General features: G+C 35.8%; 1 protein-coding gene across 7 annotated transcripts; it reads right to left on the reverse strand.

Moving 5' to 3' along the window:
- Positions 1-7,500: 7,500 nt before the first annotated feature.
- Positions 7,501-464,827, reverse strand: LOC138700219 (protein split ends-like). Of its 7 annotated transcripts, none has more exons than XM_069826678.1 (20): positions 464,572-464,827; positions 211,444-211,671; positions 117,000-117,170; positions 92,884-93,039; positions 78,626-78,784; positions 76,080-76,240; positions 75,549-75,771; positions 72,495-72,621; positions 66,656-66,836; positions 61,631-61,737; positions 53,572-53,741; positions 50,743-50,991; positions 35,601-47,337; positions 31,452-31,625; positions 18,907-19,005; positions 14,992-15,148; positions 13,179-13,609; positions 12,088-12,288; positions 9,604-9,762; positions 7,501-9,328 (listed from the first exon to the last, which is right to left on the reverse strand). In XM_069826678.1, exons 1-20 carry the CDS (start codon positions 464,652-464,654, stop codon positions 9,200-9,202), a joined length of 15,102 nt encoding a protein of 5,033 aa, XP_069682779.1. In that variant the 5' UTR covers positions 464,655-464,827; the 3' UTR covers positions 7,501-9,199. The 7 variants fall into 7 exon arrangements, with proteins under 7 accessions (XP_069682779.1, XP_069682778.1, XP_069682777.1 ...); XM_069826677.1 differs by having other exon boundaries at positions 78,626-78,787; XM_069826676.1 differs by having other exon boundaries at positions 76,080-76,237; positions 78,626-78,829.
- Between the last annotated feature and the right edge of the window lie 28,129 nt (positions 464,828-492,956).

Below are 492,956 nucleotides of genomic sequence, written 5' to 3' on the forward strand. Positions count from 1 at the left end.
AGCTGATGAGCTGGCTGCATGCAAATAATCCATTAGTTAACTTCACAATCTCTTCTCATTTCTCATTCTTCACAGACGGCAGGTTCAGAATCTTGGCCACAGGCATCTTCAAGACACAGAGCGATCCAAATGGTGAAAGTGCATACTTTTCGTGCATTTTCCAAAGCATTATGCTTTGTGTATTTGAAATTATGTGTTGCTCTAGTTGGTAAAATAAATAAATACAGAAACATACTTTCTTTGATCATACACATATGTACGTAAATTTGTACCTGAACTTAGGCCCTGCATACATACATTTCAGTGAGAGAGAGAGAGAGAGAGAGAGAGAGAGAGTGTGTGTGTGTTGGAAACTATTGCAAGTGTTGCTCTAGGTAATGTAATATTATCTACGAACATTGCTTGCACGACATTAAAAGTGCCCCATCCATCGGAGAACGACAGGATTCAGATTGGTGGATTACTGCCAAGATATTCCCTTTTGTCACCCACACCATTATGTTTGAGAAATAACTTTATCAGTGAGTCTCAGGTAAATGATTAAGGATGTTCGGTGTTTGGAAAGGGACCCTTGTTATAAAAGGAAGTACAGATTTAGAAGATTGCATTAAGTCTTGATGTAGCGCAGAATAACACTAAAGAGCATAGCAATATCAATAAAAAATTCACAGTGGTAAAATCTTTAGTTACATTTGGTTCAGTGGAAGAATATAAAGTTTATGTGTGAAGAATGAACATGGGTACTTGGTGTTTCATGTTTATGCTCTTGAAAATGAGCAAGAAAGAGAGAATTTATAAATTATGAGTATATTAATTGTCTGAGTAAGATAAACAAAGTTGATCATGTTATTCTTGCAAGCAACTTCAATGCTAAAGTGGCAAGAGGAAGTGAAACAATGATAGACTATGTAGTGATCATCAAGAATCTACTCATACCATCAATGATCAGCAATATCAAAATATACTGAGACTGTGTCACATCACTACGTAGTTATTTCAATAATAAGAATTCCAACGAAACAGATAAATCAAAACCAAAACAGAATAAGTATTGGAAACCACACTTGCTTAAAGAGGAAAATATTAGGATTCTCTATCAAAATAGAGTAACTGAATATTTAAAAATTAGACAAGTAGTTAATAAAATTGAGAATGATTGGAATTAATTGAACGTTTTTTTAAGAAACAACCATTTAAGTGTAGGAACCAGGAGGAAATATCAACACAATATTGTCAGAATAATCTAGAATGTAAAGAAACACTATTTAAAATATCTAAAAACTAACTCTGTTGACCATAAGGAATACAAGAGGTAATGTACAATTACTAAGAGGGAAGTCTAGAAGCTAAACCATGAGCATCTCTAATATAGACTACGACTTGTACAGAAGACAGGAAAAAGTTTATAAAGTCATTAAAGATTTTAATAACAATTTCAGCAATATTAGAATGGGAATTTTTTTCAAGAATATTTGCAGAGTTATTTTGTTGGCTCCAAATGATGAAAATTTAGATTTGATGTCTTAATGAATGCTGGCAATTTATAGTTTTCAAAACAGAAAAATACCTGGATTTGATAACTTGTGCAGAGTTAATGAAATGTATACCAACTACGAGTAATATTATGTTTTACAATTTTTAGATCTATTGTAATTACTTTTGAATTCAGGTTCAGCTCGAGAGGAATGACAAGGGTACCAAAGGGAAATGTAACAATTGCTGTGGAATTAACCTTCCCAGTGCCTGCTACAAAACTATTCCAAGATATTGACAGTCCAAGTTAAAATAATAGCAGGACCATTATTACTCAAATAGAATGGCTTCCGAAGGGGACATGCTTTCATTTACATAATTGAAAAACGGAGAACAGTTTAATATTCCAACACTTATTGCCTTCATAGACACTATTAAAGCATTTGATAAAGTGAAAAAGGAATCAGGTATGGGATTTTCTGTAAGAGAAAGGATTTCCTCTACATCTAATACAAGCAATACAGAGTTTAAATAGAAACACTTCAATTGTAATAAGAGTGGGTGATAACAGAAGTGTAGATAAGATGTAATAATTCATCAGGCAGTATGACAAGGCTGTCCCATTTCGCCAATACTGTTTAGCTTGTAAACTGACAAAGCCATTCGAGAGTGGTTGAGTAGTTTACTAAATGATGAAGATACAACAATTACCAAGCAATCTTATGCTCAGATTAACTAAAATATTCGAAAAATAAAAGACCCCATCAATATAGAAATTGTTACTGAAAATAGCTCGTAGAATAAGTACTATATTTTCAATACTTTGGTTATTAGACAGGCCTGAGCATAGAATTAAAAAATTTCAGGGAATTCGTGGATCCATAAAATTAATACTGGTAAATACACTCACACAAAAACTATGATGAAGTCTATATAGTGATAGTGATTCTAACTTTGCAATATGGCTCGGAGTGATGGCCTCTTAGCAAAACAATTATCTCGAAGTATTGAAGTAGAAGAGATGAGATTCTTGCAAGCTGTAGCAGAAAAGCACCTACAAGATAGAATCCCCAATACTGAGGTAAGAGCCTAACTAAAAATATTTAATCTTGCCGAGAGGACACAAACTATCACTGTCAATAACATGAACATGGGTACTTAGGATGGTAGAGGATAAAGTACTATGAATTACATTGGATTATGCCCCACACTGTTGCCATAGTTGTGGACGTCCAGAAATGTGATAGAGGGATCAAATTAGATGTTGTTATTATGGTTTAGTTAACGACGCTTGTAATTGCCAAGGTTATATCAGCATCGCCGATGTGGTGGACTTTTGTCCCACAGTTCTTTTACATGACAGTACATCTACTGACATGAGCCTGTCGCATTTAAGCACACTTAAATGCCATAGACTTGGGCCGGGATCGAACCCGCAACCTCAAGCACAGAAGGCCAGTGCTATACCGACTGTGATACCCAGGCCGACTCAAATTAGATATAAATTAAGTTGAAGCTGGGATGGATCATGAGGTCCAATCCTTACTGATGATGATGGTTGGCTTCGTAGTAACATATCTATTGTTATTTGAAATTCAAACAAATCGTTTAAGCTTCTATATGTTTGTAAAGAAGAATTGCTTCCTGCTGCGAAAAACATACTTATGTTTACTTCCTAAAACTAACACTGATCAAATAGTTTTTTAATAATTAACGACTGTTGTTCAAAACAAAAACTAATAACCTTCGTAGTTTGCGAAATCTGTGATACTTTACAACCATAGCATTCCTCCTCCACCACATAAATAATGATTTCTGACTAGGAGAACAAGGAAGGGTTCATTTCATCTGCATTTTATTTCACTACACTGCTACTGTAGTAACTGTCGGACTTTCTGACACACATATCCCTTTAGAAGTATTAAAACATGAAAACTATACCTACATAACAAAGAAATCCACCTATAAAAGTGTACTTCTTCAACGACTCCAAAAGCAGTTAACGTCTTGATCCATGGATTATTTAGAGACTAAAACCTATGTCAAGAATAAAATATTAGTATCATACAAAACAAGTGAATTTTACTGGAAAATCCTGTCTTAGCAAGATCAGCTGACAGATTCTCACAAATGGACAAATGTTTATCTCTGGTTGGTTTTATCGGATTGTGATGAACAGAGGCAGCTGTAGAATATGTTTTTTTCCAGATACTTTGCTTCTGCCGTCATTCTTACATTCCTTATTTCATTACGTCATCTGGAAGTACACTAATTCTTCAATTTCTGTAGACCGAAAAGGACATCAGATAAAGATACGACAGTCATTTCATAAATAATGCACACAATTTTTTATTTTATTTTTTTTTTACTTACACGTTTATTTATTTTTTCTTTTACAGTATTTCTTTATAATCCTTCAATATAGTCTCCCTGCTTCTCAAAGGCAGAATCCCAACGTCTGAGGATTTATATTCCATCCAAGGCATCACTTCTGTTCATCTGTCGAATGGTTCGGTTAACAGTGGCAGTAAGCTCTTCCATAGAAGAAAAACGCATAGGTTGTTACAACTCTGGGAACAAGTTGAAGTCTGGTGGACTCATGTCCGGACTGTAGGGAGCATGAGGTAACACTTTCCATCCGTATTTGGGCAGCTTTTGGGTTACAACATTCCCAATGTGCGGGCAAGAATTATCATGGAGAATCAATGGCCCAGCCTCGAGCAACTGAGGTCGGTTTTTGTGCATTTTTCTGCACAGATCTTGCATGAAGTTAAGATAATACACTGCTGTGACACTTGTTCCACATGGGACTCTATCTGTCATGATGATTCCTTGGTGATCATGAGCAAAGATCATCTTTGATTGAGGTCGTCAAAATTTTTTTGGCCATGGAGAAGCCGAACCTCTCCTCATTGGACTGTGATTTCAACTACAGCATGAAGTCTCTAACCTAAGTTTCATCAACGGCGACAATTCGACACAAAAATGCTCGACATTCAACGTCGAATCTTTGTTTCAGCAAGGTTGCAATGTCCAGGTGTTTCTGCTTTTGTTCAGCAGTCAAGCAGTGAGGACCCATCGTGCAGAAATTTTTCTCTTCTTTAAATTGTTTGTCAGAATACGGAATACTGATGTTGGTGGAATTCCCATAGTTTTAGAAAGTTCCCACATGTCACACAACGATCTTCTTCAGGAGCATGTGCCACAAGTTTGACGCTTCGTTCATCTGTTGATGTTTTCGGCCTTCCTAATCTTGGATCATCTCTCTCTTATTGGTTATTTCACGACACTTTTTCAATTGCTGTGGTTATACAGAGTGATTCATTATTACGTGTAAATACTTTATGTGTGTAATGTAGAGGTGAAACTAAGACTAAAACGTTCTATACAACTTTTTCTCAAAACCTTTAATACCAGAGTTAACGCCATTTTGCGTGGAACTTGCACTCCCAAACAAAGACAGGATAACACACCAAATGCAAACTAATTATCACTTTCGTACAGTGCACTTCGACTTCAGTACAAAAACAACCAAAGTAACTAAACCCATAACCTCGGCAGTCCACTTATGCATGTTCTGTGAACTAAAACCAAACACAGTAAAGAATGTAAAGCAATTTCTTCTAGAAGTCCATGTCTGGTGATCTGGCTGGCCAAGGAGTTGGCCCTGCACGGCCTATCCATTGATCTGGATACGCAGCATTGAGATACACCCTTACATTGCGGCAGTAATGTGCAGGATCACCATCGTGCATAAACCATAAGTTCACTCTCGTTGCAAGAGGGATATCATGTAGCAGACCATGCAATTCGCGTTCCAAGAATGCGTGGTAATTTCCCCATTCAACCGCAGAGGTAGAACCCGAGGTCCGAGTAACTGATTCCCCACAATACCACATGAAATGTGTGGGAGAACAGTAATGCCTATGCAGTTACTACGACATAGGTGCCGCCTACTGGAACTCTGGAATTAAAGGTTTTGAGAAAAAGTTGTATAGAACGTTTTAGTCTTAGTTTCACCTCTACAATACACACACAAAGTATTTACACGTAATAATGAATCATCCTGTATAGTGTCTGAATGAGATGAAGGTGATAGTGCCAGTGAAAGAGTCCAGGGTCCAATGCCAAAAGTTACCCAACATTTGCTCTTATTGGGTTGAGAAAAAACCCTGGAAAAAATCTCAACTAGGTAACTTGCTCCCAAATAGGATTTGAACCCATTTACATTCGTTTCACGGTCAGGCATGCTAACCATTACTCCACAGTCGTGGAGCTTGAATCATCGTCTATGCTCATATGACCACCATGAAAATGATGAGTCCAACAAGAAACTGTGCTATGGTCCACTGTGAACTCACCACAAACTTCACTAAAGCACTGTGAATTTCTGTGGGGTTTTGTCACATAAAGTTTCGACCTTAATGTATGACATTTTATCTTCAACAATAACAGTACATAAGACACATGTGCAGGCTCCATTTCTAGCTCTCGTTATTTAAACACAGAGTATGCTATGGATGAAACAAAACACGTGCTACTTGATCAAGCTTTCAACTGCAACTGATGTAATTTTAACTGTTGTTGCGTCACTCAATCTGCAGTACTGACAACCTGTGCATTATTTATGAAATGACCCTAGTAATACCATCAACAATGAAGACAGCTCACTTCAGTCAGATGGCGGGACTGACTAATGATAAAATGTACTTTGAAGCATTGGTAAAATAACTGAGTTATACAGAGGAATTAAAACACATTTGTCTGAATCACCCTACAAAAGTTCTTATAGTAATATATGAAGAAATGTAGTGTGACTCTTTCATACCTCGTCGAGTTTTATCACTCATTCATTTTTTTAACCTCACATGAGAAGGATATTGTGCAAGACTACTGTAACATGGAAGCAGCACGACACCAGGATGTTTGAATAAATCTATGGTAAGAAGTATAAAATCATTATAACTGCAGAGGCTTTCTGTTGAAAAATATATAGTACCTACTGGATACAGGCAGTACATTAATCCATGTAATTCAAGAGCATAAAGTACACGATTAACAATTGTATAAAAAGAGTAAGCCCAAATAAGGCAAAAACCCACTGATTAAGACTTCGAGTTGACATGAAAGATAATTTTGTGTGTTTAGTTTAAAACTATTGAAGCTCTATGCACGCTAACTACCATTTACCTAAATCACAACTGATAATGGCACTGCAAAAAAAATCAATACATTCAGAAAAAATTACTTGCATTTTTTTTTTTTTTTTAGAAATCTTCACGTATTTCTTTTATATTACTTGACAAATTAACAATATCTGTAACACTAGTGTGCTATTAAGACTTTCAGTGAAAATATATTCTTTTAACACCAAGAAAAGGTAGTTTTTTTTTTTTTTCATATTCGGTAGTTTTTGTATTCCACTCTTCAAAATATATACACTTTATTCAAAATAAGGCACTGCAAAACTTGTTATTAGCATTATTTTAGTGTAACACTATTAGCAGAAACCAGTTTTTTCACGTTTAAGATGAACATTTTGAAAGATTGATATACTTATGAAAAATGGATAGAACAGGATATATGAAAGAAAGGTAGAAAAGGAGAGAATAGTAAATTCTTTATAATATATAATGTAGTGGAGAAGGCTTATCCATTAATGAAATATGTTCCTGTTCCAAGTGCAGTCAGCACTTGCAACAAAATTTTGTGCAGCACGGTTATTCATTATTTATTTAGATGCAATGGAAATGACCAGACTTTGTCTTTTGTTGACAGAAGTCAGTTCCACTGACCACATTATTTCGAAGACTTTTATACAAATAAAATAAGCAAATAAAACATAAAACTTTCTTGTTTTGAAATGTAACATTGGTAGTGTCAGTTTAAATGTACATCTTATAAGCAATCTTTTTTTTTTCTTTCCCACAGAATTACACTTTAAATCAAATTTACTACCCAAACCTGTTGAACCCAGATTGGATGATAGCAGTAGGTGATAACACTAAAGGGAAAAACTAAGGGGAGGAATTTCCATTTATTTTTATTAACACTTTATATTTTCATTCATTAAATAACTTAAATCACTGGACGATCTTTTTATCAAATTAAATTCAGTAACTTAATGCAGAGAGATCACAGCCTAAGATAGTCTCTGAAATATTTACAAGTTTTGTTTCCTGTCTCGGTCGGTTGGGGGAACTCAGTTGGCTGCAAATCCAAACATGCGAGCGAGCATTGTGTCCAGTTCTCCTTTTCTTTTTGTACACATCAAAAAATATATAATAATTTACTCACTTTTACACAATAAAAAGTGAAAATAGAATCTGGGATGACGTTTTGAGCAAACTGACATTGAAAAACACTTGTTCACCATTACTGACAATTCTAAATTTAAAAAGAAAAAAGTAAAAACTACTATTTTCTAGAATGCGAGATGTTCGACGACACATCATCTTCATATTATCCAAGCCAAGTGAATAGTAGACAACTATTTGCACGCACTCTGACTGCAAAAGGGGAGAGAACAGCTAAGTACCGAGAAATGCGATGACAATTTTGTAGGAATGACAGTGCACACTTCCTCTATTATCTACAACATCTGGATACTATTTAAACTACAATCATCTATTAATATTACGACGAGCCTTAATCTTTATATATATTATATACATATATTTATACTGCATCGTATGTATTTATAATAGGTACCTGGACTAAAATTCAAACAACAATACACAATTATTATTACGTTTATGTACAAAATATACATTGGTGAGGTGATTTTAAAATTAATGATGATGAATGCAATGAGTAGATCAGTCCAGAGTTATGAAGATGCAACAAGAATTTTACAATTGTTATAATTACAGAACTGTACATCAAGTAAACAAAACATTCGCTTAGAATCGCTCGTATAGCTACAGGAGGGGTGGGAGGATTAAAAATTCACATCCAATTTACATATTATCGACATGTTGCATAGAACTCCACTAATGGAACCGGTCACTTTCCGCGCCATTTTGAACGTAATACAGGTGTGTACAAGATCCATCATATTAGTAGTTGTAGTATGCTGTTAAAATGAATGTCACATTTAATAATGCATATTTGTCCTCAAGTCAGGTCGGTTTCTCACTCGAGAGAGTGTGTCATATTAAGTAGATAATTCTTTCCATGTCATACTTAACTTGATATTTGAATGCTTGGCAGCTTTAATGCTGCTAGTCACTATCATGTAGTTAATTAACGACGTACGTAAATGTTGTGAATGTTACGCTCAGTATATGTTGTCACTTTCATTGTAATTCAAATTTGTTTCCTCATATCCGTTGTTTCTGGTTTCAGCACATTTACTTAATAACGGTCCAGACATGTTTGAAAGTGCGTATTTTTTTTTATAAATATTTTCGTATTTTTAATTTTAGAAAATGGTTTTCTCATACGATGCTATGTATGTTTTCTCCCTATCAGATACGGATGAAGACAATATTTTCAATTATACTTTGCGTGATTACAAAGAAAGAGATATGACAAGATGTCATGCTAAAATTAATATTGTAGGAAAGCTTATAGAATAATAATGAAAACGTCATCTATGTACGTAACTGTCGATGCTCCCTAGTGCACTATAGATGATAAAAAAAAACCATCAAACAGTCTTGGATCCGTTATAATGTATAACTAATGTGCTAGATTAGACATTCAGAACTTCTTAGGAGAAACTTCAAACTGTAGCAATGATAATCAGCAGGTGTGCAATGTCTGCTACTCTATGCAGCAGATCTGGTGCTATACGTGCCAAGTTCTCATTAGCAAACTCGCAGGATGGAAAGATGTGTACCACGTACGCAGCCTGCAATAAAGTAAACAAATCATTACTAAAGCAATAATGGAAATCACGTTAATTTTACATTTTCTAAAGGTCATAAATTGATATGGAAACATATTTTTGATAATAAATAAAATAGACGTAATTTACTTTTTGCATACTTCCCCTCCTTCATTAAATCTCACTTCTGCTACAGCAAACATCTATGCTATCTATCCATAAACAGTGAACCTCTCCTCTTCTCATGGCCTCAGCTAACTTTGAATTATTCTCAATTTATCTGATTATGATCCACTCACCTGCTGTGAACCTGGTGCTGCGATGTTCACTATCCCTGCTGCTTGTTTTTGCTGGAGGTAAGTTATAAATCCTGTCTGCAGATTGTTCGACTGCTGCAGGACATCCATGTGGTCACGACCACAAGGCAAGGCAAGTAACATGCAGTGCTCGTTGTCCATCTGTTGAAAAATGTTTATTTTTAATTACAATAACTGTATCATTCAACACAATACAAAATCATACAATTTTCTGTTTAATGTTACATTTGAAAATACAGTAAAAGCCCGATATGGCGCAGTCTGGTTTACCGCATATTGGTATTGAACGCAGAAAAGTAAGTTCCCCCAGTAAAAAACATAAAATATACAATACATTTAGTGGAAATCAATCTCAAAAAATTCAGTGTAAAAGATAATACTGCATAGAGTGTTTCTGCAGTATAACATACCTGCGGTGCCGACCACACCACCTCATTCTAGTGCCGAGGTCATGGAAAGCATGGGGCTCTACCTCCATGCCCCCCAAGTGCCTTCATGGCATGTTACGGGGATACCTTTACCTTTTTATCAGCAGGTATATACACAGCCCATAGTGGACAATGACATTTTCTTCGGGGTTGTGAAACTGCATTCCAATGGATTTCGCAGGTATAACGGGAAAAAATTTGTGCCTTAACAAGTCATGAATGCATTTTGAAATTCAGAGGAGTGAGTCGGTTTCAGAGTGTGTAACCGATGAAGATATTATAAATATTAAATGGAATGAAAAAAAAAAAAAAAAAAACAACAACAACGATGAAGATGGGGATGAAAATGTTGTAGAAGAGAATGACAATATTCCAAGTGTTACTGAAGTGATATCTCATATAAATACCACAGTCTAGTATATACAGTCGCGAAGCTCAATACGTAGTAAATATGCAAATATTAGATAGTTGCTCACCACTAGGATCGCTAATATCACCTCATTACAGGCAATGCAAAATAGTACCGTCACAGTCTATTGTTTCTAGCACCCTCAAAACTCAAGCTTCGTGACTGTATATAGTAGACTGTGTAAATACTGTAATGTAATGTCTTAGTTGGAAAGGCAAAGTGAACCAAACAGTGTTCGTCTCCTCCATCTTGCTAATATAAAAAAATACAACGATAAAACATGCAAATATGCTCAAATCCGCCCCCTATATCAGACACACAACACAATACCAACCATGTGTCAACTTCAACTCCTAAGTTACTCCTGTTTAGCCAATACTTTTGTCCAAATTTCTCTAAGTCAAACAGTTTCGTATACAATGTGGACCCAGGCAAGAGCAACAGTTCTTGCCATGAAAATAAGCTACAGTAACTTTAAAATTGACTGTCATTGTCACTCTGAACTTCGCAATGACGAATAACTTCAACTAATCATTAGGGAAAGGAAGTTCATGCATTTGCATATTTGTTCTCTATCGATGTGTGAATATGCTGAAAGATTATCTACATGAATCACAAATTTCTGAATACAATGATATTACTTTTATTGTGCATAAAAGTGCATATTTTGCCTTATTTATAAAAGCATCATATTTTAACATTTACGAAGGGGAAACTGCATGTTATGTATGTTTATTTGTCTTTTCCTCATTTTTAAAAGTGTGTAACCTCGTAAACACGACTAATTTATGTTTATGAATTTTGAACATAATGATGACACCCTCACAGGAAGCCTCTCAAGTTAGCAATTGGTGTTCCTTTACTGCAGTCTTTAGCAGATTTTGATAGAACAATATCCAGTTTAACATCAGTTCCAGGAAATGCAGGAGATAAAGTGAACGAGAAAACAGCAAATATTCTTTCCAAAAACCCTGGCTATTATCAACTTAAAGAAATTCAAGATATTCTCGAAGGAAAAACAACCCAAAAACCAACAAAATTTTCTACAGAACAGCTCATAGCTTTTGTGCAAGCCCCTCTTACTTCTTGTGACGTAGAACGAAGTTTTTCACGCTACAAAGCTATGCTGAGAGACAACAGGCGAAGAATGACAACAGATAACATTCGTCACTGCTTAGTTGTGAACTGTAACAGCATAAATGCAGCATTCAGCAATGAGGCAAGCACTTCAAAATCCATAGACTAAACGTAAGTTACCTATACCTTATTATTCTGTTAAAATAATCTCAGACTGATAATGTATATTTTGTAGCATATCTATCTATTTTCACGGCATAAGTGCATACATATTCTTCACATTTTTAGGACATGAACTTCCTTTCCCTGCTAATCATAAATATAATGGATCACTATATTTCATTTTCTATGCTTAATCGAGAATAGTAGAGAACATCATCAAGAATTTTAACTCTCATCCTCTTCTCAATACAAAACAAAAAGAGAGGAAAGAAGAGAGCTGAGTGTAGGAGAGCTCTTTGTACATTACCTCTTTCCTTTTTCAGTACTTCTCACGACAATGACTAGTTAAGAATAATTTAATAAAAGTCATAGAAAAACTAAACAAATTACCTGCATCTTCCTTGCCACACCCTCCACTTGAGTCTGCTCAAGCCTCATTCGCTGTGCTATTCTTAGAGGTGGTGTGCTGCCGTCTGAGTTACAGGGCAAAGACTCCCGTGCAACATGTGGGTTTCCAAACACGAAATGCATCTGGACAGCAGCTTGGTCATTTTTAAGAGCTAATAGGCCTTGCCACATCACAGGATACCGCTACAAAATAAGAGTCAGTCAGTATTCATTAGCTTACAAATGGCAAGGGCAAGACAACTTTTATACTTAATACTATACATTAGAATGAGAAGAGAAAAGTAAGGAAGTTCTTTAGAAATACTGTTATTGATTTTACGAAAACTTCATTACTATGCAACATTTCACAATTAAAATTAAAGCTTAATACATAAAAGACAGTCTTGAGTGTAATCTTATATCGTCGCTGTGCCTCCAAAATCCGTTATGTGCATTTAAACAGATTTTTCAGAAGAAAGAAAAAACATCACTTTTAATTTTCTTGACTTTCAAAGCTAGGTACTTTTGGTATAATTTCATCATTTTTCATGTAATGATTGAAATTATAACAGAAATCGCTTTGAAAATCAAAGTAATTTGGGCTAAGTATAGGACATCATATGTCGATTATTTGAACTTAAATAGCTTATATTATTAGAGCATAATGTTGAAGATGTTAATGAGATTTATGTAATGTTTAAGTATTATTTATAAAAGTTTTCTTCATTTCTATTATGAAAATGAGTGTTTTAATTATATTAAACTATATAAATTAGAAATGTAAATGGAGTTTAACCGCTAAAGTAATAAGTTAGCAGCTTTTACTTATTCTACATATTTCCTTAACTTGAATTTTGGTTTCAGTTAAAAATAAGGATAATACTTTATCTAAATATCAGGTCGAAACTGATTGAAATTATTTGCTTCTTATTTAAGATAGATTGAATAACCAATACTTTTTGAATGCAACCCAAACGTTATATTTAACTACTACCTTACTGATAATGCTCTTTTCTTTCCCCTGAATGCACATAGCGGACTTTGGAAATGCAGTGACAATAAGCAAAAAATGAAGCACCAGATATGAAACACACCTGAAGAAGCATAAGTAAGGAGTCTGCCTGTGGTGGCACTTGACTGGCAAGGGGTGGAGTAGCAACTTGCAGGCGAGGCTGTGTGGCTGGAGCTTCTGTACCAGGCAAGGGATGATGGTGGCGTGGCGTTCGCAGATGTGCCGGTGGAGGCTCCGCTCCAGGCTCATAGTAACGCGGTGGAGGCTGCTGTGGAGGGTTGTAATGGGGCAGTCGTGATGCAGCATGAACATACACTGTAGCCACTTGTGGTGAGTCAGTGGTGCGGTCATGAGGAGACTGCAAACTGTGGGCCACAGTGCTTCCTCCACGAGCAACAGCACCGTTGCTAGATGGCCGGCGAAGTTCCAAAGGCGGACTACTTCCACGTGCTTCTTCTGATTCAGGTTCAGATTTCACCTCCAAGCCTGGCACCATTGGTGATCGAACAGCCCCTGTTGCCATAGATGTCATACTTCTTTAAAATGTTTTGTTCTATCATATCTTGGAATTATTATTATAATATATTACAGCTCTGAATAGTATATGAATGAACTGTCAGTTCTATAATCTCTATATCAGTGCTTTCCTGCCATGCCTATTCCTCCAGAGAGAGCAGGTAGAGAGGTTAAAGATATATGTGAAAAGAAAGAAAAAAAAGAGAGAGAATTATTTTATATATATATATATATATATATATATATATATATATATATATATATATATCAAACGTCTATTGGATCCTGTATAGCTGGAACCGAAAAAGGCCAACAATGGCCTAATTTCGTGCCTGGAAAATGAGGATGATAATATATATATATATATATATATATATATATATAGACACAAACAACTTAATGAAATCGGCATTTTTAAGTGACATTTCTTTCGAGCTTAATCAAACCATTCAATCTAAATTAATACTGGTATTTAGAGCTGGATTTATTTAAGTAAATTATGTAGGAATTACATGACTAACGCATTGCAAACAATATATTATATAATATTTCTTCTCTGGGCTAAATTTGAAAAGATGCAAGAACGAATACCTCATGAACGTGTTTTAGCTAATGATACTGAGAATGACCTGTATTCATATATGTATTGCTTGAACCTGCTAATATGAAGAAAGCTCGGTTTGCAGCGAAAGACTTGCCCTTGGACAGAACACTAAATGAATTAATGAACTATATACTTACTTACTGGCTTTTAAGGAACCCGGAGGTTCATTGCCGCCCTCACATAAGCCCGCCATTGGTCCCTATCCTGAGCAAGATTAATCCAGTCTCTATCATCATATCTCACCTCCCTCAAATCCATTTTAATATTATCTTCCCATCTACGTCTCGGCCTCCCCAAAGGTCTTTTTCCCTCCAGCCTTCCAACTAACACTTTATGCATTTCTGGATTCGCCCATACGTGCTACATGCCCTGCCCATCTCAAACATCTGGATTTAATGTTCCTAATTATGTCAGGTGAAGGAAACAATGTGTGCAGTTCTGTGTTGTGTAACTTTCTCCATTCTCCTGTAACTTCATCCCTCTTAGCCCCAAATATTTTCCTAAGCACCTTATTCTCAAACACTCTATGTTCCTCTCTCAAAGTGAGAGTCCAAGTTTCACAACCATACAGAACAAACAGTAATATAACTGTTTTATAAATTCTAACTTTCAGATTTTTCGACAGCAGACTGGATGATAAAAGCTTCTCAACCGAATAATAACATAACTAAATACATGATGTAACGACAAAAAAAGTGTAAATGGTGCCATACAAAAGCAATAAAAATAAATTTTGGCAATGAATAAATGTTAGTCACTAGAATGGTAAGCTGACCTTGAGGTAAATAATGAGGTATATGTGCAGTAAGAGCTTCTTGATGTGCACGCAGGTACTGATGGTACATGAGCTGAGGATGGAAGTAATGCTGTGCTGAGTCATGTGTTGGATTGCGCATGTGATGTGGGAAACTCACATGTTGTACCACTTCTCCCTGTAAATAAATGTAATTTCTTACAGTTCTGACCACAGACAGAAAATAAATTCAATTATTAAACTTACTGAACAAGAAAGCCTAGCAAGACAATACTAAAGTAATGACAGTCAGGACCACGTAAGAATACGAAATATCTTAGGATTTAGGCCTACATATAAAGGAGAAAGAACTATTCTTCAAGCAATAGCTAACGTAAATATTTACTATATACTGCATTCTATAAATAATCCTTATTTAAGATGCAAGTCTTAGAGAGGTAAGAATAGTGATATGAAATTAACTTCCACGAATTTTTATACAATAATGGAATACTTCAGTATAATAAAAGCCTGATAGAGCGCAAATCGACATACCATGGATGCAGATATAATGCAGTTGAAAAATTCATTGTTATTTATGAGTGAATATAAATTTTGTGAAGATTTTTTGCTTCCATGCTGAGAATTTATTCCCGTAGCATACTCAAGGACCTATCTGAAATTCTCACTTACAGACTTGAAATAAATTAATCCTATGTCTACAGTAGGTTGAGCTATTAAAGACAATGTAAAAATAATGCATATACCGGGTGTAGACCACAAATATATTTTACAGTTGTGCTACCCAAGTGTCACATAAATAGTTGCATAACTGTAAAATATATTTGGAGTCTACCAAAATCCAGTTACACCTGGTATATACTATTATTATAGGAGCAAAGGTATATAACTGATAAGGTTTTTTAATTGTGTTTGACATAAAATTTCATATAGTAGTGCATTATGTTATGGTCCTTTCCCCCATCCACCTTTCGCGTTGTTGGAATCATTGTAAAGTTCTCAAAAGAAAAAGTGGACGCCCTCTAGAGGCAAAGTTCCCTTCGTGTATCCTCACTACAATTCAGAGACACACGATGTTACATGTTGGACCATGATGCCTTATATCTACAGTTATAATTAAAGTATTCTGTGTGTTACTTTATAGTGTAATGGTGGCATTCCGGCCTGGTATTCATGAGGTTCTGCATTCAAACACAACCTAGTGCTTTTTATTTTCTCTTTTGTTTTGTCTTTAAGAGCGGGAAAGAAAATATAGATAATTGCTCCCGTCTATTTTATGATTACTTTAGTAATTAATTCAGGTTCATGAATGTATTATGTCATGACTTTATCATTATTTACTATGACATTATCGCTGCAAATGGAAAGAAAAAAAAAAAGAATTTATTCTCAACAAAATTCTTTTGTGGCATGAACAAAACAAACTTACTGGAGTCTACTTAAAAAAAAAAAACACAATTCAATAGGTATTCCCCCTTCACTTACTTCAGATACGATAGCATAAAATTGCGAATCCCGAACACAAGCTGATTTTCGAGGAAAAAATACCAAGGCTTTAAACCTCTATCCCACCAACATTGTCGCCGCCGTAACTCCGCAGTAAGTGTAGTGAGAACAAAGCTGAAAAGTGGGGCAAATAGAGCTCCTCGAACTCTATCTGTAGTGCAAAGGACAACCTTCTGCCCACAGGCATATGGGCGGTAGAGGCCGGCAAATTAAAAAAAAAAAAGATCATTTTGACTTTCCAAAACAGACTTTTCTCTACACAAGGAGAAAGAAGGGGCTCAGAGACCTGCCCTTTTCACTGAGACATCCCCACATGTTTACTAGCAATCACCAATAAAATCGAGAAATCCATTGCCCTTTCTTTCCAGACTTTTTTCTGAATACGTAAAATGTTTCGGTCTCTAAACTCTGGAAATAATAGAGATATTGAGGAACGAGATGTGGTGTTGTATTGCCCCTTGCCTTACTTCGGACACGATAGCATCAAATTGAGAATCCCGAACACAAGCTGATTTTCGAGAAATAAAATACCAAGGCTTTAAGCCTCTATTTCGACAACATTCTCGCCGCCATAACTCCGCCGTATTTGTAGTGAGAACAAAGCTGACAAGTGGGGCGAAGAGAGCTCCCCGAACTCTATTTGTAGTGCAAAGGACAACCATCTGCCCCCAGGCATATGGATGGTAGAGGCCAGCAAATACCAGCCCTTTTCACAGTAGCATTACCGTAGGATTACTAGTAATCACCAAAAAATCGAGCAAATCCGTTGTAATTTTTTCTAGACGTTTTTCTGACTACCTAAAATGTTTCAGTCTCTAATCTCTGGAAATAATGGCGATATTGAGGAACGGGATGCGGTGTTGTATTCCCCCCTGACTTACTTCAGACAGGATAGCATCAAATTGGGAACCCAGAATACAAGCTGATTTTCGAGAAAAAAAAATACCAAAATACCTCTATTCCAACAAAATTCTCGCCGCCATAACTCCGCCGTATGTGTAGTGGGAACAATGATGATAAGTGGAGCAAATAGGGTTCCTCGAACTCTATCTGCAGCATAAAGGGCAACTCTCTGTCCCCAGGCATATGGATGGTAGAGGCCAGCAAAGTTTCAAAAAATGGTCATTTTGGCCTTCCAAAACAGAATTTTCTCTACACAAGGAGAATGAAGCGGCTCAGAGACCCGCCCTGTTAAGTGTAGCATCCCCGCATGTTCACTAATAATCACCACTAAAATCCAGCAAATCTGTCGCACTTTTTTCTAGACTTATTTTTTTGGTACCTAAAATATTTCAGTCTCGAATCCCGGAAATAATGGCCATACCGAGCAACGGGATGCGGTCCTGTATTCCCCCCTAGACTTACTTCTTACACAATAGCGTCAAAAATGGGAATCCCGACACAAGCTCATTTTCCAGAAAAAAGTGGAAAGGGTTTAAACCACTATTCTGGCAACATTCTAGCCGCCACAACTCCGAAGTATGTGTAGCCAGAACAAAGCTGATAAGTGGAGCGAATAGAGCTCCTCGAACTCTATCTGCAACATAAAGGGCAACTCTCTGTCCCCAGGCATATGGACAGTAAAGGCCGGCAAATTTTGGTATATGTATGTGAAGCTCTACCTACATTTTATTTGATGTTCAGTTCTGGACAATAGCTCTAGGCAGTGGATTAAAATTTCCTTGCCTATCCTGTTGATGAACCTGTTAAGCTGAGGGATGGTGAGGGAAAGAGCACCATAACGAACACTGTGAAAGTCTGAAATTAATCTTGAACACTGTCTGTAACAACAGTATATTTTTAATTATCCAGCAACAACAAAAACAAAAATAACAATGCCCGAATAGAATAAAACTTTTAGACACTAAAATACTGTTCCATTAAAAAAATAAAAGATGAATAAGAAATCTTATGTGAGATATCATATTTTTGTAATTATTTATGAGATTTTTCGTTTCAATAAATTCCATCAATTCATTTTTGCAAGATCTACGCTAGAAACTTCGTCTCACGTAATCTTACTGCATTAAATTCAAACAATGTATTGCAAATACAGATAATACAACATCTGCAAAATAAATTACATGACTCAATCTTGATATCACATGCATTCGCTTCAACCAACAAAACTGTGCTTCCTAAAGTAGATACTTGTAAACAAGCCAACTCCACATTTTAAAGTGCTAATGAAGTTCCCCGTATATCGAACAATTACCACCAAATGGTATGAGAACACAATTACAAAATATCCATGCTTTGTAGACAGTTTAGGCTAAATGCAAAAATAAAAATAAAAATAAAAACACATAATACAAAACCGGTATAATATAATCAATTAGCTGAATGTTAGTGTAAGACACTGTTACGAAGCATAACAGAAAAAAAGAAAGTTAGTAAGCAAATCTAGAGCGAGCAAGGGGAAGAAGTTACCTGTTGGTGCGCGGGCGGGGGGGACTGCTGCCTCTGTGCCAGTACAAACTGAGGATTCGGGAGTAATTCCGCCACCACCCCACCAGAGCCTGCATGCTGCTGCCACACACAACCCAGAGTTAGCACGCGCACACACACACACATGATGCACCCAGTGAAACCTCTCTCAGGGGCCCAACTTTCCTGCTTACCTACTTCTATTAAGGGATGTACTTGACCTCGAACACTCAGAACTGCACAAAAACATGCTTATAATATAATATAATATAAATCACACATGACAAAAACAGTGATATGAGTCATTTCCATGCAAAACTGCGTGTCTTACCACAAGAGACATTTGAATGATCACCTATTCAAGATCTAAGAGAAGAACTTTTAAGTATATATATATATATATATATATATATATATATATATATATATATATATATATATATATACACACCCAAAAACACATATTTCAATGTCGTGACTATATTGCTACATTTTCTATCAACAGTGACACGAAACTTCTGCTTAAAATGATTACAATACCTGAACTTTTTTCTACTGACCTGATAGTGTTGCACAGCTATTCAGTCTTCAAAGTGCAGGTGTGGGATTTCAATGAAGTGATCAAAGCGACGTGGAACTGAACAATATGCACATCTGACTAAAGCCACTTTTTTACATTCAACATCGCTTCCACATTCAAGCAGTCCAATACCAAAAGCCACACTAATTACATTTTCAGACAATGATATTAGAATGTCAATGTCATAACCTGCATTTTGCAACAGAGGCTTGTATTTTGTGCAGAAAGTTAAGTGTTTATCACAGAATATATGTGGTGAATTGATGAAATGGTGATCGTGTAACTTTACTTCTTGTGTTTCTTTCAAATTATAGTCTTACAAAATCAGTGCTCCTTCTCATATAGAGCTTATATTTCCTAAAGAAGTGTATATAAAAAGGTTGGCAATATCTTTTTGTCTTCGGAAGCAATATTTTGAGTGTAACACTTTGTTCTGAAAACTTTCGTCTAAAAGAGTACGATCTTTATGGCCTGACCAGGGATCACACAGCAACAGGTTCTTCTTATTTACATGTTCACCAAGGACTGAAGTTAGAAAACGTTTCATATGCTATTTAGTCATTTTTCCAATTTTACTCGTATTCATATGAATGTTTCGTGGACATGTTGCTTCAAGTTTCTTTGAAATATTTGGGCCATTTCATCAGTCATCACCAGATTTCACTCACTCTGTGATATACACTTAAGTTTCTGCACCAAAATACAAGCCCATGTTGCAAAATGTTTGGCAAAAGGGAGGTTATGACATTGACATTTTAATACCAACTTTTTGAAAATGTAATCAGTGTAACTTTTGATATTGGACTGCTTGAATGCAGAAGTGATATTGACTATGAAAAAGTGGTTTCAGCCAGATCTGCATATTATGCAAATCTGGCTTTCAGGTAGTAGCTCCCTGTAAAGCAGGTTTGAATAATTTCAAGGAAAAATTGTTCCGGGGCTGGGTATATTCAAACGTGCTTTACAGGGAGCTACTACCTAAAAGCCAGATTTGCATAATATATTTCTACGATGAAAGAGTAATGGAACGGAGAAAAATTCTCTCCGGCGCCGGGATTTGAACCCGGGTTTTCAGCTCTACGTGCTGATGCTTTATCCACTAAGCCACACCGGATACCCACCCCTGCATCAGACAGAATCGTATCAGATTAAGTTCCAACTCTTGGGTTCCCTCTAGTGGCCGCCCTCTGCACTACGTCATAGATGTCTATGAACGTAGGACTGAAGTCCACACATGTGCTGAGGTGCACTCGTTATGAGTGACTAGTTGGCCGGGATCTGACGGAATAAGTGATTTACGCATATCATATATATTATTTTAATTTAATATCTGCATGGAAATATCATATGTACTTCGGTACATTAAAATAATATATATAATATATTTCGTTATTGGAGGTACGTTAACAGGAAGCCACAATTTAAGTCACACAGAATTTGTGTGCTCTCAAAGTTGGGTTCTGGCATCTTGTCAGCCCATTTGAGTTGTTTAGTTCCTGGGGTAGCTCAGTCGGGAGAGCGTTCGTGTGCTAAGTGAAGGGTCCCGGAATTGAACAATTTTCCTTGAAATTATTCAGATCTGCATATTGTTCAGTTCCACGTCACTTTGACAACTTCATTGAAATCCCATACCTGTACTTTGAAGACTGAATAGCTGTGCAGCACTATATCAGGTCAGTAGAAAAAAGTTTACTGTTCAGGTATCATAATTATTTTAAACAGAGATTCTGTGACTGTTGAAGAGAAATGTAGCAATAAAGTCACAACATTGAAATATGTGTGTTTTTGGTCCTATTATATATATATATATATATATATATATATATATATATATATATATATATATAAAATCAAATTTCTACTCTTAGACCTTGGACAGGTGATCATTCAAATGTCTCTCGTGGGAAGACGAGCAGTTTTACATGGAAATGACTCATACCACTGTTTTTATGATGAGTGATTTATATTAATAGGCATGTTTTTGTGTGGTTCTGAGCATTTGAGGTCAAGTACATCCCTTGTAAGTTTGGCATTATACAGAAGAAAAGTTCATTTTTAAGAATGCAGTACACACCACAAAGAGTTATTAATAGATGCAGCAGTCTACAAGTTAACATTCTATTAGAGGCTTTACAACCCATGTTCTTTACCACATGTAAATATGCATAAAAGATTATAGTAATAATTCAATAATGAATGTACCCCTGTGTGCAGTTCTCACCCATTCCTTTAAATAATATATGCATGAAAGAGCAGTTTTTTCCATCATTATTTCAATTTACAATAACTGATAATGAACAAAGTCTTAAATTAAGTCTCACTAAAATCAATTTTCCTTAAGGACTAGTTAGAGAAGTTTCACTGTTCTTTATATATATGGATTATTAACACGTGAGATCAATATACCACTACTTGAAGTGCTAAAGGATGGAAGACTATACTACACAGCAAACACTAGAGCAGAATACTGAGAAGACATTACTGTCATTTCATTGAGAAAATTCAAATATCCCCCTCAATCACATTATAGGTTTTTAGCTATGTTGCAATAATGAGTATTTTACGAATAACCTCAGATACCCCATAAAACTCAAGTCAAATGAAACTAATGACATATCATGCCATCATTTGTCAACAATTAGTGTAAGGTAGGCCAGAAGATGCTGACTCACGAAAACTATTTACACTCTCAAGACAGGAACTTTTGTGAAAGTGGTAGTTTTAATGGGTTGAGCAGTTACCATGCTCATCTTTAGACAAAAAGTTAGTGGATTTACATTCGGTAACGAGCAATAAATATTGGGTTGATGTTAAAGTTCTTAGCGTGACAAAAGTTTTTATATGAGATGAATAGAAAACAAAAATTAATCAGTAATATATTCTCCTACATTATCTATGACGGCTGCAAAACGGTATTTGTCGAATACAGGGGGGAGAGCCATTAATCCTTCCCACTGAAGGTTTTAAGGAACCAACCTGGACAAATACCCAATGTCCCATCCCTACCTTCCCGTGGTGCAGCTGTTAGTAAGCATAATTTTACAAGCTAAACTAAAGGGAGGGGCTACTCATCAATTAGCTTGATGAGTTAATGACCTCTATTCAATACTTAATTCCCTCTTAACCCTTTCCTATCCAGTCCTCTGACTGAACTCTTATTTTCTTCGACCCCGATGGTATTAGAGCATTCCAGGCCTTTCCACTTTCCTTCCTACCCTTTCTACTTTTCTGTTCCTAGTGCTGACCTGCTATGGCACTAAAATCGTCCTCCAGTGTCTTAAAGAGGGAAAGCTGGTGATCAACAAGATCTCCCAACTAGGTCCAGTGGAGCAGGTATGGTCCTCCAGACATTCTGGGGTTGTGTCTGGATAAAGTAGCCACCAAAACCTTAAAATATGGTGTTCACTTAAATCGCCTACAACTTGCCATTTAATGCCCATTGTGCAACTCAAACCAAGAAATGGTTTCGGAACGCCTCAAAATCTGTGCTTCAGTGGCTGACCATGAAAAAATCTTTGAAAAATATTGAAGTGCAAGAGGTCAAATGACTTTATTGTCAAACACCTGGCATTAGAAAACAACAACATTATCCATGACTCTCTACCAACACTTAGGCAGTTTTTCGATTCTGCATCTGAAGAAATCTACTGGCCTGGAGTTAAAGGAGTTGTCAAGTCAAGTTTTTAAAGCATCTTCCTTATCAAAGGAGTTCCCTTGAAGATGGTTGGATAGAGAACAGAAAAATGGAATTCTAAGGGTGCAAGATCAGGAGAATATGGGGAATGTGGAATCACCTCCCAATCAAGCTCCTGTATAGCAGATTTTATCAAGTTAGGGGAGTGTGGGCATGCATTATCGTGTTGCAGCTGCTTTTCCCGTAGTTTTTCTTCAATTGCGGCCACAAGGCGTCGAGTTGTTGTCAATAAATGTCAGCAGTTATGCTTACGTTCCTGGGAAGTAATTCGTAGTAAATTACACTTTCTTTATTCCAAAATTCGCATAACATCACGTGCATTCCTAGTTCCTGAATGATATTTGTATACTTACATGTGCAATTATGTGCCATCTGTTAAATTCTTTTGATATTTTTTCGACCTGTTAAAAGGTTTGCATACATTGTGTCTGAATCTCTGTTGTCTTCTGGTAGCACTTAGAGTAGTCATAAAATGTGCTGAATTGTTGCACTTTAAATTGGATTTTAAAAGACATTTCTGCATTAATTTTTAAAATCCAAACTTTCTCTTAAGAATTATTAAGTTTCACTTCAGAAAATGAACAACCAATCAAATCACAGATTTAATAAACATAATAACTTTAAAAGTAACAACTAATCACAACTGTAGAATTTTGTAGTTTATATAATAGGATACCTCTACTTGGCATGGTTGGCAAATGCAACTGCATATCGGGTGTCAGAATCATTTCAGTTCACATCTAAAATGGATAAGGTGGTTGGTCATTGAAATTTGAAAAGGGAACAGAAATCGGAAGTGAGTGCTGAGCCAAGCTCATCAGATGTTTCAGCTTCTAGTGGTGTGTGAATCCAACAAAGATCAACCATGTGTAAAAAGAAGAAAGTATGATGATAAATATATTATATTTGGATTTTCCTTTACAGGTGATGAGGATTGTCCAAGACCACAGTGTGTTGTTTGTGGTGACATTCCTGCTAACAGTAGTCTGAAATCTTCTCTACTTAAACGCCATTTTCACTGATTTTCAATTACAGAAAAGTTATAAATCTTTGCCATTAATTAGTTTTAGGGAGTTCCCAGTGTTAGTGAATAAATCTATTACAGCCCTATTAACTTTTTCATTCACATTTTGTGCAAGAGGTCTTTTTTTTTTCCATATGCCTTTGAAAAATAAATCCAGAAATAAAGTTTGTGCTGAAAGTGATCTAAGGTTTCCTTTAACTTCTTTGATTCCTGGCTTCAAAGCTCTGTGCCATTGAAAGTAAGCGTGTCCTTACTCAATAATGAAAACGTTTAGATTAAGAGAGGCCTTTAAAATATTGAAACTACCCTGATATTTAAGCCCACATGAAATTCTGATACTACATAAAACATTTCAATAATATCTATGTTTAAATTGAATATGTGAACTCTAATACAGTGACTTTAAAGACAGGAAAATGCACTACTGTATTATTAACTTACCTATTTAATTTTGATTTTGATGCTAGAAATGTAAAATACATGTATAATTATTTGAATTTATGTAGTCTAGATATTTTAAGCATTGTTGCGTCATTTTTGGAAGGGAATCCTAAGGTAGGCCTATTTATCGTAACTACAACAACTTTAAATTAATTTAAAGTTGTTAAATATTATTTATATTAATAAGGGGTTAGTCAAATTCAGATCTTTGTGAAAGGGGTTTGCGAGTCGAAAAAGTTTGGAACCACTGCTTTGAGAGATGTGTGTAGTGTGGTTTCAGTTCTCGTTTGTGTTTGCGAACATGTTCTAAGTTTCATTATCAAACAAAGAATTTTCATTTTTCTTGTAACTTTAAAAAACTGAATCACGTGCCAAGTGTTGTGGAGAATTTCAGAAACAATTTCCTGGGGTTGATACACCTAAAAGGAGAATAGTTCATAAAAGTGAACAATTCAAAACTACGGGATCAGTATTGGACAAGAAACCAAATCGAAGACGTCACAAAACATACAAAAAGAAGTAGCCAACATTTTGGAAGCAGAGCTGCAAGGTTTGAATCAAAATATATTTACCCAGGTAGATGCTAGATGCGTCAAGCCATGATGTATTTAGATGCTACACTTTCAACTTCATCTTTGAAAAAAGATAAGCTTTTTTTATAATTTTTCTAAGTGGAATTCATATGATCAATCATGCTGTTTAATGATGGTTCCGTGAACGGGCAATAGCAAAATTGTAAATAATTTCTGACTGCAAGCAAATTGTATTTCAGTAAAAATTGTGCAATGGTGTCTTGAAATAAAATCACTAAATTAAATATAACAATTTTTACAGACAACCAGTACAGTTTAGGCAGTATACTATAAAATTCGAAGTCACGCAAGTTCAGTGGCTAGAGCATTGGCTCCATAATCCTGTGGACCTGGTTTGTGTTGGGCGAAGACTGTCAAATGGACAACAAAAAATTCTGAATTTCTTGTTGTCCATTTGACATTTTTTTATTATTATTCTAAGTTCGTATTCTGTAATGCCTTGAAAGAGAATAGCAGTGTGAATGAGCAGTGAATAACTGGTGAGATTTTTTATAAATCAATTATTTAACTATGCTATATTAACTGAGCAATTAAGATGAAATTGATTATAGTGAAATGAGACTAGCAATATGCAATAGGATATTGCTTCACAGTTGGAAAAAGCCTTATGAGAAACCTAATCAGATAGTCTAAACTAAGCAGAACTTAAATCAACCCTCAGACATGAGTTACGCTTGTTACCATCAGAACCCATCACCGATTCTTAATTGCTGAAACACAGCTGAGTAAGAAATATTGCTACCATCCATCATCACGTGGAGAACTTTTTTACACAATTAGATGCATTAATTATTATTGATCATTTGATGCAAAGGACAGATTAAGGTGATGGTAATGAAGGAGAAACTGCAGCTAATTAATCTGTAGCACATTAAGAATATGAATTTGAAGTTCAAATTCTATTCATGAAATGCAAGAAAAAACGGTAAGGCAAATAAAATGGTTGTAGAATATTTTTCTTGATTACGTCAGCTGTCTTTTTTTCAATTGCTTTGTATTTTTACTCCATGATCATGATGCCACCAACTAAAGTGCTGAGAACATTTTATAACTTTATCTAACTGCTTAATTGTCACAGAATCGCTATTTGTTAAAAGGGCAGAAGGCCAAAAATACCAATTTTACAGGAGAGACAAAAAACTGTACAGGATATCTGCCTTTTTAACATAGATTATAAAATATTATGTTACATTTTAACCATTTGTACTAGTTTTTTTAAGTCCTTTAACAAAAATTGTTGCGTCTATGGTAAGAGAACACATTTCAATAAAAAAAAAAAATGAATTGTGAAAAAAAAAAGTGACTTCCATCCTTTTAACTAATAGCAATTCTTATTATAAAATAAAAATTCTCTGGGCTGAGAGACCATGGTTTATTGGAGATGGTGGATCCAGAAGTTTTGTCTACGGTAGACATCTTCAGTGGCGAGGCAAGTGTGGGCAAAGTGATCTTTTTGATGTGCCAATAGCGAATGGTGCGACAACTGGTTGTGTGTTGATATTTATAGGAGTAAAGAATGGCGTGCCGTTTCCTGTTCAGTCTGCACGAGGGGCTCTGATGTTCACACTCCAGTCACCAGTAGTAAAATATTGGGGGTGAATGGGTTTCGTGTATGTGTGTGTCAAAAAGCTGGATACCAACCGAAAAGAAGATGGCCTAACTTAACAAACCACGCACACACACACAAAACCTATTCACTTCAACATTCCACTAACAGTGGTAGAAGAGTGAACATCAAAGTCCGCAGTGTGAACCAAACAGGAAACAGCGCGCCAATCCTCAGCCCTATAAATATCTACACACGACAAGTTGCTACTGACATGCCGAGCTCATTTTGCACAAGCTTGTCTCATCAATGAAGATGTCTACCATACTTGTAGACGAAATGTCTGGATCCACCATCTCCAGTAGACCATGGCCTCTCAGTCTGGAGAATTCTTATTTTATTGACACCAATCATGAAGGTCGACCTGGTTGGTGAGTTGGTATAGCGCTGGCCTTCTATGCCCAAGGTTGCGGGTTCGATCCCGGACCAGGTCGATGGCATTTAAGTGTGCTTAAATGCGACAGGCTCATGTCAGTAGATTTACTGGCATGTAAAAGAACTCCTGCGGGACAAAATTCCGGCACATCCGGCGACGCTGATATAACCTCTGCAGTTGCGAGCGTCGTTAAATAAAACATAACATTTTTAACCAATCATGAAAGCCTACATTCTAAGATAATGTCTACAGATGTAAGTTATTGCCTCTTATAATGCAGGCTTAAAAAAATAATAAGAATATATTGAACAATGATTTCTGCTATAAGTGAGTGCTTGTGTTTGTTACGCCGTAACTGCTTCTTAGAGAAGAGATATGAAACCATTGTTTACTATTGGTGTTTCGAATTAATTCTAATACATCAAACCGTATGTTTACTAATATACTATTTCTTTCTTGTGTGCTTACTTAAGTGTTAGCACAAGAAGTAATGCTTCTCAGCACATTTTGTTATTGGGAAGTTCACATATAAATCATTACTGTTTACTGCACTAAGTTCTAGTATAAACTTTCTGAACCTTAGATACAAATTACTGTTATCACATGACATACTGTATTTCATTGCTTAATCGTTTCCATCACATAATGGTCGCACCCTTATCTATACACTAACTGATCGGATTTTAAAATTTCACTGCATAATCATCGCATGGATGTTTCTGTTTATGACGGTCAAGAATTATTTAACTCTTTTCCGCATACTGGGACAAATATGGCACATACCGGTTTTATATTCATATAACTTATAGTATAAGCACAGTCTAGTATATATAGTCGCGAAGCTCAATACGCAGTAAATATGCATCCATAGATAGTTGCTAACCACTAGGATAGCTGCTATTGCCTCATTACAGGCAATGTGAAATAGTACCGGCACAGTCTATTGTTCCTAGTACCCTCAGAACTGTATATACTAGACTGTGATATAAGCATATAATATTTCAAACTGCATACTGGGACAGATATGGCACTGTCAAGAATAACTGGATATGACCATATGTGACATCAGTTGAGAAAGAGAGTACTACTTAAGTTATTTGAATATAAAACTGGTGTGTGCAAGACTGTCCCATGCGGTAAGAGGTTAAAAATAACGTGCCACAACTGCAACACAAAGTTTCTTTATGTTCAAGGTCGAATGTGGAGGAACAGCAGTGGTAGCTGACGAAAGTGAATGAAGTGGAGGTGTAAGATGTTAGCACCAAGCCAATAGCCATAAATCCCTTCAGTTCAGTATAATTGTTGGTTGTGAGTGGTGGTTGTTTACAAGTGTTCAAATACTTTTTTTTTAGACCTAGACCAATCATCTTTCTGCAGACTGGTCCAGTAGTTAGATGATATCGACTTCAGTGTATCAGACGTACCTATACATGTGATTGAAATACTGTGAATGTTTTTAGCCAATAAAAAAAAAGTGTTTTTTTAATTCAATAACACCACAGTACTTTTTATTTTTTTGGTGTTATTCACGTTACAGTTCCTGTGTCACACACTAATACTGGTTTCCATCCTTCCCCTCTCTTTCTTTTTCTGCTACAAATCACACAACTTGACCCTGTTTGCTCGCACATGACCCTATTATGTGGACGTTAATCACTGAAAGTTGACATTACGAGTCGTTGCCATTTTAATTTATTCTTCACATAATGGTTACACCATATAATTTCTTCACAGAAAAAAAAAATTGCGACAATTATGTGATGAAATATGGTACACGATTTTTAGTCAAATTTCGTTATGATAATTTCTGAATCAATTTTTCATTTAATATGAGACATTTAATCCTTCAGTGAAACATTGATCATGAAAATAATAACAAGAAAGGATGGTAAGGGACAGTATTTATACATCTTGATTACACAACTTTTAACACTATATTACTTCGGAATATGTATTATGTCTTTCTCGTGTTAAATTCTATCATACCTGGTTAACATGTTTCGGTCTGTTATTGATTTTCTTCAGAATTGGCTGTTGCTGGTCTTGGCGCCTATTGTTTTGTTTCCTGTAAGGGTTTGTGTATTGTAATGTGGAGTCAAAGAGTGTGTGTGTTCTGAAATTGAGTTGTGTGTTGAGAATTTCATTTGGATGTGTTTTTGTGTGTCTGAATATTTCGTATTGTTCTAGTGTGTTCAGTTTCTGGATTTTTGGTTGGATGTGTAGAATTTCCATGTCTGTGTTGATGTCTCTGTAGGTGTGGTTAACATTTGTGATGTGTTCTTTGTAACGAGTTTGAAATGATCTGCCTGTCTGTCCTATGTAGAAGTTGTTGTAGGTGTAACATTTTAGTTTGTATACGCCTGTGTGGTTGTATTTGTTTGTTTGTGTTATATGTGTGTTGAGATGTTTTTGTAGAGTATTATTTGTTCTGTATGTGATGTTATAATTTAATTTCTTGAATGAGGTTGCAATCTTGTGTGTGTTTTTGTTTTCGTATGTTAATGTGATGTATTTTTTGTGTTCTTGTGTTTGTGTTGTATTTTTATGTTTTTTGTGATTAGACAACATAATACGAAAGACAATCTTCTTCAGAACTGGCTGTTGCTGGTCTTTGCGCCTTTTGTTTTGTTTCCTGTGAGGGTTTGTTTGTGTATTGTAATGTGGAGTCAAAGAGTGTGTGTATTCTGAAATTGAGTTGTGTGTTGAGAATTTCATTTGGATGTGTTTTTGTGTGTCTGTATATTTCATATTGTCCTAGTGTGTTTAGTTTCTGCATTTTTGGTTGGATGTGTAGAATTTCCATGTCTGTGTTGATGTCTCTGTAGGTGTGGTTAGCATTTGTAATTTTGTTATGGCTGTGATGTGTTCTTTGTAACGTGTTTGAAATGATCTGCCTACAGTTGTTGTAGATGTTACATTTGAGTTTTTATACGCTTGTGTGGTTGTATTTGTTTATGTTATATATGTGTTGAGATGTTTTTGTAGAGTATTTGTTCTGCATGTGATGTTGTAATTTAATTTCTTGAATGAGCTTGTAATCTTGCATGTGTTTTTGTTTTCCTATGTTAGTGTGATGTATTTTTTGTGTTCGTGTTGTATTCTTATGTTTTTTGTGATTATGTTTCGTCTTTCGTATTATGTTGTCTAATCACAAAAAACATAAGAATACAACACAAACACAAGAACACAAAAATACATCACACTAACATACGAAAACAAAAACACACACAAGATTACAACCTCATTCAAGAAATTAAATTACAACATTACATACAGAACAAATAATACTCTACAAAAACATCTCAACACACATATAACACAAACAAACAAATACAACCACACAGGCGTATACAAACTAAAATGTTACACCTACAACAACTTCTACATAGGACAGACAGGCAGATCATTTCAAACACGTTACAAAGAACATCACAGCCATAATAAAATTACAAAACACTTCCACACATACAGAACACATCACAAATGCTAACCACACCTACAGAGACATCAACACAGACATGGAAATTCTACACATCCAACCAAAAATTCAGAAACTAAACACACTAGAATACGAAACATACAGACACACAAAAACACATCCAAATGAAATTCTCAACACACAACTCAATTTCAGAACACACACACTCTTTGACTCCACATTACAATACACAAACACACTCCCATAGGAAACAAAACAAAAGGTGCCAAGACCAGAAACAGCCAGTTCAGAAGATCAATAACAGATCGAAACATGTTAACCGGGTACGATAGAATTTAACACAAGAAAGACATATAATACATATTCCGACAGTATTTAATTAGTATCCAACTTGTTTCTACTAAAAATATGAACATTTTCAAAACTCGACTACTTGGGACTACTCAGATCTTTATTATCAGAAGAAAGTGAAGTTATAAAATCACTATTTTTCTAAAATTATACATAGAAGAGAGGATGATGCATTACTATTGCCCATAGCTACACTTACAAGTACCACCACCAACCTCTCCACCACTACCATCACCCACTATTTCTACTACTACCACCATCACTACTGAGAATGAGCTGTTATTGCTGCTACTACTTAAGTATGAAATATAATACCTTATAAATAAGAACTGTTAGTGTGTTAGTTCAAGAAATGAACACCTATTAAGTATGCATTCATGTTTCTTTGCACTGGAAATAAAATAAAGTGAAAGAATAATTTAATAGTACAACACTGATACTTACTATTGAAGCTTCATAAGCAGGAACAGGCATCCCGGCCTGAAGAACTGCAGGATTGCGAGGTTGCGGGCTGGCAGTAGGCACCACTATACAGCCTCCCAATGACACATCCACCTTTGGAGGATCCATCAGCCCTTTACCATGTTGGGCGAGGTGGGGACTTGCCATACTTGGTATCTGTAGTAGTTACGTCATATTAATTAAGGTAAATAAGCGCTTTATAGCAATTATTATTTCACACATATGCAGTTTTATAACAATTATTCCACACATAGCCATTTTAAAATAAAGATTAAATTAAACTATAATTGAGGAACAAACTTTCAAAACCTGACATATCACTTTTCAGAAAATGCTACATATATATATATATATATATATATATATATATATATATATATATATATATATCTTAAATTATGGTTTATTTAATGATGCTCACAACTGCAGAAGTTACATCAGTGTCACCGGTGTGCCAAAATTTCGTCCCACAGGACTTCTTTTACATGCCAGTAAATCTACTGACGTGAGCCTGTCGCATTTAAACACACTTAAATGCCATCGACCTCAGCCGGGATCGAACCCGCAACCTCGAGCATAGAAGGCCAGCGCTATATCAAGTACGCTACCGAGCTACAAATATTGTGTCTCTGTAATAAACGAATTTTTTTTCTATGGTGAAATTTGATAAGAATATACATGGTGAGCTGTAAGTAATGTCATTAATTTTAAGGCATTATTTTTTTTAGATTTTTCAAACAAAATAGTTTAATCCAATTTTGCTTGTTTTTGCTTCTTTTTCGAGATAAAAACAGTTTTATGTGAAACATTTCATTACATGTTTTGCGAAAGCCATTAATTTAATTCCCAATATGCTCAGTCAATTTATGAGAGCAGTGTATTATGATGATCCAGTGGTTACATATGCTAGCGAAGCTTGGGTTTTAACAATAAATAATGAAAATATGCTAGCAGTTTGGGAAAGAAAAGTCCTGAGAAAGATATATGGTCCCCATTTTGAAAATGGTCAGTTTAGAAGTAGAACAAATAAAGAATTAATGGAACTGTATGGAGAACCGAGTATAGTTTCCTTCATTAAGAAAGGCAGACTTAGATGGTTGGGACATCTTGAACGTATGCCAGAAGGCCGACTACCTAAACGGGCATTATATGGACACCCAGGAGGATTAAGGAAGAGAGGAAGACCAAGGTTGAGGTGGCTTCAGGATGTGGAGGATGATCTGCGGAGAGTTGGATGCAAGAGATGGAGACAACGGGCTCAAGATAGAGATGAATGGTTTCTACTGATTAAGGAAGCCCAGGCCCTTCATGGGCTGTAGTGTTAATAATGAATGAATGAATGAATGAATGAATGAATGAATGAATGAATGAATGAATGAATGAATGAATGTATTATGATGATAAATGATTGAAAGAATTTTAGTTTTGTCTTTAAGATGTGCAGAAATTTGATCCGAACAAATGAAACATTTTAAATTCCTTTGCAGAACGAAAAGTTCCATTTGTTTGGATCAAATTTCTGCACATTTAAAGGACAAAACTAAAATTCTTTCAATCATTTATTACCATAATACACTGCTCTCTTAAATTGACTGAGCATATTAATTCAATGGTTTTCCAAAAATACACTATGAAATGTTTCATATATTAACAATTTTTTCTAGAAAAGGAAACAGAAACGAGCAAAATTGTATTCGATTTTTTTTTTGTTTGAAATATCTCACAGATTAACTTCCTGAAATGAATTACATTATTTATGGATCACTCTGTATAGCAAAAAAAATAATCTTTAATATTTCAACACAGAAAATATATTGTTCATTGTACAGATGTAAGTTTTTGGCATCTGAAGTGCATTTTCTGAAAATGGACATATGTCAGGTTTTGAAAGTTTGCTCCTCAAATTACACATCACAGAACATTCACATGTTACCATGTGATAAGTAAATCACATCATCACATTTTATACACAATTCATATTCAACTACAAATTGAAGTGCATCACACTGACATTTTTTCAGTAAACAGTTCATGCTCATTTTGAAAATAACAAATGTTATATTCTACATTTATAATAACATTAAGTAGAAAGTTTAGAATATCAAGAATGTCATATCATGAAAATATTCATATATTTATAACCAGAAACAAATTAACAATCAATTCACACATACCACATTAATTTCACCTGTAATTTAAAAAATAATTTTTAAATGTATAAACATAAAATGATGACATTATGTACCTTTGAAATATTAAGATTCCATATTTTGCATTCCATAAATAAGTGTAAATTCTTTGCAAGTTGTGATATACTAAATTACTTAACAGTAGTGTGCACTGTACATGCACAGACCTTGCAATGCAAGGTACATAAAAGTACAAAATATTTGTTTATATGCAAGGCAAAAGTATATTTTACAAACAGTGTCTACTGTAAAGGCATTTCCCATACTTACACAGTGTCTACTGTAAAGAACGATTATTTTCATAATAACTCTTGAGAACAGTTTGTGAACAGGTTCGGATGCAAATCTCCATGTTTTCTGGCAATGATAATGTAGCAAAGACAATAAGGACTGACTACTGAAAATGAAATACTTCATATTGCTTTTTTCTTCAGGTAGTGTAATAAAACCCACAGTTATTATGCACATAATATACCTTTACAATGTTTAAAATTCCGTCAGAGGGATGAAAGGCATGCTCAGAGAAAGGCATTAGTTTGTAAATTAACATATTGACAAAAATTAATGAATAAATTAAATATGTTATTTAATGTGCACAAACAAAGTTCACCAGAAAAGTGGAATATGGACTAGATATGTGTCTCTTATTTTAAGTTTCGTATTATCTTAAGTTGTGGCCTTGTGTCATGCTGACCACATAACCAAGACTTCTGCTACTAGCGAATGTCTTAGTACTTAAAAATGGCTTTTAGAGAACCCGGAGGTTCATTGCCGCCCTCATATAAGCCTGCCATCGTTCACTATCCTGAGCAAGATTAATTCAGTCCCTACCATCATATCCCACCTCCTTCAAATCCATTTTAATATTATCCTCCCATCTACGTTTCGGACTCCCCAAAGGTTCTTTTCCCTCTGTCCTCCCAACTAATACTGTATATGCATTTCTGGATTCATCCATACGTGCTACATGCCCTGTCCATCTCAAATGTATGAATTAATGTTCCTAATTACGTCAGGTAAAGAATACAATGCATATAGTTCTGCACTGTGTAACTTTCACCATTCTCCTGTAACTTCATCCTTCTTAGCCCCAAATATTTTCCTAAGCATCTTATTCTCAAACACCCTTAGCCTCTGTTCCTCTCTTAAAGTGAGAGTCTAATTTTCACAATAATACAGAACAACTGGTAATGTAACTGCTTTATAAATTCTAACATTCAGCTGTTTTCACAAAAGCTTCTCAACTGCATAATAACAAGTAGTTCCCATATTTATTTTGTGTTTAATTTCCTCCCGAATGTAATTTATATTTGTTACTGCTGCTCCAAGGTATTTTTATTTTTTCGCCACTTCAAATGATATATTCCCACTTTTTATATTTCCATTTCGTACTATGTTCTGGTCACGAGACATAATCATATACTTCGTCTTTTCGGGATTTATTTTCAAACATATCTTTACTTGCTTCAAGTATAATGTCTTAATAAGAAACATTAAAGATTATATATTACAGTTATATGAACACTAATAAATATAATATAATTATTAAAGAAATTATTAAGTCAGACATGTTTCGGAGATGCTTCTCCATCTTCAGTGACTATTTACTACGACGGATGGTTCAGGTGATGAAACAGCATTGTAGCTTGGCTTAAAGGAGACTATTAATAATTTCTTTAATAATTATATTATATTTATTAGTGTTCATATAACTGTAATATAATATAATCTTTAATGTTTCTTATCAAATCTATGAACACTGTATAACTGACCCAACATGTGTGTTTTATCTTTAAATATAATGTCTTAATGTTGATTCAAAATTCTATTGAGATGGAAAATGAAACTTACAAATACTGTCAACTATTCCAATAAAAAATTACATGCAATGTGTAAAAATGGTGAATGACATCGTGAAGCTACAATCCCAAAGGAAACTGACCTGAGACTTGGGCACAGCAGCACGGGAACTGCTGGCTCCTGTCACAACAGGCTGCTGACTGGACAGATGCGGTGCTTTCAATGGCGGACTGGCAACTGCCCCAGTCAAGATGGGCTGCTGTTGTGCTGGTCCATGATGTGCCTTTGGAGGTTGCGGTGGACTAGATGTGGGCACTTTACTTGCTCCTACATTCATCAGAGTCGAATGAGATGCCTTCTGTTGTGGTACAAAGTTGGGTCCAGTCTTAGGTGCACCACCTGCAGCAGCTTGTAGTAAGTGAGCTTTAGGTGTCATAGCTGCTGTGGATGTAGCCTTCATATTAACTGCTATCTGCTGGGGCTGTGGAGGTGGAGGGCCACTAATATGGTGTATCTTACTAACAACCGGTATCTGAGCCTGTCCAGGAGCTCCTGGAGCCACCACAACTGTCTGTCCTCCAGAAGATTTAGCTCCTGTCACTGCTTGTAATAAATGTGCTTTAGGATTGATGGGAACTGTTGACTGAATACTTTTACTCACAGACAAAGGAGACGAATGTGACTGTGACTGATGGAGAATACCTTCTCGTGTTTTAGGGTGTGCTACTGTTGCTGTAGTTGGTATACCTTGGTTCTTGATAACCGGCTGAGCAATTGTATGCACCTTCATTGCTGAAGATTGAGGTAGAACAGAAGATGGCACTATAGAAGTACCAGAAGGTGGCGGAGGTTGCAAGACTGGCTGTACGACTTTACTTCCTGTACTTACTGTCTGTGGTGGAACAATTTTAGTTGTCTGCTGAAGAACATGAGCTTTCAAAGTAGTTGGCACAGTTTTAGTGCTGGACGTCTGAACAACAGGCTTGCATAAAGCTAATGATCTTACTAGGCCCACTACAGGAGTAGGTTGGGTAGTGATTGCTGTCGTTATCACTGGTTTTGGCACAGTATTTAATATGACTGGCACATGAGTTTGCTGTGCTGCACTTACAGGTGGTGTTTCCGTAGAAGGCTGCTGGAAACTTGCCGATGTGACAGGTACAGTGGGTAGGTTGTGAGGTTGTGCCCTTGCTTTATCTGGCTCTGCTATACTAATAGGTAATTCCTGAGATTCTGACAATGACCCAGTGGAAATTTGGGGTGTTGTAGTGGGGATGATGATAGACGCTGTTGTAACTGGTATATATTGGCCCTCTTCTGATTCCCGCATTGGTATTAGAAGTCCAGTCACAGGGTCTATCAGTGTCGTGGGTTCATCATCATCTCCACCAGGATGAGAATTAGCAGATTTAGTTACTACTGAAGAATCTAAATCATCTTTTTCAGACTGATTCGTCTTCTTAGCAGCTCCAGGAGAATCTGGTGATTTGTTGCAGCCTTCTGCTTCCTTATCAGTTTCAGAAGATTCATGAAGCTTGCTTACCGTTGTCTCATCATCCATTTTCTTCTTCTCTTCACTTGATTCATCATGATTTTCTGACAACCTTCTTTGCTGAGTTTGTTGCTTTTTGCTGCCTCGTGGTGATTTTCTTGGTTGTTCAGGTACCACGAGTGCAGTTCTTTGAGTGCTCATGTTCTGCCTTGTTGAACGTCTTGGTCTTAATCCTAGGCCAGTTCCAGTTACAGTTACAGCCGCTGCTGCAGCTGCAGCAGCTGTTGCAGATCGAGTAACTTTTCCAGCACTGCGTACAACATCTTCTATTACATCATCTACAGTACTTCGAGATCCATCTCGTTCTTGCAGACGTCTTGATTTTCGAGTAGCTGGAGATGGGAATTCCTCTCTTGTTTCAACAACTGGTACTGCTGCCGGTGCTGTTTTAGTAGCAACCTGAACATCTTTCCCACCACTACTAGCTTGAGGGCTCTTTATGGTAAGTATCAGACGTGGTCTGCCCTTCTCTCCATTACTGCTGCTTTCATCCTCAGAATCATCACGGAATTCATACACATCAGTTGTAAGTTTCTTGTTGGCTGGAGAAGTTGAATGATCATGTAGTGATGCTTTATTACCAGTACCTCTGCTTCTTCTTCCACCTCTCCTGGGAGAAACTGGGGCAGTGGTAATATTTTCAGTCACCTGTTTCTGTCCAGCAAGCCTCGATCTTCGAGTAGTAACACCAGATATTCGAGTCTGTGTCTTGCCACGCATTCCACCTCTTCCACCTCGACCAGAAGATCGTGGTGTAGTCTGTCCACTCACTGGGCTTTGTACTTCAGTGCCTCTATCTTGTGTTTCTTCTTCTGGAGATGATGTCATTGGTTCCCTCTCTGGTGATGATGCAGACATGACTGGTTCTTCCTTACTTTCAAGTGATATTGAGAGTGTTACGCTGCTATCCAATTCTTTCGGAGGTGACTTGAATGAATCTTCTTTCTCCTGTTCTTCACATGTTATGAGAGGATCCTTTTCCTTCATTTCGTTTTCATCTTTCTCACTGGATTTTTCTTCCTCTTTAACTTCTACTTCGACCGATTGTATTTTTGCAGGCGTTTGCTCTACGATCTCAGATTCCTTTTTGACCTCTTCTGGAACTGTAAGTTCTATAGATTTCTCCTTGAATTGATCAAACCAAAGTTTATTATCATTTTCATTAACGTTTTCTGATATATCTCTCTGGGGACTCATTTCATCACCTGAACACAATGCGTCTACTTTTCTAATAACTGAATCAATGTTAACATCCTTTGCAGACCAGAAATCTGAGTCGGCTTTAATTTCATCACTGAGATCATTTTTGCTATCCAGTATATTATCCTTATTAGAAGGTAAAGCTTCATAGTTCTCCTTTGACGGGGATTCTGGTCTTGGAGAAGCAAATGGATCCTGTTCTTCCTCTTTCTTAAAACCATGTTCAGGTTCTTTGATTACAGATACAACTTCTATCTCTCTCTCCTTGAATGGACTATAACTGCGATCTGCATCAGTCTCCAGAGCAGGTCTGCTGTTGTCATCCTGAGTCATTGAATCTGAAGCAAGCAGGTTAGCCACAAAGTCATTGTCAGCTTTCATGTCTGTTTCTGGTTCAGAGAAGTCAGATTCTCTAGCAATATCACTGGCGTGTTCTTCCTTGATCACAGAAACAAAACCACTGTCTTCCTTTGCTGAAGAAATGTAATTCCTATCCAGATTAGTTCCACTTTCAGTGCCTTTGAATGTGGTGATGTCAGAATCCTTGGACTTGTAGACAGCATCTCCTACTTGCACACTGTGCTGCATCTCCTTGCTAGTGACTTCGTTTTCAAATTGATAAGGTCTGAAATCTCTGCTAGCATCCTCAGTTTTATCTTCCTCCTTTACAGGAACATTCACATCTTTCATTGCAGTGTTTGGTGGCTCTGTTTCGATTTCGTTGGATGTTGAATGATCAGGGCTTGTTTTCGACAGAGTGGGACTTTGACAAGGAGTTAGTGGTGGGTTCATGCCTGGAGCAGAAGTTTCTACATGTGTTGCCTGCTGTTCTTCCTCAATTTTAGGATTGCTATGGCTTTCTTCTGTAATTTCTTCCTCTTTCACTTCAGAATCTGTGTGAGTGTCATCCAAATGGGTATTATTCTCATCTTCGACATCCTCGTCTCTTAATTTAGAAGTAGGAGAAGTTACCTGCGTTTCTTCTTTAATTTCATCACTGTCTTTACATTCGTAAGCCACACAAGGTGACACTGCAATGGCTTCCTGCTTCTCAGCTTCATCATTCTCTGCTGTGACATGAATTTTTGGAATCAAACTTTTCTCTTCTTGCTGTTCATCATTATTTTCAGCAGTTTCACTGGAAAGAGGAATATTTTCTGTTTCAGCTTCAGGCTTAGTCTGATCGTCAGACTCTGGTTTTTCAGGCAGTGTTGCTGAATCTGAACTTGACGGAACTTCAACAGATTGGTTCTCTTCACATTCATGAGACTCCACTGGTTTTATGATCTCAGGAGCATCCACAGATTCACTTGGAGGTGATAACTGTTTGGTAATGGACGGTGATGATTGTGATACTTGATCTGACTGCAAGGTTTGTTTAGCTAACGAAGAATCCTGTTCATAATGTTTTGTACTCTGTTGTTGTCTATAGTACGAAGATGGAAGATCAGGAGTTTTTGGAGGTCTTGAGAAATCGATTCCATCAGGTGTTCTCGGAGACTGATCATCTCCACTGAATCGTAAACCAGAATAAGTTGGTTCCGGATCACCATCTGTGTCTGTATCAATCTGCAGATCAGACTCAGACTGAGGTGTGTCAGGCTTCATATCAATAGCCTCTATAGCCTTGCGTGTCTCTTCTTCTTCATCTGTAGGCAGAGCAGGTTCGTTGCCTGCATGTGTAGTTGTGTGTGGGCTCCCGTTACCTTCACCCACGTAACAATCTGAAGGAGTAAAATCTGCCCCAAATGATTCACCTAGTAATGCTGCCACTGCATCTTCTGTTTCTTCCTGAGATATAACAGCTCGTGGCTTCTCTTCTTCATTACCTAACACATCATCATCACTTTTGGGCAAACCTTGCTCTGTTTTGTTACTGGTTTCTTCCTTAACAAGAAGCTCTACTTTTGGCTTAGGTTCTTCAAATTCTGAAATACTTTTCACTGCTGTTTCATGAATAATGTCGTCTATTTCCGTTCCAAAGCCTGGTATGAATTTATCTGGTTTCTTCTTTTCAATGACTTTTGTAGTTGTTGACGCAATTGTTGTCACTGGAGCAATAACAGAATCGTGATGTGGAGGTGACAATGAAAGCGCATCGCCTGTATTAAGATTTGGACCAGATTTATTTATAGTAGGGCTCAATGGCATCTCCAAGCTAGGCAATGAAGGTGACAGTAACGGTGATGGTTTACTGTCCTCCAGAGAACTTGTTATACTCAACTTTCTTTCAGGTGACGACTTTGACTTGTCATGATGATGATGGTGATGATGTTCTCTTCTACTTTGTTTTTCTTCTTTTGACTTCTTACGTTTCTTCTTCTTTTCTTTTGCCTTCTCAAGTAATAATGCTGTAGCAGCTTCCAAACTTTCATCTCCATCTGTGAATCTAAATACATCAGCATCATTATTTCCCGTTTCTTCTTTGGGAGTACTATCTTCATGCTTTTCTATTTTATTTGATGGCAAAATGGTTTTGGGTAGGGCTTGATCCGAGAATTCATCAGAACCTAGGAGTTTGGCCTCTAGTGCCCTTCCTGCTTCTGCCAAGTCCACACTGCTAGCCTTCTTGTCTCGTTTCTTCTTATCACGTCTTTTGCGCTCCTTTTCAATAGGACGTGACATAATTGCAGCTGATGGCGGGTAACATTCAATGCGAGGACCAAGAAGTGATGCATTTGAATCTGAATCAGAGCCATATACCACAGAAACTTGCCATTTAGCAGAAAGTTTGTCAAACATGCGATTACTATTTCCATTATTGGGAGTCATGGAGGTCTTCACATGGCCATTCTCAGAGTCATCTGACAATGGACCAAAAATATCCTCCATCTTTTCATCACGCTTTAAACTACTCTCTGGTTTCAGTACTCCAAGTTCTGGTTTTGGAACTTTTTTCTTACGAACCTTGGTTGGCTTCCCATCCTCACTATCTACACTCTTACTATGGGTTGATTTTCGTCTTTCACGTTTATGCTTCTTTCTTTCTCCATCTGCTTTCGGCTTGCCATCCTCAGCTTCTGGTTTATCCATTGCCAAGTCAGAATCTGTAGATACCATTTTAACAAGACCATCTTCACTGGATTGTGAGTTCTTCTGGCGTTTTTGTTTTTTCTTGTGTGACTTCTTTCGAGTAATTTCAGTTCCCTTATCAATAGAATTTCCATGAAAAGATGGTTTCTTGTCAAGTTGAGGTGGAGGTGTTGATGCATTTGCCTCACAGTCCGAAGAATTGCTCAAGGCTATGGTTGTTTTCAACTGTGTACTAGTGCACTTCTCCACTTGTACACTATCTCCAAAAATATCTGTCTTTTCAGTATCGGAAAGGAATTTCTTAGTAGTCTCTTCCACAGAAATATCTGAAAAACTTTTGGCTGTTTTGTTCTTTAAGACAGATTTCCTGAATAATGCCTGTTTTTCCTCACCAAATATATCACTTTTTGGAACAGTTGACAACTTTTTCACATTTTCATCATCTGACGAATCCACAGGAATTTTGGACTTATTTTTAACATTAGTCTTTTTTATACTCGATTGTTTATCATTTCCATATAGATCTCCCTTCAAGACATCAGACAACTTCCTTGAACTCTCATCATCTGATGAATCCAATGAGTCTTTGGCCACTCTGTTCTTAACAAATGATTTCTTTAAGCTAGCCAGTTTTTCATCAGAATAATCATCATTTTTTTCCATTTCACATATGAATTTCCTGTTATATTCCTCGTCAGAAGAATCAGGCATATTTTTATTGAATTTGTTTTTGTTTCCAGCCTTTTTCAAGCTTATTTGTTTGTCAGTACTAGTTTTAGTTAAATCTGAGATCAGTTTCTTACTACTTTCATCATTTGAGGAATCCAATACATTTTTACCCATTCTATTATTCTTCATAGAAGACTTTTTCGAGGTAGGAAGTTTTTCATCTGAGTCTGCAAAGCCTTGATCAGCATCACTATCAGCTGAATATGTATCAGACATTTTATGTGCATTTGATTTAAACCTGGCCATTGTATTATCATCCTCTGATGTATCTGAAACTAGTTTGGAACGGTTTCCTTTCTTTCCAACTGCTGTGAGATGTTTGGTTCGAATAGAGTTATCATCATCTTCGCTTCCATCCTGTTTCCCAGCTGTTCTACGCACATCTCTACCAGATCTACCTAGAATGTCTGAATCAGAATCAGATTTTCCTGTACAAATATCTTCTTTCTTAATTCTTACAACAGGTCTACTTTTGTTTAACTTTGGCTCATCGCCTTCATATCGTGAACGACCATCATCATCATCAGAACTGCTGATCAACTGCTTCACATGCCTTTTGCACTTGCTACCATGCTCATTGTCTGAATCTGAGTCTTCGTCCCAAGATGTAGATCTCTTCTTCTCTTCCCGTTTTGCTCGTTTTTTCTTGAGCAAGTCAAATTTCTCTCTCATCATTTCTTGACGTCGTTCCTCTTCTTGTTTTTGCATATTTTTAGTAGAACGAGCTTTCACTTTGTCATACATGGAGATGTATGCTGGACCATCATCAACGATATCAAATATGGAATGTTTTTTGGGACCATCACCACTACCATCTTCACTATCTGAATCTGAATTACTGAATTCCTTTTTTTGAGGCTTACCTTCCTTCTTCTGTGCCATAAATTTCTGATCTTCTTTGTTGGCATTCTCCTCCTTCCTTCGCTCACTGCTATTTCTTTTATCTCTGTCCTTCTTTGCTGCCCGACCTTTGTCATCAAGAAATTCACTACTTCCAAATTCATCTTTCATTTGTTTCTTCTTTTCCTTCAACTCTCTTTTAGCATGTTTATGTTTGCTTTCATCTTTGTCTTCAGCATCACTGTCATCCTTCTTTTTATTAGATTTAGGAGACAACTCTTTGTCGAGTGTTGGATCTTTGGTAGATTTGATACTGAATTCTCTAACTTCTTTTGGACTGTCCCGGTCTGATTTGCTCTTTTTCTTTTGCTTATCTTTAGGTTTATGTTTGTCACAACTTTCCTGAAGTTTAACATCCTTCTTACGATCAGGATCATCCTTGCTTTGCTGACGTTTGTTGTCTTCTCGAATTTTATCTTCCAGGAGTTTTGCAAAGCTCTTAGTATCAGTGTTGGCGCTAGCACTACCATGGCTTCGTGGACGTTCACTGCTGCTGCGTTTACTGCTACTGCTGCTCCGCCCACTATCCTTGGAATCACGCCGCTCTGCTATTTTGCGATGCTCCAACTTGAGACGCTTGGCATCATCAGGTACACTATCCACACTATCTTGGGAACTCACACGTCGCTTACAGCCTATGCTTGCTGGTGAGCCACTACTGCTTCCACGTTCTTTTTTACGTTCTTTGCTGCGTTTCTCTGAATTTTCCATTCTTTTCTCAATGTCGACCACTGACTCAAATTCCTTTTCAGCCATATGGTTCTCCTTCCGTCTATCTTTATCCAGATTTTCGTCTCTGTCTTTCCATTTATTCTTGTCAACATTCTCTATATGACCATCTTTCCATCTATCTTTATCAGAGCTTTCTACGAATTCCTTTCTCCTATCCAAACTGTCTGTGCATTCTTCTTTTCTTCTCTCCTTTTCTAAACTATCTACACTGTCCTTCCTCCTTTCCTTTTCCGTATCCGTTGAATGGCTGTCTTTCCTTCTGTCTCTCTCTATACATTCCACAGAGTCCCTATCTTTCCTTTTATCTTTCTCTGTGCTTTCTGATCTTTCCCGTTGTCTGTCTCCAGGTTCCCCATCCTTCTCACTGTCCCTTCTGATGCAAATTGAAGCAGCATTTTCTTTCCTATCTCTCTTCTCTTCCATATGTCCTGCTGTTTTGGACTTATGGGCGCTACTTGTACTGTTCTTCACATCCTGATCCCTAGTAGTCCCATCTTTATCTTTTTTGGTGGAATTCACTGAACTTCCTGCTAATGATAAAAGAGACTCTTTTTTTACATTACTTGATTGCTTGCTAGTATCACATTGCTTATCTTTAGGTGGAGGTTGGGACTGTGAAGGTTGTTCCTTCTTTGTTGTTGTACACTGTTTCGACTTCAGGTTAGATTTTGTGGTTTCTGAGGAGGAATTCGTTGTAGGAGTTGACATTGACGTTGTGAATGTCGTAGAAGTGGCAACTGTAGATGCCATGGTCATGGTTAATACTGTGGTTGTTGCAGTGCTAGAAGCAACCACTGTTGTCACAGTAGGTGCACATCCGTTAGTGACAGAAACTGGGACGATGACGACTCTCGGACTACATGATGATGCAATAGCCATTTCATTTGGTGATTTAACTGAAGGAATGTTGCTAGACTGAGGAGTATCTGTTCTTACTAGAACAGGACTATGCTCCTTAATTATCTTTGGTGACTGTTCCACTAGTTTTGAAGATTTTGAAGGTGATGTCTGCAGTGATGAACTGGTAGACATTACAACAGTAGTTGTGGGTAATGGAACATTTGATCCTGTTTTAGTTGTAGTAGTGGAAACTCTCAACGCAGCAGGAGCAGATGATGCCATTGTAGATGAAACCTTTGGTGTTGGTTGTGAAGGTATTACTGTTGATGAGACCCGTGTTGATGTGTATGTCACAGATGGCTGGAACCTTGTAACTTCAGGTGATGACATCACAGTACCACTGGAACTTTTCACACTGATAGTAGATGTCCTCATTGTTTCTGGAGCAACTACCATGCTCACTGTTGTAGATGTAACCGTTGACGTGGAGGGCTTAACACATGTTGGTAATCGCAACACACCAGGTGATGGAACTCTTCCACTTACAGTCGAAGAAGGGGTGGGTGCAGAAGAAATAAGTTTCAAGGGAACCCTACTCATAACTTCTGGTGTGGGTTTAGTACCGGTAGCTGTGGTGAGAACCGTCACCGATGGTCTCAGCACAGAGGATCGCGACACTTCTGTTGAGTACGGGGTGGTATTAGTCAACTGCCCAACTGGTTTAGCTACACAAGTTCTTGTTACCTCGGGCGAAAGAACAGGACCTGTGGCCGAAGTTGGCACAGTTACCGACAAACTAGGTTTCACTCCTACACTTGATACAGACACCAATGCTGCAATAGTAGTGGCTGTTGTAGTGGCTACTGTAGTTGTTGGTAAAACTGGTGGATGGCTAGGGAAGGGATACTGAAGTCCCTTAGCAGCAGCTGGTAGTCCAGTGCTTGGAGTCTTTGGTACAGATTGCTGCTGCTGCAGTTTAGGGCCACACTGTGGATGTAATGGAGTGATTCCTACTGGAGACAGAGAAATGTGTGACTTCAGTGGTGTAGGAGTGGTAGGAGTGCCTGCTGAATATGGTGACTTTGGGAGAGGATGAGAGGGGGAGTGCAATGGGGAAGGAGTCCCCATTAATCTGCTGGGCAGCTGAGGTGTGGAAGGATTGGGAAACGATCCCACTTTCCCTGTTATTCCAGAAGCACCTGGAGTACCAGCAACAGGAGTAGCTGGAGCCACAGGTTTAGTTGGTGTAGAACAAGGGAATTCCCTCATACACTCGGTCTTAATACGCAAACCTTGAAAACAACCTGGTGTGCGCGTGTAGGGTATAAACTCTCGAGGCTCATATTTGTCACTGAAGTTTTCAAGTCTTTTTGAGTCCTCGTCAAACACACTTCTCTTTGCAAGTACCGATTTCACAATGTCTGATGGCTGTAATTCATTTAAATCTAAATCAAGTAACTTATGGCGGAATCTGAAACGTTCACTGGCTGATGCATCTAACTTAGCAAGTGCGTCACCTCCTGCTGCACTCAATGCTCGTGAACCCGACCACTTCTCATATTTCTCGTCCAAGGAGCGAATGCGTTCCTCGATTTCCTCGAGCGTGGGTGAGGGTGGCGAAAGTTCAGAATCGGATGATGATGACGAGGGGAGCGATGCTGGTCGTGGTGGAGGTGATGCAGGAGGTGGTGCGGGTATAGGACTGGGAGGGGGTTGATGTATTATAGGCTGCGAATGCGAAGGTGCGGGTCGTGGAGAAGTAATAGCAGCAGGAGGTGACGACACAGGCGGAGCTTTACTGGTGGATGGAGTCATTCCAGATACAGACACAGACAAACGAGGAGTAGAAGAGAGAACCTGCGCTGCAAACCTGGGTAAGGGTAGTGACAGAGGTCCTTCCGTAGCAAGTCTATCACGGGGAAAACGACGGGGCTCAGTGGGTGGTAGCAGGTTTTCAGGCCTCTCATCACACAGAGGCGTACCTGGTCGACTTCCATCCACACTCTCCCCTCCACTGACGGTTAAGGTGCTGCTAGCAGGTTCTCCATGCTGATGATGGTGATGGTGATGAGAGTGCTTACCACTGCGACAACTAACACGGTCCTCACTTTCACTAGTACTACTACCTGTTTTACGACGTTTGCACACAGGATGAGGAGAATATGACTGCACTGACACAAGACGGTCTGCAGAAGTTTCACGTACGTCCCTCCCACCCCCACCATGTTTTGATGTACTATCTGTACTCAGTCTTCGACTACAATGTTTTCCACTAACATCCGACAATCTCCGCACTTCCGACACACTCTTCCTGTGATTATGAGTTGTCACTACTAATGATGGTGCACCTACATCACCGTGATTTTCATAGCACATGTCTATTCCACCTGGTCCAACCGCACACATTGGTAAAGAAGGAGGGGGTTCACCACAATCGTCACTTGCAAGCTTTAACCGTTTCTTCGGTGCCGAACTTGACATGCCACCATCGTCATCACCTGAGCTTTCCAACTGCTCTAACAAATTCTGAATATGAACTCGTTCCTTTTGCAGATGGCGGATGTCAAGTGGGTGCTGCACAGAACTAGGTGGAGGGGGCAACTGAGATGGAGCACCCACGTCACTGCTCACAACAACACTCTGCAAGGAATGACGCTTGTAAGCTGGATCATCTTCACTGCAAGGAGCCTTGTCCCCTGGACTGCAGCTCTTAGCAGGCCGTGCTGTCACCACAGCAACACTCCGGCGAACAGATGAGGTCTCACTTTCACATGCTCCAGGGGATGGACTGCTGTCACCACGTTCACGCTGACAATATCCATAGTCACGAAGCTCTTGTTCGTAAGAGTCATCATGGCTTGCTGCGCTGCCCTGGCTGAATTCATCGTAGTTCCTACCAACATATTAAGTTTCAGTTTCAAAACTACAATGTAAGTTTAACAATAACAATATTTATTAATATATATTTCCTTGTAATATGGGTAATTCCATTCTTTGCCACTGAAACTCCATGAAATCATTCACTTTTAAACATAACTTTACTGACATATCTGCAAGCAATTCAATGAATTGCACAAATAACAAGACATTTTCAGTAATAATAATTATCTTACATGAAAAAGAGAGTTTGCAAAAACGGTGTATTAGACACTGTTAGTACTCATATTTCCAGAACAACTTTCTACTATTTCTATCTAATGAACTGAGCTGAGTTCATTAGGTACATAGTACGGGTTAAGCATGCTTTATTATCATCTAAACTGAGCATAAATTAGTTTACTAGTTCACAGTTTAGGACCGACTACATTAAATTTAAAGGTCTGCTTAATAATATAATTATTACTGATTGTAGTCATTAATACATAACTACACGAGAACAATGCTGCTCACCTATGAATCTGTATACGACCAGATCCAACTCGTGCATTTTATATAATCACAATTGCCAGTGAAAAAACTGATAAGTCAGTTATATATGTATTACCTACATGAAGAGTGTCTTAGAAAACTATCAGAATAACTCTTAAGGTAGTCTACAACTATTCCACGTATAAAATCAGTTACTAGAAACAATATCAAGTCAATTGCACATAATTAATTTAGTCAGAGATGATCATTAATCAAATTAAAAAAAAGCCTGGTGGTGGCTGAAGCAATATTGCACACTTCATTCAAGCATAACCTACAGCACTCATAAATTTTAAGTAAAGACTTAGCACAATTTTAATGGGAAAAGGAGAGGAGAACATAAAATCACCCAACAAGTAACACTAAAATTAAACAAGTACATAAATCAAGACATCTCTGAACAGACGAAATGAAACTGAAACAGATATTGGTGCCTTATCTTGTTTTTCGAAGAAAACTGAGAACAATGACAAAAGGAGGAGGAGGAGGAGGAGGAGGAGGAGGAGGAGGAGGAGGAGGAAGAGTGTAAGAAGAAGAGAATTTTATTGTGGAAACAAGATATGAGCTAATCAAACCAATAAATAAAATAATGTCACAGAATAAAACAAAATTGAACTGGGTCTTGCTGATATATATATATATATATATATATATATATAAACAAGAGACAACTATAAGTTAGGCCAGTGGTTCCCACCTTTTTTGATTGACGTCACACTTAACTGGAAGTCCACAATATCGCAACACACTTACTTGTTTTCATTAAAAATAATAATATAACAATAACAAGCAGTGCTTTTCTTCTGGAAAAAAAGGTGGTTGAACTCTGTGTAGAATATTTTATAGCTGACAGGGAGATGATTACTGTTCACTGCACGGAAATTTTGTCACTTTAACCTCCTTTTCGTCCAACTAAGGCTTTTGAGGTCTAAGCAGAATTAAAAGAAAAATTATATTAAAACATAGTTATTCACACAATATTTCGGTTCCATGATGAAAAGTGCAATAAAAAGGTGTCAGAATGCCGTTCCAATACATTCCGCCAGAAAAAAAAAATTGATAATTTCTATGTGGTGTCCAACATCTAGTGTTGTAAATAGGTAGATGTTAACACGCAATCTAAAAAAAAGACATATAAGACACTCGGGATTTTGTTCATATTCATCTCCACGCCACGTTAAACCATATTACAAATATTCATTACTATATTTACGAAACATAGTACGTTTTTGTGAACCATGGAGGGAATTTTCGCTCACATTATTTCAATTAGCACTGCTGTCATCTAACCCAGAAGTTGATTCAGATTGTCTTTTTCGAATTAAATATTTGTCCACGGTAAAACCTAAATAAAGTACTTTTGATAAAATAGTCGCACTATCAGCCGCTTTATATTTCAGGATTGCGAAGGGTTAATTTACATTTTCAAATGTTACTATTCCAACTAGAGAATGTAAGTTTATAAAAGAAGTAGCTAATATATAAATGAAATATAACTTTAATTCATAAGTATTGATAAAATTGCGCAGAAGTCATTATGAGCATAACACATGATGAATTAAATTAATCTTCTACTGGTTGAATTAATTAATTCTTGAATTTTGTTTCTTGCAAACTTATCTTACAAGGGAAGAATTTCGGTTCGAACAGGAATTTCGTATCCAAAATTTGTATACAGGCCCATCTTTACATTTCTGTAAAGCTCCCAAAAGCATTCGTTTGTGTAATGTGTGGTTTGTCTGTTAGAGCACTGTACAAGTTGAGGGGTGGGGAGAGCACTGCACAAGTTAAGGGGATGGGACACCTTACCTACCTTAGTCTAGAAACTAGTGAGAGTGGTAAAATGTCTGAAGCCCATTTAAGAACATTTTCTCCAATGTTCTGTCTGAAAATATTGCAGCTAATCAAAAATATAGACTGTTGTGGGAGTCATTGAATATGCACAAGGACACAACCTTAGTAAATTAATCATTCAAAGCCTAGGACATGGAATGTATGATCATTCCACCTAAAAAAACTAAATATATCCAGCCTCTGGATATCTATTTCCTTAGACAATACAAAATATATGCTCGGAGGATAACAGATTGCATAAGGACTCTTGCTGAGAATCCAGAACTTAACTTGGGAAATCGAGTGTTTATAATGAAAATGCACTCTGTTATTCATAACCAGTTGTCTGCTCCAGTATACCGCCCTATGCTTCAGTATTCCTGGCAGTCAACTGGTTACGTGAATCCTGAACAAGTCTCGGATTTCAAAAATGTAATTCAGGTAGCATTTGATTTTTGAGCACTGGAGTGTGGTTCAGAAGATTGTTCTGGTGTTGCTTCTGCGTGTTGTGCTTACTGCTCTGCTCCATGCTGTTTCAGGCATTTCATAGAGAATCCTCACGTACATTTTTAAAGAAATGTATTGACCAATACCAACCAAACGGAGAGTTACACAAATGAATGCTTTTAGGGTCTTCATCACCATTGTGAGGTAAGTCTCTGTACACATTTTTAACCAAAAATTCCTGTTCGAGCCGAAACCCTTCCCTTGTTAGTACACATCATGTACAGCATGGCCCGCCAAAGTGGTGTGCAACTAGAAAAGGGGTCACAGTCCTGCCATCTATACGCAATATACAGAACCCCAATCACGTAAAGTTAAATGGGTAGGTATTAGATACATACATCTTTCTTGCAAATGACTACTACTAAGTATTAAAAAAAGGGATATGACTGTTAATACTAGCACAATAATTTGCAAAACCAAGGATTTTATGCTAAAAGATTGTGTTTAATGTTCAGTGCAGAAGCTGGATGGTAGTATCTGAGAGTTCAATCATCTCTTTCAAACTGTTTGCTAAATGCCAAAATAGATTAAGGATCTATTAATGACCAACCTGTATCTTCTATCAGGATACTCGGTGTCATAGTACTCATACCGCTGTCCAGTCCGCTGTGTGCGGGCTCCTGCCCGTCCCTGCCCCACGGTGGTTCCAACAGCAGCTGGCACTGGTGTGCTTGTGCTGCAGTTTGCTGTGCGATTGTATGATGCAGCACGTGGACGCGGCTGTGCTTCATACCTTGTGAACCGAGCTCCTGGAACTACTACTGTTGTTTCGAACCTCCCAGCCTGAACCTCGCGACTGCTGCAATTAATAATGTAATAAACAGATTAATACATAGCAACTATATATCTGTTACAGCACACAGATACATAAATATGGAGATATAATAATTCACTCATTACTAAATCAGAAGAATTCCGAGTGTTTATGAAGTAGAGAAAAAATATTACATACTTTAATAAAAATAAATCGAACAATACATTTTTCTCTCAAAGATATCTCTATTTTGATGTAATGTTGCAGGTGCGAGCTGCACTAGTAAGATCTCCCATATATATTATTTTAATGTACCGAAGTACATATGATATTTCCATGCAGATATTCTGCGTCATCATACAATGAAAGAGTAATAGAACGGAGAAAAATTCTCTCCGGCACCGGGATTTGAACCCGGGTTTTCAGCTCTAAGTGCTGATGCTTTATCCACTAAGCCACGTAGAGCTGAAAACCCGGGTTCAAATCCCGGTGCCGGAGAGAATTTTTCTCCGTTCCATTACTCTTTCATCGTATGATGACGCAGAATATCTGCATGGAAATATCATATGTACTTCAGTACATTAAAATAATATACATGATATGCGTATATCACTTCGTGATTTAAGATGGCGCTTATTCCGTCGGATCCCGGGCAACTAATCACTCATAACGAGTGCACCTCAGCACATGTGTGGACTTCAGTCCTACGTTCATAGACATCTATGATGTAGTGCAGAGGGCGGCCACTAGAGGGAACCCAAGAGTTGGAACTTAAACTGAGACGATCTTGTCCGACACTGGGATGGGTATCCGGTGTGGCTTAGTGGATAAAGCATCAGCACGAAGAGCTGAAAACCCGGGTTCAAATCCCAGTGCTGGAGAGAATTATTCTCCGTTCCATTACTCTTTCATCGTAAGACCTCCCATGCCGAAATATGATACTGTTATGCCCCAGGGCTTAAGCAAGCCCTGTAGCATGATTTCCATTTGGGAATTAATTTGGAGACAATCCAGGAAAAGTTTCACGAAAGATGAATCCATCGTATTTATATTAAGCAAGAAATGCAAGCAGTCCCAGCTTGCGAAGTATGTGCTTAACCAGTGTTTCTCTCCTGAGCACCAAGAGAGCAGCAAACTGATGACTCAATAAAAGCTATGTCGCGCATGCTTTCGATCACCAACTGCGATGAAAGTATTCTTGCACCATGAGTCACAGCTGGACTAATCACAATGGTCCAGTGAAATTAATCATGCATTTTAATTGGTTAAATTAAAACACACATTGTTCAAACTCTTTTCTTACGCGTAGTCCCTACAAAGCGACTTATTACCATATTGCACAGAATTGATTTAATTCTAACAGATGATTAAGATGGCATCCTAAAGTATGTGTAACAGAAAAAGGCCCTAAAGCCCATCTCACCTGCTGGGTACCATGGATGATGCCACGCCCAGGAAGCCGGTAAGAGAACATAAAAAGCGTTTTGTTGGAGAACGAGGGGATAGTCAGTGGAGAAAGATGCCGAAGCAAGGAAATAGATTGTGATGGCATCAGTTCCGTCTAGGGATATATCATGTAACTAATCCATCATGTTAGTTTGTAAATTTAATAAATCAAATATAGTTTTGTTCATAATTAATTCAATCTTAAACATGAGTTGAGAAACCAAGTAGTTTTCCTATAATATCCTGAGAGAACTAGCTCATTCAGTATAATTGTTTCTTTTTTTCCCCCCATTATACAAAATGGTGGTGTCAGAAATCCTGATAAGTTTGAGTATGGTACCTAATGGGAGTCGAACATAGTAGTCCTCCGTTCAGCAAGTCATCCGATCTAAGTTGTAGCACACAACAATACAAAAATATATTTCGGTTTACTAGATCAGAGATGGAATGTAGGGTCGACAACATCAGTCTGGGGAGAGGTAGGAAAGAGTAGGGTTGAGACGATCTCAAGGTCATGAGTAAGATGGAAGAAAATTATCCAAAAAGATGTATTACAGATTTTACGAATACAAAGTTGGAAAAGATGAATATCATGAGGAAAGAATATGTTTAAGGAGGTAAGTGAAGGTTCAGAAGGAGCTGCAACACAACGAAAGATTAAATTATAAGTACTGTATTTGCAATATCTTTAAAAGATATTGATTTATAAGCCTATGCCCCTACTCTTCTGCTCCTCTTCCTTATTTGCCGATCAAGATGTAAACTGCTGTTTCATTAAACAGCAGCACATTATTGTTGTAGCGTTTAGATCATACCCCACGTGTTGCTACAGAATATGCGAACCATGCTGCCGTATCCCCTTGTATTAGAACAGAGTGCACCCCACCTTCCCACCTGAGCTTCTTGTCAGAGGATAACTACTGGCACTTGGTTAACAATATGCTGCCTACCAATGCCAGATGACAAACTCAACTCAGCTATGTTACTACTGTCTAGAAAACAAAACTAAATAACAGTATAATGACGATTCTGATAATTATAACAATAATAAATTGTTACCTGTAAATTTACTGACAAAAACTCTAATACAAACACTTCAAGTGTTGTAACAAAATACATTAGCAAATGCGTCAAAATGCAATAAAAATGGAGGATTGTAGTACAACATAATCTACCCACTTGCTGTCATAGCGTTCCCATGGCCGCTCTGCACCAACAGCATGACCCTGTTTCTCTAAGTGCTCATAAAATGCTTCTTGGCACTCCCGCGATGCAAAGTCAACCTGCAACTTGCGATTGCGAAGCAACACACCCCTCATTTCACGCACTGCATCTTGAGCGCAAGGGATCTGCAAACATCACAAGATTTTAAGCAACTAGAATACAGAAAACTAGAATTTTCACTCATACTGATTGGTGACTGATGTGTATCTGTCTTGAGTTCTGATAGATTGACAGTGTGAAGAATTTCATGACTGAAGGAAGGACAATGAAAAGAGGAATTTTGAAATGACCAGTAAATTTTTCCTAGAATGTTGTCATTTAGGCACAGGGTTGTCATAAATCTACTTTCCTTCTGAAAGAAGCCATACAAGGACCTTCTTGCTCTCTTAAAAAATAATTGTCCTCATATGGGTTTGAACCCAAATACCTAGCTCTTCTGGCAAACACAGAGAAAGAAAGAGACAGACTCATTCACACTACAGATAATATCAAACCACTGGCTTCATATAGCCTTAAATCATATTAAAAAATAAACAATGCTAATTAAAGTTGTTTTATCCACAGTATTTATAACAGGCATGTTGTAGAATACTACTGAGTTGTAGATTATGTTACTTAGTAACTAAGGAAATTATGTTTGTTATGGCACATATTCTATTATCTATACTAATAATAAATCTGTAGCCGAAATTTTTCTGGTAATTTTCGATTTTCCAAAAATAATTGGTCCAAACATATATAATTAACCACCCTGAAACCGAAAATCGCTTTTTTGAAATTTTTTTTGTATGTCTGTCTGTCTGTATGTTTGTTACCTTTTCACACGATAATGACTGAACGGATTTCGATGAAAATTGGAATATAAATTAAGTTCGTTGCAACTTAGATTTTAGGCTATATGGCATTCAAAATACATTATTTAAAAGGGGGGTTATATGGGGACCTGAATTAAATAAATCGAAATATCTCGCTTATTATTGATTTTTGTGAAAAATGTTACATAACAAAAGTGTCTTTAAAAATAATTTGCGATAAGTTTTATTCCTTGAAAAAGTTTGCTAGGACTGATATTTAATGAGATAAATGAGTTTTAAAATTAAAATAACTGCCATCTAAGGCCGTGTAATGAATTAAAAAACAAATGACTTCGTTTATAAGGGGCCTTGGACAGCAACAACCGAAAGCTATGAAAGATAGCCTACAGAGAATGTTTCTGTGTTTGTATGAAGTAATATCGGAAGCTAAATTAACCAATTTGTATAATTAATTGGAAAGTGTAGTTTCTCTAGATGGACATAATGCTATAATGTTATTACAGTAACTTCTGATATAATATAATATAATATAATAGAGACTGGATTAATCTTGCACAGGATAGGGACCGATGGCGGGCTTATGTGAGGGCAGTAATGAACCTTCGGGTTCCTTAAAAGCCATTTGTAAGTAAGTAAGTAATATAATATAATATAATATAATATAATATTATATAATATAATATGTAATATTATATAATATAATTTAAGTTATTTGAAGGGTTCAGAACCATAGTGGGCCAAGCCCCATTTACTGAATACGTAGAAAACAAGGGTTAAAATTAAGTTACCATAATTCAATGGAAACCTATAACAAAATAAAGTATACACATTAAATCTAAATGATGTCAATCTTCATTAAACTATGGTTGCATGTAATAAAAATTAAGAAACATGTTAAAGGAATTGTCATTGCACCAAATGAGTGTCTCTGGACCAAAATGATCGCATTTTAATTATTTGGATGCAATTTAAATTAAGTAACATATTAAACGATTTATCCTTCTATCAAACACGAATGTTCCCTGGATCAAATGTCCTATTTTAATTATGTAATTACTTTATATTTATTTCTAACGGGTGCAGCGGAGCGCACAGGTACGGCTAGTTATGTTATAAAGTTTTAATAAGTGATACATTAGATTAATATTGTACACAACTTTAACACGCAAAATTTGTGCTAGCTTAATTAAAATATCTAAAATATGTTTAACATAATATTTAATAGAGCATTATCATGACTTCAAGAGAAATTAGAGGTTGCTCTATTTCTAGCTTAACAGAATAACAAGGAAAATGGTAGTGCATCTACTGTGCTTCAAACTACTAACTTCAGTTAAGCACAAGAAGTGAAAAAATGTTTCCAGGAAGAATTGAGGGCTTTGCTGGAAGAAAGGCGGATAGACCTATACGCCCTTCTTCTGGAAAACGGTTTAAAATGTAGTGAATAATTATAGTAGCGAAATTTTGTTTTGATTGTACTGTACATACCTGCAGGACAGGGCTGCATGCGTGTATAACATTTTATTCAGGTGCGTTTTAAAATCTTAGATTGCATGTATCTCAATTCACCATATTGACGTATACACACTTTTTCTGGCAAACCCCTCAATTAATCAATGTTTCCGGGAAGAATGAAGCAATTTCATCTCTTATTGTAAGAAAACTAATTAAATTATGAATGGATAATTAAAAAAATTTAAACTGAAATCATTGTATTTCATCAAAATAAAAAGGAAAGACTTCAGTAATATTTGAAAAAAATGACGTTGTTGAATATAAATTTGAGAATTTACATATCTAACCATCTTAACTATGTAAATGAACAGAACACTCGATTTATATACATAACATGCAGTAGAAAATAATTTATTAATCTGCAGGACAAAATACAATCCGAAAGAACAAACAGAAGACTCAAAGATTCTAGTTGTGTTGGTTAAACATGCTGCCTTGTTTTCGGTATCGTCTGTATCATACATCCAAAATATACAGAGTGTATATAAATTGGTGTCAAATATTTTGAGGACATACTCCTAACAATGAAACATTGAAAAAAAAAAAAAAAATTGGAGTGTAGCCATGTCAAGGACATGACCGTGGGTTTTTATGTGTGTATGTTTGGCTTAAATCCACAGGGAAGAATGGACTTACATCTTCTACAAGAACAAAATTCTTTTGGTTGAAACCTTACAGAACACACAAGTTTTAAAAATTGGAACATCACAAGCAGAGTGAGATTCTGTAACAGGATGTTTCAGTGTATGCATGATGGAGACACTGATCCATATCACAGTTTTTTCTCTGATGAGACATGTATCCACTTATGGGTATTCACCTTCTCAGAACAGGTATTGGACAAACAAAAACCCACAACTTTTGCACGAAACCGCACTGTACAATGTAACAGTAACCATGTTATCTGCTGTGGGAATCAGTAATTTTTTACAATAACACAATAAATTCGGGTAGGTACAGTATATCTGGGGACATATGAACTACTCTTCGGAGAGGTGAGAGAAAAAGAGTGAATATGTATTTCTTTGAGTAAGACAGCTGCAGGACACATACTGCAAATGATTATCTCAGAATAAATGGTGGGACTTTGTATCATTATCGTGCATGTATGTACCTGAGCTCGAGCATATGCTCATTTCGGGTATATATTCATATGTATCATTTCAAATGTAAATTGTGAATAAATTTGAATTTGAAATTTGAATGTCACAATGGTGGTAATATCATGTGAAAGTTATTGGTCAAATTAATGACTCAATACTTGTTTATGCATGTATGTTAATCATAAGTGGTATGATGTCAGAGCACCTTCGTGAATGGCAAAATTCTCATGCAGCTTGTAGGAAGGGTTATGTATTGGAGAAATTAATTGTAATATGCTCAGATCTCCCAACTTCGCATCACATACAAGGTGACCTCAAAAAACGAATAATTGTATTAAATAATAATAATAATAATAATCCGTGGCGCTACAGCCCGTGAAGGGCCTAGACCGACCAGCCGGCTGTTGGCCTCACGCCTACATGCCAAAGCAGAGGTGGACGATCATCCAACCAGAATGGAGGTATCATGTAGTTAGCACGATGATCCCCCCCAGCTGTTATAGCTGGTATTCGCAACCGGATTTCACTACCTATCGTAGCTCTCCAAGTGCATCACGATGCTGGGTGGGTACCAGTCCCATACACTGCACAGTGTTTCCTAGAGGCATAAAAGCTGGCCATAAATACTAAAAGCCACTTTAACACATTTTTTAACCAATTTTTGGTACCAACTGAAAGATAATATCATATTAACAATATATCAGGTCTACTTGTTTATCTTAGGACAGTGTTTCTCAACTGGTGGCTCGCGTTCCGCTGGGTATACTTGAACAGTAAAGTGGTAGAACCAGTTTTTTCGTCCATAATAACTTAAAGGCGCTTAATTTAACACTTTATATATATATATATATATATATATATATATATATTATTAGTATTCATTGAATTAATCTGTGCATTAAGTATTACAAACATTTTACGATTATGTTCATGATTGTTTAATAGTAACTTTTTAATGGTTGTTACACGTTAAAGTAACTACACTGTTTATTATATTTATTACGGAGGCACTTAATAAATAATAAATTCTAAGTGAGCACATACACAATACAGAATCAGAAACACTTTAGCACTTTAGTAGGGTAAAGAATGTTCATTCATCACTGTTACTAGTATTGGTACTGTCCTCCCCTCCGAAAGTTGGGACTGCGCTTGCAGTAGGCCTGAGCCGTCCCTTGTTTGTTTCAGAACTCAATAGGTTTATGACTTCCACATGTAGTATCCTTTTCTTTTATTTTGTTCGGTTCTCTTGGCGGAAGGATGTTATAAAAGGATCAGAGGTGGCAAGGAGTCGATTGAATGCATCCCGATTAGTGGCCTCTCTTGAAATCTTTCTGGCATCCTACTGTTCACGAAATTGCTTAAGGTGTTTATCCCTTGCTTCTTGTGCTTCTTCCGACATTTGTCCAATTGAATGGTAAATTTGCAAAACGACTTTAGTCCACATTTTGGGGGTTTTGAGTTGAGAGCATGATTATGTTACTATGTGCAAGGGTCATCATTTAGTAACAGAATGACTTTAATCCACGACTTTTGTATAGTTTTCCTTAGCAGCAAAATGTTTGGTTAAGGGGTAAAACAAATTTAGTCCTGGTATTAAGATGTTTTGCCTATCAAGTACTGAAGAAACTTACATAATATGTAATTTTAATTATACAATCAGCTGATCAAATGTTTTTTGTCTGTCATTGGTAATTCTTCAATTGAGAAAATTTATTACGTTTGAAAAACAGAACATAAAAATGAAAAGCAATAATCGTAATCGTACTAAACTTGTAGCTGAAGTAAAAAGTATTGCAAAATGGAGCCAAGTTAAGTATCTAGAGAGAGAGGATTTTCTTGCTGTCACATTTGACTACATGAAAAATGTATGCTTGCCTAACACCAATTCAGGATACGTACTACTACTGCCAGCTCACCGTCTCAGTTTTCTCTGTGCACAGCATGAAAACTAGTGAAATGCCCTTTTGTGTCTACCATGAGGGACAGGCCAAGAAACGTCTTAATGAGGTATGTAATTTTCTCCTGCACATTACTTCGATAACTATGTCACATCCAGTATATTAAAGAACTGTCCGGGACAAAATAAGAACAGCCCATTAATCAAATTCATAATGGCAATAAGCGCTCGGAATCATTTCTTCAACATCATACTTTTCTCCATCAGAGGTCTGTGCTCTTGTGATTAACAAATTGTTCAAAATAATATTGTTCAACAATTTGCAATAAGGTTATTTTATGATTTTGGTGTAGGCTAAATACATTGAGTTAAATATGTTTATGTGTCAATAACCTAATAATTATGATGCAGAATTGAAGTTAATCTGCAGAACAACTTAAGTCCTGAAGATAATTAAATTTTTTACAACCTGAAGAAGAGTACAAAGGTATGAATTTTTATACTAAAAATTTGTCTCTTACATATCTCTTACATATAAAAAATTATATTGTAACAATATATGGTTCAGCGAAGTCAAAAACAGTTTTCTTTAATTTTCTCAAAACTACTTCTAGGGACATAAGTCGTTTTGTAAATTCACCACTCAATTGGAAGTAATGCCTCGGAAATAATAGTCGAACCATGAATGTGTATTTTATGAACAGTGACAGGCATGGGATACCAAGAGTACAGCGAGACAAATAATCTGGCATTCTCAGTTGCATATTTTTCAAATTCATTTGTGTTTATTTCAGATCCACAGGATATGGTTTTAAGTATAATTCCACATCTGTGGATGAGATTCCTGCCAATGCCGGTTATTTCTGCACTTACTTTATTTTTGCAGCGAATGTTAAATTTTTCGCAATCTCTGCAGATTTTCTCACATTTTGAGTTTTTCTACGCTTAGACCTACTACTGCTCTCCCCAAACTTTGCCTGTGGTTCTCCTCTTTTCTGTAGAGTAGGTTTTATAGCATTTAAATCACATACAAACTCTTTATCTAACCAATGCTCGTTTTTTTTTTTAATCTATCACTCATCCTGTTAGATTTATCGATTCTGCAAAACAAATTAATGAAAAAACGAGAAACATGTCTTTCTAACAATTTAATTTGATCATGGGAGACTTCTAGACCGATTTTTTTAATAAGAAACTGCAATACTACGTCTTTCTGTTTCTTACGACCACTTTTTTCCTTCTGTAAAGTATCAAACAATTCTTTCCTTTTGCAACGGTACTCCATTCTGAAACCAAAATAAATGACTAAAAAATTGTCATTTTTTACTTTTATAACTATTTGATAGCCAAATTGAACATAGTTTTGCTGTAGAGAAGAAATTAACTGATACTGAGAATATTCGTATTTTAGACGAATAATTTGAAATAAGCCAATACATATATTTATCTAAATTTTATCAAAAGGGGCAAATATGGGCAATTTTACCTTTCAAGATCATCAAGTAAACATGCCAGGCTACACGTTGGTCAAGGAAATAACGCGGGGCAATGTGAGGCAATTTTTGCTGGTCTGCATAAAGACCGAACATAAGGAATCACAAAATAAAATTTTACATAATACGATTATGATTTCTCAGCGAAGCATAATATACTTAATCATTATAATAATAACGTATTCTTAATTCAGAAACATAACTCTAACAATCCATAATAACATTTACCTGAAAATCAACCACAGAAGTACGAAAAATAATAATTGAAATTCTAATTGAAAAACACACAATCACTACACAGCAAAAACGACACTTCATGCACTACTTTCAAAGGTTCGAATACAACTGCGTAGAATTAGACCTGCTACGAGAGTAGCTATTTTATGACCGCCAGACCTTGGAGATAGTTGGGGTATATTGCAAACACCATAAAATTAAAAGTGAAAAAATCATTTTTGGCCAGCTTTTGAGCCTCTTGGAAACACTGTGCACTGGCCGAAATTTCATGAGAAAATTTCTTCCCCCATGAGGACTCGAACCAGCGCGCATTCCGTAACGCAAGTCCTAGGCAGGATGCCTTAGACCGCGACGCCACGGCGCAGGACGAATAATTGTATTATCAACATTAAAAATTAAGCAAGATACTATCATAATGGATCTGGTCCACTTTACAATAGTTTGTAATAATGTGTAAAGTAAGAAAAGTGCAGTGACAAAACAATACTGTAGTTCCACTGTGGTCAGAATTATGTTTTAAATCAGTGGTCACCAGCACTCGCTAAAATGGGTAAAGGGTAAGAAGGGAGTCAAAAATATGCACCACCATGCAAGAGAAAGCATAACCGCCAGCAGCTACAGATGCACACTGGTGCTGTAAGAGACCTGCGGTTAAGAGATGCTAGCCCGAGAGTGCAGTGTGCTGATGACCACTGTTTTAAATGATCTGCCAATGAAGATGACATCCATAACGAATTTTGAACTTTCAAAATAAACTATTCCAGAATTTAAGAAGTGTTACAATGGTTCGTCCCTTCTGTACTACTCTGATAAGATACATCGGCTCTGGGCATATTACTCATTTTCCTTAGGTATAATACAAACTCCATAACTAACATTTACATAATTTTAAGGCTCTTATTGGGTCCAACGTTTAATTTCTATATAACATAATGAGAGAAAAAGGCTCACCTGCTCAAAATAGATGAGAGCATGTCCTCGTTCTCGGTCAACAGTAACATGAGTGACATTGCCGAACTGGCTGAACTGAAGATTCAGGTACTTATCAGAAACTGTGTCTATAAAACAAAACGGGAACACACAATAAATGAATACACTAAATGAGTTAAGAAAATGCAACTAAAATAGCAGTCATAATATCACACACATTCAATCCATAAGAAAAGGTTCTAATAAGAAAACAATTTTTTTTTTTAATTACATTAGTTTTAATTGCATTAGAAAATATACTACATAGAGAGAAGAAATATTGGCAGTAAGACTATGGTCCTCCACACTATTTTCACCCATAATCTACTCCACGTTTTGCTTTTAGGTTTCTTCATAGGATTGTTTCGAAAACAACTTTCACCTATCCACGAATACGTAGAGTAACAGACAGTATGCACTGTATAGATTAAAATATTAGTCTTTATATGTCTGCATTATTCTTAAATTTAGTTTTTGTATGTATTGACAGCATTATAATATTATTATACAGTGATACAAGTGAATGTTTTATTTGTAATACACAGAATAAAACACTGAGAAGAGCAACTTTAATGCAAAAGAATGGTTTTTCAAACATATCAGGCGAGGTAAGACCCGTCCTGTGACTCTTATCATGCACCATGTCTATATCACCAGTGCCTATGGAGGGGGAAGATAAGTTTTTAGTATGAGCTGAACTTCAGTGTTTGTAGATTGGTATAATATTAACGAACGTCACTCCTCTCATGACAAACTCTTTTTTGGATTGCCTAACCCTACCCTCCTCGCGCAACTCACATGCCAGGTCTCACTTCCTGACTATACATTAATGCTAAAATGATTTCGTAACTGCTGGCCCTAGGAATTTTGCCACTCTGTACAGCTATTGCCATATTAAATGAAAATTCAAATCACTTCAATCATTATGAAAACTGGTGTATAATTAATCATTTTACATTTGTTATAAATTACCATGGTAGCTCAGTACTAGTGCGCTAGACTTATAAGCCAGGGAGCTTCGGTTTAAATCCTGGTTGATCCATCCTGGATTGAGGGGTTGAGTGCAAGAAAGGCACTTCTCTCAAATGCAAGTTTTGAGAAAATTGATGCTGAAAATTCAAACCGTAATAATGTGATCTATGCACGCCTTTACATTTTGGGTACTCCTGACATCTATGATCACAGTATTGAACTACAACTTGGTGATCATATGCATAACAGATCACAGAACACAATAAAGTGTTTTACTTAAAAAGGGCACATCATCTAAAATGCCCTTCTTGCAACCAGCCCCTCAATTATAACTTGTGTTGGACAAGCCTGTGATCCAGACAAGGCAGGTATTGTTTTGTCCAGGTAACTCCAGTTCACTTTTGACATTTCAACAATTCTCCGTCATCATCATACTTTTAGAGTGTAATGTGGTGCACTCTGGATAGTCTCTAAGACATTTATGAGCTATGCTTGCAGAGTCAGGGTGAATAATGGCAATTGGAAAAAAATATAGTTAAAAATATGTTACTTTCATTCAGCAATTTTGGTAAATGCATGTTTTTAATTCTGAGTCAATGAACAGTCTCGGACAAAAATGAAATCAAAGAATGAAGGGAACTTAGGAATTGCTGTCACATTTAATACGAGCAATTTAGATGTGATGTCGAACACAATATACTGCTACATTATTTTAAATGATTAATTATGTTTTTCATATACAATGAAGTGCTTGTGTGAAAATACAACGAAAGACAAATCAAAGTCTGGTTCTGACAAAGAAGAACTAAAAGAAAATTTGTTGTTCTTTCTTCTATTTGCTGCCATATCATTTCCAATTTCTAATACTTTTACTCTGTTTTTTTCAACTTCTGCTGTTCCATGCAAATGCATGTGCTGTACCATCATCAGAACAGGCTCTGTCCACAGATCAATGTCTAACTTTGCCAGATGTACTTCCTTTAATGGCTCTGATTAATCAAAGACTCATCTAAACAGATACCTTCTGTCTAATTAAGTGCATTACAAATGATATCCTACACACAGCTATGTTGTTTATTTCCATTAAAAAGAGTATTACCTTCATTACATTTCCCGTAACAGAAACCAAGGGTTTTCATAATTGTATCCAATGGCCATTTTGTATCAGTATTGTAAATTTTCTCTTTTATAATTTCCTTTATCTTATCATTAGTGCGATATAATCCTCTACTGTAGAAATCAGCCTTTTATGGGGGTATCTATTTCTTGAAGAAAGAGAAAGAGGGCCCTAGAATTTCAATATTCGCGGTTTATTCTGCTGATTAGCTTCTGCACATATTCTTTTAACGTTCAGACATTCCACAAATATCTGTTGTTCCTTTCTGTGCTGCAGATATTGGGTCATTCAATTATCTTCTGACCAGAACTGTGGTGGGAACTGCCTCAACCAATAAGGCAATGCCTACAGCTGCATGGGGAAGTGGATGGGCAGAGTTAACTAGTTTTGACCTGAATCTCACACAACACTATTAGTGTTGTTAGAACAGTGCAAGCAAGTACAGAAGTACAGTGTGCTAAGAATAAATGGCAAATAAGGCCTAATTATTCTATTCCACATTGGATGTTTATTTACAATTCATATGTCCATACAGAATCTGCTCATGCTGTCTGGAGATTATTTCAAGAGAAATTCCCAGATGCATGAGCTTCAAGTCATGATACGAATCATAAATTAGTTAATAAATTTCGGGAAACGGGAAGTGTTCAAGATAAGAAGTGAAGAAGGCAACAAGATAAGAAGTGAAGAAGGCAATGTATAGTGCTCACAGAAGGAACTCTTGATGATTTTGGACGTCTGGAAAATTCCCTAAGCTGATGCCAGAAATGTGTGGAAAATGGAGGCAGGTAGTTCCAGTATCTCCTTGCATGACACGAGTGAATACATAACTTTTAAAGTGCATTAGAATGTATTAGGCAGTCACTCTAGCGCAGCGATGTCAGACAGGGACTAAACGGAGCGGAGCGCTCCACTAGACTGGTTGCGTGCTCCGGTGTTTCCACAGACATAAGCAAGTTCACGCTTCGATCTAGCTCCACAACCGGTATTGGAGCTTTCAACTCTGACACTACTGCTCTAGCGTAACAAGTAATTGCTAAACCAAGCCGGGCCAGAGGGAAGTAATAGCTTATCAGCCAGCACAATCCCTGCTACAGCTCTGGTCAGATGATAATTGGATGACCCAATGTAACACTCTTAAAACACCCAAAGTTTGAGGTCTTTGAGACGGTTATAAATGTTAGCCTATAAATAATTTCTTTCGATCTATTCTTTGTAGCCTTTCAGAACATGTAGTATAATTGGACAAAGAAATAATTCTAACCGAAATTGTTTTGAAAAATACTCCTTACATAAATACAGTGTACCAACTTAAAATGAACGTCAATTTCGTATTTTAAAATACTATTTCAATGCATATAGCGCATTAACAATAATCATAAAGATTACCACAGAATGTCTGTAAGTAATTCATTTTCTGATGCAGTAAGAACCCAGCTTGTCATTTATGGCTATGATCACCAGTGGCGTAGCATGAAATTTTGAGCAGAGGAAGCTAATTCAAGTTGTCTTTCATGCAATATGAGAAAACGTATTACAAAAATATAGTCTTAAAATAAATAGTAGTCAATGTCAAGTCAGCAGTCGAAGATTGGTTGGAACCTCGTAAGTAACACCAATAAGGCATGACCTCAAATGGTACGTAGTAAAATAAGATTTCACGGTTTACACATATCTCTAACAAATAGACACTATACGTATAACATTAGCTCACTCCCTGTCATAGAGAGATCACAATATTAACGGTCAATAGATACAGTATTAGTATCATTACGTAAGTATGTATCTGTCTTTTGGTTGTGTCCTTCATTGACAGCAAGGGAGTCGGTCATTTGTTTTTTAGATCACACTTTTGTTCGTAAGTCAGTCTTGATAATAGAATTGTCCTAAAAAATTCAAGTAAATTGGTGTCAGGAACTGTTATTTCACTCATTATTTATTATATCAGCCACAATGCATACTAACACTTCAACTGAACACAACTGACGAAAAGGGATAATTCGGAAACTACTTATTTTCAATGTCAAAGCTAGCTTCTTGCGAGCCTTGCGACCAGGATAGTTAAGTTAGAAAGGGATGGAAAATCTGCGGGGTGGGTTACACAGAAGAATGGAAGCTGGTGTGTACAGGCTTCTTGTTTACTGCTGCATCACAAATCATCCTGAGCTGCCGCATCACAATATTTAACACGTAAATATAAATTCTATTAGAATTAATAAATAATGTTGTACGTAGGCTGCAGGTTTATTATGAAATTATTATTAACTGGGGAAGCTGAGCTTTTTAGCTTACATTGACGCTATGCCACTGATGATCACCATAATTACTCGTGTATTGGTGAGTTTACAATGCAAGATCTGCCAATACTCCTTCTCTAGATTATAAATATTAAAATTGCCATATATAGGATATAAACGATATAAGCTGCCCCAAAAAAAAAAAAAAAAAATTGGTGATAGACATAAATTACTGAACAAAAAAAAAAAAGTATTTTTTTCTGTGACTTTTGGGGTTTCCCTAGAAAAAAATATTATCTGTGAATCTAATATTTTCGGAAATGACAGTAGACCATCATTATTTACTTTGGTCCACCACATACACTGCAACTGTTGTGAAATTCTTGTTTACAGATCAGGGTACTCTGTTGTCCCTCTATTGTGTTGGGTGTTAGCGAGTGTTGGACGAAGGTTATTGGAATGATGTTCACATTTACTTACACAGTAAATATTAGACTATTATCAATCCTAAAAACATGTTATTTAGGAATTAAAAACAAAAACAGAAGAAAAAAAAACAAAAAACAGAAACAAAATTTCACTACACTTCACGTTTAGTGGACTGAGATGTACAGAGTCTATAGTTTTTGCAGTTTATATTGTTTATACTTTGTATACAACATAGATCAACAAAATACATACCTGCAATGCCATCAACCCAAACACAATTTGTAGCCATGGACTTTCCAAAACCAAGTTTGATACGATTATTGCCTAGGTGTTCTCCATCCATTGTCCTCATGGCTTTCACCACACTCGCAATATCTGCATACTGGCAAAATGCATATGATGACACAACACCCTGTTTCTTGATGTCGATCTCCTGTAAGTATGACAATAATAAGTCATAAATAAGTCTTGTATCTTTTAATATTTGAAGATTTGTATGATGTAACTTCTCTACATGGAAAGACATATGTGTGGGTTACCAATAACAATCAATGAAACAATTAACATGGCTGGCTGGTTTTTCAAGAGCAAGATTCTGGATGGATCCATACACAAAGGGCCGAATCCATAGTGAGGGCTACTTATATCAGTACTCAAGACTCATTTCCAATTCATTAAAAAATGAATGATCAAATAAGTGAGCACTCATTCCAATAAGTGAGTAAGGATGATCATGTAAGTCTTACTTATCCACGCTGATTTCTGGCCAAACTACGTAGTTCTTCAGATGATGATGATGATGATGATGATGATGATGATGATGATGATGATGATGATGATGATAATAACAATAATAACAACAATAATACTTACAAATGACTTTTAAGGAACCCGGAGGTTCAGTGCCCCCTCACATAAGCCCTACACCAGTCCCTATCCTGAGCAAGATTAATCCATTCCCTACCATCATATCCCACCTCTCTCAAATCTATTTTTATATTATTCTCCCACCTACGTCTCGGCCTTCCCAATTTACACTATACACATTTCTGAATTTTGCCCATACGTGCTACATACCCTGCCCATCTCAAACGTCTGGATTTAATATTCGTAATTATGTCAGGTGAAGAATACAATGAGTGCAGTTCTGCATTGTGTAACTGTCTCCATTCTCCTGTAACTTCATCCCTCTTAGCCCCAAATATTTTCCTAAACACCTTATTCTCGAACACCCTTAGCCTCTGTTTTTCTCTCAAAATGAGAGTCAAAGTTTCACAACAATACAGAACAACTGATAATATAACTGTTTTATAAATTCTAACTTTCAGGTTTTTTTGAGACTAGACTGGATGACAAAAGCTTCTCAACCAAATAATAATAGGCATTTCCCATATTTATTCTGCGTTTAATTTCCTCCCGAGTATCATTTATATTTGTTACTGTTGCTCCAAGATATTTGAACTTTTCCACTTTTTCAAAGGATAAATTTCCAGTTTTTATATTTCCATTTGGTACTATGTTTTGGTCACGAGAAATAATCATATACTTTGTCTTTTCGGGATTTACTTCCAAACCTACCACTTTACTTGCTTGAGGAGACAGCTTCCAGATATGGAGGGTAGCTGCGAATATATTGAATAAACAGTCACAGACAGTCGATAAGGGGTGGTCTCCTCCAGCTTGGGGGTTGGGCAAAGGACTAACAACCCATCACCATAAAAAAACAACTTGTTACGAAACCACAACATAAGCCTCGGAATTGGACTGATTCTCTAGCATGACAACAGCAAAATAATAATAATAATAATAATAATAATAATAATAATAATAATAATAATAATAATAATAATAATAATAACAACAACAACCATAAATAACTTCGCAGAATACGTTAAATTTTATGCCTGACTTGCTGCACAAAGAAAAATGATATATATTGGAATATGGAGAATCCCTTAGACATACAGAATGAACAGCAAATTCAAGAAGCATTTTCGTTACAACAAATGGACTGTTGCGAACATATTGGTGCCATTAATAAACAATGTGACCAACAAAAATTTATCAATCTTTCCTCTTATGAAAATGATTATTGCTCTGAGGTTCTATGCAATTTCCTTCTTTCAGATTTACAATTATACAGTAAGGTATTAACTTTCAAATGTTTATAATGTGAATTTTTTACTATTTACTTTAATTATTTATTTATTTTAGAAACAATAGCTTTGCATTCTACTTATATCAAAACCTGCAGATTAAGTCTTTCAGCCTGTGAAATGCTTCATCTTAGGCATAATTTTAGGAAGCAGTGGACTGTAATAATTATTTATTCACAAAGTTGAACTCAACACTGCACTAATAATAACTTATTCATAACCTGCTTGTTCAATAACATATAAAAAAACTGATTCAAAAGTGCGGCTAACGAGAAAGACAGACTACAGCATGAACTGGAGTCACGTGGTTATCATGGTCTAGTCATGGCCATCTTGACAATCACCTAATATAAATACAGTAGAACCTCTATCATCCATGATAATGAAGGGAGTGGACTGAACAGTTAATCGAAAAAATCGGATAATCCGTGCCATAAAAGATTTTATAAAGTAAATATATAATACTTATGTACAGTTACGTAATTTCTTCAGTTGTCTTGTGTTTAACATGCTAGGTGTGGATCACAAGTTCATTAATTTAAGTCTGGTTGTCAACGACGGGTTTTTAAGGACCACGGAACTCCTTGTGATGGGAATAGCTCAATAGTGAAGGTTTCGTGTTGTAGATTTACATACTTTATACACTTTGTCTTTGTTATTTCATTAAATCGCACACAGCAGTAACAATAATATCGTACTATGAAGTGAGATAAGCCACAGTTTCTTCTTTCCCAAACTGCTCAATTATTTATTTGCACTTTTTTCTTTCGATACTTAGAATGTTTTCTTTTCACACCCACGGGAGACATTATGCATAAAAGTTATACATGGCTGCTCGAATAATGACAATGACTGAATGGTGCACGGGTTAGCAGTAATTGTGTGGAAGTTCTTGGGGTCATTTCTAAAGCAGGTAGTAACTATTTTACGAATTGGCAGAAACTCTGTCCTAAAGTGACTGTTTCTCTTGCCAATAGTGGCAGCATTTTCACTACCTACTTTGTAACATAAAGGACAGTAATAATAACCCTTTCTAAAAAAATTCATAGCCTATTAACATAATGTACAGTACTTCATATTATTTTCTGCACACACACAAAAAAAAAAAAGCAAATGAAAGATAGTCAGATAATCTGCCAAGTGATTAATAAGGTGACGGATAATCGGGTTCTACTGTTCATGTTCAAAGTTATAAAAAAACGAAGGAATTACTATATTAAACTCATATTAAACGTGCACTTATATATAAACTTGTTCAATGTTGGCCATGTTATGACTAAGAATGTGACATCGCACCATAGCCTGTCTTTCTCATTAGCCACATTCAAAAGGACTTGACATCATAAGATGCAATGCTGCCATATAATATACTGCTATAAAAGTCACTCAATGTATGAGTGTACATCTTCTATAAACGTTGTTTTTGAAATAGTAACAGATATGAGTGATTTACTTACCACATATAACACACTGAGTAGAATGATAATTAATTAATTAAAATTAATTAATAAGTGATAAGTAAATCACTCATATTTGCTTCTACTTCATAAAGAAAAATTTAAATTATGGTTTATTTAACGACTTTCGCAACTGCAGAGGTTATATCAGTGTCGCCAGTGTGCTGGAATTTTTTCTCAAATGTCATCAACTTCAGCTGGGACCAAACCCGCAACCTCGAGCACAGAAGGCCAGCACTATACCGACTACGCTACCTAGGCCGACTTTCATAAAGAACATTTATAGAAGATGTACACTCATACAATGAGTGACAGCAGTATGATACATGGCAGCATTGCATCCTGTGATGTCACAGCCTTCCACATCATTCTTTTTTTATGTTACTAGACAAGCAGAGCATGAATCAATTATTATTAGCACACTGTTGAATTCATCTACAGTACCGGTACTGTATTACAACCTGTTGCTGTAACCAAAAATTATGCCTAAAGGGAAGCATTTACAGAGCAAGAAAGGTTTCATCTGAAGGATTTGGTATTCAAAAACAGAGCTATAATAGACATTAAACAAACTGATAATCTGATAATGTGTCTACCCCTCCCCCCAAAAAAGAAAGATATTTGGGAGATTTGTTTATAAATAAATAGCCAAACTTTCACATTATAAAACTTTGAGGCTTTAATACACAAATCACTGTAAATACTCACCTGAAAAGAGGAATTTGCACAGAACTTCATAACAATAACAATGTTCATAAGAGAAGAGATTGGTAAATCTTTGTTGATCACATTCTCTGTTATTAATGGCCTCAAAATGTTCACAACAGTCCATTCGTTGAAACGAAAATGCTTCTTCAATTACTGTTCATCACATACGTGTAAAGGAATTCTTCATACCCCTAATATATTTTTTCCTTTATGCAGTACATGTCCAGCATAAAATTCAACATATTCTACTTAATCATCATCATCATTATTTTCCGAAAAACAACTGGTCTGGTCAAAAATGAATATGAATTATTAACATTTAAGTGGGCATCTTAGCTCACTTTCTGGAATGAGTTCTCACTTATTTGATCACTCACTTATGAATGAGGGACAACTATGAGTATCAAATGATTTGAGTTTATAAGTGTTCACTATGAATTCGACCCTCATATTGGCCCAATGTGAACCCTACATACAATGACTGTTTCAATCTGCACACAGCCCAGGTGACATTTGTGAATCCAATGGTGACAGCCCACCCTGACAGATTCAGGTCCCATCCCTACTAAGTATCTGATAAACCCCAGGGTCCAGAGCTGGAACCTCAAGCCCTTAAATTATATATCAGCATCGGAGACCCGCACTAACACAAAGGCAACACTCCAATCTATTTTTAACTATTGTAGTAGATAATCACATGAAATGAGAGAGAGCTGGAGGTGTTGGCAGAATGAAAGTGGAAAATAGAGGTGACATTCTTTAAACAGTGTGGCATTCATTCAGATGTACTATCACTGGAATTCTTTCCCTGGATTACCAGCTTGTCCCTTCAACAAATCCATGCTTTGGCCAGGGATTCGAACCCAGGGCGTGTGGATAGAAGACAATAATGATAGTCTTGTGCCACAGATGCGGCATTATGATATACATATTGATTCCATAGTAAATAAGATTATTTTAAAGTATCTTTCATAACCTTATTTTATCACTATGAATCTGGTAAAGTTAATAATAAAGTCATAAGTGCCATTTCATGGCACACACAGCATTAGAAATAAAAAAAGACTGTAAAAAAACAATGCGAAAGTAATAATAATCTGAAGTAATGATTTTAAGATTACTCACAAAAAAATGTTTTCAATTTTATCTCAATTATGGCTATAACCTCGAATTTTCTTATGTACCACAGATTTTCCCTCAAAATAGAAAGGAGGTAAAAATTTTCATTCTATGCCAAAAATAATAGCAGTACCAGCAACAGCAGTAGTAGCAATACTGTTTTTTATTTAATAAGACTTTTAACTGCAGACTTTATTAAGTGTTGAAATTCAAGATGGATGAGAAACAGCTGACAAATTTCACCTGGTGCCCTCTCATCAGAGACATGTTTCTTTTACATGATGTAAATCAACGACATTAACCCATAACTTCACTTCCCTCCTGGATGAATTGATACTGTAGATTTTATGGCCCATTAAAATTCATAACGTTGGACAGGTTTGAGTCACAAACCTCAAATCAAATGACTAAGATAGTAATCATTAGACAAAGCTCAGTAAGCACTGGGCATATGCAGTATGTTATAACTGGAATTTGGAAAATTCATATGGCCCAAATTTTGTTTCTGGGTCTATACACAGTTATTACAGAACATACCTTGGATACTCACAACATTAAAGAAAATAAAAAATATTAGGTTAGTTAGTACTTCCCAAAAGATAATTCACATCTATCTATAAAACAATATTATTTAAAATATTTTCCACTTACGATGATCTCCCCAAACTGGTCGAAATGCTTCCGGAGTTCTGTAGCAGTGACCTCCTTCTCCAAGTTGCCAATGAACAGAGTCCGTGTTGCCTTCGGATGAAATTCGTCCAACTCCGCTTCATAAGGCCTGATAAATTTAACGATACATTAAAATATTGTAAATCCAAGAAAAATTTCGTTTAAGTATAAAATAAAATTTTGAGTTATGTCATGTAAAAAAAAAAAAAAACATTTGGTGTATTCAAAACTATGCATCATAACAAGATAACAAGATGGTACTTTGTGAGATGATGCAAATTCTACATGTAGTTGCCTGACACTCACCTTACTGTTGGGAAGCAAAAAAAACAATTAAGTAATCACCCAAGTGGCTATTGATGCTAGTACTGTAACTCTCATGTAAAATAAAAGTTCACTGACAAAATAGATTTGTTTTACTGTAAACAGACTCAGACTGGACTAAGAGGTATCTGTAGTGAAAGAGACTTAAAGCGAATAGCAATAACTTTGTTTGAAGAGTCGAGGACATTTTTCAATGTTTCAAATAAATTTCTTTAGCTGGCCCCAAAAAAAATATTTGCATCACACAACGAGTATCTGAAATGGCCTATCTATTTTCTAAAATTTGATTATATGAACTATTTTTGATGTAACAATCATCCTATCACATCAACAGGGTAATGTAACTCTGCCTTCCAGGCACCCCAACCTCAGAAGTGGGTTACAACTAAGCCATGGCCAGGAGAGAAGACCAGAAATGTCGAAAAGACAACCTGGTGGCATTGGATAAAAAAAAAAAATAATAATTTTTTTTTTATGTAACAATATTTATTCTCTCTTAACCCTGCAATGCTCCCTGGGGTGACTCGTCATTCCAAATTACCCCATTTTCTTCTGTAGTTTAGTCTAATAATCTAATAACAGCTTGGGCTATTCAATGACAACAAAAGTTTCAATTATCTGTAGTGGAGGAAGAAGAGAAAAGTAGTGTGGTGACAACATACACCAGGTGAGCAGTCCAGGGTTAAAGTAAGAATAAAAATTGTCTTCTTTCTTGTAAGACATTCTAACAATTTATGTGATGTATATATAACTTAAACTATTAACATATGTTATTTATTTTCTTCTCAATGTTTTTTTTTATTAATAATAATTTTAATATATGCATATACAGGGTAATTCAGACCACCCGTAACAGTAATTTATTTCGGAAATTAGTGCATTAAAATTTTCGAGAAAAAATATTTATTACTAAACCACATGTGAACTTCCGCTTGAGCTTAATTTTATCAATCAGCTCTAACTGGAAGTAGGGTCAGTGGAGTATCACTTTAAAATTTCAAATGGGAATCTAGGTCAAATAGGGTACCATTTGATAGAGCTCTTCAAAACAAACAACTTTCATAGGAAACGTTTTTATTAATTCCTGTTCTTTCAATGAGAAAACGTACAAAAAGGCAATTGGTGATTCGGACCACACGTGTCATTTATTTCGGAAACTAGTGCATTAAAATTTTCAAGAAAAAAATATTTATAACCAAACCACATGTGAACTTTCACTTGAGCTTGATTTCATTAATCAGCTCTAACAGGAAGTAGGGTCAGTGGTGTATCATTTGAAAATTTCAAATGGGAGTCTGGGTCAAGTAGGGTACCCTTTGATAGAGCTCTTCAAAACAAACAACTTTCATAGGAAACGTTTTTACCAATTCCTACTCTTTCAATGAGAAAACGTACAAAAAGACAATGTCATCAATATTAAGAAATGTTAAAAGACGAAAATGTAAACAAGACAATTAATGTTGACATTTTACTGAAAGACGGTTAAAAACATCGTCTATCAAGATTGTTCCACAATAAGAGATGACATAAAACAGTGAATCCGGGAGACCTGCCCATCATTTGACCACGCCGCAGTGTTACGAGTCACTGACAGTGTTAGAAGAAGAGTTACGGGTGTGTGCTGCTCAGAACGACAGACAGTTTGAACATTTATAAAAATTAATGGAATTGTCCAGTCTTTCAGTGAAATGTCAACATTAATTGTCTTGTTTACATTTTCGTCTTGTAACATTTCTCAGTCCACACCTGTGGAGTAACGGTCAGCACGTCTGGCTGCGAAACCAGGTGGTCCGGGTTCGAATCCCGGTTGGGGCAAGTTACCTGGTTGAGGTTTTTTCCGGGGTTTTCCCTCAACCCAATACGAGCAAATGCTGGGTAACTTTCGGTGCTGGACCCCGGACTCATTTCACTGGCATTATCACCTTCATCTCATTCAGACGCTAAATAACCTAGATGTTGATACAGCGTCGTAAAATAACCCAATAAAATAAAAATAAAAAAAACATTTCTCAATATTGATGCCATTGTCTTTTTGTACATTTTCTCATTGAAAGAGTAGGAATTGGTAAAAACGTTTCCTATGAAAGTTGTTTTGAAGAGCTCTATCAAATGGTATCCTATTTGACCTGGACTCACATTTGAAATTTTAAAGTGATACGCCACTGACCCTACTTCCTGTTAGAACTGATTAATGAAATCAAGCTCAAGTGAAAGTTCACATGTGGTTTAGTAATAAATATTTTTCTCAAAAATTTTAATGCACTAGATTCCGAAATAAATGACTGTTACGGGTGGTATCAATCACTCTGTATATTTCGCATGTTAACATAACACAAGGGATCATTAAGAGAGAGAGAGAGAGCATCCTCACAAAATTTGAAAAACTTAGGTTATGCAATTTTAATTCTAACATATCTTGTGGATCCTGTGAATTACAAAACTGCAGCTCAGTTTGTACTGCTACTAGATCGCTTTTCCGATTTCATAGATATACAGACACACCTAGTTGAACAAATGCATGCCATTAATTAGTCTAGGATCATGCATGCTAACATAAGAACCAATTCATTGTGGTTTATAAGCTTCAAACAAAATAAATAGTTCAATGGTCTGCAATGATGATTGTGATGCAAATTATCCATAAAAGTGGAAGTTTTAAAATCATAAACCCATTGTAACGTGAATATATACTAACAATCAGTTGATTACTACCTGAATTCATTGTCATCCACATCATAACCTTGGTATGGTGCCACTTCGATCTTGCAACCAAAGAAGAGCTTATTGTGAGACTCTTCAAGGGCTTTTTCCACATCATCTGGCTTCTTGAAGCACACTAAAGCATAACGGTCACCTGCCTGTCCTACCACTTTCACACACGTTACTTTTCCATGTTTTTTATATTCATGGAACAAACCGTCCTTCAGGCTGGTATCTGAAATATAACAAACATTAAATTATCAAATACTGTAGTTTGAAGCAATGTTTCCTTATAGTATAAAGTATTTGTAGAAGAAAAATAAGCGAAATCTTTAATAACTAATGTCTCATAAAAAAAACCTCAACCAGATAACTTGTTCCAATCAGGATTTGAACCTGAGCCCGCACATTTCACGGTCACACATGCTAATCAGTGGAGGGCTTGCGTCTAGTTTCCTCTCATATCTTTGCCTATTTGTCAAATAGGTATAAATGTATTCCAATCTGAATTACATTGAGAACAAAATGAATGAATAAGCTTACCACTAGAACGAACTGGCAAGTTGCGCACACAAATGGCCAAAGATCTTCGATCCTCACTCTGAACAGCTGGACTCACGTTGTTGGCATGCGGGGCACTCACCGCAGACTGCAGAGCCACCCCACCCACACGTCCACTCCTTGCCGTCCCATGGTGGCTACTGCTGTGAAAAGTCATGTTTAACTGTCCACTTACTTAAGCTTTAAAACAGCAAACAAAGATGAAGAATGAATAGCTACATAACTACATAGGCAACTAGCCAATGCTATCAGTATTTTAGTGACAGTATTCTTGACAACTCGATTATTCTTCCTACTATTAAAAATGCATTTAACCACAATGTGATGTAATGTTTATCATTTACAAGCTAGAATGGCTGGCGAAGGTTTCAATCTTCTTACATTTTCATAATATGCATTTTGTGAGCTATTCCAACATATGAAAACGTATTAATATTTGTAGTTTTTTTTAATGTCTCTCCAAAGTTCGATTTCAACATCCACATCGTTGGAAGTAGGGAGTAGCATATTAGGATGAAGTATAGAGCAGGCCTGACTTTCTAGCACAGCTATGGTAACTGTGAAGGCTCACGAAAAATCTAGAAAATGATTGTGACTAGCTGAAGTAAAACGAAGCTAGGTTAGATCAAGAACGAGACTGTGGATACTGATGTTGGTTTAAAAAACAACCGACCCTAAAATTCATGATGATGATGATGATGATGATGATGATGATGATGATGATGATGATGATGATGATGTTGTAACATTTTTTATCACTTCGCCAGCCTTCACATAGCTGGCCCATACTTTTCACATTAAATGTCTTAACTTCTTTTCACTGTGCCAGCTGAATACTGGTACTGCTCTATTTTAAAGAAAGGGTAACACATAATTGTCTCATTCTCTTCGTCACAATCTTAAAATCAATATATATTTTTATGCTCGACCATGCCGAAATGTACTAATTATACACCTGGTAGCAGTCCTTTAATGCATGTCATTAAAGTACACCTACTCATTAAAGTACAGGTCTTCAGCCAATGATAACTCAGCTTACATGTGTTCAGCCAATGACAAGTCAGCTTTGTACCGTTATAAAACCGCAAGTATCGATTATTCTCGGATATGCAATCGAAAGAGAATTAGCGAAAAGTCACAGAGGCTGGAAATCCAATACTGTCGCAGAAGGTTATGTTCTGTTACTATAATAATTAGCGTTAATTGTAAATAATATTCAAATAAATTCAATGTCATCTCGTTTTTCAATGTCGAATTCAATAATCAAGGTTATAATATTATAATATTATCAAGTTTAACGGGACTACGTCAAGGTCAATGACATTATTGTTCCTCGGAAAAAATCAATACTTTCGCGTCTGCGCACATCTTACAATTCACGACCTAGAACAAGGTCACTTCCGATCTTGTCAGATACAAATAAAATGTATACATCTGAATACCGGTAATTTCAAGTTAGAAATATGGTCGAGCATAAAAAGTCGTATGAAACTCGCCTATAATGGTAATTAAGAAGCTTGTATGAAAATTATGAAACTCGCTTGCGCTCGTTTCATAAATATTCATACTCGATTCTTAATTACTATCATTATAGGCTCGTTGCATAATGTACTATTATATTTCTGTACTTGTTGAATGAGAAAATAGTACGTACTGAGTATCGAGTACTCAATTTTGATAGTAGACACTACTTTCAAGAAATTATAATATTTTCCAATTATTCTCATATAATTTCTATTTCAAATGAAGTGTTTTTCTTTTAAGAAAAAAAAAACCATAGCCCAAAAACATAAACTTTTAGGAGAAACAAAAAACTATCTGACATGGGTGTTGTTGACACTTAAGTATGAAATTCATCATGCCATTTCTTAAGGTGTTATAGGAACCTGGGAAAACTGAAGTATATTTATAACTTAAAATTACCTCACAGAAATACATGTGTATATGCAGGTAACTGTGGAAAATGGTTGTTTTAAGAAAAATTACTCAGTTGTAACTGAAATGTACCTCTCCTTTATTTTCTTTTTCTGTATTATATCCTAAATCTTCTCTTTTCGTTGCTTATGTTTCTTCCATGGGGTTACTCCTGCACCTAAAGATGACTCGATAACTAATACAACAATTCACGTGCCAAAGTATTTTTCTCTGAGGTGATTTTTGCCACGTACGTAAGAAACAGTACTGCCAGTCTATTACAGTTTAAAATTGTATGGATAAATGTTTCAAGATGATATGACTGGAACATTTGTAAATGCTACCATCATCTTAGCTGGACAATGACTGTTTTCACAAAAAACTCTTTGGACTATGGCTGTTTCATGAAAATAACTAAAAATTTCCACTCCTATAACATAGGACTATGGTGTTTTTCCCTAACAACTAATTCAGCAGATGGCAGCTACAATACACTCACCATATGCTTAATATCTCAAATTTGCAATTCTTGGACTATGGTTCTTTTTTCAATAAACCCTTCAATTTGTTACAGTTTAGTAATGTAAACAGTGATCATTCATGTTGTTCATTACCTGTGAGGAGAGCAGGACTTGTCAGTTCCCGGTGATGATGTACCCGAACTACAACTGCTTGAACCTGATTGGCTAGAACTGGAGCTGGAATGCGATCGGCTACGAGATCTGGACCGAGAGCGACTTGACCCTGAGTTGGACCCTGACTCGCTCCCCGACCTGCTAAATATGACATCACATGGCAAGTCAGACACTGCCATGTATCTATAAACAACAAACAATTTCACTTTCCCATTGTTTACCCAACAACAGGTGACTTACTGCTATACACATACATGTATATTTCTTCTGACAAATATGAAAACAAAACAATCGCGTCATCTGTACTATAGCACATATTTTAGCGAAACCTCAGCAGGGCATTACTGACATCTTGTATAAGGCAATAAAAAACACATTAGTATCCAATTAAAACTTTTAAATTACTTTCTCGATTATAAGAAAATATAATGAAAAAGTTTATTGTTAAGACCAACAGACCAGTTCAAAAGGGAAACAACTCAAAATTTAAAGCCCCATGTTGCTGTGAAAAATCCGACTAAAACACACTAATTTGAAACTTATAGTATATATTGTATATAAAACATCAGTAACAGAATTTGAAATAATTTAATTGATTCTTGGATTGTTTTTCACAGCAACATGAAGCTTTAAACTACAGATTTATCAAAACTTAAAATTTTGAGTTGTTTCCCTTTTGAATTGGCCCGCCAATATGTTCAAACTACCATAACAAAATATGATTTGCATCACTTTATGCGAAGTATATAAATTATAAATAATTTCTGTAGGCTATTTTTGAAGCTAGCAAGCAAATGCCCATACAAAAGGAGGAAGGAGAAGTACAAGGAGAAAATGTGAGAAAGATTGGGAGAAAAAAAAATCAGGACTACATATGCCATAAACTCCTTATTCAAGTCTTAGGAACTCTAATGCATATCTCGAAATATGAGCAATTAAAATACCAAAAAGTATACTGAATTCTTAATACTTTTACTTATAAAATTCAGTTAATCTATAGAAGTGGTACCATACTCACTACACGACCCGTGGCTCACGGGCCACATGCAGCTCTCAAAAACATTTATTGCAGCTCTTGAATTAATATTACTATTAATATTCTTTTTCTGAGAATTATTATTATTTCTGGAGATAACTTTGATTACCCTACATCATTACTGTCAGTGAAGATTTTTAACAATGATACATATTTGTTTTCTTTAAAAAGGTAGTGGCATATCTCACGTCGTTATTTTATCTTGATATAATAATGAGTCATAAATGTTTTCGTCTTAATACAATAGCGAAGATTCAAATTCTGATAACAAGTATTTAAAAGATCCTCAATCAAGAATAGAAAAACTGAAAATCTTAAAAAGTCCGTAATATCTGAACAGAAAGTAATGTACTCCACTGTACATAAAAACGAATTGATCACAAAAGCACCGTATCACATAGTAGAAATTAATAGATGCAAAGAGTTAAAGGAATGCCTTCTAGCAGTATGTGACACTTTATTTTCTAAATTTCGGAATGAAAAACAGATTACAAGTGAATTAAAATAACAAATGAACCTGCTCATATTGACATGATTTTGAAGAACAGTAGCAAAGTCCTCTCTTAAACTTCTGAAACACCAATCATATGTTGTCGTTGTTGTTATTATTATTATTATTATTATTATTATTATTATTACTGATTATTTAAATAATAATAATAATAAAACAACAACAATAATAATAATAATAATAATAATAATAATAATAGTCGTTATAAATACAATAATTAAAAATCCGCATATTTTGTTAAGCTTCAATGCTGTTGAAATACATTGTGGCTCTCGGAAAGAATAACATTTTTCATTTTTGGCTCTCTTCTAATTTCTAATGAGTATCACTGATCTATAGGGTTCCCGTAATTCTGCACACAAAAAAAAATTGGGGGTATTATTTGTATTAAAGAAGACTGCCTATTACATTGTACCTATGCATAAAAAAAATTCACAGCAAAACTGAATATATTGTAATTCATTGTAATTTCAGTCAGTGTTCTGTCCAAGGGTAGGTCTTTCACTGCAAACCCAGCTTTCTCCACTCTTTCCTATTTTCTGCCTTCCTCTTTGTTTCCTCATATGATCCATATATCTTAATATCGTCTATCATCTGATATCTTCTTCTATCCCAAACTCTTCTCCCGTTCACCATTCCTTCCAGTACATCCTTCAGTAGGCAGTTTCTTCTCAGCCAGTGACCCAACCAATTCCTTTTCCGCTTCCTGATCAGTTTCAACATCATTCTTTCTTCACCCACTCTTTCCAACACAGATATCGTATTCTAGTTACATAATATTAATATTCTGTTAGGTATATAGATACATCTTGATTACACAACTTTTAACGCTATATCACTTCGGAATATATACATTTCTTTCACTATTAAAATTAGGTTACCTTGTTGACTAGTTTCAACCTGTTTTAGGCTATCCTCAGAACTGGGTTGTTTTCCACAGGAAACACAATCAAAAGGCGCGAAAACCAGGACCACCCAATTCTGAGGATAGCCTACAACAGGCTGAAACCAGTCAACAAGGTAACCTAATTTTAACACGTGAAAGAAATATAGTATATATTCCGAAGATATATAGAGATAGGCTTGTCTGATTAAGTGATTTAAACATACATAGTATCAATTATGTCATTTATCAATGTCATACTCCTGGTAAGAATGTACTTGCTTTAGGAAATTAGTGTTTTCTGTGATGAGGTAATAGCATTACAAGTATGAAAACTCATGTAAGCAATATTGCACCCCAGCCTATGCCTAGCACTTTCCTTCCTAGTTCATTCTGCAATTTAGTGAGCACATTTGTTTTACCTTGTCTTTTCACGCCTCCAAAATTTGTGTTGGTAGTCTACACAGTTTGAAATAATTTTATATATCCATATTATTATATATTATCAAAAACTATATACCGGTACTAATTCTTTTCATTATGCCATGAAAACATAAATTTCAAATTAAAGGTCGAAAATACCACACTTCAGAAGAGTACCAGTACTAAATATCTAGGTGGAACTTTAGACAACAAGTTAAACTTTGCTTGCAAATGAAATCAAAGAAAATGCAGCAAGAAGGATACCAATAATGAAAAGACTACCAGGAGTTAAATGGGGATGTACTCAAAACACACTAAACAGAATATATGTATAACATATATGTGAAAATATGGCAGCGAAATTCTGATCTCTGCTAAACAAGAAAAGCTGGACATTTTAGAATAAACTCAGAATAAAGCACTTCGTCTGATAACTGGAGCAGACAAAACTACAATCAATATGCAATTGTACACAAAGAATCCCTCTGTAACGACAGAGGTAAAAAACCAAACAGCAAGTACATTCATAAAAATGAAGTCATCGCAGAAAGCAACCTGGATCAGAAACTATCCACCAAGTAACGTGAAAACGCAAATACCACCCATAGAGGCATGTCAAAAGATGATGAATGACCTAGATGCCAATATACCTATGTCTAGTATTTAAAAAACTAGTCAATCCTCTGGACATGTGGATATAACACATCAGTTGACAATTTATCAAAAAGAAAGATACGTCAGACACGGCTCAAAAAACTACTATACTACTTATAAATGAAAAATACCCAGAACCAGAGTGGATTAAAATTTACACTGATGGAACGCAAATCAATGACACTGCTGAGCCAGGGTTATTGCAAACTATTCTCCCACTATTCCTCTGTCGCGTCGACCTGGTTGGCGAGTTGGTATAGTGCTGGCTTTCTATGCCCAAGGTTGCGGGTTCGATCCCGGGCCAAGACGATGGCATTTAAGTATGCTTAAATGCGACAGGCTCATGTCAGTAGATTTACTGGCATGTAAAAGTACTCCTGCGGGACAAAATTCCGGCACATCCGGCGGCGCTGATATAACCTCTGCAGTTGCGAGCGTCATTAAATAAAACATAACAACATTTCCTCTGTCGGGATGTACATGACCAACTTTGATAGAGAAATACATGCAGTACAGCTAACCGTTAACAACCTCAAGTACAGGATCAATACTTTTACAAAAGTTGTAATATTGAGTGACTCCAGAGCAGCCATTCAGACTTTATCATCAAACCACAATACAGAAACATCAGTCACAACTAAAATAAAACAAAACATCAAATACCTCATGAGTAAAAATAAATACACAGTGCTCCAGTGGATGGATGCCTTCACATGTAAGAATCTACGGTAATGAGATGGCTGACATACAGACCAAAAAAGGAACACAAATCCAATGTAATCAAATACCTGTTTCACCAGAGACCCTTAAGAGGTTCACTCATAGAAATATTATAGACACCTATCAAACAGAGTCAGTAAATAAATCAAAAGGGAAAAGATGGGAAAACATACAAGATAGATGGAAATCACCAAGTAACAAACCAAGAAAAGAAGCAGTGGCTCATTTCAGACTAACTACAGGTCGTGGCTGCAAACTTGAATAGAATAAGCATACTTCATCAGATGGCTGCCCTATTTGCAATACCAGTACTACAATGAATTCAAACCACCTTCTAATGTGCCCTGGTTTAGACGTATGCTCCCAAAGTCAAGGTAACATTTGTAAATTATATTGGGATGCTAGAAATTGTATGTAGTATTAACAAATTGTAACACAGACTATGTAAAATAATGCAACATTACGAAAATTTATTCCATTTGTATCAATTTGCACTTGATTTCTTGTCTTTATCGAGTTCTGTTGTATGTAATTAAAATAATTTTATAAGTTGTTAACTTAGAATAGGTAATATGTAATACTACAAAAGTGTATCTTATTTGTTTTAATTTCTACTTTACTTGTGTTCTAACGTGCCAGATATGTCAAGGATTAAATTCAAATAAAGTCATTTGTAACAACAACAACATATATTATTTTGCAAAATTCAGGTAACATGTGTTGACAAGATTTCTGCAGTTTCTTCACTAACATCCATCAAATTCTAAAACCTAATATTGATTCCAATTGATGGCATTAAAAAATCTTGACCACCTCTGTGGTGTAGGGGTCAGCATGCTGGTCTCTTATGCAGAGGGGCCGGGTTCGATTCCCGGTTGGGTTGAATTTCCTGGTTGAGGTTTTTCAGGGTTGTTCCTCAACCGTAAGGCAAATGCCAGGAAATTCGGGCCACAACATCCCTGAAAATCACTGGCCTCATTCATCACCGAAATCGTATTCATAACTAATCACTAATATATATATATATATATATATATATATATATATATATATATATATACAGTCGCCATCTAGTTCACAACAACAGAACCAGTCTCAACAATAGTATACAGACCTTCGGATTTCAACCAAAGATTAACTCGCAATATGACCAAGGATGTTAAAGCGAGCATAAAAATAACAGTGAAAGGGGGGGGGGGGGGATCTTGCAAGTGTAGGGACTAACTTTATATCTAACCTACTGAACGCATCGATAGCTACTGTAACAACCTTAACATTCTGAAGGCTATAACATTGGCAGGTACTGCCTCATTTTTTTTTTTTTTTGCACAACTAAATTTTCGACTGTAGAATCTATTTATTAATTTTTACTAACAATCAGTACATTTTAAGCTAAACCCATATTGCACAGAATGGTAAACCAAAGTTACTTCGTTAGTATCACATTGTAAATCATCAGATTTTTGAGACTTTTTTTCTGAATTCCCACATGCTTCTTTTTAACTATACGACCACCAAATACAATTGAAAACTCTGAATTACAAACAGTTCACATAATTTCATCTCCATTAGCACTCTGTAACCTGCATTTCAGAAATGGATACGTTTGTACTTCACTTGAGAAGTTACACTTCCTCTTCGACATTTTACAAGTACTAGCTTAGAATAAAACTTTCTACTGATAAAACCATGCTACCCAGCAACACAAAGAAAATGAGCCTACAACGGTACAAATCCTAAGACTACATATGCATTGAAGAAGCCAAGAAATAAAAAATATTCAAGTAGCAGAGATATTAAACAAAGAATATTAAATGTAGTCATTATATATAACCTTTGATATAACTTTAAAACCAAAATTTACAAAACAGTGGCTACTGCATTCATGACTATGTAATAGGTACCACCTCTTGAAGGATGTAGGCCTAGCAACTGTAATTAATACCCTTTCCGAGTCCGAATCAGAAAATACGGACATTTCACAATTTTTTGCATGATACAGACATGGACATAGGTCTTAATATGCAAACTGTCCGTAAAAAATACGGACGTACAGTAACCCTATACGTGCTAAAAAGGGTGGGTGAAGAAAGAATAAAGCTGAACCTGATCAGGAAGAGAAATAAAAAAGTGGCTGGGTCATTGGCTAAGAAGCAACTGGCTACTCAAGGATGCAAAAGAAGAAATGGTAAACAGAAAAAGGAAAAGAAGAAAGATGGAAGAATGCTAATGCAATGAAGTATCTGCCATTGGGCAGAAAACAATGAATGAATGAATGAATGTGTGTGTGTGTGTGTGTGTGTGTGTGTGTGCGTGTGTACATTCATACAAACTCTAAACTGTATAACATATAAACTCTAGCCAGTCTGGGTATTGTAGTCGGTATAGTGCTGGTCTTTTGTGCTCGAGGTTGCAGGTCAATAGATTTACTGGCATGTAAAAGAACTCCTGCGAGATTGACACTGTACCAGTGTGCTTCTGAGTTACTGGTTTTGTTTTATGGTGTATTTGTTGTTTTTAGCAAGTAGCTGTTTGACTCGTTATAGGCAAAAAACTAATTTACATCGCGATATATTACATAGTCATCTTCACCATGGGCAGTCTGTTCGTGAACAGATGACTGACTTGGTCAAGAATAGGAATATTTTCAGTTCAGCTGCATCTCCTTGCTATGGAATTCCAGCTTGCACTGATCAACGTTGGGTAGTGTAGAATAGGTCCTCCAGGATTTCTATTCGTCAACCAGGGTGGAAATTGTGGTATGCTTCACCCCAAGCTCAAGACAACGTGCAGATGGATCTGGCTTGGAGAAATCCATTCCCCAATTCCAGGCAATTGAAAATCATCAATAATTTTCTCTTGGCTATTCGAGAACTGCGAGAAATCTTCTGAAGGATGCTGCTTCAGATACAAAAGCTCGGCTGTGAAAGAGCAGTTCTCTAAGGACCACAGACTCTACCAGCTTGTACCAGCTTTTCGGCCCACAGGGACCTTACATAGGCTAATACAAAATATGTTAAACTGCGTATACGCTCTGGTTGCATTTCTGTGACTGTGTGAAGGTGCATGTCCTTGTGTGGAATTGGATATCTTCACAGGATAGATGGTCAGCTGAACTGTACCCAGTATCTACATATTCTGAGAGATATCATGGTCCTTCAGTGCGACAAATGTATCCTGATGGGGTTATTCTTTCTCAGCAAAATCAGTCGCAAATCCACAAGATGGAGATAGTCCAATGTTGGCTGGCCGACGAGGTGAAGGTGCTGAATTGATCTCTCTTGTAGGGTCAATCTCAGCTCCATCGAAAACGTGAAAGAATAGATGAAATGTCTAATGGCCGAAAACTGACATGATTCACCCCCGGCATCTAAAGACGTCCTATGGGTTGCCATACTAGATGCCTGATAAAGAGGTAGCCCATGGCAAACGCTACACAGCTGATCTTATCAGATCCTTGTCTGAGAGAATGAGGATGGTTGCAGAGAATGAGGGGTACTGCACACAATATTGAATGGTAGTAAAATTTGGTGCTCAGTCAAATAGTCCTTTTCAGAACTACCTAAATATTCAGATTGAATCAACAAAAAATAAATACTGTATTTAACTGAGTTAAAAAATATATCAATAGACAGTAAACGAACTGCAAAATACTAAATATATTGGTTTCTCCATGGACTCGAATCCCTTCATGACAGAGATCATCTTCCCCGCCCACTGTTCAGTCAATTGAGCTATTTCAGCACGCACGAAAGTAGTGTGATGATACCTTGATGTGAACTTCGAAAGTAATGGCATATTACTTGCCTGAAGTATTATTTGGAAGTGACAGTTTTCTTATCACACGTTACGAAATATTTTGCTCTATTGCTTGCTTCACACCATATATATGTCACAATATAGAAACGAAAGTTGTAAGAGTACCAGTACACAAAAATATGTAAAATTTACTTCACAACTATACCATCTGACAGGCAATTTGAATATCAATGTCGGTCATTTTTCTTTCCACTTATGTATAATTTTTCAGAAATCTGGGTAAAATAAATTATAATCATTAAGTGAAATATGTTGAAAGTATACTAAGACTTTGAACCAAGTTCCTTTCTCTTCATATTAAACTTTAAAGATCTCCTTTTTAAAGTTCATCCACGTGTAACACAATAATGTGCTCTTACAATAGAGCAGTAATTCCAACAGTAAGGGACTCTCCTGCTGTTCTCCTCAGGTCATCGTCCAGAAGCATACAAATAATTCTTTACATAATATTTAATTTATCCCAAACGTTTTTCCACCCATACTAAGTCTGTCTTCTCATTTGTCAACCTATTCTAGAAAACACAAAAAATCACGAAGAAAATTGTATAACGATTCTTACAGTCAAGTGCCACTGTATTTTTAATTTCAAATGAAGACCCGTTGATTTTATGCCATTTTTTAAATATGTTTCATTGAAGATAAACTGACTGCATATGAACAAAATCGGACCAATAATTTTGGCGAAATTGCTGTACACAGATAAGAGACAGAAAGTGCGGTCTAAACTACTTTTTCGGGATTAGGAATGTTTAAAACGTATATTTTCGTAAAAGTCTCGGAATCCATTTTTTTTGCATATAACAATACTTCTCGTTATACTTCGTATAATAGAAAGAAGGCCTTTGAAAAGACTGCTGGATAAGGCTTAATCCAGCTCAATTTGTGATTTATTATAGAAAAGAAAACAATGTTATTTGTCAGATTAAGGGAGAAAAAACTGCCAACTTTTATAATGTTTGTGACAGTAAACACATTATTAATATTTCATATGAGTAGGCTATTGGCAAAAGCAGCTACAGTATATTAAAAAAATTGGTACCCCTGGATTCCTTTCCTTCTTGGTTACGAATTGAACATTTTAAACATATGAAACAACTGTTATAAACCACATAAAATCGAGGAAGAAAAGTGGGTCAAGTTGCAAGAGAAGTTAAATCCTACTGTGGTCAATTGCAATTGAAGTTATATCTATCAGTCAGATTTACAACTGCAAAAACAGATAAATCATTATGAAAAAATGGCAACCTCAAACTTCAACAGTAGCTACATCCTTTTTGCATAACCATCACAGAAATTTATTTTCACTTATAATAAAATTATGTGACATTTATAAATATGTGAGTAAGAGAAAATAATATGTTAACACTGAAAACCAGCTGTATATTATTAATACTGTAGTTTTGTACCAACAGGTTCGAGTTTATTAATTTATTGTATCTGCCTTTTCAAAGATTAGCTGTTATTTATTTCCATTTCATTAAGCTAGAAACACCTGACTAAATAGAGATAAGAAAATTATATTTTTTCCGTAAATATCTGAAAGTGTTTTGTAATATACAGTAGTATGCAATTTTGTGTATAGGCCCTATTAATAGGATAATAAAACCCTTTAAACTATAACTTTATCTATAATAATTCATTAGCCTAATCTAAGATTTAAATGCAATTTCAACTGCACAGAAAATAAAAACTGCAAACACTTCAGTTCCAAAATCAGTTAAATCCTTTGTTCAGTTGCAAAACTAGTCAAGTGCGTTTTATTTTATTTTAATAAATATAAATTGTATTTTTCATTCCACATTGTACAGGTTTTGTTAACTAACTAAAAACAAAATATATTTTTTTTATCTTAAAAAAAAAAAGATTGTTCTGACAGATTTAATTACAGAAGTGATACAAGTTTTTTCACTTTAGTAAAAAGAGATTTCAAGTGGACTTTTGCCAATAGGTTACTCATATATTTTAGTAATGGAAACCCCCCCTCCCCCCCGCAGCTTTCTCCATACTGACGTGGTTCACAATCATGCTCACAGAGACTATGCCACGTTTTGCAAGGTGTGATACTTCCACAAATAAGTGACAGCCATATTGTGATACATAATAGGAAAGGAAATTAAGTCACTGGAATTTCTTTTGATACTCATGGAACAATTTCCAGCTTTGCTGTCTCACTGTTCAGAAGATTCGGACTTAGAATCAATTGTTTACCGGAGTTAGCCTTACAAGTTATTAAAAACTCCTTAGGCAATTTACACAATCGTTTGTACAATGCTAATTAATGCATACCCCTAATTTTGTTCCTTTAATATAAAACATTGTTGATATAAATATCTCGATGATCAAACCAGGTTAAGCCCTGCCGAATTGATCTTGAACTTGTTCAAACTTCCTGCACTATTTCCGGATTGAAAATTTTCGGAGAGGGAAGAAAGAATGCAACAAAATAAAATAAAATAAAAGAGGAAGAAAGGCGATATAAACATCAAACATTAGCACAAAAATCATATGCTTCTTGTGTTTTTCCATTTTCTGAAGAATTCAGTGCGGCATTTTCCAGTTCACAAGAAACAAGTAATAGTGACACTATTTTCAAACCCTCAAAAAAAGACACATCAGAACAAAATGTTCCAACACACGCTACTAAAAAATTCGTTACATCAAAGTTGTCGATTGCATTACATGTCAATTAAGTGTAAGGGACACGGTGTATGTTCTTCAGGTGACAGGTGAAGTTCTTGGCCATAATGTTGATGAATTCTCTTTTAAATCAGCCTACCATTCAACGATCCTCGCGAATAATAAGAATAGAACGTGCAGAAGTCAGTAAACAAGTATTTAACGAAGATATCCCTGACTTTGTGATAGTTCATTGAGACCGTAAACTACTTTTACCCCCATTAAATGTTAAAGATTCAAAAGAGGAAAGACTGCCTATAGCTATTACATATGGAGACAGAGAACAGTTAACTGCCATTTCAAAATCATTAAGGTCTTCTGGCAAGGAACAGGCAAATGCATTACATACATTAAAAGAGTGGAAATTAGAAGATAAAGTCTAAATCCTTTGTTGTAACACAATGCTTCAAATATTGGCCGCATTAATGGTCCCTGCATATTACAAATGAGCAAAAGTTTGACAGAGAATTGCTGTTATTTCCTTGCCGCCGCCATCATCATATTTACGAACTACTTTTACATAGTGCATTTGTAAGTAAAATACCTCAGATTGCAAACAGTCCTGATAGTCAGGCCCCCCCATCCCCACCCCAAAAACCTCAGAGAACGCTGGATAAATATAAATGCTAAGAATATTTTACAGTGACCAAAGATTCATACAAATCAACTTCAGTGGAAGTGAAACTAAGCCTGGTGGATGGCAAGAGCAATCTATTCATTAAATATGTTTTTGCTGAGATATGAACTTCGACTGCCCGACAAATATCATCAAGCATTAAGAGATGTTTCCCCTAATGCCACGATAGAGGTACAATAGGGAAGTTTATCTTAAACCTTGGTTTACATGTGTTAGTTAGCTGTAAAAGCCATAAATCAAAATTTGTTGTTTTTAAAGTAAGTAAAAAAACGCGCAATGGTAAACCCAACTATTTATGGTATCACTATTTCAATGGCCCAGAACCAGACTGTTCCAAGTCCATTTTACTTTTTTTTTTTTTTTTTCAGAAGAGCTAGTTTAAGCTCCTGACATTCAAAGCTTCATGAAACAATTTGGAATAGCTTCATAGCAACCTTATGGAGAGGAACATTTATAATTTTGTTCGATTCAAGACAAGAACTGGAACACAATGAAACACAGATTTCTTTCTTATAAAAAGTTGGACTTAGAACAGTATGGTTCTCAGCCATCAATTTGATGATGATGTAGACGTGCCAACAAAAATGAGATTGGTAGGAAATTTGAATAATGTGAGGTACGATGAAATGGATGCCACATTGTTCGAAGGGTGAAATTTATTTTTGTAAGGTTGTTGTTTAGTTAACTGTCCGAAGATGGTCTGATGCCCAGTTTCTGAAAAGACAGTTACCTATACATACAGAGTTACCTACGATTTAACGCGCTGATATGTTTGAAACGAGTTTCTGAAACAACATTTATAGTAATCTTTACAGTTACCTGTGCTTCAACTGGTAACTGTGCCTCGGCCTGTAGTTACGTGGCTGTTAATACTGATTCAAACAAATACCGACATGCGGCACTACTGTATTACTGTTTTGTAAGCTATAATAACTGATATTAAGTAATAATATAAACCGGAATTAATTAATTTACTATCTTATCGGTATAGTTTAAAAATTTGGTGTTTTATTTACGTAACTTACGATAAATGTTCTACTTTCTATGACATATTAAGATAATGTGTGTTTGTAAAGACAATTTCGAATATCTTAAGCTTAATTTTCGTCATAAACTTCAGATTCTATGTCATCAGTCAAGGAATATTTTAAAGTCAGGATAAGAGAAGAAATGTCAGAAGGAAGCGAAATAGGGAGAGGAGTATGCCAAGGATGCCCTTTATCCCCTTCCCTGTTCAACATCTACTTGATGGATTTAATGAGAACTGTTTTCAGAACATGAGAGTAGTGTTATCAGGAGGAAGAACAATAAAGTGCAAGATGTGCTGATGATATGGTGTTGTTAGAAGAGGAGATATGCTACTGAAGCTAAATGACAACTGTTAGCAGTATGTGATGAAGATAAATGCAAACAAAACGAAGCTCATGGTCATAGGAAGAAAAGTAAAGAAGGTAAACTTGAAAATTCTAAATGAGGCAGTAGAGCAAGTGGACAGTTTCAAATACTTGGGGAGTACTATAAGCAGTAACATGAGCTGCTGCCAGGAAGTCAAAAGGAGGATAGCAATGACAAAGGAAGCTTTCAACAGAAAAAGCAGCATCTTCTGCGGACCTCTGGAGAAAGAACTAAGGAAGAGACTAGTGAAATGCGTTGTGTGGAGTGTAGCATTATATGGGCAGAAACATAGACATTACGACAAAGTAAAGAGAAGCGACTAGAAGCACTTGAAATGTGGATATGGAAAATAATGGAGCCTGTGAAATGGACAGACAGAATAAGAAACGAAGCTGTGTTGGAAAGAGTGGGTGAAGAACGAATAATGCTGAAACTGATCAGGAAGCGAAAAAAAATTGGCTGGGTCACTGGCTGAGAAGAAACTGCCTACTGAAGGATGCACTGGAAGGAATGGTGAACGGGAGATAGCATAAGATATAAAATAATAGACGATATTAAGATATATGAATCATATGCGGAGACTAAGAGGAAAGACTGGAGAATGCTGGGTTGCAGTGAAAGACCTACTCTTGTGCAGAATGCTATGAATGAATGATCCTTAAATAAAATTGTTCTTTGTCGATTGAAATGGAAATGCGACATGCAAAGAATAAAAAAAAAAAACGCACGCACGCACGCACGCACACACACACACACACACACACTTATACTGCTAACAATAGATGTGCTCCTACAGCTAAGTGCTAGGACGCGGGTGTATCAATTCGGGTTCCAACCTTGACGTCTACTGAATAAAGGCTGGTTCACAATAAACCGGGAACGGAAACGATAACGATAACGAGAATGGAAATATTGTTAAAATAAATGTATTTAAATGTGAGCATTCACAATAGTTAATTGTGAATAGTCACATTTAAATACATTTATTTTAACAATATTTCCGTTCTCGTTCTCGTTTCCGTTCCCGGCTTATTGTGAACCAGCCTTAAGACTCACGACCAGAGACCGGTGACGGCATCAGAGACGCCTACGGAAAAAGTCCCCCTTTTCAACCGGAGATATCTTCAACCTGATGAGTTTTAGAGAATTGCCTGGTTTATCTATGTGGTATCTCCGAGGCAATCCACCTACAAAAGTTTACTCAACCCTTCCCTCCCTTTCAAAGAATCAGCAAGTACAATATATGTTAAGGTTCCAGTGCAAAAGGAAATGCATGGGCTGTAGTTAATTTCAATGGGTTCAAAAAAGGCTCCTGCTAGAAAATCTGAGGGGTAATAGTATATCAAAGAGACTAAGTAAAAATAAATGTAAATTAAGTACAGAAATTTTGTATCCTTACGGCACCTGGTATCACATTCTGTGAACAGAACATTTTCGAATTGATGTAAGCGATCTGATACAAATTACATGCCATCATCCTCACCTGGATTTGGGCCGCTTCTTGTGCACCACGGGTTGCGTTTCACGTCGCTCCTCCGGGTAGGGGTCAGGGGTGGGAGTGGTGGTGGGGTAACGTCCGCTCGTCGTGCCGTCGTAGCTCCACGCGTTCCCCAGGGGTCGGTGATGTGTCGGCTGAGTCCTGCAGCATCCACACACACATATACACAAATTATTGCAGCGCTAGCATGGGACTTCTTAAACTATTCTTCCTGCATTACACTAATAGGTCTTTTAAACTTCTTACATTATCTCACATAATTATAATATTCATAAGATGACATTATTATTATTATTATTATTATTATTATTATTATTATCACCACCACCACCACCACCACCACCACCTTAATCATCACATAAAAGCACTAGCACTACTGAACACATCCAAGAAGAATAAAGCGAGTAATGCTTGGACAATTTCTATACTAATATATTCGTTTGGAATCATGAAATGGGACGCCACATTCATGGAAAAAGTAATATACCAGGCAAATACGAATATTATGACAAAAAATTCATGCATTATCCCAAAGCTTCATTAGAACGTATAACGAAGTGTCAGAAAGAAAGTGAATTGAGACGATCGTAACCACTATATATACTATGAACTTCATGGTGACCATTCCAAATACATTACAGACAAAAATCCTTCAAATTTGACTAAAATAGGAATCCCTCTCCGCTCAGAAACTCTCATTTACATAAAGGCAATACAATATAGAGAATCGTAATACCAACAAAAAATTAAATGAAAATATACTCAGTTCTAGAAAGCATATGACAAATGTAAAAGCTGCCAAGCCCCTAAGAAAACAGATGGAAGCAAGTGTTTTGCAACGATTGAGTAGGTTAGGCATTCAGAAATGGTTTCACTGGAAAAATCCTACTTCAGAAATTGCACAGAAACCATAATTTAAATATAGGAAGCTATTACATTACAAGCACATCTCCACCAATGTTACAGAAAATCATCAATATCAAATATACTCGTCAATATTGACATGAAACAATACAGTCCTAACAAGATTGAAATTTTTTATCTGTATTTATTTATGTATAGTTGCTTTAACCTCTAGGGCATTTTGCGACTGTCTGTAGTTTACTGTTGGAATGCTTGTTGCTGTTGTACTGTTTATTATTCCGTGGTAATTGGATCCAATCTGGCATTAGCTTTCATTTAACTGAAAATTAGTTATGTTCATTCGAGAAAACCCAATGAAAATCCTCGTCCAGACTGGTCGACACCCGGATTCGAATCAGGGATCTTTCGAATGTGAGTCCAGTGCGTTACCACTGTGGTACCTCGCTCGATAACATCAGATGTTGTTGAACACAGACGAAATTTGACACAGCAGTTCTGCTTAACCAGAACACTATAATATCTATGCTGGGAAAGAAATGAAGAGATTTAGCGGAAGAAATGAGATAGATGTGGAAAACTGAGCAAAACTTCGTCCAATTACAACATCCACAACAAATACTGTGAAACACTTGAAAGAGCAAATGATGGCGAACTTACTAGCATTACAACTATACGCGCATCTGCCAGATTACAAGGAAAACTACAGTGCAATAAACACGGCCTACTTGATTGTACACTGCTCATCAAGTATGCCGTGGCAATAAATTGAAGCGCTTAGAATGTATTATACAATACTATGATAAGAACGAAAAATCATAATTTTCTGTTGACTACATTTCGTGTAGTTTAATTTTGAATTGGTGCGCCGAACAAATTGGCAAAAATGGAAACTTCGTGCTGTCATGAAATATTTCATAGGAAAGGGAATGAGTCCAACAGGGGATTCCGCTCCAGCGTTTTCGACTGTGAAAAAATGGGTGGAACTATTTAAACATGGTCGAGAGAGTGCGAAAGACGACCCCCGCAGTGGACAAATCCAGTAACAGCAACAAGTGAAGAAATCGTAGAAAAAATCCACAATATGATGTTGAATGATCGTCGACTGAAAGTGCGGGAAATTAGTGAGGTTATTCGTATCTTAACTGAACGAGTGAGCCATATTTTTCAATGTCTTGTTCATGTCTAAGATCTCCGCAAAGTGGGTTCCGCGTTTGTTAACACCAGAACAAAAGCACACCCGATGTCAAATTTCGAGGAATGTCTAACTCGATTCGGAAAAAATACGCCCGATTTTTTTAGACGATTTGTGACCACTGATGAAACCTGAATCCACTACTACATACTAGAGACAAAACAGCAGTCGAAACAATGGAAGCACCGTGATTCTCCGCATCCAAAGAAAGCAAAAGCTGTTCAATCGGCTGGCGCCCGTGTTCTGGGAATCTAAAGGGATAATTATGATTAACTATCTAGCAAAGGGGAGAACAATAACCCTGAGAATATTATTAAAATTCCTGCAGCAACTGAAAGGGAAAATTCGCGAGAAGAGACCGAGTATAGCCAAGAAGCGTTGTTTCATCACGACAATGCACCTGCTCACACATCTGCATTCGTGGTTGCTAAATTACACGAACTACGATTCGAGTTGTTGCTGCATCCCTCCTTCCTGCTCACCTGATCTGGCATCCTCAGACTTCTTTCTTTTATCGAAGCTCAAAACTTACTTGTATGGGAAGAAATTTTCGTCAAACGAAGAGGTTATCCCAGCAGCAGAAGGCTGCTTGTAGACCTCGAGGAATCTGTGTACAAGGAACTTCTCAAACAACCCTCATGTGGTATAAAATATAAATTTTGCAGCAGAGTAAAACCAGGATTTGAAAATCCCTATAAATCAAGTAATACCTTGAATAATAATAATAATAATAATAATAATAATAATAATAATAATAATAATAATAATAATAATAATAACAAAATCCTCCTGTCATAACAGGTGATCATATAGGTCCGAAAAACAATTTTAAAAAACCATATACGGAATAGAGAGAAAAAATCAATACAGTAAGAAGCAAACACAGTACAATATACAATTTAGAAAGTTTAAAAGATTAAACATTATATAAATGATTATGTAAAATGCCTATGGATTTAAGATATTTAAGCACATATTTTTAATGTCTTGGGATGACATATCATATTGTTTTAAAATGTCAGTAGTATATTTATACGCCGATCCGCTGGCACCAAAAAGCAAACCCCTCACCTCCCATGTGTAATTAATTGCATTATATCTCTCACTCAACTGAGGAACACATGGGCGGTAAATGACGTTTTTCTTGATCAACCGCTAATGCTTGAGATACATCCTTTACTAGAATTGCAGAAATTGTCAAATAGCTTGTTCTAATATTAAATTCAATTAGTCAAACTAATAACAGAACTGAACTAATTAGTTACTTGAATTACAGAAATTCGTAAATATTTTTTTATTCTTTGCAAAATTTATATTAATGGCTTAGGTTTATATAATTCTTGCTGTTTCAATTATTGTGTCTTACAGCGTTTTAAATATTTACGCATGTAGTCAATTTTAAGTACAGAAGTAAACCGTGTGTAGACTATTTACTTTTATTTCGGTAATGTTGTGTCAACTGTGGGGTTAGCTAACGTTGATAAATTGGTGGTAGTGAGATGGTGCTTAGCGAATTGGGTCTGAGGATACGCAGAGAATTATTTGGCATTCACCTCACAGCCACAGTGGTCCAAATCAGGAATCTGGGCGGCAAAAAATCGATTTTCCGACCTAATAAAAAATCGAATAACTAAGGCGATTACTTACACTCTCCGTTTATCAGACGTCATGAAAACAAGCATGAAAAGATCTTGTGTAGCTTAGGGAAGATGTAATGAAAACGCAAACTTAAGGAAACTAGTAATCCCGCTTCAGCCAAGAGCTCACATTCAGTAATAGTAGTCGTATATTAGTGTTGTATGCTTCTGTTGTGACTTTAATCGAAGTGAAACAAAATGGATGCTCATGTTCATTGTACGTTCTATCAAGTAAAGTGATTCATATTTTATTCATATTTGAAGTATTCATATGGCTTATAAAATCGGACTTATTATTATTATTATTATTATTATTATTATTATTATATATTTTTTAATTTCTAACTTTGTCTTGACATACAAAAAATTACTCAATTTTACCCCTGCTTCACAATACCGTAACTTTCTATACTAACACATTTTCAATTCAAATTAGAAACTTGATTCTGACAATGATGAAAATTGATAAGCAACATGTTATTCCTATAACACACAAGCTTTCTATGATGGAAAAATGTGTAACTGACTTACAACTACCTACGTCATTTCTATTTTGCTATATATTCACGTGTGTGTATGAACTATAACTGAAATAACATTAGTTCATTTCGAAATAAATTCTTTAATTATAATGTAATGTACATGAGGTGTTAATCGGATATGCACGACTATTCTTAATGTAATTTTAAGACTTTATTACATAAAATGTTTACTTATTAGAGTGAAGGATCGTTAAATAAACCTATTCTTCTCTTCCATTCACAATAACATTAATAACTACAATATAAGACACAAATCAGATCACCAAGTACCCTCTTGTTAATCTCAGCTGTATGAACTCACTATTCATGTATTACGGTTTTCAATGTACTGCCTAATTTTCTTAAAGTTTTGAAAAGCCAAAATAAAACAACACAATTTCTGCACACTCAGGTCTTTTACTCAACCGAAGAATGATTTATGCTTGTAAACTCAATCTGTTTATTAATCTCAATTTGTATTGTGTAACCCTTGACTTGTTCGCACCTCAAAGTTAGGCTACAATGCTGATGTAAGATCTAAGGAATACAATAACTTAAATAAAAATGAAATGAAACAATATTTTGGAAAATTATTACATAATTTCCAATGTCCTCAATCCACAACTAGAGCAACCCCTCTTCTCCTCTAGTGCAATTTTTCGACCAGAAATATTACTGGTATAGTACGCTACACTTAACCTGCGACGCTATTGTGTATCCTATAATAATTTTAGTGGCATGCTTTGTAATGTAATTTTAATTCACTGTAATATCATCAAGAAAAGACACTATACAATTTTCATTTGATAATGGACCGTTTACAAAAAAAAAAGTATGCATTCCGTCGTACATATGTTCCACGGTAAAAAAAAAGTTTTGAAAACGCTGACTTTGGGTAATTGTTGTTCTCATATGCATTCGTTGGAAACATTCCTCAAAACTGCTAGTCAGGCAATGTGAAGAATTCCACTTGAGTTGGAGGAACCTATAAGACGAAGTTAATTATCCTCGATGACAAAATGATGGTGTAAAATAATTACTAACAATTTTAATGTGGATCAGAAAGATTTACCTGAACGTTGCCTATAAATCTTACGTCACGGGCATTCCAGTTGAAGGATACAGAGAAAGAACTAGCTTTGTCAGCGCAGCTCAGAACAAAATTCGTGCCATTGTGCAATTTCACACTAATACAAAATGGCAAATTTGAAAAAATTGATTAGAGACTGATCATTTCCATTAGTGTTGTAAGACTAAGTTAACCTCTTCCCTTACTATATATTTTACCAGTTTTGTGAAAAAAAAGTGTCATTTTTTTATTTTCGTAAAGAGGTCATTTAATATTGCAGAATCACTGTACATCACTAATTTTCTTACATACTTAAAAAATCACTATGAAATAGACAATGGGACTCAAACGAGTTAACTCGGGTTAATAAATTTTGACACATGTTAGCAACCCGAGTTAACTCGGGTTAATCAGGGAAGTGGTTAAAACAACAGGAATGAGAAATTTTGCAGTTCCCACGTATCACTTGTTTCAATACAGTATGAAACATAAGGCGGTGTTTCCTTGCAATATATCTTTACATTGAACTGTTTCATATGATTTCCCTGTCAACCATAATAGTGTTTCACCTTCACTTACAAACCAAAAGTTATATCCAGAGCCTCTCAAAATCAAATCAGCCAACCATAAGGATGTTACGAAGTTGACATTTCAGTATGTGCCACCATCTGGGATGCCATTTTACAACACACTAGTGTGTGAAAATATGAATCCAGTAGCAGATGTAACTTCTGAATTAGAAGGGTAGCGAAATATGTTAGTAAATCTTCAGAACTGTCAACGAAACAGAATATGGACCAAAATTGCTTAGCCAAAGTAAGTGAAAAGCAATGTATAGTAATGAAAAGTGAATTCCCGTACCAATTTACATAATAAAAAAGATATAAATTAAACAAATGTCATGCTTCACTGGTTTGGTGGAATAATCAGATAGCTCCATGTGATTAAAATATCATTATTTGACGCAGAAATTATAACATTTTTATTTTTTAAATGAAGTACTTCTAAATGTCTTACTACACGCCATATGAAAGTTATGAATTGAAAGAAAGGACATGAATTTTTAAAACAGTTTTTCTTAATTATCTCGGAATGTTCTAAAATGGAGGTACCTGGATCTTTCACCAAACCCCTCAATTCGTAATAGACAAAATATCCGTTACTGTCTACACAAACACCGGACATTGCGAATGAAAACCGCGTGTCCGAGCAGGAGGAAACCGATCGACAATAATTGCCAAGTTTTCATTTATGGAATGACATATGCATTAGCTTTCTACTTAATTGGTAAATTGTACTCTGACGCAATGAAAGAAAACACTTTCGCTGTGCTGTACCAGGGAAACAAGGCCGCACTTGGGGTTGTGAAGCTAGCGTGGGAGGGGGCGTTGGCAAGGGGTTCCCCACGACCAAACTTCCACCCTCAGAAATCAATAGCAGTGACACAACGTTGCCGGGTCTACCGCCAGCGAACCATGCTCTAGATATGGAATTCCACGCTTCCAATATTAATAAACTACGCAGTTACAAAATTCTACCCAATATACGGTTTGAAGTGTTCTTTTTAAAGAAGCTAAAATAAGACTGATCTATGATATAATATTAATTCATATACAACGCTTTTCCACTAATCAGAGCTTGGATTAGAAAGAATTACTGTTATCAGAATAGTAAAAAGGTTGTAATTGCTCATGTAACTCCGTGCAGATAGGATGCAGGACGCAGGACGCACATTTTCCAGCATCCTTATACCAGATATCAGATGAAAGAGTGATTTGTATAACTTGACTACACGAAAATAACACAAGTGACCCATAACAAAAGAGGCTGAATAAACATGTATCTTACATTACATACATACATACATACATACATACATACATACATACATACATACATACATACATACATACATACATACATACATACATACATACATACATACATACATTGGCGGAAATAATACTTCATGATTTTGTCCTAAATAGTGAAATCGGTGTCTTGGACAACGCGACGAACACAAGTAACGTTAATGCTGCCAAACAAAGAACACAAACACAAACTTTAAACAGATAATGTACTGAAAATTATTTACACTTCTTTCCCTTCCACCACTTGTCCGAGTTCTTAAGTATGATTTTAGTCATCTTGATAATAAAACTTTGCACTATAGACATGCTTTACTTGATGTTGGGTCAATTATCAAACGTAACACATAATACGGTATACTATACTGTACATCAAACTAAGTTAGTTAAGTAGCACCGAAACAGCTGTAAGCCACACATGCTTACATAATTAACACGAATAAGATCGTCATTTAATCAATTATTTATAATCAGCCACGTTTTAGGGCGGGATTCTAATCCACGACAATAGTCTCTACACAGCGTAAGCTGCACTATTGTACTATGTAGCGACAAAACATTCAAAACAAAGCTGCCCTATTTCAATCACATTATTCAATTCACACTAATATGAAATAGTAAATACTACATACGAAATTCAAAACGCAAAATAAGCCACATTATCATGACTTAAAGATCAAATAAATGGACATTAAAATCAATAGAAAACCATCTTGTTATAGACCGAAAAAAAAATTGTGGACTCATTCTAGATCCCACAGTCCGTTTTGAGAACAGCGAGGAACAACCTCGAGAAGTCTGCAAAGAAAAAGTGCAATTTAGCTGCCATGCTGCAGTGATTTGGGGACCAAATATAACATCAAGACATGGGACGTTATAGGAATTATGATTGGGGCTAGAGGCACAATCCCATGGGAGTCCTTAGACATCTTCCAAAAATTAAAAGTTTCTCACAGCACTCTGGAGATGATATCCTCCACTGCACTGAAGTCATCGATTTGCATAATTAATCATCATTTATATTCTTTATAAAATGTAATTTGTGTTATAGCCTAAATTGTTTGTTGCATTTCCAATAAATTTTTCAATGAGCCTACTTAACTATGGTTTCTATTAAAAGAAAAAATTGAATTAAATATAAATATTCTTTTAGAATTGATTAGGAGGTCGATTATTAAACCCTGGTTGGGATGGCTCTCAAATATTTTACATTTCAGACATGCTTTACACGGAGCAACAAAACTATAATAATTATTAATAAATATTTAAGTTTAATTAATATACGGCGCAAATAATATTCATAAGAATTAAGGATAGCTTACAATTCGTTAATCTTCGATGCTACTTACCTATTAGAGTTCTACGAAATGTTTATTTGGCCATTATTCAGTCTATCATTCAATATGGTATAATTGTTTGGGGTGGAAGTACAAAAATTAATCTTAGTCCGTTAAATTTACTACAAAAACGAATAATTAAAATTTGTTTGAAGAAACGTTTCGATTATCCAACTAAATTAATTTATTCTGAATTTAATGTATTTAATATTGAACAAATTTATAAGTATACGCTGTTAAAATTTTATCATACAAATCGTAATAAGTTTGTATTACAGACACACAATTATGACACAAGACGAAATATTAATTCAACATTAGTAGAACCTAAATGTCTCACATCTGCTGGTCTAAAGCATAGCATAAATTTTGGCCCTCGGTTGTACAATGCTTTAACTAAATTACACCCAGAACTTCTAACATGTAACCCACTAACATATAACAAGAAAATTAGAAACGTGTTAATATCTTCAATTTGATTAAATAAATTTATAGCCTATGTGTATGAATTAATCAACCTATATTATATTTGTATTCTATAATTTTGAAATATATATTAGTCCTACTTTTCACGTGCGATATTGTTCTTCTCTAGTGTTAATATTATATTATATACTTAATTCCATTGCCGCTGTAATTATATTTTAGTTCCTATTTTATTTTACTTATTTATTTATATTATTATTATTATTATTATTATTATTATTATTATTATTACTATTATTATTTTATTTTTTTATTTTAATATTATATCTGAACTGCGACCGAGCACGAGCGCTGCTCATTCGGTCTCAAATTTTGTTAATACTACTGTATCTTCTTTTTATATTGCTTGTATTATTTTATTTGTATTTCTCTTTGCTTGTTTTTGTAATTATATTTCTTTATTCTGTATATTTGAATTTAAATAAATAAATAAATAAATAAATAAAAAATAAATATGTAAATATGTAATTTAAAAAACCCGTAATGAAAATGACATATTACACATTTCATTAATGTCCCAATAGTTGAGTTTTTTAATCAACTTACAATAATAATATTTGTTCTCTTATTGTTTTCGTCGATCATTTATAAGACATACAGTATATAAATCAAATAATTTAACAAGCAATCAAATAAGATGACACTTTCAATTTTTATGAATTGCACACAAAAAAAAAAGATTCCTTGCAATTCCGAAGCATATTATTATTATTATTATTATTATTATTATTATTATTATTATTATTATTATCATCATTATTATTATTATTATTACTTACAAATGGCTTTTAAGGAACCTGAAGGTTCATTGCCGCCCTCACATAAGCCCGCCATCGGTTCCTATCCTGTGCAAGATTAATCCAGTCTCTATCATCATATCCCACCTCCCTCAAATCCATTTTAATATTATCCTCCCATCTACGTCTCGGTCTCCCCAAAGGTCTTTTTCCCTCCAGTCTCCCAACTAACACTCTATATGCATTTCTGGATTCACCCATACGTGCTAAATGCCCTGCCCATCTCAAACGTCTGGATTTAATGTTCCTAATTATGTCAGGTGAAGAATACAATGCGTGCAGTTCTGCGTTGTGTAACTTTCTCCATTCTCATTATTATTATTATTATTATTATTATTATTATTATTATTATTATTATTATTATTATTATATAAACCGCATGGATTAAGTAGTAATTAATTTTGCACAAACAAACAATTCGTGGCGCGACAGCCCACACAGGGCTAAAGCAGTCGAGCCGACTGTTGCAGACTCACTGCACCTTCCAAAATTAATCAGGATGCTGGGTGGGCACCGGTCCCATACAATGGCCGAAATTTCGTGAAAAAAATTTCTTCCCTCATGAAAACTCGAAGGAACGTTTATTTCGTATCATAGGATAAGGCATAATGCTTCGAATCACGCAGCTGATTATTGATAAATTTAAACTGTTTCTAATGTTACTTTACTGTTAACGAAAATCGATATTCAAAGCTGACAGATATATGAAAAGGTAACAGGTGTTGTAATAAGATTACAATAAAGCATAAGTATAGGCTACTTATTACTTGTCAAGAAATCAATAATACTTAATGGATAATTTCCAACAAATGCAAAAATGGTCTTTACAAGTAACTATGGAAACTGTGTTACAAAATGCAAACCAAGTCAATCTTGCGTAGCTTTCTAATTTTGTGGCGAGAAAGAAATTCTGACTGTCCAATCTGTGATTTGTGCAGAACAGCGAAATATTTGTGAAAATATGGTACTTATATTCGTAATGGCTAGGAATGTGTTCGTATAGCAAAATAATCGTGAATGGAATGGCGGTTGGAGATGGAAACGGTCCCTCTTCGGGCTCATGATTTGTACACTACATGCTGAAAGCACAGGACTGTCAACTCAGGGATTTTTCATCTTTACACAGTGGTAGCATCACAGGTGAGTGAAATGTTTTACTACTAGTAGTGTAGTAATAGTTTCCTTTTCACTACAATAATGAAATGGTTGCGTACACAGAGCCACCACCCGACATTAGTTTCGAGTTTGCACGTCTCAACTAAAGGCAAGAAGTACTAAGAATCTGAAAAAAAAATCAACTGACGGTATAATAATTATGAAGATATTAATTATTTTACAAAAAATATGAATTTTTTCCTTTTTGTGTCACTTCTGTGATAGCTAATAGCAAACTTGAAGTTTTCCACTGGGAGCATACTTATTAAATAACTTCTGACGCTTATTTTTAAATATATTGCTTTCACGAGAATAATTTCATTCATCACTGTATCCTAATATTTGCAGACCGTGTGTTATTGTATTGTATTTATTAACTTTCCATGGTTTTCATACATTGCTTCACAGCTAGAATATAGAACAAGTCAAAAAACTTAATACTACTACAAAGTCTTAATTTATAGTCACAGTCTAGTTGAAATATATACAGAAGAGGTTTACAATATAGTCTACAAGTACTACACAAAATTTTAGTATCAATTTCATGAAGCGTTGTTGAATGTCATGAATTCATCTACAGAATAGAAAGCGTGAGAAATTACTAGTAGGCAGGTACGTCTTTAATTTGGCCCTAAATAATCTTATGTTTTGAGTTTCATTTTTTATATCAATAGGGAGGCTATTAAAAATTTTTACTGCCATATAACGCATTCTTTTTGATAGCACGATAGACTTGCCGATGGAGTATGAAAGTCATTTCTTGACGCGTATTTATGCTATGAACTGTTGAATTAGTTACAAAGTATCCACGATTACATACGAGGAAGATTATTAATGAAAAAATATACCGACAAGCTATGGACATTATTTATAGTTTTTTTAAAATAGTCCTACACGATTCCTTAGATTTGGTACCTACAATTATTCTAATTACTCTTTTTTGTAATAGGAATATACTGTTACTATCTGTGAAATTTCCCCAGAATATTATTCCAAAACTCATTATCGAGTGGAAGTATGCAAAGTATATTGTTTTTAAGGTACTGATATTTACTATCTTTTGCATAGATCTAATAGCAAAACATGCTGAATTTCGTTTGGGGGTAATTTCTTTAATATGATTTTTCCAATTTAACACATTATCGATTTTTAAACCAAGAAATTAGGTTTTGTTGTTTCTAATAGGGAGCTATTTTTAATTATTGCGCTTGAAATTTGCGAGGTTGAATTTGGACAGGATTTAAAGTGAATTACGTTAGTTTTGTTACAATTTAATACTAATTTAATGACTGAGAACCAGTCACATACTTTGAAGACAATATCCTCTGTTGAAGATCGGAATGTGTTGGAGTTATTGGCTGTAATTACTATACTTGTGTCATCTGAAAATATTAGGGAGGCAAAATCATTTATGAACACTAGAAAAAGTAGGGGACCTAATATTAATCCTTGAGGAATTCTATTTATAAATAAAGTAGCGCTTTATGGCAGGTTTCCTCAGAGTACTTCGTTTTCTTTTGTAATTTTTCATTTCAACATTGTTCCATCATCGTCATGTTATCATGTCACTGTCTTTAGTCTCTGCAGAAGGGACTTTAAACCAGGGCCGGACAACTGCAGCAAATAAGAGCAGAGAGCACTACAGGCTCTTGTGAGCGGCAGTTAAGAGTGCGGTGTTTGTTATATTACGTGGTCAGAGGTGGATTCATACATTTACCTGCAATACGACAGCACTTTGAGACTGAACATGACGAGATCCATTGTTCGAAATATTGGGGGAGGGGGGGGTAAAGAGAAAAATAACTTTCTGCAATGAGAAAGTTAAAAAATCTCGGATATCAACCAAATAAATGTTAATAGATTTTCTTGATTATTTAAAAAAAATAGTGATTTAAAATAGTTGATGAGAGAATAAATAATTTTTTCACTAGAAATTGAGAATTCCTTTAGAGTTTTATTATAAATATTTAGATATGAACAAGTATATCTACAATAGACTTTTGTAAATATTTAGGATACTTAGGTGTTTATCTGTCTCATATTTTTAGCATAGGTCAGACTTGTTCAAGTCGTGGCTAACGTGTAAAAAAATCTAAGTTTCGTGCACACTCAGTTGTTTCATGAATTCACGTATATCAGCATTAGTTACGAATATGAGAATCATTACTTTAAAATTGATGTGATAATAATGATTAATATCCTACCCAACTGAAAAATGAGATATTTTTACAAATACTTTTAGTTCATTATTGTAAATATTTAGGTTATGCCTACATTTGTTACATATTCTTAGGAGAAACAAAACAGATGGATGAAGGATTTTTTCCCAGAAAGAGGAACGAAAATAAATGGAATTAATTTTAGCGTTGTCACCTTAACTTGAAAAAGAAGGAGAAAACAAAAATGAAACAACATTGAACAACCTCTGTTGGAACTATGTAATAAATAAATAAATGAATAAATAAATAAATAAATAAATAAATATATATATATATATATATACATTACAATGGTTCTGGTATCCATAAAATCGCATTGTGAGGCCCAATACATCTAGAGGAACATTTTTCTCAGAGATTTTCATGGGAGTGAAAAGTTAAGAAACATAATATTTATAGACACAACCAACAATTTCAAAAATGCTGTTTTCGGTCTCAGGATAGTTCAATATACATGTTATCAATTATTTTTCCAAAAGCGAAAACTACCAGAAAATTTAGATTAGTTTTATTATTAGTACAGATAATAGATATGAACAGAGTATACATAAACGTGCAATAATGCTCCACCTTTTAATATTCTTTTGTGTCTTTCAGACCCGTTAAAAAGTTTGCAGACATTATGTCTGAGCCTTTGTTCCCTTAGTTTGCTATAGTACATATCGGGATCATAAAACGAGTGAATTGCATTCTGAGTCGGACTTGACAGGAAATGTTTTTGCATCAATTTCTAAACTTCAAACTTCCACATGGAAATAATTACGCTCCGTCTAAGAAAATGAAAACGACTCACTCACAAATTTATCAAAGGAAATAACTTTACCGCCCCCCCAAAATCACAAATATATAACAATATTTATGTTTGTTTCTGGTTAACAATTCAGCTGTCCAGAATCGTTCTTTAACAAAGCCATATTTGTCCGCATCTGAAATGTGAGTGATTTAAAGTGGTAGTTTGAACACAAAATAGCAAATTTGGTGAGAGCGTTCGTAGTTCAGAAAATATCATTGGGTATGTAGGCATCTTCTAGCAGCTTTGTAATACAACTAAAATAAGTTATTTACGTATTTTCTAGCCTAAATAAAATAACAGAAATAAATATATTCCATTTATTCGGTTATATGAAATACAAATAAACTAACATGTTATTTATAAGCAGTAAAAAGCGTTTATATTTGAAGCAATGCTTAGTTACAGTACAGTACAGAGAAGAAAGATTGATAGGACCGATGGCGGGCTTATATGAGGGCGGGAATGAACCTCCGGATTCTCTAAAAGCCGTAAGTAAGTACAGTACTTAAGATTTTTTTCTCCTGTACGGAGGAGGGATCCGAAGGTTTGCACTGCAGCCTGAGGCTTATTGTGCTTACACCCCTATTCTGTGAATGACTGGATAGCTGAATGGCCGCGCTCTCGTACAAGTACAGCACGCCGCACCGTTAAAACCCGGGCTATATAGGGATGATGATCATGATATGTGAATTAATGATGGCGAAATGAGTCCGGGGTCCAATGTCGAAAGTTATACAAAATTCTGATTTAATAGGTTGAGGGAAAACCCTGGAAAAAATCCCAACTAGGTAAGTTGTCCCAATCAGGATTTGAACCCGGGCCTATTCTTTACGGTCAGTCGTGCTAACCGTTACTCCACTGCGATGGACGTACTTATATTTACTTATGTTATTTAATATAGGCTAATACATTAGAATTAATACGTAAATAACTTATTTTAATTATATTGCAATGAGGGGAAGATGTCCGCTAAGACACCTATATAGGCATTTTCTAAACTTCGAACGCTCCATAGTGCTACGTCAAGCTCATCGACTAAAACTGATATGTGCGTCAATGCAACAAAGGTAGCCAGCCATGTATAAAGAGAATTAAGATCATAATTGGTGGGTGGGTGGGGGGGGGAAGTACGTTTACTCCATAAAAGTTGTTTTCGAGAAAAATGATTTTTTAAACGTAAATAGTCCCCCAAAATTCTCATTTGTGAATTTTCCTTCGTAATGCTGTTATACATAGTGCTTGCTAGAGTATTGTTGACCTTTCTTAAAAATACCTGAAAGTCAATTTTATTTTAAGAATCTAAATGAATTTAAATGTAAGAGGATGATGTGAGAAATTGGAGTTAATGCATTTTTCCCACCCACCCGTCAATTATTGTATTACGTTTGGATTTACTAATATAGGTAATGAGGACTATCCATGACCACATGCGTTTGTGGTGACATTCTTACTGACAGTAGTACCACAGTCTAGTATATACAGTCACGAAACTGAATATGTAGGGAATATGCATCCATAGATAGTTGCTAACCACTAGGATCGCTACTATCGCCTCATCACAGACAATGAGAAATAGTACCGGCACAGTCTATTGTTCCTAGTACCCCAAAAACTCAAGCTTCGTGACTGTATATATTAGACTGTGTTAGTACTTCTCTATGTAGGGCTGTTGGCGTCATTTAGAAACTAGACACCCCACTCATTTAAACAAATCTGTTGAATTCTTTACACGAAAATCAAACGAGCGGAAAAATTATTGTATCTGTCATAAACGGTAACATTGAGAATTCTCTCGAAGCGTCTTATAGTGTTAGCTATAGAATTGATAAACCTTCAGAACCTCATTCGATCAACAGATCTAGAACGACCGTGCATAAATAATTTCGAACAGTGTACTCGTATGTTTGAAGAATATTTCACAAAAAGGTAAAAATAAACAATATAGTACTATTGTACGACAATACTTAACAGTTGGGCAACACGATTCTTTCTCAGGAATCGATTTCAACGATTCAATCATACATTACGAAACGAATCGTTCACAACCCGTCTCAATCTAGGATTCAAAGTATTCTTCTGAATCGTGAACGAACGACTCACACGACTCGTCCCTTTGCAAACCAAGAGTATAATCAAAATATTATACATCGATCGCATAGTTGGTAAGCCCGGGCAGGATAGAGTCCCTTTGTAATAAAGTTGAGACATAGGATGGCCTCTTTTTAATTGGCTGGAAACAATTATCATGACCCCCATTGACCTACAAAAATTATCCAAGATAGTGTTCCATAATTGAAGCGTTGGGCCGAATAACGGTCTATGTTACAATCTGCTAACTGTGCAGGAGGACCAAAAATGTTACATCGTAATTCCGCTCAAAAATTTACTATCGGACGGGCAGCATAAACCGTTATTCCATCAATATACAGTATTTTGTACCGTACACAAAGCGAAGTATACGATTGTATGTTATTGAAAGTCATATTACACATCATAGAAGTTTGCAACATTTTGAACTCCACAGAAATGCTACCTGGGAATACAGACAATAAAGTTTTATACAATCAGAATATTATGAAATATATAAAATCAATTAAAAGATTAAATAATGAACAAGTGATTAATGTCATTTATTTTCAAATGCTATATATTAATATGAATTAACACCATGTAATTTATTAAAGTTACACTCAATGCCATATTATGAATAAACATACAATATTGATCAAAAATAACAACACAATTATTAGAAAATAACTGCAGTATTGAGATGTATACTGTTTTCGCTGTAAGAAAAATCCTATTGAAAACACAAGCACGTTGCTGTCATATCCGTGATTGGCTCACAGTCGAAACATTCACACGACGCAGGAAAATATAGTTCGTATTTGGAAACTATCATCTTGTATTATTTGAAAATAAAAAATTGAATTCTAGTTGTTAAATACAATGAAACATATAACTTCACTCATATGTAAAACGATATGTAAAAGAAAAGCTACTTTTATATTTTGTTATGTAGGCTACTATGAACGCGGATGAATACCAACAGTAATACCGAGGTAGTCTGTTTTTGTAACAAGCTGGCATCACTTGAGTTCGTAGTTGTTCACGTAAGCACGTGGTACTGTAGTATGGCTTCTGCATCATCGGTGTGTGTGTGGTTATTAATCATAAGAATGGAAACCCTCTCAAAAGCGGAGAAAAACAAATAGTCTTAAATGTATATAATAACTTATGTGAGTTTTAATTACAGTAATTATAAAGTAAAAGTTCCCTAAGCAAACGAATGCATAGTAGTGAGGTTAGGCCTACTTGACGAGTAACGGGAAATGTTTAACATGAAACAGAATGTACAACAGTAGGCGGGAACGTGTACTGAGAATCTATGGCGCCAAACAGCGGCCAATGAAGCCTCACTTCAGTCACGTGCTATTGTTTATATTAGGATTTTTCTTACAGCGAAAAGATTATAGGGATATCATTAAATTAATGAAAGTTGTAACAATAACAAATGAATAAAGAAAATTAAATACTATATTTTAGAAATTGTTGGGGGATGGAATTTGAATCCCTGTCCCGAATATTCAGTATCCATCCCAACAGATGGCTTATCTGTTAAGTATAAATTTTATTAATGATGAAGACAATAACAATCACAGTTTTTACATGCTGACTGTGAGAGAATAATACATTCTAAACAGCTCCTTTCTGACAACAAGAACAAGCTGTGAGCACATCTCCTTATAAGAATTTCCACAAATCTGTTGCTGAAACGAAATACCTTGATAAAATTCTATGATAAACTATCGTGACAAAACACAACATAGACCGACTAACACCAGGTAAAGTGTAAATTAAAATACTGCAAAAATAAGACAGGAACTTTCATTACTTGGGGGATCTTCCGCACTAACTTGCAACTTCGTCTTCGTTGTTGTATTCTCAAGACCACTATCCCTCTGCGACTTTCGTGACACATCTTTCCACTTATTTATACTAATTTATCGGATCATTTTTTAAGCCGGCCAATATCTACCGTAGAAATTGTCAGTCGTCCATTTTACGTAAATAGATCAACTGAAACCTGATATACAGAGTTCAAGTGCCCAGTATTCGTAAAGAGAACAAACTTCCGTGCAATAACTCCCGATGGGATGCAAACAACTGGTTACGCTAGAAGTGACTAGTGACATAGACCGTTGTTCCAACCAAGAAATTCATGGTTGCAACTCGTGTAGGAGGGCCTCTGATACAGATATTGAAAAACAATTTTTGTGACAGCTGTGTAAGACTATACAGAGCATTATTTCATTAAAAACTCGATTTTGAAGAATTGTAACATAGACCGTTATTCGGCCCAACGCTTCAATTAAAGAGTGTGATCCCAAAACGCGTAGTTTTTGTATCCACCATTCTACGCATTGAGCGAGTTTTCAAGTGGCATGCACAATAACATAATCTTTTAGACAAGGTTTTCCCTTGTTTTGAAAGAAAACATGCTTAAAATATGACAGAGACCTCAAACCTAATACTGTAGGTATATGTATAAATCATAAAAATGTCCAAATGGACTGAGTGAGTTTTGGTACCACACTCTTCAATAATTACAATTTATAAACTCAATCTTACTATCAAGTGCATTTTTTTTTTGCATTACACCTCACAAATTTCGGTACTTCTGACGTAGCAATCGTTTCACTGACACGCAGTCATTAATGCAATATATATTATAACTAGAGACGAGAATTCCATGCAAATGCATGTTTTTATAAGAACATGGGACATAGCTCAAACTTAGTAGGCCTATTATCTATTTTATTACTTTCCGGTTCCAAATATGTGTACTTTTTCCGTGCATATTTGCATGTTTTGGCCTTTTTGGGGATAAAACATGCATAATGCATATTTGAGCAATTTTTGGCTTAATCATGCATATAATATACATTATATTCAGTTTAAATGCATGTTTTAATGGTTTTGAGTGGAGACCTCAGTTTCTTGATTTTTACATCCCTTATTTTAGCTTCGGGAATCAGGATTGACGAAGGAAAAGAAAAAAAAACTAAATAACAGAAAAATGAAATAAAATGTTAAGATTTGCACAGTAAGGTGTTATGCACAGTAAGGTGTTAGAGGACCTTACTCTGGATGAAAGTTCAACACTTTACCAACGACAGTAGTTCACTTCTACAACACTTTACCGACGACCCTCTACAGACTGCGTGTCATAAATGGATTTATTACGTTGGATATTTTGAGAATAGTAGAAAGGAAAAATAGAGGGTTCAAGGAAACTGCCAACAAATAATTTATGTCAAAAAGCACCCTTTTTCAGAAAGGTTGTAAATACTCTCTTTCCCAGTACAGTAGCAATTTAGATTCTTCTAAAATTGGAATCATTCGCTAAACTCTCTTTGCAGTGTATGAACCTCGTAACTGGGTTAATGTGTTTGTTTCTTCTGTTTGCGTTTGTTAATGTGGTTCTAATATGCCTCCAATTAAAGGTTCCAAAAGTGCACTCTTTGCACAGTGGATTAAAGGAAAGGATTTTATTAGATCATTGAGGGATGTCGTATTCTTCAATTGTTGCAGTAAAAAGGTAAACACTGCTCTTCTGTTTCCGAATATTTTCTATGACAGTTATTCTTTGGAAAACATTACAAAACTTCTTTAAAATAAACTGGACAGGGTCATAAACGCGAACCCGGACTACGGATTCTTTTGTTCAGTGAATTAGGTTATTTTTGTGGCGAAAACTTGAATGAAGAATCTGAATATGTTCATTTAAGTTTGCACCCATAACTTCTTGCGATATAGAGAGGTCATTCTCTGCTTACAAAAACATATTGACTGACAAGCACAGGAACCTCACAGAAACCAATTTAGAAATGTTAATTTTGGAGAAAAAAAAAGGAACAAAAATGAAAGTGCATATTTTAATGTATTTTCCACTTGATCGTGCATGTTTCATAGTTTGATAGTGCATGAATGCATGCATATTTTGGGATTTTATAGTGCATGAAATTCTCGTCTCTAATTATAACATAAATACAAGTCAAACTTACATATGTTTCAGGCTGACGCATGTTTTCTGTATAGTTGTTATACAGTACTTACTATCTTTACATTATTGTCACAGATAAACTCCTCAGTGTACGACGAGACCACCTCCGTTCATGCCACGAATCTATTCTTATGATTCTTTATTGTTAGTCGTTCGAATTAACGATTCGTTCACGAATCGACCCAATTCTAGACACACGGTCTACCATCGAATTAACGACATGGCAAACTATGCCGAAAATGTAATTTCAAAAATACTTCGTAACAGTCCCCCCCCTTCTGCGATTCTATTTGACGAATCGACTCATGTTACCAATTTAGTCAAATTATAACTTCTGTATACTCTTAAAGAGAAAACTATTGCAGAAGATATTTTCGCGGAAATGCAATAAACTGGACTCTGCGTAGGTATTTGTTCAGATGGTGCGAAATTTATGACAGGGTTTATCCTGAGTTTGTTGCCATAGTGAAATCTATAGCAACAAACCTTCCTTAAACACACTGCTGTAATCACAGACAAGCTCTTGTTAACAAACACATGCCCGAAGAAATTGTACTGACTATGAAGTTGAAATAATCTATTTCATTAAGGCCCATCTTACATATGCTAGCATTTTTTGCAGCTGTTTACTGTCTCACACTTAAGTTTAGTGGTTATCTCGAAGCAGAACTTTCACAAAATTGTATTAACTTAAAACACGAAGTTTCTGTTTTCCTATCAACTATTTCTTTCACAAAGCAAGTACATCCAAGATCAAATGTAACTCCGGGCTTTGGCTTATATGGCTGATATTTTATCACGAGTTAACAGTTTAAACTTATTTCTTCTGGGATTAAATATTAAAGTTTTATATTGTGCAAGAACGTATTGAATCGTTCATCAAAAAAGTCAACTTTTAGGAAATGTGTTTAATTAGCGGTTTGATACCCTTCACAACTTCCTTGTACAAAACCAACTTTTTTGGACGAAAATATGAAAAACATAATTAACAACCTTTTGAAGAGACTCGGAGAATTACAAAAATTAGATTCACAATACCTTGGAAGAGACAAGTTTTGGAATTCTCAATATTAATGGTGAATGAAAAAGAGCAGCTATTTGAAATTTCACTAATTTTGAACTACGAAAAGCTAATATATCTTTGGAATGAATTCGCTTATAGTAAGTTTAAAGGAGTGCCCAATGTTAGCACTGTTAGCGAATAAAAACATTATAGTTTTCTTACCATTTTCCTCCACGTATTTGTGCGAGAAAAATTTTTCTTCGCACGCCTATTTAAAAATATATTCTGTGACATCTAAAGCAAATGCATCCTTCTAACTCAAATCACGTGAAGAGGTGATAAATTGTTCAAACTTGTAGGTTAAGAAAGAGATCTAAAATTCGAAAATAAACATATTAATATAAACTCGCATGGAGTTTTGTGCTTACAGAAAGTATTTTACTAATATCAAAGCAGTAATTTTTAGTCCCACTTTAAATTTAAAACAATGAATGAAGTGTGATTATTTTGTGGCAATAAAGATAAGAATATGTTACTCATGTACTTTTCTGTTATTTAATTACACTTTTTATTTTTTTAAATAAATGTATAATCTCCTGAAATTGTATTTGTGTAGTTCCAATATTTTAAAAACTTACTTCAGGGTTTTGTTGTAAAATTAATCAGCAGCAAATTACTAGATTTTTTATTGCAAAAAGAATAGAAAATAATAATATTAATAATCATAAAAAAATTTCTAGTAATTTACCGATTCACTGTACAGAAAAACCCAATAGTAATGTTTGTTCCAGATGTATATAAAATCATATAAGTGAATATCAGTTAAAATAATGTAAATTATGGCACAAGAGACTTTTTATATAAAGCGATACAATAAAATGCAAAACCACTGATCATAGAGGAATGCAATTTTGTACATGTGTTATTAACCAGACACACTGGTGATAAAAGAATTGTGAATTTAGCTTTAAAAACATGGAAGTTAGTAATTTCAGTATAGTGTCCCCTTAAATTTCCAAAATAATATATCGGATATTTATAAGGAGTTCGACCAGTTCAGGTCGCTGTGAAAGGAGTTTATGAGTCCAGTGTTTAGGAACCAATAAAGACTGATCTAAGTCAAGAAAAGAAGGTCCAGAAATGATATGTACTGTGTTATGAAAAAACTATAAAATACGACAGAAAGGGACACTGAAAATATAAGATGTTTTAATGCTTGTTTAATTCTGGTGTAGTCCTATGAATTTACCTAAGCAGGCCTGTTGTTGGAAAGATCAATGTGTCTAACGTTTCAGTTAACCTACATATTCCTGTAGTCAGCTGTAAAGGGCATCGATCGGCTCTTGCACCGAAGAAATGTGATCTACAAGTACTGAAACGAGTAGTTACAAAACGTTGGATGTATTTTCCTCCACAGCATGGTTCAAATAACCAACAAAATATTTTTAAAATAATGGATACTGCCCAAAAGTAACAATGAAAATCAAATCCTGCCATTGCCTTGTGTAAAGAACAGACATAATAGTTTAATAATTATACACATTTTAATAATTTGGAATGTCATTGCATCCATTTGCTTTCGATGCAGTTTACATTACATTTCATGCAATGCTTTTTTTTTTACTTTATTTATGCTGCTAATTATAGTCGCGACGCTGTTATTCCCGGCGTGACTCCTCCTCTTTGCTTACGTCTTAGGAAGTGAAGGCTCTATAAAGTCTAGGTAGGTAGTATCGTTCGATATTTTTGTTCTTTCGTTGCCGAGCTACCATACGAGGAATCTATTTGTCGCACCGTTAAACATTATAATGTCGTAGCTCCTATGGTAATAAATCAAACGCACTGTAATTCAGCAAATAATTGAACGGCAAATAACGTCTTCGTGTGCTTTCTGCGAACACCAACGAAAGAGCCAAAATGGCGGGCGATTGTATTAAGTATTTATCGAGCCTTAAGAAATGAATCAGCGAATCACAAGACGCACACGTTTAAATGTAGCCGACCTGCAACGCGATTGGCTGCCGGAAATTAGAACGACGGGACTATAATTCAGCATTTTAAATAATCACTGAAGGAATTCGTAGTATAGTGTGAAGATGTCTTGGAGAATAGAGGAACTAATAAAAAAAATGGAATACCATATTATTAAATCATTAAAGGACACTTAACGTAAACTCTGTCAAACACTGATCAGTGAACACGCATCGTTTACTAAGATAACTCCATATACCATGAAATCTCAAAAGATGTATCGGTACGATAAACAAACTGATGACATCGAAGCAGTGATAGACTGACCGTAACAGTCGGAATATAAATCCGACAGTTGCGCGACACCCCATGGAGGGCCAGGCGATTGCTGACCTCACGTTCGCATGCCTCAACAGAGGTGAACTATCATCCAAACAGTACGGAGATAACGTGTAGTAACATGACCATCTCAGCTAGCCGTTACAGCTGGCTTTCAAAACTGCATTTCGCTACTCACTTCAGCTCTCCAAACTCATCACGATGCTGGCTGGGCACCGGTTCCATACACTGGCAGAAAATTTCTTCTCTCATGAAGACTCGAATCAACGCTCATCCTGTATAGCTAGCCTAAGATATGACGCCACACGGCTATGGCCCAGGAAGAGAATACAAATATTTGGGTAAAAACCTTCCTAAAACTCTTCCCTTCATTACGAAGATCATATGACGAAATTTAACACTACAAGCTGCTTGGCGAGACTTCGTCCTTCAGAACTAAACCACAGTAGAGTCGAGATGGGCGTTTCCATTATGTTTAAATTGTAACGGATAAGAGACGCACAAACGTATAATTAAAGAAGTTAAAGTATGTATACTGTGAGAGAAAAGCTATTACCTTCCAATTAGCTATACGTAAAAACAGCTGTGGCACCACTGTACTTGAAGAAATTCAACACAGTGCAATGATTCTGCAATTTCTCACACTATAACATAATTTATTGTTTTAAATCTATTTTCCAGTCGAGTTCGAAACATCTTGGACCAAAGGGACAAATGCAGAAAATATTTTAATAATTCGTGTTATGACAATGAATTAGAATTACTTAAACCATGAATACTTACCTATCGATGAGCGGGGTGTAAGGTCCGTTCCTATAGAGACGGTCTCGGGTGCGACCCCTGAGAGGATCTGTTACGTGGTAAGCCGACGCCTGACGCCGAAGGTAGGCGTCTCCCTCGCGACGCTCGTAGAAGTGACTAGACCGCTCGAAAGTGGCATGATCTTCAGGAGGCCTTAAAATAATAGAAACAGTATTAAATACTAATCAGGAACATTAAAATATTATTGACTATCCAAGATAAGATTAATCACTTTGATCACGTCTAGGTTTTGTTAAGAACCACATTCCACAATAAGCTACCAGCCCTTCAATTGTAATATGTTACACTAATGGCTTAATGAGACAGAACTATGCATTACATCTGTGAAACAAAAAACTCTTGCATACCCAACTATTCAAAAACGACAGTGCAACTGACTCATCTATACACAATAATACGGCAAGTAAAAGAATGTGGAGAGACAAACTAGAGCTAAATGTTCACACACCACAGGCAGGAAGGAAAACGTTACTAGCGAGGGGTACCGCTCTTCCGGAACTAACCATACTGAACGTCCGGTGGAACGGTAAATGGAACATTCAGCTCAGAAAGGCACACAACTAGATAAAAACACTTGGAATTACTACCAGTAAAATTCATCCATACATACTTATCTACCTACCCTGTCTATTTTTCTTTCTTTTACCTAACTACCTACTTACCTGTCTGTCTATCTACTACCTACCCACCCACCCATCCAACAATGGACTTTTCCATTTCGCTACCGCATATTTTGCACATCTTTCGAATGGTGGAACTCTCTTCACTTGGGATAAGCACTCCCAACGACAAATGAGAACACCACACTAGAGATGGGAAAAGTTGTTATTTTCTCGTAATGGTTCCAACTGTTCCAGTTTCTTGAAAATACTAGGTTTCAAATAACAGTTCCGAAATAACAGTACCATATGTAACTTGTGTGTAACTGCAAGGTGCACAGTGGTATCTTGGAACCACACGGTTGACTAGTTTCTAATGTAACAGTAGTATTTTGGAACAGGTACGTACTACTAGTATGTAATATAACAGTGGTATTTAGGACGCTAAATGATCACATACTTCCCTGTATGCCATGTGATGCAGTATGATGTCATAATGAGCCGAGATGTGAACTTGTGGAAAAGAAATGTTTTCTAATGCCAAATTGAATTCGTAGATCAGGTTTGTTCGAAGCAGCAAACGTAATGCAATTTTAAATTATTTGTAAATTTTATTGGTCACGAAATCGAAGTAGATCCCAAATTATAAATAAAACCTAACCTAGTCTTTCTCTTCTGCTCAGCTCAAGTTTACAATAGTGTTCAATTTCTCCAAAAATTAATAAATAAAAGCTATAATCATTCCGGCCGTGCTAAAATTCATATTAATACCGTCATGAAGAGTAATAATCTCATTGTAATGAAATATGAAAATTTACAGTTGTATTTTAGTAAATAAAAAACTTCGACAATAGTCATGTTTCAACAGAATTTAGTTTAATTTCAAGAATTGGTAATGAAACCAAAATTGTAAAATATTTGTAAATAAAACATAACCTACATATTTTCATCTCACTTGATAAAATTCACAATGTAGCTACTATACTCTAATACAGGCATTATGCTAATAATTGTTTGATAGAATCCTATACTCAGTAACATTAGTTTCAAGATAATGTGTACCTTTTTTTAAAGAGACTCTTCATATCTTTACTATTTGTCTTTCACTTTAGATTCCAACATTTCTTTCAGTGTGACAAAAGGATTCCCAATAATTCTGCTTTCAAACAGTGGCGCCAACTTATGTGGGCTCGTAGGATCCGAGCCCACCCAATAATTTATCGTGTTACCATTATACTTATGATGTTTATTTAACTATCCCTCAAATGTTTGAACCCACTCATTGTTTTCTAAAAGTTGGCGCCACTGCTTTCAACAGTGCCAACCATGTTCCGTTCTGTGGAACAGGCGTTGTCATAATCACAGATATAGAGAACTCTATATCTGTGGTCATAATGTAGTTCCAAAGCGAAACGAGATTTTGTAACAGCAACCTACTTCGTACTAGCGTTATTTTGAAACGTAGTATTTCAAGGTGCTGTTACGTTTTGCAACAATTCCAAGCAAGGAACTGTTCCAAAATAACCGTTACGTTATTTTTTCCCCACCTCTACACCACACAGATCAACGAGCAAATATCAATGTCCTATGTCAGATTCGACCCATAAGTCACTTCCACGCAATATTCCAACTTCATGGCTTAGTCACTTGGTATTTTTAAATTAAAATACGAGATTACCATATCGCGACTTCCATTTATCATGGCTTTTATGGAACTGCCACCTTGAGAGAACGGGGTATGTGAGATACTGTAAGTCTCGACGCTGTTATTTCCGGCGTGACTCCGCCTCTTTGCTTACGTCTTAGGAAGTGAAGGCTCTATAAAGTCTAGGTAGGTAGTATCGTTCGCCATTTTTGTTCTTACGTTGCCGAGCTACCATACGAGGAATCTATTTGCCACACCGTTAAACATTATCATGTCGTAGCTCCTATGATAATAAATCAAACGCAATGTAATTCAGCAAATAATTGAGCGGCAAATAACGTCTTCGTGTGCTTTCTGCGAACACCAACGAAAGAGCTAAAATGGCGGGCGATTATATTAAGTATTTATCGAGCCTTAAGAAATGAATCAGCGAATCACAAGACGCACACGTTTAAATGTAGCCGACCTGCAACGCGATTGACTGCCGGAAATTAGAGCGACGGGACTATACGTATATATGTTACCGTTAAAACCCGAAATTCGTCAAACCTAGTTCCAACTAGTAAAAAATAGTTTCAAAAATGCAGATGGATAGAAAGCGAGTTTTCGTAAGATCTGGAATTAATGACAGGTTAGGTTTGGTTTGTTTAGACTTTTACAAATAAAAACCTAAACAAACGAAACCTAACCTGTCATTGATTCTAGATCTTACGAAAACTCGCTTTCAGTCTACCTATATTTACTTAACTAGATTTTACTAGTTAAAATTGGTTTTGACAGATTTCGGATTTTAACGGTATCATATAGGCTACATACTCGTATTTTATATTATTAGGAATTTAATGTTTGGTTCAAGTGAAGTACGTATCAAATGTATATGTTAGCAAGGGCTAGAAGTATCGTTCTATTTCAATCAACCAGAGCCGATTTTCAATGCGATAGTCGATTTCATATTGTCACTTCTATCTTGTCGTTGATGATTCACAATACAATTGTTTCTTGAAATCAATAAAAGAATATCATAACTTAATATATTATCAATAAACCCAGAAATAATCAATCAACATCGATTTCATCGGCATCAAGTAGACCTATATCCATGAATTTAGTTTCACGTTAATTAAATTTCAATCTTTTTAAATTCCATTGTGTTTATAATAAAATGAATATTTCCATTATTCCGTTTATATTTCATTCATGTATAATGAGAGTATTTAAAACCAGATGGCTCAGGTCGAATTTGTAAATAAATACATTTTTTTTCTTTAGAAATGAGAATGAAATATGATACTATGTAAATAATAGTGCTACCACTTTATTATTATTTATTATTCTGATCGCGAAATAATTGATTAAATATCATGCGAAGTTTTCAATAAGCTTCATGCTCGTGAATTTATCGTCAAAATGAAAACCTATTGTGATATTACCTATGATAATTTTCTAGTTCAGAAAGTGCAAGTTAAAAATTATTATCATTATAATCATTATTACATAATTTTAAGATAACTTACAGTTATGTAGACTACTGCTGTGAAGTTGAAGGTCGAACTCTGCTACTCTCCTGCACAATTTTTTTCAATACGAGCTGGTTAATTTGTGACAGATATCCTCAGCAGGTTTTCTAAGTTCACATTGGTGAGACGAGATCTATGTTTACCCTTGATGAACTTTATCTTGTTGAAAGTCATTTCACAAATATAGGTACGTTGATCCAAAAAGATACAAAATTTTATGTGCACACGACACCAAGTTTTCGAACTGTTTTTCTGGAACTGTATTCAAAAACTCTAAAACTGAATTTGTTTTTCGTTTCTCTTGAAAAATATCTTCTACTTCTAAATCCTGCTGGAGATCAATAAGTTCATTTTTGAGATTTTTAATCTCAGGGCCAAAAACTGGCAACCCAGTTACATCTGCTGTCGTTTCTGACCAGGTATTTTCGACTAATCGAAATGGGCTTCGAAACTTTCGAAAATCATTAAATCTCGCGCTGAAATCATGGCGTAGTACAGTGAGCAATTCTAAGACGGTTTGCAAGTTTATTTCTTCCTCTGAGTTTTCTTGAATAAGATGTTGGAAGCATGGGAAACTAGTAAAATCATTATTACTCAATTCTTCTGTATACATTTTCAGTTTTTCTTCTAAACAAAAAATTGCACTTGTCAGCTGAATAATAAGTTTAATTGTACCTTGTATTTTAATTTGAACATCATTCAGTATTCCTGTTACATCAGCCAGAAAGCCAACTTTTAACACCAAGAAAAAGAGTCTAGTTCAGGGTTTTCTTTAACTTGTTCACTTAAACAGAGTTTTATTTCATGGCGAAGATTAAAAAATCGTTCCAAAACTCTTCCTTTACTCAACTACCTGACCTCACTGTGATAAATAACATCATCATACTGTGAATTAAGCTCTTTGAGAAATTCTATGAATTGTCTATGATTTAGTTCACGTGATCTAATGAAATTAACAATGTTAATTACTTTCTTCATCATAGATTTGAAAGTTTCGTCAAATTTAGCAGCAAGATTTTCTTGATGTAAAATGCAATTGTATGTTAATAACCGGTCTCTATTTAAATGTTTTTAACAAAAAAATAAATCCTGTACGACAACCTATTGTTGAGGGACAACCGTCAGTACACACTGATAAAAGTGTGTTCAGGTCAATTTTGTATTTGTCGAAAAATGATTTAACTGCTTCAAAAAATCTATTCCCCGTGTCTGACCTGTCATAGGTATTACAGTTGAAAATTCTTCCTTTATAATCGCTATGTTATTACGATATTTGACAAATAAAAGCAACTGAGAGGTTGACGAATCCAGAGCAAGGCTGAAATAATCACATTCACCAATTTCATCGAGAGTAGGCCTAACATAGCAGCATGTTTCCCGATATTTCGTTAACTCTCCTAACACAAGTAGAGTCAGAAGGTTGTAACTTTTGTATGTCACTTTTTATCTATTTTGCATTTGGAAATTTAGAAAATGATGTGTCACATACGACTAGAAAACAGTCCTTAAAAATCTCTGCATCAGTAAAACGGTTTCATCTTGTGTGCTAAAATTTATGCTACTTGATACGATGCTTTGTTGTTATTTTATTTTCATTTTACGGTAGAAAATATCATTTTTTGTTCAGACACTATGACATTTTTAATGTTTTTAGTTTTTCTGCTCTCAATTTAGAATCTTTAGAATACTTGCTGTCAAAATTTGAATGCACGGTATTATAATGCCTATTAAGATTAAATCGTTTATAACCTTGAACTATGTCACGACGTAATAAACGTATAATAATAGCCTTTCTTTTCAGTAGACATGAAGAAAAAATGATGCGAAAAACTCTTCCTTCCTCTTCCAGTTTTCTTCTTTTTTTTCTTTCGAAAAAACAACAACCATTAGTAAACACTGCATTGCAATAAACTTACCACTATCAATTAACTGTTCAACTGAATAAGAGTATAACAGTAACCGAGTATTCAATCGCTTGTTCATAGAAAGTAAGAAGCATGTATATTTCATTTTGAAAGCTTTCGACAATGAACAAATTCAAACTAGCGGTCTGCCAAATAAACGTACTCCTCGTTAAAACCAATAAGGAATACGTACGCTACTGCACTGCACTGCTAGAAATGACACAGGGATATCCAATGTTTTATTGAATTTCAATAAATATATATATTTATACTTAGAATTTAGATGTAAATATAATGAAAGTAAAATTATTCCAAGAGCCACAAATGTCCTCGAGAGCCGCATGAATTAGAGTATTTAAAACTAGATGGCTAAGGTCGTATTTGTAAATAAATATTTTCAATTTTCTTTAAAAATGAGAATGAAACATGATACTGTGTAAATAATATTGTGTTTTTCATTGGGTTATTTTACGACGCTGTATCAACATCTAGGTTATTTAGAGTCTGAATGATATGAAGGTGATAATGCCGGTGAAATGAGTCCGAGGTCCAACACCGAAAGTTACCCAGCATTTGCTCGTATTGGGTTGAGGAAAAACCCCGGAAAAAACCTCAACCAGGTAACTTTCCCCGACCGGGATTCGAACCCGGGCCACCTGGTTTCGCAGCCAGACGCGCTGACCGTTACTCTACAGATGTGGACAATATTTATTATTCTGTTCGCGAAATAATTGATTAAATATCACGCGAAGTTTTCATTTCGCTTCATACTCGTGAATTTATCGTCAAAATGAAAACCTCTTGTGATATTACCTATGATAATTTTGTAGTTCAGAAAGTGCAAGTTAAAGGAACTGAAGAGCAGACACCTACATAAATACAACTTATATTTGAGAAGCTCATTTTTAAAACGTGTCTTGTCCACCTGATAACGAAAATGAGCTTTCTGTGTCCATGCATTCTTCAAATATAATTGTCATGATTTGACTTCAGAATGCCGTCTAAACCACTAAAATATTGCGTTAAAAGTGACTACTGGAATCAAACTGACTTTTATCCAGAGAAAAATTGCGACAAAATATTAGTTCCAGCTTTGGAATCAAAGACTGTGATGCTCCTATTTGAATCTAAATGCACCCAAATTCTTTGGTTTTATAAAGCCAATTGCCTAGCTGGTAAGAAATTTTAGACCTAAAAACGATTTTTACTTATGTCCCAGAAAGTTATGGTAATGGACAAGCGTCGTTTTGAAAATAAGCTCCTCGTTTTTCATAATAGCATAAGAGGGTAAAGGTTGGTAATATTGTAATATGAGCAATATTGTGCTAGTTATTTTTGAGAATGTATTACAATTTTACTGCGCAAGAGGAAGATCGGTTTTTTGCGTCAACGTATTAAGGAAATGTTCTAGGACAAGTTTCTGCACAAAACAGGCCTTCTCTCGCTCAGTAAAATTGTAATAAATTTTCTAAAACAACTATCACAATATTATCAACCTTTACCCTATATACAGTTAATCGTTTTATATTATTATCAATCACAGGACCAGTAGGAATGCAGGATGATTCATTATCAATATGTAATTCAAGGAATCTGTAAGAAGTCGCCACACATTTGGAGTGTGCTAAATTCTCGTTACATTTATAATATGACCATCTATCCACATTATCCTGCACCAAGAAGTTCTAAAATATAAATTCATGAGTGTCACAAACGGATAATTCAACAGCTTCTTCAAATACATTCCACTGCTTAAGATGCGATACTAGCAACTCTGCCTCATTCTTAGGCAAGGCTCAGTCTTCTATAAGATTGTTCAGCCCATTTTGTGGAGCACAGAAGGTAACACAGCCAGCACAAAGTCTGCATCTTGAGATGGCGATGGTCCTTGCGTAGCTTCGTCTCATGATGGTGATGGTTTGAGTACACTTGGTCGGAATCAATTGTGTAGGAGACAGGAGGAACAATAAAAGCAATTCATAACTGGGGCACAGGGCAGAATTAGCAATAGTTTACATACTGTAGTTACTTGGATCCCGCCACACTGTTAGACCCTTTCCATTTAGCCACTCATGTAGATTTGTAATAAGGATAACTGACATGTGTTGTTCACGCCTTGTCCTGATCTTTCGCATTACACCATAAATAAAAGATTCTACGCGTCTTTAACGATTGGAGTTAATCGTTTTTGTGAATTATCACTTCTCCACACATGTTATAAAAGTTATTAGCATTATTAACATACTTATTCAACTGTATTTTAACGTCACAATCCTCTGATTTAAACACAACAGGGTTTTACTATTTAATCTATTATTATGAGTACTCCAGCACAGAGTGCAACACCACACAAAACACGTATTTTCCAAATGAAAACCATAAGCCTAACCGAATTCCTACAAGAATGGGTCATTAAGGGATAGTAGCAATCCTGCAAGATGCAATAAAGTACCTCTGTAACAAGTTGTTTCTGAAACATATAGCCTATCAAAACTAAAAATTACTAAAGCTGAATGAACGAAACTACTCGCCGTGTGTATCTTCCGGAGGAAAACTAATCAAGCAAAATGGAGGCTACTATCGTGTTCAGCAACCCAAAATTAGTGAAAAAATAAATAAATAAATAAATAAATAAAATAAATACAGATTGACTAATTTAATCTCCTATATATTTTGGTTGTTGACAGACCAGTATGGTCATCAAAGGTACGAAATGAGTAAAAAATCATCAATTAAAATATTATTATAATTATTATTATTTTTGTTATTATTATTATTATTATTATTATTAGTGCTGCTGCTACTGCATATAAAGGGCAGCATTATTGCCATAAGCCTACACCATAATTTTATTATCAACAATTTCAGGATCTAAACATTTGGATTCAGGCATTTATTCACAGGAACATATTTGCAAACAATCCTACATAACATCGCAACTTTTTTAGAATATTCGCAGCGTTTCGGAGAGTTACTTCTTGTAATTCTGTGAGCTTATTTTTTTATTTTCCAGAGATTAATTTTCAGAAAATTTTAAGAATTATATTCCCAGTGACACAGAAGTCACAGGTTTTGTTTTGGTGTTCTACATGGATTTTCACTCTCAAATGATCAGATTTTTATGCAAGATATCTAATTCACTTTTTACTATGTTTCCTAACAGATGGAAATGCAACAACCATTATCAAATATAGCCAGTAGTTTAGTTCTAAAGCGCGTAACGAGTTCCCCCCCCCTTCAGGATTTTCCCGTTTTCCTCAGTTTAGAAATTTCATAAAAAGCATGTGACATACGGTGCCGCACAATCTTCAGTAATGGTCAGCCATTTATAGCTAAAGGGACCAGATTTTGATAGTAGTACTAATACAAATTTTCATTCAATATAAATCATTTCGCTGATACGGTTCGTTTCAGGCCTGTCTGCTGGTATACTCTGTTTCTAAAAGGAAGCGGCCTTAACTCAAATGAGGCTTTGCCAAACGGATGAAAGTTCCAATTGCGACATGTCCTCTAAAATTTGGATTTGCTGTTGAAAGACTTTGTAATAAGTTCCATTTTCCCGGGTACTTAGTTGTCAACTGCCATTCTTACTTATTACTACTCCACTATCGTATCATACCTCGTTGGCAGAGTGCTGGCTTACAAAGACTACGGATCCGAATTCAATGACGTAGTTGTATTTGTGGTGGACAAAGCCGAGTGTGAGGTTTTTTCTATGAGTACTCTCGTTTTCCTCTCTTCATTCCACCAACACACTCCGCATTTCTCTTTCTCACCATCTCCGTATCTGTGTTTGTTTGGCGTTGCATCGGTCATCCATCGTGAGATATATTCCTCGTGTTTTGCCGAAGAGGTTGGTAGATGGCAATGGTGGTTTCTAGATGACTCAAGATCGACACAGAAATGGAAGTTCCGCATCTCCATCGGGAGGATCTCCCAAATACGGAAAATCATCACCAAATTTATTGCAGTCGAACTTGCTGGCTGGAGAGGAATGCGTGATGCACTGGATTATGGCGCGGGCACACAACTCTATAATAGGTGCACAAGAAGCCTACTTGGGCTGCAATACTTAGGAATAATCTCATCCTGTCCAGTACTTGTCAAAGCCAATAGTCGTGATGGGAGGTATACCTAATGAGTTATAAAATAAGGATCAACTACCTACTATCTTCTATCTACTTTCTCATAATTCCTTTTGAGAGCAGGCGAATTTTACTTCACAAGATTTTTTCTAAGTCTCCTCTTCCTCTTCCATTTAATTGAAATTATGTTGGTATATGGGTGGTGCAAAAAATTCCAAGATACAGTGACAGAAATGTAAAATTACAACTTTTGAAAAAAAAAAAAGTTTCTATTGCTTTCATTTTTATATAGTGCCGGTTGCAGAAATGCTTCATTTTCTAGAATGACACCAAATTAAATACCACCTATATACAGGATGATTCACGAGGATTTACCGTCCCTTACGGAGCTTATTTCCGAAGACATCTGAGCAAAAAAGTCATATAAACATTTGTCCTAATCGCAATATTTTCAGAATTACACTAATTTGAAGTTGTTTGTAAAATACCATTATTCTTTAGTTTTAAGGGTAAAAGAATATTACAGATAAAGAATGAACTATTCAGGAGTATCATTTCTTTAATTAGCTAGTATTCTGAAGCTAAAAATGTGTTGTGAATTCCATAGTTGCTTCGTACAGTTTTTTTTTTTTTTTTTTTTTCGATTTTAAACTACAAAATTACATTTTCTTAAGCATTTATCACAACAATTGTTACAAATCACGCTCCTCTTGTAAATTCTTTAAGGCTGTACATTAGGATGCGTAATGAAACTGTAAAGAATCAAGTTCCTAAAGTCGTATTATTTGTAACAATTTTTGTGATAAATATGTAAGAATGATGTCATTTTTAGTTAAAATTGAAAAATAAAATTTGTACAAAACAATTAACAAGCTATTTTTGCCTTCAGAACACTAGCCAATTAAAGAAATGACACTTCTGAATAGTTCATTCTCTATTTGTAATATTTTTTTTACCCTTAAACCTCAAGAAAAAAGTATTTTACTAACAACTTCAATTTAATGTAACTTTGAAAATATTGAAATTAGGACAAATATTTATAGCCTATAACATTTTTTGCTCAGAATGTCTTCGGAAATAAGCTCCGTAAGCGACGGTAAATCCTCGTGAATCACCATGTATAGGGCCTACCAATTCTGTCACTAGCAAAATAATTTCCCCCATCCCGTTAAACTGATCCGCGAATATATATATATATATATATATATATATATATATATATACACACATCAACATCAATATCAACATCATCATCATCATCATCATCATCGTCGTCGTCGTCGTCGACTTTTAAATGCTACCTGTAAGGACTTCCACCTATTTCGACTTCACTTTTGTATGGATTATGAACTAAATCTAGATATTATCACATGGAAAGACTTTCTGACCATGGGATTAGCATTGCACAAAGCCATCAAATAAAGCAACATGAGACAAAGAAGACAAGGAGCACACACCCAGCAGTCATGTGAGGAGGAAAAGTGCGTACATATTTTCGAATGTGAGGCATCGAAACGCACAAAAATTGAACAATTATAATTAATGGTCTTCAGTTTCAGAACATGATTATCCAGGTTCATTTACTGAAGTTGACCAAGATCGAAATATCATTATAAATGCATAAAATAACTTGTGTAGCACGAATATATTTTTATTTACATGCATTTATGCACTTGGTAGTCTACGTTCTGCATTCCAAGCCTCAGTAATTTCAACACAACGGTGCTCATTTAGCTTCATGATTGCACATACTCAGGTGATGCAAATAACTGCTTATGCACATGGTTCGTTACTTTCCATGCTCCAGGCAATAAATTTAAAATTAAATGTGTCAATACAATAGCTAGCGATCGCGAAATTACTTACTGTATTCACTGCGTACTTAAGTGAACCCGGAATTGCAGAATCTCCACATGTCCATCTGAGTAAATTTTTGAACGAGCACAAGAACTGATAAAAATTGTTTGGTATTTTGGAATGGTTATTTCTTTATTAATGCATAATAATAAGATTTAGTGTTTGACATACATGAACTTGAATTTTTTCCTTCAGTATTTTTTTGGAAAAAAAAAAAAAGTTGCCTGGACATGTAGGGTTTCTGAAATTTATGACTTATTACGTAACAATGATTCTAATTATTTAAAAAAAAAAATTAGATGAAGACGGAGAGGGACAACTTTATCTTTTAAATAATTTTAAATATAGACCCATTTACGCCAAGAAATTGAAAAAAGTATACAGACATACAAAAATGCAAAATTATGTGAATTGTATAATTATTTAATTCTTCAAATTCCTCTAAACCTATAAAAAAGGAAACCAAATCGCAAAATTCTTTGGTTTCTAAAAAAAATTCCAAAAGTCTTGGACTTGCTGTCTTTCTGCAATTCATTGTAAATTAATGCCGTAGTGAAATGTACACCGAACACCGGACGTATCAGGTTTCTGCATCACTTGTAATGCTTATGTATGAATATTAAGCCATACGGAAAAATGAAGTTTAGAAAAATGATTTCTGGGGTTTTCGCAATTCACGATTCAAGTATCCATTTCATACATACTTGAGAGGGGTAGGGCATGTAGCAATTATGGGCGAATCTAGAAATTCATATAATGTGTTAATTGGGAGACCGGAGTGTAAAATACCTTTGGGGAGACCGAGACGTAAATAAGAGGATAATATTAAAATGGATTTGAGGGAGGTGGGATATGGTGGTAGAGACTGGATTAATCTTGCTCAGGATAGGGACCGATGGCGAGCTTATGTGAGGGCGGCAATGAACCTCCGGGTTTCTTAAAAGCCATTTGTAAGTTATTACCTTAAAATGAGCCTGATGATAATGATGATGATGCTGATGATCAATTATCTTTGAAAGAACATCGCGAGCTTGGTTTGACAAGGTTCTAACTGACAAAATAGGTGAAATTGAGATTGTGTACTCATAACCTTTCATTCAACCAGACTTTTATAGGAAACTGACTTTTGTCGCTATCTGTGGACAAACAAGAAATTAGTACTGTACCATAGTTCTATCTGCAATGAAACTGGTTTTTTTTTTTTTTGAAAAGGTTGTAACTACAAAACCATAGCTCATGCTTTTGTTCTGAAATGTTGGCGGTTTAAAAACGCATTTCTGTTAGTGAAATATTCTTGGTTATCTACTCATTGTTGGATACTCGTATAAATAATTTACTGAAGTGACTTTATTTATGTTCTGTTAGACTGAATCTTATAATACGGTTATGAGTGAAAATAAATCCGAACAAGATATTTTCCCTAACAGTGATTCAGGTGATTTCGTCACACCTACTTCTACCGAGACCAACTAGTAGTGATGAAAATACTCGTGGATGAAAGTTCAGTAAATAATTTTACTGCTAAGTAATACATTTAATTATTTCTGTAACTACAGTGTGTCCAAAAAAATCGAATCAGTTAACAATATTCGCAAGAATTAAATTTGTAAGAGTGTCATAGTTATCCATTAGACATTACAGAATTGTCACATGCCACATTACGGAATTAACTTTTTTTTTAGAGTAACCTTAATTATGAATCCTTTTTATCATATCACATAATATTATAATGGTGTTATTTAAAATTCTGTATACACAGAGAGCTCAATAAATTATGTTTATTACTATTTTCTGTTACTATTATAAATGTGTTACTAACAGGAACATAAAACTCAGAAAGTCTGCGTGCTTATAAAGTAAGTAACTTATAATGTTGTTTTAAATATTAGAGGAAGAAAGTAAAAAAGACCTCATGGCGTAAAAAAACAAAACATTCCTACATTATAGGCCTATGTGAAGATCTACTCCTCAACCATTGAACATGAATATTTATTGTGCGACAAAATAGTAATATGCGTTACAAGAGCGGTATGTTGAAGTTTTCATGTTCGAGGAAAAGTTTGAAAAAGCGAAACGTAGTTGAGCTTTTTTAATTTCCGAGAATTGAAAGAAAACATACCGCTCGTGTATCGTACATTATTTTGTGCGAAGATCGTTTATTACATACCTGAAAGAGGAATTTCTAATTAGTTGCAATGAAATCTCCATCTTGGTTTCTGTTCAATGACGGCAAATTTGCAAAACAAAAATATCTATCTTCAACATTGTTGCTTTAAAATGTTTTCTGTGTTTACTATACTCCAGCAGGCTGTGATATACGTCTGTGTTTTTTTTCCTCCCAGTCTATGATGAGTCTGGAATCTTGTTGATTTTTTCACGGCTTCCTTAATGTTACTTGCATCATGAATGCAGTAATTTTAGTGGAGTTGTAGAGTTTACTTAATTTTTGCAAATATTTAAAAACAATAATTAACAGTGCAATTTAGGTGAAATTGTAGTAGTAAGTTTCCAATTTATAATTAATACTATACTGAACGTCTCTAAAAATAATATGTTAAAAGCCTAAAGGAGTAAAATCAATATGTCACTTAAGCGGTAAGAAGAGGGAAATTGTTATGTGTGTTAGGTTGGGAATACTGAATGTGGAATTTTAGACTTTCCGCGGATTGGTTTTGTGCGGAAACCAAGCAAATACGCACGATCTCGCACAAAAGTAACATTGCAACAAACAGTTTTAACACGGATGTTAATGAAAATGAAGTAGAAAAAAGGATTATGGTTGGAATTGAAACTAATACAAATCATGAACCACCTCAAAATACACCAAAAAAGAAGAATATACGGAAGGTTATGGCCAAACCAGTAGCTATCGTGGAAATGTAATATGCGGAAGAAAGCACATAAGGAAGGTAAGGTGTAGACTATGTGAATCGTAGAGGAGAGGAAAATCTGTTTCATACGAAATTGTGAATATACTAAAAATGTAAGGCAATATGTAAATATAAATGTAGCCAAAAATACTCACAAAGAATAACTAGTTTCATAGAACCTACTATTTTTTGTAGTCTGCTATTCCCCAATAGATCTGATAAGACTGTTAAAGCAGATGAACCGTCGTAACTATTATCGGGTAATACAAATGACAGCATAAGATATCAAGGATTTTTCAGCAATTGTAAAGCTGTTAAATTAGAGCCTACAAGACTGTTTCATTCTCCCAATTAGCTACTGTGAAGTTCACAAAAACATAGGCCTTATCATGAAATCAAATACAAATCCATGAGACAGATGAACAAAAAAAGTTGCTAATATCAATTTTAATTAACACAGAGGAGTGCTGAAGCCTGTCCCACAGGATCAATACGTGTTTTGAATATCAAACCCAAAATCCAAAATATGAAGATTGAACTATCAGATTTGAAAAAAAGACAGCAAAGCAGCTATCCCATTCATGCCTCTGCAAGACAAGTTACTACTCAGCAATCAACTTAGTATAGACTAAATACATTCTTGCTTGAAATAGTGTCACAACCCAATATTATTTTATAGTTGATACCATAATGTTCTTTTTTCAACATAGACTTATGGTGGTTTAATTTCTTTGGTCCCTATAAACTGGAGTTGTAACTAACACATTTTTTGAATAGTGATTAAAAAGTTAGTTTCACAAGATTCTAACTGCAATTTCGCTGTCTCAGATTCTACGATTTAAAAAGGAATTTTTCAAAGAGAACTCATTAAATCTACTTTCCATTGATATCTAAGAAGGTATATAAAATTATTTTGAAAAATATTCATAAATAAAAAAGTTATAGTATAATGAAACTTTAAACTCAATTTTCTCAGAATAATGGTTTTTGTAGTTAGAACCTTATCAAATCAAGCTAACGACATAGCGATTTTTCCTTACGTTATCATCTTGTCTTTCAATATTCTGCCTGAAAGCTGAGCTAAGCTGTTGCCTAATTTCTGTTCTGACTGATAAAACTCGGTAAGCATTCTTATGAGCAATAGATTCCTCATGCTTCTTAATTTTTCGTGTCAAATGGCTTAAATCCGACACACCAGTGCAATGGCAGTTCGTATCTTTACCCTTAGCAAATATCAGGCACGGGAAACAAAATAATTTATTTGTAAATTCACAACCGCAAATCCAGCTGTTTCTTTAATATACTTTTACATTGAAAGCCCTGCAAAATGTCTTACCTTTGTGCTTACTTTAAATCGAGTTGAGGTAACGGCCTTCCAAGCTTCTTTATTTTACATTTATCTTCCAAGATTAAAAATAAAAAATTTGTTTGTAAAAGGTATTGAACACTACTCATTTTCTTTGGATACTAACACTGGTCACACTCACAGATGAATATATTAAGACTAAAACACCAAGAACGACCATTCTTACGTTTCCGCCACAGCGTGTCGGCTGTCTCACTATTACGTCACTGGACAGCTGCGCTGGACAAAGATACTGTACATATATGTTTATATAAAAAATCTCTCTTAACACTCTCAGGAAGAGTACATACTCGTGCTCTGGGGGATTCCACAAAATTTTAACATAAATATTTTATTAAGCAGCAGAATAAAAAGTTAAAAAAAAACCACACATCACAATAATTGGAACTTTATATTTTCTCTCTAAAGAATAATTTTTAACTGATTTTTTTTTCTAAATAAGAAGCATTAGCAAATTGCATGTTTGGGAATTTAGCTGTTATACTGTTACAAAGCCTCGGACCGAAGTCGCTACAGTGATTATTAATTAGGAAGCGGATTTTCATGTGCTAAAAATTTTAATATATTTATTTTTTATGTGCTAAAAAGTACGAAAATATTTTCTAAAAATAATTTTTTTTTAATATGACAAAAATACCTTACTTAGCTTGAAAAAAAAATGTTACTAGGTTCTCACCAATCACATTTGAGTATCATTTGCTAGTAGTTGTCCGAGAATTGCAGTGAACAACAAAGGTCATTTCCAAATTCTCCATCACAAATGCATGCTCATTATCTCTGAACAACGACTTACACTGTGAAAACGATCTTTCCACATCACAGGACATTAGACGTGCATATTTAAAGAGAGGAATGTCACAAACACCTACACCGTCAATTTCACCTACAGGCACACCCTCCAATACTTGAGCAACTTTACACATTTTTTTATATCCACTGTTTTGCCGTGAATGCACACGTGAAGCAGCGGCAATGTGCTTGTTTCCAGATAAATGTTGGGTTACCTCAGAGCTCTGATCTGCACTTACTGATTTACCACATGGTTGGCAAAATAACACTTTTCCGTCGGTAGTAAAAATGTTTTTAAATTCATCTACATATTGCTGTAGACGCGATCTTAAACTCGATTTGATTTTAGGCATCTTAAGAGGCTAATATACATACGTCTTAACGTAAAAAATGTTTCTAGCTACTGACTAACAATGTCTGAGAAAAGCTTCCTATAGCGACGCCACCACGTCTACACTACGCAGCTTATGCTTATGATCCGATAACGGGGAATCACAACAAGATGTATTTCCTCACTTCATAGGCATGAGCGAGAGGCGAGAGATTTGTTTAAATTAAATAATGTTTATACCCTAGCTCTTATCCGTTGTGTTTCACAAACAAAGCGCTGAATGAAATCATCTTCAGCAACAATAAACATTCCTAATTATGTGTTGCAAAATCTCTCCCTCTTGCCCATGTTAATTTATTCTCATATAATAACACTGATATGCTACCTAGCAGTTCTCAGAACTTGAGGCGACACTATTACAAAATGGATCACGGATACACCACACAGCCCATAGAAACACGAAGCAACCAAGAATTCTTAAAAAGATAACGTATTTCTGAGTGATATAATTGATTTAGTTTTAAAATATTTAAAAGTTCTTGTAAAAAAATTATTTAAGTAAAAAAACTCCAAGATTTATGTGTTTATAATAGATTTCCTGAAAATATGTATTTACATAAATTTTTTGTGAAAATATATGTTTTTATGTGAAATAAAATTCGGGTTTTAAACTTGAAACTTGACATTCGGAATTTTTAACTTTGTTAATTGTGTTTTATCACACGCAAGAAAAATATTTAATTACATAGGAATCCGCTCCTTAGTGATTATAAACTACAGTTGTGGTACATTTAGATACTGTCAAGCATATGGTGTCTTATCTTTCAGTTTTATATTTATGTGAATATAAATTAAACATATTTCGGTTTATGTGTACGAAATTCAATAAGACATCGTTATAAATTTGATATGACAAAATTATGCATATTTGTACAAAGCAATGTTGCTCGACAAGACCACTCAGACCCATGAACTTGAAACCAAGCAGGATATGCGTTATTTCTGATCTCATATTTGCGTTTACTGTTTTGGCTTATTCCATCACATATTTTCAGTAGCCTATTGATCAGTGGGTGTACAAACCGATCTCTGTAGTCTATAACAGGTTTGAATTACCAATGTACAGCCTTAATGACAGAGAAGAGAAGGAACGCACTCTTATAATAAAAAAAAAATATATGACAGAAGTCAACTTCCGAATTAAGTCAAGTTCACAGCGCGAAATAAATGACTGCGAATATGCAATACCCAAAGAACTCTCGCTATACTGTGATACTTGAATACGCGTTTTCTGTATGTATGTGATTTTATATTGGTTCAATATCTAAGACGGTAGGCTATCATTTACTCGTAAACGAACTGTATTATCTTACTGCAACTGTATGAACACAAGCTAACTTTTTTGATATGTAATAAGTAGATTTCTGCTTTATATTTATTTATTTAAACTGTATCTTCTATAAGATTAGTATGGTCATGTTCTCTTTTAATTCAATAGTTATTTTCATACTTCATTTCAACCCTCTCATTCACACCAATTTTTTATATGTTATTTTAATAATTTTATGTATTTTAGTCTCTCTTGTGATATATACTCGTAAGAACGTAAACTGTCTTTATGCGAGCAAACTTAATACCTGGGCTTGTCACTACTGTGTGTGAATAAGGCTTTTGCTGACGGATGTCCCAGAATGTGCGGATTCGGTTGTATTGGAGCCTCTCTCTCGCTTTCTCTCTCCCTCCCTCTCTTTCAAAGGCTAAAAATCAATGAACTGGCCGCGAAATACGCAAAGGCTAAAGCGAGTAGCTTTTAATAACGCATATAGTTCTGTTTATAAGTATGAATAAGGGTGTAATTATTTGTCTTATTGGCACTGTTGTATCAGTGAAGCGTGGTGAGTCAGTGAAGTTATGGTTTTACAGTGCAGTGAAATGTGTTATATAGTGTCAGTGAAATGTGTTCTAAAGTTTCAGTGAAATGTATTATAGTGCCACTACAGTGAGTGAGATGAGAGTAAAGTGAAAGATTATTATCAGTACCAATGTGAAACTTATGTAGGGCCTATACATATGTAGGTTGTAATGTAAAATTTGGTTCACTTATTAATTAGGTTATTTTATGTATTATTATTGTAATTATTGTGTATAACTGTATTGTGTATATAAATGTATTGTGTACTGTATACTTGTATTGTGTATTGTAATTTTATTTGTATTGTTTATATTGTGTACATCACTGCCACCGGGTGCTTGCCCACTTGCAGTGTAAATAAAATAAATACAAACAATACATACATGTTCGGGGTTTCGAATCTTGCTTAGGGCATACATAATTGTTCCTTGTCACTGTGGTGTCTTGTGTTGTTTATGGAGGTCCACGTAATATATGAACAAAGAATGGGCAAACAGGGAACCTTCCAAGAGTCAGAGCGAAATTCTCTTTGACAAATTGCACATGGGTTAATATAGTGAAGACATAAATGTATACTAATACAAAGAACACGACACACAAAATAGTTTGAACTGTAGTGTACAACATTTCATTCCACTAATACTCTACAAACTTCTGTACTTTTCGCTAACGAAGTAAGCCAGATAGGTCACACCTTACACTATACCAAAGACAGAATGAGGCAACTTAAAAGTAATAAAATAACTCACCAATTTAACTAAAGATTGAACGCTCGTTCTAAATTCCCCACACTCAACATACTGCTCAAAAAAAGTTTAGCATTTTCCAAATACACTCACCAGCAGATATAATCCGTGCTTCATTTATGCATGGATAGCAGCAACATTGCCTTACCCATCCCCAGGGGTATTCATATTGGGAGTAGTAAACAAATTCAGTATATTAGTGCTGAGTTTCACTCCAGACAAACTTGTCAGTATGCTTCTTCCTTACGAACTGTAGGTACCCTACAGCAAAAATTCAGTGTAACAGAGAAGACTGAAGAAAAAGTGTACTGCAGGTCTATAGTCCTCGATAATGAGGAAAAGTGAAAGATTATAGGGATCCACGTCAAGCTCGAGCGATCAACAGCTTGGCAAAAAGGATACTCAAATATAGATCTTTCTTATCCCTTAAAGTTAGAAATGACATTTAAATTCCCCTTTACAATAAATACTTACGTACAACTTTTCAAGGGAGATAAGAATCTAAAATGTTCCATTTTAAGGATTAAACTTAGACACGTATTATATAAAAATTATCTAGGTCATAGTCTTTATGATCTTGACTATCCTCAAGTAGAAGTTAATATTTTCTGGGCGTGAGTTTATTTTCAGTAATACTTGAACTATTGAATGGGAAATGCATATTACAAGATACCGGATATATTATTTGTTTTAATAAGTCGGAATCACCCATTTTTAGCAATACAGCCCAAATGTTTTTTTTACACCCTTTATTGAAAGAATTTTATGCCGGATTGTGCGAGTTGGGAAACTGGCTTCACCATCCGCCATACAGTGTGTTTTTCTCCAGTCTTCTATACTATAATATTATACCCTGGTCGCTGTCTACCGTCCCTGAGGGGCGAGTCTTCGACACCCACTGGAGCACGAAATAGGTCTCTGTGCCTGAAATCCATTAGTCATTCAGAACCGCCAACATTACGACCTATCAATTTTTAGACACACAACGAGGAAACACATATCATGGAAGGCAGACGAAGATCCTATTTTGTCTAAATGAAGATGATAGTTAGGGAGAATTGTACACAGTATTAGTGGAATGTAGAACATTCCGAGAAAACTCCTTACAATCTCGGCTTTGTCCAACTCCGCCAAGATTTGACTATGTTTTTCATTTATAAATGGTGTGCCAGTAAGTCTGTCTTTTTAAATGACACCATGTTAGGGTGACCAGACGTCCTCTTTTGTCCGGACATGTCTTCCTTTTTAGACCTTTATCTGGGGTCCGGGCAAATTTAAAAACAAATCAAGAAATGTCCTCTTTTTTCGTAAATTGTATGCATGATATTTTAAAATTATCTGCTTTGACGCCTTTTCAAGTACTTTGCCTGTAGGTGGCAGCAGCATCGACGGAATATACTCTTTTCCAACGGTCATAACTTTGCAACGATGAATATTCTCAACAAACCATAGATATATTGGAACTTTATATTTTATTTTTGGTGCCTGAGCAGGTATAGTAGGAACATCATTAAGAATATTAATTCGTGCTGAGCTGTAGCCTGCAAATCGAGGAGCGATTGTGAATCTAAATAGATATTTCCTGTTCTCTTTAATAATTTTATTATAGTTCCCAGGACTTTCATATGTAGCTAACTGTAAAATCATTATTTTTTTCATAATTATTATTTTGTAATAAAATTCTGTGGTGTTTGGGTAAAGGGAGATAAGTCATAAAAATGAGTTCGGAGATATGTAAAAATTAAACTTGGGACCCTTATTACAAATAATTTTCTGCACAAATAAAACACATCAACTGCTAGTATTATTTGATTTTTGCACACCCACTTGTATAATTTAACTTGTGTGTTCATCTGGGGAACAAAATTCCACCTGGACAAAAAAAAAAAATGACTTATACCCCTTTACCCGAACACCACAGAATTGATATTGACGTAATTTAAAGTATAATATGGGCCTAAGTCTAAATCTAAGTACATATTTCCTGTCCTATTTTTTCGAACAATGTCCTCGTTTTTTAAGCTTTGTGTCTTCTTTTCATCGATGTGAATCTGGTCACCCTACACCATGTACTTATTTCCCCATTTTTGGATTCTTCAGGTCTCAGTACGTACAAAACTTTTTTTTTTTTTTTGCCATTTATAAACCATTGTTTTGTAAAAATTACCTCATTTGAGACAATGTATGTGTACTGAACAAAGGGAAATTTAATGCTTCAGCACATCAATTTGAGGAGGCTTTGGATTAAACAATTGCAGACAAAAGCTAATAGAAACAAGTGAATAAAGCTAATAAAAACAACTGAATAACAATATTAATATTATTTAAATTTATAATTTAAAAAAGACACATTGTAGGATATGCACCATTGAAATTTCACTGCAATAGTTTAAATATAGTTCGGAATTTAAGTTACTGGTACTATCAATGAAAAATGGACCTATAAATCTGCCATCAATTATACCAGCCCACACATTTACTTTTTGTGGACGCTGTGTGTGGTGTTCTATAATCAAACGAGGATTCTCATTAGACCAGTAATGGCAGTTGTGACGGTTTAATTACCGTTTAGACATAAAGTAGCTTCATCGGAGAACATGATTTTTTTTTTCACGAGGTTAGGGTTCTGTTTGAGCATGTCATTGAGGTTTCAGCAAACTGAGTACGTCTATGAAAGTCATCTTCATTGAGTTTTTGCAGCAGCTGTACCTTGTATGGGTGCCATTTGACTGCCTTCATTAAGTTGCATATGGATTTTTTTGGCTGACATCATGGTCAACTGCAAGCTCGCGAATCGATAAATGTGGTTTTTCTTCTACTGCTAATACCATATCAAGAGCTTTTTCACCATCTGTAATTTGTTTTGGTCTTCCAGACTTTGGCTTATTTTTAACACTTCCAATTTCATTGAACTTTCTTAAAATTTCTGATAACGTAGAATGAGACAATGTTTCTTTCTGGATGCATTCCTTTAAATAAGACACAAACCTCTTCTTGGGTTCTCCTTCTATCATCATAGCCGATCAACATTAGTATTTCAATTCGTCGTTTTTCTGTAAAGTTTGCCGTCATTAATTACTTTCAGGAAGATATTGGAAGGAAATAACTATTGTTATTAAATTGTTTTGTTAGCTTTATTCACTTGTTTCTAATAGCTTTTGTCTGCAATTGTTTAATACAACGTCTCCTCAAATTGGTGTACTGAAACATTAAAATTTATCTTTGTTCAGTACGCACACATTGTGATCAAAATAGGTCATTTTTTACAAAACAATAGTTTATAAATGGCAAAAAAAAAAATGATTTTGTATGTACTGAGACCTGAAGGATCCAAAAATGAGGAAATAAGTAGGCCTACATGGTACTATTAAAAAAAACTCATTGTCACATCCTTTATAAATGAAAAACAAAGTATTTGAAAACATGTTCAAAATAATCCTTCTTTGATACCCTACAACTTTTGTATAAATTTTCTTCATAAAATTAGAACTAAGACAATTACAAGCATTGTTCCATACATTTTACTCATCCTGTATAGAACAGCACAATTCTGTGGTGTTCGGGTAAAGGGGTAAAAGTCATTTTTTTGTCCAGGTAGAATTCTGTTACCCAGATGAACACACAAGTTAAATTATACAAAAATCAAAGAATACTAGCAGTTGATGTGTTTTATTTGTGTAGAAAATTATTTGTAATAAGGGTTCCAAGTTTAATTGTCATTTATCTCCGAACTCATTTTTATGACTTATCTCCCTTTACCCAAACACCACAGAATTTATCCAGACAGCTTTAAACAACTATATCAAGACTTTGAAAAAAAAAATCAACTCAGCATTGTTCCATACTTTTTACTCATCCTGTACAGAACAGCACAATTTATCCAGACAGCTTTAAACAACTACATCAAAACTTTGGGGAAAAAAAAAATCAACTCAACATACAAAATAACTTAATCATTATTATGTATAAAAGTAATTTATCCGCTATGACCCAAGTCGTTAAAAGAGTCCAGTTAGAATTCCAGCATTTCTTGTTTTGATTTTTGTTAGAGCAAAATATATTTATTTGTCCTTCCATGGAGACTGTGTGAGAAAGTCCTGTGTTTGTCTTTAACGGTGATGACCTTGTGCCATGCTGATCAAGTGATCGCATGACAAGGGAGACCCGTTACTTGTGGCTATCTCGAGTGGCTTTAAAATTCTTATTCTTATGCAGGTGGAACGGAATGAAGTACAGTACCACTCTGAAGCAGACATAGATGATAATAAAGACAAAGTACTTGTATTCAATGTATACTGCATTTAATGACGAAATTACATCATTTTATTTTTCTCTTTGGTTTATATAAATCATTATAGAGGTGTTTGCACCAAATAACACATTATATTAAACAGAAAGTTTTCCTACTCTAATTTTTCGAATCTATTTTATGAATACAAAATCGATTAAGAGCTTTATGACACTAAAATTTCTTAGGCCCAGTTGTATAAAACTCCCTGACTAAAGATCAACTTTGATCGAAGATCGAAAAGTAAACCGAGTTCAGACACTTCTTCTATTGTATAAAACTTTTCTGCGATCAAATTACCTTGGTTCAAATGCAATCTAAGTTCACGTGAAAAGGATTTGGCAACATCGCATAAACAGGTGAAATACGTGATGCGCGGACCATCTTTTACAGGTTTGTTCAGTGTTGCCAATCTAGCGATTTTAACTCTTTTTCAACAACAATTTCTTTTAACTTTTATATTGCTTAAATAGGGATTTAGTGACCTTTTTAGCACCCCATAGTGACAAAATTTAATCTTTCTTTCGCGACTTTCCAAATTACACTCTGTTGGAGACACTGTTTATTTTTTGCAATGTAAATAATGGCGGACAATAAGAAGGTTGACTGTTCTCCAAGTTGTTATCATGTTATGGTATTTGATACTGCTAAACATAATAAAGCTTTATAAAACGACAATTTTCATTTAGTAATACAGTTAATTGAACATTTATGAATGTACCTATCATATCCATTAATAATTAATGATTGTTATAAACATAATATAATTATAGGTTATGTTATTTGATACTGCTGAACACGATAGAGCCTTATAAAATATAAGAATGTTTGTGTATTAAGGCAAGAAATTGAAAGAAATATATATAAATGTACCTAACATATCTATTAATATTACTAATAATGGATATTTTATTTGCACAATCTGTCACTTGTATATTTCAAACAGAAAAGAAATAACTGAACTTGGATCATCTAACTTAATCGGAGAAATTTCTTCAGTCAAAGTTGACTTTAGTTTGAGACAAATTAATCTCAGATTAGACTTTATACGACACAAAATTCCAAGTTCAGCTGAAACAAGGACCAATTTAACCTCTGATCTAAGATTAAATGGTTTATACAATCGGGCCTTAGTGTGGCTTCCTTCGAAAAATGGAAATAAAGTTCGGGCGGCCATATCACGGACGTAGGACACCCACATCCCTGGTCACCGCGTAAAGGCTCGCTCCCACTTAGCGGAATCGAACTGAATCGAAAAGTCTGCTACCGTTCACATCTAGTGGAATCGAACCGAACAGTACTTCTATGTTTTGTGTTTTATCATAGAAAAGAGGATAATTCTACACATGAGTTATTAATTTTTCTTCGTTCTTATTAATTTGTGATTTTTGTATACGTACTATCCCAGCAATAACTTTCAATAGTAAATGAATTAAGCCGGCAAGAGTGTATATGGTTCATTTGTTTGTTTGTTTGTTTTTTTTTTTTCACGAGACTTCACGAGAACTTACGATCATACCCGAAACAAGAAATTCTGTTCCGGGAGTGGAATATTCTAGCTCCTGAATTCTGTTGTTCGATTCGACACGCCGCTTTCTGCTATCTTCCATTTAAATATATTGTGAATAGAAATTTTGTTCGATTCGATTCCACTAAGTGGGAGCGGGCCTTAAGCCAACAAAAAGAAGAAATGAAACACACACACACACCCAATGTCCAAGGAGGCGAAATAACTAAAGAATGACCAGTAGCTTATAAGGTACGCAATTCAAGGCAATTGAACAGACGCTCTAATGTGGCCTAAAATCTCGATCGGATACAAAGAAAGATAAGATATCGCCTTACGTTGCTAACAATGAATAACGGCTTTCACAGAAATTTTGTCCAATACTCGGTCATCAGGTATCGGTTGCAAGTGGTGAATAAAATGGGAACGCTACGCAAAGTGATTAACACCACACTTTGCACGACAGATCAGCCACATATCACGATTTCGGTACCTATGCAGCCCATATTTTGGACCACATTTTCTCTAAATTAGAATAGAAACGCTTGTACATGTCACGGGCGAATGTATGTACAGTGACTAATAATAATTTTAAAATATACTAACTCATCTCCTCTCGACACACTCAGAAAATTTTAGCTGCAGAATGGTTCATCCACTATAATAGAAGACTTGCTATATATACAGGAACACCAGGTGGCCCGGGTTCGAATCCCGGTCGGGTCAAGTTACCTGGTTGAGGTTTTTTCCGGGGTTTTCCCTCAACCCAATACGAGCAAATGCTGGGTAACTTTCAGTGCTGGACCCCGGACTCATTTCACCGGCATTATCACCTTCATTTCATTCAGACGCTAAATAACCTAGATGTTGATACAGCGTCGTAAAATAACCCAATAAAATAAAAATATACAGGGACATCATTTTATTTTTACTAACATTTTTAATATTAACATGGCTATACCTTTAGAGAACCGGAAACACCGTTTGCTGTGCTTTTTAGTTCGATAATTTTCTTTAGGTTTTTGTTTAATCAAAATACAGTACTGTATTAACAATAAGTGATTTACTCACGAACTGAGTTATCCATGCGAACGTATTCATTATGCAGTGTATATTATACTGTCTACAACACATTAGCGTACAATATAGAGAAAGAAGTTAAATTGAAAAATAATCATAATATGAATATTTAAACACATTTTTGAAAATGGTGGCCGTTCATTTCGATACAGGCTTCAGTTCTTTTGTGCATATTATCGCACTACAGACTATTATATTATCGCACTACAGACTATTGTATCTAATTCCAATTGCCAGTTTCGTCCTTCGTACTAGTAACTCATGTTAAAATAATTCTGTACCTACTCTGTAAAAGAGTACCTTACGTAGGCTACTGTAAATTCAATCTTCACTTCTGCCCGACCCACACAGATAAAATTACTCAGACATGCTATCTACTGTCCATCCAAGTGGTTATGCCGCAGGATCGTAGAAAGGGGGGAAATCACGTGGCAGTTAATTGCTTAACGAGGCCCTTTCATTTAAGTTATTTTAAACAGTTGTATAATATTACGTAGACGTCCAATTCCTAACAGAAATTAATGTTTTCACAAAAGAGCTAAGACAGCCCAGCTTTTACAGAGGGGCGAGCAGAAGCAGGTGGGAGAAATCGGGATGCGACCCCAGACAAACGGACAGTACCTGTGCGAAAATATGATTCAATATTGAAAGCTCTTTCGTCACTGGTAAACGCGAACATATTTCTGGAACGTACTATACTCACTAACTCAGTACTGTTTACTACATGCGGCCTTGGTTCTGTGTGCAGGACAGTTCATTAGTAGAAGGGGTGGGAATGAAATACATTCAAAAACTTAGGTACAATAAAAATTGAAGTAAAAATAAAATGATGTCCCTGTACAATTGAAATAATGAGTTGCCTTATTATAAAAACCCACTGTTATCAGCCGAGTATGAACTCGGAAAAAAAAAATCAGATTTATTGAAAAGTCTGATAGCAGTCGTCAACTGAGGAAGAAGTCTTGCAAAAATTGCCCTACGAAGACTTCATAGACTACTTCGTGTAATGACTATATCCAAGCTGTTTGTGAAATGGAAATTGGTTCTGACTGATTGTCGAACATGCATCAAAACATATTTAATGAGGCATCAACAAATTGCCAGAATTATCTAGGCTCATTAAAAAAAAAAGTTACACATTTTTAATGTCTGACATTCAATTCCAGAAAAAAAAAAAAAAAACCAGTGCAAATCGTATCAAACTAAATATGTTCCTACTTCTGTTGCGATTTTGGTCTAAACCTTACCTTCCGCACAGATAAAATAACAAATGAAATGGAATAGTACAAATTGTATCGAACGAAAAATGCTGCTAATTTAGATTAAGCTTTTACCTTCTGGAAAAAATATATATATATATATATATATATATATATATATATATATATATATATATATATAGAGAGAGAGAGAGAGAGAGAGAGAGAATATCATCGAAATGATAGCCGTCCAAATCTTGGATTTAAAATATCGGCATCCTAATCAATTCAAATGAACATAAAAGAAAATGTAAATTAATGTTAAAAATACATAATGAAATTTTAAAAAAGAATATTCTGCGACAAGATTTGGTAGCTATCAAAACGATAAAAATTTATTGAAAATAAATAATATACATTGAATATTATAAAGATGAATAGAGAAGATGATTGATTATGTTCAATGAAGATTTTAAAATGGTTGATGCAATTGTCTGAAGAGTCTTATCAGGAACCTTTAATTTTCTGAGGATCTCCAATGTAAATTTGGGAATTGAAAATGAGGTAGGCCTATTGTCAATATGTATTAAGCCTTAAATTGGCAAAACTTCATTTCTCACACTAGTTTATTAAACCGTGTCGGACTGTAAAGAAAACAACTATCGCAATGTCCATAAACCTTTTATTTAAAAGTATAGTTTTATAGTCATCTTCTAAGATTTTATTTTATAATTGATAATCAATGGTGCTTAATTATTATTTTATTTTTATAAGAATATTCATACTTAATTGATTATATTTGTTTGCTATTAATTTCCGGATCCTCGTGGTCATCCTTAATTAAGGCCGGACGAGTTATTTGTCTCTCTCTGTCATATGTTGTGCAATTTATCAATTTATTTACCAGAGCTTCCTCAAATTAGAGGCTGCCATTAGACAAGGCATACAAAACAATACAAGAACAAATAGATCATGAAAGATAACAGAGTAAGAAAAAAGGTGAAATTTTTAATTTTCCTACCAATTTTTTTAACCTGTTGTATACAATAGGATACATTGCCAATTTAAGGGTTAAATGAAAAATATCTCTGCTTTAGTTGCTATTTCGATCTAAATAATGCAAATCGTACGGAGCGAAAAATATTTATACTTTAGTTTCAATTTTGGTCTAAGCATTTACCCACCAGACAGATGAAGTAACAAATGAAATAGTGTAAATCGTATCGAAAGAAAATTTCGTTGCGATTTAGGTCCAAGCTTTTACCCTACGGAGAGATAAGTAATTTTTGTTACGAGAAATTATTTTACGCTCAATTTTACCTTATTTGAATTGTACTTCAGTTCTAAGCTTTCATCCCTCCGGACAAGTAGGGAAAAGTATAACCTATTTTCCTTGAAAAATTGACGGTCATTCGTTGTAAATGCCACCTTCTCCTTTTTCGGGTGAATTTCCACATAAACATTTCATTTTAAGCAGTCTGAATGACACTTTCTCAAATTTAAAAAGAAGAAGTATGCTTACAATGTCATTAATAACCACTATCAACATTTATATCACCTCCAAATACCTCCGTAAACATGAATATAATATTGGAAATTATTATAATAGCCTATGTTGTTGTTTTCTAATGCTAGGCGTTTGACAATAAAGTCATTTGACCTCTTGCACTCTAATATTTTTCAAAGATATTATCATGGTTAGCCAATATTTTTCAAAGATATTATCATGGTTAGCCATTGAAGCACAGATTTTGAGGTGTTCCGAATCCATTTCTTAGTTTGAGTTGCACAATGGGCAGTTAGGGGACTGATATATTCCAATTCTATGCAGGTGTCCGGCCAAATAATCATGGCCTGTTGGCAATCTAAAAATTATTATAATATATGAATAGCTATTTAATGTGACTTCGTGAAAATGTAATGGCATAGACGGACTCAAAGCTTACAATTTATAAATGAGGTTATTTATCTTCTCTTTTGGCATTATGAACAATGTATTTTGTGCGCAATCAAGAAAATGAAGTTTATCTTATCTCTTTACTCGACAGCATAGCAGTGGCGTAGCATGAAATTTTGAGCAGGAGGAGCTAACTCAAATTGTCTTCCATGTACATATGAGAAAACGTATTACAAAAATACGAGTATAGTCTTAACCCGTAATTGGTGAGGTGGTGGCAGTGAGTACCCCAGCCATTGTAAGAAAAGAAGCCTGCGCCAGGTTGATGTGCGGAGATATATATTTTTTTCATTGCTTATTATGCTGCCTGCTTCCCTAATTTTGAAGAAAACCTAGTTAAAACTAATAAAAGTACTTGATTATATAAATTAAAAATTCAGTTTGATTATCTGAGTGCTACGATACAAATTTCTAAGTTGGGGTAAGTGCAATCCCTACCTCACCAGTTACGTGACTAGAAAAATACCTCACCACTTACGGGTTAAAATAAATAATAGTCAATGTCAAGTCAGTAGTCCGAAGATTAGTTGGAATCTCGTAAGTAACACCAATAAGGTATGACCTCAAATGGTACGTAGTAAAATATGATTCACGGTTTACACATATCTCTAACAAACAGACACATATAGTATAACATTAGCTCACTCCCTGTCATACTTACAGAAATCACAATATTAACGGTCAATTGATACAGTATTAGTATCATTACGTAAGTATGAGTCTGTGTTTTGGTTGTGTCCTTCATTGACAGCAAGGGAGTCGGTAATTTGTTTTCTAAATCACACTTTTGTTCGTAAGTCAGTCTTGATAATAGAATTGTCCTAAAAATTCAAGTAAACTGGTGTCAGGAACTGTTATTTCACTGATTATTTATATCAGCCACAATGCACACTAACACTTCAACTGAACACAACTCACGAAAGGGACAACTCGGATACGAAATTATTTTCAACGTAAAAGCTAGCTTCTTGCGAGCCTTGCGACCAGGGTAGTTTAATTAGAAAGGGATGGAAAATCTGCGGGGTGGGTTACACAGAAGAATGAGTGAAAGAAACCAGTCTGCTTGGAAGCTGGTGTGTGCAGGCTTCTTGTTTACTGCTGCATCACAAATCATCTTAAGCTGCCGCATCACAATATTTAACGCATAAATATAAATTCCATTAAAATTAATAAATAATTTTGTTCGTAAACTGCAGGTTTATTATAAAATTATTATTAACTGGGGAAGCTGAGCTTTTTAGCTTACACTGACGCTACGCCACTAGTGCATAGTGACATAATTTGTCTTCTGAATAACAATTCAGAGAAATAAACTGCGACAATGTTACTAGCAACACGATAAATAAACTAAATTGTGATACCGATTTTTTTTTTGTAGTTGGTACCTAACAAGGGAAAGGTCTCAGAATTCTTGTTGAAAATTTGTGAACAAACTAGTGTCCTAACAGTGAAAAAACCAGTAATTGCATTCGACTGTGTAAGACAGGGTTTGTTCAAAGTGACACTTTTAAAATCCATGGACAAGTCTGAATCTGAAAAGATATTGTGTTAAAAATTTGTATTTAGTGTAGTGCTCAGAAAGACAGCAAAGAGACAATAAAGAACGGAATGATTTTGTCCACTGAAGCACTTTGAAGATGAGTAGAACTCGAACTTTGGAAATGAAGAGTCAATTCCTAGTCAGTGAACATTTGGCGCCTTCAATGAGTAAATCCCAAAATAACAAAAATTTGAGACAATTTAAACAAATAAAGTTAAAAAGTTTTAAAGAAAACTGTGTAGCAAATTTGAAGATAATATGTTATTAGTGATATACAGCCAATCCATTTGTAACGGATTCTACATGTTCACACCTTAAATCCCTTTTCTTCTAAAAAATAATTCAGCTTTACGAAATATTTTATAATTCTCTGATTATATGGAAGCCAAACATTCATTCTGAAAAATTTTGTTTTACAGTTCTTAGTTATAAAGGAGACTGACTGTTTTTAGCTGCTGTAACGGATGCTACCGCCTCTCTGTTAAATTCATGACTTACCATTATTCTCACTGAAAGTTCAGGTTCTAGGATGAGGTTAACAAATTCATCTCTTTCTTGTTTATATATTAAGAATTGCACTTCATTTCTTTACAAGAATTTTTTAGAAATGACAAAAAGGTAATTTATTAATGAATTTTATACAGTGTAACGGATTCTACATTCAATTGTAACGGATTCTACAAGTCACTTTGATATGTAGCTATGGATCTTTTATGAAGTATAAGATAGTAAAAAATTAATTTTTGAAGTGTAGTAATTTAATATTTACTATTTGAAATTAAATAAATGAACTCTGACAATAAATTAAATTATAAAGTTTAAAGGAAAAATGTATAGGAAAACAATGTAATACTGTTGGTTAGATATAGCATACACTAAAAAGAGTTTTATTTTTGTGTACACAGAATTATTAGCTGTTTTTAGTCTCATTAATACTTTCAAGGTTACTTCTCATCATAACATTAACATCGTTGAGAAACTCTTACATTTAAGCTGTGCTGTTGAGTCCTGAAATCAAATGTTGGGAATATTTCTACAATTTCTCCGAAAAAAAAAGTACTTATCACTTAAATTTGTTATAAACTTATACCATACACTAAAAATATCTTTAATTTATATTTACAGTCTCATTAATATTTACAAGTTTATTTCTCATTAACATTAACGTCTTTGTGAAACTCGTGCATTACTCTATGTCCTTGAGTCTTGAAATCAAGAGTTGGCAATATCTCACCACAACATATCACTTCCTCATTTGGGAGCCATACACAGCATGCCCTTTTCTTTGAAGGACTCAGTGGTAGGCCTGAGTACATTTTGTACTTTTTTTACAGCTTTTCTTAAAGTGCTGGTACATTGGTAAGACCCAAAAGCCTTTTCTGGTTTTGACCCATCTATTGTCTTATTTTCTTCTGCTTTCTTTTTTCTATATTTCCTCATTGCTTCTCTCTTTGCCCGTTTTAGCATATCATCCAATATTCTGACTGACGCCTTACCTTTAATTGGTCCCTTTTACTTTAATCCCCCTAATGATAATAAAGTGGCGAATATTAGGACTTTTACTGTGGATATTTCATTCCCTATTAAAAATGTTTGATTAATAAATGAAATTTGATGTGATCTAACGATTGTAATGATTGTTAAAGTTAGTATTGAATAGATTAGAAAGTAAATGAATAATATATTTTCTCCAATATTTATAGTACTAATATTCACCCTATATGATTAATTGAAGAATATGTCAAAATTTTTCGGATTGAAAATTGGTTTAATCCACCAATATTTCTATCTCGATCTTTCTTCAGATATTCAGTCCATTTTTTTTATCTTCTTTCTTCTTAGCCCTAAATTTCAGCTTAGCCATACGATTATTGTATTTACTGTGATCTGCCATGATTCTGTAGAAAATTAGGCCTAAAATCGTAAAAAAAGAAAACAGGTTGACATGTAGAATCCGTTACAGTGTAGAATCCGTTACAGTCCATTATGTTTTTAATTCACTTTAGAAATGCAAAAATATATGTAAAGGCAATGTTGGAACTGTATAATTACTTTCATGAGCTGTGGTTTTGTTTCTAATAATACTTACAATGTTATAGTAAAAAAAGACAATTTTCATGTAACGGATGCTACATTGGTTAACTGAATTTCAAATAAGATTTAAATATAATTTGGTACATACCTTGAAAATGTAACAATCAGTTCAAGAAACTACAATCTTTATGCCATGCTTTAAAACAAAAATGGCTGATATCAGCTGATAAGATTGAATGCTATAGGCTGCCCAACCCACATATTTTGGAATCAATGTTGGGTACATGAAAAGTACCTACAAGAAAGATGCCTAAAACTTCTTTTACCTCTATAAAATTGAGGAAATCAAGGTGGAACCTTAAAATTTAATGTGTTTTAAACTATTTGTAGTATGAAATAATACTTCTTTCTAAATTTTATATTTTTAACTACAATTCCCACTTTTCGTGGAATGACTGTATATCACTATTAAGGGGAGAGGATAGTATTTTTTTTTAACTTTTTTCCTATTTGGTGTAAATTATTAATTTTTTGTATGTAGAGAGCTCATAGCTGTGGCAACTCAACCAAATAAAAATATTTGAAAAAAAAAATATATATATTTGGGGGCGCAAATTTGAAAAAAAAATATACCCAATGCAGGATTGTACTAAAACCGATATATCTAAACCGTTTTTAAAGATAGATTCAAACAGTTTTTGCAATGTATTTGCAAAAGTATGTTCTACAAACTATCTGTAACAGAATTTTGATATTAGTCCCTACGTTTGTAAAATAAACAATTAAAATTTAGTAACAATTTTCTGATTTCCTTTCTTGCAAACAAACGGACGTATTTTTAAAATGAAATCAATTAACAAAATTCTGTTACAGAGAAAAGTTTCCTAATAGTCTAAAGAATGTGTGTTCTAAATTTCTTGAATGTATCTTTAATAGTTCAGAAATTATATCCATTTTGTCTGTCAATGTAGCAAAAAAAATGAAGTTACTGGAAACCGATAAAAGCGGGCATGTGATTTAAAAATCCATAGCGCAGTAAGTTTAAAAATGACGTCTCAACATCCGATAAGGGCACAAATACCCACAAAATGTTATGCAATGCATTCCACACATATCAAAGGGTATTTTAAAGAAAAAAAAAACAATTTTTTGAAAATTTAATTTACCGGAAACAACAATAAAAGTGGGCGAGTGATTTAAAAATCCATAATGCAGGAAGTTTAAAAATGGCAATCCACACATATCACAGAGTATTTTAAAGATATATATATTTTTTAATTTAGTCATTTTTCATCAAAAATACCATCCTCTCCCCTTAATGAAATAATGATCGCGGCTAAAATGGTGAAACGATAAATTATAGATTCTTTGAACGTTCTATTGATTAGGAGACAACCGAAGAAAATAAAGTGTTGGTACGAAGGACCAAACAGCTTTAGTGAAATTGATTATTAAAAGACATGAGAAAAATATCCTTATCATTAATGATGAAATAACAGAAAATGATCATTACAAAAAGTTTTGTACGTCACTAAATTTAATATTTAATATTGAGCAAAAAGTTTTGTACGTCACTAAATTTAATATTTATTGAGCCACTCCAGTATTTTCTATAAAATTTTCTTTCGAAGATTTCTTGAGGGACGAGAAAATCCACTTCCTCTTCCGAAAAGAAAAAATAAATGTTCTAATGAATTTCGTAATCCGCTCAGCCATAGGCCTAATACAAAGACATGATGCCTCAAAAGGCAGTTCATCTAAATCGTTAAAGTTTCTCAAGAATGCTTTCTCAATTTGTTTCACTTGCTTCAGGAATGTAAGAAAATTTACACGTACAATTTCTTCTTCAAAAGAAATGAAGTTCTTTGAAGTGTCTATGGAGCAATTCAATTCGAACACATGTTCGCAAAAAATATACGAAATATTTGCAAAATTACAAACTCTACTTAAACAAAGTCTCTGACTCTCTCGCCCTCTTGATGCGATTGGTAATCTTGGAGCACGAAGACAAACGCAAAGAAGCTAGTAGAATTTTATATATTATTTTAATGTACCGAAGTACATATGATATTTCCATGCAGATATTCTGCGTCATCATACGATGAAAGAGTAATGGAACGGAGAAACTCTCTCTCCGGTGCCGGGATTTGAACCCGGGTTTTCAGCTGTACGTGCTGATGCTTTATCCACGAAGCCACACCGGATACCCACCCCGGCGCCGGACAGAATCGTCTCAGATTAAGTTCCAACTCTTGGGTTCCCTCTAGTGGCCGCCCTCTGCACTACGTCATAGATGTCTATGAACGTAGGACTGAAGTCCACACATGTGCTGTGGTGCACTCGTTATGAGTGACTAGTTGGCCGGGATCCGACTCTTTCATCGTAGTAGAATTTTGTCTTCATGTATAGAAATCGAAACGGGATGACGTCTGAGTCCTCAATATCATCCAAGCACCAAAAAAATTCCTATCTGTCAACCACACGAAAAACTGCTTTACAGTAGTGAGATCGAAATTAATAAATTGTATTGACTCTGACAATTTCATTTCTTAAAATCAACACTGAAGGAATTATTTCAATTTTCATCAAGATATAGTACATCACAGGCACACAGATACAGTAATAGGTATTGCCTTGGCTTCTCGAGAACAGGACTCGAAATGCATTCTTGCATTTAAGCTTTCTTTGACCCATTTTGCGCCATATACAGTCTATCCCAGGAGGAACTTCAGAATAATGTAGTTTGGGTTAAACTACAACGATTTAACCCTACATATCTATGTCAGAAGACTAACGGTTAGGGAGAAATTGGAGGAGAAATAACGGAACGTCATACTGTTCCGTGTACTATACTTGATGTGCTAGCGCTTTCAGAATTAGAAGACATGTAAGCCGGAGTATGTCGACTAGCCAATGATAGTGAGACAGTGTTACTAGTTCCTGATGCGTTAAGGATTTGAATGCAATGGAATTTTCAAGAGAGGTGTACTATGGCCCAGCACTGCGGCCTTTCACGATCTACTGTGCTAATGGTCAAAGGCTAGGCGCATTCCCAAATCCACACCGACTGACTATATACTTATAGGTTTACTGCGTACCAAATTTCGAGAAAGCCACCTCACTCCTCCCTAGGCAGTTTCCTTCATGTGTCACCAACCGGGGCGTTCAGAGCATGCTATGGAATGATGACGAAATGCAGAAATGTTGACGGAATGATATAGATGCCTAAGGTGAGAAAAAGAAAGAACTCAGAGGAAAATCTTAACTGCGACCTTGTCCGCCTCAGTTGTCACTATGGATGTTTCAATGAAAAATCCCTGGTCTGACCGGGATTCGAATACCGACCGCCTGAGTGATAGGCCGAAGGTCTGATACGTCGCGGATTACTACTGTGCTCCAACCACGAGAAAGTCTCTGCGGAATGAAACGCAGCGGGGTAATGCTGTGAATGAATGTTGATGTCATAAGATGTCATAAGGTCACACACGTGGGTACTCGTATCTCTATTGGCTCGCTCTCACAGCACAAACAATAACATTGTTACGCACATATTTATACTACCCTAGTTACAAAATTAGATCACTGTTAATCTCCTGGTTTTTTAATCCCTCCATACAGGAAATAACATATGCAAGAGAGCGCATGGTTTTTAAACTGACGTTATAACGATAATATTATCTATCTACTTCGCCCCAATAGATGACGCAATAGTAAGCACATTCCTTTCACGGTTGATCTCCTGGTTAGAGAACAGTATCTTTCTTGCGAACACAATATTTATATCCAGGGTTGAATTTTAAGCTGCATCATTCGATAGAGCTAAAAAAAACTGAAGCTGACTATACAAGAACAGAATTCATACGTTACCTAGTTCGCATGTTATCGCTTTAAGACTAAACAGAGATATTATCCAAGCCTCGAACACGTAACATACTGTATTATGCTTTGAAGCCCCTCTTTGTAAACAAAGATAAATTTCGTTTCTTTCAAATTCACTGTTCTCTATGTGTGCTGTATTGAACAATAATACTAACAGTAACAATGCCTCTTGAAGACATTCATGTGGATCTGGTGTTCCTTCAATTATACGCGAAAAGCGAAGAGTATGGCACAATTTTCACTTTTCATCGTAATACGTCATATTATACAGAGTATAAGAAACACCTCCAAAACGTAGGAGGTGCGTTTTAAAAGTTCGTGGCCTGACATATAGATGACATTGAAAACGTGTCAACATTGTTAGTGGCCATTTGACATTAGATCAAGAACGAAAAACCATAATTTTCTGTGGACTACATTTTGTAAAGTTTAATTTTTAAGAGTCCACACCTGTGGAGTAACGGTCAGCGCGTCTGGCCGCGAAACCAGGTGGCCCGGGTTCGAGTCCCGGTCGGGGGAAGTTACCTGGTTGAGGTTTTTCCGGGGTTTTCCCTCAACCCAATACGAGCAAATGCTGGGTAACTTTCGGTGCTGGACCCCGGACTCATTTCACCGGCATTATCACCTTCATATCATTCAGACGCTAAATAACCTAGATGTCGATACAGCGTCGTAAAATAATCCAATAAAAAAATTTGAAGTAGTGTGTCCAACACATTGGAAAAAAATGAAAAACATCGAGCTTCGTGTTGTCATTAAATATTTCGTAGGTAAGGGAATGAGTCCAACAGAAATTAAATCAAGCATGGGGGAATCGGCTCCAGCGTTTTCGACTGTGAAAAATGGGCGGAACTATTTAAACATGGTCGAGAGTGTGGAAGACGACCCCCGCAGTGGACGACATCCAGTAACAGCAACAAGTGAAGAAATCGTAGAAAAAATCCACGATAAGGTGTTGAATGACCGTCGAATGAAAGTGCGGGAAATTAGCGAGGTTATTCGTATATTAACTGAACGGGTGCGCCACATCTTAGTCAATGTCTTAGACAAGTCCAACGTCTCCTCAAGGTGGGTTTCGCGTTTCTTAAAACCGGAACAAAAGCATGTCCGATGTCAAATTTCCGAGACTGTATAGCTCGATTCGAGAGAAATACGCCTGATTTTTTAGCCGATTTGTGACCACTGATGGATCCTAGGTTCTCTACTATATACCCGAGACAAAACAGAAATCGAAACAATGGAAGCACAGTGATTCTCCGCCCCCACAGAAAGCAAAAGCTGAGGAAATCATGGCGTCTGTGTTCTGGGATTCTAAGGGCATAATCATGATTGAGAAGGGGAGAACAATAAGCTTGAGAATAATATTATTATTCAAATCTCCCACAGTAACAGAAGGGAAAAATTCGCGAGAAGAGGCCAAGTGTAGCCAAGAAGTGTTGCTCCACCACGACAATGCACCTGCTCACACATCAGCAATCGCGATTGCTAAACTACACGAACTACGGTTCGAATTGTTGCCGCACCCCCACCCTACCCCGCTCACCACCTCTCGCACCCTCAGACTTTATTTCCCCAAAGCTCAAAACTCACTTGACTGGGAAGAAATTTTCGTCAAAGGAAGAGGTCATCGCAACAGATCTCGAGGAATCTGTGTACAAGGAGGGTATAGCAGTATTGCAGCACCGATGAGCCAAGTGCATGAATTTTAGGTGGAATTATGTTGAAAAATAAATATTGTTTCAGAATAATTCTAGATTAACTTCTATGTCAGGCTATGAACTTTTAAAGAAACCTCGTATGATATATTTGTTTGATATTGTGAATATCAACTCCCTTGTCCCTTTTTCGATGAATTATAACGAAGAACATTATAAAACTTTATAAGATAAAACAATTTAATACATTTCAATTTTAAAATAAATATTGACATATCAGGAACGAGATTTCAAAATTCCAAAACTCAATTTACATTTTTAAAACCTTGAATTATATCTATCACACTCTATACACTTCTTTTCTAGTATACAATTGAAAAGTAGATGGAAAAAACAATCGAAGTCACATTTCTCTTCAGGATGATGTCATCTTCTGATAAACATGGATATACTTCTTCTTCAGCTGTGGTAAAGTTCATGAAATCCACAAGAAGGGTAACCTCAGTAATTTGTCTTGTGTAATTATTTTATTTTCTGAGTTTCTACTTACTGTAAATAAATTTGTTGTAACAGCAGAAAATACAGCATTTTCAATCATGTATCATATCACAATGTTCTAAAACGTGCATAATGTCTCTACCCATTTAAAAGTTCGCGCACCAATAAACTTATCTTCCCAACCGTTAGATTTCGAATATAGACATAGTCCGGGTCAGCCTACTTAATACTATAAAGGTGAAACCTAACCATTTTTCCCCATTACTACATAAGCTAGTGGATTATAGTGATTTTCTAGTTTGCAGGTTGAATTTTCTTTTGACAACTTCGTTTCGAATTTCGATACTGAGAAATACAACTGGTAGTGATTTTATAACTGTTATGTTGGCAGCAGTGACACAAGTTGTCAGTAGATTAAATTCTGAAAATTCAAATTGTTCTAGATTTCTGAGCCCATTACTAATAACTAATTAATAGCAGTATTAATATTAATAATAATATTGTATGTGTTGTGGTTACAATTTCAAGATTAGAGTCAGGTAGGCTAAGTGTAAATAAATATAACATATTTCGTGTGATACATGCTCTTGAGTAATCGATAGGAATACCATTTCACATTTTAATTAATATCTTTCGTGTTTAGACTTTTATTACAATAATGCAGTAAATATTCTAAAGCATACATTTCAAAGTGGCATTCGTTTTTCGGGATTCATACTAATCATTTCACGTGATCAAACAAAATACATTTTTAGGTTAGGTTTCGTCAATCGTAAACTGTTTAAATAAAGCAATGAATTTCATGTTGTCAGACAAAATACATTTTAATATTAGATCATACACTAATCGACTACCAACATAATGTGAGAGAGGTCCAGAAGAAAAACATACTCTTTCACAAATTATTGAACCTTTTAGAAAACATCTCCCCAACATAAAGATGAGATGTGGTATATAAGCAAGACATCGTTATTGTTAATTCTATATTATTATTATTATTATTATTATTATTATTATTATTATTATTATTATTATAGTACATGACATAGTGTAATTTTATCCTCTTGGGTGATGTCTAGTATTAGTTGGCAACACTGAAGAGACGGCCAAATTAGTCTTTTAGGAATTACTCTTACGTTATCCCAACTATATATCATGTTAAATCCATATACAGTAGGCTAACCAAAATCACATTATTCTCTAGTATTTTACATTCCTATTGGGACATCCTGCATGATGATGATTGTCCAAATCCGACAGATAGTCGAAGTGACATTCGTGAATCTGATGCTGGCAGTGATGCTGACAGGTAGGCTGCTTCAGCACTGATAGAGCTAGGTCTCGTCCTCACGCAGTACCCTTCCTATATCAGCAACGGAAACCCGTACTACCCTCCATGCTTCACCCCAGTCTATTTTAACTACCGTCATTTCCCATAACTATGATCCTGGAAGACAACTATGGTCCACGATACAACCATTCAAAGAACACTGTAAAAGTAACACAGATCGTTCATAGTTACCTGCAGTGACTTGACTTCAAACTACGTACAGCAAAAATATAGTTAAACGAGGTCCTACGTTATGAAGTACAAAATTTGAATGGTTGTATCGTGGACCATAGATGTATTTCAGGACCATAGTTATGGGAAATGACGGTACTGTAGATGATAGATGAACTGAGAAGGTGGAGAGTGTTGGTCAAATGACAGAAGAAAACGAGACTACACCAACAAAAGCCCTCTGCAACGTCAACCACAAATTCCATTATGAACAGGTCGAGGATCGAATCCAGACCGCGTGGATTAAAGATCAGTGCGATATGTATGCATTTCCTGTAGTTTCTGCTAGCTAGAGGAATCATACAAGAGATTAAAAAAAACTTTTCATGGACAAAAAATGTTTTTTTTTTCGATGTACATATTTCCACTACCATCTAAATCTAAATTTGTTTTCCCCATTACAACACCGTTTTCTTGTACTATATTACAAAATAAACTCGAGAAAAAGTAAACGAACGGCTTAATTTTTTACAAAAGATGTTACTTAGGTCTATTTTTAAGTACGCCTAATACATATTTTATTCGTACGACTGAATCTTTCAAATTATTAACTTCACACCACTAAACAGTCACATTAATAGCGAATCACGCCGAAATTGATCTGAAGACGCTATCTCTTGGCGGTGTCTTCAAAAGAAAAATTTTCGTAAACGATGTATAAAGAGTGCACAAAAAGTAACAAATAGTACGTTATTTTACTTTTTTTTTTTTATCATACCTAATACAAAAGTTATTTGAAACAAATCAAGTAAGCGTAATAATACACCAGTGATGTTAAACAAAAATTTCAGTATGACAAAACATATTTTAAATGGTACTTACTTACGAATGGCTTTAAGGAACCCGGAGGTTCATTGCCGCCCTCACATAAGCCAGCCATCGGTCCCTATCCTGAGTAAAATTATCCAGTCTCTACTATCATATCTCACCTCCCTCATATCCATTTTAATATTATCCTCTCATCTACATCTCGGCCTCCACAAAAGTTTTTTTTTCTCCTCGGGTTTCCCAACTAACACACTAATGCATTTCTGGATTCACCCAAAATTGTACACAATATTAATTTTTACATATCAGCAAATATGATAAATTCTATATATGAAAACAAGTTTAAAATAAGCAGCAATATGGAGACTATAACATCTAAAGAAAGCTAGGAAAAATGGCGTAACAAGCTGAAGGAATATGAAGACAGAAATACCGATCATAAAGCAAAAGAAAAGAAACGTAAACATAAAAAAACGTGTAGATTGAAAATAAAGCAAAAGAAAAAACAAGAAAGAGAGAAAAAAACGAAAGCAAAGGACACAAAAGAGATAGTCAACTAAAGGTTCTGCTATGAAGTCTTATATCCCTCAGCACTAGGACATGCAGTTCGTAGAGTAAAATCAGTTTGATCAAGATCACCAGGGAAAAGAAATGAAAATTTTGAGCTCACTCTTATATGATCTATCGCCAAAGAAACATGTAAACTAATTTCTCAGTCTGTATTCATAAAACAAAAATTATGAGATGCAGTTCACAAATATTCTTTAACTGACGATCTAACAAAGAAGGTAGAAGATTTCTACCATATAGATGATATTATACGTCAAATACTTCCAGGTGTGAAGGATGTGGTGAGAAAAAAAGATAACGAGAAGAAACCCCTTCAAAACGGACGTTTGAATTATAATATCAAGGATGTTTATGTTTATGTCCTATTCAAGCAGGAATATGGAGATGTGAAAATTAGGAAGGCAGAATTTTACAATTTACGTCCAGTAAATGTCTTAAGTTGATGTCAAGAAGATATTGACCTCTTGAATGGACTAAAAAAATAATAAAGTCAGAATCTTGCTTAAATAACACTAATTCTATTCTAGAAGCTACCTTGTATTGCAATCCTTTTGAAGCATGCTGTGACAGGAGGTGTAAAGAATGTGGTGTGGAACTTCTTCGTGACAAACTCATAGTCTCTGTTACTGGTGAAGAAATCAATGTCAGATTTTATCAATCAAACTTCTTCAGTGTCAGATGTAACAAGATTATGCTTTCGCCATCCTATATGTTCAGGATCGAAGTGTTCTAAATATAAAGGACATTGTAAAGTCTGTGCCTGTTCCTATCACAGACAATCGAGGACCTTATCACTTCGATGATGCATTACCAGTCACAAATTTAAACATTTTCCATTGTTATTAATACCAAAATTTAAAAATTAGCGATGAATATAGACTAATAATACACAGTGAAAATTGTTTAGATCCTAGAAGTAGTAAATGTCCACCATTGAAAGAAGCCACATAATTAAGTGAAATATCTGGGTATCATTATTGATCAAAATTTAAAATGGCCTCATCACATTACTTATCTTTGTAAGAGGCTTCGTAAAACAATTTATAAATTCGTTAATCTTCGATGCTACTTACCCATTAGAGTTCTACGAAATGTTTATTTGGCCATTTTTCAGTCTATCATTCAATATGGTATTATTGTTTGGGGTGGAAGTACAAAGATTAATCTTAGTCCGTTAAATTTACTACAAAAACGAATAATTAAAATTTGTTTGAAGAAACGTTTTGATTATCCAACTAAATTAATTTATTCTGAATTTAATGTATTTAATATTGAACAAATTTATAAATATACTCTGTTAAAATTTTATCATAAAAATCGTAATAAGTTTATATTACAGGCACATAATCATGACACAAGACGAAATAATAATTCAACATTAGTAGAACCTAAATGTTTCACATCTGCTGGTCTAAAGCATAGCATTAATTTTGGCCCTCGTTTGTATAATTCTTTAGCTAAATTACACCCAGAACTTCTAACATGTAACCCACTAAAATATAACAAGAAAATTAGAAACGTGTTAATGTCTTCAATTTGATTAAATAAATTTATAGCCTATGTGTATGAATTAATCAGCCTATATTATATTTGCATTCTATAATTTTGGAATTTATATAATCTTTTTTATATAAATTGTCCTATTTTATTCACGTACGATATTATTCTTCTCCATGTTAATATTATATTATATAATTCATTGCCGCTGTTATTTTAATTTTTATTTCCTATTTTATTTTATTTCATTTTCTATATTCCTCTTATATTGATATATAGGCCTATTATATTATATAATTTCACTGTAGCTGTAATTTTAATTTTAGTTCCTATTTCACTTTATTTTGTATACACGAGCGCTGCTCATTCGGTCCTCAAATTTTAGTTAATATTACTGTATCTCCTTTTTTATATTGATTGTATTATTTTATTTCTATTTCTATAGTTGTAATTATATTATGTATTCTGTATATTTAAATTTATATATATATATATATATATATATATATATACACACACATATATATATATATATTTAATTTCAGCTAAGCAGCAATTACTGAGACAGAAAATCATTTTGTGTTTCCTGTGCCTTAAATTGTTCTTTCCCTAACAGCGCATCTGAAGAGTAAAGCCTTTATAGTTTTTTTTTTCTTCTACGTGAATGCAATAAATTGATCTTTCTCCAATTATTTGTACATGCATGTAACAATTATTTGATTTTGTATTATATGATTCTCTGTCACACTTCTTGTGAAATTAAAATTTACATTTCATCTTCATTTTGTACAAATTTCTATGGTCCCTTCCCTAACTTACCTATTTTAATTGATTTTCTGAAGCTTATTAAATTATACTTTGTAACTTTTGTTATATTATTAGTAACAGTACCTAAGTTACACAATGTGGTTTACAGATACTGCTCTTTCAGCTATTATTTCCTATATAAATGACTCTTCTGAGTGCTGTGGAATGGCCCTAAAGCAACAATTTGGTTTCAGTAATGGATGTGCAACGAGAAAATTAATGTTACATATAATCTACCAAACGACAGACTGTTGGAATTTAAGAGTAATAACCCAGATAGACAGAATATTTTGTCATTCTACCAAAGTGTTCGGTTCTGTTAATAATGAAGTGCTATCAGCTAAACTTAACTTTTATATTTCTATTGCAGTTAAGGATGAAAATTTGGTGGTTCTTGTCATATTTCAAAGAGTGAAAGTAGAACTGTTATGATGCAAATAACATATATGTTATACATATACATGGAGACAGGATTTCCATGCAAATGCATGTTTTTATATAAGCTTGCTACAGTTCTCAAACTTTGTCAATATCAGTTTCATGGCTTAGTGAATCAAAATAAGCGTATTTTTTCAGTGCATATTTGCATGTTTTGATCGTCATATATCACCACTTCATCTAATGTGTTTCCACAAGGGTGTAATACTATGAATTTCTTGCACTCAGAGTTTTATATCCTCATAAATATTATTAATAGATAATAAAAATCAATTTAAAATATACTCTCGAAAGTATCTACGTAAGTCCACATAATTTTTTTCACTCTATTTTGAGTTTTGCGTTTGGAATTCAACGGGTTACATAAGCTTTTTGCCTATACAGATGACGTGAATATGTTGGGGAAAAAATCCGTAAACGATTAGGGAAAATACGAGAATTTTACTTGAAGCAAGTAAAGCTATAGGTTTGCAAGTAAATCCCAAAAAGACAAATTAATATATGATTATGTCTTATGACCAGAATATTGTACGAAATGGAAATAGCTATAAAAATTGGATATTTATCCTTCGAAGAGGTGGAAAAATGCAAATATCTTGAAGCAACAGTAACAAATGTATATGACACTCGGCAGGAAATTAAACGCAGAATAAATATGGGAAATGCCTGTTATTATTCGGTTGAGAAGCTTTTGTCATCTAGTTTGCTGTCAAAAAATCTGAAACTTAGAATTTATAAAACAGTTATATTACCAGTTGTTCTGTATGGTTGTGAAACTTGGACTCTCACTCTGAGAGAGGAACAGAGATTAAGAGTGTTTGAGAATAAAGTTCTTAGGAAAATATTTGGGGCTAAGAGGGATGAAGTTACAGGAGAATGGAGAAAGTTACAAAACGCAGAACTGCACGCATTGTATTCTTCACCTAACATAATTAGGAACATTAAATCCAGACGTTTGAGATGGGAAGAGCATGTAGCACGTATGAGTGAATCCAGAAATGCATATAGTGTTAGTTGGGAGGCCGGAGGAAAAAAGATCTTTGAGGAGGCCGAGAAGTAGATGGGAGGATAATATTAAAATGGATTTGAGAGACGTGGGACATGATGATAGAGACTGGATTAATCTTGCACAGGATAGGGACCGACGGTGGGCGTATGTGAGGGCGGCAATGAACCTGCGGGTTCCTTAAAGGTCATTAGTAAGTATATAATAATAATAATAATAATAATAATAATAATAATAATAATAATAATAATATGCAATACTTTAAGCAAACTGTAATTAATTATCAAAATGCTCCTCCAAATTTCCTCCTCGCCACGTCTGTGGCTTAAGCGCTGGCACGCTGGGCATCCATTCAGAATTCGATCCTGGTCACGTCGTAATGAAATCTGTGGACAAAGACGTTGCTGAGAGCTCGCTCGTGGTACTTCCACCAACATTCTTCAGCTTCTCCTCATTTCGTCTATCATATACAGTAGTTCACCTCTGACTGAGGTTATGACTGATATGCACATCTATTATCAGGCAGTACACTCACTTGACGATATGTGTTAGAGGAAGAACAATTTGTTTGTATGCATCTGAAGTCTGATTAATGTGACATGTAGCTCATCGGCGATTGTATGCAATGGAGGGGGAAAGTAACTGGCCACCCTACTCCATTATCTCCTGACCTAGTTGCCTCATGAATGATGCCTTATTGGTGTCACTTATGAGGTTCGAACCTATCTTCGAACAGTTGACTAAACAACTTATGCATAGTTAAAATTTGGCTGGGGTGAAGTCTTGGGATAGTGCGGATTTCCTCATCCTCGGATGCTGATCATCTGTCAGAGCTGAGGCACGCTGGCACATCTGTCAGAACAGGATTCACAAATACTACACAGACCATCTAATGGACTTGAGCCATCATCGTATATATATATATGAGAGAGAGCACAATGGGACAAAGGAAGCGTAAGAGCAAGGACCTCTTCCGTGTCCAGCCCTTTGTCCTCATCTTAATCATTCTTTGATCCTTAGGCACGTTCTGTCCATAATGAAGATTATGAACCAATGCAAGACATCCACAGCATTGTCGTTGTCCCTGCAATAACTCATATGTGCAAAATATATAAGTTTTCACTAGGAAGAAAAAACACATTTATTCATCCTATGGTGCCGAAACAAAGCAATATAATTACATATAGGCGATTTTATTATTTGCTATTTAAGTTATTTAATAGAGCAAAAATCTGAAAATCGATAAATATGTCACATAGGAGTTCTTGCAGGAACAACGACGACATGTGTTTGTTATTTTGCCAATTTATTGAAATGAAAATTACTCATTTCTTGTTTCCTTCTTTTCTCAGACATTTCACTCTACTCACTGTCAGTTCAGCCTAACCCATCCAAGTAATTTAAACCTAACACAGGTAAATAAAGGGATTATGACATAAACGACAGCGACAACCGATTAAAAAAAAACCCATGCCCTACGAAACATTCAAATCCCGAGTAAAATTATTCACATAGTGTAAGTAAATTAGTATATTACAGTACCTTATTTTCCAGTTTTAAGCAACAATATAACGTTACAAAGTAACTTCTACAACCTTAAAATATAAATTGTGTTCTTTATACAGTGACTATTTCCTCAGTGTTACTGAGACACAACACAGAATTACAGTAATTAAATGCGCAAACGGCAAAACAATATTCCTTGTAGAAAAAAATGTTTTAGTTTAAAACTAGGTATACTAAACCTATGGTATGTCTCTTTTATTTTAATTGTTACATCGACTGAAAAAGACGCCACATGCTTCATTTGATCATTATTCCAAATCCATTACGTAACGAAGTTTATTAGACACGCCGTACACCCCTGCCAGCAGCAACTCTGCACCTCCAGGCCATCACAATGGAGGCCGTCCCCCACTCCTCTACTACAACTCTTGGCAACGCTGTGGAAAGCTATTATCTTTGCAAGGGGTATACAACTACGTGTTAAAATGAATACGATGCAACGTGGAATGTAAATCTAAATGTAAGTAGTACTTTAAAATAGTGTATTGTACTTTAAAACACATCCATATTTCATTATATGCGTAATTCTGTGTACATATTACTAAACGAAAACATACCATATATTTTGCAAAACACGTTACAAATATATCAGAAACAAAAGAAAGCCCGGGATCAAGGACCGGCCATGTGCATTACAACGTTGCCGAATCGTTCTGCTGACAAAGTCACGAATAACGAGAAACATTTCAAAAGCAATTAATACTAATAGTTATTCTAACAATAGGACTTAACATATCACATAATATATTAATCAGGGATTCCCTTAATCAGTTCCATTTCAAGGACTGCATGGAATCTGTAATTATCTCCTCTCTATAATGTAATATGTCATTTTTATAGGCTACTATTTTATCTTAAAATATTTAATTTAATGTTACCTTGTACAGATATAATTGATTGTACAGACATGGATGTAGTTTGGAATAGTAAATAGTTCTTTACTCAACTGGACGTTGACTTCAAATCCTACCGTCTTCAAATATATTCTTTGAAAATTTGTGCACAAAAATAAGGACATGTTAATGTACATTTAAGGGGAAACTGCATGAAGTACAGGAAAGTACTACGTTCGTCCTTTTTGCAATGCTTCTGGCATTTTCACATACTACAAGCCGCTTCGTATGCTTCTGACTACTCGAAATAACAGGCCTACAAGCATAACACATTTTTTACTACAGCACTATGTATCGTAATTTCTGCGACAGCGGGACATTTCGGATGTGCAATTTCGCTATAAAGACACACTTGTAATGACGCTATTAAGGTCAAGAATAAATGCATATTCAATGCCATACTGCAAATTCTGTACTCCACCAGTTCTCAAGAGAAACTAAAAACTTCCCGCGTCACTATGTACGTTATATCGCACCCGGTCCTAACACTGCCACGACATCACATGAACGAAAACACTACCATAAAGACACTACTTTTCAATCCTGCGATTGTATACGTGTAATACTGCTTGTACAGCGGTAATATCCAGAACAGTATATTAGTAGTGTAACAGCATTTAATCCATATTTCTTTAAAAATGCTGTATCAATAAAAATATGTATTTTTGGGCATCAATTGTAGAAATTTCCAAGAGCATTGTAATAAGAAGATAATACACCTAGAGGAAACATCGGTATCAAACCCGACCCTTCACCGGTCATCACCACTTGTAGACTGGCTCTGACCTTCAGGCGTCCCCCGCTTGCTGGCAAATACGGTGGGACGAGTCCATATGCAGCCGGGGAAGCAGGTAGAGTGTGGGGACTCGTTCACACCAGCGCTGCCAACTTGGCTTTTATACTTACGTACATCGTTATAGATCGGTTTGAAAAACAGGCACACGCAAAGACCTCTACATTCACGCAATAGTGTAAAGCGATATATACGAAATTACACGAAAAACCATACAAGCAAGTCACTTTGTTTATGAAGTTTCGAATTTAGTACCGGCAACTAAATATTCTTCGAATATTTATCAAGGTAATATTATGTACACATTAGGCATTACTCAGAAACATGCACAGAATAATTTACTATGGTAAACGTAAAATGGCTGTCCAAACGTTTTACGTTCAATGTGGCAACCATGTTTTTTAGCTTTAAGTAGAAAACCACACGCGTACACCATCTGGCAGGCAGGAGTTCAGGGAAATGAGTGAATACTTTTTCGTTAACAGGGAAGGACGTGGTGGGGCGAGAGGTGCCTAAGTGAAGCTAGTAGCAATAACTGTCTTTTGTCATCCTTTCTTTCTAAATAAGTTTATGTGCACGAATAAAACACCCATTTGCATATTAACTTTTGATATAATCAATAATGTAGGCCATTCCTCTCAAATGTCTCATTTTGTGTATTCACCTTAAATCAGTGGTTTAGTTGGGCGTGAACGCACCGGAATGTATGCATGTTGGAAAAATGAGAATGACAAACTTGAGTCCATTTGGCGATTGCTAAATCGATAAGGTGAGTTTCTGTAAATATTTTTTTACAACGAAATCACTACCTTCAATAAAACTGTAATTTCTTCTTAGAATATGGACATTTGTATAAACTAGAAATCGGAGAATACGTTTCTGATATTAGCTGTTACTTCTGTCTGAATACATACGTAAGAAGTCGCATCACATTCACAGCAATTCACAAGCATGGAGCAAATACTTGGTATGTACTGTATGTGCAACAAGATGGCAGCCGAGTTCTACAATCACGTGACAATATCGATTACTGCCGACTCTATACAAACCACTTGTTTTTATGCTTCAGTTGACGTTTTAGAATTCTCTGTACCCTTTTATTGACTCTCAGTGGTCAAAATTCTGATAGGATGCTATTATATTGCACGCAATCTTTCAAGACTAAATGTATCTTAAGGAACAACCAATACATTTTATTGTTTGAAGATAACGTTTCAGTTTTTTCAATAATTTTCAAGCGCTTATTTGAATAATCGTGAATACATATAAAAGCGATATCTTCTTCATTTAGTAAGTCCCCTGCTCTGTGGTCGTAGAGTATTTTTATAAAATACACGGATCCAGAGATCCGTTCATGGTATAAAAATTAGGAGAATTATTCCTTTTCTCGAAGGAACAATTTGTGTAAACCTTGTTTAATAAGTATTGTGTTCAAGATTGTAACTTTCGCCATGATGAAGCCCTATTCAATCTCGTAAATTCCCACTACAGCAGGACGAAATGGAATCAACCCAATGCTATATATAATACATATTAAGATAGTAATAGTGAATTGTGAACTGTTACGTCTAAAGGAGAAACTTGAGATTACAAATACCATGTTATTAAAATGCAAAAACAAAATATACTGATTCGATTTACTTCGTAATTGAAAGATCCCCCCCCCCCCATATTACTTCAAGAAAGGTCCCCTTATGAAAAAAAAAAAAAACAGAAGTTTCTACGGTGTATCAAACTCAGTTACCCAACTTAGAGCCATTAGTATGCACAGATAAAAAATTTGGAGCGAGTCTTGATGGGAGTCCACAAGCAGCTCTTGTTTACTGCACATGCGCAATGTGTTGTAAGCGAAACATGCAATTAGGGAGCTCTAAATTGTATTTCCATATCTGTACGTAGGCCTACAGAAGCATCGATGGGCATATAGTAAGACATAACTTTTAAGTCAAGGATGTATTATTATTATTATTATTATTATTATTATTATTATTATTATTATTATTATTATCCATCATAATCACCATCACTATCCACATGTTTAGGCCGTCAATTACAGTATACTGAACAACAAGAACTTTGCTCCGACTTAAAACAATGCATCCCTATGGTTTGGTGTGAGTTGAATCCGAAAATGCATCTCTTTTCTTCGTGTAACGTAAGGTTTTTAAGATATACAGTCACTTTTCGATAACCGCTCTGGCGCGGGTTCGAGTTTGTAAACCAAAACAAAAGCTAATGCATTTTATGAGTTTATAACCTCTTTCCGGTTTCTTATGGTTGTTGACATGTTCTTTTGTACCTCTAATAAATAAACAGATATTGGTCCCTTCTATTCAGTAAATTTCATAACAGTTCAAAATGAAGTCTACGCAATGAACAAACAAGGGTGTAGTTTTCAGTATTTAAAAGAAAAATTTACCAGTTTGAGTGAAGGCAAATTAAAAGAGGGCATTTTCGTAAGTTCACATATTCGCAAAGTTATGGCTGACTCTTTGTTTGAGGAAAAATTTTCCGTTATAGAAAAAGTGACATGGAGCGCTTTTAAAGATGTTTGCTCAAATTTCCTAGGAAATTCTAGGGCAGACATCGAACTTGTGAAACCATGTTAATTGCATATGAGAAAATGGCGTGTAACATGTCTCTCAAAATACACGTTTTACATTCTCATTTCGATTTCTTTACTCCTAACTTTGGAGCGGTAAGCTACGAACATGGGGAAAGATTTCATCAAGAAATATTTCAAATGAAAAGGCGATATAAAGGAAGATCATCATCCAGCATGCATGCAGACTATAGTTGGTTCTTTGTAAAAGACATCCTGGATCTAGTCATTCACAAAATTCTTTTAAGTGGCAAGTTCAAATTCCGGGATTTTTCTCATTATACACATGAAATATTTTTATTGTTGTTTTTTGTATTTTAAACTATGTAACATTGTTTTTGTATCCAGTACATATTTTGCAAGTATTATGAAACATTATGAATCCCTAGTCCGTTGTAATTTTATCAGTAGCAGTGAAAAATAGAAAAAAAAATATATATAAGTTTTTTATTTAAAAAATTCACTTCAATTTCCCCGGAAAATGGTACGTTATGGGGCAATTTGGATTTTAAATTCGGATTTAGGGCACACATATTAGTAATATTCCCCCATTTTTATTTCGGAACAAGACAAAAAATAAAAATTTGTTGTTCAGTATTATTGGTCTCCTTCACCATTTCTCTTGTCAGAGGCTTATAGTTGAAAAATAAATTTGATAACTTGTCTTACAATCGTTTATACTGTATGTATATATGTAACAGTTCTGTTATTGTTACATAAGTGTACATAAACTTTTTTTTTTATATAAATTTAGACCGGCCAGAGGCCGTTTACCAAAGTTATCTTTGTTTTCTGTTTTCGTTTTCACTTGTTTCCTCTGTTTTACTTAGACTAATACAAGCACAACACCCATGCCCGAGGCGGGACTCGAACCCACAACCCTTCGGACCAAGCGATAGAGACATACCGTGCCCCTACCGCTTGAACCATTCGGGCCGGCTAAACTGAAAATCTGTTAACTGTTTGCGAATCCTCTCATTTCAATGATGACCTAACAGAATCCAATCAATAACACTTCGGAGAAATTTCACTGTAATAGATTATTTATTTTTATAAGCTCGAATCAATAATCCATTATTTTCGCATACATATTTTCTAAAATGTAGTTTTACAGAATTTTGACTTTGTAAAGTTACATTTTTCCAAATGTGTGTTACATTATCCCAACTTTTTAAATCCTCTTAAATTTGATATATAAATAATATTACATTGTTGTTAACTATTTCGGAACTGGTCTTTAGACCAGTGACTTAATGATGAAAATTATATTCGGCATCACTATCAATATAACAATATGAATATTTGAATGAAGTAGACTACTACACAATCTATGATTTATTAAGAAATACCTGTAGACCTACATTATGTCAGGTGTCGAAGATGGTTGATTACTGAATTACTGATACTTTATCGTTAATTATTATTGAACGTTTAAAGAATTAAATCTAGTTTCGTTCAGTTTCCAATACTGTATATGGTTCCATGGTCCAGCGCTATGGAATAACAGTTAGCATGTCTGACCGTGAAGCGAGCGGGCCTGAGTTCAAATCCTGATTGAGACAAGTTAACTGGTTTAGGTTTATTCCGGGGTTTTTCCTCAACCCATTAAGAGCAAATGCTGGACAACTTTCGGCGCTGGATCCTGTAGTCATTTCGCTAGCATTACATGCACGCAATGCTTTCAGTTTAAAAGAGTACCGCACGCTGAAGAATACATACAGTGACATAACTACGTATATGTGTAACTGCTTTTCTAACTTGGTTATTTAACGACGTTGTATCAACTACGAGGTTATTTAGCGTCGATGGAATTGGTGATAGCGAGATATTTGGCGAGATGAGATAGAGGATTCGGCATAGACTACCTGATATTTGCCTTACGAATGGGGGAAACATCGGAAAAAAACCCAACCAGGTTATCAGCCCAAGCGGGAATCGAACGCGCAACTCCGGATCGGCAGGCAAGTGCCTTAGCCGACTGAGCTACGCCGGTGTCTCGTATATGTGTATATCTTGTTTGTAGTATATACAGGGTGAGCCGGAAGTAATGTCATAAATTTCAGGAGGTTATTCTTTGAGATATTTCAAACAAAACATGTTTAATACAGTTTTACTCGTTTTTGCTTCCTTTTCGAGATAACTGTTTTATATGTTTTGAAAGCCATTGATTTAATTCCCAATATGCTCATTGAAATTAAGAGAGCAGTGTCTTATGATAATAAGTTATTGAAAGAATTTTAGTTTTATTCTTTAAATGTGCAGAAATTTGATCCGAAGAAATGTAACATTGTAAAATTCCTTTGCAGAACGAAAATGTATTTAAATGAATAAACAGACATCGTATGGACAGGAATAGTATCCTATGTTGATCTTTTCACATTTTATTAATTACTTTAATCAATGTATTTGTTTAGTTTGTAGAAAATTGAGAGAAACCTGTATAAGTTTTCTAGTGATGATGCTACATATACATACCTACCGTTATAGTATTGACAACACTATGGCATTCTAAGTTATGCGAGTTCATTTTCAGAAGGGGAGCGAACTGATCTGCGTCATCAATCGTCTTACCTGAAAAATCTGAGTTCATAAGTATCAAGTATGAATTGAAACTTTCAGTGATAAACGTCAAAATAAAACTTTTAGCCTTCTTTACCCTCACAGATACAAAAACAACACGTTTCGGAGCTAGGCTATTATACGTCCGTCACTAGGGAAGGCACGACAAAGTGGACCTAACTGTTGACTAGGTTACCAAGAACTATTTTCTAGAATCAGGAATGGGTGAACATAACTGTTGGCTCGGTTACCAAGAACCATTTTCTAGAATCAGGAATAGGTGAACATAACTGTTGGCTCGGTTACCAAGAACTATTTTCTAGAATCAGGAATGGGTGAACATAACTGTTTTTTTCTCGGTTACCAAGAACTATTTTCTGGAATCAGAAATGGGTGAACCTAACTGTTGGCTCGGTTACCAAGAATTATTTTCTAGAATCAAGAATGGATGAACCTGTTGGCTCGGTTACCAAGAATTATTTTCTAGAATCAGGAATGGGTGAACATAACTATTGGCTCGGTTACCAAGAACTATTTTCTAGAATCAGGAATGGGTGAACATAACTGTTGGCTCGGTTACCAAGAATTATTTTCTAGAATCAGGAATGGGTCAACCTAACTGTTGGTTCGGGTACTAAAAAATATATTCTAAAATCAGGAATGGGTCAACCTAACTGTTGGCTCGGTTACCAAGAATTATTTTCTAGAATCAGGAATGGGTGAACATTACTGTTGGCTCGGTTACCAAGAATTATTTTCTAGAATCAGGAATGGGTGAACCTAACTGTTGGTTCGGGTACTAAAAATTATATTCTAGAATCAGGAATGGGTCAACCTAACTGTGGCTCGGTTACCAAGAATTATTTTCTAGAATAAGGAATGGGTGAACCATTTGGCTCGGTTACCAAGAACTATTTTCTAGAATAAGGAATGGGTGAACCATTTGGCTCGGTTACCAAGAATTATTTTCTAGAATCAGGAATGGGTGAACATAACTGTTGGCTCGGTTACCAAAAATTATTTTCTAGAATCAGGATTGGGTGAACATAACTGCTGGCTCGATTACCAAGAACTATTTTCTAGAATCAGGAATGCGTGAACATAACTGCTGGCTCGATTACCAAGAACTATTTTCTAGAATCAGGAATGCGTGAACCTAATTGTTGGATCCTTTGACAGAGTAGCTACCGAAAATATGAAGTAAAAATTTGTCAATTTTTAGTTACCAGAACTTAATAATCACTCATAAGCTCTATGAAAAAACATTAATCACACATCAGTCATCTTACGATATGTGATCAGACTTGTTTCATAAGTACTCCGAACTTCATTTTAATGGACGCTCAGTCAAATTCTCTCCCAGCATTCGACTCGCATATGTAATCGCTAGAGTCCTGCGTTTTAGTCACTCATTGTAATCTGTAGAGACTCACATAAACTGTCTCAAAATAAATACTTTATTAGTTATTAAATCCAAGTTATATTTTTACACCAGTATTATTCCTGTTATTTACCGACTTAGACTGGCACACGAATAAAGAGATGTAAACACAGAGTACTGGAGCATATGAGGAGACTGCTTCACTGCAGATCAGCGGTCGGCAAATGTAGTACATTTAGTACAAGTAGAACGCGACTTCTAAACCCCCACCCTCTAGTTCACATGTACGCTTATCATACGAGGTGAATGAGCTAGGTAGGTTTGCTGCGATCAATGTAGAACGGCTGAAGGTATAAATCGCCGACTACTGCTGTACATTGAATTGGGTAGACTTGCAGTTCTCTCCGTACCAAGCGAAGCTAGTACCATTGACATACTCCTCCTCTCTTGTACTCAAAGTGACGTAACCGCCGACTACCAATTCACGTAGCAGCGCCAGTATTAAATAAGTAAAGCAGAACAATATGCGTTATTTCGTTATTCACGACCATTCGAATCTCTTAAATTCGTTATATTTCGTAACTTTCGTTACCACGTGGTTAAATGAGTTACTTTTAATTACTTTCATTAACCTGTAGACATACTGTTGGTATTCTGCAACAAACAAACAGGTAAGTTTTCCTTTCCTTGCCTCCCCTGCTGATGGAGCCGGTAAGTGCAAAAAAAATAATAATAAAGGCATCAAATGATCAATTTTGTATTTTTCATCCGCAGTTACCCTAGTCAGGAGTCTCGTTATTTATGGACAGAAGTCTTTTACGTGCCGAAAGAAACAAAGCAACTCATTTTTTCGCCCTTTAATATTCTTTGTTCCCCCTTCCTAGGTTTGGAAACAACCTCGGATTCAATCGAAAGTACAGAATTACGACACAACTGATGAAAAATGTGGAATAACAGTTACCTGCTATCGTCTTGGTAACATTCTAAGCCTCTACGCTCAGGCGGCTGAGGCAATTTCCTACCGATTCGAAGTTGCGCTCGGGCGTGGTTTGATTCCCGCTTGGCTGATTACGTGGTTGCGTTTTCCGAGGTTTTCCCTACCGTAAGTTGAATGTCAGGTAATCTATGGCGAACCCTTGGCCTCATCTCGATAAATACTATCTCGCTATCATCAATTCAAACAACGCTAAATAACATAGTAGTTGATATAGTGCCGTTAAATAACCAAGTAAAACATTCTACGAATAACACTAATTCTTAGATTTCAATCAAATTTTTAATCATTCTTTCATTGATACGACTAACTCCACTTCTATGGCCATCTATAGGTCGCACATAGCAAGCAGTATTCGATACGAGCAGCTTGAATTTGCGATGCAGCTTTACGACAGAAAGAGAAAAAAAGAGCGCTGTCATGTCATGCTATGCTTTGCCACTTAGCTTGGGGACACAGGCTTGGCTGGTAGAAGTAATGGCCAGTGTGAATGTATTAGTACCATTTTTCTGCCTTGAAAATGAAAAACCTGATTACTCATTATTTCGTGACTTGAGAAGTTCCATTTTATTTACGAACAAAAACAGGTTGCATGGTTTGGTTGGTTGGTTCGTTCGTGAATTATCTATATCTGTATGAAGAAGATATATTTCTCGAAATGTGGACGAACATTTCCCTATACTCTGATAGCACGCGAATTCCCATTTCTATGGTGGAGGCTCTAATTGGGTAAAATTCATTATCTACGAAGATAAGAGATGATAATAATTTACTTACTTACTTACAAATGGCTTTTAAGGAACCCGAAGGTTCATTGCCGCCCTCACATAAGCCCGCCATCGGTCCCTATCCTGTGCAAGATTAATCCAGTCTCTATCACCATATCCCATGTCCCTCAAATCCATTTTAATATTATCCTCCCATCTACGTATCGGCCTCCTCAAAGGTATTTTTCCCTCCGGTCTCCCAACTAACACGCTATATGCATTTCTGGATTCGCCAATATGTGCTACATGCCCTGCCCATCTCAAACGTCTGGATTTAATGTTCCTAATTATGTCAGGTGAAGAAAACAATGCGTGCAGTTCTACGTTGTGTAACTTTCTCTATTCTCTTGTAACTTCATCTCTTTTAGCGCCAAATATTTTACTAAGAACCTTATTTTCAAACACCCTTAATCTCTGTTCCTCTCTCAAAGCAAGGGTCCAAGTTTCACAACCATACAGAACAACCCGTAATATAACTGTTTTATAAATTCTAACGTTCAGATTTTTTGACAGCAGACTAAATGACAAAAGCTTCTCAAGCGAATAATAACAGGCATTTCCCATATTTATTCTGCGTTTAATTTCCTCCCGAGTGTCATTTATATTTGTCACTGATGCTCCAAGATATTTGAATTTTTCAACCTCTTCGAAGGATAAATCTCCAATTTCTATGTTTCCATTTCGTACAATATTCTGGTCACGAGACACAATCTTCCATTTATTTATCTTAAACACACACACAGTAAATGTTAGTTTTACTTATTCAATGTATTGAAACACTCACACGTGAACAAACGAACTCGAGAAGTACTTGTTATAGACTGATTCCGATTGGTTCTACTGTACAAGCTTGCGACGTCACATACCAGAAATGCTACGGCGCATATAGCAGCCGACCGCCTTCCGAACTGCAGACTAGTCTAGCTGTGAGTAATATACTTTGTTTTCTTTTGTGCATAATAAAAGAATGATTTCTATTCCACATCTTTCAATTTCCCTTATCCATTGCCTCCTGTACCCGGACCCAATTTGGTACTAGCATTGGGAAGCACGTTCCAGTGACCTTCAATCGTATATAGTGAACTTCTATTCCTGCAGCTATATTGGCTGATATAATATAGTTGCCATGACTTATGAAATGACCCTCGTACATATCAGCCAGAACCTTAATCAGCATAGTGAATTGTTATCCGTCATTTCTCTCTCTGTATCATTGCTAGTTAGTTCTCAGGAAATTTGTTGACAGAGGCAGACGTATCAATTGCTTACTCGTCTTGGAAAAAGGTGTTGACGGTGGGACGGCGTCTTTCTCCATAGAACAAATATACCGACGAAGTGCAACAACAGTTCGCTACGGTATTTCCTGACGCAGCAGTCCCACGTCATTTTATAGCGAAGTTTCGGGAAACTGGCAGTATTCACGATGCTAAGCGTCTTAGTAGGCCATCTACGGCAGCAGAGATCGTGGGTAACATCCAGGACAGGTTACTGAGGCGTCCACAAAAGTCCGTGAGGCGGTTGTCACAACAAGCAAATTTGGCTGAGAACTCTGTGCATGATATTCTGAGAAAGAAGTTGCGTTTCTATGCGTACAGAGTGGCTTTCGTGCTTCAACTGAACGACAGAGACCGCAAAGACCGTGGTCAACACTGCAGGTGGTTTCAGGACTTCCTGTCTAAAGAAGGTGAAGACGTTCTTGAGGTGACTTTCTTTACAGATGAGGCGTGGTTCCATCTGAGCAGGTATGTTAATAGCCTGACAACTCGCTTGGGTTACCGAAAATCCCCACGAATTTAAGGAACTTCCTCACCACGACAACAAGGTTGTGTTTGATGTGCTATGACTAGGAAGCAGCCCCATTTTCAAAGAAGAAACCATTACAATAAAACGGTACCGTAACCAGCTTATCCACCCATTCATATCACAACTGACGGAACGTGAAATCTACAAAGGATAGCTCCAGCAAGACTGTGCAACAGCTCACACTGCTAGGGATACACTAAATATTATGGATAAATTCTTCGGCAATCGCAACTCCAGTGGACGGTGGCCTGCCCGATCACCGGATCTGACATCGCCAGCCTTTTATGTATGCTACTTGTGGACAGTCTTGTGATGTTTGTTGCCTACATAGAGGAGAACTGCTACCAAGACATGGTCCATTTTTTAATTCCATGTCTGTACATACAGATTCGTGAATGTATAATTTCTTAGGAAACTTGAGAGGCAAAGCGTCATACGAACACAGTCGGCAATGCTTGCACACCATATGGCGGTACATCAATCTGCCTCCCTGCACTGCACCATAGTTATTCAGACGAAGTATAAGCGCGCCATATGGCAACAAACCGTAACTGCATAAATACTCCCACCTGAGAACTAGTCCCTTGTGCGGTAGGCTACTTTTTGCACAGTTACGAGTTGAATAATATCGAGCCCCTCAAAAAAATCACTGCATGCAGTTCCAGAATAAAAGTAATAATAACTAATTATGCATTCAGGCATTTTTGACATAGTTTTCGAACAGAATATTTATATAGACCAAAGATGGTTGAATTTTGTATGCAATACTTCAGGAATTAATACAACACTTCTTTAATGACACTAAGGAAATCCAAAGCATTTTGTGCAACATTTCGCTATACGAGAACTCACAAAAAATTATATCATACTGAGAATAAAAAGTTCTTGGAGACTATTTCCAGGAAGGAGCAAAAGAAAGTACATTGAACCTCACAAACAGCCCTGCGTATATATGTTAAAGTTGTAATAATAGCATTTACTGGGGGTGGAGGAAAGAAAAAGTTTTCAAGGACATAAGCGTTGTGACACAGCATATTATTGATAAAGGCGGCGAAAATGCCATATTCTCTATTCCGAACGCTTTGGTCGATTGCGCAAAACTGGTCATTAAAACTTTTATAATCTGCTGTAATATTTATGAAATGTCATATCTATCGTGATTGCACGATTTCGTATGCCAATCCTTAAATTAGATATTTTCAACCGGCGTACTGCGAAAAAATGGCAAAAGTACAAAATACTGAGAGATGCAAATCATTTCGTCTTTTTTGTATTGGAAAGAATAACTCGACAACGGTTTAATTTTAAGATTTGTACTCTGAAATTAAATCCCGAAAAGACTAAGTATATGACTGTCTCGTGACCAGAATATTGCACGAAATGGAACTATAAAAATTGGAGATTTATCCTTCGAAGAGGTGGAAAAATTCAAATATCTTGGAGAAACAGTAACAAATATAAATGACACTCGGGAGGAAATTAAACGCAGAATAAATGTGGGAAATGCCTGTTGTTATTCGGCTGAGAAGCTTTTGATATCTAGTCTGCTGTCAAAAAATCTGAAAGTTAGAATTTATAAAACAGTTACATTGCCGGTTGTTCTGTATGGCTGTGAAACTTGGACTCTCAATTTGAGAGGACAGAGATTAAGGGTGTTTGAGAATGAGGTTCTTAGGAAAATATTTGGGGCTAAGAGGGATGAAGTTACAGGAGAGTGGAGAAAGTTACACAACGCAGAGCTGCACGCATTGTACTCTTCACCTGACATAATTAGGAACATTAAATCTAGACGTTTGAGATGGGCAGGGATGTAGCACGTATGGGCGAATCCAGAAATGTATATAGAGTGTTAGTTGGGAGGCCGGAGGGAAAAAAACCTTTGGGGAGGCCGAGACGTAGATGGGAGGATAATATTAAAATGGATTTGAGGGAGGTGGGATATGATGGTAGAGACTGGATTAATCTTGCTCAGGATAGGAACCAATGGCGGGCTTATGTGAGGGCGGCAATGAACCTCCGGGTTCCTTAAAAGCCAATAAGTAAGTAAGTACTCTGAAATAATCACATTGTTCAGTATGGCAGTGTTTTAATTAGGTCTTTTGTAGGTTAGCGTTTCTTGTGAATGAGTAACTATAATTAAAATTGAATTTTTAAAAAAGAAAGTAAAGTTAAGTAACGAAGATGAAACCGATAATGCTTCCACCACAAGCGATTCACAGGATGCTGCATCCATGAGTAGGCCTTAATGTAAAATTATTGTGCAACAATATCACGAGAGATGTTGAATTCAGATCGACTGCAAAAGGAATAACTACGTCTTCAGTTTGTCACCTGTTGGGAGCAATTAAATTTTCGAAATGCAGCGACGGTACCAAGTAAGTTAAAAAGTAATTTTCAAACAGTTTTCCCACTGAAAAACCAGTCGAATATTTTAAAATAATCTTGTTTCAAGAAATGGCCATCATGCCAAAAGCTTCGCATATCTCATAAATAGGAGGAGGATGTTGATGAAAAATCATCTTATTTTTCACATTAGGACGATGCCTATTAATATACAAATCCTTTCTATGTTAACATCAACGTAAAAAGTTAATTTCTTATATCGCATTTTTTGACGCTGCGGACGGTCATGGACAAGATACCTACCTGCATAATTCATCAACAGCGCTTACAAATCGTTCCTTCATTTATAAGCCTACAGTTCAAACATATACATACCACTTCCAGATTACTATACTAGCATTATGAAAATTCCTCACTAAAGACGAGAATGAAGGCCAGTGGTGTTTAATTTCAACGGAGGTGAAAAATTACCAGGAGTTTCCATTAAGGAGTAGGATTTTCATGTTATACACTGTAAAAACACGACATGGATGCCACAATTTCACTTCACTTCAGAAGGAAGCAGTGCTAAGAATTTCATTGTCTATAAAAATTTGTCGCCCCCTGCTGGATATGAATCCGTAATCTAGTAACTAACGACAAGTACAGAACCAGAAACAAAATTCGGGCCACTTAATTTTACAGTGTTTCAGATACAACGCATTGCGCATGTGCAGTAAACAAGGGCGCCTATATGTATGCTACTTGTGGAGAGTCTTGGGAAGCTTGTTGCCTTTATAGAGCAGAACTGCTACAAACACTCGGCCCATTACTTAATTCTGTATCTGTACAGTAACCACAGAAACCATTCGTATCCTAAGAATCAATCAGGAATCCTAATGAATACGTAATTCGATGTCTTCTTCACAAATCGAATCAATGCAATGTAGGTTGTAGATTTGCATTTTTATTAGATTTCTTTAAACACCAGACTGAATAATTTTTCTGCTTGTCCTGTTCAGGTGAACAAATACACTATCTTCCAAAAAATAATTGGGCACTGCTTTGCCCCTTTAGAATCTCGTGGTGCCACCTCTTGTTGCTATAACAGCAGCCACCCTGTCAGGCATGCTTTCCACTAGTTTGTGTAGGACAGTGGTCGTCAGCACTCGCTGAAATGTGCAAAGGATAAGCGGTGCTGTCTCGTGTGCACCGTCGTGCAGCAGGAAGAGATAGAGAGCATACCCTCTAGCAGCTACGAGTGCACCATAGTGCACTGCGTTTTCCGCGGGTAAGAGACGCTAGCCCCAGGGTGCTCTGTGCTGACGATCTCTGGTGTAGGATATCCACTGAAATGCATCGCCATTCCTCTTGCAACATGGCACTCAGTTGGACAATGGAAGTTGGCCGCATCTCCCTAGACTTCAATCGCCGGTCCAATTGGTCCTAAAGGTGCTCAATGGGATTGAGATCAGGACTCTGTGCAGACCAATGCACAGTAGCCGCCGAAACATGGGGCCAACTTCCATTGTCCAACTGAGCGCCATGTTGCTAGAGGAATGACGACGCATTCCAGTGGATATCCTACACAAACTAGTGGAGAGCATGCCTGACAGGGTGGCTGTTGTTATAGCAACAAGAGGTGGTACCACAAGGCTCTAAAGGGGCAAAAACAGTGCCCAATTACTTTTTGGTAGATAGTATACAAGTAGGAGAATAAACCGTTAACATTCATACAAATTAATCCGGCCTAATTAGCCTTCGACATTATTTATGTTATCGAAAATGTTCAATATATTTATTTATGTTATCGTTAATGTTCAATACATTAAATACATTTGTTATCGAAAATGTTCAATATTCCTGTCTTTTTCAATTTGCAACTAGACACAGACATGAGGTGTGCACGGGATGCCACATTAAAATATCGCATTGGCAAAAACACCCATCCCTATGTGGGAATCGAACGCATGCAATGTTCAACCTGTTCACCTTACGTATTTCTTCCGGTATTACTGTAACATGAAAGCTGATCCCAGGATAGCAACCCCACAGGAGAGGATTTCATGCTAAAATGCATCGTACAGGACAAATAACTCGATCTGAATCTCTGAACTGATGCCCGGAATTAGGCAATGCATGCGGAAGAGGATGAGGAAGTAGAGGAACGGTTGATTCAATGGAAGCGCATATGATACAAACTAGAGCTGTCACTCGATTAACTATCCAATCATAACCTCCGGCAACTCCCTGCTACAGAGCAGGCTTATTCCGCGAACTTGGGTTCAATTCCAGTGTTGACTGTAATTATGCTTGTGGACAGGATCGGAGGACTTTTTTTTATGGTTCTCCTCACCTTCGCTTCGCAAATTCCACCAACACTCCCCATTTCGCAATAAATATATAAATAAATAAAATAAAATTGCACAAAGTAGCATAAGACCTGTGGTGATATCGAATGCAAAAGGCCATCTAGATTATTATGTTCCCTGTGAAACAATGACAACAAAGTATGGGTGCCAGTCTATGATGTATAGTTGACAAAACATGTGGTATATGATCTATACAGGATGAATCGTAAGTAATTAATGTCATTAATTTCAGGGAATTATTCTTTGAGATACTTTAAACAAAAAAGTTGTATACAATTTTGCTCGTTTTCGCTTCCTTTCCGTGTTTTATATGAAACATTTCATAGCGTGTTTTGGGAAAGCCATTGATTGGAATTCCCAACATAGTCAATTTAAGACAGCAGTGTACTATGATTATTGAATTTTAGTTTTGTCCCTTAAATGTACAGAAATTTGATCCGAACAAATGCATTGAAAAATTCCGTTGCAGAACGGAAAGTTACATTTGTTCGGATCAAATTTCTGCATATTTAAGGGACAAGACTAAATTTTTTCAATCATGTATTGTCACAATACACTATTCTCTTAAATTAACTGTGCATATTGGGAATTCAATCAACGGCTTTCCCAAAAACACGCTATGAAATGTCCCATACAAAACAATTTTTATCTCGAAAAGGAAGCAAAAATCAACAAAATTGTATTTGATTTTTTTTTGTTTGAAATATCTCAAAGAATAACCCCTGACATTAATGACATTTCTTACGGTCCACCCTGAATATGTTGACCATTATGCAACAATCTATGCGCACTATGCGCTGCATATCTCACTGTAAAATGCTCATTCCTCTTACCCCTTCCTTCCGGGTTGCACACATAAATCTGCGGTCTTCTGTTGATGAAATACATACCGTAGTAAAAAAATAATTTTTCAACGCATGAATGTGAGCAAAATACTTAACAAGATTCGCTTTGCCATGCATTTTAACTGATTCTTTCATGTAATTAATCAGTAATTATTAAAACCTCTAAGTCACTCCCCTGTTTTGCACCATTTTTTTTTTCAAAATTATTTTGATGTTGATATTACATCTCAGCGACTACTTCGTTCAGACTATTACAATTTTGTCAGAATACAAAGATAATAAAGAAAATGGTTGTTTTTACTGAATTCTTCCCCCCCCCTCTCTCTTTTTCACCGCCAAATGAATAAATGAATCTGCTGACTTAATGTATTTTTATTTCGTCATTCTCCCAACCATTACACTTCTTGTAACCGTAAAGTTAAATCTGAACACTTACTGGCATTATAAGTAAAAGGGAGATCAATGATAACTAAAATTTATCAAATCAACTGTGCCAGTTCCCATTAAATGATTTGAGTAATGTATTACATTTTTGTAATCTAGGTTTCGAGTCCCGGCCGGGAAAACTGATTCATCTTCGTACTATTCAGATTTGTGTATGCAAACCGAATCCTGAATAGCTTATATACAATGCCAGGAATAAAAATGACCATGAGTATACGTTCAAACATCCTGCTAAACTTTGACGATTATAAGCAAATCTCGGCATTATCCAAATACAATTATTAGAAAGGTAGTTTGTACCAAACGTTATACTTCCTGTGGCTTTATTACTTTTGTTATATAAATATCGAGAAGCAAATAATGTTGTTGTTGTTGTTGGTCAACTGTCCGAAGACGGCTTTATTACTTTTGTTATATAAATATCGAGAAGCAAATAATGTTGTTGTTGTTGTTGGTCAACTGTCCGAAGATGGCTTTATTACTTTTGTTATATAAATATCGAGAAGCAAATACTGTTGTTGTTGGTCAACTGTTCGAAGACGGTTTTATTACTTTTGTTATATAAATATCGAGAAGCAAAATATAATGTTGTTGTTGTTGGTCAACTGTCCGAAGACGGCTTTATTACTTTTGTTACATAAACATCGAGAAGCAAATAATGTTGTTGTTGTTGTTGGTCAACTGTTCGAAGACGGCTTTATTACTTTCGTTATATAAATATCGAGAAGCAAATAATGTTGTTGTTGTTGGTCAACTGTCCGAAGACGGCTTTATTACTTTCGTTATATAAATATCGAGAAGCAAATAATGTTGTTGTTGGTCAACTGTCCGAAGACGGCTTTATTACTTTCGTTATATAAATATCGAGAAGCAAATAATGTTGTTGTTGTTGGTCAACTGTCCGAAGACGGCTTTATTACTTTCGTTATATAAATATCGAGAAGCAAATAATGTTGTTGTTGGTCAACTGTCCGAAGACGGCTTTATTACGTTTGTTATATAAATATCGAGAAGCAAATAATGTTGTTGTTGTTGGTCAACTGTCCGAAGACGGCTTTATTACTTTCGTTATATAAATATCGAGAAGCAAATAATGTTGTTGTTGTTGGTCAACTGTCCGAAGACGGCTTTATTACTTTCGTTATATAAATATCGAGAAGCAAATAATGTTGTTGTTGTTGTTGGTCAACTGTCCGAAAACGGCTTTATTACGCTTTACGATGAAAGAGTAATGGAACGGAGAAAAATTCTCTCCGGCGCCGGGATTTGAACCCGGGTTTTCAGCTCTACGTGCTGATGCTTTATCCACTAAGCCACACCGGATACCACCCCGGCGTCGGACAGAATTGTCTCTGATTAAGTTCCAACTCTTGGGTTCCCTCTAGTGGCCGCCCTCTGCACTACGTCATAGATGCCTATGAACATAGGACCGAAGTCCACACATGTGCTGAGGTGCACTCGTTTTGAGTGACTAGTTGGCCGGGATCCGACGGAATAAGCGCCGTCTTAAATCACGAAGTAATAAAATAATATATATTTATTACGTTTGTTATATAAATATCGAGAAGCAAATAATGTTGTTGTTGTTGGTGGTCAACTGTCCGAAGACGGCTTTATTACTTTCGTTATATAAATATCGAGAAGCAAATAAAGTAGTTGTCGATCAACTGTCCGAAGACGGCTTTATTACTTTTGTTATATAAATATCGAGAAGCAAATAAAGTTGTTGTTGTTGTTCAACTGTCCGAAGACGGTTTTATTACTCTTTTTATATAAATATCGAGAAGCAAATAAAGTTGTTGTTGTTGTTGTTTAGTCAATTGTCCGAAGACAGGTCTGAACCTCACAAGCGTTACCAAGATGGCACCACTTATGAGGCAACTAGGGTAGGAGATAATGGGGTAGGGTGGCCAATTTCTTTCCCCCTTCATTACATACATCGCCGATTAGCTACATATTCCACTAATCAGACTTCAGATGCATACAAACAATTGTTCTTCCTTTGACACATATCGTCAAGTGAGATGTACTGCCTGAATATAGATGTACATACCAGCCAGAACCTCAATCAGAGGAGAGAATAATGTATTGTATACATCTTTAAGAGTGTTCTGAAAAAGAAACAGAGCAAACCAGAAGCTTTCACTCATGTTTGGGTATCTCATACGCTAAAGCGGACGATTTGTAACTATACGTAACACACACTTGTTGGTTCGAAACTAAGGAAATGATTTTTTTTTCTAATCTCCAGGAAAATTAAGAATTTTAATTTCGGAAATGTAAAGTACAACACTCAACAGACCTATCTTAGCCACCATAACTTATTAATCGTACTCAGAGACCTGCATCTATAGTAGATAGCATAGTCCAGGCAAGGATCTGCTCGATGCAACTGCAAAGCGAGGGTTCTTCCGGCTTCTCTTCCCATTGTCTTTGCATGACTTTCCAGTAGGATGGCATTCATCAGAGAAAAGCCAGAGAAATGGCGTGTAATAATTACACTCGCAAAATAGAACTACTAGTGCAGTTAGTTCCAGCGCTCGGTAACTGAATAAAGAACAATGATTCGCGACAACATAATATGATTGTGTACGCGCTGAAATGTCCTGAATCGGGTCGTCTTCGTAACTGACGGCCATGATAAAGCATTCACATGCAGCAGGAATTTCTGACCACCTGTCCAGCACGGCCACCACATGCAGGTTACAGTAGTTACTTGGGTTCATAGTAAGACAGTCTTTGTTGTCTGTAACTTCTAGATCAATGTAAACATTGACAAAATGACAACCTCTCCTTCTACTTTTACACTACCTTATAATTACTGCTACACAGATTTTTAATTAACGCATAAAGAGCACTTGAATGCGTCATACGAAATGCTGCAGAAAAGATTTACTATTGTAAGCGATAAGAGAAGTGACTATGAAACATCGATAGGAAGGAGTCGTTTATAACAAGCAAGGCTTTTTTGTCATGGAAGGAAGAATATTCAGACTCTGTGGACGCGAGAATATTATTATTATTATTAATAATAATAATAATAATAATAATAATAATAATAATAATAATATCTACTGGAAAAATCCGAGTCCGCCGGACGGGTAATATACAGAATCGCTGGAGCCTAAAAGAGACTATATTTTGGCGAATCGTCAATGCCTTCCCAGTGAAGGTCTGCAAATATACGTCTGCAGAAGTGTCAGAACGAGCGTTATCAACGAGTAAATTTCACTTCCGGATAATCCAGTGCCTGCTCATTGAGGACAATTCCACTCACCTTTTCGTTACGTAAGGTCTCAAACACACGAAAGCTATAATTTGACAATGATGTCGGGAAATAAGGTGAACCCACTTAGATGTGCAAGCACTTTTAAGATGGTGCTGCACAAACGCAAAAATTGAGGCCAAATCAATTTAATTTAATATCTGTGGAGGAAGGAGCGGGCTGACTTTCGATTTAAAATTAGCAACTGTGCGAAAATGTGTCCTTATTTATCACTTGCAAAAATTCCTTACTGACTATCCCTCATATTTAACTCAATATTTATGAATGTACAATATGAACTCCAATTTCCTAGACTCATTATTTTATCGCAAATCTCAATAATTTATTGGTTCAAACTTGCACTTACGTCTGGTTTTAGTGCATGTTTAAACCAATCGTGATAACCATTAAGACATTAAACCTTATTTTATCTGCTCCTTTTCACAAATGAACTCCAATTACACATACCTGTGATATCCTCCGAAATTATAACAATTATATTAATTAATATTAACCATATCATTACTTTCTCTGGTACTGTCGTCTCCGAGATTTACGAATTTAAACCCGGTCGAGGATGATGGATTTTAAATTACCATAAAAAGATATGCATGTTTCCTTCGGGGGGGGAAGTAAAGCTGTGGATTCAGTGTCATAGATTTATATCACGTAAAAGAAGGCTGTCTTTGACAAGAGGGCACCAGGCAAAATTTGTCACTGATTTCTCTCCCATGTTGAATTTGGTGGTCGGTGAATAACGTTAGCAGTTGAGAATGTCGTTAAATAAAATACTATTATTATAGCCTACTGCACAACCGGGTGCTTGTGCTAAACGTAAATAACATTAAGTCATTAGGATGGATAAATTCGAATCGTGTTATTTTATGTTTGAGCTCTCAAGTCAGTAACAAGAAATCATCATCATCATCATCATCGACATCAATATCATCTTTCAAGTAATAAGTCATAAGGTTCCCTAGTCCAAGAAGTAACTTTACACAAGTAAGAAGACTTTGGTCATTGTGGCCAGCACGGCACGAGGACACTGCGGTACTTAAACACAACACAGGACAAACATTCGGTCCCAAATTTTCACTTCACTGCCGGTTGACGAAGTCGGCCCCGCTGCAATTGTAACTAGATTGAGCCACAGCGGAATACATTAAAAATGAATAAAAATGGTTATTCTGTACAGCGCTTTGACAAACGTATGTCACGTACACCAAAGTCATTAAATGCTTAACGCTCCAGTAAGCAGTTCTAATGCAGTCTTACAGATTTGCAAAATAATGCTAAAGGGAAGAAAGACTTGCATGAAGTATGTTGCTAGAAAAAGTTCATGAAAAGTAAATCAGTTTTACAGGAAAATTTGGTTTTGTAATATTATTTGTAACTCTGGTATCATCAGAACAACCGTTGTTATGTTTGTTCCAGATAATGGAGATTCTTGTGAAATGAAACGCCTTGTTAGTCAACTTGAGTTCGTAAGGTATGAGGAAATGCCAGTATGTTAGAAGTACAGCTGTTGCAAAACTTTTGAAATGTAATCCAACAAATTTCACCTTTACATTGTTCTTTATATGCTAAGTGATGTACTATTGAGAAAGTTACATCTAACAAAGCTTTGGTAAGTTCCACGAAGGTTCGTCTCATTTAAATTAATTTCTGACTATGATGTAATGTAGCATGGCCCAAAAAAATCTTGGTCGATGTTGCATTTCTCTTTAACTATTAATCCACTTGTCACTGTTACCAATAATAGAGCAAAAGCAATAAACCTTTTTAATTTTTTTTGTATTTGCAAACAATATATGGCATGTTCAGTTATGCGACATAAACAGCAACTTCATACGGAGTTTGCTTGAATTTAACACGAGGTTATCGCGTCCTATTTGCTAGCCGCCTATTCCTTTGGTCATAGTTTCTACTGTGGTCATTGCAGAAAGAGTTCGTGTGTACCATAATTCTATCATTATAACATTCAATATAGAGAGTGTTAAGAAAAAGGTATCCAATATTTTAGGAGCCGATAATATGCATCAAAACAAGAAAATAATGTCTAATAAACATGGGTCCTACAATACATACTTTCTGAGATCTGAACACTTATTCATAGGAGGTGCTCAATGTGACGTCCATTTATGGCAATGCATTTCTCTGCTCTACAATACTGCAGACTACCAGATTTGACACCCCTGGCATGGAATAATGATACGTCACAAGGAATACTGAAAACAAAAGTTTGGTTGCGGAAATGAGCGGGCTTCAGCAGAGATGGTGTTGTGAATTTTCGTAATCAGCATGTGTGGGCTGATGAAAATCCCCATGCAGTTGAAGAAACAAGGCATCAGCACCGATTTTTAATCAACTTATGGGCAGGCGTTCTTGGTGATAGATTAATAGGGCCATACGTGCTACCATAGAGATTAACTGGGGATCGTTATCAGGACTTTTTTATTAACGTACTAGCCGTACCCGTGCGCTCAGCTGCACCCGTTAGAAATAAATATAAAGTAATTACATAATTAAAATAGGACATTTGATCCAGGGAACATTCGTGTTTGATATAAGGATAAATCGTTTATTATGTTACTTAATTTAAATTATATTTGCATAATTAAAATGCGATCATTTTGATCCAGAGACCACTCATTTGGTCATAAAAATTATTTTAGGAAATACAGGAAACGAATGTACAGAATAGCCTATCAAGTTTTCTGTGCATAAGAAGCTATTTTAATCTTACCTGTCCTCAATTCACTCAGAAGTTACCGTAATAACATTATAGCATTATGTCCATACAGAGAAACTACACTTTCCAATGGTGAATTAATAATTAATTATACAAATCGGTTAATTTAGCTTCTGATATTACTTCATACAAACACAGAAACATTATCTGTAGGCTATCTTTCATAGCTTTCGATTGTTGCTGTCCAAGGCCCCTTATAGACGAAGTCATTTGTTTTTTAATTCATTACACGGCCTTAGATGGCAGTTATTTTAATTTTAAAACTCATTTATCTCATTAAATATCAGTCCTATCAAAATTTTTCGAGGAATAAAACTTATCGGAAATTATTTTTAAAGAAACTTTTGTTGTGTAACATTTTTCACAAAAATCAATAATAAGCTAGATATTTCGATTTATTTCATTCAGGCCCCCTTATAACCCCCCTTTTAAATAATGTATTTTGAATGCCATATAGCCTAAAATCTAAGTTACAACGAACTTAATTTATATTCCAATTTTCATCGAAATCCGTTCAGACATTATCGCGTGAAAAGGTAACAAACATACAGACAGACAGACAAAAATTTCAAAAAAGCTATTTTCGGTTTCAGAGTGGTTAATTGTGTATGTTAGGACCAATTATTTTTGGAAAATCGAAAATTACCAGAAAAATTTCGGCTACAGATTTATTATTAGTATAGATTAAAACAAATTTCAAAGAGTGCGTGATTCTTACGCCGAGGGGCTGAAGAATGCATTGCCATGATGGACGTCACATTGAGCACCTCCTATGAACAAGTGTTCAGATCTCAGAAAGTATGTGTTATAGGACCCAAGTTTATTAGACATTATTTTCTTGTTTTGATGCATACTAGCACCTCCTAAAATATTGGATACTCTTTTTTAATACCCTGTACATTCTCTCATATTCGGAACACGCCTTCTAAGTTTAAAATTTAGTAAGTTAAATAACCATTTCCGTACATTTTAATACACAAAACTACATAGACGGAACTGCTGTTCCTGTCAACAGAATTTCTGCCGACTGTATTAAAGAATTTGCCAGAAATACAGTCCCTATTTAGTCTCTCTGCCTTATTTTGCCACTATGAGTCCAATTTTAACAAACTACGTAACTGGAAAAAGGCATTACGGTTCAAAAATTGTTCCAGCTGACATGTAGCCATTTCTACGTGTTAAGTTTCACTGATGCGTTATACCTCCGCTTTGGCTACGAGACTCTTTGAAGTCAACATTAATCAATCAATCTCTATATTCCCACCAGAAAAATCTCATAAAAACAGTACATTAATTTCTAAGTACATCGTATAAAAAGTAACATAAGATAAGGCAGGGAATGGAGAACCTATACCTTTTGAAGCAGTTACCAAAAGTGAAAGCAACAGGTTAATTCCCAAACGATGACTGTTTCTGAAATTATTATACGGTACACAAACCCAGTATTGCACAATAACAAAAATATTGAAATTAAAAAAAAATAAATAAATAAAAATCCTTTACGTCTACAATGGATGCATGTTGCATTATATTTTTAGGAGATTGGATTCCAACTACACCTAAATGCAGAATAACGTTTGTTCTATTAGCGGTGGCGGCAGCAGTGTAGGTGGTAATGATGGTGGTCCGCGAATAATGTTGGTATATACTGTGGATATGTAAGTAGTGCACGACACTGCGAAATTTGACTGAACTTCTAAAAGACCTTGGTTGGTAACATTTGTTGTTTTGTACAGCTTCAATATAGAGGTGAAATTTGTTGGATTACATTTCGAAAGTTCTGCAACAGCTGTACTTTTAACGGTGCTAGTGGTGGTGGTAGTGATGATGATGATAATGATGATGATGATGATGATGATGGAATACTGCCGCGGATGATGATACGCGAGTACTGTACAGACTCAGAAACAAAATTTGGACCATCTAATTTTACAAAGTTCCAGATAAAACTCATTGCGCATATGTAGTAAACACGGGCGCCTAAATGCATGCTACTTGTGGACAATTTTGCGAAGCTTGTTGCCTACGTAGAGGAGGACTGCAACCAAGACTCGGCCCATTATTTAATTTCGTATCTGTACGACATTATAAAGGCGGCCGGGTAGCTCAGTTGGTAGAGCAGCTGGCTACGGACTGGAAGGTCCGGGGTTCGATCCCGAGTGGTGACGGGACTTTTCTCATTGCCAAACTTCCAGAACGGCCCCGAGGTTCACTGAGCCTCCTATAAAAAAATTGATTACCGGGTCTTTCCCGGGGTAAAAGGCTGGTCGGAGCGTGGTGCCGACCACACCACCTCATTCCAGTGCCGAGGTCATGGAAAGCATGGGGCTCTACCTCCATTCCCCCTCCCTTAGTGCCTTCATGGCATGTGATGGGGTACCTTTACCTTTTTACGGCATTATAAAATCCGGAACTTCTAAATCATGGAACATTAATGAATCTAGAATAGCTACGGTACTTCTGTTTCCGGTGATGTGGTGTGATGTGGCGGTGGCAGTAGTGCTGTCACTATCGATGAGGATAAAGTAATACAATATAGCATAATGCTGATGATGGTGGTAGTGGTGGTAGAAGAGGAAAACGACAAAGACGAAGAATTGCACAAGTTCCAACTCATGAGATTTATTATCACCATTAACAGTACATTATTATTCATGAAATGTGTGTGTGTCTAATGCTTACCCACTTCACTTAACGTGATTCGGGTTCCAAATACTGCGGATAGATGGCAGGACTGTGACCCATTTTCAAGTTGTACACCACTTACGCATGCCACGTTATGCATTATGTGTATCTGAAGAGTTATATCGTGTACTAGGATGAGTGTCTGTGTAAGTGTTCGTGTTAGTCTATTGTAGGGAATGGGTGAGGATGATGGTGAGGAAGGTAGAAGGGGAAACCCGGTGCCGGTACGTTGCCTACTCATGCCGAATAGCAGTAAGGGGGCCGCCAGGCTTAACGTCCCCATCCGAAAGGACGAATGACTATCAACAGTGACATATGCCTTTTCTTCCTATGCAGTGCGGAGAGATTTGGGATTTAACCCAGGCATATTAGTGCACAATCTAGTGATTAGAAGTTGTGCACCGCCATCTGTCCTTGTTCTGAGGAAATCGCCGGGAATCGAATCCGCCGGGAATCGAATCCGGGCCGACTAGTCTGGAGGCAGATGTGCTACAACAGAGCTAACTCGGCGGACTTATACATGAAATGTTTATTACGTAATATTTCAAGACTACTAGCGAGAGAGGATCCACACAGCTTTTTCACTATTTTCTGACAAGATTTGTTTTCAGCATAGTACTTTAGATAAGAGCAACGATTGATTAAAAAAATGGAATCACAGTTGTTAGGGCTATAGACTAATTTGGGTCATAATGGAAACATTAAACACGTGCCAATGACCGCAAGAGACATTCTACTCACAGAGAAGAAGGAACTATAATATTGTGTTAAACAGCATATCATTACTTACTTTTGGTCTGGTTTCTGGACGACGGATACAATTTATTTTGTTTACATTGGGACATACCTATTCTAAGAGTGAACGGAATATAGAAAAAATGTTACCGAAGTTATTCCTGTTGCTTTCTCACTTAACTGGCTTTTAAGGAACCCGAAGGTTCATTGCCGCCCTCACATAAGCCCGCCATAGGTCCCTATCCTGAGCAAGATCAATCAAGTCTCTATCATCATATCCCACCTCCCTCAAATCCATTTTAATATTATCTTCCCATCTACGTCTCGGCCTCCCCAAAGGTCTTTTTCCCTCCGGCCTCCCAACTAACACTCTAGATGCATTTCTGGATTCGCCCATACGTGCTACATGTCCTGCCCATCTCAAACGTCTGGATTTAATGTTCCTAATTATGTTCAGTCCCATTCCGAGGCTTATTTGAAGGTTTCGTAACAAGCTGTTTTTTACGCCTGATACTTTCACACACAAAAAATAATTAAGTTACCCCTCATATCATTTTCTCATTATTTTTCGAAAATAACTAATACGCCTACTTCACGGAGATCTATTTCAATTTACCTGTCTTCAAAACAGTTTTCAGTTCAATAATTTATAACCAGCTCACAATCATATACATTGGAGTATATTGGCAGTCTCGTCTATTCCTGCTCGGTATCACAGCTTTGCTACACTGACTCTTCTCAAGACAAACTTTGTTCATCACATTAATTAGGGAAGAGTTTTATAAGTACAATTCCAACAGAATAAAATGTTTGAGAAACTAGTTCGTAACATTAACAGTTATCTTCATCAGGCGGCCAGGAGGGTACCTACTCATTGATAACATTATAGAGATAGCCTGTATTTGCATGCATAATATTAGTCTTGCATGTAACATTCTGGAACACGTGCAAAAGCAATATTATTTCACAATCTCTGACCAACGATGTTAAATTAATTAAACTGTGACATCAACGAGGAAATATTTTGTGTACATTTTTCTTATTCATATAAGAAAGTCATTTCTAAAAGTATACCTTTTAACGCTAAGCACTATATGACTTCGTGCATAAAGAACTTTTAACACTAGTGCGAAAAGTGTCCATAACACTTACTTTTAAGTGCTTGTATCGATCGTCAATAAAATTCTTTACCAGCAGATGTTACACGGCAGCAATCGCAACCGATCAATAAAACAATTTAAACAATGTCAGGTCTATTAAAAAAAAATAACTGTTTTTGTTTAAGAAACTTCCACAAATTAAATTGTTTCAAGAATTACTTTATTGATACCTAGCTACACGAAACAATTTAAGAATTGAACATGATTACAAAATATCAGGGGATAACAGGGCTTGAACCACAGACCTCTAGGTCTGCAGTCCAATGTTCTACCACTGCGCTACTCCATCGCCTACTTTAAAGCGATGAAGTTTGGCTAACAGAATGAGGGGGGGATATAGTAGTGGAGAAGTCGGGGAAATTGCCTCTCCTACCATCACGAACGAACAGTCTAAAAATAGTGTACGACACACATTTTAACAAGATTTTATTTTGCTCGTAGGGTTTGCTCCACGGACCCTGCGGTCTTCTTTCGCAAACTTTCCTACTCACAAAATAAAAAGTCACTTATAACACTTGTATCATGAATAACACTGTTTAATGTTCAAATTTGTTTTTACAAAAATGTCATGTTTTCTGGTATTTCAGTCTTAGACTTATTTATAGCAAAATATATCCACACAGTTATTTTTTGCTAATACATCTTAAGATGTGTGGATATATTTTGCTTTAAATAGGCCAAGTCTAAGACTGAAATACCAAAAACATCACATGTTTGTATTATCATTATAGATCTTATTGGAACAAAATACAAAAATGAATTCAAAATTCAAATTTATTTTTGTTTAGTCAAATGTCCGAAGACAGATTGGAATCTCATAAGTAGACATCGGATTTTTAGGCACTAAAAACTGCAGTTTTAGGCGCCTAAAATAAGCTCAAAATTTGTAAAATTAGGCTTTATTTTAATGAAAATAGGCATTTTAGGCATATCAAGGTATCATACTTATTTCTTTCACTGAAATTTTTAGTTATATACTGAAATACGCACAAAAAAGTATGTTTAAACATTTAAAAAAATACTATATTATATTCATAAACAGAGCTGCACAAATTTAATATATTGAAACTAATGAAATAATGATTATTGATATCAAGATTACTCATTTTAAGTTATTGAAATTCAGTTCCATGCTCAGACTTTATTATAATTATCTGCACAGTACACCACCAGATTTTTTTCTAAATTCTCCACAGTTAACCTTTGCCTTTTGTCACTGAGAATCATTTTGAAAGCAGAAAAACTTCTTTCAACCGAAACTGATGTGAGAGGCGCAAATTTTAAATTAGGTACAATAGAAACATCAATACTTACTGGAACATTTACACTTTCCCCCGATATCACTCTTGATACTTTTTCCAACAATGAAAATCCTACATTCTTATTTAATACGTTGTCCCACTTATTTTTAACTTTTTTCCCAGTTTCGCCCAAAGCAGAATGTATGTTCACTTGAGCTTCCTTTACTATTGCTATTTGGCTACAAAGAGATTGTTTTTCACGTTCTAATTGTTCAATGCTTGCAGGTATGAAAGAAAAGTTTGATGTTATGTAGGCAATATCGTTTTTCACTCGTGAGTCATTCAGACAATCTTTCACTGCTTTCACACACGCTGCACTATCAGTTTCAGGTAATTTATCAATAACTGTGACCACTTCTTTAAAATACTTAGAATAATACACCACTGACTGAATCCAGGTTCCCCATCGTGTAACAACCGGCTGAGGTGAGTGTGGGATATCTGGAAAGTTCTCTCTGAATATTGAAATCCTGGATGGGGCTTTACAAAAACATTTTTTTGTGTTAGAAATAAACGAATTGACAAGAGGAAATTCATTCCGGATTGTTTCAGAAACCCTGTGAAGGCCATGTGCTAGACAGGTTACATGCTTGAGGTTAGGATAAAATGTTTTAAGAAGTGGAGCTGCAGCAACCATGTATGAGGCAGCATCAGTACAAAACAACAGAACTTTAGAATCGTCTATATTACCTGAGTATAAAGACTGTAGGCCTTTATTTACAAAATAAGCAATGGCTTGGCTATTCACTTTCGAAAGTTCCTTAACACATACGAGGTGTGGAATCGAAGGTCCATCAGGACTAAGTTTTCCTACTACCATATTTGCTATATACCTATTCATAGAATCTGAGGTTTCATCCACAGAGACCCATATGTAAGAATCACCTATATCCTCCCGAATGGAAGCTAAAGTTTCATTGTATATTCTGTCTAAGTAATTTTTTCTTAGGGTCGACTCAGATGGGATATTTTGTTTGCAGTATTTTTGTAAAAACTGTCTTAAAACCGGATTTTCAATTGCATTCCAGGGAATGTTAGCAGCAACAAACGCTCTGGTTAAATCAGCATAGAAATTGCTGCTGAGATTGGATGAAGTAGGCTGTGTTAGTAAAGTTTGTTGCAGTTGATTTTTCTGCTGAGCTTTAGCCTTATGAGCCGCTCCTTGCACATGCTGCTTTAGGTGGCACTTCTTTTCTTGCGAAAACTAAAAATGTAAAGTAAACTGAATAAAATTAAAATAAAATCCTAATTGTTGTATTGCCGTATTTCTATCACAAAGTTAGTGGGTTCGAACAATCAAAATTTTAATGACTTGAAAATACTTTAACTATCGGAATTTAAAAGGTTAAAGTGTAGTGGTCTTAAAAAGAATTATACCTCAGGATAGCTCAGTCAATGTATAAATATTATAGGCCTACTCATTAAAATTAATAGAATTTATATATTTCAACTATTGTTACATACCTGTTTGCTACAAATCTTGCAGAATATTATTTTTCCATCATAAGTGAATTCTGAATATTCTGTTAGCCATTGCCGGATCAATGTAGATTTTGCACTTATATTTTTCGGCATTATCGCGTTAAACTTCACAGGAAAACGTCCTACCGCTCAAAACTTCTCGACACAAATAAGGTGAGGGAAAGAGCAACTGTTAACGAGCATTCAAATGAACCGTTGTTATTGAGATTCAATTGGACAAAAATACAAAGTTCCACTTATTGTTGCATTTCCTGGTAGTGTTAACATTAGGAGGGCCATTCTTTTAAATATTTTGTAACGGTTTACCCTACTAATTCGCAGTTTTACGACTTTTCATAAATATTTCAAAAACACTCTTTCTCCAAAAATTGTGATTTTATGACACTCTGAAGGGCAGTACAGCTAATCGGTTTCAGACCGAAAACAGTAATTTTTATAGTATAGTATATCTCTGAATCGGTAGCAGCACATGTTGTGATTGTTGCCTGCTTCAAAACAAAGGTTGGTTTTTTGTCGGCATTTATGCCTCCAAACATGTTAAATTCGGTGAAATCTATTGCGAGTGTCGTGAGATTCAAAACATTTTGTTTCCTTTATCAATGGTTTCATGGCCGGTGTGAAGCAAACTTTCCACTTTTTAAATGCCTTAAATTTCGCAGTGAATGTATGTATAAATTATAAAAAGTAAGAGTAAAATGCGAAACTTTACAGTGAGTTAAGCATTTTTAGGCGAATATTAACAAATTAGGCTCTAATAACCGTTTTAGGGCACTATAAAACTCTTTGAATACCTTTCAATTTCCATGAAACACAAATATTAATAATTAGTTTTACTTTTCTCCTAAAGAAACAAAATAGGCATTTGCCCTAGAATCCGATGTCTGCTCATAAGTGACACCAATAAGGCAATCACTCATGACGCAACTAAGCAAGGAGATAATGGGTAGGGTGGCCAGTTCCTTTCCCCCCTCCATTGCATACATCGCTGACTAGTTATATAGTACACTAATCAGACTTAAGATGTATACGAACAATTATTCTTCGTCCTCTGACATTATCGTCAAGTGATATGTAGTTTGCAGTCTGATAATACAGTAGACGTACATATTAACCAGTCGTTTGTTAAGGAAATATAATTCTACCTTATGCTTGTGTGATCGTGCATATGAAAAGGGACCACTCGGCGACTTCTAGTTTCAGATTAAAAAAAAACAAAGAGAGAATACAAACTGGTGAATTGTGTATGCCTTTGGTATGATCACATCCTAAGCAATAAACTATAATTATAAATATTAAAGTCTTCCGTCAACTGGATCACGCTCATATCACTGTCTACATCTGAAACGAGAAGCCGCTAAGTCGTCCCTTTTCATATCCATGCACAGATATCTATTCTACTTTCTTAGAAGTAATCAAGTAACTTATGGATCCCGTTAGTGTCTTGTAACTTTAAAAGAACATTTCAGTAACAGACGTACAAGTTTCATCGAAAAAATCTCACAACAGTTTCATTGCATGTTGCAACAACAGTGAATACATTCATTTTTCTTCTGTAGCGCGACAGCCTATGAAGGGTCAACTGCTTGCCTCACGTCCACATGCCTCAGCAGAGGTAAACCATCATCCAATAAGTACGAGAGTAAAATGTGGTCAGCACGATCCTCCCACCCGCTGTAGCTAGTTTTTGAAACTAGATTTCGTTACTCATGGTAGCTCACCAAATTTATCACTATTTTGGCTGGGCACCGGTTCTATAGATAATTTCTTGATCCGATGAAGACTCGAACCAGAGCTGATTCCCGTAACGAGGCATGATGCCTAGAGTTAGACGACGAAGCCACGGCGCGGGACTAATAAATCTATTGGCAAGATTAATAATTTCTTACATTATTACTGTATCAATTATATGTGAATACTGCATGCATATTTCAGAATTTCCTTCCAATATAGGTACATACATAACCCAAGACAAAGCACTTGCAAACAACATTATGATAAACTCCAAGCAACGATCCTAGAGAAGACACAGTAAATGACAAACGGAAAACATTTCCGAACGGCAACGTACTGTTCCCCCCCCCCCCCCCCCGTTTAAAACTAACGCAGTAAGTTATATTTTATATTTTGCTGAATTTGTTTTCACAATAATTTCATTGTGAAATGTAGAAAACGAGATAGCAGCGTCAATGATGTCTGTTAATCTGTGATAGGGCTACCAAGTACATCTGTTTCCTGTGTTCACATATGACATAATGTAGTGATTTTGAGGTGGAATGACGGAAATGATCTAGTATGCTGAGCATTTCTTTCCTGTGATATTTTTTATTTGTTTTGCTATTTAGTAATCACTAGAGCCCGGATTTCTGTACAAATGCATTTTTATATAAGCTGGTTACACTTCTCAAATTTTACTAATACTGTACTGTATTCGTTTTATGCATTGATTCCAAACAACCGTACTTTTTTGGTGTATGATTGCATATCTTGACCCTTTTGCATATTTCAACTTTTATATTGCATATTATGTACTTTTTCTGACTTTCATGCATATATTAACTTGCATAATTGTGTCTTTTATGAATGTTGTTTCGTAGAATCTGGTATCCCCACATTAGGCCTATTTGTCTATTGAGAAAAAAAAATTAAAAGAAAACTGTTATGATTTCGTAGCACCCTACCTGACCTACAGTAACGTCTTTGGACTTTCCACTAAACCCTCTTCCTTTGTTACACAGGAATTTCCAACCCCCAACTCTCAGTCGTCACAAGCCGAAGGCCAAAATACGTACAGTACGTAAGGTTGCAAACTGCAATTCAGTAATACAGTTATGTCGAATTGTGAAGTGTTGCTATAGTTCCTGTTAGAACTGCGAGAAAAGATTTAAAAAAATGGATTGAGAGAAAGGAAATTCTATAGACGAACGGTAACGTTGCGGTGCGGTTAAGGAGTGTGGCTGCAAAGTCGGAAGGTCGCGGGTTCGATTCCCGATGGGGTCGTGGTCATGCCAAAATGCAAAAGACTTAGAATTCGACCTCACTTTGTCCCAAATTTCTTCGCTTAATTATGCACCTGTCACTTCTTGTGATGTAAAAAGATCATTTTTCTATGTTCAAGAACATGTTGTCAAAGCATGAGCTTGAAGAAAATTTGGAGAAATTAGTTCTAGTAGGCTACATTGTTTAAAAAAATAAAAATGGAACATAATGTAGAATTCAATTTTGACAGTGCATATTATAACTGTTGTTTCGTTTCATTGTGCATGTTTTGCCATATGATAATGCATATAATCCGGTCTCTAATATAATCACTCTCATCAACATGGCCGTCATCTAGAACACTCTTGAAAAGGTGTCATTTAAAGGACGTAACAAACAAACAGAATTGTGTGTGACTCTGAACTTTTTGCGACTAATGAACATCATTATCTGTTTCTGGTGAAAGTAACGCTTTACTCGCAATAGTAAAACAGTTAACTATTTCCAATGAATTATATATAGCTTGAGAGGATTATAAAAAGTCAATGTCAGACTTCTCATATAACTGTACGTCACATTCCATTATATTTTACCATCATAGATAGAATATTGTCCTATATTTTCTCAACCACTTTTACGTAACAAGTTCGGAGCGAGTTTTTGACCGTTGCTATGGCAACTGTCGGCGCCAGCAAGGACTTCCCTTGCCTCCCACGTCCCGCCTGACCTCGCTCCACGTTGCCACATCAACACGTCATAAAAGATGCAACATTCAGAATATTCCATTCATCCAATGTATCGCCTCAGGAATGTTCAGTAATCTATTTTGAAAACACTGTGCTAATAAATACAACACACACTATGAACAATTTTATAAATAAAAGTAAGAAAGAAAGAAACACAATTTTGTGAACTTACATTTCAAGCCATAGGTGCGGTCGATCTGCAATGTCAGAGAGCTTCGACGCCATACAACGCGAAAGCTAAAGCGCCATTTAAAAAAGTTCAACACGTCTATGAAGAAAGAATAATTGTTTGGTTTTAGAAAAGGCTTATATAAAGATAATCAATAAATATTAATTATGTCTATATGTTCTTAGGTCACCCCTCTCATCACAATACCTAAATACCACACAAAGACTATTTAAAAAGTTTAAAATTATTTATAAAGATCAGCCAGTCCGTATCAATGGCGTGAGCTTTTTCCATAGTCAAAAAATCATGGGTTAAGAATTTCGTACTCAGACGGTTTAATATTTGAACGCCGAAGTTAACAATTCTATCCAGTATACTTAGAGTGAATGACACAGTCACGAAGTATTTCAAATTTTAACACAACCCTAATCAATTCGGCATTATGAAAATTAGAGACATTCGGCGTTTTTTATGTTTCTCCCTAATAAACCAAAATCCATAGCTTACTAATCTTCGCAAGAAAATATTAACGTAGAATGCCTAAGGTTAATATTTACTATATTTTCTCTTCAAAGCTTTATCTAAGAGACAAAACACACACCAGTTTCTTGAGAATGGAAATGAATATGCAACTGTACTCAAAGTGGCAGACGAAAAATCACACAACAGCACAACTTAGAAGAATCTCATGAAAAATGTTTCTCAGTTTCTTTCTCTTGGTACTGTTGCTTTTCAATTCTTTTTAGTAAGCCTACCCGTATAAATCTCGTCTGCGTGCGTGAGCACATACGGCAATACGTTTGCCAGAATTATTAGCAGTTCCAAATTAAATGACGATGTAATTCTTATTTATATTTCACATGTACACCTAGGTCTTGAATACAGCGCTACACAGTAGGTAGACTAAACTGATAAGTATTCAAGCCAACACTTAAAGAAACGTGACTAAAGCACTGATCTCTGAGAGCAAAGCTCAAGATACTTCTAACACTTTACACTTCTACCTACAATGAGACAGGTAATAATGCCAATTTCCACTTTTGACAAACTCATAGTAGATTCATTTTTGAATTAAACGTAAATGAAACAGGTAAGTTCTGAAGTGGAGTTGAAATGTCTGTGTGAAAGGAAAGATGAGGTTAACTCTCGTTACATGGAAATACTTATTTTTGTATTGAGCAAATTTTCAACACACGTTTAAAGGCAAACACATGGACATATGTACAGACCCACCTAAAAAGAATGATACGATGGAATATTCAAAGTCCCAGATACAAGACACTGCGCATGATCGGAGAATCGGAGCACAGGTATACAAGACAACGCGTAATTCAGTTATTTAAATTCAATTTATTTGGATTGTTCTTGGACCTAGCTCCGAAACACACTTGAAAAACTGCAAAAAAAAAATGTAAATGTGATATATATATATATATATATATATATATATATATATATATATATATAAAATTGTGCACTAACATCAAAATTTGGACCTTCGTGACGAGATCGACATACCTCGCAGAAAATAAGTAAAGGACTTTTACAGTATATACACCCAAAACTAGTACTACAAAGAAAAAATAATAAACCCAGTTCAAAAGAAATAAAACCAGTAAAATAAAGAATTACAAACCAAACCAACAAAAACAAAAATAATCTAAAAACAGGAGCAAAATGTTAATGTTAAATGTTATGTTTTATTTAACGACGCTCGCAACTGCGTCGCCGGATGTGCCGAAATTTTGTCCCGCAGCAGTTCTTTTACATGCCAGTAAATCGACTGACATAAGCCTGTCGCATTTAAGCACACTTAAAAGCCATCGACCTGGTCCGGGATCGAACCCGCAACCTTGGGCATAGAAGGCCAGCGCTATACCAACTCGCCAAACAGAGGAGCAAAATAATAACATAAATAATTAGATAAAAAGGGAAAGTCAGCTCCATACAACTTTAGTTTTCGATAAGTATTATTGATCATAGACAATACAAAATAATGATATTATAAAAAATAATGAGTACTTTAATTATGATATAGGCTATATATATATATTAAAAATTACATGACTCAGCGACACATTTTAACAAATAAGTATAATTTAGACCATAAGTTATTGTAAATTGGGTAATTTTTCTTTTTAATAACAATGAAATTTAGAATGTTTTTAAAAACAAACATTAAGAAACTGAATTTAAATAGTAATAACAATAATTACATTTAATTAGTAACCGTATGAACCATCGGAACGAGGAGAGACAAGCATTTATGCAGCCTTTTGGCCTCGCAGCAAACATCGTTCCAAAATACTGAGAATGCTGCATCACGACAAGGAACAAGACAGGAATAATCACAGGGACCACACAAAGCACAACAAGGACTAAGTGAGGACAGCAGTGATTGTCGTGGTCCATATCGTGATCCTTGTCTTGGTTCATATCTTGGTCATTGTCGTGGTCCTTGTTGAGCTCACCGTGGTGCTTACAGTCTTTGTTGTCTTTGTCGTGGTCTTTATCTTTATCCCTTTTGTTTTTGTCGTGATTTTTTTGCTGGTCTTTGTTGTGTGCCATGGTCCTTATCGCGATTTTTGTTGTGGTCCTAAACATGGTACTTTTTGAGTCATAGTCCTTGCCTTTGTCATGGTCCATATCGTGATCTTGGTCCTTGTCGTGATCCTTATCGTGGTGCTTGTCGTGGTCCATGCCGTGATCCTTATCGTGGCCCATGTCGTTGTCTTTGTCTTCTTCGTGGTCCTTATTGTCATTTTAATGGTCCCTATCGTTCTCATTGTCTCTGCCATGGAACTTATCGTGTTATTAGTCCTTGTTATGGTCCTTAGCGTGACCTTTCGTCATAAAGTTGTCATTATCATGGTCCTTATAATTCTTATCGTAGTCCATGTCGTGGCACTTTTCGTGATTCTTGTCGCGCTGCTTTTCGTGGTTCGTGTCGTGATCCTAATCGTAGTACTAGTTTTTATCCTTGTCATGACCTATATAGTGGTCCTTGTCTTTGTCATGACCCCTATCGGAATCCTTGTCTTTGTAATGATGCTTATCGTGGTCCTTGTCTTTGTCATGTTCCATATCGTGATTCTTATTGTCTTTGTTCTGGTCCTTATCACGGTCCTTGTCATAGTCCTTACCGTGGTAAGGTCCTTGTCATAGTCCTTACCGTGGTCTTCGTGCTTCTCGTGATCCTTATCGCGGTACTTGTCATGATCCATATCGTGTTCCTTATGGTAATCCTTGTAGTTTACATTGCGTCCTTGTCCTTGTAGTGGTTGTTACAATGGTCTTTGTATTTGTAATGGCCATTATCATGTTCATGTTATTCTCTCATAGTCCTTATCGTAGTCCTGGTCCTTGTGTAGTCCTTATCGTGATTATTGTTGCGGTCTAAGTCGTGTGAACGTTATCAAATTGTCGTAGACCATGTCGTGTTCCTTACGTGGTCCTCGTCGTGATCCTTATAATGGTCGTTGTTTTTTGCAGTTATCATTATTGTGGTCCTTGTCTTTCTCATAGTCTTTATCGTAGTTCTGGTCCATATCGTGATCCATGATGTCGTTATTGTCATTGCCCTTGTAATGGTTCATGTTGTGATCCTTATCATGGTCATTGCCATTGTCCTTGTAGTAGCCTTTCGTGGTCATTGTCACTGTCCTCATAGTAGTCCCTACCGTGGTCATTCTCACTGTCCTTGTAGTAGCCCTTATCGTGGTCATTTTCATTGTCCTCGTAGGCTCCTTATCTTAGTCATTGTCTTTGTAACGGTCCTTATCGTGGTCATTCCTATTGTCCTTCGAGTCATCCTTATCGTGATCATTATTGTGGTTATTCCTATTGTTCCTCTAGTGGTCCTTATCGTGATCCTTACTGTGGTCATTGTTATTGTCCTTGTAGTGGTACTTATAATTGCCATTGTCATTGCCCATGTCGTGATCCTTATCGTGGTCACTGTCATTGTGCTTGTAGTGGTCCTTAACGTGATCCTTATCGTGGTCATTGTTCTTGTAGTGGTCTTTAACTTGATCGTTATCGTCATTTTCATTGTCCTCGTAGGGTCCTTTCCGCAATCTTTATCGCGATTCTTTTCATGGTCATTCCCGTTGTCCTTGTAGTGGTCCTTATCGTGGTCAGTCATTGTTCTTGTAGTGGTCTTTAACTTGATCATTATCGTCATTTTCATTGTCCTCGTAGGGTCCTTTCCGCAATCCTTAGCGCGATTCTTTTCGTGGTCATTCCCGTTGTCCTTGTAGTGGTCCTTATCGTAATCCTTATTGTGGTCATTCCCACTGTCCTCGCAATGATCCTTACCGTGATCTTTATTGTAGTCCTTTCATTGTGATTGTAGTGGTCAATGTCAATGTCATTGTCCTTGTGGTCATCGTGGTGCATATAGTGGTCCTTTTCGTTGTCCTTTGTTTTCTCCATGTGGTCTTTATCATGGTCCTTGTTCTTTGTCGCGGTACTTACCGTGGTCCTTGTGATCCTTATCGTAGTCCACGTCGTGGTCATTACCGGTGATCTTTGTTGTGGTACTTTTCGTTGTCAATGTCGTGATACTTATTATGATCCTTTGTCTTTGTCCCTTCCGTGGTCCTTATTCTCTTGTAATATTCCTTATCGTGGTCCTGTTTATTTTAATGGTCCTTCTTCTTCTTGGTGTCTTTGCCATGGTCCTTATCATGGTATTTGTTGTCTTTGTCATGGCCCTTATCGTGGTCTTGATCCTGTCGTGATCTTTATCGTGGTCCTTACTGTGATCCTTGTGGTTCATGTCATGATTCTTACCGTGGTTCTCGCCGTCCTTGTCTTCGTCTTTGTCCTCGTTATGATTCTTGCAATAGTCGTCATTACCATGGTCCTTATCGTGGTTCATGGTGTCTTTTTTATAGTCCATATCATGATCCTGGTAATTGTCGCGATCCTTATCGTGGTCCTTATCTTTGTCATTGCTCCACATCTGTCATTTCATAACACTGTTTTTTCCCTTTGGTAATGTAAATCATCACGGACACAATCAGAGACCGATACCAGAAATGTACCTGATAAAATTTTAACAGGTATGTACTTTGGAATAGGATAAAAATACGCGTGCACGGCCAGAACTCTTCCTGCATGACTACGTCGATATCGTGTAAACAGCACTATAGAACTTGAGACATTGTGAGGATTGTTAAGTTACATATATAGAAACGACAAAGCTATTATTTTTGTTTCTTGTTGCATCTCAGCGCCTTCAACATAGTATAGAGGCGTACTTATGTGTACGTAAGTTAATTTTTAATTTTATTGAATGTTAATTCGTAAATATATTAATGTTGATTTAGTAAGTTATTTAACAACGCTATATCATCTACGATATTTAGCGACGACAGAGTTGGTGATAGTGAGATGGTATTTGGCGACATGGGGCCAAGGATTCGCTTACAGTTTGAGAAAACTCAGGAAAAATCGAATCAGGTTGTCAGTTCACGCGGGAATCGAACCCATGCCTTAGCGTAAATTCTAATCAGCAGGCAAACGCGCTACCGCCTAGTGTACACCACCGCGTAGCTTAGTATGTACTAAACACAAATTAGAAGATTAAGAAAACGTGGCATATGTCTTCCCGCTCATGATGATACGTGAATATGACACTCACACACAGAAAATAAATGATATTACGGTTTATACACTCTTTATAACGAGCAACCGGTACGTCTTTTGAGTTCCTCTTTTCTACATCAAACAGAAGTTGACCGGACTGAAATTGATTACTGTTTCATTCAGTTACTTCCATGAAGCTCAAAACAACTAACATCAAAAGATCAAAAGAAACAAAAAATTAATGAAAACACTCTGCATAAAATTCAGACTTAAAAAATGAGTTTATTAGTTCCATAGCTATGTCTACCCTTAAGAGGTTAGGTACAGCTTACAGCAGTAACATTTTGGAAATATTCAACATTTTTTTCCTCCATTACTGTATCTTGGACAATAATGAAAATGAGTATGTGTAAAACACTGTCCTTCTGCTATATGAAAAAAAATATATATATATATAAGATTTAAAAAAAATTATTTACATCCCCCGCCCCCCAAAATTCAGTTCACTACGCAGTGATGATACGTTTCCCACATAACTCAAAAACTATCTAACATTCTGTGATTACATTTTTTGTGTGTATTTATGCATTCATATCTACAACATGATGCAAAATCACTTCTCTATTTTGATTGTCTGATAAGAAATAAATTCATTTTAAAAAATGGTTAAATATCAGTATTTTCTATTACACAAAATAAAAAAAATATATATTTATTAAGGATGTAGTTGAAAGAGCATGATATTGTAAACATGAGTTTCAGCAATTAAAAAAAGAGAGAGAACATGAAAAAGTTAACAAGTTTTTGAGTTATGAGGGAAACACTTCATCACTGCACAGTGAACTACCAACATTTTGAATTTTGAAAAAAAAAAAAAAACATATAATATCATTTTTTTAAATCGTAAAAATATATATATATTTTTTTTCATATAGCAGGAGGACAGTGTTTTATACATACCAATTTTCATTATTGTACAAGATACAGTAATGGAGGGAAAAAATGTTGAATATTTCCATAAATTTTACTGCTGTAAACTGTACCTAACCCCTTAACACTATTCTTAAAAATCACTTACACAGTATATAATTACTCTTCAACGCTTCTTCCTTGTTATGCCCTATTAAACTTCACTGCGCTACTCCATTGTACTTCGCCCTACTTTCATTTTTCAAAAACATGTTTTATTAATTTATGTCTTTATTTACTATTCTTTATTATCTAAGGTAGACCTACATTTCAAATTTGTTTTCAAGTACGTATGTATCTTGTTATACGTATACATTTTATCTTTGCTCTTACATGTCATTTTAAAATTATTTATGGTTCCCATGTTTTGAACACTTGTCTTTTGGCAGCCACTTTTAGTGGAAGACAGACAGACAGATAGATAGATAGATAGATAGATAGATAGATAGATAGATAGATAGATCACGTTATTGCCGACAGGAGCCAAGCAGAAGCTTACACCCGGAAGTCAAGCAAAGCTAAACAACAACGCATCTGCATCTGGCGGCCTGCTCTCTACTGTGTTGCCATATGTATGCTACGACACAATGACAACGGGCTTCGTTACATTAAAAAAACTCCTCCATTAAAGTTCGTTGTAGCTTGAACAACAGCCATAACTGTGTAATAAATACGTATAGTGGAAAGGTTTGAAACAATTTGTGGAAACATTCTGCTAAGATCTGGGCGTTTTCACCTTGCACTAACCTTGAAACGCTCAAAAAACCTATACGACGCAATAGCAAAAGCAACGAGAGCAGGCCTGCAAACTCAACAGCTTCAAATCAGTTTACCTGTGTGGAACGCACATCTGGTAACATACATTTCTTATCTATTATAGACATACAGTACGTGCAATATTACAATGCTGACGAAAATAACAGTGTTCATGAGTGCATTTTTCATTGCTAATTAATCATAACGTTCCATCATCGTTTCGAAGCTCTCTCATTTAGGCTGTCAGATCACCGAAGTGAATTGTGACTCCTGCTGACGCAATATATTCAGAAATGAATTAATGTAACATTCAAAACGTCGGATATCGTCGTTGTTCCTGCAATCACTCCTATGTGACATATTTATCGATTTTCAGATTTTTCTCTATTAAATAACTTAAATAGTGATACAGCAAATAATAAAATCTCCTATGTGTAATTCTATTTCTTTGTTTCAAAAATGTAAGAATTCACAGTCTCCTATGTACGACTGTTATAGGTTGAACAAATGCGTTTTTTCTTCCTATTGAAAAAAAAAAAATACATTTTGCACATAGGAGTTATTGCAGGAACAACGACGATATGCTATTTTGTAAACGACGAGGGATGGAAGAGCTAAAACAATGTATGACCATAATTATGTTAACCAATCACCGCAAAATGTGCATATTTCACATAAACACACACACTTTTATGGAAATAAAGATAAAAATGCTAATATTTTATAGGTACATTTGGCAGTTGAGAACAACAATGCCACATTCAAACTTCTATTGCATAATCTATTCCGTTCAAAATTTATATTCGTTTTAAGGAAAATACTGCTCTAATTAAGATGGGAAATATTTAGCTACTGACAATCCGTAACTTCTGTAATTTTTCTGCCGTTACAAAAGACGACCTACGATACCCTAAGTATGTAAACATAGATTATTTTACAATAAATATCATGATATTCATTTTCCATATTACTTATTTACGACTGCAAAAAAATTGTACATTTAATAATTATTATCTCGTATAATTACGTAGGAAAGAAGAATGAATAGGAACAAAAGTGAGTGTTGTAGGTGAAATTTTCTTCTTCCTCATCTTCCTGCTGGTATACTTCAATCTGATGCAGTTGATTAACCCTCAACAACAGACGTGTCTAACGTGACCCGTGGATACAGACGTGCGGTCTCTGATACCCCTACTGTATTAGTATTGTTGTCGGCACAAGAATAAAGCAATGGATGTGAAATAACTTGAGTGATGTTCTTTTGCATCTCTTCACTTAATTTAAAAGCAGAGATGTAATATACTGCAATATTTTATTCATAAAAATAAATGCTCTATGTCGTGACAACTACTGCGTACATTCAGTACACATACAGACGCATCTATCAAAACTCAGTATGTATTAATGTTCAGTTTTGAATGAAATTACCGGAATAATGGTTAAATGAAATAAAAACTGAAATAATATAATTAATATTTGAGGAGAAAAATTCGTTCCGGCGCCAGGGATCGAACCCGAGTCCTTGTTCTACGTACCAAGCGCTCTGACCACTGAGCCACGCCGAATTCAATCCACAGCACCGGATCGAATCTTCCTCCTTCAGTTTTTCCCTTTGTGGCCTGACTCCATGTTAGGGATATATGTTGACGTATTATGTCTAGTGTCAACTGCCATTATACTAGGAGCGCACTCAGTTGAGTGACTTATTTGGCTGGGATTCCGCAGTTATGATGCACTGCTAGCTATGAGAATATTATGGATTTATTAATTTGTCCTACAGAATAATCTTTGTAATGTTGACAATTAATATTTGAGGAGAAAAATTCGCTCCGGCGCCGGGGATAGAACCCGGGTCCTTTGTTCTACTACCAAGCGCTCTGACCACTGACCACAAAGGGAGCGAATTTTTCTCCTCAAATATTGTCAACATTACATAGATTATTCTGTAGGACAAATTAATAAATCCATAATATGAAATAATATATGTTTGAAGCAAAAATAGAAATATTCAAAACACAATCTACTTTATATACAGTACACTTTCATTAGGCAATCATTGTTGATCACTCTTAAGGACGAATTCTTGTTCATCTGCAGAATCAACCTATCCTCATCCTCCGTCACTGTCTCGTCAAAGTTTTCATCACAAACACTAAATTTTTGCGAAGAGCCTTGTGTAGAATCCATTGCAAGAACGGAGAAAAATAGTCGTTACACAGACGTGCGGCTTACGAGACCGTTAGCAATATACTATGTGTAATATCTGCAGTACTATACGAAATAAATGAATACCACTAAGTGAACTGCGACACCGGCTTCCCGCCAGAAAGTACACAAGCGTTCCCATTCGTAAATGGCGGGAACCGGTTCATTTCCACATTAAACATTTAGGAGCGGTCTCAGAGACCGCACCTCTGTGTTCGAGGCTTAAAGTAATATTACACATGCTGAAAGAGAAACACTACGAGTGTTTTAAATATTACAACGATGTACTAGGTGTAAAGAAACATGAATTCTATATTAAATCTCGTAGAAGTGCAAAATATAGCACTACAATTTACAAAGTTGAAAAAAACGAAAAATCTAAATATAAAGGTCAAGAAGAGTAATAAACTTAAATCTCACACTGACCTGGTTAGGTTGAACAATTATGGAATCCTCGGCACTTCCTAATACCTGATTTAGTGCGTAGACACATCAGATCCTTTCCAAGAAATGAGATACGGGTTGAAAATGCTCCACAGTAACACACTGCTATACGTCGATGGCGATCACGTTGATTGCATTAGTAGGAATATTTTAATACGTCACACAATGCACTTTTTCTCTTTCACTTCCGAAGCACGCACTTTCACACAATATTATCCAACGAGCACAGTAATCCTAGCACTGCAATCCAGACACTGTAATCCAAGTGGCACTGACGATGATCACGCCCTAAAGCGGCACTTGCACAATACTAAAAATTTCCTGTATTTATAACGGCAAATAAACTGCACCAACACACGTCACAAAGAATAGAACTTCGTCGAATACAAATGAAATGTGATGTAGTTACACGTTCACACATACTATCTCCAAGTTGATGCTGCTAAGGTTTTTTTTTAATAGCAGAGCAAATGGTGGTGTAGTTGCTTACGACGTTGTGAAGAAAGTGCAAAGAATACTTTGCCTGTGCAGGTACAATAAGGTAAACATTCTTCTGTAGCAAAAATTGAAAATACATATGAAAAATGTGTAAAAAAAATATCAATGCAAATTTAAAATGATTACGAGACAATATATAAATACAATGGGTATGAATAAACAAGGAGGAAGACATCCTACCAAGGCTGGTAGCTTTATTGTAGCAGTGGTTCTTGGTATTGCCTATACTGTATTAGACACATGAACTCTGACATGCAGTAGCTTTATCGACAACAGTTTTCTCTAAATAATAAAGAACGATAGTAACCATCTCCTTGAAGATTAACTGCAAAGAAATGCAGTGTACAAAAACACAGTCTATAAAATGTTCTTGTAAAGGAAAAAATGCTAAAATATATAGCCTATATCCAGCATGGATATAGTTCAAAAAAACTTTTGAATCTGTCACAAAAATTGCAAGGAAAGCATTTGTTCATACTTTATGCTCAACTTCTAAATAAGTTAAACTGAAATATACAGGATGGTTCCGAGATAGTGTTACAAACTTTCAGGGATGATGGCGAAGGGCACATATATCAATTTGAGATAAGGAACCCTGGTCCGGAAATGACCGAGTCGAGAGTTACAAGCAAAAATAATTATGTGGAAATGAAATAATTTTATTCCTCTGTACAACTTATGTATGTGTATTTATCTGTACATTTTACACATACTGTATTCATCTGACGTTGTTTCCGTTGTCTACTTACAGTATTTCATTCAGTGCGCTGTCTGAGGGATGGGGACAGGAAACTACACTAAAGCAATGCAGATAACGTAATGTGTAACGGACATGGTCGGTCCAGATATGCACGTCTGTAGACAGCAGTGTACAAGTTGCAGTGTCCAGTCGATCAGTCCTAGTGAAATGGAAGAGCACACGAGAGCGGAATAAGCAGACCTAATTTTCGAATACGGATGAGCCAATGGGAACAGTAGACAAGCTCACAGATTGTAACGGTACAAGTACCCACGTAGGAGACATCCGGCCCATATCATTTTTCCACGACTGTCCCAAAGGTTAAGGGAAGGAGGCACGTGGTGCCAAATTACAATTCCATTTCCACACAACTATTTTTGCTTATAAATTTCGACTCTGTCATTTCCGGACGATGGTTCCTCATCTCAAATTGATATATGTGCCCTTCCCCATCATCCCTGAAAGTTTGTACCACCATCTCGGAAACACCCTGTATATCCCTAGCTGACGTAGCTTTAAAAAACATATTTTGGCATGGCAAAGAAAAAATAAATGCACTTAATGCCAAAATCAAACGTTTATTTTCATTTTTAATCGTCCTGAATATTCCTACATGACTAACGTGATGTTTTATTCGAATAAGAGTGGATAGCTGGGTGCGGCGCGGGGGAGGGGTAGTACTCACCCATGAGGGAAGCGGGGGGCCACATAGAGAGGGGCGGCGGAACCCCCAGGGATGGCTGCAGGCTCGTAATACTCAGTACTCAGGCATCGCTCGTCCAACTTGTGTTCCGCGTTATGCGCCTTCGAGGCGGACTTGATATCCATGAAGGCCACCGTGGCGCACAGACCAGTGGGTCCGTCCTCCTCCTTGAGCCGCGGCAGCAACTTGACACTTTGAACTCGCCCATAGCTGCAAAAACAATGATTAACAAATTCTCAGATATGTGATAATAAATTTCAATGCGGCATCAAGAACCATCATTCAGTCAGTCTTAAAAAAAACGGAACAGCTAAAACACAACTGCAATAAATATGTAAATAAACAAACATTATGTATTAACAGACCGATATGAAACTATAAGGCCCGGTTTCTTCAACATTAGTTAAATTATAACAGTGTGTTATTTCATTTTAACTGTAAACTTAACAATTGAAGCATTTCTTCAACTGTTAGTACTAACAGGCTGTTAAAACCCATGTTAATTTAACTGCTCAATTTCATGCAGTTAAATCATTTAACTCTCTGTTAGCGTAGAATTATTCAATATGGATGGTGCGTTAGATGCTGAACTTCTATATCTTGATTATTTAGAAAATGATATCCATCAATATATAACCAGAGCAGATGATTTCAGTGATTTCACAGAACAGAAATTCAAGCAAAGGTATAGCCTATTTTCTGCCAAGCCTCACTTTCCGCTTTCAACATAGATCCGTTTGTTTGTTTATTCTCAATAATTGGTTTATACTGCGAAATTGTTTCCAGCAGAAGGCTTCTCTCCAACGAAGAGAAATTAGTCCCAAATTTCTTTTTGTTCCAGTGTTTTCCAGTTCACAACAGCAATACCAATACGGCAATATGCCGCTCCATGCTATTGTGATACAGACGATGGAAAGAAGAATAAATCAAACCTGAGAGAGTAGAAAGACTGAATCAAACAACGGAAACAATCGAGAATCGCAATTGTCAGAGTTCAGAAAACAGAATTGAGCCTATTCTTGGTTATAGGTTATGGTTAAACTCTAGAATCTCTGGTCCTAACAGTGAGTTAACAAATAGAATGTTAAAATGTGAAATGTAAAGTTGAAGAAACGCAATATTTTAACAGCAATTTATACTTTTAACTTACAGTTAATTAACGCTATGTTAGGTACATTTTAACAAAGGTTGAAGAAACCGGGCCTAAGTTATTCAAGTAACAAATGAACCTTTGGGTTTCTGTGATTGTTCAGAAGAACCACAGTTCTCTTTCTTTCTAAATTTTATGGCACAGATCTTCCATCAAGGAACTACCTCTTGAATATACATAGAGGTGCCATCTGTGTTTTGAAATTGTGTGCAAAGTAAAAAGTTGAAAAATTGATAAAAGCTTCGTTATGATCCATGACATGAAAAACATAAAAATTAAATTGTGCTCCAAAGGGTTAAGTCTGTTATTGCACACTCAAAGAATTGAAGGAGTGAGAATGATATAGTTCAAAGCACACTTTTGCCAAAAACTGTTTTTTATGCGAGTTTATTTCTTACACTTAAGGAAACTACTAAAAAATAGTATAAAATTTACTTAAAAAAATAAGAGAAATACACGCTGAATAAATTATGATGCCGCACATAACAACATTGGACTGAATGTTCAGTACGCTCTTCTGTAAAGCTTTGTCTTTGTGGAGTACGACCATTCAGCGGTCATCAGAACACTGCACCATCGGGCTAGCGTCTCTTACCTGCGGAAAATACACTGCCCTAATGTGCATTCGTGGCTGCTGGCGGGTATGCTGTCTCCCTTTCCCTTGTGCACGATAGAGCATATTTCCTTACACTCCATGCACTCTATCCATTTCAAGCGAGTGCTGACGACCACTGGGCTATATCATTCTCACCCCTGCAATTACATATTGTCGGCTTACAAGCAAAACAAACTAAGTAAAAAAAAATATTACCTCTGAGAAAAAAGCGTTTTGAAAGATCTTAACAAAACTGAATCCTCAAAATATTATCTATTTTTAATAAGTTGTCTTTTTTGTGTTTATTTAATTTTCCAATTCTGCGTTTATACACATATATTACGTACATTATATGACGGGTTCAGAGACATAGTGGGCCAAGCACCATTTATTAAAAACGGAGAAAGCAAGGATTAAAGTTAAGTGAATACCACAGTTTAATGATGATTGACATATCATTTAGTTTTAATGAGTATACTTTATGTTACTTGCTATATGTTTCCATTGAATTATGATATTAAGTTCATTTTAACCCTTGTTTTCTACGGTTTTTGTAAATAGCGCTTGGCCCACTATGGTTCTGAACCCTTTATATATGCCTTTTTCTCAGAAGAAATACTTTTGACTTAATTTGTCTTGCTTGTAAACTGACGATATGTAGTGCTTAGTAGGCACCATACGTTGAAGTGAAATTCCATGGAAGTGTTTAATAATAATAATAATAATAATAATAATAATAATAATAATAATAACAATAATAATAATAGCTGGCTCGCGGAACAGGATTTCGCTACCTACTTTAGCTCCTCAAATTCATCCGCTGGGTGGAGACTGGTCCAATACACTGGCCGAAATCTCGTGAGAAAATGTTTCCCCCAGCGCTCATTCTATAACACTAGTCCAAGGCATGACGCCTTAGACTTAGATTAGACCATGCCAGACGCAGGACAACTGATAAAGACAAATTAAGAATATATCCTAAAGAAAGAGGACCACGATCGCCGCCATCGTCATAAAAATCATCGACATCACCACCGACACCTATTAGGCCAGGTGATCTGTTCCTATGAATTTCATGGCATGTTCTCGCTTGTTCAATCAATGCTTTGGCCCTGCCTGGTCTAGGCGTCCTCTCGACAGATAACGAAATGCTAGTTTTGGGAGCCTGAGTCGTCACATACGCTGCAAATTATATTTCCAATGTTGCTACTATTCCTGAATCTCCTTTACTATAGAAGTGATATGAAATTTATTTCCAATGCCGGTATTTCTCCGATGGTTTCATCTGGCAAAATCAAGTACAAGCCTCATTAAGCACATTACACTGCCTCAAGTTTCCCAAAATTTCTATTCAAAATTCAAATAGTATTCATATCGATTTTGATGTTAAATTCTGTAGCTATAACAACGGTCATTTCTTTGTCAGAATGCGTTTCCAAAACTTCATTTTAAAATTGTTTTTGTAATTTGACTAGAGGATGGAGAATGGAAGAGAAGTGACATCTGAAAGTAGAATTAAATTGACGGAACAGAAGAAAGCAAAGGAGACGAACGAGGAAGCCGGGACATGGACAAGAAGTAGTAGTAGTAGTAGTAGTAGTAGTAGTAGTAGTAGTAGTAGTAGTAGTAGTAGTAGTAGTAGTGGTGGTGGTGGTGGTGGTGGTGGTGGTGGCGGCGGCGGCGGCGGCGGCGGCGGCGGCGGTAGTATTAGTAATAGTAGTAGTAGAAATGAATTCCTATTGTCCACACCTGTGGAGTAGCGGTTAACTCGTCTAGCCGCGAAACCAGGTGGCCCGGGTTCGATTCCCGGTCGGGGCAAGTTACTTGGTTGAGGTTTTTTCCGGGGTTTTCCCTCAACCCAATATGAGCAAATGCTGGGTAACTTTCGGTCCAATCTCATTCAGACGCTAAATAACCTATATGTTGATAAAGCGTCGTAAAATAACCTACTAAAAAATTCCTATTACAGGCCATGAAGGCCCACAGGGTAGCAAAAGGTCAAGGCTCCCATCTTGGCAGACATTCACAGCAGTAGTAGTAGTAGTAGTAGTAGTAGTAGTAGTAGTAGTAGTAGTAGTAGTAATATTAATTTAAGTTAAGAGCTAAATGAAATTCAGAACTTAGAAAAATCCCTACCCCATCAGGTATCGAATCCGAGATCTTTCACTTTGTAGCACAGCACTTTAACCATTACGTTACTGCGTCCCGTAGTAGTAGTAATGATAATACTGGCAACAGCAGCATGTCTAAATTTTGCTCGAATTTGCAGCCAGTTTGTTATTAGGCCTATTAATTAAAAACTGATAAATTACTTAAAATTAAATTGATTAATCTACAGCAGCTCGTAATCAATATTTAAGAAAAAAAAATGTTTCAGTGCTTAAGAATATTCAGAAGAAATCTGCACACAATATTATTGTATTAGTGTCTATATTAGGAAAAAGTACATCGATTACAATGAGAAAAATAATAGTCATGATTTGGTAGTTCATGGACTTCCTCTTCATTTGTAAGTGAACGTAGTTTCGCAATAACCTATTGCTTACTTTACACTACATACAGTATTCAGTGTGTTGTGTCCCAGAGCATAACTGCCCTGTAGCAGGCGTAACTGCCTTGTAGCACTTGCTCTATTGGTCTACTTACAATATAAATTAATACATAGTAATATATTAATTAACATTAGTTTTTGAACATATGCAAAAAACAATTTACCATTTATTTTCTTTCTCGAAAATTAGTATCCTTTTTCCTTCATTCTTTGTATCCAGTCACTCTAGTTTTGTGTCAATGCAAGCAGAACCTCTTTCTGGCCTAGCTACTTACGAAATTTTGCGCATATTCTTATTATGTCATTCGGAAAAATTTCAGAATTGGACATTTAGTTAACAGTTTTATTGAACAAACTTTCTTTAAATTAATAATACTTCCGACTTTCACTATTTCACTATTTTTGGATTTTCAAAGCAAGTTGGACTATTCGAACGCAACTTCACTTTACATGGGTCATTCGGAAATTAGTGGCAATGCTTTAATCAAGATCAAATCTCAATTATTTACAATTACCTATTTATTAAGCGTACTCCTTTCAGTGACTCTTTCATCTTAGGGAAAAGATCATAGTTATAGGAACTCATCCGGAGAATACAGAGGATGCTGTAGAATTTCCCAGTTCGATCTGTTAAGTAAATTAACCACTCGGGCAGCCACGTGGCAATGAGCACCATCGTGAAGCACAACGACATGTGTATTTAAGAAATTTCGGCGCTTCTGGCGCATTGCTGATCATAAATGTGTTCCAAATAGTGACTGCATATGCAGTATCCACACTCATTCTAGTTGGAACGGAATGAGTGATTAATACACCTTTACAATCAATCGTAAATAATAAACAATTTTGAGAGGATCTTGTTCTTGTCTACAGTATTTTGGAATTAGGACGTTGCAGAAAAGTCCTATTATTACGACCACTGCATATAGTGTATAAATGAGATTATTACCTTATAACTTACAGATAACACATATCAGTCACCACTCCACCTCATACTACCAACTTACATTAGTCACCACTAGGGAAACTGAACAATAACTGTTTTGTTTAGTCAACTGTCCGAAGACAGGTCTGAAGCTCACAAGTGATACCAACAAGGTACCACTTACGAGACAACTAGGCCAGGAGATACAGGGATAGATTGGCCAGCTCCTTTCCCCCTCCATTGTGCATATACCCTCGCCGATTAGCTACATATTACGTTCAAAGATCTATGATTTTATGATCGTGTAAGCGAACTTTCTACCTATGGGATAAATCAGAACCAAAGATAAAAAAAAAAATTGACAAACTTTGAAACAGTTTCGCTAATTCTCAATAGGTGGCACCATTTTCGGGCGGTTAAAAGTGTCGCGGAAAATGATTATGTAGATTAAGCATTAATTATTCTCATAATTGACAATATCAGCAGTTTCCAGCTAAACCCAGCTTTTTCTTTTTTTTTTTTTTTTTTTGCAATCAGTAGAGGAGAATGAAAAAATGAATTCTGTAATGCGGGTATATTTATGTACTATTGGAAACACTATTATCTTCACCATCTATTGATAGAAGTAATAACTAAAGAAGCCACACTTACACCAACAAATTATCGATCACTGTCGATTAGTAGGTTCAGATATCTTTGAAAGTCAGTGTACATATCCGCCAGAACCTCAATAATAACAGTATTGCCACTAATTTTCGAATGGTCTAAGTATATTTTATTGGCATCTCATTACACAAGTTCCTTTATAAAACATACCACGCCCAGCTAACAAATTCATAAATTCTCCATACAAAGGTTTAGTTTCAAAATGAGCGACTGTACACTGGTGTTCAAAGATATGACTCCTACTAATCGATAATTTGTTCGTGTAAGTGTGGCTTCTTCAATTATTATTTCTAAGAATAGATAGCGAAAATAGTTGTCAGTGCCGCCAACAGAACATAAATATACACACATTATAGAATTCAAAATTTCATCCCCCCCCTCTAATGACTAAAAACACTAAGTTTAGTGGGAAAACGCACATATTGTCAATTAAGAGAATAATTTATACTTAATCTACATCATCATTTTTTCCATACTTTTTTACCTGTCCCAATAATAGTGTCACCTATTCAGAACTAGCGAAACTATTTCAAAGTTTGTCCATTTTTGGTTCTGATTTATATGCTGGTTAGAAAGTTCGCTTACGCAACCAGAAAATTCTAGGTCAGATATTTTTGAACGCCAGTGTACAGACATGGTGCATGAAAAGATATATTACTCAAAACAACAATAACACCGAAATAAAAATGAACGATAGCAGTAATCACAAATGACTGGTTAGCACAGTTTTCTGAAAAATAATGTACATTTAGTAAATCTGCACAAACTGCTCATGTTACTGTAGTGCTGAAAGATTCTTGCAATAAAATTTAACATGTTTAAAATACACAGTTGAAAAAAGCCTCACGAATAAGATTTTTCAGTGTCTCGTCCACGACGAATTCATTATTTCTGGAAAGGAAGACATACATATATGACAAAAACTTCGTGATGATGTTACTTATAACTTACAGGAGTCAAATACGATACTTTGTTGAGTACACTTCTTGAATTTAAATCTGCAACAACAAAAAGTGAGGATGTTAAGCCACGTCCAAAGAAAAAGCAAGATATAATAATTTCATTAAGATACAATGGCATTAAAAAATCTGCATAACATCAAACCGTTTACAAATAAACGACAAAAAAAAATCCTGCATTACTTTACTACTCACCAAACAACGTAAATCTATGCCACATAACCTCTCTTTTACAATATTACTGAAGATATTTTCACAATGTTAGACATATCTGAATCTATAGAAAACGTGCACTGCATGGAAATTTTTAGACAAAGGTTAACAAAAATATTTAACTTGAAACAAATCTTTTTTTTAGTGACAGCATATAAGATGTAAGATTTAAAAAACACACACACATACTTACATATAAACGTATGTAGCCAATTTCACAAAATCAGTAGGTACAGTAGTGCCCCCCCCCCCAAAAAAAAACGGACCGACCCTTGTAGCTGATTTCAGAGCTTGTTCACTCCAGAGCCTGATAGACTGGTAACTAAGACTTTCGTGGTTCGAATCCTGCCCGGGAAGGGAACGTTTTTTTGTCCCTTTTCAAATTTATTCCCAATACTTTTCGATTGCAGCGATATTTTACCAGAACATGAATTTTACCAGCTTATTTTCTCATGGCTTTCGAAATGGGCTACGTCACCAGTCGAAACTACAACAATTTCAATAGATTACTCGCTATCTAATGAATGCGGGCGTGGCATGCGCAGTGGCTCATTTCGGGGACTTTGATTATTCCGTCGGTCCGGTTTTTTTGCCACTACTGTAGATAAGAGTATGCCTTCCACATGATTGCGGATCACCTGTCGATATCAGTAATGAACCTAGAAAGAATTATTAAAATAATATGTAGCCTAAACTCATCTAATGGCGAATATATCTCAAAAATACAAATGAACAATAGAATAAATATTTAAATTACATAACTCCACTCACGCAGTGACTTAATATTATAAGCAGTTAGACATTATTATTATTCGTAACCTGTAATAAATGATAAGTGAACAATATCCTAAGCAATAATTTATCTATAATTTTGTCAATGAAAGTTCCAAAGCTAAAAATGATGACGATTTTATATGAGATTTTCTATCAATGTAGTTACGTAGTCGTCATATCTATTTAGAGATAGTAAAATCCTTGAAACCACGGACCGTGCACAACACATAACATTACGAATTCTATGATATGACTGTGAAATACGCTCTTAAAAGCTTCAACAATTCCAACTGTTTTCGCATTGCAACAAACGTAAATGGAGCAGTATCGTATTACAAGAAAATAACTACTATACTGCTTAGATTTTCTTACGTTAAAAGCAACCTCAAGTTTTGCGAATGGAAGCTTCCACGTATGCACGCGAGACGGTAGCAGCATATGCGCTTGCAAAATAAATCAGAAGTGATTTGATTTTACACATGACGCAGTAATAAATTGGTGAATGGACTTACTGCTCATATTCATCGAGGGCTTTCATATTTCAAGGGAGGTTCCATATTTTATGTTGTATTTTTATGTCTACACAAAACGCACACAGAATTTAACTTATGAGTAATATCCGTATAGCACACATACACGGTTACACCATTCAAGAAATATAGTCATACTAATGAATTAATGATTGTACACATAGGGATATCACAAAGGTCACAATAAATCCAATCTTATATTATGGCAATTTCAACACAGACAACAGAGAAAATATATTCACGGAATGGATCACGAGATACTGTACTTATAAGTACCTTAATTCAGACGATCGTTTTCATAATACTACCGAATGATGTCTGCTAATAAGAAAAATTAATAAGCTGTATGTTTTCACTCGCGAGAATAACGTTTTCCGTCCTTCCAACATCTCGAAGCGTATTGCTAGAGATGATAGATTTTAGAAACTTAGAATTAAAAATTTACCATTTTTTAAATAAAATGTAGCATTTTATAACACCTGTAATGTTAAAATGTAGCATTTTATAGCATTTTGGAATGGAATATTTTTACGGAAAGTTTGTTGGTAGAAATTCAATGCCATCAATGTGTTAACAGTAACAGATGTATTTTCTACATTTTCCAGATAAAATTCTTTAAAATAAATAAGTAATGGAATATATAAATTACATTGAAATTGTGAATATTAATAGACATGTCAAAAAAGATATGGACTTGCTAACACAAAGAGGTCGGTATGCATTTAAAATCTGCATTCGAGACAACAAATCGTTTTATTTCATTTAAGACACTTATTGACAGTTTAACATGGCACAAATTTCAACATTATTCTCCTTTATTTAATTTATTCAGCTATTTATTTATTTTTCTTTAACCTGTCTGATTAGTGAAATTTGTCACTAGTCAGCGATGCATGCAATGGACGGGAAAGAAACTGGCCACCTTATCCCATTATTTCCTGACTTGGTTGCTTCGTGATACCTCCCAACATAAAATTACTTATTGTCGCAGCATCTGGACATATTTCGAATTTATCGTAATTGTGAAAATCTACCATTTCCACAAATTTGAACTTTTAAGTACGAGTAAAATGTATAAGTACACAAATTTAAGGCAGAAATAAATATTATTTAACGTCTATTAATATAAATGAAATTTTATATATGATCAAACGTATCCTATACAATGTAGAAACAACGCACTCTGCTCTATTGCACGAGTTCGTTGGTAACACGAGCTTTAAATATTTCCTACACGTTTTCAGAATTCTGATGAAGTACGGTTTGGGCTTGCAGTCTGTCTAGCTGTGTAAACGGATTTCTCCCGAGGTACTGGTGGCAGGCCTACTTTGAATAGATTCAATAGACGTATCTACGAATTAATTTATCTGGGAATGATGCACATGGAACATAATTGCTTGTAAATGTTAACTGCTCTTTATTTCATATAAAACGTAGAATATCAATGAACTCGAGAACTATCCTCACTCTTATTTTTTAATTTGTTCCTTCCAGAAGAATGAAGACATAATGAAATGAATTCAGAAGTATGTTCCCAGACCACTGAAACTATATTTATTTATAATTATTTATAGGCTACTTTTAGGTGCGAATTTTGTTGGAGTCTGTAAAGTCACCATATCACACCAACCAAGTTCCAGTCACTACAAGTAGTAAACAAGCGTCCCACTGTTGTGGAACTAGATCCAGTAGCGGCCAGCGGTTACAAAGGTTGGCAGTTCTGCATGAAAAATAGTGTATTAAGCAAACGCATGCTGTTTATTGCATCTAAATCGGATAACGCGTGTAATTACAGCCCCTTCTCGAAATTGACTGTGCACCCGAAATTGTACTCCAACCATACGTGCGCTACACCTCACCCACCTGGTACAATTAGTCACGTAGTGGAGATGTGCCCCACATGCTTTTCTAGTGTTTTAAGTCAAATTAACTAAATGCTTCACTCTGGTGTTTGTCCATGTATTTTCTCCTCTAAACAGAATACAGAAAGCGTTTTCATGAGCGCAGCAAAAAAACCAATCGTTTCCATTACATATTTCGGTATTAAAATGACTATTACGCTACATGATTTCCTCGACTTTTTCCAGAAATTTCAATATTTAAATTTTTTGTAGGACGTCCTAATTTCTTAAGTTAACATGCAATTTCTCTTTTCATTTCGAAAAGGGTTGGTCGATTAGGTTTTCATTTCATTCATTTTTAATATAAAATATTTCCTTAGACACACTGATTAATCACATCACACCACCCACAGTACTATAACACACTGTAACTGTAATGATGTACAGTAGTCCAGAAGCCTGTGTGTTCTAACGCAGGTCATAAAGAGAGGAGGGTGTTGGCGGTTCTTTTGTATATTCGGAGAGAGCTGCTTCGGTTGCAGCTCTAATGCAGTCTTATGGGACGGTGAAGAAAACCAGTTTTCTGCTGCCGACTACCCTACGTTGAGCTTCAGGAACTGCCGATCACAGATCCGAAAAGTACACTACAACTAAAATTCTCGAGCAGTTCAAGGCACCTACAGACAGTAAAATCTCGAATCGAAGGAGAATGAATTGGAAAAATAAATGAAACAATGAACTAGATTACATAAAAGCACGTTTTACATTTTCAATTTTTTCAGGTCCATTTAAATGGCGGTTCTGCACCTCTGCAGTTCTTATTGTAGAGCCGCCCCTGACTAGATCCCTTGTCAAACATTTATTTTGGTGAGCGAATCACTTTCGAATGCGGAGTTTCATTAACAAAAAAGAAAATATTTAAAATATTTATAATATACGTAGCAACAACTACTTTATATATATTTCAGCAAAATATACTGTATGTATTACACGTATATTTAAACCGTAATATGCAAATGAAGTAAAACGTCATATTCTTGGAATTGCAAATAATGTTCGTATGTGCAGTTCAGAAAATAAAAGTTTATGTTATTTGGGTGCGTATTAAATATCATTTACTTACGACAAGTTCAAAAAAGACCTATAAACAGCTTTATCATTCGCAACATAACAACGTAAATAAATTGTTGCGAAAAGCGTAAAACGTAATGAGGAGTGTATTACCTTCGTAATATTCTTTTCATCACTATTATTATTGACAATCTAAAATAATACAGAACCTCACCTATATTGAAGTGGTGTGTATGCATATTTTATCTACGGAAGCGTAAATCCTCAGCATCATGACCAAACAATCCATTACGCATAATGACCCTACTACAGATATAAAATTAAATCTTCCCTATTGGTGACCCTATACGAGTATCTTCCACCAACTCGACTTCCCAAATAAGTAGCACCGGTACTTGTTAGTACAGTGCAGTAGGCCTAAGTACAGTAGTGGCAAAAAAGCCGGACCGACCCTTGTAGCTGAATTTAGAATCACAGATTCAAAAATTTTGCTAGTCACAAAACACATCCATCTTGTATAATTAATTGTAACAATGAAATTTATTGCATTTGTTCGATTCTTACTGTCTTTTGTTTCCTTCAGTGCCTCCAACTTACAGACGAAAAAAGTTTGAGAGTTTTATTTTCACCTGGCATCAATATTACATTTCTACCTCTATTCGGTAAAGATAACTGCGTATTTTTACATTAAATAGCAGTACATACCTCTGCCTTCACTATCCATATTGAAATTACCACAGTTTGACACAATACACAGACCAGGATTCTTTTGTATCAGCTACAAGGGTCGGTCCGGTTTTTTTTTTTTTGCCACTACTGTACACTGAAAGTTGTGATCTGACTGACCATCCCCATTTGGTGTCAGATTACCCTAAGACGTTTTGCCATTCTGTGCTATATCATCTGATGAATGAAGAAATTTGTAATGTTGAGAACTGCAGGGGTAGCGGAAGAGCGTCGTCTTCAAGTAGCACTCCACACATCACCGGGGAGTGAACCAGGGTCTGTTGAGTATTAAGCTCGCACTCTAGCACCAGGACGAATACTTTTATTCGTCCTGCTAGCACTAAACAACCGCACATACTTCAGAACAGCTTGGCTTGAATTTACGAGGGTTGGGTCCATGGATCCGTGCACTTAGGCACGTTTTAGCCCATTGTACACCCTATTCATTCATTCATTCATTCATACAAACATCCTCTCCTTCTCAAGGGCAGGTCCTTCACTACGAAATCAGCTTCTTCAATCTTCCCATTTTTCCGCCTAAGTATATATGTCATTTATTGTCCAACTAGGACAGGTGGTCTGGGTGGCATTCGTGAGTCCGAGGTTGACAGGTGGGCGTACTGCCTTAGCCCTTGAAAGAGCCATGTCTCATTTCGCGGACGAGTAGCCTAAGAAGTTCCAGGAGCCCGAAGCCCTTCTTGATCAGCCAAAGCTGACGGGTGGGCCATCCTGTCCCTGATAGAGTCAGGTCACATCCGCACCAGAAGGGCGGACCCCCAAGCCCATCCTATACCAGCATCGGAAACCTAATCCAAGCCTATTTTCACTATTGGAGATGATATATGAAATGAGAGGAAGTGGAGTGTGTTGGTGAAATGATGGAAACGGGAGTACTCCGAGAAAACGCCTCTGCAAAGTTTGCTTTGTACACCTCAAATTCCATCACGACCTAGCCGGGGATGGAACTCGCGCCGTCTGGATGGAAAACAGTGTTCTAGGACTTGAGCCACAATCGCACTTCTGAACAGCTTAGTTGGTGAACCGATAGTGATGTAAATTCGACCCAATTTTCACCTCTGTAAGTTTATTTTGCAACACTTGCAGAACAACTTCGGGACTACTTAGCTTCCTTCATATGCCTTGTTTCACAGCCTTAAACTCCAATAAACGGCACAACATAAACTTCATTTCAACACAGCTTCAAAATAAATAATCTGAAGTCTGATTAGTGTAATATGTAACTAGTCAGAGAAGTATGCAATGGAGGGGGAAAAGAAGTAGCCACTCTACCCCATTATCTCCTGGCTTAGTTGCCTTATGAGTGATGTCCTATTGGTGCCACGAGGTGCAAATCTACCTTCGGACAGTTGACTAAACAACAAACTTCAAAATAAATACTAGATATGCAAATCTGGCTTTCAGGTAGTAGGTCCCTGTAAAGCAGGTTTGAATAATTTCAAGGAAAAATTGTTCCGGGGCCGGATATCGATCCCGGAACCCTTAGCTTAGCGCACGAATCCTCTACGGTGACGGTGTCGTAGTTCAGCTCCTGGGGTAGCTCAGTCGGTAGAGCATTCGTGCGCTAAGAGAAGGGTTCCGGGATCGATACCCGGTTCCGGAACAATTTTTCCTTGAAATTATTCAAATACTACATCTGTTTATAATAGGCTAATAGCCTACATCTTTATGGAAAAATATTTCTATAACGTATGAAATTTAATGATCATATCGTACCTGCCTTTTGAATTCACAAGTTTTCGAGAAAGACGCAAGGATTTCTCATTCGCCCACTAAAGCACATGTGTCAGGATACCTCTTAAAACAGTTTTCATCTTTCCCTTCTCCTCCTCCTCTATGGACTTGGTACAATAATTATTCTCTACCGTACTTGGATTTTGTGTTTGGAAACGGATGACGTGTTAGTTCTACAGTATTATCACAAAAACTATACCGTTCAGACTTTTGTACAGCAGGACGACTAATAGATTTTAAAAATCGTTGATTTTATGAAACCCCCTATGTGACGGTACAGAAAATAATTTTTCAGGAGGAAGAAAAGAATAATTAAATATCAATAGGCTTACCCTGATCCTCGATTATGTCATTTATGTTCATCATATTCACCATCGTTTTCTACAGAATTACTTCATATTCTTATGTAGGCCCATTGATTTTTAATTAACTTTTTCTTTTTCCTGAAAAATTATGTTGTGTACTGCCACATAGGTTTCATAAAATCAACCATATACTGATATCCTTGAACTACAGTTGAATTAAAAAGTCACTAAACCGTCCAAATATGTATAGGCTATGACGTGTAATACATTAGACTGAATGACAACATCTATGCCATTTATCAGTCTATTACATTAAATTTATCCAAGATTAGGCGTCTTGTTATGTACCTGGCTACTTTGAATTTCAACTCTTTCTCCATTATCTACAGCTTGTGTAAATTAATGAGTTACAGAATATTATAATGGACCTACTCTTTGTACATTAGTAGATTTCGGTGGGTATATAATTAGAAAAAGAAGTTCCAATAGTAGTAGCTGTAATATAATATAATAAAATAAAATAATAATAATGATTACACCCAAGATCGAAATAATAACAGAATCAATTTGCCACAAAAAGCACTGCTGGAAAGAAAATAATACTGGTAAGGGTATATGTACGTGAACGACCACAAAATTAAAAAAAATGCAGGCTCTATATTTATAAAATTTTATAAGAAAATGAACTCACAATTGGAAAAAAATTACAAGGTACCACAACAAGACTTATTAGAAATTAAATATCTGATAAAAGTATAAAAAGGTTACTAATAATATTTTTCAAACCAGTTTTATCAAAGTATAAAAAAAAAAAATTCTGCAGTTGCATCATTTGGTAACTATAACATTGTTATGGTCTCTGTGACACATTTAATATTTTTCCTGCATGTAATAAACACTTATTTCTGGAAAGTAGACTTCTCTCACACATGTAGAGTTGTTTATTTTAATACAATTAACTTTTTATTTGTCCTATATAAAATATATTAAAATTTATGTAATGTTTTGTGACCTATTTTTTCTATTTTCAAAGCAATGGGCATTATTGTAATCTACCTTTTGCATAAACGCATGTTAAGTCAGTGTACAAAATTTCAGAATAATTCTATCTCTAATGGTTGTGGAGTTATGAAATAATATGTATGAAAATTTTCAAATTTTGGAAAATTCAAGTAAAAAGTGAATTATAAAAAAATATTATTAGTAACCTTTTTATACTTTAATCAGATATTTAAGTTCTAACAAGTCTTGTTGTGGTACCTTGTAATTTTTGTCCAATTGTGAGTTCATTTCCTTATAAAATTTTTGGAAATTTAGAGCCTGCATTTTCTGATAATATTTGTGGTCGTTCACGTACATATACCCTTCAGACTGTCAGCCAATTAATTTCAATTCCGATAGAGATTAAGGACCTTCACATTATACCCACAGATATACTGCAGATTGTGTTTTATTTTCATTTTATGGAGCTTAATATTTAAACTAGAGTGTACCTGATATGGCCGCTATTTTCAACATCGCATGACAATGATAACTTGCAATCCTGATGTTTCATCAAATTAGATCACACACTTGTGGGCTTCTCATGAACCCATACAACGCCCACAAGGAAATAAATAAATAGAAATACGTCACTCGTCCAGAACTTCCAACTGTTCAAAACCACACGGTCAACATTACGCTCCGGCTGTAAGTTATCGGGACCTGAATACACCGTGGCGACTTCCACGAAGACGACTGACCGACTGACTGCTTATCTACGCGTTCAAATTCGCGATAGTGAAGTTACGTTCTGGACTTAACTGCTTTCGAACATAAAGTTGGTTTCCTCACATACTATTCGAATAGAACAGTATAATATTAAATTATGATGTTCCAAACAAAACGGTGCAATTAAAATAGACTCTTGCTAATCCGGTCATTCCTTGCACAGAGGGGTGCCAGATTAGCGAGAGTTCGGACTATTGAGTGCTTAAAAATGTCTTTAAATTTATCTTTTGAAGAGGTGGAGAAGTTCAAATAACTTAGAGCAACAGTAACAAATATAAATGATACTCGGGAGGAAATTAAACACAGAATAAATATGGGAAATGTCTGTTATTATTCGGTTGAGAAGCTTTTATCATCCAGTCTGCTGTCAAAAAACCTGAAAGTTAGAATTTATAAAACAGTTATATTACCGGTGGTTCTTTATGGTTGTGAAACTTGGACTCTCACTTTGAGAGAGGAACATAGGTTAAGGGTGTTTGAGAATAAGGTGCGTAGGAAAATATTTGGGGCTAAGAGTGATGAAGTTACAGGAGAATGGAGATAGTTACACAACACAGAACTGCACGCATTGTATTCTTCACCTGGCATAATTAGGAACATTAAATCCAGACGATTGAGATGGGCAGGGCATGTAGCATGTATGGACGAATCCAGAAATGCATATAGAGTGATAGTTGGGAGGCCGGAGGGAAAAAGACCTTTAGAGAGGCCGAGACGTAGATGGGAAGATAATATTAAAATGGATTTGAGGGAGGTGGGATATGATGATAAGAGACTGGATTAATCTTGCTCAGGATAGGGACCAATGGCGGGCTTATGTGAGGGCGGCAATGAACCCCCGGGTTCCTTAAAAGTCAGTAAGTAAGTAAGACTCATAAGCTGCGCCAAGCACTCAACTTGCATTTCTAAATCGAAACTAGAAAGTTCCACACGTGGCCTGTGTGTATACGTATGTAATTACTGTATATACAACATGTATAAGTAATACAGTATACGGTAATACATTGCACCGATGCAAATTTCCCAGAAAACTATTATAGTATAAGTGATAGGAAGTACACACGAAGGAGAACGGATTAGCAAGAGTCTAGTGTAGGCCTACGTATTTTCAAATTACATTCAGAGATCAGATTTATGTACGGGAATGTACTTAAGTATAGATCTTCAAATATATTTCTGCTTCTGTGCAATGTCACAGTTTACGGTGAGGGGGAAGAGAGATGGCAAAAGGTTGTAATGTTTTTTAATACTCTTGACACCCACGAACAAGATAAGCCACTTGAAATTTAACGGTCACTTATCGGCAATGCAAAGTTAGTATCATTGTGGGCCTACATATTGACCGCAGTATCAATTCAGATTCATTCATAAACAAGTTTCGAAAGATCATAATTTCAGCACGTAGGCCTACCTTTATATACAATGTAAATTATTTAACTCTATAAAATACTATAATGAGTGACGCAAGAAATTCGAAACCATATGCTTTCAATATTAGGCGTACGGTTACCTACAGCAAAATATTTGAAGATCATACGGTTACAACAAAATATTTCAAAATGGTTTATGGAAAGTTCAGAACAGATCAGTTCGTAAGATGGCTGACAAGGGACGGCTTAATGTCGAGCAAAGAGCACAGTTGGATTCTTAAGAGTGTGACTATTTGACAAAGACATTTCCATATAAGATGGGCTCCAGTAAAAAATACTGTCTGCAGGTTGTAAAGGCAGTTCGAAAAAAGTGGGACCGAAACGTCGGCGTGATTATGAAGTTCGGTCGCCATCTTGTAGACGCTATGGGAATTGCAATGCAGTGTAGCTTCAGCACGTCAACACGAACAACCACCAAACCTATCTCTCGCAGTTCTCTTCAGCAGATACTCCATCCGTTTCCATACCGTACATCATACAACATGACGGCACAGCGTTCTTCTAGCACAGCGTGATGAGTAGGGAGCGGATTCACACGCACTAAAACGGCAAAATATGCATGCACGAATGCACTTAAAAACCGCGACATATAGACTATAAATAACAAAATATGTAGGCCTACTCTTAAAATTGGGGGAAAAAAAAACATATGTGTATATGCATATATATATATATATATATAAAATACATATAACATATACAGAGTGATTCGCGAGGAATTACCGTCCCATTCGGAGCTTATTTCCGAAGACATTCTGAACAAAAAATGTTACATAAACATTTCTCCTAATCTCAATATTATCAGAATTTAGCTACACTAATTTGAAGTTGTTTGTAAAATACCGTTATTCTCAAGTTTAAAGGGTAAAAGAATATTACAGATAAAGAGTTAAGTATTTAGGAATATGATTTCTTTAATAAGCTAGTATTCTGAAGCTAAAAATGTGTCGTGAATTTCATAGTTGCTTCGTACAGAATTTCTTTCTATTTTTAACTACAAAATTACATTTTCTTACGCATTTATCACAACAATTGTTACAAATCACGCCACTCTTGTAAATTCTTTAAGGCTGTACATTAGGATGTATAATTAAATTGCAAAGAATCGAGTTCCTAAAGTCGTTTGATTTGTAACAATTTTTTGATAAGTACGTAAGAATGATGTCTTTTTAGTTAAAAATTGAAAAGTAAAATTTGTGCAGAACAATTAACAACACATGTTTAGCTTCAGAACACTAACCAATTAAAGAAATTGCACTTCTGAATAGTTCATTCTCTATTTGTATTTTTTTACCCTTAAAACTAAAGAAAAAATATATTTTACTAACAACTTCAAATTAATATAACTGTGAAAATATTTTATATGACATTTTTTGCTCAGAATGTCTTCGGAAATAAGCTCCGTAAGGGACGGTAAATCCTCGTGAATCACTCTGTATATATAACAATTTACTATTACTGATGGTTTTTCTGTTATATATAATATTGAGACACTATCAGTTGCTAAAGTTGCGTGTCCTCCAACCCACCGCTTAAGCAGTACACTTATAACACATTTATCGTTAGGCATCATTAATAAAACCAATTCAAAATTAATAATTTTCTTGCAGCTAAGTCGTTCCAAAATACAGTGCACTCTATACACTGTTGAAGTTACTAAGACCTGTCACTATAACAAAATGAAATATTCTGATTTGCCACGTTGGTAAGTAAAAAACAGAAAATTGTATGCCTATATTATTGTTGAAAGGTGGCGAAATTCGAGTTTAGCGAGTGCAAAGAAGCCTATGGACACTTTCTGTAACTTCTGCTCCAATCTTATTGCAGTGTTCTAGTGACAAAATCTCATGCACGTGCGGAGTAGACAATACGGTGGCTTCTTGTTTTGAATAACTGTTCTTTTAATCACAACTTTCATCCATCATAATGTCCACACCTGTGGAGTAACGGTCAGCGCGTCTGGTCGCGAAACCAGGTGGCCCGGGTTCGAGCCCCGGTCGGGGCAAGTTACCTGGTTGAGGTTTTTTCCAGGATTTTCCCTCAACCCAATACGAGCAAATGCTGGGTAACTTTCGGTGCTGGACCCCGGACTCATTTCACCGGCATTATCACCTTCAATTCATTCAGACGCTAAATAACCTAGATGTTAATACAGCGTCGTAAAATAACTCAATAAAATAAAAAAATAAATCCATCATAACATCCCAATGTTGTAAATTTGACCGGAGTCAGCAATGCACTTAATTGAATGCCTTGTTGATTGCCAAGGATTTGTCCAAAATGATTCACAGACAACAGTGCACTGTCTGCTACTGTAACGTGTTTCAATGTCTGAGTTTCTTCTGTATTCCATTTTTCCGATTTTCCGTATTCTTAATCTTGGTTTGCTAACAAAAATAACGAAATATGCTTTTATATGCGCTAAAAGCTGAAATATACATTAACATGTTGTAAAACTAGTTTCTCCCGACATTGTATGCAACTATATTTCCAATGAACAAGCAACAGTTCATGTAGAATGGAGCCCGCCACATACAATAAAAGCAGTCCTGATTTCCAGTACGAAACGTTTGACGAGCGAAGGCACAGTGCACTCTATACACTGTCGAAGTTTCTAAGACCTATCACTATAACAAAATGAAATATTCTGATTTGCCACGTTGGTAAGTAAAAAACAGAAAATTGTATGCCTATATTATTGTTGACAGGTGGCGAAATTGAGTTTAGCGAGTGCAAAGAAGCCTATGGACACTTTCCGTAAATTCTGCTCCAATCTTATTGCAGTGTTCTAGTGACAAAATCTCATACAAGTGCGGAGTAGACAATAAGGTGGCCTCTTGTTTTGAATAGCTGTTCTTTTAATCACAACTTTCATCCATCATCATAACATCCCAATGTTGTAAATTTGACCGGAGTCAGCAATGCACTTAATTGAATGCCTTGTTGATTGCCAAGGATTTGTCCAAAATGATTCACAGACAACAGCGCACTGTCTGCATGTTGTCAGATTGCAATAAATAAAATATAACTACTGTAACGTGTTTCAATGTCTGAGTTTCTTCTGTATTCCATTTTTCCGATTTTCCGTATTCTTAATCTTGGTTTGCTAAAAAAATAACGAAATATGGCTTTTATATGCGCTAAAAGCTGAAATATACATTAACATGCTGTAAAACTAGTTTCTCCCGACATTGTATGCAACTATATTTCCAATGAACAAGCAACAGTTCACGCAGAATGGAGCCCGCCACATACAATAGAAGCAATCCTGATTTCCAGTACGAAACGTTTGACGAGCGAAGGCTGTAGTCCCACAGTTTCACTCAGCGCCATCACTGTGAGGAAGTGCGGCCATCTCACAGCGCGGTAATTATTTTGGGAATTCTTAAAAGATAAACTGTTCCATCAGAATTCACAGACATCAGTGGAACTCTGAGCCCATTATCGTGTCGGCGACTACTACAGAATGTGGACTTTGGTAGTGAAGAGATGGTGCATCAATACAGTGCTTACATTTCTCCATTAAAAACAAACTTTCACGCTTTTCTGTTTAAAAAATCAAGCAGAACGTAAATTTATCTGTTATAATACGTCTTGCTTGTTAAATGAACGGAATTGAATTTTCCAAGACATTAAAAATCTTAAACTGAAAGTTTTACAATTCATATTTAAAAGTTCTGTAGATTAATCAAATAAGTTTAATTTCCAGTCTAAAACTTAGGCCCATCTGTTAGTTGCACAGAAATCAATATAATCCAAACATATTGCTATAAATATATAATTTATATATGTTGATATAAATATATTTAATTAAAAATTTATAGCAACATGTTTGCATTCTATTGATTTTAGTGCATCAAACAGATAAGTTTTAGATTGTAAATTAAATTTATATGTGATTAAACTGAAAGGTTAAAAATATTTTCTTTACAGGAGACAAGCAATCCAAATTTTTTACGCTATTTTTTTAGTTGGTTATTTAACTGTATCAACTATTAGGTTTATTTAGCATCGATAGGATTGGTGATAGCGAAATGGTATTTGGCGAGATGATACCGAGGATTAGCTATATACTACCGGTACTATTCTCCAACCAGGAGATTAACCGTGAAAGGGATGTGCTTACTACTGCGAAGTAGATAGGTAATATTACCGTTATAACGTCAGTTTAAAAAAAACATGCGCTCTCCTGCATCTGTTATTTCCTATATGGAGGAGATTAACCGTGATCTAAGTTTGTAACTAGGATAGTATAAATATGTATCAGTGTTATCGTTTGTGCTTTTGAGAGTTAGCCAATGGAGATACGTGTACCCACGTGTGTGACCTTATGACATCTTATAACATCAACATTCATTCATAGCATCGCCCCGCTGCGTCTCATTCCCCTGAGACTTTCTCCTGATTGGAGTACAGTACCTGACATTCGCCTTACGGTTGGGGGAACCTCGGAAAAACCGTAACCAAGCAATTAGTCCAAGCGGGAATCGAAGCCGCGCCCCGCGCAACTCCGAAGACACTCTATTAAGCCTTGAAAATAAATAGATACAAGAATCCATGAAAATTCGTACAATTTAAGAATTACCCCACGTAGCAATTTTAAAAGAAATTAATATTCTATTTTAAATTCAATTTTTATTATAAACCCACAAAAATCTTAGTTCGAGCATCGAGCGTGTAAATGCATTATAAAGTTGAAACAGCAGGAAAATGGACTTCCGATAAACTCGTCTAGCAGCAGTCAACTACATAATTTAAAATTTGTGTTATAGGAAGACTGACGATGTTAACTGCTCATTTTAAAAAACTACAAGAAATAATAAGTTAGTGTCTACATACTTTTCACACCACTCTTGAGATTATGGGAAGTATTATGTTTGAGATATGGGAATCTATGTTGTTGGTTCATAATGTCGCTCCCGAGACCGTGCTCGAGCATAGGTTCGAATTCCGCTTAGGTAGATTACCAGATCTTTTCGAGATTTTGACAAACTGTAAGACAAATGCCAGGTAATTCCATTACGAGTCCTCATATTACCAAATACCATCACCAAATACCACCAAACCCGACATTAGATTAACGCACTGCTGAAAACAGCATCGTTAAATAATCGATTAGTATGTTTCTGATGTGCTTATTTAACTAATACTATTAATTCATTTTATGTGTATTATAAGAACAAAATACACACAGATCAAAGAAAATGCATAACACCAAAATTAATATACGTATGAGACAGGCCAACGATAATGAAGATATGTTTGCTAGACATGATGTATAAGTCACGTAGCCTGTGTGTTTCTTCTTCTTTTTCTACTTCTCCGTGAGGTTAGAAATGCCGAATGCGACGAAAACACTGTGAAACGGCAAGGGTTATAAAAGGACGACTTGTACATCTCTTCATTCCATAACGGTTTGTTTTCCACGCATATGTAATGCGGCATAAAGTAAATCAAAAATAAATGTGGCACTATAAAAATGAATTCAATGTCTTCAAAATAGCCTGCTGCAGAGAACGGGAAGATGTCTGGTAAGAAGGGGAGGGGTAGGAGAGGGATACATTAAAAAAATCACTTGGCTGCCATTACTGGCAAGCTGCCAGAACCTGCACTTTCGTTCCCCCCTACCCACACAAAAGGGTTGAAGTTTTCGGTCATGACTACTCATTGGTTGTAGAATGCGCATGCTCAGATGCGCGATAGAGGCCTTAGTCGGTTGCGGACCGCAATGCCGTAGAGGTGTATTGCTACGTACTCCGCAGCCCAGCAAAGATCTTGGTGTAACATTGAAGTGCTCTTCAGAACCATAGTTAAATTGCCAAGTGTAGTGTGGGTAAAATAAAAGTTAGTTATTCACAAGCATTTTAGTCGATACATCAGGATCAGTTTAACATACCCATCATTGCAGTACTTATCTCAATATTATTATTTTCATGTTCCATCTGCTGGGAGATATGATGGAATTAAAGAATGATAAGAATTTACATGTTAAGTTTAAATGCCCAGTGTTTCCCTAGCAAAGTATTACATATAGTCGAATTATTCAATAGAAAGAAATAATGATATTTCACATTCCAAAGTATGTGTCGAGAAAATATTTATTCCGATCAATTCTAGTGTTGCCGATGCATAAATTCTCGTCTTAAATTAATGTTTAACATTAGGGTGGAAAGCATGAAAAATGTAGGCTGCTGCATAAAAGTACTATTTGGCACTGCTAATGCTATGAGTCTCATTTCCAGAATCAATTCCTTTAGCAGCGGAGAAAAGCTCGTCCAACTTCGTAATATTCATAGCGAACAGTAATATTTCTGGAATAACCAAGTGTTTTTATAAACCAGTGATGCATAAATACAAATAGGTGAGTGCTCTTAGATAACTTTTGCTGCTCATGTTTTCATTTGGGCCGGTGAACGAATTAATCACGTTGTAAGAAGGAAGGTTTTCAGAGACGGAACGGTCGGTTATTCAAAATAGAACTTCAATTTTAACCGTAGAATCAATATCCCAGTATAAAGACACGGGCCACATTTCATCAAATAAGCGAGGCCAAGCGAGCGAGCTAGTTTCAGAGACGTGGAGGTTGCCATGACGCCCAAAATGACGTCATATCTATTGAAAGTTCCAGGATTTATAATGGAACAACCGACAACAGCCGAAGCGCTTCGGCTCGGCCTTACGTGCTATTGGCAGACGAGTTTCACCAATCGCAGAGCTGATGACGAAGCGGTCACGAGTCCAGCTGGCTCCCAAATAGGATGATAAAGAGAGAGAGATAGAGAAGGAGAACGCTAACGCCAGCCTCTGGCAGACGCAGTTTTGCGAACATTAAAAAAATCCGCCATGTTGCAATGTCTAACCTGGAAACAGACTTATCTTCTTCCATCCTATAAATCGTACATCAAGCTATTCCCTTTTTACAACTTGAGGTCAAAGTCGAGAATATAATTTCTTACCTGCAGCAATAGTTTAATATCAAGGCAGTACGATAACATTAAACTAACGTTTCCGAGAGCACAATGAATATTCTGGGGCATTCTGAACGTTACGAGATTACTAGTAAGTAATAAGACAAGCGAAATAACTTCGCTTCTAATAATAATATGTTCAGAATACGTAGGCAGTTCATCAGGAACTTAATGTATACGTACAGTATTTATGTCTTAGGTTGTGTAAGAATTGTATCCATTTAAACAAATCTGAAATATAATTTTTGCAGTTGTATGGTGCAATTAACAAAGAATGCCGTTAAATGGGAGTTACAGTATATTCCATCTTACTGTGTAGTAAAATTTCCGACTGAAAGTCATACATACATACATACATACATAGAATCGGTGTGAGAATCATGATAGCTATTACGAGTACAAACATCGCATCAACGATGTGTACGTCCTTTCCTTTTACATTTCGTCTATAAAATGAGAAAATGAAGTCAAATTGATCCAATAACGTGATTTGTGTTTAATTCGTTACTCTCACAAGCAGTTTAATGTGATGATTAAATAGGATCTATTATAGGCCTAACTTCAATACACGAGGAAACTTAACACATACGACTTTCATATTGCTTCATACAGTATGCAGCATGAACCTTCATAGTTTGAAATGATTTCCGTCTGCAGTCACCTTTATTCACAAAACATAATACTAACATCTCCGCCGTTATATCCTGTACAGTATCTGTAAAAAAATAGAGGCGATCAAGTTCTGATCGAGAATAAGGAACGAATTTATGTATAATGTTAGTTATTAATGTTATTGTGACATGCTTCATTTTCTGCTTATGTTGGTATTGTTATAGTATTACATACTATTAGGCGTAAACCTCTGGCAACAAATCCTTTTCTTTATTTCACGAATACAGAATTGTTTGATGTAGTACTCTCAAAAAGATATATGCATTACAATACAGACGATTATACAAGATACATAACTTAATATTATGTTTAAAAGTTAGACGGTTTTACAGAATTACGAACAAACATCTTCATAAAAGTATTTTGTATCAGTAAGTCTACGTTCCAAAGCATTAAATATGTTACATGTTCTAAAACTACTTTACGAAAGCAACGCCTAACTGCTGGCTCTGAAATCTAGTTTGTAAATGCGGCAACACTGCAGAGTGACTCAGCTAGGACGTGGCTCACCTGAGTGAGCAGAAGTTCTGCAACTCTGCACACCGAGGGCACAGCCAGCTCATGGGCCGAGTGCTGCGCGTGGAGATGGGCCGACTTGTGTTGGACTGGGCAGATGCAATTTTCCATTTAAGCGGAGTAATAACAGCTTTCGTGAGGCTAAAAATCGCCTCAAGACTTCTCAGACCGCCATCCCTCCCCACCTATCATTCGTACAATTTTGCGCCGTTACTTTATGACGCTTTTCACTCGATTTGAACATCCTGAGCAATCTTCTTCAAATCAATAAACGCATTTTCATACATTTTTCGCATTAAGTAGTCAAAATAAAGCCATTATGGGTACCGGTAAGTAATAGTAATATGCGTTACAAGAGCGCTATGTTGAAGTTTTCATGTTCGAGGAAAAGTTTGAAAAAGCGAAACGTAGTTGAGCTTTTTTAATTTCCGAGAATTTAAAGAAAACATACCGTCGTGTATCGTACATTATTTTGTGCGAAGATCGTTTATTACATACCTGAAAGAGGAATTTCTAATTAGTTGCAATGAAATCTCCATCTTAGTTTCTGTTCAATGACGGCAAATTTGCAATATATATATATATATATATATATATATATATATATATATATATATATATATCTCTTCAACATTGTTGCTTTAAAATGTTTTCTGTTTTTTCTATACTCCAGCAGGCCGTGATATACGTTTGTCTTTTTTTTTCCCCCAGTCTATAAATGCGAACTTAAAACAAACGGTTAAGGTTATGTAATGATTTAGAGTTTACTTAATTTTTGCAAATATTTAAAAAACAATAATCAACAGTGCAATTTAGGTGAAATTGCAGTGGTAAGTTTCCAATTTATAATTATTACTATATTGAACGTCTTTAAAAATAATATGTTAGAAGCCTAAAGCAGTAAAATCAATGTCACTTAAGCGGTAAGAAGAGGGAAATTGTTATGTGTGTTAGGTTGGGAATACTGAATGTGGAATTTTAGACTTTCCGCGGATTGGTTTTGTGCGGAAACCAAGCAAATACGCACGATCTCGCACAAAATATATTTTCCATGTTCTGACTCCAGTAAGTGATAGCTAACTTCATTAATATCATTACGGAATATAAATTGAACATTACATCGACTACAAACAGTAGTTTGTTTGAAACACGTTATTCTGAAAGTCGTGCTATTGTAGGAAATTTTGAAGATTACATTGCCACATTTTAAGCACTCACAATATGCTCTTACTTGCAGAGTACGTCTTTTACCTCTCGTAATAAGAGACATGTAGGGTTGCCATATGTTCTGAAAAAGTGGGAATTGTCCTGAATTTTAGCTTCAAGATGTACCGCCTGAATTTTAATTTGTTTATGCAAATGCCCCCAATTGTTTAATGTCAGTGAAAAAAAATAAGCTCCTCTCTGTAGCTACATACATTTTTCTTGAGGTAAAGTGCAAAGTAACATACATATAGGAGTAAAGTAATTTACTGAAAAGGGAGTGAAAATGAACGACTGTCTGGTATTTACGCATTAAGCAAATGTCTCCCAAGAGCTGGAGCAAGTTATTTAAGAAATGTGATAATTCTAAGCAATATTCGGAATTAATGAACTGGCAAAGTTCTTGTTTACCTGGGCACAAGGCCAGTGTAGAAAGAATGTTTTCCTTAATGAACAGTTCACAAATATAATACATCCAATGAATAATTAAAACTAATCTATACAGAATTAGTAATTTCGCACAATAAATATAAAATTTTATAACACAATTTCTATAATTTAAAAATTTAATTTATGTTGCCTGATCCTGCACTTACGTCTAGTTTTAGTGCAAGATTCAACCACTTTAGTTTATTGTAAACTTTAATATTTATTTACTTGCTTAAGTTGTATGTCTCGTTTAACTCTACAATGTGCAGCCAGTATAAATAATTCATTATGCTATTTTCTTTCATTCCTCTTTCAAAACAGAAATATTTATACAGTTCGTACAATTCTATATCCATAACACAGAACAAGCATAATCATACATATTATATAAAACATATTTGTATAATTATTTCTTATTAAATCATATGACTATCAATCTTTCTCAGCTAAGATTTACTCATTCGTTACAGGTTTTTCATTAACTATTACATTTCTTTTATTTTAACTAAAAAAGATAAAGACCTATTTGTATATTATTATTATTATTATTATTATTATTATTATTATTCATTAGTTAGTCAATGGACTGATGAAAGGAACAGGCTTAGAGTACCCTCTGTAAAATTAATTTCAATGTTACAATATATATATATATAAAAGACATGACGTTGCATTTCACGATTACCTCATGAATGTTAAAAAAAAATTCCAATGTAGTAAGTATGACTTGTGCACAAAATATTAATTAATATGTAAACAATGCGTAACTGTACGAAACAAATACAGTTTAATGTTATTTTGTTGTGTTATTAATACGATATCCCCAAGTATTGTCATTATTAGTATATTATGCAATGTGAGATATGAGAAGACATAATATGTAAACTTGTCGGTCAAAATGCCCTTTAGTGTTACTGGTTTGGGAACCCTAAATAGGTGATACTTCAGATATCTCTGGCATTTAGCATTAGGAACCACTCATGAAGTTGGAAAAATTAAGCCAGTTCATATAACTTATTTTCGCCACATCACTTATTTTTTTTATTTGTATTTATTTTGCTAATAACTATAACATAAAATATAATATAAACAGATAAAACTTTAGCTCACCCCTGAAAGAGTAGAACTCGTGCTCAGGGGCGGTTTCCTGAATTTAAATTAAGAAGTATATAATACAATTTGTCTTATGCCTACTACACAATAAGAATATATAAATCTAAATTTACAATTTTTCATTATTTATAAAATCCATACATAACTTTTTAAATTTAATACTAGAACTCTTAGAATTCACAAGATTAGGATATTTAAATAAAAATTTGTTATATATTCATGGGCCTAAATTACTACTATGACTAAATACTGTAGCAGTGTTGCATTTTGGTTCAAACAATCTTAAAGAATTCATATCTTTTGTTTCAGAAGTATGAGAATACAATTCAAAATTATTTCAATTTTTATGTATGAATTTTATTAATACAATATAATAAATTTGTCTTATTTTAAGACCATTAAAGTTTGAAAACAATTTTTGACATGAAAAATTAATAGATTTATGAAGACATATTTTAATTATTTTCTTCTGTAATACATAAAGTGGATTAAAATTGGTCTTATAATTTCATACATAATTACCGATTGAAATAAAAGGTAAGTATGGGGTAATTTAGGTTACTTATTTGATGGAGATTTAATTTACTTTGGTTTAATTTTATTAAGATAATAAGTATCATGCAATACAATATCAATTGATGAATTTGCTAAGACAACACCATTGTGTGTAATAAACTTACTGACAAGTAATTCCTCAATAAAAAAAAATGAATTCACTTTTCTTAACGAGATTCGATTACTTTTCTGTTTGATATGAAAATTGTTAACAAAAATTTTGTTCACTGAAACTGAAATTTAACAGCGTTATTTTCGGTTTCAGTATTTAATATGAGTTGGTTCCTTCTTCTAGGATATCTTCTCGAGCAGTAGTGAAAGTAAGTGCATTGTTTTTTCAAGAAGTTGTGAAAAATTTGATCTAAATGCTCGTCATCATAAGACAAACCTGCAAATTAAAATAACTCTTGAACTGTTTTCCCAAAACGGTGACCATAAAAATGCCTACAGCAAGGCAAATCCACAATAGGAGAAACGAATCATCTATATCGATACGGTTACCATCCGTCCGGCAAAATGAAGACATGTCCTCTTTTTTAATCATTTTATCCTGTCCGACAGGCATTTTTAAAAATATGAAATGTCCGGCATTTCGCATTTCAACTAGAATTAATATTAATATTGAATAATGTGCGATATTATGCATAGAATATCTAAAAAAAAATGGTAATAACCTATGAAAGAATTTAACTGCTTTCAATGGTTGAAGCTGGAGCACATAAAAACATAAAATATGATGGCCTATTGACATGCATTCAATTCTTATACTCTAAAAACGTCACTATTCATGATTCTAAACTATTTAATCAATTTAATTCTTCAATGTAGAAAGATATGCCAATCAAGTTAATTTGGACAAAGATTTAAGTTTAGATAAACAATAGTCAAAATTCTTCAATTCTAATAGTTCTGCGAGCAATGAAACTTTCTCAGAACTCTTAAAAATATGTAAATTCTATTTCTCTATCCCAAGTCACAATGGAAGTGCTGAGAGAATATTTTCTCTAATATCTGCTCAATGTACAAAAGAACGAAATCGCATGCTAACGGAGACAGTCAGAGGTATCATCATGGTGAAATATAATTTCAATGACATGCTCTGTGAACAGTTCCATAGTTATTTGGTGTAAGATATGTTTGTCTCTTCAGGCTGTTGTGCACAAAGTGGGCTTCACCGATAAGTAGGGTACAGATGTAATACTGATCCAGCAACTAGTGAGAAAACTAACTAAGGTGAGCCATTATTTTTATCTTTAATTTTGTTCATGCCAATTTTTAAAAAGTCCTCCTTTTTTCAGCAATGTCCTCTTATTTTAGATTCCATGTCCTCCTACAGAATTTCTTCTCATGGTAACCATATATATATCGAATGCCTAAAAAATGGAAACTAAGTGTATATAAATAATTTTGATATGGTTTAGAATAGTCGTTTGGCTATAACCTCTCTGACAGTTTTCTGTGCCTTAAAATGTACAGATACGGAAATAAAATTTGGAGCTCCCTTATTGTATGTGTCGCTTACAACACACTGCACATGTACAGTAAACAAGAGTCTCGTATGCTACTTGTGGACAGTCGTACGAAATTGTTGCCTACATACAGGTGGACTCCCATCAAGACTAGCTCCAAATTTTAATTCCGTATCTGTATTTGATAACAGGTTTAATCTATTTCAAGAAGTACACTTCCTAAAAACGTTAACCAGTTGTCACAATGCGAATCTTAAATATTGTAAGTACAAACTTTCAACCACAGAAGTGAACTTATAATTGTTCCTGTTCACACACTTCCAACAGGATGAAAACAGCTCAATAACGCACAATCTACTTCGTCATGTGGTTGTTGTGATAGTCGTGGTGATGAACTATCAGCTGCGTTTATTACAATATTGGATCGTGAGAATATATATTTATATAAAAACTAGACACAAGCCTTTTATCATGGTCAGCATTACGCAAAACACATGAAAACATAACATGATTTATATTGTATTTCAATCTAGAGAAAGTAATCTCGGCATAATAGAAAAGTAAGTGCGGAATGCAACATGACTTCTACATATTTTACTGTTATTGCACTAGATGTTAAATATTTCACGGAAACTTTCGGAAGGTCACAAGTTGTTTGAGACGTTCATACTCGTAACAGATTGTCTACCAGTCTTGAAGTACTACATGCAATAGTATATTACCTCTACTATTCCTGAATAATGTATATATAGCCTATATATAGCGTGTAAAAAGTATTAAATAACTTCATTTTTTTAATTTTAGCACCAACTTGATACAGAAAAGCTGTAAATAAAACAAGTAACGTTATTCCATTGTTTTACATATAGCTACAATTTTCTGCTCAAGGGCAGATCTTTCACTACAAACCGAGCATTCTCAAATCTTTCCTATTTTCCGTCTTCCTCTTAGTCTCCACATGCGATGTGCGAAACTTACTGTTGTCTATTAACTGATTATATACGTATAATTTATTTATATATTTTTTTCGGGTGTGAAGAAAACATATTTTTACACGACACCCTATATACATGTTTACATTATTTTAATATTCATTAAATGTTATGTATGATAACATTTCATTGATGCTAATAACACAATCTAGTATACATATACAGTCACGAAGCTTGAGTTGTGAGGGTGCTAGGAACAATAGACTGTGCCGGTACTATTTTGCATAGTCTGTAATGAGGCTATCGTAACGATCCTAGTGGTTAGCAACTATCTATGGATGCATATTTACTACGTTTTGAGCTTCGTGACTGTATATACTAGATAGACTGTACTAATAACATGAACTGAAATATCCCTAACCCAAAACAATAATGAAAAATGTTCAATCCTGTATCTTCCTTTTCCGATCCTTTCACCAAAGAAGATTTCTTTCAGTAAACCCATTATTTCTTTACAAAAATGCAGAAGAACACAGTCTTGCTGAAATCAATATTCTCCTAAAGGATAACAGGAATCAAGTATCTGCAAGTTGGGATAATAATTACGCAAAAGCTGTGACTCTTAACAGATTTTAATTTTTTCTCTGAAAAAAAAATGGACCAACTTTGCTGTTTGTCGTTAAACCTGCTCACACATTGACTTTCTGAAGATGCAGTCTAATGCCATCCAATGACGTTTGACTGGAGACTATTATCGGGTCATGACGCTGCCATTTTTTTCAACGGAAAGTTGTCTCATCTGAATATTATGATGTCCTACAAGATTCAGATTTTGATTTATCTTCTTAATAATTAAGGTTATACAAAGCCCTTTCCTTCTCTCAAAATCGTCTTCAAAATTCTTGCGAAACGTTGGCTTATGTATAGATATTATCTTTTAGTGATATCAACACCACAATATTGAGCGATTTGGCTCAAATGTAACGTATGAGACTCGCATTCGGGAGGTCCCGGGTTCAAACCCGGTGGCCGGCCAATCTGACCGGAGTTTTTCATGGTTTCTCCTCAGTTACAAAGGCAAACACCGAACTGTAAATTTACATAGTAGGATTCATCACCCACTCAATTAGCAAAATTCAATATCATAAACATTAATCAAAATCTTAAGTCAGTCACATGAACACAAGCCATCTACTATAGCACACGATAATAGAAACAGGAACTCAACAATAGTAAAAACGGCCTACTGATATACCCGAAGATCCTACACACACGTTATCACCATAGATGTTAAAGCGTGTATAAATGAACTTAACAAAAATAAATATAATATACTATATTCGAGATTGACCTGTCTAACACAGTAAATCTATGCGGATTTTCTTGGGTAAACGGCATCATAAGAAGTCCTTTTTCTCCTCCTGTAACTGTACTGATCTTCCAGAATATGACTTATTTTTACGCTTCCTGTTCATTGAATTTTTACGCTATTTTCGAAACTGTTGATTGTGTTATGTTTCTATTCGAACGTGCATCATTAAACAACTCTTATACCTCTTCCTGCTTTCATAGTCTGGCTCCATAACCAACTAACATTAGGCCTCCTATTCTTTCCTTTCAGTATTAAAAAATTATAGGCGATTTTCAGTTCAGGAATGAAAATGTTTAGTGTAGATTTTTTTTGTCATTTTTCTAATTCTATTTTACTGAGGAGAAAATAGATGAAGTGAGATTGGACATTTTTATTGCTGGTACTGAAAAGGAAAATTATGTTTCGAAGACAGCTCTGTCTTCGTCTTCAGATACTCAAGAAATGGAATGAGAAGGGGTTCCTATTCGTTGGGTCGTTACAAATGCGAATCTACTTGACTAGCCAACGAAAACTTGAATATTTCCAGGAATGTAGCCAAAGGAAAGAATGTCACATTATAAGAGTTCAAGACAAATTATATGAATAAAAGAAACCCAGAACAAAATAAATATGATAGATATGGAAAATGAAAGGATATAGAAGAATAAAATGACAGAGTGTATATCGCCAATGAAAATAAGTAGCAGTGAGTATATGTAATAAAATGTAACAAGGATACAGGACGAGTGTTGGAAGAGGAAATCAAGAAACGCGAGGACAGGTGGAGAGGAGGTTATATTATTGTCTGCTTACTGTTAGTTTTGATAATAGCCTGGGAGGTTGAGACTGCGTTAGCTGATAAGGTTAACAGAATAATTCATGCAAGTTTCTTTTAATTTTCTGTAATGTGAGAAGGATAGAGGTATCTTTCCAATTTATTATGTGACCACTTTCGAAACTATGTTGAGTAATTCTGGACTTGTCACTGTGGTAGTACTGTTCCATATTGTTCCATATATGATCTTTGATTCTAGCTGGCCAGTATCGGAAATTTAATCAATATTTAAAAGAATATTCAGAGCCACAAATTAGATAATTACGACTTTGTACATAAAATTTGATACAGATTACAACTATATAAAAATTAATATAGGATGTCATTAAAGAAATTGTCACATTCCGTATACCTGAAAATTTATATAAAATCAGGCGTAATATTACTCGACATTTTTCCGAATTTTCTATAACAAATTTTGTAATAAAATTAAAAAGTTACTAAAGTTACTAGTAATATTCTGTACATTTCTGTCTCTGTGTGTGCGCGCGTAAACCATTTCGAACAGTCTCTAGACCGTACTTCTCCACCCCCGAAAAAGATTCTTGAGAACTGGATGTTTTCAAAGCCTTCTGCAAGATGAACTACCTTGAGGCGAAGCAACACCATTTGAGAATTGGGAAGGACAAGCAGGTAGAAGGCCCCATGTATAGGTCGAATGTTTTTCTCACAATGCCAGACATAGACCTGTTTCAGTTTCAAAACTCCTGACATTTTGTTGTTCCATCACTGTATCTTTGTTTTCTGACCTATGCATATGTTATAAATTATTTAGGTTAGAGTTAGAATGTATTTTCAGTTCACGTAAGAATCATTTAGGATCGGAATAATTTATATCATGACCCAGAACTTGTAAACTGAATATAACATTGAAGACAATCGTGCGCAATACCGTGTAGAAATAAATAGACACACAAAGGTACAAAAGTAAAGACAAACTTTTAGACGCAACGCAGATGAGTAGGGGCACGTTTTCGTGACCTGGGGTGGTGTGATGCTTCGACCGTCTCCAGGAAAGGCCCAGTACTCAATTACTGGACAGGAGGCTGAATGAACCCCCCGGCTAATGAGAAAAATCCCGCTGCCACTCGGGATCTTCTAGTCCGTAGTCAGTTTTAATAATTCAGCTATTCGTACCTGAATATACAGGTTGCTTTAAAGCACCCGCATCACCCTTTTGTCTTGAAAATTACATGAGACTGAGTGTTCGCGAAAAAAAAAAACCGTCACCAAAACCTATATAAAGAATCGATTGGTTGTACTTCCATTTTCCGAGACAAACCAGAAGTAGGAGTGAACCTAGACTGTGTAAGGTAGCTAACTTTTAGTAACAATAACTTTCACTCTATTCAAAATCAAGGAAAACACAAAAAATAAATTGTAATAAGCTATCTCAGTCATTGTGGTATTGGGAACATTCATTCTCACACAGTACTCTTCAAAGTCCTCAAAATGTCCATCACCCTGTGCTTAGCCATTCTACACCATTAACACCTGGCATAGTTGTCTCATGCGTGATACCTTATTGATTTCACTTATGAGGTTTCAACCAGTCTTCGGACTGTTGACTGAACACACACTCCTGTGGCAGTTAAACAACGCTGTGATCTCTTTCTTACGTCCTGGACTGCTCGAAGGACTTCAGCACTGCTGAGAGATCCACACACTGCTCTAATTCTTTCCTTCATGTCTTCCCTTGTTGTTGGACGCACCTGCTAGACGATTTCTTTAATTCACTCCACAAAAAGAAATCATTTAGAAGTAACCCAAGAGATAAATGATGAAATAAAATAATTTAACATGAATTTTCCAAAAGCCACACTTTTAGTAGGAAGTCCAGCTTTCATGCCATTGGATGACTTCCCCAACCGCCAGGTCTGGACCGTGCAATGCATTTTAAATTAAATATCGCCTTTCTGCCACGGCATCGCAGGCATCCTGAAATAGTCACCATAATTATCGCCGGTCGTAGGGGGTGCATACGGCCAGTTCTTTCAAGGCGCTGGGACTGATGACACAAGATATGATCTTGTCTTACCAAAGACTTTACCAGCGTAGTTTATTTCTAGAGTTTTCCTTAACATAATGTCTCTTTTGTGTTCATGATGTGCCATACAACAAAAATGGTATAAACTTTGAAAAAATAAATCACAGGGAATTAAAAATTACACAGTAAAAAAAAACTTTTCCAATCGGGATTGAACCCCAATCTCCTGCATATAAGGCGAGAGTTCTACCTACTACCCGAGTGACGGATATTCAATTCACCTTTGATTACCGATCAGGAGGCCACACACCCGTTTTCCTTTGAAACGACTAGTGAACCACGTGTTAGAACTTTGAGTTTGACCATTTTTTTTCTTGAAATAACTGTACCACTAATCCAGTGTTACTTGTATGACCGGTAGTTACTTTAACACTATCTGTGACAATGATAGGACACATATGAAAACAACTGAATTCAGAAACAGCTGCATTCGTTGCCTCGAATATGTTTACGCATTTCGTACCTGTAGTCAACAGATGTGCCTTGAGAAGTTCGTCTTGGATTACAGTCTAATTAAAGTAACCATAAAGCGTAAAAAAATGTCATATTAGACTTATGATGATACCCTTAAAGATATTGTGGACTACCACTGACTTGAAAAATGTTGATTTTGGAAGAGTAATAATTAATAACGCATAATCCGTGATATTTTTACCTAGTTGGCTAGCGATTCTTGGCTACTATTTAAATTTAAGCTTGAGACGTTACATTAAAAATGAGCCCTATAATTCTAAAATGTGTCTTATCCCGAAAAATCGAAAATTCAGATAAGTATACTACTGCACTCTATGATCAATATACAATATACTGTCACAAAATGATGTTCAAAAAAATTCTTCTCCCACTCAATTTATGGTTGATGTTCCAGAATGTATCTTCTCCTCCAAAAGTGTGTTCCATAACTTGCCTACTCCATACTCCATAGAAGTGTTGTCAAAAAGGGATACAACATTTCTGATATTGAGCCTCAAGTTATTCGCAAAGGGGACATCATTAAAGAAGCAAAATTAAATGATTTAAACAACCTTCGAACAAAACATTTCGGCGATGGATGGAAAAATCGGGCCGGATTATCTTTGTACAGTAGTGGCAAAAAAAACCGGACCGGCCCTTATAGCTGATTTCAGAGTATTGTTCACTCCAGAACACGATAGACTGATAACTAAGACTTTCGTGGTTCGAATCCTGCCTGGGAAGGAAACTTTTTTTTTTTTCCTTTCCTTATTCAAATTTATTCCCAATACTTTTCGTGCTAATGAAGTCCAGAATGTTGAATTAAATGTTGACTGTTGTGGTGAACCAGACTCTAAATCAGTTCATAGTGTTTAAGTACATTTGAAAACCTTTTCATTATGAGAGTATTTTGAATTTTTTTTTAGTAAGCTGTCAGTTGTTTTACTAATCATTAACCTAAAACTACTTCATTAACAAAGCATAACTTTTGATTTCAAGTCTTGTAATACAAAACTTAATTTACATTGAAGATTCTTTTGTGTTTTTCCAAATCATGCCTTATCCAACTATGTTGTTTCTAAAGCTTGCCTTCTCCTAGGTATAATTCTAAAACTTGCCTTCTCCAATTTTAACATTTAAATAAAAACCTTACTGAAGAAAGTAACCTAATAAGCTTCTATTTCTGGCCTACATGTTATAAAATATTTATTTTAAAGAGTGAAAAAAACTCTTATTTTAACATAACAAATGGGGAAAAATGTTTTTCTTAATTTGTGGGGGAAAAAAAACATAAAAAATGGATAGGAAACGTTTTGCAACTATAGAACTCAAATATAAAAAGAATACGCGGGTAACATCAGCAATCAGCAATGTAGCATAATTCAAAAATTTTTCCAACGACAATAAGTAATAAGTAGCTCGATCAGTTTGATGTTATCCTGCGTAACTGTCAGTTTATTTGGTCAGCTCCCATCTCCTCTAATCTGAACATAAGATGACAAAATTAACTGTCCACGCAAACCAAAGAATTCGGAAGTTTCCTCTCGACCACTTCGATGCTGCGTATGTTCTGACTATTTATTTTGACACCAGAAGTTAGCGGAAGAAGAAAATTAGTAAGTACTCTCCTGCAATTAGTGGAAAGCATAAGAACTCAGGAAAGAATTAAGGAAATGGTAAAAGTATTTGCATAAGCTCGCATACCTCTTTGTTATTCGGAACGAAATGTTGAAATTGAATAGAGCATCAACCTATGTTAGGCTATACCTATTCCACGTAAAACAACTGTAAGGAAATATCTGGTCGCTTGTGGAGAAGACGATTTAAAGTTTAAACGATAATCGGTCAAATTTAGAACGCAAAGATCTATACAGGATGAATCGTAAGTAATGTTATTAATTTCAGGAGGTTATTCTTTGAGATATTTCAAACAGAAAAGTTTAACATAAAAAATGTTTACAACATTAAATGCTGACTTCCATAAACAGGCATAATTTAGAACAAACAAACTCAAGTCGGGTAATCTGTTCTTGCCGAAGTGCAAATATTTTATTTTGTGAAAATAATTCTTTGAGCCAAACAGATTTATTCCTTTGGTCCTAAGCTGTATATATATTTTTTATTTCAATGAAGTGATAATTTGGATAGCTGGCGTTGAAAAGACTGTTTTCTATGCAATGACGACATTTCCGCGGAGGAACAAGTATTACCGAGATGCACTCAGTGGCAGATTTCAAGATTTCACTTCCTAGACAAATGGGAGGCAATTTACGTATTTATAAAAAGGTAACAGTCTCCTTGAAGGCAATTTACATGATCACTCTTTTCATTGATTCTTCGCCACAAGACTCTTTGCGTTTAACTACAAATACATTTCAGAAGAAGCTCTCAGAGTATATTCTGCAGATTTAAGAAATATCTTCTATTGGATTCACTCCGATTTAAAATCCTTCAAATCGACGGTAGTCAACTGAATTGTCAAAATGTATGGATGGGCCAATGGAGAGATAGACTTCTTTCCGCAGGCTATATGCCACCCGCGAAACAGGAGTTGGACCAAACTGATCTAATTCATAAGGCTGAGTGGCAGGTAGTAGTTGTTTAGTCAACTGTCCGAAGACGAGTTTGAACCTCATAAATAGTACCAATAAGGCATCACTTATGAGACAACTAAACCAGGAGATAATGGGATAGGGTGGCCAGTTCTTTTTCCCTTCCGTTGCATACATCGCTTACTAGTAACATATACTAATCAGACTTCATAGTGACAGTAGACAGACCTTTTCACTTTCTCATTATACGAAGTGTGAAAAAGTAGTGATATTACAGAAGAAATAAAGTCCCCCCCCCCTAAATTTTAGCGAATACAATTTTTCGGCATCCCTGTTGAATAAGTGCACTGTAAAGGGTCTATTTCAGTATAGTTTTATGTTATGAAGAATGACTTCCCTAGCACCAAGTTTCTGTGTGGGAATTCTATTTTTCAAGGCCTAACAACAATAGCTGTAAATACAACAAAGAAACATGATAGTGCAAAAAAAAAAAAAAAGTAATTTTCCACATGCTATCTCTGTACAACGATTTCTTCTAAACCAGTGAGAGGATTTTGTTGACACTGCGTATCTAAAAATCAATAATCATCATCTACTTCTTCAACATCAAGGTTTCATCCGCTCAAATAGGAATTTTTGTGTCTACGCCGTCTTTACTCTACCTCGAGGACGTCCTACATCTCTGACCTTTAGGTTTATTTACCAGTCTGTGTTCATCCATTCTTTCGGCGTGTCCACGTCATTCTTTCTTCTTACTATCATTTTTTTTCAGTCAGGCTAAACGTTTGCAGTTAATTGCGAATATAGACACAACAACATTCCTTATAAATTTCACATATGCTGTTTCTATTCTTCTTTTATGGTTTCTTTTCAGTGCTTACGTCTCAAGCCATATATCAGCACTAATACAGCCATTGCTTCATGAAATTTCAGTTGTGTACATCTATTCTAGTTTTATTTTTAAATAATGTGTTATCGTTCATTAGACTGGCTGGAACTTATTTTGTTTACTTATAGATTGTCGTCATAGTCATTGAAGATATCATACTCTAGATATAATTAAAGCAATTGATCTGTTTTAAATTGCATTATTATTCACTACTTTAGTTCTTTTGGAATGCTTGTCTTGAATCAAACTATGCGGTCTTTACTCGAAATCAGCAACACACAATGGAGATTTAACTCAAATCGAAGTAGACGATATGTAACCTATTTGTCGGGAAGAATAAACTGACAACTGAAATTATATAGTTCGAATAAAACGGAAAACATTTTTTCTTCGGTGAAATTTACTAAATTACTTCCACTCCTCGGGCTTGATATTTCAACAACATAAACAACCAATCAAGTTATTTTTGTGGATTGAACTTGTTAAGAAGCAGCAGGTAAATGACAGATGGTACAATGCTAATTACTAATTACCAACATGATTTCTGACAATTATCGCGAGAAAATGTTGTACTTTGAAACATCACTGGTAGTATTCGGATAGACAAAGCAACACATGTTTCCTGCACTAATACTTGTTCCCATGTAAGACATCACATTTCGCACTATGTCATCTACGTTCAAAATCTTACCTTTCTTTCAGGACAACATAAAATATTTGTGTGTTTTGAAAATTAGATAACTGTGACTTTTGCTATGACGCACTTACTAACCAATTTAATATTTAATGTTCTTCAAAACGTGGTTGTTGCTGTTGTTAATAAACTGTCCGAAGAAAGTTTTTAACATCGTGACACCTGGTGTCACTCATGAGACAACTAAGCCAGGAGATAATGGGTTAGGGTGACCAGCGAGAAGTGTTATCAGCGATAACTTCTCGTGTATGAATGTGTTTGTTTACTAAATATATCTGTAATTTTATTTGTGTCTAGGTTTTGAACAGATGTACACACTTTAGAGACCAGTGTTTCATTTACGTTAATCTTTCTCATATTTAATACGTGTCACTAGGGACGTTCCGATACTATCAATATATTAAGTAGCTACTTTATTTGCGATACTGACTATAAACGGATTCGATATTTTAATGGTATCGATAGAAGATTAGCATTATCGAAACAAAATCATTGAAAGCGGCAAGAAGAATCGGCTTTATAGCTCATCATAGTAAATTATTGTGTTGTGTTAAGATTAAATAGCTAAAATGCCTCCTTCTACAATTAAATTGCGGACTTATTTCCGCAAGAATATGTGGACGGAAATCATGGCAGAGAAAGGTTTTTTTATAGAAGTAATACAGAATTCAGTATCGATATCAAGCATCCTTTTAAATACAGTATCACAACGTCCCTAGGTGTAACTGTGCACTTCTTGGAAGGCACGAATTTCGCATCTGCTAATGTTTTAGTAAAAGAAATAGACTCGAGGTGCACTCATGAATAGCTATATAAGTAATTTAAGGCTGGAAATATTCAATGAATGGGGGCATCGAAAACAGAAAAATTACAGACATCATTACTGTTGATGGGCCCAATATAATGGGCGAACTTCAGCGACACCAATCGATACTTTAAGTACCTGCACTATCTTTTAGATATTGTGGGAGTATCGGTACTGAACCCCACATTAAGTATCGATACCATGTATTGCTTAAAATGCAGTATCGCAACATTCCTAAATGTCACTGTCAACGTTTTAATGTAGCCTACACTGTTGTTGTTTAGTAAACTGTCCGAAGACAGGTCTGAACCTCATAAATGATACCAAAAAGGCACGACATGAGACAACTAGACCGGGAGATAATGGGGTAGAGTGGCCAGCTCCTTTCCCCCTCCATTGCTTACATCGCCAACTAGCTACATATTACAGTAATTAGACTTCAGATGTATACAAACAATAAATTGTTCTTTCTTTCACACATATCGCCAAATGTGATGTACTGCCTGATATTCGATTCATGTAGGCTACATTTGAGAAGAATAATAAGCCAGTATGCAAGAAGATTTTTGGGCGTACATTTTATGAAGAATCACAAATAATGAGATGGTAATATGCATTCATTTAGTGTTCTGCTCAAGGGCAGGTCTTTCACTGCAAACCCAACTTTCTCCAATCTTTCCTATTTCCTGTCTTCCTCTTTGTTTCCTCGTATGATCCATATATCTTAATGTCGTCTATCATCTGATATTTTCTCATACCCCTAACTCTTCTCCCGTTCACCATTCCTTCCAGTACATCCTTCAGTAGGCAGTTCTTTTTTCAGTCAGTGACCCAACCAATTCCTCTTCCTCTTCCTGATCAATTTCAGCATCATTCTTTCTTCAACTCTTTCCAACACAGCTTCATTTCTTTTTCTGTCTGTCCATTTCACACGTTTCATTCTTCTCCACATCCACATTTCAAATGCTTCTAGTCGCTTCTCTTCACTTCGTCGTATTGTCCATGTTTCTGCTCCATACAATCCCACACTACATACAAAGCATTTCACTAGTCTCTTCCTTAGTTCTTTTTCCAGAGGTCCGCAGAAGATGCTCCTTTTTCTATTAAAAGCTTTCTTGGTCATTGCTATCCTCCTTTTGACTTCCTGGCTGCAACTCGTGTTAAGACTGATTCACAATAAACCGGGTATGGAAACGAGAACGAGAACGAGAACGGAAAAATGTTAAAATAAATGTATTTTAACAATATTTCCGTTCTCGTTGTCGTTTCCATTCCCGGTTTATTGTGAACCAGCCTTTACTGCTTATAGTACACCCCAAGTATCTCTCATTCCTTTACATTCATTCACTACTTACTATAGTCTCCCGCTTCTGTTCCGATCTAAATTCTTTCATACTCTCCCCTTTTAAAGTCTGCTGACCTCATTCAAAATTGACATTTTTACAATTCATTTGATTTCCATTCATTATATCACACACACACTGTTTCTAATAATACTTGTTACTAAACCTTACTACACCATTAACCAATATGTTGGTTATTATGTTTGTTTCTTGTGTACATTCCACTTTCTGGTATCAGTTATTCTACATACTATGCTTCGCTATCCTAGCTAGCCTCCTCCGCCATACTCCTCGTCCATTTTCATTATCTCTATCATCTCACTTAACTTCCTACTATACTCCTCTAATTTATTATTTATCTTACTTACTATGTCCTTAACCGTCTGTGGACCAGATACATCCACTTCACTCATTTGTTATAAACTCGTCTTCTTTCTTCGAACCTCGGATATATCACTGGAGACCTGGACGATTTTAAACGACATCGGCGTATCGTTGAAGCTAATAAGGCCTCAAATGCTGATAAATATTCCGTTTTGATATGTATGTTTACGTACAAATGTTGCCCACATTGACGTGTGCCAATATATAGAAAACGTTCTTGAGTTACCCTGTACATTATACGAAAAAGAGACGAACTTTACACATGTTATGACATAGGTATGTGTGTATTTTTGAATACCTCTAGTCCGGGCACCCACTATATAATTTATACAATTTTAAGTGGTGAAGCGGTTGAAAAATCGTAAGTTACGAGGTTATTATTTAGATTACAACAGAATCAGTTAATGTCTAATTCCAATCAGTTTCGAATTATGGCTTTTAAGGAACCGGAAGATTCATTGCCGCCCTCACATAAGCCCGCCATCGGTCCCCCTCCTGTGCAAGATTAATCCAATCTCTATCATCACATCTCACCTCCCTCATATCCATTTTGATATTATCCCCCCATCTATGTCTCGGCCTCCCCAAAAGTATTTTCCCTCATGGCTCCCAAATATGCATTTCTGGATTCGCCCATACGTGCTACATGTCCTGCCCATCTCAAACGTCTGGATTTAATGTTCCTAATTATGTCAGGTGAAGAATACAATGCGTACAGCTCTGCGTTGTGTAAATTTCTCAATTCTTCTGTAACGTCATCCCTCTTAGCCCCAAATATTTTCCTAAGAACCTTATTCTCAAACACCCTTAACCTATGTTCCTCTCTCAAATTAAGAGTCCAAAATCACAACCATACGGAACAACTGGTAATATAACTGTTTTATAAATTCTAACTTTCACATTTTTTTGACAGTAGACTAGATGACAAAAGCTTCTCAACCGAATAATAACAGGCATTTCCCATATTTATTCTGCATTTAATTTTCTCCCGAGTGTCATTTATATTTGTTACTGTTGCTCCAAGATACTTGAATTTTTTCACCTCTTCGAAGGATAAATCTCCAATTTTTATGTTCCCATTTCGTACAATATTCTGGTCACGAGACATAATCATATACTTTGTCTTTTCGGATTTACTTCCAACCCCAATTTTTATGTTCCCATTTCGTACAATATTCTGGTCACGAGACATAATCATATACTTTGTCTTTTCGGATTTACTTCCAACCCTATCGCTTTACTTGCTTCATGTAAAATTTCCGTGTTTTCCCTAATCGTTTATGGATTTTCTCCTAACATATTCATGTCATCCGCACAGACAAGAAGCTGATGTAACCCGTTCAATCCCAAACCCTGTCAGTTATCCTGAACTTTCCTAATGGCATATTCTAGAGCGAAGTTAAAAAGTAAAGGTGATAGTGCATCTCGTTCCTTTAGCCCGTAGTGAATTGGAAAAGCATCAGATAGAAACTAGCCCATACGGACTTTGTTGTAAGTTTCATTGAGACACTTTTACAGTTCAGTAAAATCTAGTTACTGTTCAAAATGTACGACAGAACATGTTCCATTTACATGGCACCGATATTTTTTTTATTATTTTCAAGTCTGAGTTTTCCTATTAAAAGACGAACATAAAAATAAATTGAAATTCCGATTGTAGGCGACAGAGAGACCATGTTTTAGAGGCGAGGGTCATTTTCAGTTCTCGTACCAATCTCCAAATTGCAGTAGAAGCTGAAATGCCAACGTTAGAAAGACTAGTACCGGCACGCCGTGAAACAATGCAGAAATTTTTCGATGGTACACAGATTTATGCAATTCCAGGCGTTCTAGTTGCCAGGGTTCCTATAACCCCCATTTCTACAATGCGGGTACGAGGATCCAAACCACGTATCGTAACCCTGAACTTAGTTCACTAACTCTCGCTCATCGCTGGGGAGAAGGGGAGGATCCTCGTAATAGCGTAGTTCCCTACTGCTGCTTTATGCTAGCAAAGCCAACGCTATACTAGTAAAAGCTCGCAAATCAATAGGGGAGGTACGCGAGCCAGCAGCTCCTGCTGCAATATAGAAAGAGAAGGGTGCTCGTTCCACCCGCCAATTCCTATGGCTGGGTCCGGCGGCCATCGCGCTCCATGCAATGTTGCCAACCACCGGAAAGCAACAAATATAAACGAAACTATTTGACGAGCCTACATTTCGCGCTTAAAATTAACTCATGATTTAAAAATATATTCCAATTGTAACACTTAAGGAATAAGCTGCTTGTCTAAGTGCCTGAAGAACTAAGGATACGTACAAGCTGGAGCAATGATAAAGGATAAAAAAAAATGACCTAGCGACGCTTTGGTATTATCAAAGAATGAAGTGTTCATATCGGAGCAACGAGGACGCGGGAAGCGAACATTTTGATTTATCAGTAGAAGATATTCTATGCATCCACTTAATGAAAGAAGACTATAGGAAATATCAGCTGCTAAGTTCAAGGTTAATATAACTTAAATACGTACAAAATTAAACCCGTTTCTCATCCAAAGATAGTATAAATTCGTTGTGTTGTGATTGGTTCTTGTGATCACATAACATATGACGAATAAAATAAATACACACTGATCAATTTGCCAATATCTATAATAATTAATTTAATATGCCAAAATAATAATAAATCGGTTAATATTCGGATATATTGATAACCACCGGTAATTATACAGATTAATATTAACTTAATCAGAGATCATATGAACGACAAGAGCGAAGAAAATGGAACTTTTCTTTTTCGTCGCGTTTATCGTGTATCTTCGCTTTTATCGTTACTCCAATATGCACACCTCAATGACAATGCATGCTTCAATTCTCTCTGATATAGCATCGCTGCTTCTTCTATCGTTTATCGTCGCTCCAACGTGTACGTACCATAATACATCCACAACCACTCTCTGATACGGCACCAAAGAAGCTTGTCAAACAGAAATACAGAGAACACGTTTCAAAACTTGGAATTATCTTTGTATTAAGTTATAAAGGGCAGAGGAAGTAAGAATATCCTCTATTTGGGGGAGAATACAAATGTCTGAATTCATTAAAAATATTATATAATATTGAAACAGCTGGGGGCACCCATTATAATAAGGCGCGGTGTTTTTGAAGACAGCAGGGGGATAAAGAATGTATGTGTACATACTCTATATTTGTCAACAAACATAATACAAGCATAGCATAGCCAACGGCGTAGCCCAAACGGCAGCTGGACTCTGCATCTGAGACTGCATTCGAACATCGGTTCGAATCCCTTTTGCGCTAATTAATTAGTTGGGTTTCTCTGTGGTTCCTGGCACATGCGAATGTTACGTAATCCAATGGCGAATCCTGGGTCTCATCTCGCCGAAGACCACCTCGCTACCGCAAATTCCATCGACTCTAGATAACGTCGTAGTAGGTACAGCGTCGTTAAATACCCGATTCAAATTTAAAAAAGCACTGCGATGGCTAACTACAACCGTGCAATCCGACAATGAATGGCTAACGGGGCGTCGTCTCACGAACCTAGTCACTTCGCTCGAGCACTTGTATTGCTTCTCGCAAGTAACAGAAGAAACATACACTTCACTGTCGGAAAAATTTCCACCCTTGTTCATGGGTGTAATAATATTATTAATAACTTAATAAATATAATCCAGTCCTATTTTAAACTTCCTGTCAAACACTACAAAATGTAGACTTAAAAATACAGTACAGTACATTGAAATGAGGTTCATTCATTCATACATAGTATTCTGCCTAAGGGCAAGTCTTTCACTATTTTCTGCCTTCCTCTTTGTCTCCGCATATGATCCACATATATTAATGTCGTCTATCATTTGACATCTTCTTCCTCGAACTCTTCTCCCGTTCACCATTCCTTCCAATACATCCTTCAGTAGGCAGTTTCTTCTCAGCCAGTAATCCAACCAATTCATTTTCCTCTTCCCGATCAGTTTCATCATCATTCTTTCTTTACCCACTCTTTCCAACACAGCTTCATTTCTTATTCTGTCTGTCCAATTCACACGTTCCATTCTTCTCCTTATATACTTTACATACTTCCACTCGGTAATAAGTTTTGGAATAATATTCTGAGGAAATTCTACAGATAGTAACAGTATATTCCTACTACAAAAAAGAGTAATTAGAATAATAGCAGGAGCCAAATCTAGGGAATCGTGTAGGACTATTTAAAAAAAAATACAAATAATTTCTATGGCTTGTCAGTATATTTTTTCATTAATAATCGTGAAAACATTGTAACTAATTCAACAGTTCACAGCATAAATACAGGTCAAAAAATGACTTTCATACTCCATCGGCAAGACTATCGTGGTATCAAAAAGGAGTATGTTATATGACAGTGAACAATTTTAATAGCCTCCCTATCGATATAAAAAAGAAACTCAAAACATAAGATTATTTAGGGCCAAATTAAAGAAGTACCTAATTTCTCACGCCTTGTATTCTGTATTTCTCACAGTCAACAACGCTTCATGAAATTGATAGTAAAACTTTGTGTTGTACTAGTAGACTATACTGTAAACCTCCTCTGTATATACATGTATTTCAACTAGACTGTCACTATAAATTAAGATTTTACAGTAGTATTAAGATTTTGACTTGTTCCATATTCCAGTTGTGAAGCAATGTATGAATACCATGAAATGTTAATAAATACAATACAACACATTTAAAATGCTTCTAGTTGCTTTTCTTCACTTCGTCGTAATGTCCATGTTTCTGTCCCATACAATGCCACACTCCACACAAAGCACTTCAGCTGTATCTTCTTCAGTTATTTTTCCAGAGGTCCGCAGAAAATTAAACTTTTCATAAAAAAAAGAGGAGCCTTGGCCATTGCTATCCTCCTTTTGATTTCCTGGCACAAATAGTTCTGAAACTTACACAATTATGATCCAGTAGAGACGTAAGAGGAACAAACATTTTGCGTTGTCACAGTTCATATAGAATTCTACGACTGCATTTCACGTCCAATTCGGAGTGCAGTGAATTGTGCAGTTTTTTTTTACATGAATTGGCTAAATTTTATACTCATATCATACAACTATCTCAGCATTTATCCGGAAGAAGTGAAAACAGTCATAGTTCGAAGATTATGATTTAGGTGTTGCGCAACTGGAGACCATAAAGAGGTAAAGCCAATCACAACCTTATTTCTCGCGTCCTGTTAGATTGTAGCCTGCTATGTTCCTCATTTAAAAACTCTTTTTAAAGTGCCCTTTCAAATTTCTTCAACTTTTTGCGGGTAAATATATTCAAATATTACGACGAAGTGAAGAGACACGATTAGGAGCATTTTAAATGTGGATATCGAGAAGAATCGAACGTGTGAAATGATCAGGAAGAGAAAAAGAAATTGGCTGGGTCACTGGCTAAGAAGAATGCACTAAAAGGAATGGTATACGGGAGAAAAATCGGGTCCGAAGACGATATCAGATAATAGACAACATTAAGATACATGGATCGTTATACGGAGACTAATAGAAAGGTGGAAAATAGGGAAGATTGGAGAATGCTGGGTTTGCAGCGAAAGACCTTCCCGTGGGCAGAAAACTTGCAACGAAAATGTATGAATATTAAAATAGTATTCTAGCTTTCGATCTTTCTATTTGGGGAGTTAAAACCTTTTATGGGGGGGGGGGGGCATCTGAAAAAGGAAAAACTTTGGTAACATTTCCAATTGTCTTTTCTGCTTAGGATCTGTTCATTGAGGAATATATATATATTTTTTTCCCCGTAGATCTTTGCATTCCGGCACTTCTTTGTTAACACGTTGATATACTGCGTTTTATGTTCCCTTTGATTAGATCGGTAGCAGTTCTTTACCACTCTTCCTGAAGTCAACCAGTTTTTATACCTGTCATTAAACCACACTTTTTGTTTGATAAAAAATTTATTACAAACATCAGAGACAACTGTTTCTATTTCGTTCCATTCATTTTCAGTATGGTCATTTGAATTCTTCTGCAATGCACTAAATCTGTTTCTCAATTCAAGTTTTTCTTTATTATTTAATTTTCTGATATCTATATACAAGTTTGCTTTTACTTTATCTACTTATGCTTTCGCATAAGTGAACTGGACTGGATGTTTGTCCATTGTCATGTGATGGGTTGTGTTGTGAGTCAACGATGAACGAGACCGGGTGTTTGTCCCTTGTCATGTGATGGCCTGTGTTGTGAGTTTCAGCGGTGAACGGGACAGGGTGTTTGTCCCTTGTCATGTGATGTCCTGGGTTGTGAGTCTCAGCAGTGAACTGAGTTGGTATTTGTCCCTTGTCATGTGATAGCCTGTGTTGTCTCAGCGGTGAACTGGACTGGATGTTTGTCTCTTTGTCATGTGATGGCCTGTGTTGTGAGTTTCAACGGTGAACGGGACAGGGTGTTTGTCCCTTGTCATGTGAGTCTCAGCAGTGAATTGACTGGGTATTTGTCCTTTGTCATGTGATAGCCTGTGTTGTCTCTGCGGTGAAATGGATTGGAAGTTTGTCCCTTGTTATGTGATGTTCTGTGTTGTCTCAGTGGTGAACGGGACAGGGTGTTTGTCTCTTGTCATGTGATGTTCTGTGTTGTCTCAGCGGTGAACGGGAAAGAGTCTTTGTCCCTTGTCATGTGATATCCTATGTTGTGAATCTCAGCAATGAACTGACTGCGTATTTGTCCCTTGTCATGTAATGGCCTGTGTTGTGAGTCTCAGCAGTGAACGGGGCAGGGTGTTTGTCCCTTGTCATGTGATGTCCTGTGTTGCGAGGCTCAGCAGTGAACGGGACAGGGTGTTTGTCCCTTGTCATGTGATGTCCTGTGTTGCGAGGCTCAGCAGTGAACGGGATAGGGTGTTTGTCCCTTGTCATGTGATGGCCTGTGTTACGAGTCTCAGCGGTGAAATCGACTGGATGTTTGTCCCTTGTCATGTGATGGCCTGTGTTGTGACTCTCAGCGGTGAAATGGAATGGATGTTTGTCCCTTGTCATGTGATGTCCTGTGTTGTCTCAGCGGTGAACAGCACAAAGTATTTGTCCCATGTCTTGTGATGGCCTATGTTGTGAGTCCCAGCAGTGATCCTGTGCTAACTACACGTCCAGAGAGGCCGCAAAGTTTGCCTGTCTAGTATTGGTTAAATGGATAAACTCTTCCCTACATCGCATTGCATTAAGTCTGTATTAAAGGAGAATATTAAATTTCAACGCAGAAAGAAAAGAAACAAACAATTTGATGTAACTACTTATTAATTTATTTATTTATTCTAATATTCGAATTAGGCAATATGAGAATGACAAAAATTTAGTATCACGATAATATCAGTAACGTTATATGAAGAGTTTAACCTTGTGCCCGATGAAGTAGCCTACGTATAAAGTCACATTGACTTCACTTTCACACCAATTTAGCGAGTACTAATAATGATTAATGTAAATACTGTACGCTTACAACTGCAGAATATGTTATTCTGTTGAGATAAAAGAACGATGCCTTTTGCAATATGGTAGTATTTAAAAATTGTGCTTTCTGTCGGAAGACACTGCTTCTTTATTCGCCTCAGAGATAAAGAAAACAGCAAAATATCAGTCAAAATAGCAGGTCTCGAACAAACCTTTTAACACAGAGCTGAAAGTAGTGGACAACAGACTTTAAATGTTTTCTCGAGCAGCGAGAGTGCGCTACGACTGATCGTGCGTTCTTTCAACAGTGCAAGAACTTTGCTCCGTCACATGATTACAGATAACAAGCCATTAATACAAATGGGGACATTCAAATATCTCTGCAAAGATACGAGTATAGTGTATCATTCTCTTACAAGTGTTCTCGGAGCAACGTTCTCGGTTTCCTTAAGGGGTTAGGTACAGCTTACAGCAGTGAAATCTTGGAAATACTCAACATTTTTTTCCTCCATTATTGTATTTTATACAATAATGAAAATTAGTATGGGTAAAACACTGTCCTTCTGCTATATGATAAATATATTTTTACGATTTAAAAGAATTATTTATCAAAAGCTATCCAACATTCTGTGATAAAATTTTTTGTGTATTTATGCATGTCATGTCTACAATATGATGCAGAATCACTTCCCTACCTTTGATAGTTTGTCTGATAAAAAATAAATTCATTTTCTAAAATTGTCAAATATGAGTAGGTCTATTTTCTTCAAACACACAATAAAAGAAAATATTATTTATTAAGGAATGTAGTTGAAAGAGCATGCTATTATAAACATGAGTTTCAGTAATAAAATAAGAGAGCGCGAACATGAAAGTTTATGAATTATGAGAGAAACGCTTCATCACTGCACAGTGAATTGCCACCGTTTTGAATTTAGATATATATGTATATATATAATTTTTTAAATCATAAAAAAATATATTTCTTTTCATATACTGTAGCAGGACAGCATTTTACACATACCAATTTTCATTATCGTACAAGATACAGTAATGGAAGAAAAAAAAGTTGAATATTTCCAAAAATTTTACTGCTGTAAGCTGTACATAACCCCTTAAAAAATCGCGGATGTGATTCTTTACTGGTTTATTTCACGACGCTTCATCAACTGGAATGGTAATCTGGCGTCTGAGTGAAATGAACGTGACGATGCCAGCGAAATGGGTCCAGGGTTCAGCGCTGAAAGTTACCCAGTATTTGCTCTTAATGAGTTGAGAGAAAATTCTGGAAAAAAACGAGATAACTTCTCCTAACCAAGATTTGAGTCCGGGCCCGCTACACGTCAGATATGCTGAACGTTACTCCAAAGCGGTCCGGTGGACCGCAGAAGTGATATCTGCTATAAATTTGAAACACAACGTGCTCACGTGCGCAGAATTTGTTTGAAAGTGCGTCTCAATTATTCCTCTCTCATTATCATCGAAGAATCTGGAGAAAAAGCTAAATTTTAAACGACATTCCATTATTAACTGCTGTTGTATGATCCTAAATATATTTCTTTACTTTATAACTCCTTAAAAGTAGAGTAAGTGAACAGCTTCAAATACTTGGGGTGTACTGTAAGCAGTAACATGAGCTGCAGCCAAAAAGTCAAAAGGAAGATAGCAATGGTCAAGGAAGCTTTTAATAGAAAAATGAGCATCTTCTGTGGATCTCTGGAAAAATAACTAAGGAAGACACTAGTGGAGTGCGGCATTGTATGAAGCAGAAACATGGACAGTACGACGAAATGAAAAGAAACTAATAGAAGCATTTGAAATGTGGATATGGAGAAGGATGGAGCATGTGAAGTGGACAGACAGAATAAGAAATGAAGCTGTATTGGAAAGAGTGGGTGAAGAAAGAATGATGCTGAAACTGATGAGGAAGAGAAAAGGAATTGGTTGGATCACTGGCCGAGAAGAAATTGCCTACTAAAGGATGTATTGGAAGGAATGGTGACCGGGAGAAGAGTTCGGAGCAGAAGAAGGTATCACATAGACGCAAGATACATGGATCAATGAAGAAACAAAGAGGAAGGCAGAAAATAGAAAAGACTGAAGAAAGCTGGGTTTGCAGTGAAAGTCCTGCCCTTGGGCAGAACACTATGAGTGAATGTTATGTAGTTTGTGTTAGTCGCTGCAGCAGGGTTATTTAATCCAAACGCCGATTTGGAAACAGGATTCCATAGTGTGCAATAGCAGAGTATCTACCTCAAATAATGTGGAATTAGTTACGTTTTAGTTACTACAACTTAATAATCACTCATAAATATAATGAAAAAAAAATTAATCACATTTTAGTCTTCATACAATCTGTCATCAGACTTGTTTCACGTTTTCTGACCTTCATTTCAATGGACACGTAGCCAACTTTTCTACCAGCCTTCTACACTGTATTGGATTCGCAGTTTATTGTGAGATGATAAGACAGGTGGAAGTAAACCTTTTTCGCCATAGGATTATACGCAATGCATAGACTCCCTGACCTCTTGTCTCGACCAATTCTGAGAAACAACAAACATCTGACAGCAACAAGGACAAAGGAGAACTGCCACTATAAAGTGAAACATCTTTAATCGTTGACTACCAACCACCGTAACTCAAGCAACAGCGCCAAATAGAACAATATACGTAATTTCATTATCCACGATTATTCCAATCTTTTATATCTGTTACATTTCTTTACCAATTACTTAAATTAATTACTTTTTTATTATTTTCGTTACCGGTAGACACACTGAATATACAATTTTCAAAATGTTACACGTGTTCGTGAATGAGTGTGTGTATGGAAGGGGAGAACGAAAGTCCCTCTGCATGTAGACCATGTAGGTAGATACTTTATTTAATTAAATTATACATCTTGATTACACAACTTTTAACACTATATCACTTCGGAAAAGGTATTATTTGTCTTTCACGTGTTAAATATTATATTACCTCGTTAATATGTTTCAGCCTGCTATTGGCCATCTTCAGAACTGGTTGTTGCTGGTCTTGGCGCCTTTTGTTTTGTTTGCTGTGGGGGTGTGTTCGTGTAGTGTAATGTGAAATCAAAGAGTGTGTGTGTTCTGAAATTCAGTTGTGTGTTGAGAATGTCATTTGGATGTGTTTTTGTGTGTTTGTATATTTCATATTGTTCTAGTGTGTTTAGTTTCTGGCTTTTTGGTTGGATGTGTAGAATTCCCATGTGTGTTGATGTCTCTGTAGGTGTGGTTAGCATTTGTGATGTGTTCTGTATATGTGGAAGTGTTTTGTAATTTTGTTATGGCTATGATGGGTTCTTTGTAACGTGTTTGAAATGATCTGCCTGTCTGTCCTATGTAGAAGTTGTTGCAGGTGTTCCATTTGAGTTTGAATACGCCTGTGGGGTTGTATTTGTTTGTTTGTGTTGTTTGTGTGTTGAGATGTTTGTAGAGTATTATTTGTTCTGTATGCGATGTTGTAATTTAATTTCTTGAATGAGGTTGCAATCTTGTGTGTGTTTTTGTTTTCGTATATTAGTTTGATGTATTTTTTGTGTTCTTGTGTTTGTGTTGTATTCTTATGTTTTGTCTTTCTTATTATGTTGTCTATTACGTTGGGGTTGTATCCATTTTCTTGTGCTATGTGTTTGATTGTGTTTAGCAATTTCAGAACACACACACACTCTTTGAATCCACTTTACACTACACAAACACAGCCCCACAGAAAACAAAACAAAAAGCGCCAAGACCAGCAACAACCCTGAAGATGCCAATAGCAGGCTGAAACATGTTAACGAGGTAATATAATATTTAACACAAGGAAGACAAATAATACGTTTTCCGAAGTAATTAAATTAGTTACTTTTGGTTACTTTCGTTACCGGTAGACACACTGAATATACAAATTTCAAAATGTTACACGTGTTCGTGAATGAGTGTGTGTATGAAAGGGAAGGATGAAAGTCCCTCTGCATGTAGGCAGATCCTTTATGAACATAACTCTCATGAGGTAGGGATGAGACGAAATGGAAACCGTCTGGGAGGTTTTTCAGCAACGGAGATACCGCAGAGATGACTCAGGCAGATTCGTAAGACACACAAGGACGCCGATTGTCAACACGACATCCCTCAGCAGAATCATCGCAAAGAGATCGTTGGTTAGTACCCAGAAAACCCCTTCTGCCAGCGGATATCTTCCACTGAGCGCCTCTGACACGGTGAACACGTACAGAGCAATAGTCTGATTACCTGATTAGGTACCTCAATCGGACGTCATTAACGCTCGTACAGCTTAGTTTTCTTGATATAAAATGTAGAATGTACGTGGAACGAAATACCCGTATGAAATGGCCAGTAATACCAGGGAATCCTGGAAAATCTCTCATCCTGGGATCTTTTTACTCAACGCCGGGGATCGAACCGAAGTTTTCGGAATATTCGAGGGGTTTAATCGCGCTTCTTACTCGCGAGCATACCGACTTCAGCATTGTAAAAGAACCTGCCCTTTTTTTTCGAACTTTAAGAACACTTTATTTATGAAACTGAAATTCTCCAAGACTAGATTTTTCATTTGCCCCATTTTTCCGTTAGATAAATATGTCGAATAACACAGTAAGAATGTATTTCTTTCTGTCCAGACTCCGGACTAATGATATCTATCATCTCCGTGAAAAATACAGAGCAAGAAAAGCTGTTTGACTCCATTGTGTGCATGAATCTCTGTATCTTGCATGCGAAAATGTGGTTGCGCATAAATGTGGCACGCAAATCTCAACATGCGAATTACATAATCACGTACTGATGATTTAAATAAGAATACACAATAAGTTCCCGCACTCAAATCCCACGCATAGGATTACTCACGCACTGTATCGGAAGCACGAAATTGCAACTGCGTCTAACTGCGCCTTCCCTTCTATTCTCAAATCATCGGCTAAAATCGATTTTTCACTCTGGCTTAGCCAATCGGTTCCCACGTTACTGAAATGGCTGCTTTGATTACGTATTGCGTCAGCTTCTTGGATTAATATGCAGATGGAAGAGCCAATTTTAATAGTACCAAATCCATTTACATCAACCATGGCCGGATAGCCCAGCTGATAGAGCGACTGTCTACAGACTGGACGGTACCGGGGTTCACTGAGCCTCCTGTTAAATTGAGTATCTTGTCTTTTTTCGGAGCGCAATGCTGACCACATCATCTCATTCTAACGTCGAGGCCATGAAAACATGGACCTCTGTCTCTATGGCCCTTCGTGGCATATAAAATGATTACCTCTACCCATATATATCAATAATTTGGACTGTAAAAATAAATGTTCAGGTGTTTTTATTGACATCAGAAAAGCCTTTGATACTGTGAATCACCTTTTATTATTAGAAAAATTAAATAAGATAGGAATTAATGGAACTGCTTGCTTCTTACCTTAGTAACAGAACACATGTAACCAAAATTGATAATAAATTTAGTAGCACTCGAAATATTAATATCGGTGTCCCACAGGGGACTGTCCTCGGTCCAATTTTGTTTTAATATATATTATTGGCAATTAATTTAAAGAAATTCAATGCTGAAATATTTTCGTATGCGGATGACACGGTTGTTATTTTTGCAAGTAAAATTTGGGATGATGCCTACTTTAATGCAAACAATGGCATCACATTGATTAAAAATTGGTTTGATTCCAACATACTTGTCTTAAATCATTCTAAAGCTACGGTTGTACCATTTTCGATAAAATCTGTTGGTATGACATCTCCTGATTCGCGCTTGTGTTTAAAAGTTCATACATCCTATTGTTCTTCTAATAGTTGTAACTGTCCTATTCTAAATGAATCCCAAGTTAAATATCTCGGAATAATAATCCACCAACATTTACGTTGGGATAAACATGTCCTTCTTCTGTGCAATAGATTAAGATAAATTATTCACTATTTTGTCATCCTATGAAATTATTTGACTGTCCATAGTTTACGACTGATTTATCTCGCATTAGTAGGCCTACAAGCTATATTAAAACACGGCATTATAGGATGGGGTAGTGCTTATAGTACCTCCCTCATGCCAATAACTCTGCTACAGGAAAGAATAATAAAAATATACCTTAATAAACGTCTTGATTATCCTTCAGAGCTGCTGTACTCAGAATTTAAAGTATCTGATTTCCATGAAATTTATAACAATGTATTACTGAATTTCGTACATAAAAACCGAAACATTTAATTTATATTCACACAAATATAAAACCAAAAGAACAGACAAAAAATGTTTGATAGTTCCTAAATTTACTACAACTGTAGCATATAATCACAGTAGCAACTTCGGTCCAAGGCTTTATAACGTGATAATAGATAAATTCCCAAACTTGCAATTTGCTAATGCTCCTTATTTAAAAGAATCTATTAAAAATTGCTGTTAACAGAGAAAATTTAAAGTTCAATTATTGTGATGTGTTTTTTCTTCTTTTTTTCTTTTATTACTTTTTACTCTGTTATTCAATAAAATGTATTAACATTAACTTATGTGGAATGCCTCCTGAGCACGAGTTTGTAACTTACTTTTTCTGGGGGTGCTAGAGAGTTCTTACATAAAAAATTAATATATAAAATTGTTCAGGCAATAAAGTATTATTATTATTATTATTATTATTATTATTATTATTATCATCATCATCCTATATTTATATCAACCCAGAAGTCTGATCGGCGTCCCAGCATATAGATACGTGCAGGAAAATTTAGAATAGCCTACATTTACTTCCATAAAACGTTTTACGAGTCTTTCTGATTTATTTATTACAATCTACGGTTCATTTCAAATCTGCTTTCTATGCCGTGATCACTTACGTAATAACAACAAAACACTTATTCAAACAAGACAATTTTTTCCTTGCTTAGTGTGGAGCACCGTTAGTCAAAACTGTCGATATGCCTTGCTGGAGTCCTGTTCAAATCCCGGCATGTTAAAGTGGAATTTGTGAACAAAAGCGATGCTGGACAATTTCTCGTGTACTTATCCTACTTTTTATTTCATTTCACAATCACACTTATCATCGACATAACGTATCGTATTTCCATGACACTAACTCCATGGAATCTCTCTGATGAATGTTTCACACAGCAAATAAGCATGGCAACTAGTTTGTATCAAGTGTGGTACAATAACACGAAGTACAGACTACGTAACTAAAAACTGAAATCAGTGAAAAACTAAATGATTTTACGAAGGTTGTTCCTAGTGTAAACACATGTGCAGATGTCGTCTGTCAATTGAGCGACTGATTGATTGGTCTGACTGCTGGTAGGATAGTTAATTGAAAGAAACAGGCAGTATAATCTGTTCTGAAGTTCGTAATGCGTACAATAGGAGTAGCACAGCAGTATAGTGGAGCGACAAATACTGTGCATCCATAATGAAAACTCAAAATATTCCGACCAGTAGTCATATTATACTGTACCTGTTTAAAAGCCACAAAATGGCGGCCGTGTAGCTCAGTTGGTACAGCAACTGGGTGCGGACTTCAAGGTTTAGGGTAAAGGCGAAATGTTTCTCGTTGTCAAACTTCCAGAACGGCACCAAAGTCCACTAGATTAGTCTGTTGTCAAACTGAGACAATGTTTTTCCCGATAGTACCCGAGTGTCGTTTATATTTGTTATTGTTGCTCCAAGGTATTTTGTTTTATTGTTAAGTTTACGCGAGATAAATTTCAACTTAACAATAAAACAAAATCGTCTTAATTCAATCTATTAATACAATGTAAATTGTTGCAGACACGCACGGCTGAACTAGATATACGGACTCAACAAAAATATCTTGTATCATATACGCCTAAGTACTTACATACAGTTACAGCATCAACGATTTTCACAGTAGTCAACATGAACAACAAATTTAAAAAAACAATAAGCCTACAAAAAACTCCAACAACATACAATACCATACTACAGATAATCAGTGAAAGTGCGTCAGAAAAACAGTGTTTTTAACCAAGAACAGTAAAAACAATCCAATTTTACGACATAACAGGCTAACACAGCCAATCATAAATATGATAAAAATGCTATAGTGTTTACAGTGTTTTATAGTGTTTTTTATAGTGTATATTTTACTTGTTTATATTTATGTGTCATAATATTGGTTTTAACATAATTCCCTATTTACCTATGTGTGCTTTCAAAAGAAAGAATTTTAACAGAATCATAACAAGCAACCACACACTGCATCAAGTACATTTATAGTAATTTTAGCTAAATTAAGAAATCATGATAGGTCACACGCACGTGAATAACCCACTACACAATAAGAGGCTAGGTCTTCACAACACATATTGACATACATATCTGAAGATGATACACACTGAGTATCGAAAACGTTAATATAAATCCAAATACATTAAGATAAGCAAAGGTGGAAAATAAAAAATTGACATTGTAAAACATTAAGCTTATCGACATCTCCAAAATGAAATTAATTAATAATGATTATTAAAATATTTTGACGCTAAACCTAACTTGCAATTTTCTTCTTGAGGTTTACTGTAGAGGCCTGTGCATCCTTGTATTTGTATTAAGGTAGTTGTAAGTGTCCTAATCACTTCTTCTGTTTAGTATAGCTGTGTCCATTCTCTTGAGGGAACTCTTTTAAAGCTCCGCTATCCGCCGCCATTTGAAATTTACACTCGTATCCGAGTATAACTTACTCGTAAAAGTTGAGCACGGTCCTGAATCGTGTCGTATGTCGGTGTCTGATTGCACTCGTATGACCTGTTGCTATGATACGAGTAGCGTCAGAGTGACCGTCCGAGCAAACTCGGTCCGATTGTACTCGTATCGTGTCAACGTGGCACGAGTGTGGAAAACCACGGAGAGCCACTTCGTGTAATGCTTGCACACTTGTGTGATAGAGGTAAATGTTTCAGATAATGCTGACAAGTTGTATATGGCATAGCTATCTCTGCGGATAGTTGACTAAGACTCTTCTTAAGACTTGCTGTTATACAAGAGAAAACACAGCTTCGGTTCCAAGAATATACGCATATGGCCACCAGTTTATGGCACATTAACAGACTCACTTTTTTCAGATGTGCGATATCATAACCTTTTATCGATTTGTAATTTATTCGGAATCCCCGGAACATCATACACATGGTTGAAATGACGTTGAACTGATGTCATACTTTCAAATTATGAAAACCGCAATACACATTCACCAGTTGTCATGCAGTAAACGGCATTTCGTTTATTCAGGCGTTGCAAAGTGACAATCTAACCCATGGGCGTCCAAACGTCTACAGAACCAGGAGCTATTGCACGTCAAGCATGCTCTGCTAAGGTCAATAACTTTCCATATAAAATATGAAAAACGACCTTAAAGAATATGCGCTGCGGGTTGCTTACGCCAGGAGTTACCTCGTTACAATTGGACATCTAAACCCTTTTCTTCGTAAAAACAATTAAACAACTGCCATGTTTTAATGTCACATTACAACTAGAAATAACATTTATCCTCGACCATGCCGAAATGTAGTAATTATACACCTGGTAGCAGCCCTTTAATGGACCTCATTAAAGTACACCTATTCATTAAAGTTCAGGTGTTCCATCAATCAGAAAATACCATTGTAGCAATATGAAAGCGCAAGTATCGATTATTCTCGGATACGCAATCGAAAGACAACTAGCGAAACGTCACGAAGGCTGGAAATCCAATACTGTCGCAGAAGGTTATGTTCTGTTACTATAATAATTAGCATTAATTGTAAATAATATTCAAATAAATTCAATTTGTCACCTCGTTTTTCAATGTCCAAATCAATTTCAAGGTTATATCAAGATTAATGTTAGATTATATCAAGGTCAATGACATTTGTGTCTCGGAAAAAATCAATACTTTCGCGTCTGCGCATATCTCACAATTTACGAGATATTGCACAAGGTCAGTTCCGCTCCCCAGTCAGATAAGAATAACATGAATACTTATGAATAATAATCGCTGGCGCTCGTTTCATAAACATACTCACGTCTTAATTACTACCATTATAGACTCGTTGCATAATGTACTATTGTATCACCTCTGATATAATTTTATACCGATTTCTCTCTCTCTCTCTCTCTCTCTCTCTCTCTCTCTCTCGTTGATTGTAGTAGTAAAGATTTCGCAATGAATATTAACATGACAGCGGAAAATGTCTTTTATTAAGATATTCGCAGTTCCAGATTATTATTTAAGCATCTCCAAAGAAATTAAATTACATCTCATAGCCTAATCGGTTTGTACTACCTCTGATTGCGGTTCTGACTAATACATCTATTATCACTTATCAGGCAATAGCCTACATCTCACTGGATGGTATGTGTCAAAGAAAGAACAATAATCATTTATCGTTGCACACATCTTAAGTCTGATTAGTTAAATATTACTAGTCACCTACGTATATAGCAAAAGAGGAGAAAAGGAACTTGCCACCCTAACCTATTACCTCCTGGCATAGTTGCCTCAAGAGTGATGTACTACTAACAGAGAAAAAATCGATCGGGCACTGGGGATCGAACTCAGGACCTTCAACTCTACGCACTGAGCTACGCTGGAGCTCTCCATCCAAGCTCCGGATCGAACTCCTCTCCTTGGTTTTCCCTTACGGCCTACTCTTATGGTTCGATGTTACATCATTTAGGCTACATGGAGCGCACTCATGTTAAGTAACTTGGGCGGCCAAGGAACTAACAGTTATATATACTGATAGACAACTGAATCTATGAGATGGTATTTTTTTTCTAACTAACAGGATTCAGTTATGTTCTTTATGTACTATTTAACGAAGAAAAATTCCCTCCGGCACTGGTTCACCTAAGTCACCTCCACATGAGTGCGCTCCACGTATAATGAATATGTAACATTAACATCACCAGTGCAGGAGCGAATTTTTCTCCGTTAATAGTACATAATGAACACAACAGAGAATTCTGTTGGTTAAAAAAATAAATTAATAATAATAATAATAATACTGTACTATCTTATAGCCTGAGAGTAATGCCTGATTTGTGTCACGAAGTTCCAACCAGTATTCGACTGTTGACCATACATACATACATACATACATACATACATACATACATACATACATACATACATACATACATACATACATACATACATGTCTGTTTATAATTAGATTTTTTTCATATTATTTTCGCTTAATTTTAAAACGAAATGCACAAAACAACACAATGAAAACCAACTAGAAGTGTTGTTTGTAATTTGTGAACTATATTTTAACTTGAACTTCAGAAATTTGTTTATAAAAGGATTTCCACACGTTCGAAACTAAACCAAAATAAATAAGTAGGTGACTTGTGACTAAACTACAAGAGTTGCCCTCTGTTATTACACCATTTCATCTCAAATCAAATCTAAGATAATACGATAAGGCCTTGCAGTTTGATTAGCGATATCGATATTTGTTCAACGTACGAGTATCTTAGCACTGGGAATTACCGACCAATGAAAAAGATGCAATAAAACGAAAATCCTCATATAACGAAAGTAGCTCCGAAATTAGAAAAAGATTGTTATATTACAAAGTAAATTATGAATGAAGATATTGTAATTTTTTGTATTGTTTAACTTGTTTATAACAAAAATTGAGAGTCTATTATATTTTTAGTACTATTTTATTATTTTACAAGCTTAATACAGCTGCCTAAATGTACATTTCCAGTACCCTAAAATCCCAGGTCTAGTGATTACGTACAATACGTGAGCAAATTAAATATAATATGTTCGAGACCATTTCTAAACTTATTAATAAAAACATGATACTTGTAGGCACAGAGATATAAGAAATGTAAATTGTTTCAAAATATATGCATACAGCAGATTTCCTTAGAAGCCTCCACAAGCATTCAATAGCCGTCCATTGTGTGGGGAGGTGTCGGAAACCGTCAGTTGGATACATGAATGCAGTAGGTTTCCACACAATAATAGTCTCTATAGACATCCACACAAGCGTCCCAAATGTGGGGAGGCGTCTGATACCATCAGCCGCCTCTGTGGCTCAAGTGCTAGAGCGCCAGTCTTCGATCGGGCGGCCCGATTTCGAATCCCGGTCAGATAGTAGTAGCGGACAAAACAGAAGTTTGTTGCAGAGGTTATCGGTAGTTAAAAATACTTTGGGGGCTGGAGTGAAGTCTTGAGGAATTGTAAGGCCTTCACATGCTGATATAGCTCCGAGCCCTGGGGCTTATCAGGTACTAGCCTGATGGGACCTGACTCTGTCAGGGCTGAGGCAGGATTGCCACGCCATCTGTCGGTAGGTTCTTTTACGACGCTTTATCAACATCTTTGATTATTTAGCGTCTGAATGAGATGAAGGTGATAATGCCGGTGAAATGAGTCTGGGGTCCAGCACCGAAAGTTACCCAGCATTTGCTCATATTGGGTTGAGGGTAAACCCCGGAAAAAACCTCAACCAAGTAACTTGCCCCGACCGGGAATCGAACCCGGGCCACCTGGTTTCGCGGCCAGACGCGCTGACCGTTACTCCACAGGTGTGGACTCCATCTGTCGGACTTGGACAATCATCACTAGGGGACGGATGTTAATTGAAAGTCATCGTCTTATTTTTCACATTAGGACGATGCCTATTAATATAGAAATCCTTTCTTTGTTAATATCAACGTAAAAAGGATTCTTACTTTTTTTTTTTTTTGCATTTTTTGACGTTCTTGAACTAATAGGTCATTTTTAATACTTTGAAGAAGTTTTAGATCATTTGGAATGCATTTTACTTTCTTCTTTACCGATAGGTCTGTTAAATTATTTTCTAACCAAATAGGTTAGTAGTAATTACCTAATGAGTAAGTGAACAATAGTGAAGTTTGAGTCTTATAGTATGGAGCAGACTCTAAAGTCCATCCCTCATTCCACTAAAGGCTTCACTTCACACAACGGAAGTAATATAAAATGCTTCATAACAGCTTAAGTGAGGACTTTGACCGTTACTATTCTTTTGTCTACACGAGGGTGTCTTTAGAATTTATGTCTGGAAGGGGGAAAACTTTCACCATGTCCTGGACAGGACGTTGTGTCCTCAACATGGTTCGGAAGGGATGTCTACTGTAGTAGACAGTATTTTTAACACAAGGCTTGCAAGAATGCACGCTGCGCCCATAATTTGTTTTGTCATTCACACTTCCTCATCTGGAAGATCTGGTAACAAAAGTGAAGCGCGGAAGGAGAAAGAGAATGAAGGCACTGACATGGACCACCCCTGATTGAAACACATTGTAAACCCTCATTAAAATCTATAGTTTTTCCTTAAAACCTTAATTTTGTTGCATGTTCTTTTCCTTCATCTTAGCCAAATTCCAGGAAGTTGCCTCCTCCCTCCGAGATTAGAAGGGCAGTCATGTAAAAAAATAACTAATTTTTAAGAAGTTTTGGTGCGAGTATGGTGAATAATATTTAAATGTCATTTTCTTTTAATTTTATGTCATTTTTCCATTATTTTAAGAGCATTTTAATGATCATTTTAAGTAGATTTTCAGGTCATCACATCCGCCTCCTAATCATCACATATATGGCGCACACTGGGCCAAAACAGGCCAAGCTGCTAGCGTCAGCCCGAACAGATGAAAGTCACATTGTGACAAATCGGAATTGTAAGTTTGATAACCCACAGTCTTCTAATATTAAGAATTGAATCACCGCTTGCTGGTCACCTTTGAACGGATTTGGAATAATACTGACCATGTAAACAGGTGCTTGACATATTCCTGTACAATCCATACGAAACTGTTCTCTACTGCACTAAGCAAGGAGACTATCACACAACATTCCATGTGATCATACATATAGAACACCACATCATGTAACGCGAAGAAAAAGGGTTTCATTTGATCGTGTTTCGTATTTACCATTTTAGCTGCAAATAAATATTAGGCTGTGCCGCAACAACGTTAAAAACGTGTAAAGGATATCAGAGGAAGAAAATTAGTGGGTCATGTGAGCTCGTGAGTTCGACAAGCGGAAGTTACAAACACAATTGAAATTATTCCGCGCTGAGTAAGCAGACAGAGTTTGACCTCTATGTACATACTGCACATAGGCTGTCATATTATGGTCAAATCTAGCGAACTCACGACTGCCCCTCAAGGTAGGTGGAACTATGGAACAATCTGCATTGTCCAAATGAAGTTATGTCCCGTAAAATGCAGACAAATTGTACCATGTAAAATGATAAAAACTATCAGAGAGGAGAGGAGAGGAGAGGAGAGGAGAGGAGAGGAGAGGAGAGGAGAGGAGAGGAGAGGAGAGGAGAGGAGAGGAATATAAAATCGAAAAATAAAGTACTCGCATTTCGTTCTTTGTTTATGTACAGTTACTTACTTACTTACTGGCTTTTAAGGAACCCGGAGGTTCATTGCCGCCCTCACATAAGCCCGCCATTGGTCACTATCCTGGGCAAGATTAATCCAGTCTCTACCATCATATCCTACCTCCCTCAAATCCATTTTAATATTATCTTCCCATCCACGTCTCGGCCTCCCTAAAGGTCTTTTGCCCTCCGGCCTCCCTAAAGGTCTTTTGCCCTCCGGCCTCCCAACTAACACTCTATATGCATTTCTGGATTCGCCCATACGTGCTACATGTCCTGCCCATCTCAAACGTCTGGATTTTATGGTCCTAATTATGTCAGGTGAAGTATACAATGCGTGCAGCTCTGTGTTGTGTAACTTTCTCCATTCTCCTGTAACTTCATCCCTCTTAGCCCCAAATATTTTCCTAAGAACCTTATTCTCAAACACCCTTAATCTCTGTTCCTCTCTCAAAGTGAGAGTCTAGGTTTCACAACCATACAGAACAACCGGTAATATAACTAACTTTTTTATAAATTCTAACTTTCAGATTTTTTGACAGAAGACTAGATGACAAAAGTTTCTCCACCGAATAATAACAGGCATTTCCCATATTTATTCTGCGTTTAATTTCGTCCCGAGAGTCATTTATATTTGTTACTGTTGCTCCAAGATATATGAATTTTTCCACCTCTTCGAAGGATAAATCTCCAATTTTTATAGTGCCATTTCGTACTATATTCTGGTCACGAGACATAATCATATACTTAGTCTTTTCGGGATTTAGTTTGTGTACAGTGGTGGCAAAAAAACCGGACCGACCCTTGTAGCTGATTTCAGAGCCTTGTTCACTCCAGAGCACGATAGACTGGTAACTAAGAGTTTCGTGGTTCGAATCCTGCCTGGGAAGGAAACTTTTGTTCCTTATTCAAATTTATTCCCAATACTTTTCGGTTGCAGCGATATTTTACTATTTAATTACCTTATTATTACCAGAACATGAATTTTACCAGCAATCGAAAAGTATTGGGAATAAACTTGAATAAGGAACAAAAAAAAGTTTCCTTCCCAGGCAGGATTCGAACCACGAAAGTCATAGTTACCAGTCTATCGTGCTCTGGAGTGAACAAGGCTCTGAAATCAGCTACAAGGGTCGGTCAGTTTTTTTTTGCCACTACTGTACAGTATATTAGTACACAATGCCTTGCGATATTGTATTCGTTCAAAACAACAAGGTGTATTAGAGCAGTTGTATTCATCTCGGGATACGCGTAGGCCTACCCTTGGAGGTACGCAAAGGCATGCTAGGGGGTACGTAAACTTTATATATACATATTATTTCATAATAAGCATTGAATGATATGGCCAGATTCAGAAGACTTGGAAGTAAGACCGTGCAATTTTGGAGCGCCATATTCCTCTCTCCCCCCTCTCTCTTTTTCCTTTATAATAACGAGCAGAGTGAAAATATTTAAATTTTAATTTCAGAAAAATGTCTGTTTCCAAAACAAATGTTTATTATTTCCACTTTTAGAGTTCTTTACTCAGTAGTTTGCAAATGTCCTCGTTGTGTTAATATTAGTGTAACCCTATAATCAATCGTGCCATTAGAAGTGCCTGTTTCTAGATAATCAAATTACACTTGCAAAATCTCAGGATAGGCTTACAGTTTTTTTAAATACATTCCAAAAATTAAAAGAGGACATAACACCCAATTACAATCTTTACTACACTATTGCCATAAGTTTTTCTGATATTAACTTGAAATTAACAGAAATTCTGCTGAAAATTTTCATTGATTGTTCGCTGAAAATAAAATTCGAAAACATGTCATTCTGCGGCTTTTGGATTTCTGCTCACAAAGAGTTGGAGAAGTGATGTTTTCATTTCACACATCCTGCCAATCCCGTCAGCGTATTTGCGTGAACGGAATTTCTCGGGAAATTTCGATCGAAACGAAACACAGAAATCGCGTTAATCCAGATCCAATTCTGATCCTTATTATATTCATGAATATTTATTCCCAAATGTATATTCTAGCGTGCTGGAAACAAGCTCAAACATCTTTTTAAAAGACCAGAACTTATTAATTAATCAATAATTTATATATATTATAGGTAATAGTTAATAAATCACTCTTATAATAGGTGTCACATTGTTGATTTATTAATTGCCCTTTAAGTCTTGTGATTTAATGTATTACTTTGTATGAAATTTATTTGATTTATATAAAATATGTTAATAATTAAATAAATAAATATCCGAAAGAAAATATGTTAATAATGGAGTTAGACAAGGTTGACCTATCTCCAACACTTAAATATTTACATGAATGAAATCATTTCTAAATGGAACCAAATCTATATATCAGGAATCATAATAACCAGTACCTTAACATTAAATACCCTGCTCTTTCCAGACGATCAGGTTATAATTTCCAATTCAGAGGATAACTTAAAAAGAGGACTATATACATTAAATAAAATATCAGATTTTGGGATGGAGATTTCAGCTCAAAAATCAAAAGTAATGGCATTTTTGGGACAAGATCCAATCAGAAGTAAGATAATACACAATAACCAATGCTAGAACAAGTACAAAATTTCAATTATCTGGGTTGTGAAATATCTTATCAAAATTAAAAATACATGAACAAGAAAATCACCAAATTTACACAAATTTTAAGAATAATAAATTATACATTAAAAGCTAAATTAGTACAAAAATCCACAAAATAAAAATATATAATACTCCAGCATTACCCTCCCTTTTATACGGAAGTGTGATTTGGACATTAAGGAAAAGAGATATGAGCAGAATCAAAGCAACGGAAATGAAATTTCTCAGACGGACAGCAGGATATACTCTTTCAGATCGAAAAAGAAATGAAGAAATATTGGAACAATTAGAAGTAGAGTCAGTAGAAGAAAAAATAAACAGATACAAACTAAATTGGCTACACCATGTAAAACGAATGGACAATTCAATAATCCCCAAAATGATGATGCAATATCAACCCAGAGGACATCGACGGTTAGGAAGAACCTTTAGAAGACTGTAGATGGGGCCGAAACGGGTCTACACAGGCCTAATTCGTGACGGATGATGATGATGATTATGATGATGTATCACTATTTAAAAATATAATTATGCACCGGAAACTTCAGGGATACAAAGTTGATGAGAAATTGTATCTGTGGATACGCGAGAGCATAGCTTAGAATGCTTAGATAGTAGAGCACTTACCTACGTAAACCTTAATCACTATGGCATATGCATTTTTCTTCTAAATTATACTTGTGAATGTCAATGTTACATTCAGGATAAGAAATGTACGCTATGTAAGATTTATGAAATATAAACAACCAGTAAAAGTTCACATTTTATTAAATAATTCTCTTATGGTAAAGTCTCACACCTCAATAAGGCCCGTAACACACTAGAAGAGTTTTCGCTAGCGAAAAATGTGTTGCGAGAAAGAGGCGAAGAGCCTTCCTCCACACACTTGGCGAGTTCTAGCTATCATAGATCACAGCTCGCTATGATCATCTATGCACTGCCTTCATGCAGAAAGCATTTTTCTGATTATAGTAATGACTCGTTGGGGGAAATATTATAGCTTATGTATTTACGTATATTGTCGTACTTAAATATATAACCTGTAAGTATATTGTCGTACTTTACAAATTAGGCCTACGTACGAACGCTATGTTGAATCTGAGTATTCAGATGATGAGGAAATGGAGTTACATGAACATATTTTGTTAATGAAAAGAAAAAGTAGGCCTAAAATTAAAGCCAGAAATATCTGAAAATCATATTGTTATTTTACGAAAATAAGGGCGAGTTTTGGACACTGGTTTCGATTTGAATGATCATACGTTTAGGCATTATTTCAGGTTGAATGGACCACAGTTTTTTGCCATTCATTATATGATAGAGGATTCTTTGCTATGTTCTGATTAAAATTATGTAAACTGTTAAGACATATAGATACATTATTTCAAATGTTTAATTAATACTATTAAATCTCATCAAAATAAAATATAGCCCTATTTATTTTCAGATAATCTGATATTTGTCTCCAGATTTCTTCTTTAAGTTTCGTGTTTTTATAGTTTTCATCCCGTGTATCATAAACTGTAAATAGGCCTACGGGTGACATCGTAAAAGTTCGATAAGTTTCTGACTGCAATTATTAGCCATCTTTCCTCATTTTCAAATAAAAACAATACAATTCATCGCCACCTGTGATATCTTTTTCTACATTCAATCGTCATAAAGAGTATAAATGTCAAACATCTTTGATAAATGTGAAAGGAAAATTCGCTGAGCTACCGATTCCAGCGAGAAACTCGCGCGAGGTTTTTGCCTCGAACGAGAATCTCTTCCAGTGTGTGGACGTCCATTTGAATCCATGTTATCAATTTTTTTTATTTTCTCGCAACACATTTCTCGCTGGCGAAAACTCTGCAAGTGTGTTACGGGCCTAAGACAAGAATAGGACGCCGATCGAGCTAACTCATACAATCCTGTCATCAAAAGCCTGTAACAATTCATCAAGAGCTCCTTCGAAATTTAATACTGCCTAGTTGGAGTGGGAGAAATAAATCAGACTGGTATCTCTGTCGTTAGCATTCCGTGAATGTTGAACCTACGCGTATTATTGTACTTCTCGAGATATTCTCCTAATCGATTGCAGATCCATCCGTAATAATGAAAGCAACTTCTTTTACATATTGGTTAAAGGATTCTGTAGGTAAGTAACTAAGATGGTTGCTTGTGTAGTACATACATACAGTATACTGCACATTGATCCAACCTCCCTAGAAGCGTAACAAAAGCAGAAACACTTGTCACTCAGTCAAAACATCTTGCCAGAACTGGCAACACTGTGAGTCGACCTCATCGCCTCCCTTCGCACACAAGAACACCTGACAACAAAGAACTAACGATCTGAAGGTATTCCTTTGCAACACCATTGTCTGCTCGTATACCGAGTCGTGTTTGGCAGAACTTTCTCCTCGCGGAACATTCAACACAAATTGCAATAGAAGGAAGGCTTCGCGGGTTATTGTGTTGTTTCCAACTGCTCCACTGGGAAATATGCAGCATCTAAACTATGGGTGAAAATGTTGAAAGGGATGGCTAGTTTTGCCCTTACGAGTATTGATGAAATTCCTTTCTGAACACTGTAGAAAATTTATTGATTTCCGGCGCCTTTAAACACCATACGGCAACTCGATACAGAGTGAAGGGGAAATGGACGACTGAAACAAGCAAAAACGATCGCATATATGCAGTTCAGGGAGGAATAAAAAATAATAATACGTATACAGTGACTATGCATAACGTGGAAGAAAAGAGGGAAAATATTCCACAACCGTTTGATAAAAGAGGTAAACATGACACTTGATCATCCATCATTTCTTCAATAAATTCCTTAGCTGCAGCTTCAAAGTAGTAGACCCCAGACAGTGGGAGACTTCAAAATTACGTAATATTACTTGAGGACAAGCCTGTTATCTAGGTCGAATGACCACAATGATCACTTCCACATTCACAAAAGAGAGACAGTTCTTCGCAACGATCTCACTATATTTACTCTACCATTTGCAAACATAAATTACGTATTGTGTTGCAGAAATTTTCACTTTATGCACATTATCAGGAATATTTTTTTAAATAACTGAACATTAAAATAAAATTTATCCAATGCTTCATGTCAATATAATCCTAGTGAATACAGAAGTTATGAATAGTCATAGGATCAGTATATGAAGGCAATAACGAGTGTTTGAAACGTGTAAAGATTTCATAACATAGGCTATCGCTATTAGTTTATCCATTCAATCAGGTCATGATGACTGGATGAAGATGTGTAAAAAAAACAGATTGCTGTAACAGATCCATAGCAAGTGAAAATCTCAGTGAAATAGTAGTAGTTTTGTTTATTTATTTATTTATCATGGCATAAGCTCATCAGGCCTTTTCCCCTCTACCAGGGGATTACAACTACAATATTAAGAATACAACAAAAATTATAATTAACTAGCTAAAAGCACCCGGCGTTGGACGGGTTTTCCTTTCTGCTTCTGTTTTTAATTAAACTGCTTATTACATTTTCCGAAATCTTGGAAACCTAACTATAGACAACCAAAACGAATTGCCTTTACTAAGCTAAGATTAATCTTTACTTAACGTCACTTACATGAACAAAGTAAAACCCAACGAAAATATGATTCCTTTTCCTCTTTCTGATCAGTTTCAGCATCGAATCAATATGTACATATATAATTTAATTTATACTGGAAGATTTTTACCCCTTGACCGCTGTACACCCACTTATATCATACCCAGTTTTTTTTAAATATGACTTGGAAAACTATATCTCGCAAATTCAGAACATATTATATTAATTCTTATTTTATACACAGAATACAGATACAATATAAACTTGCAATAAGTCATTTTTTTAACATAAAGACTAATATTCTGAGAGACGTATAGGTTAACGGTATTTTAGAAATTAAGAGATTGTCATTTCTACAACGCATAACATACTACATTTGCAACGTGATTATACAGATAGAATTTCGCAACATATTTTCGGACGTGAACAACAATATTTTGAGAGACGTATATTTTAGAATTAATACAATGCTATTTTCAATCGGCTTACGTACATTCACATACTATATTACCAACATGACAGAAATATCATTGAATTGCTTTTTGATATGTGTAAAACTCCCCCCCCCCCCACTCCTTTGTATAAAATATAGTCGAGGATGTGAAAAACACGCAGTTTTTAAGTCAATGTCTGCAACTCTGAGATACTGTCCTTGAGCTTCATTTTAATATGGTCATTACAAATGCTAGTCGCACTGAAATTGCAATTGCATTAAATAGAATGGGTATCATAGCAATACGTGAGGTAAAAACATCTCCTTTTCGTTTTTCCAGTCAATATTGCGACTTCTATTACGCTTCGCATGAGTTCTTCACACCAATTCATGTTGATGCATAATTTTGGTGGGTTAATATTTCGCAATAGTACTTCTGGTTATTCAGTATTAAGTAAATTATGTGGTAGCAATCCTTGTAGTTTGAAAGAATTCTAGAATCCAGTGGGATAAAACACAGCCTGCTCACTATCTACAACTGCATCGAGAAATTCATAATACGGTCCTGGACTGCGTAAAGATATTTATTGTACGAATTATCTAGTTTTAGCCTTCATGATGTGTACCAACTTCCGAATTACTCAGTGATCCTTGTTACAATTATTTAGATTGCCGATACAGACTAACGAGACTTGTTAATGTAGGCCTATACTAATATTAAATCGTTATTTTTTTACTTCAGATGGTGCTTTAATTTAAAATGTTCATTTTGAGGAATAGCTAATAAGATAATACAACATATTTATGTTAAAATAATTATTGTGCCTTGAACCTAATAAATTTCGAAAATAGAAAATGTGAACTACTAGACCAAATAGAAAAATTAACTACTGATTAAATTTCCAACTTCTATACCGTGTTAATATTTAGGATTTGCCTTGCTTGACTAGTTTCGAAGTCTGTGCTTCATTGTCCAAAGTCTAGTCAAGAAGAAGAAATTGGAAATATAATCAGTGATATATAAGTGTTACAGAGTGTATATAGAAAAATGAAGAATCATGACGAAAAATTAATGTGACGTTTACAATGTTCAACGGTATTTCCCCACTTATCTGCAATCGTATGTAACCTACACGTGTATTTAATCTCATGTTTTCTACTGCTGATGATAAGCCAACAAAATGTATTACCAAAGTGACTCTGTATCATGACATGATTGGTTGAAACAGAGATTATTTATGTGTCTTTCCCTTGCAATAGATCGATAGTAAATGCTAGTCGATACAAAATTTACAAATACGAGGGCTATTCATAAAGTAACTTCCGTTTATTTTTTACAAACTTGTGAATGACGTTATAGAATTGGGTTACAATATGTTTGAAAGTATGCACTCTAATTTATTTTTCCACATAGTTTCTAGTCACATTGAGACACTTGTCGTAGCGTTTGACGAGCTTTGAAATTCCGCAATCGTAGAATTCGGCCGCCTACGACTGAAGCCAACCTACGACGCTGGTTTTCAACTCTTCGTCATCGTCAAAGCGCTTCGAGCCAAGCCACGTCTTCATGTGCATGAAGAGATGGTAATCGCTAGGCGCAAAATGTGATGCTTTTCTCGATCAGATTGTGACAGGAGATGAGACTTGGGTGCGGTATGTGGATGCTGAAACAAAGCTTCAATCAATGCAGTGGGGCCATACTCACTCGCCGGAAAAACCCACAAAGTGTCGCCTAACACTTTCCACGACGAAACTCATGGCAACTGTCTTCTGGGACACAAAAGGAATTTTGCTAGTGGAGTTCTTGGAGAGGAATGCCACAATTAACGCTGAGCGTTACTGTAACACATTAACAAACTTGAAAAGGACCATTCAAAACAAACGTCGTGACATGTTGAACCCTGGGGTGATTTTCCTGCATGACAACGCCCGGCCGCATACAGCTTGTCGTACTGCGACCAAACTGCAAGAGTTCAACTGGAAAGTATTGGATCATCCTCCCTGTAGCCCAGATTTTGCACCTAGCGATTACCATCTCTTCATGCACATGAAGACGTGGCTTGGCTCTAAGCGCTTTGACGATGGCGAAAAGTTGAAAACCAGCGTCGTAGGTTGGCTTCAGTCGCAGGCGGCCGAATTCTACGATTGCGGAATTTCAAAGCTCGTCAAACGCTACGACAAGTGTCTCAATGTGACTGGAAACTATGTGGAAAAATAAATTAGGGTGTATACTTCCAAACGTATTGTAACCCAATCCTGTAACGTCATTCACAGGTTTGTGAAAAATAAACGGAAGTTACTTTATGAATAGCCCTCGTAAATGGTGCAAAACCCATCGCAATGAGAAGACATTTATATTTAATTTAGAAAATCATAAAATTATTATAAAATGCCAAGATTTGACGAAAGTAATTTCCTACACTGTGATATAGGTTAGCATGACTTAAGTTTTACGAGTTCAGTTATAAGTCAGTGCCTCTATTACGTTACCTAGCACTGCAACCAGTATTGACTTACTGTACTAACCCCAAGCTAGGCGTATTCTCACTCACCGGCCGACTACGCTAAGATTTTCCGTGTATTCAGGACTCAACAATCCTACATGCCAATCACGACCGGTGATCGAAGAAATGCCGATGAAATTGAGAAATTATAGAATGCTGTCGATGCTTATATCGGTGCGAGGGAAGAATCCCAAGAAAACTCTATCATAACCTGACCGACACAAACTAAGGATTAATAAAAGCATTTCTATTCACCCCTTCTTCTTTTCTTCTTCCTATCATGTATTACGCCTAGTAGCCTGTTACAGTCTCACTCCAGCATATAAGAAGCGCTTATAATTATTAATCCTGCTTACAAATCATTAGAATTTGAAATTATTCACGCAACCTCCCGTTTTTATTTTACTTTATAATCTCTTTGGAGCAAGTTGGAATATGTTACGTTAATTTTGGATTCTCATTGCAAGAACAACGTTCATTCAGTAGAATTGATACAGAATAAATTTCTCAGGTTCTTGTATAATAAAACATTCGAGGAACCTTATCCATTCCGATTTCCAACTATTCGTATCAATTTTTGGTTTATATACGCTTAATGACAAAAGAATTACTCGATGATATTTCTAAGACAACTATTAACAAATAATATTGATTCCGCTGAAATACTCGAACTAATTTCATTTTATATCCCTCCAGTTAGATCCACAAGAATTTCCTATCTAACATTCCAACATCGAAAAATGGAACAATTTGGGGATCTATTTTTATTTCTAATATATTTTTAATGATTTACTAAATACAAATTTAGAAAAATTTAATGAATCTACTATATATTCATATGCTGATGATACGGTAGTTATTTTCAGTGGATTTTCTTGGCAAGAAGTACACAGAAATGCTAATACAGGTGCTAATATTGTTAAAAATGGCTTGATTCCAACTTGCTTTCTTTAAATATATCTAAATCAACATTAGTTCCTTTTTCGTTAACAACTACCACTGTTCAAAATTTAAAAATTAGGTATGAATAGGCTATAGACTAATTAATACACAGTGAAAATTGTTTAGATCCCAAAAGTTGTAAATGTCCACCATTAAAAGAAGCCACATAATTATGTGAAATATCTGGGTATCATTATTGATCAAAATTTAAAATGGCCTCATCACATTACTTATCTTTGTAAGAGACTTCGTAAAACAATTTATAAATTCGTTAATCTTCTATGCTACTTACCCATTAGAGTTCTACGAAATGTTTATTTGGCCATTTTTCAGTCTATTATTCAATATAGCATTATTGTTTGGGGTGGAAGTACAAAAATTAATCTTAGTCCATTAAATTTAGGCTACTACAAAAACGAATAATTAAAATTTCTTTGAACAAACGTTTTGATTATCCAACTAAATTAATTAATTCTGAATTTAAGGTATTTAATATTGAACAAATTTATAAATATACTCTGTTAAAATTTTATCATAAAAATCGTAATAAGTTTATATTACAGGCACATAATCATGACACAAGACGAAGTAATAATTCAATATTTGTAGAACCTAAGAGTGTTATTCATAGACATTTCGCTAGCCCACGCTACGAGCGTGCTAAACTAACCCTGGCTATCGACTGGTTACTTGTACAGGATTCATATCATATCACATCGCTAACACTGGTTTATGAATACAAAAAACGTTAGTTCGCTGATTATCCACTGGAAGCCCGTGCTAAGAATGTCTATGAATACGGCCCTAAATGTTTCACATCTGCTGGTCTAAAGCATAGCATTAATGTTGGCCCTCGGTTGTATAATTCTTTAGCTAAATTACACCCAGAACTTTTAACATGTAACCCACTAACATATAACAAGAAAATAATTATTAGAAACGTGTTAAGGTCTTCAATTTGATTAAATAAATTTATAGTCTATGTGTATGAATTAATCAGCTTATATTACATTTGTATTGTATAATTTCGGAATATACATTTTTCATAAATTGTCCTACTTTATTCACGTACGATATTATTCTTCTCTATGTTAATATTATATTATATAATTTCATTGTAGCTGTAATTTTAATTTTAGTTCCTATTTTAATTTATTTTCTATATTCCTCTTGTATTAATAATATATTATATAATATAATTTCATTGTAGCTGTAATTTTAATTTCAGTTCCTATTTTATTTTCTGTATTCCTGTTATATTAATAATATATCTGAACTGCGACCGAACACGAGCGCTGCTCATTAGGTCCTCAAATTTTGTTAATATTACTGTATCCTCTTTTTATATTGATCCTATTATTTTACTTCTATTTCTATTGTTGTAATTATATTCTGTGATCTAATGTATTATTGTGTATTATATGTTCTGTTCTGTATTATTATTATATATGACACAGAAGGGAATAAAAAGACTAAAAATCGTAACGTAAAATGGACATAAGTAGTTCTGTAAGTTGGCATTATCTACTTCCCTGAGGAAACAGTTTTTTTCTCTGATAGAGACCCTATAGTATTTCAATTGCCAGTTTATTCTACGTAATACCAAAGACCACAAATTAAATAGTCCGATTTGATTTAGGTTAACTAGCCGTTGTGTATTGTTTATTTCATATAAAGAACCGCTCTTTCTATAACAAAATCGATATTTCATATGCATAATTTCCGGATAAACTATATCGTTGGTACTAATAACAAAATTTCGCCAACGGTGTTAAGAGAAATCGTTGTAGACAGCTAGAAATCATGCCCAAATCTACTCTTTCGCTTGAGGGATACTGAAAACGTGTATTTCCGTGAAAATTTTCAAATCGATTTTTGAGAGCATCACATTACGTTTTTTGTAAGATGAGAAAAAGCAAACATTTATGAAGGAAAATAAATCCTGCCTTCTGTGCTCGAGGTTGTAGGTTCGGTCCCGGCCCAGGTCGATGGCATTTAAGTGTGTTTAAATGCGAGAGGCTCATGTCAGGATAGGATAAGAAATGTCAGAAGGAAGTGAAATAGGGAGAGGAGTACGTCAAGAATGCCCTTAGTTACCTACCTTGTTCAACATCTACTTGGAGGATTTAGTGAAGAATTGTTTTCAGAACATAGGAGTGACAGTAGGCGGAAGAAGAATAAAGTGCATAATATTTGCTGATGATATGGCGTTGTTAGCAGAAGAGGAAATGATACCACTGTGCTCCAACCACGAGAAAGTCTCCGCCGGATGAGACAAAGGGGAGTAATGCTGTGAATGAATGTTGATGTCATTAGATGTCATAAGGTCACACACGTGGGTACTCTTATCTCTATTGGCTAGCTCTCACAGCACAAACCATAACATTGATACAGACATATTGATACTCCCTAGTTACAAAATTAGATCACGGTTAATCTCCTGGTCTTTTAATCTCTTCATACAGGAAATAACATATGCAGGAGAGCGCATGGTTTTTAAACTGGCGTTATAACGGTAATATAATTTATCTACTTCGTTTCAATAGATGAGGCAATAGTAGGCACATTCCTTTCACGGTTGATCTCCTGGTTGGTGAACAGTGAGGGATATGCTACTAGAGCTAAATGGCAGCTATGGGCAGTATGGAATGAAGATAAATGCAAACAAAATGAAGATCATGGTCATAGAAAGAAAAATAAAGAAGGCAAACTTGTGAATTCTAAATGAGGCAGTAGAACAAGTGGATAGCTTCAAATACTTGGGAGAACATGAGCTGCTGCTGCTGCTGCTGCCAGTAAGGCAAAAGCAGGATAGCAATGGCCAAGGAAGCTATTAATAGAATAAAAGTGCATCAAGAACTAAGGAAGAAGACTAGTGAAGTGCTTTCCGTGTAGTGTGGCATTGTGTGGGAGCAGAAACTGGACATTACGACGAAGTGAAGAAAAGCGATTAGAAGCATTTGAAATGTGGATACGGAGAAAAATGGAACGTGTGAAGTGGACAGACAGAATAAGAAATGAAACTGTGTTGGAAAGAGTGGGTCAAGAAAGAATGGTGCCAAAACTGATCTGGAAGAGGAAAAGGAATTGGTTGGGTCACTGGCTAAAAAGAAACTGCCTACTGGAAGATGCACGGGAAGGAATGGTGACGGGAGAAAAGTTAGAGACAGAAGATGATATCAGGAGACAGACGAGATTAAGATAATATGGATTATATGCGGAGAGAGAGTAAAGGCTCATTTACAATGAAAATTAAACATAACGTAAGCGTTAACTTAACGTTACAGTAAAATCAAGAAGTCATACCATCATTCACGATGGGAACATAAACATAACAGCATACTTGGTAACCATGGAAACATAACAACGACGCCATTTCCTCATATTCTCTCGTATACTTCAGCGCTCCACGATTGTGTTCTGTTTGCAAATCATGTAAGCATAAGCGTGAAAGTTTAGAGTTTGCAAACTTTCATGTTAACGTCTTACGGTAATGTTTATGTGAATCATTGTGAATGATCCCATTTGGTAGCCTGGGCGCAAACTTGTGTTTATGTTACGGTTATGTTTAATTTTCATTGTGAATGGGCCTTAAGGCTTTTTGTGAAACTAGCAGCCTCCTTCTCATCATCAGCATTTGGCATGGGACATAAGACATCATATGTATTGGAAGCTGTTTATGTCTCACAATTTGAGTTTGCATGTTATTGAATACAGTGATTTACAAACGTTTTGTCTCCTATAAAATGGTGAATTTGCGCTAACACAGATGTGGTATGGTATTTCACTGCATTTCACATAGCTAATGCAAGGCTAATGTCCCAGCACTTTCTTCAAATTTTTACATTGTTCCTCCAGGCTGAGAGTAAGACGAATGATTTCTTACATACAAAATGCATGGCTTTTTCACCGCCCTTGAAGCAACTCCTTTGCAATACACTCAGCCATACCACCCCCTTGATGTCACCGCCAATACCGTGAACAGTACCCTTTCCATAAGATGTTTCAAAGAAGCTCCAGTCTGCTGGAAATCCGAAGTATTCTTCATGGTGTAGACGGCTCTAAAAATGAATCAATTTTAAATTGTGATGCTGTCCCATCAGTCCAATAATTACAGAAAGCAATCTGACCTCTATAGAAAATCACACAAAATAACCTTATGAAAAGCACCGACAGCATATTTGTGATGGTTTGAAGAGTCTGATACAACACCACATGAAGCTTTCCTTAGTTCTTCAGCGTTGGAATCACAGTTACATCACAGCTATGAATAATGTTAGTTTCAGTACACCACTGAGCTTGCATTATTTCTTTTTGAAATTTGATCGTACTGTATATCACAGGTAATTGCGTTCAATCTTGTCGCATCTTTCTTTGCATGATATTTCACCAACCACAAATATCTTTCTTTTTTTTTCGTTGGTGGCATGTTGAAGAAAATGTAATGTAGCACTACAGCCTGTTTATTGGGTGACTTTGGCAGTTCATTCTTATTGTTAGCTCTGCTGATTGCTTTCCCAACGCTTGAGGACACATTCTATGTTTAGTGATGCTCCTTGCTGCTTTTGTAGTTTTTCTCGTTCAAGTTACCTTTCTGTAGCTCTTTTGCATTGCTCTTCTCTTTGAACCAATGTAGCCAGCGTCCTTTTGGCGATACTATTTTTTGTCTTTCTCTTGATGCTTTGCGTTATGTTGTTCTTCTTTACCTGTTAGCTCCTTTCTCCACTTCTATCATTAACTTTTCCAGGCGTTGAAGACATGGATGAGTAATAATGGAACAAAATCAAATTTAGAGTAAATGTGTGTTTATTAACAGCACAATAAATGCATATGTCACATGCCTAACAAAAATGTATGTATGTATGTATGTATGTATGTATGTATGTATGTATGTATATATGTATGTATATATGTATGTATGTATGTATGTATGTATGTACGTACGTATCCAATGCCTACCCGCTTACTTTACGTGATTCGGGTTCCGCATATTGCGGATACATGGCAGGACGGTGACCCATTTTCTAGTTGTACACCACTTCGGCGGGCCACACTGTACATGATGTGTATCTGTGGAGAGTTGTGTCGTATACTAGGGTGAGTGTATGTGTAAGTGTAGTCATCCCATATTTCAAGAATAAATATAGTGTTCTAGCAGACGTAGTTAATGACGGAGTTAGAGCACAGAAGATCACAATTCAGAAGGCACCGTCTCAATATTTCAGCACGCAAAAATTAGTTCTTAATTGTTAGGCATGTGACAAGGGACAAATGTATAAACAGTCTGTAGATAGCCAAGTTGAAAAACTTGAGCAAGATTGCCAAATACGCATAGACACCAGTTATTTACTGTCAATGGTAGCCTACCAATTCTGCAAAATACTCCAATCTTCATCAGGTGAAAATAACATCTTTAATGTCACATGCCTAACACAATTTTCGTGTTTACAGTTTTACAGTGAAATCATACATGAATTACTAGTATCGGTGATTTATTTTGGTATATTTGAAAAGTACATGTAATCAGCTTTCATTTCATATTTCACATGTGTCAGTAAGTTCCATTCTTGTGGCTATAGTTCAACAAGAATCTGAACGAGCGTAAGGGCGCAAGCGACCTAGCGGTTCAATCTTTTATGATGGTGATTAACGATGATTTAGACGACACACGCGCAGAACACACATGAACTTCAGAACGTCTCCATTAATTTCGTAATTATTTGTAAATATACCCACTCCGTAATTATTTGTAAATGTAAAACGTGTTCACTTACACTTCAGATTTCCTTTATCGTGACTATCTGCACCCTGCAGCTAAAATATTCGAAGGTCAGATGTCTCCCAGGGAACGCAGTACCTTCATAAAAATGTTAGTACCGCTCCCTATTCAACCCTTATGTTAGGTCTCGCAGAAAGAGTGAATTAATAAATTATTCACGAAGTAGTAGGGATTATGGTCAGAGATAACTTAAGAATCACGCAGGGAAACATGTTAACTATGAGCTAGACAGATTGTTTTCTTAGAATTCAACGGAATGGCACATTAGCAATAATAAAAATAATAATACTTACTTACTTACTTACTGGCTTTTAAGGAACCCGGAGGTTCATTGCCGCCCTCACATAAGCCCGCCATTGGTCCCTATCCTGAGCAAGATTAATCCAGTCTCTATCATCATATCCCACCTCCCTCAAATCCATTTTAATATTATCCTCCCATCTACGTCTCGGCCTCCCCAAAGGTCTTTTCTCCTCTGGCCTCCCAACTAACACTCTATATGCATTTCTGGATTCGCCCATACGTGCTACATGCCCTGTCCATCTCAAACGTCTGGATCTAATGTTCCTAATTACGTCAGGTGAAGAATACAATACGTGCAGCTCTGCGTTGTGTAACTTTCTCCATTCTCCTGTGCAGCTCTGCGTTGTGTAACTTTCTCCATTCTCCTGTAACTTCATTCCTTTTAGCCCCAAATATTTTCCTAAGAACTTTATTCTCAAAAACCCTTTATCGCTGTTCTTCTCTCAAAGTGAGAGTCCAAGCTTCACAGCCATACAGAACAACCGGTAATATAACTTTTTTATAAATTCTAACTTTCAGATTTTTTGACAGCAGACTAGATGACATACGCTTCTCAACCGAATAACAACAGGCATTTCCTATATTTATTAATAATAATAATAATAATAATAATAATAACAACAACAATGATGATGATGATGATGATGATGATGATGAAAAAATAGCATTAATGGCTACATGATAAGCAAAAAAGGAAGCATGTCAATTTAAAGTAATCATGTATATGAATTCATACAATGACAATAATTTCCTAAGCTCATTATTTATAGCTCAAGTTACAAAATTCTTCGCAATAGATCTCTTGAAATAGGCAGTGTTTGATATTCGAATTAAAGAAAAAAGAAAACACAAATCGCTAGTATATCTGTAGCAAGAGGTTTCCCTTCGTCATTTTCTTTTGCATTATTCTACAACAATAAAATAATTAGGTTCTAGAGTCCATATAGGCCAGTTTTTGTTTGACGCTTTTCCAATACACTGCGGCTAAAGCAAGAAGATGCACTATCACCTTTACTTTTTAACTATACTCTGTAATATGCCATTAGGAAAGTCCAGGATAACTGAGACGGTTTGGGATTGAACGGGTTACATCAGCTGCTTGTTTATTTATTATTTTATTTTATTGGGTTATTTTATGACGCTGTATCAACATCTAGGTTATTTAGCGTCTGAATGAAATGAAGGTGATAATGTCCGTGAAATGAGTCCAGGGTCCAGCACCAAAAGTTACCCAGGATTTGCTCGTATTGGGTTGAGGGAAAACCCCGGAAAAACCTCAACCAGATAACTTGTCCCGACCTAGATTCGAACCCGGGCCACCTGGTTTCGCGGCCAGAGGCGCTGACCGTTACTCCACAGGTGTGGACCTGCTTGTTTATGCGGATGACGTGAATATGTTAGGAGAAAATCCACAAACTATTACGGAAAACACGGGAATTTTACTTGAAGGAAGTAATGAGATAAGTTTGCAATTAAATCACGAAAAAAACAAAGTAGGCCTATTTGATTATGTCTTGCGACCAGAACATAGTACGAAATGGAAATATAAAAATTAGAAGTTTATCCTTTGAAAAGATGGAAAAACTGAAGTACTTTGGAGCAATAGTAACAAATCTAAATAACACTCGGGAGGAAATTAAACGCAGAATAAATACGGAAAACGCCTGTTATTATTCGGTTGAGAAGCTTTTGTCATCTAATCTGCTCTGAAAAAAGCTAGCCGTTACAATTTATAAAACAGTTGTATGTATTACCGGTTGTTCTGTATGGTTGTGAAACTTGGATTCTCACTTTGAAGGAGGAACACAGGTTAAGGGTGTTTGAGAATAAGGTGCCTAGGAAACTATTTGAGGCTAAGAGAGATAAAATTACTGGAGTAATTGAGGAAGTTACACAACGCAGAACTGCACGCATTGTATTCTTCACTTAACATAATTAGAAGCATTAAATCTAGACGTTTGAGATGGGCAGGGCATGTAGAAAGTATCGGTGAATCCATAAATGCATATAGGCCTAGTGTCTTACTTGGAAGATCTGAGAGAAAAAAGACCTAGACGTAGATTGGAGGTTAATATTAAAATGGATTTGAGGGAAGTGGGATATGATGCTAGGGATTGGATTAATCTTACTCAGAATAGGAACCATGGCGGGCTTATGTGAGGGCGGCAATGAACCTCCGGGCTCCTTAGAAGTCATTTGTAAGTTGAAAACCTGACATGTCTGTATTTAAAATGAAGCGCTTGCGGAATGATGTCTACCATCTTGTTCCGAAATATTTACTACGAGAAGGCATGTTGCATGCAAAGAACTCGTAAGCTTCAGAGACAAGTTACATATTTTAGGTGTGCACGTATCATCCACAGGTCCAAGATAAAGCTGCCAACCCGCCCACACAAACTATATATTATCACTTCTCAAAATATCACCAGGTTTGCGGAATAAGGCAGAGCGACCGAGAAAACAAAATGTAACTGGAATGTGGAACTGAAACTAATACAAATATTTCCAGAATTTGCAATTGTCAAAGTATAAATGTAATATATCTGTATATCAATGGAGTTAGAATATCTTAGGATTTTCACGGACGTAAAGACAGACGTACGCGGAGATTCAGAGAAAGGGGGAAAAGAAGAAATATTGGCGAATGCTGAGTTTGCAGTGGATGACTCGACGTTGGGCAGAAAACTATAAATGAAAGATAATCCAGGTGAACAGTAATTTATTAAACGTCACTATATGTCATTTCGTTTTAAAACTACACAGACTAGACGAACGAAACATATTGCAATACTGGTGATAATGTAACAATGGCTGTGATATAATGGTAGAAGAAGCCAAAACACTCCGAGAACCAGTAGCGGCCGGTGATCCAAATCCTCGATGTGGCCAGATGCAACTAGTTTAAGTGCCTCCGATAGAAAATGTTTATTTATGATATTAATTATTATTGTTGTTATATTATTAATATCATTATTACTGTATTATTATTATTATTATTATCATTATTACTGTATTATTATTATTATTATTATTATTATTATTATTATTATTATTAGTCTATTATTATTACTACTAATGAAAATAATATATCACTCACCAAATAAGTTGTTATGCTGCAAGTTTCAGTGATTGTTTCAGTGTGATGAAGCAACCCATATTATGTGTTGAAATTCCCCTTTCTTTCTTTCTTTCTTTCTTTTCTTTTCTTTTTATTTTTTTCCTTTGACAGCAACGAACAAGGCCAACAGAGAAGTTTATTTTGCTCCACATTACGACTTAACCATTTATGTTGCCCATACCAGGATGCAATAGAAACTCGCGTTTTAAGATTATCTGTCAGAAAAATTGTCAGCGATGTCGTAGGTATCTCGGTAGTCTCTCTCTTTATTTAAAACTTCCTTTCTTTCAATATTATTTCTTCTCGAAAAAGGACACTCTAACAATGAATTAACTACACCAGCATTATTTCTCGCATTTCTTTCTCTTTATATTTTCCCGAAATACATAACAACATTGGCCCAGATTCACTACTGTACTACGAAGTACAATAGTACAACACCCTCACTTAAGTCATAAACTAAGACATAAGAGGAGAGAATAGTGTGGGTCTCTGCCTGCCAAAAAGCTGGAATGTTTGTTATTTATGGCCTATTTAGGAAGACAAGTCACCCTATTCCCACCCCACTCTACCCTTGAGGCCGGCCCATGGTTGAGAGGAGTGAAATCTGACCAGGCCAGACGAATTGTGCCTCAGTTACAACGTTTAAAGCGCAACGTCAAAAGCCCGCGAAGACAAACGAAAATCCAGAAGCAGACCCGGCACGAGCAATCCTGGCCTCATGAACAAATTTTACTGCAAAATAGGTCTATATACATCACAAGCCAGACCCGGCACGAGCGATCCTGGCTTCAGGAACAAATTTTACTGCAAAACAGGTCTATCTAAATCACAAAGTTTTCAAATACTTCTACAGCGATATATGCTTCATTCAAATAACTAATACATTACATAAAAACAAAATTTGATTTCAGTTAAGCCAAGTGACTGAGGCCCGGCCTCACTTGCCTCAGTCAACCAGCCGCCACTGCCGAGAACCCTCCCCCCTTTCAATCGATCTGTCCATAAAAGACTCAAATATTTTTCAAGAATCTAGCCCAATACCCTTTCACGAAAAACCATCACTGGCTTACAGATGTTTCCGCTAGATCAGAGAAAAGTTGTACACGATAAATCTTGTTCTTATCTCCATGATGCAATTTACTATTTTCATATGAAAAGGCAACGTAGAAAACGTGACAACACATAATTGGGCCATAATTTGTAAAAATTATCAGAATATGACATTCCAGAATAAACATAATTGGGCCTGTGATTTGTAAAAATTATCCGAATATAAAATTACTGAATAAAGTAAACTCTTCTGAAATTTCTGTGAATACTCATCAAAAAGCAATAACTTATCTAAGTCGAAATGTAAGTGAACGAATACAAGTTCAAACGTCCAGTAACAAAGACACTATTTCAAAGATCAAATGCATGCGAACGACCAATAAGAAAGATGTATTTTCTAAGATAAAATGCAAATGGATGAACCGGTAGAATACTACGAAACATGCTATGGTTTACAGATACATGTACGAACATCCAATAAGATACCATTTTTAATTTCAAACAAAAATGAATGAACGGAGATTAATACTAAGCTACGAGGTATGGTTTACAGATAGGTCTACAGGTGCAAACGATCAATAAGAAATAGGAACTGACGACTGTACTAGCAATTACTTATATACAGTGTTCAAAAAGTATGCAACGTCTTAAATTTTAATTTTACCAAAAAAAAAAAAACCGGTTTTATACAAAAGCTGTTGGAGAAAAACATATAATATGATACCAGTGTTCGAAAAAAGTTAGTTATTCAGACATACAGTGTGTATAGCTCGCGCAAGGAACGATTACCGAAAAGCAATGGTGACGTTGCTGTCTGTTTTGACGTGTGTATGTAGGCACGCCGTGGGAGCGAGAGGTACGGGCCGATGGAAATACTGTCTCTTCCAAGAAGATGAACAAATGAGGACATCGTTGCAGAAATAAAGAACGTAGCAAGAGAAAAATTCGAAGCTAATTAAACGCGCAACATTTGTTTACGAATGAAACAATAATACCGTGCGATACAGGACACGTAGGCCTATTCACATGCAATGGAACAATGTGCTAGTAGGCACTGATGATGCGCTCCTGTAGTGCTTGTACATCACACACCTAAGCCTTCAAGTGTCCCCGCAACCAAAAAATCCAAGGGACTAAGGTAAGGGGAATGAGCAGGCCAAAGTACTGGACCTCCCCGACCAATTCAACGCCCATTAAATGTATTTGTTAGATGTTCTCAGAGATTTCCGTGAAAACGGGCTGATATCCCATCCCCCATGAACTACATCTCTAGCCTGAAGGTGTGGTACTTCCTCCAGCAAGACAGACAATTTATTTGCTATGAAATGATGATACATTGTACCATTCAATCTGTTTGGTAGTATGTAAGGTCCTATGGACTCTTGCAGGCTTTGGTGTATGACGTACAAATGCTACAGGATCGCGTCATCAATGTCTGCCAGTACATCCGAGACCAACCAGAAGTGTTTCAAAGGGTGCGTGATCCCCTGACGTAGGGCAGTAATATATTTTTTTAACTGTGATGAACATAACATGGTAATTAACATTAACATGGTTCGCCCTTTCAAACACACCATGTATTTGTATGAACAATTTTTAAGAGACACCTGGGGAGGGGGGAGGATAGATTTACAATCAAGTGGCTAAGGTCAAAAACGGAGCATGTCATTAATTTTGGGGTATCTGAGTTAAGAGTGCTCTCATATTATATGAGCGACCCTTCACTGTCACTTGCTTGGAATATTGCAGAATTCTAGCATTAAGTTGAAAAATTGTACACGTCAAATTACTATTCTTTCTAACAAAGTGTTTCACGAGCTTCGAGATTCAGTGTTAAACAACATGGCCCAATTGAATAGTGTGTTACTGAAGTTTATAAATACAATTTCATGCTTTTTAACGTTTATATAACAATAGTAACTAATACCAAAACTGATTACCATTTTAATTTACTTAGGCTACTATTTTTTTATGGAAGTCTGTTTCTTTAGACCAAAAAGTCACCAGTTTTCAAACCCATTTTTCTACATGATCCGTTTTCTAAAAAACATATGTATGTATGTATGTATGTATGTATGTATGTATGTATGTATGTATGTATGTATGTATGTATGTATTGTATGTATCATATAATATTTTATATGGTGCCTACAAATCATTTACATATATTACTAATTTTTCCAAGCTCACATTCTCATTTCTGTCCCGTTGCTGCTTGCATCTCATTCCATTCCTTATAGTTATTCGCTTCCATTCCTACGCCCGCAGCTTGAGACTCATCTCATGCTTCGTGATATGTCAGTGATTACAACTAACATTTAACCCGATAAAATCATGACGATGTATTGGTAATACTCAGGGCTAACGGTATGAGGGGTGAGATCTTAAATAACATCTATGCCAAGGAAATGTTATACGAGAGCCAAGCCTTTTTGTTTTCAACTTTCTAATATGCTTCTCACAATGTTTTACGTAGTCAGTCTCGATCTCAACTGTAATAATAATAATAATAATAATAATAATAATAATAATAATAATAATAATAATAATAATAATAATAATAATAAAGAAATTACAAGGTTAACTCTGGAAAAAATACTATCATTTGAAGTTACCTTATGCAGACATCCACGCACACGACTGCATTGATTATAACAAACGGAAATACCGCGCTATTGCTTCTAACTGAAAGAGATAGTATCCAACACAGGGTGTAGTGTGTGTTGTGCTGAATGTCATCTTCATTTATTTCTAATGTCAATTATCAACTTCGTATTCTTCAACAACCAAATTAATCTTACGTTCCATGTCACATTGCTTAAAGAAGTGGGAAATGTGCATACAAATATCAAGCGTGGTGTCGACCACATCTTAGTTATGGTGCAAAGATCATGAAAGCATGGCGTTCTACCTCCATCCTCCCATGCACCTTCATGATAAGGAATGACTATATTTTATACAGTAGTAGTAGTATCAATAATTAGTATTGATGTTGAACTGAGCCATCTATCCTATTTTGTCCACGTACGTGCTATGCTTGAACACAATTTTAGGCACTCAAAAATGACGAGATTTTCAATGGATAGCACTGTTCAAGATAACCGCTAATAAAAACTAAAAACAGGCTACTCTGTATCTACCACGTTCCTGTGGTAGGAAAAGATAAAAAAAAAAATAGAATAAAATTGGAATGTACTTGTTGGTTTGCTCGATAGTTGTTCTGTTCGCACGTATTAAAACAATACAAAACAATATTTTACCTAGCTTCTCAAAACATGACAATCAGAATAAAACATAAATTCACTCATTTAATTCCAATGGATTACTTTTTGGTTATTTAACGACACTGTATCAACTACTAGGTTATTTAGAGTCGATGAGATTGGTGATAGCGAGATGGTATTTGGCGAGATGAGACCGAGGATTCGCCATAGTTTACCTTGCATTCATATTACAGTTGGAGAAAACCTCGGAAAAAACCCAACCAGGTAATCAGCCCAAGCGGGGATCGAACCCGCGCCCGCAAGCAACTTCAGACCGGCAGACAAGCGCCTTAACCGACTAAGCCATGCCGGTGGCTGGGATTATTTTTTTCTTTGATATATAAAAAAGAGTAACTCAAGTTATAAAAATTAAAATTATGGTTTATTTAACAACGCTCGCAACTGCCGAGGTTATATCAGCGTCGCCTGTGTGCCGGAATTTTGTTTCGCAGGAATTATTTTACATGCCAGTAAACCTATTGACATGAGCCTGTCGCATTTAAGCACACTTAAATGCCATCGACCTAGGCCGGGATCGAACCCGCAACCTCGAGCACAGAAGGCCAGTGCTATACCGACTGTGCTACCGAGGCCGACTCTCAAGTTACAATATACAGTACTAACTTGCGTATCGAATTACAGTTAATAGCAATTATGTCAATGGTTTTATACGTGAAGAATGGCCATTAAACAATACACACTAGACTGACCAACTCGAAAAAAGTCAAACTAAATTTACTAGTGGTGTGGCAAATGATTGCGCACAAACGAAATGGCCTTGTAGTAATTATTCATGCATACAAATACCATCTGGGAAACACACAGTCTTCAGTCTTTAACAAAGACAGACTGCAACTTTCGTATTTTGTTGCCATCTTGGAGAACTGAGAGGACTGTGAGGATCTCCCTTCTTTTATCTATTTCAGTATTTACGTCTAGAAAGTCTTGCAAAATCAGGAAACGACCCTGAAAATATTCTCGACACGTTGAATGAAGTGCGTTTAAAACTACCTTTCCATACACAATACTCGACGTAACCACATGCTAAAATTGTGACATTTGACATTTGATATTGCTTAACAGCAGTGGCCTCCTTCATACATGAATAAGAATGGTTTGCTCTACACAGATCTCACGTTAACTGTAGGAACAAAGAGTGGAAATCATGACTAGGAACACCAACATCACCACCTTCTTCAGCAAAGCCAAGTATTCCATCTTGATTTCGGAATGTCATGAAGATGACACATACTTTCTCTATATACGTTTTGCGCGTTTCTCTGCATTTCGTTTTCATCATGCTACTACGGTAATAATATTCTTGTTTGTAGTTCATTTTCATTATAAGCCTAATTTAGACGGTATTAAAAATAGAGGTCTAACAATTGCCTGTATGCATCTGAAGTCTGATTAATATAATATGTAGCTAATCGGCGATTTATGTAAAGGAACTGGCCACTCTACCCTATTATCTCCTGGCCCACTTGCCTCATATAGGTCGCGCAAGGAACGATTATCGAAAAGCAATGGTGGCGTTGCTGTCTGTTTTGATGTGTGTATGTATTGAAGGATGCACTGGAAAGAATGATGGACGGGAGAAGAGTTCGTGGCAGAAGAAGATATCAGATGATAGACAACATTAAGATATATGGAGCATATGCGGAGACAAAGAGGAAGGCTGGAGAATGCTGGGTTTGCAGTGAAAGACCTGCCCTTGGGCAGAACATTATGAATGAATTAAAGATACCGACAATGCTTTATTTCCAAGGAAACCTTGAAATATAGTTTTATAGCATCACAAATCTTGCAAAGTATATTATTCAAGTTTCTTTCATACTGTATCTATAGTCCGCAAAACTAATTAAAAATGTTATTTTTTTAATTGGGTTATTTTACGACGCTGTATCAACATCTAGGTTATTTAGCGTCTGAATGATATGAAGGTGATAATGCCGGTGAAATGAGTCCGGGGTCCAGCACCGAAAGTTACCCAGCATTTGCTCGTATTGGGTTGAGGGAAACCCCCGGAAAAAACCTCAACCAGGTAACTTGCCCCGACCGGGAATCGAACCCGGGCCACCTGGTTTCGCAGCCAGACGCGCTGACCGTTACTCCACAGGTGTGGACTAAAAATGTTAATATATTGGGGATTATGCACAATAAGCCTTTTAGACTAATCTAACATATTGGGGTTGACCGTTAAAATGCATTTCTGCGAAAGTGACCTTCAAACTTAAGCGAGATTGACACAACTAGACTTCTTGTCATTCAGAAATATCTCTGGTTCAATCACTGTGACTAGGCCAAGATATTATCTTTGACATTATTTTCTCATACTATTCTTAATTTTTTCACTACATTAAAGATTAAGACTTATCATAGGTAAAGACTTTGGATGAAGAAAAGGAAATTTGTTTGTTGTGACAACTGTTTGTAGTACTACGTTGTAAAAAAAAAAGTTACAAAATTTCGTATTTACATTCATTCCTGCATACCTACTACTTAAAGAGTTTTATAACTAAAACATGGACACAAAATGAACAGTAAACAGGCGACGCAGCCGAAAAATAGTTTGGACATCCCTCGCCTGCTGCTTTCTATCTTCGCTAGTGAGGCCGTGTTTTTACGCACGGACCGTAAAACGGCCAGAGCAACGAAACCAAGCCATTCACTAGGAACTAAAATTCTCGCAACCGACTAAGAAGTTAAGTGGAGTTCTTCATACGCCAGAGTTATCTGGTCCACAACTGTTCTATCATAAATATTGAAAATGGCTGAAGAGGATGAAAAACATACAACCAACATGAAGCATAAATAATAATTCTAAGAGCATTTGAATGTGATAAAAAATGTCAGTAACAGAGCTTTAACTTGCTCGATTTTCTGTGATTTCTCTTATATAAATCCACCTCAATATTTCATACGAAACCATTAAGTTCTAAAACCCAATGTTACAAAACTCCTTAGGTATCTATTAATTGCTTCATTTATAAACATTTTTACTTTATCTGACATTCTTCCATTTCTTCGTAAATCATTACCACTCTCTTCAGTCACCAGTGCCAAGAATGTAAAGGACTGTATCATTACAAAACCCCGAAACACAGGATGAAATAGTCTCACAGACAAGTAATCAATGACAATACGTGAAAATGAAAACAGCGCTAGTAATTTGATTGGGCAGAAATAAGAGATATATGAGTAACGGCTAGCACGTCTGGCCGCGAAACCAGATGGCCCGAGTTCGATTCCCGGTCGGGACAAGTTACCTGGTTAAGGTTTTTTCCGGGGTTTTCTCTCAACCCAATATGAGCAAATGCTGGGTAACTTTCGGTGCTGGACCTCGGACTCATTTCACCGGCATTATCACCTTCATCTCATTCAGACGCTAAATAACCTAAGATGTTGATAAAGTGTCGTAAAATAACCTACTAAAAAAAAAGAGAGGTACTGAAGTTTTGGTTCAATAGCGTTTTTTATACCTGACTGAACGTCATTCACCCAAGAAAGATACCGAAGTAATTATATCTACTAGACCCCTACAGTCAATTGATGAAAAACAAAATCTAAGGGCACCGATTGTTTGAGTTGAGACTATGATCCACATAAACAAACATGAGCTATACATAAATATAGTGTATTATAAATTATAATGTAATCATAAATATACGCCAAAACAACAAGTTTTGCAACGAACTAGAAAAACAATTATTCAAATGACCCCTCAAGTAAAATGTAAACTGAAATCAACAATACATTGTATTACTTTACAATGACATTAACGAATTTTTTTCTTCTTTCGATGAAAATTACGTAGTACGTCAACAGGTAATAGCCCAATGGGCGAGAGATGTATGATAAAGTTTTCCTGGAATCCCAACAATTAGGGATAAAGTTCATTTTATGGACTTCCAGACTTCAGATGTCCTTCAGAAGGGTAACATAACATTTTTAAAGTCATCGGTCGGATTTAAAACCACGAACCTCGAATCTAAAGTTAAACTCCTCCTCTGCCAACATTTTATAGTTGAAAAGTTTTATTTCATTATAGTTTGCTGGAACGAAAAGTTACAGAATATTCGTCTATGCCACCGTAACTGATTTGTTAACAGTTTCACACATACTAGCTCCCTTCAGCAGCCAAATCACCAGGAGTTAAGAGCTAGACAAGAATTCGATTTCTCTCCGGGATCAATATTGGCAGTTTTAACGACGCTTTCAACTACAGAGGTTATTCAGCCTCCAAATTCAACGTGGGAGAGAAATGACAAATTTTTCCTGGAGCTCTCTACCAGGGACAGAGTTATTTTACATACAGTAAATTTACAATGGACCACAATTTTACTTCCTTCCAGAAACAAAAGATGACCAGAATTTTATCGCCTTCTGCCGAAGTTGCGAATCTCTTATGCAAAGGCCTGCATAGTAACTGCAAAACAAACTAGGGTGACAAACACACTGAGAATCTTCAAAGATGCTTTTAGCGGTTTCCACAAGGTGTTCCCGCTTTTCCTGTGCTGTCCCACCATTTCTCGATTCACTATTACACCATAAAATTAAAATACAGGTGAAGTCATACTTCATACTATCATTATTAGTGTTCTGCAATGTTCGGACATGAGAGAGGCAACCAAGACATTAAAAACTTCGACTTATTTCATATGAAAAACTAATCGCAAGATCAGTGCTAAAATTCTCAAGCGATTAATACATGAGTGGAGGACAGCGAATTTTTTATAACAATTGGTACAAACACAATGTTCTGCAGAGCGAACATCGGCGAATATTGAACTTCACAATACTCGAGAAACTTCAACCGAATATAGCGCCTGTAATGCACGGCACAAATCAGTCACTATACTCTGCACACATCGCAAACGCAATTACGTATCCATGCGGGAATACACGCGGGTTTGGTCCAGTGACGTCCGATGTTACAACGAACACCATTACACTAAGAAACGATTGTGAAGTGAACGCATTTTCTCCCTTTTTATGTTTTGTGCCAAAAAGTTTTAAATACAGTAAAACCTTGCTAAAACATACCCTCTATAAAAAGGAAACCTGCAAAAACGAAAAATAAATTTGGGAACGGAATGATTTCCTATATAAAATAATACTTTAAAACGGAAAACTGCCTAACGCCAAAACAGAATCATTTTTGGGCACCATTAAGGTTTAAAAAAAAAAAAAAAAAAAAAAAAAACCTGACTGAAACGGATAATTTTAAGCTGTTGGGTTGCTAAATTCTATCAAACCATTTTTAATTTTGAGATAATACTACACGAAGCACGACATAATTTTTTTGTGTGACTGTACATGCAATGATCTGGAAGACTTTTGCTATTCTTTGTCAGGGGTTGGGGGTGAAGCTTCTCTAACCATGTCACTCTTCTGTGTTTATTGTCAAGGACTCAGCCAGATTACTGACCTCCTGTACCGTTACTTCTTCCAACCCTCTTGCATTTTCGTTCATTTATTCTCAGTTTTGTGCTAACAAGCCAATACAGTGATAAAGGACAGTGCTAGTAGAATAAAACTGTGAATAAATGCAGTGTAGTGTCAATTTAGTTTCAAATTTTCGTTTATTTATCTGAGTTTTGTGTTAATATGCCAATGCAGTATTAAATAATAGTGTGAATAGAGTAAAACTGTGCGATTTAATAAAAAAAAGTCTAGGGACCGTAGGCCCTATTCACAGACATTTCGCAGCACGCGCTACGAGCGTACTAAGCTAGCTACGGCTATCCACTGGTTACTTGTACAGAATTCAAATCATATCCTATCGCTAACACTGGTTTATGAATACGAAAAACGCTGATCATCCACCGGAAGCCCGCGCTAAAAATGTCTATGAATACGGCTCTAGATTACCAGTTCTATCATGGAAGAGTGGCTTCATTCTTTTAATGGAGCAATGAAACGTCAAGGTCGTAAGGTCATACTGTTTTTAGACAATGCTACCTGCCATCCAAGAATTGATTTCTCTAACGTTAAGTTAATCTATTTTCCACCAAACACAACTTCGGTTACACAACCTATGAATCAGGGCGCAATTTACACTCTGAATTGATGCAGGACGCGAAAGTAATTCTACACCGTTCCCTTAAAAAAAAATGTCGAGGGGATGCAATTTAAAAGAAATGTGGGACCCAAGAAACTAGGGCGCAGAGAGAGGGAAAGAGAGAGACTGCAATTACGTAAGTTAATAATTATGAAAATAAAATTCACTTTGCATGTACTGTAGTAACTTTTATTTCAATTTATTTCTTCATTGTGTTCTTCCTACAGTGAGCATATTACAGTAGTCTATTCTTAGTTTTGCTAAAACTCAACCCTTTGTAAAACGAAAACCTGTGAAACGTGAAAAAAAAAAAAAAATCGTTTTAGGGAGGTTTCACTATAGAACATTCTAAATTCAATTATCTGGTACAAATTATCTACAATGCATTACATTTTGCATGAACTGGTGATCAAATCAAGGTTTTTATATTCCTCTGACTTCCATGCACCCATTGGTATTAGATTGTTCAATCTTAACACGGTCCGTTGTGTGCTCAGAAGACAAAAGAACGCTACACCTGATCTCCCCACGCGCCATTGTTACTGCACAAAACCCTAAAGCACCTGCCGAAGTTCTTATTCCCATCCCTACCACTCAAGTCATTTCAAGCTACAGCACAGCCCATAGGGGAAGTGCAAATTCCACCGTCCCCCCTCGCCCAAGGTTTTATTTAGAGATCCTTAGCTTCCACCTGTCCAAAACACATATTAGACACATGTGAAAACTCGGCAATAATACACTCACAATTATTTCTAGCACGACTAAGTTTATTTTCGAAATTCTTTTATCCAATATTAAAATCGCACTAACTTAAAATTGTACAGTATTTACTCATTTCCTGTGACTTCATTCCTACTAACTCTAACGCGCACGAAACAAAAATGAAAGCACTAGCACTAAAAAAAAAATTAAAACGACACGAATTTGTGTAGTTGCACTGCAGATCAATTTACCTCACTAATTATGGACCATTCCGCGACGTTTTCGCTATAAACGTCTGCCGACCATTGGTTCGAATCCCACCTAGAGCAAAATCATTTGTCCATTGTAAATTGATGTTTGTATTGTCTTGGATTGAGGCCCGTGTTTACTCCATGGCAGTGAAGTAAAGTATATACACAATTTAGGCCAAGTTGTATTAAATTCGGGCCATTTAATGATAATTTTAAGCAATTTTTGGATCATTAAAACATGGTAGGCCTAATAATATTGGCAGAATATCAATGAAGAAATTTATCCGAATGCACTAATGTAAACTTGTTGTGCTGTGTATCAAATGATGTAGCCTATTCGTTTAAAGTGATTTGTGTAAATATTAATTAACTTCAGCACTAATGTAAACTTCTTGTGCTGTGTATCAAATGATGTAGCCTATTGTTTTAAAGTGATTTGTGTAAATATTTAAGTAACTTCAGCACTAATGTAAACTTGTTGAGTTGTGTATCAAATGATGTAGCCTATTTGTTTAAAGTGATTTGTGTAAATATTTTCAATTTGAAGCATTTGTACACAAACGTTTTCATGTAAGCATCATTTGAGTATTTTATCTACTCCCTTTTATTAATAGGAGTTTTAAAAAATTATTTTTTCGAATTAATATTAATTAATTAATTACAAATGACTTCCAATTCACTGCGAGCTAAAGTAAGGAAATGCACTATCACCTTCGCTTTTTTAACTTTGTTCTAGAATAGGTACGCAATTAGGAATGTCCAGGATAACAGAGAGGGTTTGGAATTGAACGGGTTACACCAGCTGCTTGTCTATGCAGATGACGTGAATATGTTCGGAGAAGATCCACAAACTACTAGGGAAAACACGGAAATTTTACTTGAAGCAAGTAAAGAGATAGGTTTGGAAGTAAATCCCTAAAGGACAAAGTATATAAGTATATGATTATGTCTCGTGACCAGAACATAATACGAAATGGAAATATAAAAATTGGAAATGTATCCTTCGAAGAGGTGGAAAAATTCAAACATCTTGGAACAACACTAATAAATATAAATGACACTAGGGAGGAAATTAAACGCAGAATAAATATGGAAAATGATTGTTATTTAGTTGAAAAGCTTTTGTCATTCAGTCTGCTCTCAAAGCTGAAAGTTATAATTTAAAAACAGTTATATTACCGGTTGTTCTGTATGGTTGTGAAACTTGGACTCTCACTTTGAGAGAGGAACATAGGTTAAGGGTGTTCGAGAATAAAGTTCTTAGGAAAATATTTGGGGTTTAAGAAGGATGACGTTACAAGATAATGGAGAAAGTTCCACAACGCAGAACTGCACGCATTGTATTCATCTGATATAATTAGGAACATTAAATCCAGACGTTCGACATGGGCAGGGCATGTAGCACGTATGGCCGAATCCAGAAATGCATATAGTTAGTTGGGAGGCTGGAGGGAAAAAGACCTTTGGGGAGGCGAGACGTAGGTGGGAGAATAAGATTAAAATAGATTTGAGGGAGATGGGATATGATGGTAGGGAAAGGATTAATCTTGCTCAGGATAGGGACCGATGGCGAGCTTATGTGAGGGCTGCAATGAATCTCCGGGTTATCTAAAAGCCGTAAGTAAATACTGCTAACACATGCTCGTATATATATCTAGGTATAGTAATAGTTCATGAATTAAACAGACTCTGCAGTATTAAATACGAACAAAATCCATTACATAGGTTAAGGCAAGAAAGCTAAAATCAATCCCTTTTTCGTAATTTTGGGTGCTGAAATGTTTATTTTTATAGAACCTTACACTGTCCTCTGTTTCACTGGGCACAACAGGTGTATATTGGATATTGGCATGCTGACCTGAATACCAAGAGGTTTCAGCTTCAATTGCAAAACCCTCCGATGAACCTATTGTCGTTTATCAATCAGGTGTGTAGTCACTGTTTTATCTCTTGACTGAACATCGGCCTCTAACAGGTACCAACTCCGAGGGCCATCAGAAACACGTTAGCTATGCACTGTTCATTAGCAATGTCTGAGTCAAATTATTAGACGGCGTAACAATAATTTAGCATAATAAAAGAGTTCAAAATTTGGAATGACGTTCAATATTATGAACTAAAACCTTGAAGAAATAGGGAGTTTCCAAATTCCCACAATGTATTTTCAAATACGTACGGTTACGGAATTAAAATTTGGAGTGAGTCTTGATGGGAATCCACCTAGCTGGGACTAGCTTCTCTTACCCGCGGAAAACGCAGTGCACCATGGTGCACTGCGTAGCTGCTAGCGGGTATGCTCGCTATCTCTCCCTACTGCACGACGGTGCACACGGGACGGCACCGCGTACCCGTTGCACATTTCAGCGAGTGCTGACGACCACTGACCTATAACAATTTCGCACTACTGCCCATAAATAGCATATATACAGGGGGCTCTTGTTTATTACACATGCGCAGTTTGTTGTAAGCGAAACATTCAATAAAAGAGGTCCAAATTTTATTTTCGTACCTAAACAGTTTAGACACCAAAAATTTCCGATCTCCTGTAGCGTGAATTTATCTAGACTTAAGTCCACCTTCGGGCAGCGAATGGTTGACAAGACTAGGGAAAGGATGTTCATTTTGTACCTAATTTATGCCTTGAATATATATATATATATATATATATATATATATATATATATATATATATATATATATATATATATATATATATATTTGTAGATATAGACTATGACAACATAAGTCATTTCAGATTCCTATAGGGAGCAAAACAGGTCAACCGGCTCATGCCATGATATTAATATAGGTTATAGGCTATTTGTTATGGATTATTTATAACACTTGATCTATAAATAGACATAAAAAGCAACAAACAAAACAAAGGGAAAACAGAGCGGAGTCTTACATAAGGAATTCGTTCACGTGTAAACCGAAGCTCTCACGGAATCAACAGAAGTTTTCCGAAGGGAACTTTACAGAGTATAGCACCCGGTCATTTTTGTTGCCTAACCTAGTACAGCAGCAGCCAATTCCTTCCTTATAAAATAATTATCTATAGTAATGTATGAGAGATCTGAGATTCCCCGATATCTGTAGTAATCTCAGTCCTCGAGTGACATTTAATAGGACTATTTCGTGAATAAAATAAAAATTTAAGTAATATATATCTCAAATTCGCTCATAAAATATTAATAATTGTACACTTATGAATACTTAACCTATTCAGGCATTAAAGTTGAAATAGATGAATATCGATTACTGCAATGAGGAAATTGGAGTTAATCAATAATGACAATTGAGAAAAGCGAAATACAGGTTTAACAATCTTAGTTACATGTGTTGTACTTTTCTCTTGTTATTATAACAAATACATTTTGCTTATCTGCTGAAATAATAATTGAATTTAAACATTTTATAATATAATTACAAATAACCTGATTAATAGCTACATTAATTAAATGAACAGTTGTTATGGAAAGAGAGTCATTTTCTTTAGATACGATGGACATGGAATATTAGAAGATGAAAATGCAGATGTAGATGTGGAAGTAGGATTTCGCACTTATTTAGTACAATGGATTCATGCTCATCGATTTACGGGGAAACAGTTGGCGACACTGATTAAACAAAAGAACGACCATGCGATAAATTGATAATGATAAATTGAGCTGCAAAAATTATCGCCATGTATGACTGTGATTGGTTGGAATTCAAAATTTCATTACACTTCATTGGTCGAAAATGGAATGACATCATATAAATGAAATAGTCACAATACATACTTCCTCAATATATCTTTTACGGCATTAGACCTATACATTTAAAAGTGATGTATCTAAACAATAAACATCAATGGTGTGTGAAGTTTTTAACATAGTATTTTCGCTACATCTTTGTAGCAATAATTTCTCTTAAAGCCAGTTCTACAAACACGGAATGAAGTCCTCTTAAAATTAATTCATGTACGCGAGGAATGTGTTGTACGAACTGGGAATAGTCCACTATCCGGAGGATCTTCCGAATAAGCTATTCCATGCTTTCAGTCGTTGTTAAACTGTTATCTAGATTCTACATTCAGTAGATTCTAGAGAATAAATTATAAAATGGCAGCAGCATTAGACATTACCTCTCATACTGATTGTGAATTACTATAATATCTTTGTGAAAGAAAATAAGACATTATGGATATAATTCATGAAATGAGTATGACGAAGAATTTCTGATAAGATTTAGATTAAAAATGGGCACTGTTTAAGAGTACTGGAATTAATCAATGATGCTTTGGAATACATGACAGACTGGTAAAAATAATTCTCATTAGGCCTATTATCATTATAAAGAAATGCAATTTCTTTTTAAACAATTAAAATTAAATTTTAGACAAATTTATCAGGTAATATGACCTATCTACAACTCCCATGCTCTTGCCTTTTGATAGATGTTATCACTAATGACATCATTTTTTTTTCTAGCACCTTATATAGTCATTCACTATCTCAATTAGCTTAAATGTATCTTCTATGTTATAGTTTCGATTTCTAATTCCTTTTGATTCATTCATTTCTTTGTAATAAACTCCGTAGACAAAATAGTAGTAATATGTTCAGAAATATACACCATCTAAAGTACTGCCAACATCTCTTCCCATTCTGTTAACTATGGAATAGATAATCTTGAAATAAACATAAAACGGAGCTCCATTTATTCTATAGCTGGGCTATTTCAAGATTTATTCTGCGATTGTACAACTGGACCTTATTGAAATTAGCCAACGCATAAAAAATATGGTTTACCCCTAGTGACCGTTAATGGTTGAAGACAGAGGAGCCCTTCCTTACCTGTATAGTCTGCTTAGAGGGGATAAAAACCATCAAAATATCAAAGAAAAGTACAAGTAATTCTACATATGTATGTACAATAAATTAATCTGTCAATTTATTACACATACAAAAAACATGAAAAAAAAATCATTTGAATTTATTTGAATTAAATAGCCAACGATTTTTATTTAGGAGGAATCGTACATATAAAGGTGGTATGCCCAAAACCACTTTTTTTTTTCGATATCCGAGATACTGAAAAGAGTATTTCAATGAAAATCTGAATATACAGGTAAGATAGGAGGCATGGAAGTAAACATTTTTACCTCAGCATCAGACGATTAAGCACAGTCCCAGAAAAACCTAATGGGTCGAGTCTTGATGGCACGTATCCTGTATGTAGGCAACAAGTTTTGCAAAATTGCCCATAAGTAGCGTATATACAGGCACTCTTGTTTACTGCACATGCGTAATACGTTGTATGTGGAATTTAGTAAAATGTATTTTTTCTGAAACTGTATGTATGTATGTATGTATGTATGTATGTATGTATGTATGTATGTAAGCTTAATTTAATTGATAGTTGGAGATTGTAAACAGTCACGTAAGGTCATATAAACTTTATCTCATAGTGTGGTTGATCCGTAGGATGAGGAAGGTTAAAGCGTGTTTACATTGTCCATTGCGCTGGCTGTACTACTGTACACAGGCTATGTTGTTAGTTCAAGACCTAACATTCTAAATGTACCAATTTTTTCAAATTTGATTCAATCTAACGGAGGAACATCCATGTCTTTGCCGTAGCTCAACTGTGAGTGACTCATTAATGCACCAAAGAACAGTGTTGTAGGTATCTCAACATGCATTGCGCACATTAGGTCCTCAATTGTCCGAAGACCTCGGAAGTGACGCTATCAGAAGCAGAATGTTCCAGATTTCATGAGGGAAATAATGAAAATGTTATATATAGGTGACATTAAAATAATCGTTAGAAGCAGAGATGGCTTTGTCCGTAGAGCGACTATGGACTGGAAGGGTCCAATTTCATGTCTAGATGATGACATTTTTCACCTTGTCTAGCTTACCAATGACTTTATAGTCAGTTCTATTTGCTATAAAACTGAGAACCGAATTTTCACTAGACTGGTCACTTGAGCCCATTCTAACGTTGAATCCAAAAAGTATAGCAGAGCGCTCACATGTCTCGATGACGTAATTTGGCCTAATAATAACAGTTGTAAGGTGGCCCGGGTTCGATTCCCGGTCGGGACAAGTTACCTGGTTGAGGTTTTTTCCGGGGTTTTCCCTCAACCCAATATGAGCAAATGCTGGGTAACTTACTGTGTTGGACCCCGGACTCATTTCACCGACATTATCACCTCCATCTCATTCAGACGCTAAATAACCAAAGCTGTTGATAAAGCGTCGTAAAATAACCTACTTAAAAAAACAGTTGTACCATTTTAACTGCGTACCTTTTTGAGTAGAGGTTGCCATACTCAAATTTAATATGGAAGCTACTTCTGAAAAAAAAATTGTAAGATGGACTATACAGCCTATTATAAAGTATTTCTCATTTCAATGCACACACATACAGACATGAGGCAAAAAAATGATATATATATATATATATATATATATATATAATATTGTTGTAATAGCGGATTCTGACAATTGACCGTTAACTGTTTTTTTATTGGTTACTTCACGACGCTTTTTCCACTGCTATGGTCAGGCATATATAGCGTCTGAATGAAATGGTGATAATGCCGGCGAAATGAATCCAGAGTCCAATTCTGAAACTTACCCAGCATTGCTCTTATTGGCTTGAGGGAAAACCCAGGAAAAAACCTCAACCAGGTAATTTGTTCCAACCAGGATTTGAACCCGGGCCACTCGTTTTACGGTTAGGCATGCTAACCGTTACTCCACAACGTGGACAAAGTTAACTGTCTTACCTTGTCCTTTCTTATGGACATAATTATTTAGAAGGAAATCTCTCTCTGCTGTTGCGTTGTTTTACGTATAAGAAAAAACAAGGTTTCTCCTACGAAGGTTTGTATAGTCTAGTAACCGTTATGGCACTGCTTGAGCATTCATGTATCTTCAGAATTGTAAATTAACCCACTGAAGTTGTCATCTCATTTTCCTTACAGAGTAGGTATTATACACTGTAGACAGTAAGCTTGCAGTGTGCCGATGTACATCTGTCCGTCCACTCCGCAATCCGTTATTTTGTAATTTGTTACTATTACCCGGTACGATTATTTACTCATCTTTCGTACAACCACTAACAATGTTATCACCAAGCTTGAGTTGTGAGGGTGCTAGGAACAATAGACTGTGTCGGTACTATTTCGCACTGTCTGTAATGAGGCGATATTGGCGATCCTAGTGGTTAGCAACTATCTATGGATGCATATTTACTACGTATTGAGCTTCGTGACTGTATATACTATATTATGGTACTCCTCTATCATTCCACTGTAGCCTCATTTCATCTATCATCTATCAACAGTATATACAGAGTGTTTCCGGGCTGGTGTTACAAACTTCCAGGGATGGGGAAGGGCACATGTATCAATTTGAGATAAGGAACCCTGGTCCGGAAATGACCGAGTCGAAAGTTACAAGTAAAAATAGTTGTGTGGAAATGAAATAATTTTATTCCTCTGTACACCTTATTTATGTGTATTTATCTGTACATCTTACACATACTGTATTCATCTGACGTTGCTTATGTTGTCCACTTACAATATTCCATTCAGTGCGCTGTCTGAGGGGTGGTGACAGGAAACTACACTAAAGCAATGCAGATGGCGTAATGTGTAACGGACATGGTCGGTCCTTATATGCACATCTGTAGACAGCAATGTATGTGTACAAGTTGCAGTGTCCAGTCGATCAGTCCTAGTGAAATGGAGGAGTACAGACTATGCAGACATGATTTTCGAATACGGATGAGCCAATGGGAACAGTAGACAAGCTCACAGATTGTATCGGGCCAAGTGTCCACGTAGGAGACATCCGGCCCATACCATCTTTCCATGACTGTTCTAAAGGTTAAGGGAAGGAGGGAACGTGATGCCAAATTACAATTTCATTTCCACACAACTATTTTTGCTTATAACTTTCGACTCAGTCATTTCCGGACCAGGGTTCTTATCTCATATTGATACATGTGCCCTTCCCCATCATCCCTGAAAATTTGTAACACCAGCCCGGAAACACCCTGTATAACACGCACAAAGATCCAATGTAAGCCGTAAGCCTAAATGCAACGATCCGTCTCGAGTCGAGCCCTCGAATCAAGCCAAAGGTGGTTACTTTTATTTATTTTTTTCTGTGGTGTTAGCGTACTAATAGTATGTACAGAGACAATGAAAGGAAATCCTCCTTCATGCAGACAATAGTCGGTCAATTACAGAACTAGTGACATATCAAAATGAGATTGAAGCATTTGCGTATGGTCACCAGATCTGTCAATGACGGAAATTAAGTAGTATAAATTTGAAATAATGCCCTGGCTTCCTAACCATGACTAATTCTGACAACAGGTTCCTTTTTATCTCTGTTCCAATCAAGTAGGCCTATTTCCGTCAAGATATAAGGTGATCTTTAGGAAGTGATTCAATCTCTCTGGAACACAACAGCAGGCCTACCTACACCCCTCGGACATTTCACCCATCTATGGAGTTTGTATTTGTAACTTATCGATTAAGGTTTACATGTAGGACTTCCGTCCGTCGCCTCTGTATATAATACCACTACTGCTACTGCTATTATCACAACCAGCTATACTGACAATAATGGTGACAGGGCGATTTTGCAGAGTACACAAGAAAGTTGGAATACCAAACGGAGAATAAATACGAAGGACTTATCAGAATGGCGAAAACTTCAGTAAGGCCAAGGCTTTATAACTAAAATACTACTACCATGTGACACGTAAGTCAGTTGACAAATGGGAAACATTACTCTATAGTGTGTTCACTATTGTAAATATTCAAAATGTACTCTATTTATTTAAATAGAGTGCCTCAAACACGATCCTGACATGCTTCTGTCACCCTTAAGAGTCTTGCAGGAGGGATGTGCTGGATGACATGTATGACCCTTTGTTTCAAGTCATCTATAGATGTAAGCTCTGTCTGAAAAACGTGGTTTGACAAATACCCATTGAAAGAAATCAAGGTGAGGTCTGGTGACCGTGGAGGCCATGACAGGTCCATCTCGTCGAACCCAGTGCACAACGAACATCTCATTTACTTTCTGGCGAACTGTTAGAGCATAATGTGGCGTGGACCCATTCTGTTGAAATCATATTCTTATTCGTTCCTTCAGTGGTAAATCATACATAACTTCATTACAGTGCTGTCCAGCAATTTTATTTTATTTTAAATCCACCGACAGAAGCAAGCTTCCAATTATAGGTGGCTTACATGGATACATATACAAAATAAATAAGAAAAAACAAAAACAACAAAAACGAAAGAAAATGCATACCGATAATAGATGCTAGAATATAATATTGCAGTTAATATAGTGCGCAAATGTCAATATAATAATGTAAAATTATTTAAAAACTAGAGTAAAAAACATAATATATTTCTTCATAATTTAAAAATCTAAGGAAATACAATTCTTTTTAATATTGTATGAAATTTTTCAACTGTTAAACTGAAATCTAATTGAGAATCACAGTTTAAAGACAGAGAGTTGTAAGTATTACACATAACAAACAACGGAGAGTTCTTGAAGAAAAGAGTTCTAGGAATTGGAATAACAAAAGGTTGCCTATGACGTAATTATGTTCTTTTTACATTGAACTGAAGGAATTTAAGAAAATCACAATTATTCAATATACCATTAACAGTCTTATAGAGTAAAATTTGGCTATTTATTAATCGTCGAGATTTTAAAGTTTTATAATTAAATTAAAAAAGTAACTGATTATATGAAATTTACTTTTCATAAGACGACACGTGATGTTTTTTTTTTTTAAATATAAATAACGTAAAAATCTTTTCTGTATCCTTTCTATTTGCATCTGATGGGACTGGAACTGAGGTGACCATGTTACAGACGCACACTCTAGCTTACTCCTAACTAGAGTTTTATATAGAGTATCAATAGTATTTATATTTTTTAATTCTTTTGTATTTTTGGTTATAAATCCTAATTTTCTATATGCATCAATTACCACGTAATTTAAGTGCATTTTAAAACATACGTTTTGTGTAAAATAAATACCCAAATCCTTAAATGATTCTACTCTAAGTAATTTCACACAATTTCTCCATGTGTGTGTTGGTTTACATTTCCATCAAAGAAATATGGTCCCACAGCCATATCACCTAGTATTCCACACTACATCATAACTTTTGGAGCACCAGGGTCGTTAGCTTGACTTTTTTTTTTTTACCACTATCGTGCATTTTGTGTGTGAGTGTGCCCATCCAGAAAGAGTAAGCAGTCGTCACTGTACAGAACATGCTGAAGGAAAGATCGATCAGTACGCCAGCTCTGTGTGATCCAGTTGCAGTAAGTTCGCCTCTTGAGTGGATCCTCTTCTTGCACTGTATGTAAATGCTGTAATTGTAGGGGTAAAAACGTGCAGATTTCTATATTCCGCGAACAGACTCTACTGATACCACTTTCTCAAACCACATAGCGCACTGAAGTTTTAGGGCTGGCTGTCATCTTCGCAATCACGTCTATTGAATGCAGTACGTCAGTAGCAGATTTGGGACGAAAGGTGGAGAATTCTAGCGGTAAAGAAGGGAAATACTGTATGAAAAAAAATCACTCAGATTACGGATATCTTGGAGGGAACACGACATTATGTTACTTTGTAACTGACTTCTGTGTCACACGTCATTACGAATAGCAGTATCTTAACTATCCTTGTAGTAGTAGTAGCAAGACTTTTCGAAGAAATTAACTATCAAAAATGTTCTTAGTATGAGTTACCGGGATTTTGACCTAATTTTGTCTAACTTAAGCCCACAATAAAAATCGAAGGAATCGAGTATGTGTGAACAATAGATACAGTAGGCTATATACATAAGGTTTCGCCAATATCGAATCATACATAATGAAGTTATTAGAAGGGACTGACAAATATAAACATGTCTGAAATCGGGAGGCTCAAGGCAAAGGGCTGCAGCTACAGCCGCAGTCGACCCACCAACTGCAAATTTTGTATCTTCTTTATTAACGTTAAATGTTCAAATACACGCTTTACTGTTCTTTACTAACATTAAATATTTAAATACACGCTTTTCATCACAAGCATTTCCCTCCCCCAGAGAGTGCCAGTCCCGAGATATACCACCGTACAATGACTTAGTACCTTCTTCCATCTAACTCCTTAAGTATCACATAAGACGGACTGCGACTCTTTCAGACTGTGTACTTTTTAAATTATAGTGTGAAATTCCTTCACACTCTACCAACGTTCACCAAAACTATTGCGTTGTAAATTAAATATTAAATATGTCTGCAAACATTAGCTAGCAACGAACAGGAAAGAGTACAGAAGATGCTGTAGCTGCTGATACCAACGTTTGAAGGGGAACAAAGAGTTAAAAGAAATTAGCATTTATAGTAAATTATTATTTCATAATAGTATTGTTTTACTTTAAAGACAATAAATAGAATAAAAAGTTCTAAATTTCTACAGAACGTTTCTATTTTCAAATCTTCGTCACTGTGTCACTGTTGTCATAGTGGACAAAAATCTGTATTGTTACTCACATTCTTATTCTCTGTTTGTGCGTTATAGTTAGTAGACGTGCAAATATGAATCGGCTTGGTGCATTCTCTTGTGGAAAATTGAGTTCAATTAGCTAAGGAAAAGTTTATTTCTGAATATGAGCAGCAGCAAGACATAATACCTGAAGTAGAAGTTGAATGTAAACATTATGAAAGCAGTCCATGCGCTCCTCCTTGGATCCAATGGCCATTAATAGAACGAACGAATATTTTTCGAATGAGAATGATTTTGATGATACACAGGTAAGTGGCAATATTTGTAAAAAGTTCACCTAGTCAGTGGGTATCAGTTGTGAAACTCCTTAAGAAAACACGAAAATCTTACAGAGTAAAATGGGGATTAACAACTTAGATGAACTGAAAAAGTAATCAGAAGAAGAACTGGATAAAAACTTCACAGTAAATTCAAGAGTGAAGAGGTGAAGTGGACTGAAATAAAGATGTTGAAAGTGAACAAAGACTATCCTGGGTCTTTTTATTCAAAACAGAGTTGTTGATGATGATAGCTACGAGAAAATTCGTATCTACGAGTACTATAGTCAAAAGAATAAAGACCTGGTAGAGCTTTATGTTTGAAATCTGAAACCTTCACAGTACCGGTACCATTATCACTATATAAAAATTCGCCAAAAGCAAATAGTCCACGCACAACTGGTAGTGATTCGGAGTAGGATGATTTGCAGTTGCTTCATGATAAGCTTATTAGAATTTTTCATATAGACACTTTGAGTGTGTAATTTTGTCAAAAAGTGTGCTTTCTTAAGATTACTTTCTTTCCTTTGATGATAAACCCTTTGTATTAATAAATTCTTGAATTTGTATAATTTATTGTTATATAGTCTATTTTATTAAAATTGGGAATTTTTTCAATAAATTCAACAACAAAAAAGCAGTAATATAAAGGTAATAATTCACTGAACCCAGTACAAAACTATCGTAAGTATAGAAGCGTTATATTTCCGAGAATTGTTACGTAATTATTGCTTTTGTTCCAGTAGAAAATTGTCGTAAGTAGAAAAAAATGCAATTTTCAATACTTTTAAAATATTATTTCAAGTGAAAGTCTTATAAATAATATGACTAAATTCATATTCTTTCCAAGGAAAAATAAATTCTTTTAAAATCGCATTCTCTAATTTGATAAGCAGTTTTAAACCTTTAAAACGCTCTCCTGAAAAGTTGGCATTTTTTAGTTACGACACTTTTCTTCTGGGGTTGCGAACTTATAAATCATGTAGGACGCTGATACACATCGTGAAGATACACGACATGTTTCAAAGAATTCGTAAAGTCTGTCATCGTCATAACAATCATGATGAAGACTGTGATCTGCTTCCTCCTGCTGAAGAGAGAACAGGAAGAAGCTAGCACCGTGTGGTTGGAAGCAGACAACACTACTTTCACATTCGCCCCACCAAAGTTCACGATGGCCGGAATACATTTGCAATTGTTACAAAACACGGCACGAACTGCATAAATGTCGGGGGCTTCCCCACCTAACAGCACAACACGCGCGCGCCCTGTTCCCTCGCTACTGCCATGTTGCCCATTCTCTATAAAAGGTGAAGCAGAACAAAATACGTTTTGTTGTTTGTTGCTTTCTCATTACGTCTGGATTCAGAAACGAGATAGCCTCCACACTCTCTCTACCTTCTCAGAGCTTGCCATCCACATTTGCAACAGAACATATCCTCCTCACCACTTCACATCTCTCATCCTCCCATTTAGCTTTTTCACAAGCGACCGAGAAAGCTTCCACGCGAGAGATCAGTATTTATACGCCGCCAAACGTCACACCTACATCATGAGATTTATCGAGGATCCAGTGCCTAGTTCGGTTTTGTTATACGCGCAGGTTTCACCTTCTAGTAAGTAAGGGCCTCTTAAAACTTACATCCCAATCCCTCATGCCCATCCATGAAGTTTCGAATTCTAACAAATTCTGCAAATATTTTCTCACATATTGAAAGTAATGATTACAAACATCAGTTTTATGGAAATTGGTATTAAATTCTTCAATGAGATATGACTCAGATCTTGATCGAATTATTAGTAAGATTAAATTGGAATTTTCCGAATGGATGGAAAACTTTACATTAATTGTACGTACTTCGTCAATCTATAATACGCTCGTCCTCGGAAGGATTGTCACAATTTTTTGTCTAAGATTAATTCTGAATAGATTAAGAAGTAATTCACACATTGGGATTAATTATTATTCCAGTAACATTTGATTAATCCCACCATGACATTACTTTGAAAGATTTTTAGGTTCAAACTCAGCCGTGAATTGGACGTATATTTACCACACGTAATAGAATCCAGTCCCTGGATGACAGTTTTACGCATATTTACCAGTCACTCTTTACCTGAGTCAAAATTAAACACATGTAACTCGCTTTGGTAGCACAGTTTGCAAAGGACTGGCTATACAACAGAGGACCGGAGTTCAAATTTCGGTGATGGTTGTGATGTTTTTTTCTTTCGGAATTCTCCACCAATAATCTCTAAAAATATGGCACAATTTGGTTTGCGTGACATCGAATCAAATATTCGCCACTGTGGATATTCGTAATTTGTCCAAAGACTGGTAGAGAGCTGTTGTGTTGGATATGACGAAGACCTCAAGTTTATCCCTACCAGACGGGGTCATCACGACTCATGCAGATCTATGAGGTACGGCAGACACCACCAAATGTATGATATACGGATCTGATGACTGTAGATGAGTAGATGAATGCGTGGTATGGCGAATAGTGGAGCCGGCTTACACTGGCGGCACACAACTCATTTCATGACGCATGTACAAAAAGCCTACTTGAGCCAATGCTTTGGGATGTCGATAAGCACCTCTCTATAAACTGATCTACAACTTCAGTATACGAATACATTCCACTATTACACTTTTTTCACCTGCACACATTTTCACAGCAAAATTCATGATTTTATGCATAAAATAATACAGTAGAACCCCGATTATCCGTCTGTCTCTCTCTATCTTTTTTTTTCTACAGAAACATATGAAGTACTACTGTACGTTATATTAGTACGTATTTTTTGCTATTACAAATTGTGTAAGTGTAAAGGGTTACACTTACACAATTTGGTCTACTGTTCGAGGTGCCGTACTGCACAACTTCAAGATAAAATGGATTCCATAAGTGTCAAAAGAAAACGTGTTGGTGCCAAGTACCGAAAAAGTGCAAATAATTGAGTGGTTTGGGGAAAGAGAAACTGTGGCTCATCTCGCACAGAATAGGAGATTGATGTTACAACTGTGCGCGATTTCATAAAAATTAAGGATAAAGTGTATAGAGTATGTAAATCTACAACATGAGACCTCTACTATTTCTATTTTTCCGCTAACGGCCATTACAAGGAGTTTCCTTGAGCCTTAAAAACACGTCGTTAACAACCGAACTTAAATTAGTGATCTTCTGATTCACTACTTAGCGTGTTGAATACAAGACCACGGAGGAAATCAAGAAAGTTCAAGTATTTTAATTTATTAAAATATATTATCGTACGGATTATCCGATGTTTTCGATTAACCATTCATTTCACCCCCTTCTTTATCACGGAAAGTAGAGGTTCTACTGTATGTTCTCCGATGTAGCCAAATGGTAAGTTTGTGAGTGTATTATCTAGCCTAGACATACAGTACATTGACTTTAGGCACTGAAAGTGGTTTCTTCAAATTCTCTGTATTACCTGAAGCACATGTGTGCTGCTAACCACATAACTAATGCGTTGCTACTCGTGAAGTATAGCTTTGGCTGTAGACATGGAACCTTACCAAACAAAAGCGATCTCGTGCACCGCTGTGGAGTAAAGGCTGGTCCACAATAAACCGGGAACGGAAACGACAACGAGAACGGAAATATTGTATTTAAATGTGAGCATTCACAATAAAACTTTAACGTTTCCGTTCCCGGGCTCCGGCAAGCTTCTCGTTAATTGTGAATGCTCACATTTAAATATATTTATTTTAACAATATTTCCGTTCTCGTTCTCGTCGTTTCCGTTCCCGGTTTATTGTGGACCAGTCTTTACGGTTAGCAAGTCTGATTGTGAAACGAGAGCCCGGGTTGTTCAAACTTTGGTTGGGGTTTTCTCCTAGGTTTTCCCTCAACCAATTAAAGCATAATAATTGGTGGGTAACTTACGGGCTCATTTCGCAATCATTTCTTCACATGTCATCAAATTTCTGCATATGCCTATATTTAAAAGATACAACTAAATTTTATTTATTTCAATAATTTATTATCATACTGCTCTCTTAAATTGACTGGGCATATTGAGAATTTCCCAAAATACGCTAAAAATGTTTCATATAAAACAATTTTTTATCTCGGAAAGGAAGCAAAGCGAGAAAAATTGTATTACATTTCTTGTTTGAAATATCTCAAAGAATAACCCCCTGAAATTAATTACATTACTTATGATTCACCCTGTATATACTGTTGCATACTATCCAGATTAAGTAGTCACCATTAATTAATCATTTCGAACATCTTGCTTAAACATTGAGCTGTTGTTATCTATATTAGAAACCTAGAAACGCAATGAATATTCATTTTTTGAAGCTTATTTGTAGATTTTCAGTTAATAACAAGATAAAGCGTACTGATCACTAATTTTATCCTGAAGATGATTTGATTTCATCTTACACTAAAACTGAAGCAAACTAGATTATAATTACATGACAATTATTTTCTCTAAACATGTTAGTGATATCAGCTTTATTAACGATACAAATTTCGCGAAAAAAAAAAAACGAGGTTTAGATATCTTCATCAGCCAAGTGCCGGAGGTCAAGATTTCGCACGACGCGATAAAAGGTACGATAATGTAACAAGATCAATGCCCAATTACAAAAAATTGGAGTCAATAAAATTAATACTGACCATGCTTTAATTAATTACAGCCATGAAATATCGTTTGTCACTAAACCTAGCATATATTGAAGTTCGGGTGTCCGATGTTTAACGTCCAAAATTAAAGAAAAATGATCAACATCTGGTCACAAGACTGCATGGATTTCTTCCTGGACAGATTATGAAGGTTGAACTTGGATGTTGCTTTAACTAACATGGAACTCGGTGTCAAATTAATTAATTCTAGTTGAATAAAAGTCGGTAAAAAATGCACCTGCTCTTGACTTCGATCTTTATATGTCTTAACAAAATATTATTAATTTTTCCCTACTGTGTGAGCCGAGCTTCTAATATGAAAAGGAGCATCTTCTGTGGACCTTTGAAAAAATAACTAAGGAAGATACTAGTGAAGTGCTTTGCATGGAGGCAGAAACATGGACATTAAAACGACGTGAAGAGAAGCGAATAGAAGCATTTGAAATGTGGATATGGAGAAGAATGGAACGTGAACATTGGACAGACAATAAGGAATGAAGCTGTGTTGGCAAGCGCAGGTGAAGAAAGAATGATGCTGAAACTGATTAGGAAGAGGAACTGGAATTGGATGGGTCACTTACTGAGAAGAAACTGCCTATTAAAGGATGCACTGGAAGGAATGGTGAACGGGAGAAGAGTTCGGGGCAGAAGAAGATATCAGATGATAGGCGACATTAAGATATGTGGATCACATGCGGAGACAAAGAGGAAGGCAGAAAATAGGAAAGATTGAAGAAAGCGGGTTTGCAGCGAAAGACTGCGCTCGGGCAGAACACTATGAATGAATGAATGAATGAATGAACGGACTAAGCACATTGGGAATTCAGCCAACGGCTTTCTCAAAACACACTATGAAATATTCCACATTTATTTATTTAATTTTTATCTCAAAAAGCAAAAACGAGCAAAATTGTATTGAACTTTTTTGTTTGAAATATCTCAAAGAAAACACTCTGAAATTGATGATATTTCTTACGGTTCACTCTGAGTTGTGTGTGTGTGTGTATGTATGTATGTATGTATGTATGTATGTATGTATGTATGTCTTCCAGAAGTAGTCTACAGGTAGCTATTGCTCTCATCTTTTTGCCAATGGATGGAATGCATAAAGTTGTAGTACCTATTACCTTTTGCTTTAACTTTAGAAGATACTTGAAGTAGAAGTATGTACTTCGTTTTGTATGCATAAACCTACCACTACCACTACCACCACTACTACTACTACTACTACTACTACTACTACTACTACTACGAAGTATGTACTACGCGGCAGTAGTATAACCTATCAAGAGCATTCGATTATATCGATTATCGACAGTTCTTCGGGTTTATTCGCTAAGATTGGTTAGTTTTCGCCTTCCATGTATTTATGTTAATTTCTTGGTGGGAAAACCTTAGCAATAGCATTTACTTCAACTTTATGCATACCAGCCACTATTTTTCCGCATATAAGATGGTTTCTAACAGTGGCTTCGGTTTATAACTCAAAGTAAATATCTTATTATTGTTTGACCGTATCAACTTGCTGGACTACTACTACTACTACTACTACTACTACTACTACTACTACTATTCACTTGGTACATTATATAGGCTAAATCTCGAGGATAAACATACGTGGAAAATGTGAGAATCAAAGACAATATTTTACTTTAGATTAACAATAACAATAATAATATTTTATATGCAAAAATAACATAAAAGTTATTTTACGAACATTAAATCACAGTTAGACTATATTATTCAAAATGACATGCATTAGATCTTTTGAAGCTCTACAAATTAATCTGCATTAAGTAACTCTTTACCACCATTATATGTCATACCGTATGTTTTAAGACTTCAGTAAATGAACAAATCTGTTAAAACTGTGGTACCTGCTTTCACAGTCTAACGCAACAAACGTCCATATACAAGCAAAAACTCACGTTCCTCACAAATATAAATGAGTGATTGAATTTTCCATGAAATATATTCGCCCATTAATCAAAACTTACGATGAAGAAGTTATAAAAGCAACACGGGAATGTTTAAGTGTTCTACATCGTTCAGGCAATTTCGAATCAAGCCGAATAATTTCTTACTGTTAGAAGATTAAGGGCATGCGCTGCTGCAGGTAAACAGTTACGGCAAGTCTCCTACGCGATGTCTGCCCCGATCATGAAGAGACGAGTATAAACGAATCAGACAAGAGCATTTAACGAGGACAAGTTTCCATCCCGCTCCCTCCCCTGCGAACTGGTTTGTTTGGCGCTGCACCATTTCCTTCCAAGATGAATGCCGGTTACTTCTCAACAGAAAATTAATGTCTGTTAATAGTAGTACATGTATCTATTTCCGGGAATGGGATGTGAAGTTTAATTTTTAAAGAAACATTGAAAGAGAAAGAAATCTATCAGTTACCTAATCCAAATATAATTTCGGTACAATCCCGATATTTTTAGGTAATACGGAAAAATACGAAATACAAAGTTCCTCTCTATAAGTAGACCTCGGACTTTAGATTTTATTCCTATTTTTTCCTGAAGGAATAAATAAAAGCCAATGATGTAGGTACACGTTTCATGAAAAGTTATACTACCTGGCAGTGTTTAACCGTGCCTAAAAATGCCTATTTTACCCATTAGTACCTATTTCGTGTTTCTGAGCCTAAAATTGCCCAAATTAAATATTTCCAGAGATGTTAAATTTTTTTAATTTCCCGGAAAATTACGACGTTAAGTTGTAATCTCAGAACTTTTTATGAAATTATTCTTTAAACAAAAACCAATCTCTGACATACGAGATGTGATAAAATAATATCGAACCTTCCGTCAACAAAAATACATTCATTCATACACAATACATTACTCTAATCTCCTTCAGTGTAGTCCCCTTGGTAATGCACACACTTCTCCCAGCGGTCCCGCCATTTTTGGAAGCACTTTTGGAACTTAACTTTTGGAATGGTGTTCAGCTAGGCCGTCGCGTTCTGCAAATATTTCTAGATTTAAATATGCATCTATTTCTTCGCCATCATTAAGAAGAAATTTCTTCGCTTATAAAATGTTCCTACGAAAAGGCAAAGTTTCACAACAGAAAATTAGTGAAAAACGTTGTTATGTATTGCAATGCCAATTATGAAGAACGTGTTAATTGTAAATTCATTGGTAAATTAATTTATTTGTAATATGAGCACTTACGTACTAGCAGCCTTAGAGTGATGAAGTGATGAGATGAATTCATTAAAACTTACGTAACGGTGTTCATAATTTAAGACTTAACAAAGATAAAATTTCTAACAGCATTTTTTTTTTACTGTTTTTGTCATTGTATACCGTAATGCTTAATATTCACCAATTACTTGCATTTTTATAGCTACTGTAGTTTGTGTGGATAGAAACTACATTTTAGCAGCTTGAAATTATATTTATACGTACCTAAATATAAGTTTTTAGTGCCTATTTTAGGCGCCTAAAAGTTAGTTTTTAAGGGTGCTATGCATAGACATTTCGCTAGTCTGCGCTACGAGCGAGCTAAACTAGCCCCGGCTATCGAGTGATTACTTGTACAGGATTCATATCATAACATATCTCTAACACTGGTTTATGAAAACGAAAAACGTTAGTTCACTGATCATCCACCGGAAGCCCGCGCTAAGAATGTATATGAATATGGCCCTAAGTGCCTAAAACCCCGAGGTCTAATGATAAGAAAGAACATCTCTCTCGGAACAAATCTTACGTTTCCAATTTATGGCTAAACTGAAGATATCTATCTGCATTTTATACTTAAGGACGGCGTATAAGCATTCAAACAGATACACATCCACCATATTCCTGTAGAATGTAGAACAACGATCATGTAAATACCCGCAGCGTCCTAAAATTTATCACACAATAATTTTCTGAGAGTCAAAATTATGTAGTAATACATAGCGCTTAACGTAGATTAATTTGTGAAACGCTAAGGGTGCTATTCATAGACATTTCGCTAGCCCGGGCTACGAGCGTGCTAAACAGGATTCATATCATATCATATCATATCATATCATATCATATCATATCATATCATATCATCATATCATACCATATCATCAGTGACACTGGTTTATGAATACGAAAAACGTTACTTCGCTGATCATCCACCGAAAGCCCGCGCTAAGAATGTCTATGAATACGGTCCTACGATTTTATGCGAAATGACTAAAATGTATGTAATAAAAGAAACAACGAAACAAAGTATTTAAGCGTAACATATTTCGTACTCATTGATGTCATATTCACTTTGGTAAAGAAAATTAGATCATCTACACGAACGCAAAATGAAAAAAGGAGTAAATATATGACGTTTTCAAAAACAATTAAAATTTTTTCTTGGTTTACACTAGCGACGTTCCTTTTGCACATAACAATGTCCATAGCGTTGCAAAACTCTTGACGCTGTTTATGCTTCGTAAAGTATACGGAGCAAAGTACACAAAATAAGTTCAATAAACAATTCATATAGCATGGCGACTGGAAAACTCCAAGGACGGCTTCGAAGTTATAAAGGTAGCGGGCGCTTCGTTAGAATATCTCGTGTTATGGATAAAGACGCAAATGATTTTGCACCTATGTATTACTATATAATAAGGTAATGGCCAATTTGGTAGGCAGTCTGCCTTTACACATAGATACTTCTAAGTCTTGGTTCTTGAATACAAACGGAAGTGGCAACACAGCCATGAACTCCCTCGCGTATATCCACAGCGTTGTCATGCCTACATACTCACGTAGCATCGGCTTGAACACGTAGAGGAAGACTGGGTGAGTACAGTCACAACCAAATGTTCACACTCTCAATGCAGAGTGCTCAATCGCTTGTACTAGGCCTATAAATAAATCAGAAGCGAATGAGTAAAGGAAAATCTTCCCTTTTTCAACAAGTTTCATATGGATTTCTTACTTGTAATGAAATTATAACATAATAGTAACCCCATCAAGCCGGTCTTGGTGCAGAAGTCAGGTGTCGTACTGACCCTATAATGGAAATTACGTCGTATGTATCCATCTGATGCAGAGGTAGGATGAACATCGATGCACAGAATTTGTGTATGGAAGACCTGCGTTCGATCCCAGACAGGAACAGTAGCATTTACAGTATCTATCCCCAACAGGAACAATGCATATGGTCCACACCTGTGAAGTAAAGGTTAGCGCGTCTGGGATAGAAACCAGTGGCCCGGGTTCGATTTCCGGTCGGGGCAAATTATCTGGTTGAGGTTTTCTACGGGGTTTTCCCTCAACCCAATGAGCAAATGCTGGGTAACCCCGGACTCATTTCACCGGCATTATCACCTTCGTCTCAATCAGACGCTAAATAACCTAAGTTGTTGATAAAGCGTCGTAAAATAACCTACAAAATAAAAAATAATGCATATGTATCCCCTCTGTTTTCTTAACCTATGTTCTTGCACCGTGCTGACCATGTGACAAGAAAATCAAGCAAAAGTGAGAAAGAAACTGACCATCGCATCGGACGCAATCCTTAACAGCAAAGATAAAACACAAAATCGTACTCCATACAACATTTATCTGTCCACACCTGTGGAGTAACGGCTAGCGCGTCTGGCCGCGAAACCAGGTGGCCCGGGTTCGATTCCCGGCTGGGGCAAGTTACCTGGTTGAGGTTTTTCAGGGGTTTTCCCTCAACCCAATATGAGCAAATGCTGGGTAAATATCGGTGCTGGACCCAGGACTCATTTCACCAGCACTATCACCTTCATCTCATTCAGACGCTAAATAACCTTAAATGTTGATAAAGCGTCGTAAAATAACCTACTAAAAACATCCATATTTAATCTTAGTACACAAGAGTACGATACTACAGGATAAATATAATTTCATATGCGTAGGATTAATCGTAGCTCAAAACTTACCACTGATAAATAATGCAGGAAGCATCTTCACAAAATGATTTATAATAATTATGAACGAAGATAGAATAAATGATAACGACTAACATTTTACAACTAGTGTCGTAAAAAATGTCAACGCAGGGCAGCCGGTCTTGTCATTCAGACAGTGATACTTTAAACATGAGACTCTTCGGCCATGAACTCCTTTACATGGTGCATAATCATAAATGCTGAGAATGTCCACATGCCATAAATACAAGTTGTGTCAGCGGGAAACAAACCAACAAGGAAACAACGTGGCAGGTTTTAAATGAGTACAACACACAAATCTAGGCAAAATCAAAAGTTGGTATTGAACCGGAATATTAGTAGCATGACGAAACCAGTTGTCTTCGTTTGATAGTCACGGAGAATAATACATAATACAAAAAGTATTTTCATTTAGAGACCACAACAAACATACACATAAGTAAGTTTTCCTCAAAGCGAAAGGTTAAGAATGTGCATAATTCATCAAAACGTCAGTATTGACGTGTTTCCAAATATGTCAATCGCTAAAATCACTGACGGGTTTAATTTAATCCATGTTTCATATTAAGCTACAACAAATAGCTTCTTAAGTTTTCGACTCTGTCGTTCTTAAACAGATTAAATTATTTCAAATATACTTTGTCCCATAGTTATATTGCCGGTTGCTCTTATGGTTGTGAAACTTGGAATCTCACTTTGAGAGAGGAACAGAGATTAAGGTGTTTGAGAATAAGGTTCTTAGGAAAATATTTGGGGCTAAGAGGGATGAAGTTACAAGAGAATGAAGAAAGTTACACAACGCAGAACTGCACGCATTGTATTCTTCACCTGACATAATTAGGAACATTAAATCCAGAGGTTTGAGATGAGTAGGGCATGTAGCACGTATGGGCGAATCCAGAAATGCATATAGAGTGTTAGCTGGGAGACTGGAGGGAAAAAAGACCTTTGAGGAGACCGAGACATAGATGGGAGGATATTAAAATGGATTTGAGGGAGGTGGGATATGATGATAGAGACTGGATTGATCTTGCACAGGATAAAGACCGATGGCGGGTTATGTGAGGGCGGCAATGAACCTGCCGGTTCCTTAAAAGCCTTTTGTAAGTAAGTATATTGTGCCCCATAGATTGGTTAAAAAACATACGCTGGCTTACATAACCTTATAACGAGGACAATTGTTGACACATACCCACGAGCACTGATAATTAACATTATCTTGGAATGGTTGCTTGATAAGAGTTTTCAGTTATGTCCTATTATTAACTTCAACATAATAAACTTTAAAGTAAATAGCGCGCACTGTCAAATACATATTTGCGATTCCCAATAGGAAAACAAGCAGAATGACTTCGAACAATCTATTTTATGAACAAAACAATGACGAAACGTTCAATTACATGTATTTGAAAATAAAATGGTCAATATCTATACCTGTTTTTCTTTTCTTTTCTTGCTATGAACGCAATCTAGTAGACACAAAGCGTGATTGGTTGTAATAAAGGCCTGAGGTTTCCCTCGTCAACTTCTCGCGGGGGGGGGGGGGAAGAAGGAAGATATATGCACGAAAAATGTTATAAAAAATATGCATTTATATGTGCATCAAATGCTTGTAAAATTGTCGATTCAGGCAATATTTAAAAAATATCAATATTCATTACAATAGGATATATATATATATATATATATATATATATATATATATATATATATATATATATATAAATCCGAACCCTATTCATTACGCTTGCATTAAAAGCATTTGTGTTCCGATTTGGAGGGATTTACTATTTCAGGCAGTTCTTACACAGATACAAATATATTAAAAACTCGTAAATGAAAGCCATCATTTAGGATAAAAGACAGAAAGCATGAGTAAAACCTCTTCCCCTAACCGATATCCCAAACTTAGAACTTTAGCTCTCTTATTATATCATAACGGATATTTTTAACATCACTTGTTCTTCATACTGTGATAAAACAAAAACTGTAGTACGAGTTTCTATTCTTAGGATTAAACCTTACCGTATCTTACGAAAAATAAAGTATAATGTGATTTTAGTTATCACATACCGGAACGAATATATTTTATCAATTTATTATATACTCGTAAGATTTTAATATTCAGTAAGAACAACATACGAAGAAAAACAACTTGTCTTCTGATCATAAGAAAACTAATTAGTTGAAATTGTAGTTACACGAAAGACTTCGTACACACTGCACTTGAGGCAAATTAGTTGCAAGCAGCAGGAAATAGTTACTTTTACAACTTGCACTTCCAAGAACTGCTGTCTTTGACCTAGACAAAACTTGGTTTAAAAGCACACAGCTACAACGAAACGATTGCAAATTCCCAAGAAAAGACTTCAATCTGCCGTTATTGTGAAGTGTGAAGTCGCGCTGGTATATTTTGAAACCTCATGTTTTATTGTTAGCAATTTGGTTTGATTCCTTACTACAATTGTACCTACAGTGCATTATAATACGAAATAGGCTTCTCATTTTCTGCAGAACCCATACTTCCAACAACATTACTTTAAAGCACGCTGAAGCGGAATTCTCTATGAATGAAGAGGAACTTTATGTATAATATGAACACATTCCCTCACAGAATATTTTTTATGGATTTTCAATCACAAAATTGCAAAATGTTTGCAGTAAGTATCAAATGTTATAGTCAAATTCACATATTTTACTTCTTCGGACGAAATGTCTCCAAAATATTAACTGTTAATACTTACTTGCTTGCTTACTTACTGGCTTTTAAGGAACCCGGAGGTTCAGTGCCGTCCTCACATAAGCCCGCCATTGGTCCCTATCCTGAGCAAGATTAATCCATTCTCTATCATCATACCCCACCTTCCTCAAATCCATTTTAAAGGCTGGTTCACAACAAACCGGGAACGAGAACCAGAGTGAAAACGAGAATCAGCGAACGTGAATATGAAAATTTTTGATTCACAATAAACCGACAACGTAGACGACTATGCATATCGATATGCATGTCAATAACGATATGTAAAGTCGATATTACGCATTCTGATGTTATTAGTGTATAATTGACCAATGGCGTTCTCTCATGAGTACAAGGCAACCAACATAAACACAGGTTAACAAACTTCAAAATTTCAACGGTACAATAAATATGCTCATGCATCTTTATTATCACAACCTATTTTAAGTCTACCATAACGTAAAATAATTAGAGAAGAAACATTTGTAATAGAACAAAAATGAACACAACAGTAGTTATTGAACTGAAGCATGAATATGTAATGTGTAATACAACCAATACAGTAATAAAATATGATTCACTTACGATCGGTGTTCAAAGATGCAACTATTGAAAGCCACGTATTCTCTTTCATTTTCTCATCTTTATACGAGGTGCGCTGCTTATCGTAAACGTGAGAATTTTCCTTAACACTCAATATTAGAATCTCATCAAATAAAACTTGCTCCATGATGCACAGCACAGAACAAAATAATGCATATGTCATGTCACGGTCTTCTTGCTACAAAATATACGACGACAAAATAGCTTTTAGATGGCAATAGAATGAATCTAGTGGGCTGTGATCGGAAACGTGAACGCCAAAGTTGAAACTTGGCCAACTCTCCTTTCTCGATCCCGGGCTCCGACAAGCTTTTCGTTAATTGTGAATGCTCACATTTGAATGTACACATTTTAATAAATTTACCGTTTTCGTTTTCGTTCCGATTCTCGTTTCCGGTTTATTGTGAACCAGCCTTTAATATAATCTTCCCATCTACGTCTCGGCCTCCCTAAAGGTCTTTTTCCCTCCGGCCTCCCAACTAACACTCTATATGCATTTCTGGATTCGCCCATATGTGCTACATGCCCTGCCCATCTCAAACGTCTGGATTTAATGTTCCTAATTATGTCAGGTGAAGAATACAATGCGTGCAGTTCTGTGTTGTGTAACTTTCTCCATTCTCCTGTAACTTCATCCCAATTGGTCTAATATTGTGTATATTCATGTAAAATGCGTATTACATAAAAACGACAGCAACAAGTTCGTCCTTTCTGTAAGTGGGCTAAGAAGAAAATCAATTTTCGAGGAGGAGAACCACAAATTTTGAGAAGGAGAGGTGAGTAGCAATCTTTTCCAGTAGTCCCAAATAGACTATTTCCTTTTCCGTTTAGTCTACAATCAAGAACCTTTATTGTAAATCGCTTTATAATCATTCTTTCTAAGAGTTCCAGCCATTGCTTTCTTCGCTCGCCTTCTTTATCAAAATATTTTTAGTTAAGAGGGACGTACACCATTGGCCTGCAACAATTTAGTGAAATTCATTTTTTTATATCTGTCACGTACTATAAAAGCTAAATACACGAAACTTTTAGTGTTTCATATACATACATTACACTTCGTAAAACAATGTTCAGAATATTAAAATAGCTAATAATAATACCTGTAGAAATAATATCAATTTTGCATTTTTTTTTACAATCGTAAAGCATTTACATAATAAAGTATACAATTAATTAAATGTCTGCATGATTCTTTTACTGGAATGTTTTAAAGATCTGCATCAACAACATAGTCTAGGATCTTTTACCTATTCCTTCAAGAATTTTTTTTTTCTTAATCGTTACCTTCAACATTAAATTTACTAAAAATGTTTTATTAAGAAAAAAATGTTTTCTGAAAGAATAGGTAAAGGATCCTAGACTATCTTGTAACAAAATAACTTCAAGCAAAGGACAACAGGACGTGATGAACGCAAAGGACAACAGGACAACGCGTGGAAATTGCGGTCATGTGTTTGAATCGTGCCTACTGTATGGATCTTTGTCGATTGTCAATGCGTTGGCCTATACTGAATTAGGGCCAGTTCCACGATCTTCTCGCTGAATGTTGGACTGAAAATATAACTCTGAAGAGGTTAAGTGGAACCTCGATACTAAACGAATCTATATGAAAAAAAAGGTAACAATCAACTACAGATATTATCATTCTGAATTTATTATTACTGTCGTCATCGTCATCTTATGGCTATTAACATAAAACAGTAAAACGAATTTCAAAATATAGTTTAAGAAGTGTTTGTAGGAAGTATGTGTTTAATTCGTTGCCTGACGTAGGAAAACTGTAATTCGATAAACGTATTTTCTTCCGAGCACTGCATCCTGGAGCCATTCAATAACTTATCTTGTATCTTATCCACTTACTATCGCAATAAATCATAATTACAATTAATCCAAAAAGATAATAATAAATCCCATTAAAATATATAGGGCCTACTCATTCTGCAAATTCTATTTGCGTAGCTTAATTAAATAATAATAATAATAATAATAATAATAATAATAATAATAATAATAATAAATTTCACAGTTCTCACCGGTAACCCTTAAACGAAGGACTTTCAAGGGTAGCAATGGCATGAGGAAACTGTTTTGCGTGCGACGTTTCTGCGGTCTTTATACTCAGCAAGATGGCCAAGTAAAACAAGAAATTTGTTTATTTTTCAGCAAACAAGCTCCATATCGAAAACCCGTCCAAGTGGGAGAAGCTGCACTGCTAGAACGAGAACACCAAACAAAACCAGTTCTACCACCAGGCAAAACAAAAGCTCACCCAAGAGGCGTCTTCCAGGCATAACAAACCTATCATTATTCGCGTACTGCATGGTGTGTGTGGTGGAATTAATGATTACCGTTCCACCATTTTCTTCTGCTAAACTTCCTTTCAGAATCACAAGAAATAAAACATTTTGTCTTATTTCTCAAATAGCTTACCATTCGCTTGTAAGAGTAAACACCTCGATAAACTACCAGTCAAAACCTTCGTTGTTAAAGTTGAACCATTCACCCATCCGACACTGTATACGTAAATTTCGCAAAGAAAAATCGCAACGTTTAAAGTCAGCAAATAACAGCTGAGGTCAGGAATGTGCGTCTCTTCTCTCTTATTATGAGTTAATACATATTCGTCTTTATAAGGCGGTTACCTTACAAGCAAATATTCTGATGGAGGCAGAAAAAAGTTAAACTTTTTTCTTTCATCATGTTAATAATGTCAAAAGAAGTGCTTACACAAATTTTGACCACTCGACCGCAATTACGAGGGCAGTAAAAAAATATGATCGTTAGGGGCCGTTAACTGAAAGAAAACACAATTTCATTGGCAAAAGAGATACCTTTATCTTATCTTTGTATAAATAAGTTGTTATATTGGAAAATAACCAAAAATAATGGAATTGTACAGCGTGCAATTCGGCTTATAATTTCAAGCTCTTTGATGTGGTTGTCTGTGTGACTTGGTACACAATGCGCAAAACAATACAGTATTATTATATAATACCACAGTCTACTATATACAGTCACGAAGCTTGAGTTTTGAGGGTGGTAGAAACAATAGACTGTGACGGTACTATTTTGCATTGCCTGTAATGAGGCGATATTAGCGATCCTAGTGGTGAGCAACTATCTAATGTTTGCATATTTACTACGTATTGAGCTTCGCGACTGTATATACTAGACTGTGATAATACTAAATAGGGAATTACGTTCTCTATGCTCAATTATATTTTTATTATACCAAAAACAGTTCCTACATCTCTAACACAAATATCTCCTGTTATTTCAGGCAATTTTTATTAATCCCACTTATATTCCATGTGACAGCTGTCTAAAATTCCTAAAGAGTTAATCTATTGTTGTGTTCAGTGTCATCAATGTCATTAGCAGCCTATTTATTTCATTTCCAATTAGCCTTCACAAGATTTTTCTACGGATGGAATGACAAATGGATTGGCAAAAATGCCTAAGAAGAATTTTCTGAAGATGTCTAATATCATAAACGTCATATATATCGCCAAACGAGGACATGGAAAGACAACTCGAAACGGGACAGCAATGACCCATTCTTGACTCAGAAGTAGTACATAAACTATTTCCTCTATTGTAGTGCTGCATTTAATATTTCAGAGTATTTCAACCGAAAATCTTTTCATCTTAAACTGATATCAATCTTGAAAAATTTAACATTTAATTTATCTAAATTTCATACAATTATCGTGACTTACGCTTATCTTCATTGCAACATGACTACTAACAGCTCTCACGGATAATCATTGGTGCACCTGACATGGATCCATAACTAGGTGCATCGTGTAACAATATGACTTTGCTCATTTACAACTTTTTGTGAAGAACACTGAGCGACAAAATGACGGCAAAGAACAAGATTGTCCGTAAGAAAAAAGTCCCAACGCCATCTTTTAACTTAACTCGAATTTCGAAAGTAAAAAGTCGTAGTTCTAACAGTTTGACTAACGGTACGTCATTTCGTGGAAATAGGTTGCCTGTATAAAGAACAGTCTAGAACTCTGCAATGAAATGTCTGAACATTACCTCATACACAAACATAAGCATGTTTGTCTTACATTAATTCTACAGTTATAATCTAACACAAAAATACTTTGAAGAGGTAGCACTATGTCGACAAACCGAGAAATGTATTACGGACGTTTTATCTCCGCCATATTTCCATAAGGGATATTCTGAATGAAATCTGGGGTTGTCTCCAAGGAATGCTAGGCCTGTAACTAAGTAAGAACCACTCATTAGTTAGTTACTTTAAAGAACAGCTTTTTTGTACTTTAGATAAAGGTTCTTGTGCTGTCGTTTTATTCAGTATTGATAGGAAGCCTACTGACAGCGAAGAAATGTTCAGGGTTCATTCAGACAGTCATAAGCATGTTTTTATAGTGATAAATGCAGATAAATTGAATTGCAGCACGGCACTAGCTCTCTTTCATGGTGACGTATCCAACTGTCTTTCCACTTAACATGAGAACTAGAACTGGGTTCTTTGTAAATTATTACACCGGAGAAGTGACGATGTGACAGTCGACAACGCAGACAACTAGTATGTCACAGATGGCACCTTCTGCACACGTGATTTACTATACCGCTTCCGTTAGGCTATAATATAAAAAAAAAGAAACTATTTTACTTGTAAGACATAATTGACTGTACATTGATACATCACATAACATCTAAAAATAACGAATGGGATCATATAAGTCATTCAGTAATAGAACAAATTCGTGGTCCCTTAGATATATGCCATACTTTATATGTGTTTTAGGTTAAACCTTAGCACTTCAGCCTCAAATGGCATTTATTAATACCATCCAATTGTGTCTACCTTTGTGATATTCGTAACACCGTTAACTCAGATCCGTTCGTCGTCCAAACCTGGCTCATGACCACGGATTTTGAAGGGCGTTACGATCACCAGCATGGCTTCCTTCGTAAAGTAAAGCAAGTAAAATAACTGTCCCTTAGGGAAAGGGCTTGGGATAAAATTACCTGGACATTTATCGCCTATGTCAAACTTTGAAAGTGGTGGGGATTGCACTAAGTATAATCCTTACCCAGGGTCGTTTTTTACATTAGAATAATACACACACATACGCGCGTGTATTAATAATATTCATTCTTAAGCGCTTTGTATACGATCAAATTTTTCTTCCAATTCAATACTTTATAAGAAAACTTGTCAAAGATTGATCAATACTGAAAATATGTATCAAACACTGTTTCATATTGCAGAAGATTTGATAATATTTCAAACCATGTCCTTCAAGTTCATTTTAACCTACGTAAGCCTACCTACTAAGAAGCCAGGGCTGGGCACCAAGAGCGAATTCTACTCTCTCACGGGGAGCCGTATGACCTCTGTTCAACTCCTTTCTTTCCCGCCGAACACCGAGCAGCGATGATGCCGTAATGGATGAATATTAATATTCCCCGTTTAGAGTCTGGCTGGATTTGCTCCCTGTGCCCAGTCCCGTATTAAACACCGCAAAAATATAAATACAGTAATATCCCACAACTATGGTACACGATACAATCATTCAAATTTTGCACTATTTAACGTTGTAACTCGTTTAGACATATTTTTTGCTGTACTGAAATTTGAAGTGAAGTCATTGCAGCTATCAATGAATGCTTTTATTTCAGTAGGTTATTTTACGACAGCTTAGGTTATTTAGCGTCTGAATGAGATGAAGGTGATAATGCCGGTGAAATGAGTCCGAGGTCCAGCACCGAAAGTTACCCAGCATTTGCTCATATTGGGTTGAGGGAAAACCCCGGAAAAAACCTCAACCAGGTAACTTGCCCCGACCGGGAATCGAACCCGGGCCACCTGGTTTCACGGCCAGACGTGCTAACCGTTACTCCACAGGTGTGGACTCAATGATACTTCTACAATGTTCTTTGAATGGATGTATCTTGGACCATAGTTGTGTTCCAGGACAATAGTAGTGGGAAATTACGGTACCATAAATTCTTTACACAGTAACTAACCTATACAAAACGATGTGTTACTTAGCTGTGTAGTACCATAAATCGAATATTTTGATTGCATATTGTTTTAAACATATTTACGACTAGTATTTGCCTAGGTTATAGGTTAGAAACTTCTTTATTCAAAAAATACATATACTGATACTTAACTTGAAATATCTGTTTTACAATTTCCTTATACAGATTATTTTCCATTTTACTATGATATTCCATAGAACATACGGCGTATAGGCATGGCTTTAATTCATATAAATGATTATTAAACCATTTGTTTAAAGCTAGTAACACACACACACACACACACACAAAAACACACACACAGAGTGATTCAGTGACTACGTTACAAACTCTTAGTGATGATGAGGGATACAATTATGGACAACTTTCTTGTAGTTCGGTAGTTACAAGCCTAGATATGTTAGTCAGTGTAACCAGCTAGAATCGAACTCAAGACTATCCTTCTAAAGTTTTGTTGCAGACAACCCGTTCCGTTGGTGATTTCTCATAAACATGGTATAAGGTAGTTGGCATCATAAATGATATTTTGACTGATTAAATCTTACAACTTTGCTCGCAACTTGCTGATACCTATGCATTTCATTTATGGAAGAGAAAAAGGCAATGCAAGTTGCAAGTTTTAATCAGTCACAATATCATTTACAATGCCAAATAGGTTATACCATGTTTATGAGAAATCACCAACGTTTGCAGGAACAGGTTGTCTGCTACAAAACTTCAAAAGGATGGCCTTGAGTTCGATTCTAGCTGGTTGCACTGACTAATATATCTAGGCTTGTAACTACCAAACGGAATGTTTCTGAACGTAGGTTCCTATATAAAAGTTGTTCATAATTGTCTCCTCTATCATCCCTAAGAGTTTGTAACATAGTCTCTGAATCACCCTGTGTAATATTTGATGTCAACATTTACATCCACGTAATGTGGACCTCACAATTTTCATATAAATGAATAAACTCGCAAAAAACTTTTTTCGGCCATAATGCCATGTTTTTGTGGTTCTTGGTGTCATAATATTTCCGAATCCCACTAGTCAAATCCTTCAAAGAATTGTCAAGTCTTCCTATTTACTTTCAAGCAAAGTATTCCAAGTGATTTGAACATAAAGCCTGTAAAGTACTGGCAAGTCTTGAAAAGTCTTGTGTGAAGCCATGATTATAAAGAAAATTTGTGTGCAAGCAACTTCAAAAATGCATCGTCTTATATGGTTCAACATGAATGAATGCCGAGAACAAGGACCAACCATTGCAATCGCTGGTCCGCTAACGACTGTTTTTGCAGTGGTGATAGAAATATGTATGGAACCCAGCAAGAAGAAAGGTAGCAACACTGACTGCAAGCTTCGTGGAGAATGAGAGAAATCATCCCATGTTCTCATTTTGCACAGCCATCTTCACTCTCAATATAAAGCCTACACGCCACCTTGCATCGGTTGCGTATTCAGACAAAAGAGTTATCACAATGCTGAGTTGATATACTGTATGTATATACGAAGAAATATTATTATTTAACATAGTTAATGCTATGCATATTTCGGCTGTAGAATCCAATGATTGTACGAGACTGCACTTTCAGGCTGATGCGTTAGAATATTACGCAATGTTCACAAAGATTCCATTAATTTATAAATAAAGTACACTAATGCAGAAAATCCTGATCACTGAAGTTCTCTATTATTAAACCGCTGTAGTGCAAAGTCAAACTTTGATCCAAGCACTAAAACGGCCCACCAAATTCTTTGAGTGATCCGTCCTAGTATCATAAAAACAAAATTAACGTAGTAAATTACAAGCGACTTGATGGAACAGACTTCTAGAGTTACTATGCAATATCAGTTGAAATTATCAGTTTTTTTTTTAAGAAAAAGATCGTGCGTGTCACATGTTGAATGACAGTAATTGGTTATGCTGCCTACCAGCTCTTATCGGTATCACAAAAAATGTGAATGACTCGAATATTGTATTGCAAGGCAAAAATAAACTGATAAATTATGCAGTCCACACCTGTGGAGTAACGGTTAGCGCGTCTGGCCGCGAAGCCAGGTGGCCCGGGTTCGAATCCCGGTCGGGGCAAGTTACCTGCTTGAGGTTTTTCCGGGGTTTTCCCTCAACCCAATTTGAGCAAATGCTGGGTAACTTTCGCTGCTGGACTCCGGCATTATCACCATCTCATTCAGACGCTAAATAACCTATGCAAACAATGGAATGAAATAATTTCAATTAAAGATGAAAGTATTCCATTAATAAGTTTCTACGAAGAACTGGGGATATATTTATTTTCTACTATAAACAATTTCTTAAATATATTTAAGAAATCAGTCCTTTGTATACGTTATGAAGGTAGCTAGGAATGTGTTTGTTTTCATGAATATTCTAATTAATCAAGCACCACAACCAATCCTATGAGAATAATAGTAGTCAAAATGCAATGATACGAGCAATTTGATGGCATCCTACGCGTATTAATATAAGTCGTCGTTGCAGTGATAAAAAACCACTGTCTGTATGTTTCCCCCAACCTAAGTATGTGGATAGACATTTTAGAAAATAAACTGTTATTTTCGGGCATTATCTTTAGTGGCGCACAGAAAATTTCACTGTAGTCAACGGTCATTCGTATGAAAAAAGTTTTCATGCCTGTGCTAGTGCTTACGTACACCATACCACTAAATTTAATATTTCAAGTGACTACTGATGAGCTCGAACCCAGAGCCCCAAAGATCATCGGAAACCCATACTATCCCCAGACATCACCCCAGTCTATTTTTACTATTACAGACTATAGATACAATGAGGGAGAAGTGGAAAGAGTTGGTGGAAAGAAAGAGTGAAACGGGAGTGCAATGTCCCTTCGAATTTTTATTCAGGATGTTTGTAACTTAATGAACAATATTGCAGGGGCGTATTCATTGAGCTATTCTACAGTGATATAACCCAATATACCCCTATACTGAATCAAACAGTTAAGAAGGTAACAGCGTGTGAATGGTTGGCTCTTCTTGCGGCGCCAAGCACTGTAACATTCCAATACATCACTCGCTCAGCTTAAAGTATGTATAGAAGGGGCATAATACTGAAAGGGTGATCACTATGGATGTAAATACAACACAGCACGTTCTGGGACAACTGACTAAGTATTTCATTGTTGTCTAATCATGAAAATCCCATTCGTATACTACCATCAAGGCTACTTTGATTTTGTGTTCGTGTACGGTTTGTGCAACGGTAATACTGGAACTGCTATGCGGGAATATCAAACGATTTCCAGATCGTAGACAAATCATGTCTAGGACACGTTTTCTGTTTGTTGTATTAATCTATCTTATTGCTTTTGGGAATGACATCGAAATGCAATGCAATTCGATTCGGTAACGTGTTATCATGCTAAACTGTAATCCTGCAGCTCGAAATACATCTATGACAAATTTCATGACGACAGTCATCTAAAACGTAAATTAGCACAAATTAACTCCTGTAAGTGATCAATTGAAGACTGGACACTAAAAAGACTAAGTGCCAAAGAGACAAATCCTACAAAACAGAGCTTTCTTGTGAGACTAGTAATGTAATATACGTTTTGCACATCTACTGGAGAAGCTAGGCTCTAAATAAAATTACAATGGGACTGATTGTCATTTCTCTCAGTGGTTTGAGCTAGGGACATACTTTTTTTTTTTGGAAAAACTAATCTTAAAGATATTGGCACTCAGTCTTTTTTTTATGTCCACCTTCAATTGTTATTCCATTTGATAAAGTATCAATCCACATGGAGTAGAATGGTTTAAATGACTAAGGCTACAAACCGCAACCCCTTTACTTATACGAAATATGAAGAGTAGAATACAAGAGAGAGTCTAAAATTCTTTGCAGAAGTAGCATATTGTATACTAATGTACTAACTTTGATCCTTAAATATAACTAAGGTTAGTACCAGGCAAAATATTCCAAACCAGTCCTGTTAGCGGTATGGAACAAGAATTTTCACGATTATCGATGCGCAGAATGCAAAAATTTCATATTTCATGTTTTCGTAAAATGGTCATATTTCATTAACATCTTCATGGGGCTTTCATCGTACAAAACAATATTAGCAGTATTAACAGAGAAAAGGTATATATCTTTGCCAGAAAATATAGAAAATTTACTTGTGCTGTATTGTAACCAGCGTTCACTCCAGCCAACGTAAGAAATTGATATTATGATGCTGAAGAAATGTCCAATTATGCAAATTTATTGTATTTTAAACTATTAATCTTAAAAAGATTATTTTGTAAATAATTATATAAACCTACCTCAAATAGTTTAGGGACAAATATATATTTAGCACTGAAAAATTAATTTCGTATTTTTATATTTGGCCAGAATGAATGCCATATTTTGGCAACATTTTCTTCTTAGTATGCCGGTTTCTAAGATTCATGCACAAAATAAAAGCAATTTAAATGTATGGAAATATGTGGTGTCATATTATAGTCAAATGTTAAAAATTCTTCACGCAGTGACATTCAATGAGGAACATAGACATCTCTATCCTATGTAACCTAGAATTTATGCTATATTATTGAAACACAAGGAAGAACAAGCATTCTAGCACGCGTTGATTCTTTCCATTATGAAAAGTAGCACACGAGGCTAAAATTGGAATAAAAATAGGAAGATGTTTCATCGCACGATAGACTTCCTTAAATCCAAAATCAGCCAAGTTAAAAAAATCAAATAAAGGTTCTCTCTCGCTGCATTAAAGGTCTTCAGTTGCATCGGCAATCAAACAGTATAATGACTTCCACGCAGAATACTCGGGTTTCGAAAGTCAGCGAGTGTTAAGTGGGACTTGGGGTACAAAGGTAAGCGGGAAGCATTTCTCTTGAATCACTTCCGTTCTCCTACGAAGTTATCCGAACTATGATAAAAACGTATGATGAAAGCATAAACAAGTCCTCGTCGTTGCGTCCTCGTTGGGGTGCTAGGGACAGCGAGCGACACTCGTGCTGCGAGGTTGCGCTCGGCGAAGGTTGGAATCCTGCTTGCACTGATTCCTGGATGTATTTTTCCCTCAAGATTTTCCTCATCTCTAAATAAATGTCTTTCTTACTGTGACGGAAATCTTGTCTTCTCTTCTTATTAACAACCTTCGTTCAGAAGAATTGACAGGCTCCCCTCAAATCCACGTGGAGGCAGAGTTGTCGCATTCTTTCCGAATTCCAAGAATCCCGTCAGTCTGACTTCGATGGTCACCAGGATTGTGGCAACTGTGCAATCTTGGGACGAGGGGACAGGATGGAATTGTCAGAGGTGTTTGTGTAGGAAGTCATAAATCTGTAAGTGGGTGTTCAAAGGAGCCACCGAACTGCACTCCTTGAAATAAAATAAGGTATAGTTGGCACAGCATCGCCAAATAACCGATAAAAGTCATCGTGCTCCAATGATGGGCCTTTTGGGGCGTTATGTCCCCAATTTTGTGGAGATTTTGAGCCACCATTAGACACGTACATTTCTCCTGGTTTTGTGGTTGGAAAGCACAATATCGCTTAAGATTACAATGGCAAACACAAGATAAATGAGACACCCCGTCGGAAACAGATACGAATCCACGAATTTGCTGCCGGAAATGCTATCGCTTGAATCAGAGTGAAGGACTACAGTATTAAAATTAAAAAAAAAAGTTAAAGGTTATGAAAGAGAATTAAGGCATCTGCCTTACCCATGATCGTTGTATACTGTCCTGAATGTTGATAATTACATTACAACAAGCAGAGAGCATTTCCATGTGACATACAGATGAATCATAAAACCGTTTGGAGATTGTTGCGAAAACGAAATGCTTTTTTCCTTCCAGCGCACAAACCAACATCCTTCTACCACTATTATATAGCGTGCTATTATCTGTGCATTTCGAACTGGCGACTCAAGGTCAAGCAATGGACTGCATTTGCCACGAGTGTTTACGCCTATCCTGGACCATCTCCTCAACTAAAGGCACCTGGGACAACCGGTTTTACCAGTACTTCAGTTCACAGTTTTCGGTTCAGTGACTTATGCGTGGTTTGTACTTTTGTACGTGACCTTGATCCGCCAGTTCGAAATGCACAGATAATAGATTTTTCGCTAGCAGTTATGGTGGTAGAATAAATCAATGGTAACAGTACACATGTCCCGCGCTGTGGCGTCGTGCTCTAAGGCATTCTGCCTAGGACTCGCGCTACGGAATGCGCGCTGGTTCGTATCCCCATGGGGGGAAGAAATTTTCTCATGAAATTTCGGCCAGTGTATGGGACCAGTGCCCACCCAGCACCGTGATGCACTTGGGGAGCTACGATAGGTAGCGAAAATCCGATTTCGCAAACCAGCTATAACGGCTGCGGGGGGGGATCATCGTTCTAACCACACGATACCTCCATTCTAGTTGGATGATCGTCCACCTCTGTTTCGGCATGTGGATGCGAGGCCAGCAGCCGGCTGGTCGGTCTTGGCTCTTCAAAGTGCTGTAGCGCCATGGATTTACTTTTTTTTTTTTTTACACATCTACAGTATTGCACAAGACGAACTCATCTGTGATACAATGCAGTACAGTTAAATCTTCGAATTTATATTATAATTTTAGCTATACACTGGTAAGAAGCAGAGGTGGTTCCGTCAGTTTAGAAACGCCTAGATTCAAATTCCAAACGTAGGTGAATTTTCCATGCAGTTACACTATTGTTCAAACAAAAACATAGCTGCAGCTGAGTGGGAAACAAGTAGAGACAGTTACGTCAATGGTGTCTATAGTGAATGGTGGAGTGTGGGATAATCCACGCTTACTTCATTCACATGGGTTCATTGTGCTACTTCCAGAACTGAATTTTGACGTGGACTACGAATGGCTGGTAAATTTGGCTTAAAGCAGGCCAGAGTTCTGTTAGTACTATCCGAAGGAAATAGTTCTGCTGTCCTTAACAATCCATAACCTAGGCCGGATTTGAAGTTCGGATCGAAGTAACAGAACACAGAGGGAAGTGTCCTTAGCACACGGCATAGCAATCCAATTCGTTTAGAATGTTCAATCTTTCCTGGTTATAAAATAATGTTGAAGCGTGATGTATAACCTGCTTCTAATATCGTGATTAAGAAAGCTTGGCAGCTCTTGTGCGTATCAATGGAGTGTACAGACATAACTTACACCTATACGATGCTCCTACGTGTGACTTATTAAATACTGTACTTGCAGCCCGTATGAGATAACAATTTAACATAATGATCAAGATCTCATAACAAGAGTTCTACGTCTGGTTACTTGGTCTCCAAACAACCCGCAACAGTACAGGTACAGTAGAACCCCTATTATGCGTGGTATTGAAGGGGGTTTACTGAACGGTTAATCGAAAAAATCGGACAATCCGTACCATAATAGTACATTATGCAACGAGCCTATAACGGTAGTAATTAAGACGCGAGTATGTTTGTTTATGAAACGAGCGCAAGAGAGTTTCATAATTTTCATACGAGCGTCTTAATTACCATTATAGGCAAGTTTCATACGACTTTTTATGCTCGACCATATTTCTAACTTGAAATTATTCATAAGTATTCATGTTATGGTTATGTGAGGAGCGGAACTGACCTGAATTGTGAGATGTGCGCAGACGCGAAAGTATTGATTTTTTCCGAGGCACGAATGTCATTGACCTTGATATAATCTAGAGAATAACATGAATATTAGTCTTGATATAACCTAGAAATTGATTTAGAATTGAAAAACGAGATGACAAATTGAATTTATTTGAATATTATTTACAATTAACGCTAATTATTGTAGTAACAGAACATAACCTTCTGCGACAGTATTGGATTTCCAGCCTCCGTGACTTTTCGCTAATTGTCTTTCGATTGCATATCCGAGAATAATCGATACTTGCGGTTTTATAATGGTACAATGGTGATTTCTCATTGGCTGAACAACTGAATTATAATGAATAGGTGTACTTTAATGAGGTGCATTAAAGGGCTACTACCAGATGTATAATTACTACATTTCGGCATGGTCGAGCATAAAATATTTTGTTAAATTATGTAAACTTTCGTCATTTTCTCCGTTGTCTCATGTTTAATACGTTTGGTAGTGAATCAGAAGTTCATCAATTTAAGTCGGTTGTTAACGACGTGCTTTTAAGGGGTAAGAAAACTCCTTTTAATGGCTGTCATCGGAAAGATAGGAATAGTAGAGGTCTCATGCCGTAGATTTCCACACTGTATACGCTTTATCTCTTTGATTTTTATTAAATCAATCTTGCATTGTGATGCCAGATGACCCACAGTTTCTCTTTCTCCAAACCACTTAACTATATGCATTTTGTTAGTTACTTAGCACAGCATGTTTTCTTTTGACACTCATGGAATACATTTTATCTCGAAGTTGTACAGTACGGCAACTAGAACAGTAGAAACTGTGTAAGTATAAATGCTTGTAATAACACTCTCAAGAAAAAATGCATATATTAATATAACTTACAATAGTATCTACTCCATATGTTTCTGTATAAAAAAATAATAATAAAATAAAGGGAGAGAAAAACAGTCGGATAATCCGCCAATCGATTAATAGGATGACGGATAATTGGGGTTCTACTGTATATAATATGCAGTATAGCTGTGCGGCATTTACTTACACAGTTTAGGTCTGCTGTTCAGTGAACATAAAAAATCGAAACAAAGCTGGGCGCTTGGAAAGTAATGCTCTAGAAGAATTTGGTAGCTAACACTTTATTAGGAAAGAATAAAATCTACAGGGTGAACCCTAAGTAATGTCAATTTCAGGGGGTTATTTTTTTTAGATATTTAAAATAAAACAGTTCAAAACAATTTTGCTCGTTTTTCCTTCCTTTTTGGGATAAAAACTGTTTTATATGAAACATTTAATAGCTTGTTTTGGGAAAGCCATTGGTTGAACTCCAAATATGCTCAGTGTATTATAATAATAAATGATTGAAATAATTTTAGTTTTGTCCTTTAAATGTTTCATCAGCAGAAATGACACTTCTTAGATTCATAGCTGGATATACAAAAGTAAATAAAAAAAATGGAACACGGACATTCGACAAGAATTACAATCAGAAGAACTGAATGAAATAATTAATAAATATAGGAAAGACTGACGACAAGTAGATAGAATGACAGACAATAGATTTCCTAATATGGCCTTGAAATATCAATCTAGAGGGAAAAGAAGTACTGGGAGACCTAGAAGAGATGGTCTGAACAAAGGAGCCGGAACGGATTGAAAGTCCAAACCATGAAGTAGAAAAAGAAGAAGTCCTTTAAATGTGCAGAAATATGATCCGAACAAATGTAACATTGAAAAATTCCTTTGCAGGACGAAAAGTTACATATGACAAAACTAAAATTATTTCAATCATTTAATATCATAATACACTGTTCTCTTAAATTGACTTTGTATATTGGGAATTAAATCAATGACCTTCCGAAATCACGCTATGAAATGTTTCATATAAAATAATTTTTATCTTGAAAAAGAAGCAAAAATGAGCAAACTTGTATTAAAATTATTTGTCTGAAATATCTCATGAAATTAGTAACATTAGTTACGGGTCCACGCCTGTGGAGTAACGGTCAGCGTGTCTGGCCGCAAAACCAGACCGGACCGGGTTCGAATCCCGGTCGGGGCAAGTTACCTGGTTGAGGTTTTTTTCCGGGGTTTTCCCTCAACCCAATACGAGCAAATGCTGGGTAACTTTCGGTGCTGGATCCTGGACTCATTTCACCGGCATTATCACCTTCATTTCATTCAGACGCTAAATAACCTGAGAAGTTGATACAGCGTCGTAAAATAACACAATAAAAAAACATTACTTACGGTTCACATACATAGGCCTACATCCCTGCACAACTTCTGGTGGATTTCAGCGAAATAAAAAACAAAAAGGCTAATCTTTTATTGCGTAGTTTAGGTTAATTCTTCAAGTATGACTTCTTAAATTAGTATCAGCGGAAATACAACCAGTCTCCGTGAACAACACGCCCAAGGAAACTGAACATACTGGTTCTATAAAAGTGTTTAAAAAAAGTTCGGCTTTCCGCCGCGCCTACATTGTATATGTATACATCATGCTCGTACAAAAAAAAAATATCGACCTGGATGGCCGTGTCCGCTCTACAGCCGAGTCAACTTCATGACAGCAAGCGAACAAAACGGCCGTCTCTATGTATTTTCCAGAGTCACGAGTTAAACTTCTCTGTTTGTACGTCGATGAAGCAACTTGCATGTGTGATTAGCAGATTGGCAACCAACACACCAAACCCCTCGTCTGTAGCTAGCTACTGCAGGTTTGTGCGAAGTAAGCGCGCAAATACAGTACAACCTTACTTATTACGGATACAGGAACGTTCTATACATATATTCTTTATCGGAGCATTAGCATGTTTGTGTGGCCTATGAAGACGTTTCAGATCTGTATTCTGTAAACGTAAGACATGGACCCTTCCGGCTTGTATCTCGAGAATTCCCTGTTCCGATCAGGTAGAAGGGGTGCAATGTTTACTTTTTTCTAAAAGATTATAGACAATACTTATTGAAACGCCTGTCTCCATGGTCTTGGTAGAGAATTTCGCATTTAATTCCTACATTTAAAGTTACTTTCGCTGAATTTATAGTGAGGGTCACATAAGAGCAGTTTCTAAACAGCAAATACTGCCGTCTTGTCAGTGTTGCCAACTGTTATCACATATCATACGATCCTACGTACTAAATAATTTATTTACTTACCGTAGTTTATGTTGGAAGATTATTCTAAATAATTCAATAATTTGTAACATATTTTCGTAGGCAAACTATACGAGAAAGGATCAACATGTCAAGTCTTTTGTCTGGCAATACGAAATTCATTGGTTTGACTAAACAATTGACTCACGAGACCTAAACTAAAAATGTATTTTGTTTGGACACATGAAATTATTAGTACTAACTCCGAAAACTTACCTGACTATAATCTTGAATTATAACCACAAAGCAACACATAAAATAACTATTATGTATTAATATTAATAATGATATTAATGAATTATTAATATGTTCAAATTTCACTAGCTTCCAGTAACCGGCTCAGAAATCTATACAATTTTAATTTCATGGAACTCCAGTATCGACAAATATTGTCGATATTTATCTCAGCTGCCAACATACCAGTTACAAAATCACTACCATTTGTAGTATTTGTTTAATATCGAAATTCGAAACGAAGTTGGCAAAAGAAAATTCAACCTGCAAACTAGAAAATCACCACAATCCACTAGCATATGTAGTAATGGGGGAAAAATGGTTAGGTTTCACCCTTAGGGTATGAAGTAAGCTGACCCGGACTATACCTTTGACTGTCGGCCTGGGTAGCGCAGTAGGTATAGCGTTGGCCTTATGTGCTCGAGGTTGTGGATTTTATCCCGGCTCAGGTCGATGGCATTTAAGTGTGCGACAGGATCATGTCAGTAGATTTACTGGCATGTAAAAGAACTCTTGCGGGACAAAATTCCGGCACACCGACGACGCTGATATAACCTCGGCAGTTGCGAGCGTCGTTAAATAAATCATAATTTGACTTTTTTTTACCTCTGATTGAGGTTCTGGCTGATACGTCTATTATTCGGCATTACATCTTGACGATATGTGTCAGAGGAAGAACAATAATTGTTGTGTACATCTCAAGTCTGATTAGTGAACTATGTTACTAGTCGAGATGTATAGTAATGGAGAGGGAAAGGAACTGGCCCCCCTATTCTATTATATTCTGGTTTAATTACCTCATGCGTGATGCCTCACTGTATCACTTAGAGGTTCCAAACTGTTTTCGGACTGCTGAAATTCGTTAAATTGGTCGAAACGTTCTCGCTCTATGTAAAGTTACATGAACCATAACGAGATTTATTTATATTTATGACTTTGACTATGCTTCCCTACTTTAGTTGTGTTGATAACTTTGCCTCATCTAGTGAACAGAGTAATAGTGTGTTCAGGAATACTAAACTTTCACTAACTGTGCACTATTGGGACTGCATTAGAAATTATACCTACTGTAGACGTGCAAGAGTTCGCATTTGGCTTAGGGCTGGTTCACAATAAACCAGGAACGGAAACAACGAGAACGGAAATATTGTTAAAATGTACTTAAATGTGAGCATTCACAATTACCGAGAATGCTTGCTGCAGCCCGGGAACGGAAACGTGAAAATTAACTGTGAATGCTCACATTTAAATATTTATTTTAACAATGTTCTCGTCATTTCCGTTCCCGGTTTATCCAGCCTTTATTGTTCACCTGAAAAATAAACAATGACTGGAAAGTATCAAAAATACCTGATCTATCTCAGACGTGAACGCAACCTATTTATTTCTATTGTACTTTCCTCGATCTCCATGGCGACCTTAGAAACGAGAAGAACGTGGAGTTGTGAATGTGGCTTCACCCACATGTCTGACATCTTCATTTCTGCGAAATCTGTGCGCGTCGAAAAGGTAACGTGCGATTATATACAGTAGCTGCAGAAATAAGCTCCGTGTCTTTACTACGTCCGGAAGAGAAATGTGCGCCTTTTAAGTACTGTTATATCTTAAAACTTTAAGTATTGTTATATTTTAAAACAATCATGTATTGTAGTTTTAATTCGGAACATAGGATCTCGCGTCATGTCATGGTACTTAATAAATTTATTTCATAACCTCTTTCCATTTCATACTTCATTTCGCATTATAATTTTATAGAATTAGTACTTAAACCTTTTGTACAAATGAGCAAATGGCATTATTAATTTTAAATCGCATGAAATATATTGCAACTAGTTGGACCGCATATCTACTGTATGTGAAATCATGGCTGGCGTGTCGTTGAGGTAGTTTAAGTGGTATGGAAATATACTCAAACCACATACCACGAATCGGCACCTTGTATTTGGGCCGTCCAAGAGTAAAGCTATTACCACAGTCTAGTATATACAGTCACGAAGCTCAATACGTAGTAAATTTGCATCCATAGATAGTTGCTAATCACTAGGATCGCTAATATCGCCTCATTACAGACAAGGCGAAATAGTACCGACACAGTCTATTGTTCCTAGTACCCTCACAACTCAAGCTTCGTGACTGTATATACTAGACTGTGCTATTACTATATGTGACATTAGGCCAGACGTTCGCGGGTTCTATTTCCGCCGAGATCAATGGCTTTTACGAATGATAAAAATCCTTAACTTCAAAAGGGAAATGAAGCTGGGAGATTCGTGACATACTGCAGATTAAGGTAGCAGAAAAAAAAAAAAACTTTTCCTAAATGTAAAGGCTCCGGACAAAATTTATCAGCCATTTTCTTTCTCATGTCAGAATTCAATTGTCAGTCATGATTTTCTCTTATGGGGAAAATGAATTCCCCTTTAAGGCGCTCTCCACCTCAGAAATTGAATTGTTCACATTGTTAGACAAACATATTATGTCTTCGTCTAACATATCGACCCTCACAAGTATTAACATTGTAACTCACTTTCTTCCATTTTTCAGGAGAAGGAAATGAAGTTTTAAAATGATCATATAAATCAGTGTACACACAGAGTAACAATAAGATTTTACATACGATTGGGAAGGTTTAGAGCTACAATGATAGTACTGGAAGAAAAAGAAACAATTTAAGGCCATATTAACTAGCATAACTGAAAACCATAAAAAATTGAGTTACAATGTTAGTATTTGGGAGGGTCGATATCTGTATCAACAACTAATCAAACTTCAATAGAATGATTGAAGTACCTTCAAATGTGATAGTCCAATCCTTTAATACAACACTAGCTAATCGAACACAAAATAGCTATAGCGACATAAGATTTTCTTGTTTCCTTCCCATTTACGTCTTGTTAAATCGAACTATTAAAATATGAAGCGGCCTTCATATAAACGATCACGAAACACAAACATGTCAGTGAAAATTATTCACCCCTCCACCACGCTGGCGATACATAGCCCTTCGCATTACAGCCGTACACGAGTGTGCGAAAAGAAGAAAGCTCTGGAAAACGTAGGAATCAATTTTTATTCCAGCAGTAGCAGCTCGCTGCCTGGCAGGCAGGCAGCTCGGTCCGGGGAGCTGCCGACTTGGTCCCCCAGGGGCAGCCATCGATCCCCGGCCGGCACCGCACGAGCGGGTGGCGGGCGGGAGAGGCGGCGTTGCAAACTCTAGCAACTGCGTTGCGTTAGTTGCGGTACCCATTACTACACACATGCGTCAGAGGGACGACTCCAATAATGACAACACCCACCCCTATTCTCCCTTATACATCGCGTCGAATCGATTTTTATGTTTCGAAAGGAATAAAAAGCTTAATGTATATGTGCGCATACAGAACAGGAAACTAGACATAAAACGCATGGTGCTCCCTTTAGAGAGTTTCTTAATAATTATACACCTAAAAAAATGATATTGCTACTTTTAAGTCTCATAATACAATGTGAATTTCTTAATTAGTGACAGGTGGTTAGTGCTCGGTTCGAACAAATGCCGAGTACGATACTTCACGACTAAGGCATTAACTCTTTTCGGCTAAATTGTCTGTTGCTTTCAATTTGTGCTAGTACATCGGTCAGATCGAAGTCGAAAACTCCGGCTTTCACGATGAAAGGATTAGGAAAAAATTAGTTTTTCTTTTAGTCCTGTGGTGAAAACAAGTAGTTTGGACATGCGAAGTACAAAACGAGTTTTATGACAAAAACTGTCAGCAAAACGTCAGAGATATTAATTAAGCCTCAACATATACCATCCACACCTGTGGAGTAACGGTTAGCGCGTCTGGCCGCGAAACCAGGTGGCCCGGTTTCGATTCCCGGTTGGGGCAAGTTACCTGGTTGAGGTTTTTCTGGGGTTTTCCCTCAACCCAATATGAGCAAATGCTGGATAACTTTCGGTGCTGGACCCGGGACTTATTTCACCGGCAATATTACCTTCATCTCATTCAGACGCTAAATAACCTAAGATGTTGATAAAGCGTCGTAAAACAACCTACTAAAATAAAATAAAAATCAATATATACCTGAAAAAAACCATCCTATTACCCAACAGTTCTCAATTATTAGCACTTCTTTCAGTTTCGAGGCCTATATTACTTCTATATTCGTCTACGAACAATTACTGTATTGGATTCTTGTCGTTTACATGCTCAGAATTACTTTAATAAAGTTTAATTACATGGAATAACCAATCTCACTGTATGCAAAAACAACCGAGTGTTATTGATTTATAATAATAATAATAATAATAATAATAATAACAATAATAATAATAATAATAATAATAATATCACCCTTTTGTTCTTGTCGCTTATCTAAATGTTGTATTTTTAACTGCCCCCCATTGAGGGTAGCCCTTACGGACTCTACATCCTAAAAAAAATAAATATACATATGTAAACATAGATACATACTACGAAAACTACAAAAATGAAAGCTGTAACAATTACATAAACATTATTTCATTTGCATATGTATTTTCCTTCCCATGCATTGAGAAGTTCAATATTTGGATATAAATAAAAAAACTATAAATTGCATATTTTACATGTAATATTGTTTATAAAATCGAATTACGAAACAGATGTAGATGAACATAAACAACTGTACTCCACACTTCACTGAAAATATGCGTAACGGGAAATAAACTAACACCATTCTCCCACGGAGAAGATAGCGCCAGATATTTCATTTTCCCGCTTACTTGACCGTCTGGTATCCATACTGGGAACCTGAGTTCAAATCTTGGCAAGTTCAAGTAGAACCTGTCGGGAGAAAGAGTGACTGAGAAGATCTTCTCGAAGAACTTCCGTTTATGATGTCATCGTTTTATTTATTCGTTATTCTCATGTCTGCAGTAGCAATAAGAGAAACTAAACACACCATATCACCTTCTACAAAACGCCAATCCCATAGGCTTCATAAAGTCGATGTTCTACAGTGCCAGTAACTACGAGAGTCCCTGAATTTGGCGTCGACGCCTGGGTATTCGGATATGAGACCTCTTTAATGATACGTGATAACTTTTGCTGATGGAGATGCTGGTGTCACTTTGAAGGCAATCCATATTTGTTTTAATACATTATATGGGATACTTCAAACACGTAAAGATCTTTAGGGTAAATTGTACAGTTGAGGATAGCTTTGCAAACCGTCAAGAATGATAATGAGATGGATCACATCTTTTCCTCACAATGTCATAAGTTATAGATGTGTTGAGAAGCCGAGATATAAACTGTACTTTGGAAAAGAAAGAATTTTTCTCATTATCATCCAGAGGATGGACAATCGAAGAGTTTTTTAAAACCGTAATCCAAAAACACACATTTTCTGGAGAAAGAAAAAACTATCTGGCATGGGTGTTGCTGATACTTCAAGTATGAAATTCATCATGCCATTTCTTAAGATGTTGTAGAAACTTCGGAAAACTGAAGTACCCGGTACCTACATTTATAACTTAAATTGCCTCATGGAAATTGTAACTGTGGACAATGGTTGTTTTAAGAAAAAATTCTCTGTTGTGGCTCAAGTGTGCCTCTCCTTTAATCTTCATTTTCTTTATTATATATTGTTTCTGCTCCTTTCGTTGCTTACGTTTCGTCAATGAGATACTTCTGCACGTAAAGATGACTCCATAACTAATACAACAATTCTAATGTCCTGGACAATGGCTGTGTTCACAAAAAAAAAAGTCTTTGGACTATATTTGTTTTATGAAAACCACTAAAAATTTCCAATCCTATAACAATGACAACTAATTCACTAGATGGCTGCTGCAATAATCTCATCGCATGCTTAATATCTCAAATTTGCATTTTTTGGACTATGGTTCTTTTTTTTAACTTCAATTGAGGGGCTTAGAACAAAAAGCACGTAAGTGACAGAAACCTAGTTTTGAGGAAATTACAGTTGAAGTTCTACATGCAATGAAATATTATACACTAGTTTGGTGAAATGATGCCTATATAGCAGCATTGCACAGTGTGATCACTTACCTGATTTTATCCCAAAGAAACATCCTTTTGGGCTATCATAACACGCACTTATCTAATTTTTTTTTAATAATGTCACTTACCTGCTTTTTATTCTAAGCCCCTCAATTGTTTGTATACATCTTAGTCTGGTTAGCGTAATACAGTATGTAACTAGTCAGCGATGTATGCAATGGAGGAGGAAAGGAACTGGCCACTCTAACCCGTGATCTCCTGGCTTAGTTACCTCATGAGTGATGCATTATTGGTGTCACTTATGACGTTCCAACCTGCCTTCGAATAGTTGACTAAACAACAACATCTAACTGAAAACTTACAAGCATATCATTCTAAATTTAACCTCTACAAAAAGCCATGCTTAAGAAATTTATTTTGTGCAACACTAGCGGCTAACGTGAAATGAAGCAACATCGGGTAACTATAGCAATCATGTTGACATTTTCTAATATTCTTGCACCAAGAATCAGTTCTTTTATCTACAATTCACTCATATTTATCTGTACACACCAAATACACTTCAAATATTCACGTTTGCTTTATATGTGTCACATTCTTTACTGTGAACATCGTCAAAGAACATCTATTTACTGATACGTGTTAAAATAGAAACAAAAAGAGAATGTGAGAAACCTTAAAAAAAATAGCTTATTTTAATAGTTGGCTATTTAACGACGCTGTACCAAATAGCGCTGATGGAATTGGTGATAGATGGTATTTGGCGAGATGGGGCCGAGGATTTCCCATAGATTACCTGACATTCGTCTTAAGCTGAGGAAAACCTCGGGAAAAACCTAACCAGATAATCAGCCTGAGCGGGAATCGAATCCACACCCGAGCGCAGCTCTGTATCAGAAGGAAAATGCCTCTGTCGACTGCGTGGCTGAAAAGCAGCTTAGAAAATAATAATAATAATAATAATAATAATAATAATAATAATAATAATCCATTCGAATAATCTCTTCGCTGGCGCTGGTATATCGCTATATTAATAAACTGTAAATAGTTGGAAATAAATACTTGACCAAAGTAAAAAACACACACACACAACAAAAAAATCGACCTAAATTCGAAAAATTTTAAGCACACATAAACAATTTCCTCATTCACAACAGCGAGAGATAAGAGCGTAAAAAATAAATAGTTTTACCGGCAATAAATCTAAATTGATAAAGATTCTTCCGTAACGCATCTGTTGAAGCAACAACAGCATATTTTACTCATTACTTCAATGTTCATTTAGTAGAAATGTATAGGCCTAGTTACATTATGTACTTTTTTTATTTACTTTTCCCATTCTTTCAAGAAAATAAATGAAATAACTACAGTATATTTCTTGCACGAATTTTTATGACCCAAAAAACCCTAAAAACGACCGAGAAAATGACCTTAAAAAAAAAAAAAAAAAAAAAAAGAGCAAAAAATAAACAATTCTATATATTAGTTAAAATCCTACCTTAAATTAACAGCTCTCCAGACTGTCTACTATGTATTCCCATACAAAAGTACAACATTTTCCCACACGATCACAAATTTTCCCACAACTTACAGTATGAGCTACAATTAATAATTAATTAGGCTATAATTAAATGTTTACAATAAAAAAAAAAGGATAAACGTATCACTCACCAAATCTCCTCCATATCTAGCATAGTACCTGTATCTCAAAGGAGGATACTAAAATGGACGTTCGTGACTTCAAAGGAGCTGCAGTTCAATTCTTTTGTTTGGAAGGCAGAGCGTACAACTGAGCCGAGAGCTTCATCTCCTATTCTATTTCTCTTTTTTCTTTTGACATCACTTACTATCGAGAAAATCATTTCAGATTTCTTATTTGAATGGGGTAGTCTCAGTACTAAATTTGAGAGTTGTCGTTGAAGTCTTTGGCTTAAATGACTAAAATTTAAAAGATGGCCAAAAAAAAGCCCTTAAAATTAAAAAAAATGACTTACAAGATTAAAACACCGAAAAAATGACCAAAAAATAGCGTAAAAACTCCACGTTCCTGTACCCAGCAGCTTGTATCCAGGATTTATATATTTACGGGCGTTGGAAAGGTTGCAAAGAAAAAAAAAGATGACGTCATCAAAATCCGCGCCCTGGTGACCACAAAACTCGCCTCCTTATTCAGGAAATAGCATCAGAAAGAGAATTCTGAATGGGTCCACAGAAAATAACAGTTCTGCATGTAATGGGGATCCACAGAGTTCGCAAGCTTGAGAAGCTTGTTTGGTAACAACGAATTCACCTAAGAGACCAAAATTCTGCCTTCAAGTTCGGCGATAGAGAACAAGAATTACGAAGTGGCAAAATGTTTGATAACTTAACATTCTGAATTTAAGTTATTTTCATTGTTCAGGAGCATGTAGCCTGTAAGGTAATTATTTTTATAGAAAGCTACGTAGATAAGTGTATAATTTTTCATATTAGCTGTAATAAAATAATGTGTCCATTTAAACTATTCCTTTCTCCGAAATCGAGAAAGATGTACAACAGGCAACTCACCATATTACTAAATTCAACATGGGAACGATTTCGACACAGCAGAATGCGTTGTACACACAGAAACCACAAGCGTAACGTTCACAGATTTTTTTCTATACTGTGTTAAAAACGGCTTTTGTTCTCTAACAAAATTAATTTCGAAGCGCTCTAATTCACACAACTTTGAAATGTGGTGTAAATTGGCAATATGGTTCAATTTGTAAAAGGCTGTTCCCTGAACGTGTTCTGAAGGCAACAAGAAGCTAATAGTGACATAAGATTCATAATACTTTTAAAGAAATCTTTCGTGACACAAAAAACACACATTCGCGCAAAGTTTCACTGCTCTAGAGTACATTTCCCTCTTCCTGGCGGATGAACAAAGGAAGAAATGCCTGCTTCGATACAAGTTACTACGAACACTGCATTGACTGCAAGAGAAAGAGAGATTCTCTCACTCAGGGACATTAGTAACGGGAGTCTCAATTGCAGAGATCGATTCTTACTGCTAGTGTGTGTTATATAGTATAATTCAATGCAACACAACTACGTACGCATCAGTAGGTGTCGTTAAGTCCGGTAAGAAAATGGAATATCTAAAATAGCTGTATGACTATTTAGAATTACGAGAACTGAGTTGCCAAAAGGGAAAACATAATCACGAAGACGAGAGAAGGAAATGTGTCGAAACTTTTAAATCATCATAAAAGTTGAATGCATGAATAATCAAATCGTTTATTGTAAAAACACCACAACCAACATTTTTTATTTTTTACAAAATGCGTTTTTTGTGGATTTTGATTGCCAGCATGAATGCGCATCTTTTGATATAAAAACCTTATATCTAGCATGACTGTAACATGTAAAAAATTGGACAAGAAATATACATTTATTGTAAAAACCCCACAACTAACATCACATATGGTGTTTTTCAAATAAACTAATTTGCCACACTAGCTGACAGCATCACTGTCGCACCCAACAGCTGATTTCAGTCACAGTCTTCTGTCTATTGCTGATTAAGTGTTGCCCTTTCTATTATTATCTGTTTTGAGTATTTTGTTACAAGATGATTAGTTCAAGTGATGAAAATGTTGCTAATGAGGATTATTGAGAATTCGTCTAAGTTCAAGGTAAAACGAGTCACAGCTAATGATGTGGTTAACTTCAAAGCTTGGTGGCGAAAATGTTATAAGCTATCTAGCATGTCTCATTCATCTTATGGCCGTGGTGTACCAAAGGATAAAAAGGTAAATTTTAAAAGTTCGCAGGTAAAATTTCACTGCAATGAACAAACAGGTAAAGTTCTTTGTAAAGAGTTCATTGACAACATTGCACCGGCAGAAGTATTCACCATTCGAATTCCTGAGAAAATGTTTGTGCTGAAAATTTACCGTTTGATCTACCAACAGAACTAGCTTATAACAGCTCGACGCTACCAATCAATGTTTAAAAAATGGAGGTCCTTAACAAGATTTTGCAGTACATACCGGACAGGGGCGGATGCAAGGGGGGCGGGATTAAGGGGATATATCCCCTCCCGAAATTTTGAGCAAAATACGAAACAAGAAACAAAAATAATATTAATTTTAATTCGTGATTGTACATAGAAATTAGAGAGTTTTCCACGTAAATTCTCTTTGCTAAAATGTTAAATTTCAAGAACTGCTGGAAGACAAACACATCATTCTTACTTCAGGACAGAGAGTCATGAAGAGTATTTTAGGCTTTTAAATTTCCTTCTCTTCTTAGACTATTTCATTAGTCAGCTCAAGGACAGGTTTTTAAATCATAAGGGAATTCTAAAGTCCATACAAACTTTGCTGCCTAAAAACATAGTGCGAGCATCAGATGAAGATTTAGAAACTGCTGTTGAGGCTATAGTAAATCAGTGGCCCAATGATGTTGATGCATCACCGGAACCTTTCTTCAATGAATTGAAGACGTGGAGAAGAAATTTTCTTGATCAGAAAAATCTTCACCTAATACCTACTGATTTTATATCATCTTTGAACAGGTGCAATGAAATTATTTTTCCCTGCACTCGCAAGTCGCTGAAACTTTTCTGCACGTTGCCTGTAACTACAGCAACACCAGAACGGTCATTCTCAACTTTGCGGTATTTGAAGACTTACTTGAGGAGCACGATGGGAGCAGACAGATTAAATGTACTGGCCTTGATGTATATACATAAAAATGTAGAAGTAAAAGCTCATGAAGTACTGGATGAAATATCTAAGAAGCCTCGTCGCCTTCTTCTGTAATTGTCATTCTGTCATTGTTTTTGTATTACAGTCATTGTAAGTGTTAAAATTAAAAAATTATGGTTTATTTAACAACGCTCACAATTGCCGAGGTTATATCAGCGTCGCCGGTGTGCCGGAATTTTGTCCCTCAGGACTTCTTTTACATGCCAGTAAATCGACTGATATGAGGCCTTAAGCACACTTAAATGCCATCGAGCTGAGCTGGGGTAGAACCCGCAACTTCGAGTACAGAAGACTATACCGACTACGTTACTCAGGCCAACTTGTAAATGTTTGTGACTCGGAAACAAATTGTGAGTATATAAACTTATTTCTCATTACTCCATTTTTACTATCTCCTCAAATTCCTCCCCGAAAAAAAATCCTGCGTCCGCCCCTGATACCGGATGAACTGAAAGAATTCTAAACATAACTGTGCACATGGCCTACCACCAACAAAGATAGTAATGACAGTGGAGGAGAAGACTAGAAAAATAATAAGTTTTAATTTTTTATGATTTTATACTGTAGTTTTTACACAGATTATAAAGTTTGTTCATACTTACTTTCATTCACTCTGATACTTAGAAAAAGTCAATGCTTTGCTTAGTTTCAGTTTGTTCGTTGGAAAAACCCCATAACATCCTAGTTTATTTAATTTTTTGGGAGGCTTTATATACATATTATAAAACACAACTAATGGTGAATAAACCTCATATTTAGCAACTAATATCACTTGTTAAATACATTTTGACAATAAAAATAAAAGTAATGAAACTAAACAGTTTTTATTGGTTTCCCAAAAGTTTTGTTTTTGTCACTTGTGGGGTTTCAGAAATAAACGATTCACTTATAACTAAGAGATGCTGTCTCACGTGACTATTTCACATCCAAAAATTCGGCGTTCCATCTACGAATAAGTAACGTTTAGGCTACTATAGATTTCGTATTCTTTCTCGACCTTTTAGATCAAAGGATTAGGCAGTTCCAGGAATTAACTTCCTGAAATATCTCAAACGAAAAAAAAAAAAAAAACAGTAAATAAGATAGTACATTGATATTATTCCCTTGCTGTCCCGCTAACAACAGTTCCCGCGCGACAGGGGATTCCTATTCGCACCAGCACATTGTTAACACCTTGATGTAAAGTTGTTAACACTGTGAAATACACAACGGTAAACAGATGCAATCTCCTTCCTAAAATAACTATTAATTTCTCGAATATGTGGGAATTACTCTTGTAAATTCCCTTCTAATGGCCAACAAAAATTACAAAGAATCTGATCAGAAAAGCGCGGTGGCCATAATCTAAAATTAATAATATTATACTGAACACAGTTTTATTGCTGAATTAGAATTTAACGCTAATGCAAAAGAAGCACTTAAGAAAATTATGCCTAACACCCGTGTTATAGATTAATAGCCTCTACGAGTTGCAGGACTAAAGAACACATGAACAAAAGAGCAGTTTTGTGAGTCCTATTTTCATATTAACCGTTTATTTCTAAAACCCCACAAGTGACAAAAACAAAACTTTTGGAAAACCAATAAAAACTTTAGTTTCATCACTTAAGATTTTGATTAATTCCATCACGACATATTTTATGAAATAAATTATTAACAAATTTACAATTTATATTGGCTCATGTTGTCATTATTTCTAACAAAAGTTTTCAGGAATACTGACTGATTCCAACCCTTTTTTTTATTTTGGGACAATTAAATCCAATTTCATATAAAATTATTTTTGTCAAGATGTATTTAACAAGTGATATTGGTTGCTAAATATGAGGTTTATTCACCATTAAATGTGTTTTATAATACATATAAAGTCCCAAAAAAAATTTAATTAATTAGGATGTTACGGGGTTTTTCCAATATACTTAGTTTCAGTTAACTAAGCAAAGCATTGCCTTTCTTCTAGTATGAACAAACTTTATAATCTACGTAAAAACTACAGTATAAAATCACAAAAAATTGAAGTTTTTTTCTGTTGCAACAGACATTTTTTTCTTATCAGAACTTACTATTTTTCTAGTCTTCGCTTCCACTGTCATTACTATCTTTGTTGGTGGTAAGCCATGTGTACAGTTCTGTTTAGAATTCTTTCAGTTCATCCGGTATGTACTGCAAAATCTTGTTAAGGTCCTCCATTTTTTAAACATTGATTGGTAGCGTCGAGCTGTTATAAGCTAGATCTGTTGGTAGATCAAACGGTAAATTTTCAGCACAAACATTTTCTCAGAAATTCGAATGGTGAATACTTCTGCCGGTGCAATGTTGTCAATGAACTCTTTACAAAGAACTTTACCTGTTTGTTCATTGCAGTGAAATTTTACCTGCGAAATTTTAAAATTTACCTTTTTATCCTTTGGTACACCACGGCCATAAGATGAATGAGACATGCTAGATAGCTTATAACATTTTCGCCACCAAGCTTTGAAGTTAACCACATCATTAGCTGTCACTCGTTTTACCTTGAACTTAGACGAGTTTTCAATAATCCTCATTAGCAACATTTTCATTACTTGAATTAACTATCTTGTAACAAAATACTCAAAATAGATAACAATAGTAAGGGCAACACTTAATCAGCAATAGAGAGAATAAAATACTGATCCGGCTGTGACTGAAATCAGCTGTTGGGTGCGACAGTGCTGCTGTCAGCTGTGTGGCAGACTAGTTTATTTGAAAAAAAAAAAAAAAACACGATATGTGATGTTAGTTGTGGGGTTTTTACAATAAATGCATATTTCTTGTCCAATTTTTTTTACATGTTACAGTCATGCTAGATATAAGGTTTTTATATCTAAAGATGCGCATTCATGCTGGCAATCAAAATCCACAAAAAACCGAATTTTTTTTAATGTCGGTTGTGGTGGTTTTACAATAAACGATTCATATGTAAGTAAACGCTCTCCATCCCTAATAATCCGGTTTTCTTGACTACCGTTCTCTGAAATGCAACTTACCTTGCAGTAAACAGTTGGTTGCAGGACAGTAAGAAATAACCTCACAGTGTAAGTGACAGCACGCACAAATTATCGGCAAAAAAGTATAGTGACTGGCGCACTTATGTTTCTCATTGTATTTTCACTTACAAGTTAGAAAAAGTACGAAGTGACGTTTTGCTGAAGTCGGTTTCAACACCGGAAACAGGCGGATCATATTTAGTCAGTTAAAGTGCAATTTTTGGTTGGTGAGACAAAGACGTCCACCGCTGTGAAGTAACGGTTAGTATGCCTGACCGTGAACGAGCGGGCGCGGGTTCAAATCCTTGTTGGGACAAGTTACCTACTTGAGATTTTTTCCTCAACCAATTAAGAGCAAATGCTGGATAACTTTCGGCGTTGGACCCTGGACTCATTTCGTTGACATTACCACCTTCATATCATTCACACGCTAGATAACCGCAGCAGTTGATAAAGTGTCGTAAAATAGCCCACTAAGAAGAGAAGACAAGACGGTCTTGAAACTGATTTCCTGTGAGTAAGACTACTGCCGTATTCTCAGCCATCGTTCCACCACAAGAAATACTCGTCGATCTAAGAATAAATCACGCAAGACAAGTTACGCAACGTAACACAAACCTGCTAAAAACAGTTCATGTTGTGATAAATAATTACACATAGTTCTATTATAATAAGTTAAATCACGTAAAAACATATTCTGTGCCTGAATATGGGTAGTAAGCCTAAATTTCGTGTCCTTTGGACCAACAGAACTTCAACGAATGGTGAAGAATAGGAAAACAAAAAAAAGACAACTTCTTTCCGGATTGAGCATTGTCATTCATTTTAACACTCTTCAGTAAGAAATGTCATACTGCTGTAACACTGTTCACTATGCTATTATGCTCGCTCTACTCCAGTAAAGTCAGTGAGGCACTGCAAATACAATATATTATCAACCAATCTCTACTTTCTTACATAAATGCAGACGAAAAAATCCTTCGTTGTGGCTTAAAACAGTACCATTTCTAGCTATTAATCCAACCGACTCTGGTTCAATTTTCGGTAGAGAAGGAATAGTGATGTATTCTTATATTGTGTTTGTCCTGTGTTACATTTAGTGATGTTCTTGCACCAATCAACTTTAATTACATTTTCTGTAATTGTTTTTATTGAACGGGAAAATGGGCAAGACTCCATATAGGCCTACTGTATAACGCAAATTTGTCAGATCTAATTTCCACAGAAACTATACTTCGGAAAAACATTTAGCAAATGGTAGTCGTAGTATACTTTTGCATGTACAATATCGAACCAAGGTCTACCTACCTACAGCACTGCTTTTGGTATGTGCAATATGAGACGATTATACAGATCGTCTAAAAATAAACGGATAAAATTTTTTGAAATGACAAAAAAAAAAAAAAAAAATGCAAAAGCAAAAGTTAACAGTATCCTAACTCGATAAACATGAAGTTGTGTTGGAAAGAGTGGGTGAAGAAAGAATGACGCTGAAATTGGTTGAGTCATTGGCTGAGAAGAAACTGCCTATTCAAGAATGCACTGGGAGGAATGGTGAACAGGAGAAGAGTTAGGGGCAGAAGAAGATAATGACATGATGATAGACGACATTAAGATATATGGATCATATGCGGAGACTAAGAGGGAGGCAGAAAATAGGAAAGATTGGAGAATGCTGAGTTTGCAGTGAAAAATCAGCCCTTGAGCAGAACACTTATGTATGTATGTATGTATGTATGTATGTATGTATGTATGTATGTATGTATGTATGTATGTATGTATGTATGTATGTACGTACGCATGCAAATAAACATGATTTGTGATTAGGCAGTGTGTTGATGTACATCATACGTAAAACTCTCCATACACTGCCTAATCACTTGAGTCAGGATGAATTTGCATAATTTTACCTATTAAAAAATGGAAAACGTTTGAGTGAAAAGAAACAAAACATCAGAAATGTCTTTCCTACAAGGAAACAAAACATCACTGAATGTCTTTCCTACAAATAATATATGAATATATCCTTGATGGTGAAATTCCATTGCTTCAAAATGTTTAAATAAAATTGTATTAAATACAACTGTATAACAACATTCCGATATATACAATAAATTAATAAAGAAATCTGCCATCAGTAAATTCACAGAATGATACTTGGAAAAAAATAAAATATAGCACCGTGGCGTTTTCACTAATGTATTATTTCTTTTCTCTGTGGTTACTAACACAATTAATTTGTCGGTCTATTTTTGACACTACTTATAAATGCCCAGGTAAACAAAATCTGAGGCCGAATAATGTGGACAATTCAATTTTCCTCTACTGTCTTAATTTTTATCATCACTCCTTAATCGTTTCTTTTACAGTATCGCCTTTCCGCAATTTTTTCATATTAAAAATTTCACTCACACACACACACAAACGGAATTAGTAATAAGTTAGCAGTTTTTACTTCTACTGGAATTTATTAGTTTCGATTTTTTCATACCGCAGAAATTTGGGCATTAAGAACTTTTGTAAACCAAGCATTTCGTCATGAAATATAATACCACTGACTTAATGTTTATATATAAATAACTTTTCTGCAGACTTCCGAGTAAGACGAGGAGCATCGTTGCTATTCCATGCTATCGTATACATTCAACACTTCGTGCAATGGTATATGGAAGTTCAGTCGAAGTGCTTTGCCTTTAAAATCACACAATAAATAACTGCATTCTGACTGCAATTAAACATTTTTACTGCAATAAAACGTTATTTAACAATGTGATAATTAAACTTCGGATTTTTAGACTCATTTAGTGCAGGCTGAAACATACGTTCTTTATTCCACCCAGTTTTAGGCAATATTATCTTTCGAGATTTTCTCGTGTTGCATACATTTAGGGATTTTTACATAAAAATGTTGCAACCTATCCTATTCGAACCTAAAAATCCGAGGTCTAGACTGATAATTGTAACATGATCATACTGGTGCAACTGTAACAAACGTTTACTTGCGCATTTTTACATCTTGAGTCTAACACAATATATTTCCTTGCGTGGAAAGATGACAAACAAATCAAAAGAACTGGTGCTAACTGTACTAATGCTACGAGTAATGAATCCATTTCAGATGACAAATCCATTTTCACTATTAACCGTGTTTTAATATTTAACCAAAAATGTTTTATGTATATAATTCGTTCCATCAATATCATTCCTATTCGTAGTATGAGGTTTATGATTTGCACTTGTAATTATGCATTTTCGCAATACCAAACTGAAAGAGCTTATGTCGGAAAAGGTAGGTCTACAAAGAAATATGTGACCGCGACTGCTTTAACAGAAATCACGTGACTGGAAAGCTATCGTCAAGACCATGCCGCTTGCAGTACAGATAGGCCCCATAAAGGGTTCGACCGTAACCACTATGTTCACTGACTCTGGAACAAAATAGAGGTCCACACCTGTGGAGTAACGGCTAGCGCGTCTGGCCGCGAAACCAGGTGGCCTGGGTTCGATTTCCGGTCGGGGCAAGTTACCTGGTAGAGGTATTTTCCGGGATTTTCCCTCAACCCAATATGAGCAAATTCTCGGTAACTTTCGGTGCTGGACCCCGGACTCATTTCACTGGCATTATCACCTTCATCTCATTCAGACGCTAAATAAATTAAGATCTTGATAAAGCGTCGTAAAATAACCTACTAAAAAATTAAAATAGACATTCTTTCAAGAATACCGCAGAATCAAAAATTGTGTATTCTAACAAGAAATAGGCTACGTGCTCTTTTGTTCTGAACAAGCAATCTCTAATTACAGGTAAAATTAATATTTCCCGTCAGTCAAACACAGCCTTCTTTCTATGTACCCATAGACTATATGAAGTAAGTAATTATTCCCACGCATTTTCTCCATATATTAATTTCAATATTATTCATACCATCTTTCTCGGTGGTCGAATGGTTACTACACGTTATTACCATCTGTTCAAATCAAGACAGGAACACTTTTCAAAAGTAATATTAGGAGGCTCGTAGCATATATTTTTATAGCACGTAAACTGTTATAAAATGAGCGCTTCGCACAAAATTGACTAACAATTTCTTGCTTACGACAAAATTAAATTGCGATAATCATCTTCGTCATTTATCATGCTAACATATCGAGTAAAGAACTCAACCATTTATAATAAACTGAATTCGTCATAATGCCTACAAGAATCCAGGAGAGCCTTTGATTGGTAGTGCTATTAAGTATAACCAATTCGAATCGAACAACAATGAGTAGCTTAGGAGACAGATGGGACACAACGTGTAGCCTTCCACATGAAAACTACTACAATGAGGTCATAATGGAAACAGGCCCCCTAAACAATATCAATGGAAATGATTATTCTATTTTCTACAATATTCATACTGCCTCTCATAGTTCCAGCAAATATCGTGACAATACCAACTCTCTTGTAATGAAAATGAGAATGTAGGGAAATAATGTCATATTGTGTAAATGCCACGATTCATAGATAATACGAGACATTTCGAGATTTTTCTTTATAACTTTGGTACCACCTGGATAGTCACTTGACAGCTGCGATTTGTCTCAAATAAGGATCGAAACCACCTACTAACTCTATTAATTGGGCTAACTGGCTTCATGTAATTTAGACTGTAGGATTCTAGATTTCGTGATTTCAGAATATTTTAACATGAAATACATTATTATGCTCACAGTAACAACCAATGAATTTATTATAGAAGACAAAGAAGTTAAAAAAAAAGTAAAGACATTCAAATACTTGAGATTTCTTTTGGACAATGATAGGTCAACCAGATCTGAAACTGAAAAAAAAAAAAAAAGAAGAGTGATTGGTATGCTAAATTCGGCGCTCGGGAACAAAAACATTCTCTACAGACAAAAAGACATATTTACCAAGCCTTCGTCCAGAGCATTCTTCTATGGAGACAAACATAGACAAATAATTTCCAACAGACGAGAAACTATTAGCCACTGAGATAGACTTTTGGAGAAGGGCATCGAGAAACTCAAGACGGGTAAGATTCAGAACAGAGTTATACGGGAAATGTTAGAAGTTAAAAGTATAGGTGGTATAAGAGAGAAGATTGAGATGGTATGGACTAGAGATGAACAACGATCGAGAAAGCAAGACTAACAGCGCCCGCAAAGCCGAAAGCCGCACGACAATATTCTATATGTCGCGTCGTTGACGTAAAGGCTGCTTGTAAGTGTTCTGATCACTCCTGAAGTCCCGAACGTCAATCAGCCTTGAATCGCCACAGTTGTTTATACCTGACTGAACTTTTATCTACTTTGGCAACTGTTACATAAGTATAAACAATCAAGTAACCTATTTGTAACATCATCTATACCTTTCAGTGTATAATAATCCGTTCCCCAATCTTTATTTAATTACTAGACCCTTATTTAAAGGCTAGGAACTTTCTTTTCATATGTTTGAGATCAAGTGTGCAATCTCAAGTAAAAAGAAAACGTTACGTTTTATGTTTCTTAGAAATGCAAATTTATTTGAGAATTATTTTCTTCTATTTATATAACCATAGGTAAAATACAATAGAACTAGAACATTTTGATAAGTAAGATACTGTTATTGCAATGATGTCTGTTATTCAAAGTTACGAAATTTTTCCACGCCGACAAAATGCTATTTCGAGAATGATGAGCAAGACTCGAAGCGCACAAGAATGACGAGACTCGAAAGACAAATACAACGAACACAGCGAGCGAGAGCGGCAGTTAGTTCTGTTCATCTCTAGTATGGGCATGTTACGAGAATGTCGAAAGAGAGAATACCGCAGAAAATGTTTAACCGGCATTCAAAAGGCAACAGACGAAAAGGAAGAGGAAAAGAAAAATTGATTAACGGAGTAAGGAGAAGCATGCACAGGCTTACAGAGGAAGATACGGCAGGAAGAGATTTATTGAGAAATAAAAGTAAGACTGGATGAAGAAAAACAATTATTTATGGAAAATTCCTGTTAAAAAAATTGTAACAACGTTTTTTTTTTTTTCGATACGAGTGACCTTATAATCAGCAAGGCAACATTAATTAAATATTGCTATGTATGTATACCACTTAGTCTAAAAAAGAATCTTATTCAGACGCTTGTAATGCCCCATTTTGATTATTGCGATTCCTTGCTAACTAATGTAAGTTCACTCTTAGCTGAGAGACTACAACGTGTTCATAATGTGTGCATACGATTTATCTGCAATAGGCCTACTCGTAAATTTGACCATATAACACCTTTCCTCCAGTTACTTTCATGGGTGCGTCTGAAGAAACGAAGAACAATACATTCACTGTCTCTTCTGTTTAGAATCATGCATACTTCTACTCCGAATTATCTGTTATCGCGCTTTCAATTTCTTACAACTCTTCGAAACCGACATCAAGCACTTCTTTCTATCCCTCATCATAGAACGTCTCTATACTCATCTTCCTATACTGTAGAAATACCTCGCCTCTGGAATTCGTTACCTAATGACGTCAGGGACTGCCGGACTTTATCACAATTCAAAATTAAATTGGAAAATTTTGTCTTAGTTAATGTTTTTAGGTATTGCTAGAAGTATTGATTTGTGTTTCTTTTTCTTTTTCTTTTTTAATCTAGATTAAAATTCCAAGTTTCTTGTTTATGTTAGTTAATTAGTTAGGATACAATTAATTATGATACTTAATCACTCATAAGTTTGTGTGACTGCAACCTGTGTATATTTTTGTGTGGCTTTACTTTGTTTATAGCATATCTCTCTCTCTCTCTCTCTCTCTCTCTCTCTCTCTCTCTCTCTCTATTTCTTGTGTAGCTTTACTTTATAGTGTTTTTTCTCTGTTTATTTCTATTATTGTATTGTATTCCTGGTGTTGTGGAAGAGAAGGCCTGATGGCCTTAACTACACCAGAATAAATAAATAAATATGTACGTATGTATGTTATGTATATACATGTATGTACTGTAGGTAGGCCATATTGTATGGTCTGCGAGAGCTGTAGACAATATGTCATTTAATCGCTGTAATTTTACAATTTATGTTACTGTACATGCGATATTAACTTAGATAATAACCGAAGAAGTTTGTTACACAAACAGCTCGCTATAGTGCCTGTCTGTAATGCTGCGTGGAAGTCAGTGTGAATGTCGTGCGTGTGTGTGTATGCACAGTTCTATTATTGTTACTTTTACGTTGCAAACCAATCAATGACCAAAATTCTCATAATTATACAGAGCAAAAACTGCTCGATAATCTTGTGCAGAATACTGATTATCACAAAGAGTAAGATGGTTGATGTGACTATGATGATGTAGGCCTATATAAAATAAATGTATTTTTGAGAGTTCAAAATTAGTAGAAATCTGTACTTTTGTCTGAGAGTTTTGTCCGTTTCACAGAGATAACATACTTAATGTATGATTTATTAGATGACAAAAGCTTAAAGCTTAAGTAATGGATAATTCAGTAGCCATCAAGAAAAATGAAGTAGAAAAATCATATCCAAACCGAAAGATCAAATTCTAACTGAGTACAATTCCGAAGAAAATAAAACATCTCACAAAAGAAACAAGGCACCGAAAAACTCCATGTTTACTGCTTAAGGCTGGTTCACAATAAACCGGAAACCAGAGTCGGAACGAAAACGAAAACGGTAAAATTGTTAAAATGTGTACATTTAAATGTGAGCATTCACAATTAACGAAAAGCTTGCCGGAGCCCGGGATCGGGAACGGAGAGTTGGTCAAGTTTCAACTTTGGCGTTCACGTTTCCGATCACAGCCCACTAGATTTATTCTACTGCCATCTAAAAGCTATTTTGTCGTCGTATATTTTGTAGAAAGAAGATCGTGACATAACCTATGCATTATTTTGTTCTGTGCTGTGCATCATGGAGCAAGTTTTATTTGATGAGATTCTAATTTTGAGTGTTGAGGAAAATCCTCACGTTTACGATAAGCGGTGCGCCTCGTGTAAAGATGAGAAAATGAAGGGGAATACGTGGCTTTCAATAGCTGCATCTTTGAACACCGATCATATTTTATTACTGTATTGGTTGTATTACACACTACATATTCATGCTTCAATTCAACAACTATTGTGTTCATTTTTGTTCTATTACAAATGTATCTTCTCTAATTATTTTACATTGTGGTAGACTTAAAATAGGTTGTGATAATGAAGATGCATGGGCATATTTATAGTACCGTACATAATGAAATGTTTCAGTTGAAATTTCGAAGTTGGTTAACCTGTGTTTATGTTGGCTGTCTTGTACTCATGAGAGAATGCCATTGGTCAATTATACACAAATAACATCAGAATGCGTAATATAGACTTTACATATCGTTATTGACATGCATATCGATGCATAGTCGTCTACGTTCTCGGGTTTATGTGAATCAAAATTTTTCATATTCACGTCCTCTGCTTCTCGTTTTCATTCTGGTTCTCGTTCCCGGTTTATTGTGAACCAGCCTTTACAGTTTTCTTGTGCCTGCAGGTTCTGAAATGCGGGAAAAGTCAAAGATCCTAGTAACTTCAATTCAGCATTTTATTCAATACTGTGACCATTTAAGTCGGTTATTTAACGTCGTTGTATCAACTATTAGATTATTTAGCGTTGATGGAACTGGTGAAAGCGAGATGGTTTATGGCGAGATATGGCCGAGGATTCGCCTGGCAGTCGCCTTACAGTTGTGAAAAATCTCGGAAAACCCGACCAAATAATCAGCACAAGAGGGAATCCGATCCCACACCCGAGAGTAGCACCGTCTGCCTGAACTACTCGGGTAACTTTGGAAATGTTAAGTCCTGCTCATGGCACATGGCCATGCTTTATAAAGGGCAAACATGTGTAAAACTGTGGCCGAGCCATGTCGGTTATCTGTGATCATGTATCAGTACGTACTTGATTCGGAGCATCCGGATGTGTAGTGACAAGAATTTGAACAAAAATCTTCGAAGTACATATCGACGGAATAGTTCAAAAGGGAAAGAACTCAAAATTTAAAATTTCAACAAAACTGAATTTTAAACCTACATGTTGCTGTGAAAAATCCAGTTAACAGTTTCTAATTTGAAACTTACTATACAGTAAAACCCCGATTATCCGTCACCCTATTAACCGATTGATGGATTATCCGACTGTCTTTCTCTCTCGCAAAAAAAAATGAAGTACTATACATTAAATTAGCACGAATTTTTTCTACAGAGTGTGTTTTACAAACCTTTATCCTTACGCTTTATGGTCTACTATTCGAGTGGCCGTACTGTTCAACTTCTATGCAAAACGTTTTCTACGGAAAAAAGTGCAAGTAGGTTTTAAGTGCAAGTAATTGAGTGGTTTGGGAAAGAGAAAATGTGGTTCATCTCACATCACAATACGAGAAAGGAATTACAACTGTGCATGATTTAGGGTAATGAAAAACGAAATATAAAGTGTATAAAATTAATAAATCTACAACATGAGACCTCTACTATTCCTATCTTTCCACAGACGGTCGTCATATGGAGTTTCCTTGAGCATTAAAAACCAGTCGTTGAAAACCAGACTTAAGTACAATAAATAATGGTTTAATAACTGACACCGGAAAATCAAACTTGAATTGCTAAAAAAAGATTTAAATTAGTAAACTTCTGATCCACTAGTTATCGTATTAAAAGAGATCATGGAGGAAATTACGAAAATATTATGTAGCTACTTAGTTTATGAAAACTTTTGTGATACGGATTATCCGATTTTTTTATTAATCGTTCACTCCACCCACTTCATTACCACGGATAATAGAGGTTCTACTGTATATATAAAACATCACTAACAGAATCTGGAGTATTTTCAATGATCCTTGGATTTTGCACAGCAACATGAAGCTTTAAAATGCAGGTTTATCAAAACTTTAAATTTTGAGTTGTTTTCCTTTTGAACTGACCAGTCAATTTACCCTCGAGGAAATGCGCACCATTCGATATGTGAAAGTGGTGTTGAAATATATTATCACGGACATTTCAGCAAGCATGATTTAAACTTGTAACACGGAACTTAAGAGTTCATAAATGTCACGTAGTTTACAAAGCGTTCTTTTTGTCAAGTTATGACGTATCAAAACAATTATCGTTTACGTGTAACTAACTATTCAAGTTGTCTCTGGATACAGGTAGGAGATCTACTTAGTGCTAGAAAGCAGGATTAATTCGGGGAGATGGGTTCAATAAGTAAGTATGTATGTATTTTTTTTTTTGTTTTAGTAGGTTATTTTACGACGCTTTATCATCTTAAGTTATTTAGCATCTGAATGAGATGAAGGTGATAATGCCGGTGAAATAAGTCCGGAGTCCAGCACCGATAGTTAGCCAACATTTGCTCATATTGGGTTGAGGGAAAAACCCCGGAAAAACGTCAAACAGGTAACTTGTCCCGACGGGAATCGAACCCGCGCCACCTTGTTTCGCGGCCAGACGCGCTAACCGTTATTCCACAGGTGTGCACTGTATGTATGTATGTATGTATGTATGTATGTATGTACGTACATATGTATGCGTAATCTGGTAACCGTTAGGAAACTACCCGAGACTATGGGCAATAAATGTTAATGTTATGTTTTATTTAACGACGCTCGCAACTGCAGAGGTTATATCAGCGTCGCCGGATGTGCCGGAATTTTGTCCCGCAGGAGTTCTTTTACATGCCAGTAAATCTACTGACATGAGCCTGTCGCATTTAAGCACACTTCAATTCCATCGACCTGGCCCGGAATCGAACCCGCAACCTTGGGCATAGAAGGCCAGCAGGGCAATAAATCCGTGCATAACAATCTATTATCTCATCTCTTTCTTCAATATAGAGATTACATACGAGGGAGAATCATAAAGTAACTTTAATAAGGTAAAAAGGTAAAGGTATCCCCGTAACATGCCATGAAGGCACTTGGGGGGAATAGAGGTAGAGCCCCATGCTTTCCATGACCTCGGCACTAGAATGAGGTGGTGTGGTCGGCACCACGCTCTGACCGCCTTTTACCCCCGGGAAAGACCCGGTACTCAATTTTTTAGGAGGCTGAGTGAACCTCGGGGCCGTTCTGAAAGTTTGGCAACGAGAAAAAATCCTGTCACCACCTGGGATCGAACCCGGGACCTTCCAGTCCGTAGCCAGCTGCTCTACCAACTGAGCTAAGCCTTTCATTAATTGAATATGTAGGCCTACAATTAGATTACAAACACTTTATCACTTTTCAACATAGTCCCAACTACGTTCAGTGCAAGTGCTCCTGTTATACTATGTTAAAAGTGATGCGGTGTTTGTAGTCTTATTGTACATATGCGATTAATAAAACAATTATTAAGGTTACGTTTTGACTCTCCCTCGTAAATTAAGTTAACATTCAACCTCAGAAAAAATTTGAACTCTTCTCGGTTCTATATTCTGTATTAATACTTCCTTACTGCAAACTAGACTACAATGTACAAACCCATATAAATTGTTACTATAAAGAGGACAAGAACGCTACCTTTCCTCACGACTCAAGGCAACCTTCGTTTCAATTCTATAATTTTGATTTGAATAGTCAATAAGCAGAGTATCCTCGTCTGTTCTGTTTTCCTGTATAATTGACAAACTTTATTCAATATCAAAGTTGTTAAGAATGAGAAAGCTGAATAACTGTAAATTAGGAACTTACAAAAGAATCTCATAGCCCATGTATCCCACATACTGTACATATAACAGGAATTTTTATTGTAATGGCTCAAACGAAATACTTTATTACGCCCTACCTATTACTTTGTGATAAGCTGTGATCTTACGAAGTGCAATTTGTTATAACTTGGTCAAATTTCTTCCGAGTCTTTATAGCCCTCTAACAGAATTATCACTTCGTTTTTAAAGTTGTTGAAAGAAAATAGTGAAGTACCAATAAATTTAACCTCTGATTAAGCCAACTTAATTATAAAACTATATTTTGTCTCGAATACACACAGTTTCCAGACACAGCGTGCAAGAAAGCATATTGTTTTAGTGCTAGAAGCTACTGTACACTGTACAATTTTGCTAATTTCGTCACTCATCCTTCTTCGCTTTCCACCCGACTCTTAATACAAACAGTCTGTAAAATATAATGATGTTTGCTGCCTAAGCTCTAGATACGCTACAGCTGGTACGGATGACAGTCACAACGTTGTACATAAGACAGCGTGACATTTAACGGGTCATGCATGACCTTTGACCCAGGATGAAAATGTCAAATCCATGAAGTACTGAATAATAAAACAGGAGAAACTATGCGTCCTAGTAAGTCTGATACACAGCATCTCCAAAAACAAAACCTTTTCAAATAAAACGGCATTGGACATTTTTAATCCCGAAAGGAGCCTTGGTGTTTTCATCCGAGAGCAAAGGATAGTGCGTATCAAGCAACGACCCAAAACATCGATCCACAAAGCCGCTTTACTCCGCCATTGCATCACTGCTGGGAGGGAACAGAGAGTCTCTCTTTCTCTCTTGCTCCGGCGTTGCCAGCTCTACTTTCGGTACAGACTACCTCCATCAAATAGAAACATCAGAAACTCGAGATTGAACGTTGTAAATTTTTAACAAAGAAAATTATACGTTTTTTTTTTCTGTTGAACCTAATACGGAAGAAACACTATTAACACTTTTTAACAATGATAGTCCTGAACGTGCACACAACTTCTCCCTTTTAAAGATAGAAAGTCATTAATTTTCAATGCTGAAAATTGTATGTTTCTTTCTTGAACTTACTCCCTGCTTAATGCACGAAGAATATAAACACTGGCATGGCTTCAAACTAATTTTGTTACTGACAGAGACATTTCATTCAATTGGTGTACGTTAATTTTTAATTTGAACGCAGCTGCTATATTTGACACAAACCAGGTACCATAACATGTCCTTAAAGACAACGGAAATCAACTGTCTAAAGGCATTTCCTTGTTACTGCCAGGTGTACGAATAGTATCGTTAAGAAAACGTTATTCCAGCTAAAACGAACGCTAAACAGTTTGGAAATTGTTCATATCTCTTAACATGCTATTCGCGCAACTTTACACAGTATTTCGAAACGTAACGATAAACGACAGAAGTTACACAGTTAACATTCGAGAGATGATGCGAGTGACTAGAAGTTGCCCTGTCTATTCACTGTTTTAATGAATTCGACGGTAATATTCACTGAGATTAGGAAGCTCTCACAAAAGAAATGGGAAAGCAGTGTGTAGAGTTCTCTACCCCTGTGAACGCCAATGAAATAAGAAGGAAGTTATGTCCAAGGCGTCTCATGTGAAACTTTCCCAACACACGGAAGTACATACTTGCTTAGATTCTTATATCACCATGAAGCTCTCGGGACGATAAACCACTGTTGTCCTGCTCTCAATTTACTTATAAGCAGGGGAAGGAAGTTCATGCCCTAAAAACGTGAAGAATATGTATGCATTTATGCCGTAAAAATAGATAGATATGCTACAAAATATGCATTATCAGTCTGAGATTATTTCAACAAAATAATAAGGTATAGGTTAACTTACGTTTAGTCTATGGATTTTGAAGTGCTTGCCTCATTGCTGAATGCTCCATTTATGCTGTTACAGTTCACAACTAAGCAGTGACGTATGTTTTCTGTTGTCATTCTACGCCTGTTGTCTCTCAGCATAGCTTTGTAGCGCGAAAAACTTCGTTCTACGTCACAAAAAGTAAGAGGAGCTTGCACAAAATCTGTGAGCTGTTCTATAGAAAATTTTGTTGGTTTTTGGGGTGTTTTTCCTTCGAGAATATCTTGAATTTCTTTAAGTTGATAATAGCCAGGGTTTTTGAAAAGAATATTTGCTGTTTTCTTTTTCACTTTATCTCCTACATTTCCTAGAACTGATGTTGAACTAGATATTGTTCTATCGAAATCTGCTAAAAGCAAAGACTGCAGTAAAGGAACACCAATTGCTAACTTGAGAGGCTCCTTATGAGGGCGTCATCGTTACGTTCAAAATTCATAAACATAAATTAGTCGTGTTTACGAGGTTACACACTTTTAAAAATGAGGGAAAGACAAAGAAATATACATAACATGCAGTTTCCCTGCATAAATGTTAAAATATTATGCTTTTATAAATAAAGGCAAAATTTGCACTTTTATGCACAATAAAAATAATATAATTGTATTAAAAAATTTGTGATTTATGTAGATAATCTTTCAACATATTCACACAACGATAGAGAACAAATATGCAAAAGCATGAATTTCCTTTCCCTACTTATAAGGTAATCTGAGTCAAACGTAATACTTGCATTTCTAAAACTCTTAGGCCCAGTTTTTAATCGCAGAATAAATCTTGGAATAGCAATTCGTGGAATAGTCTAACTATAGAATAAATGGAGTATCGTGTTGTATGACGTTATCTATTCCACAATTAGCCGAATTGGAACAGAAGTTGGCAATATTTTAGATGGTGTTTTGTTTATAAAGTACATTCAGAATACTAGTAATACTGTTGAAATTTATTTTCTGAACATATCACTATTTTGTCTACGAATTTTATTATAAAGAAATGAGTAAATCAAAATAAATTAGAAATCAAAACCATAAGATACAAGATGCACTGTAAAGCTAGTAAAGTGATAGTGAATCACTATAAGAACGCGCTAGAAAACAAAAACTGATGTCATAGCTAGAACGTAATACTGATATAATATAATATTGCCCTATGAATTTGCTTAAAAATTAATTTTAATTATTAAAAAAATAACATTTCTTTACAATAATGAAATTCTGAACTATTTTTACCTGTCTGTCATATGTTCCAAACCACCATGGAATAATTCCAGTACGCTTTAAGCAGAGTCTAGACTGAATCTTGCCAGAAATTCTTCATCGCCATATTCACTTAATAGATAAAGCCTATGCCTTATTTTCTTTTGTTTTCGCACTTTCAAAAATATATTATATGGTAATACACCATCACTATCAGAGATTCATGTCTAACGCTGCTGCCATTTTATATTTTATTCTCTAGATAAAAGTTTAACTACTGAAAGCATGGAATAGTTTATTTAGAAGATATCCTCCGAATAATGCACTATTCCGTGTTCGTACAACACTTTTCTTGCATAACCATGGAATAAATTTTAACAGGACTTTATTCCATGTTCGTACAGCATAGCACGTTGACATAGCACGTACTTGACGGACACAAGGTCTCAGTTGCAGTTTTTCTCGGGGTTCTCCCGTTTCCCAATATTACGCATCAACATTATTCTACCATATTTCCATTTCATTATCATTCCATGTAAAATGTATTCTTTTTACAGCATCACTAGCGGTAGGACTACGATCAGGGTCGTAATACAGTCCAATATAATCTAAACTCTTTACCAAAAGGAGTGTAAAATAAAATACTTATTCGACATCGTTTACTAGGAATAATTCTATGGCCGGAAATTCGACAGAGAATTTCTTCTGGAATTCAGAGAACGTAACTCGCAGCAATGCATAATTCATTTCCAACCCGTGTACAGTTCTCATACGATCTTATCTCTCCTACAGTAGAATGACTGAGTGTCACTGATCAGAAGGCCAACTAGATACATAGCAGAAAGAAGTCTAACACTACACTTCTCACTGTGCATGACGACTTTCCAGGTAATACTGTATGTACTGTCCCTGAATTTTACTGAGATAAGCAATTGTTTATGAAACCGCTAGCTAGCTCAGCTTTTCAATTATTTTTTTGGCTTTTTATTTATAATTTTATTTTACGATCTGTCTGAAGCTGATTTCAATATTCTACGAGATAAATACAAATTACTAATCTCTTATTATTCAATGATATCGAACGAGTGTGTAAAGATATCTACAGTCGAGATAATCAACTAAACTCTTAAAATTATCGCGAAGCAGTAGTGATATAAAGGGTTCTCAAACTGTATCTATTTCATATTGGCTTGGATAATAAAACATACATAATGTTCTGTCCAAGGGCAGGTCTTTCACTGCAAACCCAGCTTTTTCCAACCTTTCCTATTTTCTGCCTTCCTCTTAGTCTCCGCATATGATCCATACATCTTAATGTCTGTCATGTGACATCTTATTCTGCCCCGAAATCTTCTCTCGTTCACCATTCCTTCAGTAGGAAGTTTCTTCTCACTCAACTAATTCCTTTTTCTCTTCAATGAATGAATAAATATTTCTTTTATAATCAACACATAACAAAACACTCAAATATTATATCTCTGCTCGACAGAATTCTAATTAAAACAAATATTCATCATGAGAGCCTGGACTTATAACCAAAATATGCATTATAATATTCCTTCGCATATGCAAGTCAAAGGCTGTTCTTTTATTATGTGTTGTCAACGAATTTACACACAATTTACTGTGCATGATGCATATTTCGATTCATAAATTATTTTGCAAGCACATATTTGTAATGTTAAGGGAAAACGCATAGTTTTACATATATTTATTTTATCTTTTGTAAAGCTCTTACATATGTATTAATAAAGCGGCATTTAATTTACTTAACGCTTAAGTGAATTTTGTACAGTATTATATGATGCAATATCATTATCACCCAACGAACTAATTAATTGTAACAGTGTTCTTACAATGTATTTTAGTAAATTCTGTACTTATTCGCAAGTGTTATTTCAGAGTTTATTCATGATTATTTGTCTATGCGGCTACGTTACTTTTCCAAATAGCATACTATACATAAAACACTGTGGCATTATTGTTGTTTAGTCAACTGTCCGAAGACAGGTTTGAACCTCACAAGTGATACCAACAAGACACCACTTATGAGGCAAGTAGGCCAAGATATAATGGGGTAGAATGGCCAGTTCCTTTCCCTCTCCATTGCATACATCGCCGATTGGCTATATATTAGGCCTACGCTAATCACACTTCAGATGCATACAAACAATTCTGTGTTCTTTGGGTAAAGCGAGATGTCATAAAAATCAGTTTGGAGATAAATGAAAATTAAACTTCGGACCCTTATTGAAAATAATTTTCTACACAAATAATTTGTGTGTTCTTCTAGGGAACAAAATTCCATCTGCACAAAAATGACTTATCTCCCTTTACCTGAACACCACAGAATTGTTCTTCCTCTAACACATAGCGTAAAAAAATTAGGTTGTTTAGATATATTTTAAATGCAAAGAATTAGTTTTTTAGGTATAATTTTTATTTACTATTATTATTTTACACAGTCATTACTTTATTTTTCCATTAACACTTATATCTAGGTAATTGTCATTGTCTCAATGTAACACGTGCTGTGCTGATCATACTAATTCTACTATTCCTTTAGTAATGAGATTATATTCATATTCTTTTTTTTTAAGTTAATAACTAGATGTATTTTCCTGTTTGTGATTATGTATTTAGTCTTTTTTTATTATATATATATATATATATATATATATATATATATATATTTTAATTATTGTTATTTTAAACTTAATACTGATTGTGTATATGTATTCAATCTCTCTTTTTTACTTAATTATGTTTATTATTATTTTTAAGTTAATATTTGTATACCGGTATGTATTTTTTTGTATGTGATTTGATCCTGGTTGAGTGGAAGAGAAGGCCTGATGGCCTTAACTCTGCCAGGGAAATAAAACTATTATTATTATTATTATTATTATTAATATTATTATTATTATTATTATTATTACTATTATTATTATTAAAGTGAGATGTACTGTCTGATAATAGATGTAGAGACCCAAAAACAAAACTTGGGCAACCTGAATTTTCCAAGTTCCAGTTATAACATATTGCGCTTACTCAGTAGTGGTCCAAATTTTGTTTCTGGGTCTGTGCATATCAGCCAGATCCCATTATATTGGGAGAAATTAACGTATCAGTACAAGACAGAATATTACTCTACGGGTATACTCTCGATGATGAACTGATATCAGTTTTACCGAACTGATACTCGTAACAGGGAGAACATCCAGTCTTTATGGACGAGTGAAGAGAGATGAGCAATGGTATTTCGCACGAATGAATGCAAAAATGAACGAGTACATAAAATGGAATAAACTAATGACAACCACAAATGCTGGTCCAGCTTGCAGACGTACTACTGTCTGCAACACAAAAGAAACCTCTTTTCTTCCACGGACAATGTTTATGGTTTGAAATAATTGTGGACACTGAAGGCCGACATAATTGTAGATACAGATGCAGATTCTGCCTCGATTTTTATAGTTAGGATTTGCAACAATGGAGACAGTAGAACTTTTTTCTAAGATTATAATAACCACATTTGATGGCTCTAGTTGCAAATTGTAAAGCAGATAAAAACGCTTATGAATACAAGGGAGTCCATTTATACGGGGAGTTTGCCATTCACCTCGGTCGGGTTATTGTTCAGATACAGGGCGACGCAATTTGAATTCAAATGGCAAAAGCCAGAAGGCTGATAATCGTTTTTTTCCTCCATCGTAAACCCGGTGGGTGCATCTGGTAACAATGACAGAGAGATGCTCAACAGCTGGAGTTCAAAATGGCGACTTTTGGTTGGAACTATCGCACCGTTAAAAATTTGTAACAGGACAATGATGACCGCCATGACTGTGCCCTTTCGCGACCGACACTAGTGCCCAGCTCTCAATTACGTGACCGGAAATTATATATAGCCAGCATGTCAAGCGCGGGCATTTCTAGCCTTTAAACGAGGTGTAACAGTGACGCAAAATCTCTTTTAAACACATTATATGCCTGATGCGATTCTGCAAGCGGAAGGCCTCTAGACTCTCTGTCAGAGGGTACAATATGCATGCGTTTGGCATTCCTGCATATAGCAAAGAGAGGAAAAGCGCTCCAGGATAACGTTTATAATCCCATAATAAATCTAATTCAACGTGTATCGCCTAAATTCACTACACAGGTCAATATTAAAGCAAGCGTTATTATTTAACATAACATTATTTGTTGATAATGATGGCGGCGGCGGCGGTGGTGGTGGTGGTGGTGGTGGTGGTGATCAGGTACCACTTTCACATTATCTTGGTATGAAATGAAGTCACAATTGTTGCCACTTTTTCAAAATGAAACGTCAGCCTACATCCTGCTTAAGAGATACCAGAACGTGAATCTCTCCATTCTCTCTAATTCTTCGCACAATAAATCCCTCTTTCACATATCACGAAGAATAACAACTTGCCCTCGCTTCTCTCGAGATATTCATTCATCCAGAAATAGGAATTAAAGTCTAGTGTGAAAATGTCTCGGTTGGTGTCGCTTGGCTTTTGATGGGCAGACGATGGTAATGGTGGTGGTGGTGGTGGTGATCAGATACCACTTTCATATTATGTTGGTATGAAATAAAGTCACAATTCTTGCCACTTCTTCAAAATGAAACGTCAGCCTACATCCTGCTTAAGATATACCAGAAAGTGAATCTCTCCATTCTTTCTAATCCTTCACAGAATCAATTCCCCTTTCACATATCACGAAGAATAACAACTTGTCCTCGCTTCTCTATCGATATTCATTCGTCCAGAAATAGGAATTAAAATCTAATATGAAAATGTCTGCTGGTGTCGCTTGGCTATTGAAGGCCAGGACCCGGGACGGATCCTTGCACTTGCGCTTGTTTTGTCTGCAGCTGTTAGAAACGAACCTAGTTATGTTTTCATTACAATAAATGCATGATGTAACATATCCATACTTGAGTCTATAATTTATAGTCTATCCTCATTACATAAACCCTTCTGAGGAGAAGAAAACATGCTAGACCTATATCTTATATTAACTGTAGTCGGCCTGGTTGGTGCAGTTGGTAAAGTGCTGGCCTTCTATGTCCAAGGTTGCAGGTTCGATCCCGGGCTAGGTCGATGGCATTTAAGTGTGCTTAAATGCGACAGGCTCATGTCAGTAGATTTAATGACATTGTAAAAGAACTCCTGAGGGACAAAATTCCGGCACACCGGCGACGCTGATATAAACTCAGCAGTTGCGAGCGTCGTTAAATAAAACATAAAATTAACATTATTAACTGTATGTAAAACAACAATAAATGAGAAAGTAGAAATGAAATCGTTGGCCATTACTCTCCGATTTAAAAAAAAATCACCTCAAATATCGATCATTTCAGACGGTAGGAAGGTCTTAGCTGACTGATATCAAGGAATTATAAACCATTCGAGTGCCTCCAATATCCATGTCGTATAATCCGTGCCATTTAGGAAGAGATGAAACGAACGAAAGCGCTGATTTCTCCTCGAGAACGCTTTGGAACACGTACAGGTCTTACTTACTTACAAATGGCTTTTAAGGAACCCGCAGGTTCATTGCCGCCCTCACTTAAGTCCGCTATCGGTCCCTATCCTATGCAAGATTAATCCAGTCTCTATCATCATATCCCACCTCCCTCAAATCTATTTTAATATTATACTCCCATCTAAATCTCGGTCTCCCCAAAGGTCTTTTTCCCTCCGGCCTCCCAACTAACACTCTATATCCATTTCTGGATTCGCCCATAAGTACTAAATGCACTGCCCGTCTCAAACGTCTGGATTTAATGTTCCTAATTATGTCAGGTGAAGAATACGTTCTGCGTTGTGTAACTTTCTCCATTCTCCTGTAACTTCATCCCTCTTAGCCCCAAATAATTTCCTAAGAACCTTATTCTCAAAGACCAAACACCCTTAATCTTTGTTCCTCCCAAAGTGAGGATCCAAGTTTCACAACCATACAAGTACATGTCACCTCAAATATTTCATGTCGCTCGATGCATGGGAGTCTGAGTAACTCTGTGATTGGTCAGACCAAAGTACTGCTTTTAAGATTCTGCGATGAAGACTAGATTTACTACCGTGTGACACAGAAACTACTTGGCAAATGGAAAAAAAAAAATAAAATGACAAATGTAGGACTATGGCTAAGAAAGTAAGGACCATAACAAAGATCACGATAAAGATGATATGGACCATGACACGAATCACGATCATAAGGACCATGATAATGATCACTAAAAGGACCACGACCACAACAAGAACCATGATGAAGCCAACAAAAACCACGATAAGGATACGGCCCACCGTAAGGATCATTACAAGGACCACGACCACGAGAGCGACCACAATAAGGTTCAGGACAAAGACAAGGGCCAAAGTAGGGATAACGACAAAGACCACGATAAGGATCAAAACATGGACCATGCTGCTTGTCGTAGTCCATGTCCTGATCCTTATCGTGAACCTTATTGTCTTTGCTGTGGCCCTTGTCCTTATCATGGTCCTACATTTGTCATTTTAAAATAATATTGTTTTCCGCATTTGGTGAATTCCGTATGCTGGTAAATAGAGACCTATATTAGTGGATTGCGAAATATGGACTAAATTACATTGTCAAAACTACCACTAAAGAACTCATATTAGACAAAAATGTTCTTGATATTTCCTCTCACACACATACACAATTATTACAGGTCCATTGAAAATGAAACGCCGATTCACACAGCCAGATGCAGTCTGACTGACGGAGTTACGGTCAGCACTGATTAATTTATATCCTCAATAACGCTAATCTCGATAAGAACGAATTTCATGAAACTAAGATATTGCAGATGGAAGACGAGCAACGTGTATGCCACACTTCTAATACTAAAAGGGCGGTGGTACTATAAAATTAGGACAGCGTTTTCATCGAAGTACGAAATAGCCTATACGTCCATTACGAAACTGTTAGACTGAAAAATAACAATGATGCTACATGACAGTCACCGAGCCCACACTCTCTACTACGAAGATTATTTGGGGAACGGGGCTGAACTCCATGTATTATCGACCTACGTACGAGAGAGAACTACGTGACCGCTTTGCTCCCAGCAACCTTGCAGGGAGAGGCTGCAGAGAGGAAAAGCTATCCCTTGTGACGAAGCACCACGCCACGGAGAGTCAGAAGGTACAAAAATGCCATCAGAAATTTTAGAACAAAAACGAGACTCAAAATGTGACTGTCTTAAGAAAAACATACTGATTATACGTATTAGTTCCACTTTCGTTTACAATTTTAAATGTATCGGTTTTAATCTATGTTTATTTATACGACTATATACAGCTTCCTCATATGTTATCTTCCTATGAGGGGGTAAAAAATAGTATAATCAAAAGTATTCCAACAATTTAGGTCATTCTGCACATGGACAAATAATGTCCATTAGGCCTATATGAAGACTTACGAGCAATCCTTCAAATTTAACCCTAAATTCCTAAACTGCAATGAAACAAGCAGAAAAATGCATGATAGATATCCAGTTTTCAAATTCACACTACTGAGATCATGAGGTGGCTCAGTAGTAACGTATTGAACTTGCATTCGAGAGATTCCAAGTTCAAACCTAACGGCCGGCCAATCTAAGGTGTTTCGTGATTTCCCTCAGTCACAAAGGCAAATGCCGGATTGGAAATTTGCATACCACAAATTCATCACCGCCTTAATCATCATTATCATAATAGTTAATGAAAATGAAATCAGTTACAATTAATACACGCAATAAATAACATATTACGATAATAGAAACAGAATCACAACAGTCTACGGCTTATAATAATAATAATAATAATAATAATAATAATGTTTTATTTTCGCTGGCAGAGTTAAGGCCATAAGGCCTTCTCTTCCACTCAACCAGCCTTAATCAATACAATACATAAATTTAAATTACAAATATTTTCACTACACTTAAAAGGTTCTCCAGCAATAATCTTCACTACACATTTATTTAAATTTAGATAAATCTATAAGGTAAAGTAGTAACTTAATTTATGAGCTAATTTAATTCAATGATAGGCCTATACCCGAAGATCCTAGATGTTAAAGCGTGTATAAATAAACCTTAAAAATATTAAGATCAATACTGGAGACTGCCAAATTAGCCCTGTGGTAGCGCGTCTGCCTCCAGACTAGCCGGCTCGGGTTCGATTCCAGGCGGGGTCAGAAATTTTCATATAAAATTTTTACCTCGGGACTAGAGAGATGGCGGTGCACAACTTCTAATCACTAAATTGTGCACCAATATGCCTGGGTTAAATCCCAAATCTCTCCGCAGTGCATATGAAGAGAAGGCATATGTCACTGTTGATAGTGATTCGTCCGTTGGATGGGACGTTAAGTCTGGCGGCCCCCTTGGTGCTATTCGATAGGAGTTGGCTATGTGCCGGCACCGGGTTTCCCCTTATCCCTTCAACATCATCATCCTCACCCATTCCTACACTAAGCTTATACATACACTCACCCGACGATGTACCCGATGTACACGACATAGGCCCTATTCTCCAACCAGGAGATTAACCGTGAAAGGAATGTGCTTAATATTACGTCATCTATTGTAGGAAGTAGATTGATAATATTACCGTTATAACGTCAGTTTAAAATACCTGCTCTCTCCTGCATATGTTATTTCTTGTATGGAGGGATTAAGGTCCATATTCATAGACATTCTTAGCGCGGGCTTCCGGTGGATGATCAGCGAACTAACGTTTTTCGTATTCATAAACCGGTGTTAGCGATATGATATGAATTCTGCACAAGTAATCAGTCGATAGCCGGGGCTAGTTTAGCACGCTCGTAGCGCGGGCTAGCGACATGTCTATGGATAGCACCCAAAAAGACCAGGAAATTAACAGTGATCTAATTTTGTAACTAGGATAGTATAAATATGTGTGTATCAGTGTTATCGTTTGTGCTCTGAGAGTTAGCCAATGAAGATGCGTGTACCCACGTGTTTGACCTTATGACATCAACAGTCATTCATAGCATTACCCCTGAGACTTTCTCCTGGTTGGAGTACAGTATTATTCACAGATACACATCATGTACAGCGTATCTTGCCGAAGTGGTGTACACATTGAAAATGGATCACAGTCCTGCCATCTATCCGCAATATGCGGATCCCGAATCACGCAAGTGAAATGGGTAGGCATTAAATACACACACAGATATATAACATGAAACACTGAATGAAGACAAATGTTGAACAATACAAACTGACTGGTACTATGTGAACAGAATGTCCACCAAGTTAATTACTGCATAAAGATATGAAGGTTCCACGATATAGGCTAGAATCATGAAACATAGGAGAAGAACCTTTACTCAAAGCCAGATTTGGTCCTATTTACGTGATATTTAAAAGAACGCATACTGTGACTCTCATATGAGGTCGTAGGATTTCCATGAAAGACAACACAGGACATTATACTTACAACAAGAAACATCCTTAAGCGGAAATCGAACACAAGGTCAAAGGTACATCTTAAAACGTAGCTTATTCCAGGACTAGCAACTGCAATTTACGATTTCGAATTATGTAAATTACAAAACCTTAAATCATTATAAAACAATATAAAATGGTACATAAAATAATCAAACACGTATGAAGTAGTACTCTTCAGGCACAACTTGTTAATTTTCACAGACAATTTCATAACTTCCACAAATGTCAGTTGTTTGTTGAGTCCGACTTACAATTATTTATTAGCTAGCTGTCCTTCATCTAGAATTGTATACTTTTTTACTTGGCTACTTAACGACGCTGTATCAACTATTAGATTATTTAGCGTGGATGGGATTGGTGATAGCGAGATGGTATTTGGCGAGAGGATTCGCCAGAATTGTGTATTTATTCATTCTTGGTCAAAAGAGTCGGCTAAACGTCATCTGCTTTTACGCAAAGGCGGCAGTGCTGCAAATCGAAATAGAAATAAGTAATAGTATAACTTGGAATTTATTCATGCACAAGTTTAGAGCAATTCGTTGAAATGAATAAGCAAATGCAAACAGTTCCACGTTCTTCTGGGACATAAATTTAACATTACCGGTAGGCCTACCAGATATTATCTGCAATGCAAACAACGCCCAATAAAACGACTGCATAAGACTTCAAAATATTGAAGATATTCATTCATTCATTCATACATTCATTGTTCTGCCCAAGGGCAGATCTTTTACTGCAAACCCAGCTTTCTCCAATTTTTTTCTATTTTCTACCTTCCTATTTGTTTCCTTATATGATCCATTTATCTTAATGTCGTCTATCATCTGACATCATCTTCTACCTTGAACTCTTTTCCCGTTCACCATTCCTTTCAGTAGGCAGTTTCTTCTCAGCCAGTGACCCAACCAATTCTTTTTCCTCTTCCTGATTAGTTTCAGCATCATTCTTTCTTCACCTACTCTTTCCAACAGAAACTCATTTCTTATTCTGTTTGTCCACTTCACACGTTCCATTCTTCTCCATATCCATATTTCAAATGCTTCTCTTCACTTCGTCGTAAAGTCCATGTTTCTGCCCCATGCAATGCCACACTCCATACAAAGCACTTTACGTCTCTTCCAGTTCTTCTTCCAGAGGTCCATAGAAGATACTCTTTTTTCTATTAAAAGCTTCCTTGGCCATTGCTATCCTCCTCCTAACTTCCTGGCAGCCGCTCATGTTACTGCTTATAGTACACCCTAAGTATTTGAAACTGTCCACTTGCTTTACAATATGCAACATATAGGTTTCAAATCACTCCAAATTACAATTGCTGCCTTGTAAAATATTGGTCCCGTTGTTTTCGTGTGATACGAAAATCGTGTATAGTACGGTAGAAATCGTCGGTAATTTGGTAGCATTAGTCAAAAAGAAACCTGAAAGCATGTAGGCTATGGAAATCGAAGTTTATTTTTTTTATTAAGGATTAAAAAATAACATAAAAACTGCGAAATGATTTCGTAAAATACTTGAATAGAGCACCAAGCTGGTTATGAAGTTCTATATTGCTGTGAATGGTGATTTGGACCTGTATGTAAGACATGTAATACGTATTTAGAAGTTCCAGACGTGTGGAAAGAATGTGTTACTTTTCTGAAACCATCACAGACATTTTACTATCAATAATGTGGTGCTTTCGAAGCCATTCGTTTGACATTGTGGACACATTATTCACTTAAGATGTTTATCTCATACGGCTGGCTACTGCATTATGGTAAATCGATCCGCACTATGTATTTGCATTTGGCTTCCTTCTTTTTGTTCATGATTCTTGCATCACAGTTTCCACACTTCACACCTAGGAAGAATTGAGGACTTTTATTTGAACACTGCGATGTTCCTGTCAACTGAAACCCTTTAAATACACTCACTTAACTGCTAAATCTTTATGAATTCCAGAAACAACGTACACTAGGAAAATATACTGTATGTACAATTGCTCACGTATCTTCAGGAACTTTACGAGAATCGAACCCGGGATCTCATGATTTGTAATAAAAATGCTGACTGCCAGAACACGAAGCCATATGTTATAGAATATGACTATTTTGTTTAGTTGGTTATTTAACGACGCTGTATCAACTACTCTGTTATTTGGCGTCTATGGCATTGGTGATAGCGAGATGGTATCTGACGAGATGAGGCCGAGGATTCGCCATTGCCTTACGGTTGGGGAACCTCGGAAAAAATCCAACCAGGTAACCAGCCCAAGTGAGAATCGAACCTACGTCCGAGCGCAACTCCGGATCGGCAGGCAAACGTGTCAGCCGTCCAAGCTTATATGGTTATTATATAGTAGGCTAATTTTTATAGCACTGATAGATAACATCGCCTATTGTATGTATATGCAATTAACAGAACCTTGGTATACCTAAGATGGCATTATATTCTACGAAAGCTACTAGAAAAACTGCCGCATTCTACACTGCCATTTCGTATTGTGGTAGGTAGTCCACCGCAGCTTATACCTCCAACCAACTGATTTCTTTTGCCTCGTAAGTTCAATCTGTGTGCAATTTCGTTTTCTGTTTGTGAAACTGTGACAGCCTTCGTTTTTGCAAGAATTACTCTTGCTCTGAGCGATTTTAGCATCAGGGATCTCGGAATTGGATTTTACAAGTTCTATCATATGTTTAAGGACAGCCTTTCGAAAGAGATGTTTCACTCCTGTCCTTATACAGTGCGTTCGTAGCTCGGCCGGACCACTAAAACATTCAAATTTGAAAATTGCACTTTCAATAATAATTGTTGCTTTTAAAATTATGCATGTTTATTTTTTATTCCATCATCCTTAATTAAAAGTTTTATTCTTTATTTCATCATCCCTAATTAAAACTTTTCTAACACTTGTTTATATTATTTAGGTTATGTTATAATGGTCCGGCCGAGCTACGAACGCACTGTATTTATGTGAAATCCTCTGATGTTTCTAAGGGACCAAACGCCTGTGACAAATGAAGTTTTTTTTTTTTTTTACTGCAAATCTAATCTGTCTTTCAAACTACGGATTATATAAATTAATTACTCCAGAATGGATATATTTAAATCAATCAATTTTGAAACAGAAGTAGAAATATCTGAAAGGCTTCTTGTGCAAATATTACTTTTTGTTTAAATAAATTGTGACACTTCGTTCACGTATTAAAATCCAGATTTTTTCATTTCCTTTAGGAAAAATTGTCATTTTCTAAAATTCTCTTGAGTTTGAAATTCGCAGCAAATTGACCCGGGACCGCCACTACCACTTACATCATAACATTGGGTGTTATTAATACTGGTCAATCAGCTTATTCCCTCCATTTTTAGTGAACAGTTGTGGAGTTTGCTACAAGTGTGGAAAGGTTATATTTCTTCCTTGAAATAAAAAAAAAGTGAAAATGGGTCGAAATTCAGTGAGTGTGAACGTTAAATGGCAAATTATTGGGATGTGGAAGAATGACTTGAGATAATATCTAATTCTATCCCAAAATTCATTGATCTAAATACATTCATTCTGGAGTAATTATTTTTTCCTACAAAAAATGAAAATTTTCAGCAAGACTTCATAACAGAAAAATTGTTACATAATCCACAGTTTGAAAGATAGATTGGAATTGCAGTAAAAAAAAAAAAAAAAAAAAAAAAAAAAAAAAAAAAAAAAAAAAAAAACTTAATTTTTCATAGGCATTTCGTCCCTTTATAAACATCAGGGAATTTCACTTAAGTCTAAGGGCAGGAGTGAAACATCTATTTCGAAGGGGTGTCCTTAAACTTCTGGTAGAACCTGTATACTGTATAAAGAAAGATAGATCATACTCGTGTGATACTCGTCTGAACAAGAAAACGTGAGTCAAATACCAGATATCAGGATAAAAGACAAAAACCTATATATTTACATCATCAAAAGGACAAAAAATGGCATCATTCTCTACAATCGTTTGTACGTTACATGGTATTTTCTCAAACACTAATTATATAAATATAATAATAATAATAATAATAATAATAATATTAATAATATAATAATAATAATAATAATAATAATAATAATGAGTTACAAAATATAGAAATCTAAGATTTTCAGCACAAACATTACAGTGTATTGCAAAACACCTTTTTAAATAACTCTGTTTAATTTAACGCGATTAAGTAATTCAGTGGTACACTGTCTTGTTTCTTATGTCAGCTCATTTCAAAATCAATGATTTTACGCAAGTATGCTTAAACAACTTATTCATTTACCGAAATTTAACACAATACTTTATTTCTTTTAATTATTCCCAAGTCTAATTATTACATTATCTGGTACTTTTGCAAATGCATTTAGAACAATAGAACGAAAGATCTAATTAATCTCACAATTTATTTTTCAATTGTCACAATAAAAAAACTCACTATTTTATCGTGCTCAACAGCTGTGGCAGCGACACTTTGCATGTTCTTCTATTTGTTGTTTTTAAAAGCTTTAAATATACATATTGTTGTTCAATCGACTGTACGAAGACAGATTTGAACCTCATAAGTGACATCAATATGGCATCAGTCATGAGGCAACCAAGCCAGGAGATAATGGGTTAAGGTGGTCAGTTCCTTTCCCCCTCCATTTCATACATCACTGGCTAGTAACATATATACACTAATCAGACTTCATATGTATACAAACAAATATCTGACTCATGAAATGAAGTGTGATTAGCACATTACAGTATTCACTTGCATTTACTTGACTGCCGTCGTTAATTTGTAAAATATTGGCAATAGACTTCAAGCAATAATAAAGTAACGATAAAAGCATGAAATTATTGCACAAGAACTAGATATCTATCAAAAGCTGATAAAAACTGAATCATCGCGTGGCAAATGCCTCATTACGTCATTAGTTAATGCCATGCAAAAAAAAAAAAAAACCTTTTGAATCTGCTCTTCGCATAGCTGAGTTGGAAAGATGTGAGTAGGTCTATACCTTAATTACCACCCATTCAATATCTATGGCTAATACATCAAAATATGGTAGAAAGCATTATTATCAAGATGGACAGAACAGACTGTCTTATGTACAGTAATTTATCAATGCTTTCTTTAACTGTGTAGATGCTGAGTGATTTCGGCCAAAATTTCAATTTTATTACCAGCACAAAATACTTATATGAAAGATTATGTTTCGTTAGAAACAGTCTGTATGCTTGTAAATTCTGGTCTCATGAATATGGCTCGAAGTTGAGGAAAAATACTTTTTTCTTCGAGTGTCCGAAGACAAGGACCAACATAATATACGTTCAATTTGGGTTATTGTAGGCCAGAAAATGATGAGTTTTGTTCGTCTTTTTTGCCTTTTTCGACGTTTTTGGCTCATTCGTCCTTTTTTTTTTAGCCATTTTTAGGCTTAATGGCTTTTTTTTTTTGCAATTTACCTTCTTTCGACTACATTTTTACTGCCATTTTAACAATTTAAGAATCCACCAAGAGATCTCACTTGCTTCAAGTATGCACCAATGACATCCATTGATGTGGAGAGAAGTTTCTCGATGTTTCGCAACGTGCTGTCAGAAAACCGACGATCCTTTACACCTAAGAACCTAGAGATGACTATTTTGATGTACGGTACTGCAATGCCAACTGAGGTAAGGTTTCTGAAGTTCAATTTCTGTAACAGTAGTGTGGTTAAGCCAAACATGACTCTAGTTATACTAATTTCAATTTATTTCTGTAGGATGCCCATTGCGGATTCGCTGAACTCATTCTAGATGGCAAAAATCGTTCATTCTAAATTCTTCAAGTATTTTTTTAATAAACAAGGAATTCCTTATTCAAATTATGTTAATCTAAAAACAAATAAGATTGAAAGAAGAAGCATTTCTTTCATATAGTTTTTTTTATAGTTGCATACCACCAGAATTTTGTATTTTTGAAACATATTCACTAAATGTGTAACTGAACCTGAAATTATTAATTAATTTGGATCACCTTCTTACGTCCCTTTTTCCAGTCTTTAGGTCCTCTTTAGGATATCTTCAGGTCTTTTTAGGCAATTTATAGGTCTTAAACTTACGGACCCTACTTATGAGATTCTTCCATAAAATCAATCAGTTTCTTTCTTTACCGTTGTCTTATAAAAAGTACTATACACTCACTGGGTGGAATTTTGTCTTCCCTTTACTACATGTATCTTTACATACTGAGAAAAACGGTACATTACTGCGATCCACAATGACCTGATTCGAAGCTGACTATGCTAAAGCGTTTTTACTCGTGTTCTGTCTTTACTTTTACCACATGTCATTTTTGTAGGAATTCTGGTCATCAAATAAATAATGAGCCAATTTGTTCCCACAATCCCAACAGTTGTGAGGCTGGTTATGATTTACAGTGATTGATACACTTGAACTTCTGCCAGTGGAATATGAAAACAAACGAGTTCTACATGTTTAAAAATTGAATAGATGACACTAAAATTATGAAGATACCCCCACAATTTTTTTTCTACTATAGTACACGCTATTATCATTCTCATCATTAATGAATATGTTAAATCTGGCAGATAGTATTGCTAGTGTTGCCGATGGGTGACAAAAAGGCTTAACAACAATTATTGCCTTAACTTTACTGGCACTTTAAAGAACCTCTGCAGGGAAAAATGTTACATTCTTAAATAACTAAGCAGCAGGGGACGCTGGATGTGTTAAGAACATACTTTTATTTATTTTAGTTCGTTATTTATCGACAATGTATCAACTACTACAATAGAGTCTCCTTAATCCGAACTACGCTAATCCGAAAATCTGGTTAGTCCGAACAAAATTATTTTAAGAGAAAACTAAATTTATTGTAATAGTACAAAGTAGAGAAAAGAAAATATGTATCAATTCACGCATTTCTTTTACTTAAAAAAAATATGAAAATAGCGCATTCAAGGGTCCTTACAACAATTAGTGTTTTCTGTACATAATTTACAAATGTCATGTACATAAAATCAAGCAGACAGGCAAGCAATCAGTGATTCTAAAAATAGCAACAGGGTACTCCCACCAACGTCTCTCAGCGCTAGTGAATAGCATGCATTGTATTACAGGAAATGTTTCGGTTAATCCGAAAATCTTGTAATCCGAATAGGTCTTGGTCCCAATTAGTTCGGATTAACGAGACTCTACTGTATGTTATTTAGTATCGAAAGAATTGGTGATAGAGAGATAATAGTTGGCGACATAAGGTCGAGGATTCACAATGAGATTACCCGACATTCGCCTTAAGTTGAGAAAACCTCGGGGAAAAAATTCGAGAAAGCTAATCAGCCCAAGCGGGAATCGCACACACGATTGAGTGCAGCTCCAAATCGGCAGGCAAATGTGTCAAACGTCTAAGCTACGCCGATGGGTTTAGACTTTTGTTAACAGTCATCAATGCAAGCTGTTACTATTAGTAGTAACGACAGTAACGTGAAATTTAACCCAATTTATTTAAACCGGGTTAAAGGGTTAGGTACAGCTTACAGCAGTAAAATTTTGGAAATATTCAACATTTTTTTCCTCCATTACTGTATCTTGTACAACAATGAAAATTTGTATGTGTGAAACACTGTCCTTCTGCTATATGAAAAAATATATATTTTTATTATTAAAAAAATATTTATATATATTTTTTTAATTCAAAATGGTGGCAGTTCACTGTGCAGTGATGTTCTCTCTCTTTTATTTTATTGCTGAAACTCATGTTTACAATATCATGCTCTTTCAACTACATTCCTTCAACTTAATTCCTTTTGTGTTAGAAGAAAATACTGATATTTGACTGGCCATTGTCTTAAATTAATTTATTTTTTATCAGACAATCTATTAAAGGTAGAGAAGTGATCTTGCATCATATTGTAGATATGACATGCATAAATATACACAAAAAATTTCATCACAGAATGTTGGATAGTATTTTACTTATATGGGAAATACTTCATTACTGCACAGTGAACGGAAATTTGAGGGAAAAAAATGTAAATAATTTTTTTAATCGTAAAAAGATTTTTTTTCATATAGCAGGACAGTGTTTTACACATACTAATTTCCATTATTGTACAAGATACAGTAATAGAGAAAACAAATGTTGCATATTTCCAAAATGTTACTGCTGTAAGCTGTATATAACTCCTTAAAGGAACCAGGAATAGCTCAAATAAGTAAAAACGTTCTAAGTAGATACTTCTCTTCTTCGTAAGTATCGTACGTATTTAATTTTACAAAGCACTTATTTATTGACGCTGCAGAATTTATATAAATTTTGTTGGGTTTGTAGTCCGCTTCTCGACTATGTTGTAATACATCACTTCGTCTCCCATGAGCAATCGAAAATTCTTTATTACAGTATGTTACATATTGCTTTATTTTTATTTTGACTTTCCTTCATCCAATCACTTCTTGCAACAGCCATTGCTGTCGAAACACACGCACTCTTTAGATTTTTTGGTATCGTTCTCTGTTCTCGTATAACGAAGTCCACCACATCTGAACACCACAACACAATAAAACTGAGAAACATACAAGTAAGATGTGGAATGGAGCATTGCAAGTGCTATTACTTGTAATGAGGAGGACTCATCGTTATCCAAGTCATGAACTGTTACGAGTATGGTTGTATATGTTTTCTGTAAATGTGTAAATTTCAAATAATATACAAAAACATCATGTTACAATTGAAGGGGTCAGCGCAACAGTGGTCTAAGCCACTTTTTTAATGTAGAAAAAGCAAGTTATATATAATATCAAGGAAAAAAGGACCGGGTATCGATCCCGGGACCCTTCGCTTAGAGGGCGAACGCTATTCCGACTGATCTACCCCAGGAACTATACACGACACTGCCACAATTTTTCCTTTGTATCCACACGACTCAAATGAGATGACAAGACGCCAAAGCTCAACTATGAGTGCACACAAATACTTTTGTGACTTAAATTGTGGCTTTCTGTTAACGTACCTCCAGTAACGAATGTATTATACAAATCTGGCTTTCAGGTAGTAGCTCTCTGTAAAGCGAAGGGTCCCGTGATCGATACCCAGCCCCGAAACAATTTTTCCTTGAAATTATTCAAACCTGCTTTACAGGGAGCTACTACCTGAAAGCACGATTTGTACAAGTTACATATATACATATATATATATATATAATGTGATATTTTAGGGGAAAAATTACGTGCTTCCTAACAAGCTATATATTGGTGGATTGGTCTATTCCACTTCGTAGGAAGATAGTTCATGTCAAAATCAACAGAAGACTCAATATTTAATTTTTCGCATTGAGGAGGGTTAGACCATTGTTGCGCTGACCCCCTCAATTTATACTTTAACCCTAGGATGCATAACGGGAATCCCCGGGACCCTTAGTAACTTACTTTTCAATCGATTTTAATTTACATGTTAAACGATATCTGTTTGCAATTTTTAATATGTTCTCAGATGTCTTTTGGGTTTGTATGAACTTCAAATAAATTTTCCAAAGAACTTAAATTAGTGTAGCGACAAGGCATTTTTATCATATAATATTAATTTATTAATATATTTATCGTTTCATTTTGGGCTAGATATTATTTAATAAATATGTGTTGACTATTTTAAGTTTTTCATAGTTCCAATAGAATAACATTCATATTTACTCCAATAATTACACAAGGGGTCTTAGAGACCCCCATTGTGCATTATTGTATACTCCAACTTTCACGCATCCTAGGGTTTCAAATATTATTTTCACTGTTGCCAAACACTGCTGCAGTAGTGTTTTTACAAATCGAAATCAAAGCCACGTGATTTTCGTTTTACGAAAGTCGGGATGATGATGATGATGATGGTGATGATAATGGTGATGATGATGATAATGGTGATGATGATGATAATGGTGATGATGATGATGATAATTAGAGTGACTCACTAACGGAAGATATCAAGTCTTCCCACCCCATCTGAAATCATACTATACCATTGTTTGAAGACTTTTTAAAATCGCTTTCTTACACAATTCGAATGGAGATGAGAAGGAAAAGGTATATTTTCGGTTTTTAAAATACGGGAAAATCAGCTCCCTTAAGTAACTTATAAGAGACGGAGAAAGTTTTTCTTAGATACAGGGCGGTTCCTTATCCAATTCCTTTTAAATATAAGACACAGTTCAAAGTGGAACAATGGTGGAATGGAAATACTGGGAGAATCGAAGTATGTAAAAACCTGCTCTCCACCTCCTTTTTTGTATACTTAAAATCCCACGTAAATTGTCCGGGTGCGAATCCCGATGGTTCCACGGCTAAAACCACGACACAGTATACCGAATTATTAAAATAAGCAAAAAATATTTGGCTGAAATAGAAACCTGCGCAAGCCACTTAAATTGTGCTGTTACAGCCTGAGATCATTACCCTACATATGTGTTGCAGTACCAGACAAGTATTTGGCCAACCTCCCATCACCACATTCGTTCGGGAGCACTGTCTTGCAGAAGTATGTTGTGAAATATGCCTGAGGGGGGAGAAGATTTTGTACATGCTTTGGAAAGCGTCCAATCTTTTCACCTTCGTTAATTTTGAAGTCTTACGAGCTTATCTAAGAAAAGCTTCTTCCTTTAAGTCATAGTAAGCCGAGGACCTACAAAATTTATCGTCACTCTTGACCTTAAAAATTAGAATTACCAAAAAACACTTTTATGTAATAGACAAAACAACATTAATTCTAAACGTCTATTACTCATAAAATATTTAAAACAACCACTAATACCCTTAATAACCTCACTCCAGTTTAAAGTAATACAAAATACACGGAAATGTTCTTGTAACATTAAATGTGAAAATATTAATTACATAGATTGATAATCTTCCTATTATTAGGTTTTTTATAAAATACAGTAACAATCCTTCACCGAAAGAAATTTTCCTACTCCACAAATCTCTATCCTCAGCATCTTCTTCTAGTCATACTACTCCTGACGCAATTCATCAATTGTTCACTTGGTTTTCCTCTTTCTCACTTTCCCTGCACAGTTCACTCCAGCATCATCTTCGGTATTCTTTCATTCTTCACGTGTTCAAATCAGGATTTAAGCTAGAAAATAAATAATTGTCGCAAAAATGCACAAATGAAAAATTATATTTGTTCAAATTGCGGAAAGATTGTGCAATATTCTAAATAATTGTACAAAAAAAAAAAGATATAATTAGTAAGGATGGCAGAAACAAAAAGTTATGTAATTTGTTTCTTGGCGTTTTATTACTTTCAATCCATCTTACCACACTCTAGATACGTTTATGTAAGTAAATCGTTAGACGTAGGTATGTTTAGAATCAATTACTGCTGAATTTACATCACATTAAAATACGTTATTTTATGAGCACTCTAAACATTGAAATTCTTTACGAGTAGCCCCTTCAAGGTTTATTGTTAGACGAGTGCTAACTCTTTTTACTGAGAGACGGTTTCTAATTACAATTTTTACAAGATTCATGCAACTAAATCCCAGCTCACAATTTACAGTATGCGATGGAATTATATAAATCAATTACCAAGAAATTGTTCACTTAACATGTTAACTTGCATGAACTATACCAACTCTTTGAAATCCATTCCTGAATAACTACTTAAACATTAACCATGCCATTAGCATTTCTTTTAAATTCAGATTTTCCAGAACTGATTAGTTCATACACATCTCTAGTTTCATTTTCTCCATTACCATCTTCGTTTCTGAAGTCCCATGTGATTGTCGCATTTTTGCACACTTGCATTGAAAGTTTGTTGCATTTTTAGAAGTCGAGTAGTAAAATGCGACAAATGCGACTGTGGTTTAAACCCTGGTCCAAACCATTTCAATCTTCTTTCTTCAATTATTTCAACAACGTTCTTTTCCACCTCCATAATTTCTCTAATTCTCTGATTTCTAATTTTTTCCATTCCTGATTTTCTTGCTGCTCTCGCCTGAAGTTCATTTCATTAGTCAATAATTGGTTTTCATAACGGTAACAATAATAATAATATTCTCATACTATGACCTGAACAATGAACATAGACTGCAGTTTATAACTCGTTGGTCACATGACCATAGAGTCCTGACTAATTATGAAATTGTTAATTCATAATAAATCTAGCAAGTGGTGATAGAATGGTACAAAATGACCACTGCATGAAGGTAGATGAAGGTGATGCACATGCCATTAAGCCTATGCAATTTCACTAACTTATTACGTGCAGACTAATTGCATAAAATACGTTTCCAAAATGTCATTAAACACATATTCGAACATATAATACATACTCATTTTCGCTATGTGTACGAGTAATATCCGCCCCTTGTAAAATGACCGGTGTTGATTTCACGAACTAGCAGAGTGCCCCATACCCCTCAATGCCCCACGCTCCTCCGTAAACGCTTACGATGTCTTGTATACAACGACAGTGGCGACATCAGCGATCAGAGGCCATGTTAACATGGGACGCGTAGTATGAAAGTCAAGGCGTCACACCTCAGAAGTAAAATTCATCACAATGACAGATTAAAAGTACACAAATATCTTATTCGATATTTGGAGGAGATATTAAGTTAATACTTACAAATTTAAAACTTTTCCAAAGGCAAGGCTAGCATTATTCGTAGATACAAATCTGTTAATGATAAAACTACAGTCAACAAAAAAAAAAATAAATAAAATAAAATAAAACAAGTTAAAATAAATTGCTCTACAATATTCAATAAATGATACATGTATGTAGTATTAAAATATGTGCTACATCAGTGGTCATCAGCACAGTGCACCCTCGTGCTAGCGTTTCGTAGCCGCGGATAAGACATTGCACTATCGTGCATCCGTGACTGCTGGCGGGTATGCTTTCTATCTCTCTCTCTTTTGCACGACGGTGCTTATTCTGATATACTGCTTACCCTTTACCCATTTCAGAGCATGCTGACGACCACTGTGCTAAAGAATGATGATACAAAGGATAACGAATTTCTCCGGTTATAATATACTTAAAGAAAGTGACTTAGATTACGATTATGATAACAAAATTTGATTAAATTACATTAAATGCCTTCCTAATAAGGAGATGCCCTAAAGGCAAGGTATAAGTAAGAGCAAATTCGTATAGGCCTATTTTTCAATATAAAAACATATCCCCTTAGAGTTGCAACTGCAATATCACGTAATAGTTTGCGTTACGATCACGGCTGGCACATTTTCTTTTTTTCATTGGTTTCTCTTGTTCTTGCCATTAACCCAATGACAGTAATAGAGTTAGACCACATTTTTGTCTAACATCCTGAGTCCTGAGACATTTGTGGTTTTATTTTTAAAGTTGAATATAATTTTACGCTTCAAAAAATCAGTGACATGAGGAAAAATGCTGAAAAATTCTGCAGATTAGTTAGGGCACGAATGCAAGTACATTATGCTATACGTCAGGTTTCTGCACATACAGTTTATATCATAATCATGTATGAAGTATAGTATAGTATATTATACTCTCTTGTTCATAAATGGTTCTTTCCTCAGCATTCACCTCCTCAGATTGTTGTTCACTGAGTCTCAAAACTTTAGGATCTACGATAACTCCACATTCAGATAGTTTGAAAGCTGCATCAACTACTGAACATGTCGATTACTTTCGAAAAAATACCAGAGTATAACAAAAATGAGCGATAACAGTAGTAACAATTTAACAATATTATTCCATTTTCCATGAGTGTCCTGAAAATGTCCACAGAGAGAGGGGGGGAGGGGGGGAGAGTAGAAATACTGCAGATTTAATATTCCTACTTTCGTGACATAGCTATTATTAAATTACACCATGATATCTACTTAGCCACAGTACAAAGGTAAAAATCGAGAATCTGTACAGATACGCAGAGAGCCAGTAGTGTAGTGACGTTGCAGAGATAATAAACTGAATTGCGCAATGGCAGAGCTATCCGTCGCAGACAAAAATAACTGAAGATCATCGTTAAATAAATGCCAACTCCAATTTCCAATTCTAAGAAACACCATGATATTTATGAAGTCAAAGATACGTTCTCTCAATGCCGCATATTCAAAACAATGCAATGATATCCTATCCTAGTTGGTTATTTGACGACGCTGTATAAACTACTAGGTTATTTAGCGTCGATAGAATTGATAATAGCGAAATGAGGCGGAGGATTCGCCATAGATTACCTGACATTGCCTTACAGTTGTGGAAAACTTCGGAAAACCCCCAACCAGGTAATCAGTCCAAGCGGGAATCGAACCCGCGTCCGAGCGCAACACCGGATCGGGAGACAAGCGCCTCAGCCAACTGAGCTACGCCGGTGGCTTTGCAATTATGTCACACAATAAGATTTTTTGTAATACATTAGACCAGTGCCTTGAACTTTTTAGCCCTACGACTTCCCCCCCCCCAAAAAAATAAAAAAAAAATAAAAAATAAATAAATAAATAAAAAATAAATAAAAAATAAAAAATAAATAAAAATTAACACTTTGCAAAAACTCAATTATGAGCGACAAGTTCATACTATTTACTGCTGCCTTGATGGCGACTTATTTAAGCGACATGTTTGATCACGTCAATGTGTACGAGTTTCGCACCAGCACGTCTCGACATGTTTTAAATGTTATTGATATTTCTTAATCACGGTATTTTCCTTGTTGATTGAAATCTGTCAGCCGCAGTAACTCTGAAATAACATACGCACTGCCCATCAAACAGTCCGTGGATCGATTCCCGGCGTGGTCAATGGAAGAAATGTATCTTCCCGTCTACAAAACCGCCTAGTTGTCAGTTGTCTTGTAATTGTCCTATGATGTCTCTGCGGTGGCCATGCGTTGTGCTAATCCCATATCCAGAGCGGTCCGAAATGTGTGGATATATTAGGCCTATGTCTACTGTCGATTCATACAAACAATACTCTCTCCTCTCATGCACCGCATATACTTGTAAAAAAATATTTAAATTTCATTTTCCTACGATTTCTTATGAAATTCTCGTAATGACGTCCAACTCATTAAATCCGGTCTTTTCAATCTGGTTGTTTGGCCACCACAAGACAAGCCCTAGAAAAGTGACATACAGTTCCTATGAAAGACAAATGTCGCCATTTCCATCTGGAATCCGGATCCGCTAGACTACTAATTTATAATACAATGTTCATTTAGAGCCTACAGTTAATTATACGCATTCTCTTTCTTGCCTCTTAATATTACATTTTTTTTTTTTACAAATCACTACTGTGGAGTAACGGTGAGCATAACTAACAGCGAAACGTGCAGGCCCAGATTCAAATCCTGGTTAGGACAAGTTACCTGATTGAGATTTTTTCCGGAGTTTGCCCCTCAACCCGTAAGAGCAAATGCTGAATAACTTTCGGCGCTGTACCCTGAACTCATTTCGCTGGCATTATCACCTTCATTTAATTGAAACGTTATATAACCATAGCAGTTGATAAAACGTTGTAAAATAAACCAATTAAAAAACAAATCATGCTTATTGGTATATGCATATACCTATCTATCTATCTATCTATCTATCTATCTATCTATCTATCTATCTATCTATCTATCTATCTATCTATAGACATAATTTGAACTGGTAATGACAATTACGGTAAAACGGCTGAACGGATTTTAATAAATGACCCCTCATTTTGAAGCTTGAAACCCAAAGTTTTTCAGAAAAATAGTAGTTTTCAGTGAAATGTTAATTTTCCTATATCATTTTCCTATTTTCCAAAACCCAGTTTTGAAAAATAATGGCTTTTCAGAATAAAACAAAACACAAATACCGGTACATTAGATAAACAATAGGCTATTACACGAAGGCCATGACCTGCAGGACTGCTGACAGTTCAAATTCAATTATTGGTTATTAATAACTTCAAGATTTACTAAAATAATTTACAGGTGTGTAATTTTCGGAGTACAGCTGTGTATTGGATATTAAAATCTACAAAACTTCAGGTGGTTTGATGGCATTACTATCATTAGAAATGAAATATTATTATAGTTAATACCGTGAAGTGACAATTTTTCAGTAATTATACATATAAATGCTTATATTGATGATATGAAAGTGAAATGTTTTGGGGTTATGTAAGTAGATGTAGAGAATATCTTAAATTATATCTTCATTTCTATAATTTACAGTGGCGGCTATGTTATATATAAACTACAAAACTTACGTAACATAATATTGTTATTAAAAATAAAATATTTTTAGTTATTAATCAAGTGGGGTTGGGTTTTTTTTTCATATACTTAATGGCGGTGTGGTGTAGATATTTATATGCGTCATTCTCTTCAGTATTGGCTCGGAAGTTTCACCTACAATCCATGATGACCTGAAATAGCTACCGGTATTGCTTTACTCCCACATGAAAAACCCACTGATCGTCCTGACATTGGTACTTGGGTTTTCGCGTTCAAACTCAAAAACTGATGGTGGATAAGTTCAAGAAAAAGTATTTGGCATAAAAAAAACCATTCAGAGGGAGTAAATTTCATTATTATAGAAGCAAATAACTTTCAAAATGTCTGGTATTCTTAATTGAAAATCAATCTGAAAAGTTTTTATTTGAACGTCTAATGGACTTAGTTTGCAGCATTTGCTGCACAAGCAACTAGTAGTATTATAAAATCGAAGCGCAAATTCTATCTTCAGATTTTACAGCAACTCGCTATTAAATCAGCTGATTTGTTTATAAATAAGTCGTACTATTTCATTACCACACTATTTCTTACTATAGAACTTAGTTTGCAGCATTTGCTGCACAAGCAACTATTAGTATTATAAAATCGAAGCACAAATTCTATCTTCAGATTTTACAGCAACTCGCTATAAATTCAGCTGATTGGTTTATAAATAAGTCGTACTATTTCATTACCACACTATTTCTTACTGTAGAACTGCAGTGCGTTCACCTTTCTTAAACAATAGCATACATTCATTACATTTCCCTTTTTATACATTATTCCACGTCCGTGTCTTTCTCTCTCTTTTTTACTTGTACGAGTGAATTCAATACAATTTCACTCACTGGTCACGGAGATTGCTGGAAATAATTGTTGGTACATTGTCGGAACTGTCTGTTTTTATATTTTCTCCATTCCTTTTTTATATTTACCCGCATCTGAATCGAGATATCCACCCTAATAACTACCTACATTTGAAACAGAGTCGCCCGTAGGTTATACGTTTGGACGGAGTCAAAAGAAAACGAAACTTAGGCCTATGCAGTCGGGAGTTAGCCTAAAGTTTTTCATATTAAAATATAACTTACATAATTATGCACCACTCCTTTAAGGGTTACTGTGATAGGAACAAGAATTGCATACATGCTTTTTAATTTTGCCCCCTCTGAAAGCAACAATATGAATTCCCACATAAGAACACATCTATCGAAGGTCCTCATATCCCTAGAATAATTTACTGTTAGTTCACATTTCGGGATTTTTCGTCCGACATCACACGAACGGGAGGAGTACGTCAAGGATATGCTTTATCATCTATTCTGTCCAACATCTACTTGGAGAATTTAGTGAAGAACTGTTTTCAGAATATGGGAGAAATGATAGTAGGGGGAAGAATAAAATGCATAATATTTGCTAATGATTTTGTATTTTAGTTCGTTATTTAACGACGCTGTATCAATTACTAGGTTATTTAGCTTCGATGAGATAGGTGATAGCGAGATGGTATTTGGCGAGATGAGGCCGAAGATTCGCCATAGATTACCTTGCATTCACATTACGGATGGGGAAAACCTCGGAAAAAACTCAACCAGATAAGCAGCCCAAGCGGGGATCTAACCCGTGCCCGAACGCAACTTCAGACCGGCAGGCAAGTGCCTTAACCGACTGAGCCACGCCGGTGGCTTTTGCTGATGATATGGCGTTGTTAACAGAAGAGGAGATGATACTAAGGAATATGCTACTGAAGCTAAATGACAGCTGTGAGCAGTATGGGATGAAAATAAATGCAAACAAGACGAAGACCATGACCATAAGAAGAAAAGTAACGAAGGCAAGTTGTTAATTCTAAATGAGGCAGTAGAGTAAGTGGACAGCTTCAAATACTTGGCTCAGAAGAAAGTGCCTACTGAAAGGAATGGTGAACGGGAGAAGAGTTCGGAGCAGAAGAGTTCGGGGCAGAAGAAGATATTAGATGACAGACGACATTGGATCGTATGAGGAGACTAAGAGGAAGGCAGGAAATAGGAAAGATTGGAGAATGCTGGTTTGCAGTAAAAAACCTGCCCTTGGGCAGAACACTATGAATGAAATGAATCATAGAACAGCTCGCGCGGCTGTGACGTAGTGTCACAAGACGACAAAAATAATACAAAACCATCACATTTACAATGCAAAAAATATTAATTCCCGAGCGGGAATCAATCTCTAGTCTAAGATAATGGATTATACGCAAAAGTTAAAGCTATGTGCTTAGTTTGGGAATTAAATCAATGGTTTTCCCAAAATACGCTATGAAATGTTTCATTTAAAACAATTATCTCGGGAAGAAAGCAAAAAATGAACAAAATTGTATTAAACTTTTTGTTTAAAATATCTCAAAGAATAGCCCCCTGAAATTAATGACATTACTTATGGTTCTGCCTGTATACTTTGAGTGGAAGTTATGTAACTATGCAGACCGAAGGGATCAAAAGCAGAATTATTAAAATAAATAAAGTAATTTGTAATTAAGAGCATGGTTAATTAGAAAACTAGACAATGTCTGCGTAGTTTGGCAACAGCTCTCACTTACGAATACACACACAAAACAGTTTGCAAGAAAACCGTACATTTTATTTTAAAACTGCAAAGGAAAATAATTTCTTATCAGTTTCTTTAATAACCAGCGTAAAAATCAGAATCAAACGGATAATACGTATCGAGTAAAATAGTGTTAACATTCAGGGAAATTATTTTTTCCGAGAAAAGTATTCACTTGGAACTAATATCTATATATATATATATATATATATATATATATATAATTTGAATTGGTAATGGAAATTACGGGAAAACGGCTGGACGGATTTTAATAAAGACCCCTCATTTTGAAGCTTAGAACTCAAAGTGTTTCGAAAAAACAGTAGTTTTCAGTGAAATGTCAATTTTTAAACATAATTTTCCTATTTTCCAAAATCCATCTGTCGTCAGTTTTGAGAACTAGCTAATAGCATTCACGGCCGACTTGATATTCCCTTCGCTTTTTTGTAAAGGAGAAGCGAAGCGAGCACCAAATCGGCCGTGTTGAATTTCAGAATAAAACAAAACACATACTACAGTAAGCAATATTACACGAAGGCCATGATCTGCAAGAATGCTGACATATTTAGAGCTCAAATTAAATTGGTCATTAAAAACTTAACTTACTAAAAATAACTTACAGGTTCGATTCTGTGGTGTGTAATTTTCTGGGTACAGCTGTGTATTGGATATTAAAAACTACAAAACTTGATGGTTTGATGACATTATTACCATTAGAAATGAAATATTATTGTAGATAATGCCATGATGTGACTATTTTTCATTAATTATACATATTAATCCTATATTGATGATATGACAGTGAAACGTTTTGGGGTTATAGTAGATGTAGAGAATAACTTAATTTAGATTTTGATTTCTATATTTTACTGAGCGGAGGCTATATAGTATATATATAGTAGGCTATATGTTACTGAAAGCTATAAAACTTACGTACGATAATAATATTATTAAAAATCAAATATTTTTATAATTATTAATCAAGTGGAGTTGGGTCTTTTTCATATATTTAATGGCAGTGTGGTGTAAATATTTATATGCGTGGTTCTCTTCAGTATTGGCTCGAGAGAGATTATCTTTCATTGTTATGGAAGCAAATAACTTTCCGAATGTCTGGTATTCTTCATTGAAAATAAATCTGAAAAATGTTTATTTGAACGTCTAATGAACTTAATTTGCAGCATTTGCTGCACAAGCCACTAGTAGTATTAGAATTATTTGTGTTGTACTATTCTATCCAAGGAATAAATTGTTAAAATCTGCAGAGTTACATAAACTTCCATCCTGGATAACAAAAACATTCAGGAACATTAAACTCTGCAGATGTAATGCCTACATAGGCCATTACGTTATCACCGGCACCTTCCAATTCACATAACAGTTTAAATTCAGTATGGAGGCCAAGTCAACAAGGTCTAAAGAACTTGACCAGGACTGCGGCCTCATTGAGGTTCATCATCCATATCAGTGTTTGTTTAGATAAATGGATGACTTGCTGTTCAAATTGCAGAGTCTAGATAACGCTGTCCCGACATCTGATACGTAATTCCAACAACGCTCATCCTACCAACGCCCGTGTCTGTGTATCTCTCGGGACCGTGGGAAGACTGGTCACATTTTTCTCGCAGGACTAACCTAAAAAAACCTTTCTGCACGGGTTCCCAGGCACACCAATGCGAGCAACACAATCTGAAAAGCACACAACTTCGGCTAACAACGCAGAAATTTAACTCAATCGTACACAATAATAATAATAATAATAATAATAATAATAATAATAATAATAATAATAATAATAATGCAGAAATTTAACTCAATCATACACAATAATAATAATAATAATAATAATAAGTCATACTATCAATTAGAAATACGGCAGTGAAAAATAATAAAAGTCGAAATACATAAGTAGAGCCCGGATTTTCATTCGCAATGCATTTTTAGCAGGTTATTTAACGACGCTGTAATAACTACTAATTATTTAGCGTCGATGGAATTGGTGATGGCGAGATTAGGCACAGAAATCGCCGTAGATTACATGACATTCACCTTACGGTTGGGGAAAACCTCGGAAAAAAGCCAACCAGGTAATCAGCCCAAGCCACGCACGAGCGCAGCTCCGGATCAGCAGACAAGCGCCTTTGCCAACTGAGCTACGCCAGTGGCCAATACATGTTGTATTAATAGTAATTATTAGGATATTATGTCTTAATCAAGATTTTAGATGTAGCTATGTTGTATGTGTACAAACACAATTTTTTACTTCATGTAAACGGAAAGCAAAATTTCTTACAGCAGCTCAGAAAGTATACTTGTTTTACGACAGCAGCAATTAAAAATAAAACGTGTTTCATGCTTATGTTAAGTTGCAACACTATTGTTTACCGTATCTAAAATATGCGTACATTATTTCGGTATTGCAGAATAGAAACATCATTTCCATTATACAAAGTTAGCCGCTTAGATGCACTGATTTTTAGCAAATATGCTGAAACTTGAGAAAAAACAAATCAACGATAATATTGTGTCACGAACTTTTCTATGACAAAACCAATGACGATTATGGAGCCATTTAAGCGTTTTTTTTTCATGAATTAGGCTTAACGAAGAAATTCTCAATGTTTTCTATAAACGTCCATGTCGTAGTGATGGAGCCCTAACATCACACGTCACAATTAACATCTCACAATAAATGGCTATTAATATTTTATAACCTTACATTGTATATGTACAATATATACATACAATGTACACATACATACAGTATAGCACACACACATTCAACACACACATACACTGCTTACTGAAGGATTCAATGAAAGGAATGATGAACGGGAGAAAAGTTCGTGGCAGACGAAGATATCAAAAAATGATAAACGACATTAAGATATATGGATCATTATGCGAGACTAAGAGGAAGGCAGAAAACAATGAATGAAGGAATGAATACACATACATACATACATACATACATACATACATACAAACAGTACAGCAATTTCACGCATTAAGCATTGTAAATCCTTTTCAAATTTCTTAAATAAAACATAGACAAACCATGAGGCCTAACTTCGTTTCTCAATAGGATTGTAGTCTTCATCTCTCTCCCTAGAGTTTATCCTATATTGTCTTCAGTTTAGTCGTAACCCTCCGCCGTGCTGACCATACGACAAAAAGTCCTGCTATTTGTGAATATCTAGCGTCGATTCATAAATCTTCAAATAATGACAAAGGAATGCTCAAAAAAATTAAACAAATTTGATAAGTATTATTATTATTATTATTATTGTTATATTATTTACAAGTAGGTGATTAAGCTGGAACATAAAAAATCTCCTTATAGTTACTGTTCGCTAAAATATACACATTTCATTATAGGTGAAATCAGTGGTTTTCAAAGTAAATTTTAGAAATCATTTCGTGGCGGAAGTACGCGTATCAGATAAAGTACTTCTGCTTTGCGAAGTCGTCTCTGGCCTCAACCTTGGCCAGTATCCAATTATATCACATTAATCCGCATGCCTCATAGAAAACTCTTGCAAGACGCATGTCTTTGTTTCAATTTCCTTTTCAGTCACAGTTTCACATTCCGTAACATCTAAGCATGTATTATTCCAGCTACGTACAATTTTTTTTTTAATTCCACACGTACAGTATATGCCTATATAGAAGATGGTTAACACATCCAGATTTTGTCAAGTAAGACCTTCTTGAACACAGACCTGATGCACAGTATGTGTGAGGTATGGCAGACAAATTTTTCCTGGAACCCTCTCATTCAGGGCCAGTTTCCTTTACGACTTTACGTACTGTGGATCTACAACACGGGCTTCTTATCGAAAGGAGGCATGCTAAGATATTTTAACTTCATTAAAAATGCATCTTCCTCGACCGGATTTGAATACGGTCATCCTGTAACTAATAAAAGCATAGTAATAACAATTTGCCGACTCTCTTCAAAAGTGAAACCGAGCGTTAATAAAAACAATCGAAAAGTTAATTAAAGTGGACACACATATTCAAAACATGTCTTCATAATCCGCACACATACCTCCTCGACTGAATTTTATGAAACAGTTAAATTTCAGGGACGACCTCGAGATATGGATGCTAGCTGGGAATATATTGAATAAATAGTCGAGGACAGTTGATAAGGGGTGGTCCTCCAGCTTGGAGGTTGTTGCGGAAACCCAATATAAGCGCAGAATAAATATGGAAATGCCTGTTATTATTCGGTTGAGAAGCTTTTATCATCCACTTTGCTCTCGAAAAAGCTGAAAATTGGAATTTATAAAACAGTTATATTACCAGTTGTTCTGTGTGGTTGTTATACCTGAACTTTCACTTTGAGAAATGAACAGACGTTAAGGGTGTTCGAGAATAAAGTGCTTAGGAAAATATTGATTGTTCAGATTTGTTACAGATATTTGGTAGCAAATGACAATAAAATAAATTGGACTAGCACTTTAAAAATGAACTTGACAAGATTGGACTGGGACAAATGTGGAGAGAAAATCATGAAAGTCAAAATAATGTTTTGAATATTATAAGACAAAGGTGTAACGATATAGAAAACCAAGAAATGTTTAGTTACATGAATGACAAAACTTCACTACAAAATTACACGAAAGTTAAAATTGTATGGAGTCAAGAACCATATATAACTTCGATAGAAACAGCTAGAATTAGTTTTGCATGGATTAAGTTGGAAGTGTGGAAATTGAGAGGTTTTAGAGGTAATATAGGAAATGACAGATGCATATTATGTGGCGAAATAGAAACTATAAGGTATATATTGTTAACATCTGTCGAGATAGATTGGCGTGAACGCAGTTTTATGAAAAGAGAGTGGCTAAATTTTAGTAACGAAATTGTTTTAGCCAAACTATCAAGAATTACAAATGAACAGATAATAAAATCGTTAGGAACATACCTTTGGAAAGTGAGAGAAAAACGAATGAGGGAAATAAATAATACATCTTGATTACACAACTTTTAACACTTTATCACTTCGGAATATGTATTATATGTCTTTCTCGTGTTAAATTCTATCGTACCTGGTTAACATGTTTCGGCCTGTTAACCAAGTACGATAGAATTTAACACGAGAAAGACATATAATACATATTCTGAAGAAATAAGTTAAAAGACATGTAAAATAAATTTTGAAATGTGTGTGTGCATATAATGTAACAAGGTCTACCTATGTAGCTTATATATACAAAATGTATGTAGATAAGTGAGTGATAGCTAGAGACCGGATTTTTATGTAATAACATATTATATTCCTTTCAACCTAACCGTATATAAGTAACAAATCTTTGCGAATCTTGTAATTACCATTAATATATTAAAATTTGATACTACATATTTTTACATATTTACCCCACATTACATATTATGGCTTGATATTACATAAATCTACATATTTAAGGATTTTATTCATTTTTACTTCTCTAAATGGGGTGGGGGGGAACTTCCGCTGGGGAAGTTTACAATTTAAAATACACAGATTTAAAAAGCCTTTTTACCAACCCAAGAAAGGATATATTTCGGACGAAACATAATATTCTTAGTTCCAGGAAGTAATGAAGGCATTCACCCAATGTGAGTTTATCTACTGTTTTTAACTAACTAAAATGGCTCCTGTATCTTCAACCCTAACGACAAAAATAAAATCATGGATTGCGATGGACGAAGCTTTCACTACAGATGGAAAAATAGTAATGTGTCAAGTGTGCGGTAAAAATAAATGTCGGGTGCTCTGTGAAATCACAACTGGAGAGTCTTAACTCTGCTATACCTGCCAGATATCGATATTAAATATTTTCATGATTTTACGTATTTTGGTACATATTCAGCTTATTTTTCTTACATAAATATGTATATATTTCACACCTTGATATTACATAAAAATCCGGTCCCTAGTGATAGCTATAGGACCGGAGGTCAATGCTGTCATTCAACATTGTAACGCACTGCAACCAAATGAACAATAGTAATATGCGTTACAAGAGCGGTATGTTGAAGTTTTCATGTTCCAGCAAAAGTCTGAAAAAGCGAAACGTAGTTGAGCTTTTTTAATTTCCGAGAATTGAAAGAAAACATACCGCTCGTCTGTCTTTCCCCCCCCCCCCCCCAGTCCATGATGAGTCTGGAATCTTGTTGATTTTTTCACGGCTTCCTTAATGTTACTTGCATCACGAATGCAGTAACTTTAGTGGAGTTGTAGAGTTTACTTAATTTTTGCAAATATTTAAAAACAATAATTAACAGTGCAATTTAGGTGAAATTGCAGCGGTAAGTTTCCAATTTATAATTATTACTATATTGAACGTCTCTAAAAATAATATGTTAAAATTAAAAGCCTAAAGCAGTAAAATCAATGTCACTTAAGCGGTAAGAAGAGGGAAATTGTTATGTGTGTTAGGTTGGGAATACTGAATGTGGAATTTTAGACTTTCCGCGGATTGGTTTTGTGCGGAAACCAAGCAAATACGCACGATCTCGCACAAAAGCCATTTGTAAGTTGTAAGTTAAATTTCAGGAAATTGGAACAACAGCCGATATTAATTTTTCATGTATGCATATCAAACGGCGATTGCTCTTTCAGTATTCTCTTATATTCTTACAAGGAGTAACTTCAAGCATTACTACGGAGCAATGTCTTGTACTGAGCTTGCTATTCTTGAGTAGAACAGACTCAGGATGGGTACACTTGGCGCGCGAGACTGAAGGTTTCGACGTAGAGGACGGTCGGTCATACGCCAGTCGGCTGCACCCGTGGGCTGTTCGCCTGGTTGGCTGCTTGGTGAAAGTTGCTCCGCGTTCTTGAGACTAGTATAGAGGCGTTTCTTACCACATTGCCCTGCATGAAAAAAGAACTATCGCACAGTACAAGTTCGAGTGCCCTAATATAGCAACTTGATGAGAGATTCAGTGATCGCCTGCCTCGAGATAGGCTGGAAAATAATTAGTAAACTGCAATTCTTGTTTGTTCGGTCAGATTTTTAGTCCCTTTGAAACTTTAAATATTATTAAGGTCCCGGTAGTAGAACATTAGTTCGTTGATTGCGAACGGATCCAGATATGCTTATTTAGACCTTCTTGGAATATGCCGGTGGCGGACGTGATATCTTTTCAACTCTGTAAAATCAACATTCAGTTCAAGTGACTACGACTTCCCCGTTAGAATGTATCACTTGTAACATAACTGGAGCCTGACAGGAATTTTGGTTGATATAGCAACTGTAGACATAGTTTTCCTTCAAGTGTTTCCTTTTCTCGTATCATTATACAGGGACATCATTTTATTTTTACTTCAACTTTCATTGTACCTGAGTTTTTTAATGTACTTCACTCCCACCCCTTCTACTAACGAAGTTCCAACTGTCCTCCACACAGAACCAAGGCCGCAGTACTAAGTTAGTGAGTATAGTACGTTTCAGAAATATGTTCGCGTTTTCCAGTGACGAAAACTTCCAATATTGAATCATATTTTCGCACAGGTACTGTCGTCCGTTTGCCTACGTAGCATCCCGATTTCCCCCACCTACTTCTACTCGTTCCACTGTAATGGCTGGGCTTTCTTAGCTCTTTTCTGAAAACAATTTCTGTTAGGAATTAATTGGACGTCTACGTAATATTATGCAACTGTTTAAAATAACTTAAATAAAAGGGCCTTGTTAAGTAATTAACTATCACGTTATTCCCGCTCTGTCTACGATCCTGCGACATAACCACTTGGACGGACAGTAGATAGCATGTCTGAGTAATTTTATCTGTGCGGGTCGGTCAGAAATGAAGACTGATTTACAGTACGTAAGGTACTCTTTTATAGAGTAGGTACAGAATTATTTCAACATGGATTACTAAGTATGAAGGACGAAACTGGTAATTGGAATTAGATGCAATAGTTTATAGTGCGATAATAGGCACAAAAGAACTGAAGACTGTATCGAAATGAACGGTCACCATTTTAAAAAATGTGTTTAAATATCCATATTATGATTATTTTTCATTTTAACTTCATTTTCTACATTGTACGCTAATGTGCTGTAAACAGTATAATGTACACTGCATAATGAATACGTTCGCATGGCTAGCTCAGTTCGTGAGTAAAAATACTTATTGTTAACAATGTACTGTATTTTGATTAAACAAAACCTAATGAAAACTATCAAAATCAAAATCGCTATATTTCCTACTTTACGTAAATGGATTAACTACTTTTCTTTCCTCCTTATACCTAGTAAAGTGATTTGTTTCTATATTACGCCAGTACCATCGAGCTCCAGTTGTGGTAGGAGGTATAGCCAGGTTAATATTAAAAATGTTAGTAAAAATAAAATGATGTCCCTGTACATACGATTGCTACAATATCGTCTGTCACTACTCACCAATTCTGCACCGCTCTATGACTCGATGTTTTTAATTTATCATGTAGCAGACTTGAAGGCGCTCAACTTGCTTGCGCCAAGGTCTATATTAACAAGGAAGTGTTGTTGAGAAGCCTTCTCCTGTATTCAGTAACGTTTAAACTCACTGCGTCTTGAAAAACTCTAGTGCAGAAAGCGCCGCGCCACATTGAAGCTGTAGCTCGACGTAATGCTGGCCGTTACTGGCACGGTTCGCCATTTTATGAAAAGACAGACAGCACTGCAGCACATACATAAATCTCTCTTTAAAGTCCTGTACCACATGCTGAAGTAATCAATAGATTTAAAAAGTATTTCATTTATGAATAGTATGGATTAATAGAGGTGTGTATACTCATTGCAGAAAAAAAAATGTTCCGTCAAAACAAATCTGTATTAGAGTTACCATGAGAAGAAATTGTAGTCTATAGGACATGGAATCTATACTAATAATAAATCTGTAGCCAATATTTTTCTGGTAATTTTCGATTTTCCAAAAATAATTGGTGTTAACATGTATAATTAACCATCCTGAAACCAAAAATCGCTTTTTTGAAATTTTTGTTTGTATGTCTGTCTGTCTGGATGTTTGTTACCTTTTCACGCGATAATGGCTGAACCGATTTATATGAAAATTGGAATATACATTAAGTTCGTTGTAACTAAGATTTTAGGCTATATGGCATTCAAAATACTTTATTTAAAGTATTTAAAAGGGGATTATAAGGGGGCCTGAATTAAATCGAAATATCTCGCTTATTATTGATTTTCATGAAAAATATTATATAACAAAAGTTTCTTTAAAAATAATTTCCGATAAGTTTTATTCTATACAAAAGTTTGATAGGACTGATATTTAATGAAATAAATGAGTTTTAAAATTACAATAACAACGCCATCTAAGGCGCTGTACTGAAATAAAAACAAATGACTTCGTCTATAAGGGGCCTTGGACAACAACAATCGAAAGCTATTAAACATAACCTAAGAGAATGTTTCTGTGTTTGTATGAAGTAATATCGGAAGCTAATTAATTGTTTAATTATTATTTCACCATTGGAAAGTGTAGTTTCTCTAGATGGACATAATGCTACAATGTTATTACAGTAACTTCTGAAACATATAGCAAGTAATATAAAGTATACGCATTAAAACTAAATAATATATCAATCTTCATTAAACTATGGTTGCATGTAATAACAATTAAGAAACATGTTGAAGGAATTGTCATTGCACCAAATGATTGCTGTCTGGACCAAAATGACAGCATTTTAATTATTTAAATACAATTTAAATTAAGTAACATATTAAACGATTTATCCTTCTATCAAACACAAATGTTTCCTGGATCAAATGTCCTATTTTAATTATGCAATTACTTTATATTTATTTCTAACAGATGCAGCAGAGCGCACGGGTACGGCTAGTCTATAATAAAAAGACATTGCTGAAAAAAGCAGGCCTTTTTAAAAACTGGTATGAACAAAATTAACAATAAAAACAATGGCTCACCTTAGTTTTCTCACTAGTTACTGGATCAATATTACTTCTGTACCTACTTATCGGTGGAGCCCACTTTGTGCACAAGAGCCTGAAGAGACAAATTTCTATCTTGTTACAAATAACTATGGAAATGTTCACAGAGCATGTCCTTGAAATTATATTTCACTATGATGATACCTCTGACTGTCTCCGTTAGCATGCGATTTCGTTCTTTTGTGCACTCAGCAGATATTAGGGAAAATACTCTCTCTGGACTTCCATTGTGACTTGGGATAAATAAATAGAACTGACACATTTTTAAAGTTCTGAGAAAGTTTCACTGCTCGCAGAACTATTGGAATTGAAGAATTTGCACCATTGTTTATCTAAACTTAAATCTTTGTCCAAATTAACTTGATTGGCATATCTTTGTACATTGAAGAATAAATTTGATAAAATAACTTAGTATCACGAAATATAAGAATTCAATGCATGTCAACAGGTCATGATATTTTATGTTTTTTATGTGCTCCGACTTCAACCATTGAAAGCAGTTAAATTCTTTCATAGGTTTTCACCATTTGTTTATATACTCTATGTATAATATCGCACATTATTCAATATTCATATTAATTCTAGTTGAAATGCGAAATGCCGGACATTTCAATTTTTTTAATGCCTGCCGGACAGGATAAAATGATTAAAAAAGAGAACATGTCCTCCTTTTGCCGGACGGATGGTAACCCTAATCTGTATCGAGTTGATAAAACCAGAGTGGAGAAATTGTAACAAAACATAATAAGAGAGAGGGGAAATTCTAAAACTTAACAGGCAGCAACACTATGGTTCACGATGAGAAATGCCGAGATCGACTACAGAATCCAAAAATGTTATATCTCTTTCACGTTAACAGTTTCAACAAAAGGCATGCTATATCACTGGTACTACGTACCTCTCCACAAACAGTTTCATCAATATGCAGTAAGTATAAAATGTATTTTAATTCCTTTAATTGCCTCCTGAAAAGTCTCGTAATTTGAATGAAACATATTTCGAAATTACCTAATAATGATGATATCAAAATGCTTCGAATTCAGTCTTAAGTAAAATGGGGGGGGGGGGGGAGAGCCACGTCGTGCAAATAATCACGACTTAAACGACAATCGTCACTTATAAACTTCAACATCTATAAAAGATACTTTTGTGACAATGTCGTATTAGTTAGTACGTCGCATAATTTTCAGAATGTGAAATTTTCCGGTTTTTCTGTCAGAAAATTGTACCGTTTCTACCTACTCTCGTAAACTGTTGGCGATTTATATTAATGGAACCAGTACATATATTCGTATTTCCTTGTCTAAAACAACACACTTAATAAATTCCTATGTTATAATCTGTTATTTAACAACGCTGTACCAACTTATTTAGCGTCAATGGGATTGATAACTACGAGATGAGTTCGACTTTACCATGAAATTACCTGACAATCGACTTAAAGCTGGAGAAAACCTCGAAAAAAACGCAACTAGGCAATCGACCCAAGCGGGAATCGAACTCACGCCAAAGCATCTACGGATTAGAAGGCAAACACCCCACCGCCCAAGCTTACGTCGGTAGCTATATTTTACCGAGTAACACTTTCTAATGATAAGTTTCACAGGTAAGCATACGAACAGACCATGTTAGTGTCAATAAGTGCATCTCCTTCCAGAAACGTCGAAACATACTCCACACGTCTCACAATGGAAAACACGTCACAGCGCACATTATACCGCTTCAATTCACGATTATAATCGAAGCTATAACATAGAAGGAGCTCTATTATTATTATTATTATTATTATTATTATTATTATCATCATCATTTGTTATTGGCTAGGAATGCAGGGCATGTGCACATATGGACGAATCCAGAAAAGCATATAGAGTGTTAGCTGGGAGACCGGAGGGGAAAAGACCTTTGGGGAGTCCGAGACGTAGACGTGAGGAAATTAAAATGGATTTGAGGGAGGTGGGATATGATGATAGAAAATGAATTAATCTTGCACAGGGTAGAGACCGATGGCGGGCTTATGTGAGCGCGGCAATGAACCTGTGGGTTCCTTAAATCCATTTGTAAGTAAGTTGTAAGTACTGGCTGGGAATACGATACAAGGGCCACCAGCATAGTCTCGGGTTAACCAGTGAAAACAGTAGACTGATGTTGCGTTAGGACGTAGGTTCGAATTCTGCTTGGGCCAATTACCTGGTTGAGTTTTATTGATGTTGATGTTTTCCTCAACTATAAGACGAATATCACATAATCTCATGGCGAATACTCAACCTGATTTTCCCCAAAACCATTTCGCTATCACCATTCCCATCAGAGGCGCTTAACAACATCGTAGTCGATACAGAGTCGTTCAGGAGGCTAACTTTCAGCAAAAATACACAAAGCTTTGAAACGTGCAGCTTGAACAGCGTGGAATCCACGGCCTTGGATTCGAATCGTTCGCAGGGCATGGATTTTGTTCGCTGTGATTATTTTGTGTTCATTTCCATGCTGGCCTTGGTATGCTAAGTTAAAGGAGACCTACCACTTGTCTTTGCGGGGCGTAAGCTTGAAAGTGCCTGAAGAAAGTAAAATGTCAAATACATATGTTCCAAAAAAATATAAAAAAATGGTTTACTTGCACATTGGTACAGTGAAGACGAAATATTGGATGGAATTAAAATGATAATACTTTGTGATCAGTCATCAGGAATCAAGTCGCCATTTACATAAAATCTGTCATGGAAAACAGAACGTATAACTTTGTGGTAGGAGGTTTATAAAAACAAAGACAAATAACACAACTACCAGAAGTATCATAATTAGGGCTAAGATTCTGATGAAACTGCATCTTTTTTCTATTAAGCCAGAAACTTTGCTGCTCTAGTATTTATATGTTATGTGATAAACTGAGTGTTTTAAGACACATTTGGTAGGGCATTTTTTTTCGCATTTTTTGCCTGTTTCAGCTCATAAGAGCATTTTTTGTTTTATTCGGTCATTTTTGAGGCATTTTCATTTAATTTTGGCCATAAATCCCCATTATTAATGAAAAATAATGTTTATTTCCTTTGATATTTTCTCTACATAGGCTATTTTGTCCATTAATACCCATTATTTTGTATAATATTTTAATCGTTTTTCTACACAAATATTGGCATTTTAACGTAGTACACCCCATGTAATGGATCAGTCCAACGACCCCTTCAATATAGACTCCTCTATGCCTGCTAGTTCCGGATAAAAGTGGCCTTGTGGTGGACTACATGGAAACTACATCAGGTAAAATAATTAATTAAAGTGTACTACTTAGAAAAAATTGTGTAAAATTAAATAAACATAATAAATGTTAGTACTAGAATTTAATTTAATTACTAGTCTAAATATTAAGTAGTACAAAACCTCTTTTCCTACTAAGCCAATTATGTAACATCAATTTTTAGGGCATTTTTGAAAGATATTTAGGTCATAAATGCATTGTTTTAGGACATTTTTTCATAATTTATAGGACACCAAAATCCTAGCCCTAATCATAATACTTCAGATGGCAGTCCATAGGAATATAATGAACTTCTAGCAAATCTTTTAAGACAGTTAACAACGTTATATAAACTTCAAGTGCAACTATAATTCATACATAATGGACTAACGGTAATTTAAATTAAATAGAATAAAAGAGTCGAAGGTAATCTATTCTGAATATCTCGGCCTTGGGATTTCAAAATACAGCTCGAACAACTGTACTTCATCTCAGAGTGCAGAGACGTTCAAGATTCCAGCTCAGCGTAGTTGATTGGCTCCTGCTTCAGACTACTTCGTTGATCATTTATAGTAATCACCATGGCGACATGTAAGAGATCCGGTTTCGACTCCTGCGAGGTCATCTCCTTCACACTACTTACAAACAGGCAGGAAATGAACGTAACACGCCTAGAATTCTTGCAATTATGACCAAGGTGTCAGTCAAGAAAAGAGGCCGGGGGGGGGGGGGGAACCTGGCACGCAGAAATAAAAAAAAAACCTGTACTGCAGTAGGCGAAAGACAGAAATGACAAAAGCAGGCCTAGGCGTCTATAGCACACGACGTGAATTACAACTGGGTTTACTCACGGTTATATTTAGGGAGCGGTCAAATGTAAACGAATTCAGATACTGTCCAAAGTATGATCCTGTTTCTACATCCTCGGAAATAAAATACCTCGAATAATCAAAACCACAATTGGAAGCCATAATCGTAGATTCGAATCTTCCTTGAGCATGCATATTTGCCCGTTGTCAATGTGATGCTAATAACGTCTTCTTGAAGTTCAACAAATGTAGTTATAATGTCAATAAAATCAGATTAAAAACTGACCGGTATTGTAACTGAATAAAGTAAGAATAAACAACGGAAAAACTAGCAAATACTTTTCCTAATTTTTATTTATCATCTTTATATTCATTTCGATTTCGTGCTACTTTTTATAATTCTTTCTTTGTAATTACTTTTAATTTACTGTTGAACATTTTGAATTTAAATCAAGAAGCCTGTAATATACATTTAATAATCCAACATTCAATCGTAAGTAAGCAATTTTATGGTGCAAACATATTAATGACTTAAGTAATTAATGAAATACTGTTAATAATTGTTTTGAAATATGCAAAACTAAAATGTCTTCGTGTGACGATAAGAATCACGATTCAAATTAGCATTAAACTTTTATTTCTATTGTGTTTCCATCCACGTCAGACCGAAAAACCCTTTAAAAAATGAGTTTCGGATAGAAATATCGATCCACACATGCAATGCGATACCACTTTCGTAACGCTGCAACCATCAATTGATATAGTCACTGAAGAAGTACAAACAGGCATTCTATAGAATTTTTAATAGTTTCCTGATTTATATATGTGTGAAAACGACTCTATCTAATAACTGGTAAATAAATTGCAACATAAATACAGAAAATCGTCAATGATTCAGCTATGTGGACGTATGTACTCGTATTTCAGCGAATCTGATAATTCCATTTCTCACAAATGTTAATCACGCTCATTCAAAACATTATGTTTTATTCGACGAGAGAACGTAGCATTTCCATGCCTCTTAGAGAAAGGAAACCGTATATACGATTCTGATTTCACAGCATTTTATCGCATTCGTGTTCGAGACGTGAACCTTCTCTTGTATGGCAACGCTGTACGCCGTTACATAACCTCGACTGGGAGCGTTACGTCACTTGGCAACCAGGATTTGTGTACAATCCGGAGTCAAATATACTAGAGCCATACTAAGCGATCACACAAGAGCAGCAACGAACACAAGGATGTGGTGCAGACTTGCGTTGTATACGTTATCCTGGTAAAGTGAAAGAAGTAGTTTTAATACCCGCTAGTAACGCTCGGAGTGCGTTATTACTTATTAATGATGTGAAATAACTGAAGTTTACTTTAACAACATATTTAATGAATAGAAATTCGAAACTCTCAATCCAAATTATTCACAGTCCATAAGTTGTTTTAAAAGATAGTTGACAGAAACCTTCTGTTATGAGTTTCTTAATGTATTATATTATGTTCTTAGAATTTGGCTCCGTTAAATCAGTGGATTTCACCGTCTTCAAGACTCTGTGTACGCCCTATGTTATGTGATAAGCTAAAACGATACAAATTTTTAAGGACCATAACAATATGTCAAATATAACGAGATCGATAAGGTAATGAATTCTGTTTTACGAGTTACGATGGCAAGGATCTTACATAAGTACCAGCGCAGTTGCGCGTTTGTCTGCCGATCAGAAGCGCTGCACTCGGGCGTGGGTTCGATTCCCGCTTGAGCTGATTACTTGGTAGGATTTCTTCCGACTTTTCTACAACCGTAAGACGAATGTTATATCATCTATGGCGAATCCTCGGCCCCCTCTCGCTATCACTAATTACATCTATACTAAATAAGCTAGTAACTGATATAGCGATGTTAAATAACCAACTAAAAATGAAATAGATACAGTCATTGTCATCGGTTCCTCCTCAGGATATTTATCGTATTTCAGACTGGAAACAATTTACCTCTACAAACGTATGCCTACGCAACATTTTATTAGAATTGAGTGACGCTGATTCTTGAACTATTAAACATGACATGGTCGAATTTAAGGGGAGAGGTACAGCACTGGCCTGCAAAAATTTTGTGAAATTCGTTTTTTTTTTAATCTCAGCTACTATAAAAGCTAAAGGAACAAAACTTTTCAGGCTTACTATACATACATTACACTTTATAAAACACTACTCAGAATATTAAAATAGCTAATAATTACCTGTAAAAATAATATCAAATTTGCATAATTTCTTTTACAACCGTAAATATACAATTAATTAAATATCTGCACGATTCTTTTACTGAAATGTTTTAAAGACCTGCAACAACGACATAGACTAGGACCTTTTACCTATTCTTTCAATATTATATTTTCTAAAATGTAATATTAAGAAAAATATATTTCTTGGAGGAATAGGTAAAAGATTCTAAACTGAGGTGAGTAATGTAGGTCTTTAGAATATTTCTGTAAAAGAATCATGCAGATATTGAATTAACTGTAGCTTTTATTATGTAAATGATTTATGATTGTAAAAATTGTGCAAATTTGATATTATTTTTGCAGGTAATTATTAGCTATTTTAATATTCTGAATATCGTCGTTGTTTCTGCAATGACTCCTATGTGCAAAATATACCTAAAAGTTTTCAGTAGAAAGAAAAAACACATTTATTCATGCTATGGCAGCCGTACATAGGACACTGAATTCTTACATTTTCGAAACAAATATAATTACATATAGGAGATTTTATTATTATTTGCCGTATCACGATTTAAGTTATTTAATAGAGCAAAAATCTGAAAATTAATATGACACATAGGAGTTATTGCAGGAACGATAAGGATATGTATGTTAAGCAGGAAAAGTTCTGTTCATTTAGCTTTTATAGTAGTTGAGATATAAGAAAAATGAATTTCACTAAATTTTTGTAGGCCAATGGTGTACCTCGCCCTTAGGGGTGGAAATAAAATGAAACAGGCACTCTGTAAGTCTCGAGAAATAGTTATTTAACTGTTTTAACTGAGAGTTCTTCGCAAGAGCATATCTCTGCACATCGTCCTGATTAAACACAGCGAAAATATTTCTAGAAAGCTGGCCATACCTTTCATACGAGACTCGCTTCAGAAACCTCACTTGCTATTGGTCGTATGCCTCAACTTCCCACGAACGAAACAGGTTCCGAACAACACAGAACTATAAACACTTCCAGGTCTCCGTATTCATTATTTATAAGAAAGGAGCATGTAACGGCCGAGATTCGAACCAGACATCCGAGGCGAAGAATCAACTCTTCTCACTGTAACCTACATGTCGAAAATAATGTGCCGTCGGTAACTATTAGCCATGGTAATTATTGAGAAGTCTTCCTAAAGCCTCGTTCACACCTGAATTCAAGTCGGAGTTCAGACATAATTCAAGTTCTTATGTTTTCAAGTAGGATAAAATGGAGTCGATGGAAGTTGTGCAAATAGGAATTTCTGTAGTAGCAAGCCTCTCTACCAGCGAACTGAAATATATTGAAGAAATGAAAGAAGCGCTGTTCAGTATGGGTTAGAAATTGGATTAGTAAGAGAAATACACGATCATTCACCATTACATATAGAATAAGTGAAATCTTCAAGCAAAGATTTAATAATTCTTAATGTAATAAAATAAGCAGGTCTAATTTACCATAATTGAAAATGATTTTCTTGAAGCTGTTACAGTTCCCAAAAAAGGTATCAGCCACATTGGATCATGCCAGTTTCGGCCGATAACTATCTCTTCAAGCAACACTCTTCTTAATCCTTCCTATCTTCCACACTTCTTCTCTATCTAAGTTTAAGGTGTTAGGTACAGCTTACAGCAGTAAAATTTTGGAAATATGCAACGTTTTTTTCCTCCATTACTGTATTGTACAATAATGAAAATTAGTATGTGTAAAACACCGTCTTTCTGCTATATGAAAAAAATATTTTACGATTTAAAAAAATTATTTACATTTTTTTTCTTTCAAAATTCATTTCACTGTGCAGTGATGAAGCGTTTTCCACTTAACTCAAAAACTATCCAACATTCTGTGATGAAATTTTTTGTGTGTATTTATGCATGTCATATCTACAATGTGATACAAGATCACTTCTTTACCTTTGATAGGTTGTCTGATAAAAAATAAATTCATTTAAAAAAAGGGTCAAATATCAGTATTTTCTTCTAACACAAAATAAAAAATATATATTATTTATTAAGAATATAGTTGAAAGAGCATGATATTGTAAACATGAGTTTCAGCAATAATATGAGAGAGAGAACATGAACAAGTTAACAAGTTTATGAGTTTTGAGGGAAACGCTTCATCACTGCACAGTGAACTGTTACCATTTTGAATTTTGAAGAAAAAAAATATATATATATTTTTTTATCGTAAAAATATTTTTTCATATAGCAGGTCAGTGTTTTACACATGCCAATTTTCATTATTGTACAAGATACAGTAATGGAGGAAAAAAATGTTCAATATTTCTAAAACTTTTACTGCTGTAAGCTGTACCTAACCTCTTAATAGTTTTCAATTTCCTGTCGAACCTCATCTGTGTCCACGTTAAAATCTCTGCTGTTCAATTCCTCAATGAACTCTTCCTTGGCAGCTTCCTTTGCATTTTTGTCACGATACTTGGCAGTTTTGTTCCACAGGCCTTCGTGAGTATTATACAACTCTTCTTCTTCTTCTTTCTCTTAGTTTAACCTCTCCCTTTTAGGTGCATTTATACGACCCACGCCACCCGGGCCTTACAGGGCCGCGACCTGTCGGGAGAGGAATTAATCTATGGATCACATAGGTTCTACATACTTTTTTGACCACATAAGGACTTGGAGGGCCTCCCCGGATGAGGGTATTATACAACTCCAGAAACTTAAATATTTGGTCTTTATTAAACTTACTATTGTTTCCTATTATTTTTACTTTCCCAGAACAACAAAAAACAATCAGTTGTTAATTTAACGCGCTTAAAACAGCTATTAATTTAAATTCTCGCGGTTTCCTCCCTTGAATTGAAGTAATCAAGTGACGTTCACACTTTTCAAGTTGTTTCAAGTGCCCTTTCAAGTCAAGTAAAAAGTAGAAACGGATTCAACTTCACTTGAAACTTGAATTCAAGCTGCTACTTCACTTTAAGTCAACTTGAAACATAGTTCGTCGAATCAAATGACTTGAATTCAAGTTACTTGAAAATGTGAAAGAGGCTTAACGCCACGCTACGATACAGACTTTCCTTCGTCGCTTAATTGCGACAGTTCATACCGCGTGTAAACCACATGTGCGCTGTATTAGAAGGGAAAGGCTCTATGGACACCAGACACCAGGTGACCTGACCCCACTCGCGGTTTCTTGTTGGACATAACATGTGAAGGGTATTTATTAATGAACACCAACGCTGCTTGCAAGCGAGATCGTACAAGACAAAGCACACTTTACTCCGCATATAAGTCGAAATTAGTCGCTCTACACACATCTAGTTAACAAAGTACTATAGCTTTGAACACGAAAGAGAGTCGACTTCAGATTAATAGCTAATTTCTATTTTATAACGGTACAACGTTCAATACCGTTTAATGTAATGGAAACCTTCAGTTCCATACTTACGGTTGTACACGTTACGCACGTATACTGCAAATCGGTTAAATCTGAACATTGAGTTTTAGCGTTCTCGATATACATCTAATCCAATCCGCAGTAAAGAGTATGCTTGCATTTCAGCTAAAACTGAACAATATGCATCAATGTATCTTTCAACATAGAATTCTTACGAAGGTATAGTTGTCACCAGAAGCCACATTTCTTGAATGTTTCAATTTATAAGTTGAGAATTGAATGAGATACTTACTTACTTGCTGGCTTTCAAGGAACCCGGAGGTTCATTGCCGCCCTCACATAAGCCTGCCATTGGTCCATATCCTGAGCAAGTTTAATCCATTCTCTATCATATCCCACCTCCCTCAAATCCATTTTAATATTATCTTCCCATCTACGTCTCGGCCTCCCTAAAGGTCTTTTCCCCTCCGGCCTCCCAACTAACACTCTATATTCAAAACCTTATTCCTTTGCTGTGGTTGTGCCAGAGAATCAGTCCCATTCCGAGGCTTATTTGAAGGATTCGTAACAAGCTGTTTTTTTACGGTGATGGGTTGTTAGCCCTTCGCCCAACCCCAAGCTGGAGGACCACCCCTCTTCGAATGTCCGCGACTGCTTATTCAATATATTCGCAGCTACCCTCCATATCTGGAGGCCGTCTCCTCGATCCGCAACCTGAGGACGCTCCATGACGTGGTGATAGGGACCCACAATACATGGAAATGAGATACTACAGTAAGAAATTCTTACATATCGTCGTTGTTCCTGCAATAACTCCTATGTGACATAGTTATCGATTTTCAGATTTTTACTTTATTAAATAACTTAAATAGTGATACAGCAAATAATAAAATCTCCTACATGTAATTATATTTCTTTGTTTCGAAAATGTAAGAATTCACAGTCTCCTATGTACGGCTGCCATAGGATGAATAAATGTGTTTTTTCTTCCTGCTGACAAGATTGCAGGAACAATGACGATATAAATTCATTATTCGACAAACAGTTTTACAGTATTAAAAAGAATTTGTTCGTCCGCACTTATATCTAGAACAAAGTTCTTGGTCATTCAGACTTTTTTCAACAACGCGTAGAACATATCTACAGCAAATACTTCAAAATAAGTTTTCTCTGTTTTTCTCAGAGGACACGTTCGCACTAAAGTTTCTTGAAGTATTCGTTAATGATGTATCAACTACAATAGTAGAAACTTTGACAACAAAACCAATAAGAATACAATAACAACGAACTGAGAGAGAGAGAGATAAATACAACCAAATAAAATATATTTCAGATGTACGTAGAATTAGGAAACAACCTTGTAGCCTAGCTAGCATAAAATTAAGCAGAATGTTTTTTTTATTTATTTACATGAACGAAAATCTGTACTTATGCACTTTCTGGTTAGTTTCTCCCACCCACGCAACTGGTATATTTCGCACCCTGGCTGCTTAAAATTTTGTAGTGCTCGGGAAAAGTGACACAAGTCAAAAATTTCAATTTCACAGGAGAAGGGAAAAAACTGTCTTCGCACTGGTTTATGTGGATTTGATTTTCTTCTGTATGAATTATTGTAATGGGAGAAATACTTATGTCTCTTTTCTCAAGCGAGCAGACGTTTCGTATGTTGTCAATAAATTAATAAAAAATGTTTGTGGAAACTGACTTTTGCCACTTTTCCCAAGCATTGCAGAATTGTCTTATCGAGACTCTTTCGCAAAGAATAGGGATGTAACTAAAAGAATGCATTAATACTGAAACAACATAGCACAAACACAGAACAAAGGACACAACTCCTATCTCTATGTATGTAATTTCCACATTCATGCAGTGAACCAAACAAAATCCGCCGGATGACCAAATTTATGAGTCACAACGGAGACTCGGTACCGAAAACGAGGGCAAATAAAATTATATTAATATTTATTAGATTAATGGTCACCGGTATTTGAGGCGCTGTATCTTCTGACATCGTAATGTATTCAGTTTATGTAGCTATTGTAAACAAGCACTGAAGATATTCCATAATTTTTATATGTATCATACTTACTTACTGGCTTTTAAGGAACACGGAGGTTCATTGCCGCCCTCACATAAGCCCGCCATTGGTCCCTATCCTGAGCAAGATTAATCCATTCTCTATCATATTCCACCTCCCTCAAATCCATTTTAATATTATCTTCCCATCTACGTCTCGGCCTCCCTAAAGGTATTTTTCCCTCCGGCCTCCCAACTAACACTCTATATGCATTTCTGGATTCGCCCATACGTGCTACATGCCCTGCCCATCTCAAACGTCTGGATTTAATGTTCTTAATTATGTCAGGTGAAGAATACAATGCGTGCAGTTCTGTGTTGTGTAACTTTCTCTATTCTCCTGTAACTTCATCCCTCCTAGCCCCAAATATTTTCCTAAGCACCTTATTCTCAAACACCCTTAACCTATGTTCCTCTCTTAAAGTGAGAGTCCAAGATTCACAACCATAAAGAACAACCGGTAATATAACTGTTTTATAAATTCTAACTTTCACATTTTTTGACAGCAGAAAGGATGATAAAAGCTTCTCAACCGAATAATAACAGGCATTTCCCATATTTATTCTGTGTTTAATCTCCTCCCGAATATCATTTATATTTGTTACTGTTGCTTCAAGATATTTGAACTTCTCCACCTCTTCAAAAGATGAATTTCCAATTTTTATATTTCCATTTCGTACAATATTCTAGTCACGAGACATAATCATATACTTTGTATTTTCGGGATTTACTTCCAAACCTATCTCTTTACTTGCTTCCAGTACAATTCCCGTGTTTTCCCTAATCGTTTCTGGATTTTCTCCTAACATATTCACGTTTATATGTATCATAACTTTGATCAAACCCCCACAGGCTCATGATATTGGATGAGGTGTACAAAATTTCTGCGACTATTTGTAGAAGTTAATAGAACTCCGAAGTACGAGTAACAAAACCCATATATGTTTAAATTACTAATTAACGAACAATATGAAAATTAAAACATATATTTTGGATCGAGTTACGAGGGTCATTTCATAAATAATGCACAGGTTGGTAGAACTGTGAAGTGGATGACCCAACACCAATGAAAATTACGTCAGTTGTAGTTGAAGGCTTGAGGTACAAGCACGTTTAGGCAACGAGAGCTAGAAATGGAGCCTACACGTGTCTAGGGTATTGTGACAATTGAAGATTAAAGATTGAATCTTTGCATGGCGCTTTGAGTACAGCTTGTGGTGACTTACAACGGATTGTAGTACAGTTTCTCGTTGGGTTACTCGTTTTCATGATGGTCGTGTCAGCATAGACCAGGAAGGCCGAAAAAACATTAACAGGTGGACAAAGTGTGATAATTGTACGCTCTTGAACAAGATCGTCGAGGGATATATGAAGAACATACAGAAGCTAAGGGGATTCTACCAACTTCATAATTCAGTATTTTGACAAATGATTTGAAGAAGAGACAAATTTCTGCGGGAATGATCCCTCACTGTTTGACTGCTGAACAGAAAGAGAAGAGCCTGAACAATGCAAACTTCCGGCAACAAAGATTCGACGTTGAAGGTCAAGCAATTTTTTTTTATTGATGAAACGTGAATTACACACTTCGAACCGGAGATGAAATCACAGTCAAATGAGTTTTTGCCACGTAAAGATACGATCTTCATGTACGATCTTTGATCTTCAATCGTCACAGTGCCCGAAGCCACTCCACTTCTAACTCTCGTTACCCAAACACAGAGTATGCTATAGAAGTAACGAACACAAGTCCTTCTTTCTTAACCCTTCAACTGCAACTGACGTAATTTTCATTGGTGTTGCGTCATCCACTTCACAGTTCTGCCAACCTGTGCATTATTTATGAAATGACCCTCGTATGTGGTATCGTTATTGTTCGTACACAAGATGTTTCAGGATTTTGAGATTTAACCTTCAAGAAATATAACATATTGACATACCAAGAAAGTGATGTCACAGTTGGTAGACTGTTTCCAAATTACATTTCAAGATAAGAATATTTAAACACTGCTAGAGGATAATACAAACAGCATTTCAAAGCCACTGCGTAAAAAAAAAACCTAAAATAAAGGAATTGATATAAAGGCCTACATACTGGAGTTACAAATGGTTATTAGTTTACTTTAAGTTGTATATGAAATAAACAATTTGCACTTGTGCAGATAACATCTGCAAATGACCATTCTGTGTATTTAACAAAAGATGCTAAGATAAAGTCTGACACGCATAAATACTTGTTAAAACGCCTAACAACAGCAAGTGACTGCTAATACATCTTTTATTCCCTACAATCAGACTGAAACAAATTTAGCTAAACAAAAAAGAAGTGAATTATAGGAGACTTTTTTAAATCTATACAGTTACTAGTCAGTGATGTATGCAATGGAGAGGGAAAGGAAATGCCCTCCCTTCCCCATCATCTCCTGGCTTAGTTGCCACATGAGTGAGTCCTACTGTGTCACTTCAAAACTGTCTTCAGACAGCTGACTGAACAACTGTACTAAGAAATTGGAACGTGGACCGTAACACAAATCATCAATAATAATCTAGATATATCAGAAATAAGAAGTATCAAGAATGAATGGAGCAATACAAGAAGATAGATCCAGGTGTTTTAAATAAACACAATTACTAAAAGATCTAAATGATATCAAGTTCGGATATGAGCAGGCTGTCTCCAAAGAATGAAAGTAGAAAAAATCCTTTTCGTTCTGCAAAGAAATTTTTCAATGTTACATTTGTTCGGATTTAATTTCTGCACATTTAAAGAACAAAACTAAAATTATTTCAACATTCATTATCATAATATACAGCTTTCTTAAACTGACTAAGCATATTGGGAATTCTGTCAATGGCTTTCCCAAAACACGCTATGAAATGTTCCATATAAAATAAATTTTTAACTATAAAAGGAAGCAAAAACGAGCAACGAGCAAATGCTAGGTAACTTTCGGTGCTGGACCCCGGACTCATTTCACCGGCATTATCACCTTCATATCATTCAGACGCTAAATAACCTAGATGTTGATACAGCATCGTAAAATAACCCAATAAAATATAAAAAAGAGCAAAATTGTATAACATCTTTTGGTTTGAAATCTCAAAGAATAACCTCTGAAATTAATAGCATTACTTACTGTTCACCTTGTATAGCTCAAATTTAAATCAGAGCATGTTTATATTCTAACAAAAAATACTATTTTCGAATACATAAACAGCTAAAAACGAGATGCCGAAAATGACACAAATTTTTCCACTATGCGTTTTATACATTCCGCAATAAATAATTCAGTTCTTTAATCATAGCCTATTGCCAATGATATTAACGTACACAGTTTATTTTGTTAAACTGTTATTCAAATGATAGGCATATACAGTAAAGATATCATTTACTTAAATAAGATCAACTTTCCTTTCTGGGTCGTATAAAGGACTATATGCTTATAACGCCAAAAAGTAAAGCATTTAACTTCATTTCATGATACGTTTTATACTGTACGGTTTAAGTAGCTATACAATTGATTTTGCACTAAGATAAAAAATATACTCATATATTGTGATCATGTTCATATTATTTTACTTGCAAAAATCGGCATTTAAAAGTACATAGCATCATCAGAGGTTTACAATGATATTCTAAGCACACTACTTTCTCTTAAAATTGAGCAACTTTGTCATTCTGACCGTTTAAAACGAACTGTTTCTTTGTAAATCACCAACGTCTAACGGGAAGAGGAGTGGAGTTATAACGACTTCTACTACTGTACTTCAAAGGAGAGAATTATTTTCCCCAGCTGTGTAGTCATTTGTCCGGAGGGATAAAAACTTATTATTAGAGGAAAATAGCAACGAAGAAATACATAAAGTACTGTAAATAATTTCGTCTGATTTGAATTAAACTGTCGTTTTTTTTTTCATTTCAAATACAGGACCATTAATTTTTTAGTATTACATTAATTTCTTACCCATCTTTCCCTGATAAAATGGCTTGAATATTTAAAAATCTGTCCAATAGTTAGGAAGATATTTCTGTACACAAAGATTTAATCAAATGTCATGCCCAAAAGTATTTATTTACTCGGCATCAGGAATACCGAGAATGCGTAATTCCTTGATGATTTTGAATTCGACTATATGTCTTTCATCACAGTGATACTTTCTCTTTAATACTTAGTATAATAGAAAACAAAAACAAAGTGCTTCGAATATGCATACATATAGTGCGAACTGACAAGACACAAACATATTATATGTAAGGTTGTTTTAATTCGGGCTATCTCGAAACACGTGAGTCGTAAACTATTCAGTGTGATGTATCTTGTCTCACTGTGAAAAGAGAGAGAAAGGAGATATGTCTTACTTCGTCTGTATTGTTATGGCGATGGGAGAGTGGAGCGAGGCTGTTCATCCATCCAGTGGCGGAAGGGACTAGTTGATACATTCTGTAGTGCAAAATAAAATAACAAAATATCTCTCTTCGTACTGTGTAGTTCCGTCACTGAGCTTGTCTTTCAAGAAACTGAGTTCCGGCAGCCTGTACAATAACAAGGTTTTGAAAGGAATCCTGAAAATTTACAACCCTCCTATAATCTCCACCCTCATTTTTGAAGGGACTTGGTTTTATTGCTACTGAAACAAGATAAACCATACCAGGTATAGCCATCTAAACAGAGCAGCAGAATTTGAGAACACACATAATTTAAAAATAAAAGAGAGAGAGAGAGAGAGAGAGAGAGAGAGAGAGGGATAGTAAGTGGAGAACAATGTAATCATATAATATAAAAAAATGAGGTCATGCAGCTATGTCCAGCTCGAAAGCCAACGATTGAGGACCGGAGTTCAGATCTCGGCAATGACGAAAATCTATTTGTGGTGGACAAGGCTAAGGTTGTGACGGTTTTACACCTACATGTCCACACTTGTGGAGTAACGGTCAGCGCGTCTGGCCGCGAAACCAGGTGGCCCAGGTTCGATTCCCGGTCGGGGAAAGTTACCTGGTTGAGGTTTTTTCCGGGGTTTTCCCTCAACCCAATATGAGCAAATGCTGGGTAACTTTCGGTGCTGGACCCCGGACTCATTTCACCGGCATTATCACCTTCATCTCATTCAGACGCTAAATAACCAAAGATGTTGATAAAGCTTCGAAAAATAACCTACTAAAAAAATACACCTACATCAGAGTCCTTCAGAATCTCATCCTGATAGGGACATGGCGATTCATAAGATCTGTGAGGTACGAAAGACCACCATCACAGGTATGCTTTTGATTTGATGGCTCAAGAGAAATGCCTACTGTGGCGAATAATATACTTGGCTTAGCAGGGCAACAAAATCAGCACACAACTCATTCCATCATGGGTGCACAAAAAATCTATTTAGATAAAAGTAGGCCTATTTATGTCCAGCACATCTTTCTGAAAATTTCATGTTACGCAGTAAATTTTTTCAATGTCACTGAAAATGTGCCAAGATGCGTTCGGATGTGGGATCGAATACCACTTAAACTTATCACGATTTTTCAAGGATTATCCCAAACAGCAAAGCGAATCATCTCGCCAAAATACTGTACCATTTCGCTAACAAGTCAACCGAACTAGATAACGGCTTAGTTAAACAGCGTTGTTAAATAAGAGATTAAAAACTTCACACAACTGTGTTACAAATACAATTCTCCTAAAGCTAGTTCGAAATTTCACATAAGCACGCGCAAGAATGTGTACCACACTAACGAGGGCAAGAATGACATGAATTGAACAAGATGGTCGATGGACTGAAAATGATAAGTTTATCATGAAAATGTTCATGATATCATAAAAGTCTGCGTAGCAACGAAGTAATTATCATCTTGTAGATAATGAAACTGTTAATCGTTATGGTGTCCTAGCAACGAGTGGATGTTTATCTACCACAGACCACACCTCACTTGAAAGTACTGAGAATATGAATGTGTGGTTCACGAACGTACGTATAGTTACAGAATAAAAAATGGCCCGAGTCTTAATGAGAGTTCTTCTATATGTAGGCAAAAATTTTCGCACGACTGTCCACAAGTAGCATATCGTCGTTGTTCCTGCAATAACTCCTATGTGCAAAATACAAAGGTTTTCCAGTATGAAGAAAAAACACATTAATTATCCTATGGCAGCCGTACATAGGAGACTGTAAATTCTTAAATTTTCGAAACAAAGAAATATAATTACATATAGGAGATTTTATTATTTGCAGTATAAGTTATTTAATAGCCACCGGCGTGGCTCAGTCGGTTAAGGCGCTTGCCTGCCGGTCTGAAGTTGCGTCCGGGCGCGGGTTCGATTCCCGGGTTGGGTTTATTTCCGAGGTTTCCCCCAACCGTAATGAGAATGCAAGGTAATCTATGGCGAATCCTCGGCCTCATCTCGCCTAATATCATCCCGTTATCACCAATCTCATCGACGCTAAATAACCTAGTAGTTGATACAGCGTCGTTAAATAACCAATTAAAAAAAGTTATTTAATGGAGCAAAAATCTGAATATCGATAAATATGTCACATAGGAGTTATTGAAGGAACGACGATATAAAGAGGCTCTTGTTTACTGCACATGCGCAGTGTGTTGTAAGCGAAATTTATACAATAAGGAAGCTCCAAACTTTATTTGCGTATCTGCACATAACATGGTAATGTACATGAAAAAACTGTACTAAGAAGCATAGTTTCTCATATGTTGCATTTTGCGATAATTTTGTTCTTTTATCATGTTGTAAATTATATTACTCCCTACAGTTTAATTTCGTGAACTATTACGACATATATACTATTTACTAAACTACGATAAAATTTCATATTTTGAACTGCGTACAAAATACAGTCTTTATAATCCCAGAAAGGTATACATTTGACTTCATAAATTGTTTCGCTGAAGCAGGCATATTTAATCATGCACAATATATTGTAGTGAATGTGAAGAAATTAAAGCCAGTAATAAATACGGATACTCGATGTGGTTTCGGGTTCGATTCCCGACTCTGTTAGGAATGGTTCCTTATGGCCTGGGTTTTTATTTTGTCCTTAGGTTTTAAGTCAGATTTAGAGATAGGTAAGTTATATGATAAGAGAGGACTGGCGTACCCTATCAAAAAATCCTCTGTGAATACCCCTTCCGTAATTACCAGGGGTCGCTGGCGATTTAGACTTACAGCAGAGCATCGATTATCCGAAACAATTGGGGACAGGTGATGTTCGGATAATTGATTTTTCGGATAACCGATCATTTACGAAAACAAATTGTGCCAGTAATATAGGAGCAGTATGAAACAAAGAAACACTGATATTAAACACAAAACTGTACATACGGTATATATTTTGTATCACACGTCTTATAAAATAACACAGAAAACTGACTAGCCTAGTTTGACAAGTTCAAAACGGCCATTAAAGTAGGTCTACAGTTTAGGAAAAGAAGTCCAAACTTTTTTTTTTTTTGCTTCAGAACTGAGATATTCTTTTTGCCCCTGAATCTCGCAAACAGCGCTAGCGAAACTTCTACATGGCGCGCGCGCAAATTCAAATTTTCCGACTGGAACGCTTTCGGTTAATCGATATTCGGATAATCGATGCTCTACTGTACACCACTCGACGTGGAAAGCCGATTCACTAGCCATTCACTTTTCTGTTGAAAATAACTACTCCCTCTTTATTGTCGTTCATTATCTGAACTTGTACAATAAATGTATTGCCAAAGAAAATTTCCACTGTGTAGGCACTGATTAGAGCGCTAACTTCTATGTCCGCTGTATCGATTTCTATCGTAATATAGCTACTGTACACGTAGATCTGGAAAACTAAAATCTAAAATCCTAACTCTATCGCGACCACAGCTTCCACATTCCCTCACACTGTTCGAACATGGGCGATCACTACATTGTTATGCGAACGATGGATTAAACTCGTGGAGTTGGGTGTTCTTAAATGAAGAAATGACAATATTCACTTTTTCTACAGAAAATGTCTGTTATGAAAACGTACGTACACTTCCAGACAAAGATAACGTTCTACAAGATATGACTTCTATTGGCTTTCTGAATAAATAATTCGGAGAGTAAAGAAGTGTACTACTTTTCTGCTTGGGATCTCATTTGTTCCGTTACATCTTATGTCACAAAAGGTGTTAACAATCAGTATTTTTACACATGAGTAAATACAATATATTGAACGTGAAAACGACGACGGCGGAAATAAACGCATTATTAGCGTCATGCATTATAAATCAGTACTAAGATTTCACAAACGTTAAGTTGGTAACACAACAATCCGGAAATACATGCTTTACAAACAACAGACAATCCGTGTTGTATTATTGACACAAAGCTTGTGGAAACTCCACACAAAGAACATGGTTCGTCCGAGTTCAACAACCCTAGCATGTTCATAGCCCTCCCTGGCTGCGAGTGAATCAGGCAATTTGACTGGCCTCATGCCTACCCAACCGCTATAGTCGGCTTTCCCTCAGCATTACCATACATTAAAACCACTGTCGTCTGTTAAACTTTTTCTCAACTATATAGGACCGTATGAACAAAGAATTGCACATCGCTGTGAAGATGTTTCTTGCCCAGAAAAGTAGATTCCGATCCTCAAAGCTTTCGGTTGAGCAAGAAATGAACTTTTCCACTGATATTTCTATAAGTTGTGTTCTTCACTTACGGTAACCGAATACATTCAATCATTTTATACTTTAGTCTTCCTCTATGGCTCACATACTAGCATTTACGACTAGAAATCACCGGGGTTCAACTCGAACAGAAAGTGGAGATTTCTTTTTCTACAGGAACTGTAAGTCTTGTCCCTCGATTTGTTTTTTTCGTACTGTCTCGCGATGTTTACACGTCATATTAAGCACATGGCCAAAAAGTCTGACTAAGATGCGAACACCTAAAAGTGGTTCAATAATCCGGTAGTAGCGTACTATTATCACAGTCTACTATATACAGTCACGAAGCTTGAGTTTTGAGGGTGCTAGAAACAACAGACTATGACGGTGCTATTTTGCATTGCCTGTAATGAGGCGATATTAGCGATCCTAGTGGTGAGCAACTATCTAATATTTGCATATTTACTACGTATTGAGCTTCGCGACTGTATATACTAGACTGCTATTATCGAGCTGGAAATACTAAAAAAAACCGCATTATTCTTTCACTAATGATATTATAAGGACCATACAAATAATTCAGTTTCATATCTATATACAATTAGCTGTTGTACAGTAAAAGATATTTCGGCAAAATGTTAGAAGACGACATAAACTCTATAATACTATTTATGTATTAAATTGTAAACGTAAAAACATGTCAGTGTTCTTGTATAATGCCATATTTTCTGCGTTTCGTATAAACATAATACTGAAACACGAATGGTACTTTTCTTTTAGTTGGTTATTTAACAACGCTTTATCAACTACTAGATTATTATTTAGCGTCAATGAAATTAGTAATAGGGAGATGGTATTTGACGAAATGAGGCCGAGGATTCGTCATGCAATTGCTTGACATTCGCCTTACAATTGGGGAAACGACCGGAAAAAATCAAACCACATAATCAGCCCAAGTAGGAATCGAACCCTTGCACGAATAGAACTCCAAAACAGCAGGCAAATGCGCCTAGCGCCTATCCTACGCCGATGGTTAAATGGTATTCTCGTTGCAGTATTTAATAACAATGACAGGAAACTGTCCAATTCGTTAGCAGATATAGAATGATAAAATTTAATAGACACATTACAGAAACTGTAATAAATCTAACCTGACACAAGAATACTAACTAAAGATGATGTACGACACAATATTCTGCATATACTGCTTCAAATTACACTTTCTGTTTAAGGGGTACAAAATGAGTTCAGATTTGTTTAAAATCAGGTTCACTGCAGTTCTCTTCAAGCTATAATACTAAAAGGTAAAGGTAAAGGTATCCCCGTAACATGCCATGAAGGCACTTGTGGGGTATGGAGGTAGAGCCCCATGCTTTCCATGACCTCGGCACTAGAATGAGGTGGTGTGGTCGGCACCACGCTCTGACCGCCTTTTACCCCCGGGAAAGACCCGGTACTCAATTTTATAGGATGCTGAGTGAACCTCGGGGCCGTTCTGAAATTTGGCAACGAGAAAAAATCCTGTCACAACCTGGGATCGAATCCCGGACTTTCCAGTCCGTAGCCAGCTACTCTACCAACTGAGCTACCCGGCCGCCCAAGCTATAATACTATGTCTAATAAATAATTTCCTGAAATAGGTGATAACTTTATCTTTTTCGCGATTTGTGGTCATCATTAACAATATAATACATGACAATGTTGAGTTTACAACAATGAAATTCAGTTATGAAAATCACAATATTCATATTCATTATTTGCCTGAAGGTACAAGAATACAAGAGGCCTCGTCAATGTGATAATATAAAGAAACAATGTGTCAATATTTAAAATATTAAAAGAGTAAAAATAATAAAATTTAACTAAAATACTACATCATTTTCAAAAAATTCATTCATTTTATAAAAGGGATTATTTTGTAGCCATCTCTTAATCCTAAATTTAAATTGTGTTTCATTAAGTACCTTTATATTTGTAGGTATCTTATTATATACTTTTATTGCAGTAATTACATAGCTTGATTGTGTTTTTTTTGCAACCTGATATGTGGTACATTTAATTGATCATTATTTCTTGTTTCATAGCGATGCAGATCTACTATACTTGTATACTTAGTAATATTCTTATTTACATACATTAAAAGTTCAAAAATATATAGATTGTAGACTGTCATAATCTTTTCATTTTTGAAAAGAGATCTACATGATAGTCTGGGTGGTGACATTGTTATAATACGAACTGCCTTTTTCTGCAGTAACAGAATGTTTGGAAGGTCAGAACTATTTCCATATAAAAGTAATCCATATCTAATAACACTTTCAAATAGTGCATAGTAAACTTGTTTTAAATAATGTTTGGGAATCTTGTACATGATACTTCTCAAGAGATAAATTACTCTAGAAATTATTTTACATGCATAACTGACATGGCTATTCCACGTTAATTTAGGATCCAAATACATAGGTAGATTCATTTATCACATTATTTTGGGTTTGTTTCAAACTTAGAGTTAACACATGAGTTTTTTCATCATTAACAACAAATCCATTAATTGAAAACCACTTTCTTATTTCAGGAAATACAGCTTGCTTCATAAAATCTAACTCAGCAGTATTATTATGTGTGATAACAAAAGTTGTATCGTCAGCATACATTATAGTTTTTAGCCGACACATTGTATGGCAAGTCATTTATCATAATAAGAAACAAGAATGTACCAAGAATAGAGCCCTGAGGACCATCACATTTAACTGGAGCTACAGCACTTCTCTTTCCATTTACATCAACAATACGGGAGCACATCCGTATAATATAGCCCTTTAAAATCCAAATCAATCACCCTCGACCTGGATTGAACCATGAATCTTGGATCTAACGGCTAAATGTATGTACAGTCTTACAAAAGAAGTTTTGTCTCACAGATATTTTATGTCCCAGAAAGAAGGGCAGTGCGCATGATCAGACATACAACGAAACGAAACTAATTTTATTACCTCAACTAGTCCTCTTGTGAACCAGGTCGCACGTCCACTGATCTTGCGCACTGCCTCCTTTATGGGATTTATAAAGCATCTGTGCGACAAAACTTTTTTCTTAGACTGTATAGAATGTATTTCAAATAAGTAAATAAAGTTAATTGCGCTATACGACTACAGTATAAGCGCTGTCGCATTTTACATTCATATGAAGCAAGATGTCGTTCTATCTCCAGCATAAAAATAATTTCACAAGGTCCATGTAGTTCACTTAATCATAAAAAGGCCAGCAATCTCCCTTTTCCCAAATCTAGCTGAGAAACATGGCCTCCTATTGCTGCGGCCACGTTATAGCACAAAACGGTGAGTTCTCCAAATAACTGGAAGTTGTCGGAAGGTGGTAGACTACGTCAGGCACAGAGATAACGGTCCATACCAACACGTCATTACTGCAGACTAGCATAAAGAAAAGCTCGTGCCCCAGGATAACTCAATGTGACCCGATTTCCTCAAGCCGTGTACGATTAAAACCAGTGAAATTGTAAAAGTTTCTTGCAGTTATGTTGTAATCTTGGAGTGTTAAGTTTTATGAACGGGCCGACATATGGAATAAATAACAAGAAAGATTAAGTTAAACAGAATTTACAGGAAGCAGTAAACGAGAAAACACAAAAAATGTATAATAATTCTAGTATCATTACAAGGAACCAAAAAATGATAACAATAGAACATTAATCTGAACACAGTCGAACAAAAAACCGTCACGCCAAAAAAAAAAAAAATATATCAAAAGAAATACTCTACGTAGAGAGAAATGCTACAAATATAATAACGGGATTAGAAATTAATTTAAAAACAAAGCGTCGCAAAAGGAAACAAACACAAAGAAACGTTTCAATGAGAGATATATTGTGTAATTATAGAATTCGAAACGTACTTAGCAATTAAATTTACGCCTAAAACTTTTACAAATTTATGGAGAAACTAACATTGACGCTCTTACAAAAAAAAATGAAATAAAATTAAAAACGCGTAACTTGTAGGCCCTAAGTTAAACATTCCAACATTTTATAATCGCTTACATTTCTTATTACAATATTGATATTGTAAAAAGTTCTGGATTAAGTAGAGTACTAAGAAATACTTACTGGCTTTTAAGGACCCTGAAGGTTCATTGCCGCCCCCACATAAGTCCGCCATTCTTCCCTATCCTGAGCAAGATTAATCCAGTCTCAATCATCATATCCCACCTCCCTCAAATCCATTTGTATATTATCCTCCCATCTACATCTCGGCCTCCCCAAAGGTCTTTTCCCTCCGGTCTCTCAACTAACACTCTATAATCATATGCATTTCTGGATTCTTCCATACGTGCTACATGCCCTGCCCCTCTCAAACGTCTGGATTTAATGTTCCTAATTATGTCAGGTGAAGAATACAATGCGTGCAGTTCTGTATTTTGTAACTTTCTCCATTCTCCTGTAACTTCATCCCTCTTAGTCCCAAATATTTTCCTAAGCACCTTATTCTCAAACACCCTTAACCTATGTTCCTCTCTCAAAGTGAGAGTCCAAGTTTCACAACCATAAAGAACAACCGGTATTATAACTGTTTTATAAATTCTAACTTTCAGAGAGTAGGAGAAATAGTTGCACATATTAGAAAAAATTCATTAAGTCCAAAAAGTATTCATAAAATTGTGTTAGAAACAAAGCATGTAGGGGATTACAAAGTTCCATTATAGGAATGAAAATAAAATCTAAAACCTGTCGTAAACAGTCATTTTTTATTCCATTTACTGTATTTCAAAGATCTTACATTAGCACCGAAGCTTTAAGATGTGAAACTTCTTACACAATTCTTTTGCCGAGATAAGGTGAGTTTCACAGAATATGTAAATAGGCCTACACAAAACATCTCCTAAGCAGGTGTTGACAATTTACGACATCTTTGAAAGAATATGGATAATTAAAGTCCCAACTGAACTGCACAGGAAATGTAGTTATCTTTGGTATAAAGTGTCATTGTTTTATATTCAGTTTTGTTTCAGAGTTTGTTCAGTAGCAAATGTGGGTACCATACCATTATGGCTGTATAAATCGACGATTCAGAGATGTACTGGATGTTAAGAACTTCACACTAAGCCTAATAAAGAGGGTATAGGGTAATAATGAACATTAACACACAGAAGTTTCGACTTGTAACAGCTTCCATGGGCATATGTGCATGTAAGCTGTCTTGATAGCTCAGTTGCTAGAGCAATGGTTCAAGAAATTGCGGACTCAAATTCAGATCTCGGTGATACAATTGTATTTGTGGACCAAAAAAAAAAAATGTTGTGATGGCTTTCTCGAAGTTGTCATTCCACGAACACTCTTCACAATTCCTCTTTCATTATCAACTCCGTATCGAAGAGGGCACCACTTGTGTTTGCGTGACGCCGAATCGATTATCCGCCACGGTACGTGGTGTTCCTCGCAGAGCATTCCTCTGTAAAATAATGACGTTCTGCAATAAACAAAGTAATCTGCGAGCTTTTTTATCGCATTTTGGCTGTTTGCAATTAAAGAACCAAACACGGGATCCGTCAGTAAAAATTAGAAAACAGTGATAAAAATTTCACTAAACTATGGCTATAATTATATTGTACTTTTTTATTACACAACTTTTAACATTATATCACTTTGAAAAACGTATTATATGTCTTTCGCGTGTTAAATTTTATGTTATCTTGTTTACATGTTTCGGCCTGCTATTGGCCAACATCGGAACTGGTTGTTGCTGTCTTGGCGTCTTTTGTTTTGTTTCCTGTGGGGGTGTGTTTGTGTAGTGTAATGTGGAGTCAAAGAGTGTGTGTGTTCTGAAATTGAGTTCTGTGTTGAAAATTTCATTTAGATGTGTTTTTGTGTGTTTGTATATTTCATATTGTTCTAGTGTGTTTAGTTTCTGGTTTTTGGTTGAATATGTAGAATTTCCATGTCTGTGTTGATGTCTCTGTATGTGTGGTTAGCATTTGTGATGTGTTCCGCATATGTGGAAGTGTTTTGTAATTTTGTTATGGCTGTGATGTGTTCTTTGTAACGTGTTTGAAATGATCTGCCTGGCTGTCCTATGTAGAAGTTGTTGCAGGTGTTACATTTGAGTTTGTATATGCCTGTGTGGTTGTGTTATTTGTGTGTTGAGATGGTTTTGTAGATATTATTTGTTCTGTATGCGATGTTGTAATTTAATTTCTTGACAAACTCTTTGACTCTACATTACACTACACAAATACACCCCCACAGGAAACAAAACAAAAGGCGCCAAGACCAGCGACAACCAGTTCTGATGATGGCCAATAGCAGGCCGAAACATGTTAACATGGTAACATAAAATTTAACACGCGAAAGACATAATATGTTTTCCAAAATTATATTGTATAAAAACTGAAGTAAAATTTTTAAAACTCTGGCTTACACTTACATTAAATAGGGAACGTCGTACAATCCAAAGTGGGATGGGAGAAGGAGTGTTCTATACCCTAACTGGTGGGTAACCGGATGTCTAGCTCAGAGAGCAGTTCACAAAACCGGAGACCTGCTGGACGAGGTAGTTGTGGATTCTCTCTGAATCGGAAACTAAAAGATAAAGCGTAAAATGAATAATCTCCAGGATGTGTCTGGAGTTTCACACCATATGAGCACAAGACGTCGCCGAACCACCCACTCCTGCAGTAGAGACTTTATTCAGAAAGCCCATGCAGCGAATCGTATCTCTGTATTGCATAGAATCTAAAATTCGTAGTTTTGAATTTATTTGCTGAGTCATAAATATAAGAACCATAAACAAGTGTTGATGGATAAGTACATTATAAATACGATACTGTGCGATGTGTATCCTGAAAAACTCCCGACGAAAGGAGTACGATATTTTAAGATTTTTTAAATCTTAATGGGTTAGGTACAACTTACACCAGTAAAATTTTTGGAAATATTCAACATTTTTTCCTCCATTACTGTATCTTGTAGCCTACAATAATGAAATTTGGCGAACGGAGTATTCAGCAGGTACATTGCTACGCATGCTACAGTAGTGACTGGCGAACGGATTATTCAGCAGGTACACTGTTACGATAGCGACTGGCGAACGGAGTATTCAGCAGGTACACTGTTACGATAGTGACTGGCGAACGGAGTATTCAGCAGGTACACTGTTACGATAGTGACTGGCGAACGGATTATTCAGCAGGTACACTGTTACGATAGCGACTGGCGAACGGAGTATTCAGCAGGTACACTGTTACGATAGCGACTGGCGGAGTATTCAGCAGGTACACTGTTACGATAGTGACTGGCGAACGGATTATTCAGCAGGTACACTGTTACGATAGCGACTGGCGAACGGAGTATTCAGCAGGTACACTGTTACGATAGTGACTGGCGAACGGAGTATTCAGCAGGTACACTGTTACGATAGTGACTGGCGAACGGAGTATTCAGCAGGTACACTCTTACGATAGTGACTGGCGAACGGAGTATTCAGCAGGTACACTGTTACTCATGTTACGATAGCGACTGGTGAACGGAGTATTCAGCAGGTACACTGTTACGCATGTTACGATAGTGACTGGCGAACGGAGTATTCAGCAGGTACTCTGTTACGATAGTGACTGGCGGAGTTTCAGCAGGTACTCTGTTACGCATGTTACGATAGTGACTGATGAACGGAGTATTCAGCAGGTACACTGTTACGCATGCTAGAATACTGACTGTGAATGGATAGTCAACTTGAAACCACCGTAATGCACCCTATCGGTCCCCAACATTACAAGCCTAATTATTTTAAATTTAAGGGTGCTTAAGACAGTGGTAGTGATAGTGATAACATTAGTAATACTGATGACGGTGATGGCAGTAGTGGTAGTGAGAGCAGTGACACTGCACCTGAATGTGATGCTGACATGACTTGCTCAATAGCTTCCTCTGTGACGTAGGAATAGAACACAATTTTTAGACAGCTGGTAGCAGGCTAGCATTACTAATAGAGGTCACTATCGCGAACCGTAGGGTCGCGTCGCATTCCTGTCAGGTTCCAAGATTAGTCTTCAACAGTAGATAGATAATATTACCGTTATAACGTCAGTTTAAAAAACATGCGCTCTCCTGCATATGTTATTTCCTGTATGGAGAGATTAAAAGACCTAGGAAATAACTAGGGTAGTATAAATATGTATCAGTGTTATCGTTTGTGCTTTGAGAGTTAGCCAATGGAGATGCGTCTCCTCACGTGTGTGACCTTATGACATCTTATGACGTCAACATTCATTCACAGCATAACCCCGCTGCGTCTCATTCGCCTGAGACTTTTTCCTGGAGTACAGTATACGTGTATGTAGCTGAAGAGTCCAGACAACTGCAAGTCGGGTAGGACGTTATATTATTCCTCTACGAATGACTCACCTTCGTAGATAACACAGGTCAGTGTGTATTGTTTTTAGTATACTCGCCGCGCTAATCACTATTGTTTACTCAAGACATGGCAGCAGTATATCAATTCGAAGAAGAGCGGTGAACATAAACTCTCGGCTAGTGATGGGAAACATTGAAATGTTTTAATTAAATATATTGCTAATTTATATAGTCCATATTGCTAAAGACGATTAATTCAGAAAAATTTAACAATTTAACGCTCCTTACTTATTTTTATAAAATCTCAAATAATCGAATTTTATGGAATAATGTGAAAGAGAAGATTCAACACATCACTAGTCACCAGTTAGAAGTAAAGTCTGGGTCTCAAAACGAAGATTTGTGTTCGGTACATTATGCCTTTTGATTGTAATGTTTAGATTGATTCCGGTTTTGTTCCGATATACATAACCCTTGCAGAGAACAGTTAGATTGCTTAATTTTGTAAAATGACCATGAATTGAAGACTTGAAGAACCCAGAAAAGCTGGGATTTGCAGCAATTAGAAACTTCTACATTACGACTGATGATGGCATTACCATTGAAATGTGGCATGTATTGCCTGCCACCATCTTTAATGAATGCCAGGGCGTTACAACATTCGCAATCATTCAAACACAAAAATCACACTGTGACAAAATCGCTATTATCACAGAGATTTTTCCGGAGCTGTGACAACAAAACGCTGTCACATCTCACCTCTACTTATCAATTTTCAGTAGGTTATTTTACGACGCTTTATCAACAGCTTAGGTTATTTAGCGTCTGAATGAGATGAAGGTGATAATGCCGGTGAAATGAGTCCGGGGTCCAGCACCGAAAGTTACCCAGCATTTGCTCATATTGGGTTGAGGGAAAACCCCGGAAAAAACCTCAACCAGGTAACTTGCCCCGACCGGGAATCGAACCCGGGCCACCTGGCTTCGCGGGCAGACGTGCTAACCGTTATTCCACAGGTGTGGACCTCTACTTATCAATGTATATTATATAATCTCGAAAAATGAGTGTTTTGGCAGATATACATTGGGGACAAACTAGCAAGTTTGTCGTAAGAATAATTACCATGGATGAATATATAATAGGATGCGAAACTTACCGAGTTTTCCGTAACACATGCTAGAAGCGCTAATGTAGAAAAAAAATCTTGCTGGCATCTGTTGGACGGAGAAGTTATTACATTTAGCAGCGCATAAAGTGGCGAAAACAAAAACTAATTACTCCATGCATTTAGCAGCGCACCTGGTGGCGAAAATGTTAAATTATGCAGAAAATATTCCTTCCCTCCCACCCTCATCGATATTCCCAACTTAATTTAAAATAAAACGTATACATTTTTATTTCTCACACAATCTTCCACTGAAAATTCTTATGGGAGCCAACAGGAAGATTAAAGGGACAATCTATTTTACACTGCCCAATTAAAATATAACCAAACAGAGACAGAAAATAATGCAAAAGGATAATTGGGATTGTATTCTTTGGGTATTTAGTGTACAGCGCATTGGAAAAGTCTGCAAAAACTATTTAGATAGTTCAATTTATTATATTACTATTACTTCACAATACATTCAACAACACTATTTTTACAACGTCCATAAACATCACTGTTTAACATAGACTGCTTATACACACACTTAATATCACTTTATGTCCACTCATTAGCAAGTTTCTGGCTGCCATCTTGTCTTCTCGAGCATCGTCTGTTCGTCTCGAACGAACGGATAAATAGAGGACTCTGGGTAATCTACCTAACACGTAATTCTAATGTTCACCACCGGGCGCTGATCATTTTATTTGAACCCCCTTCCGTCAGATGGTGCTGACCGCAGTTCCGCATCCTATTACATTCATCCATGTAACTACTATAGTTCAGTGTATCGTCTGTGGACACAGTCCACATTCCATTGCATTACTGTCAAAAATATAAAAACTAGATTTTCTTTCCCTCTTTGAATACAACCCCTCCTGGATACGTTTAACCTTAGAATGCTCATTGTCTCCCGATCGGGAACGAGATTTGTCTTCAGATAAGAGCGTTCTGCGTCGTGGCTATCTCCCCGACCTACAATCGCTTGTGATGCTACTCCTGAGGTCTTCGGAAAGATCTTTTGTTAAGGACGTCTCTCATTCAAGTCCTCTAACAAGCCATATCTACACATATGAAGAGTTCGCGGGAAAAACGATGAATGTCACATTTCTGTTCAGGATTAGATAATGATCTAATTGAGTCTATAACTGCAAGATGTAGTGCTGTTTCTATAGAAAATAAAGGAAAGGATTACTGTATTCGTGGTGATAATAAATTCTCCTTTTTGCCATTTTTCATAAGAACATTAAATTTCGCAGTGATCCATTGAATTAGGTAATGACATCAACCTTAAGAAAACTGTGACATTCATCGTTTTTCCCGCGAACTCTTCATATGTTTATGTAGGATTTCCAGATGCTATTGAGATGTAAGAGTCAGATAGATCATCGCACAATTTATTCCTTCTCTCAATAAATGTGATGCCTGTTACCATACAATTCCTGGTTGTACTTCGCACACACGATTTTGTTGGTGCATCGTTTTCGAGTATGGCCGAACCACTGCCACTGAGTTTGGACGGGAACATACTAATAGCCAACCAAGATATATTCCGGGAGGCAACCAACTTCAAAATGATAGGAACGTCTGTCCATCCTGCTTACCAGTTAATCGGTAAGCCCAAATAGTGAAGTCGGCGAGTTGCAACATACCATTCAGCGCATCCCACGTAAGATACTCCTAGTGGAGAGTGCTCTTTCAACATTAATGGGTCAGGACCTCAAAAGCTTAGCCTCTAAAAGTTTCAATTTGCTCAATGAACAGTTTTCGCAAAGAGACTACCATTTCTCAGGCCTAAGGAGCTTCTTTAAATTACTACGTCGCACATAAAGGGAACTCATGTTTTTCATAGTCTTCATAGTCCTATCTAAAGTTATGCTTGTGTATTCCGCAAGCAACATCTTTATTTTGGTATTCTCACGGTCCAATTACATACCACCACGTTTATCAAATTTATCACGAATCTTGGTGTCAGGTAAGGAATGGGAAGAGAGCGGTAACAATGATACTACTCCTTACAGAACAGTCGACCACCGAGTGAAATTATTCACGAGATCTGTGATGGTCTTGTGGACCTCCCTACCATCCGAACCCAAGGAACATATCAAAAGTCTACTCCACGAACGAGCCGCAATTTTATGTCCCTATCGCAGGAATAAACAATTTGTGTCTCTCTACTCTACATCGGGTAATCCAACGACTATCCCGCTTCAGGAAACTTGTGGCTGATTACAACTGCGGCTTCCTTTAGTCAGCAGTAACACATCAGAGATATACATCCGTACCGGCGAGCACTAGGTGGGTGTACAGAACCTTAAATTTGGGAGCAACACCTGGATCTTATAGGGGCAGTGGAAATGGTTCATTTTCACTTCGTTGCTGAACACCCCAAAGGGCACACAAATCAGACGCAGCGCTGGATACTGTGGAACGGGGACACGAAGATAGAGAATATGTTTGCTGGCGAGGTGAATGTTCATAAAACCAGAAACTTAATAACAAGAGTAAATAGCTAGACAAAGAATAGAGGTTTGCTTCTAAATCAAGAAAATGGCAAAAATCGTCTTTTTAAAGAACGGGTGTGAATGAAATGGGTGATAATTACAGTGATCTGAACATTAAGGAAAGGAAGTCAGCATGCAGCGAGAAACTTAAGGGATCTCCATGTAATGATAAAGCCTTCCGTACAAATTTTCCAAATTCATTTTAAAAATTTCCTTTATAGTAGGCCTACTTAGTCTTTGAACAAAATACATTGTTAGCCATACAAAGAAATTGTTATACTTAGAGGTGTGATTTTTTGGTATTAACGATATACGCGAAATGTGTTAAAAGCTTAATGTATGCATGGAAAATGCAAATTCCTTAATGCAAGTCAAAGATTACACGAAATTACTTAATAATCACGACATTTTCAACAAAATATAGGTTTTATGAGGAATTTGCAAGAAAAATTACTCTTTTCCTCCAAATAAAACATGAAAATGTCCTTCGTTATAAAATATACATGAACATTTTCACATATATGATCGTTCAGCATTACATGTGTGTGGCATCTGGCAAAGATGTGCGCATAGTTTCAGAGAGCAGCGCAAGTAGGTAACGGTCATTTCTCTTTCCCGCAAAAACTGCCTTCGTGAGATCAAGAATGCAGTGTCGTCACCCTCTCACAGTCCAATGAAATTGAATTATGAATTTAATTAATGGTTATCTGTTAGTTTCAAAGAGATTGTTTCAATAATGATTTTTCAAATTATTCTATTATTTTTTTAGGTTCTTTACTATGTGAAATATGCGGAAATTTCTTGTTATTTTTACGAAATATTCACCGAATTTAAACCATTTTAATCACAGAAATCAGGGTAAAAGAATAATCACAAAATTACACTAGTTACACTGTAAAATTCGTTACAAAGCATTTTTTCGAAAAGACTACAAGAAACACTTAGACAAGCACGATCAGACTTCCTTATTTTATCCATTTCTTCCCCAAATCATTTCGAATTCAAGTAAATATGTCCTTTTACTAAAGCCGAACTTATTTCATTGATACAGAGCTCCCAAATGGTGTACCAAATAGTCAATTAGTAGAAACAGACAAACTATTACGATTCACATAGTGAAATACACCAGTCGTCATTGTCGATCCGAGGTAGTAGCACCTGATATAATTACCTTGTCTATTAATGTTTGTATTCTAACTCACTAGAGTCATACATACATTTTCTTGCTGTGCCCTCTGCCCACACCTCGGTTTTAGCCGTGTTGAGACGATGCAATATCATTCTCGGGGGAACTTGGTGTGAAGAGATTTGTACAATCATTCATTATAACGGCTGACGAGAATTTCAATTTTGGTTAGAGTGGTTCAACTAAAAGCGGTCACGACACGATGAAATTCGAATTTATTATGTGTAAAGTAAGTACTATCGATATACATGAGAATCACATCAAATATATCTAATTATGCCACTCAAATATCTTACGTCACGCTAATCACAAGACTAACAATATCTGCAATTCGTAAATACTTGGCGTTTGTGAACAATATCAAAGACAGAGCGACAGAACATGAAATGACTCGTTACTGAAATATATATCGCAAGTTCGATACACTCCAAACACATCAGCAATGAGTAAATACATAGCTTACGCTTATCAAATAAGGTCACTGCGCGAAGGACAGGAAATTGAAGATAAACGTAGAAAACTCAGACATGTCTTTATACACAGACAAAAAAGTCTTGTGAACGAATTTCAACCAATCAGAATGTCATATAGTAACGACTTTAATAAGAATTTTGCCAAAGTTTATAATTTCTAACACCTTTCCTCAGTGGAAAAATGTTTATTTCCTACGTTTACCATTAGATCCGAGACACACGAACACAACTTAAGCACATGAGATAAAAACTGTTTTACATAGTTTTCTTCGTAAGATCAGTATACCGAGTATACGAGACGTAAAAAAAAAACCTCTCTTTTTGTTTGGTTATTTAAGGACACTATATTAACTACTGGGTTATTTAGCGACAATTAAATTGGGAACAGCGAAATGGTGTTTGGCAAGATAAGGCAAAGGATTGACCATAGGATTACCTGACATTCACTTTACGGTTGGGGAAAACTTCGGAAAAAACCCAACCAGGTAATCAGCCCAAGCGCCGGGATCTTGTCACTGAATGATATGAGAAGTGAAATTTACCGGTCACTTCTCGTCAGCGTCAAAATTAATAGTTTTCATTTATCATCTTATCTCAGAGTTTCAGCTTACAGGTTACCACGCCTTACAAATAACATTTTACACACTGCAAGAATAAAAGAAGAGTCCAGGAGATCTCAATGAAGATATCTTGAGGTTGTTGTTTAGTAACTGTCCGAAGACAAGTCTATTAGAATGAAACACAACGAACTACAATGCGAAACACTGGTGTCGGGAAGATGGGCCATACTATGTCACTATACTACGTTTTGTGTCGTGTGCAACGATTTAGTTCTGTATCCTGTTACCAATGACATTCCTGTTTCCAGTTTACTTTCTCGAACTACCATTCATGACAACTAACTGTATTTTTGCAATTCCAAAATGTAAAAATTTTGACTTCAAAATTGAATGGTTTAAGTACAAGAAATTAATTCTGCACAAAATCCCATGCTCCGGTTCTTCGTCGTCGTTTAAGGACTTCTCGTATTATCTTGCTTTTTATGAAAATCGGCATAAAATTGATGGATATTAAAAGGTATTCGGTGTTTATAACGAGATTTCAACTATATTATTTATACTACAAGCAAAACTATCACAAAAGTTAAAAATAATAGGCTAGTATGACATCAGAATATTCAAGCAGAAATTTTTTTTAATCGAAATTCGCCTGCGAACACAAATGTGGTCTTTGCAACAATGTGGAAAGCAGATAAATAATAAAGGAGCCAATTGGAATGCTGTCGTATGCTTTTGCCCGACTTTTTGTTCTATTTTCCTGTTAGTTGCGTTACGTCAATATTATACATCCTAATCTTGTGTTTCAATTGGGGACACAATTTTATAGATATTAGTATTTTACACAAAAATAAATTTATCTATTTCGGTACTTTGTAAAGAAACAAAATTAGTACCAAAAACTTAGGAAGAAAAAAAACAGTAGCTTCTGATGTGTAAGAGGACCTAAAAAGCTACTAACAATCTACAACGCCAATAACGGCTGTATGTGCAAGCAGGATGTCCCGGTTATTTCGTGCCAATTTCTATTCATTTGTTGCAAGTCCAAAAATTTCAGTCGCCTTGGCAACCCGTTGCCCCGGGACTTACAGCTAGATCGATCCTGTAGTAAAGTCGTTTCTTTTACTTTGGGGGTCCAGTTCCCTCATAAAATTCGCACCAATGATCTTATGTTCTCAATTCTCGGTATAATAAGATCCCTGCACAAATTCAGAGAAATGAATTGTATCTACAAGAAGTAACAATCATAATCAAACATCCCAATGTATTGGGTACTGCACGGAATAGCAAACACGTTAACATTTAAAAATGACAAACACAAACCTTAAGCAGTTCAATTTCCTAAATTGCGAAAGTAAACTACATTCTGTAAAACCATTTATTTGGGAAAAAATGGAATTCACAATGACTGAACATAAATATAGATATAAAAACATCAAAATCAATGTCTAGGGTCTGATTTATACTTAATTCTTGCAAGTTGATAGAATAAGAAAGAACAAAGAAACTTCCGGAATGATTTCTAGTTCTGAAGAAAGGAGGGAAAGAGAAGAAATTATGATCTTTTTTTACTTGAGATATTGAAGAAAATAGTCACTCGAATACACTGGAAGCGTTATTTTGTTCAAATCATGATTCCGGAACATAGCATCATATTAATTATCTCGCATTTCTTCGTCCACCACTTTTGTTCAATAATCTATTCTAGCTGTATATTCGCATATTCCCACATCAATTCAGGTTGGGTACACACTCAGGACAAAGAACGCCGAGAACCCTCGACCATTTACATGCGAGTAAATCTACTGACATGAGCCTATCGCACATTTAAATGCCATCGAACTGTGCAGAGTTGAAACCGCAACCTCGACCACATAAGGCCAGCGCTATACCGACTTATGGGTTGAAGTTAGATAGTAAAACAATTATATCCTAATTTTCTAAAAAGTACGGATTTACTTAAAAATAAAGCAATTTTTTGCACAGACTTAAAATAGACTTTCCTAACATTCGCGTGTTAATACGCATACTTTCGACAGACATAGACCTACGTCTTACGTTCAAATATCCCACATTTAATTCAAATAGCATTTATTATTAAATCTCTACATGTGACCAACATTATTGATACTGACAGCATTCAGCTTGAAATCAACTTCTTGGCATGTTCTTTCCAACATGTTCACTGCTACTACAGCAATTAAAACACAGATGAGTGCTCGCAATCTTGGGAGACCACGCAAATGAACTCCTATGCACGGTCCTTGAGTCCACAAAAATAAATCAGGAGAGTGATCGGGAGAACGTGGTGGCCGTGAAATGGATCCATTGTCAGATCCAGCAACATTGAAAACTCGAACATACAGATTTCATTGCGGGAAAGGAAAACATCCTATTGAAAGAATACGTTGGGTAGAACAAATACAGGGTTCGCCAGAGTAACCGATCATTTAAGCAGCATTGATCTATGAATGTAGGCCAATATCACATAGACCTCTAATTACGCAAATATCTCGAAATACTTAAGACTCAGACTTTCGTAACAAAATTGCTAACATATAGTTTATTATTATTATTATTATTATTATTATTATTATTATTATTATTATTATTATTATTATTATTATTGGACTATGAAATTATACAGAACGATATTATACAAATAAAGTATTAGATATTACACACAATTCAAGTAAATACAATACTGACAAGCACGAAATTATGTAGGGTAGACCAGGGTAAATTGTAAATACTTTTCACTGATTTCAAATAGGCCTATATTTCAATATTACACACACAACCCTCAGTAACGGTAAGCATGACAAAGAAACATTGTGTTATTTTTAGATCTTTCTTTTCCCTGAAAATGGGTTTAAAATAATAAGGTCGACTTTTTTTCATCTTTTAATTGCTAGTTCACATTGACCCCACCTGTTTATATTTACCCCTTTGAGAGGAGGTAATTGTACAGTAAACATCAATTTTCCCACGGGCTATCAGATAATGAACATTTTTTCTTCTGTTTCAGAAGAAAGAGCTGTACTTCTTCCAACTCCAATTTTAGTCACTGGTACATTTCGTCCTTTTCACCTATTATATAATGATATAGGAACTCAGTACTCTCCTGAGCTTCACGATAACTGTAGTTACTATTTTTCACATCTGTGACAACCTTCTCTAAATCCTCTACAGTGTAGTTGGGTGGGAGTCTCTTTCTAACATAATTTCTTGGCATTTTGATTACTGAAAAGTACGAAATGTAACCATAGTAAAACATGTTTACAATTACCCCCAAGCAATTAAAACTATGGGGCAAATGTAAACACGTCGTAATTTAATGGACTGAGGTTATGGGAGATCTCAAAACCATGTAATAAATGTTAACTACTATACATTACTCATAAAAACAACATAGGCCTATTCTTTAAAAATAGCACTGTACATTTACTTACAATGCCAAAAATGAAGGTGAAGCAAAATTCTTTCTCAACTTTTTTGTAGACTCTTACAAAACATTCGTTCACAACTAAGCAGTTACTCCTATTTGGCGCCAAACTGCTTTGTAGGTTAGCCAACACGTTAATTTAAATATTTCTCACAGCATTTGTTTACAATTACCCCCTGTTTATAATTACCCTCGTCTACCCTATAATAATTAAATATGGGAGTCAAATTTTCACTTCACATATGCTACATCCTTTTTTTACTAATCATAAATATCGTTTATTTACTGAAAGCTACTCATAGTCATTTATACCAAAGCAAACGAAATGCTATTCGATAACAGGCATGGAAAAACTCGTACAATTAGACAATAGGCACAGAGTAGCAGTAGGAATGTCAATCCTACGTGCTGGCCGCTTCTGCTCCCAACAAAATAACCTAGTACTCGTTTCTGTTAGAGGATTTGTGAACCCAAGGGCCTTGTGCAGCCGGAAGGATTAGATCAATGGGAAAAAATCCATGAACCCTAGAGAATCGAACCTGCGACCTTCCGTATTGCAGTACAACGCTTAGACCGCGAATCTACAGTACGTCCTTCATATACAGATATAAGGAATAAAATTTGGCGTATTTATTTTAAAAGTCATTCCCATTTTAATCTGTGAAATTTTTATAAAAACATTTCACCTAATGCGAGTATTTTTAATAATCGTTAATTCCGACTGGAGTGTGTCGTAATTATCCAAAACATATGTCCATCTTGCATCTGCTGTTTCTTTATCATTCACCGTTTCTTTCGTCTGTTAGAAAATTTTTTTTGTGTTGTTTACAAGAAAACATACTTCCTAGCTCTATCTGGAATTACCAATGGCATCATAATTTCCGTGACGTTACGGTTAATTTTACACAAATTCCAAAGTATAAAACCATGCATTGGAGTATTCCGTCTTATTACTATACAAAATGGAAAAGAAAACGATGGTAAACAAAAAAACAAACAAGGTGGCCACGAAGTTTTCAATCAGTTCCTTAATGGCCTTGCTGACGTAACAATCAAGTACTATAGCCTACATATCTGTCCAAAGGTGCAGAAATATTATTCAAAACATACAATAGCGTGTCTTAGAATGTACATGGATGGCATTTTCATTATCAGAAGGGAAGGTTAATACAGTAACTACGAAATCAGTATAACAAAATACAGAGTGTTCTGAAAAAAGATTACAATATTTCGAGAGGAGGTAGTATGCATCAAAACAAGAAATAAAAGTCCTTTAAACATGAGTCCTAAAATGAATATATTCTGAGTAATGAGCAAATGTTTACCATCACTGTAAGAGCAGCATATCTTCCACTGTGAGCTCTTTGGCAAGAGGGAACAGAATGCAACCGTTGTCACTACGTATTAAGGCTGGTTCACAATAAACCGGAAACGAGAACCAGAACGAGAACGGAAAAATTGTTAAAATGTATATATTTAAATGTGAGCATTCACAATTAACGAGAAGCTTGCCGGAGCCCGGGAACGGGAACGTGAGTTTGCCCAAGTTTCAACTTTGCCGTTCTCGTTTCCGATTATAGCCTACTATTTTTTTTTCTAGATTCATTCTGTTGCCATGATAAAAGCTATTTGATCATCGTGTATTTTGTCACGACAATTTACTCATGCATGGTTTCTAACTAACTCGAAAATTCAGTAGAATCGCTTTCATTATATGCTAACGTGTATATGTGACCAGATTACCACGTGAATTGAATTCTTAAATATTCTGTGTCATAAATTCTGAAGTTGGTTAACCAGTGTTTATGTTGACTGGTTTGTTCTCACGAGAGAACGTCAATGGACAATTATACACATATAACCTCAGATTGCGTAATATCGACTTTACATATCGATAAGCATAGCAGTTTCCGTTCTTGGTTTATTGTGAATCAAAAATCTTCACTTTCACGTCCTCCATTTCCATTTCTCGTTCTAGTTCTCGTTTCCGGTTTATTGTGAACCAGCCTTTACACAGCATAGTCTACCTTCGTTTGTGTTTGTATCAAGAGAAAACTTTAGTAAACGGCAGTACGTTAGAGTTCGTAATCGTACTACTGCAGTAGTATTACTGTACCAATCAGGTGAGTACATGTTGAATAGGAGCATGTTTTATTTCTTTCCCAAGAGCTCACAGTACGTAAAAGATAAGCTGGTCTTACAGTGATAACATGCTTTTATTCAACAGATACGAAAATAACTTATCTGACTGGTACACTAATAGTACTGCAGTAGTACTCTAACGTACTGCCGTCTACTTAAGCGTCATCTTGATACAATCACAAAGGTGTGCTGTGCAATGCGTAGTGAACAAGTGACAAACGGTTGCATTGTTTCCTCTTGCCAAAGAACTCACAGTGGAAGATATGCTGCTCTTACAGTGATGGTGAACATTTGCTCATTTCTCAGAAGATATTAGTTTTAGAGCCCATGTTTATAGGACTTTTATTTCTTGTTTTGATGCATACTATCGCCTCTATAAATATTGGAACCTATGCTCTATATAGGATAATATACCCGTACTCGTAGGTAGGTAGTTTGTAATTAAATGCAAAATATTATTCACAATCTGGCCTTCAGAACAGCATCAATAACCAACTGCGTCTATAAACTGCCAGTGTGGTATGCAAGAACACAGAAATGAACATTACAACGTAATTAACCATTTTTATAAGTCTCAAAAGCACTGATCTCAAATTCCGTGCTATGTCGTTATTGCAAAATGTGAGCGGTAACCTTTCCAGTTATAAATTCAGCGAATCCAGAAAGGCAGTGAATATTAATCTCATGTATAGTGGAGTAGACCTATGACACAGAGCTAGAGCATGGTTTTCCAACCAAGCGGCCCGGGTGTGGTTGTGATGAATTTATTTGTGGTGGACAAAGCAGATGTTGCAAAGGGGTTTTCTAGAACACTCCCGTTTCCCTCTTTCATTCCACCAACACTTTCTATTTCACCCTCATCTCATCTTCCATCTGCAATAGTTAAAAATTATTGGCCGGAAGTAGTAGGGTCTCCGATGCTGATACACGATTGAAGAACTTGGATCTCTGAGCATTTCATTCCACCAACTTTCTACCTCTTCCTCATTTCATCTATTATATGTAGCAGTTAAAAATTATTGGGTCTCCGATGCTAATATAGGATTTAAGCTCTTACGTATCCAGGCCTTGGAGTTATCAGGTACTCGCATAGGGACGGGACCTGAGTCTAGTGAATGATGAGGTTGGATCGCCCGCCTGTCAGAGTCAGATTCACGAATGTCACCCAAGTTCCTATCGGACTTAAATAATCATCGCACTTAGAGAACACAAAGAGTCATTGTGAGCAAAAGTGCATGAATCCATTCCCGGTCGAGTCCTCGAAGTGCTAGTCAATATTGCTATCTTAACCCCTTCAAACCCGAATTTATATTTTAAAAAAACGGGTCACATAATCATTCTGGGGATCCAAAATTCCCAAATCAAGTCTTCACAGAAAATAAAAATTTGGAGACAATTTTGACCCCTGGGGCCCCAAAATGTTAAATTTTATTTTTAATTCAGGTATAGAAATGTTTCAAAAATAATATTCTCTATTTCTATCACATTGAATTTGTCAAAATATTTAAAAGTATCGAAGACATTCCAAGAAAGAAAAAAAAGAAACAATGTACACTATAATGTACATCAGGTCTGAAGGGGTTAAAGCTGTCACCATACATTCTGATCATAATGGCAGGGCATCTAGCTATTTGTGTCTAACGCTGACTTAAAATTCTTATAACAGTGAAAGTGGAATGGACCAAAACTAATGATTTCAATACGCTACTTAACGATGCTGTTATCAAATACAAGATTATCTAACGTCGATGGAATCAGTGATAAGATGGTGTCTGACGAGATAAGGTCTAAGATTCGCCATGGGAATACATGACATTTACCTTATAAATTGTAGGAGCTTTGGAAATCAAATTTTCGGCCCTATACGGTTTTGAACCTACACCTCAGCGCAGCCCCGGATCACGAGCCCAACTCGTTGCCGTCCGAGCTACTACGCCGGTTGCCGGTAGCAGTGGTGATCTTCAATCTTCTCACTGCTGAAGGTGTGATATTATTAATCTATTGCATTAACGCTGACAAGATAATGGCAACTGCTTAATCGTCTCAATTGAGCACATCATTCATCACTACACAAATACCGATGTGTTTATGTGGGAGGAAGGCCTGAATGAATATGCATATTACAAATCCCCATGTCTTCCACAAGAGGTATCACAACAGTAACTATTAGACATTCCAAACAGTAACAACGGAGAAGATCTATAAATTCATTACAGTTACCGGTACCTAATAGCCTATAAGACAAGTTTCTAAATGTTCATTTAAATTTTCTAAAAGAATAAATGGTAGTTCAGGCAATATAAGTTACATGTGGAGAAAATTTAAACATATTTGACGCAGGCACAATCAACACTGTCTTCTTTGTCTGGCCGTTCAAGATCAGATACAGCACAGACGACCTGAAACTGGTAGTAACAATTAAACGACGTCCTTCAGATTCGGATAGTTTTGTATTCTATACCCTCTTTACATCCGTGGGCAAATTATTAGACTAAAACGTTTTTCTTGGAAACATAATATAATTCGTCATATCAATTATCAGTATAATTCACAGAGTCTCTACTTTTGTAAATATAATTGTTTACATCTTCTGGTATATTTTTCCAGTGGTTAAGTATATTTTTTCTGGTTATGTTGGTACTATTGGTGTTTCAATTATATATTGCAGAAGACATTTCTCCCATGGCCTGCAAGAAGACCGGACATGAACGAAATTGAAAATCTGTGGTCTATACTGAAGAAAGTGAACAAAAAGAGGCTTACAACAAAACATGGATTCATTTAAGCATTGTCTGATATCTGGCTAAATTATGCTGATATTTAAAGAAAGTGTCAAACTTTGGTTTCCAGCATCCCTGATAAAAATCAACGTGTTAATAAAGAATAAGAGAATGTTCACAAAATATTAGTAACCTCAAGACTCAATTTTCTGTTCATTATATCTGTGCAAAATACATTTTTTGTTCATTATTTCTACCGATAAATACAGCTTCGTTGCACATATAATTAATTTTGTCTAATAATTTGTCCACGTCTGTATATGCTCTGAAGTTTTTCAAGTCACGAAATAGGTATATTGTAGCTACATTTTCATGTCTGTCATTATTCCTTCTCCAGAAAGAGAACATTTCAGCCTTCAACCAAACTCAAAATGCAGATTTTATAGCAAAATTAGCAGTCTTCATCAATGAGAAACAGTGAAAACACAGTGAAAAACAAAGGCTTACTTAAGAAAGTACATATTATGCAATTCAGTCGAAGAGGCAAGTTGAAGATGAATACCAAACATGCGTGTACACATTACATCAGTAACTGACCAGAGTCTGAACAGAAGATTCCTCAAAAACGAATTACGTTATCTAATAAATAAGTACACTACTTTCCTGTCTAGTATGTTTCATGTAACTCTTGGACAACGTTTAGTTTATTTCATACATATAAAAACATCAATCTCTCGAGTTCACTATTCTTAACACTTATTTATCTTAGTGTGAATTACAAGCTCCTTCCATTGAAGTTTGAACTATTTAAAATTGAAATACCTATCTTTACAGGTTAGTAAACAAACTGAAGTTAAAAAATGATATGCGTTCCAGGAACATTCGCTATTCACGTCTATCTGTTGTTTATTCCAAATTGCTCCAAAAACGAGAAAAAAATGAAAGAACTAAATTCCGATGACAGGATTATTATTATTATTATTATTATTATTATTACTACATTGTTTCCTAGACAAGAAAATTAACATCTTGGTTAGATTTCATCAATTTTTTCACAAAGCTAGCAAGAAAAATTGAATTTCCAACAACTGGAAATCAAACTGTCAACTACAAAGTGTCACCCATTGCCAAGCAAAGCAAACTGCAATGGTCAATGACTTTAATTATGTAGGTGCATCTGAAAATTTGGAGTCTGCGAGAAATTAAGCCGATGTAAATAAGCAATTTTGGAGATTTTAAATTGTCACACTCTAGATCACTCTCACACTGAATCACTGTTGTTCTCATAGTGAAGGCTGGCACTTTTTGTACTATCATAATATGAATGAAACTGAAATACGAGTAGGCCTACCTCTCTCGGATAGGCTATTATTAAATGAAAATTTGGAAGTTCTCTTCGGAAGGTAATCAAAGTGAAAAGACACGCACGAGATGAAAGATCGTGAATTCCTTCACTTAAGAGCAACAAACTCCATTTTAAAAACATGAGATGCATTGTCAATGCGGTGATTTTTATTTGCACATCAATCACAAATGAATTTTGAGCACAAACTACGACTAAAATGGTGAATTACGCTCTATACTACATAATGATAGAAATGTTTCAAAAATAATATTCTCTATTCCTATCACATTGAATTTTTCAAAATATTTAAAAGTATCGAAGACATTCCAAAAAAGAAAAAAAAGAAACAATGTATACTATAATGTACATCAGGCCTGAAGGGGTTAAAAATGTCACCATACATTCTGATCATAATGGCCAGGACATCTAGCTATTTGTGTCTAACGCTGACTTAAAATTCTTATAACAATGAAAGTGGAATGGACCAAAACTAATTATTTCAATACGTTATTTAACGATGCTGTTATCAAATACAAGATTATCTAACGTCGATGGAATCAGTGATAAGATGGTGTCTAACTATTGATAGCTTCAATTTTCTAAGTATTCCCGTGAAGAAGTATCATCATCCCACAACAATAAGATCCTTTATAGAAGTATTTCCTACCGTCAACAAACTTCAGACTTTTTCTAAAGAATCCTTCAGAACTCAATATTAGGGAATTTTGAACAGCTGAGAATGATACTTCAGCCTCAGTTTCTTAGTACCTACAGCCGGTAGATATATCTCATACAATTGAACCACATTTAAACTTAACATTTAAAAAATGTTTGGATGATGTTACATTCTAAAATGAGATACAGTATCAGGAATTTGGTACATTAATAACGAAATTGTAATAACAAACTGCACGACTTATCGATAGTGTTGAAAATATACAATTTTACAGGAGAACTAAAAAAAAAAAATTTTAATATCTTGATAACCAACAAATATCTGACATAGGAGAGTATTTAAATATCTTCTTGTAAACTTCGTATCAATGCCTGGCCATAATGTCTTTGCAGAAGATTCAGAAAGACTTTTTTATATGGATAAAGTGATTTTTTTACGTAACGAGGTTGCTGTTCAACACCATAGTTATGCTCATAAAATTTTAAACAGGTCCAAATATTATTTTACTCTTAAATACCGGTACATATGTTTAAGCATTTAATTATTTTCGCATAAAAATTGGTAACATTCATAACATTAAATCTCATGCCATTCAGTAAACAATCCTTAGAGGTAGCTAATATAGCCTATTTCCATCCCAGTCCAATCATGTGTAAACAGTTCGATGTCTTAAATAATATTTCACCTAACTGAAAGAAATACAGTAGAACCCCTATTATGCGTGGTAACGAAGGGGGTTGACTGAACGGTTAATCGTAAAAATCGGATAATCCGTAACAAAATATTTTCATAAATTATGTGAACTTTCGTCATTTTCTCCGTGGTCTTGTGTTTAATACGTTTGGCAGTGAATCAGAAGTTCATCAATTTAAGTTCGGTTGTTAACGACGTGTTTTTAAGGGGTAAGAAAACTCCTTTTAATGGCTGTCATCGGAAAGATAGGAATAGTAGAGGTCTCATGCCGTAGATTTCCATACTGTATACGCTTTATCTCTTTGATTTTTATTAAATCAATCTCGCATTGTGATGCCAGATGACCCACAGTTTCTCTTTCTCCAAACCACTTAATTATATGCATTTTGTTAGATACTTAGCACAACATGTTTTCTTTGGACACTCATGGAATACATTTTATCTCGAAGTTGCACAGTACGGCAACTCGAAGAGTTGAAACTGTGTAAGTGTAAATGCATGTAATAACATTTTCTCAAGAAAAAATGCGTATACTAATATAACGTACAATAGTATCTACTCCACATGTTTCTGTAGCAATAAAAAATAAAAAATAAAATAAAGGGAGAGAAAGACAGTCGGATACTCCGCCAATCGATTAATAGGATGACGGATAATCGAGGTTCTACTGTACATGGTTAAGTCTTTCAATCCCATCCTGTTCCCTTGTTCAAATTCACTCGGGAAAATTATCAGGGCGTTTTCACGATATTTAAAAAATGTACAATTCCAATTAAATATGAAAAATGTTATTTTTCATAATTACAGCACTTTCTCCATATTATTTAATATTAAATTTTGGTATTCTGTAAGTGTACGACTCAGAGGTTATCATTGTGTGCTACACAATTTTTTGTGATAAAGGCCTGTTTAACATAGGGATAGAAAGTAGTAGAGTGGTACAGTGCTTGCTTACTATCCCGATTATTAGTTTAATAGTGTAAACAGCCTGGGACAGTAGCAGTCGAGTACTAAAGATAGCCGGTAGGGTAAAGTGGACAGCACAGGTGGTATAATACAGCTCTACTACCCATCCCCCCACCACAATGTTCACTCTACCGATGTAAACAGTAGTTTTAATTAATTTATTTTATTTGTTCAATTATTTATTCTGGCAGAGTTAAAGCCATCAGGCCTTCTCTTCCACATCACCAGAAGTGATGGTAATATCTGCAGCAGAGTAGAGTAGTTGGGCACGAAAAGTATATCGTTTTGTTTCTAGAAGTACGGAGATTATTGTGGTTGTTAAATTGTCATCGGCTTTTTTTTTATGTTATAAGTTAAAATATTACAAAAAATGAAGTGTATGGAAACTGAGTAAACTAAGAAGTTAGTGGAGTTATATAAAGAATATCAAAGTAGGCCTAAATAGGGCATTACCATAGAAACAAACAAATGGGAGTAACAGCATGTGAAGATATAGGCCTAGTCATAAAAGATGAGAGACTTGATGTTTCTGAACTGAAGCAGAAATAATCTTGAGACGCACTTATAACAGACAGGTTTTAGAAATAAAAAAAGTTCCAGAAGTCCGGGAGTGGTTCGACCGTGTACACTCCCAATATGAAGTGATATGCAATGACAAATTAAATACACACGACAATACAGCAGCACGACGTTCATTGTTAAATTTCCCTCTGCCAAACCATTAACTTCGCGTGAACGGTTACCAAAAGTGGTGAAGTACTAGTCTGGAGAAAAAGTTTGCTAGTCTACTTTACCACTTACTATCCTAATGTAATGTGGCCTTCAAATACAAATACATATTAATACTGTCACATCACTATTTAATTTTACGAATTTCGACAACTCAGCTCCTGCATCGGTATTCTAAACCTGCAATACATAGTTACAGTAGGCCTATACCCTTCCAAACAAAACTTAGAAGTGTAATGTTTACTTTAAACGTCATATGACCTGAATATTAACTATAATAAATACAAATTGAGAAATCTGCATCTAGTAGGTTTAATGTAAAAGTCTATCGATGAATTATAGGAATGTACTGTACATGCAAGAAAGAACTAAACATCCGTCAATAAACCAATTTCCTGCTGATAAGCTGTCAATAATCTGGCCTGAAAGAAATGTCGAGAAAAAACTTTTAACATAGTTTCTTCAACTATTAAGTTATAGACCAAGTCAATAACACTGAATCTCCAATCTTCATGGCTCGGGATGAAACCCGCAAAAACTCAAGAGGATATTCAAATCGAGACTCCCCCCGGGGGGTCCGCAACGATACATACAGTATGATGGTCAACTATACGTTGCCTCAACCTTCAGTATTCGACCGACCAGAATAAATCAAGAACCCTCCCCTCTTCGTATCTGACCAGACAGTCTTTACTAAACGGCACTACCAACCTTTACATAACATCTGATAAAAATTACGGGCATAAACAAACGCTCAACTAACCCCCCCCCCCTTTCAATCCTGACGACAGAATCAAGCACGTGTGGTCAAATGTCACTAGTCAACAATGACGTCACAAATTCCTAATTTCTATAAAAACAATTTAATAGTTCATAATAGTTCCCAAAATGGCGTCATGAACCATTCATGACCTTGCATGTAAATTGCTTACCAACCTGCAATGTCAAAGATAAAAGCTATAACATTATGTAATACATTTCAGTAATACTCTATTAAATTGTTAATGTGGTCAGCTCTTTTCAAACGCTGTCTCTTACCATACTGCTTCGTCCCATTAGTAATTCTTGTACCATTGTAACTCCAATCGTACAGAAGCCTGTGTGAAACATGAATATAACTTGAAAGACATACACAATACAAGAAGCAGGCAAAATTAAACGTTATATACTATAATAAATAGTACATATTATGTAATATATATGCAGTGTTTGGTTGCTATGGACTCACGCCGTCCCGTTCCATGGTAGCTAGCAGGCTGGCGGGCAGGCGGGAGGGCGGTGAGATGCCTGTCAGGAAATCCGTATGCCTAAAGAAAACTTGGCACAGAACACTTTATAAACACTGGCACCTCAATAACCAACACATTCACAACACCACCACGACAACCAAAAAACACCTAAAACAACGACACTTCGGAGCACCAGCAACATTCTTATTCCCTTGGCAGTAGTAGCACCAACATACCGTTTGAAATGTTCTCGAATCCGATCCTCGCGGATATTCTCCGGCAAATTACCAACCCAAAGGTGACGAGTCTCTCTAACCATCTTGCTCCGAACTCTTCATGGGGGACGCTTTACGTAGCTTCCATCGACAAATTTACGTACGCACACAACATAATAAATCCCTCCGTACCCGCACAAAACATTACTCCTCTGCTTCAACAACTACTCTACAGAGTGTGAAGTGTGACGTCACCGTGGCGGGATCAGAACGACATAAGAACCGAAAAAGACTCGCCAACTGGGCAGCCACGCTGCTGGAATGAAACTGAGTATCTCGGGCGCGAGTTGGTACGTGATCGGACGAGTCCATTTTTACTGAATTCAAGTGGAGGGGTGTTAGGTGCTAATGAGGGGCTGGGAACGGGTCGAAGCATGCAGCCACTCTTGACAAGCAAAAATCTAAAAAGGTTTCGAGTGGATGGGTTGGGTAGCAGCCAGAGGGGATGCTGTGTTTTCTTTCCATTTCAAACAGACACGAGTGTCTGCGTGTTGAAAGAGACTCGAGCAGAGATAACAAGTGCAGTCCCACCCAATCCTACTACTGCTAAGAGATGATCGAAACATTTTGTGAACTTTGTTTCAGGTGGTTAATATTCCAGAGCTGTATAGCATATAACCGCACTTTTAACGGAATATAAAAGACATTTATCTGTTGGGTATTTCAAAATATACAATTATTTCTTGTCGAAGTTCTATGTATTGAAATGCATGACAAATCTAATTATATAAATTTAGTAATTTTGGTCTTGTTTCATTCATTTAGTTTTGGTGTTCGTAGTGTTTGTGAGTGGAAAATTCACTAAATCTATATTTAGGCTATTCTTGAATACACATTGTACCTTTTTTTAATAGCTCCAGCAATATAACTTGAATGTTGCATTTAATTTAATTTTATGGTAACTTATGTGTTTAATATAAAATCACTGTTGCTACATTAAACATTTGTCTAATTTGTCTAAGCTCAAACAGATGGAAACAAAATATAAAAAAAAACATAAGACTAAGTTTAATGTTTCAAAGTAGAATGTGAACTGGATGGTAAAGTCACCTTTAAAATATAAATCTAGGATAGTTGTTGTTTAGTCAACTGTTCGAAGACAGGTCTGAATCTCACAAGTGATATCAACAAGGCACCACTTATGAGGCAACTAGCCAGGAGATAATGGGATAGGGTGGCCAGTTCCTTTCCCCCTCCATTGCATAAATTGCTGATTAGCTACATATTACACTAGTCACATTTTAAAAATTATTTATATACAAAAGTTACCATTAAATTCATTCTACACCTCAATCACGTCTGGTAAAAGGTATTGGTAGGCTACTGAGTTGCATAATAGAAGTATTATTAAAATGTGGTGTTGTGTGTATACTATTTTCAGTTGAGACTATTATTTTGTATGAAATATGTATCAAACATTTTCTGATTTTTTAATATATTATATTACAATTACTATAAAATATTCGATATTCTGACAAAATGTTTTCAATATTCAGAGTTGAATTACTGTGTTCGTGCTTGAAGCAAGAATGAATGAATTCGTACTTTAACCTTATTCAGGAGGAGTTCCCTGAGAGTGAATTAAATTGATTTCAACACGTAGTGATTGAGATGGTTTCTTATGAAATTACAGTATTAATGTCCTGCATCAGCTGAATTTATGACGCAATTTACTGTAAGCTCATCATATCTTGCTATTGTCATTATCATGAACCTAACCACTCCAGTTGACAATAATTGCCACAGATTATTGCAGACTACTACTGTGTTAAAAATGGACATATCTTTGTTGACATCTCTGACTGCGTAGGTCCACAAAGTCAATAACGACTGTTTTACAGACTAGTGCTACAACGGCTACCACTGAAAACTTATTTGTTAACAATGTTTGAACAAGCGTTAAGATCAATAATTGGGTTTTGTATGTCTGGCAAATGCCAGCTTTTAAGCTTTCGAAATCTAATCTCGGATATAACATTTAAGTTATATTGAAGTTAAAGAATAGATACCTACTATCTTGCAACCTGTAGATGTATTAGGATCAAAGTTTTCTTTTTACTCCATAATAATATGTACTACAAACTCGAAATGACATAGAGGAGATATGAAAATTATCCCCTGAAACTTCGGTTTATTAACTATTCTGACTTTTAATTTTACATTGAGTATTGTTAATAGTTTCCGCATATCTTAAATCAAACTAAGAAAATATAACTGTACTGTAGAATAGTAGGTACATTCTGTATTTTATCCTTTTAAACTTTTATTTTATAATTCGCAAATACTAAATAAAATTTTAAATATTATTTCAGTAATATTTGAACTTTACTTATAATTATGCTTATGACGAAGAATATTTGCACAGTTTTCAATTACGTTAACACAAATACACAGTACGTTTTCCATGTTACGACTATGTATAAAATATATTATAATTTACGTCATAAGCTGGTGAACCCATCCACTTCTAGAGCGTGCGGACCACAGATTGAAACCAGTGTTGCCAACACGATTGTTGAAAACCCGCTATGAAACAATGCAGAATTAGAAATGTAAATGTAGAGTATTTAGCCGCTGTAGGGTTTAAAAATCTGCTGAATCTGTATATCAACAATAAATTATATTTATTAAATATTACCTGCTAAACACAAATAAATCAATTCTGGCGGGAAAATCGCTGTGTTGGCAGCCCTGATTAAAACGAAATTGGACAATGAGAACGCGTAGTTCCAAATTCTCCCAGTAGGGGTAGAACAATGCAGTCAGAATTTTCCAATATAATTTGGACAGTTTCCTACAGAGCGCAGCATAATGCAACGTAGCTGCTGGTGAAGTTTCCAAGGCATGAAAACTGTCACTTTGCACAATATGCTGATGATACAGTCATATTTACATCAGATATAGACATCAAAAATGCATATACGAAATTCAAAATTATGTGAATAAAATAGAGATCTGGAAAATAAAAATAAACCCTACAAAAACATATCAATAATATTCACAAGAAGACATCCTCAAGAACCATTTTAAATTAAAACTTCTTTATTATTTATTTATTTATTCCAAGGAAAACAGAAACAATGTACCTATATGGGAGTTAGCCTAGATCACAGGCTATCTTTTAAACGTCATATAACTATAACTGCAACCAAAACATATGCAAAATTTCTGAAACTATAGGTATCCTCTATTCACGTCACCATTCCTGAGTATCTGGAGCAAAAAGACTTTCTACATAATGTTAATTAGCGCCAGTATATTACAGTATATGGATATCCAGCCTGGTCATCTCACAGTGAATTTCTGTTAAGTAAATTGCGTGGTGTACAGAGATCAGGTCTATGTTCAATTCAGGGGCGTATTTTGCGGGCTACCGGCGGTAGCCCAAGGAAATTACAAAAGAAAAAGTTTATAATATAACATAATGTAATAATTTTGTATTATTAGTTTTACCATAGTAATTAAAATGAAAGTAATTGTTAGATATATTTTGTGTAATAATAGGGTCAGCAGTAGCCCAAACCCTTTAACCAGTATACGCCACTGGTTCAATTACTGGAGCAGATTATAGAACAACAAATAAGTTTTTACATCCTCTACTAAATATCAAAACCATAAAAGAACTCTCCCACAAAATTCAACAACAATTTACAGAATCAAGCAAGAATCATCCAAATCCATTACTTTATAAAATTACAATTTAGGCACAAGCAGGGGCGTATTTTGCGGACTACCCGGGCTACCGGCGGTAGCCCAAGGAAATTACAAAAGAAAAAGTTTATAATATAACATAATGTAATAATTTTGTATTATTAGTTTTACCATAGTAATTAAAATTAAAGTAATTGTTAGATATATTTTGTGTAATTATAGGGTCAGTGGTAGCCCAAACCCTTTAACCAGTATACGCCACTGGGCACAAGCAGTCAAGAAACGAAAACCAGCGGCATCTTTTCATTTCATATTTTCAAGGGAAAACGTCAAATAGAAGAGGGAAACATATTTATAACACCAATGAAGATAATCAAGTAGGAGTTAAAAGCAAAATATTGCTTCATCTCCCCAGAAATACAGCTTCAGTGACACATGATGTTGGTGACTTGGTAACCATTTTTAGTGTCAAACTACACGAAAGATTAGAAAAACAGTCACTTTAATTAAAGTAATCCGTTATAAAAAAAAATAATTACAAAACTTACGGCCAAGCCGTCAAATTCGCGCATTAAAGGTCCAGGGAAAATACTTTCTCGTTAGAATGTAAAGAAGCTGACAATATGCAAATCATACTTACTTACTTATGGCTTTTAAGGAATATGGAGGTTCATTGCCGCCCTCACATAAGCCTGCCGTCAGTTCCTATCCTGTGCAAGATTAATCCAGTCTTTATCATCATATCCCACATCTCTTAAAAATCTATTTTAATATTATCCTCTCATCTACGTCTCGGCCCCCCTAAAGGTCTTTTTCCCCTCTGGCCTCCCAACTGTATGTATTTCTGGATTCGCCTCTATGTGCTACATGCCCTGCCCATCTCAAACGTCTGGATTTAATGTTCCTAATTATAAGTGAGGGAAGTGGGGAAAAAACCAGAGGTGGTATGCTACCCCAAGATTTTCCTTTCGCATACCTCGATTTAAAAAAGTATACCCCCTTCTTACAACATACACGTACATGATACAGTATATACAACAAATTGTTTCGTGCAGTCAGTAACGCGAATCTTTGAAGATTACGCAAAACATTAAATTTCTTGTAGGCTGGGAGTTGGCCTGGGTAGTGTAGTCGGTATAGCACTGGCCTTCTGTGTTCGGGGTTGCGGGTTTGATCCCGGCCCAGGTCGATGGCATTTAAGTGTGTTTAAATGCGACAGGGTCATGTCAGTAGGTTTACTGGCATGTAAAAGAACTCCTGTGGAACAAGATTCTGGCACACCGATATAACCTCTGCAGTTGCGAGCGTCGTTAAATAAACCATAATAAAATTTCTTGTAGGCTGGATTCATTGAGCCTAATCCGATCATCACTAACACAATCACTTTTGTGTCACTGAAGTTTCTCCTTACTCCTGTTATGACAAATGTAGCCATTATTATTATATTACAAACACCACTACACTAGTAATAACAAAGAATGAGAAGTACGTACTAGATTTGAACGTCTATGTTAACTGTTAATGACGTCGCATACTGAAGCAGTAAAGCTCAAAATTCAAACCCGAACCAAACATTGCCAATACTGCTTTATGGAAAATCGCTAAACAGCAGTGCAGAATTAATTTACTTTCTCTAGTGTTAAGGATTAAAACTTTATTTATATCACTAACGAGTACTTAAAATAGTATATAAAAAAGTAAATCTGTGATGCTACAGCCCATGAAGGTCAAGACCGATCAGCCGGCTGCTGGCCTCACGTCCACATGCCAGAGCAGAGGTGGACGATCATCCAACCAGAATGATGGTATTGTGTGGTTAGCACGATGATCCCCCAGCTGTTATAGCTGGTTTTCGAAACCGGATTTTCGCTACTTATCGTAGCTTCCCAAGTGCATCACAATGCTTGGTGGGCACGGGTCCCATACACTGGCCGAAATTTCATGAGAAATTTCTTACCCCATGAAGAATCGAACCAGCGTGCATTCTGTAATGCGAGTCCCAAGCAGGATGCCTTAGACCACGACGCCACGGCGCAGGACAAAATAGCATGTAACCCTATTTAAATAATAGATAAGTAAAGATATCTGTCACTGACAAATATTTTAAAAGAATGAAATCTGATGATATGGTCACTAAATTGGCGACAGTGGCCACCACAAGCTACAGATCGCAGCCTTCTATACTTGAAACGCTACCATTGTAAGCATTCCAGAGGTTGACTTATCAAATAATCGTGTCTAAATACACGTTAAATAGTTCCAGGAGACTGTGGTTTAGATCTACGAAGCAAACAGATAGTACACTTTGCTGTGAAAAATATATAAACAAATTTTTACGGATCATATTTTTCAGTGACGGTATGTCATGTTTCATTAATGGTATGCTTTCTGGCCATAGAAACCACGGGTGGTATTTCATACAGGCACATACTGTCTCACTTCCCTCACTGCTAATGTCAGGTTAAGATTACAATGCGTACAGTTCTGCATTGTGTAATTTTCTCCATTCTCCTGTAACTACATCCCTCTCAGCTTCAAATATTTTCCTAAGAACCTTATTCTCAAACACCCTTAGTCTCTGTTCCTCTCTCAAAGTGAGAGTCCAAGTTTCACAACCATACAGAGCAACCGGTAATATAACTGTTTTGTAAATTCTAACTTTCAGATTTTTTGACAGCAGACTAGATGACAAAAACTGCTCAACCGAATAATAAAAGGCATTTCCCATGTTTATTCTCCGTTTAATTTCCTCCCGAGTGTCATTTATATTTGTTACTGTTGCTTCAAGATATTTAAATTTTTCCAACTCTTCGAAGGATAAATTTCCAAATTTTATATTTCCATTTCGTAGGATATTCTGATCACGAGACATAATCATATACTTTGTCTTTTTGGGATTTACTTCCAAACCTATCACTTTACTTGTTTCAAGTAAAATTCTCTCATCGTTTGTGGATTTTCTCCTAACATATTCACGTCATCCGCATAGACAAGAAGTTGATATAACCCGTTCAATTCCAAACTCTCTCTGTTATCCTGAACTTTCCTAATGGCATATTCTAGAGCGAAGTTAAAAAGTAAAGGTGATGGTCCATCTCCTTGCTTTAGCTCGCAGTGAATTAGAAAATCATCCGACAGAAACTGGCCTATGTGGAATGCATATCATAAGATTGAAAATTTAATTTAAATATATATATATATATATATATATATATATATATATATATATATATATATATATATATATTTGGTAATGCATAGGCACCGACTTTTAATTTTTTAAATGGGTGCTCACACTCTGGCACTCGCTTGAGGAACATCATGGGTATTTGGTGGCCAAAGATATAACTAATAAGGAACTCTGGAGAAGAGCAGATCAGCACGAAATCAAATTCAGAAAATGGAAGTGGATTGGGCATGTACTAAGGAGAGAAAATGATAACAATACTAAAATGACTCTGGACTGAACAGACGAAGAGGAAGACCTAAAATAACATGGAGCAACACAATTAGAGATGAGGCTAAACAGGCAGGGAAAAGCAGGAAAGAAATTAAAGCATTGGCGAACAATAGAGTACGATGGCATGCATTCATCAAGACCCTATACTTCCCTGCGGAGTGACCAGGATTACTACTACTACTATACTCTGGCACTGAAATAAATCAATAAAAGTAAATTATTACCACCTTTTTTCTTCAGCTTATTACTAGATATAAAAGCTGTGACATTAACAACTTTTTCAACAAAGGAATATGCCATGACATATGACCTAAGCAAGAATCTCTTTAGTGCAATCTTTAATCTTCAATCATTTAATAGCTTTATTGCAAGAAGAATTCCTTCTGTAACAAACGCCTTTAATGTTCTTTCGTCCGCAACAGGAAAGTTGCAAATTTTGGATTAGTTTCTAGAGCAATCTGTAAGAGGGCAGCTAAGGTGTAAATAATAATAATAATAGTAATAATAATAATAATAATAATAATAATAATAATAATAATGGCTTTATTTAACCTTGAAGAGTTAAGGCCGTAAGGCCTTCTCTTACACTCAACCAGGATTAAAACTTGCTTACATAGTTGAACATAAAACTGGATCGGAATTACTGATACAATTTAGGTACATAATGAGATCAAAAGAGGTAAATACCAGTGGCGTAGCATGACATTTTGAGCAGGGGAAGCTAACTCAAGATGTCTTTCATGTACATATGAGAAAACGTATTACAAAAATATAGTCTTAAAATAAATAGTAGTCAATGTCAAGTCAGCAGTCCGAAGATTGGTTGGAACCTCGTAAGTAACACCAATAAGGCATGACCTCAAATGGTAAAATATGATTTCATGGTTTACACATATCTCTAACAAATAGACACGGTCATTTGCCTTTTAAATCGCACTTTTGTTCGTAAGTCAGTCTTGATAATAGAATTGTCCTAAAAATTCAAGTAAATTGGTGTCAGGAACTGTTATTTCACTCATTATTTATTATATCAGCAGCAATGCACACTAACCTTCAACTGAACACAACTCACGAAAGGGATAACTCGGAAACTTTCAATGTAAAAGCTAGCTTCTTCCGTGCCTTGCAACCAGGGTAGGTTAGTTAGAAAGGGATGGAAAATCTGCGGGGTGGATTATACAGAAGAACGAGTGTGAGAAACCAGTCTGCTTGGAAGCTGGTGTGTGCAGGCTTCTTGTTTACTGCTGCATCTCAAATCATCCTGAGCTGCCACATCACAATATTAAACGCATAAATATAAACTCTATTAAAATTAATAAATAATTTTGTTCATAAACTGCAGGTTTATTATGAAATTATTATTAACTGGGGAAGCTGAGCTTTTTAGCTTACATTGATGCTACGCCACTGGTAAATACTGGGTAGACTGAAAAAATCTGCTTACCTTATTATCTTTTTATACAGCAGATGTTTCTCGGCTTTTCTATCAAAATTTTTGTGACACAGACCCCCAGAGAAGATGATGACCTCATGACTATTAATTTTCACTCCCAAACAGAATACAGGCATAACGATGTAACTTATTTGTCTCAGAGCACTCTGTAAGCCAAAATATTTCTTATACCGGTACTATGAAAATTGAAAATTTCTATTTTGACTTCCTCCATCCGCTATTTTAATATGTAAATGTGGTGTCCATCTCCTATCTTTGTAAGCACATTTTGATTCATACGTCCAACTTGAAAACTCTTTCTAGCATAATTCCAGAAACTTGTGAGATGAAGTGAGGCGATATTTATCAATGAAGGATTAGCTTTTTAAGGTAAACATTATTCATTCTTGAATGCACTCTTTTTAACACACATAATCACTGATGAACTATTAAGTTATAACGACTTCACTGTGTTAACATTTTAAAATGTTAAAACAGTGAAATCATTATAATTTAATAGTTACATAGTTTAAAATGTTAACACAGTGAAAAGTTATAACTTAATACCGGTAGTTCATCAGTGGTAAGAATTAATTTAATTTAATTTTTAAAATAACATTGAAATAATATTATAGCAATTCATTCCTTTACACCAGCCATTTTCAACATGTATGCCTCAGCACACTACTGTGCCACGAGAAAATTAAAATAGTAAAAGTTGTCATAGCAAAAATTATAAAAATAAATATGAAAAGAGTAAGTTAGTAAAAAAAAGTGAATCCACAAGAGACAACATTTAGTAAACACAGTGTATGTTTCAGTGGCGGCTCGTGAGATTTTGGCTTGGTAGAGCTGCACTAAAATTTTCAATATGCAACATTATTACGCTTTATATAGGCCTACAATAGCGAAAATTAATTATAATAATAAATTTTACCTGTATTGAAGCTGAAGCCATAATGAACCACTGATCCAGTCCTTTTTGGTTCTGCTGTTGTTGTCGTTGATATTTATGTTTATTTATAATTAAAGTTTTGAAACACTATACATTATAAAATTTAATTTAAAAATACTGTATTGTTTTGTGTTATTAATTTTATTGGAGATAAGTTAACATTTCTCTGTTCGATTCACAATTTTATTTGAACACGAAGTCTAGCTTTTTTTTTTGCGGCTAGAAAATATATTAATATCACTTTAGCATTGAAATTAACAATATTTTCAATTATCACTTTTTCTATGCTTAACATTGCCAAAGCAGTAAGGCAGTCTTCTGTCATTGTACTTCTTAGAAAAATCTTCACTCTTTCCAGTGTATGAAAACATCTCTCAGGCTGAGCTGTAGTCATGGTAATAGTAAGAATTATTTTGATGAGAGTGAATACTTCTGTGCAGGAATATCCGAAAAATAATAACCTGCTGCGCATGACCTGACACATAAGTTGTATCATCTGTCATGACTGACAAAATTTTAGGTTGTTGTATTTCAGCAGATATTTTATCATGACACACCTCCAAAATGCAGTCAAGAAATTCATTCTAGATTGTCTTGGAAGTTCCTGTAAACACTTTTGAGTTCAAAAAATGATTTTAAGGGACTCATTTAGTGCTGTCATGGGGGCCATACAGCATATGGGAACCTACAATTTTTTAAAGAATCATATGGGGAAGAAAAATTTCTGCCTATATGGAGCCATATATGTATGCGTGCCTACGTTTTGTAGACCTACAGGGAGATCTATATTTTTACATGGAAATCTGTACTGATCTTAGATTCTCACTTATTGTTCCTAGTATAAATCTTACTTGATGTTTATGATCATAAAAGGTTCATCGCTACAGTGCTGGAATCCAGAACCATAATTATATGATTAAAAAACACCAAAGTGCTGTAGATACAAGCTCCAAGATTCAAGACACGTGTGCATCTACTGTGAGGGCTTCATGGGATTCTTCAAATCACGCTTATTTTGTAATTATGAAAATGTAAATGAAAACAATAATTCTTTACTTCCTTTTATATTAAAAGATTATAAGTAACGATTAGCAAGTCTGACTGTGAAACAAGTGGAACCAGGTTCAACTCCTATTTGGGATAAGTTACCTGGTTGAGGTTTCTTCTGGGGTTTTTCCACAAACCCATTAACAGCAAATGCAACCATCGCAGTTGATGAAGCGTCGTAAAATATATATTAAAAGAACCATTAAATGACGATCGGAGAGATAGAGATAGAGGAAATTAAAATATATTTCAAGGGAGAAAAGTAAAGTGTGTGGCGTATGCTCAAGAAAAAAATTACCATGACAGCACTGGATTCATCTAACTTTCCAGCAAATTCCAATAATCCTCGAAACACGCCAGGCTTCGATGACTGTAAAGGTTTCGTCATGTCCACGCAATGGAAGTTCAAATTTCCCGCAAAACTTTATTCAGTCTATAATTTTCGAGAGAATTTCTCGATTTTGTCTCACTTTCTCATTATGTCTGTTTGCTGCCTGTAAGCGTCATTTAACTGATTTATAATGTGTACTTCCCTAACATAGCCAAATCAGTGACATACTTAGTATGTTTTGCAGAATCTTCGTGTTTTTCAGCTTTCTCGGCTAAATGTTTTACATCATTTAACCTCTGCTTTTGTCGAGGTAGCATCACCTCCGAACATTAAACACGGAAAGCAAAAAACGAATTTCTTCAGAACAGCCACAAACCATTTATGCTTATAATAAATACAAGAATTTAATTTCCTGGAGTAAGTCTGATTTCTGCTTGATGATATCTGAGAAATGACTAGGGTCAGGAGTGTCACGACCTACAGTAAAACCACAGTCTAGTATATACTGTCACGAAGGTTGAGTTTATGAGGGTACTAGGAACAATAGACTGTGCAGGTACTATTTCGCATAGGCTATAGTAGCGATCCTAGTGGTTGGCAACTATCTATGGATGCATATTTACTACGTATTGAGCTTCGTGACTGTATATACTAGACTGTGGTAAAAATCATTACCAGTATTTCACGCTTCTCTGCAAACAACAGCGATGAAAAACGGATGTTTTGCAAATATTTAACACTGTTCTTTTTCATAATCGTCTTAAAACTGAAGCAGATTAAACAACCGCACTGTACAGTTTTAAAAATAGGCTACAATAATATGACAGTACATTCATTGAGAAGTAATGCTCTTGTCACAATGAAAAGAAAACAACACACCATGAAAAAATGTGAAATCGCTGTGTTGCGTTGCCTTGGTCTGCATTGCCTCCAGTCCGAAGCTGTTGCTATGCACAACACCAATAACCTCACCCCACTGCTCTCAAACAGGAGTCAGCCTACAAGCACAGTCTAGTTTATACAGTCACGAAGCTTGAGTTGTGAGGGTGCTAGGAACAATAGACTGTGCCGGTACTGTTTCGCATTGTCTGTAATGAGGCGATATTAGCGATCCTAGTGGCTAGCAACTATCTATGGATGCATATTTACTACGTATTGAGCTTCGTGACTGTATATACTAGACTGTGCGTCATGAGGGCACAGCCCGAGCTGCTAAGTATAGCTTGACAAAAGTATCTACCTGCGTTTTACTGAAGACAAAGGCAATAAAAATAAATAATATATTCAATACATAAGTATATCTTTCAGGAATGGCTTACTATTAGGTAGGATTGCAGCCCTTATGGACGCACCGCCACTGATACGTTTACTTAAGTATGCGATCGGCAGAGAAGAGAATGACTGACGCGCAGGTAGGTTTGCAGATCGGTAAAGTTAGAATATCACATCAACCTTGAATGGAATGGAATTGAATTTGAATTTAAAGGAGGATGCACCTACGATCCATCGCTGCGATCTTATTCTAATAGCTATTGCACTGACCCTCAAGCTAAGCACATTCCCGACCCACACTGGCTGACTACACTAAGGTTCGCTGTGTACCCAGGTTTCGGATAGGCAATCCTACTCATTCTTAGGCCAGCTCCCTCCATGCATCTCCAGCTGGCGTTTGGGGAATGATGACGGAATGGAGAAATATTGACGGAATATATGTAAGATGCCTAATATGGGAAAATGGAAGAACCTCGAGCAAAGCCGCAACTGCAATCGTTTCCGTCTCAAGTGTCACTATGAAAAAACCTTAAAAAATATCGTATTTTACAAGTTTTAAATGAAAAAATCTCCCCTAGTTATGAACCATTGGTTTAGATTATGTTAGTGTGCCGCGGAATTTTAAATTAAAACTTTAGTGTGGCACATGTCTCACTTTGAGAGAGGAACAGAGATTAAGGGTGTTTGAGAATAAGGTTCTTAGGAAAATATTTGGGGCTAAAAGGAATGAAGTTACAGGAGAATGGAGAAAGCTGCACAATGCAGAACTGCACGCATTGTATTCTTCACCTGACATAATTAGGAACATTAAATCCAGATGTTTGAGATGGGAGGCCGGAGGGAAAAAGACCTTTGGGGAGGCCGAGACGTATATGGGAGGATAATATTAAAATGGATTTGAGGGAGGTGGGATATGATGATAGAGACTGGATTAATCTTGCACAGGATAGGGACCGATGGATTTATGTGAAGGTGGCAATGAACCTCCGGGTTCCTTAAAAGCCATTTGTAAGTAAGTAAGTAAGTGTGGCACATGTTGAAAAAGGTTGAAAAACGCTGTTTTATACAATACAATCAATTAATACTTCCTTGTTCAAATACAGTATTGTTACATTTTCAGTATTTAAAATAGTTTTTTTTAATCCAATGCCACCAGGTTGTCTTTTCGACATTTCTGGTCTTCTCTCCTGGCCGTGGCTTAGTTGTAACTCACTTCTGAGGTTGGGGCGCCTGGAAGGCGGAGTTACATTACCCCGATGATGTGATAGGATGATTATGATAATGTGGTGCCAGGAGAGGTCTTAAATCTAAACTTAACTTAAATTCCAGACCATGGACGAACACAGGAATAATCCCCGTATTTAAAATAGTATGCAGCATTTGAAATGCGCGTGTGTGTGTGTGTGTGTGTATCTAATGCCAACCCATTTCACTTGCGTGATTCAGGTTCCGCATATTGCGGATCGATGGCAGCACTGTGGCCCATTGTCCATTTGTACACCAATTGGGCGGACCACACTGTAAATGATGTATTTGTGAAGAGTCGTGTGATGTACTAGGGTGAGTGAATGTGTAAGTGTAGTGTAGGGAATGGATGATGATGGTGATGATGATGATGGGAGAAGAGAAAACCCGGTGCCAGCATGTAGCCTACTTCTGTCAAATAGCACACCAAGGGGGTCACCAGGCTTAACATCCCCATCCAATGGACGAATCACTATCAACAGTGGCATATGCCTTCTTTTCATATGCACTGCAGAGAGATTTGGGATTTAACCCAGGCATATTGGTGCACAATCTAGTGATTAGAAGTTGTGCACCACCATTTCTCCTAGCACCGAGGTAGATATTTTACATGAAAATCTCTGACCCTGCCGGGAATTGAACTCGGGCTGGCTAGTCTGAAGGCAGGGATGCTACCACAAAGCTAATTTGGAGGACACATTTGAAATGCCTGAGCAGTAGAGATGAACAAATTTAGCTGCTGCTTTCGCTCACTATGTTCATTGCATTTGTCTTTCAAGTCTCGTCTCGTAACTCTTGTGTGTTTCAGTCTTGCTCATCATTCTCGAAATAGCATTTGGTCGGTGTGGGAAGATTTTGTAAGTTTGAATAACATACATCATTGAAATAAATAACATTAGAGATGTTTAATTGATGCAAAAAGACAAAAAATGTTCTGGTTCTATTATCAGATATTACCTATGGCTATATAAATAGAAAAAAATTCTCAAATAAATTTGCATTCCTAAGAAACATAAAACATAACGTTAAATAAAGTGTTAATATTTTTTTACTTGAGATTGTACACTCGATCTCAAACATATGAAAAAAATTCTAGACTTTTAATAAGAGCCTACTGTAGTAATTAAATAATGATTGAAAACGGATTATTATACACTTAAAGGTAGAGATGATGTTTCAAATAGGCTAACTGATTGTTTATACATATATAACAGTTGCCAAATCAGATAAAAGTTCAGCCTGGTATAAACAACTGTGACAATTCAATGCTGCTTGATGTTCGAGAATTTACCACTCCCAATGTCTTGAACGTTCACTTGATTCACTCATAAGCAGTCAACGATGTAGGCAATATTGTCATATGGGTTTTCGGCTTTGTGGGCACTCTTATTCTTGTTGTCTTATCATTGTTTACCTCTACTGAGCAGTAATATTGTGCACTGATCCATCAAATACCTGTACAGAATGGCCAGTTCACCAAAAACTTGATGATGATCCACTTGGCATTGATATCTGAGAATCAATAATATCCCATGCATCCTGTTGAATTTTTCGTTTAGTCTGCCTCGATATAAAGTCATTACTAGGAGCATGAATATCATGCATTTCACTACAGCTTGTCCAAGTCAAGTCTGCGAGTGGGGATATCGGGATGGAATGTAGAGGCAAAACACAGTTGCCACATAGGTCACTTGACGCTCAGATTCCAACGTGTGCACATCGTTTAAAATACACTACAGAGCGCACGCATTTTTTGTCCTTGTCTTCAGATAAAGGCAACAGTTACACTGCCTCCCCCCTCATGCAACTTTCTCTCCTACGCCCACGCTTGCCAATCAGAACGCCAAACCTCACTGTCAAGCAGAAGTAGAAGTACAGTCTATTTCAAAGCGTCTTAAAGTGTTACCGCTCTATGAACTAAAGCGCAGTAGGAAAACTTTGCTGTCATATGAGACTGTACTGGTCTCCTCTCGTTACCGCCTCCTTTCACTACAGAACTGCCTCCAACTTCCCCTCTCGGCTCGCAGATTTAACTTGGTCGAGCTGTAATAATAAATTTCACAAAATTGCTTGTGTTATTTTAGATTCAAGTAAATTTTGTTTTGCAAGCTTTGGCATTTCAAATATTGCTGAGGTTGTCTGCTGTAACAATGAGATGTTTGTGTTTAGATCTTTTAACCTTCGGTGTGATTGTTTGGTGCTCCTCAGTTCGACATAAGTACACATACAATTTGTCTTTATGTTCGAGTCAACAGGCAAAACTTTAACAGTTTGCACTCCTTTCTTTCCTCAAACACGCGCAAATAAATTGACAGTTAGTCTTCACTCTATGGCGCCAAGTTTAGATGTTTAGTTGTTAAAACATGTTTACAGTTGAAGTGTTTGCATATGCAGCTATTGTGTGTGTATCACAAAAAAAAAAAAAATTAAACTAGAAAACGTAAATGCAAGTTATGGGCAAAACAGTGCGATGGTTAGAAAGAAGAAATTTCACATACATTGATTTGCTTCAAGAACTTACAGGTAACTGTTTTCCAAAAGAATGGGAAAACCTCCTATGTATGGATACTTACTTACAAATGGCTTTTAAGGAACCCGCAGGTTCATTGCCGCCCTCACATAAGCCCATCATCGGTCCCTATCCTGTACAAGATTAATCCAGTCTCTATCATCATATCCCACCTCCCTCAAATCTATTTTAATATTATCCTCCCATCTACGTCTCGACCTTCCCAAAGGTCTTTTTCCCTCCGGTCTCTCAACTAACACTCTATATGCATTTCTGGATTCGCCCATACATGCTACATGCCCTGCCCATCTCAAACGTCTGGATTTAATGTTCCTAATTATGTCAGATGAAGAAAACACGCACATGCGTGCATATGGATAAAAGCACTTGAGTGAACTGTTAAGCATTGTTATGCCATACATAAAAAATGGAATGTTCATCTCGAGATTTGAAAGTGGTTATACTTTGACTCTGCAATGTTAGAGAAAGAGTAGATAATCAAAAGAACACAATTGTTGTGGCACTTCTCAGACTTTGTCAAGAAGAAAATGTTATACATCTTGATTACACAACTTTTAACACTATATCACATAGTCATATTAAGCAGTGTGCAGCGATCACCATCTATTTGAAGATGACACTCATTGGGAAGACACGTTGTATGAAGCTTCCATCAGCGACAGTGCTGTTAAACTGAGGCAACTCTTTTCAATCATGTTGGTTTCAAATGCTCTTGAATTATGGATGAAGTAAAAAGAAAATTTTTCTGAGGACTTGATATGGGACGTGAGATGTGAACATCGACAATCAAAGCACCGACATAGAAAAGTGTTGCCTTTTACAGTAGCGTGCAAATTAATCCGAACACGACATATTTTTACATTTTCTGTCATTGTTGGCCTCACAGCTGCTCATACCGCTTTAATTGACATCTGTAGTACGTGTAATTCCATTGTTGAAGGTCTGTCGTTATTTTATTTTTTTTATAATATGTGACATTTTGCCTGTCGTTTTGTACTTATAAGCATTTCAGTTGTGTTGAAGACTTAATACTGCAATCCTGTGTACATTCTGTCGTCTTCACAAATGGATACAACTCCACGAAAACGGTCTAAAATTATAACATTAGCAGAGCATTCTTCTATGACAACAGAGGCAAATTGCTGCAGAATGTCACATCGGTTTGGCTACTGTTAATTCGATCATAAAACGATACAGGGAGACTGGATCCATCACACCCCAGAAAAAAGGAAACTGTGGCCGGAAAAGGAAGACTTCACCTGCAGATGATCGTTTAATTGTCAGGAAAAGTAAATTAAATCCTAGACTAACTGCTGTCGACTTAACCCGCGAGTTAATGGCTACCACTAGGGCGAATATTCACGTCACAACAGTGCGGCATAGGCTTTTGGAAGCTGGACGAAGGGCTCGTAAGCCTATTAAGAAGCAACTGCTAACCCCTGTTATGTGCAAAAAACGCTTAATGTGGGCAAAATTACATCAACACTGGACAGTGAATGACTGGAAGAATGTACTTTTTTCCGATGAGTCTCATTTCGAGGTCCACGGCCACAGTATTTCTTACGTACGGAAAGGATCCGTAAAAGTAACAGCAGCTCATCTCCAACAAGCACCCAAATACCCCCCTAAAGTAATGTTTTGGGGTTGTTTTACACATGAAGGGCCTGGAGCATTAATACCTATCAAAGGAATAATGAATTCTGACAAATATATTCACTTATTGGAAACCAGAATCGTACCCCAGCTGCAAAAATCATTTCCGGATGGCAGAGGTGTGTTCCAACAAGACCTGGCACCATGCCATACGTCTCGAAAAACTACAGAATTCTTCAACAAGAAGAATATTCAGGCACTCCCCTGGCCAGGCAACTCACCCAACATCAATCCCATTGAGAACTTGTGGTCAATTTGCAAAAGAAGAATGCAAAAAATGGATTATTCTACAAAGGAGAAGATGATTTCTGCCCTCATTGGTGTATGGTTTCGCGATGAAGAAATGAAGAATATTTGTGGGAAATTAGTGGAATCCATGCCAAATCGTCTCAAAGCTGTTATTAGGAACAAGGGAGGCCACATAGATTACTGAAGTATGTCTTATATCTTTTTTTTTTATCCCGTTTGAGTGTTTTTGCATAAGTAATTACGTTGTTCGGATTAATTTGCACGCTACTGTACAGCTACAAGACTGTGTTTTCACAATTCACGGCAACCCCCTGGTGATATGAATCAAAGGTTTCAAGATGTAAGAAATAGTAATAGAGTGATGGACGAAGTGACATTCCTATTCTTTAGGGACTTTCATCAGACTCTGTCATCACTTGAGGCACAAGAGCCGATGGGGTCAATTCCTGCCTTAAGCATTCGGTGCTCTGGTCTCGTGTGAAAAACTCTCATTGACAGTCAATAGGAGAGATCAACTGGGAAGTAATTCACTCACACAAGAATTTGCAAATATTTTGTTGAAAAGAGGAGGAGCTTTCTCCTCCAATTTTGAAAATTGTTCCATCTGTCTTTGATGCTAATGAGAAGTTTACTTCGATATGAAGAACATTTCCGCGAGAGACAACTCTTGCTTTTACGAGAGACTGATCTTGACACCAAAAAATGATCAAAGAACATCCATTAACAAGACCATTTTGAATATGTTTCAGGCTTCCGAAATGACACAGCATGGCGGTGGACTCACAACTGATTTCATATTGGTCTTTGTGTGATAACCATATGTCACACTGGCATCTAGTGATGCGACCACATACTTTGGATGTCATACGATACACAATGTATGACATCTCATGTCACCATACTATATACTATCACCTTTACTTTTTAACTTTGCTCTAGAATATGCCATTAGGTAAGTCCAGGAAAACAGAGAGGGTTTGGAATTGAACGGATTACATCAGCTGCTTTTATGCGGATGACGTGAATATTAGGGAAAACACGGGAATTTTACTTGAAGCAAGTAAAGCGATAGGTTTGGAAGTAAATCCCAAAAAATTAAGTATATGATTATGTCTCGTGACCAGAATATTGTACGAAATGGAAATATAAAAATTGGAAATTTATTCTTTGGAAAGGTGGAAAAATTGAAATATCTTTGAGCAACAATAACAAATATAAATAACATTCGAGAGGAAATTGAACATAGAATAAATATGGAAATGCCTGCTATTATTCGGTTGAGCAGTGGCGATTCCTCCATGAAGGATATGAGGATGATCCTACAGTTTAACTTCGTGCCTCTGAGAATAGAAAACATTTTAATTACATATTTTGATTTTCAATGCGTCCTGACGTAATAATTTCCTTTAAGCTTCCACTTTCTGTCGTGAGTTGTCGCCACTGCACAGCGCAGAAATAATTTCCAAGAAACCATCCAAATATCTTACAGCAAACGGTTTTTTCTAGCTATGAAATTAGGGGACAGGGGAGAGTGCGGTGGAAGGGGTATGGCTTGAGTTTAACCGTGTTTGAGGATATGACCGCATATCCTAATACCAGTGGCGTAGCATGAAGTTTTGAGCAGGGGAAGCTAATTCAAGTTGTCTTTCATGCAATATGAGAAAACGTATTACAAAAATATAATCTTAAAATAAATAGTAGTCAATGTCAAGTCAGCAGTCGAAGATTGGTTGGAACCTCGTAAGTAACACCAATAAGGCATGACCTCAAATGGTAAGTAGTGAAATTTAATTTCACAGTTTACACAACAAATAGACACGTATAGTGTAACACTAGCTCACTCCCTGTCATACTTAGAGAAATCACAATATTAACGGCCAATAGATACAGTGTCAGTATCATTACGTAAGTATGCGTCTGTCTTTGGGTTGTGCCCTTCATTGACAGCAAGGGAGTTGGTCATTTGTTTTTTAGATCACACTTTTGTTCGTAAGTCAGTCTTGATAATAGAATTGTCCTAAAAATTCAAGTAAATTGGTGTCAGGAACTGTTATTTCACTCATTATTTATTATATCAGCCACAATGCACACTGACACTTCAACTGAACACAACTGACGAAAAGGGATAACTCGGAAACTACTTATTTTCAATGTCAAAGCTAGCTTCCTGCAAGCATTGCGACCAGGGTAGTTTAGTTAGAAAGGGATGGAAAATCTGCGGGGTGGGTTACACAGAAGAATGAGTGTAAGAAACCAGTCTGCTTGGAAGCTGGTGTGTGCAGGCTTCTTGTTTACTGCTGCATCACAAATCATCCTGAGCTGCCGCATCACAATATTTAACGCGTAAATATAAATTCTATTAAAATTAATAAATAATTTTGTCCATAGACTACAGGTTTATTATGAAATTATTAACTGGGGAAGCTGAGCTTTTTAGCTTACATTGACGCTACGCCACTGCCTAATACTACAACCCTTTTTTCCGGGTGATGGAGACCCTCTCAGAGACCACAATAAGAATTTTCAAGTACCCTCGTAGCCTTCTTAAATGCAATTCATTGGTCATTTTAAAAGAATAGAATAAAATAAATAATTTAAAATTATATAATATAAAAAAATAAAATGAATAAAAAAAAAACAAAATTACATAAAGATAAATAAAATAAGCCATAATAAATACAAGAATTAACATGACTTTCAGATGACAGGGCAGCCGAAAAATATCTGAAGTTGTATTTGATCATTTAGAAGAATTTAACTGTGGCATGAAATTAATTGCGCAAACGTACGACGGAGCATTGGTAAATATTAGGCAGTACAATGGCTTAGGAGCCATCTTCGCAACTAAAAAGGGGAGGAGAATCGAACTTCACTACAAATAAATTGCCAGTTCCAGACTGGTGAGTAAAAGACTAACATAGGCCTACTTGTTTTGATTTTGCATGCTCTATTATTTATTATTATTATTATTATTATTATTATTATTAATAGTATTATTATTACTAATATTATATTATTATTAATATTAGTTTTTGTCTTGGTCATCAGTCAATCTCATATCCTACATATAAAAAATATCAGAAGTCACCACTGCGGTTGAGAAGCTTTTGTCAACCAGTCTGCTTTCAAAAAAACTGAAAGTTAGAATTTATAAAACAGTTATATTACTGGTTGCTCTGTATGGTTGTGGAACTTGGACTCTCACTTTGAGAGAGGAACAGAGACTACGGGTGTTTGAGAATAAGATTCTTAGGAAAATATTTGGGGCTAAGAGGGATGAAGTTACAGGAGAATGGAGAAAGTTACACAACACAGAACTGCACGCATTGTGTTCTTCACCTGACATAATTAGGAACATTAAATCCAGACGTTTGAGATGGGCAGGGCATGTAGCACGTATGGGCGAATCCAGAAATGCATATAGAGTGTTAGTTGGGAGGCCTGAGGGAAAAAGACCTTTAGGGAGGCCGAGACGTAGATGGGAAGATAATATTAAAATGGATTTGAGGGACTGATTAATCTTGCACAGGATAGGGACTGATGTCAGGGGTTATGTGAGGGAGGCAACGAACTTCCGAATTCTTTAAAAGCCATTTGTAAGGAAGTAAAAAATATGATTCAGAAAGCTTATTGTAATCAATTTTAGGATAAAATATAAACATATCTATCAATAGTGGTAAAAATACAGTGACTTACCTCTGTTCCTTAGCTCATTTTGTAAATATTACTATGATGTACCGAAATACATATGGAGTTTTAGTGCGTTTCCATATGGTAAAGAATCGGTAGAATGGAGAAAAATTCTCTCTGATACCAGGTCTCGAATCCACATTTCCAGCTTTACATACTGTGACACAGTACACGAGGGTAGGCCAACAAAAAGGAACACAGCAGGTAGAACTTAAAAATGAGAGGGATTCAATCCAGCATCGAGACTTGAATCCTGTGTAGGTAAGTGGATAAAGTGTCAGCACGTAGAGCTGTAAACCCGGGTTCGAGTCCCGGTGCCGGAGAGAATTTTTCTCCATTCTATCGATTCTCCATCATTTTGTAAATTTCGTTAAATTTTACAAATTACAGTAATAAGATTGCATTGTGAAGCACGGTTCACAAGCATTTGTAATCTTTTACTTGCGATTTGTAATTATTAACTCGTAATTTGTGAGTATTGTGAAATGGACCCCTGGATCACGGGCTTGCTCAACTCAAGTTATAAATCGGGAGTACAACAGGGATTGAACCCGAATCCATAGGATTATAATCAGCGGCGGTTCCTCTATATGAGCACAGGAGCACGTGAACACCTTAAAAACCAACAATAATCATACATATTACTGTATTAATATTATTACAGGTAAATCTATTACTTTCCAATGTGCAATGACGTTCCTACATTTTTTGTCTCGAGAGAATGTCCCATTCGTGTGACGTGTGTCTTTAAATCTCCATTGGACACGTTAACAGCAGCTCGCACAATTTTTCTCTAGCAGGGTGAAATAGCCTGAGGCGAGAATATTTTCTGGTTTGTTACAATGCTTACAATAGCTCTGGCTCGCACAAGTCTTAACGTGCTAGTGACAGAGAAAGAGATATGCTCCATCTCTCTTGGATCTGGCATCGTGTTCCTTTTTCCATCTTTCCTCGTTTTCTCTCTTTACTCTTTCTTTTCAAAATACCGTTACACACGGGGGCTGATTCTGTTGTCTTTTGTTCAGCAAAGTAAGGAAAATACAAGCTCCATTGGTGCATATTGAAAGTTGAAACAGTAATACTTGAAGTTTGGAGACGGACGTGTGTGAAATTGTGAGTGTATTAAATGAAAAGAGAATTAAAACATTCCTCCGTAACACCATGACAGAAGACCGATTAAGTACATTGACTATGTTGGCAGTGGAAAAAAAAAAAAAAAAGCTTGTTAACAACATTAGAAACTTCAGTAATAGTTGCTCAAAACTAGGCGAATGGAGTTTCTCTACAAATAAATCCAGATCTTCAACACCATCCTATGAATTAGTTTTACTCTACTCTTGTTTAATGGTTTTAATTTTGATTTTATATGCGTAGATTTGGTGCATGCATAATAGAACTCGTTTATCTCTGTCTGTGACTCAGCTATACGAGAATATATGTTCATTACTCATATTTTTTTGTGAACACCCATCCAAGAAAGGCACGAGGCGCCACTGATTATAATAAGTACAGTATTCTAGTCACTAGATCACTGTGATGGGACAAGCTACAATTTAACTTTTCTAGATTAAACGTAAGAAAATTGGTAGATTGAAAATGTCTATTTCAAGCATAAGTTCATGTTCAGTGCTCAATAGAGTGAGAATGTTCAACTTGTCTTAGTGCATGGTGCTCCTTAGTTTATTATTCATTTTTTCAGTTTTGAAAAGAGTGTTCTCCACTGCAGTTGGTAACCATGAGGGACAAATAGATGTGCAAAAGATCTCCTTTGTGTGCCAAGGATGACTGAGACTGGGATCGGGGCTTGTTGTCGCTGCGGTCCACACCGGTGCCCACAGTGTTCTAATTGGCTACCATCATGTTCGGCTGAGAAAAAAGGGTTTGATACGTGTATTTCGCAGGATCGTTACCATGCTTTGTTGACTTTTAGGCCTTCTTCCTTAAGGTACGATCACACGTCGCTACTTTTGCAGCGCTGCAGTACAAAAAACTGCGCAACTCTTGTACTGCGACGTGTGGCGGCTGCCGAACCTGCTGCCTGCTACTTTTCCATGCTGCGCGCAACTTAAAAGTAGCGACGTGTGAACAGGGTTCTCAGGGTTGCAGCCGCAGCATTTTTGATATCGGTTTTGTTGAAACTTTTGCTGTGGTTGCAACCAGTGTTACCACCCAAATGTGTCAATGATACTTTTATTGTTTGGATATATTTTAATGTTAAATGTGATGAAAATAAATTATTTGTAAGTTATTAAATACACAACACAATCTGAGCATAATTGGTGACGATATAATTCATTTTTTAAATTTTCCGTAGCGTAGTTCCAAACAGGAGAGTTGCCAACATTGATTACGTGAATATACTGTTGGTTATCATTTAAGTGTATAGGCGTTTTTTTTTTTTTTTTTTTAGGCGTTTTTAAAAGCTTTATAGTAAAAATAATGTCAATTTCTGAATACTAGATACGACAGAAAAGCAAATAATAGATAAGGAAGCTTTCGCATGAGTTTATTAATAATGCGAACATAACCACAAAATGTATATTGAGAAGTCAACACAGAGATGAAAACCTGCAGCATGACTGCGGCTGCAAAAGTAGCGCCTTGTGTGTGAACAGACTCGCAACCTCCAGTTGCAACTTTTGCAGCACTCGGGTTGCGCAGCACGAAAAGTAGCATGCAGCTCGCTACTTTTGCTTAAGTGTGAACACGACACGCAATTTTTGCAGCTGCAGTATAAAAGTAGCGCTGCAAAAGTAGCGACGTGTGACTGTACCTTTACACTTGAAGAAATATTTGTGCTCCCATGTGCCTCACCACTGATGATGTCTACCGCAGTAGTAGACAAAATGTCTGGTAACAATAGTTCCAGCAGATCATGGCTCTTTAGCCCTCTAAGATGAAAATATTTTGTTAACCAACTGTTTTTGATATCACAAATTGGTCTCTAATTTAGTTTTTTTTTATACATCTTGATTACACAACTTTGAACACTATATCACTTTGGAAAAGTATTATATGTCTTTCACGTGTTAAATTTTATGTTACCTTGTTAACATGCAATAGCAGGCCGAAACATGTTAACAAGGTAACAAAATTTAACACGTGAAAGACATATAATACGTTTTCCAAAGTTAGTTTTTTTCCTTTGTTTTACATTTTGTACTTGCAAAAGCATAATGACATCCAATATCTCTGACCCTATTACTTATTAAATTGTAGACTGCAGGCTGCAATGAAAAAATCGATGAAATACTATGCATTTAAAGAATGTAAGTTATTTTATGTAATAAACTCTCTGGAACTGTGAACGAAAATTATAAAATATCATTACACCTACTATCTTTAATAAAATGTACATAGTATTAAAATATTACATATTAAAAAACACTTAAATAGTTAAAATTCGTGATAGCTACACATGTTTCAGGACTTTGCTGTCCTATCTTCAGTAGCTTTCTGAAATAGGAAAATGAAAAAACTATTGTAATATAAATGTCTTGAACTAATACTAAGATATTAATGAAATATCTTATAATGTTGAATTAACAAGTTGTATATATAGGGGAGACTGTTGTACCTTCAGCATAGTGTACCTTTGAACATTTTTTTTTTTTTTTTTTCAACTTTTGCTGCTACCTAGAGAACTCAAACTGGAGTAGATTGAAGAGAAAGCCGCTAAGTAGCTCTGGTCGTAGATTCGGTTTGATTTATTGCAAAGTGTGAGTTCTGTAGAGAAAGCAATTTTTTTTAGTACCAAAAGTAAACATTTCGTTCATTGATATATGTTTTCTAACACAAAACCAAATTGTATTTGTTACTATCAATCAAGTAGAGTGTGTTCCTTATCATCTGGTGAGTAATAATTTATTTTAATTTCCATGATTTATTCGAATTCTAGTTTATTTAAACATGCATCCTCTTGTACCTTTGAACACAAAACATCTTGTACTATGGAACATGTTCCAAGGTACATGACACTATCGGTTTTTGTTGTTCTTTTATTTTAAGATCATGTTACGAAGTAAGTCTGGAGTTAAGAAGCTCCCAATTGATCCGGATGCCTTGAAAAAAGCTGTTGAAGCAGTTATTGCTCTTCCAGGAGATAAAATCTAAATCGGAGAAGGCTGCTCTGGTTTATGATGGCAAATACATTTTAAATATGATTGTCAGTTTTTACAGCTATATTTCTACCTATATTCCATGTGTTCCAATTTCCAAGAGGGTATGTTCCAAATTACACGAACCTGTTGTACCTTCGAACACATTACATATCCCTTCATTTTATTTTTCCATCCTTAATAGATTTGTAAAACAGGAAAATACATACAGGAAGTTGTAAAGGAATCTTCAATAATTATTTCAAGCATTTTTTCGTTTAAAAAATTTCATGTCCCAAAATTAAAAAAAAATAAAATGTGAAAAGTGTTTCAAGGTAAAACAGTCTCCCCTATAATATACATAAGGTGAAAATCGACATCATACAGAGTACTTACTGAGCCAGATCAGCCGATCTCGTGCCGATATATTTCTTAATAATTTAGAAAATATGTTCATTGAATGCAATAAACAACATATTACAAAATGGGTAAGATATGTAGATGATGCATTGATCATATATCATGATAACATTAATAAAATTAATTCCAAAGTCTCATTCACAAAAGAAGATGATACAAATAATAAGATACATTTTCTTGATATCACAATAGAGGAAAGTAGTAATACATTTCAGTTTAAAATTGACAGAAAACCAACCCAGACCACGCATTTGATCCCCTCATGTTCCAACCACCCAGCCCAACACAAAATAGGCAGTCTTAATAGTTTAATAAATAGACTTATCAATATTCCCATGAATGAAAACGACTACAAAAACGAATTAGAAATCATATACAAGATTTATTGCTTTTGAAAATGGACATAAAAGATCATTAGTTGACAATATAATAAAACGTATAAATCAAAGAAAATTAATTAATGAGACTACTAAACTATCCCAGATTACAGAAAATAAAAAGTTATTTACTTTTTTCACATTTTTCAATAACTTCACATATCTAATTACCAAAATTTTCGGAAAGTTTAAATACGAATAGTATAAACAATAGATTACAAAAAAAGTTATTCAATAATTTAGACTCAAATCACAAAAAATTTAATTCTTCAATGAGTTTACAAATTAGAATGTAAATTTCCTAATTGAAATTCCACATACATAGGTCAGACTTTCAACACAAGATATAAAAAACACAGACAAATTTCGCACAACAATAATTTAAAATCAGCCTTCAATGAACATATTTATAATAACCAACATTTCTTCACAAATATTGAATCAGATATTACACTTGCAAAATAAAGGTCAAGCACTTAACATTTTAGAATCCACAGAAATATATAAAGATAAATTAAAAAGTAATAATAACCTAAATGATAAAGCCTCAGTTGACAAATATTCTCATAGATTTACACACCAGTTCATATTTGACTAATGTAGTTCAAACATACATATGCAGTTCCAAACTTACGCGCTTCAGTCAGTTGGCAATATACATCAGCATGAACAACAGCTCATCCGGCTCAGTAAGTACTCATTCTGTGCGATACGATGTCCATTTTCACCTTTCACGCATGCACGCACACACAAAGCTTGTTAATTCAACATTATAAGATATTTCATTAATATCTCAGTATTAATTCAAGACCAGGGGCGGATGCAAGGAGGGGGGGGGGATTAAAGGGATATATCCCCTCCCGAAATTTTGAGAAAAATACGAAACAAGAAACAAAAATAATATTAATTTTAATTCGTGAATGTACATAAGAATTAGAAAGTTTTCCACGTAAATTCTCTTTGCTAAAATGTTAAATTCCAAGAACTGCAGAAAGACAAACACAGCGTTCTTACTTCAAGACAGAGAGTCATGAAGAGTATTTTAGGCTTTTAATTTTCCTTCTCTTCTTAGACTATTTCATTAGTCAGCTCAAGGACAGGTTTTTAAATCATAAGGGAATCCTAAAGTCCATACAAACTTTGCTGCCTAAAAACATAGTGCGAGCATCAGATGAAGATTTATAAACTGCTGTTGAGGCTATAGTAAATCAGTGGCCCAATGATGTTGATGTATCACCAGAGTCTTTCTTCAATGAATTGAGGATGCGGAGAAGAAATTTCCTTGATCAGAAAAATCTTCACCTAATACCTACTGATTTTATACCATCTTTGAACAGGTGCAATGAAATTATTTTTCCCTGCACTCGCAAGGTGCTGAAACTTTTCTGCACGTTGCCTGTAATTACAGCAACACCAGAACGGTCGTTCTCAACTTTGCGGTATTTGAAGACTTACTTGAGGAGCACGATGGGAGCAGACAGATTAAATAGACTGGCCTTGATGTATATACATAAAAATGTAGAAGTAAAAGCTCATGAAGTACTGGATGAAATGTCTAAGAAGCCTCGTCTCCTTCTTCTGTAAATGTCATGCTCTCATTGTTTTTGTATTGCAGTCATTGTAAATGTTAAAATTAAAAAATTATGGTTTATTTAACAATGCTCGCAATTGCCAAAGTTATATCAGCGTCGCCGGTGTGCCAGAATTTTTTCCCCTCAGGACTTCTTTTACATGCCAGTAAATCAACTGATATGAGGCCTGTCGCATTTAAACACACTTGAATGCCATCGAGCTGGGTTGGGGTAGAACCAGCAACTTCGAGCACAGAAGGCTATACCGACTACGCTACTCAGGCCAACTTGTAAATGTTTGTGACTCGGAAACAAATTGTGAGTATATAAACTTATTTCTCATTACTCCATTTTTACTATCTACTC

This window comes from Periplaneta americana, chromosome 5 (assembly GCF_040183065.1).
Source record: "Periplaneta americana isolate PAMFEO1 chromosome 5, P.americana_PAMFEO1_priV1, whole genome shotgun sequence".
In the NCBI taxonomy this organism is placed as follows: Eukaryota; Metazoa; Arthropoda; class Insecta; order Blattodea; family Blattidae; genus Periplaneta; species Periplaneta americana.

What these genes read in the sequence shown, in the direction of transcription:
- LOC138700219 (XM_069826673.1), bottom strand. Translation starts at nt 464,654, where the DNA reads ATGGTTAGAGAGACTCGTCACCTTTGGGTTGGTAATTTGCCGGAGAAT. An exon ending in ACCAGTTTGGGGAGATCATC is followed by an intron (nt 66,837 to 72,494) that starts GTAAGTGGAAAA and finishes TCATACTTACAG; the next exon opens with GAGATCGACATCAAGAAACA. An exon ending in CAGCACCAGGTTCACAGCAG is followed by an intron (nt 9,329 to 9,603) that starts GTGAGTGGATCA and finishes ACTTTATTGCAG; the next exon opens with GCTGCGTACGTGGTACACAT.